General features: G+C 42.9%; 3 protein-coding genes, 1 long non-coding RNA gene and 1 pseudogene across 12 annotated transcripts in view; 3 read left to right on the forward strand and 2 right to left on the reverse strand.

Moving 5' to 3' along the window:
• Positions 1 to 202: 202 nt before the first annotated feature.
• On the reverse strand, positions 203 to 49,962 carry ANKRD29 (ankyrin repeat domain 29). 8 transcript variants are annotated; one of them, XM_053664174.1, is made up of 10 exons: positions 49,698 to 49,962; positions 39,306 to 39,416; positions 28,875 to 28,973; positions 25,236 to 25,334; positions 22,294 to 22,392; positions 17,127 to 17,225; positions 9,757 to 9,855; positions 7,783 to 7,878; positions 5,459 to 5,557; positions 203 to 2,604 (listed from the first exon to the last, which is right to left on the reverse strand). In XM_053664174.1, exons 1-10 carry the CDS (start codon positions 49,707 to 49,709, stop codon positions 2,521 to 2,523), a joined length of 897 nt encoding a protein of 298 aa, XP_053520149.1. In that variant the 5' UTR covers positions 49,710 to 49,962; the 3' UTR covers positions 203 to 2,520. The 8 variants fall into 8 exon arrangements, with proteins under 8 accessions (XP_053520149.1, XP_053520146.1, XP_053520151.1 ...); XM_053664171.1 differs by lacking the exon at positions 49,698 to 49,962 and adding an exon at positions 49,456 to 49,552; XM_053664172.1 differs by lacking the exons at positions 203 to 2,604; positions 49,698 to 49,962 and adding exons at positions 3,291 to 3,639; positions 49,456 to 49,552.
• Positions 49,963 to 82,809: 32,847 nt separating this feature from the next.
• Positions 82,810 to 338,824, forward strand: LAMA3 (laminin subunit alpha 3). 2 transcript variants are annotated; one of them, XM_037134081.2, is made up of 75 exons: positions 82,810 to 83,243; positions 115,809 to 115,961; positions 149,163 to 149,280; positions 149,978 to 150,096; positions 151,312 to 151,482; positions 154,156 to 154,247; positions 160,872 to 160,987; positions 163,661 to 163,779; positions 176,327 to 176,417; positions 178,392 to 178,523; positions 179,855 to 179,917; positions 187,659 to 187,793; positions 200,855 to 200,992; positions 204,559 to 204,605; positions 205,544 to 205,643; positions 206,303 to 206,355; positions 206,589 to 206,694; positions 207,410 to 207,509; positions 210,489 to 210,645; positions 212,840 to 212,972; positions 215,716 to 215,858; positions 217,957 to 218,054; positions 218,520 to 218,673; positions 227,185 to 227,345; positions 230,446 to 230,554; positions 232,265 to 232,362; positions 233,234 to 233,369; positions 234,979 to 235,105; positions 235,190 to 235,329; positions 237,818 to 237,933; positions 239,066 to 239,277; positions 240,246 to 240,453; positions 249,720 to 249,864; positions 250,752 to 250,892; positions 252,121 to 252,282; positions 255,007 to 255,105; positions 257,312 to 257,395; positions 264,542 to 264,772; positions 268,603 to 268,716; positions 273,051 to 273,160; positions 275,559 to 275,639; positions 282,493 to 282,599; positions 285,491 to 285,541; positions 286,432 to 286,583; positions 290,293 to 290,403; positions 290,511 to 290,622; positions 290,835 to 291,002; positions 291,981 to 292,177; positions 293,357 to 293,473; positions 294,118 to 294,272; positions 294,544 to 294,685; positions 295,517 to 295,619; positions 297,388 to 297,504; positions 297,588 to 297,767; positions 298,307 to 298,449; positions 301,829 to 301,999; positions 303,393 to 303,544; positions 303,692 to 303,854; positions 306,838 to 306,971; positions 307,772 to 307,916; positions 310,633 to 310,752; positions 311,174 to 311,307; positions 316,592 to 316,709; positions 317,085 to 317,225; positions 319,507 to 319,646; positions 320,225 to 320,356; positions 321,698 to 321,851; positions 325,452 to 325,621; positions 328,619 to 328,802; positions 330,753 to 330,893; positions 333,278 to 333,437; positions 333,545 to 333,675; positions 335,463 to 335,556; positions 337,487 to 337,606; positions 338,364 to 338,824. In XM_037134081.2, exons 1-75 carry the CDS (start codon positions 82,971 to 82,973, stop codon positions 338,507 to 338,509), a joined length of 9,990 nt encoding a protein of 3,329 aa, XP_036989976.2. In that variant the 5' UTR covers positions 82,810 to 82,970; the 3' UTR covers positions 338,510 to 338,824. The 2 variants fall into 2 exon arrangements, with proteins under 2 accessions (XP_036989976.2, XP_036989977.2); XM_037134082.2 differs by lacking the exons at positions 82,810 to 83,243; positions 115,809 to 115,961; positions 149,163 to 149,280; ... (33 more) ...; positions 257,312 to 257,395; positions 264,542 to 264,772 and adding an exon at positions 265,937 to 266,125 and having other exon boundaries at positions 338,364 to 338,818.
• LOC119041013 (uncharacterized) lies at positions 282,078 to 282,167 on the reverse strand (annotated as a pseudogene).
• A 43,205-nt stretch (positions 338,825 to 382,029) lies between the features above and the next one.
• On the forward strand, positions 382,030 to 385,142 carry LOC128627281 (uncharacterized). Its single transcript, XR_008391442.1, has 4 exons — positions 382,030 to 382,172; positions 383,146 to 383,354; positions 384,583 to 384,745; positions 384,880 to 385,142. It is a non-coding gene; the product is annotated as an uncharacterized LOC128627281 (long non-coding RNA).
• Positions 385,143 to 394,018: 8,876 nt separating this feature from the next.
• The window catches only part of TTC39C (tetratricopeptide repeat domain 39C), a 92,925-nt gene continuing 9,057 nt past the window's right edge, over positions 394,019 to 477,886 (forward strand). The window contains exons 1-8 of the mRNA XM_037134092.2: positions 394,019 to 394,288; positions 439,206 to 439,254; positions 441,022 to 441,150; positions 444,131 to 444,245; positions 453,621 to 453,975; positions 455,646 to 455,814; positions 473,170 to 473,263; positions 475,560 to 475,667. Of these exons, the coding sequence (XP_036989987.1) occupies positions 394,137 to 394,288; positions 439,206 to 439,254; positions 441,022 to 441,150; positions 444,131 to 444,245; positions 453,621 to 453,975; positions 455,646 to 455,814; positions 473,170 to 473,263; positions 475,560 to 475,667 (1,171 nt within the window). The 5' untranslated portion in view covers positions 394,019 to 394,136. The remainder of the gene's footprint in view (positions 394,289 to 439,205; positions 439,255 to 441,021; positions 441,151 to 444,130; positions 444,246 to 453,620; positions 453,976 to 455,645; positions 455,815 to 473,169; positions 473,264 to 475,559; positions 475,668 to 477,886) is intronic.

The raw sequence follows: 477,886 nt of genomic DNA on the forward strand, positions 1-477,886 counted from the left end.
GGATTTTTTGTCTGAATAAAAAACCTTTTGGGATCATTACAAAAGTCACCCACAATAGAAATAATGAAATCATAGGTTCCTGAGTAACACAAAGCTTACAGAGCTGAATCATTAACTCTAAAATTCCATTTTATTAAAAACCACAGAAATGACTTCTGATGAAAAACAAACAGGAAAAAGCAGCAAAGGCAAATTGGGAGTATATTAACTTTATTTTGAATTATAACAACCTGGAATATTTCATCAAACAAATAGACATAATGAAAAACTTTAGTGGTTCAATTAAGCAAATAATTTGCATAAGAATTGCCAGTTCTAAGCCTTAGAATGCAGAGCTCATTGAACTGTGAATTAGATGAACATAAAGTAAAAATTTACTTGTGTGCAAAATGAACGCCATTTAACGTTGAATAACAGACCTTTTTTTCAGTCTTTGGTGATTGACTTACACAATCTACTACCTTCTGTGCAGGAGATTACAGCCTTCCACCCTAGAGACCTCTCATTGAGAAGAGGCCTCCATGTTGTTAAAGCTACCAGATTAATTTTTAATGCCCTAATGTTGAACATTACCCACATAAAATGATCTAATGAATGGGCCAAGGAAAATATATTTTATTGAAAACAATATTACGTGTGTGATTTCATCCCATTTTGGACTTTTGGAACTTTGCTAGTAGTACCTATAAAACTGTTGTGATTTTGATCAGTGGGGGGCAGCCATTTTTGGCCTAAGCACTCTAACTAATGGAAAAACATGTAAAAATTTAAGGCCATATTATTTTCCTCTTCAAAATAAATATAACTTTATGAAATTCCCACAGTGGGGGAGAATGTATAACTACAATTTTGCTGAATAAAAGAAAGTCAAAGAGGAAACTGGCACTGCCTTTCAGCGACTAAAATCTTTGTGGACGGGCCTTCTAGCAATATAGACTGCCGTCTAATCTTTCGTTCTGAAATGGGACTGCAGGCGTGCTGCCTTGTGAGTCAGGCTGCAGGTGTGTCTGGGGACTGTGGGTTGTCACTACTGGCTTTGCTTGTGACACTGACTGAAATAAGCTGATTTTGGTTGACTGATTATTTTACTGATCATAACAAACTTTAAGAGAATGTCCTCTAATTTCAAAATTATACTCTATTATTTGCCGGCTTAAAGAAACTGCTTTTAGTGACAGTGCAAGATGGTTAAAAAAATCTCTTGGGATTACATCTCCCTCCATTTTAACATGTAGTTACATGGAGCACTGGCTGCAAACCAGAGCAGAACATGAACAAGAAAACAAAAGATGCGTTTTTCAGTAACAGAAACGCCATCAGCGTCTAACACGGCAGGTTGCAGACAGAAGGGTCGGTCTATGTGTGTGCAGTTAGTAGGCACCGAATGAGGCAGGTAGACACCACTGGCTGTAAAGTGCATCAATTACAAATTTGACACCTGTTCTCAAGGGAGCATTTCAATAAAACACGGGTTTCTTTCTTGGAATCATTCAACGCATGCACAGATGAACACTTACTAAATACTAATAACAGTCTTTTATTACTTATACCCTTCAATAGTGATAGCGACATATTGTACTTGCACACATCATGTTTTATCTAAGGGCTGAGAAGTCACTGTATCAAGCAATGTGACTCGGAAGCTCGAGATTCTGCAGCATGTTAAACCTCCTTAGTTACGGCACAGGAAGTAGATTCCCAATAACAGAACCAGAGTAAAAGCTCAAAGGAACAAGCCTACATTTCGTGTCATTTGTAATTTTCTGAATTTCCAAATTTGCCACTTGTGTACTACCATACTGACACTATGGACAACAGGTAGAAAGGATTTTTACACATTAGGAAGAACATGAGGATCCATTCACAAATGAGCATTTTTGTCTTTTGTATAGTGCAATAGCCCATCTTTGAAAAGCACATGGAGGAATGTCAGAAATGGCTTTTTAATAACACAACTTTACACTTCATTAAGTCTTAGTAACCATGGCTATACTCCTTGGGTAGAAGAAAACATTTTACACTGGAATGACATACATGTTTATGTGTAAAACAGAATGGAGGTATATATTTTAGCGCATTTACATTTAACACAAAAGCAAAAGTGCATTGATACACTGAAGGTTGGACTTTCAGTCTTTTAAAGGCTTACGATATTTCTGTCTTCTTATTTAAAGCGCTTGGAAGGTTTCGCAATGAAAAGTTTAACTACTAACAATTAGAGAAACCCAAGCTAGTACAGTTTAAAATGAGTTTCTGTGGAACCCGAGAAACTGCCAGGCCCCACCGGAGCGGGGTCTTGGGCCAGTGCGAGAAGGAGAAGCCCGTGCAGGTGAGGGAAGGGGTCCCTGAGCTGCTCTGTTCCTGCTTCAGGGCATGAAGCACAGCTCTTCTTGGGCAGGGACCCAGGGCGGGCATTCAGAGCATTTTCTGTCTTAAAAGAATTTCCAACACTATTTGAAAGCAATTTCTAGTTGGACAATGTGGTTAAATTTCTACCTTTTAGTCACATTTACATCTAAGTTAGCTCTTCCTGCGTCCTTCTTTACTTCGGAGGAGGCGTAATATACGCTCGTTTTGGGTTAGTTCTGCAGGAAGTTTATTGGCCTGAAAGGAGATCAGATGGGCATTAGTGAATTCCAGTAGTCGTGTGGTTTCAGGGGCTCCACAGGGGGCGCTGTGACCCAAACTGGCTTCTCCACTGGTGAAAAACCCCACTGGACTCTCCGTTTTGTATCAAGCCATTCAAGGTCTCTTTTAAATGTCAAAATATCACCAGGTATTTTCTTCCCTCACTGTTAAGGTCATTGCTCTATCTAGTCGTACCTCTTACTAGGCTGCAACCTCCTGGATGCCAGGGTCTGTGTCTTATCCATCTGTGTGTCTCATTTCCAGCACCGTGACTGGCATATCTGGCATGTGCTCAATACCGGTAACATTAAATCTGATACCTTATATTTAATTAGTTTGTTATGTGAAGCAGGCTGTGTGATAGGAACTGAGATTCAGGACAGGTATCTTTTCATGAGAAGGCCGAGTCACCTGGTTCTGTGGCCACGACTTCCCCCATTACCCATCTCACCGTATGTCCTTTCTTTTCATAGCGCTGCTGAGACACACTTCCCTGTGCATTTATTTAGTGAGTGCATCCCCACCACATGCAATAAATGTATGGGGTGGTGGTTCTCACACTTTTTAATCTCAGGATCTTTTCACATTCTTAAAAATTATTGAGGACCCCAGTGAGCTTTTGTTGTTAACCTGTTAAGAACAAAAACTGAAAAAAAGTAAAATATATTTGGTAATTTATTAAAATAACCAACCCATTACAGGTTAACATAAATGACATATTTATGAAAAAATAACCAAATTTTCAAAAACACAGTGAGAAGAGTGGCATTGTTAATAGTTTTTCATATTTTTACAATGCTTATTAGAAGACAATTGGATTCTCATATTTGCTTCTGTATCCAATCTACTGTGATATGTTGCTTTGCCTTGGTTTGAAGCACAGGAAGAAAACTCAGCTTCATATGGGTAAGTCAGAAAAGACAGGAGCCCTTGAAACCCCTTTCAGATCACTGTAGATATTCTTGTTTGATGCAACACCAACACAGGACAGGGGTAGTTGCCTAAAGGTAACTGCGATGTGGAATTTGAAACTGTATCAATGAACTTTTCCTATTCTGTTACATTAAAATCCACAGGCCTATCTAGGTACAGGTGAATTTTTTTTTTTTACCCATCCATGATTTATAACATCATACACTGGTCAGTTAGAAAATATTAGTTCACTGGCTTGTGCAGCACTTCCAAATGTTGACACATTTCATTACATAATATCAAAAGGTCACATTAGTCAGTATTACCGCTGATTCAACAACAATAGAAACCAGCCTTTAAGTGTTACGAAGCTGTTAAGCTCATTCTTCCTGTCTCCCGTTGGCCCCCACTGAATTCTCAGGCTGCTGAGGCTGGGAGACTGAGGAGCACCCGGGCTGGCCCCTGATGGCCATCTTATCCATCACAGAGCAGGACCACAGGCCACATTCACCACAGGACAGCAGCAAGCCACTCTATTGCCCACAGCTCCTGGGAGATGTGTTCTGTGTCCTCAGTTGGGGGAATCAGGAACACAGGACCCCTGCGCCCATGGGGACGGCTACAGCGTGGGGGCGGCTATTGGAGCCACTGGTTCCCCTCTCCTCAGACATCTGCCTCAAAGCTATATATTCAAGTGGCTCTAGGGGGGGTCCGAAGCCCAGCACTCTGATCACTGGAAAGTCCCCACAGCCAGCACCACAGAGATCCCAGGAAGCACACAAGGGGTTGCACTGTTCAGTTTCTATATACAGGCACTAATGTTTTCCCCTCGCCTCAATCCAGTGCTGGATGGACCAGCAACCAAGACTACCTCTTTAGGATGTCTGTGTCCAAGGTCTAAAGATAAGACAGCAATTGCATTTCAGCTGCCTTATCACTCAGCCAGGCCCGCTAATGGAAAACAAATCTAAGTAAGCCAGGAAGAGATAAGCAGAAACCTTGTCTTCAAACAGCTCCAAGGTAGGAATGAAGAGATAATAATTCCACATGTTCAGTGGAATGGAAGAGGGCCTTGGCATGTTGTTTAATTGTACTTCTTAATAGCTTCTTTAAAAATGTCATGATGTACTCTATGTTTTTGTTGTTCTTATTAATAAAATCTAACACAGCAACTGATGCTTATAAAAATTCAAATAGTGGATAAATATAAAATAAAAATTGCTTTGCATATGTTGCCCTATTGAAGGCCCCGCCTCACTTCCTCCTTCAATACTTAGTAGCTTGGTGTGTTTTCTCGAGACTCTTGCAGGCTGCAGCCCCCGTGCCCTCCCCAGTCTCTCATTTGACTGCTTCTGCAGATGCTGAAGAAGAGGAAGTACAATGACACTTTTTTTTCCTATGGCTACTGTGCATCTTCCACTCCCAAATTTGGATCAATTGTAAACTAAAGATTTTGAGCTATAAGAAACATGGGCTGGTTTTGTAACAGTGGCAGGAAGCCCTGTTAACAATACAAAAGTAACCCTTTTCCCATGTGGACACCAAATAGAGCACTAGCAATAATTCTCAACACGTGAACATCCGACTCGTGGAGGATGGAGATAAAGCACACAGCGCTGACATTGTTAGGACACTTCTTTGATGATAGAACACTCATGACCCTACTCCCCACACTACTGCCTCTCTGTACCCCTGTCAGCTGAAAATCCATGGATGATACAGGATTTCAGTGTCATTCTCTGGGTCTACACGTACTGCTCACTCGCAACCCAATGACAACCTTGCATGCTGTTACTATGCTGAAGTCAGAGGATAGTGATGGGAGCCAGAGAAATTGCCTTGGTTAAGGTAGACACTGCGTTATCTGCTTACATAGACGCCTAATGAAGTTAAAAGATGTGTAAGGTAAGGCCAGTACCTTGTTTCTCAGGGCAGGGTCTGCCCCTGCTTCCAGGAGCAGCGCGACTGTTTTAATATTCCCGCTGAGCACTGCCGCATGGAGGGCCGACGTCCCATTCTAAAAGAAAATGACAATGTGTGTCAGGAGTGAGCTCTCAGCTTGGCTGTCATCATAAACCAGCCTGAGTGATGAAACTGTAACGTGGGAGCCTTACTCTCCCTTATGTTCGAAGTCAGATCAGTATCTACTACAGCGTCCTCAGGTACACAGTAGCTGCTCAGTGTACATAGCGCCCGTGTTCTTCTGCAGGGGAAATAGGAAATCTGCTCTAGGGTGCGTGTGACCTCACGATCACCACTCAGTTTATAACAGATTAGAACTTGCTGTGGAAAAACCAGCAATGCTCTGTCAAACACATTTTTCCTACATATATAGACTGTGCTTTTTGGTGTGTCATTTGGAGCAAGACTGGAGAAATGGCTGACTAGCCAATGGGCTGACCTGCTGTATGTGCTCTGCTCACCCAGGTAGGCAGGAAAGAAACTGTGGAGTTACAGGACATGAGAGTAAGGGGATGTGGGGTGAAGAATGCCCCTGAGCCCTGAGTTGGAGCATTTCTGAGCATAGAAGGGCCTTGTGGATAAGTAGCTGACATTTCATGAAATTTACTACAAATATTTATTGAAAGAAGGAAGTGGCTACGTGCAACCATGTAGGCAGATTATGGAAGGGGAGAGAAGAGAATACCACAAACCTGATGTACAATGATAATCATATGACATCTGTTACAGAAGATCCATAGATCTTTGTATAGCACCTAAGGCAAGCTTAGTTTCCAAAGTAACTAATTATAATAAAAAAACATTCTTATTTTGTAAAAGAGCAAAATATCATGCCCAGGGAAAAACTGGGAAAACTCCTAGGGAAAACTGCAGCAAAGTAGCATTTTTCCTTGCTCTTATAATATGCAGGGTATTCACTAATCTGGTAACATTTCACTTACATAAACCTTAACCAACCTATCCATTGCCTCTGTGTGCAACATGGCCAAACATCAAAACCAGGCCAAAAAGACCTGTTTGAAATGTGACTGGATATTGCCAAGTCTATTTCTGAAGCTCATTTCTTTTGTTTATAGGAAGTTCACTTGCACAGACTATTCTTACTTTACAAACATTATTAACAAGTGCAGCTTTCTGGCTTCCGAGCTTGTGGAAGATGGGAAGAGGCTCACTGGGACAGAGGACAGGAGGCGGCGCCCTGACAACTGACAGCAGGAATGGAGCCTGGAGATATAAAGATCAGAATCGGAAAGTTCAAAATGCCTCTGGGGCCACTCAAGGGCAAGAAGACTTTACGCACTTCAATAAACCCTGAGGGTGTGGTCCAGAAAGTGCTAAGCCACTGTCCAAGTTCAGGACAGGCTTAGTGTCAAGAAAACAGAATAGTGTCCACCAGGGGTCAGCAAACTACGGTCCGTGGGCCAAATCTAATCTGCTGCCTGCTTTTCTATGTCCTGGCAAGCTAAGAATTTTTTAAAAACCAAATGAAGAAAACTATTTTGTAATGTGTCAATAGTAGATTCTAGAAACACAATGTCCAAAAATAAAGTTTCATTGGAATGCAGCCACGCTGTTTTTTACAGGATATATTTCTGTGCCTGATTTTGCACTACAATGGGTCTATTGAGCAGTCACACTGAAGATTGTGTGGCCTGGGAAGCCTAAAATATTCACTACCTGACCCTTTGTGGAAAAAGATCGCCAACCCTCGTATAGACTATGGTTTAGAAATACTTTAATCCCAGCCGATTAAGACTGAAAAGTTGTGGGGCTCTGCTTTCAGAAAGACCCGGCTCCCCAGAATGACGCATTCTCTGAGGTGTCCAGATGCTGGAGGGTGGTTTCATTTCACCCACGTTAATGGTGTGGTTCTTTGCTCCAGAGAATGAAGACAAGGAACATGAACATGTGTCCCCCGTGTTTTGTGGGGCAAATATCATGTGTTTTAGGACCTGTGGATGCATCAGATCCTAAAGCAAACCCTCCGATGACACGCCCACATGGCTGACTTTTCGACGCAGCAATTTCACTACTGTTGTCTAATGTTTGTTTTTCTGAAGAACTAGGTACTGACATACTCTGGTTTATTCTTTTTACCACCTTCTCATTTTCACCAGTATCCACAAATCTCGAACATTAAGATGTTGTAAGTATGTTCTTTCAAGCATACAAGTAACCATGTGAATTATACCCAGATTCTACCGCGGTCCCAAGTGTAGAACTCTGAATTTCTAATTTCATTTTTTTACAAGATTGGCAAAATTTCACTTTAGAGCTTACCTTCAAAATACCAAGGGTAGGTGAGAATTTCAGCAGCTCCTCTATAACATCATTATACCCTTGGTTGGCTGCTTTCAGTAATGCTGTTGTACCATCCTTGGCAGACAGGAAAACAAAAGTTGCCCATTAACAGTTTGTACGTGTTGGCTGAAAACTGAACTGTGAGTTGAGAACTAGGAATAAGCACAGACTTGCCCTGTCTCTTATTCTAGGAGCATTTTCGAGCATATTAAACAGTTAACTCTGTGTAAAAGAGTACCAGGCACAATAGGTGACTTCCTATATTATCTCAGGACCCTGCCATTTGGGGATCCATACTCTTCCAGTCACTTAGAACACTGGGTAAGGTTGGGGCTGGTGTAGCTCAGTGGATTGAGCATGGGCCTGAGAACCAAAGGATCGCAGTTCGATTTCCAGTCAGGACACATGTCTGGGTTGCAGTCCCATTCCCTGAGGGGGACGCACAAGAGGTAACCAGACATTGATATTTCTCTCCCTCTCTCTCCTTCCCTTCCGCTCTAAAGATAAATGAATAAAATCTTAAGGAAAAAAAAAGAATACTGGATAAGGGACAAGGGTAATTTAAAGAGCGTATTTTGGGGACATAATTGGACTAAAGAGGCATTCTCTGCATCCAAGACTTAGCAGAAGTTAATTGTTGCACTGTTTGCATTGATTTAAAGAATCCTTGAACTGTACTGAGTATTCTAAACTTTTAAGTGTTTTTCATTTTGTTTTCTCTCATAAGTAACCTTGCTCTAATCTACCCTCGGTTATCTATTTGATTGTGGTGGTAGAGGTGGGGGCAGAGGAGGAAGAGGATAAACTGAAATCTCTTAACAAAAAAAAGAATGCAAAAACATGTTCAAACATTAACATTCCACTTCTGTCATCACTTTTTGGTCTCTCTGAGATTTTCCAAATGCTTTTCTCTCCCGCTTTAACACAGCAAGTGCTGTGTTTGGAGGCTGCAGCTCACAGAACCCTCCTGTAGTAAAGGAAAGACCCCTCCCACGCAGCACCAATGGCTCAGCTAGAGGCAGGAAGAAAGAATGGAAAAGAGGATTTTTCTTTCCTGGCTTCAGGGTCTGTGGGAAGAAGGAAGTGGGAGAGGGGAGATGAAGTGGCCGGGAATGTGCCTTCTGACTTCCTCTTCCTGCACTCTGACTTGGAAAGGGAAGGTGGTCACATAGTAGGAGTAACACCAAGGACAAAAGTCCAGACACTGTGGAAGGAAGGAAGGAAGGAAGGAAGGAAGGAAGGAAGGAAGGAAGGAAGGAAGGAAGGAAGGAAGGAAGGAAGGAAGGAAGGAAGGAAGGAAGGAAGGAAGGAAGGAAGGAAGGAAGGAAGGAAGGACAAGTTGCTCTGAATTTCTACGGGGCATGGCCTGCTGTGGGACACACGGAGGCAGTTAGGTGACACTAGCAAAGGTGAGGTGGAGGCCAACGAGGGTTGTGGAGCAGGAGGCTGTAACTGGGGGAACCAGGAGAGGCGGGCGCAGCCTGGAGCACTGCAGGACCCCAAGCCACAGACACCCCACCTCCACACTCGGCCAGCTGCACTGCGGCCCAGTGCCAGCAGGAAGTGCAGTGGCAGCCGTCCATGCAGCCGCCAGGGACATCCCTCAAGGAAAGTCCCAGGCCCAGGCTCTTACATCCTCCATCCTGCAGTTTATCCCCAAGTCTGCTGGGGGGTGGGCTGGGGGACAAGCATGTCCAAGCAATTACACAGCTTTCTCCTTAGAGAGACTGAGCGGCACTTGCTAAGTTTCAATGGATTCATACTTTTCCTTTGTTTTCCCATTAAGCTAAGTTTCAGTGGATTCATACTCTTCCTTTGTTTTCCCACTAAACAGCAGGTGGAGGTTGGGAGGAAACCCAGCTCAGTTACAGACCAAGTGAGTTCAATCTCACAGCTTCAGTGCATGTGTTTTCACCCGAGCCCCTGGGCTGTGCCGTTGTCACTCAAACTCACATTGCGGGCGGCGTCGCGGTCAGCTCCACGCAGCAGCATCACCCTCACCACGTCGCTGTGGCCCATCTGAGACGCGATCCACAGCGGCGCTGTCCCGTCCTGCGGCAAGAGCACACCTGGGACCCCAGCAGGCCACAAAGCACCCACACAGCAGCAAGTTAACACTTGGGAAGAACTCCTCCCCAACAAGTGAAGAGGGTGATTTAAACCCAGTCACGCAGACCGGCAACTGGCAGTACCTGGACTGCTTGGGTAATCGCCAAGGCTTGATTTTGGCTGATAAAACAGCCATGTTATGGAAGGATCTGTCACCACGGAGAGTGGCAGAACTAAGTTTGAGGAACCTGGGTAGGAGAAGCCAGCCTGTCTTAATTTCCCCTGAGACTGGCGCCCCTTGTGCTCAGTGGGGGCCCTTCAGTCCCACAGAAGACCAAGGTGGGCTCTAAGGGTTGGACAAGAACACTTCTCCCAGTCTTCTATTCTCGTGTCCCGAATTCGCCAGGCCACGTAATTTTTAGGAATATTGTCTCTTCTGTGAGGTGCTTTGCAGTAGCTAGTTATAGCGGGACGACGTACGGGGTGATACTTCCTGTGTGTCATTCCCCCAACGGCCCTTTTCCTGCCAACACCAGGCCAGGAGGCTGGGCTACACTGCTCCGAGGAGAAAAGGCAAAACAGCCTCGGGACAGAGAAATCCTTGACAGCAGGGTGGTTCCTGCCCGACAGAAAGGAAAACAGGAAGCCCTTCTCTGCTGGCCAGATGTGCTAGAGAGGGAGGGTGGAGGGGCTCAGGTCGGGGAGGGTCCATGTGTCCCCTCTCCCACAGCCCAGGGGGTGAATCTGGGTTGGGTAAGCTAGGGGTGGTAGAAACACCCAGATAGATTGTGGTGAATTGCAATTAGGGAAGGATTTTTCTCCAGTTCTTGGGATAGAACCCAGAAAGCTACAAGTCCCTTACAGAAGTTCTGCATTGTGGCTGGTGCTCGAGCCTCCCAATGACTGTGGGAGTTGTCTGCACCCCAGTGCTCCTGGTCCACATTGGCTGGGAAGCTGGGCGCCCAGGGATCCCTGCCTGCCTGTGGGAAATTGGAAGGGCGAGGTAAACAGTGGCCTGGAGTACACCTGGAGCTTGGAAGATAAGACCACCGAATGTCTTGGTCTCACCAACAGAGATGACAGCAGGGCCAGTATGTGTTGGGACCTGCACAGGACGCTCAGGGACCGGAGGCTGGACAAGCCAGCACAAGACCCGAGCATCCCCACCCCTACCCCAATGCCAGATGACAGTCTGACCTCTGAGTAGGGCAAGGAGGAGGAGGAGGATCCAGAACTGACTAAACTTAACCTCCGGGGTAATTAAGATAATATGGCCCAAAGAGGCTGTTTTGGTCAGATAAGACTGACTCACTCATCAGTGAGAATAGGGGCTGAAAAACAAGATGATTCAGTTACAGGATACAGGGTTTCAGTTTTTCTGCTGGACTGTGCAGTTTCAACCCCAATGTCCCAGTCACAGCAAGCACAGGATCACTGCCTAGTGCTGTCCTGGCAGAAGGGCAGAGGACAAGGGGGTTTGAGCAGGGCGGTGGGTGACGGCAAACCAGGAGCCTAGAAGGATCTGTGGGCACTGGGGACACAGCAGGAGGACAGTGGCACCTCGATGTCTTGGGAAAGAGCAGCTGAAACAAGGCGTGGAAGAGATCTGGAGAATCCCTGTCCCTCCTTCGTCCTTGTGCAAGGACCTCTGAGAAACAGGCTTCAGTCTGAGTGTTATTCAATCATTAGCAATGAAGTACATCCCTAATTCATACTTTTAGTTTACACAGCACTTCTCCATTCATTATTTAATTGGATTCTCCCAATTCAGGAGACCCATCTATTCATTCAACGACCCAACAATTATTAATCATCTGCTTAGTCTCTGGCAAAGTACTAAAAATAAGATATGATCCCTGTCATCAAAGGAACTAAGTCTAGTGGAGAAGAGACACGGAATTTCAGTACGATTACAGTGCTACAATCAAATATGGACAAAAATGCCCCAGATGAACCAGGAAAGGGGCCCACTTACTGCATGGGGATTACAGGGTCAGCTTCACAGATGGAGTGCTGGTATCTGAGCTGAGTCCTGAATGAGGACGATTTTGCCAGGGGTTGAGGTGAAAGGGAATTCCATGTAGATACAACATTTACAGCACAGTGGCTTGGACGGGAGTGGCTGGTTCGGCAGGGTGAGAAATCCAGCAGGCATGACCCAAGGGGTGTGGGTGGGGCCCTGGGAGGCAGGAGAGGGAGTCTGGGCTCCACAAAGGGTTTTCCAGGGCTCGGGTGCTGATGCACTTCTCCCTCCTTATCTGCCCTGGGTTCCCTTGTTCTTTGTTGATACCGACACCAGAGGGCAGCCAAGGAAAGGCTGTCAGGGGCCTGTCTGATGCTTTTCTGAAGGCTTGTTTTTAGTAAAATCCTATCAATTGACACTAAAATGTAGAAAAGTGCTGAGAGGTGCTATATTGGGAACAACTATTAATATCATAACAGTAATGCTAACACTCAATTATCACCTTAATTGCAATAGTCCTAATAGGTGGAAAAAGATGTCACCATTTCCTGGCTGACCTTAGGCAAATTACTACTCTGTCTCAGTGTCTGCTTCCACAAAAATATTAGCCTCACAGAGATACTTGTGAATGAGGAAACTTATAGACAGGTGCTGAGCACAAGTACTGGCTAACAGATCCTTAGAAAATGGTAACTGAGCCCTGGCTGGTATAGCTCAGTGGATTCAGTGCAGGCCTGTGAACCAAAGGGTTGCCAGTTCAATTCCCAGTCAGGGCACAAGCCTAAGCTATGGGGCATGTCCCCAGTAGGGGGCACGTGAGAGGCAACCACACACTGATTTTTTTCTCCCTCTTTCTCCTTCTTTTCCCCTCTCTTCAAAAATAAATAAAATCTTTAAAAAAATGGTAACTGAATCTGAATATTATTTATCACGAAAAACAGTAAGCACCTTAATTTGTAATTTGTTTACAAAGCACCTCCATATGCTTTATTGAGTTTGATTCCTCCACTCTCCCCATGAGATAACAGATTAGCAGGCAGGAACAATTGGTATAATGAGATTTGGGGACACCTGTGTATTTCATTATTGGTGATAATTTCTCCCAATTTGGTTTTTGAACACTGGGAGTTCAATATGAGTTACAGCATTATGCCAAATCAAATTATTTATAAGTTGATTATCTAGTTTATGAATAAGAGACGTTTTCCTCTTCTGTATACCTCAAGTTCTGCTTCCTCTTAATTTGTCCTTACAGTGGTAAGAATGTGAAGATGACCTCACAACAAGAATGATGGGAACTAGGTCACTTCAGCTCCTTTTTGTGGAGAGAACGGGAGTAGAAAACCGCATTTAAAATATTTATACAAGTTTTTGAATGCTTCTTGACAAAAATGTATAACTTCAAAGTATATATTCAAAGTAATATATACTTCTGTTTACTTCAAAGTAAACAGAATAAATCACCATGAAGTGGAAGTTATAACCTGTAAGGCACCTTTTTTTTTAACAAAAAGAAAACGGAACGTTTAGCTTGAGGAAGGTAAGATCCATGTGGTTATGACAGAGGTCATTTACTCTTTGTGTACAAACTGAGTGGAAAATGATTAGACTCCCTCTGCACACCAAGGAAGAAGACTGAGGGGTGAGAACTACAGTTGGCTCAATGTAAGGGGGAATGAAAATGAGGGCTGTTAAAGAATAAGGAAATGGCTTTTTAAAAAAAGATTTTATTTATTTATATTTAGAAGGGAAGGGAAAAAGAAAGGGAGAGAAATATCAATGTATGGTTGCCTTTCATGAGCCCCCTTGCTGGGAACTGACCTGCAACCCAAGCATGTGCCCTGACTGGGAATCAAACTGCAATCCCCTGGTTCGCAGGCCCGCTCTCAGTCCACTGAGCTACACCAGGCAGGGCAGGAAATGGCTTTTATATCTGAAATGTAAAGGCCTTGAAGGGTGTTCCTAACATCCTACTTCTGCTTTCTCTAGGAAATGTCTGACTCCACATGCAACTTTGAGGAAAACAACATTGGGTCAAATGCTGAACCTAGACTAACATTGTTTCTCATTGAGAAATATTTCAATAATGTCTTTTCTGTGAAAAATGCTAGTGTTGTAGAGAAAATTACATGTTTCATCCTTTAAAAAGTAGATTTGACTCATATCAACTCTACTTGATGAGGACACATAAAAAGAATAGAAAAATGAGTTTTTAGATTGACTGTGAATTTAAATGATCTCTGTGACTCTTAACCTCTTTATCTAAAAACAGCTCAGCCCTGACCTGCGTGGCTTGGTTGGTTGGGCGTTGCCCAGTAACGTGGTTTCGGTCCAGGGGCAGGGCAGGCATGAGAAGGCAGCTAATCAATGTTTCTCTCCCATATCCCTGTTTCTCCCCATCCCTCCCTCTCTAAAAATTAATAATATCTTTAAAAAAATAAAACAACTTAGAAGAAAATTTTTGTCAAGTTTCAAATCAAGAACTTAGTATTTCCAAAATCTGCTTGTGGCTAGCTTTGTAATCACCATTCCCTCTCACAAAAGTACTAAATAGGTTTTCAGCTAATGTGCCAGTGACAGAGTTACAGGAAAAGCCACTCTACTACTGATCAGATTCCAGCAGCTCAGACCGAGTGTCAGCTGAATAATTTCAAGGCAACTTTGTTAATATCCTGTCACAACGTGCTATAAAATGTCAGAACTCCATAGGATGGCAGTGCAAAAATTGTTCATCAGATTTATCTACAAATATAGAGACTGAACCAGACAAATATCTTTGCCCTTATTTTGTTAGTTCAAAATTTTTCTGACAATGTGTCAGCTGAGATTTCAGAATAAAACATTGGTTTCCAAATGTCCTACCTATATAATATTCTACCATGTGCAGAACATTTTAATTTTTTTAAATTTATTTTTAGAATGAAAGGAAGGGAGGGAAGTGGGGGAAGGAGGGAGAGAGGGAGGGGGAGGAAAGAGAGAGAGAAAGAAACATCAATTTGTTGTTCTACTTATTTACACACTCCCTGGTTGATTCTTATATGTGCTCTGACCGGGGATTGAACTTGCAACCTTGGCGTATAGGGATGACACTCTAACCAACTGAGCTACTTAGCCAGGGTATGCAGGGAATTTTAATGGAAATTTTTAATTACATCTTTTTTTTAAACTTCCTCATAACTTGTGACAAAGTCAGCCAGGACTGATACCACTTTTGCCACATTTATGACACTACCTGTTTTACTGGAATGGAATTAAATATGCAGTTTACTCTCTGAGAGAAGACAGAATTTGGACTAGTCTGACCTAGTTAGAGAACCTTTTATTTATGAGCTCATGGCAAGTAGTAAAAAGATCATGGCTTTTACAGGTAAGTGGTACCTGTGGGGTACAGAGGGTATCGTGGGGTTAGTATATACTCCGTGAAAAGAAAACATTCTGTCACTCCTTCTCCCACCCCCCAAGCAATTTCTATGTTATAAAGCACATTGTTCCTGAACAACAATCTTCTCAGAGCTGGGCTCTCAAAATTCCAAATAGTGGCAATAGACAGTCTTTGGCAGGGCATGTCACTTGCTCCTTGACCTGAGGGCAGAGCCCTCCCACTCCCAGGCCAGGCCACCCACGTTGGCCCCGCTGTCCCCACTTCTGAGGAATGGAAAACACTGTGGGTGCTGTGGCTCCCACTGCGATGTGGGTTCACCTGTAACTTCTGGGTTTCGACATCACCACATGACCCAATTTAGCTTTAAATGTACACAATACAGGCAGCCTTAGAAATATAACCTTACGCCAACATGACTTTTACAAATAGTTCCTTAGGCATATGAATAATACAATGTATTTTACAAATAGATTTGTCAAAACACCAGAAGTTATTTTAGAAGTATGTACAACAGAGACACACATGGAGAGACAGACTGACTTGATAATCTCTCATTTCTAAATTCACGGTGGCATCCTCAATAACGACCTCTAAATCAAACTTACCCAACCTAAATATAACCAATTCTTTTTAATTAGTAAAATGAGGCCTCTGGTTAAGAATAAATCAACAATTTCAAAATAGGAAGGACCAACAAGAAATCTTAAATTCAAATCCCCAAATGTCAGTTCCAGCAGGAACTTTTCAGAAAGTTTCTTTTTCCAGAAATATTCCTGAGGCTATCTAAACTTAAAAATATCTTTAAAATGCTAAAAATATAATCTTACATTCATAGCAGTGTCTGGCACATGTTAAGTTCTCAAGAAATACTGACTGAACATTAAATAAAGCAATCATCGAAAATGGGGGAGCTTGAAGAGATCGCCAGGATCATTCTGTCCAGCTTCCTACATTTCAGATGTCCAGAGAGGCTGATTCATTTGCTTAAAACCACACAGCTAGTTATTGGCAGAGCTGGATCTAGAACTCAGGATTCCTGATCTCAAACCCACTTTGCCCAATGGCTTTCTTTTCATGGGTTCCTCATGCACCTGGACTTTTATAGATTGAAAAAACCCGTGGTCAAGAACTTGTATCAGCCTTAAGGTTCCCATAGCTATTCACTACGTGAGCACACAGGCACTGTCAAAGCAGGTCACAGTACGGTGGGAACCTGCCTGGGGGTCCTTTATAGGCAAGAAATAGGTTTGACTTTTCCCTAGCAAACTACCTTTAAAATAAAGTTCCCTTAACCTGAAATGTTCTGTTAAAAACAAATTAATTAAGGCAGAAATAGTTCCTACGTAAAAGAAGCTATAATGACTTATATTGAGATGGTTTTTCACCATTTCTAACTGAGGCCTATATTACCTTGCATTCTGTTCCTTTAAGTAGCAATTAACTGGTTTACCAGATGTTGGTAATGAAGCCTTAATAGCATTATAATTGTGAGAGATGAAGGTGTGGAACCTACTAAAGACTGCAGGGCCTCCTCTGCCTGGTGGAAGAAGTGGGGGTAGGAGGTAAGGCAGCACATCAGTGGAGGGACTGGGCCGGGCGGGCAAGGCTGCCAACGCTCCTCTGTTCCCCTATGTCCCAGACTGGCCTGCTCTCACTACCTCAGCGCAGCCAAAATTTATTTGAACAGGAGGTGGCAGAGTGTGAACTTGACCTCAAATACCAAACACCCAAGTTTTAAAAATAATAAAAGGTGATGTCACCCTGATTTCAGGAAAGCCCGAAGCAAAGAACAGAAGAAACCCTAATGAAAGATTAACCTGTGTCACAGAAGCAAAGGATTTAAAGACACAGAGCTGCCCGGCTGCCCAGGCGAACGCTGCTGCAGGTGAGCTGCCCTCCCACCCACCGCTCCGTGCACGCGGGCTTTACCTGCCTCGGCTGGTTGACCTTAGCTCCTGAAGACAACAGTAACCGAGTCACATCCAAGTAACCGCCTTGGGCGGCCAGGAAGAGTGCTGTAGCCCCGTCCTGAGAGACAGTGAAGTGAACGTGTTAAAAGAATCATCTTTCACATTTATTTTAAAAGAAATGATCTTTTAAATTACATATATTCAACACAACTATCCATTTCTACCCCCCCTTTTCATATGTGTAGTTAACGTTTTATTTTTTGAAGAATGATTCTAAAAGATCACACAAAGTCAGACTGAAAGGTAAAGTTTAAAATAGACAGCATTTTTAAAAAGTTTATTTATTTATTTTTAGACAGAGGGGAAGGGAAAGGGAAAGACAGGGAGAGAAACATCAATGTGTGGCTGCCTCTTGTGTGACCCTACTGGGGACCTGGCCTGCAACCCAGGCATGTGCCCTGACTTGGAATCCAACTGGCAACCCTTTGGTTCACAGGATTGCCCTCAATCCACTGAGCTACTCCAGCCAGGGCTAAAATAGACAGTTTTATAAGGATAAGTTATGATGCATATAATGACTTCACAAAATCTTGATCCTAGAGCTTATGATATTTTTGGTTGGTGGTAGCATCTAGGTTTTCCAAATATCAAGTCACATTTTTCTCTTGTGTGTATAGACTTCTCATTGGCTGCTTTCTGCTTTTGTTGCACAATCTGAGTCCATCCACGTTTTAATTAGATTTAAAAGTACATTCATTTAACACAATTTTCCATTTCAACCCTTCCGTCAGTTAAAAGCAGAGCCTTAGTTAAAAAACAAACAAAAAGTAGTCTACAACTCCAGTCAACATGGCAGCGCAGGCAGGCATGGTCCCCTCTTCACACTACCACGTCAAAACTACAACCAAAACACAGAAAAACCGTCACTCAGAACCATCAGAAATCGAGTTCGGAATTACAGAAACCACAACCACGCAGACTGGCTGGAGGAGTGCAAACGTGGAATGGGCTGATCACACACCCACTTTTGGATAAAAATTCGGAAGGGATATCACGGGAGTAAGGGCCCCCATCCCAGGGTTTCTGGTGCCAAGAAGATGAGTCCCCGCAACTTCTGGCTGCAAAAACCGGTAGGGATTGAGTTGGTGGAAGAAACTCCTGGAGTCCTGAGCAGTTCCTCTTAAAAAACCCACACACAGACTCACCTACTCAGACTCACCCCCTCTGACCTCCAGCAATAGGTAGCAGCTTTGAAGGCACCAGTGGCACAGAGGGAGACACTGAAGTGTCTGGCATCGAGGAGAACAGAGGCCACAGTCCCTTTGCTAAAGCCTCCCCTCACAGAGCTGGCAAGCTGGTATCATATCTGAGCCTCCATCCACCTAGCTAACACTGTTTGACCCACATTAGAGATCCCCAGAGACTCCACCCCACCCACCTTATGGCCCACCCAAGCCGCTTTTCCATATGAACGCTGGTCTCGGCTCATGCTTCACCACTTCCTAAATCCTCTGTAATAAGCAACAGCTGGACTCACTGAACCTCAGGCACAATGCTGATTCACAGCTTGACTTGCCTAGAAATCTACACGCCCAGTACAAGGAGCAGCCATCTCAGAAGCTTTATAGCTCAGGCAGGGCAGCCCCAGACAAAACACGGGTGGGGCTGACCTTGGCCTGCATCATTCAGGAAACCCCAGATCCAGCACACTCAGTGGACAGCTACAGACCATCTCAGAGAACCACCACCATGTCCCTGCACAGCTGACCCTCCACAGAAGGTGGAGGTTGCTGGTTAATGGTCACAGACAGTCCTTACAGCTGACTGGCCTGGCTCCCATTGATCTGCCATCAGCAACCAAGGCTCAACTACAAGAGGAGGGTGTATTTAGTTCACACAAAGTACCCAGCCTGGATCATAGGGGAGGCTGTGCCACTGGACCCTACGGGACACCTACTACATTAGGCCACACTACCAAGACATGGAGGCAAAGCAGCTCTACCTAATACATAAGTACAAACACAGGAAGGCTGCCACAATGAGGAGGCAAGGAAACATGGCCCAAATGGAAGACAGATCAAAACTCCAGAAAAAGAGCTGAATGGAATGGAGATAAGCAATCCATTAGATGCAGAGTTCAAAACACTGTTTATAAGGATGTCCAAGGAACTTAGTAAGGACATCAGCAGCATAAAAAAGATCTGGTCAAAAACAGAGGCTACATTAATTAAAATAAAGAACCATTTACAGGTTAACAGTAGAGTGGATGAAGCTGAAATTCAAATCAGTGATCTGGAACATAAGGAAGCAAAAAACAACATATCAGAACAAGAAGAAAAGAAGAATCCCAAAAGAGGTGTACAATATAAGCAGCCTCTGGAACAACTTCAAGAGGTCCAACATTCACATCTTAGGGGTGCCAGGAGGAGAAAAGAAAAAGCAAGAAATTGGAACTCTATTTGAAAAATTAAGGAAAGAAAATTTACCTAATTTTTGTGAAGAAAATAGACATGCAGGTCCAAACTAAACAAACAAGAAGGACAGAGACAGACAGAATCATGAATGCAAAGAGTGTTTCGTTGGTTGCCAGATGGGAATGGGGTATGGGAGAGTGGGTGAGAGGTGAGGGCATTAAGAAGTACAAATAGGTAGTTACAGAATAGCCATGGGGGTGTAAAGTACAGTACAGGAAATGGAGTAGCCAAACAACTTCCAGGCATGACCCATGGACATGAACAATGGTGGGGGGACTGCCTGAGGGAGTGGGGGTACTGTGTGGAGGCGGGGCAAAGGGGGAAAAATCAGAACAATTGTAATAGCATAATCAATTAAAATTTTAAACATGAAAGAAGTCTTAATAAAAGCAGAACAAAAAACTGCTTTGTGTGCTTTTATGGTTCAGGAGTACAGAGTGTCCTTTTAACTAGATCTTTCCTACTCCCTTCTCATTCTTGCCCCCTTATCCATGTTGCCCCAATGTGCAGTCTCTCCAAGCTCTGAAGCATAAGACACTCTCAGAATAACTGCTTTAGTAAGAATATGAACTTGCCCCATGCTAGCCCAGCAGACGCCCATAACACCTACGTATGTAACTAAGCAATCTTTCATAAAAGCCCAAAGCAAGTGCTTTCCCCCCAATTTTCTTCAGTTTTCTTTTTAACTGGGTATCTATGTCCTCTGGTCATTTCTTTTTTCTCAAAGGCATGTCACTGGGCAGTCTGGACAACACATGGGTCAGCTGAGGGCATGCACCCTCGGCCGCTGTTCATCTCACACGCACAGGCCATGGTGGGCTTCGTTCCTCTCGGACAGCAGTGGAAAACCCAAGCAACCCCAGCTAATTACTGCCCTCCCATCGGGAACAATTACCACAGGTTTAAAATACAAAGCACCTTTCCCTGCAAGTCCAACCATGTGGAGGGTGCTGGATTTCCAGTGGGAGTCAGCTGAGCTGCCAGACTCCCCTCGAGGCAATCATTAAAAAATTAATTAGCCTGTACAGAGTTTTAAACAGTTGTCTGATAATGGGAATGACATTTTTCAGCTGCTCCTCACTGTGTTGCCACAGGAAGTCTTCCATGAGCTCAGCAGCTCATAACCCATAGGAAGTTTCTAAAACCAGTGTCTGTGCGCTGGGTTTTACTGTGCATTACAAACTTCTGTCTAGTTTTCAGGGGTCAGTGACGGGGATTCCCCATATTTCAACTGTTTTTCATGAAAACATTTACACTGGACTCTTTGGGAAAGTCTTAATAGAAAATGTAAGTTCTGGTGCATGAAATTTCGAGTCACCTTATAATAGAGATAAATTTACAATGAAAATGGGCTCTCCCCAAACTCCACGTTTCTAAGATTTTGTGCCACCCTGATGAAACTTATGGCAGAATATTATCTGACAGGAGCAACTCTATGCTCACCATCAGTTTGGACTGCCGACTGTTGAAGCTATGAAAATCACAACATCACCGCTCATTTTCTTTTCCCAAAGACTTGGGCTCTTCCTAGTCAGCCTACACACACATTTACTGACACACACTCTCAGATACACTGCACCTACATACAGCCAAAGAAACAGCTGTAGACCTGTGTTTCTTAGCCTTGCCCACATGTCAGAACCACCTGTTGCTCAAGCTGTGCCCTTAGAGACTCTGGGCTGGGTGGCAGGTGAGGGGCTGGAAAGTGGTATTTTTTTTAAAGCTTTCTAGGTGATTCCAATGGGCAGCCAGAGATGAAAATGACTCCTTTAGACCATTATCAATTACTTCAGTCATTCAGCAGGGAATGCTGCAGGCCCAGAGTATCACAGAGTTCGAAGTAAGGAAGGTAAGGCTAGTTGCCATGTACTTCAAAGAGGTCTGTGATTTTTTCAGAGTTAACCATGTAAATGCTGGAAAGGATTTTCAAATGAAAAAGTTGACACCTACACGTCTCATTACATGTCTACGAAAGCATACAGTGCCCTGGCACAGGGCTGTCTAGGGGACAGCCTACAGGCAGGACAGCCTAAAATATGGTTCCCAGGTAACCGGAAAAGGGAATTCCTCCACCCCTCACTAGGACACTCAAGTCACTTCATCTCCCCACAATTTATTTTTTCCTCTGAAACTGGAATCACTTGTGCCACGAATCCTGTAGAACTACAATGACAGTCAATTACGAGTGCTTGGGTAATGTGCTAACTGCCGAATGGGAGCACACAGACCCACACTAGCGGTGGATGCCTTTTAAAGGACAATGTGTGCGTGCATCTCACACATCTCCATCCAGCCAACCTCACTCCTCTCCCAAATAACCTGATTTCTCCTTTTGTGTGCTCTTCCTCGCAAATAAACCCACAACAGAATTTGTTTATTTTGATTTTCAGCAAGCCCATACACTGGGCTTGTCATGCTATGAATGAGTATGTATCACATGATTTTTGAAGACCCTAATTGCACAGGTAAATGAAATATTTCACATGTAAGAGATTTAAAAGGGCAAAACAAAGATGGGTAAGTAAGATTATGCAGTTTCTCCACAGAAAAACACTACCTGGTTACCTACATGTATTTTTTTCCTTGATGTCTCAGATTAAAGTCCTATTGCTCATTGAAATATTTTTGAAACTGGCATTTCTGGCATCCAAACTTAGACTGCAAGGGTCTGTGTGAAGAGGGAATGAACAAGGCCCCGTGAAATGCACTCACACAGAGCTGGTCGTGGATGTTGGCTCCATGCTTCAGCAAGGTGTCCACCACCTGCCTGTGTCCATACTGACTGGCAGCCAAGAGGGCAGTGCCCCCGTCCTATGGGCATGCAAAGTATAAACACGTTAGAAACAGCACAGGCACAAATCCTATCAAAGAGATGCTCTTCACACAGTGAGAACTTTGGAAAAGAATTCTCCATAGATAATAACAAACTCACATTTCCTCTTTCATCCCTTTTACGTTTTCTTTATTGTCATGACAGCTCATCTTAAGGACTTCATTTTTTTGTACACTTGGATGACTTGCTTGAGATTTGTTATAGCTGACTAAGTTATTACGGTGAACTTAGAAATGTCCCATGTCTACTAGACTCATCAAAGCGATCACTTTCTAAGTTATGTATGATCACTATGTTATATACATGAAACTAATATACCATTGCATGTTAACTGTAATTGAAAAACAACACAACAAAAAAGAAATTTCCTGTCAAATGCAGACTCTTCTATTTGCTTCTCAATAAAGAAAACCAAGAACAGAAAGTCTGCACCAGCCAGGTCTCTTGGAACTGACAGAATAGCCTCCTTGGCTTCTGGCCAGAGACCCTCCTGACAAACTTCTCCATGGTTCTACCCCGTGGTGGGCCTCTCAGATTAAGGTGCTTTTCTAGAGCAACCCTCAGGGGCCATTGCCTTCATGAAACAAGATCTGCATCCATTAAAAGAGTGGATAATTACAGCATATTCCATGTGCCTCTTAACGATCCTACTTAGTATTTTCCTTTGAACATGTGCCAATCTGCCCAGGTCTCTTTTAAAATGTGGGCCCTGGAACTCAATAGAGCAGTGTAAAGGGGGTGTGGTCTGACGGGGAGTGGGACACTCCTTGGTTCCATCTACTCCACTTTCATTTCTGCAGCCCAAATTTGAGTTAGCTTTCATGTCAACCACATCACACTACTGACTCACTGAGTTTGTGGTCAGCTGAAATCCTTAATGGTTTTTCTCAGGGGATGAAGCTAATGCATTATCTTTTCCCAACTAGAATTGTTTGTTTGGCTCTGTAAATTGGTATGTGGACATCTGAGCTAATTATAAATAATGCGAGAACATGTAAGCTGGTTGTAAAATACAAATTGTAAGTATAAGATTGTGTGGTTTTTCTATATGGGCATGGAGTGTTTACTCAAAATGCCTACCCCTCAGAACCCATCCTCAGATTCAGTGGGTCTGGGGTAAGGCCCAGAAATAGGCCTTCTGACTAGTCACGTCAGGAGACTGTGGTGAGCGGCTGGCAGGCAGGCCTCACTTGAAGACACACCACTCTAAGACTTGCTCCTGCATTCACCGGGGATGTATGTGGTTGAGTGGTGGGGGAGAGCTGGGTTTTGAAGAGTGAAGAATGGAGGAGAGAGACTGAAAGGCTCAGGTGGTGGGGGGCAGGGTGGGAGGGGTGGGTGAACACCACGAACTTATGTAATAGCAGCCATGAGTACCCATGTTTCCAAGTTCTGTTCTGTCAATTTTCTTAGCCCTTTGCCTAAAGAGTTTAGAGAACAGATTAAATGATGACTGTCATAGAAGAGCTGACAGCTGTTACTTTAAAAACACGTATTTGGGGGGATATAAATTTTAAGAACAATGGTAACAATCGTTGACGCAAAGTCAGTTCTGATGACTGGAACACATTAAAACTGAAAGCCTCCCCGACGCCCTCTCCTCCCCTGGGAAGCTCCTGGACCCCTGCAGCTGACCTAATGGAAACACATGAGACGGCTCAGCCGGGCCCCTTGATCCGTGGATTTCTGGGACGACCCAAACTGGCTCACGCACAAAGGCCTTATGCCAGCACTGACCTGCTGACCGAGAAGACTGAAGCAGCCAAATGGCAAGACACCACTGTGTCGATGTAGTTCAAAGAGTTGAGAATTGGGTTTGTAAAACTTTACTTTGCTTTTAGTTGTATCACTTTTACAGATAAAAAATAAGGTGGTAATTAATACCACTTTAAAGTGGTAAAAACATATAATATTTTGTATATTATGTTCAGCACATCTGGAGCATGTACACAGTCCAACAGCAAGTTTCAGAAAAGACAGAAACCTGATATTCAGATCTATGTAATAACTACCATTTTAATAATAAAAAAAAACCCAGTGGAAACTCCCTGGATATTGAAGTATCAAATACAATGAGTTAAGAAAACCTAAAAGTTTCCACTGGGGCAAATATTCAGGAATTTTTTTGTTATGATTAGGCCAGAAATAGTTGACAATCACAAAAAAGTTATGGTAGTTCAAATTTTCCTACTATAAAATACTATCACTTAAAATCATACTGTGAACACAAAGTTGATCTTTCTGCAGTCTCAATTTTCTTATCCACATGCCCAACATGAAGGCTCAGTGACTTCTCTTGCCCAGTTATATAAACGGAAATCATATATCATATATTTCAGTGAGGACATCTCTGAAGGTAAACTCCCAGCCAAAGTACCCTCCTTAGAATCTCTGAGATTCACTAGAATCAGTTTAATATTTCAACATTTCCTATCAGAGCACTGGGATTCATCTTACAGCAAAAAAAAAAAAAAAAAAAAAAAGCACATGAAAAGAGGGAAAATTTAAAGCACCTGCTGCTGTATCATCCTGGTAACAAAATTTAGTGTCCCAGAGAAGAAAGCTACAAGTGCGAACCAGAATCTAAGTAATTCCTCATAAAACTGTCCAGCTGTGTGCCCAGAGTGAAAAATGTCATGTTCCGAACTGAATCTCTAGGAAGACTCCTGAACCTTTACAAGGAACCTCGCAAAACCCACCTTCCTAGGCTTGAACATCTTGTTAAAAAGGGAGCACAAATTTTTATTATAGATGAAGAGACATGAATACTCATGATTGCTAAAATTTTTCAATGGGGTACGAATCAACAGAATGTTCTTACTTTGGTCCTAAACTCAGTGGATGCTCCAAATTCAAAGAGAAATCTCACGACGTCATTATGGCCTTGCTGAGCAGCGAAGAACAGGGCAGTTGTACCTGACTGGGGGAGAGATACGGCTGGTTTCAAAAGACATTTGGTCACGTTATAAAACAACATCCTCGAGTATAAAGCTTCTAGCCTAGGAAAAGGTTATATTGAAACTGATTATTATTCTTTGATCAGAGAAGTGACAAGATGAAAGGAAAAGTTTATTTCTGGTGTAGGGGAATAAATGGTGGACTTCCAAAAGACATGCATTCATTCTAATTCCCAGAACCTGTGAATATTACTTGTATGGGAAAAGATGGGATTAAGGATTTGATAGGAATTATCTGGGTGGGCCCTGAATCCAATGACAAGTGTCTCGATGAGAGAGAGGCAGAGTGTACTTCTTCACAGAGAAGAGGCACAGGCAATGTGATCAGAGGCAAAGATCAGAGTGATGGGGCCACAAGTTGAAGAATGCCAACAGTTGCCAGAAACTGGAAGAGGTAGCCCATGAGCTCTCCTCTGGAGCCTCCAGAGGGAGTGTGACCCCATGAACACCTCGAGTTTTCTGTGTTTCAGAACTGTGAGAGTACAAATTTCTGTTGTTACAGCAGCTGTGGGAAGCTAACATGCTTGGCATAGTAGTTGGGGAACACTGGCATTCATTCACGGTGGAAGAATTCTGGTAGCGGTCTGATTACAAAATTTATCACCCCAGAGTACAAAGCTACCTGTGCAAGAAAGAATCTAAATAATTCTTGCAAAGAGGATCAAAATATTTCCCCAAATAGGACATATTAACAAGAAACAGTCTGATTCTAATTTTAAACATATCACTGATATCCCGAGACACAATTTTTAGCATTCTTTCTTCACAGGCATTTTCATAAACCTACTAAAAAACTGGTACCCAAACCATTGTGTAGTCTGAGCAAAATCACCACCCCACTGATGTGGGCTGTATGCTTTTCATATAAAGATGCGCTTCACTCCTGTGCTCTGAGCATGGGATGAAGCTGAGACCACGCTTTCTCAGATGGAGCAAAGAGAAAACCAACTGGGAGTATCAAGGTGCTAGGTTCTCAACTGGGTGTGAGAAGCCAGGGAGAGCATGTCCTATGGATCACTGATCACTCTGAGTCTTGCTCTTAAGGGTGTGTGCACATGTGCATGTGTGTGTGGGTGACAGGATCAGGGAGCCCACGTCTGTGGCAGGACACATGTGCCTTCCCAGACAACCCTCTATCTCAGGCTGTGCCCCACTAGACTTGGCCCCAGCAAGGCACCGTGCATGACAATTCATAGAACCTTTCTGCCTGTGATGCAGAAGTGATTTTTCTCCTTGGTTCTCAGGGAAACAAGAGGGAAGCATCTGCTCATGGCTTTCTTACAGTGGAGGATGCCGGGGGCCAGAAACCTTGAGATACGACAAGGTATGGATGGAGAAACTTGGCTAGAATAGGAAAACTCTCATCTTTATAAACATTAGTTTTACGACTACCAAAGGTAACTTCTAGGTGTTGTTCCTTCATTAAGAGAGTTTGTTTTTCAATAAGCTTTTTTTTTTTGACAATTACAAAAATCATTTATAGCAGTTTGAGCCAATTTTGGAACATGCATACTACTAATCATTGTGCACGTGAATACAGCAATCTAGACACCAGGAGCTAGAGTTCAGTCTGGAATTTGAATAAAGGTCTTAAATGCATGGGCTTTACTCCTGATACCCAGGGCTCGCCTCGTGACAACCACATGTGTGGCTTCTATGCCTGAGAGTTTCCCTCAGCCAGTACAGCTGGATCCCTAGAGCAACGGTCTTCCAGGACCACAGCTTCTAGTGTGTCTCTCTAGCAAGCCCTGTGTGTCTGGACAGCTTACCTAAGAAAAGAGTGTCAGGTCCTCTTTCAGGAAACAAATATTCGAATATTGCAAAGTTGATTACAGATGAACCAAGGCAGAAGTCTGCTATATGAGTTTCTCAGCACTGCTACGTACTCTTTCAGATTCCAAAGCATGTGAGGTGAGGCTGGGGCCTCTCTTTGGCTTAGCAGACCTGTTTTCCCAGACTTCCATGGCCTCAGGGGACCACCAGGAACCTACACAGATTCATCATTTGAGCCACACAGGTTACCTCCAGATGGGGCACACTTTGGTAAGTCTTCAAGGGCCACTTTGTTCAATGCACAATAGTTCACCTCTTCAAGAACATTAACTGGGCAACTGGAGCCAACCATATATTGACTGGAAATAAACAAACACTTCTCTTCTCCTCCCAGCTTTCTTAGGTGTTGTGAAGATATTTTTGTGCATGTTGAACTCGCCTTTAAGGATAAAGCTTTTGAGTAAGCGGAGCTGGATCACATTGTTTTTATTAAAGAAAAAGCTGTCTCTCCTTTAAAGTTAAAATAAAGATTGTAAAGCAGAGAGGAAAAATAAAAAGATTGGGGTAATTTTAAACTATAATTCTAAATGGGCCCAAACATTTTCTTCCAAGAAGAAAATCAGCTGCTGAAGTGCAAATGACCTAAAACAATGACCCACTGTTATGGAAATTGCTCAGAAAAATCTGCCTGTGAGAAGACTGGCTGGGTTTGCTGTGGTCTCTTTGTACTGCTCCACGCAACAGACCAGGCATGCTGATCCAGGGCAGTGAGAACCAGACTCCAGGCTCTATCCAGTGAGTGTCACTCTCCCATGGGCCACGGCCAAGGCAACACCGAGAGGGGAGATAAAATTTCTAGATGCCCTGTGGAACATCTAGTCCTTACATAGGGTGCATCTTAATTGCTCCCCACAGGGTGGCGGTCCAGCCTGGAAGACACGATGTATTGCTCAATGAAAGTCTGGTTAATGAGTCGTCCTTTCTCTTGGTCAGAGTGGATCAAGGAAAACCAAGAGCTCCAGTCTGGTTCTGAGTCAGTGTGGCCTGTGCACGTGTCTCCATTAAGGTTAGTTTCCCAGGCTCTATATTGTCTTAGAAATAAATGGCCCCTCCTCAGACCTGAATCCCAAAGTATGTTAAAATGTCCCAGCCCCCACTGTTCTTCTACATCGGACCAAGAATGGATCCTGTGACAAGATGAAAGTCTCAAGATTGCCCTTGAATAAAGGGTGGGAGCCAAATCACATTTTAGACCAACGTTCACCACATGGATTTTGGGAGCAGAGCTTATTACACAGCCAGTCAAAGAAGTCCTTTGAAAATATGGTTTGGTGGGATGGTTGAGAGTGTAGCCAGTGAGACTCATTAAGAACAGGTTGGTGATACAATCCTTCTAAAACTATATTGATCTCTATGAAAATCCTATGAATTTTCACCCCAAGGGAAGAAGAAAGAACTGATTTAAGCTAGGGATGAAACGGGGGAGTGTTTAAAGGGTCTGGTTACCTCAGGAGGCAGCACGTGCCTGGGAAGGTGTGTTCAACTGAAGTACAGTCAACCGGCAGTTCCTGGGCCTTATTTTAGGCACAGTAAAGCCTGCAACCTGGGCTTCAGTGTCATGTAGGAAAAGAACAATCACGACTCTTGCCCTTTTTAACAATTCACTATTGTGAAAACTTCAAGCATCTATCACCTGGGTGATTGTTATTCAAGTGCAAAACTTGACCTACCTCTCTCTGGAGATTGATGTCCGCTCCTTGGAGAACGAGTTCCCTCACACAGTCTATGTGACCAGCATAGGAGGCGACCATGAGGAGCGTGGTGCCATACTGGAGGGAGGAGAGACAGATGAGCAGCCAGGCCCCCGTGTGTCAGCGAGGGGTCCAGGAGGAGAGGCTGCAGAGATGCCAGCTCCACCCGGGGCATGTCCAAGCACAAAACTTCCCACAGGGAGAGAAGTGTCTCATGACTAACCTACAATGCAGACTAGACGGGGAAAGAGCAAAGTGACAATTGCCAAAGCTGGAATTTTCAATTTAAAAATTTACTTCTTCCAGTAACCTCAGAAATATAGTCCAAGTTAAAGCACCAATGATGTAATTATCTCATTTTATGATTCATGTTAAATGTTCCTGACCTGAAATACTGTATTAATGCAAAAAATGGGTTAAATAGTACCAGTCAGTTTTCTGAATTTATAAGTCTTTATCTTCAAACTGACTCAGAGATGAAAGGCACTGTGATGAAATAAGAGATGGCAGAAGTAAGAGTCAGGAGCCCTGGGGTCCAAGCTGACCTTTATCATCTATGTCATTAACCAACAGTGCAACGAGGACAGGTTGCTTGTAATTCCTGGGGCTCATTTACCCCATCTTTAAAATGAGGGCTTGGACAGGGTGATCACCAAGGTCTCTGGCAGCTTTCGGACTCAAGGACTTGAGGTGGACCATTTGATATGAACCCCTTTTGTAATTTACAGTTGTTTCCAAGGGTTTGGGACTGTAATCTGAACCACCACACCTGCACGTTCAGCAGCTTGCCTCCCGGGAGTGGATGACAGGAGACAAATCTGCAGTGAGGAAGACTCTCTAGGACAGGGGGAAACGTGACTTGGGAGCAGTGTGCTAGTCACACCTGTGGGATTTTGCGGCGAGGCAGTAGAGCTCAGTAGTCAGCCAGTATGACCCTGGGAGGGTTATCTGACATTTCTAAGGCTCATTCTCTTTGTCTGTAAAATGAGGAATAATTAAAGTGTCTGCCTGACTAAATTAAATGGGAACAAGAGATAATTCAGGCAATGGTCTTAGCATAGCAATGTTAGATATTAATCAGCAAATGTTAGCTATTAAAACAATACAATAATAGTTCAGTAAATGTTATCTGGCTTTTGTTGACTTCTGTGAATGACGATGCTACTTTTGGAAGTCTTGTTTGCTATAAATAAAAAGTATAGGTAGAATCAATAAAAGCTAATGGCTTCCAGTCAGAGAAAGACAAATACCATATGATTTTACTCATATGTGGAATCTAATGAACAAACTGAACGAACAGGCAAAACACAGACTCATAGATGGAGAGCAGATGACAGCTAGTGGGCAGTGGGTTTAGGGGGTGGAGGGATTGAGCAAAAAGGAAATAGGATGCATAGACATGGACAACAGTGTGGTAATAGCTGGGAGGAGTATAAAGGAACTAAATGGTAATGGGGAAAAGAACAATAAAGATAAAATTAAAACATACACACAAAAAGGAATTCAAAGAGTAATTGTAGAAGATTGGATGTCATAAAAAAAGAAAGAAAAGCTAATGGCTTCATAGGAGTGCTCTTTGATAATTTCTCTACCCCATGTGACTGTATTTGGTATTTCAGTGTAAGACCTTGATGTAGGCTATACTACCCATTATTTTTTCAATTGATTTTAAACAGAGAGAGAATGAGAAACATTGATTTGTTGTTCTACTTATTTATGTATTCATTAGTTGATTTTGCATGTGCCCTAACCAGGAATTGAATCTGCAACCGTGGCGCATTGGAACAATACTCTAACCAACTGAGCTACCCAGCCAGGGCGGTACCATTCTTTATTCAGTTGAACTCCCTCCTCCATATTTTCCAAGATTGGAGGGGCAAGCTTAGTGTTACCAACTTGCTCTAGAATGTGAGCAATTTTTATATAAACTGTAGAGACCCAAGAGAGGGGAGGAGTAAGTGGAAGGTACACTAACCTCCTCCCAGGACTAACCTGGAATTACAACAAAATTGTTGAGAAATTATCTTGAGTAACCAACTGAACACTAGCTGAAGAGAAGCCTTATAGCCACAGACAGACAGAAGAAACCACTTCACCACAATGTGACTGGCAGGAAGTGCAGGGGAGGTGCAGGAGGCTGGCTGGGCTCCCATGGGTGGCAGCTGAAGTTCCAGAGGAATACTTCAGTGGCTAGGGAGTTGTGCCTGAGAGGTGTGGGGTCTAAACCCCAAGCTGGTATCCCCAGGCTATAGCACCAGAACTGAAAAAGGAATCCAAATAGCATAAAGCTGTGAAAAGCAGTGAGGTTTCTGTCTGCCAGAGAGACATGGATGGAGACTCAGAGAGGCTCTTAAAAGGCCAAAGCACAAAATTTGATTTGTAGCCACTTACTCTGGGCTCCAGCAGAGGAAGGGCAGAAGGGACTAGAGATGTGTGAGTCTGGGAGGCTGGTGGCTCTAGAGAATTGAAGAAACACTCTCCAGGATCCCTGTGCTGAATCATTCCCCACACTGCAGAGGCCATCCTTCTCAGGCAGAGCACCCTCTCCAAATGGCATCAGCCTGAGGGGAAGCAATAGCCCCGCCTACAGGAACTACTCTGCCCCACCCGGTGGAGCTTAAGGTCATCTGCTGAATATAACTTGAGGCTATATCACTGATTAAATTTAACAACTGAAGTAGATGCCTGGGAGCTCTGAGACTTTAGCTAACCCTCCCCCAGGCCCCAGGCTCATAAAAACTGGCTTAGGTGTGAAGTCTGGTTCTTTCTGCAAACACCAAGGCCCAACCGAGGAAACAACAAGCTGTAGATCTCCAATAGGTCCAAACAGGTTGCCCAGGGCCAGTCAGAGTTTGACTTGGCAGGGTCTGACTTGGGCCTGCACCAGACAGAGTCTTGCAGATCTACCTAATACATAGAAACAAACACAAAGAGGCAGCCAGAAATGGGAACACAAACAAACAGGCCCCAAATGAAAGAACAAGAGACTTCTCCAGAAGAACTAGGTGAAACGGAGGTAAGCAATTTATCAGATACAGTGTTTAGAGTAATGATTATAAGGATACTCAACAGCATGAAAAAAAGGCATAGAAACCACAAAAAGGAATCACTCAGAAATAAAGAATGCAATACCCGGAATAAATAATATACTGGAAGAAATAAACAGGTTAGATGAAGCAGAGGATTGAATCAGTGATTTGGAAGACAAGGTAGAAAAAAAACCATCCAGGTAGAACAGCAAGAAGAAAAAAGAATTAAAAAAAATGAGGAGAGCTTAAGGAAGATTTTAGACAGCATGAAGTGTAACACCATCTGCATGATGGGAATACCAGAAGAGAGTGAGCAAGGGCTAGAGAACCTCCTTGAAGAAATAATGACCAAAAACCTCCCTAATCTGGTGAAGGAAAAAGACATACAAATCCAGGAAGCTCAGAGAGTCCCAAACATGTTGGGCCTAAAGAGGCCTACACCAAGACATCATAATTAAATGGTAAGGCTTAAAAACAAGGAGAGAATCCAAAAAGCCACAAGAGAAAAAAGCTGGTTGACACATACAAAGGAGCACCAATCTGACTGCCATCTGATTTCTCAATGGAAACATTTCAGGCCAGAAAGGAGTGGTGTGAAATGGTCATGGTGTTGAAAAGCAAGGACCTACAACCAAGGCTACTATACCCAGCAAAGCTATCATTTAAAATTGAAGGAGTAATAAGGAGCTTCCCAGACAAGAAAAAGCTAAAGAAGTTTGTTAACACCAACTCAATACCACAATAAAGTGGCACTAAATGTGTATCTATCAATAATCATTTAAAATGTATATGGCTTAAATCCTCCAACCACATGTATAGCTGAATGGACAAGAAAATAAGACCTATATATATGTTGCTTCCAAGGGACCCATCTCAGATTAAAAGATACAGACAAAAAGTAAAGGGATGGAAATAGATATTTCATCCAAATGGAAAGGGAAAAAAAAAGCTGGGGTAGCCATACTTACATCTGACAAAATAGGCTTAAAAAAATGCTACAGTAAAAGACAAAGAAGGACACTACCTACTGATAACGGGAACATTCCAACAAGAGAATATAACCCTAGTAAACATACACACCCAACATAGGAGCACCTATGTAAAGCAAATCTTATGAACATAAAGGGAGAGATCAACAGAAATAGTCATAGTAGCAGATTTTAACACCCCTTTGATAGGAATGGATAGATCTTCCAGACAGAAAATCAACAAGGGGCCTTAACACACTAGATGAAATGGATTTAATTGATATCTTCAGAGCATTTCACCCTAAAGCAGCAGAATACATACACTTTTCAAGTGCACATGGAATGTATTTTAGGATTGACCACATGTTAGGACACAAAACAAGTCTCGGTAAATTAAAGAAGACTGAAATCATATCAAGCATCTTCTCTGACCACAATGCTATGAAACTAGAACTCAATCACAAGAATAACACCAAGAAACACACAGAGACATGGAAGCTAAGTAACATGTTATTAAACAATGAATAGGTCAACAGCAAGATAAGGAAAGAAATCAAAAGACATCTTGAAACAAATGAAATTGAGAACACAACAATCCAAAATCTGTGGAACACTGGGAAAGAAATCCTATGAGGGAAATTCATAGTATTACAGGCCTACCTCAAGAAACAAGAAAAAGCTCAAACAATCAAACTTTACACTTAAAGGAACTTGGAAAAAAACAACAAACAAAGCCTACAGTGAGTAGAAAGAAGGAAATAACAAAAGTAAGATCAGAAATAAACAAAACAGTCTTAAAAAATGATAGAAAAGATCAATGAATCCAAGAGCTGGTTCTTTGAAAAGATAAACAAGGTTGACAAACCTTTAATAAGACTCAAAAAAAAAGAGAGTGAGGATCCAAATAAAATCAGAAATGAAAGAGGAAAAATAGCAACTGACACCACTGCAATACAAAAGATTGTAAGAAAATATTATAAACAACTATATGCCAACAAACTGGACAACCTGTATGAAATGGATAAATTCCTAGTAACATACAGTCTCTAAAACTAAATCAGGAAGAATCAGAAAATCTGAATAGACAGATTACACTTAGTGAAATTGAAACAGTAATAAAAAAACTCTCAACAAACAAAAGTCCTGGACCAGATGGCTTCACAGGTGAATTTTACCAAATGTTCCAAGAACTAACACCTCTCCTCAAACTATTTCAAAAAATTCAAAAGGCGAGAAGGCTCCTGAGCTCATTTTACAAGCCCAGCATTTTCCTAATTCCAAAACCAGGTAAGACAATAAAAAACAAAGAAAATTATAAGCCAATATCTCTGATGAACAGAGATGCTAAAATCCTCAACAAAATAGGACCAAAACAAATACAGCAATGCATCAGAAAGATCATATACCATGATTAAGCTGGATTTATTCTGGGAATGCAAGGTTGGTACAATATTTGTAAATCAATAAATGTGACTCACCACATAAAGAAAACATGATCATAGCAACAGATGAAGAGAAAGCATTTGATAAAATCCTTCACTGATTTATGATAAAAACTCTCAGCAAAGTGGGAGTAGAGGGAACATACCTAAACATAATAAAGGCATATATAACAAATCCACTGCCAACATCATACTCAATGAGCAAAAAACCTCTTGTTCCCCTTGAGATAGGGAACAAGACAGGGATGTCTGCTTTCATCTTGCTTATCCAACATAGGACCAGAAGTCCTAGCCACAGCAATCAAACAAGAAGAAATAAAAGGCATCCAAATTGGAAAGAAGTGAAACTGTCTTTATTCAAAGAAAACATGATACTGTACATAGAGAACTCCAAAGATTCTACCAAGAAACTACTAGAACTGATAAATGAATTCAGCAAAGTAGCATGATACAAAATTAATATAAAAAAACTAGTTTCACTTTTATCTGTCTATAATGAACAGAAAGGAAAATTAAGAAAACAATCCCCTTAACAATTGCTACAAAAAGAATAAAATACCTAGGAGTAAATGTAACCAAGGATATAAAAGACCTGTACTCAAAACTATATGACACTCAAGAAACTGAAGAAGATACAAATAAGTGGAAGTACATAGTGTGTTCATGGACAGGAAGAATTAACATCATTAAAATGTCCATACTCGAAACAATCTATAGATTCAATGCAATTGCTATCAAGATTCCAGTTATGTACTTCACAGAACTAGAACTAATATTTCAAATATTTATATGGAACCACAAAAGACCCCACACAGCAACAGCGATCCTGAGAAAGAACAAAGTTGGAGGAATCACACAGCCTAATCACAAGCTACACTATAAGGCCATAGTAATCAAAAAAGCCTGGTACTGGCATAAAAACACACACAGATTAATTGAACAGAATAGAGAGCTCAGAAATAAACCTATTAAATGACTTTACAGTCAATTAGTATTTGACAGAGGAAGCAAGCGCATACAATGGGCTAAAGATAGTTTATTCAATAAATGGTGTTGGGAAAATCGGACAGATATGTGCAGAAAAATGAAACTAGACCACCTTCTGACACTATACAACAAGAATAATTCAAAATAGATTACAGACTTAAATCCTAGACCTGAAACCATAAAAATCCTAGAAGAAAACATGGGAAGCAAAATCTCAGACATTGCTTGTAGCAAAACTTTTTTGGATATATCTCCCCAGGAAAGGGGAACAAAACTAAAAATAAGTAAATGGGATTACAGGAAACTAAAAAGTTTTTTTTGCACAGCAAAGGGAAACATTGACAAAATAAAAAAACAATCCACAGAATGAGGGAACATATTTGCCAATACGTCTGATAAGAGATTAATATCTAAAATTTAAAAGTACTTACAAAAGTCAACACCAAAAACACCCCTAAACAACCCAATTAAAAAAATGGGCAAAGGACCTGAACAGACCCTTATCCAAAGAGGACATACAGACCAACAGACAACAGACAAATGAAAAGATGCTCAATGTCACCAATCATCAGAGAAATGCAAATTAAATCCACAATGAGATATCACCTCACACCTGTCAAAATGGCTATCATCAATAAATTAACAAACAACAAGTGCTAGTAAGGGTATGGAGAAAGGGGAAATCTTTTGCCCTGTTGGTGGGAATGCAGCCACTGTGGAAAGCAGTATAGTTATACCTCAAAAATGAAAAATGGATCTGCCTTTTGTCCCAGCATTCCCATTTCTGGGAATATATCTGAAGGAACCCAAAACACTAATTTGAAAGAACATGGAAGCAACCCAAATGTCCATGAGTAAATCAGTGGATAAAACAACTATGGGACATTTACACAGTGGAACACTACTCAGCCATAAAAAGGAAAATTTTATCATTTGTGACAATATGAATGGACCTAAAGAACATTTTTCTAAGTGAAATAAGCCAGTCAGGAGAAAGACAAATACTATATGATTTCACTCATATGTGGAATCTAATGAACAAACTGAACATGCAACATAGAGACAGACTCATGGGTAGAGAACAGGACGAGAGCTAAGGGCTGGGGTGAGGGGAGGTTAGGCAGTGGAGGGATTGAGCAAAAACAAAAAAGGACTCACGGATGTGGACAACAGTGTTGGTGATTGCTGGCAGTGAGGGAATATAAGGGGACTAAATGGTAATGGAAAAAATACAATAAAGCAAATAAGTAAATAAAGCCAGTCTAAATAGACAAGTTGTAACTATATTTTTTACATGAGAGAGAAAAAATTTTTATCACGGGTTACACTGGTCTCAAAATAAAAATCAATCATGAGCCAGAGGAATCACAGAGCACTCAGTTTGAATACTTAAAGAAGAAAATAAAAAATTAGGCTCATCTGTATTAAAGTAAGGAAAGATGAATGAAACAAAGGACAAAAACACTTCTTTAAAGATCGCATTTCAGTTCTAGATGATGGTCAGTTGAGAGAAAGAGGTTGAGATAAAGGAAAAAGAGGATAAAGAAGTCGTATCTGTTGATGACTTAAGCTACAAAAAATATTTCCTTTATATTCAAAACCTATTAGTTTGATTGCTTTTAGTTATCTAACAATTAAGTTTACTTCATTTAGTTACCTGTTGTTGAAATATATCTTTTAAAATGAGCTGATTTTGAACAGAGGACACCACTGTGTATGAATGTAGCGAAGACCACAACCAACAAGATGGTGAATTGCACACACTCATATGCCTAAAAAGACTAAAATAAACTTGCCATCACACATCTTTGTGGTGAAAGTGTCAGAGAGATGAGCAAAGAGAAAAACGTAAACACCATTAAAGACAGCATTAATCTAGAAACTGAAGGTGAATGAGTGTTAGCAAATCAGTGTTTCCCATTGTGTGTGGCCTAGAGATAATGCATATTTGTCTTTACAAAGCTGTTTATTGGAAGAGTGTGAACAGGTCATACCTGAGGTTAGGAGCAGTTCCCAGCAAAGGCCTGGGGCCTCTCCTTGCATTCCACTGGCTCTCCTGGCATCCTAGGGGACCCTGGGCTTGGCCCCACTGGTGAGGGCCACACTAGCCTAGAGATCATTCACAGGAAGAAACCATCCTGGAACCCAGACTCCGTGTTCAGGTGGCATGTGGAGGAGGCAGGAACCCCGCCCCGTGCAATCTGGAGGAAACCAGGGCCTGCACCGTCCCAAACATCTCCCTGCCCCTTAGCCACCACCAACTGTAGAAGCCCTTTCAAAATAAGAGAGCGTCTGAAATCACCATCATTTAGACTTGCTCCTTTGAGTTAAGAAATCATCCTTCCTGAGAGCCCCTTGGAAAGTGACTTTTTCTTTTAAACAAGGAGTGTCCTAAAGCACATTAGTATCTATTTATAGAAGCAAATTTTTTGATCAAAATAGCTACTGGGTCACCCAGCAGACAGAGAGAGACTGAGTGTGAGCCCCAAGGGGAAGGGGATGGTGGTGGGAGGTGAGCTCTGATGGGGAAAGGGCCCTGGGGGCTGACAGTGTGGGGTGCTGTCCGGGGGGCAGGACATGTGTGGCACTATTCAGTGACCCTGGGAAGCTAAAAGCCAGGAGAAAGTCAGAGAGGTGTCTAAACAAAAGTGGTTTCAAGAAAAGAGGGGAAAATGGCCATTGACCTGGTTGGTGGATGAGGCCACAATGAAAACCAGTGTCCCTGCTGCAGCTTTGCCCATTGTGGCGCTACTGCCCAGTGAGGCCAAGTAAGGGAGGGATGGCCAGGGCCCAGATGCCCAAGACCTCCTATCAGTCTGGGTCCTGGCAAGGAACAGATGGCACACTGAAAGTGAGATAACTGGAAGAAAGTTTAACAAGGGGACTATTTATAAAGCTGTGCCCTGAGAGGAAGGATACTGTAAAGATCAGTGTAGCCCTGGGAACTGAACAGCGGGCTCCACAGCCAGCCCAGGCCTGAAGGCAGGAGGGGGAAGGTGGTGGCTCCCAGGATGCTGCTGCCAGAGAGAGTGGGGTGGGGGAGGGTGCACTGGGCTCCCCAACATCAGTCATTCCACTCTCTGACCCCTGCCAATGCTCCCATTGGCCAAACCCAACTGGAAGTAAGAGGGAAGCAAGCCCACTGGGACAGACCGTACAGTTCAGGTGCTGGGGAACAGGGGGAGCTGGAGAAGGCTGAGTGGACCTGGAGGTGCAAACCCAAGGTGCCCTGCACTGATGCCCCCAGCGGGTGCACTGTGGCTGATCTCAATGACCATATTTGTGCAATAAAAGCTGGAAATGGCACATCCTGTTTTCAGGAAAACAATAAGACTCCTCTGAAAAACATTTTTATTCAAATCCTAAAATCAAAACATCTGTCCTCTCTCTCTCCTCTGAGTCCTCCTTGTCCCCAAAGATGTGGAGAAGTCACGCTGAGTACAGAGAAATCTTTACCTCTAGCTGGGGAGGGCGGGGCCATCTTAGTCCAGGCCGTAGGCGGGCAGTAGTGTCTATTTTTAGTTCCCCTTAATTGCCAATTAGTGTACTGATGTTTGCAAAGGTAATGAGAGGGAAAGAATCTGGGGGAGGCTCCCTCTCTGTTCTCTCATCCTTGAAGGAAAAAACCTAACTGCCACCTCCACAGCAGCCTTCCTCCACTCTAAATTATCTCCACCTTTTCATGAAAGCAGCTGGTTTGAATTCTCTTTACTAAACACCGCTTCTTGGAATCTGCCAATTCAGATTCCTGGTCAAGTGTCTCTCTCCCTATTGTGGCCTCCTGTGGTTTTATGCATGTGATAGTTTCCCCAGTACGTTTTTAAGTTCACTGTGGTGCCTTGGACTTTTTGAAAAGAATGAAGCAAGCAAACACATGAACGAGTAGATAAGCAGTTAAGGGAAATGTGTTCAGGAGGTGCTCTCATGCCAACGGGGGACGTGGCGTGTCCTTGGCATGCGTATACCGAACGAGTCCATCCGTACACTGTCCCTGCAGTCCACGTCCACCCGACCGCTGTTCAGCAGCAGCCTGAGCAGAGCCAGGTTTCCTCTCCTCGCTGCCCAGAATGCAGCATTGGCAAGTGGAGTTTCCTTCTGCAGAAGCAAAAGAAAACAGGATCTTAAAATTAACATTAGGTAGCACGACCACGTCTACGCAAATATATACTACTTAAAAGGCAGAATTTCCAAATGTGATGTACCATTTGCAAGATTGCTCCTCCAACAGTAGATAACTGCAATATACTTGGTTATGGAATGTACTGTTTTGCAGCAGATAACTGAGCCCCAGTGCTGATTATGAAGCACAAGTTGTTGATAATACAACACTATTAATACCCTATTTCCCACCAATGCACTGACTTTCCTGTCTCTGTCTTTGTTCAGTTTCCTTTCTGCTTGAAATGAGTTTTTCCCCATCCTTCAAGGCCAAGGCTGTGTTTAAATGGTATTTCCTCTCTGAAATGTTCCCAAATCTCTTTTCACCTTTAAGCAGAGAAAACTGTTCCCAACTCTGACCTCCCAAAGGAGCTTACTAGAATCTTTTCTATGCCCTCAACAGTCCCTACCCAATTCCAGCTGTCTGGGTAAGCACCTCCCTTTCTCTCCACCTAGTTTTCTTCGTGTTGGCTGGAACCTGCCAGAGGTAAGAACTGGGAACTCTGGGCAGAAAAAGTTGTTACGTGTCCTCATGTGGATCCCTCATGCTGGGTTATTTTAAAGTTGCAAAGTTAATGTGGGAACCAGACCTAGGGAAGGAACAGAGCAGGAAAACTCAACGACAGCAGCAGAGTTGCCTGCGGTACAAGTTCCTTCTCTAAAGCATCGATTTGGATTTGTGGGTAACAGTTATGGTGGGGGCGGGGGGGGGGGGAGGACAGCTCTGGGTTTCAAGCCCAGCCCTACACTTCAGACTTGGCCCCGACGAGTCCCAGTTTCCTTTTGCTTAGACACAGATTACACCACCTGTCTTGTAGTTTAAGATAAGGATTAAATGGTTCACGTTAACTGCAAGGTCCAATACATCATAAATGCTTACAACACTAGTTTCTCCCTGTCTCCTTTACTTTACAAAGTTAGAATTAGCAGGCAAAATTAAACTCAGTGTTGGTACTAAATAAAGAATTTTACTGGTGTCAGAAAATGTTCTAGTATTCAAGTTGTTTAACAAAAAGGCTTTTTTTGGGTGGGCTTAAAACACCCACCTGACCAAAAAGGCCTTTTATGCAATGCCCTTTAAGTATATGGCTGAGGTATTCGACATAATACCTAACTTGCCTATGCTAAGGTAAAGAGGAAACAGCAACCATTTAGGCTCCTCCATGGAGCCATCTAAATCAAAGCACAATGACAGCGGGGTGGTGTGTGGGGATTTCATTCCGGAACCTTCATCACATGCGCAACTGAGTGCTCTTGTGCATTCTTGGATGCGAGCATGGCAAAGCAGGGAGTGATAAGCAGATTTCAGACATACTTTGAATAGTTTCCTGGCTCAGTTATGATGAAAACAAATCACCTCAAGTTCCAGGTGAACAGTTTGCTTTCCCTGAAGGTGTCAATTTTGCTGTCCCCGAGTTTTCGAGCTGGAGGTGCTCTCACCCAGCGTTTGTGGCTTTTGCACCAGGCTGGGTCTCACGTTAGAGTCATTACTAACTGGCTGAAGTAAGAGCAAGGCAGGTCTGACTTGTAGAATAAAGCATGAAACAATGCCCTTTCAATAAAGAAGTTGCACAAGGCCACTATGAAGTTTGGGAGGGAATCCAGGAAGAGAATCTAATATGTACTATGGAACCTCTCTGCTGGTTTCTCCAGCTTCTCCTGAAACACAAAATCTTGAGAGTAATAAATTGTCAATAATTTTCAATGTCTTTGTTTGGCATTAACCCCAAACACCTTTCAAAAGCCATCAACAAAGCACAGTTTTCCACAGTCGTCAAGAGCTCTCCAGAATGGCCTCTGGGATTCCTCTCCTGCTGAGGCTACACATCGTGGTTTCTCTTAAGGTTTTAGAAAGCCAGCTTTGTGAAAAGCTGTAAATACTTCATTTTCCCTCAAGAGCTTGGTTTACAGGGAGATGGAAGAATGACAGTCAATTTGGATAAGGAAGAGCTGAGTTCAAGTTCTGACCCTGCTGCTGCCCAGCTCCATGACCTTGGGCAGGTGATTTAACTTCTCTCTGCCCCAGTAAAATGGGAATAATAATAACAGCACCTCATTCCTGTGTCGTTGGAGGACTGAATGAGATAATACTCATGAATACACTTTGATAGGAAACATACAAGAAATCTAGCTGTAAATGCACAGCCCTCGCAGCCCATTAAATACTCGTCCGGGTGAATTTGTTTACTTAGTCACTAGCGTATGCTGGGACACTGGCACTGGCCAGGAGCTAGGACCAGAGGTGCGAGTCACCGATTTCTGCTCACAAATGGCTTTATGGCCCAGTAGTATAAGTCACGTCGAGGCATCAGACTTATTATAGGTACTAGAGTAGGAATGCAGATGGTGGTGGTTGAGAGCAGAGAATGGTCAATTCTACCTGAGGAAGGTGGTCAAGGATGGCCTCCAAGAGCAGGAATTCTTGGGAAGAGTTTTGGAAGATGAGTAGGGGCCTGGGTGGTAAGTGTCCTGGGCAGACAGGGCGGCGAGTCAAAGACGTGGAGGCGCTGCACAGCATCCGGAAACAATCTTTACTTAGGAAAGGCTGAAGGGTGTGAGGACAGGGCAGGGGGCGCTGTAGGGCAGGTAGTCAGGGTCACGCCCCGAAGAAGCTGCGGCTGCACTTGCTAACAGAGTGTGCACTTTATCCTGGCCGGCATGGCAGAGCAGAGCAAGGGTTTTTAAGATGGGGCAAGACTATCCATTTTGTGTTTCAGAAATGTCCCTTGAGGAGAATGGACTGAGGACTGGAACCGGGTAAGACTGGTGTCTACAAGGCTAAATAAGGAGACCGCTGCAGAGGCAGAGCAGGAGATGAGGGCCCAAGCTGAGGCGACAACAGTGGGCTGGCAGAATGAGACAGGAGGAATTTTAAGAAGCTAAACTGAATAGTCTTGGTCCGTGAATCCATGTGCAGGAGAGGAGGGAGAAGGAGCCTGGGTTGACTCCTGGGTTTCTGGTTTGAGTGCCTGGTTGATGTGGTGCCATTCATGAAAGTCTGAAGTAACATGTGAGTGACAGTTTCTGAAAAAATGATCAATTCAGCTTTGAACCTGTTGTTTCAAGAGCATCTGGGGCACCTAGGTGGGGAGGTCTAGCAAAGACATGGGTAAGCTCTCCTATGGCACTGTGGCCCACACATTATCGGAGGGCAGGAATCAAGCTAATGCTAAATGCTTATCCTGTACCACTTGGTACACTGTCTGCATATATTTGCTCATTTGATCCTCGCCACAGCTCAGTGAAGTGGGCACTGTCACCATCCCACTGCACAGGTGAGGAATGTGGGAAAGGAAAGGCAGGCTTCGGCTACAGGTGGTCTGACGTCTGCTGCTGCCCTTTTACAGCCATCATACTGTTCCACCCCCTGTGGAATTCTCCTGTAGACAGCCAGGAATAGGCAGCATGGACTCGTGACCTCCTTCCTATCCTCATTCCAAGCTCCTCTTCTGCCAAGATACAAAGTCCCTTGACCTTCCTTCTCTTTGGGGTCTATACCCACCATGTTGCCTGGGTAACTCCAAAACCTCCTCGAGTACAATATGCATGAAATCGTAAATGCTGCGGAGTAGACCAGGGAGGGGCAGGCCCTTTAGTCTTTAAAGGAGACACTACATGAGAAAATGCTTCATACAAACTGTAAAGCACTTTACCAATCATGCTATGACTATCTGACCTCTTTCTTGATCGGTCCTGTCTCCACAGGGCCAGTGTGCCTCCTTCAGGCTGGTTGGTTGCCACATTATGAAGAACAGCGCAGACAACCAATGCCGAGACCTTGCTGTGTACCAGCCAGCGTGCCAAGCACTTTCACTGCTCTATGTGTTTAATTCCCAGAACAACCCCATCAGGTGTTATCATTACTCTCATTTTTAAGATGAGGAACCTGAGGCCCAGAAATGAATTACTCAAAGTCATACAGTGAGGAAGTAACAGAGTCAGATTCAAACCCACATCTGTTTGAGTACAGAGTCTAAGGTCTCGTGTCTTCACTACCCTGTGAGAAAACCTGAACACAAGCTTCCACATATGCCCTGTTTTCTTCTGTTTTTTTTTCCCCTCTTTACTGTTAGAATTGTGGCTCATAAACGCTTCATTAGCACACTCCCAGAAATTAGGTACTACAAGGAAGGGTAGAGGAACATAGCAGGGAAATTGTTATTTGTACAGAACTGGAATTTCAATTAAAAGCCAAGAGAGGGTAAAGACTTAAACAATTGGTTTAAAAAAGCACAAAAAGGAAAAAGGACTCACAGGCACAGACAACAATGTGGTGATCGTGGGGTGGAGGGAGGGACTATAAGGGGACTAAAGGGTAATGGAAGAAATAAAAAATTAAAGTTGAAAAAAAAAGAATAATGTGGATTTCAGTTGTATCCTATTAATTCAACCAAGAGAACATGAGCTTTGTTCAATAATGTACTTCTTCAATGTTAAAGGCCCCATGAAATAAGGACACAGTGAAGGACTGAGAAGCCATGTGCAGAGGATGCTGTGGGTGTGTTACTGGCTATTGTAACCCACTGTTCCTCCGTGCTGAGTACTTAAAAATTTCCGAATGTTTAATAATCTTTAAAGAAGCCTAAACCCTTTGTTGTCAGTATTGTTATACTCTTGTAAGTGATAGGAAACTGAATAAAGTGATCTGCCCCAGGCATTCTGCCTTAGAAACAGGATTTATATAACAGTGGTATTTCCAAATTCAGAATTTGATCAAGACCATGTTCAAAGTCTGTTTAAAACAAATGACCAAAACAGGCAAATCTATAGAGAGAGAAAGTAAATTAGCAGTACCTAAAGCTGGAAAGTTTGGAGAAATAGAGAATGAATGCTAATGAGTATAGGACTTCTTTTTGGGGTGATTAAAATATTCTAAATTGATTGTTCTGATGCTAGCACAACTCTGTGACTATACCAAGACTGAAATGGACACTTCAAATGGGTAAGTCATATGTATGTGACCTGCATTTCAATAAAGCTGTTGCAAAAAAATGGGTTTGTAAAGTTATTTTCCTGTGGCTCATCCAAATAATTTCAGCTGGTTGGTGAATTGGAGCTGATTATGAGATAATTTACATACTTTCAGAACAAGGATGAAACATACAAGTTCCTATATTTTCAGCCAAGGCATGAGCAGTTTCTATCACTAAGATGAAATGTGGTACTGAGATGCTTTACCTGTTTGGACAGCACATGCTCAGGAAAGACCTGGTGGTGTTCTTTATCCAGTGATGTCACCGCTACACGTCAGACTCACATGTCAGACTACTGTACCCCCCCCCCCCGGCCAATCGTGTTAAACTTTTGGCAACCTCAGCCCATATGAGTAAGTCCTCATTAGGTGAAATAGCTGTTATAAGGTAAAAAGTCAATGTAATGAAATCCATAAACTTTATTCCACAAAAAGGCTCAGAACTACATTCTGGGTTTGCTTTTACTTTAAGGATAATTCTAAAGAACACATGTCTGTGTTCCCAACCAAATGAAATGAGGAGTTTGCAATCGTGAAAGAGGAGGCTTAGGGAGGCAAACAGAGTAACAGGGAGAAGTGACTGCTGACAGCATAACGGAGGAAGAGTAAAAAATAGATGCAGAGGGGTCCACGTGGTTCAGAAGCAGCAAATAGCCCTACATTTAGTGCTATGAGTCATCAAGCAGAGCTCAATTGTGATTTATGATGCTCTGTTTATTCTCCCACACACTCGGCCAGCAAATCCCAGCCTTTTAAACAAAGGCTTTCGAGACCTATGGCCTATGACCTAGAGTGTTTCAGGGGCCTATGAAAAATGAAACAGTTGGTTCCAAAATCAGAGTTAATGAATAAAGCTACAGAGTTAATTTAAAAAGCTACAAAATATACCATTTTGTCAACTCGTTTATAAATGCTAAAAATGGTATTCATAAAATATTGATGACATATGAAAATAACTTGTAGGTCTGATTTTCCCACTACACTAGAATTACTGACTTTATATATAGCAATGGCAGAAAAATCAAGGACAAATGTAAACTAAGTATGATTCTTGACCAAATAACTTTAAAAGCAATACCATAAAAATCCTTCCAAAACCAATAAAAAGTCTCTATTATTATCGTGGGTTGAGGGTATATTTTAATGTGTTTGATGTGATGTAGGCTAGGGCAGGCTTAGTCCACTAAGGGACTCTGTTCCCCTCCCCCTCCAGCCTTTCCTCTGTGCCTTTTGGAGCTTCATGGAAAACCATAGAAATGAGGATCTCATGGAGGGTTGGCAACAGGGGAGTGGGAGGAGGAGAAGGGGGGAGAAGGTACAGAAAATAAGTAGCAGAGATGGTAGGTAGAAAATAGATAGGGGTAGGGTAAGAATAGTATGGGAAATACAGAATCTAAAGAACTTGAGACACGTGGTCATAAACTAAAGGGGGAATGGTGGGGGAGGGGTGTGCAGGGTGGAGGGAAACGAAGGGGGGAACGGGACAACTGTTATGGCATAATCAATAAAATTTTTTAAAAACTAAAAAAAAAAAAAAAAAGAAAGAAAATCAACTCCATTTAATCTAGGACAGTGTGCTTTGCTGCTTCTGTCTCCCTGTGGAAAGCTCCCCAGCACCCCTCCCTGTCAGAGGCTGGACCGGCCCCCACACCAGCCCTAGGCTGGGAAGCGGGATTGGCACCCACCCCCCACCCCTGCTTCCAGACACTGCCCTTGCAGTCAGGTGTAGGAGTCTGCTTTTTTCCAACCCTCAGGCCACTCCACTCTCTCAGCCTCTGCCTCGCCCCACCTGGTAGTTGTTGCTGCCTGACTACTCTTTGTTCTTCACTGAAAATTTTGGCACTTCCCTTTCTGCCTAACCCAAATTTAGACCTCATCCTGGTCTTTGACTTTACAAAACGTCAAAATCCACGCTCAACCTCACTCCCTTTCTTCTACTCCAATGGAAAAGGTTTTTCTCCGCCTGCTCAGTAAATCTCCACAATAGTCCTGCTTACTCTCTGCCTTCTCGGCTCAGTTAGCCCCTCTACTCCCAAGCTTCTCAGCACTTTCTACTATCACTTTAAAACTTTCTTTTATTGATATGACTTACACACTAAAAAATTCATCCTTTTATAGTGATTCAACAGTTTTTAGTGTGTTCTCCAGGTTTTACAACTATCACCATACTCTTCCAAAAACATCTTTATCACCCCAAAGAAAAACCTTGTGCTTATTAACAACCACTCCCCATTTTCCCTTCTCCCCAGCCCCTTACAACCACTAAATCTACTTGCTGTCTCTATGGATTTCCTTATCCTGAACATGTCATATAAATAGAATCATACAGTATGTGGCCTTTTTGTGTCTAGTTTCTTTCACTTAACATGTTTTCAAGCTTCTTCCATGTTGTTGTATGTCAGTACTTCAGCCTTTTTATGGGTGAATGATGATTCCATTGTATGGACATGTCATCTTATACACTAAAAGCTTATGTCTTCTCCCCACCAAATTCATATGTGGAAGTCCTAAACCCCAATGTGATAGTACTATAAGGTGGCGCCTTGGAAAGGTAATTCAGTGTAGATCGGGCCATGAGTAGAGCCCCCACGGTAGGGTTATTGCACTTAAAAGGAAAAGACACTAGAGCTTCCTCTCCCCCATCTGAGGATGTAGCAAGAAGGTGGTCGTCTGCACGCCGGGAAGAAGGCTCTGGCACACACTGAATCTGCCAGCAGCTTGATCTTGGACTTCCCAGCCTCCAGCACTGTGAGATACAAAATTCCTGTTCTTTCGAGGTGCCCAGTTTATAGTATTTTGTTACTGCAGACCAACCCAACTAATATATAACACATTTTATCATCAGTTGATGGACATTTGGGTTGTTTCCACTTGGAAACTATTATAAATAATATTGCTATGAACATGTGTATAAGTTTTTGTGTGAACATATGCTTTCATTTCTCTTCAGTATATATCTAGGACTGAAATAGCTGGGCCATACGATAACTCTTATGTTTAACTTTTTGAAGAATGACCAGATATGGCTGTATCATTTTACTTGCTGTTAGGCAAAGTAAAATGAGAGTTCTAATTTCTCCACATCTTTGCCAACACTTGTCATTGTCTGTCTTGGTGATTGCAGTCACCCTAGTGGATGTGAATTGTTCTCACTCTGGTTTTGATTAGCATTTCCCTGATGACTAATAATGTCAAGCATATTTTCAGGGCCTTATTGACCATTTGTAGATCTTCTTGGGAAAAATGTGTATTCATATCCTTTGCCCATTTTAAAACTGGGTTGTCTTTTTTACTGTTGAGATGCCTATCGTCATTTAAAGATGCACAAGTCTACCATTTTAAAGCAAAAAAACCATTGTCCAAGTCTGGATCCTGCTACAGCCACTATTTCTTGCATATTTTTTTTAAAAGAATTCTCTATACTAATGGTTTCCACCCACTCTCTTTTTTTTAGGTAGTATGTTTATTAAATAATTATTTAACAATTTATATAAATTAATGCATTTGTGATTATTTGAAATATAATTTTATATTCATAGCCCTTACCTTTTTTTACTTATGATGTGATATTTGTGAAAGTTAAACCAGGGAAAGAAGTATATCTAATCAGAGATCCACCCACTCTCTTTTCAAGCTTTTGCAATCTGGCTCCTAAACCCCACACTTCACCAAAAGTGCTCTCACCAAGATCACCAGGGGCTGTTTTGTTACTAACTTCAATGGACACTTCTCAATTCTTAGTTTGTTTGATTTCTCTGTGGTATTTAACTCCGAGTCTCTCTCCATGGTTATTCAAAAACTAGAGATTCTTGGCTGAAATGATGGCACATGCTTCTGTATGTTGTCATACATCTCTGGCAGCTGCTCAGTTTTCTTAATGGGCTTCTCTTATTCTGCTCATCCTTAAGTCTTGATATTCAAGATTTTGTCCTCAATCCTCTTATTTTCCACCTTTACACACCTTTACTGGGTCATCATGTTCACTGCCACAGGTTCAGTTCCCACCTAATACTGCTCACTCCTAAGTCTCATCTCTCTCCCTGGCCTAGACTACCTTCCCCAGTTCCCAGTCTATTCAAATCTCTTCTTGGACTTCCATTAATCCTTAAACTTTACATGTCCCAACCTGAACGTTTTCTCTTCACCTCTCTGGCTTTCCCTAACTCTGTGAATAATAGCGATTACTGAATTCCATAGATTTAAATATTTTAAAGTCACTCATTTTGTCCACATCTTTCCATCTTCCCCACCTGTGTTCTAGTCCAGTACCATTTAACAAGATGAGTCTAACATCCTCCTATTTGGTCTCCCAGCTCCACTCTCCAAACTGTAGCCAGAGATCTGTCCAACATGTAAATCTCACCATGTCATTCCTCTGTTGACATGAGCTACAGCAGGAGATGGGATTACAGAGGCTTTGGAGCCAGACACGCTAGAGTTTAAATTTTAACACCATTCACTTACTGGTTGCAACACTGTTGGAGGAGCTAATCAACTTACTGTTTTCGTTTTCTTGTCAAAAAAAAAAAAAAAAAAGGAGAGAGAGAGAGAGCGCAAGCGAGCCCGCCAGGAAAGTACAATCCATGGGTCTTTTGCGGATTCAGAAGATGACACCCCTGCATCAGAGTTGGGCACATTCTTACTGCTCGGAACATTTTAATTTTTATTTTTATTAAAACCTTTCCATAGAGGGAAATGAGCTGACCTCACTTTCCTCCTAAAATGTGGGGATGTAATGGAATGACTTCAATAAAGTTTTTCAAGATTCTTTTGGACCCTGAAGCCTGTGCTGGTGCTCAGCTTCAGCATCCAAGAAAAGTGCTCTGGTGAGGAGGAGGCAGGTGTGCGGCGGGCATTCCGCAAGGAGGTCACGGAATCCGGAATCCGTGCCGCAGCCTCACCCTCTGAGCTGGGCTGCGAGAAAGCGCAGACGAGGACGTCCCCGCCCCGCCTGTAACCCGGGGGACAGTCCCCGCTGCCCGCGTTCCCCGCGGTCCGGCTCACCTGACCTGCCGCCGTAAGTACCGAAAGCCTTTCTAGCAAAGTGCACACAACCAAACCACAAGCCACGAGAGCCATTCCAGTCCGGTCGCTTCCTCCAGTCTCCAGCCGGCACCCAGGTGGCGCCAACCCCCCCTCCGCTCCCCCGCCCCCCCGCGGGGTCTCGGGCGACCTCTGAGTGCGGACTCCGCCGCCACCAGACCGTCGCCCGCCCCGGCACTCACTTCCGGAGCCGCGGCGCTTACCTTGAAGGACATCTTGCACGTGTCCGCGGCCGCCCCTGCGGGACCGGCGCGCTTCCGGCTCGGGGCGCCCACCCCAACGCTCCCGCCCGGCTTCCACGGGGTTCCGCAGAGAAGCTGCTTCCGCCGCACCGCACCCCACCCAGACCCGCCGCTGCAGACAGGGCGGGGCGCGGAGGGTGGGGAGGGGAATAGAAGGGGCGTGACGTGGGGGGGCGGGGGTGCGCGCGCGCGCCCGCCCTCCGCGTGCCCACCTCACTCTCCAAACGCCGCGCGCCCTTTGCGCTCTCCGCACACACAAGTTCACACACACGCATGCGCACCACTGCACACTCATGCCCTCATACCCACACTCCTCTCAATCCACACTCTCCTTCACACTCCAAACTGTACACACCACGCCATGCGTGCACATTCTACACACACAATGCTATCCACACACCTGCACTCCTGACACACTCTCGTACACCACCCCACACCCATATTCCCGTTACACACACACTTGCTGACACAGTCACTCCCACACTCACTCCAAACTCCACACACCGTAGGATCTCCAGTCCCCCGCCCCCCCACTGCCCGTCCCCCGCAGGTTCACACAGAATACTCCCACACTCACACCTCCCGCCCCCCCACCCCCACTGCCTGTCTTCCAAAGAGCATGGTCTGCATTAGATGACTCTCAGACTTCATTACAGCGTGAACAGGATGAGGATGAAGATGTCAATGAAACTTGCGACAAAAATTCACCCATCATCCCACCACCCTTTTAAATAGCTGCTTTCATTTTATTTCTTTCTTTCTAGTTGTCCTTCTCTTTCCTGTCCTTTTCTAAGGATCCATTAGGTTTTTCCCCCTCTTGGGGAACCATGCAGGAAAGAAGCCTTTTTGGTTGAACCAGTAGTAAGCAGCATCTTTCTTTCTGAAGGTGAGGGACAAATCTGAAATACACTCAGAGCCCTCCTTTTCATCATACCTGTCGCTTCCTTCTTTTGGCCTTGTGCTGCACCCCTGGAGCTCTGTACTCGGGGGAGTGAGTACACAACAAGCACACACTGCTTGTTGCCTGCCCAGGGTTGGTTTGCCGGAAGTAAAAAAAGCTGGAGAGTCATATATTTTTTTTAATGAAAAAATAAAGTGTTTTTAATGTATAAAGGACAATAATGGCCTTTCTAGAAAATCCAAATCTAAAGTAAAAGTGGATGTCTCACACCCTTGCACTATAGGAATCTACTTATTTGCCCCCTCACCATGTTCGCACCTCCTTCCCTCTTCTCAGTTGAATTTGTAATGAATATTTAATTTAGAAGTTAAAAACTACCACTAGAAACAAAAGTTAATAATGACAGCAAAAATACTGTTTATAGAAAAATTGTATTACTTTGTGTTTAAAATAAAAGCTTCTAAAATTTGATGGAAATTTCAGGGTTTTCTAATTTTATTTCTTAAAGATTTTTTTAAAATATACTTTATTGATTATGCTATTACAGTTGCCCCATTTCCCCCCTTCACACCCATTCACCCTACACACTCCCTCCCACCCACATTCCCCCCACTTTGGTTCCTGTCCATGTGTCATACTTATAAGTTCTTTAGCTTCTACATTTCCCACACTATTCTTACCCTCCCCCTGTCTATTTTCTACCTACCATCTATACTACTTATTCTCTGTACCTTTCCCCCCTCTCTGCTCTTCCCACTCCCCTGTTGCTAACCCTCCATGTGATCTTCATTTCTGTGGTTCTGTTCCTGTTCTAGTTGTTTGCTTAGTTTGCTTTTGATTTTGTTTTAGATGTGGTTGTTAATGATTGTGAGTTTGCTGTCATTTTACTGTACATGTTTTTTATCTTCTTTTTCTTAGATAAGTCCCTTTAACATTTCATATAATAGGGGCTTGGTGATGATGTACTCCTTTGACTTGACTTTATCTGAGAAGCACTTTATCTGCCTTTCCATTCTAAATGAAAGCTTTGCTGGATAGAGCAATCTTGGCTGTAGGTCCTTGCCTTTCATGACTTGGAATACTTCTTTCCAGCCCCTTCTTGCCTGTAAGGTCTCTTTTGAGAAATCAGCTGACAGTCTGACAAGTCTGATGGGCACTCCTTTGTAGGTAACTCTTTCATTTTGTTTTGCTACTTTTAAGATTCTCTCCTTATCTTTAATTTTTTTTAATTTTTATTTTTTTGACTATGCTGTTACAGTTGTTCTATTCCCCCCTTCATTCCCCTCCACCCTACCCTCCCATCCCCACCATTACCCCCCTTTAGTTTATGACCATGTGTCTCAAGTCCTTCAGATTCTATATTTCCCATGCTATTCTTGCCCCCCCATCTATTTTCTATCTACTGTCTATGCTACTTATTTTCTGTACCTTCTCTCCCCATCTCCTCCTCCCACTCCCCTATTGCTAACCCTCCTTGAGATCTTCATTTCTATGTTTCCACTCCTGATCTAGCTGTCCTTTTAGTTTGCTTTCGTTTTAGGTGTGGTTGTTAATAACTGTGAGTTTGTTGTCCTTTCACTGTTCATGTTTCTTTAACTTCTTTTTCTTAGATAAGTCCCTTTAACATTTCATATAATAAGGGCTTGGTGATGATGAACTCCTTGAATTTGATCTTATCTGAGAAGCACCTTATCTGTCCTTCCATTCTAAATGAAAGTTTTGCTGGATAGAGCAATCTTGGTTGTAGGTCTTTGGATTTCATGACTTGGAATACCTCTTTCCAGCCCCTTCTTGCCTGTAAGGTCTCTTTTGAGAAATCTGCTGACAGTCTGATGGGGACTCCTTTGTAGGTGACTGTCCCCTTAGCTCTTGCTGCTTCTAGGATTCTCTCCTTCATTTTAATCTTGGCTCATGTAATGATGATGTGCCTTGGTGTGTTCCTTCTTGGGTCCAACTTCTTTGGTACTCTCTGAGCTTCCTGGATTTCCTGGAAGTCTATTTCCTTTGCCAGATTGGGGAATTTTTCCTTTATTATTTGTGCAAATAAGTTTTCCACTGGTGGCTGTGCCTTTCCCCTTTCTGGTACCCCTATAATTCGGATATTGGAGCGTTTAAAGATGTCCTGGAGGTTCCTAAGACTCTCCTCATTTCTTTGAATTCTTGCTTCCTGACTCTTTTCTGTTTGGCCATTATTTGCTTTCTTCTGGTCCAATCCATTAATTTGAGTCCCAGTTTCCTTTTCATCGCTATTGGTTTCCTGTGCATTTCCATTCATTTCAATTAGTTTCGCCTTCATATGTTTGTCTAATTTGTGGCTATAATCAACCAGTTCTGTGAGGATCCTGATGACCAGAGTTTTAAACTGTGCGTCTGAGAGTTTTGCTATTTCTTCATCGCTTAGGTCTATGGGCTCAGGGACTAGAGAACTTGCAACATTTTTGGTCTGTTCTGGCCCTTTAAGTGTGAGAAGCGGCACCTTGGACTCCCAGGTCGCTGGGTTGTGACGCTGTCTGTGGGGGCGTGGTCAGAGCGGGGAAATGGCGGCACCCTCTACTGCCGCTAGCCGCAGGGACCCCGGACCCGGTCCAACCGCCCACTCCCTTGCCTGTCCGCTCGCGCACAAATAGGCGACCACAGTCAACACGCAGCACCGCTTCCCCGCTGTCTCCTCCGCGGTCGCTCGCCTGGTCACTCGCTCGGTCGCTCACTAGGTCCAACCCTGCGCCTGGATTCCCCGTCTGGATTCCGCGTCTGGATTCCGCATCTGGATTCCGCGCCTGAGCCTGTCTGAGCCCGTCTGACCGAGTCCTCCTGTGCAACCCCGCTCCACCAGCCACTGGTTTCGCCCCTTACCGGTCAGGCTGAAGAATTTGTTGTTAACGGACTTCCGAAAAGTTCAATTTTCCGTGTTCTGGCTGTGTTTTCTGTTGCTAATATTTAGTTGTCCCTAAACTTGGTTGTGTGAGAAGGCACGGCACATCCACCTATACCTCCATCTTGGCAGAAGTCTCCTTATCTTTAATTTTGAATAATGTAATTATGATGTGTCTTGGTGTGTGCTTCCTTGGGTCCAACTTCTTTGGGACTCTCTAAGCTTCCTGGACTTCCTGGAAGTCTATTTCCTTAGCCAGATTGCGGAAGTTCTCCTTTATTATTTGTTCAAATAACCTTTCCACTTGTTGCTCTTTCTCCTCTCCTTCTGGTACCCCTATAATTCAGATATTGGAATGTTTAAAGATGTCCTGCAGGTTTCTAACCCTCTCCTCAATTTTTTGAATTCTTGTTTCTTCATTCTTTCTGATTGGATGTTTCTTTCTTTTATCTGGTCCATTCCATTGATTTGAGTCCCAGTTTCCTTCTGATCATTATTGGTCCCCTATACATTTTCCTTTATTTCACTTAGTGTAGCCTTCATTTTTTCATCTAATTTGCGACCAAATTAAATCAATTCTGTGAGCATCCTGATTACCAGTGTTTTGAACTGTGCATCTGATAAGTTGGCTATCTCTGTCACTTAGTCGTATTTGTTTTGGAGCTTTGATCTGTTCTTTGGTTTGGGCCTTTTTTTTTTTGTCTTGTCACTCCTGTTTTGTGTGAGGGGGCAGTGCCTTCGGTGTTTACCAGGGCGGGGCAACCCAGTTGCTGGATTATGACGCTATATGTGGGGAGGGGTCCAATGGGGAATAATTGCCCTTGCCCCGCTCTCTGCCGGATTTCAGTAACTTCCCCTGCTTTCTGCAAGCAAAATGGGCCTTCTGGTGCTGATTCCCGTGTGGGTGGGTTTGTGTACATTCTAGGACCCTGTGGGTCTCTCCAACGAACTCTCCTGTAAGGCTGGGAGTTTCTCCTACTGCCTCAACTTCCACAGGTGTTTTCCATCGGTGTTTTGAGGCTTTACTTCCCTGAGCTGGGCCCCTGGGTTTCATGATCTGTCTTGCTCCCCAGTTTTGCCTGGTTCATCTGTGTGCAAATGTGGGACAGCCCAGTCCGCCAGTCACCTTGCACGACATACCCCTCCACATCCGCCACCTCACTGGGTCCGCCCGCTGCCGCCTTGCTGAGAGCCCTCTCTGTCCTGGCTCCCTGACTCTGCCCCTCCTACCGGTCTGGATGGATATGTCTACCTTAACTCCTTGGTTGTCAGACTTCCATACAGTTCAGTTTTCTCTTAGTACTGGTTGTTGTTTTGTTATTAAATTGTTGTTCTTATTTTGATTGTGCGAGGAGGTTGTGCCTCTCCCTATGCCTCCATCTTAGCCGGAAGTCTTAAATGTAAACAAAAATTTCAATTTTTAAATCAAGAAAGGCTCAAAACCCCCTTTTTTGCCTTGTATCAATAGAAGAGACAGTTCTAAAGTTGCCACAGAACATTATTAGACAAGATCAAGCATTGGAGGTTTTGCTTTAATAGGTTTTTTTGAAAGAGAGAGATATTGATTTGTTGTTTCATTTATTTTTGCATTCACTAGTTGATTCTTGTATATGCCCAGACCTGGGATCAAACCCACAACCTTGCATATTGGGACAATGCTCTAACCAACTGATCTACCCTGCCAGAACCTGCTTTAGTAGTTTTGATAAACAAAAAGAAGCAAGGAAAACCATTAACATTTGAGTGTTATCTATGTACCAGCTGCTTTCCTTATAAAAATGCTATAAGGTAGGAATTATGCCCATTCCATAGATTAAAAAAATACTAAGGTTCTGAGGAATGAAATGAAGTCATTTGCTAATGAGTGATGAGCTAGACCTTTAATTAAGTCTGTCTGGCTTCAAAACTCACTCCTTTTCCACTACTACACTTGCTGCTCCAAGTTGTTCTTGGAACTGTGTCTCTGGCCAGGCTGCTAATGGGATTCTTGTCAAAGTCACAGGAAAGAATGCACCTGTACACCACTCCACACACCTGGTTAAGCTCGTCTTCATTTAAAAAAAAAAAAAAAAGCTTCTCAAAGGAACAAAACCCTCATGATCACAGCCGGGCAACTCCTATAGTGACCCACTCCTAAACTTAACAGTGGCCCATCAGGCCTAACACAAGTTCCATTCCTGTAGTCCCACCCTCCTCATCCAAATAATTTCTCACTACCCCAACAGTGTCCCCATCCTTGACAGAAGATCCTCCTTGTTACCACCATCCCTCCCATCCTATGACTCTTCTTTCTCTCCTCTTCTGCCTGCACTACACCAAATCCTGACCCACCTGAACTTATTCAGCTCAGGTCTCCTTCCCCAGCCTGCCCCTCAGCCACCCCCCTCCCTGCTTAGGGAGCCCTGCCATAATTCCACTCTGCACATCATCCCTTAGCCCTTCATTTCAGAAGGCCTGGTATTGCTCTCAAATTCACTTCTTTGACTCAGCAGAGTTTAAATTCTTCAAAGCCAGACCCTGTGTCTTATGTCTTTTATTTTCATTAGGGGTTAGTTTATGACAGGAGATGGTAGGTGGTTATAACATATTAAATGCTGATTTTGAAGGGTTTGTGTTTTTCATATTGAGTGGATCAGAAGGCCCACCACTCCTCTCCAAGGATATCTGTAGCTCAAATGTGTAGACATCTGTGTTCATCTCAAATGAGGCAGTATTCATTACCACCTTGTGTTCACACTAGCAGAGACTAGAATGTGTTTGACCCTGATTTTATACTGTCCCCATTTATGCTCCAACAGGACTGGCTAGACAGAACTGTAAAGTAGGTCAGGCTAGTCTACTGAGCCCTCTCCCTCCTCCTTTTGTCATCAGGCACTTACACCCCAACTACTCTGGACAACCCAGGTAACTACCTTCCCTGTCTCCTCCCTGCCTGCATCTCCTTTGGAATTTACAGTAGACAAGGCTTCATGCAGTGGGGAGTAGAGCAGACACAGCGCTGAATGATCTGCCTCGACATCCACCGCCCTTTCCCTTTCCATATCAGAACACCAATTTTGCTCAGGCATCTTCCATCCTCCACCTGGAGATGTGCTTCAGGGAGCTTCGCCCCTTTTCTGTCCGAAGCTCTCTGATCTCAGCTGGTAATAGTTTCTGGATTTGGTGTGAACGTGTACCAAATTTTGACCTTCGAGACAAGAGTGAGGTTGTGCTGGAGGCTTTGAGAAAGATTTTCTTACTTCTAAGAGAGATTCCCAGGAAATGGGCTATTTTGGAGGGTCAGGGACACTGTCCTATAAGGATCTGATGCTCTCTCTGCTCTGCTATCTTGCTAGGTTTGTTCCCGCATGTTTGTCGAGTAAATGTCAGAATGAAGTTTTCTGTTTAGGATCTTCTGATCTTAGGGTTATAGAAAATATCCCTGAGGATAAATGAATTGCTGACAGTGTGCTAAGAGGAGGGACTGGAGCACTGTATCCATATGGTACCCCTAGATTTTGCCTATTACCTCTCGTAGGCAAAATCTCTGCCTTTGTTATCTAGTCAGATATTCTTAAGGTGGAAGTTTTAGCCTAGTTGAATTAATTTTTTTCAGATGATAAACTCAGAATATAAAAAGAACCCCCCAAAAAGAAGATAACCTGTAATGCAACTTCTCAGAGTTATCAACTGCTAAACAAACCTTTGATCTTGTTCAAGCATATAGTAACATATTGGAATCCTTTGTATTCTGCTTTTTTACTAAACATGATAATGTGAGCATTTTCCTCTGGCTTTAAAAATTCTTTAAAACCCCTGCTTTTAATGGCTGTATTTAAAATTGGGTATACTACACTATAACTTATTTAACCTTTCTCCTATTATAAGATCTAGGTTGTTTTAAATTTTGCTATTAAAAATAATGCTGGAGTAATTATTTCATAACCAAACTTTATCCACATTTTCTTATTATTTTCTTAGGATAAATTTCTAGAATTCTAGAACCAAAACATATAAACACCGTGAAGCTGCTAATTTATATTTAAAATTACTTTTCTGAAATGCTATGCCAATTTTATAGCTCTATTCAACCTGCTTAAGTTATTATTTGTGACTTTTATGAATGCTTCCAATGATACTGTGTTGGCAGACCATACATGCACTAGGCTTTCTATTATCCACTTGTTTATTCATACCCCTGCCAGGCATTCTTTTAACGTCTTAAATAAATGCCCAGCCCTACTTCCTTCTCCTCCTTTCTACAGTATGAATGTCGAAAACAAGCTCTGCTAAATGGCTTGCACCCTAAACTTTGCATCAGAACCTGCTTCCCAGGGACTCTGGTCTGCAACAATTGTTTTCTAGCAAGTCGACAAATATCCTAAGTTTAGGCTTCACTGTGTACTAGGTGCACATATTTGATGTTTCTTTCAGAGAAACAACTACTAGATTTTAAATGTTCAAATAAAATAAATTTTATACTCCAGAGTATACCACAAGAGGCTTTAATGAGATCCTCAAAATAATTTAGAAATCTTAATTTCCTTTAATAACAGAAGTGTAAGTCCTACATAGTACACTCTGAGAGGACCAAGGTCTCATAAAACCTAGGAAGGTAATAATCATGTGCTGTAAGCCTCCAAGTCTTGGGTGAAACCCTGCTGTTGGCCTTGGCACTTCCTCTATTCTGAACACAGAGCATGGCCCAGCAGCTATAGACAGTGGCAAGCCTGGTGAGCAGGCCCATTCACAAAACTTCTCATAGTTGGCTTTGTGAACTTTATGTTCAAGAGCCCCAGCGAAGGAAGAGAAGAACTACTCCAAGACACAAGTACATTACTTTTTGTCCTCACATAGCCAGGTGGGAGGTACCTAAGACCATGATATTTGACTAGGCTGGTGTGATGCAGAGCAGACCAAGAAAAACTAGAACAATGTCATCAACAGCAACAAGAATACCCACTGCAAAAAAATAAGAAAACAAAAACCAACCTGCCAAAAAAGCAAGAGTGATTTTTGATCATCCTTAATTGTTACTGTTAGTAGAACCACAATTAGAGCTCACTAGCTTATTTTATTTGACATGGAAACTAGGACAAGGGAGAATAAGCCCAAAGAATTGTGAAATATTACCAAGCATGTTTCAAGAGCATTATATATAAATGGTTAATATCCATCAAATAAGTCCATCCACATTTGTATCCCCAGAACCTTTCATAGTTTCTAGTACATAATAAGCCGTATTGATGAATTGTTAAGAGCAAGAGCTTGGATCTCTTACTAACTTCCTAATCTTGGAAAAGTCATTGGGTTGGATTGTAAGAAACGGCCAGTTTTTTAGGTCAAAATCATATGAACTTGTCATTGGAACAGATCAAAATTAAGCAAATATTAGCAATTTTACATGATTCAAACTAATATTTAATCTTCCTAAACTTTGCTCTCCTAATCTGTAAAGTGAACATAATATAATCTTCCTCACTGAGTTGTTGTGACTAAATTAACTTAATGCATATAAAGCATATAACATTGTGCTTGCCACAAGCAATTGCCCATTAAATACCAGCTTTCATTATTATTATCACTGCTGTTATTATGTTCAAAATGTTAATTGAATGAATTAGTGAATGCATAAATATAAAAGTTCATAATTAATGCCATTGTTTAACCTATTGATGGGAGAAAATATTTACAAATCATATATCTGATAAAGAGCAAATATTCAAAATATATAAGGAACTCATATAACTAAAAAAAAAAACAAATAATCTGATGAAAAATGAGCAGGAGGACTAAATAGACATTTTCCAAAGAAGACATACAGATGGCCAACAGATACATGAAGAGAGGCTCAACATAGCTCATCATGAGGGAAACAACATCATGAAATCAAAACGACAATGAGATATCACCTCACACCTGTTAGAATGGCTATTTGTTAACAAGACAAGAAATAAAAACTGTTGAGGAGAAAAGGGAACCCTTGTGCACTCTTGGGGGAAATATAAATTTGTGCAGTCACGATGAAAATCAGTATAGATGATTCTCAAAAAATTAAAAATAAAACTACTACCATATGATCCAGCAATTCCACTTCTGGGTGTTTATCTGAAGAGAGTGAAGACACTAATTTGAAAAGTAGTATGCGGCCCTATAATTATTGAAGCATTCTTTACAATAGCCAAGGCATGGAAACAAACTACATGTTCATTGATGGGTGGTGAATGGATAAAGAGCATGTGGTATATACGGACATTTAAAGAAATATTATTCATCCATAAAAAAGATGAAATCTTGCCATTTGAAATGACATGGATAGCATTTTAGGGCATTATGCCAAGTGAAATAAGACAGGAAAAGAAAAGTATGGTACACTTTCACTTATTTGTGAAATCTAAAAAACAAAACAAAATTTTCAAAAAAAAAACCAAACTCATCAATACAGACAAAAGATTGGTGGCTGCCTGAGGTGGAGGGCAGGAGATGGGCAAAATGGGAGCCAAAGGCACACATTTCCAGTTTTAAAATGAGTAAGGCCTGGGGCTGTAACACACAGCACGGAGACTATATTTAATAATACGGTAGTGTATATCTGAAAGTAGCTAAGGAGAATAGAGTTTATCAAGTTCTCATCAGATGAAACAAATTGTAACCATGCATGGTGATGACTTTTAACTGGACTTATCGCGGTGATGATTTTGCAATACATACAAACATCAAATCATTGCATTATATACCTGAAACTAATGCAATGTTATGTTATTTCTCATAAAAATTAATTCCATTATTACTCTGATGAAAATAAGTTTTAAAATTTTGAACCTGGTATTAAAGGGTGATATAGAAGCTATTGATATGCTGTATCTACCTTGCATGGTCTCTTAGTTGCAATTAGTGTGTTGTAAATACCGCTGTTGATTCAATTGTTTCCTCTGACACCTAAATCTATTCCTTAAAAGAGTCCTCCCTTGACAATATATTCTTCTTTATCATGTCTTCTGAAAAGAATGTTCTTTAGAAACGAATTTGCTAAAATTTTTCTATTGTTCATTGCTGAGTTGATTACAGATGTGTGTATGCTCTGCTTGCTTATGGAAGAGCTCTGTCTCTTCTTCTAGATAGGACATTCCACTGTGGTCCCCAGGTGGAGTACCTTAGCCCGTGAGTCATGTTTGTGGCTTGGCTTTGTATAAAGATTCCACAGTACCCCCTTTCCCCAGGGAGCAGGAGGACCACACTGACACTGAGGAACTTCACATAATGGCTCAACTTTCCCCCAAGTAGCCAATAGCTATCCAGACCTCCTTCATTCTTTGCCTCATTACTTTGCAAGTAATTTTGCTTTTATTAACCATCATAGCAATTTGACAAAATGTTAGCTTCCCTTCATTTTGTGTTCTGTGTCAGTGATGCTCTCTTGGGGGCCAGTTGCCTTTGGCACTGCTCCACCAAATGCTTTACAGTATAAAACTTGCCATGATGAACTCTGGGCAATACATGGCGGGATTTCTGGGAGACTCATCTTCCATCCAGTGGTCTAATCAACTTGGTAGAAATGGCAGGAGTCTTCATCTACCAACCAAATGTCTAGATTTGGCATGAAGTATTTTTCACTAGGATGTTTAGTATTATTGTGTAACTCTCTCAGCTCCCTCAGCTGCTAACATTTGTTTAAAGAGAGTTGGATTAGTAATTGGAAAGCACCCTATCACTAATCTGGCCCTTGGGCATAAAAGCATTTGTTATGGATGGGCCCAGGAGAGGTGCACTCTAACTGAAGCTGCTTTTAGCATTCCACTGAGACTCTGCAATACCCATGCAAGAGCATTACCTTTGAATGTCCTGAGGATCTTGGATGCTGACCAGCTGACATTTCAGTCCTCACATGTTATTATCAAGTTGCTAAACCCATAAGGAGCAAACATGTAGCAGACACACAAAGACTTAGTTCTAAATGATTTGTGAAGTTGACACTTGTTTTGCTAATCTTTACTGACCCAAAATCATTTTAAAGAAGCCAAAAAAGCTGTGTTTAGTCCTTCGGGAAAATAGACCAGAAGACTCTCATGTTATGGAAATTCTCTCACGGCCTTACACGGGAACAGGAGTGAGCTTCAAATTTAATTTTGTTTGTGGAGAAAACAATTCCCGCCTTCCACAGTTAAAAATGCAGAATATAACATTTTTGTTAGCATTTGACTTTTGGGGCCCTTATTTGGCATTATATTGCAATGTGCCAAACTGTATCCTAAAAACTGCAAATATCAAGTGTGGGAAGAGTCTCATTCTTCCAGCAAGGGTTCCTTGGTGGGCTTCTTACAGCTCAGAGGAAGGATGAGAGCAAGGGTTACGGGAACTTCAGGGAGACTGAACATCAGACCATGAGCCACATGGAGTCAGATACCATGTTTGCATCATTCTCTTTGCAGCCCCAATGCTAAGTCCTGCCCCTTGCACATAATAGGTACTTACTGAGTGTTTTTAAATGAATGAATGAATTCTCACAGATAATCTGAGGACCCATGAGCTTCTCAGATATGGGGCCAAAGCTTCCGATGCTTTTTTCTCTACTGTGATTTGGAGTCTATGTGTGGTTCTTATGGAGGAGTCTAAGGCATGTAGCTTGTAAGGGAGGCCCTTGGGCAGGCAAGGATAAAGAATGTCATTCTGTTTTTGCTTGAGGGCTAGAGCCTTGTAGGACAGCTGTCATGGCTTCAATGAGTAAAGCCTTCCCACCCCTCACTCAAAAGACCTCTCATTACCTTCCAACATGGGGCTGGAAGGTGCCTGAGGAACCAGAATGTTATTGTTAAAGAGCCATGACCCCATTTTTGTGCATATCTGTGTGTATTTTAATTTTACCAATACCTCGTGTGTATATACGTATGTGGTGTGTGTAGAGGGGTGAAGCTCTGGAATTTTGAAGTTAAACAGGAGGCTTTATGCTTATACAAAATGTCCTCACTCTCCATAACCCCTGAAGTGCAACTCAAATCAAGCGAGGTCACAGCCTTTCATAGGTCACTGCTGGCTTTGATGACTTTTATACAGGTGTAGGAATGCCAGTTCCCCCAGAAAGTGGAATGGCGCTGAAGAAGGAACCATGAACAAGTGGAAGAGTATGGGGGAGAAATCCAAGTAACTTCTTCGGGAAGAGAAATGTCAGCAGAAGCTCCCAGAAGAGCCACAATCAAACATGGTTTCTAGAAAAAACAGTTCTTATAGCATCTGTCTTCAGTCTGGTTACCAGGATTGTGACACCATGGGGGTGTGCCAATCCTAGGATGAGTCTAACGCCTTGAGTAACTTCATCAGGCTCGCCGTGGGGGGATCCAGAGAACTCCTGAGGGAACTGAAGAAGCCTGGAGGCTGGTCCAATGTTCTGGGGGCCTCACAGCAGACAGGGGGCAATGTGCAAGGCAGACTAGCTGACCTGAGGGTCTTAGGTCAGTGGAAGCTTCCATATGACTCCTGACAGGCCTTCCAAGATGACGGGGTTCTGGCAAGGTAAAATGTGGGCAGCAGGTGCAGTATGCAGAAATGTGATTACTAAGAACTGATGTTTAAAGGCAAGAGCAAAGAAAGCTTCCAGGTTCTGAAAACTCAGAATCCTAGGCAGGAGCCTGGACAGAAATTCAGATACAGTGGGTCAAGGCCTCTTCCCAGAACTCAGCATAAAACTGACAAGGTAGCCTAATTGGAAGCATACTATATGTGACTATTGCATTAGAACTTTTATAACCATGACTTCATTCAAATATCATGTAATGGGTACAATTTTTCAGAGGAAGAAACCGAGATTTAAAGAGGTTAAAAAACTGACTCAAAGTCACAGAAAGTAGTCAGTGAAGGAACTGGAAGTTAACTACTCTCATAGTGGAAGCTTAGTCAGGGAGGGGACCAGGGGCTAGGTGAAGGGCAAACAATAGTGAGCTCCAACAGAGGTCAGTCCAGCCCTGAAGCAGACATGTTTCCTTATGTCATTTCACCTTCAGAGTGTCCTTGGCCTCATTTTTTTCCAAGGTGAGAGATCCAAAACATAGAAACTTAAGTAGCTTGTCTAAAATCACACAGGAAGTGGGCAATAATCCAATTAATGGGACTGAGGTACATGCCAGAGCAAAACCAGTGGCAAGACTTCCCTGAGGCTGATTCACCACAGGGAAGGAAGAATGTAATACCTACTGTATGTTCAGGTCTATTTAACCTGAAATCTGAGTTAGCAAAGGCCCTCTAGGATAGAGAGCAATTTTGAAGATACACAACCTCAGGGAGTCTGACTTCCTGTACTGAGTGTAAGGAGTGGCTTCACCTGCTATAACCCAACGATGTATTTATTATTCATAACAAATGAGTCATGGATTTACTCCTTACATTGAGTTGAACACTTTACACTCATCTCTCTGCTCAAAGGCAGCTAAATCAGTAGGGGCTCTTATGGAGTAAGTGAAAGCTAATTTTAACTTTAGCATACGTGTCATTTCTTTTGAGCTCTCTAAACTTGGCTATAATTTATTACTCATACCAAGCCAAGGGAATTAGGCAGGTTATTTCATGCCCTGATAAAAATGGTTGCAAAACTCTGACTTCTCAAAGTTGTACGTAAAGTTAAATGAGTGGTAAAGGTTTAATATAATATTATAGCATCGTAGGATTAGAAACTATGCATAAACTAACAATCAATCTACCAACATGTATTTTTTCATCCTTAGCCATAGATATTGGTTTTAGAGAGTGAGGAAGGAAAAAAGAGAGAAGAGGGGAGAGAGAGAGAAAAAAACATTGAAGTGACAGACCCTGAGGACTGAGCTTGCAACCTAGCTATGTGCCCTGACTGGGACTCAAACCCATGACCTTTTAGTGTTTTGGAAGACACTCCAACCACTGAGCCACACTGGCCAGGGCTATCAACGTGTTTTTTGACTGCCCACTCTGGGTCCCAAGCTGTCTTAGACCTGAGGCTGGAGGGTCATTTGGAGAGGTCAGTTAGAGACTAGTGTTTCTTTGACTATCTGTAAAGAAAAAAACATTTAAAAAGTCCAATCAATTGCTGGCCAATATGTTTTAAATGTAGAATAAAATTGGGTTACAAGAAAAATGACATAGTTAGCGATTTTCAACCAGTGCTGCACCAGGCACGCTGGTGCACTGCAAAATTTTTTAAAACATGCGATACCTGCCTGTTTAGTTAGGGGCACTGACCTCTTGTCCCTTAGACTGTCAAAAAAAAAAAAAAAAAGACTGACACTGGCCAATACAACAATAGCCGTTCAGTGTGAATGAATCAAGATTACCCATATTTCCTTTCAGATTGGGAAAGAATATACTTTTTGCTACAGAATTTTAGTAATTGGTTTATATGTGCCATGAAATAAAAAAGGTTGAAGATCACTGACATACTTTTATGTCTGTATACACCATACAACTTTACATAAAATATAAAACTGCTAGAAAAAGTTTACAAACACTCACAGTTTTTGTACTTTTCTCTTTGCAGTGACAGTTCGTGGACTGTCTCTTGTCCACAGACCACGTGTCGAGTAGCACTGATGTAAACCAGCTATGACCATTTTGAAACCATCTCAATAACTGAAAAACTAGCTTTCTCAGCTTTTTCTTTCAATCTTTAATTTTTTGATTTATCATATTACTGGAATTTCCAATGCTTGATGAAATTATTAAAGGAAGTCTTTGATTCAAGGTAAACCACATTTTTCTCCAACTAAGAGATAAAGGAGAAATGCTTCCTTCAACATCAACCTATAAAAGGCACATGGAGGATGAAGGAAGGAAATAATAAACTACAAACCCAAACTGAGGGGAAAAAATGAGGGCAAGCTACGTTGAAAGAGAGGCTCACAAATGGTCAAAAACCTACTTTCAGAGAAAAACTATGGCTTACAAAAGAGCTACAAATGGATTATCTGGTTGTGTGGAATTCACATAGATACAGAATTAAGAAATCTATTTTTATAGGATTGTACTTTCTGGCATGGTTCTCGACGCTGTGGCATATTCACAAGAACTTTTTTTTACTTGGGATAAAGTTAACAGAGCATTTTGGCAAGAGTAAAAAACAGGGCATGAAACTCATGAGATCAAATTTTTCTTTTCCCTAGATACTTGCCTAGGAGCAAAAGCCAGGAAAAAGAGAGAGAGAAGAGAGAGAAACTTAATTTGTCTTAAAGATATAAACTACATAGAAAAAAATTCTAAATGTGAAAGTCAATTCTAAAATCTCAATTTCCCAGAAGTTTCTAGAAGTAAAAATAACTTCTTCACCCTAATAAGAAATAATATTCTACAATATATTTCACTTCAAATCTAACTCAAGGCATTTAAGAATGGAACCTGCAAATAGTAGGTGGTACATATCAATTCATATCCATGAATAAGAAGAGACAAAGTTCTGAGTGTTGTGGCTGTCTGCTGTGCATAATAAACCACCTCTAAAACCAGTGGCTTCAAACAACACTCTATTTGCTCATGATTCAGCAATCTGGGCTTGGATCATCAGGGTCATTCCCTTGGGGTCTCTCACACAGGTGCCTTCATCTGATGGCTTGAAAGGGGCTGTAGTGACCAAGCTGGCTTTACTTATGTGCCTCGCATGGTCTTACATATTCCAGGACCCCTTTCTCTAGCAGGGTAGTCAGATTTCCTTACAGCACGGGGTCTAGGTTCCAAGAGGGAGAATTCCAAGATGACAAGTGTTCATGAAATTTCTCTTTGCATCACACTTGCCAATGTCTCATTTGCCAAAGCAAGTCACATGACGAAGCTGAGACTTGATGTGGGAAGGAACTTCATGAGAGCAGGAATTCTCAGAGGCATGCTTCATTGGAGGCTACCAAAGTAATAGTCCATCATAAACTAAAATTCTTTTAAATACAAATATTTTTAAATTAAATAAATACAGATTCAGAATTAGGTTACTTGGAAAATTTACCTGAATGTTCTTGAGCTTTGTAAGATGGCACCAGTATCTGGGATTTTTTAAATGCTGTGGGGCTGTAAAAAACACCTTTGAGTAGACCAAACGAGTCAACTGATCAGTCCACAAGTATTTGCTGAGCACCTATTAAGTCATTATCACTATGCAGAGTGGCGTTGAAGACACATTTTCTTGTATTCAGGATGCCCGTAATGGAGTCAGAGAACACAAACAAAGCAAGATAGAAAGAAGCTAGGGAAATTTCTGCACAAATGGAATGGGGGAATTGAGACAAGAAAATTAAACAAAGGCCAAACAGTTTGAGCAATTTATAGGTAGTTGGTGAATCACAAAACCTTATCTCCCTTCTCCAAGGACACTTGAGAGTGAATGGTTTATACCTCTCCTTCCTAACCAAAGAACACAAAGCTTGAACCTCCCTGGTCTGGGAAATAGAGAATAGAGACCCAATTAAGGCCATTTATACCAGCTAAAACCAAGGACAGATGAAGTCAGGGGAACAAATAACAAAAACCTCGTTAAAAGCCAGACAGACTCAAGATAAAAGTAACACTATAGCAGACCAAAGAATATTCCCCAAATCCTCCTATGTGCTCGAGTTGACACATCGGCATATTAAATATGCACCTGGAAAGCTAATGAATATTCTGCTGAAACCCTCCCCTAGGTTTCTTACCTGAAGAAAAAGATAAAAAGCCTTCAGGACAAAGACACAGCACAGGCTTGCACTAGAGCACGCCCATGCTCCGTCTTGGGGATGAACTTTTTATCTCCTCCTAAACTCTAAGGCTCTCAAGGAGCCTTGCAGGCAGAAAAGCAGTAGGGAGTGGCAGCAGCATCTTGAGCCCGGCTTACCCTCTGATCTTGCCTCCAGGGCCCTTTTTCTCGGACTTCCCAGGTGAGCTAACAGCAGCCCACCTTAGCTTACCCCTTTCCTGTAACTTTTCTAGACAGCCAAAGCAGCCCTGCCAAGGCTCTCTCTTGTTACTTCTTTTACCCTAAGTCCTTCTTTGTTTCACTGTTCCCAGGCTTGATAAACATATTCTCAAAATCACCTGGACTCATGTTGTGAAATCTTTCCTACGTGAAGTCAAGAATCCACACACTAGAGGCTGGCCTGAGACAGACCCGCTCCAGGCTGGTGCCTGTCTGGTAACACAAATAGTAAAAATAACATTGGAAATGAAATAAGGCAGAATATAACTAAGTGCTACATTGTCCCATACAGAATACAAGTAGTAAAAAATTTCATACTTTTAGTTATACATTGTTCCGATGAGGCTTTCAACACATAGAGACATGGTCTAAGAGTCGGAATAATCTGTTATAATCCAAGTCTGAGCACGTAGACTTGGTGTCCTTGTCCTTTCAGAAGGCAGGTGCCTTGCAAGTCAGTTTTGCAGCATCTGCCTGGTGCTCTTTGTCTTTAGCAATCTACAGTCTGTCCATGGCACTGCATTCAACTGCAGTGGGAGGGGTGACAGCTGAACAGTTACGCTGAATGATGGGGAATGTGATGGCATTTGGAACAGCAAAGAGCAAGGAAGAAATAACACTAATTCAACACCTATTCATGTTCCGGACACTCTGGTAGAGCCTGGGGATAAGAAGTAAATTAAACTGGGAGCCCGTCCTAGAAGCACTCACAGGAGAACAAGTAGGCGGATCTAAATCCAAGTAGGGGCATGGCTAGTGTGCTGTATGTGCGCTGCAACAGGCGTGGCTAACTCTGAGCAAAGGGAAGTTCTGGGCAGGGATAGGGCAAGCCTGCCAAATAAGGTGATGCCCAAGGTAAATTTTGAAGACTTAATTGGGGTTATAGAGGTTGCTGAGGTGGTGAAGGGTATTCCTGACCGCAAGATATAACCATGTGCCAAGTCATGGTAGAGACACGCTGAGGTATGGAAAATTGTTTGAAAAGGCTGGAGATGAGGGTACAATATAGGCCAATGTAGGAGACAGGGCATAAAGGAAGGCTAGAGACTGCTAATAAACCACTCTACTGAGGAGTTCTTACGTGATAAACATTACATGATGTTAAGCAGAGTGAAAATGTAATAACATTTACATTTTAGTAATAGCTCTGCCTGGTAGAGCTTCCTGCAATGATGAAAATGTTTTATAATCTCTGTTTAATGTGACAACCATTAGCCGAATGTGGCTGTTGAACACTTGAAATACAGCTGGTGTGACTAAGGGACAAAATGTTTGATTTTTAGATTTAAATTTAGATAGCCACATGTGGCTCCTGGCTACCATGTCAGATAGCTCAGCTCTAGAAAATCCTCCTGGCGGCAGTGTGGAGGGTAGATTAGACAAGGGCAAGATTGTAACAATTCAGGTGTAAAATAATGTGACCTTAAATTAAGGCTGGTGCCATGGAAATGGAGTTGAGGTGACTAACTGGAGAACTGAAGAAATAAAGTAGACAGAATTTAGTGGCTTGACATGAGGGAGCAGCCCTGATCATGAGAAGAAGATGGGTACTCGGAGTAGGGACAAATAAGTTCACTTCAGAGGGTGAGCTCAAATCTGCAGGCTGTGGAGCAGTAGAGCTTGGACCACCATGGGAGGCAGTAGGAAGTTGCGGCAACACCGGGATATGACGTGTAGTGGTGGGCAGATTGTAAGTGAGAGACACTGAGGCAGAGAGAGCAGCTGGGAAGTTGATCTTCACATGGTTGACGGTGCTCTGAACCAAGGTGGAGATGGCAGGAGGGTAGATAAATGGCTGAGTCAGTCTCATTTAAATGGAAAAAACAGTTGATGAGAAATTCATGTTTTCTAGTCTGATAGAAAAAAAGGAAAGGGTAAGGGGATTAATGATTGTTAAGCACCTGTCAATTAGGTGTATGCTACTTTCATAGAAATCTCATCTCTGGGATACTGGATGGGTTGGTGTTGTCACTGGTGGAAATGGATTGCCCAAGGAGGGGGCAGAGTTGCTCGAGTTCCACTGCATATATTTTGAATATGAGTTATATCCTAAGTGGAAGATCTACTTTTTTCTTTGAGAAAGGGAATTGAGGGTGTCAGTGGGATTTCAAAAAAATAATACCTATTTGCATAGTTTTTTTGACTAATGAATAGTTTTAAAAGATTTCTTTAATAATGGGTAGTTTCAAGGTACTAATATAATATTATTTTATTTGCTGGGCCACACAAATGGCAATAGCTAAAAGAACTTTGTCCTTCAAAGTCAATAGGAAAATACTTTAAAGAATGCTGAGCACAAAAAAGTGCAAAGAGCAGGCCAAAAGTTGAACCAAACAGATGTTTAATGTTATTACTCAAGATAAATCCAAGTAAACCCAGTTCAATATTCCAAAATAACTTATTTTATTTTTAAATTATATTTTATTAGGCTACTACAGTTGTCCCAATTTTTCCCCCTTGGCCTCTCTCCACCCAGGAATCCCACTCCCTCATGCAATCCCCACACCACTGTTCTTGTGTATGGGTCACATGTATAAGTTCCTTGGCTACTCAATTTCCTAATCTGTACTTTACATCCCCATGGCTATTCTGTAACTACCTATTTGTACTTCTTAATATCCTCACCTCTTCACCTATTTCTATCTGGCAAACATCAAAACACTTTCTGTGTTCATAATTCTGTCTCTGTTCTTCTTGTTTGCTCAGACTGTTTTTTAAGATACAATTGTTGTTAGATATGTATTTGTTGCCATTTTATTGTTCATAGTTTTAATCTTCTTTTTCCTAAATAAGTCCCTTTAACATTTCATATAATAATGGTTTGGTGATAATGAACACCTTTAGATTTTCCTTGTTTGGGAAGCTCTTTATCTGCACTTCGATTCTAAATGATATCTTTACTGGGTAGAGCAACCTTGGCTTTATGTCCCTGCTCTTCCTGACTTTGAATATTTCTTGCCAATACCTTCTAGCCTGCAAAATTTCTTTTGAGCAGAGAGTTTTATGGGAACTCCACTGTAGGTACCACATTTTCCCAACTATAAGATGCACTTTCCCCACAAATTTGAGAGGAAATGGGGATGCATCTTATAGTCCAAATGTAGCTTACCTGCCTTGCTGAGTGTGTGTGGGGGTGGGGTGGCCTATGTTATTTATGTTATTAAATATTTTACCACATTTTTTTGCTTCAAAAAAAGTTTTTTCTATTTTCCTCCTCTAAAACCTAGGTATGTCTTATGGTCTGATGTGCCTTACAGTCCGAAAAATTCAGGTACATAACTTCTTTTCTCTTGCTGCTTTTAAGATTCTCTCTTTGCCTTTAACCTTTGGCATTTTATTTTATTTATTTATTTATTTATTTAAAATATATTTTATGAATTATGCCATTATAGTTGTTCTATTGCCCCCCTTCATTCCCCTCCACCCTGCACACCCCTCCCCCACCACCCCCCCTTTAGTTTATGACCACGTGTCTCAAGTTCTTTAGCTTCTATATTTCCCATACTATTCTTGCCCTCCCCCCTATCTATTTTCTACCTACCGTCTATGCTACTTATTTTTCTGTACCTTCTCCCCCCTTCTCCTTCTCCTTCTCCCACTGTCCTGTTGCTAACCCTCCATGTGATCTTCATTTCTGTGGTTCACTCCTGATCTAGCTATCCTCTTAGTTTGCTTTTGTTTTAGGTATGGTTGTTAATAACTGTGAGTTTGCTGTCCTTTCACTGTTCATCTTTTTTCTCTTCTTTTTCTTAGGTAAGTCCCTTTAACATTTCATATAATAAGGGCTTGGTGATGATGAACTCCTTGAATTTGAACTTATCTGAGAAGCACTTTATCTGTCCTTCCATTCTAAATGAAAACTTTGCTGGATAGAGCAATCTTGGTTGTAGGTCTTTGGTTTTCATGACTTGGAATACCTCTTTCTAGCCCCTTCTTGCCTGTAAGGTCTCTTTTGAGAAATCCACTGACAGTCTGATGGGAACTCCTTTGTAGGTGACTGGCCCCTTAGCTCTTGCTGCTTCTAGGATTCTCTCCTTCATTTTAATCTTGGCTAATGTAGTGATGATGTGCCTTGGTGTGTTCCTTCTTGGGTCCAACTTCTTTGGGGCTCTCTGAGCTTCCTGGATTTCCTGGAAGTCTATTTCCTTTGCCAGATTGGGGAAATTCTCCTTTATTATTTGTTCAAATAAGTTTTCCACTTGTGGCTGTTCCTCTTCCCCTTCTGGTACCCCTATAATTCGGATGTTGGAATGTTTAAAGATGTCCTGGAGGTTCCTAAGCCTCTCCTCATTTTTTTGAATTCTTGTTTCTTCATTGTTTTCTGTTTCATCATTTTTTTCCTCTTTCTGGTCCACTCCTTTGATTTGAGACCCAGTTTCCTTTCCATTACTATTGGTTTCCTGTGCATTTCCCTTTATTTCAATTAGTTTAGCCTTCATCTATTCCTCTAATTTGTGGCTATAATCAACCAATTCTGTGAGCATCCTGATCACCAGTGTTTTGAACTGTGCATCTGAAAGTTTGGCTATTTCTTCATCACTTAGATTTATCAGCTCTGGGGCTCTGAGTTGTTCTTGAGCTATGTTTGATCTGTTTGTGCCTGTTACATATGAGAAGTGAAGCCTTAAGTGTTCATCAGGGTGGGGCCACCCAGGTTGCTGGTTTGTGATGCTATATGTGGGGGTGGGGTCAGAGAGGGACAATGGTGGTTCCCTCTGCCACTTCCCGCCACTGGCGCCTACACGGTTTGTCTCACCACTCACTCCTTCACTGGTTTATCTGCACGAGAATGTGTGACCATGGTCAGCCCTCAGTGAGTCTGCCACCTTGCACCCTCAGTGAGTCCACCACCTTGCACCCTCAGTGGGTCCACCTGCTACTCGACACCTGGGATCCACCCACGGCTGCCAGCGTGCCTGGGTTGTGCGCCCGGGTCGGTCTGGTGGATCTTTCCTGCCCGACCCTGCTCTGCTGCTGGCTCTGCCCCTCTTACCGGTTTGGCTGAAGAGTTTGTTGTTGTCAGACTTCTGTATAGTTCAATTTTCTGTGGTTTGGCTGCATTTTTGTTGCTAAAACTTTGTTGTTTTTAAACTTGGTTGTGTGAGAAGGCGCAGTGCTTCCCCCTACGCCTCCATCTTGGCTGAAGTCCTAACCTGTGGCATTTTAATTATGTGTCTTGGAGTGGGTCTCTTTGCATCTGCCTTGTTTAGGACACTCTGTACTTCCTGGACTTAGATGTCTATTTCCTTCACCAAATTAGGGAAGTTTTCTTCCATTATTTTTTCAAATAAATTTCCAATTTCTTGTTCTTTCTCTTCTCCTTCTAGCACCCCATGATGTGAATGTTGGACTTCTTGAAGTTTTCCCACAGGCTGCTTATACTATCTTTGTTTCTTTGGGGTTTTTTTTTTCCCTGTTGTTCTGATTGATTGTTTTTTTGCTTCTTTATGTTCCAAATCATTGATGTGATTTCGTCTTTATCCACTCTATTATTGTTTCTCTGTAAATTGTTTTTTTATTTCTATTAGTGTATCCTTTGTTTCTGACTGGATCTTTTTAAAAAAATTATTTATTTATTTTTAGAGACAAGGGAAGGGAGGGATAAAGAGAGGGAGAGAAACATCAGGTGTGATTACCTCTTGCATGCCCCCTACTGGGGACCTGGCCCACAACCTGGGCATAGGTGCTGGCTGGGATTTGAACCAGCAACCCTTTGATTCTCAGGCTGACACTCAATCCACTGAGCCACACTACCCAGGTCCTGACTAGATCTTTTCATGCTGTTGAGGTCCTCACTAAATTCCTTGAGCATCCTTATAGCCAGTATTTTGAACTCTGTATCTGATAGATTGCTTATTTCCATTTTGATTAGCTTATTTCTTTTTCTGGAGTTTTGATCTGTTCTTTCATTTGGGGTATATTTGGTCTCCTCATTTTGGCAGCCTCCCTGTGTTTGTGTCTATGTATTAGGTAGAGCTGCTGTGACTCCATGTCTTGGTAGTATGGCCTCATGTGGTAGGTGTACTGTAGGGTCCAGTGGCACAGCTTCCCATCTCACCCAAGCCGGGTCCTTGAGGTATATCCTTTGTGTGGGCTGTGCACACCCTCCTCTTGTAGCTGAGCTTTGATTGCTGTTGACAGGTCAATGGGAGGGATTCACCCAGGCAAGTCAGCTGCAAGGACTGGTTGTGACCATGAACCACCAATCTCTGCCCTCTGTGGAGGGTCCCTGTGCAGGGGCAGGGTGGTGGCACTCTGACATGGTCTGTTGTTGTCAGACTATAGACTACAGTGGTCTACTGAGTGCACAGGCTCTGGGATTTCCTAGATGGTGCAGGCCAAGGTCAGCCCCAACCAGTGTTCTGCCTAGGGCCATTCTGCCTGACCTATAAAGCAACCAGAGATGGCTGTTACTTATGCTGAGCTTGGAAATTCCCAGGCAAAGCCAAGCTGTGAATCTAGGCTAGCTGCTGCTAGTGCCAGGCCTGGAGCCACTCAGCAAAAGGTACAGGGGCTGAGGGCACACTGAAGTAGGTTGTTGCATGTTTGGGATGCTTTAAGAAGGTGTGAAGCATGAGCCAAAACAGCCATTCATGTGGAAAAGCCACTGTTAACAGCTTTGGTTGGAGTAATTTGGGTGGGACAAAATTTCAGGGAATCTCCAGGGCAGGGCAAACAGTTTTAGACAGGTTGATGGAGTTTCAGATGTGACACTCACCTGCCATCTCTGTGGATCTGTGGGGGGAGGTTTCAGCAAAGTGACAATGGCCTCTGCTCGCCTTTCTGTTCAGGAGAACTGTTCCCCAGTTCTCACCTTCATGCCAGACACTTCAGTTCCTTCCTGTGTGCCTCTGTTCCTTTCAAGCTGCTACTCCAGTGCTGGAGCTCAGAGGGAGTGAATCTGAGTAAGTCCACATGCAGGTTCATTAAGAGGAAGGCTTGTGGCTCTGGCAGTTTCTCTCACCAACTCAATCCCTGCTGGTTTTGCAGCCAGAAGTTATGGGGACTTATCTTGCTGCCACTGGTACCCTGGGCTGAGAGTCCTGGTGTGGGCCTTGGACTTTTTGCCCCCGGAGATACCCCTCATGAATTTTCATCCACCACACACAGATATGGGACCAACCCATTCCATGTCCCCACCCTTCCTACCAGTCTTGATGGTTGTGGTTTCTTTTATTCCATAGTTGTCAGATTTTCCTTCACCTCAATTTCGGATGTTCATGGTTTAGAATGATGGTTGTTCTATACTTCAGTTGTAATTATGATGTGGTTGTATGAGGAGGTGAGCTGTGTTTACCTTTCCTACTATCATGACCAGATGTCCCCCTGACATAATTTAAAAGTGAAACAATAAGCCTACTTAGGTTGGGAGATGAGAAAACTGGAGGTTTGTCAAGATTTATGACTACATGATAACTTAGTTTTAGGGTCTTGGTTATCTTCTTATTTATCATTGAATACTTCATTAAGAGGGTCTTCTTTCTGCTCCCATACATGTAAAAATACGGTAATAATAATAATTCAGTCAGCTGTGCTAGTTAAGTTTAACACCAACAACTGCAACAGATAATTCCCCAAATAAAGGTGGCTTAATTCAATGAAAGTTTATTTCTCATTCATGTAATAGTCTAGTGCAGGTTAGCCAGCCTTCCATATGGTACCCAGGCTCCTTCTGTCCTGTGGATCTCCATCTCCTGAGGCCTTGGAGCCCCTTTTCTCCAGTCAAGAGAAGAGAGAGCACAAAAGTTCACACAAAAGGTTTTTAATGACTACTATTCCTAACTTTTCATTGGCTGAAAATCAATCACATGACCCCCTTAAATGCAAGTAAGGTAGAAAATATCTTCCTCAGGCAGGCAGACAGTTCCCAGAGCAACTATACACCTTGCACGGGGAGCATCAATCCTTGGTAGGCAGCAAGTCTTTGCTGTCACATTAGACCAAATTATGTTGATAGCCCTCATGACTCTTTGGTATTTCTTTTCTTCATGTGTTCATATTATTTTCATACCATTGACTCTTTCCCTCTCTCATCTCCTCCCACATCCTCAGGACTATGCCTGTGGTTTACTCATATTTTCCACTTATTTTATAGGGCCTTGCTGTCTAACCAGCCACATTCAGAATCCTCATCAGAATTTACTTCTATGAAAAGCACACTGTACGAGATAAGGAGGTAATTGGTTACTCCCACAAATATAAGCAGGTGCTCTAAAACTCTAGTATAAATATGCCCAGAAATGAGCAAGATGAATCTACCCAGCCTTTCTTAAGAAGAAGGTGTTGACTTCAGCATCCCCCATTTGTTCTGTAAACTACTCAGCATTAAGAGAGTTATTAAAGACCATTAAGGGATGAGAGATTACAGTGATTATATCTTAAAAATTATTAGGCTTATGTCTAGAGCTCAAGTGAAATGAATTCAATCTGAATTTTTACAAATAATTACCAACCTGCTGCTTTGTATAAGGCACTTTTGTTGAGATCAAAAAGGATGCAAAGAAAAAAGAAATTCTTGAGCCAGCTTCTCTCTTCAAGAATTTCTATTCTTTATTGTTAAATAGCCCTTTATTGGGCCTCCTGGGCAAATTCTTACCAAAATACATGTCTCTGAAGTGATATATTTTGGACATAGGAACACATATGTAGTGTGACTGAACACTAGCTAGTGACATGTTTTAATGCTGCCAGTAGTGATAACTCTTGTGGTCTTTGAGATAATCTTGTGGTCACAGGATTCAAGTCTTTAAACTTGGGGGTGACCAAAAAGGAGAACATTTGAAAATGATGCAAGAAAATATTTTAGAGTCTGCTTTCTAGTTTTCACTCAAAATCTCTGCCAGATAAATTACTAACCTTCATATCAAGAGAATGAAATCTCCATTTCTTAAATCCCCACTAGTCCTGAGCAAGATGATTTAATTTCTTTTTTTTTAAAGATTTTATTTATTTATTTTTAGAGAGGGGAAGGGAGGGGAAAAGAGAGGGAGAGAAACATGAACATGTGATTGCCTCTCATGTGCCCCCTACTGGGGCCCTGGCTGGCAACCCAGGCATGTGCTCTAGACTGAGAATCCAATTGGCCACCCTGTGGTTCTCAGGCTGGCACTCAAACCACTGAGCCACACTAGCCAGAGCTATTTATGCCTTATTTTCACTTATCCCCAAAATGAGAATAATGGTTTTCACCCACTTACCTTTCAGCATTATCTCTGGGCGGGAATAATTTTATTGTAAAGAAAAGGTACTATTAGAGGTGTAGACTTTCTTTTATCTTAGTACTACTGCTTGTAGGAACATATACCTGGAGCAGAAAAAAGGAATCGTTCTTGTTAACAAATATATCAAATTGCCTGCTCTGCCCAACTGCATATTTCACATAAAGGCCAAACTGTAGTGTGTGAAGCAAGAGCTGGAGAGGAAATTCATGCGATTGGAATGCGAATTCTTCATAGGGTCTTTGGCAGAACTAACTACCAGGGAGTGCTGTAATGGGAAGTACCAGTGTCAAAGTTCCAACCAAAGATGGAATCTGCCTTCCATGAGCAGAAACGCTGGCCACTGAGAATTCCACTCTGGTTTGGCCAACACTGAGGATTCTGAGCTAAGAAACTCAACCAAGACACAGGCCATGTGCCAAGGGAGCATCACTACTTTCCAAGGATCCCGTAGATCTAGGAGCAGGGGGCAGGGGACCTGGAGCCACACTGACAGGGAGTGGGGTGAGTTGTGCTGTAATGCCAGGCAGGCACATTCCTGGGTTCTGGATTCTGGGGACCATTTCATGGTAATGAGGACTGGGGCTAGTCCCTTAACCTTGACTTCTTATCTGTAAATAAAAGTGGGTGGTATTAAATTTGTATTTTCCTATTGAAGAGGTTCAGGGAGATCTAGGGTCAAATCTCAGTTTTCAAAGTGATTAATAAAAACCCTGCCTTTAGAGTGTGGCTACACAGTCGAAGGAAGCACACTTTCCTCACTTTGGGCTTGGAATGATTTAAACTCAGCATGGTTACACTAGTTAACTCATGCTAATCAAAAGCTTATATTAGCAGCTATATAGATCTTTATAGATCTTTGATAATATGGGAAATATTTGTTAACAAATATATTTTGTGAAATTCATTTCAAGTAAAGATCACAGGGGAAGAGTGACATAAGTATATAAAAGTATATGATGGAATGTTTGGGTTCCAAAAGATGCTCTCGATCTTAGTGTTCTCAATGAAACTAACCAATTGGGCAACAGAACTTAAATAACTTCTCTAGTTCCCTCTGGTGTTCAAGGGGAGGCCCCACCAGGAGTGTGGTACTATAAGAAGTAGAAGTGCCTTTTGTGTTTCTGTTTTGTTTGTATTCTTTCCATTGCTGTTGGTGATCCGCATACTATTACTGGCCTAGAATGACACCATTGTCGTTGTTTTCTCTATGAAGCGACGGTGAACGAGGAAAAGCACAACCTTAAATGAAACCAAGTTAGTGGTAAGTTGTTGTATTGAACAATACAATTCTAAGAATAATAATAAGCCCTGGCTCAGGAGCTCAGTTGGTTAGAGCGCCATCCCAAAACACCAAATTGGTGGGCTGTATTTCCAGTCAGGGCAATACAAGAATCAGCCAACGACTTCACCAATGAATTCATAAATGAGCAGAACAACAAGTCAATGCTCTCTCTTTCTTCCTCCCCCATCTAAAAATCAATAAATAAAAAACTTACACATGATCTTAGGCAAAAGGCTGAGAAGTGATAATAAATTTAAAAATTAAAAAAGAATAATAATAAGGAGGACCCAGGATTTATGACGACAGTTCGTATTCCTAGGAGGGGTTGGGAGGACAGAGGAAGAGCTGCCATATTGGAGAGGGGGTAGAAAGGAATCAGAAGGAGGCAATCTGTGGTTTGACTTAAAGGAGCACAGTCCATGAGTATGTTGGTCCAATCCTGTATTAAAGGAACATTATTGAGGTTGCTCATTATTAAGGGACACAGTGAGTTTATCACCCTTGCATGTCTACGTTCTGAACTCCAGAGAAATTCTTTTCAACAATAGCATGGCAAGTTCCATTTCCATCTTGAAATCTGAAGGACATAGCTATGCATGAATCACTTCTAAAGTATTGGGAGGCCGGCCAAACCCCAAATTCACTTGTGTTAGTTTGGGGTTTGTTTATAGCCAACTATGCATGTCTGTCGCACCCATCTCCTCTAGGGCTAAACAAACCAGGAGCTGCTCTTGTGCTTGGGACACTTCTCCCTCTTTCACACCTTGGAGGGGCCTCAACCCAGGGGTAGCTTTTCCCTCTATCCTGTACAGTCTTTCTAGGAGAATGTCCAAAGTCCTGGGTCCTTAATTATTCCTATTTTTCTTAAAACAAGCACAGGTCATTTATTTCTCTAAGCATCATCTTTCCCCACGAAGACACAACAGCCCATATTGCCTTTAAAATACAAGTGTGCATTACATTTGCTGTTTTAATGTTTAAAAGCACCTGCTCATACATTTCTTTGTTTAAACTTAAGAGAGGCATTTCTCCCTGCCCCCAAGCAAAGTATCATTATTTTCATTATATCTCTGATATCTAGGATTGTGGCTGGTAGGTAATCCCAGGATGTTTGTTTTGGATACATAATCTTTAGAGAAAGAACTTTACTAGCACATATTAACTTTACATAGTTGGCTTTTATTTGATCATCTTTAAAGCCACTCTCCATGAGCAAACACACTTATCTCACCTTGACATCACAAAGTTAGCTTTTAAATTGCAATGACTATGTGAGTCAGTAATATCACACATTTTCTCACTATGGAATGTAATAAAATATATCAAAGAAAAATATGGTCATTTACAAGATAGTAAATTTGTATGTCATGCTGCTAATTGTTGCTTCTGGAGCAAAATAAAAGTTCTTTGAGGAAGATTCTTTGATTTGAATCCACAGGTGGTTGGTTCTGCTGCTGAGAATTCTGATATCAGGACACTCAGGAAAATGGTCTGATATCGTGGAAAAGCTACTGGCTAGGTACAGAATAGTTTCTTTAATTTAGACTTTGCTTTCACATTTGCATATTAATAAAATAATTTTGAAATCTTAGCCCTTTGTTGAATATTTTCCTTCAAATAATCTTGTATCTGGAAGGATTTTATAAAAAACATATAAATCTATCCTTTTTGTTTTCTCACAATCTTCTTTTGTCAAATTAGATAGGAGCATACTACTTCAGGCAGGAGGACTATTCCAGGTTAGTCCTGGGTGTTCATTCAGTCGATTTATTCAAGTACAAAAGTTTCTATTAGGGTAAAGCAATGTAGTTTCATTATTGGAAAAGTTAAAAATATACAGACAAGCAAAAAGAAAATAAACAAAATGCTCTTCTCACCATCCCATGCATCCACTCTTGACCATCCTATTGGGTAGCTTTCAAAATCTCCTGAGTCTGCTTCCACACACACACACACATACACACACACACACACACACACACACACTGTACTTGTGCATGCACACGCTCATACACATATTCACATATACTTTTTATATTTAATATAGATGAGGTCTGTCCAGAAGGTATCCAGCCATGTAATATGAAAAATAGAGGCGTTTATTGAAGAAGACATGGTAACATTATATTTAAGTTTTTGAGAACTGAATTGTTTCCCAAAGGGTCTTCCCATTATGTTCATTTCCACCAACAATGTATAAAGGTTCCAGTTCCTCCACATCCTCATTGACACTTATTATCCTTTAGATTACAGTCATCCTAAAATCAGTGTGAAGTGACATCTCATTGTGGTGTTGATTTGCATTTTCCTAATGACTAATGATGTTGACTATCTTTCTATGTGCTGATTGGCCACTTTTATAACTCTTTTGAAGAAATGTCTATTAAAATTCCTTGTGCATCATTTAATTATCTTTTATGATTGAGTTAGATCTGGATTTGAGTCTCTTATCAGTACATGATTTACAAATATTTTCTTCCATTCTTTGGGTTGTCTTTTCATTTTTTATGGTGTTCTTTGAAGCATAAAAGTTTTTAAATTTAATGAGGTTCAATTAATTTTTTTCTTTTGTATGCCTTTGATTTCATATGTAAGAGAATCCTGCCAAATCAAGAACAGAAAGATTTACTGCTACGTTTTTAACTGAGTTTCATAGTGTTAGTGGTTACATTTAGATCTTTAATACACTGTGAGTTAATTTTTGTATATGGCGTGAGGTAGGCATCCAGCTTGATTCTTTTGTATGTGGATAGCCAGTCATCCCAGCATCATTTCGTGGCAATATTCAAAGTGGTAAAAAGGAAGTGACCATTGATGTAAGGGGTTATTTATGGACTCCCAATACTATTCCAGTGATCTATATGTTTATTCTTATGTCAGTACCATGTCTTGATTACTGTGAGTTTGTATTAAGTTTTGAAATCAGAAAGTGTGAATCAGAAGATTCACCTTGTTCTTTTTATTTTAGGATTGTTTTGGCTATTCTGGGTCCTCTGCAGTTCTGCATAAATTTTAGAATCAGCTTATCAATTTCTGGAAAAAAATTTCATAAGAGTTGTGTTGAACATGTAGGTTGCTTTTGGGAATATTGCCATTTAAGCTATTATCTCCCAATCCATGAACATAGCATGTATTTCCACTTGTTTTAATCTTTCTTTAATTACTTTTGAAGATGTTCTATAGCTTTCATTATACAAGTCTTGCACTTGTTTTGTTAAATTTATTTTAAAGAATTTTGTTCTTTTTTATTCTGTTCTAAATAGAATTATTCTTAATTTTTGGATTATTTATTGCTAGTTTTTAGAAACACAATTAATTTTTGTATATATATGACTTTATATCCTTTTATGTTAAAATATCGTGAACACTTACGGAAGTGTATAATTTCTGTATATACTTATATGATGGTATAGAAGTATATACTTTCTATATACTTCTATATACTTCTACAGAAGTATATACTTCTATAAGATCATTTTAATGACTTCATAATATTTCTCTATGTCAATATACCACAATTTATATTTGATTACCTCTTTGTTGTTGGACATTTAGATTTTTTTAAACTTAAAAAAGTTATAAATAGCTCTGATAACTACTTGCCATTAACTCTTTGCATACTTCCTGAATTATTTCCTGTATGATATATAAATCTCTGAAGTGGAATCATTAGGGCCAAGCAGATGTGCATTGCAGTCATTTGGTAAGCTCTGCAAAAACTGCCTTCCAGAAAGGTTAAAGGTTTTCACTGCTACCAAGGGTGTGATGCCTGATTCACTGACTTCTCTTCAACTTTAGTTTCTATTTAAATACCTCCTTGGTAGTTTGAAAGGCAAGAGATGAGTCTCATTGGTGCTTTGCTTGCATTTCAATTTCCAGAAAGGTCAAATACTTTTTCATATGTTTATTACCTTAAAACGTATTTTCTATGAATTGTGTTAGGTTTCTTAGTCATGAATGTTCAGCTTTTTCTAATAGTTTTGTAAAAGCAGTTTATATATTAAAGTCGTTAATCCTACGTCTTTTAATGCTCTAAGTTACCTCTGTCATCTGTTTTCCACTTTTGTTTAGTTAAGGTGCTTTTTGATTTAAGCGCTTTGATCTCTTAGGCCGTCAATGTATCAGTCTGTGTAGCTTCCCCTTCGGTGTTTCGCCCCTTGCTTCACACCTCCAGTCCTGCTCCCTCGGGGGCACTTCTGCCCCTACAGCCCACAGCCAAGACTCCCTCGACGGCTTTCTCCGAACAAGGCCTGCCTGTGTGGGCTGTGTTTCGGCGAGGTGCTCCTACCTCGGAGACCACGCCCCAGCCCCTATGGCAGTGTCCTGTACCCTGAGGTCACCTTCACTCAACATCTCCCAGTTTATCTGTGAAATTTAGCAGATTGGGCATCTAAAAGGATTTCCTCCGGAGCGCCTGTCCAGTTTGGTGAACTACAGCTTCCATTATTGGCTGTCTCTTAAATGTGTTCCTTTTGCTGCTCACAATTCCCTGTGAGCTCCTTTGCTCCCACACTCGGTATCTGGCTGCAGGGCCACAGGGGCATGGTGTTTGAGAATCGACAGGACTTGTCTTCGGTCAGTTGAGGCTTGTGTGGGAAATCGCAGTGTTTTTAAGTTCTGCAGGCAGTGGCCCCCTTCCCTGTTGTCTCATTCAAACTCGCCTCAAGCCTCCTTCTCCCTTGTCAGAGGTTCGGAGCTGGCTTTTCTTGCTGGCCTGAGACCGTGAGTACCTTGAGAGGAGAAATACCTGATTCCGTTTTGGGAAGTTGGGGCTGTCCGGGGCCCGGCTTGAGCCAACAGGGTGGGAGCCCGGGAACGCCTTTCGCCTTCCCCGCCCGCGAAGTTCGCAGCGCGCAGAGCGCTGGCGGCGACGCCGTCTGCTGGCCCGAGGCTGGGCGCTGTCAGTTCCTGATCCGGCGGTGCCCGTTCCCGCCGCTGCACATTCCACAGGAGACAGGCTGCCCCCGCGCCGCGGGCTCCAGGGCTGCGCCCGCGAGTCCGCGGAGAACTGTGCTGTCTGGCCCGCAGAGCCCTGCCCCGCCGCGGCCCCTCCGCGGGCACCCGAGAGCCGGGGCCGTGCGCAGCGGGATGGCTGCGGCCGCGAGCGCCCGGGGCTGGGTACCGCGGCCGGTCCCGCAGCTGCTGCTCCTGCTGCCCGCCGTGTGCGCGGCCGCTCGGGGACTCCCGGCCGCGGCCGGGCTCAGCCTGCACCCGCCCTACTTCAACCTGGCCCAGGCGGCGAGGATTTGGGCCACCGCCACCTGCGGGGAGCCAGAGCCCGGGGGCACGCGGCCCCGGCCCGAACTCTACTGCAAGTTGGTGGGGGGGCCCATCGCCCCGGGCAGAGGCCACACTATCCAGGTGAAGTCCGGGGAGAGGGTGAGGGGCGGCGGGGAACCGGCACGGGCTCCCTCCCCGCGCGGGTCAGCCACGAGGGGCGAAGGAGTCGGGCCCTTTCCCCGCCCGCGCTAGCGAACCCAGGCGGCCGGGAAGGGCTCCGTCGACTCCCGCGCGGGCTGGCGACCCCGGGACGTGCGCGCGGGGTCCCGCGAGCGATCCTGTGGGAGCCCGGCCCTTGCCCTCGGGCGGCCCGCGGTGGGGATGCGTAACGCGCGCCAGGTGCTGAGGCCGAGGTCAGGTGTGGGCGAGCTGGGGAGAAAGCCCGAAGCTGCGCTCCAGGGATGCGGGGAACCGCGGTCCAGGTGGGACTTGGACCGTCAGCCTCGAGGCTACGGGCCGGGCCCCGCGTGAGTTCCCAGGCTTTTCCTGGCGTCCCTCCTTCAAGGCACTTCGTCTCCCCTGCTTCCTTCCGAGAAGCTGGTCGCAGTTAGCTTGCGCGGTGTATTTTAAGAGAGAACTTTTAGGTTTTATCAGTAGTATCACTCTGATGTCAATGAAAAGATGCTCTTCACCCCCCTGCCTGAACTGCCACCACCCTGAGTCATTGGACCAAATTAGACTCGAAATAGATGGGCGCTCAGAGACCAACGGGGCGCTCGCCGCTAACGCCAGGTGTAAAGGATGGAGTTTGTGGTGCTTAATGAGCATGTGAATGACGGTGTGCCAGGTCTTTACACGAGATCCTAACGACAGACAGCGCTGGGACCTGGATCGGGTGCGCAGGTTAAGAAACGCGCCTGAGTCTTAACGCAGGGCAGCTGGATTCGAACCCAGGCCTGACTCCTAAAGGCGCTTTACACGGAGCTGTAACTGCTCTCCTCAGCTGCTCGGAATTATTGCTGAGAACTAGGAAAGGGTTGCCGGAAGGGGGAGTCATTTTGGAGCTTGGCTCCAAAAGTGGAAGATAATCACCGAGAGTTTTAGAAACTCTTTTGACTATGCACTTGCATAAATGACAGGTTGTTGAACATGCTGTGCCGATGCATGTTTATTTATTTATAAATTGCATGCATGTGTTACTTTATTAATATATTGTGTGTACTTTAAACATACAAATATAGAAATGTAAAAGGGAGATAACGATGAAAGCACTTTTCATTTTACTTATTAAAAGACCAAAATAATTTTGCTTTCTCTGAATATATTACCTGTGACTGTGTATAACTATAAATATACAAATATACAAAAGTAATAATGTCAGTAAATATTTTTGATGTGTTTAGTTTAGCATTTATGAAACAATTCAAAGTGGTTTTATAGTAATACTAGAATTTAGTGATTGTCACAGCTGAAAAGATATCTTGAAAAATATGTAGATTCAAATGGAAGAATTGCCCTGACTGAGTGCCAGAACCAACTACATAGTTTATGAAGTCAGGTGTAGAATGAAAATGTGAAACCTCTTGTTAAAAAATTAAGACTTTCGAGATGGTGATGGAGCATTAAACTAAGAGAGGGGACATTCTAAGAGTGGGACCCTGTGTGACTGCACAGTCTCATGCTATCTGACTTCACTAAATCATGGTACTCATTTTGCTGCCCCATCCTTCAATTATTCTAAAATCTTTTAAAGTAGAAACTTGGCCAGTAAATGTTTGCCTTTCAAGTGGCATTCAGTACTTCCTGGTAGGAAGATGTTGTATTTTAATGTTTCAAACAATAGATTCAAAACACACTGCAAATCCTCTTTTGGAAAATATTAGAATGTGCTATAAAATTCCATTTCTATGTTTTAAAAATGTGTAACTATCAGAACTTTTGGAGTAATATGCCCATATTTTTAGCAATAGAAGATGAAACATTTCCAAACATATATTTTTCAAAATTGCTCTTTCCAAAGCATACATTTTTTAAGAACAGTATTTACTTTTTTATACATGGTTAAAACAACTTTGAATTTTGACAGAACAGAACAAGTGCCTCTATTGTTTTGTAGATATAACAGGTAGTATATTACTGGCAGCAATTTGTCATCCCAGAAAAAGCCAGCACATTTAGAATTTTTTTTAATTTCTTTTTTTATTGATTATGCCATTACAGTTGTTCTATTCCCCCCTTCATTCCCCTCCACCCTACCCCCTGTCCCCACCATTACCCCCCTTTAGTTTATGACCATGTGTCTCAAGTTCTTTAGATTCTATATTTCCCATACTATTCTTGCCCCCCCATCAATTTTCTATCTACTGTTTATGCTACTTATTTTCTGTACCTTCTCTCCCCTTCTCCTCCTCCCACTCCCCTATTGCTAACCCTCCTTGAGATCTTCATTTCTATGTTTCTGCTCCTGATCTAGCTGTCCTTTTATTTTGCTTTTGTTTTAGGTGTGGTTGTTAATAACTGTGAGTTTGCTGTCCTTTCACTGTTCATGTTTTTTTAACTTCTTTTTCTTAGATAAGTCCCTTTAACATTTCATATAATAATGGCTTGGTATGATGAACTCCTTGAATTTGATCTTATCTGAGAAGCACTTTATCTGTCCTTCTATTCTAAATGAAAGTTTTGCTGGATAGAGCAATCTTGGTTGTAGGTCTTTGGATTTCATGACTTGGAATACCTCTTTCCAGCCCCTTCTTGCCTGTAAGGTCTCTTTTGAGAAATCCACCTGACAGTCTGATGGGAACTCCTTTGTAGGTGACTGTCCCCTTAGCTCTTGCTGCTTCTAGGATTCTCTCCTTCATTTTAATCTTGGCTAATGTAATGATGATGTGCCTTGGTGTGTTTCTTCTTGGGTCCAACTTCTTTGGGACTCTCTGAGCTTCCTGGATTTCCTGGAAGCCTATTTCCTTTGCCAGATTGGGGAAATTCTCCTTTATTATTTGTTCAAATAAGATTTCCTCTGGTGGCTGTTCCTTTCCCCCTTCTGGTACCCCTATAATTCAAATGTTGGAGCGTTTAAAGATGTCCTGGAGGTTCCTAAGACTCTCCTAATTTTTTTGAATTCTTGCTTCTTCACTCTTTTCTGTTTGGCCATTATTTGCTTTCTTCTGGTCCAATCCATTAATCTGAGTCCCAGTTTCCTTTTCATCACTATTGGTTCCTGTGCATTTCCCTTCATTTCAATTAGTTTCGCCTTCATATGTTTGTCTAATTTGTGGCTATAATCGACCAGTTCTGTGAGGATCCTGATGACCAGTGTTTTAAACTGTGCGTCTGAGAGTTTTGCTATTTCTTCATCGCTTAGATCTATGGGCTCTGGGGCGTTGAGATCTTCTTGCGCCATTTTTGGTCTGTTCGTGCTCTTTAAGTGTGAGAAGCGGCGCCTTGGACTCCCAGGTCGCTGGGTTGTGAAGCTGTATGTGGGGGCGTGGTCAGAGCGGGGAAATGGCGACCCCCTCTGCTGTTTCTCGCAGCTGGGTGAGGACCACAGCCTTAGGTGGTTCACCAGGGCGGGGTCACTCAGGTCGCTGAGTTATGACGCTGTACGTGGAGGTGGGGTCAGAGCAGGGAAATGGCGGCGTCCTGTGCTGCCGCTAGCTTCGGGCCCGCTCAGTCCCTTAGTCTCACCACCCACTCCCTTGCTCGTCTATCCGCGCAGGAAAGCGCGACCACAGTCAACCCGCAGCCCTGCTCCCCCGCTGTTTCCCCGCGGTCGCTCGCTGAGTCGCTCACCAGGTCCAACCCCGCGCCTGGGTTCCGTGCGCCCGAGTTTGTCTGACCGAGTTCTCCTGTGCAACCCCGCTCCGACTGCTGGTTTCGCCCCTCTTACCGGTCAGGCTGAAGAATTTGTTGTTATCAGACTTCCAAAAAGTTCAATTTTCTGTGTTCTGGCTGTGTTTTCTGTTGCTAATATTTAATTGTCTCTAAACTTGGTTGTGAGAGAAGGAACAGCGTTTCCACCTATGCCTCCATCTTGGCGGAAGTCCAAATTTAGAATTTTTGTGAAACGAGCATCATCTTTAAATTTAAAAGGTCTTTAAGTAATTTACTATGAGATAGCCAGCATGTGTAGTCAAAAGACTTTCTTGGTCACTCCTCATTTCAGTACAAGATGGTAACCATTCTATTCAGAAGACTAGAATCCCCATGTATGCTTAACTGGGCACATGTAAGCTTCGAGCATCATGGTTAGATGATAGTGTGGTGGAACCCATCCTCTTCCCTCAGACAGACATTCATCCCATTGGTGACTTGTGATCAGCCGACTTGTGGACTGAGTGAAGATCCCTAAGCAACCTGTATATTAAATATTAGTAACATTAAATTTCTTATTTATCAGTAAGATAAGTGTAAAGAGAACTCAATATTCACTTCTTGCACCCACTGGATTACCTGGCACACTCAACTTTGGAGGGAATTGTTCTAATTATGGGGAGAGTAGAGGCAAGGAGAAGGAAGAAATTGAAGAAAATTTCAACCAACTCCTCTCCTCCAGGTCTGCCTAGGAATGAGCCATCTCTTTCCCCCCAACTGGTATTTTTATTGTGTTCATAGTTTGATACTATTGTTTTTGGAGGTCCAGAAAAGTCATGTTTCCTGTTCCTGATTGAATTTCCAGAATAGGTCATTAAAACTGGGTTCAAAGTCCTAGATAGAGTAGGAAGTGACTGTGTCTAGGCCAGGGTGTATCTTGTAGAAAAAGAGGGCCAACAGGAATTAAGTTTTGTGCTTCCCTGAAAATGAGAGGTGAACAAGAGCTCTGCTGAATAGTGCTTTTTGCTTTCAGAGATGAGGGCTTGGGAAGAGACACCAAACGGTTGGTGTGAGAGGTTCTCGTGTAATGAGAAGTGTGTCAGAGACCAGAAGGGCAAGCCAAGTTCCAGAGGCCAGACTATTAGACACTGTGATAACCAGTTTTGGCAGCTGCTTATACAGACCTGCCTTTCAGAGAAGTGCAGGGTGGTGGGTGATGGGTGGGAAAAGGGAAGAGAAATTATGATTATTCAATTGGTTGTGCCTGAGTGATGGTAGTCATGAGGCTGCTCAAGATGGGAAATGAAGAAGAGTTAACTAAAATAATTCTATTTCTTTGAACTTCCTAAAAATAAGTCTTTGGGGCCAGTCAGGCTTGAGAATTTCAGGTCAGAAAGATTTTGCAAAAAATATTAAAAAATGAATAAAATCACATCTTACAATAAAACCGTAGTTTATGGTCTGTACTCTAACAATGCTGATACTTAAAAGGTAACGTGTCGACAGGCATGCTATTTTAAAAGTCTGAATATTGTTTGTTTTGTGAAAAATATTTTCTGTGGTTTCCCTGGATTTAATATTCATGAAATAAGATTATATATGCCTGTTACTGCTCAGACATTAAGTTTTTGGCATTTGAGAGCTCTCTGATTCAAGGACCCTGTCAGTCTGGTTTACATCTGTATCTCCAGTGCTTAGCATAAAGCCTGGACCAATATAGGTGCTCAGAAAATATTGAATGAAAGGATGGCAGAATAGAAGACTTCCAGCCAACATGGATGTATAGGTAGATATACTTTTGCCTCCTCACACAACCAAAAGAAGTACAAGAACAAATTTAAAAACAAAATATAACCAGAACTGTCAGAAAATTGAACTGTATGGAAGTCTGACAACCAAGTAATTAAAGAAGAAACATTGATCCAGGCTAGTAGGAGGGGTGGAGATGGGCAGCTGGGCTGGAGAGGACTGGTGGCAAGGTGGTGACTGGAGGACTGGATGGTCCCACATTTGCATGTGGGTAAGCCAGGAGGAACAACTGGGGAGCAAAACAGACCACACAACCCAGGGCTCCAGCATGGGAAAATAAAGCCTCAAAACCTCTGACTGAAAGAACCTCTGGAGGCTGAGGCAACAGGAGAAACTCCCAGCTTCACAGGAGAGACCCACAGGGTCCTAGAATGCACATAAACCCACTTACCTGGGAATCAGAACCAGAAGGGCTCAATTTGCTTGTGGGTAGTGGGAGAAGTGACTAAAAGCCAGCCGAGAACTGAGCAAGAGGCATTGCTCCCTCTCAGACCCCTCCTCCATATACAGTGCCATAATCTAGAGAAGTCGGTTGCCCTGCACTGGTGAATACATAAGGTGCTATGTAACAGGTGCACTGAGATGAAAAAAGTGTGGCCCAAATGAAAGAACAGATCAAAGATCCAGGAAAAATACAATTAAGTGGCGAAGAGATAGCCAACCTATCAGATGCAAGGTTCAAAACATTGGTAACCAGGATGCTCACAGAAATGGTTGAGTATGGTCACAAAATAGAGGAAGAAGTGAAGGCTACCCAAAGTGAAATAAAGGAAAATATAATGGGAACCAACAGTGAAGGGAAGGAAACCAGTACTCAGACCAATGGTTTGGACCAGAAGGTAGAAATAAATGTTAAACAGTAGTAGAATGAAGACAGAAGAACTTAAAAAAAAATGAGGAGAGGCTTATAAAGTTCCAGGACAACTTTAAACATTCCAACATCTAAAGCATAGGGGTGGCCAGAAGGAGAAGAGGAAGAGCAAGAAATTAAAAACTTATTTGAACAAATAATGGGGAAAAATAATGGTGGAAACTTCCCCAAACTGGCAAAGGAAATAGATTTTCAGGAAGTCCAGGAAGCTCAGAGTCCCAAAGAAGTGGGACCTAAGGAAGCACACACCAAGGCACATCATAATTACCCAAGATTAAAGATAAGGAGAGAAGCTTAAAAGCAGTAAGAGAAAAGAAGACAGTTTTATTTACCAAGGAGTTCCCATAAAATTATCAGCTGATTTCTCAAAAGAAACCCTGTGGGTAAGAGGGGGCTGGACAGAAGTATTCAAAGTCATGAAAGGCAAGGACCTACATCTAAGATTACTCTATCTAGCAAAGCCATCATTTAGAATGGAGCGGCAGATAAAGTGCTTCCCAGATAAGGTAAAATTAAAAGAGTTCATCATCACCAAGCCCTTATTATACAAAATGTTAAAGGGACTTATCTGAGAAAAAGAAAATGATAAAAAATATGAACAGTAAAATATAACAAACTCACAACTATCAACAACCAAGCCTAAAAAAAAACCTAAGCAAACAACTAGAACAGGAACAGATTCACAGAAATGGAGACCACATGGAGGGTTATCAGCAGGGAGGAGGAGGGTGCAATGGGGGAAAAGGTATAGGGAATAGGAAGCATAAATGGTAGGTATAAAATAGACAGAGGGAGGTTAAGAATAGTATGGGAAATGGAGAAGCCGAAGGACTTATATGTTTGACCCATGGACATGAACTAAGCTGGGGAAATGCTGGTGGGAGAGGGTTTCAGGGCAGAGGGGAATAAAGGGAAGAAAAAAATGGGACAAGTGTAATAGCATAATCAATAAAATATATTTTAAAAATAAATACTAAAAAAGAATAAAGGTTGATAGAATGAAGGTACAGTTTAAGGCTGTAAAGAAGTGGAAGGCTGTGTCTAAAATATAGTCTTTTGTTTTGTTTTGCTTGTCACAAATACTATATACTCACAAGGAATGAAATGCACTTTATCTAGCAAACTAATGGTCTTGATTTTGTACATTGACAGTTCAACACATCTTTTACATGTTCCTTAATTACCATTTGCTGTGTGCATAGGAACGTGTATCTAACCTGAATGATACCGATGGAGAAGCACACACACGTGAGTTGTGGCTAGCAGTGAGAGTGCTTGCCGCAGAGCAATCTCACTTGCATGTTCGTGTAACTTGGACTAATTGCCATAAACAGGAAACTCAGCTTCACTCAGGTTCTGTTTATAGAACTATCGTGAAAGAGAACCATTTGTTAACTTCAACATGGTCCCTTTCCTTTGAGAAAGTGATGTGAAAATCTTGGGCAAGGACTGGGAAATCTAAGACTTTTACTATATCCATTGATATATGTGTAATGATGATTAATGATGAGTTACTTTGAGACTTCAAGCCAATGACTTATAGTCATCAATTTAGGAATGAATGAGGGATTCTTTTTAAAAAAAACCAATTTTCCTAATAGTTGTTCTGTGTTTGTGAACATTAGCCAGGGATTAGCAATGAAAGTTTATGTATAAATCATCTGAAGTAGACAGGCATAAATGTTTTCCTTTGAAAAGCCAAATTCACTTACCAGTGAAGAAATGCGATTTCACATACTAGCATCTCAGCACTTTGTTCATTAACCAATTACAGGCTACTGGAGCTGAAGGCCCTTCAGCGTTGCTGGTGAACAGTTGGAACTGAGAATGTCGGTCCTTGATGTACAAGATTCTATTGGGTTGGCCAAAAAGTGTGTTTAGTTTTTTCCATAAAATAGAAGGCACATTTTTCATTTTCACCAATAACTTTATTGATTTGAGTATTTTAATCCATAATCACACAGGAGATTCTCCTGTGTGGTCTAATGCTAATTGTTCTCGATTAATGTCTTGATTTGATCGCTACCAACTTCATCTTCTCTACCTGACTGTGGAGCATTGTCCGACGAGAAATCTCCAGCACGAAACTTCTCAAACCACTTTTGACAGATTCAATCAGTCACAATACCATCTCCAGACACTGCACAAATCTATTTTTAACTTTCTTGAAATACTAAAGCATAATATGCTGAAAATGTCACTTATTTTCTTCTATCTTCAATATTAAAATGGCTATACAAAAGTTCACCAATTTTGGTAAGTTTTTTTAAATGCACACTGATATGGCAGCTGTCACAATACAATTTAACAAAATTGTTTCCAATGAAGTTAAAGACAACGAAGTGCTACTAGAGCCATTTTATAGAAAAAGAAGCAAAAAACATATTTTTTTTGCCAACCCAATACTTCATGTTCTGAATAACTTATGACATTGAGTGTGTATTATTTAATCTGAGAAAAAGAAATATACAGTCATAGGGAAAGGAGAGGACAAAATATTATGAATTTCAGCCCCTTCTTTATAAAGGCTGGTACCAAAGTTATGGCAGAAAGATAGCTGTGTGTTTTACATCTTCAGTGCACAAATGAATGTGAAAGACTACATGTTTTCATCACATCTTTTAATTTTACCAACACTAGATTAAAGTATGAGTCATTTTAAACAGCTTTATTGAGGCATAATTTAAATACCAAAACATGCATCTACTCTAAGTGTAAATTTATAGAGTGCAGTTAACACTAGAATCTCATTTTAGCATGTTTTCTTTGGCCCCAAATGTTCTCTTGTGCCTGTGCAATCAGTCTCTGGACATATCTTCACTGGGCTGATTTCTGTCTGTAAAGATTTGCCACTTCTGGAAATTCATATAAATGGAACAATACAACATATATGGTCTTTTGTGTCTGATTTCTCTCACTCAAGGTAATAATTTTGAAGTTCATATTGTTGCATGAGTTGGTAGCTTCTTCCTTTTATTGTAGAAAACAGTATTCTGTTATATGGCTTTACCTCATTTTTTTTTATCCATTCACTAGTTGGTGGACATCTGCACTGTTTCTGGGTTTTGGCTATTATATGCAATGCTATTATGAACAGTCCCAAAACAAATTTTTGTATGGACATATGTTTTCAGTTTTCTGGGGTTGATTCCTACAAGTCAAATTGCTATATCATATTGTAAGTTTATGTTTAAGTTTTTGAGAAACTGTCATTATTCAAAGTAGGGTATTAACATCTCCAACTGTTATTGTGGATCTGTTTCTTCCTTCAGTTCTCTCAAATTCTTCTCTCCATATACTTGAGGCTCCTTTGTTTGGTGCAGCTATATTTCAATTGCTATATCTTCATGATGAATTGGGTCTTTTATCAATGTGTAATGTCCATCTTCATCTCTTGTAACAATTTCAACTGTAAAGTCTGCACTGTACCCTTTCAGATCCTCTATTTCATCTGACACTAGTATAGCCACTCCAGTTCTCCTTTGGTTCCTGTTTGCCTGGAAACTTATTTCTTATCCTTTTACTTTCAACTTATTTATGTTTTGGGACCTAAAGTGAATCTCTAGCAGACAGCATATATTTGGATCACTTTTAAAAATCCAGACTTCCGGCCAAGATGGAGGCATAGGTGGAAATACTGTACCTCCTCGCACAACCAAATTTAAGGACGATAAAGATTTAGAAACTAAAACAGACAGAAAATTGAACTGTATGATAGTCTGACAACAACGAACCATTCATCCAGACTGGTAAGAGGGGGCAGAGTTGGCGGCTGGCGGAGAGGGGTCATATAGCAGGAGAAAGTGGTGGCTATCCAACCAACCCAGGCGTGCAGGCAGCAGTTGGCAGATCCCAGGAATGGGGTGGCAATGGGCAGACCCAGTGAGGGTGCAAGGTGACTGGATGACCATGGTCACACATTCATGTGCAGATAAACCAGGTGAAAAAATGGACAGTGAGACAGACTGCAAAATGCAGGGCCCCAATGCCAGGAAATAAAGCCTAAAAGCACCAAATGGAAAAACTTCCAGGGGTTGAGGTGCTGGGAGAGGCTCCCAGACTCACAGGAGAGTTCACTGGAAGGACCCACAGGGTCCTAGAACGTACACAAGCCCACCCACCGGGGAACCACCATCAGAAGGACACAGTTTGCTTGTGGGAAGTGGCTGAGGGGACCAAAATCCAAGAGAGAGCAGAAAAAAAACACAATTTCTCCCTCAATGACCCCACCCCAAGTCACAACCCAGCAGCTGGATTGACTCACCCTGGTGAACACCTAAGCCTCTGCCCCTTGTATGTAACAGGTGCAAACAGACCAAAACATTATGGCTCAAGCAGAAGAACAGCTTAAAGCCCCAGAACCAATACTTCTAAGTGACAAAGAGACAGCAAACCTATCAGATGCGCAGTTCAAAACACTGGTGATCAGGATGCTCACAGAACTGTTTGATTTTAGTCACAAATTAGATGAAAAAATGAAGGCTACACTTAGTGAAATGAAGAAAAATGCACAGGGAACCAATAGTGGTAGAAAGGAAACTGGGACTCAAATCAATGGAGTGGACCAGAAGGAAGAAAGAAACATCCAACCAGAAAATAATGAAGAAATAAGGATTCAAAAAAATGAGGAGAGGCTTAGGAACCTCCAGGACATCTTTAAATGTTCCAACATCCAAATTACATGGGTACCAGAAGGGGAAGAGGAACAGTCACAAGTGGAAACCTTATTTGAACAAATAATAAAGGAGAACTTCCTCAGTCTGGCAAAGGAAATAGACTTCCGGGAAGTCCAGGAAGCTCAGAGAGTCCCAAAGAAGCTGGACCCAAGAAGAAACACACCAAGGCACATCATCATCATATTAGCCAAGATTAAAATGAAGGAGAGAATTCTAGAAGCAGCAAGAGATAAGGGGACAGTCACCTACAAAGGAGTTCCCATCAGACTGTCAGCTGATTTCTCAAAAGAGACCTTACAGGCAAGAAGAGGCTGGAAAGAAGTATTCCAAGTCATGAAATCCAAAGACCTACATCCAAGATTGCTCTATCCAGCAAAGTTTTCATTTAGAATGGAAGGGCAGATAAAGTGCTTCTCAGATAAGATCAAGTTCAAGGAGTTCATCATCACCAAGCCCTTATTATATGAAATGTTAAAGGGACTTATCTAAGAATAAGAAGATAAAAAAAAACCATGAACAGTGAAAGGACAGCAAACTCACAGTTATTAACAACCACACCTAAAACAAAAGCAAACTAAGAGGACAGCTAGATCAGGAACAGAACCATAGAAATGGAGATCACATGGAGGGTTAGCAACAGGGAGTGGGAGGAGTAGAAGGGGGGAGAAGGTACAGAGAATAAGTAGCATAGACGGTAGGTAGAAAATAGACAGGGAGACGGCAAGAATAGTATGGGAAATGTAGAAGCTAAAGAACTTATGACACTGGACATGAACTAAAGGGGGGAATGGAGGGAGGGTTGTGCAGGGTGGAGGGGAATGAAGGGGGGAAATGGGACAACTGTAGTGGCATAATCAATAAAATATATTTTAAAAAATTTCAAAAAAACTTATTTTTCCAAGCTCTACCTTTTAATTGGTAAGTTTAATCCACTTAACTTTAATCCATTTACACTTAAAGTGATTGTTGATAAAGAAGGTCTTCTGTCATTTTGATATTTATTTACTCTGTCTTACATCTTTCTGGTCCCTCAATTCCTCTAATAATATCTTCCTTTGTACTTAATTTTTTCTTGTAATGTACCATTTTGATCTCCTTTTCTATATAATACATCTTTAGTTATTTTCTTAGTGGTTACTGTGGCAATTACAATTAACATCCTAAATGTAGTATAATTACTGTTCTATGTATTTGTCTTTTAAATCATGTAGAAAAACACAGTAATGCTTGCTTTTTTTTATATTTATCTAAATGGTTAGCCTTGCTAGTGTTCTTCATTTTGTTGTATGGCTTTAGTTACTGTGTAGTGTTTTTTTATTTCAATTTGAAGGACTGCCCTTAGCATTTCTTTTAAGTCAGGTCTACCAGCAGCAAACTTCTTCAGCTTTTGTTTCTTTGGGGATGTTCCAGTTTCTACTTATTTTTGAAGGAGAATTTTACCACTTGTAGAATTCCTTAAAAAAAAACTTTTCAATTACAGTTTATATCAGTATTATTTTGTACTCATTTCAGGTGTACAGCATAGTGGTTAGACAATCATATACTTTACAGTGTTCTCCCTGATATTTTCATTACCAACCTGGACCATACATGGTTATTACAACATTATTGAATATATTCTCTGTGCTGTGCTTTATAGCCCTGAGACAGTTTAGTAACTACCTAGTTGTGCTTCTTAATCCCTTCAGCTTTTTCACCCTGTGCCCCAGCCCTCCTTCCCTATGGCAACCATCAGTCTGTTCTTTGTATCTATGAGTCTGTTGCAATTTTGTGTGTTTAGTTCATTCTTTAGATTCCACATATAAGTGAAATCATTTGGTATTTGTCTTTCTCTGACTAATTTCACTTAGCGTCATACCCTCTAGTTCCATCTATAGTGTTGCAAATCATTAAGATTTCATTTCTACCACTTACAGAATTCTTGACTCATGTACTTTTTTTTTACTTTGAGCACTTTAAATGTCTTGCTGTGGCCAGCGTGGCTCAGTTGGTTGGAGTGTCATCCTGCAGCTGAAGCATTGCTGGTTTGAGTCCCCATCAAGGCACATACCTAGGCTGTGGGTTCAATCCCCTGTCTGGGTGTGGGTGCATTTGACCCCCAGTCTAGATGTGTGTGATTCCTAATCCCGGTGCCAGTCCCCAGTGTGGACACATATGGGAGGCAACCAATGGATGCTTTTCTGTTGCATCAGTCTTTCTCTCTCCCTTCCTCTCTCTTTAAAAGCAATGGACAGAATGCCCGAGGGTGAGGATTAAAATAAATAAATGCCATCTTACTGCCTCTGGCTTTCATGGTTCCAACGAAAAATAGGCTGTTAATCTTATTGAGGATCCATTGTGTGTAATGAATTGCTTCTCTCTTGCTTTTACAAGATTTTCTCTTTGCCTTTTGACAGTTTATCATGTGTTTTAGTGTAGATCTCTTTGCGTTTACCCATCTTGGAATTTGATGAATTTCTTGGATGCGTAAGTTCATGCCCTTCATCAAATTTGGGAAGTTTCAACCATTATTTCCTCAAATACCTTCTTCTCTCTTTCTCTGTCTTCTCTCCTTGTGATGCTCTGGCAATGTACATGTCGGTCCACTTTATTTTCTCCCACAGGTCCTGTGGGCTTTGTTTATTTTTCTTCATTCTTTTTTTCTTCTCCTCCTCAAGCAGAATAATTTCAATGGACTGATCTTCAAGTTCACTGATTATAGGTTGTTGTAGGTTTTTTAACAGATTAGAGAGTTCTGAAAAATTTTATTCTGACAATTCTTGCCAGATTAATTTTTGCATCATTGTGGGAACAAATCCTTGAAGCTCCCTCCCCTGCCACTTTTGATGATACTTTCACTTTTTTTTTTTAAAGTGCTTCCTTACTTTCTGGTACCACAAGATGTTCCAGTGTCATTTTTGTTTGCTTGTCTCTGGCCTTGGAACCAACTATTTTTCCAAGGAGCTCTGTTTTGAATTTTTTTGTTTGTCTTTTGATTGACTGTGGTATAACAAAGATCGGGATATGAGCAGTGCTCATTTGTTACTGGCATATCATTACAGACCCTTTCAGTGGACAGAGCTACGAAGTGTTTGTTGATCTACTAATTCCTGTATGCACACACGTAGATACATTAGAAGTGCAGTTGATTTTTGAATATTGATTTTATATTCTATGACCTTGCTATAATTTTTTTGGTAAATTCTTTATAATTTTTTATATACAGCATTATATGTGCTTCACTTTCTTCCATTTTGTAGGCCTTTATTATTTTTTTAACTCATTCACTTATTCATAAACATTTATTAAGTGGCTCTTACATGCCCAGGCACCATGCTAGATGACCCAGACATAACCTTTCTGTACATGACTCACTTATTTATAGCCTAATTTTCTTTAAAGGCCAAGGAAACTCTTATGAGGGAAAATATATTATCACCTCACTGTCCGTATTATCAAACCATTCTCACTTAGAGGTGGAAAACTCTGGCTCTGTAATTCTGTAGACATGAGTTTGAATTCTAACTCCACCAGGTCTCTGACCTTGGAAAATTGCACAATCTCCATGTCCTCATATATAAAACAGGATTAATAATAATATCCATCTCACAGGTTTAATGGGAGGATAAAAATCACATAGTATATTTCTTGGCACACAGTGCCCAATGAATGCGTTTTTTTCATGGAGTGAAAAAGTTCTTAGGTACAACTTCTAAAATGGTAAGCTACAAAAATGATTTGTCACAATTGTTATTTAAAATTTTTGAGTAAAAACTATTTTAATGATGAAATGTACATTATATACTAAACATATTTGGTGTTTTAAATAATCCACAAACACAAAGACTTCCATAGCTTTCTATAAAATAGCAATGTTAAATTGTTTTGATACTATTTCATAACTAGTTTAGATATTATTTATGTAGGGACACATTTCCTACCAGCTAAAGTAACATTTTGTGAAGGGATGTATTAACTTTTCAAGGTTAATTTTGATGGTAATATACATTCTTCCAGATCACAAATTTATTTCTGGTTGAGATTTAGATTTTCATGAAACCTATATTAACTCTTGCTTGACATTCTGGAATCATTTGCCTAGTGAGGAAAGGATTTATTACATGGTACCTCACTGATCTCAGTCCATGAAACTGCCTCTGATGTGCTGCGTACATGGGTCCCTGGCCAAGGGGCAAGTGGAGGCTGAAATCCAGCCTGGGCGAGGCTGCAACTGCTCAGAGGCAGGGAGCCCTTTTCTGCCTCACAAAACAGAGCTGTTCGTGTGAGCCAGCAGGGCTCTATTAGATACCTTGTGCCAACAGGGTGGAACCTGCCCCGGGGAGAGCCAACTCATTGAGTCCCATGTGTCTTGCCAGTTTCTCAATATCATAAGCATATTGTTTTCTCTCAGTGGTTTTCCCATTTTAGATGCTCAGAAAACAGATGAGGAATAATAAATGAATATTAGCTAGAGAGAAATATGGGTTTAAATTAAATTATCTGTATACATCTTAACTGTATACAAATAAGTGGGGAGAAGAAGTAATTCTCCATTGCTTTCAAGTTGCATCACATACTGTACATACTGTGTGTAGGAGCAATACCAAATCAGGGAGGTAAAGTGGTGAAAGTTAGATAACTTAGTAACCAGGGAACTTGCTCCCCTGCTTATAGTAGGATATTAATTTAATATACACATAGAACACTGATGTTTGGCACTGTTCTTAAGCACCTTACATATACTGACTTCTTAATCCTCACAATAATTTATGAAAGAGGTACTCTGAGAATGTTCATTTTATTTATTTTTAAGTGTATTTTATTGATTATGCTATCACAGTTGTCTCATTTTTTCTCCCTTTTATCCTCCTCCACCCTGCAAACCCCTTTATTTCAGCATTCCTGCCCATTTAGTTCATATCCATGGGTTGCATATATGAGTTCTTTGGCTTCTCCATTTCCCATACTATTTTTAACCTTGCCCTGCCTCTTTTGTACCTATCATTTATCCTTCCTATTTCCTGTACATTTTCCCCCATTCTCTTCCCTCCACCTCCCCACTGATAACCCTTTTTGTGATCTCCATTTCTGTGATTCTGTTCCCATTTTAGTTGTTTGCTTAATTTGTTTTTGCTTTTTAGGTTCATTGTTGATAGTTATGATTTTGTTGTAATTTTACTGTTCATATTTTTTATCTTCTTTTTCTACATTTCATATAATACATTATATGAATTTAACATTTCATATAATAAGGACTTGGTGATGATGAACCCCTTTAACTTGACCATATCTGGGAAGCACTTGATCTGCCCTTCCATTCTTAATGATAGTTTTGCTGGATAGAGTAATCTTGGATGTAGGTCCTAGCCTTTTATGACTTTGAATACTTTCCAGCCCCTTCTTACCCGCAAGGTTTCTTTTGAGAAATCAGCTGATAATTTTATGGGAACTCCTTGGTAGGTAAAACTGTCTCCTTGTCTCTTGCTGCTTTTAAGCTTCTCTCCTTCTCTTTAATCTTGGGTAATGTAATTATGATGTGCCTTGGTGTGTGCTTCCTTGGGTTCTACTTCTTTGGGACTCTGAGCTTCCTGGTCTTCCTGGAAGTCTATTTCCTTTGCCAGTTTAAGGAAGTTCTCCCCATTATTTTCTTCCATTATTTGTTCAAATCAGTTTTTAATTTCTTGCTCTTCCTCTTCTCCTTTTGGCATCCCTATGATTCAGATGTTGTAATGTTTATAAAGTTGTCCTGGAGGTGTATAAGCCTGTCCTCATTTTTTTTTTTTGAATTCTTGTTTCTTTATTCTATTTCAGTTGAATGTTTATCGCTTCCTTCTGATTCAAACCATTGATTTGAGTCCTGATTTCCTTCCCTTCACTGTTGGTTCCTTGTATATTTTCCTTTTCATTGCCTAGACTTCCTCCTCTATTTTGTGACTATATTCAGCCATATCTGTGAACATCCTGATTACCACTGTTTTTGAACTCTGCATCTGATAGGTTGGCTATCTCCTTATCACTTAGTTGTTTTTCTTGACTTTTGCTCTGTTCTTTCATTTGGGCCATGTTTTTTGTCTCGGTGCACCTGTTATGTTGTAAGGGGTAGAGGCATAGGTATTTGCCAGGATGGGGCAACCCACTTCTCTGCATTGTGGCATGATGTGGGGGGAGAGGGGTCAGAGAGGGAACGATGCTGCTTGCTTGGCTCTCTGCCAGCTTTCAGCCACTTTCCCCACTACCCGCAAGTGAATTGCACCTTTCTTGCTGATTCCTGAGTGGGTGGGTTTGTGTATACTCTAGGACCTTGTGGGTCCTTCCAAACTCTCCTGTGAGACTGGCAGTTTCTCTCATCACCACAATCCCCACAGGTTTTACAGTCAGAGGTTTTGAGGCTTTAGTTCCTCCTGTGCTGGGACCCTGGGTTGTGTGGTCTGTTTTGCTTCCCTGTTGTTCTTCCCATTTTATCCACATGCAAATGAGGGACTACTCCATCCAACAGCTGCCCTCTCGCCTTGCAGCTTCTCTTTCCTGGCTGCCTGTCTCTGGCCATCCTATCAGTCTGGGTGAATGTTTCTTCTTTGACTCCTTCATTGTTGGACTTCCATACAGTTCAACTTCCTGGCAGTTCTGTTTTTTAAATTTTTTATTTTTATTTGTTGTGGTCCTTGTTTGGTTGCGTGAGGAAGCAAAGCATATCTACCTATGCCTCCCTCTTGGCTGAAAGTCCTGAGCATGTTCATTTTAAATATAAGGAAACTGAAGCACAGAGAGGAGGTTAAAGTAATTTTTTTTCAAGATTGCACAGTTAGCATATAGAAAAGCCAGGTGCTCTGGCTGCTGACTTCACATTCCTACCTACTGCGCTATGCTGCCTCTGCCATGCTAACTACTCCTCCCTCCAGAGTTCCAGCCAAATTTTGCACCACCTCACTAATTTCATTTATCCCCTTGGAGCCATTTAGTTTCATGTCTGTATCCTTATTAGATCATGAGCTAAGGGTGGGGCCACCTTTCCTGTTCACATCTGTTTCCCCTGTGGCAGCTTGTTGTAGACACTACACAGTGCTCTTTGAAGAAACATCCAAAGGGCAGCACCATCATAGAGTTTTCCTCCTGCACCAACACCTGGATGGAGGTGCTGTAGTAAAACAAATACCTGAATTTCACCAGCCTGCCTTTGGATGTGTTGGATTTTGAAGTAAAGGTGTCTGATACAGTGGCTAAGTTCAATGACTAGGTCTTGGCCTTCAGAGCTGACAGAGGCAAGGAAGGATCATTTCTTCACAGGTTTCCAAGGGAGCGTGGTCCTGCTGACAGCTTGATCTGAGACTCATAGCTTCCAGACCTAGGAGACAATAAATTTCTATTCTAAGCCACCCAGTTGGTAGTATTTTGTTTTTGCAGCCCTATCTTAGTCTGTTCAGACTGCCATAACAAAATACTATAGACTGGGTAGCTTATGAACAACAGAAATTTATTCTCACAGTTCTGGGGACCAGCAAATCAAGGTGTGGGCAGATTCAGTGTCTGAGGACCCACTTCTTAGACTAGGATCTTTTTGTGTGTTCTTACGTGGTGGGAGGGATGAGGCATCTTTGTGGGGTCTCTTTCATACAGGCACAAATTTCATTCACGCAAGTGGAGCCCTCATCCTAATACTATCATCTAGGCAGTTAGGTTTCAACATATGAAATTTTTTGGTGAGGGGAGACACAAATACTCAGTCCACAGCAGTAACTTTAGGTTTCAGTCAGATACACAATCTGTCAGTCAGTCTGCAGTATTTTTGACCATTCAGTGAGTGAGCGTTATCTGTATATGGCAGAGGGCGGGTGGGGGCACTGCATGAGGCTCTCTGGGCAGTTGTAGGGTCTCTGCTTTTGAGACTTTGCAATCTGATAACTCAAAATGTAGTCCCTAAATAGAATAAGGAGAGCCCTTGGCTGAACATCTATTTAGGGATCACCCACAGTGAGTCATCCTTACAAATGAAGAACATGTCAAGGGGGCATAAAGTAAGGATGTTGGCAGTTTGGGGATTTGGGGTACCCATGAAACTTGGATCCCTTTTTTGCCCAGAGCCCAGTGGCAGGATGATTCCTTCACTGGTGAGGACTCTGGGGCTGCATCAGGAAGAGCACAAGTGGGACGGGTAAATGAAAAGTCTGATTCCTTGTGTCCTGGGATGGGCTCTGCAGCGATTAAGCATTGCTGAGGATTTGGGTGCACAAAAGACATGGGTGGAAAAGATTCTCTTAATGGCATTTGGATAGCGATTTGAGGAGAACACTAGTTTCAGGCTTTCGATTTTCCCATGTGTTTCATCTGTTTCTAAGCAGTTTTTCCATGTCATTGTGAGAGCTAATCATTTAATGTATCTTTAAAGTGACACTGGTTTTGAATGTGTTTAACGAACCAGAAAAATTAGCAGAAAATGCTGGGAGACCTCATTGGGAAAATCTCTTTGTAGAATTGCTGTAAACTAGTTATTTGTCTTTTTTGTTGTTTTATTTCATTATCTTTTAGGTCAACTTAATAGACTTTTAAATAAAAATACAGCTATTGAAGTCATTCTCTCTAATAGCAATGCCCGGACCTGATGAAATCTTTGTTCCTTCTCACTGAGCACCATGCTGGCTTAGACGTGACTTTCTGTACCCCTAACACACTTGGAGTTACCAGCAGCCTCATTTTTCTTTGGTCACTTACTTGCCTTGGTTTGGAGGTGATGTTCTCACTGTATTGACAGTTGCTATATGTAATAACTTAGGAGAATTTTACAATAGCTGAAATAAATCACAGCAGAACTACTTTGACTAACCAAGGGTCTTCGGAACGACTACTGAGATCTTTGTAACCAATGATTCTCCATCTTCATAAAATAAAAGGGTCATGTAATAGTGCAACACAAAGGATTCAGATTGGCTGTAGAAAATGATGGCCTTCGCAAGTGCGCTGCGCCACTGAAATGACTTTTAAGGAGGTGGGCAAGGAGTCTGACTGTAGGTCAAAATTGCATGTGTGATTTCTTAGGTCCAACCACAGGCAATTAGGAGGCTCTGACTAGCAGGCCTCATGGGAGATGCAGTCTCCCCATGCCAGCCTTGTACATGGTGAGTATGGTGAGTGCATGGCAGTTTGCTGGAGGGAGCTACAGTCAAGGATTCAGTCTGCTCTGGACCAGCCATGCTCATGTAGCTATCTGCATTTTCAGCCCAGGAACCTCTATTCAGAGGCTGCACATGTGGGCACTTGCGGGGGGCCTCCACTAAGACATCTTTTGGAGATGCTGTGACCGAGGCACTTTCCCCCACTCTGCCTCAGTGCTTTTCTACTCCTCTTCCTTCTCTTCTCCTTATCCCCTCCCTCTGGGCCCACAGAAAGGGGGAAGCCTTCTGTTTGAGGCACCTGGGAAGTTGAGATAATTCTCCTGTCATCTGACCCTTGTCTGGTGCCATTCCAAGGGGAAAAATAGAGCTCTGAGGAGCAGACACTTTTTTCTCACCTGTAGTGTCTCTGAAAATGAATGAGGTCTTGAATGTCACTTTCTGATTGTCTCATTGTCCTCATTCACCAGCTCAACACCTAGAAGCTTGACAGGAGCTGGTAGAATGTCTTGTGTGGATGATCTCTATCACAGATTCTTATCTTCTAAGGAAATAACTGCTACCTGGAAACACACGTGTGTACACATCGGTGTGTAATATTTATTGACATCTATGTGCCAAGCACAGAGGAGGAGGATATTGTGAGCTGGGAATACAGTTCCAAACAAGGCAGGAAAGGTTCCCACCTACATGGAGCTAACATGCTATGGGGAGACTGCAACCAATTAGTGAACATGTGCAATAATTATAGATTGTTATTGTGTCTTGGAGAGAATAAACAGGATTTCATGATGGCAATTAATGAAGGGAAGCTTCTCTAGGTTGAGCAGATGGAGAAGCTTGTCTAAGGAGGTGTTGATGTGCAGAAAGCTGATGGATGAGAGGAAGTGCGCCCCGTGAGGAGGGTGGGCAGATGTGTTCCACAAGTGGAAGGATCAACAGGGACAAGGTGGGACATGCTCGGTGTGTCCTAGGAACTCAGAAAGCCGTACTACTAGTTGTTTCCTAGTGTGAATGTTATCCTTGTATGAGAACTCTGTGTCCTTTTCAGAATTTATAAATACTTCATTTTATTTTTTGTAGGTATTTAGATGCTTTAGGTCCTCAAAAGAATTCAGGGAGCCCTGGCTAGTGTAGCTAAGTGGATTGAGAATGGGCTGTGAACCAAAGTGTCTGGTTTGATTCCCAGTTAGGGCACATGCCTGGGTTGCAGGCCAAGTCCCCACTTGGGGGTACACAAGAGGCAACCATACATTGATGTTTCTCTCCTTCCTTTCCTCTCTCTCTAAATATAAATAAAAATAAAATCTTTAAAATTAAAAAAATGCTGGTGACATTAAAAGGGTAGTTTAAAAAATGAACCACTAAAAAAAAACAATTTAGGGGAGAGAGGAAATTCAAAAGGATGAGCAAAATAGTTGAGGAAATTGGGACAATGGGAAAATAAAACAGTAAATGAGTATAATTATTTCTTTTTTTAAAGATTTTATTTATTTATCTTTAGAAGGAAAGAAAGGAGAGAAATATCAATGTATGATTGCCTCTCATGAGTCCCCTGCTGGGAACTGGCCTGCAACTCAGGCATGTGCCCTGACTGGGAATTGAACTGCGATCATGTGGTTTGCAGGCCTGCACTCAATCCACTGAGCTACACTAGCCAGGGCTGAGTATAATTATTTCTGAATGAGATTAAAATAATATCAAAAAGAAATGAGAAGAAAAAGTTTGGTCTGCGGAATGAGTCAGGTCAGGATAGTATCTGACTCTCAGCAGGTCATTAGTCTATGGTTGAATGAATAAGCTCTCAGGGCAGACCTGGTTCATAAGTCTGGGCTTTGGGATAAAGCTCTGAAGAGGAAATGCTTTGGGTTTTGGGCATGGAGTGGCCAGGCCTAAATGTGGCCTGGCCAACCTCGTAAACCTAAGTTTTAGGGCAGATGACTTACATGCAAGTGGAGTTACCAAGTGACTCCTTATTGCCAGTAAAATGCCAAACACAACACATAGGAACAAGAGAATAGAGGGGGAAGAAGAAGGAAGAGGAATATATGGAAACCAACATATGGATTTTTTAAAACTTACAGAAAGAACTTCTTGGGTTCTTTCAAGAAGAAATCAGTTGACACAACATAAATAAGAGCAAGGCTTTGGAATCAATTGAGCTCCCTTTGAAAGCATCCTTTTCTAAGGATGTGACTTTGAGTGAGTTATTTAACCTCTCTGAGGTTTTATCATCTGTACAATGCCTCTTAGTTTATGAAGATTCTGAGGACTGCATGAAGTAAACCATATGCACTTGGAACACAGTATTTAATAAATGGCAACTTTAATTTAAGGTTGTTGGGGAACCTATTTCTGTAAAATTGTCTAACAAGGCATTGCTCACAGGGGCCAGGTGTGATGGGTGGAGTAGATTAGGAGAGGGAGGCACAGTTGCCTGGGAAACCTCTTTGGAATGGCAAGAACTCACGATGAAGAAGCATGTTGTGGCCAGAAGAGCGAGCATCATTTTCTTTCTTCTTTGATTTGTCTGTGATGGAAAGATAAGCAAGGAAGGTTGTACCAGAGAGTCCCTGAAACTGGGGAGGCTCCAGCTAAAGATCAGGGAGCTGAGTTAAGCATGGATGGTGCCTCTGAGCCAGAGCAGGCAGGTGGTTCTGGGAGGCCCTCGGGGAATAGAACTAGTAGATTTTCGGTAAAGGAGAAAAAGCAATCTCGATTTAGTTATAGCATGCTTCCCGATGAGTTCAGTGACACAGGTATCAGTCAGCAGTTTCCCGTTTGCTTTCATTGAAATCAGGAGTTCAGCTTCTGACATTAAAGGTAAAGTTGCACAAGCACACACAGTCCACATCTGTGGCTATTCCTTCACCCCGTCACTAATCAACTATTTCTTTTTGGCATAGTCCTTCAAATGAGTAGTAAAATAGTTTCTGCCACTTTAGCTTATTAACTAAGTGATTACATATTAAATGCCTACCTTATGTTAGATCCCTTTCTAGGCAGCGAACAAGTTCCTGGCTCAGGGTACATACAAGCCAATAAAGATGACAGGAGGAAACAAGCAATAAGAGACTCCTGGGAAGAAAAAAAGAGGATAAGACAATAGAAATAGATGGTAGAGTGCAATGCTACTTTAAATGGAGTTAATAGGAATGAGCTCTTGGAAAAGGGACTGAAGTCTGGTAGAAGCCTCTTTCTGGGAGAGGGAACAGCAGGTGCAAAGACCCAGAGGCAGGAACATCCTTGGAGTGAATAAGCAGCAAGAGGGGGAGTGCAGGTTCAGTGGACCGAGTGAGGGGGAAGAGGGAATTGTTCATGTTCGGCGTGTTTGCTCATCTCCTGATAGAAATAATCCGATAGAAGGGTAAACTGAGGTGCAGGAGAGTGTGTGTTTAGGGGGTGTGCTTGCAGATGCAAAGTCCTTTGGCAGGAGAAACAGGAATCAGTGTGGGGGCTTTGAGGCACAGACAGCTTCTCCACAGCTCTGGGAGGCAAGGTGGGTGTGTGAATAGGAAGATGAGCAAGTTCAGTAAATTATCAGCAGAAGGAAAGGGGGCAGAGGAGGTGTGAGAAGCATGGGGAATGTGTGAAATAATTTCTAGGAGAGTGAAAGAGGAAACACTATACCAATATAGAAAAAAAAAACCCACACAGTTTTCAGTTGTCTGTGGATGGAGAAGTTTAAAAGCACGTGCCTGGCTCACAGGTATGTGGTGCCCAGGCAGATGGAGAACATACATTGCTCTTTGGTGTCTCCTTCTGTCTATAAAAGGGTCTCATGAATGTACTTCCCTCATGCATATGTCATGAAAATTAACAGTCAGCATGTGCCAAGTGCAAGGTGCCATGTCTGGCACATGGATGTTTCCTTTTGTTATCACTGCCATCAATGCAGCTACTTCCGCAGCTGCTGCTGCAAGAACCTTCACTGGTGGCCGACTCAGCACACACCTGTCGCCGTGTTCTCTGTGTCTCCAGACTGCAGTGGGCGGAAGAATTGCCAAGGGTGCTTTCTAAATATTTTGATTCCTGGCTCCCATCAGATATGCTGATTCTGTAGGTCCAGAGTGGGGTCCAAATACACACTCATTTACACAAACACCCCAGGAGTTCTGATTGCGATCTGATTACCCTATGAATGACATCTCCCAATCACTGCATTCAACTGGTGGTGTTAGCCCATTTATTATTTTTCTTTAAATTTCACCCAAGCATATGTTTTTATTGATTTTTAGAGAAAGAGGAAGAGAGAGGAAGGCAGAGGCAGAGACATTGATGGGTTGCCTTCCATACATGCTCTGCCCAGGGACTGAACCCTCAGCCTGGGTGTGTGTCCTGACCTGAAATCAAACCTGCAACCTTTGATGCACAGGGGTGATACTCCACCCAACTTAACCACCCAAAATGGGCATGTTAGCCCATTTTAACAGAGAAACAGAGCTCGAGGGAGGCTAAAAATTCAACTAACATTTTGAAGCTGTAACTCGTAGAGGCAGAATTTGAACCTCTGCCATTCTACTCCAAAATGCATCTCTTGGAAATGAATTAAAAGAAAAAAACTTCTGGAATTTGGCCTGAATGGACATAATTTTTGAGTAACACGTATAACTTCTGCAGACATTTGCTTATCTGCCCTTAAAAAACATTTGAAATCAACCTTGAGCCCCTTGTAGTATAGATCTTTCAAATCCCTACTTTCAGGACTCCAGCAGAGCAGAGGCAGGATGCTTCACCCCCTGTGGGGTGAAACCTGTGTGGGGGCCACAGAGCTGGGCGCATTCCTGTGCTGTGTAATTGCCCCTCACCCCTCTATGTGCAGACGTATATTGTCTTCGGAAAATTTACAAACCTTAGTCTTGATCTTGATAAACACTGGAAGTGCTTTTGTGCCTCTCAGAGGGAGAATATTCTAAACAAGGTCTTTGCAAAGGAGCGATTCCAAGATTGGCATGGGTACGCTCCAGAATGTTCTCCACATCAGGGCTCCAGCTGGCTTGGGTTCCGACACTGGAGACAGTGCCTTCAAGGCACGTAACCTCAGGGACCTTGGTGTGTAATGGCTAGGAGTAGGGTTCACAGCAGCATAAACGCACTGATATGAAATGGGGCTGTTGATGGATGAGGCTGATTAAACGCTCATTGTGCCAGCTGTTTTGTGCCTGCGATTAAGGGCACAAATCTCAGCTTCTGTCAGACAGGGCTCTCTCTTGAGCAGGGTCCCTTTCCACACATCTGGTCATAGGCAACTGTTTGGAAAATTACATAATTGCTATTGCAGTGCGGCCTCACACTCCATCCGAATCTGAGACAGGGCTCTTTGAGGTAGGCCACAGAGCAGCCAGGCCGGAAAGTGTTTGGGGCTGTGAGTAAACACCACCAGACCCGCACAGAAGTCCTGGTTCCGGCACATACTGGTTGTGTGGTTTGACCTCCTTAAGGCTTCACTTGTCTTTACGTGTTTTGAATACTTTGATATAAACCTCAGAGCGTTGGGAAGTGAAGTGTGGCATGCTACCCCTGGGCTCCAACACTCTCCTGCTATCTTGATCCCAGGGCTTTTTAATAACATGTGCTGTTCAAGTTACTTAGGGGCAGGATCCGTTTTTAGTGTTTGTTTGTTTTTTTACCCCAGCATTCAATGCTGTGCTCCGCACATGGTGGGTCATTTGAAAAGGTTGAATAAATGAGTGAATGTTCAAACAGAGAAAGAGAAGTTATGTTAGCGAGCAGTGCTGTGATCAGCTGCTAGCATCTTAGAACAAGACAGTTTATATTGTGAAAACAGCTACAAAGTATTATACACGTGAGGCTTTTAGTTAAGGAGAATCATGAAGAATGTTAGCAACTAGGAGAAACTATTTTTTCTCATCCTGAAAAAGTGTAGGTCACTCCATGGACCTCTGAGCAAACATTGGCTTATCCTCTGGGGCCCTCCATCCGTGGGATGCAGCTCTTTTTAGTTGTTTATTTGAATGGTCCTGTCCCATTTCTTTTTAGCCCCTTCTATTACATTTGCTGTTTCCCATATGACTAGACTAATATTAGCCTTAGCACAGTTCAGAGCATGAGTCCCTTGTCCTGTTTTTCTTTCAGTTTTCTCATCTCTGTCTAAAATAGTGCTGGGCACAGTGCAGTTGATCAATGCAGGTTTGAGTGCATGGATGGGTGAATAATTGAACACAAGATCTTTGTTCTTTTTCTGTCCCCCTCATCTCAGACTGCAATCAGTTTTTATCCTGCTTGCCCTTATTTATGATTATTTTAAAAATATTAGACCTCAGGTATAGATTTGGATTATAGATTGCTCATGACCTTCAGTTATGACATGATTTCATCATTGGTCTGCTTTAATATATATGTGGATGGATGGATTTAAAACAGTATCACGAGCATTCGTGAACTTGCTACCAAAAACAAAACTAGGGCCTAGATAATGACTCATGGTTTCCCCACCTCCCATCACTCCATTTCCTACAGTCTGGGGTTACCATCGTCCTGAGTCCTTTATTCATTTTTCTTTTGTTTTACTTGTACATAGCTTTTTTTTTGTTATACCTATATATATTTCCAAAAAGTAAGTTCTCTTAACTTTATTGAAAAAGTATATCATGCTTTAAAAAAAAACTAGTGTTCTATTGGTAAGATTCATTCATATGTTTTCATGTTATTATATGTATTTATTCATTATTGTTCATTCATTGTGTGAACATATCACTGTTGATTTATTCACACTCTGGTGGCTGGAAAATTAGGTTATTCCCAGAATTTTGCTTTTGTGAACAGTGCTGCTATGAATGACGCCATGATTTCTTGAACATGATGCTGTCAAATTTGTGCAAGAGTTTCTTTTTGGGTCATAGGAAATGTAAATTTTTGACTTTTGAAGGTAATGTCAAATGTTTCCAAAGTCTCTGCACCAGTTCATACTCCTACACATCCTTTCCAATACTTGCTCTCCTCAAACTTTCAGTTTGATCCTGCTGAGCATATAGCACTGTGGTCTGCCTTGATCAGTAATGACGGTGATTGTGAACATTTCTTCAAATGTTTATTGACATGTATTTCCTCTTCCATAAAACATCTATTCCTACTTTTGCCCATTTTTTTGTTGATCTTCCCTTTCTGTTTATACTTCCCTTGTTGATTTGTAGAAATTTGGTATATATTTCTGATAAGATTTCTTTACTGATTTTATATTCTTTGTTTAGTTATTGATTCTTGTCTAACGAATCACCCCAAAATTTAGTGGCTTAAAACAATGACAAATTAGTATATTTTTCTCACAATTCTGAGACTAGGTTCAGCTGGGTGATTCTTCTGTTTCATGCGGTGTTAATTGGGGTAACTCAGTTGCATTTAGCTGCTGGCTGGCATGGACTAGATGGTCGAAGAAGGCTTCACTAATGTGTCACATGTCTCAGTGCTCTTCAATGTGTCCTCTTCATTTGGTCACCTTGGGCTTTTTCGCAGTTTGGGGGTAGTTGGACTTCTTACCTAGAGGCTGGCTTCTAGGAGGAAGAAAGCCAAATCTGCCAGTTGTCTTAAGGCTTGACTTGAAAATTCTGGAGTGATAGTTCTACTACAACAAAGAAAATAATATGTCAATTTGGGTTCAGTGGGAAAGAATTACTTGCGAGGTAAATAGCCTCCACTTCTTGATGGGTGAAATGGCAGGCACATAGAAAGAGAAAATAAATGGATGACACCCATCATTGGAGACGACCTGCCACTTATGTATTGTGAATATCTTTCAGTTTGTAATTTTCTGTCTACTCTTTAAGGTGTCATTGATGAACCAATATTCTTAATTTTAATATAGTCAATATTCTTAATTTAATATTATCTTTTTTTATATAATGCTTTCCTAATCTTGTTTAAGATTACTCTAAGTTCACCTTTATTTTTTACTATGAGACTGTAAAGTTTGACTTCTGATATTTAAATTCTTAATTTATTTGAGGTTAATTTTTGTGGTATGAATAGGAATTTTACTCTTTTCATTGCATATAGATTAGCCCTTCTTTTCCTGCTGATCTCATAGACCATCTTTGTTATGTACTAAGGCATTAAACACTAAATGCATGAGTCTGTTTTTGGCTTCTGTCTTCTGTCCCATAGAGCTGCTTGTCTCATCTTGCTCTGTCTCAATTATGATAGCTTCATAATAAGCCCTATTACCTTGAAGGGTCATTTTCACTGGTTGTCTTCAAAAACATTCAGGATTTTCTTGATACTTTACTGTGTCAGTGAATTTTAGAATTATCTTACTGTGTTCCAAGAGAAGCCCTATTGAGATTTTTATTGGAATTGTGTTGACTTTATAGATAAATTTGGGGAAGAACTAACAAGTTTTCAATATTATCTTTCTGTTCAAGAAAATGATATCTCTTCATTTATTTATTTACGTTTTCCCTAATAAAGTTTAAAATTTTATTTGTTAAAATTCTTTTGAGATACTTAATGTTCTCTGATACTACTATAAATGATGTTTTTCCTTTATTTATATTTTCTAGTCACTTGCTGCTGTTGAATGGAAATGCAATGACTTTGTAAATTAACTTTATATTCAGCCATCTTGTGTACCCTCCTAGTACTTCCACATTTTTTTCCTCCACAGCTTCATTTGGGGGTTTAACGTAAATAATTTTATCATCTACCAATAATACCAGCTTTAGTTTCTCTGTTCCAAATGCCATCTCTCTGTCTTCTGTTCAGCTTTTTAAAAATCTTTCTTATTCTTGTCTTTTGCCCAGTTTCCACTTTCAATTCATTTTGAAAACAGAAAATTGACTCAGAAGGGGCTGAAACTTACAGAGACATAAGACCTTTCCTTTGTGCATCCACACAGAGCAATCAAATTATCTTATGTGTTTATCGGAAGATGTGGGCACAGAAAAATGAATGTAGCCTTTCACAGTGATACCCACAGGAAGAAAAGGACTTGACCCAGTGATCTGCCCTCTGAGAAGGCCCGTGAATTCTTTTCTCCTCTTGTTCCAAAAATTTTATTTTGAAAACTGTTACCAGTGATTCCATTAAAAAAAAAACAGCAATAGGTTATTTTCTCTTAAAGTCCTACTTCTCAGTGCCAAGAACCTTCCTTCAGAGATTGGTCATAGTGTTGGCCTCCCTGAGAAGGTTCTTCAACCCTAGGCCTACCCATCCATGCAGCATTTCCACATATACTTATATGTCCATGAAGATCTCAGGGAAAAATTATTTGGAAGGATGAATAGAGTTTTGAACATTTTTAGAAGTATTTTTCTGATTTTTTTTCACTTTAAAATCCACACTCCAATTTCCTTCAAGGTACTCCTGAATTTTTTTGAGTCTTCACATCAGTCGATTTCCAGTAAATGTGACATTTGAGGTGTAGGGTGAAAAATCACTGAAATTCCAAGAGGAAAATGAATGAAAGAAAAGAGAAGAAATATTTTAGTAAATTTTTGAATAAAAACTCTCACCCTGACCATTTAACAGTAATTTTAATAAGTTAGACTTCCTAATATTAATTTTTAAATTAGTTTTTAAGTGTGTAATTATTTTTAGACTATGTTTTCCTTTTTTATTTTTCAAGAAAAAAGTTGATGTTATACTTTAGCTTGTTATTGTTTAACTTAAGCTTGTGGAATCTTTGTTAGAACTTTTATTTGATATGGCAAAATGAAGTATCAGTTAACCTTGGCTAATATACACAGTTAATCTAGATCAGCCATTAACTCTGGAATTATTGGTTTTAGAAGTTATTTCTGATAGTCTTGGCTGTCAAGGCTTTTTCTGATGACATATGTAGAGAAATAAACAGATGGTTTGGTTCATTTTTATTACTCAGGAGAAGTTCACTGCTAGGTATTCGTCTTTAACTATGTATTTTTATGTCTGTGAAGTTTCCAAAAGTCGGTGTTGACACTAACTTGGATAACTGTAATGCTCTCAGGGAAGGCTGCAGGTATAAGTTTGCTTCTTTCCCACCTCCTAGGAGGTGGTTGTACCTTAAGGTAATTTAATTTGAGAGCAAAGTAGTTCAGCATGTGAAGAATACCATTGGGTAAGCATGATCCTTTGACCCAGTTAAAACACATTCAATATATTAGAAAAGCCTATGTTCAGCTTTTTAGTTGGTAATGGCTATAAAATTCTGCATTGCTATAAGCAAGTAAACAAACAAAACAGAATCAAGTGATTCTGCCTACTAAAAAAGAGTGATTCAGTAAGAAGTTAGTGATAAATATACCAAACAGATGATCACCCAGGTAGGCATGGATTCCCATTTATGAACTGAATTAACTGCCAACTTCTCACTCTGGTAGCCAGAGCCCAGCACGGCTCTCCCACTGGCCTTTTATTACATGTGCTATTGTTAAGCTAGAGCAGCTGGCCTCTGTTCCTCCACAGGACACCTCCCCTGTTTGCTGCTCACTGCCACTGAAGTCCTGTCCTCACAGGAAGCCTAAAATCCACCTCTTCTACCTTGCTTTTCCTAACTCCATGGAATATCTATTGTCTCTGACCCAGCAGTCTACACTGGATGAAAGTACCCCACTTCCCCTACGGTTACTTATATATAGTAGCTCTCCCTTATCTGCAGTTTTGCTTTCTGTGGTTTCAGTTATCTGCAGTCAACTATAGTCTGAAGATATTAAATGGAACATTCCAGAAATAAAGAATTCAGAAGTTTTAAATTGCATGCCATTCTGAGTCTCAGGATGAAATCTTGTGCCATGTTGTCCAGCATGTGAAATCATCCCTCTGTCCAGTGCCTCTACATGTGGACACTTCCCGCCTGTTAGTTAGTAGCTCCAATCTTGGTTATCAGATCGACAGGTACCAGGTACCACCACGCTTGTTTTCATGTAACCCTTATCTTACTTAAAAATAGTCCCCAAGACTATTATTCCCCAAAGTGCAAGAGTAGCGATGCTGGGAATTCAGATGCCAAAAAGAAGTTGTAGAGTTCTCCTTCCAAGTGAGAAGGTGAAAGTTCTTGACTTAAGGAAAGACAAAAATTGTATGGTGAGATTGCTGAGGTCTATGGTGAGAGCCCATCTTCCATCTGTGAAGGCAAAAGAAATTTGTAGCGGTTTTTTTTTTGTTGCACTTCAAACTGTGGAAGTTATAGCCACAGTGTGTGATAAACCCTTAGTTAAGCTGGAAGAGGCACTGAACTTATGGAAGATGTGAACACAAAGCTATAACTGATGGCAGCAGATTGTGTCAGCATTGAGCCTGTTACAAAGACTCCAACAAGGAATCTCTGGGAACAAGTTGTCAGTGGTGGAAAAAAACAATACCAGGTGTTAACCTCAGTTCACCCACCTCAGTTCTTGAGTTCTGGCTAAGAGAAGAATTCAAAGCCAAGATTCAAATTATAAGAGAAAGTTTATTTAGAAATTTGTAGAAGAAGTGAGCCAACAAGAAATGGGCTGAGGAAACAAATTACCACAAAGAAGTGCCCTTGGAACTTAGGAGTGAGGGAGAAAGGTAGAGGGGGGGTGGGGAGCAGGGGGCATGCTCCATAGAGAGAGCTTGGCAGGGTCCCTAGACCAAGGGCTTTTATCTGAAGGCCTCAGGGGAGAATCTCAATAGAATATTCATCAGCTTCCCCGGTGTGCCCCCTCATGGTCTCCACTGATTGGTTAGCACGAAGGGGTCAGTAATCAAGCTGGTCCTAAAGTTACCCATGGTGTTACTCCATCTAATTCTGCTGCTTCTCTGGTATTGGAGCTGAAACACAGCTGAAGCCTGGATGTCATCTTCCAGCAGTTGATGCTTAAGGAAACGGTCATGCAAGGGCTTATACTTTTTTCAGTTGCTAGGCACCTAGGGGTCTCTGTCCTGGTGACCCTCTGCACCTGGACCATTGTTCCTGGTCTGCTCATGCCTGTATCTCACTATCTATTACAAAATGCTCTATTTTATTATTAGGTAATGTTGTTAGTCTCTTGCTATGCCTCATTAACAAATTAAACTTTATCATAAGTATGTATATAAGAGAAGACATAGTAGAGTTCAGTACTATGTGTGGTTTCAGGCATCCACTGGAGTTCTTGGCTTGTATTCCTGGCAGGTAAGGGGAACTACTGTGCTTAACACCTCCATTGCGATTGTATCCCAGTGACTGACACAGAATTTGCACCAAGTAGCGTATAAGCAATAAAAAGAGTTTGCTGAAGGAAAAGATCTTTGCATCCAAGTGCAACAGTATCTTCTTACAGTTTCATTCAGAACAAGAAACACAAAGCTGTAAAAGTTGGAAGCTAAATAGAATCTGTATCTGAGAAACATGACACACAGAAGTACAAATAGGTGATATGGTGTAAGAGCAAATGAAAGAGAAAGCCTTACTACTCTTTTCAGAAAGCAGTCTTTGTTTTGGCTATCTTTTTTAATAAACTGATAAGACAAAATTACTTGAACATAAAAAAAGAGCTTTCTTTCTCTTTTTTAAAATCAGGGGCAGTTCTGTGACTACTGCAATTCTGAGGACCCCAGGAAAGCCCATCCAGCCACCAATGCAATCGATGGATCTGAGCGCTGGTGGCAGAGCCCTCCTCTCTCCTCAGGCACCCGGTACAACCAAGTCAACGTCACCTTGGATCTGGGGCAGGTAAGGTCTACTTCCCACTGCAATGGGGGAAATTCATGTGGACCATTGTTTCGGTGGTGATTTTGATATAATAATAATTATTTAAAAACACAAACTTCAGTTTTAATGCATTAATCATTGTAAAGCCTGTTACGTTAATATTTGTGTCCCTAAACACCCAGTTTGGTGCCTGTGAACACTGCAGACATTTATGCCTGCTTGGTAAATGAGCTAAAAAATCATTGTAGATAGTTTCACTGGTGAAGATATTTTTATTATTATTCTTATTGTGGTAAAATATATGTAACATACATTTTGCCATCTTAACTAACCATGTTTAAATGGCTCAGTGGTGTTGAGTACATTCACATTGTTGTGCAGCCGATCTCCAGAATCCTACTCATCTTGTACAACTGACACTGTACCCATTAAACACTAACTCCCCATGTCCCCATCCTCCCGCCCCTGGGAATCCCATCCTCCTTTGTGTCTCTATCACTTTGACTCCTCTGGGTGCCTCATGTAAGTGGAATTGTGCAGTGTTTGTCATTTTGTGACTGTTTTTTTTCAATTAGTATATAATGTCTTCGTGGTTCATCCATGTTGTATGTATCATGTATCAGAATTTCTTTTAATAAGGCTGAATAATATTCCATTGTATGTGTATGCCACACTTTGCTTATCCCTTCATCTGTCAGTGGGCCCTTGTGTCGTTTTTACCTTCGGGCTGCTGTGATTAATGCTGCTACAAACATAGGTATGGCAAAGATATTTTTATAGCATTCTCTTTCCTGGAAATTCTGACTCTGGGAACACTTACTGCCCTAGTTTTTGGCCCTGTTTGGCCAGCTGTTTCACAACAGGTAAGTACTCCTTGGGTAAGGCCTGTACTCCTTGGGTAGGCCAAGATGGCCCCAGGATGCCTGCCCCATAGTGTACATGCTGGATATAATCCTCTCCTTTGAGTGTGGGCTGCACTGTAAATATGGTAGATGTCATGCCTGTGACTAGTTGGCATTATTTGACAAAGATGAAGAGATTTTGCAGATGCGTTTCAGGTCCCAAGTCAGTTGATCCAAAGGAATTTTATCCTGGGGGACCTCTTCTAATTAGGAAAGCTCTTAGCCCTACTTAAAGGGAAGAGAGTCAAAGCATGAGAAGCTTTCCTGCTGATATTGAAAGAGAAAACTGCCATGTTGTAAACTGCCTATAGGACTGGCAGAGGCCTAGAAGCTGGTTTCTAGAAGCTGAGACTGGCTCCAGCCAAAAGTCAGCAAAAAAAAAAAATGGGGACCTCATCCCCACAACCACAAGGAACTGGATCTTGCCAATGATATCTGGCAACTTGGAAATGGTTCTACCCAGTCATCTAGCTTGACTGTAGCCTTGACCCTGAACAGAGAACCTCATCATGCCATGCCAAGACTCCTGACCTACAGAACTACAGGACAATAAATGGATGTTATTTTAAGCCAGCAGGTGTGTGGCAATTTGTTAGGCAGCAATAGAAAACTAATGCACCTTCTTATTTCTCTTTCAAGCCAGTCAGGGAGTGCCTCCCATGTATTCTATCCTATTCCTTTAACAGACATTTATTGACTTCTATGTGTCAGGCACTGTTCTAGGCATTTGGGATATATGAGGGAAGAACAGAGATGAAGATTCCTAAATGCCTTCACGGCATTTAGATTCCAGTTTGGGAGACAGCCAGCAAATATACATAAGAAGTAAATAAATATGCTATGTTAGAAGCTGATAAGAGCTCTAGAAAAATGAAAAAGTAGATCATGATAAAAAAGATCATGAGTGCTACAGTCAAGGATGGTTTGAAGTTTTACTAGGATGGTCAGGAGAGGACTTACTGAGGAAGGACTTGAAGCAGGTGAAGGAGCTAGTCATGTAATCTGTCACGGAGACAGAGGGATCAGCCTTGAAAAGTCTCTACGGTAGGTAGGGGCTGTGCGGAAAGTACAAGGGCAGCATGGCGGCCAGAGCGGCTGGAGCAAAGTGAGGGAGGAGAAGGTGGTGGTGGAGGAGTTCAGGGAGATAATAGACAAGATGGGATCACACTGGGCCCCATAGACTATATGAGGACTTGGGCTTTTAAGTGAAATGAGGGTCATTACAGAGTTTCAAGCAGAGGAATGATATGACTGGATTTATATTTAAAAGGGATTTTTCTGGCTGTTCTCTCGAGGATTATGGAGGGGCAAGTGTAGAAGCTCATTGGGAGACTATGACAATAATCCACCGGTGGTGGTGGAAGTGAGTGTTTGGATTACAGGCATTCTTTGAAGATAAAGTTGCCACAACTTCCTGATGGACTAAATGGGGAGTACGAAAGAATGTAGGGTTCGGGGACGATTCCCAAGACTTTTGGTCTCAGCAAGTGGAACTGCTGTTTACCGAGATGTTGGAGACTATGGGGGTTGTTTTGGACATCCAAGTGGAGATGTGGGCTAGGCACTTGGAGAGATGAGTCTGGAAAGCTGTCTGGGCTGCAGAGAGACATTGGTCATGCATTTCTTTAGGATTCATCCTGTTAGGATTTTCTAGCTTCTTGAATCTGTAGGTTTGTAACTTTCACCAACTTTGGGCAGTCCCCACCTGTGTTGAGGTATAACTGACAAATAAAATTGTATATATTTAAAGTGTACAACATGATGGTTTGATACATAATTTGTGAAATGATTACTACCACGAGGTTAACACATTTATCACCTCACATAGTTCACATGTTTACCTTTTCTGTGAATGTGTGGTGAGAACACTGAGATCTACTCCCAGTAAGGTCAAGCATACAATACAGGACTATTAACTGTAGTCACTATGCTGTGCATTAGGTCTTCAAAACTTACTCATTTTATAACAGAAGGATGGTATCCTCTGATTAGCATGTCTCCATTTCCCCTACCCTCCAGTCCCTGGTATCCACCATTCTACATTCTGCTGTGTCTACTTGTATGAGTTCAACCATTTTTTTAAAGATTCCATATACCTAGAAGTGAGATTATACATCATTTGTCTTTCTTCATCTGGCTCATTTCTCTTAGCTTAATGTCCCCTAAGCTCATCCATGCTGTCATACATGGCAGGATTCCAGTCATTGTTTCTTTAAAGATCCTTTCAGCCCCTCTCTCTTCTCTCCTTATGAGATTCTGAAGATATAATAGTTAGATCTTTTATTATTGTTCCACAGGTCCCTGGGACTCTGTGAATTTTTTCTTCGGTTGATTTTCTTGTATTTTTCAGATTAGGTAATTGTATTGTTTTATTTTCAGTTCACTGATGATTTTCTCTTTTATATTTTTTCTGATAGCTAGTTCTTCCAGTGAGTTTTTTTATTTTAGTTATTTTATTTTTCAGTTCTAGAATTTCCCGTTGGTTCTTTTAAAGTATTTTTTTATTTCTTGGCTGAGATTTTGTATATTTTCATTTACTTAACAAGTATTTGTACTTACTCATTGAAGCATTTTTATGATTGCTGCATTAGTCATAACAACTCAAATGTCCTTCAACTGATGAATAAATAAACCAAATATGGTATATTCATACAATGGAATGTTAGTCAACAATATAAAGGAATGACTTTCTACTGAATGCTATGATATGAATGAACCTTGAAAACATTATTGTATGTGAAAGAAGCCAGTCACAAGACTACGCATCTTATGATTCCATGTATACACAATGTCGAGATAGACAAATCTATTGAGACAGAACAGTAGATTAGTGGTTGCCCAGGGCTGAGAGTTTTAGAAGGAAATGGGTAGTAACACCATCAGGAATAGTTTGTTTTGGGAAAGAGAGATGAATTGATTGTAATTGATTGGGCAACTCTGTGAACAAACTAAAAACATACTAAATACACACAAAGTATGTGAACATACTTTGGATTGTGCATTTTAGATGGGTGAATTGTATATTATGTAAATTATATCTCAATATAACTACAAAAAAGAATTCATGGGAAGAGAGTATTTCATGGAAAAAACAGAAAGGGGATAACTATGTCAAATATTGTATCAAGTAACGTAGAACCAATAATGACTGATAATTTACCATTGGGTCTGTCAATATGTGGAGGTCACTGGTGACTTTGATGAGACAGGGTTGAAAACCTGACTGTAGGGAGATTAAAAGAGAATGTGAAAGGAATCGAGACTTGTAGTACAGAAATCTAATTTGAAGAGTTTTACTGCAACCAGGAGAAAGGAAATGGGGGAAGAGTTGTTGGAAAGTGAGGTAAAGAGAAGAGAAGACTGATTGACTCATAGTGGGGGAGATAGCAATGGGCTATACAGATGGTAACAGGAACAAGAAGAGATGACTGCTGCTGTTGTGTGAGTTTGCTAGGTGTTAGCGGTACTAACACTAGAACTAATACTGATGTGTATACTAATCTCTCTGGCTACAGCTGTGCACAGAATACAGTTTGCATGTGAAATACTGCTCGAAAGCAATAAAAAAAGAGAAATGCATCCCATAGACTAGAACTTGAATGATACTGAGATTTCTTTGAAAGAATGTATCAGCATCATTTGGGTTGGGAATAATTTGGTTATAGAAGGGCTCTCGAACTTTTCAGCCTGTGTATTGTGTAAAATTAGACCTCTCCTGAGAATATTTTCACTGTTAATTTGCATCTGAGATAATTCAGGTAAATTTCAACTATGACCAAACCCAATTTCTTTTAATAGCTCATCTACAGCATTAATTCAGTAGAGATTTTGCTATAATGACTAGGATTTACCTATTATATCAGTTATTTAACTGAGGATTTCTGTAGTTATCTGGAAATTTCAACCCACCAAAATGATGTGTACTGAACTAACTAGTACCTGCTAGACTTACTCTTTTTCCCTTAAAGCTATTTAAAACAAAACAAAACGACTACCTTTAAAAGCACACTTTGTTGTACTAAAACATCTCCAGTTGAATAAAAAACAACATAGGAACAATTTAATAATTTGCTGGTTGCCAGCAGACATTAGCCATGACAAACGTCTTCCTGAGGACTTCATGTCCACCCACCTCCGTCCTGGTGGGGGAGGCTGCCCTGTGAGTGTGTGGGAGTGTGGGCCTCAGGTGCGTTTGTACCTCCACAGCAGCTTACTCACTCTGTGGCCCTAAGCAAGGGACTTAACTGCTCTCTGCTGCTCTTTCCTCATTTAAAAAGTGAGAATTGTGGTACATATACACAATGGAATTCTATGCAGCAGAGAGAAAGAAAGAACTACTACCCTTTGCAACAACATAGATGGAACTGGAAAGCATTATGCTGAGTGAAATAAGCCAGGGGTTGAAAGACAAATACCATATGATCTCACCTTTAACAGGAAGCTAAACAACAAAACAGACAAGCAAGCAAAATAAAAACAAATACACTGAAATAGAGAACAGGGGGACAGCGACCAGAGGGGAGAGGGTAGGGAATTTAAGGGGAAAATATGGGAGGGATTTAGAGGAACAAGTATAAAGGACACAGGGACAATAACTAAGGGGTGTGGAAATGGGAGGGAGGTGGGGAGCATGGGGCGGGGGGGCGGGCTGGGATGGGAGAAATAAAGAGAAAACTGTACTTGAAAAATAAATAAATAAAAAAAATAGAGGAGTAACCAAAGAAACTGACTTAAGAAAGTGAAAAAAAATAAATAAAAAGTGAGATGAATCTAAAGCTCACCTCATAGGACTGCTGTGAGGTTTAAACAAATTAACTGCTTCATTTTTAAATCTTTTTAGGCCAGTGGATTAAAAAAATTTTTTTATTTAATAAAATAAGTGAAATTTAATAAATGCTCATTATTAAAACACATAACTTTTGTTCCCCTAGAAAACACTGTATATAGCATTATAGAAACTACCCTAAAAACGGGAACAGCAATGCAAATGGTATCAGACCAAAGCGTTTCTTTCCTCTTTGTGTTGGTGTGACAGGTGCTTTAACAAGATGTTTTGTCTCACAAGATCCATATTTTATGCCCCATCGGTGGGATTTCTATCTTCTTCTTTTTGCTGGAATTAACCATGAAAATGTCACTGACAGGTTAGATTTCATAACTGAATAGTGACCTAAAGACCTTATATTTAGGAAAGTGTTACTACTGATGCATGGCTGAGAAAGTAAATAGAGGCCGTAAACTTGTTATTGCCAAAACACTTTATCCCAGCTACTGAGAATGGAAATTTGATTTTGACGTGCTGTAGTCAATTTGACAGCTAAGTTGTCGTGAAAGATCACCTTTTTCTGCCTCCTTTTGGACTAGGTTCTTTTTATTGTTATTTTTCTTAGCCAGCACAGTTTGACAGGTAGAAAATTATCTTCAAAACTTCATTTTGAAGGACAGCTTTCCTCCTTACAAGGTGGCAAATGTAGGAAGTTTCTGTGATTCGTTAGAGGCTGTTTTCCAATGCTGTTCACGTTCACTTGATTATCCGTTACTCATCAGTTGCAGGCCATGGAATAATAACATGTCTAATGGGAAACTTTCATTTTGTCTGGCCAGGTATAATGAGCTGACGTTGACATTTAAAGCAAAATACAGGTGTCCAGTTTTAGAGGAGAGTTTCTGGAATATAGGGACATTCGTTTCTTCCCGGACTTCTGGCATGCTGTGACAGAGCTTCCAGTGAGAGATCTGGCTCTAGCCATGCTCCTGGCTTTCCTTCAAGAAGCAGAAGGAATCTTACTCTGTGGACTCCCTAACTTTACCTTCACTTTTCCTCCTCCAGGGTGAGGTGTAAGGAAAAACATGTGGGAGTGGGCATGGCAGGGGTGCACCCTGAAGTCAAGGTGGCAGGGGCGTTGGGAAGGGCTGGCTCTCGGGTGGGAAGGAACTGAAGAACCAGCTCAGGGCATGACAGGATGCACAGCAGAGCAAGCCTGCCTCATGGGTTCCTGCTGAGGTGTGAAGGGGAAAGGCAACATTGATCCCAGTTCTGCGGGATTGGTGGAGAAAAAGGCCTGGCTGGAGTGCCGGACAGTAGGTGAGACGGTCCGTTGGGCAATATTAGAGGCCAGGGCTGTGATGCCAAGGCCTGCCCTACAGGCCCCTGGTCCCCTCTGTGTAGGCAGTCCTGGTGACAGTCCCCATGCCCTTGCCCATTCACATAGTCCATGTCAAGGACCGACACCTGACTCTCTACTTCCTGACTCAGAGGTCTTTTTAGTCTATGCAGACAGCAGCCAGGAAGTGCAGGAATAGCGCCCTCAAGGGCAACCCTCAACCCAGGAGGGCCAGGAGTTGGAGGGAAAATCCTCTACTTTCCTGCCTCTCTGTGCACAGTTCTGCCGTGCATTCTTCATAGTTCTGAGTGTTTCCACCAGAACTGCACCCCAATTGCTCAGGTAGGAGTCTGCTTATTAACACATCACTCACTGGCTGTTCTCCCTCTTCCGTGTCCCCCCACTCTCTCCCAAATTGTAATTTTGGAGGTCAGATCTCAAATACACTACTTATCCCCAAGTCTTTGTCTCAGGGTTGGCTTCAGAGAGGACCCAGACTAAGACAGGGAAGAGAGGCGGCATAGACTGCAACCCTGAAACACCCCTAGGTATTCATACAATCGAACAGTACAGAAACATTATTTGAAGTTCAGAAAATGTTTTTTAAGCTCCTAGATTAAGAGTAACAAAGGAAACAGTATTACAACTTTTAAAGAAAAAAATAGGGCACAGAGAAATTTCCAATTAATTTATCTTTTCATGAACTCAGTATGGATCATGAACTCCGGGTGGGGGCAGGGGGCAGATGTGAGTATAGGATCCAAGCATCTGTGAGTGAATTTAGTATGCAGGTGCCTTCTGGGATCTTTGCTTTCTGGTCCTTTTCAACTTTATAAGACTCTGGTGGACGAATACAGAACATTCTTTGTAGCCCTTGTCAGTTCTGACTCAGATGGAAAGAAGACCATGTCTGATTCTTTCTGCGCTGTTGGGGTTTGGGGATGAAATTGGTTCTAGGGATGCCTGGCAGATGAGGTCACTAGGAGTCTGACTCATTTGGGACCCTGGGTGGATAGACCTCAATCCAGAAAGTGGGTGACTCTTGGATTTGACCCAGTCTTCTAGATTCCACAGGAATTCTCTAGACTAAAAAGCTTTAAGAAGCCAAGGACTGTGCCTTCTTTTGTGCACTACATGAATGTTCTCCCAACATCATGCACAGTGTTCAGTATCAAAGAAGATGCTCAATAAATAGTTGCTGAGTAAATGTACAATGAACCAAGGATGACTCAGGGTCGGTCTGAATTTCTCCAGGGTATTGTATCAGCAGAAGCATATTGCTGTGAGACAAGATTTCTGGTGAGAGTGAGCCAGTCTTGACTCATTATAATTCTATTTATGGTTCTAATTATGACACTTGGGTCTCTTTGCAACACCACTTAAGTATGTTACAGCTATCACACAGAAGATACAGATCTTATTCAAGCAAATTTGTAATTAATAAATATTCTATTAATGAACATATATAATAGGAAATTCAACCCTTGAAAACAAATAATTCATGAGTGGATAGAAAAGTAAGAACCAATAAAACCTTCTGGGCCACTGGGGATGCAATTTTATCCTTTTTCTATTACAGGAACTGGGGACCTGGCCCATAATCCAGGCATGTACCCTGACTGGGAACTGAACCAGTGACCCTTTAGTTTGCAGGCTAGCACTCAATCCACTGAGCCCCACCAGCCAGGGCTATTATAGTAACTTAAAAGGCCTTTGAAGTGCCTTTTAAGGAACTTGCACACCAGGAAGAATATGGCAATCTAACGATCATAATCTTTTTATATACAAAATACTCAAGGAAGTTGGGTGGATGGACAGACAAATCCCTGAGATGTCAAATTTGTTTGCTTCTCTGGACCATTATCCTAAACAGTATTTGTAATACATGTTAGTAAATAATTTCCAAGATCTTTAAACAATGTTTTAGGAAATAATGTCTGAGAAATAGTTCCTGACCTAAAACCAACATTTTCTGGTCATACTGGCTCTTTTTCAGTACTTTTACTTTTCAATTGATATATTTTATATCATCTACCCACTCTTCGAGCCATAGAATTGAGTCACCATTTACTCCGTGTGTTATAAATAAATTCAGGCTCTAGTAGCAAAATGCAATGCAAGTTTAATTCTCATTCGTGCAGACAGTTCAGACATAACTGATCCTGGCCAGACCGCTCCCTCCAAACAATGATTCAAAGACTTAGACTCTTTGAATTTTGGCTCCACTATCTTCAACACATGGTTCCTTAGGTTGACCTCAGGGCTGTCTCCATTCCAGCCAAGGGGAGTGAGGAGAGAAATGGAAGATTATGTGTGGGAAATTTTTTATGTGCAAGGCTAGAATTGGTATAGCCTTATTTTGGAAGTTCTTATTCTGTTGGCTAAAGCTCAGCCACATGGCCCTACCTAAGTGCAGAGGAGGCTAGGAAATGTGGTCTGTTACTCAAGCAGAGGAAGCAAGCTTTCCAACCTGCAAAGCAGTCTTTTCAGTGGTGTGCTGCTGGAGGCTCCTACCAGGTGAGAGAGCTGATTCTGTGCATCTCTTCCCAGCTCTATCCAGTGACATCCACCATGGTGAGAACATGTACACCACAGAAATTGACAAATGTTACTGATCAGGGCTTCTTTTTTTTCCAGGAGCCAGTTTACCAACACACCTCTTGCTGAGTGTCTTTCATATCCCTCCATTTTCCTTCCCACCCCTCCTTACTATCTAGTTAATCATCACATCTTGCTCCTTCACATCTTGGAGTCAGGCCTCCCCTCTCCACTGATACCATGCTACCCTAGTTTGGACCTTGACAGCTCTTCCTGTGATTAGTTCACCAATCTTCTAACTCACTTCACAGTGTCTACTCTCAGCTCACCTTGGTTTGTAGTCAGCCTGGGAGGAACAGAATCACTAATGGTGAAATGAGAAAAATTAGAAACAATTGAGGTTGGTGGTCTTCTCATTGCTTCCAAAGTGAAACAAAAATTTGGATATGTCCTCGTCCCTGTTATTAACATCCTTTAGTGTGTCTCCATTACTTTCAGATAAACTTGAAGTCTGTCAGAGTGAACTTGAAGCATGTCACATGTGCCTCTTCACAGTCTAGCTCCCACCTTTTCACTGTCTCTTCTCTAGATGCCACTTTCTTCTGCAGACTCTTTGCTACATCAGTAGGAACCTATTTCTAATTCTCTAAATACTCCATGATTTGAGGTCTTGTTCTATTGTTCATAGCTCTTAGGGTACCTTCCCACCCTGCCCAATCTGGCTACCTCCTTCCCAAGATAACTCAGGAATCACCTGCTGGAAACTCTCCCTAGATGTCTGCTCCCCTGAACCCTGCTGTTTCCATTTACTCTGAGGCCCTGGCTGCATCTGCATCATGTTGTGAACACTTAGTACATGGGGAGCTCCTTAAGGTCAAGGGCTGTGCATATAGTATTCTTCTTTGTATCCATGGGACTTAAAAGTCCTGAAATATGTTACGTCCTCGGCATATAATGAAATGGAAAGAAAAATTCCAGGACTTTTTTTCATATTATCTCATTGGATTGTATGTCTTGCCATAACCATGAATGGCTCTCTTTCTTTTTTAAAGATTCCTAACATTTACATCTGCTAATTTCCATATAACCAACACCAAAAGTATAGCAAACATAACACAAAATGAGTTAAATATGTATCCTTGCAAAACACTCAGCAGACTGTAGGCAGACAAGGTAAATCCAAGAAACAGAAGCAGGGAGATAAATTGTTCTAGGAAGCAGAAACACTTTTCTTCTAGCATTTTCTTTCAAAATCTCTATAGATTGAAGTTAATATGATAACGTGATAAACAGACATCACCATGACCTCCTGGATGACTCCTACCAGGTAGCCCTGGGTCACACTGCTAGTACTGGCATCCACATACGTCTCACCATAAAGTGGTCAGAGGGATCTTTCTTGCCAGGAAGGGTGATAACCAGAGTTGGGCAGCCCATGGGAAAGTGAAGACTGCAGCCCAGGGAGAGGCACTGCAGGGAACTGCCCCCCACCACCGTCGAATCAGCTCACATCGTGTGTGTCTTGTAGAACTAGGCAACAAACATGCACACAAGGTTGTTTCTGAGAATTCCCAGGATCACGGCTCATGCTTACAAGAGAAAAATAGACAGAATTGGAGCTGTGGGCATGTTTTAGAAAGGGTTGAGCCTACTACTCTGAGGGCTGGCCATGCAGCTAAGAAGACAGAAGGAAGTTGTGCCGTGGCACTGATTATGAGTTTGGTGGAAAATGGACCAGGAAGGAAAGTCACTGTCTCCTTGGAAAGGAGACATATAAGGCTGTGCCAGCCTTTGGTTATATGAAGTTGGTCATGCTGGGAAACACACCAAGGCACAGAATGTGGGCAGGCTGGGGTCAGGGTATTCCAGGGTCTGGTGGTGGGCTTGGCAGGCTCCAGCCTGCACCTGTGAGTCTGGGGAGGATGACACCATCTATGGCTAGAGACGCTTGTGAACAGTGTGTGTGGATGGGATTTGACTTTTGTGCCATACTAGGCAAGTAACCTCATTATTACTTAGAGAAATCATCATCGACACCCACCCTTACTTTTGCTCCCATCTAGAGTTCCAATGAGCTTAAGCTGCCTTATCTTTTTTAAAATAAAAAATTTTAGTAAACATTACTATCTGTCTGTCATAGAATTACTACTTCAAAGAATTTAGCCTAAGGAAACAATGAAATAATTGCTTAAAATGTTTGAGCAAGTCTATCCTCTAGAGCACTGTTTAAGATAACATAACGTGGGACATAGTCTCATGTCCAGTAAAAGGGGATTTTTTGTGCAGTAGATTAATTGGCAACCACTAGAATGGAGCCAAAAAGGGATCTTTATTGACACAACACATGTCAGTGTAAATCGTTAAGAAAAAAATTAAATTATATGGAAACCATATATAGTATGATATCATTTTATTTTCTTTGTATAAGCAAAGGCGAAAGTCAGGAGAGAATATAAAATAGTAAGAGTATTTTAGATGACATTTCTCTGAATGGTGGGATTATTGGTGGTTTTTCTTTCTTCTGTAAACAAAAACAATTGAGCAAAATAGAACCAGAGACTTGGAAATAAAGAACAAACTGGCAGTGACCAGAGGGGAGGGGGGACCGGGGAAAGAAGGGGAAGGGCCAAGCAAAGGAACATGAATAGAGGACCCGTGGGCATGGACATGGGGCGGGGCTGACTGTGGGAGTGGGGAGGGGTGGGGGAGGGGTGAGCAACGGGGGTGGGGAGGAAGAAGGTAGGACAACTGTAACTGAACAACAATAAAAAAAAGTTCCAGGACTTCTGCCAAGATGGAGGCATAGGTGGAAGCACTGTACCTCCTCACACAACCAAGTTTAAAAACAACAAAGTTTTAGCAACAAAAACACAGCCAAAACCACAGAAAATTGAACTATATGGAAGTCTGACAACAAGGAACCCTTCAGCCAAACTGGTAAGAGGGGCAGAGCCAGCAGCAGAGCAGGGTCGGGCAGGAAAGATCCACTGGACCGACCCGGGCACGCTACCCAGGCACGCCAGCAGCCGTAGGCGGATCCCAGGTGTGGAGAAGCGGGTGGACCCACTGAGGGCTGACCACGGTCACACGTTCGTGTGCAGATAAACTGGTGAAGGAACGAGCAGTGAGACAGACCATGCAGGCCCCAGTGGCGGAAAGTGGCAGAGGGGACTGCCATTGTCCCCCTCTGACCCCACCCCCACATATAGCATCACAAACCAGCAACCTGGGTGGCCCCACCCTGGTGAACAACTAAGGCTCCGCTCTTCACATTTAACAGGCACAAACAGATCAAAACATGGCTCAAGAAGAACTTAGAGCCCCAGAGCTGATAAATCTAAGTGATGAAGAAGTAGCCAAACTTTCAGATGCACAGTTCAAAACACTGGTGATCAGGATGCCCACAGAACTGGTTGATTTTAGTCACAAATTAGAGGAACACATGAAGGCTAAACTAATTGAAATGAACAGAAATGCACAGGAAATCAATAGTAATGGAAAGGAAACTGGGACTCAAATCAATGGAGTGGACCAGAAAGAGGGAAAAAATGGCCAAACAGAAAAGGATGAAGAAACAAGAATTCAAAAAAAAGGAGGAGAGGCTTGGGAACCTTCAGGACATCTTTAAATGCTCCAACATCCGAATTATAGGGGTGCCAGAAGGGGAAGAGGAACAGCCACAAGTGGAAAACTTATTTGAACAAATAATAAAGGAGAACGTCCCCAATCTGGCAAAGGAAATAGACTTCCAGGAAATCCAGGAAGCTCAGAGAGTCCCAAAGAAGGTGGACCCAAGAAATAACACACCAAGGTACATCATAATTATATTAGCCAAGATTAAAATGAAGGAGAGAATCCTAGACGCAGCAAGACATAAGGGGACAGTCACCTACAAAAGAGTTCCCATCAGACTGTTGGTGGATTTCTCAAAAGAGACCTTACAGGCAAGAAGGGGCTGGAAAGAAGTATTCCAAGCCATGAAATCCAAAGACCTACTACACCCAAGATTGCTCTATCCAGCAAAGCTTTCATTTAGAATGAAAGGACAGATAAAGTGCTTCTCAGATAAGATGAAATTCAAAGAGTTCATCATCACCAAGCCCTTATTATATGAAATGTTAAAGGGACTTACCTAAGAAAAAGAAGATAAAAAAGATGAACAGTGAAAGAACAGCAAACTCACAGTTATTAAGAACCACACCTAAAACAAAAAGCAAACTAAGAGGATAGCTAGATCAGGAGCAGAACCATAGAAATGAAGATCACATGGAGGGTTAGCAACAGGGGAATGAGAGAAGGAGAAGGGGGGAGACGGTACAGAAAATAAGTAGCATAGACAGTAGGTAGAAAATAGGGGGGAGGGCAAGAATAGTATGGGAAATACAGAATCTAAAGAACATGAGACACATGGTCATAAACTAAAGGGGGGGAATGGTGTGGGAGGGGTGTGCAGGGTGGAGGGGAATGAAGGGGGGAAATAGAACAACTGTAATGGCATAATCAATAAAATATATTTAAAAAATTCCATTTACAGTGTAACTCAGATCAATGTATCTAGGTTATTACCTAGGTACAAACCTGGCTCCATGGCTCTGTAGCCATGTGATACTGGACCCTCTAATTAATATCTTGGGGTTAGTTTCGTCCCATAAAATTTGGGGATGAATCTAGTTCCACCCTCCTAGAGTTGTTGTGAGAAATTAATAGAAGACAGAAAAATCTCTTAGAATTGTGCTTCACACATTCTATGAACTCGATCCATATTAGCATTCAGATCTGTATTTCTTTTTTTCAATGAGCATATATTACTTTCAGAGTTAGAAATACAATAAAGCTCATTGGGAAATTTTTTTTTGGAAAAAAAAGAAGAATTCAATGCACAGAGGAAAAAAGGAACAATTGTTTCTGGTGGGATATGAGATATTGATTGAAAAGTTCACAGAGTTTTCCAGATGGCCTCTGTCCACTCCCCAGCCCCCGGGAAAAGCTTCTGATTGTTTCTCCCTGGAAAGAGGTCTGCTTGCTAGTGATCTTTAAATGCCAATAGAATCAGAAAATACTCAGTAAATGGAAATAGATTTTTTTAAACCTATTTTATTTCTTAGCATTTTATGTTCCTTCCTTTGTGAAGCTTTTGTCATTTTATGCATATTTTGGCTTTAAATCATGGCTGTTCTCCTAGTGTATTAACGGCAAGCATATATAAAGAAAAACTGAATTTTGTGAATTCTTCACAGGTCCCAAAGAGAGTCTGAGTTAAACACAGATTTGGGGAGTCCTCACCTGCTGCCTCCCCCCCTCTGCCCGCTGTGTTCCGGGGGGCCCGCCTCTGCCCCTCACAGCCCCTGCCCCTCCTCACACCCAGGGACCCTGGGGCTTTCTACATCTCATCGAACTCTATTCTCTTCTTCCTGATGCCTCTCCTTTCCCTTTTCTTATTTCTGTGATTCTCTTTACTTTTGCTTGTTCACTTTCCATTCTTCCACTGTGTTCCTTCCTTTAGGAAAAAACTAAAACCATATCGAACCACCACCTTTTCTGTAGTCACTGCCAGCCTTCAGGATGGGTGTCCCTTCTGTTCCCAGAGCAGAGCCATGGTTGGCTGAGCCAGGTGGGAGTGTCAGGGCTCCAGAAGGAGCCCAGGGTCCGCCAGGGTACAACTGGCCCTGGCCCAAGGGGCTTCGAATGCAGGCAGTGTGAGCACCTTCTCTCCCAAGGATTCCTGCATCTCTCCCCAGACTAGAGGGCTGGGTTTTATTTCCCACATCCCACCTGGAAGCTCCTACCACTTTTCTGCATGAAGTTCATCTTGCTCATGTAGCCTGAGGATATGGATGTGTCAGGCTCCTTGTCTCTGAATCATGAGCCAGCTCCTGTGCTGTCTGCCCTCCTCTCTTTGACTCTCAAACCACGGATGTAAACATTCTACAGCTTAGGTGTTCCCCATTATACATCATGTGTGACACACCATTTCATAGTTTTTAAGCACCTTCGTTGATGAGAGTGTTTACCTTTAGAGTTTCTCAATATGGAACATTCAGTTCTATACCTTGTCTCTCACAATCCTCCTAGCTCAGCTGACTCTCACTGTCCCTAGAACACCTATATGTACAAGCAATGTCCCAGTTGTGCTCCTTGAGGTGTAGGGGGCAGGCCAGGGAGCCAGGAGCTAGGAAATGCAGTGGGGCATCTTCTTGTTTCAGGATCTGAATTGCAAATCCAGGATGGCACAGCAGCATGAACTTCAGAAGTCCCGGCGGACAGAGCAGTGGGGCAGTTTGCAGGGCCTGGCCCAGATGAGGCAGAGCTCAGGAAAGTAAGAGTCCAGCCGCCTGACTGTGGAGGGAGATGAGGACAGGCAGCTGGGCACAGCTGTTCTGCAAATTCTTGTGTTGCAGGGCAAGGGCATGGCCCCAACACTGCTCAGGCCTGGGCAGGGCTGGACCTGAACAGGCCTGGTATTTAGACAGGTGGGTCTGACACCTTGCCTGGGCTGCCCTGGCTTGTCCCCATTAGTAGGTTGCTATGGCTTTCACACAAAGCCTTATTTAAACTCTATTTTTTTTACCTTTTCTAGCCAGTTAGCCACTAAGTCTTGGACACTGCTCTCCTACCTTCCTTCCTTTGTCCATTTCTTGCAGTCCATGTGCTGCTGGCCTCTTACTTTCCCCCAAACTACACAAACCATCACCCAACCCAGGGGTGTGTTCACATCCCCCAAACCCCACAAGCTTTCCCCCTTGGCAGCTCTCATTCTTGTAGCTCAGGGCGTGGTCTTTGGACAAGCTGCACTGGCTTCCCTGGGAGCTTGCTGGGAGTGCAAAATCTGGGCCCCAACCTGAACCTATTGACAATCAGAACTTGCATTTTTAACTCTCCCCACCCAGAGTGCTTGTACATTAAGATTCAAGAAGCACTGCTCAAACCATCTGTAACTGCGCTAGTCTGTCACAGACCGGAACCTTTGTAAAGTACGATAAAAATGAAATCTTAGAAAAATGAAATGAAAAATAAAGGATATAGACGACAAAACACAAGCCTCATTAAAAAGATTAGATTCGCTACCTTATTCTTTCAAATTGTTATAAAGGTTTCTACATACCCTCCGTGTCTGTCGTGTCTCATCCCAGATGAGCAGCAAACAGTCCGCAGATCACACTGAGCAGGGCTGGTCTAGAGGGTGCACTCTTAAATTTTCTTCCAACTTATCGATGCCCATTGTGCCCCATCCTGAACAGTCTGCCTCTTTCTAGGACCTCAAGTCTCTTCCCTGAATCAGCTCTAGTTATGCAGGCCAAGTTATGTTTGTTACTTATTTGTTATTTAAGACCGTAGCTCCAAGTCCCCTTGTGGCCCAAACAGTCTCCCTCCCTGTCTTTATCCACTCTCTGCCCTGTCATTGCCCAGGGCAGCTGACCTTTCAGGGGCAGGGCCCACAGACTCCACCCATCCTTCCCCTGGGCTTAGGGCAGAGTCTGGCACACACAGGTGCTTGCTCAGAGGTGGGGCGGGGGGAAGCAAGACTGGGGCATCTCTTCCCCCGTAGAGTTCAGTATCTCAGTTCTGTCAAGGGTCTTGGCTCCTGGCAGCTGACTTGCTCTAACAACTCCAGCTTCAGCTGGCTCCAGTATTTGTTCCCTCTCCTTGCCCTTAAGGTGGGAAAGACTCTCAGGTGTTCTTAGCTCTCAGGTGCTTCTTTATCCTTAGAATGCTTCCCTAACCTCTGCCCACTCCTTTGTAAATAGCTACTACAAAAACCTCTTCTCAACCATTGTGTTCCAGTAAGTCGTCTGTCTCTGACTGGGGCTCTGAGTGACAGCCAGCACTCCGGCCTGCAAAGGATGCTCTCCAACTGGTTGAGATTCACCAGAATCCCCCCAGTCATCTGGGAAAGAATAAAAAGAAATACTGAGGAGGTGACTAAGTAGAAAATTTTTTAATGTACATGTACTATGAGCATACATGTGCACACGTGTGTGTGTGAGAGAGAGAGGGAGGGAACCAAATGAATTATAACTATGAAATAAGAAACAGCATTCTGTTCCTTTCTATATCCCCAATACCAGGGGAATGCCTGGTATATAGAAATAATTCAGTAAAGGCATGTTTAATGTGTGAATGAATGAGGGTACCAAGAGTTCCTTAATTATATGTGCCCAATTTACATGTATTCCTTACATACAAAAAGCCATACATATGCAATGAATAGTAAGATACTTATCACTTATAACTTGAAACATACTGAAAAAGCTGGACTTTGGGTCATTTATATTTAGAGTATTAATTTAAACACTTAGAAAAATGGGTGGTAGGAGGAAGGTATATTGTTCCTTCTTTGTGGTAGATAAGCTCATAAATCTTAGAAAATTCTTCAACATCTGCTTCACAAGATGAAGTAAGATACATGATATCTTACTTCACAAGATGAATAATTTAGAATAGAAAACCTAAGGGTTATTATGGCAACTGTAACGTGAATTTAATGCTAACATACTTACCATTCTAGAAACTGTTCTAAGTATCGTTCAAGCGTCAACTCGTTTAACCTTCACCACAACCTTACAAGGTGGGTCCCTTTTCACCGAAGAGGAACCCGAAGTTCAGAGGTGCTATGGAGCCTCCCAGGGCTAAGTAACCTCCGACTCACGGTCCCAGGGGAGCGAGGGGTGAACGGAGCCTCTGCACCAGGCAGTATTGCTGCAGGGCAGGCCTTGGCTGTGGTGCAGGGACAGCGCTCAAGCTGTTCTTGTCCCGTCGGAGCTTGGGCTCCATAAAACTCCCATGGCCCAGTAGTGTAGTGGCTGCCCTCTCTCAGGATAATATCCTTCCACAGTGCTGCCTGTGAAGGACCATAGTTGTGCTTCTTTGGGGCATTAACAAGCAAAACGACACTGGATCATGTCTCCCTCTTCATACTGGCTGCCGGAAGCAGTGCTGGGGCTCCGCCACATAGGCGTGCGGCCGCTGTGGCCTGCGCACTGTGTGCAGTTGCGTGCGAACTTCAGCGCAGGCTCGACGTTTCATCCCTACCGATAAATTTCCTTCTAGACCTTTGGTTTGTTCGCTTTAGATTTTTGGTGATTCCATATTGGTGGGTTTTATTGCATCCGTTGGGATTCAGGGCTGTAAATACCTTCCCGCCTTAAAGGGGATGTGGATGAATACCTGCAATGTATTGATGGAAGGGTAACTGTTTCTACTCCGGTGTTGGTTGCCACTTAGAATAAACTATGTTGCCTTACTTTATGGTTACCCTAAGTCTGAAAGATTTGTACAGTCATATAAAAATATTTCTCATTTTGTAGCATCAAATGACATTTCTGAGTCATTTTGAGAAGCACAGTGTGATTCTGTAGAAAACACTCAAGCTTTTGTAAGCTGGCTGTGGCTTGGTTCTTAATTTTTCATTTTTCCGAGTGGGCCGCCACACAGACGCTCTCAACGACACCAAGCGCGATGGCCAAGCATCAGAGGCGTCCGAAGAGCACGCCAGGCCATCCTTTGTCTCTTGCAGTTCTCAGCTGTGCCCTTTGAAAGCCGATTCGGCACGTTTCCTCCTCCCAAAGCAAATGCATCTTTCTAATTATAAGGGCTCATTAGTTATTATACCGTTTTATTACCAGATATTTTTTTCTTTTGCTCCTAAATGTTTCTAGTGACAGTAGGATAATAACATGTATGTCGGTAGCTGAGAGTGGGTTTGTTTCTAAATACATGGGCATTCACCCTAAGCATTCATATCATGACTCATAGTGTCTCCCCGAGGCACTCTTCCAGGACCCTTCCCACCCACACTGCGTCCCTTCCTAGCCATGATTTGTGCGCTCGTTAAGAGATATTGCTTACTTTGCAGAACAATCAGGGCTTAATAAAGGATGTTCTGGGCTGAAGTTTCTTGCTCAATGCATTATCCTATAGAAGACAGACGTGCACATGTAGACTGTAATTTGGCTACCTGAAGATACTTATTTTGTCCCCCCAACCTGGTCTGTAATTATGGTACGGAGAAAACATATACTCCATTTCAGGAAAAACTCTCCACAGAGATGGTCGGGCAGATGCTGGCACAGTGTAATTTCAGGATGTAGAGCAGGCTGTTCAAAAGCCCCTGGAATTTTTTTTTTTTTTTTTTTTTTTTTTAGCTGAGGCTAAAGTTTGAAAAGGCTAAAGTTCTTGGGGGAGGCAATACATTGACTTAAAATTCACTGGAGACCAAATTTCTGGAGGAGAAAGAGCAACGCTGACAATGCACCATTAATGGGGGAAAAACATGTATATTATGAGCTGGGCCAGTGCTTTTCAAACTTTTACATACATTTGGGTGACCTATTCAAATGATGACTTGGACTCAGAAGGTGGCAGGTGTGCCTGTAGGTTCTGCCTTTCTAAGATGCTCCCGAGTGATACCACAACTGCTGGCCTGTGGGCCACACTCTGGCAGGACTCCCGCTCACCAGCAGGCCTCACTGAGAAGTGCACAGCAGGGCAATGGCTGAGCCAGAAGCAGGACAGGCAGTGATGCAGAATCGAGAACCCCGATACAAGAGGATGAGGTCCCAGAGGAGCCAACAGAGCCTCCCTAAGGGCCTCTGAGTGGTAAGGGACTCTGTGCTAGGAACACACAGGCTGGAGATGGGGCAAAATGTCCTCGCAGCCAGCTAGCTCTTCATATTCCCAGTTTCTGGCTTTCTCGAGCAGGTATACATGGGGCCTGAAAATCAGGATGCGCAGTGACTTCTGGCCCTGGCAGAACCACCCAGGGAGCAAAGACCCTTTGAGGAAAGGACCAGACCCCCCCCCTTTAGCCCTCTCTGGCCCTGTGGCCGTCCCCAACAGCAGGATTGCTGGTTGCATCAGAGCCCAGGCTTGGGGATCAGACAGATGTGGGCTGGGGTTTTGGCTTTGTTGCCTACTTGTGGTGTGACTATAGACATGTTCTTCCTCTCCAGACTTCTGTTTTGCATCTATGAAGTAGAGATACTACATTACCAATATACTGGGGTTATTGTAAAGGCTACAGAAACATATAAGCATGAGTACCTGGCACATGCTAAATCCTCAAAAAATGCTGGTTTTCCTTTTCCTCATCCTTCTCCTTACTATTACTTTATAATAATCTTACTTGATAATATCCTACTGGTGCCTCCGTTTTCTCCTCCTACCTGCCACTGTAACCACATGCCCGGTTTTCCTATTGCTTGGCCCTGAATTTTCTCTGGCCCAGGACCCTAGTCCCAGCAGATGGAGCCCCAGGTCCTCAGACTAAGCTGCAGCCCGGTCACAGAACAACCCTGGGTTTCTAGCCCAGTGAGCAGCACTTGGCTGGTCTTGAGCTGCCTTGGTGCCCCGCTGCCTTCCGGCCCTTGCGTCACACCCTAGCAGCAGGGTCCTCCCCACCCTTCTTTTCTGTGACAGGACCTCTCCCTGTCTCCTGGGATTTTATATTCTTTGGGGGAGTCAAACGAGTAAATAAACAATTAGTGTACATCCTGACAGTGTAACCACCACGGAGGGAGGCATCTCCTCTGCTTTGGGTTGCTTTTAGAACATTTCACAAGGAAGTGGCCTTTCCATTAGTATTTCAAAGACAAAAAGGATTGGGGGCCAATGCTAGGCCCTGGTCATAGTGTGACCAATTGTCCCTGTTTGCCAGAGACTGAGATGCAGAATTTTCTGTACTATAACCAGGAGAGTCCAGGCAAACGGGAGTGGTTGGTGACCCCTTTCGGTCTCTCTCAGCGATTTTCAACCGATGTGCCATGAAAATTTAAAACATGCAATACCTGACTGTTTAGTGAGAGAAACTGACCTCTTCTCCCTTAGATGGAAAAATACAAAAATGACAACAGCCAAAACAGCAGTAGCTGTTCAGTGTAAATGAATCAAATAATAGCTATTTTTTGTCCGATTGGCAAAAAATATATTTTTTGTTGTGCCAAAGAATTTTAGTAATTAGTTTATGTGTGCCATGAGATGAAAAAGTTTGAAAATTGCTGGTCTATATCTTAAGATATTTGTCTATATCTTAGAATACTGGTTTTTTAGTTGTTTGTTTGTTTGTTTTTACTAGTTATCTGAAAGCCTGTAGTTTGTGACTGGGACCCTGTATCGAATTCTAGAACACAGAGCAACTTCCCGCCCAGAGCAGAGCGGACCATCTGCGTCGCCACCTTTTGTCTTGCTCTTTAGTGCTGGGTCCCGTCTCGATGACCTGCTTCCCCTGCGTGAGATTGTCTTTAGGTCAGTGTTTCTCACAGTTAGTCTTTTAATTACTGAGCTCAGAAGGGAGACCCATGCTTAGAGCTTAACACCGTCTTAGAATTCTTAATAATTTTACATTTGAATTTGTGTTCTATGAGCCAAGTCCAGTGGGACAATGGAGCTCATTCTCTTTTCCAGACAGCCTCTCAGCTGCCAAGCTTCTCTTTCCCCAAGCCCTGGTACCTCGATCCCTCCAAACCTCCTCCACCCTGCTGCCCTGCACCCTCTACAGGGGTCTGGGAGCAGGTGCAGGGAGGGTTGGCGGAGTGCACACCATGCAGAGAAGGGGCGTGGCAGCTTCACCCTGTCCCATGCTAACAGAGTGATGGGCAACTTGACAGGGATGAGCCTGCATCCGGGCACCAAGCACGATCCAGTGCAGAGGTTTAGGTCCTTCAGGAGTCACCTGTCTTTGTGGGTTAGGGCAATGGGCCCATGGCGAGGGGAGATAGACCTCCTTGCTCCTGGCCAGGGCGTGGTATGCCATACTATGTCAACCCATCAGCTTTTGGGAGGGAATCCTGGCATATACACAACCAGTAGCAGTCTGGGGTCCCCTGGTACCTGTGAGGGTCTTTATTTACCCAGAAAGAACCCCCCGGCCCACGGGAGTGCAACATTAAATAGCAAACAAAAAATACCATGATTAGTCAAGAGAGGAACTGGAAGAAAGGGAAAATATATTTTAGAAGATTTAAAGGTACTTTTTCCTGCCTTTATACGAGGGCCCCTGCATCTCCATTTTGCTCTAAGTTCTGCACACCCTGCACATTTTAGCTGGCCCCAGTTCCAGGCCTGGTTGCAGACCTACTGACTTGGAGTCTTCTGAACCATATCCTGACCCAAATTTCCTGAATTACATCCTGAGCATGTTAGCCTGCTCCCCAGGTGCGCCTGATGCATGTTTAAGTTTGTGAGCACTGCACTGTTGTTTTGCCCCCTGGCTTGGCCCAATGTCCAGAATTGAGCGTGTCTTCTCTCAGCCACGTTCATCCTCTATGGACAGTGTGGGTAGTGTGGGGGGAGGGGACCCAACACCTCAGAAATGTTAACTTCTACCACCGTCAACTTCTGACCTAGCTGGAGGGTGGGGCCAAACTGATACGAAACGCAGCCCTCTGAGCATGGGCACGACTGCAGTCTTAGCTTACTAGGACTTCCTGTCTCTTTGAAGGAAACCCTGGCGTGGGGCCTGGTTGGTGCACGAGGCACCACATTTCCTTCCTGCCTCGGTGACATTCCAGAGAGCAGGGGCTCCACTGGTTTGTGTCGCTTCGTGAGGAGGACATGGAGCAGAGCCCACTGCCTCCCACCCACTGCGTAGACGTGTAGTGTGGGTGAGATACAAACACACGTATTATTTGAGAGCACTGCTATTTAGGTTTTGATTGTCACTACAATGCAATCAGCTCGTCATGATTGGCACAGGCTCTGTGTTAATGTGTGGGACTCTCTGAGCATCCTCAAGTTCTTAGTTGTAGAGCAAAAAGCAGGTGCACAGAACTTCCCTCATTGGTTCTCTGAAATGGAGGAAAGTAAAACAAGGATTTCCTTTTAAAGTTCCCTAGACAAAAACTTAGATTCTGACCCAACTATAATGATGAGATGTACCTCCATGTGGCCTTGTGCAGGCCTTTGTGTTTCTGTCTGCACCAAAAGCTTCAAGAAGGGACCAGTCCTGGGCTGGGCTTATGGAAAGGTCTTGCCAGAGGTCACAAGGTCATGGAGATAATGAAGTCTGTCCATAAAAAGCCCACCCATTGTAATATAATGAGAACGGTTTGTGTGACATCCATGTAACCTGGCAGCTAAGGAAAGTGGACTGGAATGTGCATGTGTGAACAATAATGACTTCACTGTACTAGTCAGTGGGGGTGATGGATGCCACTGAGTGAGCATGTGTACTGTGTGGCTGTCACATTCAAAATGACTGAGCAAGAAGAGCAACAAATCTGCATCAAATTTTGCCTTAAGCTGGAACATTCCTCCACGGAAACCATTTGGATGATTCAGATATGGGCAACTGGTGATTGGCAGCTTCATCATGACAACGTGCCTGCTCATGCATCTTGTGCAGAGTTTTTTGGTGAAACATCAAATCACCCAAATGACTCAGCTCTCCTACAGCTCAGATTTGGCACCCTGTGACTTTCTGGCTTTTCCCAAAACTGAAATCACCTTTGAAAGGGAAGAGATTTTAGACCATTCGATGATATTTGGGATAATATGACAGGGATAAAGGAAGATGGGGCAATTGATGGCAATTGGGAGAACTGTGTGAGATCCCAAGCTACCTACTTAGAAGGGACTGAGGCATCATCGTCTCATGTACAATGTTTCTTGTACCTTGTATCTTCTTCAATAAACTTCTTTATTTTCCATAGTATATGGCTGGTTATGTTGTGGACAGACCTTGTAAAGCAGGACCTGGGATCTGAGTAGCCAGCAGGAGCAAGATCAAGCTATCCTAATGGATATTTTCAAGCTCAGAAAATTTCCCCAAATTTGGGGTGCTTTATTATTCCCTGATACCTTTAGTTGAATTGCAATTCCAGTGGAAGCAGTCCATTCTTTCTGCAGGTCAGGCAGTTAAGGTAGCTTCATCTCTTAGTAACGAATAAGAAACAAAATCTCAGTTACTGGCTGCCATTCACTCCAGAGTGCATGTGCTCACAGGTGTTTGCATTTCAAAGGCTCGTCCTGATCACTGTTGTCTTCCTTTCTCTCTGAACTCCTGCTGCTGGCTTGAGAAGGTGCTGACAGACATTTCCAATGGTTCCTTGGGATTTTTGCCAAGTCAGTTGACCAGAATAAGTGGCAATGTATATTTTGTGATTACTAGAGCCTGATGCTGCATTTAGTTTTGTACTGATATGTTTCATTAGGAAGTAGGTATTAGAAAATTTTACAGAGATGGTCCCTGCTTCAGAAAGATGCACCGATCAGAATTCTCAGCTCGGAGCATGTTATGACCTATGCCACTGTTGCTTTATTTTCATATTTTCCCCTTCATCCTACATCCCCTCTCCTGCTCCTTTCCCTTCATATGCACTTTCCCTGATGTCTTTGCTACTTAACCTGAAACAGGCTTGTGCCCCTGAGGAGTGCTCACTTCCACGGGGCTGAATCCCCACACGCGCCAGGCTCTGCACCAGGTGCTCTCTAGGCCTCGACTCTTTTATCCCTCACTCCAGCCCTGTGTGGTGCACGGTCGCTGACATTTCTGTCCCTGTGGATGGGTTTCACTGGATAGTGCTCCTGGCCTCTCTCTGTCCCCTCTTTTTCTGGACGGTGCATGTAGAATCAAGAACAGGGCACACCCGGCTCTGCCCATGTCCCGTGAGAGCAGGTGCCCAGAGGTGCAGTTGGACTCTCCTCTGCTTCTCCTGCCTGAGCCATGTGGGCCACTCTAGCACTCAACGTTAGCAGACCCAGCCCGCCATCTCCACCATCAGCTTCACTGGAGATAAAGGTGACATTTTGTCCTCATCGCCTTTGCCTTCCCAATTGGTTCAGAACCCGATAGAGATGAGGGATGCTTTTTATCAGGCCCTTTCAAAAACTCCCACATTAAGTACTGCTGTTATTCCCTTTCACAGACGAGGGTCCTAAGGAACAAAGGAATGAGGAGAATCACCCAGGTTTCACAGCTCAGAAACTGGAGCCAGAAATTCTGGGCCAGGCCTTGCCCTCTCAACCATTATGATACACTTCCCATAAAATATGAAGTGTTATCTGTGTATATACGTATGTATGTGTCTGTGTGTATGTGAGTGTGCATATATATAATTTATGTGAGTGTGCTATAACATGTAGCTTGATGTCTTCTGTCTTCATGCCTTTTGCGTTACAAAGGTTCATTGTATTTGCTGCATGTGAATCTCCTTCCTTGCTCTGACAGCAGTGTGGTTGGTATGATCACTGTGAGATGAACTTTCACATTGTTGCATGTAATAAGATATTTTCCCGGGCAAAGTCATATATAGGCGTAAATGAGGTGTGCACCAGATATTTAGAACTCATATTGCATTTTCCCCAGAGAAATGCTATAAATAGGGATGACCTAAGCTATGTGTTAAAACCCTTGTGTAGCTATAGTAACTGTCATATTCTACATTTGCAAGATGGAATATATAAACGTTATTTAATCCTTCTCACTGTAGCCTCTGGGGTGCGGGGAGGGAAGGTGCCCCAGCCTGGGGAAAGGCTTAAGGAAGACCAGGCAGTAAGATGGTTGCTGAGCTGGGCACAAAACCCGGTTCTCCTATTACTCATCAGGGCCGCTTCATTCTGCTGCCCAGCTGCCTTCGCTCAGCGCATCCCGCTCTGACCCTTCACACTCGGGCCTGCCCTGAGCTGCAGCATCAGTCTTTTTCACACATTTGTCTGCTGTGAGGGGTGTCTTGTAGGGGTCCAGAGCATTTGGAGCCAGAGCATTTAAGTCAGAGCCTTTGGGACATAAGAGGTCATCTCATGTTTAGATCTGAGAGTTCAGTTGGGGATTCACGGTTACATCACAGCAATGGTAACCTCGAGTTATCCCATTTAATGCCAAGTAATTGCAATCCATAGGGTTTTGGCCAACTACCAGCATCACCCTCATCCAGGCAAAGTGCAGGCCATACCCTGGCCTCCAGCTACATGTAGCCAAGGTATTCCTGTTGCAGTTCATGAGTGGGCGGGAGAACCAGGCACATACACTACATTGCCAAGGCCCTGTGCACTTGAGCTATGAATGTGTAATTCCTCCTGTGATGAGTGGTTTAAAAGAAAAGCACAGTGCTCCAGGAGGCATGAAATACACACAACTAACCAGAGTGAAGGCTGTGCTGAGACCTACAGGTTAAATAGGGGTTGAGAGGCCCCAGGGGGTTGGGGTCAGGCGTCCATTAGGTCATGTCGAATTGACATGGGTACAAAGTACAAATTAAGTTAACAGCCGGAAACACCGGTTAGAGGTTAATGGGAGGAGTCTGGGCTACAGACATATTGGGTTGGCCAAAAATCCATTAGTTTTTTTCCATAAAAGAAAAGATACATTTTTCATTTTTACCAATAACTTTATTGATTTGGATATTTTGAGTATGTCAGCTATCTCCCGCATGGTATAACGTTGATTGTTCTCAATTACATTTCAATTTGATCACTCTCAACTTTCACTGATCTACCTGACCTTGGAGCACCATCCACTAAGAAATCTCCAGCACAAAACTTCTCAAACCACGTTGACACATTTGATCAGTCACAGCACCTTTTCCATACACTGCACGAATCTTTTTCTGTGTGTGTTTCAGTTGTGTTTTTACCTTTGTTGAAATAATAAAGCATAATATGCCAACAATGTTGCATATTTTCTGCCATCTTCAATATTAAAATGGCTACATAAAAATTCACCAATTTTGATAAGATTTTAAAAAATGTATGCTGGTATGACATCTGTCACAATACAATCTAACAAAAATTATTTTGATTGAAGTTAAAGACAACTAAATGTTACTAGAGCCATCTTATGGGAAAAACCCCAACGAACTTCTCAGCCAACCCAATGCATTGGGGAGCAGAGTGTGGAGTGAGGTGAGACAAAGCTGGGCTGGAGAGATGTGAGGGTAAGTGACAGGTGAGGAGGGAGGAGCCAAGCCAGCGGGCCAAACTTCCAGGATGTGTGGCTGTGATGGAGAGAAGAAACTAGGGTGGAGCTAGAGGAGGGCTTGTCTTTAGGTTGGAAGAGACATTTAAATGCTGATGGTAAGGATCCAACAGGGGTCCGGAGCACAGAGGGAGGCATTGGCTTTGGACAGAAGAGGCTCCTTGTTCCACTGGACCAGAGGGAAGAGGGAGAGGATGTGCAAATGTGTTTGTTAATTTGGGAAGGCAAGGCAAGGGAGTTCCTTCTGGTAGCTCTGACTTTACCAGTGAAAGAGAAGAAGTCACCTTCGAGGGTGGGCAGAAGCAAGGGAGGCTGCACCGTGAGAACCGTGGGTCCTCTGTGAGGACGCACCCACAACTGATGCTGGCTGATGTTGATGACACAGGCAGCCCTGAGCCCGACCCTTGACTCAGTAACCTCTGCTGGGATCAGCCACTGTCCCCCAAAACCAGATGCTGCTGTCTTTGTTGCTGTCAAAAAGAATTCTCCAGTGCCTTTGTCTTTCAGTACCATTTGCTCTACATGCAAAATGTGGGCAGGAGACATCAGATTTGTGATTCGTGGAGTCCAGGTCATGTGACTCTGCTGCCTTACCTGCTGAGGGTGCCCGAAAAGCTGGCACATTCAGCTTTTAAAGGTAGAGGTCCATTCTGTTCCCAGCAAGATCCTTAAAGTGGAGATGGCATTCAGATCCTCAGAAGTCTCACCAACTACAGGCAAACACCTCCCGCCTCCAGCATCACTCTGCACAGCAATGCAAGTCCCTTGTATCAGTCAGAGCCCAGCACCCAGAGAGCAGCCTCCTCAGCTGGAACTGGCTGTGGTATTTCTCAGGGTCCAGGCTGACCCCTCTGAAATACGTGGTCTGTCTCCTTGTTGGTCTTGTTATTGTGACAACCAATAACATACGCCAGAGGGTGGTGCTACCTGCTTTGAGAACTACCATGCTATGGGATTTAGTTCAGAAAGTAAAAGACAGCTTTTGATCAAAGAGCAAATTCTGCCCTGGCTGGTGTAGCTCAGTGGATTGAGCGTGGGCCTGCGAATCAAAGGATTGTGGTTCGATTCCCAGTCAGGGCACATGCCTGGGTTGCAGGCCAGTTCCCACCAGGGGACACATAAGAGGCAACCATACATTGATATTTCTCTCCCTCTCTCCTTCCCTTCCCTCTAAAGATAAATAAATAAAATATTTTAAAAAAGAGGAAATCCTAAGAATATTTATCTGCAGCCCAGCTGATTGGAAATGACACTTCAGCTTAAAGCTCATTCCCCTCTCTTCCTAAAATATATGCTGACTAACAAAAAATATGCTGAGTCAATTTCAGTGATCGCCATTATGCCCTATAGACATGCACAGCCAAGAGGATAATTTTAGCCTCCATTAAAACTCTGATGTAGCCTTGGTAAAACTCACGATGCTGAAATTAAGGAAGATGTAACAGGGAGGAAGGAACAGATACGACAAGCAAAAGTAGGACAGGACCATTATGAGTACAGGTCAGAAATGATCATAATCTTTAGGTAGAAAGATACTGGCCAAGGGGAGGAGATTGGAACATTATAGAACATATGAAATTATTTATGAAACATGATAACAGCATTTGGGAGCTGATTTAGAACACATCATCATTGAGAAATATTTCGTTGAAGTCTACCAGGGTATAACTCACCTATAGAAATCAATTCATATTTAGTGATTACTGAGCCTAGAAAAATACAGTGGAGGGGTTTCAGGTAGCTTGGCTATTCAGATAGCTTGCTGTTACTTAGATCTCTTTGCCTTGGAAGAACATGACTATATAATTTCCATTGTCCTGTATGGTTTGTCAGCAATTTCTTAAGCTACTTACTAGTTCAGTGTGTGGAGCAAGTATTACACCTAATTTTCTTATAAATTAGCAAAAAAGTGTGAATGTGAAAAACTGAGTTTTACAAATAGAATCAGGCTCTAGACAAAAAAAAAATCCCTGACAGTGAGAGTAATTACAGAGAGTAGAATAAAATATAAGACTTGATATAAAGTAGAGCTGAGTTCTTGAATCCCATTGAGCTTCAGCTTATTTTAAATCACCACCACATCTATTTGTAAGTTGTTAGTCATGGGTAAAATGCTCTTGAATAATACATTTCAGTCTGAAGTTCCACACTTTCAAGCTAGTTTAAGGAATAATGATTCACACCCACAGGGAGTGAAAATCGTGCTATGTGTTACCCATCACTCTTTTCCTCCAAGTTAGGAATTTATCAGTAACAAAATATAGGTGTATATGTTTTACCTTTCCCCTCTTTTGATTATTTTTATTGAAATTTTCCATTAAAAATAGTGGCTTGTCATTTTCCAAGTTGTTGGAGTGATCCAAATCTTTAGAGTCAATTTTGGTTTAGGGATTTTATTTCTCAGGATATTGTGGTTATTTTCAATGAAGAAGCGAGAGCTGAGAGACTATGATTCTCTTCTCCCTCCCAGTTTCTACCCTAAATCTCTGACTCCTGCTGACTTGAATCTTAATACCTTTTTTAGAAAAACCTACGGGAATGTGGTGTTGGTATTGAAATCTCGGGCAGGCTGTCATGCGGGATAAGTAGTGGAAATCTGTGCTACTCCAAAGGCTAGGAGGAGGACCTATGAGACGAAACACTGAAGAAATATGTAATGGCCTGATCTTGTCAGGAGTGTGGTGGGTTTCTTCTCAAAAAGAGATTCTGGAGTAGAGCTCCTTACCCTGGGTGAAAGTTTGACCCAAGGTGAGAAATAAATATAATGAGCAAAAGTAGGACAGGACCATTATGAGTGCAGGTCAGAAATGATAATAATCTTTAGGTAGAAAGATATTGGCCAAGAGGAGGAGACTGGAACATTATAGAAGGTATAATGCAAGTTTCATGTGAGTTTCTGGGGTGATCTACCTTCTCTCCTTGCAGGTGACCAGGGGCTTCCAGGAAACACTAAGAGGGGCTGAGGGACGAAGTGACTCCTCCCCACAGATGCTTTTTGGTGGGGCCAGGGTCTGGGTCTTATAGTAAATGGTGGTGATAAACTGACAAGAAAGAAGTGCCCGCACCAAGCTATTGGCAGATGTGCTCTTTGGACCAGGGTCAACAGGATCCCTTTTCAGCTGAGTTGTATTTTCGTCACTGACCTTGACTGTTTTATGGGGATTGTACCACATTTTGTGAAATGTTTTCAAACAAGGTTACTAAAATGGAGTTTAATTTCACTCGATCTGCATCTTTCCTTCTCAATTAAAGCATTTCTATGAAATTAGCTCATTAGATAAATTTTTCAAATGGACATCAGCCACAGAAGAAATTTAATAGTTTGGTCTCTTATTTTTCATAATTTGTATTTATATTTTTACAGGGATAGTGGGAAAGATTTATAATTTAGCTAATAAAAATGTTTCCAAATGTCTCTCTGTGGATTCCTTATTAATGACAGCATTTAGAAGGTGACTTTATAATGGGGAAATCTAGCGGGCATCTTCTTAGATGTGATCTGATAGGCAAGTGATCAGACAGAGCATCACTGATAAGAGGACAACCTGGACTCATGTGCCCCCTGGCATGATGGCATGAGAAGGACATGTCACACAGGTGGTAATCCTGCCAAAATGCTCACCCTGAACCAGGTCATGAGAAGAAAATCAGACAAGTTCAGGTTGCAGAACATGCTGTGATAGAAAAGACCTGGCCTCATTCAAATGTCCATGTCAGATGAGACAAAATGATGGAAGGACTACTCTTGATTAAAATAGACAAGAGAGACTTCAGAAGTAAATGCTGTATATAATTCTTGTCTGGATCCTGAATTGGAAGTATACAACAGCTGTTATTAGGAGAAACAGGAACATTTGAATATGGACAGTGCGTTAGATAAGATTTTTGTATTAATGGTAAAATTTATCAAGGGTCAAAATGTTGAGTTTATGAAAGAGAAATGTCTACATTTTTGGAAGATACATGCTGCCATAATGATGTCTGAAACTTACTTTCAGTGATTCTTTTAAATGTGTTTGTTTGTGTGTGTGTGTAGATGTTATTTCCGAAAATACACCACTCTGCCATTTCTTTTCTGCTTCTAGTGACTCTATCATCTGGGGATTTCCAGCTTCGTAAAGGGCCTTTGTTTACATCTGTGAATTTCAAGTGTGGGTCATGCGTGCTTTGAAATATTATGAATGATCAAAGAGCAAACATAAGTAACTGATAATAGGAGTTTAGCAGAAGAAGCCGTTTAAAAAGCATGTAATTTTAAATTATCACGCACAAGAGAATAAACCCATAACTGTTGGTTTAGCATGCACGAGCCAGCTGTAAACCCACTTGGGACAGCACTCATGCTGCCTCACAGTGACATTTCGAGTCTGCGCTTCTCAAAGATTTGCTGCAGAGCTGGAGCATGTGGCGAGAACTGGCTGCAAGTCCCACAGCAGTGGAGGTGGCCCAGAACACGTAGAGTGTCAGTGCCAGAAAAAATGAAATGCAGCCTACCAGTAGTCAGGGCACATAAACAGGTTCCTAAGACAAAAATGGGGGGTAGACTTTTTTCATTTTTTTTTATTATTTTATTTTATTTTATCCTTATCCGAAGACATGCTTATTGAGAGAGAGAGGAAGAAAGGAAGAGAAACATCGATCAGTTGCCTGTCTTAACATGCTCTGACCAGGGACTAAACCTGCAACCGAGGCATGTGCCCTGACTGGGAACTTTTTGGTTTACGGGATGACACTCCAATCAACGGAGCCACACCTGCCAGTGGGGGAGGGGAACATTTTAAAGTGGAATGCCCTCCTTGATAGGTGCTGGAAGATGAGTCAGTGGAATCAAAGGGCATATTAAATTAGGCCTGGGTGGCAGGCTCACCTAACAAGTGGAGTGGCCACCATGGTGCCTCCATCTGCTGCTAGATTTGGAATTTTTGCTGTGTTGCATCAAAGGGATCACACATTATCTCAGAACACGACAAAGTAAAACAGAGAGTGGTCTTCTGAGCTACTGGGGCTCTTTCATTTATTTGGATTTTCAGTAAGTGCAAATTTGAAAAACCATTGCATTCAAATAATCCTTGAGATGTGTCATTCATAATATAGCTTCCCACCTCCAGACTCCCTATAATGGAAACTTCGAATATTTGGAAATAATGACATTTGGAGCTTTCTGACAATTCATTTCCCCTAAGGTGAAAGAGCTCACATATTAAGTACCTATTATGATCTGTGGCATAGCTAATGGCCAGTGAGTACAATACACAGAGTTTCAGGATTTTTACACCTGCAACATGTGGGCATGTTACTTAACTAAGTAACATTTTCCTCATCCTCATTGTTGTGAGACCTAAAGGCACGAATGTGTGAGAGGGGCCTCTCATAGTACCCAGACCATAGTAATGATTAATCATAGATTACTAAATGAACAGGTTTTACGTAGGGGGAGGGTACGTGACAATGACTGCTGCTTGATATCAGAATTCTCTGAATGTACAGACTTTAAAGTGCTATGTCAGCCAGTTGAAATTCAAAGGCATAGTGATTAAGACGTGACAAAGGTTAATGTGTAGATTTGAAAAGTGGTAATTTTGGTTTTAAACACGATAAGCTTGGGAAACTGAACCCAGGCAGAGATGTCCAATAGGCAGGTGGGAATGGGATCTGGGTCTAGGGAGAGGTGTGGCTATATGACTTGGGAATCAGCATCACACAGAGACGATCAAGGTCATGGACAGATGAGGTGGAGACTTCAATAATTGTATCTCCTTTGCTTTATCAGCTTTTCCATGTGGCCTATATTTTAATCAAGTTTGCAAATTCTCCTCGTCCTGATCTTTGGGTCCTGGAAAGATCTCTGGACTTTGGGGGCACCTACTCACCTTGGCAGTATTTTGCTCGTAAGTAACCTTGCCAACCATGTTATAAGGGACTTTAATTGTTTGCAACAGATTAAGACTTTGGATTTAATGAGGAAATCTGTCTCTCCATGTGGCTAGTTAGGGAATGGTCAGTTTTAACCTTCTGGGTTCCTCTTAGAACAGCCCTGTTTCTCAAGCAGTAATTGTATCCATACACACGCAGAACTGAGATTGAAATGCCCTTACGTTAACAGTTCTTGCCATGATTTGGGGAGAAACAGTACCTCTGACTGAGCCATAGCTGCAGTCCTTTCCTTTTACGCGGAATTAGGAATCAGCTTTCATTCATGGATCCTGCATTTCATATAACTTGCCTTGACCCTGTCATCTTCACTAATGAAGGATGGCAGTGTGATGAACCCTGTGACAACTTGAGGTGGACAGGAATTTGACTTACAAGGGCGTTGGGTTTTCCACGGATGCCCCTGGGAGGTAGGCCTGCTTAATCAGCGAGGATGCGGCACCACATCTCCAGACATTGCTTCTGAAAGTCAAGTGGCTTGGTGTTTTCTTTCGTGATGTGAAAACTTCGGTCTAAGCCTTTGTCTAAAAATCATCAATGCTCCTCTATTCTTTCCCTACTCATGTGTTTTCTTAAGGAAACATAAGATTTCTTAAGAGATTTCCATCAAGGTGATAGTGTTTTATTTGATAGCATCAAATGTTTCTTTTCTAGATTCTAAAGGAGACTGCTGGGAACAATTTGGGCAGGTGGCCAATAGGGCCGTTGCCCGAGACGACGACGTGCTCTGCACCACGGAGTACTCCCGGATCATTCCTTTGGAAAACGGCGAGGTGGGCAGATTCGGGAGGTCGTGGGAGATGAGACTCAGGAACGAACATGGGTATCAAGTTTTTCATAATTGTGAAGCTCGCACTTTCAAGGAGATCTGACGTAGGTCACAATGGAGGCTGGTAGTGGGGCTGAAGGGTAAAAGATTGAACACTCCCAGAATGCGCTGGATTGCACATTCTTTTTTTTTTTTTCAATTGAGGTGTAGTTAACATTGGAAATTCTATCTGAGGTCTCTAATTCTCTGGAAGTCAGGACTCCAGACTGAGGATTCCAGAGAGTTGAAGCCCGTAGATCTCCGACTCTCTTTTTGGGTGGAGTATGGAGAAAGTGGGTTGCTCGTGATCAATGCGAAGACCCTCCCACTGCTTCCCAGACACACGATCCCAGGAAGAGTGACACAATGAAGGGGATGTGGCAGCACTAATTCTTGATCCCATGGACAGCTGAGTGACATCTGGGAAAAAATGAATTGTTCTCCTTTAGGGTGCATTTTTCCCCCTGTGAAGTTGGTCAGGCTGTTGTTAGAGGGAACGGGAAAACAGAGGTAGAGAAAATCAGAGAATTCCATGGATATTGTTTGGCTATAATGAGCATGAAGTGAATGTCAAATAAGCTTTTCCAAAGGGTGTCGGTCTCCCCCTCTTTAGGTAGAAAGATCTTGAGTAGCTCTACCCAGTATCTTGCAATGAGTGGTGAGTGGTTCATGTCTCAAATGGTTTGGACTTGAACTTCATTACCTCAAGCTTTAAAATAAAACCTTGGTTTTGTATAACTATTTTATCTCCTTCACTGTCAACTTTAAATGCTGAGACTCTTTTTCTAAACATCACTGAGGTTTTGATTACCTTAGCTTTGTTTTTTTGATGCAGCTTGACAAAAAGTTGTTTCCTTATCTTTATATATTTTAACATTTTACTTTCAACATTTTGTAGCATTACAACCCCACAACTACACCGATAGCACAAAGGGCTGGAAAAGGAAATGGTAACATCTTCTGAGAATCCAGCTTTCAGAACAGATTGCCAGATTTGAAGAGAAGGTGAACTAGCAATTTTTTAGACATAAACAAGATCCAACACCACCTACAAACATCAAATGGCTCAAGGAAACCTAGTGCTTTGGGATGTAGGAGTTATTGATAGTCACTTGCTGCTAAATTTTGATGAAAGGACTTTTTCTCCCTGTGTGTGTGTGTGTGTGTGTTGTTATTTTAGGTTGTGGTGTCTTTGATAAACGGTCGTCCCGGTGCGAAAAATTTTACTTTCTCCCACACTCTGAGGGACTTCACCAAGGCAACAAACATACGCTTGCGCTTCCTGCGAACCAACACCCTGCTTGGACACCTCATCTCCAAGGCACAGCGAGACCCAACTGTTACTAGGAGGGTGAGTCGTGTTTTTAGGTGCCTAGACAGCAACTTTTTACACTTTTTATTTTGCTTATCAAATGAACTGCCTTGAACTCATTCATTCAAGTAATATTTACAGCAAGTACTGGTGTCGGCATAGGAGTTGTTTTTGTCTGAAATACTAGACATAAATTAGAAGTTTGCTTCTTGAGGAAAAATGACTACATTCAAAGAAGATGAAAGGCAAAGGACAACAGCCGGCATGGTATTAGTCTGATATAAGGACAAACAGTCCCCAGGTTTCAGAGGCTTAACAAAGTCAAGGTTCATTGTTTGTTCACGTGACAGTCTAATGTGCTCAGCAGGTGGGACCAGTTCCACAAAGTCGTTAAGTGAATGCGGCTTGTTAAATTGAATGCGCAGCCTGTGGGTCCTCAGAGTCTTCTCTGGCTCCCCTGCGTCAGGTCGGAAGATGATGGAAGAGACAGAGGGCAGGAGAGACCTACAAGTTCCCAGCCACACAGGTCACTTCCATTGGCAGGAACTGATTGTATAGTCCCACCTAGATGCAGGAGGCTGGGAAATGTAATCTACCAAAGCAGAGGCAACATGGATATTGGTGAGCACTGGTGCTCCCACTACGTGGGATGTATAGCCTGAACATCTCTCACTCAGTGTCCGGAGAGTACCCCTGTCTTCCGGGCACGGAGTGGACCATCAGAACAAATACCCTGAGCTCACTGTTCACCGCAGTCTGATTTCCTGCTAATGCCTCCCATTGACCAAACCCAACAGAAAGCCAGAGAACAATAGACCCTTGTTGCAGCCCATAGAGTTCAGCCTCAGGGTAAAGAGCAGGGTGGAGAAAGGTGGAGAGTGGATCTGGAAGGGTGAATGGAAGGTGACCTACGCACCTTATAGAGTGTGCCTTCTTATGTAAGTACTGTTAGAGAGCTGGAAAAGGAAGAGAGAAAAGTAAGTTTTGCTCCAGTTTCAAGGATTTTCCAAAAAGTCCTGTTATCTTGGGTGTAGGTGGCTTGTCTTCCGCATTTCCTGCGCTGTTAGCACTCCTAGCTGCTGTATGCGGGAACTGTCCTGGGTCCGAGGATGGAATTTATAAGGGCGGGGCTTTCTGATAAACTGTGGCCAGACTGTGTTTCCATTCCTCCAGGTGTTTAGTAGCCCTGCTACAAATGTACCTTGCCATCATTTTTTAAAATTTGTCTTGTGGGGAGTTGAAAGATTTATACTGTTATGTATGTATATTTCTTTTCACCTAGGTGAATGCTATCTTCTCTATTAAGCAATTTTTAATGGAGGGCACAACATATAATCTCGAATCCCCAAATCTAAGTAGCTTCTTTGAATGGAGGAACAGCAGTGCCGTGGGGAGAAAGCTGATCACGTGCTTCTCTCTTTGCTGCTGCCACCCTTAACACGTATGCAGAGAGAAACTTCCGTGGTGATCAGCTGAGAAGCCTCTGAGTGTTAATGGATCACAGGAAGCCCTCGAATATTGAATTTACCCATATTAACAAGAAAGGCTGTAAATGCCTTCAAACTAAGTAAGATGTTGTCAGGAAGCTTAGACACTTCAACAGTTTTTATAGAGAAAATCAGAACGGAACCTCAATATCGAGTCAATAGGCACTTTAAGATGACTAATCTCGACAGCAATAGCAAAAAGATACAAAACCCTCTTATCCTTGTGAATTCAAAGACTTTCTCACTGGGAGGTATGTTCACAACAGAACGATTATTCTAAAACCCCCAAATTACTCACAGACCCCTATGGATCTCCCACCAAGCCTGAGAAGTCGGGGCGCTGGCACACGGTGTCACCTGTGGGCACCAGCCCAGAGGCCTGCAACCCACCAGAGATGTGCCCCGTCCGTGCAACGGCTGACTCACAGCTGTGGCCTGGCCTTGGGGCTGATCCTCAGCTAGATCTGAAGCTTGCTTTGTCTGGCCTTTTGGAGCTTGAACTTCAGTGTTTGGCCTTAGTAACCTTGAGCTAGTAAGGCTTCAGCAATTGCTGATGGCACCTGCCAGTCTCAGAGCGCTGTGTTTGATCACCTTTGTAAACACTCTCTCCCTTCACAAAGCCTGTACATGCATAACAGGAACAAAATTTGTGATTCAAAAATTTATTTTTGGTAAATAAATATGTTTAACTTATAAAACCCAGATTTACATTTAAAAAATAAGCTAGGAAGCACTTACTCTATTTCCAAAAGGCTAAAGGGTATAATTCTTTCCCAAGGCAATTTCCCTCCATGCATTTAAAGCATTTTATTTTTAAAAAGGTCCAAATTCAGCATTATGCTATTAAATTTTATTGAGGAATGCATTTATTTGCATAAGACAAATTATATCCAAATGTGGCTCCCTTGGAGTTGAGGCGGGCTCAAGTGTGGCTCAGTGGGTTGAGTGCTGTTCTGTAAACTGAAGAAGGCTGCCAATTTGATTCCTGGGCGGGAGTGCCTGCCTGGGTTGTGGGCCAGGTCCCTGGTTAGGGGTGACTGATGTTTCTCTCCCTCTCTTTCTTCCTTCTTACCCCTCTCTCTAAAGATAAATAAATGAAAATCTTAAAAAGAGGTAACACAGTGAAAGAGAAGCAGGTCCAGGGTAGATATTCCTTAAAGATTAGTAAAGCAAAGTCTTTGTTGCATTTTGGTAAAATGGACACATTGTGTTTTCTGTTGCATAGTATTATTATAGCATAAAGGACATCAGCATTGGTGGGCGGTGTGCTTGCAATGGCCATGCTGAAGTGTGCAATGCAGACAATCCTGAAAAACTGTAAGTACATTGTACAGATTTGTTATCCTTGCTATGAATAAGTCTAATTGTTTCAGTGAATGTTTGCATCCCCTTAAATATCTCTAATTCCCTGCCCCAACCCCCATCAACCCTCACCCCAGGCAGACAGTGCCGCAGGCAGGCACAAATAATTGATAAGTGTTGCCAAGAGAAACAACACTTGTTTGTCATCCTGGATCTAGAGGGATCAGGGGTATACAGGTTCAAATCCTTCCCCCCCATTTTTTATTTTCATAAAATACACATAATGTAAACTTTAGAACCGTAACCATGTGTAAGTGTACTGTTCAGTAATGTTAAGTGTATTCGCATCGTTGTACAGCCAATCTCCAGAACATCTTTCAAAAATAAAATTCATACCTGTTAAGTGACTCCCCACTCCCTCCTCCCCCAGCCACTGACAACCACCATACTATTCTCTGTCTCTATGATTTTGACTACGCTAGGTACCTTATATAAGTGGAATTATATAGTGTTTGTCTTTTTATGACTGGCTTATTGCACTCGGCATAACGTCCTCAAGATCCATCCATCTTGTAGCGTGTGTCAGTAGTTCCTTTATTTTTGACACTGAATAATATTTCATTATGTATGCACCACATTTTGTTTATCCATTCATCTGTCAATAAACACTTAGGTTTCTGTTATTGGCTATGAACATGGTTGTACCCAGTTTTGTTTTTAATTGAAGTATATTTCACATAGAATAAGATGCATGGATTATAAATATTAAGTGTTCAGCAATTGCATACATTCATGTTACCAACCACGAGAGAGACTTTTAAGCACTGGAAGTTACTGGAATGCTAGATACAGTAATAATTTTCTCTCAGTGTTTCATTTAAAAATCTACATTTCCCGATGAGTAGCATTTACCAGAGACACATTTTACTTCAGTCAGATTCAGGTGTGTGCATTGCTGGGCCTGGTTTCGCGTTCAGGCAGAGGTGCCAGCTTCCAGTTTATGTGGGTGCTTGTGGGGCCCTTATCCCGGACCGGCAACTGTCCCTGAGGTTGTCACTCCTCGTTCAGGGATCAGTGGCTCTGTCTGAGATAACAGTGTGAATCCAACAACCAGCTTGCCTTCAACTGGCTCGGACTTTTTTGTTAAAAATTAACCCATCACCCCTGTGTAGTCCCATGGAGGTTACTAGAAGTCAGGTCAGAGTTAGAGAGAGGGAAGCAAACAGGTTGGTCTGTTGATCCTGACCCTGAGACTAAGTGGCTCCACAGGGGAGAGTAAAGTCAACAGAGGAGTCTGGGTTTCCCTCCCGGAAGGACTGCCAAGCCCTGTGGACTCTGCAGGCCTGGAGGAGTCGCATCCTGGGCGCGTGTGAGTGGAGAGGCCATCTCCTCGTGCCTCGGCGAGAGGTTCAGTTTGCCACCTGTCTGCACCAGCACAACTGCCTCCTACGTGTTGGGTTTGCTTCTGACCAACCAGCCGGCTTGCACAAGTGCTGCTACAATCCAAATCCATGAACAGGAAAAAAAAATCTTATACTTAAGGGGATGCAGTGATTTAATGAAGGAAGCCAGGGCTGGATAATCGGAAAAGTTAGTTGCTCATCAAGGAGAACTGGCAGAAAGGGGCTTTAATTAAGCGTGCATACCACATTGACTTTGATGCATGGAAACGGGAATCAATCACCTCATTGATTCCGAGCTCCCTAGGAATCCAACCAAAAAGAGAAAACTGCTCAGTTTCATATTTCACTATAATCATAATCTAAAAAGCAGCCAGTTGCTCAGGGGGAGCATGACCGTTGACATCGGAATGAGGTAAGACAGTCCTCTGGGATCAGGGCAGAGCGGCCGTCAGGAAGGGGATTCCCTAGTCGTGACTTTAAGCGAGAGCCCTCACGGTAGGTGCAAGGGACAGTTTTCTTTTTTTAAAAATATATTTTGTTGATATGCCATTACAGTTGTCCTATTCCCCCTCTTCATTCCTCTCTACCCTGCACACCCCTCCCCCACCATTCCCCCCTTTTGTTTATGTCCATGTGTCACAAGTTCTTTAGATTCTATATTTCCCACACTATTCTTGCCCTCCCCCCTGTCTATTTTCTACCTACCATCTATGCTTCTTATTCTCTGTACTTTGCCCCCCCTTCTCCTCCTCCCACTCCCCTCTTGCTAACCCTCCCTGTGATCTCCATTTCTATGGTTCACTCCTGATCTAGCTGTCCTCTTAGTTTGCTTTTGTTTTAGTGTGGTTATTAATAACTGAGTTTGCTGTCTTTTCACTGTTCACATTTTTGATCTCCTTTTTCTTAGATAAGTCCCTTTAACATTTCATATAATAAGGGCTTGGTGATGATGAACTCCTTGAACTTGACCTTATCTGAGAAGCACTTTATCTGCCCTTCCATTCTAAATGAAAGCTTTGCTGGATAGAGCAATCCTGGATGTAGGTCTTTGCATTTCATGACTTGGAATACTTCTTTCCAGCCCCTTCTTGCCTGTAAGGTCTCTTTTGAGAAATCCGCTGACAGTCTGATGGGAACTCCTTTGTAGGTGACTGTCCCCTTATCTCTTGCTGCTTCTAGGATTCTCTCCTTCATTTTAATCTTGGCTAATGTAATTATGATGTGCCTTGGTGTGTTCCTTCTTGGGTCCAAATTCTTTGGGACTCTCTGAGCTTCCTGGATTTCCTGGAAGTCTATTGCCTTTGCCAGATTGGGGAAGTTCTCCTTTGTTATTTGTTCAAATAAGTTTTCCATTTGTGGCTGTTCCATTTCCCCTTCTGGTACCCCTATAATTTGGATGTTGGAACATTTAAAGATGTCCTGGAGGTTTCTAAGCCTCTCCTCATTTTTTTGAATTCTTGTTTTCTGTTTGGTCATTTTTTTCTTCTTTCTGGTCCACTCCCTTGATTTGAGTCTCAGTTTCCTTTCCATCACTATTGGTTTCCTGTGCATTTCTCTTCATTTCAATTAGTTTAGCCTTCATATGTTCCTCTAATTTGTGACTATAATCAACCAGTTCTGTGGGCATCCTGGTCACCAGTGTTTTGAACTGTGCATCCAATAGGTTAGCTATCTCTTGGTCACTTAGAATTATTGGCTCTGGGTATTTGAGCTTTTCTTGAGCCATAATGTTTTGGTCTGTTCACATCTGTTATGTATAAAAGGCAGAGCCTTAGGTATTCTTTTTTTTTTTTAAATTAAATTTTATTTAGGTACTTTTTAAGTACATTTTTTTTTATCTATTTCTCCCATCCCCCCCCCCGCCGGGTCTCCCCCCTCCCTCTTATTCCCCCCCCCCAGTCTTCATCCCTGTGTCTTTCATACTTGTTCCTCAAAATCCCTCCCCCTTTTTCTCCTTAAATTTCCTTCCCTCTCCCCTCTGCGCTGCCCACTTGTTCTCTATTTCAGTGTCTTTGTTTTTATTCTGTTTGCTTGTTTGTTTTATTCTTTAGCTTCCTGTCAAAGGTGAGATCATATGGTATTTGTCCTTCAATGCCTGGCCTATTTCACTCAGCATAATGCTTTCCAGTTCCATCCATGTTGTTGCAAAAGGTAGTAGCTCCTTCTTTCTCTCTGCTGCATAGAATTCCATTGTGTATATGTACCACAGTTTTTTGATCCATTCGTTTACTGATGGGCACCTAGGTTGCTTCCAACTCTTGGCTATTGTAAATTGTGCTGCTATGAACATTGTGGTGCATAGGTTCTTTGAAATTGATGTTTTAGGATTCTTGGGGTATAATCCTAGCAGTGGAATTGCTGGGTCAAAAGGCAGGTCAATTTTTATTTTTCTGAGAAAATTCCATACTGTTTTCCATAATGGTTGTACCAGTCTGCAATCCCACCAACAGTGAACTAAGGTCCCCTTTTCCCCACAACCTCTCCAACATTTGTTGTTTGTTGCTTTGTCTATTATAGCTATCCTGACTGGTGTAAAGTGGTATCTCATTGTGGTTTTAATTTGCATCTCTCTGATAGCTAATGATATTGAGCATCTCTTCATGTGTCTCTGGATATTCTGTATGTCCTCTTCAGAGAAGTGTCTGTTCAAGTCCTTTTCCCATTTTTTAATTGGGTTCGATGTCTTCCTAGAGTGGAGTTGTGTAAGTTCTTTGTATATTTTGGAGATTAAACCTTTGTCTGATGTATCATTGGCAAATATGTTTTCCCATACAGTTGGTTGTCTTTTTAATTTAATACTGTTTTCTTTAGCCATGCAGAAGCTTTTTATTTTGATGAGATCCCATTTGTTTATTCTTTCCTTTATATTTCTTGCTCTAGAGGACATATCTGTAAAAATGTTGCTGCGTGGAATATCTGAGATTTTCTTGCCAATGTTCTCCTCTAGGACTTTAATGGTGTCATGGCTTATATTTAAGTCTTTTATCCACCTTGAATTTATTTTGGTGTATGGTGTAAGCTGGTGCTCAAGTTTCATTTTTTTGCACGTAGCTGTCCAGTTCTCCCAACACCATTTGCTGAAGAGGCTATCTTTACTCCATTTTATGTTACTGCCCCTTTGTCAAATATTAATTGACTGTAGAGGGTTGGGTTGATTTCTGGGCTCTCTGTTCTGCTCCATTGGTCTATGTGCCTGTTTTTATGCCAGTACCAGGCTGTTTTGATTACAGTGGCTTTGTAATACAGTTTGATATCAGGTATTGTGATCCCTCCTACTTTGTTCTTCTTTCTCAAAAGAGCAGCTGCTATTCGGGAGAGCCTTAGGTATTCATCAGGGTGAGGCAACCCAGGTCGCTGGGTTGTGATGCTGTATTTCAGGGCAGGGTCAGAGAGGGGCAATGGTGTTTGTTCCACTCTCTCTCAGATTTCCGTCCCCTTTGCCACTGCCCACAAGCAAATTGGGCCCTTCTGGTGCTGGTTCCCAGGCGTGTGGGCATGTGTACCCTCCAGGACTCTGTGGGTCTCTCCCACAAACTCTCCCAGCACCTCGACCCCGAAAGTCTTTCCAATTGATGCTTTCAGGCTCTAATTCCCATGGCTGGGGCCCTAGCCTGAGCGGTCTGTCTCACTGTTCATTCCTTCACTTGGTTTACTGTGCTTGAATGAGTGACTGTGGTCAGCCTGCCGCCCTATGCCCTCACTGGGTCTGCCCGTTGCTACCCCACACCTGGTATCTGCCAACTGCCTTGTGCTCCTGGGTCGGTCCGGCTGATCTTTCCTGCCTGACCCTGCTTCGCCGATGGCTCCACCCCTCTTACCAGTCTGTCTGAAAGGTTCGTTGTTGTCGGACTTCTGTACAGTGCAATTTTCTGTGTTTTGGCTGCGTTTTTGTTATTAAAACTTTGTTGTCTTTAAACTTGGTTGTGCAAGGAGGCACTGTGTTTCCACCTACGCCTCCATCTTGCCTGGAAGTGACAGTTTTCTATACTAAAGTCAGAACAGGCAGTTATTCAGGGGTGCCAATATGATTCAGACAAGTACCCAGCTTTTTTTTTTTTTTTTTTTGCTATGCTCAATTTTCATTTCCCTGTAAGAGCAATTGGACTGTATGTTCTTCAAACCATCTTCCCTAAATAATTCTTTTAGTCCAGTTTATGCAATGATGTCACTGGCAATGAACTGAAATCATCTCTCACTTGGACTCCAGATGTCCTTTGCTGCCAGCTAAATTGATGTCCCTTTGCTTTCTCAGGCAGCTGAGTGGGGAGAGGAATGAGAGACATGGAACTGGGTATTGGCCTTCCCACCTCCCCGCTGTAGAATTGAGGGAATCCCCACAGGCCCAGCCAAAGGCCCTTTTCCCTCTTTATTCCTCTTTATCTTATTTATTAAATTCACTTATTTATTTAGATATTTACCTATATGTGTATACCATTTAACTTAAAGCATTGTGCTCTACCAAAAAGAATAAGATATATTCCATGCAATTTTCTTTTTTCTCTTACTTCTTGTGAATCCTCTTTCGAGCTCAGATGAGTGGGAACTCAGAGCTTGGAGTTCTAATCCAATGCCATGACTGCAACAATTTCACTATAATTTTGTAAAGTTTTAAGGCAGATGTATACATTTTTGAAGGTAGGTTTTTAAAGACTTTTACGCCTGTGCCTTGTTGAGCAATCTCAGCTTTGGGCCCGAGGATGAAACGGTCAGTTGGAGTGGGTGTGGGCTCCTGGGACAGGTCCTCTGAGATCTCATTGCAGGCTCCTTGGGCCTGGTGAGTCTCTGTGAATGGCCCCAGGTTGAGAGCAAGGTATCTGAGTGGACCTTTCTCACAGGATGATGCCAGATCTTTGTGAAGAGGTGATACTCCACGCATCTCACTAAACTCAGCCCTGGTTGCTAATGTGGTTTATTGTAATATAATATGGTAGTGAAGAAAGAGCTGGGACTTCAGAGTTGGACAAAGAGGTTTGAAATATGGCTCTCATTTATCACGAACTGACCTTTGGCAAGTGTTTTAATATCTCTGAACCTTAATGCCAACATCTGTAAAACAGAGATAATAAGTAGGATGGGGAGAAAGACTTGAAATAATATATGCAAAGTGTTTTCATTCTCATTAATTACTCTGTATATGGTACCATGGGTGACCACGGTGACTGTGAGTTTTTATGCAGGAACAACTGATCTTAATGAAAACCTTCCAATAACTGAGACTGCCTCACCACTTGCCCAGGTTTCGGTGTGAGTGCCAACACCACACCTGCGGGGAGACCTGTGACCACTGCTGTGCCGGCTACAGCCAGAGGCGCTGGCAGCCTGCCACGTGGGAGCAGAGCAATGAGTGTGAAGGTGAGCACCGGGGAGGGGCCCTGGGAAATGAGGCCCCTCCTCCCATTTCTACCTGTGTTTTCTCCTGCTTGTGAAGAGAGTGGGATCATGTCAATCTTAGGGATATGGGTCTTTCTATTGTAATAAGTAACTCAGAGACTAGGAGTACAAGTGCCCCACTGTAAATTCAGATATAAATATCAGAAGAAAAATCATAACAGCCATCACAATATGCAAGGATTGGACTGAGTGTTTTAACATAAATTGGCCTCTCTTTTTACCTATCTAAAATATGATGCAGCCACTATTAAATGTCAAATGGGTATCATTCGTTGGGGTGTGATACTGGGTCAGAATCCTAACTGTTTTGAGGACCGAGGTCAAGAGCAGGTGGTGAGATTGGTGGCTGAACAGAGAGCTGGAAGCATTGCAGGGGTGGGGGAGGATGGTGGGAGGGGTGCTGGAGTAGGGTGGAGGAAGGAAAAAAGATGAGAGGCTGCTTTTAATTATGGGTGCGATGTAAAGTAAGGAAACTGTTACTTTAACAAACAAGCCCTATGACATCCAAGTGGGGATTTTCTTTTAAACTGCTCTTCTTAGGAAGCCACATATTTGTTCCAATTGCTGAAAACATTTTTGTAACTTTTAGTTATTGGTTTTAGAGACTGTGTCCCCTTTTTTCCCTGACTACCCTTAGTATATGGATTAAAGATGGATTTGCTTTTTTTGAAATGACCAGGTTTGTAAAACTAGGTGGGTAAGAAAGAATCTGTATTTTACACCTTTTTGCCAAATATTTTTGACACTATTAAGAAATAAAACTGACAATCTTTATGATCAGCAAACTTACTCAGAAGGCATTTCCAGCCAGGAGCTCCAAGAGTGTGCTGACAGATGCCGACCCAGTGGGAAGGTGCTGGCGCTGCGCAGGGCGCTCGGGCGTGTCTGCAGGTCCCAGGGCGCTCCCTGGACGGCCATTCTGACTTTACAGTCAAGTGAAGAATGACTCTCAGTGACTTCCCCATTTCTCACCCCTGGAAGATGGGACGAGAAAGAGGGAACGGTAATAATCCGGGGGCAAGTCTGGAGGACACTTTGATTGAATTAGTGTTATCATGTGAACTCCAACATTAGCAATCTGGGTAGTTTCTCAAACTAATGAAACTGAATTTCAGAGAATGATATGCTTTACTCTTATGACATAAAAAGTGTTAACTAACTTCCTTTTAATATTTTTACACTTATCTAAATGGTTAAAGTTTACAAAAACAGCATGTAGAATTAAGATTTATTTGTTAGGTACTTTCTAAATTCTATTTGAACTAGTGAAAGTCAAAATAAACAGACTCCTTAAGAAATGACTGTGGCAGTAAACATAAATGCCTTGAATGTTTTCTTTTTTAAATCATGGTACCATTGAGGAAATGAAAATAAGAAAGTGTGCAGCCTTTTAAAAACAGGACAACTTGAAAGTCTAACTCCATCTTCTTTCTTAATAGATTTATTTGGGAACTTGATTCAAACATACAAATTGCTAGAAAGACTTGGAAAATTTGATCTAGACAGAATGTAATGAACAGATATTTTGCATAAAAGGGAATAAGAATTTTACTCATGTTAGATCTTTTTCATCTTGGCAATGATGGAACTCCTAAGTGGGTTTTAAATTAGATTTTCTAATTTTAAAACTATTATACATTACTTGTAGAAAACTTAAAAATTATTTTAAAGAAAGGAAAATCTCCAGTCATTCTACTACTCAAAGGAAACCACTGTTAATATCTTTTAGGTAGTTTAGTGTTTTCTCATGCTTACTTTAAATATTCAATAGGGTATTATACAATTTTATATCCTGATATTTTTCACTTGATATTTTTAGATATTTTCCCATATTATTAAAACCCTTCGACATCCTTTTTGGTGGCACATAATACTGTCATCCTGTGGATTTAAGTGTATCCAAAAAGTGTTTGTTGAGTTCCCACTATGTTCTGGAGAATGCGCGCTATTGTAAACAAAACTCAAACAGTTCTTGACTTTTTGGAATAGAAAGTCAAGCAATAGTACTATTATTTGCTTAGCCATTTCTTTATAATTGAACATTAGGATTGTTTCCAATTTATTGCTATTATGAATAGTGCTGAGATGAAAGGCTTAGAATATGGGCTCAGAGAGTAGGCTTTGGAGTCAAACAAAGACAATGCAGGATTCTGCCTCTTTTATTTATGAGCTGTGCACCTGGAGGCACATCCCTTAGCATCTCTAAGCCTCAGCCTCCTCATCTGGCCTAAGGGAATAATAGTACCTGCCTTAGAGAGTTATTGCACTAATTGAGATATTGCATGTAAAGCACTTTTTACAGTGTACCGGGAACTCAATTATTCTTGTTAATAGTAGTATTAGCAGTAATAGTGATGTTCTCTTTGTGTATGATAACTTAATTTGTTGTAACTACATATCTTATTTTTTTGAAAGAGAAACCTCTCCCACTTAATATTAAATGAAAGAAGCTACAAATTGCATATATTTATAGATTGAACTTTATGTCAAAGTCCCCAAAATTTTCCACTGAGAGTGTCCCTAGTGTTCCAAAAGGGACTTTATTGCAGCTCAATAAGCAGTAATATTCTTTGGGAAAATTTACTAAGCGTCTTGTAGTCACGAAGCAATATTAACTTAGAATGCCCTTTTCAGCATGCAACTGCCATGGCCACGCCATCGACTGTTACTACGATGCAGAAGTTGAGAAGCAGCAGGCAAGCTTGAATACCCAAGGCATCTACGCAGGTGGAGGGGTGTGCATTAATTGTCAGGTGAGGCACCATCTAAGTCAAATGGATGTGTCATGGTAGGAAATAGACATTCATTAAGCCCTGCTCTCCAAAAAGATGTCAAGAAAGTTATAAGCAATTGAAAGCATTTTCTGAAATCATTTCTCTACTTTTATACATGAAAGTTGTTAGCTGGCTGTAGTTTAGGCATTGAAGGGAAAATGGAGTGATGCCTGTTTGCCCATGGTCTGTTGATTAGGTTCTTCATTTAAGTTTTTATCTAACTAGAGAGGAGAATTCGTGGCTGTCATCCTGACTGCTGTCCACCTTAGGGTATAAAGGCTCTACAATTAGAGGAAAGTAAGAGTCAACCTCAGTGCTGACCCTAAATTCAGTGATCAGACAGATTTTAAATCTAGTCTCACTGAGAAAGTGCATCAGGATTAGTCAACAATGTCTGCCATTGACACCAAATATGAAACACCAATTTTTCCATCTTGTATATAGGACAGTTTGGTTCACTGGAAATTAGCCAAGAGCAGAGTACGGCTGAAGAGGGTACAATGTCCATGAAAATTGTCTATATTGTCGCACAGTCTTGTGTGCTTTTAGAGCGATGTTTTGTTAAAGAGGTACTCTTTTCATTAGCTGCCCATGTATATTTAATCAGGACCACACATGCTTAGAAAGGCCCACCATTCTCCACCTGTCACTCTACACTCTTTATATCCTGTCTTTGCAGATAATTAAAATACAAGTAAAATATAGGTCACATAGTTGCATGTATACATGAAAATCACAGGGTTTTATGTATAAGGGAAAGATCCAAGGATCTTTTTACAGCTATGCACTACAAGACCCTCAGGTAATTTGTATGCAAATTAAAATTGCAGAAGCTTTGGACTAAGATTTGTAGGTAGAATGCTTTCTGCAGATGAAGGGTGAAGCCCCTTCAATGTGTCTTTAAAATACATTGTTCCTCCTTTTCCTTCTCTCAGTGATATTATGTTTTGTACTTTGCTGTTCCAGAAAAACATCAATCTAGTCTTTTTCATAATGGCTCTGCAAAAGTATTTTTCTTTTGTATATGAATTATTGAAGTTCTGTTTAGGTTCATTGCACTTTTTTCCAATTTAATTTTTAAATGCCTTTATTTAAGTTAGGTCTATATATACAAAACATAAACTGTATCATTTAGCCATTTTTAAATTTAAGAATGATTAACTTTTATATTGTATTCATAATCAAAGAGCAAGAAAAGAGCTTTGCTTCTGTTATAGTTTAGCTCCAACAGGACCCGCACCTCCCTGAAAACAAGTGCAGACTACAGACAAAATACAAAAAACAAAAAACAAAGTAGACCCCCTTTCCAAAACAATGATCTGAAAGCACTGGGGAATCAACAGAAGCAGGATGATACTGGAGAAGAGCTGCCACTGGATGAGGGGATCAGCTTGGGGGGGGTGACTTTTATTTTTTTTTAACTTTTAGCCAGCAGGCAAGTCAGAATTGGTGCTATGTGCTTTAGAGAAAATTCCTTCCAAAATAGGGCTTGAAGGGCAAGAGGGCAGAGCTTGGAACAATCAGAACTTTTGGAAAGTGAGTGGGGAGTCTAGGGAAAAAGAAATTGAGAGTAAATTCCTAAATCAGTGTGTAAATTCTTCTTAAGTTTATGACTGACCCCCGAACTATTCATACATAGGATGGATTTCAGCTAAGACTGAAATAATTTATTTGAGATTTGAGTTACCACTCTAGAGTCAGAGCTTGCAGTTTAAGTAAAATCAATTGTTTCAATGCAAAATGAAATATTCTTTAGAGAAATATTACAAACTCCAGAGACTCTATAATATAATATTTATAATGTCTAAGATACAATTCAAAATTTATTGACATTTGAAGAACCAAAAAAGTGACCTATTTGCATGAGAAAAGAAATCAGTAAAGACCTGAAAATCAATCAGTCCTGAGATAGCCCAGATGTTATTGTTAATAGTTAAGGATTTTAGATCTGCTGTTATAACTATGCCCCCAGATGTAATTACAACATGTTCCCAATTAAGAGACAATAAATATCAGCAGAGAAATAAAAACAATGAAAGGAACCAAATGAAAATTCCAGAACTAAAACATACAATATATTAAATTAAAATTTCACTCTATCGTGTAATAGCAGGATGAAGAAAACAGAACAGTCAGCAAATCTGAAGATAAACTGGTAGGAATTATCCAGTCTGACAAAGAGAAAGAAAAAGATTTTAAAAAATGAACAGAGATTTTAGCAAAGTGTCAAACACACATGTAACTGGAATCCCAGAATAAAGGGGAGAGAATGAAGGGAAAAAAGAAAAAGAAGAAGGTACAACGGCAGAAAACTCCTTAAATCCTGTAATTGACTATTACTCAAAAGATTTAGTGAACTCAGAGGTGGATACATACAAAGAAAATCCCCCCTGGGCCCAACAGTCAAACTGCTGAAAACCAAAGACAAAGTGAAATGCTTGAAAGTAGGCAGAAAAACAACACCTAACAATATCTGTGGACATCTCATTAGAAGCTATGAAGTCCACGAGATAGTGGAGCCATACCTTTAAAGTGCTAAAAGAAAAAATTTGGTGACTCAGACTTTTGTATTTAGCAAAAATATTCTTCAAGAAGGAAAACAAAAAAAAAGTTTCATCAATAAGATAAAAAGCCAGAAATGCTAAAGCAAGTTTTTTTAAGTTAAAGATCTATGACACCAGATGGAAACTCAGATCCTCAGGAAGAAATGAAGAGTATTAGATTATAAATGTGTAGGTAAATATCAAGAAGTATTAAAAGTTAAAACAATTTAGGGATTCTTACACAAAAAATTATGACACTATATTGTGAGATTTATAGTGTGTAGATATAATACATATACATATGGAACTATAGTATAAATAACAACAAGGACATATAAGACTATAAGGTTTCTACACTGTTCATGCGATGGTACAATATTAACCCTAATCGGGCTGTGAGAAGTTAAGGATGCACATTGTAACCCTAAAGCAATTCACTAACAAAAATAATGCAAAGAGGCATAGCTAAAAGGCTATTAGGTAAATTTAAATGTACTATAGTTTAAAATATATACAAATAATCCAAATAAGGGAGGAAAGAAGGAAGAGAAGGATGAAATACACATATACACCCCCACACACACAATGGAGAAAATAAAAAATAAATTAAAAAATGACAGACCTATTTCGAATCCTGTCCATACACACAGATTATATGTTAATGAACTAAATACTCTAATTCAAAAGCAGAAGTTGTCAGAATGGATAAGAAAACAAGACTCAACTTGATATATTCTGTATATAAGAGGTGCAGTTTAAATATATAGACTAAATAGGTTGAAAGTAAATGAGTGGAAAAATGTTTTCAATAAATAATAAACAATAGAAGGATACAGTGGCAATATTATTGTCAGATAAAATAAATTTTAGTACAAAAAAGCTATAATAGAGATAAATAGTGATATTTCATCATAATTAAAGGATCAATTCATCAGGGAAACATTGCAATCATAATAACAGAGGTTTAAAATTCATAACACAAAATTAGACAAAATTAAAAGGAAAAATAGGCAATTTTATGATAATAGTTTACTGAGATTGATCACTAGGAAAACTCTGACATTTGAAGCAACACACTTCTAAATAATCCTTATCAAAAAAAGAATCTCGATGGTAATTAGGAAAGATTTTAAATTAAGTAATAATAAAAACGCAACACATCGAAATTTGTGGGGTTCAGCTAAAGCAACTTAAAGGGAAATTCACATCTTTATATGTTTGTTCTACCTTAAGAAACTAGTAAAATAACAGCCAAATAAATCAAAAGTAAGTAGAAAGAAGAAAATAGTAAAGATAAGAGCAGAATTCAGCAAAAGAGAAAACATGCAAACAATAAAGAAACTTAACAAAACCAAAAGCTGGCCTTCTGTAAAGGTCAACAAAATCAATCAGCTCTCAGCTGCACTGGTCAGGGTTACAAATTACCAGTATATCATATTCAAAAGAGTGTTTGTCATTAGAATTATTACAGACATTGAAAAGAAAATACAAAAATACTGTGAGCAAATTTCTGCCAACAAAATTATGCCAACAGAGATTAAATGGAAAGATGTTTTGAAAACTACTACTTAATAGAACTGATAACACATTAAAGCAGAGCATCTGAATAGCCCTATAGTTATAAAAGAAATTGAGTTTATTATAAAAATTTTCCTTTAAAGAAAGTTCTGGGCCCAGATAGTTTTACTGTCAAATTCTGTTAATCATTTAGGGAAGATGTAACACCAATCTTACATGAGTTATTTTGGAAAACGGAGGAAAGAACACTTCCTGACTTATTTGATGAGGTCAACATAACCTTAACAGCAAACCTGACAGACATTGCATAAAATAAAATTGCTGACCTATATCTTTTATGAACATCATAGATTAAAAAATAATTAACAAAATACTGGAAAATAACATTCAGCAATATATTATAAAGATAATACATTTTGACAAGTAAGGTTTATCTCAGGGAAGCAAGGTTGATGGAGCATTCAAAAGTCAATCTGTATAATTATATTTAAATAAAAGAGAAGAGCCTTGTAAAATATCATTAGACAAAACAAATACCCATTTTATGATAAAAATGTTAGCAAGTTAGTAACAGAAATGACATTCTGCAATTTGATAGAGCATTTATGAAAAACTATGACTATCATCATCTTATTGGTAAACTACTGAACTATTTCCTTCTAAAGTTCAGGAACAGGTGAGGAAGATAGCTTTTCACCACTTCTTTCCAACAGCGGTCTGGAGGTTCCAAGTATTGCACTAAGGCAAGAAAAGGAAATAAAAGGCACTAAAATTAGAAAGGAAAAAGTAGAAGTACCTATATTTACAGATGACATTATTTATGTAGAAAATCCTAAGGAATATATAAAACAACTACCATAACTAAAAAGTGAACTACAGAATACAAGGAAGTTATATTGAAAATAATTGTATTTCATCTACTAGTAGCAAGCAACAGGAAAATGAAACAAATATTCAGTTAAAATAGTGTCAAAAACATAAAATTCTTAGGAACAAATTGAACAAAATATATGCAAGACCGCTATATTAAAGCTAAATAACATTGCTGAGAGAAATTTAGAAAGAAAAGATGTAATATATTTATGTATTGGAAGACTCAGTATGAAGGTATCAATTCTCCCCAAATTGTTCTAAAAATTCAATGCAGGGTTTTTCTTTGTAGAAATTGACAAGTGGATTCTAAAGTTTATATGGTTATATAAATGATCTAGAATATGCAAAGCCATCTTGAAGCAGTATAATAATGTTAGAGAAATTATATTATCTTACTTTATGACTAACTATAAAGCTATAGTAATCAAAACAGTGTGATGTCAAGAGAGGACACACAGATCAATATAACAGAACAGGGAGCACCGAAACAGAACCATACTTATATAGACATTTGTTTTTTGATTAAAAATACCAAAGCAATCCAGTGGGTTGTAGGGTGGGGAGAAAGTTCTTTCAACAAAAGGTTCTGAAATAACTGGATATTTATATGGGAAAAATAAACCTTGACCCCTACCTCAAATCATACAAAAAAAAAACTAAATTAAAGCTAAAACTATAAACCTTTAGAGAAAAATATAGGAGAATATCTTTGTGATTCAAAGGATGACAAGTTTTCTTAGGTCATGGAAAGCAATAACCATAAAAACCTGACAAATTAAATTTCATCAGAATTAGAAATTTGTGCTCACAAAAGATACTATTCAGAAAATAAATAGGCAAGGTACAGATAGAAAATATTACAAAACACAAATCTGACAAGTGGTATGTATTCAGGATACAAAAAGAACACCCACAGCTCACTAATGAAAAGACAAATAACCCAATAAAACACACAAAAGATTTTTTAAAAGATTTTATTTATTTATTTTAGAGAGGGGGAGGGCAGGAGAAAAAAAGGGGAAGAAACATCAATATGTGATTGACTCTCGTGTGCCCCTTGTTGGGGACGTGGCTTGCAACCTAGAGTGCTCCGTGACTGGGCATGGAACAAGTGACCCTGTGATTTGCAGGCCAGCGCTCAATTCACTGAGCCACACAGCCAGGGCTGCACAACACAGTTGAACAGCTGCCTCACAAAAGAAGACATATGAATGGCAAATAAGCATGCAACAAATGGCTTAACATTATTAGCTATCAGAGAAATGCAAATTAAAATTACGACTTACCACCAATTTTGGTGAGAGTGTGGAACAACTGTACTATCGTGCATTGTTGGTGTGAATGAAAAGATGAATCAACTGCTTTGGGAAATGTTTTAGCAGTTTTTCAAATAAAATTAACACAAACATTCACTCTATGACTCAAAAATTTCACTCATAGGCACTTATCTACGAGAAGTGGGAATGTATGTTTACAAAAAAGTTTTTAGTAGCTTTAAGCACAATAGCACCTGACTGGGAGTAGGCCAGGTGCCAATCAATAGTAGACTGGATGAACACAGTTTCACATACTTAAACAATGGAATACCAATGAACAATAAAGAGGTTCAAACTAGTGATGCATGCAACAGCATGCAAGAATCTTAACAACATGCTAAGTGAAAGAAACTTCCAAAATAGAATGCATACAGTATAAAAGCCATTTAGGTGAAATTCTGGAACAAGAGAAACTAATTAATAGTGGGAAAAATCAGAACTCTGGTTGGCTCTGGGAAGTTGGTGATGGGGATTGACTAGGAAGGATTATGGGAAACTTTCTGAGGTGATGGTATTGCTCTATATCTAGACAGAGGCTTGGGGTTCACAGATGTACGCATTTGTCACAACTCACTGATGTGCAATTAAGAGATCTGTACTTGCATATAAATTTTACACCAAAAAACTGTAGGCAAATCTTGAACTGTAGTTAATTATATACATGCTAAACTTTTGGGGAAAGGTGACTGATATCTACAATTTATTTTGAAGTGCACAAAAATAAGATGGACTGGTGGATAGATAGGGAAAGAGTAAATGGATAATTATGTGATAACACAAATATATTAAAATATTCATGGTAACTTCTACATAGGGTGTGCATTGGTATTCGCTGTACAGCTTAAATATTTTACAATAAAATTTAGGGGATAAAGAGCAATGAAAAAAAAGGCAAGGGACACAACATTTTTATCAGTGACTCCCCAATATCTTTCCCTTTAATGAAATATTGATGTTCTTAACTAAGATTGAAGATTGCCCAATTTGTTCGAGACGATGCTTGAAGATAATTTGCCTTCATTAACTAAAACAGAGTCTTTAGCTTCTTCCGTGGAGACATGACCTTTGATCTAAGTCTTGAGCTTGCTCCCTAGCCGCTTGTGTCCTTGATGTGTTGGTCTCACTATATCCAAACTGATGGTCTCCTCCCCGTCCCCTCTCATACCACACAAAGCTAAGAGATGGGATCGAGAAACAGATGAAGCTCATAGGACTAGATTCCCTCCTGCAACAAATCCCACAATATGACACAAAAGATAACAAATAAGCAAAATACCCTCTCTCTCTAGAATGTACAACAGGATGAAAAATAAGAAAGAGTATTATTAACGCACCAAGAATTTCAAGAGATTCCAAAAAGATATAAAACAGAAGTGCACATATGCAGGAGAACACAGTTGTGGGTTGTGGATGATTTGGAGACACTCCAAGAGGCAACAGGTAGAAGAAATTAACTGTGAAGCTGCATTCAAACCTATAACACTTTATTGGAGTTTATAAAAGAAGACCAATATGGAAAGACATAATGTATCTCCAGACTTAATATTATAAATATACCATTCCTATAAAACCAGTCTATAAACTCAGTACAATTGTGACCAGAGTTTTATAGGATATTTTTTATTTTAATTTTAAAAAATATTTTATTGTTATTTTATTACAGTTGTCCCAATTTTTCCCCCTTTGCCCTACTCCACCCAGCCCACCCCCTGCTCCCACAGTCAATCCCCACCCTGCCGTTCATGTCCATGGGTCCTTTATACCTGTTCCTTGACTAGTCCCTTCCCTTTCTTTCCACCATTATCACACTCTCCCCTCCCCTCTGGTTGCTGTCAGTCTATTCTTTGTTTCCATGTCTCTGGTACTATTTTGCTTGTTAGTTTATTTTGTTCATTCATTTCTTCTTATAAGTGAGATCATATGGTATTTGTCTTTCACCATCTGGCTTATTTCACTTAGCATAATACTCTCCAATTCCATCCACGCTGTTGTAAAGGGTAGGAGCTCCTTTCTTTCTGCTGCGTAGTTTCCCTTGTATAAATGTACCACATTTTTTGATCCACTCATTTACTGATGGGCACTCAGGCTGTTTCCAGCACTTGGCTGTTGTAAATTGTACTGCTATAAACATTGGGATGCGTAAGTTCTTTTGAACTGCTGTTTCAGGATTCTTAGGGTATATTCCCAGCAGTGAAATTGCTGAGTCAAAAAGCAGTTCCATTTTTTGGTTTTTTTTGAGGAAATTCCATACTGGTTTCCACAGTGGCTGCACTAGTCTGCATTCTCACCAACAGTGCACTGGGGTTCCCTTTCTCCACATCCTTGCCAGCACTTGTCTTTTGTTGATTTATTAATGAACAACCTAACCCTACATCTACAAGAACTAGAGAAACGACAACAAACAAATCCCAGAGTGAGTAGAGGGAAGGAAATAATCAAGATCAGAGCAGAATTATATGACATAGAGACTAAAAAAATCAATTCAAAAGATTAATTTAGGAGTTGGTTCTTTGAAAAGATCAACAGAATTGATGAACTTCCAACCAGAGTCATTAAGAAAAAAAAAGAGAGGACCCAAATAAATAAAATTGGAAATGAAAGAGAAGCTACAACCGATACCACAGAAATACAAAGGGTGGTAAGAAATCATTAGACAGCTATATGCCATGAAATGAACAAATTTCTGGAAACATACAATTGTCTAAAACTGAATCAAGAAGAGGCAGAATGCCTGAATAGACCAATAACAACTAGTGGAATTGAAGTAGTAATAAAAAACTCGCAGCACACAAAAGCTTTGGCTTCACGGGTGAATTTTACCAAACATTTAAAGAAGAACTAACTCCTAGCCTTCTCAATCTATTCCAAAAAGTTCAAGAAGAGGGAAGTCTCCCAAACTCTTTTTTACAAGGCCAATACCATCCTAATTCCAAAACCAGACAAACACAACACAGAGAAAGAAAACCACAGGCCAATATCACTGATGAACATAGGTGCCAAAATCCTCAACAAAATATTGGAAATCCAACAGGACATTTTTAATGAAGATTGACTGACTACCCTAAAATTCTTATTGATAAAATAATATGTGGGAATAGGTGAATAATTACGGAGGAAATTTGTCTTCAGAGATATCAAAACATACCATGAATCTGTATTGAGTATGGACTCAATGCAGGAGTAAATAGTTCAATAAACTCTAACAGAGAATCTAGAAACATATGCTTGCAGGTGTTAAAATTTGGTTTACAGTAAAATTGGCATTTTTAGTGGAAGAGAGGGGTGGACATTACATATATGATGTTGGGACATGAAGTTGGCCCTTCATTGTCAGAAAAAGTGTCACCTTGTCTTAAGCCGTATACACAGGGACGTGGGGAGTCTTGACAAGGAGTGGAGGACAGAAAGTGCTGCTGCAGCGGGGTCAGTGGCCTGGGTGAGCCACAGGGTGATGCTTCAAGAGGAAGCCCGAATTTTCTGGTAGAACATGTACCCCACAGCAGTCGTTTACCAGAAACCCAGCTGTCTGAGTCAGTTCAGGCTGCTTGAATAAATATACCATAGTGTGTGTAGACTAAATAATAAACAGTTATTCCTCACAGTTCTGGAGGCCAGGAAGTCCAAGATAAAGGTGCTGGCAGATCCAGTGTTCGGTGAGGGCCCACTTTTTGGTGTGCAGATGACTGCCCTCTAGTCGTATCCTTCATAATGTTGCAGAAATTCTCTCTCTTCTCATAAGGGTACTAGTCCTATCAGGAGGGCCCCACCCTCATGATCTCCCTATCTCCTAAACACCCGGTCCTCAAATACCATCACATCAGGGGTTGGGTTTCAATATATGAATTGGGGGGTTGGGTGTCAAAGACATTCAGTCAACAGCACCAGTTAGCCTGACTGTCTCCCACCTTTTCTATATGGTGCTAGTAATGGATGAATGATAACTGTCTACCATCAGCTCTAGCTGGTAACAGGCAGTGGGCACATCACAGGCAGGCTGGGCCTAGAGACTTCTAGGCAGTCAGGCAGCCAGCATGTGAAGGAGCCAGATTATTATTCTGTAGTGCAGTCACTTACCAGAGATGACCATGTTCTCATGCAGCATTGATTTGATTTTAGTTCTTGGTTTACTATTTTAAGTATTGCCTTGGGGATGCGACATTTTAAATAGGGTGGCCAATTCCCTGGGATTTGGCATTTGAGTGAAGGCCTGAAAGAAGCAAGAGAATGGGCTAGGCATATGTCTGGGAGAGAGTGTTCCAGGCACGAGGATGCAGTGCTAAGGGCCCTGAGAGGGAGCAAGGGGCCCTGTGTGGCCAGAGAGGAGTGGGCAGGGGTAGACAAGTCAGAGAGGTAGCAGAGGCCAGATCGTGTTGGCCTTAGGGAGGAAAATCAGACTGGGGCTTTTCAGGAGCATGTGGACCACACTTCCTCTGTGCTTGAGGTCCCCAGAAATGGAAGTCAGCTACAGTGTTATGGGTGTGGTCAAGGAACAGAGAGGGGCAGAGATGGGGTTTAGCCTGAAGACTGCAAAGCACCTTGGAAGTTTTGCTTAGAGGAATTAAGACTGAAAGAGCGACCAGAGCAGGGCTGGGTTTCTAGGTGAGCATTGCTGGCTTCTCTAGGAGGTGCCAAAGGAAGGGGTAAGTGTGGTGGTAGGCTCATCTCCGGCATAGATCCCGTCCATGCCCATCCTACTCATGAGCTTGGGCAGCTGAGGTTTCCCATCTTGTTTATTGTTCTGTAGATGTAAATTCAAGTACCCACCCCTCCCAATGATATTGCTTCTTCATTGCTTCAAATATAGAAATTAGGGAGCCACTGTTCGTAGGTCACAAACTGACCTCAGCCCAACCATGACCTTGGGTGTCCATAGATAAAGGGTGTGTCACCACCTTCAGGGCTCCGTGTGGATTCTGGACAACTACCTGAGATCTGAAGGCAAACCACAGGCATTATCCATCTTTGGGGTGATTTTCTGTTTTCTTTTGGTCTCTTATTGCTGTTGTTTGTGTCTTAAAAATGTAACTTCTCTGTGGCAGGTGCTTCACTGACTGAGCTTTGTGTAAGAAGGGAGAGCCTGGGCTGCCCCCTTCAGAGGACTTTTCATTTCCTACTCCACTGGGAAAAAATTGGGGAGCCAAGGTTAACCTGATGTTCTCTGTCTATTATAAGTCACAGCAGCAAGCAACAGAGAGGTTCACTGGCATTTGATGGGAAGAAGGGTGGACTACAGCTGTTTCTTATTTACCCAGAATGTTTATGCATATAAATGTTAAGTCAGAGAAGTGGCCAGTGTGGTTTTAGACTTCAATGTTAAAGTGAATTCAGATTTTCACCCACAGGACAAGGAGTGGTAATAAATAAAAGTCTGTAATTAATAAAATCATCTAAAAAGGGGGAGAGGATACAGAAAGTGTCTTTGTTCTCCCCTCTGTGATTCTATGCAGACCCTTTTTGGGTCCAAGTGTCTTATATTTGTTCTTTTGACTTCCAGTTGCCTTTCCTTTCATTAATGAAAGAACACTGTCCTCCTAAGTGTTTCCAAATTAGAGAGTGAGAAAGGCAGAATTGAACTGGATCCATGGTGTACAGTTCTTGGAAACTGGCGATGCATGTTGGGTAATTTGATTTGTGGCAATTAAAAAGATTAATCATGAAATATAAAAAGCTGCCTACTATTATACTTTAAAATAAGCTCTGTGTATGAGACTCATGCCTACACTTTCCATTCATGTTACAGAAATGTTTAGGAAATGGTTTCATGACTAAAGTACAGATCAAATTAGAATGGCAAGAGAAGAGGATCTGTATATGTGATTTCTTCCAAAAGCAGAGATGGTAAAAGTACATACATGACCTTTTATTCCTTGGGTAAACCTAAGGGTGATTTATTACCCACACTACTTCTGAATAAAGCTTTGAAGGGTGGTCCTCTTGAGCTTTTTTTTCTCACTCAAGTATCAGGTACTTCATCAAGCAAATTCTGTGATTAGAGGGAAAAACCTGGGTTTTCCAGGTCATAGTACTACTCTCATTTACTCTTCCGATAAGAAAAAAATTCCAGAGCCAAATGTAAACCAGTATCCTGTGGTAAGTCTTGCAGACTGAAGCTCAAGATCAATACTGTGTGTATGTGACTGAAATTACAGGTGTATACAACAGAATTACAGGTTTATACAATTATTTCCCTGGTGAATAGCACAGAATAAAGACTTCCTCAGCACTATATATATATATATATATATATACCTCTAAATTTCTTTTGCTTCTTTCTAGCATAACACGGCTGGTATAAACTGTGAAAAGTGTGCTAAGGGTTATTATCGCCCCCATGGCATTCCAGTCGATGCCCCCCATGGCTGCATCCGTAAGTTTCATTTCACCCTGGTGTGTCTGACACTGTGTGGGCTGCATTGGGGAGGTCACCAGGCTAAAGCCCCATTGGTTAGTAGTTCCCGTCTTTCCTTCTTTGTCCATATTACTGGTTCACTCCTTACTGTGTGACCTCAGGCAGGTACATGATCTCGCTAAGCCTCCTCCTTCTTGTACATAAGTAGAAATGGTAATATACACCCTAAGGTAAATGAAATGCCCCCGAAGCCCCTAAGAAAACACTGAACATTGGGCCTAGTGTCACACACTAGGCCTGCAACAAATGTGAGTCCCTCTGTTTCCTGTTGTTTGACATGTTTCTATGATCTCTGATAATTTCAAAAGTTTTTCAGGAGTAGCATCAAGTCAACATGGTAAAGATTTTACAAGGATTTAATAATAGTCCCAATATTTAAAATAGCTACAGTGTATCAAGCATTTGCTATATACCAGAACTCACCTAAATACTTTCACAATATCTTATTTAAGTCTCACAATAAGTTCAGGACATTGTATTATTATTCTCATTTTTAGAAATGGGGAAACCAAAGGGTCTGAGTAGTTACAAAGTTTGGCCCAGGTGACAAAACCCCTAACTGGTGGATCCAGGAAATAGTTGACTTCTGTCTGGAGTCACCGTGTTATCCCACATCCATTGTACAGAAAAATGCCACTGGTTCTTCCCTGTGGAACTGTCAGTCAGAGGTCTGACTGTGGACTTAGTCCTGCATGTGTATCCTGCTGGGTTCTTTCCTGTTTTGGGGCCTCCCCAGTTCTCTGGCTGCCATGGTTGGGAAAAACCCCAGTCCTGAAGCTGGTCTCTGTGCCCCACCATTTCCAAAATTCATTTATCATATCATTAAGATTTGAGGGCAACAGAGTCGGAGTATTGTATGTGTGAACTCCGATCTGTCCTCTCTAGGACAGTAAGTTGTTAAGTGTGTTTCTATTTTCTTTTTTTTTTAAGTGTGTTCCCATTTTCCCTCCCTCTTCCACATCATCCTACAAAGTAACATGTCCATCATTTTCTTGCGCCCACACAAAATAGGCATGGGTAATGGAAGACAAACATTATGAGTGCAGCCATGCCTTGTTAGGAACCTCAATTATCCATCACTTCTCTAGTTTCTTTTTTGCCATCGAAGTGGTCTCAGGGAGATATTAGAGGCTTAGCACAAAGAATCCACAGGACCCAAAAATCCTAAACAAATTAACCAAAGGACACCAGGAGAAGCGGGTCTGAGGTGAGGGAGCTGGAGTCCTTGACAGCTCACAGCTTCTCCAGTCTCCCAGTTCCTCATGGAACGTGTACCTCTCTGGACTATGACAGTATTTCTGCTGTACAAGGTGAGGACTTGCTGGCTCAAGGGAAGCTCCCAGGTGAGGGGTTTACCAAATCTCTTATACCCCAAGTATGTCCCTCTGAAATGCAAACCTAATAATTGTGTCGGTTGCAAAACCTGCCTTCAGTAAGCCACAGCGCTTGAATTGAGCATTTGGATTGTGGGCACAATCTTGCTACACTGTCTGCAGATTATATATCCACGTCCAGGCATCCCACACAAGTTCACACCACAGCTGTGTGATGATGACCACAATGTGGACATCACAGCTGGGCAGGAGAGGCTGTGCCCAGCAGACCTGCCAGCAGCTACAGCACATGGCCACCAGCCCCTCCGACTGTAGTTGATGCACGCTTTCCCTCTTCTGTGGTGAGCTGGGCAGAATTCAGTATAATCAGCTACATTCTTGAGAGTGTCTTAGTGTGGCTGCTCATTAAAGCTCATCTCTGTGGGCCCATGGGGTTCAGCCAATGGGAACTATGTATGAAGTGGAAAACAGGATGTATGCTTTCAAGAACGACTCTAGACCAATGATGAAGTATTAAACATTGCCTGAGAAGTATCGGGACATATTTGCTTTAGTAAGTGCAGCAGCCTGATCCCTTGAAACCTGAAATTTCTCTAAGCTTGCAGCTGTAACCCTGAGCATGCGGATGACTGTGAGCAGGGCTCAGGCCGCTGTACCTGCAAGCCAAATTTCCATGGAGACAACTGTGAGAAGTGTGCTGTCGGATACTACAATTTCCCTTTTTGCGTGAGTAAGTACCACTGCAAAAGTAAAGACTGCCCTTCTTGGCACATGGTTGGGCTTTGTGCATTAATAGCTGAGGACATGACAGGTGGCGGAGGAGTGGAGGGGGGTACAAATGGGGCCCGGTAGGTTGTGTTTACATGAAAGTGTTTTTAAAAGTTTGGAACATAAAATGGATAGAAGTATGTTTTATAGTCTTCTTTATGTCCAAAGTGTTAGGTTGTACCATAGACATTGCCATCTCATTGGGTCAAAACAGTCAAATACTGACAATTTCACCTCAGAAATCTACGTCTGTGATTCTTCTTCATGAACCTAGAATTGATGTCATGGCTTGTAGATGTTCGTTTGCATACATGTAGTGCATGTCATGTTTTGGGTGACCAGGAGGATGTGTTTCCTCTTTCCCAAGGTACAGTAGGCCCCCACCTCACCCCACTGCAGTGATCTCAGTGAACATCTCAGCAGCCTGGAGAGAAAAATGTCTGTTAGAAATACCGTAGAACATAAGGCAGGAGCGTCTGTGCAATCAACTATGCAAATTGTGGTTAGAGCCACGGTCAGGTCATTCGGCCACAAGATAAAAACTGTAGTCTGGGTTGGGACAAGAGCCCCCAGTGAGTTCCGTGTGAGTTCTCGCCCAGTCCCACACTCACAACCCTGCACGCACAGGAAGAGCACATCGAGCTGTGGGGTAAGAGGGGGCAGGTTGCCCATGACTCGGTGGCTATGGGTTCAGGCTCGCACTGTCCCAGGGTAACTGTAAAATTAGTGCCACTTTCACTGCCAAGTGTCCTGGTGTGAAGAATAAGTTATATGATCATCTGATGTTTAAAGGAACTAATTTTAAGCCAGAACACGGTAGCACCAAATCAGGACTCAATCAACTTGGAATTTGCAGTTACTGGATGAGGCTGAGCAGAAACTGTGTTCTCCTTTTTACTGGAGAAATGAAACCTGAAGTGATGTTATGGTGTAAACAAAATTTGGCTGGGGGAATCTTGAAAGAAAACACTTTTAAAAAGCTAGTCTCAATTTTACATTAAAAACCAATAAAGTTGTTAAAGAAGTCAGGCCACCCTGCTTAGCCTGGAACGTGGCTATTGCGAGTACAAAATATCTATTTCTGTTTGTTAATATGCAAATAAGAATGTCTGACCAGTCTGGCTTCAATTACTAGATGCATTTTAAATATAGCAATATTGTCTTTCTTTAAGTTAGTCTCCACAAGCTACTTTTCACTAAATTAGAGAGGGCTTCTTCCTAGTTAGTGCAATTTAGTATTTTATTTTACTGTCTTCTTAATCCTCTGAGTTTTTTAATAAACTCTTTTTGTAGGAATTCCCGTTTTTCCTATTTCTACTCCAAGTGCAGAGGATCCAATAGCTGGAGATATAAGAGGTAAGTAACCTCTCTTTTTTTTATTGAACTTCAGTGAAGATACTATGCCCCCTAGTCTCCAAGTTTACTTCCTGTGCACACTGCGATGTCCAAGTTCAGGAAGAATGGCAAGATGTCCTGAGGCGTCTCCTATTTGAGCTCCTCCCCCTCCCCCCATCATTTTCTACACCGATCTGTCTTTTGCAAGGCACTACCTGATTAAGGGAATGAAGCAGAGTTTGGACTGTAGATCCACAGCTGGCTCAGAACCTTCAGCTGCGGTCAGTGCTCACTGTCTTCTTAGGGTTCCCCACGAAGAAGCCCTGAGAAAGGACAGCCAGCAGTTTGTTTGGACGCAATCCCAGGAAACACCAATAAGCAGCGGTCCCCAACCTTTCTGGCACCAGGGACTGGTTCCATGGAAGACAATTTTTCCACAGACCAGGGGTGGGGGATGGTTTCCAAATGGTCTGAGTGCATTACCTTCAAGCTCCCCTCTTGCTATGTGGCCCAGTTTCTGACAGGCCTCAGACCGGTAGTGGTCCCTGGTCTGGTGTTGGGGGCCCTGAATAAGGGAGTGAGTCAGGGAGTAAAAGAAGCTGTTATACAGATACATTAGCAAGCAAGGTCCTACTGCAGTGCCTGGAGCCCCATCCCTCTGCACATAGGATTTACTCAGCATTATCTGGACTGAAGGAGTAATTTCAATGACCTGCCCCTGGTGAAGGGCTGCCTCTGGGGCATTAACTCTGTGGCATCTCCAGCTTGGCCTGCAGCGGGGGTGCTCCTGCAGCCTGAACACTCCCCTGGGCAGAGGAATGGCAGAGGTGTGCAGGAAGCAGCCTTTGGGGTGGAGAGGTGTGCGTGCCGCACCTACCAAATTTCCCATTCTGCAAGTATTTTATGATCGCCGACTATATACAGTGACATTCTGGCTGTTGTGGGGGGTTAGCACTCCCAGCTCTCTTAGAGCTTATATTCCAGCTGGGGAACTCATACAATAACATACATAGTAGACAAACCACTAAACAAATAACATTTCTAATATGCTAGGGCTGGGTCCTATACAAGGTCACTACTTTTACAGGAGAGTCATTCACATTGCAGGTATAAACCAGCCCACATGGGAATATTGCAGGCCTTTAGGTTAGATTCTGGAGCTGTGGGACGTTTCCTACCAAACCCCACAATGGCACACGCAGGGATGCACACACTCGGAAGGGCACACCCACACCAGCATCGCTTACACACAGCCGTGACCGTCTGAGGCACCCACTGACGTCACTTCTCATCCCCCAGGGTGTCCAGATGCTCTCCCTCTGGTGTGCAGGCAGGGGGAGGTGTGTGAGAGCACATGTGCCGCTCCTTTGGGCATGTCTGGGGTCTGGGTGGACAGAGAAGGGGCACTTGTGACCAGACAAGAAGATGGCCTCTGGAGAGATCTCCTTGGCAGAGGAGTTCAGGTTCTGCACCAATGTGGTAGCTCAGAGTATGAGCTAGAGGCAGCCTTGGTTATGCGTGTTGTGAAAAAAATGAGGCAGAGAGAAATGTCAGGGAGTGTGAGGTTTGCTGATTTAAATAGAGAAGCCTCACTGAAAAGATAGTAAGCAGGGCCCTGAGTGGGTGGGGGCGAGCTCTGCAGGTGTCTGGGAGGAATCGTCCAGACACAGGAGGAGAAAGTGCAAAGCAAGCCACTGGGGCAGGGACACACTGGGGGTGCTCACTGAACAAAAGGGAGACCAGACATACTAAGGCTGAGTGAGCAAAGGGAAGATGCATAAGAGGGGCAGCTCCAGGGGCCAGATGGCAGGCCCTTGTCAGCCACTGCAGAGGCTCAACCTTCTCCTCTAAGGAGACGGGAGCCATGGAGAGGTTTGTACTGAGAAGTGACATTGCTCAAGGACCTTTGCAGCTGCTGAGTTGGAAACCACTTGCAGGGGGAGAGGCTGAGCAGGGAGACATCATGGGAAGATACTGTGATGGTCCATGAGGAAGAGAGGATGGTGGCTCAGACCCAGGAGGTGTCAGTGAAGTGACAAGAAGTGCACAGATTGTGCATTTAATCTGGAGATAGAGCCAACGAGACTTGCCAGGGGATTGCTGGACCAGCAGTGGGATACGAGAGAGTGACAGGACACTGGACGGGGCAAATGAGGGAGATACTGCTGTTTATTGAAGCCGGAAAGGCTATAAAGAGAAGGCGATGTGTAAGACGGGCTAGGGGAGAGGCGGGCGGATGAGGTCATGGGGGCATGTGGGCACTCACTTCTGGCTGTTCTTTCTTCTCTCTGTGAAATAAGAATCAAGGCCAGAGGCAGAAAGGGAGGATGGGGAGGAGGACCTGGAGTTGAGGAGAGAGGAGGTCTGAAAAAGTCATCCTACGCCGTGGGGGACTGAATTGGCCTGGAGAACATCGTAGGATTGGGGGTGGCAGAAAGGGCTCACTGGAGGCCGAGACCCAGCTTGCCTTCCTGTGCTGTTCCCTACTTCTGCTCTACCTGAGCCTGATCAAACCACGGCACCAGGTGCTGTTATGTGGAGTATGTATCGTCTTAAGTTTTTGTCAGATCCTTGGTCGCCTGGGGACAGCAGCTCTGCTTGACTTGGTTTCTCATCCTCACTGGACCTACCACAGTGTCCTGCCTCGAGTGGGGCAGAATCAAGTGCTTCGTTAAGTGTTCATTAATTGACTAGACAGAACCCAACATTTGAGCTTTGATTACAACACGCTTCTCTGGTCGTCTGCCACAAGAATGTTTCAGATCCCCCACTTACTGTCTGTTTACAGTAATCCCTTTGTTATCCAATTCTTTTTTTTCTCTCCCCAAGTAGACTGGCGGTGACTTCAGGAAAAAAAACTTAATTGAACTTGAAGGAAAGTTCAGACGTCTGTTACAAAATACTAGGGAAGCCGTAGAACACAGCCTCGAGGAAAAGAAGTTTAATTAGTGCAGTTAGATTTGTTTGGGAATTCGAATGCACAGACATCCATTTCAATTTGGTCTTTTATGAGTGCATTTAAAAAACACCCAGTTCAGGGCCTAACTCCTGGCTAGGAACACGAGAAACACAAACATCTCAGCAGCCAGATGATACACCGGACTGGATAATACCGAGCATCCTTCAACCATGAGAATTTCAATTCTTTTAGGTCCCTGGATGTGTCCATGTCTTCTAATACAGTGGTCCTTAGACAGGACTGTGTTTTAGTAGCCCTTGGTTTTATAAGACGTAACTTCTTGTGTATCACCCCAGATCTGAGTCTAGATTTTCAGGATTGGAGCCGAGGCTTATATTTTGAGCAAGTTTTCCAGATGATGCTAATATATGTCTCTTGTTAAAAACCACTTCTCGGTTAGTAGAAATTCCCATTCAGTGTTTGGAAAACTTTTCTGTTAAGGCTCAGGTAGTAAATATTTTCAGCTTTGTAGGCAAAGTTGCAATACTCAACTTTGCTGTTATATAAGCAGCTATAGATAATATGTAAATGAATGAACTTGGTTGGCTGTGTTCCAAGAAAACTTTATTTACTAAAATAGGGGTGGGTTTGGCACTCAGACCATAGTTTACAGATCCTGGGGTTCTATCAGAATCTCCAAGCTTAAGACCCCACACCTAGGCCATGGTGGGCAACTGCTACACTAGAAAATCCATACAATCGATTTCAGACACTGAAGCTTTGAAGCAGAAGAACAGAACAACATTACAGATCAGAATGCTTGCATGTTTTGCATTGTATTTCACGACCCCGAATATTATTAGCACTTTCTGGGTCCAAGTGATTAGTTATATCCACTAAGGATTTATTTTTAGGAAGCCAGTGTATCAATATCCTTGTATCATGTTTCAGTGTGTCAGTAGACACATCTTTAAGGGCTCCTTTTGAACATCACAGCATATGCAAAACATACACTCTAGAGGGACGCCAGCCTGCAGGTGCACACACACTCTTATTCCTCCAAGGTCAAGTGAAGAGCAGCAAAAAGCAAAATCCACATCTGCAGAAAGACTCCAGGTGCTTACTTTAGGAGACATTCAATCTAATGATGATTCTCTGAAGCAGCCCCTTTGACCTGAAGAATGTCCAGGAGGTTTTTTGACAAATATCATGAAAAGGGTGTGATTCCCCCAATCATTTTGTTAGGAGCTACTCACAATTGCTGAAGTTTTGAGGTCAGTCTGGATGGGACTAAGGATGAGAACCCTGAGGTTGGGGAGATGGCTGCTGGGGGTGCTTTTCTGACTCCGTTCCCCTCCAGGCAGGGCACGTTATCTGACCGGCAGGGTGGGGCAGTCACTGTTGACCTGGAGACCCACCAGGTAAGGCTTAGAGAGGGGCACGCACATTCTGGTATCTCAGTTTTGAAGCCAATAAAACAGAATTCAAGGAATGGTGTTTACTGAAAAGAATTCTAGTCTTGAATATCTAGCATATTCTTCATTCACTGAACTTTTATGAAGTGCCCATCCTGTACTAGGCGCTGACTAGGCACCGACAGGGCACAGCTCCGCCTGCTGCGCGGCCCCTGCGCCCTGGAAGCTCCAGTCCCGCAGGAGACACGCAGGCAAACAGTCATGACAGCAGGAGTTAATACGATGGCCAGGCGAGAACACGAAGCCATGGGAGCATACAAGAGTGACCTCCGTGCAGTCCCTTACAGAAGGCATGATGGAAGGAAAAAAGGAAGGAAGAAAGGGAGGGAGGAAGAGGAAAACAGAGGGAAGGAATGAGGGTACGTAGAGGTTCTGGAAGAGCTTCCCCACAGCAGGAGCAGGAGGCCTCTGAGCTGAGTCTTAGAGCGTGAAGGAGTTAGCAGCTGAGAGAAGGCGTGGGGATAGGGGAGGAGGTGGCGGGTGGGTCACTGGGACTGACTCATGGGGGAGGGGGAAGAAGCGAGTGAAGGGGTGGGGCGAGGAGAGGGTTAGGAAACAACCAGAGCGGGCAGCCGGGTGCAGAGGTGCAGGTTACAGCACACACCTGCGCCTCACCCACAGTGAGCGCTGTGTCCACTGAGGGCATTGCAGATGGTATATTTATGACAATTTCACCACAAGTGTCAGGAAAGCACCTGGAGGAAGGGACACCTGTTCTAGTTTGCACAAAGGTGCCACTTGGGCTGCTGGCTGGCAGTCTGGAAGGTTTCGAAGGGTCTATTGTATCGTACCCTTCAAGGACGTTGGATTGTGTCCTGAAGGCATTGGGTCACCTTTGACGAATTTAAACTGGAAAATGATATGAGAAGAAAGGTCACTCGACACCAAGGTGGACAGTGAATTGGAAGGGGCAAGACAGGCGCCAGGCAGCCTTGTGAGGAGGCCGGCGAATAATCCAGGCGGACAAGGATGAGGTCTGAGGGAAGGCTCTGGAAGGAGAGCAGCGTTTTGGGGACTCTCCTGAGGTGTAACCACCAGGACTCGGTGACAAGGGGAAGGGGGGACCTCCGAGGTTCCTGGCTCTGGCACTGTGTGGGACTGCATTCTAGATAAGGATGAGGAATTGTTGAAAAGGAGAATTTTAGAAGCAGAATTTTAAAAAAATGCATAGGTATGAGATGTTTTCTTTCTGTTTACAAATGATTGTAAATCAGTGACCAGATTGGACCTCAGTGACAACGTGAAGTTCAAGTTTTTTACTGACTTTGAATGCCTGGTTAATGCTAGGACTGCATTTGACAGTAACACTTTCCCTCTCCCTGGAGCATCCTGTGCCGATGGGGCCAGGGCTCCGGGGCCTTGGACGGCAGTATGGAGAGCGGTCAGGGCGGTGCTCATGCCAGCCTGGGTGCCAAGGCTTCTCTTGTGATGAATGTGCCCTTGAACATGTCCAGTGCTCTTTTTGTCAGATCACATGACTGCCTGATAGAAGTATGGAGAAGGCAGAGATTGTGCAAAGACCATAAAGGTGTTCTGATGTTCCCTGATCCTCTTTCTTAATTATTTTTTCAGAGAAAATAATTCCACAGCTTTCTTATTTATCCTTCATCTGAAAGGTTAAGGGTTTAGGGCAACGGCAGAAAGAGTGGGATTTGACTAAACTTTTTTAAATGACCTATTATTTTAATCTGTTTAGAATCTCTTCAAAATGCATGAGACCTCCCTTCCTTGATAACTAGGGTGAATGAACCCAGTCAAATCTTTGAGTATTTCAGGATCTTTCTTATGAGACCATGTGGCCAATTTAGATATTAAAGTTTTTGATAGAAATGTAGAAAGATTAAATGTGAGATTGGTTTGAATATGTAAACTAATCTAGGACACACCTTGAATGTAGCTTTTAAAATCAGTCATCAGCTTGTAACTTTAGCATGCGCTTGAGAGTCAGAAACACCTGTGTTCAAATCGTGACCCTGCTTTTCTGGCTGTGTTACCTTGAGCAAGTTAATTAACCTTTCTGAGCATCTTTTTTTCTCAGCTATAAAATGCTTACCTATCTTACAGAGCTCTCCCTTGCCTTCATATTTTTTTAATCCATTTATAAAGAAGTCAAGCAAGAGCCTGTCTTTTTGAGAAATATTTATTTATTGAGAAATACTGTACGATGGCATTGGCAGCCCTGAGGTTGCCCCTCACTAAGTGTTCAGCTCTAAAGGTGTTTCACTTACCTATGGCTGTGTAACAAATCACCCCAAAACTTAGTGGCTTAAAACGACAAGAGTTACTTCTCACAATGGGGGAGCTAGCTGGGCAGTCTTTCTGCTGGACTTGCTGGAGGGTCTGCTGGGGACCGCCGGGCGCCTCTCCCATGTGGCCTTCCCCCTCGACGGGGCTGGACGGGGTATGTCACACAGCTGTCTGAGGGTTCCCAGAGGGCGGGGTGGAAGCCACGGAGACTGTTTTGACCTGGACTCAGAAATCCTACACCAGCAAGTTCACTTCATTCCACTGGTCAAAGCGAGTTACGAGGCCCATGCTGATTTCAGTAATTAAAGTGCCATGAAAGGCAAACAGGTAAGAGAGAGAACAGGAGAGGAAGCGGGGGCGCTGCCTGTACAGATTGGTCGGGGCTGACTTTGAACTGAGAAAGAACCAGGGAAATGCATTCCAGGCAGAAGAAGGTCTCAGGTGGGAAAGCACTTCTCTGCGGGCTTGAAAGCGTCCTGACTTGCGGGACAGGCTCATGCCTGGGGGGTTAAGTGACACAGTCTGGGTGAATCCCCCACAAAGCCATGTGCGACACGTGGTTGAGCTGAATTTATGTTTGTTTCTTCGCTTCTAAAAAGTGGGAGGTGGAAGTATGTTTAATTCAAGATTGTCATTAGGCCCTGGCCAGGTCGCTCAGTTCGTTAGAGCATCATCTCGATACACAAGGTTGTGGGTTCCGTCCCCGGTCAGAGCACAGTGAGAATCGACCAATGGATGCGTGAATAAGTGGAACAACAAATTGATGTTTCTCTCTCTTTCTGCAAATCAATTAATAAAAATTTAATGAAAAGACTGTCACTAGCTTGGAATCTGTTAAATTGAAGTTTTTTACTCTACAAAGCTCAGAGTTGGGGTGAGATGAAGCATTTTCACAAAAGTAGATGTTAAGACTTTTCAAAAGATGTTTTGCACACTGATGCTCACCCTGGATGTCTTAGTGGCATCTCTGACTTTTCCTGAATATTTGTTTCATTTCCCTTTAAGATGTAGTCTTTGGGGTTAAGGATGTCTATAAACCACAGATCTATCATAGTCTCTGTTTTCATGGTAGAAACCTGGGGGAAGGGAGAAACTGACCGAGGGCTGGGGCAATGCCTTGAACATCTCTTCTCCTTCACAGGGTGTGATTGTAACTTTGAAGGTGTTCTCCCCGAAATATGTGATGACCGTGGAAGATGCTTGTGCCGCCCTGGGGTCGAGGGCCCTCGGTGCGATGCCTGTCGCTCGGGTTTCTACTCATTCCCTATTTGCCAAGGTAAGTGGGCAAGGCTGCCTGGTGATCATCAGTTCCTGAAGATAAACTTCCCCCTGGGGAGATGCAGAGGCTGTTTCTGGCACAGCTGTGTGGCCCGCAGTCTAATAAATAAGCCCTTGGCTTAGATGTGTGCGTTATATGGGACCGTCCTCCTCCTCGGGCCATGTCGCCTCTCTCCTGTTTTTCAGCCCTCCCCTGCCTCCTCCCTCGTGGTCAAACCTGTAGTCTTTGGAGTCAGCTGCCTGTGCACATGCAAATCCTGGCTCTGGAGAGAAGGTAGTATCTGAGCAGCATTTCAGAGCCTGACAGGTAGATAAGGGGAGGAGGCAGGGCATTCCAGGGAGAGAGGACAGCATACACAACCCACAAACTCCTCCTTCCCCACTGGTGTGTACCAGTCTCCGGGACAGTGACTGACGGGGACAGAGGATAGGAGCAAGAGGTGTCTGGCCCTGTCCGTAGAGCATAATAGGTGTGCTGTAAATGGTGAGCGAATGAGGAAGTGTCTGAATCAACTTCCCAAAGTCCTTCTCCTTTGCCTCCTCACTGCCTGCCACTGTTCTCCCCCCAGTAGCTGATGTTGGGAAGGGAAGGAAGAAGAAGAGAAGATTATCACTCAGGGCTCAGGGCAGGAACTTAACACCTCTGCAGGTATTATACCCAGACAGGGGCTTGCTGTAAACAATCAGGTGTTAACCCACATGTCCAGGAAGCCAGACAGGGCAGAGCTGCAGAAACACTCGACCAGCCACAAGAAGGCAGCCTCTGCCTTACTCTCCCCCATTTCTGATCTTATTCGAATACTTCTTATCCAGGAGAATACTTCTTATTCAAATACTGCAAAACCCAGTTGGATGCCAGCCATCCAGAATCCAACTCCAGGAGACCCTGGAAAGTACTGTTTCTAGTTTCCCAGCCTCTGAACACAGGAAGAAGTCAGCATTGCTGTTGATCATTCAACAAGGTCAGCACAGTCAGCCACAATAAGGAGCTGTGTGTGAGACGGGAGCAGGAAAAAGCTTCCCCAAAGCTGGAGGACAAAGTGGCCACGAGCAAGGTTTGCACTGGCCATCAACTTAGGCAACTTATGTCACCCCTCGGTTCCTCAGTTTCCAAATAACAGTGACTGCCCTGTAACGTGTTGTGCAGGTTAGGTACACACTGACAGGTAAAGTTCCTAGAGTCACGGCATCCTCACTTGTATGGCAGCTATTATTCCTTAACCCTCCTTCTTCTGCCCTGTTTTACCTGCTGCATCATTTTGAGGGCCTATAGCCCCAATCCCAGTTATCTCTCTGTTTGCCTAGATGTCTGTGTGCAAGCCCCTCCACACCTCAAGCCCCTCCTTTTCCTCCTGGCCCCTTGGCACACCCTGTCCATGGACCTCTGTCCTCTGCTTCACTTCTTAGCCTTTCCCTCTCTGGGGCCACAGAAACTCTCAGCAGTTTCTGAACAGAGATTTGGTCACCTAGCAGGTGGGAGGGTAAGGGCAGAAAGGGGGCGTCCTTTCTTCTTGTTCCTTGACTTCAGAATTGACTTCCAGCCAAGGTGGAGGCGTAGGTGGATACACTGTGCTTCCTGGCACAACTAAAAGAAGCACAAGTGCAAATTTAAAAACAAAAAATAACCAGAACTGCCAGAAAATTGAACTGTGTGCAAGTCTGACAACCAAGGACTTAAAGAAGAAACATTTATCCAGGTGGGTAGGAGGGGCAGAGATGGGCAGCTGGGCAGAGAGGACTCGCAGCAAGGCAGCAGAGGGAGGGTTGGGCCGGGCAGTCCCACACCTGTGTGTGGATAGACCAGGAGGAACAACTGAGGAGCTAGACATACCATGCAACCCAGGGTTCCAGCTCAAGGACATAGAGCCTCAAAACCTCTGACTGAAAAAACTGGGCTCCCAGAATCCAGTAAGGAAGCACACACCAAGGTACCTCATAATCACATTACACAAGATTAAAGATAAGGAGAGAATCTTAAAACGAGCAAGAGAAAAGTAGACAATTACCTACAAAGGAGTTCTCATGAGACTGTCAGCTGATTTCTCAGTGGAAACCTTGCAAGCAAGAAGGGGCTGGAAAGAAGTATTCAAAGTCATGAAATCCAAAGACCTACAACCAAGATTGCTCTATCCAGCAAAACTTTCATTTAGAATAGAAGCACAGATAAAGTGCTTCTCAGATAAGTTCAAATTCAAGGAGTTCATCATCACCAAGCCCTTATTATATGAAATGTTAATGGGACTTATCTAAGAAAAAGAAGAAGATTAAAAATATGACAGTAAAATGACACTAAACTCACAACTATCAAGAACCGAACCTAAAAAAACCAAAACCAAAAATGAACTAAGCAAACAACTAGAACAGGAGCAGAATCACAGAAATGGAGATCACAGGGAGGGTTATCAGGGGGGAGGGGGAGGGAGGAGAATAAGGGAAAAGGTAGAGGAGATAAGAAGCATACATGGTAAATAGAAAATGGACAGGGGGAGATTAAGAATGGTATGAGAAATGGAGAAGCTAAAGAACTTGTATGTACAACCTGTGGATGTGATCCAAGGGTGGGGGGAGTACAGGTGGGAGGGGATGTGCAAGGCAAAGTGGAATAGAGGGGGAAATGGGACAACTGTAATAACATAATTAATAAAATATATTTTAAAAACATGTTAAGTTAAATAAACCAGTCACAAAATACTATTTATTGTATGGTTTCAATTATATGAAATGTCAAAAATAGGCAAATTCATGGAGTAGGTTAGCAGTTGCTTCAGGCTGGGGGGGTGGGGAGACAGAGAAGTGGGCGTGGGGACCACTGCAGTGGACGTGGGGTTTCTTTGTGGGGGACAAAAGTGTTTTTAAAATTAGATTGTGTGCTGATGGTTGCACAACCCTGTGAATGTATCTTTAAAAAACACACTGAATCATATGTTTTAAATAAATGAGTTGTATAGTATAAGAATTATATCAACAAACCGGTTTAAAAAACAGATACTGCAGAAGAGGGGAAAAATTAAAGCAGGGTGTGTCCTCTGCAGACACACCACCCATCTCTCTGTAAGTTTGACCCCTATCTTTCACAACAGTGATAAAACAACATGGTTTAGAATGTTAGAATTAAAAGTCATTGAAATTACTTATTTCACAGCGACTGTTCAGAGACCCAAGAGAGAAAGTGGAAGCTACATGGTTGCAGGGTGAGGAGCAGCACTGGTGTTTCTTGACTCCCAGCCTGGTTTACTGCAGGGGTTGTGTTCTCTTCCCTGAGCGCCCTCAGCACATCCGAAAGCCTGAGCACTTGGCCTGCTCGCCAAGTTTTACAAACCGCGGGTCACTTCCATTATTGAATGGAGAAATCAATTAGTGGGTATAGACCAGCATTAAAGTGAAATGGAACACACTAGAAACTATTAGGGTGCAACACAAGTACATGGAAAGAGATGTTTTGTGAAGTTCTTATTCATGGTTTTTTATAAATAGCTACAAATACTTATTTCACTCTCTCTTTCTTACCCTCCACCTCTGTGTGTGCAAGTGGGTTTTTATTGAGTTGCAGTATAAAATGTATCTCTCAGTGTGGGTGTGGCTAAAAAGAGTTTGAAAGCTACTGTGTTAAGCGTTCCCAGAGGATTTGCCTGTGGTTCTGAGACGTTTGTCACTTTTATTTTATTCTACTCCTTGGCCTTGTGGCTTCAGACTTTCAGATAGCTACGGCCCGAAGTCAGGGAGCATTTGGGTGCATTTAGTATCTCTCTCTGCCCTGGAAACTGCTGCTCAGTGAATTCCAGCAATAACCCAATAAACCTAAATCTGCCTGAAGATAGTCCTATGCCAGGTACACAGGGATAATCGCTTCTCCAGCCTGGTCAAGAGGTGGGAAACCACTCTGTTTATCTTCACGCTCGATCACCAGGGCAGGATGAGGAGCTGGAGTGAGAGGCATCCCTCCTTTCATTTCAAGCCGTGGTCTGGTCTTCACTCTGCCGCTGCCCTCAACCCAGCAGGAAGGAGGGAGGTAAACAAGCCACTGTCCACTGTCTTTACACCCCTGACGCAAGGACACGGGGACCCAGTCTGACCTTAGCGACAAGCTACCTAGAAATGGAAGCGGCAGCCAGTTAGTTACCTTTTTAAAACATTTGAACTTGATGAGTAAATTCAGTTTGGGGCCCTTTGCCAGGAGGAGGGCCAGAACTAACACGGTAATTGGGATTTTGCAAATGTCTGCGATAATTTGCCTTTTCATTGGGGTCACTCTTTCAAATGAGAATCCTCTCAGCTTCTTGATAGGGATATCAAAGAAAACCTTTCTTGCACTTAAAACAAATGCAAAGGAAATGTTTTTAAAACTACCATTCACTCCTTTTAAAAATGTTTAAATTGAAGAATTAGCCCTAAACTCTGATAGAAACTTCCAAGAGCAAAGGAAATATCCAGAGATCTGTTTCTTAACACTCTAGCCTCTCACACTCAAAGTAATGGGAAAAGGTTAGAGAATGGAGGAGAGAGATTCTGGGCTGCAAACCCTTCCCAAGAGGAGAGTGGGTGCTTACCTTGCACCTCAAAACTTTCATGCTTCAAGCAGGACAGAGGTGCCTGGGGCCAGGCTTTGGCTTAGAAAACCCCGAAGGCTGAGAACTGGGTGACTCTTGTCTGGGGTCGGGGCAGGGAGGGTATTGCAGTGCTGAGAATGGCCCAGGGCATGGGTGCTTCCATGGCTCGCTGTGGGAAAGGTTGGGTGGGGTGTCTTGGATGCTGTCGCCCTAGAGGCACCAGGAGACCTTGCCCAATAAAACGGACATTCCAGGTCAGGGCACATGCTTAGGTTGCAGGCCAGTCCCCAGTTGGGGCGTGTACAACCACTTGGTATTTCCCTCCTTCTTTTTCTCTCTCCCCTCCCCTCTCTCTGAAAAGAAATAAATAAAATATTTTTAAAAGATAGCGTATTGACAAAAAAAATTGATGTTCAGCAAGGCTCTACCGATCAGGAAAAAACTGCCAGTTACCAAGAGGATGGAGCAGGCCCTGGGGTCCCAAGGAAACACTGGGGTTGGTCGGGGACCCAGGGAGAGAAAGAGACTGTGGGCAGGAGCCTGGGTTGTGGTTTCTGCAGGAAGGAGTGGGTGAGGCAGTGAGCAGGCTTAGGACTGGCTCGCTGAAGAATTTAGTGGGTTCTGGGGTGCAGGGGCTGTGCCTAGTTGTCTGGCACTTGGCTCTGGGTGATCAGGGGCAGTGGGTTAGTGGCCCCAGTGTGGGAGCCAGTAGAGGCAGGAGGTGGGCTCTGAGCTGGTTGGTTTGCATTTGGAATGTGCACTCTCTGGGCACTCCAGGAACCAGGTGACCCAGGGAGGGGCGGCCCCTCTGGAGTCAGCAAGACCCCTGAGATATCAAAGCATCAGAAGACAGAAAATAGAAGACTTGGTTAATATATTACCTAGAGCTGAAAAACTGTGAGCTGAGGAAAGTCACAGGCAATAGGAATAGAGAGGCACCTGTCACTGGGGACAGGGGGTGACAGGAGAGAGGTTCCCCGCAGGGAGTCACCCTAGACAGCACCCCTGGAAGGAGACTCAGCTTCAGATGTCTTCAGGGCTGGTCCAAGGAAACAATCCTTTCCTTTCTCTCTTCTTCCAGGGCCCCCCACTGCACCCCACCCCATCCCCACTCTGGGACAATGTGAGGTTGAAGGCGACAGTGTAGAAAGAATGCTCACTTCCTCACCACCACTACCAGCACCAGCACCTCTTCCCAGGAGGGCTTTTGTCTTGAATCAGGTCAGAGCTGGGGGAGGGGAGATTTGACCTTGTCCTGAGTTTAGATGGCTCTCTTACTGGAGAATGTGCTGAGAAGCCCGAGAATTTACTACAGGTTTCATCAGGGTGCAGGGGAATAATCATCCACACTGAGTAAGGTTGAAAAGGGCCATAGGGTTTAGATTACAGTAGGGGTTGTTCAATAGGCTAGTTGTAAAACACTCGATTGCATCTCCACGTGGCCTAATGACCATAGTTTCCTTAAAAGGACGCCATGATTCTGATTTGTTTCTAGAAACTGCGACCGTTTTTAATGCTCTGCTTATTTAAACACAGATTTCTATAACAAACCCCAAGTTTTGACCATATTTTTTTTCAGAGAAAAAGAGTCCCTGTTTGTAAATGTGTGCTATAATTCTTTGAACCACGGAGTATTATTATTCTGCTGAGCTGGAATTTGGGTACCTGGTTCTTGTGTCTTGAGCAAAAGTGAGAACCAAACAGGAAGATCCCCTGATCCCTCTTGCCTCTGTGAAGTCGAAAAGCACACCGAAAAGATGTGCATTTTACAACTAAAGGAACCCACAGGCTCTCTCTCAGACTGCTCCCTTAAAAAAAGAAAATTTTACTAAGTTGGGTTGTTTGTTTTCCAAACCAAACCCATGGAGAATTAGCAACATAAAATGAGAAAGGAGGGAGAGTTATCAAGGCAAGACAGTCACAGTGAGAGGGGAACCAGGAAACCAGGAAAGCAGAGTGAAAGTTGAGGAGGGCAGCCGCGTGAGGCCCCTTAATGAAGCACGGAGGATCTGCCCAACTCAAGAAGGTACCAATAGGGAAGGGAGTCACTATTAGAATAAGCAAATGAGCTGTGTAATGATGGCCGTGGAACTAGTTAAATTGAGTCTACGTACCTGCTTCAGAAGGCAGGAAGGTATACAGTACATTTTAGTAAGAGTACTATTTGGTAAGACTGCTTTTTAAAAGAAAACGTTTTGGTGGTTAAAGAGTTGGTTAAGAGCTATAGTTTTGTGGGACAGAAAACTACCTAAACTGGTTTAAGGCAAAAATAACTTATTGGATGGAATGGAACAGTCCAGGCCTGTTTGGTTTCAGGAATAGATTGATCCAGATGCTCAAAAAGAGAGTGGCCAGTCTGTTTTTCTCCACTGTTAACTCTGCAATCATATACATTGGCTTTATTCTTAGGCCTCAGGTGGTGGTGAAAAAGTAGCCAACAGTTCTTAGGCATACATTTCTAGGGGCTGAATGGTGCCTTCTTGAGATTCATAAGTTAAAAGTCCTGATCCCCAGTGTGAATGTACTTGGACTAAGGAAGAAATTAAGGTTAAATGAGTAGTAACCTGACAGGATTAGTGTCCTTATGATTTTCCTTCCAAGTAGCTTCTGTGCTCCCTCCCTCCCCCTCCTACCCATCTACTGCTCTCTCTCACTCCCTCCCGTGTGAGGGTACAGAGGAAAGCCAGGAAGAGAGTTCTCACCAGGAACTGGACTGGCCGGTATCTTATCTTGGACTTCCAAACCCCTCTCCAACTGTGACAAAATAAACCCCTGTCGTTGAAGCCACCCGGTCTGTAGTATTTTGTTATGACTGCTTCAGCAGCCTGATACAGTCCTTCTTCTAGGTGTGAGTCTAGGGGACGAGAGTGTGCATTCCTCCAGGGCGGTTCTGGCTGTGATTGGGTCACTTGCTCCTGAATCAAACCTTGGGCCCTGGAATCCAGTGCTCTGACAGCCATGCCTGAGTCTCCCACATCCGTGAACTTGAGAGTGGAGCCAGCACTGTCTGAACAGTGTGGATGGAGCCAGGGGGAGAGCTGTTTCCCGGCAGCAAAATTAGGATGCCACAACCAAAGAGCAGTGGCAAAACTGCTTGTCAGTGAAATCCTCGGCATTCTGAAAAAGTGTAGTTCTCCAAAGTGACCGGTTCTATGACAGTGAGGAAAGCCTCTGAGATTTAACTATAGCATTTTTTTCCCTAAAAAGATGACCCCTGGCCTGAGAAGCTCTATAATCAGTTGCTGTGCATGAAGGTCATTGCACTGTTCCCAGCGCTAAGTGATTGGAGTCCAGATTTTTAAACAATAGGACTTTATGATCTCATTTATATTTTCAGTTAGAGCTACTTTAGAACTCTGCTTCCAATGGCCTTCCAAAGCCATCTGACCTCTCTGGCCGGAAGGTGGACAAGGGAACAAGGAAGCGTGAGAGGAAGAAGCTATGCTGACAGCCACTGCAAGAGCGGCTAGAGGGGAGCCGGCACTCTCGGCTCCTGGGGTGAATGTGTGGGGTCAGCCTCTGCCGGTTCCATTCCAGTGGCGGGGGAGGCTCACTAAGTGGGGCAGAGAGAGTGCAGGTACATTGTGTGCTCTGCTTTCACTTGCCCTTTTGTTTTCCACCTGCTCCTAAGCTCTCCCCAAAGTGTGGATGAGGGAGGGAGAAAGCATTGTTCAGGCTCTGGAATTTGAATGGGCAAGCAGTTCACCTCACGTCTGGTGTTTGTGGACATCACTAAACACATCCAGCCTCGGAGAAGCCCCCACCGCCTTAGAGCTGTTTTCTGAGTTTTACGAGAAATGTGCGGTCTGCCTTATGTCTGGTACGGTTGGAGGAATAACCGCAGTTTGTCATTCCAGATACAAACTGTCAGGTTCCAGAAGAGTGTGGGATGCTCCCACAGTCTGTCTGTGATAGTCTCACTTTTCCTGCTCTCGCCTTTTTCTAACAGCTTTTGTGATCATTTAAAATTGCTTCCTTGGGGGGTGGCTTTGAAGCTAGTGGCTGAAGCTCACACTGAAATCTGAACTTGACCTAGCATCAAGGTCTGATCCAACATTTTAGTTTACGATCTTTTTTAGATGAAGTCTACTGCTATTGAATTTTAGCATCAAATCAATATGACCCCAAATGCTACATCAGATGGTTCAGTATATTCTAGCCAAAAAAAATGTTCTTATGGCTTTGCTCTGTATTGCTTTAAAGACTTTAAAAAATCTTCTAGGAGGGGAATTTTGTTTTTAGGAAAGGAATTTAAAAACCTTCCTAAGTTCATGCCAGCTGCGGTCCTGCATTCGTGGTTTGCTTTAACTTGATGTATTCCAGACTTCTCTTAGCACAAGGCCATTTTCTACCATTTTAATTTTGGCTCACTCCTGGGCTCTGTACTTTCTTATAGGTGTGAAATACAGGGCCACATTGGAGAATTGTCTATGTGTATTTGTAATTTGTAATTCTGTTGATGTCTGGTTCAGCTCTTTATTGTCAACCACGGAATACAACTGGGACTCTAGGTTAACTTTGTCACTGGGGGGGTTGACTTCTCGCCTTTCCTGTTCCCGAGCCACCTTGTCTTTTCCTTCTCCTCACGCCTCCTTCCTGGCTTCCTCTCCTTTTTCTTTATTTTTCTCTCCCTCTTCTCCCTTTCTTCCCTCGCACTTCTGCTGGTGCAGGTGGGAACAATGGGTCCTCCATGACTAAAAATAGAAGGAGGGCCAAGTGCAGCTGCCCCTGAACATCAGCCACATCAACCCCTGACCCCGGGCCCAGAACTGTCCCTGTTGGAGTTTGCTGTGGTCTTTGGGTTGTGGTGATAGGTCGTTTCTTAGAAAACTCCTATAAATATGTTGCCAGTCCAAGATTAACCTATCTGTGAGCATATTCTCATGAATTGGACAGAGAGCCCGGAGAAGAGGCCAAATGCACCAGCCGATGGTGGATGGAGCTGTCGGGAGGGCTCCTGGCTGGGGGAGCTCCCGGGACGGCCCTCCCACCCTTTCCGAGGAGGCACACGGGACCTGGAAAGCTGGGCGTGGGGGACATCTGAGGCCAAATTCTGGGCAAATTCAATTTTGCCTTGCACTGGCCCTTCACTTTGTAACTCAGCTTTTATTTAGGAGAACATTGAGGTGGTTGGTTGGAAGATGCCTCAGGATTTTCTATAGATTGAATCTACCCTAAGTCCGTTATCCAGAGAGGTAGATGGTGCTCAGTATCACAGAACTGACTGTTGGCTTTGTGGCTTTGTGGCTTTGACTGAAGAATGTGCTTTCCTGTTTTTCCAACAGAAGAACACATTCCAAAATCATGGGCAATAAGAGCATCCCTGAAACAATAGGAGCTGTGTTTGCCTTGTAATTCACTTACTGACGGATGGGGAAGAGAATGGTGTTACTCATAGCAATACTTGTTTCCTAGCAGCATTGCAAGATTCAGTGAGAAGACACCTATGAAGAACCTATATGGGCTCAACTGTTGCTTATCCTTTCATTTAGCAAATGTCCATTTGGCATGTATGAGGGAACAGGACTGTGCTCAATGCTGGAAGACATTGGGGAATGAGCAGACAAGGTCTCTGACACCGTGGACCTTTTAGTCATTATTTTCAAGTACTTTTGGGGAATAAAAACGTATTAAATCAGAAACAATGAGTAGATGAAAAGTAAAATACTTCAGAAACTTTAAAGGACCTGAACCAAAACAAAGAGCAGAATTAAAATATTTTTAAAGCCTTATAGTATTTCCAAGAGTGAGAAAAGGGCTGCCAATGTTGGGGTTTGGGTTTGGGGTTTGGCAGCTTTCACTGACAGCGGGGTTGAAACAAGGAAGGTGAAGCCAGATTGAGCAATTGACAGTTCAGAGCAATGAACCTGTGTTTAAGGCTGGGTCTCTGTTTCCTGCTCCGGGGTGTGACTGTGTCTCCTGAGGCTCCCTGGACAACTCCTGGGGGGTCGGCGTAGGTGGCACCCGCATTATTGCAGCCAGAGCTGCCATCACGGTGCTCCAGGTTCCTGAAGCTCTGCTCTGCCCAGTGAGTGCTTTTCTCTCTGCATTCACTTTCTTTTAGGGCAGGAACAGCAGACAGAGCCAGTACTAGTCAGGCTTCTCAAGAAAAAACAACCAACAGGATGTGTGTGAGTGTGTGTGTCTCTGAGTGCACACATACAGAGTTATTTTAAGGAATTGGCTCATGTGATTGTAGAAGCTGGAAGTCCAAAATCTGCAAGCAGACCAGCTGGCTGCAGATCCAGGGGAGAGGTGATGTTGCCACTTGAGTCCCAAGGCAGTTCGGAGGGAGAATTCCTTCCTCCTTTGGGACCACAGTCTTTTCTTCTAATGCCTTCAACTGATTGGATGAGACCCACCCATGGAGGGTAATCAGCTTTACTCAAGGTCAACTGATTTAAATGTTAATCACATCTTTAAATGAAACACCTTTACAATAACATCTAGACTGATATTTGCCAAACATTGGAGCCCCATGGCCCAGGCAATTTGACACACAAAGTTAACCATCCAAGAACACTTCCATAAATTGTTCCCTGGTAAGCACAGGCCTGGTGGAGCAAGGAGCCATGAGAGGACGCTGACCCAGGCGGCAGCAGGAGACGTGAGGCCTGTGCTGCTGTCTGCGAGGGCCAGCTGACTTTCCTCATCTCCCTTAGAATGTCTGGGAGACTGGGGGAGGTTGCGTCATACAGTGTCAATAATTCTCCAGCCCCTCTTCCAGATTTTTAGCTCCCCGAGATCAGGGATGTGGGCTTTTCATATTTACCTCCGCCCCACCACCTAGCCATGGCGCTGATGAACAGTAGGTGTTTAATCAAAGTCTGCTGGATGAATGAATATAAAATAAGGTGGCATGGTGGTGAGTGGGCCTGCCAATACATAACTGTGCCCCTCTGACCGAGACACCTAGCCCGCTGAAGTCCCAGGCAATTGGCAAATGAGAAAACCGGGGGGTCTGGGACAAGCCCTTCCAAGGAGAGTAAACGTGGCCTGGTCTCATGCCCAGGGGAGCTCTGGGCTCCTGGGCTTGGTGATGTGGGGCTGGACACATCCTGAAGACACTCTCAAATAAATCACCAGAATGTACAGTTTACCTCATGAATCTTTCTTTTCTTTGTCAAGACCTCAACAGGTGTGGAATCTTTAAAACCTTGCAAACGAGGTTGTGGTATTTTTGTTTTTTGTGGGGTTTTTTTGACTGCATGCCCTGACTATGAATTTGGAAGTCGGGAATACTGACTCCCTGATCCCATTAATGCAGCCTGGGGTCACGTACAGAGCACCTCCCCAAGCACTGGGTGATCACAGGACTGATGGTAACAAGAGTGAACACTCACTGAGCATTTCCTTTACTCCAAGCCCTGTGCTCGGTGTTTTTCATGCCTCAAAACTGGTGATTCTTTAATGACCTCATGTCATGGTCCCGTCATCAGCTCCAGTTTACAGCAGAGGAAACTGAGGCTCAGAGGGGCTGAGCTGCTTGCCCATGATGGCACAGCTAAGAGGCCAAGCTGGTACTTGAATCCAGATGTGTCTGCCCCAGAGACTGAAACCCGTTGCTACAGACTCATTGGTCACTTTAGAACTGTCACTTAATTTCTGAACTGCATTATGTAACAATGAAAATCAAAGAGGTGATCTCTCAGTTCCTTCCTGTTCTTCAGATGGGAAACCGTCCAGCTCAGGAAATCAGTGGGCCATCTCCCCTGCTCTCCCCTCTGCAGGAGCAGGGTCCTTGCAGTGAGAACAGGAGCGATGCTGAGTAACTGCAGCCCTGTGGGAGGTTAGCTGCATAGACGGGTAGGAGCCCGACCTGGGGGGGGGGGGGGGGGAGGAGCAGAGTCAGTTTTCTCCATGCACATAGGTTCAGTTCCCCTACTTGAGGTGAGAGAGGAGAAACTGAGATGCCTTTCCCATCCATTTCCAACCCTGACCATTGGAACTTTTTCTGTGATTATTCAACTACATTAGACCTTGAGAAATCAGGTATGGAGAGAGGTAGACAGGGAAAAAAAGAGGGGACAGTTGGAGGCTGATCTGGAGTGGAATGGTTTGCACTTGATCCCAGGTGGGGTGTGGAATTAATGTGTCCCCTCCAGTGAGTCACACCCCCATTGGTTGTCCCCTTCTTCCTTCTCTGACCAGCACCAGTTACTACACACAAGAGGCATTTCCCAACCCTCATCCACAACCAGCCAATCTTGCCCAATGTGAAATTGACAGCAGCACAAACAAAACTCAGGAACATCATCGAGTGCTCACTGTGAGACAGACATTGTCCCAGCTCCCTTAGGTATGATCTTATTTAATGCTGTCAGGTAGACACCAGGACTGTTCCCACCTAAGGAAGAGGAAACAGGCTTAGGGCATTTGGCCAGATTGTGTCAGGTTCCAGGTCTGCTAAGTGTGAAGCTGGGACTTGCATTTGGGTCTTTCCAGCCCACCCCCGTTCTTATCCAGGTCCGTACCCCACCACCCCATGTCTGACGGAGGTCTTTTCATCCAGCCTGCCAGTGTTCAGCCCTTGGCTCTTACCGGACGCCCTGCAACCCAGTGACTGGGCAGTGTGAATGCAAGCCAGGGATCACAGGACGGCAGTGTGACAGGTGTCTCTCAGGAGCCTATGATTTCCCCCACTGCCAAGGTAGGGAAGACATCTGAATGTGGCGGGGGGTGGGGTGGGCAGGGGTCCTCTCTGAAGGGTGTGCAGCCAGCCTCGAAGAGCAGCATGCAAATCCCACAGACCCAGCACTGGTCACATCTATGTTTGATGCTAATCTGCTTGGTTATTGAAAATACAAATATATTTTCAGATATGCATTCTCTAGGTAATCAAAAAATAGTTGATTCCTAAAATTTAAAACACTCCCATGTGTTATAAGTTTGTGTTTCTTGATTGGCATGTAAATTCTCTGTGTGGTGAAGATGACCCCTTTTAGCGAAGCCCAGTGTTCCTTGCCCCTTTCCCAGGGCATCCTAGCTTTTCCTTGGGTCCGAGCTGTGGCACTGATGTTGGCTGCTTTGTAATAGCCCTCGAGTGCTCCAACAGGACCTCTTGTGGCCAGGCTGAGCAGGACCTTTGCTGGGTTTCTGCCCCTCTCTCTTTGCCCACCACCAGCCTCCTGGGGAACTCTGTCATCACACGTCAGCACAGGTGTGAGGAGCAGGGGGGCTGGGGTGAACCAGAGTCTATCTGGTTTGGAAAGAGTGAGCCAAGGGGAAACGTGCTGTGAGCTGTCGATATTCATCCCTCAACTGATGAGAGATTGAGAGTCTGCGTGCTCTGTGGTCCAGGTCACGGACATCAGGTGCTCCATCTTATGGAGCATAAGATGCTCCATGGACGTGAGATGCAACCTCACTGTGCTGCAGGTGCAGGCAGCCTCCCTTACACCAGGAGGCATAAGTAGCTCCTGACTGTGGCTTTTAGAGAACCCTTTCTCTGTTGAAAAGAGGTGTTTGTGAAAGGCTGAATTAGAATTCCCACCCAGAGGAGGTGGGTTTCTCAGACCCCTTCTGGCTCCCAGTAGTGCTTGGAGCTCTGCGTTCAGAGACGTCTGAAGCTGGCCAAAGCTCACACTGGACTCTCCGGAACCTCACTCACCAGAATCCTCAAAAGACTGGGTTTTTTGCTGGTGGAAATTGCAGCCAGCAGTCATGGGGCTCTGCTGCCTTTGAGAAGGCCTCAGATCCCCAGGAGGCAAGGTTGTCTGGGGCCCGAGTGGAAGGGGGAGCTCTGGGAGGTGTGTGGCAGTGGCCAGTAGGGCTGGGCAGCTGGGACGATGTCTTCAGGGCTAGGCGGCAACATTGGCCAGTGAAGGAGGAACCAAAGCTGGAAAACTGCAAAGAGTGGGAAGGTTGTGTTGACTATTACAGAAGAAGGTGAGGAGAAAAGAAGAGAGAGAGAGAGAGAGAAAGAAATCGATTATTCGGTTCTCAGGCTGGCACTCAATCCACTGAGCCACAGCAGCCAGGCCTTCCGATGCTGTCTGCAAAATCCCAACCGATTGGAGAGAGATTGATTATATTGGGCTTGTAACATTATACTGCCTAAAGCAGCAAAACAAACCACTTTTAGAAATAACTGTAGGACAGGTAAGAAACAAGAGGATTGTGGGATACTTAGAGATCTAGGTTTTGGTTAACTAAAAACTGTACTTAACAGATTCTGAAACTTTTTAATTGGACAGTTAAAGAGTCTCAGTACAATATTGCCCTCTTCTGGACAATCTTAAAGATGCTCAAAATTCTATCATTTTTTTCTTCCCCAGTCTCCTCCTGTGTCACCAGTTACAAATGAACTTTTATAAATTTTGGATATTAACCCTTATGAGATGTATTACTGGTGAATATCTTCTCCCATTAAGTAGGTCATCTTTTTATTTTGTTGACGGTTTCCTTTGCTCTGCAGAAACTTTTTAGTTTCGTATAATCCCATTTATTTATTTTTCTTCTGTTTCCTTTGTCCAAGGAGATAGAAAAATATATTGCTATAAGAAATGTCAAAGACTGTAGTGCTTTGTTTTCCTTCAGGAGTTTTATGGTTTGAAGCCTTACATTTAACTTGTAGTTTATTTTGAGTTTATTCTTGTATATGGTATAAGAAGGTAGGCTACTTTAATTTTTTGCATTTATCAGTTCAATTTTTCCAACACTCTGTTGAAGAGACTGTCTTTACCCCATTGTCTGTTCTTGCCTCCTTTGTCAAGTATTAATTGATAATGAAGTCATAGTTTTATTTCTGGGCTCTATTCTGTTTCATTGATCTACATGCCTGTTCATATGCCAGTACCATGCTGTTTTGATAAGTATAGACTTGTAGTATAGTTTGATATTATACAGCATGATACCTTCAGCCTTGTTCTACTTTATCAAGATTGGTGTAGCTATTCAGGGTCTTTTGTGCCCTGGGCCCATTGTGGCATTTTTTACAATAGCCAAGATACAATGGAATGCAAGTACCCATCAGTAGAAAATGCATAAATAAACTGTGGTATATATATATATATATATACAACGGAATATTACTTGGCCATAAAAATAAGAAAATCTTAGTACTTGCAACACCATGGATGGACCTAGAGGGTATTATGATAAGTAAAACAAGTCAGTCAGAGAAAGACAAATACCACATGATTTTACTTACACATGGAACCTAAAGAACAATATAAATGAACAAACAAAATAGAAGCATAATCATAGATACAGAGAACAGACTGATGGTAGCCAGGGGTGGAAGGTACTGGGTGAAAAAAGTAAGGGGACTGAGAAGTACGAATTTGTAGTTACGAAATAGCCATAGGCTGTAAAGTGCAGCACAGGGAATAGAGTCGGTAATATTGTAATAACTGTGTGTGCTGCTGGGTGGGTACTGGGACTGCTGGGGGAGGGCGTTTTGTAAAGTATGTGATTGTCTGACCACTATGCTGTACACCTGAAATCAATACAAAATAATATTGAATGTAAACTGCAATTAAAAGTAAAATTAAAAAAATGAACTTTTAGCCCTGGCTGGCATAGCTCAGTGGATTGAGCACGGGCCTTCGAACCAGAGTATCGTGGTTCGATTCCCAGTCAGGGCACATGCCTGGGTTGCAGGCCAGTTCCCAGCAGGGGACGCATGAGAGGCAACCATACATTGATATTTCTCTCCCACTCTTTCTCCTTCCCTTCCCCTCTCTCAAAAAATAAATAAATAAAATATTTATAAAAAAAGTGAACTTTTAGTAGTGGGAAGGGATTAGAGCTGTTCAGTGGTAAAGGGGGTGACTTGGGGATTAAGACCATAAAAGTTATTTGGGGAGCCTTTTTCTGAATTACACACAATGCACTTGTCACCCATATATCAAAAAATAGAAATGTCAATGCACTATTTTTAAAAACAACTAAAACTTGCCTGGCGGGCGACTCGGGTGGTTGGCATGTCCTCCTATACACTCAAAGTCTGCGGGTTTGATTCTGGTCGGCGCAGTTACCTAGGCTGCAGGTTCAACCCCAGGCTGAGGCGTGTCTGGGAGGCAAACTGATTGATGTTTCTCTCTCTCCCTTTCTCTGTGAAATCAGTAAACATAACCTCAAATGAGGATTGGTTTAAAAATTGTTTAAAATTTAAAAACAAGTAAAACTTTTAAAACTCAAAACATCGAGACAAACAGAGACAAATAAGTGTTAACAGCCCAGATGTTTAACCCATTTCCGGATTGAATGCAGGCTCCGGCGGTTCCTGCGACCTAGCGGGTACCCTGGACTCCAGTTTGGTAAGTAGACAATTATTAGAAGGTTGCGATTCTAGTTATCATTCTGATGCTTTTGAAAGACTAACACAGTTGGGAGCTTCCTGAAATTAAACGGAAATTGAAGTCAGGCCTGAGGCCAACTTGCTTAAAGAGGTCGTTGCTCAGTTTCAAGATGCACGTGTCATATTGTGATTTTTTCAAAAACAAAAGAATATGGCTTATTTAAAGTTTGAATGCTGGAGCCCTAGGTTTTAACTGTTATTGTTGGTTACTCTGAGGGTGTAGCCACCCTGGAACCCTGAAAGACATCATTAAAATTAAGAAAATTGAGGCTAATTTCACATTAAATAAGCTGTCTGAGTACTTACAAGTACAGAGTAGTTGTAATCTATTTGGTATTACTACAAGACTCATTTGCTAAGCACCTTAGAAATTATCTGTCTTTTTAGCCCCCCGCCCCCCCTCCGCCTGGGGATGGGGGGGCAGGGCACCCACCAGGCCCTGGGGCACAGGGGAGAGGGAGGTTCTGCAGCCTCCCTGTGAGCCCTTTGATGTTTCGACAAGGTGAGTCCTGCGCATCACCCGACTTTCAGATAAACATCCTTCCCTACTGATCCTCACATGTTAAATATTTTCAGGGATTTTCCCATGTGGTCCAGGCTGTAACAAAATCAACAATAACAGTGTTATAAATCACAGTGATTTTTAATTTTTTCTGTATTTTTCAATTTTGTTTTCGCCAGAAATATGGATTATGTGTGTACCAAATAAATGAGTAATAAAACAAAAGCAATAAGCGGACTGTTGAAATCAACCCAGCACTTTTATTCCCCTTGAATACACTTAATTTACTTTTCATCATCAGAATATATTTCTCTGACAAGCTTTGTTCAGAACACACGTTTGAAAACAGATCTTAATTCCGAGAGGTCAAATCTTGGTTTGATTTTCTTCTAAAGGGGCATTGCCAGTGCAAGCTTGGTGTGGAAAGTCCTACCTGCAATGTCTGTAAGCCGTTATATTGGAATCTGGCCAAAGAAAACCCCACTGGGTGTTCAGGTAAAGTTTCTTGTACATAATAATTTACTGTGCTGCACCTTCCTCGTAAGTTTCTCCATTTCAGTGACTAGACCCACAAAAGAGATATTTGTTTAATCAGTTCAGTTTATCTGAAATTTTGTATAAATGTTTTGATGTTTTTCTCCCCCTTTTGGCAGAACTTCTGTCATTTTCAAAGTCTCCGCAAGAGATTTGTATCCTGTTTCCAAATGCACTGTGGCCTTCGAGAAGGCAGCTACTTGATACGTGGTTTTTACTGGCTTGTTTTTATAATCCATTCCTTCTAGTTCAATTTTATTTACATCTTATGCTTAGGCTAAAGTTGGGACAGAAATCAAAAACATCAAGCAGATGGCGGCTAAGGGAGAGAATATCCTTAACTAGAGTACATTTTCGTGTAAACGTATCAGCAGTGACCTTGACATTAGAATCGTTTAAGAATCCCATGGTGGTTGCTTTTGAGTGATTGTGGTCATAAAGCAGCCATTACTCCTCGGAGGTGGGTTGTATTGCTCTGGCTGTTCTGCTTCAGCAGTGCAAACTGACTTCCAAGCTAGGAAGTGACTGCACGTGTGGCATTGCCGGTGTGGCGTGTTCCCAGTGCTGGGGGACTGCCCTTCATGTGACCGTGGTTCAGGGATGCTCTCTTATCTTCACAGAGTGCCAGTGCCACGTGGCGGGAACAGTGAGTGGCATCGGAGAGTGTGGGCAGGTAACATGAGCCGCTTTTTCAAAGGATACCAGTAGCAATGGATTGTAGAGTTTCTGTGGGAGGGTGTTAATATCAGTGCCCCTGTAACTGTACTGTGCATGGTCATCTTTTCGGACACTTTTAGACCCAGACTACCTTGCTTCATTTTGCACAATGAGCCAGTTTTAAATCTTGAAGCTTAGCGAATTCTATAATCTTAACCAAATTTTGTCATCTGGCTCGTTGTTCTGCAGCGAGATGGTGACTGTCACTGCAAGTCCCATGTTAGTGGTGATTCCTGTGACACATGCGAAGATGGATATTTTGCTTTGGACAAGAGCAATTACTTTGGGTGTCAAGGTAAGCACGTTGGTGGGTTCTGAGTGAAGCAAAATTGTTGGTGGACAAAGTCTGCCAGGAGGACCTCTATTTTGGAGCCATTGTCTGTGTGCAGACTTTTTGACAGGACTGGATTCAAACATTCTGTCCAGGGAACTGGGCCGGACTTTCAGCTGACATGATTAGTGAGTGCAAACGAGGTTGCTTCCACTTCTCTTCAGCCAGCACACTGTGGGTTTAATTATGAAGAAAAAATCATTGGGATGGTGCAGTCATTGTAAATAACACCAAGTCTTGGTCATTTTAAAGCTATATCTTGTATGATCAAATCAGCTTACACCAGATTTTTAGAGATTATATTGTTTTAAACAATGAAACTGTGGGAGCAGTTCTCCATAAAGCTGCTCGTGTCTACCTCAAGCCTCTCATCAGCAGACACTGTTTATAACAACACTGTTGCTAAATCATTTTTAGCTCCTAGGCTACTGTCCCTTACCTTGGACAACCGTGTTGGAGCTGGCCTGTAAGTCACCTCCAACTTGCTGGTGGACTCTGGGGAATCCTGCCATCCCCCTCTGGGAGGCTCAAACGTATGTCAAACACCTGACAGATATAACACAGGCAGGGGAGAGAAGGCCCAGGGACTGCGCGGGTTTACCGACTTCCACTCCTCCCGGAAACAGGGGAAGCAGGGGAGATGCTTTGATGGGTGACCGTGCTGTTTCCTGACTTTCAGGGTGTCAGTGTGACATTGGTGGGGCAGTCTCCCCCATGTGCAGCAGGCCCTCCGGAGCATGTCAGTGCCGAGACCACGTCGTGGGGACGGCGTGCCAGCGGTGAGTCTGCGGGAGGTTTCTCCCCACACTGACATCATGGAAGGCGCTCCCAGGGTCCTGTCTGTGCTGACAGTGCTCGGGAGGAGACACACAGTCCTGACGACCAAGGGCAGGGGAACCTGTACTGTCATTTGAAATGTGGACAATTGTCAGGGAGTCCAATTAAAACAGGAGGTAAGGTCGCCTAGAAAAACTGTTCCACTTTGTAGGTCATGGAGCAGCTTCACTAGGAAGTTCCCACAGGTACAAAAAGTCAGGTGGCAGCGACTGGAGCTGGACACACAAGGTGGGGTCCATGGCTGACCCTGCATGTAGAAGTCAGAGCATGGAGGAGCCCAGCAGACAGCGGGCCCCTGGACCAAGGACAGGCAGGTCCTGCTTCTCCCTTGGGACCCATGAGGGGGGCCTGACCCTGGAGAGGCCAGGCGTGTAGCACATGGCAGGGTGAGGGGTAAGAAAACCTCAGAAGTGGGAAAAGTCTCTCATCTCACACAGAAGCCAGTTAAAACGAACTGAAGGAGGAGGGGAGCAAAGCAGAGATTGAGTCCCCAGAAGGACTGTAGCAAGTATGGCGGCAATTTATATATATATTTGAAACCATGCCCATCTGTAATTTTCCCTCAGTGGGGGAAAAAAACCTAATTTTTAATATTCTGACTTTTAATCATACACTGGAAATGCCATGAAATTCAACGACTTCAAAATCTCAAGCACTTTCAATATTTCTGCATTATCAACACATAATAAATCTTTTGGCAGTTAAGATAAATTGTGTGTGTTTAGTGTGGTACCTCTCTTTTCCTTCCTTATTTCCAGCATTTGAATTCTCAAAGTCAGAGCAGCCCAGCTGTGCTTTCTTCAGGCATTTCTTTTATTTTTTTCCAACTTCAGTTTACATTCAATGTTATTTTGTGTTGGTTTCAGTGTACGGCATAGTGGTTAGACAATCATCTGCATTACAGTGTTCCCCCAACATAGTTACTGCCATATTATTGACAGCACTCTCTCTGCTGTACTTTTCTAAGTGGCAGTCGCTGCTGGGTCACATAATAAAAGGTATGTGAAGGAGGATACATCTGTAGATGTGTTTTCCTGCAGACCAGCCAGGCTCACGATGGTCCAGGGGAACTTAGTAAACAGGTTCAGAAACACTTTGCACCCATGTTTTACTTTTTTTCCAGCCTCATGTTTGTAAAGCGAGCTTGTCTCCTGCTGCACCAGCTTAAGCTTCTTCTCCTTCCAGTTATGTAGATGATTGGCTAAATTTCAGGTAAAAATAATGCAAGTGAATGGGAATGACGCTGCTCACCTTGAGGCAAACATACTGATGTTTTACATTACAGCCTATACATATATATAAAACTTAGAACATGCCCTTTGGTTCAGTGATAAATGATATCTGAAATAAAAGGATAACAAACCAGCAACATAGACACCAGCAATCATAGACACCTTGCTTCTAGGTTGCTAAATCTTGTGTCCTTTTGTCCTAAGTGCTTCTCCAAAGTTTATATTACTTGAGCATTTTTAGTTTTTCTTACGAGTTTAGGAAGCATTTACATTCATTTTTTTTCTAAATAGCTTTATGATAGTAAATGGAAAACTTTTACATTTACTTTTACAGGGTGGGGCAAAAGTAGGTTTACAGTTGTGAGTATGCAGAACATAGTTTATTCTTGTGTTATTAGTTTTCAATTACTATTTTATTTTCATACGAACAAGTATAAACCAACTCGTGCCCCACCCTCTCTGTTCACTGTAAAATTTTTGCAAGTACCTAAGAGTAAATGGTCAAGGAGCAGTCTCCATCCCATCACCCAGAGAGAACCTCTTTTAGCATCTTCGTCTATTTTTATAATTTCTACGAATAAAAATTAGTATTATATTTTTTACATAATTTATATTCATTCACGTGATATGATGAACATTTTCCATTATAACTACTCTTCAAAAACATTACTGGTTACATAATATTTCATAGTTTCTTTAATTATTTCATAATTATTTTACATTTTTCTACAAAACAACATTGGCACTGTTTCCAAGTTTTCACTATTATAAATATTCTTCTATGTTCATTCTTTGACATTGTATATAAAATCATTCTTTAGAATATATTCCTGGAAGTAGAATTACTGAGTCAAGGAGTATGAACATTTTTCAGGATCTTTGTAAATTCCCTCCATAAAAATGGTAAGCATTCCTAATTCTACTTCCAATATAGGAGCATGCCCTTTTACTTCCGTTTACTAAATGATCTTTATGGCTTTAAATCCACAAAATGTTATTAGTTTGTGACTGAATTGCCAAAATGTGTCACTTTGAAGAACTTCAAGTAGTTAGTTTGAATTTAAAAATGTCGCACAAGTGCTGGAGTATTTTTGGTCCTCCCCTGTGGTTGCCATTATTGGACTCTTGAAAGGAATCCATTTATAGGCATATAATTTAAGGGAAAACAAAGCATAGAAAAGTCATTCCAGTGATCAAAATTATATGTAAATATAAGTGAATCTAATCTGTAAACTTAGCATGTAAAATATTTTATGTCGTGTTCACTATTGCATCTGTAGTGCTTAGCAGCACTTCCCGACACATAGACAGTAATGTCTGTGTAGTGAGTGAACATGACTCTGTGAGTGAATGAATGAAGAGTAAAAACCTAATTGGACTTTGCTAAGTTGTTGGCAGTTGAGAGATGGCTGAGTTGAGAATGTTCTGAAAGATGCTACCACCAGGTGTTGTGCTACCTCATTTCACTGCCTGGAGTGAGTAGGCGTGGCCTGTGCTTTATGGGAACGTTCGCATATGCGAGAGCAAGACTTTAGAGAAACAGCTGTGGGCCTCTGCCCTTTCCCTTGTGTGATGCACCCTGTCATTTTGGTGGGAGTTTGTCTAGTGCTAGCTGTTGGGATTGAAGGCTATTCAGATTATCAACAGACCCAACTCGCTGTACCCATGTTTACTTTCTGTCTATGAAAGACCCGAAAACAACTACTATTTCCCGGATTTACATCATATGAAGTATGAGGTTGAAGAGGGCACTGCACCTAATGGGAGAGAGCTTCGATTCGGCTACGATCCCCTGGAGTTTCCCGAGTTCAGCTGGAGGGGATATGCCCAGATGACCTCTCTACAGGTGAGTGGACCGCAAAAAAGAGCTCCCGGTGGGGCAGCCGGGGCCCACACCCACCGTGTTCTCAGTGGGTCTCCCCGAAGGCTGGGTGTCCCCACACTGATTCCTGGATTAGTTTTCTCCTGGGAAAAAAGTCTATAAATGGGGTTTGGCATAAGCATGGATTCTAACTGATAAACATACATATCACTTTCACAGTTTCTTGTTACTTTAATTTGGATACTTAAATTAAAAAATGAGGGGATTAAAAAAATTCGTGCTTATTTTTGGATACTTTTTACAAGAAATTTCGCAAACAAGATTAGGCCATATTTTAACCCAAGATACATTTTTTTCTCTTTAAGCCATTTGTGGAAAATAAAAATGAGTTGACTTAAATAATTCCAATCAAGCTTCTGTTGCTAATTTTTGCCGGTGATTTTTATTTTTACTCTTTAAAACTCTGAATTACTACATTTAAATAAAAACTAAGAAAAATGAGGCATTTCAGCCAGTATCATTTAATTTTTCCTTCCTACATTTCTTCTTTCCTTCATTCTTCTCTGCTTTATGCATCATCTCTTCTTGGCTTTGCATTAGAACAATTAAGGAATTTACACTTTACTTTTTGAACTTAATATTTATCATGAAAAATGTCCATATAGTCACTGAAGTATTTTTGTTCTCAGAATGTCTCTTTGAGGTTGGTCTCTTAAGCTGGTTCTCAGGGGAGAATTTCAGAATAAAAGAGGCAAACTAATGGCCATGGCAACCCAATGTTCTTGCAGATCCAGAACCGTATTTGCTATTTCTCACTTGCCCTTTGAGAAACTGGGACCATCAGCCCCCACTGATTCCAACACTGCTCTGTCCTGGCCAAAACTCCCCATCCAGGGGATCCAAGCAACCCTGAGGGTCTTCAGACCCCTCACTGTTTTCTCCTTCCCAGATACAGCAATTCAGTTTCTTCAGTTCCCTGCTCTTACATCATTATTCAGAAAAAAAAGAAGCCATGGATGCCACTGAGTCATAACAGGATGGGAATGACTAAGAACCTAAGATGTGCAGTACCTTCCCACAGGTGTCTAGAGTTTGAAAGAAGAGTTGGTTAACACTAAAGAGTGACTTTCTAGAGATGAATTCTCTACGTAGTTTTAGTCAGAGGACCTTGGTGGCATTCCTCAAATCACCACTAACTTTACCCTGTTCCTAATTCATTTTTGCATTTTAATTTTCTTACTTGGAACTACTATTTAAATATGATATTAGCCAAACTGAGAGGCCCAGCGACAGGCCCTCAGTGTGGGTCGGCTGCCGCTCTGGCTCCCAGGACAAGGGATGCTACCCATTCCGTCTTCTATGTCTCAGGCACCTTGTTCAACAACATCCCCTGCATTCTAACCAAAGGAGCCAGGGGAGGAGCCAAAAGAACCACTGGCTTGGAAATTTCCAAGTTTCATGATCTTCCCTTGGACCACAGCTGGATTTGAACACATAGTCTGTGGTTCCGACTTAAAATAACCTACTCTTTCCGTCAACATCATGGGCTCGGCAGCTCTTGCAGACCTTTGTGGAAGCATCGGGGCTAGTGGACAACAGGGCCGCCCCCCACATACCAGCCTAAGAAGCCCCTGTTCTTCTCGGATGGGGATTAGGATAGGTTTCATGCGACTTAGTAAGCGTATTTTAGGTGCATTCAGATTTCTTCACTGATGTGTTTGGGGTCTATAACCTTTCCTCAGCCAACAATTTCTATGACCACTGAGAATTTTTGTGTGTGAAATGGACCCTAGAGTGGTCTCTCTGTGGAGGTGGTGGTGGTAAATTATATACATCCCTTTCTTTCTTCCACCTTTTTCTTCCTCCCAGCGGCTGGCGGTTGCCTCTGTCACTGTGGCTTTCCATCTAACTAGTCCATCTATGCTCTGCTCTGTCTGCCTGATTCCAAAAAGGTCAAAAGAGGATCTCAGTCGCTGAGGGAGTACAGTTTCACTGTAACTGTAATTGTAAGTGATTTCAATTTATTGTTAGGCCTGCTTGATTCCATCTTCCACAGAGTCGGTTACCTGGTGCTTGTTGAGTGGGTGTGAATGTGTGTGTATTTGTGTGTGTGTACGCTATAAGCCCAGTGGTGAAACTTGAATAATGACACTGTTTGGCTAGCATTTCTTATAACCGGTTGTCTCTTCTGTACTTTACGGCTCTTGGTATTTTTCAGAATGAAGTGAGGATCACAATGAACGTGGGGAAGTCAAGTCTCTCTTTGTTTCGTGTTATTTTGAGATATGTTAACCCCGGGACTGAAGCGGTAGCTGGCCATCTAACTATTTATCCATCCTGGGCTAAGACGGGTAGGTAGATTTTCAAGCCTGTTTTTCATTAAGAAATGACTAACTAGTGAAATGTTTTCTCCAGTTTTCACAAAGTCACCTCCTGAGCAGACGTTACGTCAGGTTCATGGTCTGATCGGAGCGGTGCTCCAGGTGCCCTGTGCTACCTGTTCAGTTCCTAAACATTCTGCTTCTTCACACTTCGCTCTTAAGTTTATCATTAACTCTCATTTTAAAATCAGTGTAATAACCTTGGCTGGACTCCATGGGTTAGATGTCACGACTGGGCAGAGCTCATTTATAGCTCATTCGTGGTATATTCATGGTATAACTCAGTGGGTGTCACCTGTGCGGTGTTATTTGCCAGACCTTGACTTCCTGGTCTAGATTCTCCCATTGTTTCAGGCACATTGAAGTTAGTCAAGGAGAAATGCGTAAGGATAGGAATTTTAAGATGAAGCTATGGAAGCTCCAGAGGGGAGCACACCGACCTCATTCAGGGCTGAGGTTGCCGAGGGCCGAGGGGAAGCCCAGTCTGAGGGCAGATCTCATCGCGGTCTGAGAGGAGGCTTGGCAGTCGGCTCTGCGAGGGGTTAGGGCTTCCGCCCGTCCTGGGGAAAGATGCCAGGAAGCAGGAGGAATCCTACGCAGACACCAAATGGGCCAGTGGAAATCTAATTCAGAACAGAAATCTAAGTATCTGTGTTTAGCATCCTCAGCAGATTCAGACTTGGGCGAAGAAATGCCGCTTCCAAATTGTGTCAGCCAAGCTCCTGAGGCTGGGGGTTGGTTCAGCAGTAACCAACAGGGGGACGCAGCAGGCTTGCTTTATGAGTTACACGGGATTTGACAACCATTTCCCCGCATGATTAAAGGCTTATGAACTGCAGAGGGCTGAAGAGGAAACAGGGCTGGGAGGCGTGGTGGGTAACCCGCCTAACCATACGGCCGGACTTAGCAGAAAAGTTCAGTCTTCAGATCTAAGACTCTTTTTAATAGACCCCACTGCTTCCGAATGGCAGTTTTGTCAGCAATTTGCCCTCTGTTAACTGGGACAGTTGGAATATATTCTGGTTCATTTTTCCCTGAACACCATTCCTAAGCCCCCACGTCTGAGTCAGGAGCACCAGGTACGTCTTCCTGTGGTAACCTGTCCCTTCTCCCGGATACCGCTGATTACATTGTCCCGTAATCTCCTGTTTTCTGATCGTCTCCCCTGTCCCCTGTGGAGATGCAAGGGCAATGCCAGCTGTGTTCACGGCCTCATTTCTGGAACCTAGTCCAGGCCTGATACACGGTGGGCCTGTGTTTGTAGAACAGGAGAGTGAGTACAAGGGCTTGGAATAAGCATTTGTCCTGAAGAGAAAGGCTCATTGGACTCAGATGCAACAGTTTTGTTTGTTTCTGAACCTTCTACAGAAGGTTTATTTGTTTTTTGTTTTTAATTTATTGAGTTTTAAAGAGAGAGAGGAAGGAAGAGAGACAGCGACAGAGACAAACATTGATTTGTCGTTTCACTCATCTGTGCATTCATCGATTGATTCTTGTGTGTGCCCCGACTGAGGACTGAACCCGCAGCCTTGGTGTGTCTGGATGATGCTCTAACCAACCAAGCTACCTGGCCAGGGCTGGTCTTTTATTTGTTTAATACAGAAGAAAACATTTTGGATCCTTTTGTAAAATTTCTAAATGAATGCATGATCTCCAATAGAAATTTTAAAAAATTTTAATTATATATAAACAAAAAGGAAAAATAATTTAATGTCAAATGTAATATATTGAATACTTAGAGACTACAGAAGCAAATACCCCCTCCACCACGTCCCCCCATAATCAAGGACACCGTCTGTGATATTTGGTACATTTCCTACCAGGTTTTTTTCTCATGCCTGTTTTGTAAACTTACTTGAAATCATACTTGATCTCCAGTTTTTTATCCTGCTTCATAAACTTCCTCCACATCAATGAATGGCCCCGTATTATTCCACCTCACAGTTATACTTTAAGTTGCTTTCTCTCCTCCATTGTTAGCTACTAAGCACATTTCCACTTCTTTTTCTATTTACTGTTATGCAGTGGTGACAATCTTCACCCATAAGTTTCTGTCTAGTTTTTAAAACACTTCCACAGGATAGATTTTAGAAGTGGAACCATTGGGCCGACTGGTAAGAAAGTTTTTAAGAGCTTTGAAATCCTTAAAATGGTTTCAAGAATAGTGGCAGCACTTCTGCTTCTACCTGAGTGTTGCCACACTGGTGGCCACGTGTTTGCACACTGCTGACTGTGTGCTCACCACGGCCTGTCACCACTGAAGAGCTCTCCTCCTTGATAGGCAAAAATTTTATGAGGTCCTTATTTTCATTTTCATTTGACTGCTTGTGATGTTGAGTGTTTATTGTGTTTATGTATTTTATTTTTCCTTGTGAATTGTAATTATATTTCTTGTGACAATTAAAAAATGTTCCAAGAACTTTTCTAAGTAGTTTATTTTTAGTAATATACTTAGTCATTTAATGAATTAAAAAGGGAATTACAATCCCAGCATAGATAGCCATTGCTAACATCTTATCAACTTTTCTAGTCTATTTTGTGCATATATACTCATACAATTGAAATACAATTGTACAGTAAGATCTGTACATATGATCAGTAAACTATCCTATACTTTTTCAGATGTGAACTGAATGTTCAAAACTGATTATCTAAAATCCTAACACTGACTAATAGAAAAATGCCCTAAACAATTCTCTTTTATTTCTGATAGGCGTTGCTCAAAGCAAAGAGATTATCTTCCTGCCAAGTAAGGATCCAGCCTTTGTCACCATCCCTGGAAATGGTTTTGCGGAGGCATTTTCACTTGAACCAGGGACATGGATTGCTTGTATTAAGGCAGAGGGAGTCCTCCTGGTAAGTCGCAGTTCTAAGTGGAGATTCTCCCCTCTGCCCCAAATGGTCCCATCTATAGTGAACCACAGTTGCCTATAAGATTTCAAAATCTATAGCTGGTTCCCTTCTAGACACAGGAACCTATAATGACATTTGCCCTCATATGATATCATAACGTAGGAACCAACTTAGAATTATTCTCTGTAGTCTTCTGACCGGCTTCTCACAGACAGAAAACATACAAAATTATAACTCAAAATGACTCGAAGTATCAAAAAAAAAAAAAAGCACAAAACCTTAATGAGCATATATCCCAGCCTTTCAAAAAATTTTTTTTGGATTTTTCACCATGAATAAGAAGGGCATCTAAAAAACCAGCCTCACTGAGAATTATGCAGAACAGATCAGAAGAAGCCAGAGAAGAAATGATCCTAAAATCAGTGAAGTTCTTGCTGGTGGAAAGAGAAGAAAGAAACTGGAGGAGCCAGTGCTTCCTGCCTTCTGCCTCAAGTGCAAGCTGGAATCTCACCAAGCAGATGGCCATGGTGGAGGAAGTCTCCATCAAATGAAGACCATGTCCTTGAACATCAGTAGAATGGACAGAGAGCCACGGGGGTTGAAGGGATGAAAACTGCTGAGATACTGCTCTCTGATGCGTGCTTTTGCTATAGTAGGCTCTTTTCAAAATAAAGTCTTTGGCAATACTTGGTTTCATGCACTAAGAGGGGAAAACATAAAACTTTCCCTTTTGGTGCAACCCCTTTGATTGGCAACGTTCACAAAGCTCCAGCAAGTCCCTTAACCTCAAGCCAGCCCCAGTTGCTTTTCCCATACCCTGGGAGCACTGCTTATCCTTGTGGGTGCTTCCAAATCTGGGTTCCCACATAGATAACGTGAAGGTTTGTGCTGTCCCTTCTGTCCCTGTTTGTTTTGCATCTTCTTGGTAGAAAGCTTTGTTGCTTTAAAAAAGTTTAAGAATGTTTCACCGATGCTGGAAAGGAGGAGGAAGAAACTTCCACTGAGGCCAATAATGGGTACACAAAGTTGGACTAATAGAAAGATGAAAAGTACCATAAAAGTTAATGCCTGGGCATGGAAGATTTTCATGCATTTAGTCAGTGCGACTGCGCAGTAATTCATATGTATCCTTCCATATTATGATCCTATTTTCTCCTATTTTCAGAAATATTTTATCCAGTACCTATTATCAACCTTGACTGTTTTCAGGTCTAGGGAACTATAAAATAAAGAGGAGATCTGCTCCCATTTAAGAAAACTTACCAATAGAACAATAACAATTATTAAAATAAAGCCCATTCAGGTAGTAAGACCATTGAGCTGAACCACTGAGCCCCCTGAATCACCACCTGCTACTTTCTCCTTCCCCTACATTCCTCCTCTTCTCCATTCAAGACAAATTAAGGGCTCTGAAGAGAGAAAAAGCTTTATGTCCTATGTACAAGTCTCTCCACAGCTGTGATGATTCCCTCTCCCCTGCCCTCTCCAAATTGGCGGTGATGTCAGCATTGCTGCAAAACTGTCAAACCTAGCTGTTCTCTGTCCTGAAGAGCTGCTGGCTGAATTATGTTGTAGGCTTTGCTTGGCACACTCAGCGGAACATGTTCTTCCTCTCACATCTTAAGACAGGCAGTAGGCCAGTTTTAGTTTATGATTCACCAGGATCACAAAACACCACCTTTCCCACCAAGCCCAGTGAGCACTGCTCTGGTGTGGGAATACAAAGCCATAGTACGTGAAATGCCACTTGGTGTTTTGTAGTGATGGAGGCACCAGTATTTCAAAGGAACATTTTATCAATAGACAGTGATCACCTTTGTTTATTTTTGAATTAAAAACAACCCAGAAGAGACAGTAAAATTCCTCCTGAGACTTGAAAATTAGCAGGCTCACTCTGAGGCACTCATCTCCCATGCTCACAGTACCTGTGTGAGTGACTCTGGGTGTTCTGGTGAGTCAGGGGCCAAACAAGCAGCTGACGTGGAGTTTAACTGGTGAGCTTCACCTAGGTGTTAAATTAAGTAGTATATTTGGCTATTTTATTTCTACAATAGGGCTACCATCAAAGTGAGTAATTGTCCTTTTGGCCTTTATTCCCTAGGACTACCTGGTGCTGCTTCCCAGAGACTACTATGAGGCCTCCGCTCTGCAGCTGCCCGTCAGAGAGCCATGTGCCCACGTGGGACCTCCCCACGAGAAGTGAGCATGGGCAGCGATTGTATCATGCGGGTCGTCTGATTTAGGAGGCTTTGGTGCAAGGGTTTGCAGTAGGTCTTAGGGTCACAACTGCAGCAGGACGCTTGGATAATTATTTAATCGTGATTTTTTTCTCTGTAGCAGTCAACCATCTCTCACCAAGAATCACAAAGCACTTTGCACACAGTAGCTGGTGCTTAAGAGTGACTCCCACCCTCTAGTGTGGGGAAATGCTGATGCATGCTCAAGTAACACCCTCAAGGCCATGCTTCCAGTAAGGGGAGGAGCTTTGCTTCTTCCATTCCTCATATGGATGGAAACTTGCTCCTGATTGCTGTAGTGGGCACTCAGTAAGAGTGTGTTGGAAGAATGATGAATGAATGGACTGGATAAGGGTCATTGGGGATGCACTTTGATGTTCTCTGTTTTGTTCTCAGTTGTAACTGTTCTGTTTTGTTGTTGTTGAAGTTGCTTGCTCTACCAGCAGTTGCCAGTGACCCGATTCCCCTGTGCCCTGGCTTGTGAGGCCAGATACTTCCTGCTTGATGGGGAGCCAAGACCCTTGGCAGCGAGGCAGCCCACCCCCGCACACCCAGTCATGGCGGACCTCAGTGGGAGAGAGGTGGGCAGTCTTTTGTTTACTGTCAAAGCTATCACTACCTCCCCATCTGTGTCTGTTGAAAATCTTTGGCTTTGATTGCTTCTTAAATTCAGGGGAACCTGGAAGGATCTCTCAGACATATTAATTAAAGGTGTACGGAGTTCTCTGATTTGGGTTGGGGCTGGGTGGTATACCACACCGAGCCATGGTAATTTGTCTTGGAGCACTTTCTAAACATGGCAGAAACATGGGCAACCACAGAATCCTTCCCTTTTGATTCCCTGGACTTTTAGGGGGGGGCATCCTGTCCTACCTGATTCAGGGCAAGATCTCTCTAAAAGGCCTCCAAAAACTACGGCTTACCCTAAAAGGACACGGTGCTCCCTGACTGCCCAACTCCTTAGGCGAGGCAGTTGGTAACAGCTGAATTCCTTGAGCTCAGCACCTGGAACTGCTGCACCTCAAGGCACCTCCCTCATGGCTCAGAGGACAAGTCACTGCAGGTCTCGGCATCATTTTTATTTCAGGAGCCTCACAATTCGAGACTACGCTAATTTAAGATTTGAGTTAGAAGTGCTGTTTATCAACAATCACAGGAAGAACACCCAGTGCAACACTTTAGAATGAAGTCCCTGAACAAGAACTTCATTGTATCTTCATTCCTTGCTTTCCACAGCATTCTCTGTTCTGTGCCTTTGAGGAAAACGTTCATTTAGGGGGTCAATTCTGTGGAATGACACTATATAGGATATTACTTCTCCCTGAACATTTAGGTGTATACCTTTTTGAAAACTACATTCCTAACATTTTCAAGGATGTAGTTGTAGGATTTCAAGGATATTCTTAAATTCTCTCCTCATTTTATTTTATTTTATTAGAATTTTTATTTTACAAAAATAGTTAATACTTGTAACAAGTAAAGCAATATTAATATGCACAAAGAAGTAATGAAATGATCTTCCACTCTATTCGAATACTAAAATTAGTCCATTGTATCGTATCCTTCCCTACCCATGCTGTGTGTATTCACACATGTATATCTACATACATACACATAGATATACATACATTCATGTGTGCTTGTGTCTTCCCCAGGCAGCAGAAGGTACAGTCGAGAAGGGCTAACCCCCAGGAAGTGATGCTGATGAGTCATGAGGAAGTGTCCTTGCCTCTGACTTAGCCCAGAGCCACAGCACTGAGCTATTGTACTTGTATGACGCATAAAACTAAGCCTTGAGCTGTCCAGTTTTATTAAACAGTCCTTTTTACAGTTTGGTCCAAATGCTTACAGACTTGTGCTAATGCAGTGGTCACTAGCCCTGTGTGGCTATATACATTTGAATCAATTACATTTAAGTGAAGCTAAACATTCAGATCCTTGGTTGCATTAGTTGCATTTCAAGTCTCGGTAATCATGTGTCTAGTGGCCACCCTATTGGATAGACAGATTATAGAATATTTTCGCCATCACAGAAAGTTCTATTGGATACACTGTAATAAGTCATTGTGCTAAAATTCAGAGACCAACGGTGTTAGACGAGGTCTTAGAAACCATCTGATTCCCCTACCTGTGAAGGATTCCTTTTCATATTATCCTTGTAATCTATTCATTTAGCTCTGTTGAAATACTTCAATAGATGGAGGACTTGCCTTTCCTAGAGGTAGCCTATTTCATTTTTAAATAAACCACAATGATTATAAAGTCCTTTTTCATATTAAGCCAAAATCTCCTTCATCACAATGTCTAACTTTGGGCCATGATAAGCCACCCGGAACAATGGAGAACCATCCTCCCTTCATTTGGGGGGTTGAGACACCGGTAAGTAGCTGGGAAACCTCCCTGGGCCTGAATTTACTAGTATGCGAAATGCAGGTTAGAATGGTAGCTCTACCTTCTAGGTCCTTTTACATGAGGCCGTCTCCCAGGGGCTCTTGTTGGGGAGCCCAGCACACAGTGCTCGGGAGCTGTTGGCCATATCGCTATTAATGTGTTCTTGTCAGGGTTCTGGGCTGAAAAGGAAAGCAACCCACCAAATCCAGCTCACATGAAGGGCTGTGAGGTTTTTTTGTTGGTTTTCCTTTCTTTTTGTGTGTGGGTGAAACAACTTTTTAATTTCCATTTTCTGTTTACAAAAAGACAAAGAGAATGGGGAGTGGGGAGGCAGGAAGAACACCTGATCAGCCCCAGAGCGTGGAGGAAGAGGCCACAGCCAGCAAGACTGGGCCAGACCGCTCTTCCCTGCCATTTGCTGGTTTTCTAACAGACAGAGAGGACGGGGGAGGACTCCAAGGTCAGGCACCGAGTGGCTTCAGGTCTCCCAGAAATCTGCGAGGGGTAGAGCTCCCTGGTTCTGACAGAGCCTCCCCTTCTCTCCGTGTGATTGTCTGTCCACCTCACCTGCTACGAGTGGCCTCCCTTCCCTGCAGACAGCTCTGTCTCACACACTCACTGGGAAGGCTGCTCTGGTACCATTTTGTTGTCACCTCCTAGTGTGGCATTCACTGCCACCTGCGTCTCCCTTCGTCCTTCTCTCGGAGGAAGAGAACTGGATAGTTCATCTTTGCAAGTCAGACCACACCTGTTGTACACCTCTGTTCCTTATAAAGAAATATAGAACTAGATTTTTAAATATTATAATCTGATCATTTCTGTCTTGAAGTGTGACTTTAATCCATTTATATTTGTGGTGACTGCTGGCATACTTGGCCTTATTTTTGTCAACTTACTTTGTTTACTGGCTTTTAATTTACTCTTTCTTAAAAAATCTTTTTTTTTGAATTTCTGTTTGATTGATACAGTTTACTCTGTCTCCCTGAGTGTTTGGTAGGTCAAGATTGTTTTCTGATCTTTTAGTGGTTGCTTGTAACATTTCTTCTTAAAGTACCATATTTTGCCGTGTATAATGCACACCCATGTTTTTGAGCGTATTATACACAGGATTAGTATACCCATTATTATACGGAGTATATATGCATTATGTATATATATATAATTATTATATTTATGTATAGTGTGTATCCTTATTTTCCCCTAAAAATAGCAAAAAATGCACATTATACATGGCAAAATACAGTATAAATTTTTCTAATAAAGCCTATAGTTAATCAGTAATTTTGCTTTCTTTTTGTACTTGACATGACTTTAAAATGCTTAGTTATCCATTGTAAACCCATGTCCAACTTTCTGTTGTTGTCTAGAAACTGTATTTACCCTCTTCCCCCAGACCTTCAGATACAGCATAAATTTCATCTCAATGCAAATACATCACATGTCCTCCCTTCCTTCCCCCTTCCTCTCCTTTCTTCCCTTTTTCTCTCCTCCATTTCTCTGTGGAGACATCTCTCCCGGTGTCCTTCATTGCTCTTCTTCACTCTGGATGCAGTCTCTGGATGTCGCAAGGCACAGCCTTTTCCTGAAGGTTCTCGCCACCCCACCACCACCCCAGACACTCTTTTCATCTCATTGTGTTGGATACTGTTTTCTCCTGAACCCTGGAGCTTTCTCTCTCTCTGAATTTGCTTTCTCATTTTGGTGGATATCCTTCAATGGTTTCCTGAGAAAATACACATAGGAGGTACATTTTTTTTGAGATCTCACATACTGAAAGTACTACTTCTCTATTCTACTCTCAATCTTGATTTTTTACTTTGGTTAGACATGAAATTCAGATTAAAAATAATTTCTCTCCAAAATTCAGTGACATTTCCCCACTGAATTCTAGTTTCAAATGTTGCTGTTGAGATACTACATTCTGATTCCCAATTCCATGGATGCCTCCTGCTTTTTTTTTTTAAAGCTTTTGGGGTCATCTCTTTCTTGTTTTCCAAAGTTCACAAGGATGATGTGCCTCCATATAGGGGGTGGGTCACTCAGGGTGCTGGGCTCTCAACAGACACTTTCAGCCTGGAAACTTCTGTCCATCATTCTGGGAATTTTTCCATTTATTTATTTATTTATTTATTCATTCATTCATTCATTCACTTACTTTAACTATTGTTCAAGTACAGTTTTCTGTTTTTTACTCCTATCTCAGCCCACGCCCCCCGTGCTCCCCACCTCCCTCCCATTTCCACCCCCCTTAGTGGTTGTCCATGTGTCCTTTATACTTGTTCCTGTAAACCCTTCCCCTTTTCCCCTGAAATTCCCTCCCCTCTCCCCTCTGGTCACTGTCAACCTGTTCTCTATTTCAGTGTCTTTGGTTATATTTTACTTGCTTGTTTGTTTTGTTGTTTAGGTTCCTGTTAAAGGTGAGATCATATGGTATTTGTCTTTCAGTGCCTGGCTTAGTTTACTCAGCATAATGCTTTCCGGTTCCATCCATGCTGTTGCAAAGGATAGAAGCTCCTTCTTTCTTTCTGCTACATAGAATTCCATTGTGTAAATGTACCATAGTTTTTTGATCCATTCATTTACTGATGAGCATGTAGGTTGCTTGTAACACATGGCTATTATAAATTGTGAACATTGGGGTGTATAGGTTCTTTTGGATTGGTGTTTCAGGGTTCTCAGGATATAATCCTAGCAGTGGAATTGCTGGGTCAAAAGGTAGATCCATTTTTAGTTTTCTGAGAAAATTCCATACTGTTTTCCATAGTGGTTGTACCAGTCTGCAATCCCACCAACAGTGAACTAGGGTCCCCTTTTCTCCACAACCTCTCCAACACTTGTTGTTTGTTGCTTTGTTTATGATGGCCATTCTGATTGGTGTAAAGTGGTATCTCATTGTGTTTTTAATTTGCATCTCTCTGATGGCTAGCGATATTGAGCATCTTTTCATGTGTCTCTGGATCCTCTGTATGTCCTCCTTGGAGAAGTGTCTATTCAAGTCCTGTGCCCACTTTTTAATTGGGTTGCTTGTCTTCTTAGAGTGGAGTAGTGTAAGTTCTTTTTATAATTTGGAGATTAAACTTTTGTCTGAGGTATCATTGGCAAATATGTTTTCCTATACAGTTGGTTCTCTTTTTATTTTAATACTGTTTTCTTAGCCATGCAGAAGCTTTTTATTTTGATGAGATCCCATTTGTTTATTCTTTTCTTTATATCCCTTGCTCTAGGGGACATATCAGTAAAAATATTGCCGTGTGAAATATCTGAGATTTTTCTGCCTATGTTCTCCTCTAGGACTTTAATGGTGTCATGGCTTATATTTAAATCTCTTATCCACCTTGAATTTATTTTGGTGTATGGTGTAAGTCGGTGCTCGAGTTTCATTTTTTTGCACATAGCTGTCCAGTTCTCCCAACCCCATTTGTTGAAGAGGCTATTTTTACTCCATTTTATGTTGCTGCCCCCTTTGTTGAATATTAATTGACCATAGAGACTTGGGTTTATTTCTGGGCTCTCTGTTTTGTTCCATTGGTCCATGTGCCCGTTTTTATGCCAGTACCTGGGAAATTTTCTTGAGTTATTTCTCTGATAATTTATTTCTTTGTCTCTAATCCACCTTGCCAGTTTCTTTATCTTGTTTTACACTTTGGGAGATTTCTTTAATATTTTCTCCCAGCCCCCTCACCCCACAGAGATACTTAGGTTTCAGCTTTTTCTGATGTACTTAGTTAACATCATTTACTTTCTAGCTTCCAAAATTTTTTGTTGACTTCTCTGGTCTGTTCCTCTTTCCTATGCCCTATCTCCTTATGGGTTTATGATTTTAACAAATTGACTCTTACTTTTGTGGAGTTCTGAGAGGAAAGCTTAATGAATATGTATGTTTGATTCATCATGTTTAACCAGAAGTTCTAAGATGGACTTTTCTTAAATGCCTCCACTTGTCTTCATTTGTCTTTCTTATTCAACACACCATCACCTTGTATAAGGATCTCGGCAGTAGCCTCCTGGTTAGCTCACCCACATTATTTCTTGCCCATTGCGCCCACCAATCCCTTCCACACACTGTGGGCAGCATGCTTATTTTCATAGAAATATTGAGTCATCACTGGCTCTCACACATACATTCAATAACATCTTACTGCTCTTAGGATAGAGACAAAAAAATGTAATGGCCTATAAGGCTGCCACTCTTACCTCCCCATTATATCAAACCTCCCCTTGCGCTCTGTTCCTCACCTCCGTGGCCTGCCTTCACTCTCTCGGACTGACGTTATAAGTTGCCCTACAGCACTGCATGCCGTGGGGTAGCCTCCTGCTGGGGGCTGTTCCCTCTGTCTGAATGCTCTTCTCTCCCTGCATGGCCTTGTCCTCCAGCGCTCAGCTTAGTTGCTGCTTCTCTAGGAAGTGTCCTGTCTCTCCTCATCTCTCTAGCTCTTGCACACCTCTTAGCACCTCTTCCACGCATTTCTCATCTGTGTAATAAACATCGTATTTATCCAGTTACATAATTATTCGACTAAAGTCTATCTGAGGGCAGGCACCCAGTGTGTCTTGTTTCCCACTGTACACCCACCACCTTGTTATTGATAGGCTGGTGTGCAACAAGTGTTTCACAAGCATACATTGACCAAATCATTGTGAGTCCTCACCATGACATCAGACATGCCAGTTATCTTTGTGTAAGCAGCATATTTGGTCCATCCGCCTTTTATTTCTTTATCCTGAAACACTGGTAACTAGGTAAGGGCAGTTCTGTGCCATGAAATTGGAATGATTCCTCCAGGTTGACACTGGTTTTCTTTAAGTTCCTTTTTTTTTTAAAATAAATAACTGATAATAACCAGCAAACAGTAAAGTTTCTCTTTGCCATCTTTTATGTCTTTTCTCTGAGTTTCTCAAAACCCACTTTCACCATCAAATATTTTCAAAACCCTTCCTACGAATCTTCCAAAAACCATACCCCTAGGACACAGAGTGGAAAAAGTAATAGGAACTTATAATAGTGCTGTGACAGAACTGGCAGCCAACAATAACTTCTGGGAGAAAACTCAGTACGTCATCGGCCTGTGTGTGGGATGAAGACAGACAAGCCCTTGTCTGGAGATGCCCAGGGGAGAAATGCTCGGAATAACCTCTCCACACGGACGAACGGCAGCCTCGTACTTCACTCTGTAACATGGAAAAGCAGTGTGGGAATCCACATTCTCCCCCCAAGGGAAGTCTTTCTGTTATTTAAGTGATAGAAAAATCACTGTGGAAAATGGCGGTTGTGTGGTTCAAAGCTGTGCAGAAAGAAGAATTAATGTGAACTTCCTGAAGGCAAGGGGCTGGCGGATTTTAATTAAATGCGGCAACACTTGGCTGGGCCTGAGCTTAGGAGCTGAAGTGGATTAAATTGCTAAAGAATGTAGTGCTAATGTTGGCTCAGGCATTAAATATGCACATATGTTTGACCCACAAGTTCTATTTCTAGGAATCTTACAGCTGTACTAGCATAATGAGATGTATATGTAAATGTAGATATATATGTATATGTGTACATATATATGGGTGATCATATAACATTATCTATGTTAGAGGGAAAATTAGAGACAGCCTGAGTGTCCATGAATATGGGATTAGTTATGCAAATTATTTTACATTTACATTATGAAATGATAGGCAGCCATTAGAAAAGTGAAGTATGTCTGTATGTACTACTATAGACACATGAAATACTGTTGAGGAAATAAAGCAAGTCATGGCACAAAGCAATAATCACAGTTATTATCATTGCTGTTTATATAGTGCTTACGACATGCCAAGTACAGTTCTAAACACTCTGCATATATGCGTTCATTTAATCCTCACAGTGGTTTTAAGACGTGGGTGCTATTGTCCTCGTTTTCACTCAGGAGGACTCTGAGGCACGCAGCTGTAGGTCACTCAGCCGGAGGCAGCCCAGTTCCACATTCCACATTCCACATTCTTAGCCAATAGGTGATGTTAGGGGTTTTTTTTGCTTTTTTTGCAAAGGGCTAGACAGTGAGTGCTTTGGCTTTGTGGGCCCTACAGTGTCTGTTGCAACAACTCAGCTCTGCCATGATGGTGCAAAAACATCCAAATATGCCTGTTCTGATGACAGTTTCTCTTTCCTTTTTTTCTGAACTATATACATATGCATTTCCAGACATAGGAAATAGTTTGGGAGAATGAAAGCCAACTATTGTTTATCATTATCCCAGAAGTAGACTGAGCATATCCCTTTATATTATTTGCATCGGTATAATTAAAAGTTTCTTTTTTAAGTTAAAGAACAGTTAACAAGCCTCAAGGCATACTTCCATTCCTCTTATCTCCCACTGGAAATTTCTTTTTACTTCAAGTTGTGAAGTATCTTTTACTTTGAGAAACAGGGCAAATATAGGAGTAGAAAGAGTAGAAGCTCCTCAGTGTGGGGTTGTCAGATTTATAAAATAAAAATACTAGATGCCCCATTAAATTTAAATTGAAGATAATAAATAATTACGTGTTGTTTATCTGAATTTCACGTTTAATGGAGCGTCCTGTACTTTATCTGGCATCCCCACCTGTAGGATCACCTGCCTTACAGTGATGACATAGAGAACTATTTCCAGGTGTCTACTCAGCCCTGTTTTCGCCATCGCCTATGTAAATGCATCCAGTACATTTCTGGTCTGTCTGCTTGTGCTCTCTCACAGGTGGAACTGCACCTGCAGCTGCGGGTCCCGCAGGTCGGCCACTACGTGGTTGTGGTCGAGTATTTTACGGACGCAGAGCAGCTGTCTGTGGTTGACGTGCACGTGCAGAGCCCCGGGTCTGTCCTGGCCGGCCAGGTGAACATCTACAGCTGCAAGTACAGGTAATCAGCCCTGCCCCGGGTCTTCCTCTGTAACCCAACAGTCAGGAGCCCAGCTTTGAAAACTTGGCTTTTTATCTGGATTGGAAAGTTGTTTTCTTTTTGAGGCTGATCTTGACATGAAGCAGGTGCCTAGTGGAGTGATCCAACATCATTACCCAGAGTGCGTAGGGGGAGGCTTCTTTGTAGGCGGTGTCTTGAAAATGTTGAGTTTTCTTGAACATTTTCACTCAGATTCATGTGCAGCAGCACAGCCTTTATATTTCATTCTCTGACTTCCCTGAGTGGTGCAATGGGCTCAGTGTTCTCACTTCAAATGCCGTGCAGAGCGCATGGGTGTGTGGCTCAGGGAAAGGTCTTACTCTCCGTCTGCCGCCTTCCAGCCTCCCCTTCAGAACCAGAGATAATGGCTGCTTGATGACTGTCAGGTGAAAAATAATTTGACAAAGGATTTTAACATTTTATTCTGATGTTCAGCTTTTCTAAGAGCTCTGACAAGGATTTATTATTGTTTCCTTGGCATAGTATTTCAAAATATAGGCAAATGTTCAGAGTATGCTTCAATGAAAGAATCAGTGCAAAGGGTGTCTCCATGTGAAATTAATTGTTCTACGTGCCATTTAGGCACTGGAAGTCAGAGGCAGCGGGTGGAGAATGGCAGTGAGCCCACCCAGTTCATGGCCAAGGCCTTGAACATTTGGTTGTCTCTGCTTTCATCTTGCTTATTGTCAAACCCAAGATGACCTGAAGTAGTTGGATATTTTTCCTGTTTTGTAAATGAAAGAACTTATGGAAACAGTTACTTTTAGTGGCTTAGAATGGAAACTTTTATGAGACTTGATGAAATGGTTATTGAATTAACATCACACTCTCAGAAACCCCAAAAAGGAACTACGAAGGCTTTCTTCTTTTAAAAATCTTAAAAAAAAATCTAATCTACCCCTTTCTCTGGGGTAATGATTTTAAAAAACAAAGTATATAATAATATTTGGATTTTTAATTGAAGCACCAGTTGGGCCAAAAAAAAAGTCCCCTTGAGTCTTCTTTCATTATTTGAAAATACTAGTTTCATCTATAGGTGACATCAGCAACCACTGGAATGTACACTCCCAGATGGGTGGGTCACCTCTCTGCCGGAATTCTGGTGACTGTTGGCCACAGGGCCCGAGGCAAGGCTTCTTCACACCCTGTCTGCCCGAGTCCACCCCCTGGATGAGCACTCCTCCCAGGTCACGTGGCCTGACCCCTACTCCAGGAGATACAAAGTAGACAAGGCTAAGGGGACAGAAGTAAGAGTTCCTACAGACCCTGGTAACTCCCTGGATTATTTCAGAAGAGGCTGAGAATATCTATGCCAAGCAGAGGAGTGGTTTCAAAACCAAAGGGAGAAAAAAGACCCAGGATTCCATGAGGATTGTTTCCTCACCTTTGTCTGAACAACACACAGGGAGAAGAACTGCAGGATTCTCAGAGAGTCATTTTGGCTGTGGACGTGACGACACCAAAGTTCTCCACTACCAGTCTCCACGATATGAGTTCCGAGACAGTATTGTATTAGTATTGTACTAGACCAGGAATCACTTTTATGGTATTTGACCACTCCCAGGAAGGCCCCATGGTATTACTCACTCATCTAAAATAGTCCCTTTTTTTCAGCTTTGTCTGTCATGTGGACTAGTGAAAATGAACAGGCTACATATGCTGAAGTCCAAAAATATGAAATTGGAAAATATTTGACCCATAACAACCCATTTCAAATGACAGGCCCATTCAACAATGCAGCATCTCCCACTGAGGTCTGAACCTTTACCACCAGCATGTCTTAAGTGAGCTCTATGTTGTTAAAACACACACACCATATCCCAGCAGAAAAGCAGTTATTCCAGTGGGAATACCATCTTTCAGCATAGTGCTGTGATAAAGCCAATCTGCCTTGAATAAGAGAGGTGATGATTAATGACTAAATTAATTCAGTTATTACTGTTAGTCTACTCCTAGTAAGAATTTAACAGAGGATAAGGATAATCTAAATCTAAGTGAATCACTTAACACATTTAACTCCCAGGATTATGCTCAAATCCAAAAGGAATGCATTTTAGTAGACACCACTCATACCTCCATACACATGAGCAAAAAGGAAAAGAAAATGACTGTTTATTGAGTTTCCTATCTGTGCCACAAACCATGTTTATTCTGTTTCAATTTAATCCTCACCCCAAAAGTCATTACATAAATTATTTCAAATACGAGGTGGGCAAAAGTAGCTTTACAGTAATGAGTATGTAAAGCACAGAGTTTATTCTTGTATTATTATTTAATTATTGTATTATTTTCCATACAAACAACTGTAAACCTATTTTTGTCACACCCTGTATTTCCCAGAGATGGTAATTTTATTTTAGTATGTCACTCATTCCAAATTATATTTATGGACAGAAAAGTTGCTCTAGAGTCTGAAGTCAGAAATATCACTCAAGAAATACTTCCTTTATGGATTTTACCATTACAATATATTCTTGGCTCAATACTGTGACCTTTTAAATGTTCCTAAACTTTGCACGTGACCTAATGGGATGGAGGGAAGGTGTATCACTCACAGAAATGAGGAAGGAAAGATGAAGAGGAACAGAGTAGGCTTCCGGAGGCAAACTCGGGATATCTTACCACATTGTATAAGGCAAGCCACACTCACTGATGTGGCATGAGATGGTGGCTGCTAGGCCAGTGGGCAACTTTAATTACCAAGAGTACCAAGGATATTAGTAAATTTTCAAGAAGCCTGTGTCTTAAAAATCAGACATAACTGACCCCCAGGCTCTTTCTTCCAATGACTAAACAAAGTACTGAACACATATTCTATGAAGACAATGGAAAAAGTAAGCAAGGAGCTTGGCCCTGAGAGGTGCCGCTGGGACCACTGTGGGAGGTCATTTTCCCATTCTGATCGTGAGCTGCATCCAATCAAACTCATCATGCAGGAAAATTCACCGTTGCCCACTGGAGTAGAACAGGAGAAACTGAAAAGCAATCAGCCACCCCGCAGGAAGACACAAAGTGCGGGAGACCAGGGGAGCCAGGCTAAGAAAACTGTTTCCTCTTGCAGTGTCCTCTGCCGGAGCGTGGTGACCGACGGCAGGAGCCGCATCGCCATTCATGAGCTGTTAGCAGATGCAGACGTTCGGCTCAAAGCACATCTGGCCCGATTCCTTCTGGTATGCCCCTTGGATCTGAGAAGCATTCGATTGATATCGATGTTTTTTAAAAGCTTATAAAACCTTGACTGGGTTTTTGTTATACTTATAAAATTAACCCTGTGAAGAATTGCCAGTTCTATGATGTTTATTCTTCCCACCTAGAAATCTATCTTGCCTCTTCTTTGTTTGAGTCATTTTTATAACACCCAATAAAGTTTAATCTTCAAATCTGAGCCCATCTCACAAAATCCTATTTCATTAATTTTTATTCCTTCTTACCATTATGAATGAAATAACTTTCGTCATTATATTACCTAGTTTATTATTATTGCTGGTATAGAGAAATACATTTGTCACTCTTTATATTCTTTCTCATTTTACTATTTATTGTAACTATAAACTTGCTGGCAAATTCCTTCAGAATTTTAATGGTTATAATGATCTGGTATTTTTCTCAGACTATTGTTACTCTATTTCAAAAAGAGCATTCTTCAGTTAATTTGATATATACTATTAAGATTAAAAATGCCACATTCCACAGATTAAGTATGCTTCATGGCCACCCTTTTAGCAGCACAATTTAAATGTTGAGGATTATGACAAACAGAGACGGTGAGACCTGGGTTAGGGAGGGGTGGTCAGATTTACAATAAATATCTCAGGGAGCATAAGATGATGTAAGGATGAAGCAACTTCCTGTCACTGCTGATATGGAGCATGCATTGCACCCTGGGAAATGCCAGGCAGCCAGTTCCAATGTGCTGTAAATACTTATGCTTGACAGTATTAAAACCTTCGAGGTGTCTCTAAAAAGTACTTGGAATTCAATTTTTTTTTAAATTACTCTCTCAGGAATATGATAATTTAAGATTATATATTTTGAATTATAAATATCTTTTTAAACACAACCATCCAATTGAATCTTAACTTTTTCATCTTCGGAAGTTATAACAGGGCTGAATTTTTAGCTTCGAAGCATAAGTTTGTCCTTTTTGAAACCGTCAAGTATCATTCAGAGTCAAGGCTGATAGAGTTATAAGCTCCATGAGGGCAGGGTGTTATCTTTCTTGGTCTTGCAGGATCCTGCCCAGTCCCAGTGCCTGACTTACAGTTGATGCTCAATAAAAATGTTTGTTCTTGCTCTGAATAGATTTATGGTCAAGCTGGTAATTCAGTCTTGATTTAAAATGCAATATATTAGAAAATTAAAAACTGAGCTACTTGTATGACTCAAAAACAAGCTCTGGAGACAGTTCCTTCAAGGCAACCCAACTGTACCTCAGATGTGAGTCATCTCCTATTAAGAAGGGTAATTTGCAGCTGGAGCAGCCCTCACTCTGAATAGCAGGCTCCCCAGCTGCCCACCCCCCAACCCGTCTCTGCCAAGGGGTCTGGAAAGCCAGCATCAGCTCAGGGCAGGAAAGAAAAAAAGACACCAAAAGTTACTGACAAAGAATTGTTTTTGAACTTTCATATGATTTTGTTTACTTATATAATTATTCCAAGAGCACTTTAGTCACTCGCCTTGAATAACAGTAGAAAGGGTTTGTTGCACATAACGCTGCCGCAGGGAATAGCATCATGCGGTTTTTACTACTTTAAAATAACAAGTGTAGTTTCTCTGGATGAAGTTTTTGCTTAATGGCTTTTTTAAAGCGTGTGTTTCACCATAACACCGGTTTTGCTGATAACTGCAATTTACCTTTTTGCATTGTATTTGCTTGACAGCATCAGATTTGTATCATACCCATTGAAGAATTCTCAACTGAATATTTGAAACCTCAAGTAAAATGCATTGCCAGTTATGGGCCACTTGTTAATCAAAGGTAATATCTTTTCTTCCTCAGTCCCTTATTTATGCTCTGAGTGATACTATAATGCTTGTAAATCGTCAGCTATATACTTGACTTCAGAAGTGATCGTAGGTCAAGGTGCTAAAGGCTGGTGATGAATTTAGAAAAACAGGCACATCATTTATCCCGGAAGTCTTTCCAGAATCCTCTAATACCAGGAAGCTGACACAGTAGCGCCTGGGGGAGACAGTTCCACCTAGCTCCTGTGGGCAGTTACTCTGTGTCCTATTTTGAGCTCACTTTGGCCTGATCCTTCAGTCCTGTGTCTGAGGCTCTTCATTTAAAAAGCAGTGAAAATAATGACCCACCTCAAGCTGTGTTACAAGAATTAGCTAATCAACACATTGAGGTTTTGGTAGAGTTGTCGTGATGTAGATTCAAAAATAATTTATAAACAACAGTCAAAATGTGTGCACATGGCTAGAACTGTGGACTGCCAAGGTGATGAAATCTGGACATGCCCAAAGAAATGACATGTATTTGCTCTTTGGGTTTTACACTTTTATGTCAACAGTGATGTTTAGAGGTGTGAATAATATGTTTCATTGCATTGATCTCAGTTAACAAATAATTTTGGTTCTGGAAAAGAAAGTTCCAGTAAGTTTCTATATGGTTTACCTTCCCTCAAAATTAAGGTTTTTTCTTTCTGTTTTAGCTCATGGTATTGGGAAGTCGCTGAAACGCACTGGCCAGTATAAAGATGGCCACAGCTTTCTGGCTCCCCCAAGACTGGATCCTTCTGAACCTCACAGTCTTATGATTAATGTCTATATCTTCACCAATGGGCAGTTCTCCCTTTTTAGGTTACTTTCAAAATAAGGTTTCAAAATATTCTATTTTTCAGGGCTGCGTGCCTCTCCCTGTCCCCCCAAACTCCTCCGGCAGCACTGATTTTAGATGTCCCACGCAGTGGCTCTCCCCGGCCCCAGGATCCTTCACCTTCTGATGTGGTTACTGGTGTCACCTTGAAGGCACCTCAGGTAGGACACTCCCCCAAACGTGTTATTTCTAAACCAGTGGTTCTCAAAGTGTAGCCCTGAAGCAGCAGCCTCGGCATCACCAGGGAATTTGTTAGAAATGCAGATCCGCAAGCCCTGCCTCAAAACTACTGAGTCAAACTGAAGGAGGGGGCCCGGGGACCCGTGTTTTAACAATGCTCCCAGGGAATGCAGACGGAGGTTCCAGATGTGCAGGCAGCTGGTTAATCCTGTCCACGGCCACACCTTCCTGGTGCTCTCCTTCCCTCCTGCACCTCTGTCTAACGCACTGGCAATTTCTCACGGCCCATCTTGTGACACCTCATATTTTCATGGGCTATTGCTATTTAACATTGTTGAGTTTATTATCTTCCCAGTTGGAGTGTAAGCACTTTTAGAATAGCTGCTGTGGCTAACAAATTTCTTTATATCACCAGCTGCACAAGCACAGTGCCTTGCAGGAAGAAAATTCCCAATCAATACTTATTGATTAATCGTCTATAGCATAAAGCTCTAGAGCATTTTTCACTGTAAACAAAGTCACAAGACAGCGTTTGTTTTGATGATATATCCTTATAACACTAGAGATGGTTTGTGTCCATTTTCACTGAATCAATTATGAAATTAACAGATCTAAGAGAGAAAATTTAGGAAGGTCTCATATGGGAAAAGAAATTGAAAATAGTAGAGGAAAATGAATTGAAATCAAAACAATAGAGTTCTAGTCTTGGTTTTGTTACCTACTTAATGTATGGCCTTCGGTAAGTTACTTGCCCTCCATGAATCACAGTTCTCCTCTGAAAGACGAGGATAAACTTCTGTTGTTATTTTTGTAGGGTTTTTTGTTTTGTTTTATTTTGTTTTTGATGATCTGAGAAGACTTGCTGCTCACATAGACCTTCTGGGGAGAGCAGGGCTCGTGCTGGATCCTGAATAATTGGATGGGTGTGACTCCGGTTTTCAGTGTGATTGGGTGGGTGTGAGGGGAGGGGAGGGGAGGGGAGTTCAGGGGGAGGGACCCCTTTCCCCTGGGCTAGAATTAGTGTGGTTTGAACTTCCTGCCTGTGCCAAGGGATGAGCGCCTGGGCTTTCTGTTTGGCTCATCCAGGTGTAGGGCAAATGGCAAGAAGGCGATGATGGTCTTGCAAACCGCCAATGAGCAAATATGCAAAGTGGAGTCTGACTCTTTATTACATGGTTACAAGTAGTATGTGAATACTGTGAACATTCCTGAACAGCCTTTAGACAAACATGCATTTCTCTTGCGAAGGTATTTAGGACCTCAGTTACTCAGTTATATGTTCAACTTTGGCAACACTGCCAGTGTCCCAACGTGACTGTACCAAACTCCACTCTCTCCAACCATTATGGCTGAACCACAGTTGGTTTATCTGTTCTGCGACTGAGGAACATTTGGGCTGCTTTCTGTGTTTGTAAATATACAGCTGTTTCCTGTGTTTGTACAAACACAGCTGTTGCAAACATTCCAGTGAAGGTTTTTGCTTCACTTGTAATGCCTCAGTTTTTTAGTTTTTAACCTCAAAATATCCTGTGAATCTAATTATTCAGAGGTCTGCAGTTTGAGGATTTTTTTCCCTCCCTTTTCTCCTAGAACCAAGTGACTCTGAGAGGACTTGTGCCACGTCGGGGCCGATATGTCATCATCATCCACTTTTATCAACCAGCACACCCGACATTTCCTGCGCAGGTGTCTGTGGACAGAGGGCAGCTGCGGCCAGGTGAGCTGCAGGGAGGTGGCACCATGGTGGCCTGTGCGACTAGTCCTGGCAGTGGTGTGACAGGACCTCCTCTTTTCTGCCCAGGTGTCTTCCGTGCCTCCTTCTGCCCCCATGTGCTTGGCTGCCAGGACCAAGTGGTTGCTGAAGAGCAGGTTGAGTTTGACATCTCGGAGCCTGAAGTGGTTGTGACTGTGAAGGTTCCAGAAGGAAAGTCCTTAGTATTGGTGAGTTCTGCTTGTCTCTCAGGTTGCTCTTCACATGACTGCCTTGATCGGCCATTCTGTGTGTCTGTTTGGCTCAAGACAATAATTCCTCCAGGGAATTGAAGTCATATTTACAGGAAAATGTTTAAATTTGACAATTATTATTTACCCCAAAAAAGTACGTAACAATTAAAATCAAGTGAGACTGGAATAACAGAGAAGTAAATAGGAAGAAATGCACCCTGTAATAAGCTCTGGTGAGTGAGTGCCTCACGCTCTATCAGCCTCGCTTCATTCCCCTCTGACTGGTCTCTCTCTGAAGCATTTTATGCCTTTGTTCTTAAAACTGCCTTTTTGTGCCTGCCATAGCTACATTCTCTTGTCTTTTCCTCCCACTTTCTTGAGTGCTTCCTCCATGACTTCTCTTCCCTACTGCCCCCATAGGTCGCCTTCCCTTGGGTGGAACCCTGAGCTCCTTGTTCTATCATTTCTTTTCGAGTAACATCCTCTGTGCCTGCTGATTCTATTCTGTCCTCTGTGAGAGTGACACCCACATCTGTGAATTCATCTCTGATTTTGCCTGGGCTCCAGACCCAACACGGGACCATCTACTGCATATCTATCATCAGAGATCTCACAAGTGCCTCAAGCTTAGCGTGTTACCTGTACAGGCCCAGGTGCCCCTACCTTGTTTATTACCTTGGTTGATGGAATCACAATCATCTAATGCCCATAAAGCCTTCCACGGAGCCAGGCAGCATTGCTCATGCCCTGCTCGGTGGCCCTCAAGTCATTGCTCTTGCCTCCGTCTCTCATCGAGAACAACATCTTTCTAAGGACAGGGGGCTGACTTTATTTATTTTGTCTCCCCTGTGCCTAGAGCACCACCTGGCACATGGTCGTTGGCAAATGTCTATTGAACGAATCACATGAAACCAATAGTCTCTCTGTAAGCTGTACATAAAGGAGTAGTTGATGAAGACATTTGAAATTTCCTGCAACATTTGTTATTAACACAGTTTCATTTATACAGGCTCAGAGAACCAGGCAGGACTTTTAAAACTGGGGCTACAATAATAATTCACAATACAGTGAACTATTCACGATACAGGCACCATACAGTGTCTGATATGATGCATACTTCAGGGGCAAACCATGGTATGAGTTTTGCCATTGGTCCTGCCAATTTGGTTTGCTTACCTTTAAAAATACAAAACAGCAACCCCCGTAGATCCAAGGGCATCCCAGGCATGGGGTCCTGGGGATCTGGACAGGCCCCTTCCTCACCCCAGCTCTCCTGTCCTTGCCCAGCATGCCGGGCTGCTGCTCGCTGAGCAGGTGCTCCACGGCTCTGCCTCGCACACATGATCATTTCCCACGTAGGATCACAGACTGAGTCTTTAATGCTAGTGCAGGAGTGTTCTTATGATTCTTTTTTTCATGAAGCCTGTTTCATTTGGTCTTGGGCTTAGCAATAGAGAACATTGATCTCAGTACAGAGAATATAATATACAAAGAACTTACATGACTTCACTCTAAGAAAACAACTAACCCAATTAAAAAAATGGGAAAAGGACTTGAACAGACACTTCTCCAAGGAGGACATACAGAGGATCCAGAGACACACGAAAATATGCTCAATATCGCTAGCTATCAGAGAGATGCAAATTAAAACCACAGTGAGATACCACTTTACGCCAATCAGAATGGCTATCATAAACAAAGCAACAAACAACAAGTGTTGGAGAGTTTCTGGGGAAAAGGGGACCTTAGTTCACTGTTGGTGGGATTGCAGGCTGGTACAACCATTATGGAAAACAGTATGGAATTTTCTCAGAAAACTAAAAATGGATCTACCTTTTGACCCAGCAATTCCACTGTTGGGACTATATCCTGAGAACCCTGAAACACCAATCCAAAAGAACCTATGCACCACAATGTTCATAGCAGCACAATTTACAATAGCCAAGAGCTGGAAGCAACCTAGGTGCCTGTCAGTAAATGAATGGATCAAAAAATTGTGGTACATATACACAATGGAATTCTATGCAGCATAGAGAAAGAAGGAGCTAATACCCTTTGCAACAGCATGGATGGAACTGGAAAGCATTATGCTGAGTGAAATAGGCCAGGCGCTGAAAGACAAATACCATATGATCTCACCTTTAACAGGAGGCTAAACAAAAAAACAAATAAGCAGGCAAAATAAAAACAATGACACTGAAATAGAGAACAGGGGGACAGTGACCAGAGGGGAGAGGGGAGGGAATTTCAGGGGGAAAAGGGGAGGGATTTAGAGGAACAAGTATAAAGAACAGATGGAAAACAACTAAGGGGGGTGGAAATGTGAGGGAGGTGGGGAGCACATGGGGGGGAGGCTGGGATAGGAGTAAAAGACAGAAAACCATACTTGAAAAATAATTAAATTAAAAAAAATTAAAAAAAAAAGAATAATACCAAGTGCTCCCTGTGGTTGGAAATCCAAAGACATGGTCACTATTCCCTTTAGGTCCGGGTACTACTTCTGCCCGCGGAGAATTATGACTACCAGATACTTCACAGAAACTCAGTGGACAAGTCATTTGAGTTTGCCACCAACTGTGGAGGAAATAGTTTTTCCATTGAGTAAGTATCACTTTGTGGAAAGGCCCTGGAATACACGAGGTTCTCCCGCATCCCTGCCCGGAGCAAGGCTGAGGGTGCTGCTGGCGCTTGGATCTGTCTTCTTCCTCTCTGTGCCTGAGGGAGTGGCAGGGAGTCCCAGGCCTGGGGAGGAGGGTGCTCTTCTCTGCACACATTGTCCAGCAACAGACAACATTCCTGCCCTCAACCGTGGTCTCAACAGAGGTTCACCCTCCAAACTGGGATTTGCGGACAACTCAGGGGTTTCTCTTCCTCTTTGCTGCTTCCTGCTGTCCAACTCAGATTCCTAAAAGACACCACACAGGGCGTCTCCACTGGGAGCCAAACCAGCCCTGATTTCTACTCTGCTTTGTCATCTGGCTAAGCAAGGAGTGTCTCAGAAAGGCGGACCTCCCTATCCTCTCTCCTGAGTCCTTGAATGCTAAGAGCCAAGTGCAACCCTGAGTATCAGGTCCTGTTCTCTTCTGCAAACTCACTGGGCCCACTGTGGGTTTCCAGAGGAACCCAGGTGCTCTGGGCAGCCTGGTAGGTAGAAGCCACCTTTACAGAAAATATTAGGAGCAAAGGCCCTCAAGTCAAATAGCTATGGATTTGAATGCTTACTCAGCCACTCTATAACTCTGTGGCCTTGGGAATATTGCTTAACCTCTGGTAGCCTCAGTTGTCTTGTCTGTGAAATGGGTCTTAGGCCTAACTGGTGGTTTCGAGGTAAAGTGGGAGGCAGGAAAAGCTTCTAGCAACATTCAATAAATGTTGGTGATTCACTGGCTCTTCCTCATTATTGTTATTGGTGCAATTTTTTTGTAATTGCTTTATTGAGATACAATTCTCATATCATACAACTCATTCTACAGGTAAATTTTTACCCTTTTATTCCAGCCACTAAAGTTCGCACCACCAGTCTTGTGAGGTGTCCTGGAGTGGACAGTTGTGGGGGAAGGGGGCTGCCACTGGCTGTGAGTGCAGGGTTGGGGTTCTCTCAGTTTCCCTGGACTCAGAGTCGCAGTCCCTGTCTAAAGACCCTGCTTGGTGGAGTAGGAGAGAAGGAGAAGGTGGGGACTGTTCCTGGGCCCACCTCCTGGGATAGAACCGTGGGTTGTTTTTGCCTCCACAGCCTCCAGACAGCCTCCAGATTCTGTAAGGACTCTGCCAGGTCCCTGGTGGCCCTTTACCACAAGGGTGCCCTGCCCTGTGAGTGCCACCCCACAGGGGCCCTTGGCCATCACTGCAGCCCAGAGGGCGGGCAGTGCCCATGCCGGCCCCGTGTCATTGGTCAGCAGTGTACCCGCTGTCAAACCGGCTACTACGGATTCCCGCACTGCAAGCGTAAGTGCACCTTCAGGCCATCCGAGGTGGTCTCTGGTCCCAGGTGGAGGGTGCTCATCTGGGGAAGGGTTTCTCCAATTTCACTGGGCTGGAACCTTACCTGGGGATCCTGTAGAAGTGCAATTTCCGGTTCAGGAGGCCTGAACTGTGGCCCGAGGGTCTGCGTGTCCAATCACTACTCATCATGCTGAAGCCGCTGGTCTATGGACCACACTCTGAGTAGCAAGGTAAATATTTGTTTCTCAGGGGATGTGACCCATGCACTTGGCAAAGCAGGTGAGTGTAAGTAGCCTTAAGCATCAAAATAATGGACAGTTCAATCTCCTTCCTAGAGGAAGCCTTTTCAGATGTTGCAACCCCAATCAAAGTTGAGATGGCAGGAAAGGCAAGGTCAGAGCACATATTCCTCATTGAACAAGAAGCCTGTGGACATTTATCTAAGAACCGTCCTGTTGCCTGAGATGTAGGGTCATCTCAGACTAGTTGGCAGCCAGGAGGGGGGCAGGTGTGGTGTAGACAGAGTCCCCACGTGGAGATCAGCCCTTCCCTAAGGGGGCCCTGCTGCTGAGTCGAGCCCTGACCCTGGCTGGGCTCAGTGCACTGGCATGATGTGGAGACAGGTCAGGGAGCCCATGAGGAGCAGAACCCTCTGAGGGATGAGAGGCCTCACGTTATAGTGGCAGATACAAGCAGCTCGCTGGGTTCCTTTGAGTAACATGGAGCCAGTATGGCGTTCTCATACTGCATCATACCCTGCACACACCAGCAGCATTTGATGTGGTTGCTCTTGGCCCTAAAAAAGGCCTTTTATATCAACTATGATCAGTAATGCCCTAACGAAGGAAAAGTAAGACATTTCTCCCAGACCCTTTGGAAGCTTCTGGAAGCCCTGGCAGTTGGTACAATCCTGCTATAGGTCATCAGACAGCATCTAACTCTTACACTGCATCTCTTTATCCCCTGGTCAGCGTGCAACTGTGGCCGGCGCCTCTGCGAGGAGATGATGGGGAAGTGCCTCTGCCCTCCCCGCACGGTCAGGCCCCAGTGTGAGGTGTGTGATGCACACTCCTTCAGCTTCCACCCCCTGGCTGGCTGCGAAGGCTGCAACTGCTCCAGGAGGGGCACTGCTGCTGGCGATGGCTCCCCGGAGTGCGACCGGGACCACGGGCAGTGCAGGTGAGCTCAGGTGGATAGACCTGTCGGTCCCGTTACGGGAAGGGACATGTCATCTGCCCACACACCAGTCATTACTTCCCACTTCTCGTGGGTTCGAGGGCTGTCCATGTTCATCCCAGTCAGAATGGGTTACATGTGTGGAGTAACTCGTCCCCTCAGGTAACCCAGCGGAGCCTGGGTGGGCAGATGTCCAGCCGCCCGAGGTCACAAACTGCCTATTCACTCCAGTATCATTCTCATCGTATGGGTCAAAATGTCTGCATAAAGTTATCAGTTTCTTTTACTGATATGTGTCGCCTTGTGGTGGGCCCTTATCTGTTCATACTCAGAGATGGGCTCCAAACCTTCATTCTAGGGTCAGCCGCAAATCTTCTTGAAGGACAGTGCATAACAAAGTCTGACGTCCTCCGGCCTGCCTCCCTAACTCAGACAGGCCGGCTGGAAGGGGTGGTGAACCATATGACTTCTCCTGTCTACTGCCCTACTGGCTCAGTTTCTCTGCTACATAACCCACTACATCATTCTTTCCAGCTTCTTCTAGGAGACCTGACCCTATTCTTCACCCTCTATCAGTACTCTCCAGTGCCGCTGAAATCAGGCTGATCACCTGGAATTATGTGACTTTGGCTTCTAGTTTTCAGTGCAGAGCATGATCTATACCTGTCTGAGCCAGTGTGGGGGTTCAGTGGGTGCTGTTTGGAAGTGGGGAGGGAGGCAGGGCAGGCAGGTACTCGCTGGAGAGCCTGCCTGAGGATGGGGCTGCCCCCAGGAACACCACTAAGTCCAATGCACAATTGCTGAGAGACAAATGGCCAACATTGGCTCGGACAGGTGCAGGTCAGGCTCTGCACCGAAAACTAGAAGCCAGCTTCACACAATTCTGGGTGATCATCCTGATAGCAGGACTGGAGACTAGCGATAGGGATGAAGAATAGGATCCAGTGTCCTAGAGAAAGAGGTTGGAAATAATTACATAGTGGGTTATGTAGCCAGAGCTTCTAAAATCTGGGCCAGTATGGCAGTAGGCAGGAGAAAGTATATGGTTCACCACCCACCCTATACTTACTACCCCTCCCCACACACACACCGAGGCACATGGATGTTTCAGGGTCAGTGTCCCTGTGATTGAAGTGTGAGAGCCAGCAGGGGCTTCCACTGCTGGTGCTTGAAGGCAGCTGTGGTGTTTTCTGTGGCTCCTGTAAAAAATTACCACCAACTGGGTGGCTCAAAACAACAGAAATTGATTCTCTCACTTCTCAATCCTAAAAGTCCAAAATCAAGGTCTTGACTATGTCATGCTTCTTCTAAAGTCTCTAAGGGAGAGCCTGTCCCATGCCTTGCTCTCACCTTCCAGTGTTGCCAGCAATCCTGGGATTTCCTTGTCCTGTGGATGCATCACTCCAGTCTCTGCCTCTGTCGCCACGTGGCATTATTCTCTCTTCTTTTCTTATAAGGCTGCCAGTCATATGGACTAGGGTCCACTTTATTCCAGTATAACCTCCTCTTATCTTGACTACATCTGAAAAGACCCTATTTCCAATTCCACTAAAGCCACATTCTCAGGTAGTAGGAATTGAAATGTGAACATATATTTTGGGGGACAAAATTCAACTCCCTATAGCAGCGAAGTTCACGTATCCTATGAAAGGTCCGTTAACCACACCTTAATTGTTGCCCAGTGCCTAACGACTCTTTTTACTACCAGACAGGAAACTGAGAGAAAACCTGAGTCATGAAATATTCCAAGTCTTTAAATCCACAAGTATGAGCCCTTCCTGAGTCAACTCACTTGCTTATTCTTCTCAGACTATGAGCATAAGCTGAATATGACTTGCACAAAGAATTTTGAGGTGCTATCGAGAGTTTTCATCACAATTTACTAACACATATTAGGTTTTGTTCCTTTCAGTGCTTAAGCTGTTCTCTGCAAGGAAGATAGGCACTTAGTTCGTTACTGAAGGCTCTGCACTGTGTACCTGAACGCACTATGGGCCAGTGAGGATGTCTAACTTATTTCCAGTAAGTTACTGATGATTGAGGAGAATGGCACCTGGAGTGGAAGCACAGGCTTCCCAGGAGCCGTGGGAATGCTGCAGAACAAAAGGGTGCCCTGTGCCCAGGGGCTGCTTGCATCTTGTGACTGGAGAAGATGGCTACGCAGGAAGCTCAAGGGACCAATATGTGCCAATCTTGAGCTGACTAACTTGATAGAAAGCAGAGAGAAGAAGTTGTGTGTGATCCTCTGACTTCATTATTGATCTAGATTTGCCTCTCCAGGGAAAATTGCCTCCACCCCTCTGTTTCAACCTTTGGTCCAAGACGTAGCTGAAAGAGTGGCGGAACCTTGCAGCTTTGGTCCGTCACATGGCCATGCCGCCCCATTCAGCTGGGCTATTTGGTGTTTCTCTCAGCCTCTCCCCTGCTCTTCACTTCACAAAGCTGTCTTTGCTCCCATTACCTCTTGTTTTCTTCCCTCTTTCACCAAGGAGTATCATTTTTTCTCTCCCGGCCAACACTGTCACTATGCTCTCCGTCTTTTCTACATCTACAAGGGCCTTCTTCCCTCAAATAGCAGATATTTCACAATTATTTTCCATCACTCCCTTACTGTTGACCTCTCTCTTTTTATGTTCTCATCACTTCCATGTCCCCTTCTTGAAAAACAAAACCCTTTTATTGGCAGGAAAGTGATAGTCAGCCATACACATTAGACACCAGAGCTCCAGAGTATTTGTGAATAAAATGTGTGGCTCTCGATGGAAACATCCACAAGGAAAATAATTGAATGTTCCTCTCCATGAAGCTAAGAGAGCAGCATTGACATGACCTGCCATCTTGGGTTCGAAAAGGGGCTCGGGGGAGAGAGGGTTAGACAACAGCCAGAAGACAGTCAACCGAGCCAGTCTGTTGCTATTGAAATGCTTCTGCAGTTTCTCTGTCCAAAACACACACACACTGAGAATTAAAAATGCCTTCAGGAAAGGAAATCCAGGTGTTATAGAAAGGAAGCAGATTGAATCAGGAATAATGGTTTTCACATTAATATATTTGAAGAACAAATCAAAGGGAATAATTCAATGTGTTTATGGTGAAATAGATTTGTATAAATCCTTCAAAAGAAAGAAATGTCTGACAAATAAGCAGGGGAGGGGGATATTAAAATTCTTTACCCACTCAAGAGTGTTATAGCAGGAATCCGGGTGTAAGAAAGGCCGAAAGGACAAGATTCCATTTGAACAGCAGACTAAGCAATGCATAACCTTTCAAAAAAAAAAGAGGATAGAAGAAGAAAGAGGACAGAAAAGCAGGAGAGGAAGATAAACGGGAGTGCACTGAAGGGTTATTGGGAAATGGAAGTCCTGGCCCAGTGGGGAGCCCAGGATTCCGCAGCAGCGGCCCCAGTCACAGCTGCATTAAAATACTTAGAGCCCTAAATACTAACAACATTATAGTGCTCCCATAGATAATGAAGAATAAAACTTACTAAGCCTCAAAATAAATGCAAGGAGTTACAACTAAGTTTCGTTTGTCCATAATGACTCCTTGAGTTTTGCTTTTGAAAGCCGAACACCCAAGTGAAGAGTTCGGGGCTGGGAGGGAGGGTTAGAGATCAAGTGCATAGGTTGAAGTGAGTGATGACCCCAAGAGGAAGGTGCAGACCCACAGGAGGAAAAGCCAGGTGTGAGTCCTAGAAGGAGTACCGGTGTTTAATCGTAGGAGACAAAGGAACCAAGAAGGAGATGGCAAAGCAGTTTTTCAGCAGGAAGAGATGCCATGGAATTCACTGTCTGAGAACTAGTGGGAGAATTTTAAAAGAAGTAGCTGGTGCAGGAGAATCCAGTGCTGGGAACAGACCCTCATACATAGCTTCTCAGTGCTGCTGCCACAGGAAAAGACAGCCAAGAATGCATGACAAATTGTAAAATGAATTAAGGATCCATATGATGGAGAGATTTATCATAGTATTTTAGGTAAAAATTCTAAGAAGCATTTAACGAAACTTCACTAACCAATGACAATTAGTAGTCTCAAAAGTCCCTAACTCAGGACTGAGACCTATTGTGTAATTTTGCCCAAACCTGAGAGAGCATCACAGGAATGGAACCTCATCGACCTGCATCACACTTAAACCAAGATGTGGTTGCTTAATCCCCTAATGGGACAACATATCCATTCGTGATCAAAGTGGACTTGTTTTGAAAAGCACCCTTGGCAGATAATGCAAGAAAAACTTCCAGTTTGCTGAATGACTGTGACCACACAAACAGCTCGTGGTAATTGCAGCGTTAGTGCTGAAAATGCTTTCAATTGCCTAGAAGCACTATTTCTTTAGACAATATTAGAGGAAAGAATGCTTTTTTCACCCAGAAAAATTCCTAAGGAGAATGAAGAGTATGTCTAGAAGAATCTAAAATTTATGTAAAAGAAATAATCAAAGATACCTGGAGTTCACAAAAACAACAGAACACTTGCTGTTTAGTTGTACAACAGACTGTCTTGCAGTTGTACAAACTATCAGAAATCGCAAAGCTTAATAATTAGAATTTTGAAATTGTATTCGATGACAGGTGTTAAACATACTAAAAGAAAATCAATCTGTTATAGATGTTAACTGCTTTAAAATTAATTACAAAATTATTGCTGCAATCTACAGCACTCCGTCTTTACCTAATGAAAACTGGTGTTGCAATTTTAGAGATAATTGGGAATAAGTAAAATTGGAGCCAGAAGACTAAATTCTCAATTCACCCTTATCATGAACTAGACAGGAGACCTTGGGCAAGTTGCTTTCCCTTCCTGGGCCTCAGTTTCCTAATCTATAAAGTGAAGTTTGGTAAAATTATTTCTAACATCCCACCTAATTTAAAATTCTGATTATATTTCTACTTCAATCTCTGATTGTATCACAGAAAATATTGCAAAATTAAATTCTATTGAATGCAAACATGTCTATTATTTTGGCCAACTCTATCTACTTTGAAGTCTTAAAGATGCTTATATTAATCAAAATTTCATTGTTTATAGCAACACAATAATTTAATCAGATATAATAGCAGAGAAAAAAGTACATATACATAGGCTTTTAATACTGGAAGAGAAGGGGCCCTGGTCAGGTAGCTCAGTTAGTGAGAGCATCACCCTGATAGGCCAAGGTTGCAGGTTTGACCCTGGGTCAGGACACATACAAAAATCAGCCAATAATACATGAATAAGTGGAACAACATATCGATGATTCTCTCTCTCCAAAATCAACTAAAAAATAATAATGGAAGAGGAGGTAAGCCATCAGATATTTTGAACAAACAAAAGAACTAGAGTAGTCTCAGATTTTGCCAATCAGTAGCGGATACAGGGAAACCTGGTCACCACTGCCTTTGAAAACTATCACAATGTCAACCACTTTCACGCTGTTGTAGGAGTGAGTGAAGGAGATGGCTGTTCACCTGGATATTCAGTGAAGCCACGTGCACAAATGTGCCTTTTCAGAAGAGCAGTGGTAATAGGAAAAGCCTTTCTGGGTGACCTCTATTGCAACCAGTCCACACAGATTTACTAAATGTTTGTGTTAGGTGGAGAAACAAAATACTGGAGAAGGTCATAGACTCGGCGTCCTTAGAATAGAAGTGCTTCCAGCGTGGTGCAAATCCATGAGCTCTAACAACTTAGAGAAGCAAAACCTTGGATTCACCCCGTGGAGTAACAGGAACGGTAGATTCCGGGCAGCGGGCAGGCACTGGGACACTGTGACGAGCAGAGTGGATGGGGATGCTGCCCCATGACGCAGTGTCAAGCTCTCACCTCATTCCCTTTGTCACCTTTCATCTTCAGTAATAACAGTATCTTTCTCTTATCTCTCTGAGTGATTCTTCTCTGGCTATTTCACTGGCTCAACACCCTCCTGCCCCAGACCGAGTAGATGTGTGTGGTGTGTTTGCACAAGGCGGCGCCAGCCACTGCCACTCACTGTCTGGGTGATGGCATCGTGTTACTGCCCTCTGTGCCTTATTTCTTCATCTGTGAAATAGGGAGAGTGGAGGCACCTCCTTCTTGAAGTTCTTTGCAGGATTAAACATCCTCTGCAGAAACCCTTAAACAGTACGTGACATACACGAGCACCAATTAGTATTAGCTGATAATCTGCCTTCCTTTCCTATACATTGTCTGCTTGAGCCCCCAGCCCCTCAGTCTCCAGGCATCAGCCACCCCCACTCCGGCCGATTTGCACAGGCAGAGCTCCAGCCGTGATCCTCGAGGCCTGTCATATCCCACCTTCACTGCAAATCAGCTCTACCTGGGTTCTCTCGCTGGCTTTACTCGGGTGGCCTTGGACAAGGCCCCTGAGTCTTTGAGCTCCTGTTCCCTGTATGTATAATGAGATGTTAGGTGAGATGATCTTTAAGGGCTCTACAACTCCAAAATGCTACAACTCTTACCCTGCGTCTCAAAGCCATGCTATTGTCTTGCCTTTGAAGCCATTTGTCTCTTTGGATGTTTAAAAAATTTCTACTTAATGGTGACAACCTCTTCCCAGTCCTCAAAGCCGGAACTTCCAATATACTTTAGAACCAACCTCTTTTCCATAAAGTCAGTCAGACATCAACTTCTGGCAGGATATATATCACCCCCTTCCTTCCCATGGCTCTCTGCTACCTGCCGCCACCCCGCTAAGTTCTTTCCGCACTTCACGTTTCAGTGATACTGATGGTCACCTAATAGCCCCCTCTTCCTGCTTTCTAGTTTGTAGTCTCTCTCTCACCCCCTTCTCTCTCTCCTTCCCTTTAGTCAAAGAGGAATGTGTTCATTCAAAATCATACTGGGATTTAAAATCTGTTTTCCTTATAATTTTGTCATGAATGCATAGAACTATTAGTAGTTTACAAAACTTGAGACAATGCTGGTAAATGCACATATGTTTGTGGTTTTTATCTTCCTACGCGTGTCTTTTTAAACCATGTTGAAACATTTCCTTCAGTTCCTGGTGAATTATTATACATTTTTGCCTAAAATTCTACAGATGTACATGTTTTATCAGACTACAACTAGTACCTACTCAAGTTCAGACATTGTGCCCTATGCAGAAGGCACATGTCCCTATTAATGGCACTTGTCCCTGGTCACAGCCTGGTGGGAGAATCTATATTAACCAATAGTGACAACGAGGTGTGGTGAGTGCCACCTTGTGGGCAAGCACAGCACCCCCTCAGTGACCTTTCTCCAGCCCCTATTGTCTCTTTTGTGTCCCATCTCTGGGCACCAGAGATGCCCTGTACACTTGCTGCTTCCTCCAGAAATAAGGAATCATCTAGGAACAGTCCATTTCTTCTTTGCTGGACTGTCTGATTGCATTTATTCTGTGGTTCCCAAGAGAGCAGATGTTATTACCCCAGGTTCAGGAACCCTCTGAGAGTAAATGCAAAAATTGTGTGTGTTAATGAGAGTAAGTGAGAGAGAGAGAAAAGAAAGACTGTATAATCTGAGTGGGTGTTATAAGAACCTTTTTGAGAAGACGGCCCATAGTTTATCCAGCTTCCAGAAAGACCACTTACCCTGTTCCAAAGCTTTTCATCCACCACACTAAGCTGGTCACTTTAAGCAGAACATTTACACCTCCCACCTACATTGCTATAGATGTTCTCTGGAGACTACATTTTTCTTTGTGAAAATAATCCCCACAAGTACCAGGGAGGGAAGAAGGTGATGGGGATGGGTTTGGGAAGAAGAGAAATGACATTGGACCTGTCAGGAGGCCTTGCAGGGAAATGTGATGTCCATTTTCACTGGGGAAGAAACTCAGTTGTAAAGAGATTAATTTGCTTAGGGTTCTACATCCAGTAAGTACCAGAGTTGGGATTCAAACCCAAGCCACCTGGTCCTGAGTCTGTGTTCTTAATCAAATACAAAAGCCTTTATCCGATTATAAACAACTATTGGCCAAAGGCAAGGTTACTCAGCTATAATAAGTTATATTTATCTTTTTCGGCATGGGCACTGTGGGAAGATATTTTAATAGGAATTAAGAGATGGGTGATCACTTACACTTGGTGGTAAGTTAATGAATATTTCATATCAGATCACATTCCCTATATACCATCAAAAAGCACACTTCCTGCTGCTTGCTTAGATCCACCAGAAAGGCTCAGTGTGTAGATCCCACCAGACTTCAGCTGTGGAGCTCAGTGCCCGAGCTGCCGAAGGATGGGACCTACCCCCTCGCCCTCTCCCCACCCCTCCAGCGCTGGGCTTCTCAGTTCTGCTCACAGTTCTCACTCCACCAGACTCTGTTTTTTCATCCGGCCTTGTGCTTCAGGTGCACATGCCTGCTGGTGGCTCGGAGCTCCCACCAGGGCCTTCCTCAGAGCCTAGGCCCACGCCAGCGCTTGCCCACTGGTTCCCACCCACTTCATCAGGCTCATGGCTCAGTATCCCTGCTGGTACTTCTGCCCCAGCAATACCACACTTGTGTTCCCTGCACACTCCAAGCCACATCCTGCTCTGTTTTTTATGTCCAGAACACCCACCCTTCATCCAACCCCATGACACTGGACCTATTAGGCACAGCTCAGGTGTCACCTTCCCCAGGGAGGCTGGGTCAGCGCTGTTCCTTTGACCCCCCGTTTGACCCCTTGTGATATTGTTCATACTTCCACCTCACTGCTTAGGCTCACAGGCCATGTCCATCCTCGCACCGCCAGAACCTAGCACAAAGCCTGACCCTCTGAGTACTCTGCCCATCATGGTCATCTTTTTGAGGTGTGGCTGATAACACCTCAGAAAGGTGTTATCACCTTTAACAATAACATTGTATTGCTTTCTGGAGCACAACATGATGATTTGATACTTGTACATATTGTGAAATGGTCACCACAGTAAGTCTAGTTAACCCTCATCACAACACAGAGTTACAGATTTTTTTATGATGAGAATTTTTAAGATTTACTCCCTGTAAATATACAATACAGTATTATTAACTATGATCACCATTCTGTACGTTAAGTCCCTATGACTTATTCATTTTATAACTGGAGGTTTATGCTTTTTGACCCCCTTCATCATCCAGAACATAGTCATCTTGACCTGCTTTGTTTAAGTCTTTTATCTGTTTCTTCCCTTCTGCCTCTGACTGTAAGTCTGTAAGTGCCCTGCAGACAGACACTGTGTCTGTTTAGCTGGTTTTGTACAGCAACCAGTCCGCTGCAGTGGAAGTGGACTTTAGAACTGTCTGTAGAAGGTGACAAGAACTTTTGCTTCCTTTGCTTTGGGTGTAGGTGCAAGCCCAGAATCACAGGGCGGCAGTGTGACCGATGTGTGTCCGGGTTTTACCACTTCCCTGAATGCGTTCCCTGCCACTGCAACAGGGATGGGACCAGGCCAGGAGTCTGCGACCCGGAGACCGGGGCCTGCCTCTGCAAGGTAAGAAGGAACATCCAATGCCAAGGACATCAGCCACCCACCGATCAGTGTGGAAGGTCCTCATGTGGAGTCAGCATATGAGAATACATGGGAAATGGGACTGACACATAATAGATTTTCACAATGTGTGCAGTATTTTATAGTCATTCTTTTTTGACGAAAAAAGTTACAAGGAAGTCATCTCTCAACCCTCTCATCCTTTTGGGTGTCTGCAACCCTCCCTAAAAATCTGATGACAGGTGTGGCCCCTCTCCAGAAAAACCAGCACAAACTTCCGTCCACACTTTCAAGAGGCTCAGAGGTTCTCCGGAGGCCTGTTCCGGGCCCATTCCCACCACCAGGGTTCGCCAGGTGGTCGGAGAGCTCCTGAGTCCTGGCAGGTGTCCTGGCAGTGAGTGGGATGCGTGGATCCCCCCATATTGTGAATCCTTCTGGTGCTGATTCCCCACCTTCAAGATGCCAAGAGGAATCTTATAAAACTTAAGAATTTGCCTGTTTGTGTGTGGCGTAAAAGTTTAAACAATTAATGTGGTATAAAAGCTTAATAATTATGCCATGGCTGGTGTGGCTCAGCAGACTTAGCATTGGCCTGTGAACTGAAAGGTCAATGGTTTGATTCCTGGTCAGGGCACATGCCTGGGTGGCAGGCCAGCTCCCCTGCTGGGAGTGTGTGAGACAACCGGTCAGTGTTCCTCTTGCTCCATCCCTTCCCCTGTCTCTGAAAATAAATACATAGAATATATTTTTAAAAGCTTAACAATTATGTGTGTTATGTTTGTCAGCATCCATGCCCCAGCATCTTGTATTGGTGTTACATCTATGCAAGTAGCTAACTGCAATCAGGGAAACTTTAGAAGGAATGATCTTCACTTCCTGTTTTTCAATAGGAGAATGTGGAAGGTGCAGAATGTAGTATGTGTCGAGAAGGCTCATTCTACTTGGACCCAGCAAATCCCAAGGGCTGTACCAGCTGCTTTTGTTTTGGAATAAATAATCACTGTCACAGTACACATAAAAAAAGAGCTAAGGTAAGCAGGGAGTGAGAGTCTTTCTGTTTTTATTAAGTACCTCCAAATGAGGAAGGAGTGAATTGGCATGAAACATGAGGGGTCATGGAAGCTTTTGTATGTTACTTTGTTAAAAGTTGAAGCATGGCCCTCGCTGTTCCTCAGCCTCCAGCGTTCTTTCCACAGATGTCCTCATGTGCCGTCCCTCAGATTGTCAGGTCTCTGCTCACGTGACTCTTGCCCGCAGGGGCCTTCCCTCACCTCTCCCTACCAAATAGCTCGCCCTGGTCGCTCTGCGTGCACTTGCCCTTCTTGTGTAGTGTACTCGATAACGTTTAGCCCTCCCTGCCATATCATACATTTAGTTCTAAAACTTGTTCATTATCTGCCTTCCTCCACCACAATAATGTGAGCTCCTGATTCATTCCCAGGGTCCACAGCAGCATCTGGAACACAGTAGATGCTCAATAAACAATAGTGAAATAAACGGACTTTGTTGTTCGTCCCCCTTGTTCCTTCTCATTTGCTTATCTTCTTCTTGTTTCTGTTTTACTTTCCTTCTCGTGTATTTTACCACATCTTTTTCTGGCTGCTTTTTAAACTAATTCCATGAAATTGAAACTGTTGCTTGCTTGTGTGAGTAATGACTTATATCCAACAAGTATTCAAACAAAGATGATTTTACGTATTTTATTGCCTGCTTCCTAAGACTAGTGTAAGCTTGTAATTGGAAAAAAAATTAGTTTGTAAATCTACTCCGAAGTCTCCTCTCTTTACCCCCAGGGGAAACCGGAAGCATCATTCCTAATCTGTGCCTTGCCAGTTCCTTCTTTGTCTTCCTCTCGTAATTTAACTCCTGGCTTCCTTTGTAATCAGAGAAATATTTAATTATGATGCTCCACTTAGAGCAAAATAATAAGAGCAGACCACTGTATTCCATATCACATTTTATATTTAAGGAACTCACCATTAAAATGTGCTCACTGGATTAGCTATTCATATATTTAATTATGTTTTATTAGAGCATTTATTGGACAGTTGCTAGAAGTCAAGAACCAGGGTGTGTACTGAGATACAAAGATAAATCCCACATCCACAGGGTCTCTGCCCTCCTCGAATTCTGAGGGCAAGCCAGGAAGAAGCCTTTGAAGCAAGGTGGCTGCCCTGCAGCTCTTTCTATTCTGCATAATCCAGCTATGACCAAAGAAGTCACTGTCATGCATGTCCGTCCTTTGCTTTTGTGTTCCAGTTTGTGGATATGATGGGTTGGCGCCTGGAGACCGCAGATGGAACAGACATCCCCGTCTCCTTCAACCCTGGCAGCAGCAGCGTGGTTGCTGACCTCCAGGAGCTGCCCTCAACAGTTCAGAGTGCAACCTGGGTCGCCCCTCCTTCCTACCTGGGGGACAAGGTAACGACGTCCTGTTTTTCTTCTACACCCTTGCAGGCCTTCTCTTGCACTGCATGGGCATCATTCACCCGGTGTCTGGAAGAAAGCACAGGAAGTTCAGGTTACTAAAACTGAAGAAATTAGGTTAACTGCAAATGCGGCAGAGATGCTGCACCTCACTGGGAGGGGTTGAGACCAGAAGAAACTCATGGACCCCACATACACTAGCTCATTAGCAAAGGAAGTCATGCACTATGTTTTTCTTGTTGTTCTTTATTTAATGCCAAAGGAAATAACCATTTAAATAGTAACTGTTGAAAATGGGACATGTATGCTTTTAAATGCCAATGCTGAGAATTCTTTGTTTTAAAGAGGAAGAAAGGCTCTTTATCAGGAAAACAAAAGCTGAAAGGTGACTCACAAGCTTATTTAAAGAAGCAGGAGATTCTGTGGCAGTTCAACTTTCATTAGCAGGATCACGTGCGGTTAGTTAGACACTCCTTGGGGAGCTCATGCACTGGTTGCTCTTCCTTTGCTGCATAAATTGTTGTTCCAGAGCCTTGCCAGCTGCACTCATTCATGAGGACAGAAGTGTGGTCTGCCTGTAGAAACAGCATCAGGTGACACACACCTGGTGGCATAGGGCAGAGGGATGGATTTCATATGGCCAGCTCAAGTAATGCCATATCTCAGCTTCAGAATGACTGAACACTAGGGCCCTGTTGGCCTGAAGTCTCTAATTCTGTCTTCTGGTTGCCAGACTTTGAGTTTTGACCTTTGATTGTGGGGACCGTTGCTTCTCTCATATAACCCCACTTCTCTCTCACATAATATTCCTCTTTACCTCTACATGGTGGGCCCATAAACTGGTTATCTATTGCTGTGTTCTAAATTACCTCACAACTTTGAATCTTAAAGCAACACATAGTCATGGTCTTGTGTAGTCTCTATGGATCAAGAACTCAGGAGCTGATGGCTCAGATTCTGTCATAAAGATGTAGTCAAGATGTCAGCTAGGGCTGTGGTCATCTGGGATGGGAGTCCCAGCTCACCCATGTGGTTGCCAGCAGGTCTCTGTTCCTTGTCGGCTATAAATTGGAGCTCTCCATTCTTCATCACATTAAGCTCTCTCTCCATAGGTTACTGAGAGTCCCTATGATCCGACAGCTGGCTTCCTCTGAAACAACTGATAGAGATGATAGATAGATAGATAGATAGATAGATAGATAGATAGATAGATAGATAGATAGATAGATAGACTCAGAGCAGAAGCCATTGTCTTTTTATAACCTAATTTCAGAAATGACATTATCCTCACTTCTGCCATATCCTGTTCATAGAAGCCAGTCTCTAAGTCCAGCCCACACTGAAGAGGAGGGAATTAAGTTCCTCCTCATAAAAAAGAAAGATATCAGAGAATATGGGACATATTTTTTACAACTACCTTAGTCATTAAGAAGGCAATATAGTTGACCCTTGAACAACATGGATTTGAACTGTGGGGGTCCACTTATATGTGGATTTTTTTTTTACCTGGTAAACAGATGACATAAATTTATATTATCAATAAATATATACCAAATTATAAATCTATGTTCTCTTCCTTATTATTTTCTTAATAACTTTTTTCTTAATTTCTTTTTCTCTGGCTTACATTATTATAAGAATATAGTACATAATACACATAACATACAAAATATATGTTATCAATCCAAAATCTATGTTGTCGGTAAGGCTTCTGGTAAATAGTATAGGCTATCAGTAGTTACGGTTTTGGAGAGTTAAAAGTCATGCATAGATTTTAAACTGTGCAGGAAGGGCTGTCGGCACCCTAAAACCCACGCTGTTTGAGGGTCAACTCTACTCAGTAAGAAGATTCAACATGTTACCTTAGAATTCTTCCAGACTCTAAGATCATAACTCTGTAAAGCTTTGTCAGGGTATAGATTATAGGAAAAACCTCAGTGCATTGGGAGTCCAGAAATGCTGTTCATTCCCTGCTGCAAGTTATTTGCATTCTCCTCTAGGGGCATTCTGTCCTGCATGCTCTGATGTCACTGCTGCCTCTGATTTCCATCCCTGAGTCAACCCCTCCTTCTTGGCTGGTTTTTCCTTTAAGGGTGGGAGGCATCGGGACCAGAGAGGAAGGTGCTGTCAGAAAACCATGACCGTTCACCTCCACGTCTCCACCATGTTACTCACGTGCTCTGAGAGAAGGCCCATGCCCCCGACAGAGTAATGACACTTGGCCTTGCACTCGGGAGAATGCATACTCACTTAAGAAATATTTACCCTCTGCTCTCAGGGGAAGTTTTTTCAGAAAATTTATTTTTAGAGCTTCATTTTGCAACTGATAGGTATTAACCAATTCTGTCAGTTAAATGAGAAACCAATGGCCTACATTTCTTAGACTAGCCATGGACTAAATAAACACTTTGGTTTAGTAGTCGTCTGGAATAAAATGGTCTTATTTGTTTCTGTGTGGTTATTATTTTTCTTTATAACAGAATTATTTTTTGCTTGTAAAACTCAATCATGTTCATGTTAGACATTTTAATGGACATAAAATAGCATAATGTAGAACATTAAGATACCATCTTCAATTCTGCTGTCTAAGGATAACCACTGTTAACAGGTTGATGGTGTATCCTTCCAGGTCTAGGTACCTGTGAACTTCTATGTGGGCTAATGCTGCCTTAGTCTCTTTGAATGTTTGTGCTATTGATGATATCATTTGAATTTTAGGTCTCCTCATATGGTGGCTACCTCACCTACCAAATCAAGTCCTTTGGTCTACCTGGAGACATGGTTCTTCTGGGAAAGCAGCCAGATGTGCGGCTCACCGTAGGTATCAGAACATGACCTGCATAGCAGGAAGCGACAGTTGTAGTTGGTGCTGGTTCGATTTTAGGACAGCTTGATAAGGGGCTTAGGAAATGTTTAAGTTAAGCCATTTCTAATGTTTTGCAGAAACTAAAATAGAAGTTAGAACATGTAATACCTCCTCAGGGTCCTCTGCCCCTGACCCTCCCAGGCCCAAATGGTTTTTCTTTTGCCCCCTCCCATTGTACTTAGTATCTCACCCTTGCTTCTCATAAGTTCATGTCAAATGAACTTTTAAATGAACTTTTTTTGTTTCTGTCTTTCAATTTAGTTTCAGAAATGTTTTTGACCCTTCCTGTTTATAAGACCACGTTTCTAGGCTCACGAAGGACAGGTACCCCCTGTCCTCAAAAAGCGTATCATCAAAAGGGGAGATAAGAAAAGAAATATGTGAAAAGCTACAATGCACTGAACAGTAAGCATGTGAGGTGAAGTCCAAACAAGGCTTCGTGGGATCTGGGGTCCACGTGGAGACTTAGGTAGTTGAGAGACCCTCAGAAGTCTTCATGGAAAAGGTTAGCTTTGAGCCAGGCCTTTAAGCATGGGCATAAGAGCAGAAACACCCTTCCAGTGGCCAAGAATGAGGTAAACTGAGGTAGAGGGGCAATGCTTAATGGGTAAGCACTCCAACCTGGCTGTATTATCAGTGTGTGCCAGGTCATCAAAGACAAGCCTGGCAGAGCAGGAAGAACAGTGTTTAAAATGCTATGTATGATAAGCGATTTGGCCTGATACAGATAGTGGGCAGCCACTTTGGTTTTCTTGAGAAGAAGAGGGACATCACACACTATGTGCCAACACATAATCCAGAACTGCTGTCTAGAAAATTCCTGAGGGAAGGGGCAGTGTCACGTCCTGCACTGAGTTGCCTCCAATGTACTTGGGGTGCCATAGCCTGAACTTGACTCTGCTTTTGGTTTGTGTGTTGTGATTAATGCAATGCAATTTCAGCTTCCTGAAGGGTTTCTGTGTCATCCCTGATGCAGTAGAGCCAGCGAGTCTCACACATCTCGGCCCAGGCCAGGGCCTCACATTCTGGTGGGACTTTTGTGTTCAGACACTGCCCCGGGTATGAGCTGTATATGCCAGCAGCAAAACTTACTGAACTATTATTGTTTTAAAAGCTCAAAGGAATCTTGGAAATGAAGCACCAACCATTTTAGAGTTACAGTCAAAGGAAAAATAGCCCAAGAAGAAAAATACCATCATGATAGTGCTGTATTTCAGTTTCTTTTTTCTTTTTTTTTGCAGAGTATTTTGAGTTCAGGCCATTGGTATACCTATATTTTACTGCTGAGGAGCTTATTATGCAAACCATTAGAATTCATCGAGAAGTGATGATCAAAATTTCCCTTTAATTTCCCCTTCAAACATAGAAAAAAAATTTAGGCCCGTGAAACATTACTCTGCTGTTTCTTTCCAAATGCTACAATGAAGAGCCTATTGGATCTTGTTTCTTAAGTTAAGGTTTTAAATGATTTGTGATCACAGATAATGCTCTTCTTTCTGCACCACTGGCTCTAATGGATTCCTTTCGGGTTTGGTACTACACCAGAAATGCTGGGGCTTGTGTGTATGTGTACATGTGTGTGTTTGGGGTGGGGTGCTGATGGTGGGTGCCAACTTCCCCACTGTGCCCTGTGTGGAGGCACTCAAGAGCCTCTGTAATAGGGAGGGCGGTGCAGAGGCTGAGTGAGTGAGGCTGGGTCCCGGAAGATGAGGGCTATGGGGCCAAATCCCCCTCCATGGGCCAGCCCTGTAGCCCCCTGGCCGTGCAGGCTGCACAGGGGGGCCCTGCTAACCTTCCTGTCCATCCCACCCACCAAAGCGCTTTCTTGCTACCACTGTCGGCTTCTGTCAGCAGTAATGGAGACAAGCACCTCACGTATTGACTACAGGCATTGTTTAGAAAGTTTTCTTTCATCTCTTTAGCCACTTTCAGTCAGGAGAATCTGGGGGTTTCCGACTTGTGTAGGAAACTGTATCAGGTAGTATTACTCTGGTTCCATGTCACTAATCCTCTTGCCAGTCAGTTTATTCTCCCCCGAAATTGTTTAGAATCAGGCACTTTGTGTAATGCAGTCATACAAATTTGTTCTTAGCTCAGCTGTGAACTTCAAAACACCCCGGCCACAGCATTAAAGTATTTGTGGCTTTCCTTAAACAGGGTCAGCGCATGTCCATCATCCATGAGGAGCCGAGTGACCCGAGGCCGGACAGGCTGCACCATGGCCGGGTGCAGGTGGTGGAGGTGCGTGCAAAACGGAAGGACATAGGAAGGGTCCCCGATGGGCCTCTCTGTTCTACACCTCACTGCTTTTGAACACTCATGCTTTTTAACTTATTTTGTGAATTTAAAATACTAATGATATTAATCATATTAATATAAATATAATTTCTATATAGAAACCTAAAGTATAAATTATATAAAATATCCAGCTTTTCAAACTCACAGGGCTTTGTTTGTACTATTTTTGTGGCACCAAGGACTGCCTCTCCTGTCTTACAGTTAAGTGTCCACATCTGATACACCCTATGAGTGTCTCAGTGTGACACTCTTGTCCACTCTCATCCTCGGTGCCTGGGACCTGGGGATTGTCTGACAACTGCTCGGCATGAATGGATGGAAAGCCACAGATATGTCTAACATCAAAGAAATGAGTAATATGGAAAAACAAAGGAAAGCTCATTGAATCACAAAATTTTAAATTATACCTACTTGATCACAACTGTTCCTTTAAATTAGTGTTCCATGTGTATTTCTAAATATTTTCAATGCTTCAAGGTATTACTTTTTCAAGTATCTTGAACTTGCAGACATTTTTTAAAAGATTTTATTTATTCTTGGAAAGAGGAGAAGGGAGGGAGAAATAAAAGTGAAAAAACATTGATGTGCAAGAGGAATATCTATTAGTTGCCTCTTGCACAGACCCAACTGGGGACCTGGCCCAAAACCCAGGCATGTGACCTGACTGGAATTGAACCAGCGACCTTCCGGTCTGTGGGACAACACCCAAACCACTAAGCCACACCAGTCAGGGCTTGCGGAGATAAATGAACATTGCTGTACAGATCCATCCTACAATGGAAAACTACTTGGCAATAAATGAAACAAATATTGATACCTACCACATGATGAAGCTCAAAAATATGATACTGAGTGAAAGAAGCAAGGCACAAAAGATCACATACCACATGATTTATTTATATGAGAGAGGTGATGCCAGCAAAACGGTGGAGTAAGGACCTCCTAAAATTCTCTCCTCCGTAAAACTGAGGAGAAAACTGACATAAATGGTCAGAGTCAACTATTTCAGAACTCTGGAAATTAACCAAAGGCTTGCAACAATCTGGGAAGCATTTATGCAAGAAAAAAAGGATGAATCTCGGAAAGAACAACAAGCTTTGTGGCTGGTATTCAACCTGCTCTATTTCCATCTCCCCACCCTGCACAGCTTCACAGTAACCTTGAAAATCAGTAGTCCATCATCAAGGTAAAAGCCAGTGGCCTGGGATTAGAGCTCCATAAAGCCCCATTTCCAGAGAATTATCATGACTTTACCTGTCTGGGAGGTTTCTGGACAATCTCACTTCCAAGGCTGTCTTTATCTGGCATGACTCAGAACTCTCCCAACATGAAAATCATCTTCCGGGGAGTGCTGGAAATATTTAGAGGCAATTGTTTCACTTCTTGGCTACCTGAGATGGTGGATAATAGTTGGAGTAAACAACAGGCTAATCACAAAGCTTAAAATAAAAACTTGGGGAATATGACATCTATATGCTTTGAAAAGATCCAACAGAATCTTGGAAATCTAGAAGGATTCACATAATGGAGCTGTATGCATTCTCAGGAAAGACCTGAGAAGGCCTACACCCTCACCTGGGGCTGACCTTGAGGCTACGTGCAAACAGGAAGTGATGGCTAAAGTGGAGTTGTCAGCCACCTGGCTGAGTATTGCAGGGTCCCCCCAACATGCCCACAGAGTCCTTTTGCAAAGTTTAGGAGACTTTTTATTTCCAGTCATTTGTAAAAATTTATATTCAATCATTAGCTGATTACTAAGCTAACTCACAGACACACAGGACAAAGATTACAAATTTCATAGAATTAGTTTAGGAAAGTCATTAAATAAACACACAAACAGAGCAATGAATCCTGCAAAGTTGGGGGGGGCATGATTTCCAGAGCTGCCAAATTTTATTATTTTAAATGTCCAATTTTCAACAAAAAGCTATGAAATACATAAAGAAGTAAGAAGATGTGCTTTATGTACTGGAAAGGGGGAGGTGAAGCAACAAATCAACATTATCTCTAAGCAAGCCCCCAAACCTAAAGGATACCATGTCTAAAGAACTAAGGAATATACGAGAGCAATGTCTCACCAAACAGAGAATATCAATTTACAAAATAAAAATTACACTAAAAAATCAAGTAGAAATTCTGGAGTTGAAAAGTATAATAACTGAAACAAAGAATTCATTATAAGGGCTGTTGTGGACTGAATTGTGTACCCCCTGCACCCTGAATCAATCCAAATGTTGAAGGCTTGATGCCCCATTGTGGCTATATTTGGAGTAAGGAAGTAATTAAAGTTAAATGAGCTCATGAGGGTGGAGCCGTGGTCTAGTAGGATTATATATGTCCTATAGCATGTCCTTATAAGAGGAGACATCAAGAATCTCACTTTGTCTCTCTGCCATGTAAGGACACAGTCAGGAGGTGACCATCTCCAAGCTAGGAAGAGAGTTCTTACCAGGAACCAAATTGGCTGGTGCCTTGATGTGGGATTTTTAGCCTTCAGAACTCTGAGAAAATAAATTTCTGTTTATTAAGCCACCTCATCTATGGTATTCTGTTTTTTTTTTTTTTAATTTTTTTATTGATTATGCTGTTACAGTTGTTCTATTCCCCCTTTATTCCCCTCCACCCTACCCCCATCCCCACCATCACCCCCCCTTTAGTTTATGACCATGTGTCTCAAGTCCTTTAGATTCTATATTTCCCATGCTATTCTTGCCCCCCCATCTATTTTCTATCTACTGTCTATGCTACTTATTTTCTGTACCTTCTCCCCCCCTTCTCCCTCCTCCCACTCCCCTGTTGCTAACCCTCCTTGAGATCTTCATTTCTATGTTTCCACTCCTGATCTAGCTGTCCTTTTAGTTTGCTTTCGTTTTAGGTGTGATTGTTAATAACTGTGAGTTTGTTGTCCTTTCACTGTTCATGTTTCTTTAATTTCTTTTTCTTAGATAAGTCCCTTTAACATTTCATAGAATAAGGGCTTGGTGATGATGAACTCCTTGAATTTGATCTTATCTGAGAAGCACCTTATCTGTCCTTCCATTTTAAATGAAAGTTTTGCTGGATAGAGCAATCTTGGTTGTAGGTCTTTAGATTTCATGACTTGGAATACCTCTGTCCAGCCCCTTCTTGCCTGTAAGGTCTCTTTTGAGAAATCAGCTGACAGTCTGATGGGGACTCCTTTGTAGGTGACTGTCCCCTTAGCTCTTGCTGCTTCTAGGATTCTCTCCTTCATTTTTATCTTGGCTAATGTAATTACGATGTGCCTTGGTGTGTTTTTTCTTGGGTCCAACTTCTTTGGTACTCTCTGAGCTTCCTGGATTTCCTGGAAGTCTATTTCCTTTGCCAGATTGGGGAAATTCTCCTTTATTATTTGTTCAAATAAGTTTTCCACTGGTGGCTGTTCCTCTTCCCCCTTCTGGTACCCCTATAATTCGGATGTTGGAGCGTTTAAAGATGTCCTGGAGGTTCCTAAGACTCTCCTCATTTCTTTGAATTCTTGCTTCTTGACTCTTTTCTGTTTGGCCATTATTTGCTTTCTTCTGGTCCACTCCATTGATTTGAGTCCCAGTTTCCTTTTCATTGCTATTGGTGTCCTGTGCAATTCCATTCATTTCAATTAGTTTCGCCTTCATATATTTGTCTAATTTGTCCGTATAATCAACCAGTTCTGTGAGGATCTTGATAACCAATGTTTTAAACTGTGCGTCTGTGAGATTTGCTATTTCTTCATCGCTTAGATCTATTTCTGGGGCTCTGAGATCCTCCTGCGCCATTCTTGGTCTGTTCGGGCCCCTTTAAGAAGTGGTGCCTTGGATTCCCAGGTCGCTGGGTTGTGACGCTGTATGTGGGGGGCGTGGCTCGAGCGGGGAAATGGCGACCCCCCTCTGCCGCTTCTCACAGCTGGGTGCGGAGGAGCAGTGCCTTAGGTGGTTCACCTGGGCCGGGCCGCTCAGAGTCGCTGGGTTATGACGCTGTATGTGGAGGTGGGGTCAGAGCAGGGAAATGGCGGCGCCCTCCACTGCCGCTTGCCGTGGGGACCTGCCGGCCCGGTCCAATCGCCCACTCCCTCGCCTGTCCACCCGCGCACAAATGCGCGACCTCAGTCAACACGCAGCCCCGGCCGGCTGTCTCCCCCGCGGTCGCTCGCCTGGTTGCTCACGCGGTTGCTCACTGGGTCCAACCCTGCGCCTGGATTCCGCACCTGAGCCCGTCTGACCGAGTTTTCCTGTGCAACCCTGCTCCGCCAGCCGCTGGTTTCGCCCCTTACCGGTCAGGCTGAAGAATTTGTTGTTAATGGACTTCCGAAAAGTTCAATTTTCTGTGTTCTGGCTGTGTTTTCTGTTGCTAATATTTAGTTTTCTCTAATCTTGGTTGTGTGAGAAGGCACGGCACATCCACCTATGCCTCCATCTTGGCGGAAGTCCTCTGGTATTCTGTTTTGACATCCAGAGCTGACTAAGACAAGGGCTCAGCAACAGGTTTGATCAGGCAAGAGAGAGAATCAGAAAATTTGAAGAAGGTCAGTTGAGATCATCCATCTGAGTAAAGAAAGGAAAAAGGATGAGGTAAAACAAACAGAGTCTCAGAGATTTCAGAACAAATGTACCCACCTGTGCATAATGGGGGTGCCAGAGGAGAGGAGAGAGAGAAAGGGGAAAATGTTTGAAGAAATAATGGCCGAAAACTTCCAAATTTGATGAAAATCATTAATCTACACATCCAACCTCAACAAACTACAAGTAAGATAAATGCAAGAAATCCACATACAGAAACATTATAGTAAAGATGCTGAAAGACAAAGACAGAGAATCTTGAAAGCAGTGTGAGAGAAGCACTGTATCACATGCAAGGATCCTCAATAAAAGTATTAGCTGACTATTTACCAGAACCCATGGAAGTCAGAAGACAGTGGGACAACATTTTCAAAGTGTAGAAAGAACTACACTGTCAACAAAGAGCTATATATCCAGCAAAAATGTCCTTCAACAATAAAGAAGAAATAAAGACATCCTGTTATAAACAAAACTGAGAGAACTCATCAAATAGCCAATCCTCCTTACCAGAAATACTAACAGAAATCATTCAGACTGAAATGAAAGGACACTAGACAATAAGTTAAATCCACATACGGAACAGAGCACTGGTAAAAGTAACTATGTAGGTGTATGTAAAAGGCAGCATAAATATATCTGTTGTTTGCACTCTTTTTTTCTCCTGTCTGATTTACAAGACAACTGTATAAAGAAATAATTATAAATCTGTATTGGTGAGCATACAGTGTATAAAAATGTGAGTTGTATGATAGTAGCACAAAGGGGAGGGGAAGAAATGAAACAAATGGAAGCTGACTACTGAAAGGAAGTTGGTATTTATGTGCATTGTTCAGCACAGGCAAGTCTGTAGGGACAGAATGTAGCTTAGCAGTTGCCTCAGGCTGGAGGTGGGAATGGGTAGTAACTACGAATGCCCATGCGATTCTCCTGGGGCATGAAAGTATCCTGAAATTACATTGTAATGATTTCATGCTTCTGTAAAAGTACCAAAAGTTGTACACTTAAAGTGAGGCAATATGATTGTATGTAAAATACACCTCAAGGTGTTAAAATTTCAATTAAAATGATATAAATATTATATTTATGTGTTAATAATAATTACCATTGATTAAATATCAGCTACACACTAGGCTCTGTGCTGAATACTGTGTGTATATTATATCATTAACTGACTGTAATCCTCATGATAGTCCTAAGAGATTAGGTATTATTATTATTATGCCCATTAAAGAGATATGGAAACTCTTCAAAGGAGGCAACAGAATCTGAAGTTTGCAAGTACAGGCTTTTATGTGAAAAGATGCTTGGCCTCTCTAAATCACTGGAGAAATGCAGATCAGATCTACCAGACACTCCCTCACACTCATGAGTATGGCCACTGTAAAATTTTTAAATTAAAAAAGCATAAAATAGTAAGGATTAACAAGGATGGGGAGAAATTAGCGTGTCTACAGTGTCAGTGGGCCTATAACACTGCAGTTTCTGTGGAAAACAATTTTGAGGTTCCTCAAAAAATTTAAAAAATAGAATTACCATTTGACCCAGCAGTCTCTTTTCTGGGTATATGTCCAAAGGAATGGAAAACAGGATTTTGAAGAGTCATTTGCATGCTCATGTTTACTACAACACTCACTCATATTAGCCAAGAGGCAGAAACCGAAATGCCTATTGACAGACGAATGGATAAAGATTTACATGTGGCATACACATTGGAATATTATTGCACCTTCAAAAGGAAGAAACTCCTGTCACAGGCTAGAACACGAGTGAAACTTGAGGACATTATGCTAAGGACATAAGCCAGTCACAAAAACAAACTGCCGCATGATTTCGCTCATAAGAGGCATTTAAAGCACTCAGATTCACGGCGACAGAAGGCGCCGTGGCGGTGGCCAGGGTCTGGGGTGGCAGGGGAGACGGAGGGAGGCAGTGAGAGTTTTTCTTAATAGGTGGAGAGTTGCAGTCTTGCAAGATGAAGAAGTTCTAGGGATCTCTTTTAAAACAATGTGCATATAGTTAACAGTATTGTAGTACACAATTAAAAATGGTTACGGTGATCATTTTTATGTTATGTTTTTACCAGAATAAAAAGGAAAATAATAGGAGTGTGTGTTCAATTAAAGGTTGTACTTTCTGCCACAATTATGAATGTTTAATGGCATCAGCTGCATGACTCAGTTAGTTTCCATATACAACGTTTTGTTCCTATTATTTTCCTCACTCACTGTGTGCTTGCGCAAATAGTGCATTTTAGAATCAACGTAGCACCGAAAGATTTTATTTCATTTTACTGTTTCTTATTTCCAACCTTTATTTTCCCCCCTTTCACATGGTAATCTTCTCTCCTCTTGGGAATAACCCAGAGCATCTGGACTTCTGAATGTACACCCACCAGCTTATACTTACCTTATGTTATTTTATTTTCTGTCGTGTATTTCAAATGTCTTTTCTTGGACTCATCCTGGGTGTCTGCCTCTTGGAAACCCCTGGAAGTGAGCTGGCCCAAGGGAGACCTTCCCCTCTGTTTCCCATGCAGGGGAACTTCAGACACGCCAGCAGCGGTGCCCGGGTGACTCGGGAGGAGCTGATGATGTTGCTGTCTAGACTGGAGGACGTGCGCCTGCGGGGCCTCTACTTCACGGAGACGCAGCGGCTCACCCTGAGCGGGGTGGGGCTGGAGGAGGCCTCAGACGCGGGGAGTGGACGCAGAGCGCACCATGTGGAGACGTGCGCCTGCCCCCCAGAGTACACTGGTGACTCATGTCAGGTAGGAAATTTTCCTGCTCCACAAACTTCGCCCAGGGGCTCCTGCCTGCTGTCCGGCATCCCGGATGGGGCGGGACGCTGTATCCATTGCTCGAGTTTCTGCTGGGCTCTAGCTTCCCTCTGCCTGGGCTACCTTCAGGCATTAAATATGAAACGAAATCACAACGTCTCCGAATCCGAAGAAAGGCACAGGAGGCCACAGATCCCAGGGGGTGTAAAATTCGGGACTTGCCCAGAAGTTGAAAGGAGCCTGCCAGTCGGCACCCTAGTATTTGGGCTACTGCTTTCCCAGTAGCCGACCCAGGGTTTTCATGACTTTCTCTAACCCAGAGCCTCCCTCCCATACCTCCCCGCCCTGCCCCCAAATAGAGGTATAGTCCATGGTATATCCTAATTGTTTGATAAGAAGTCAAAGTCCAGTTTTCTAGCTCACAAAGGTTCTCACTTGAGACCCAGTCCAACTGACTTGTCCTCAAGTGATTTAAATGTGTCATGGAATGAAACAGTCTCATATCTCAGGCTGTAAATCTGTTCTCTTCCTGGAGAGAGGGGAAATTCACAATGGTTAGTATAAGAATTAGGAAATAATTATCATTCTGTATATTTCATAGGCATCCTTCATCCTCTCTCCTGACCCCCTGATAGCAGAAAACCCCAAGGTGATCTGCACATAATTTTTTAAAAAATCTACAAATATCTTACCTGCAGTGGTTTTCTGGGGAGCACAGAAATGTCTTGCAATATTTAGCCCACAGGCACCTACAATATTCTGCCAGCCTGCTACGTCTTTTCTAGCCTGACTAAATAAAATGCATAGCCCAAGGGAAAGAGCGGGACCTCTGGATTACCACCCTCCAGCCCAGGGCATGTTCTTTGCCCGTGACTCAGCCTGTGATTTACAGCTTCTCTAATCGGCCAGTGCCCGCAGTCTGTGGGGCGAGGTGGGAGGAAGGGGCTGTCTGCCCCACCTCGAAGGGATTACAGAGCGGTGCGCTTCCCTGCGGAACTGTTATGTGTGCTCTCTCACAGGCTGACTCATGGGTGAAGTTTACAGGTGGGGCCTCCTGCCGCAGACAGCCTGCCTTACCTGAGTCAGGCGGGCCTGGGCACTGAGCAGGAAGGGCTGGTATAAGAGGAAGAGGCAGAGGTTTGTGTGCAGCCGGCAGGACACCCAGAAACCGGGATGCCCCCAGCAGTGAGGTGGTCAGCCCGGAGCGTGGGATGGCTGTGGATCTTTGGGGCAGCCCTGGGGCAGTGTCTGGGATACAATTCACAGCAGCAAAGGGTGGCCTTTCTTCAGCCTCCTGGTCAAAGTAACCTGCAATCAAGTTATGTGGAGTTTAAACCCAGCCAGGTAATGTCACTTTTAAATTTTGGTTTGGGATGGGGAAGGGTTCCCAGCTTTGTGACATTTTAAGTTAGGGTGATGAACGGAGTCATGCGTGGGCTGGGGGAGGGGCCGATGGTCTCCCCCTCCCCCTGACTGGCAGTGTTTATTGCAGTGCCTAACAGATTGCTCTCCTGAGTTGTTAACCACAAACCCTATAAACACCAGCCCACCTGGAAATGCCGAGACAGCGCAGAGTTTGAATTCTTGTGGGATGTTAATATGCTATGAAACTTTGTGCCCTTTTGAGAGTAACCCAAGCCTCAAGGCAAAAGAGTACAATGTCTATAGGCTTTCAAATTCTGCCTGGAAGAAAAATTATCCATAAAGTAAGACATTAAAATCAGTGAAATCCGTGTGTTAAAAAACTGATGAGATCGAGTTTGTTGTAAAAGACCCATCAGATGTGTTTCAGTTTGCCAGGCATTAAACCCTAACACACTCTGTTTGCTCTCTTTAAACTTCCTGGATTTTACGTATATGCTCACAGAGAGACAGGGCGTATGTCTGGCTGCCGGAATAGCCTTGGAAACCTGATAGACACGTAATTTTATCATTCGTACTATAGAAATTTGTTGGAAAAGTTATCCTGAAAAAACGATTGGCTGCAAAACCCCTTTACTGAATAATATATTAGGATACATTCACTGTTATTTATTACAGTGAGTTTTTAATGCAGTCTGAATACTTGAACTGAATTTCATGTAAAATGGGGAGTTTGTGTGCTTTAGAGAGGTGAGGAAATTATCATATTTCAGCAACTGACAAATGTTTTATCTGAGAGTCACATGACACACAACGCCTGTGGAGCTCTTCTGATTCAAGTCAAACGCAACTTTTGATCTTACTTTCAAGATAGACTATCTTTCCTCCCAAAGCATGTTTAATTAAGGCTTTTACGTACTTGGGTATGTTGTCACAGATGAACCTGATATACTTACTTATTTGGATAATTTGTTCTCTACCAAATACAATTATTGTGTATGTAATGCGATATATGTGATAATTATAGGGTGCTTGCCCCTTATTAGCAGAGATTGTTTGTTTGCACATATGCTCATACCATCATTGGCTGAATTGCATTAAAACGTATCTCTGTTGTGCTTTCAGCTAAAGAGCATTCCTTTCATACTTTGATTCTCCTTTAGACAAGCCTATTCATATAACATATAAAGTAATCTCATTTTTTGCAATGTGTTCTTTTGCCTAAGCATAGTTTCTAATAGCAGAAGGGAAAGTATATTAGAAATTATAGTCTTGTTATTGTGTACAATTCGTAGTCACTGGTAATTTTGGAAGAAGCTCCTGTCAGCAATTGGAACACTCCACTCTGGGGGGTGCAGGAGGCTTCCTCCTCCAGCCCTGTCCCATTGGTTTCTTCCTCTCCCACCTTGACCGCTAGAGACCTTGGTGACCGTAGATGAATCAGGACGAACAGTTCATTTCAAGATTTCCCCAGGCTGTAGTTTCAGAGTCTTATAGGCATACATGCTATTTAGAGAAGATCGAAGAAAAGATCCTTTATCTTGAAGTATTATTTTTTCCTGATGCTTTAAAGATAGGGCAAATAGAAGATGAGTGAAAGAAACTAGGGGCAACATTTGATTTTTAACCAGCTCACTGCTTCACTCTACCGAAATAGTGAAAATGTCTATAATTCTGTTTAAAGACAGAAATGTAAATAATTTTTAGTGGCTAGTGTAAGAATAATTGCTTTCGCTCTATTGGGGGCATTCTTGAATGCTTTTTAAAACTACGTCAGTTCATCAAAAGAGTATAATTCTTTTCATCCATATAAGAAGTGATAACTCGTGTTACATTGGAAAGAGACAATATACTGGAGATAGAAATAACCAAAGCGACATTGGACAAGAGAAGACCCCAGGGGGATTTCCTGGAGCTGGGTCTTTGTGTGCTCAGTCAGAACCAAATGTCCCTGAAAAGTCCCGTACGGGAAGGCAGGCACGGTCCCCTCCCTGTTTTACCCCTGGGCTGCTGAGGGGAGGGGAAGGGGCTCCACACGCCTGCCACGACTGTGTAGGTCCCAGTGAAGACTCCTGCACCACCCTCCTCTCATACTGCCACACCTGCCAGCACACACCCGTGCTTGGAGAAGGAACGGCTACCAAAGAGAACTTGAACATGAAGGGATTTGCTTAGAGGTCCTCTCCACTAAGACTGAGGTCCTGATCCCCTTTGCTCTTTCACCACTGCCCCCATCCACTCACCCTGGAAACAACTGGTGCGAGAGCCATGGCCACACCCACCCACCAAATTCCCCCTTCCTCTGCTTTGCCCATCTCTCTCCCACTCAGGCACAGCCACACACACGGACTGAAGGAAAGAAAATTTAAGAAGCAAATGCTTGACAGTCAGAGTTGTCACATGCTTTAGATAATAATTTTCCTTCTTTGTTTTGACTAAACACTTTTTTTGAATAATAGGGTTGCAGCCCTGGATACTATCGGGATAACAAAGGCACGTATACTGGACGCTGTGTTCCCTGCAATTGCAACGGACATTCCAATCGATGCCAGGATGGCTCTGGAATATGTATTGTGAGTGAATTGATACTGTGATGCTACCTTCAGACAATCTCTGTCTTCTTGTTTCCTGTGCTGCTAGGCCCTGAATGCCACACCTCCCACCAAACCCTAAGTAGAGGCTGCTATATGCTGGGTTGACCAAAAAGTTCGTTTAGTTTTTCCCAGAAAGTAAGACACATTTTTCACTTTCACAAACTTTATTGAGTTGAATATTTTGAGTATTTTGGCTATCTCCCACGTGCAATAACATTGATTCTTTTCAATTAATGGCTCAATATGGTCACTACCAACTTCAACTGGTCCACCCAACTGTGGAACATCATCTGGCAAGAAATCTCCAGTATGAAACTTTGCAAACAACTTTTGACAAATTTGATCAGCCACAGCATCTTCTTCATACACTGCACTAACTTCTTTATGTTTCAATTGCATTTCTACCTGTCTTGAAATAATAAAGCATAATATGTCAAAATACATGTTTTCTTCCATCTTCGATATTAAAATGACTACATAAAAATTCACTAACTTTGATGAGTTTTTAAAAAATTAACACTGATATGACAGCTCTCACAATACAATCTAACAAAAGTGTTTCAAATGAAGTTAAAGACCACTGAAGCCTACTAGAGCCATTTTACAGAAAACACTAAATGAACTTTTTGGCCAACCCAACAAATGCAGGAGGCAAAGTGTTATCAGGCCGAATCATTCTACACTTCACTTTCCCTCCATTTTAACATGGGTCATCAGGGGAGAACACCTGTCTGAACAATTCATTTACACCTTTGCTTCTATATTTCTGCTTCATTCAATGGTATCAGTAGGTGGATCCTAGGACTTAACTCTTGCCAGGATATAACAAATAAGCGTCATTACTATGGGCCCCAGTTCCGGTGGGGTGGCAGGAGGTTACTGGAGGGGAGTTCTGTGGCTGTCAAATGAGCAGTCCCTCAAGAAAGCAACCAGGGGAGAAGGAGAAGCTAAGAAAGGCTTAACTCGCACACTCCGTCAAGCGCCTGCCCTCCACGGCTGACAAGACTAAACGGGTTTATGTAGGAAGACAGTTGAGCGGAGTCCCTACTGCCCATAGCTTATCCACCGGAAAACAATCTTATTTTGGAAAATTTTAGAAAATTCTCCCATAGAAAATTAGATTCTCAGGAAACTGTTCCTTTGTATCCCGAAGCAGAACATATTTTTTAAATTCTGCTGACTTCTTTTTCATCAGAATCCTTCTCCCTGGAACCAGGGTCTCCCCAGTTAGAGGACGGACAAGTTCCAAGGAAAAGAGACAGTGAGTGTGCACAAGACTCAGAGCCCCCCACCTAGGTTGTGCTGTTTGAAATACCTTCTTCTGGCGTGGATTTCCTTCGCATTGTGTAATGCAACTAGAGTGTTTCAATAGTTTGGTTCCTAGACTCTCTTAAGCCAAGTCAACATGTCCCAGAGAACCTGCTTCCTCTGCAAGATGGGGCAGGCCAAGACAGGAAATTGTAGAGAGCGGGATAGAATATTTTGTGGGATTTTGGCCTTATGAGTTAGAAAAAATTAAAGACATTGAAAAATAATGTTTTTCAGCTCATATATATATTTTTATAATACTTTCTGCTTGGTAATGTGTGTTGTGTGGAACAAGGTAGTTGCTTTAATGAGATACAGATATTTATCTTGTCACTGAACCATTGCTAGATGTTGAATCTACTTCATTAAAGCTGCCAAAGAACAAAGGGAGTTTACTCTGTAGTCCCTTCACCCAGTGGAAGGTTCACTAGTGAGAGTTATAGTTCACAGGCTATATAACCAAACAAGATTTTCTTTCCCATTCCCTTTCTTTGTAGCTCTGTCTTTACTTGTCCCTACTGCCCATGTGACATCTAGAAACTATTCATTCAGGAAACCCTTACTGTGCATTTGCTCTTGTGGGAGGGGCTGAGCTAAGTGCTAAAGTTAAAACCAGCAGACATAATTCCCACTCTCACCAGGCTTGCTGTCTACAGGAGACTGTGTGTGTGCACACAAGCATGCACACACAGATGCTCACACACATGTACACACACGGAGCCACGGAGCCGTTGTCTGCACTCACTGAACTGCCCTTCCCTCAGTTTTCCACCCAGCTAACTCCTCTCCTTCTATTCTCCAGGCAGAAGGCATCATCACCTTCAGAAGTCCTTTCCTAAGGCTCCTCTTACACTTATGGGTTTGCTGGCACACCTTTGCCACCATAGTTTTCGCATTGCATTGAACACATCTATTCACAGGGTTCTAACCACCCAAGTCGGGCACCAATCCATTTTTGCATCCCTGTACCTAGCATGGTTGAACATAGAATAAACACCCAGTAGGTGTTTGGTGTCAAATGGAGCTAGGACAGCATAAGTAATGGCAGTGGGTGTGGATTCATTCATTCACCCACACATTCATTTATTCACCATGAAAAACAGGGTTTCTGATAGGCAGCTGCCTCAGATTTGCAGGACTGATACAGACAAATTGTAGGGTAGATGCGCTCACCCGAGGATGTTGTTTCAGACATGCTCATGGGACTTTATCCAGCAACACAGATGCGGATCCCCAGTCGTGTGGGTACCCACACTCCCAGCATCCAGTGTTTTTAGTAGAATACAGATGACCTCACTACACTTCTCACTTCTCTCTGTTCTTGCCTCTCTAGTGTTTTCAGCTCAGAACTAAATAGTCACAGGACTACAATATACCTATTCAGGCATGTCTTCTTCAAAACTGGCATTTGGAGTTATAAGAGAAAGGAAACTAACATGGGAAGGAACTCATTAGTTCAAAAGATGGTTGCTGTCTGAGAGAGTCAGGGCCACCAGGCAAAGAAAAGGTGGAGGAAGCCTTCAGCACCTCACCTGACACCCCCGAGAGGCCTCTCCGTGGATCAGACACACTGCAGTGTGGACCTGTTCCCAGTGTGCGCGTGTCAGTGGGAAACCTCACTCGGCGGTGACATTTGGGAAAGGAGGGGCGGATTCAGGACGGGGGTGAGCTTTCCGGTGATGATCACATGTTTACAGGGAGGCAGGGTCTTCCTTTCAAGGCCTACCTTCTGCTTATAGCACAACTTTACATCCAGAAAAGGTCTTTTGACATCTGAATGGACTGTGTAGTTCTCAGTCTCTCAAAGGTTTGTGAACGACAGACCTGTTGAAGCTGAACCAACTGAGGACCTTGATGACCGAAGGACAGTCCTCGCTATTCCGAGCAGAGCCGCTCCCACTTAGGATGTGCACACATATTGTCTTTTCCAACCCGACTTCAGATATTACTTAAAACTCACATCCTGCTCAAGCACTGTCTCTGCACACAGATGTAACATATATAAGCAAATTTTTTAAAGTGTACTTATTTTAGGCTGTATGATTAAACACAAGGTATCTCTGAATTATCAAATGCCTCTGGTAAGAAGTGTTTGCCAGGCTATTTTTGTGCATTCAAATCTTTATTACTAGAATAAAGCCAAGAAAGATTATACTGAGCTAAAAATTCCACCAACTAAATAAATTTGACACAATCCACTTAGCTTTGTCCCGGTATTCTGGTGAGTTGCAAAGTTGTATCATCCCAACGCCTGACTGAGGAATGACTTTCATTAGACATTGATTTGCATGTGAAAATAGTCAGATTCACACAAACACGGGCTTAGATAAAATTAATGTCTTGCTTTTTTGAGACATTAAAATTAAATTGAGTGCTTTTTTCAGATACAATGCAACTTTTTGTTGTTTTAACAAATGCCACGTGTTAAAAACTTGTTTCAGTTTTATTGCTTTTCAGTATATCATTGTGAATTATGAAGTCAAATCAAGTTAATTTTCATAGAAGCCATTCTAAAGAATAGAAAAGGGAAGGGATTTACATTTGTTGAGGCCCTGTTATACTTTATAAAATTCTTCCAGCAACCTTGGAAAGTGGGTATTATTCCTAGCATACCTTTTTAGGAAATTAGAACTGTATGTGAATAGCACACCAACAAAGTTGACTTACGAAAGATACTGAGGCTCAGAGAGGCAAAGGAAGTTTCTCAAGATCCCACAGCTGTGAAATGACAGAGTGGGATTTGAACCCAGCTGGTCTCTCTCCACTTCATCATGCCTCCTCCCAACATTAAACCCCAAATAGCTGGTGGAAGGACATTTACACCCTTTTTTGCACCAACAATAACTGGATGCACAGGAAAATATATGGTGAGCAAAACTGCTATCACCATACAAGTCAGAGGACTTGAGTTATAAGTGTGTGAGTGATTAATAAGATGACAATGACCTCAATTGTAATAAATGTTCAGTTGGCTGCTACTAATTGTACTGTTCATCTGTCCCAAGAATTGCCAGCACAACACCGCGGGGGAACACTGTGAGCGCTGCAAAGAGGGTTACTATGGGAACGCCATCCAGGGATCCTGCAGTGTCTGCCCATGTCCTCATTCAAACAGGTACTGTGGATGCTTAAAAATAATCTATAGAGACAGGAAGGAAGTTGGTAGTTGCCTCGGACTGGGGTGGGGGGTGTAGGGAAAATGGCAAAATGAATGCTAAAGGGTATGGGATATAGATTTCTTTGGGGGCAGATGAAAATGTTCTGAAATTGGCTGTGGTAATGGTTGTACAATTCTGTGACTGTACTAAAAGTCATTGAAACTGTACGCTTTCAATGGGTAAATTATATGCTATGGGAATTCTATCTCAATAAACCAGCAATATAATAAGAGAACAAACAAAAAGTGCAAGACAAAAATAGTCTTCCAAGTTGTATGCTTCTGGGTTTTTCCTTTTTCTCTTTTCTTTGCTATTCATTCAATGACTAAACAATTATTTATTGAGCACCCATTACACGGCTAGGACTTAGTGCTCTCTAGGTGCTGGGGCAACCTCAGTAAAGAAGAACAGCAAAGACTCCTTGCTCACAAAACTCTATCTGGAGAACATGGAAGGGAGGAGTTGTCACACTCAATAAATATGTGCACAAGTAAATAAGAAGTATACTTTCAGAAAGAGATAAGTTATACAATTTGATTAAAGGGTTATGCAATTGATAGTGAGTGAGTAGATTCCTTAGAGAGGGTGGTAGGAGGGTCTTCTGGCATGGTTGGGCTGGAACCAATGAATGATGAGACGGAGTAAACCATGACAGTGTCTTAGCAATGCAGGTCCCAGGCAAGGAAAAAACAAATTCCCTGTGGCATTGTGTTTGTGGGCAGTGAAAAGGCAGGAGTGGCTGGAGTGTGATGTGGGAGAGAAGGCCAGGAGATGATACTGGCTGGGCAGGGTTCAGATCCTATAGGACCTCGAATGTGGGAGTGAGGCATTTAGTAGAAGCCATAGGGCAGTCCTGAGCCACAGAGTGATGTGACCTGAGTTGTCACTCAGACTCCAATATAGTGGACAAGTTATACAGATAGCAAGCTACCATTTTCCTCCATGGTAACCTATATTCTGTTTGTGTTTGGCATCTTGTCATATTCTTGCTCATCATGGCATGTTCACTTGGGTCCAAGCAAAACAGAATAAGTAACTAAGAGAAGCAAGAGAATCAAGAAGACACTGATAAAGTATCAGGAGCACACAGGCTCTGGAACAAGTGCGGACCACAAGGTTGATTGACATCAGCCAAGTAGCAGAGAAATGGGCCACATCTTACAAGGAGCAGAAGTCACTTGCCAAAATGTGGCTTTTCTGGAGATGCATATTTGAAATGTTCACCCTGCATTGCTATCTATGGATATGATAGTCCTTCAGCCTGCCCAGTCTTGCAGCTTTATTTGTAAAGAGATCTATCCCTTGACACCAGCCCAGGCTTGTTTGAGCAGAAGTGAGACAGAGCAGAAAGTAGTGAGGTTTCCACCACCAGGTGCTTGAGAAAAGCTTTTCATCTTTGGTGGCAAAGTGTATGGTTATAATCAGCGTCCAAGTTCCATGCAGTCGAAGTGACACACAATTAATTCCTCAGATTTATCAATAAAGCCCTATTTTATCTGACGATTTTCTAACTGTCCTTCAGAGCTGCAACTCTGTGTTCACCTCATAGCCAAGAGAAGCTTCCCCAAATAAGATTTTTTTTACTAGCAAATAACAAATGGAATTATTTCTTCTCAGATTTACATCCATGAAATGTTTTAACTTCAGACATAAACATTTCACAAGGCAACAGGGATTTTTCATGATCTCTTCACTCTTTTTTAAAAAAAAAGGTCTCTTTTTTTTAAAAAAGGATTCTCCAGCATATATCATTTTAGAACTAAAAAAATAAAAGGAATCGAAGTTCCACAACTTGATTTTAAAAAATGTAGGCATCACCAATGATTGTGCCCACACAGTATGTAGGTGGCAGCCGAGCTCTGTGCCTTAGTCCCTCTGGCTCTGAGGGCCTGGCCTCTCCACTGCCTTTTCTTCCCAGAAGGCAATGTGCCCAGTTTAAAAGGACTAGAATAAACAAGGAGAAAATTTTCTTGAAGAATCAGAACTCTCTGTGCTTTTGTTCTGCCCAGACTTGTTTTATTCCTTCTGATCCCTGGAGAAACCCTGTTGCGATCGACTCTTCCAGAGGGAGTTGCTCTGTGCCATCTTACGGGAAGGAATGCATGTCTTCAGGCCAAAAACAAAACAAAAATAAGTGCCTCCAGTCCTTATTCAACAAAACTTGCCCAATGTTAGCTGAAATAATTCATCATTACCTCTCCAAGTCTCAATGGGCAAAATTTTCTTCACAAGGAAAGTAGCCAGATCCTTGGTTTTTGTTTTCACATAATACAAGTCAGTTCTTTGTGGGGGGAGAAAAAGCACAATGCCTGTCAATTCATATTTTCACCGGGGCTTTGTCTGTCTTCCTTCAAGTTTTGCCACCGGCTGCGTTGTGACTGGGAGAAGTGTGCAGTGCTCCTGTAAACCTGGATACACAGGAACCCAGTGCGAAAGGTGGGTGCTGCCCCTCCCTCCTCCCCACCCCATCTTACAGGTGGGGGTGGGGCTCTGCCCTGTGGTGGCTCAGAGCTCAGGGTGGGGCTGTTGGTTTCACTGAGGCTGAGAAAAGGTCTCCTGGGAAAAACCCAAGACTGCTCACTTAATAAATCATTAACTTGCTTCTCTTTCCTGTTCTGTACGTTTCAGAAATTTGAGAATAAGGTCCAGTATGTCATAATGCCATAGCCCTATATACTCCCCAACATATACCCCTACCCCCATACATTCCTACGTACTCCTTTCTCTTCATATTCCTATGTGCCCCTGTCCCTCCATGTTCCAACATCTTCCTCCTCATACATGGCCCTATGTACTCCTACCTCCATATACATTTATCCCTGCATACTCCTGTCCCTATATATACAGACCCTCACCCCACACGTATTCCTATTTGCCTGTACACACACACAAACTCTACATACTCCTACGTACACTTACACATACCTATCCACAGCCTTAGACACTTTTATACACACACACCTCCATGTCCCCTCACAGTATTTCTTGATTAGCTACCATGCATAGGATATTGCCAAGTACTGTGAAGGCTGTAGAAGGTACTTATAAACTAGCTGGGCGGATCGCGCACATGTACTTGGAAGAGTAACAGTATCACAAATGAATCATATGGGCAATATGTTTTTAAATTTAAAAAAATTTATCATGAAATCAATATATATTTATTGTAAAAATAACGTAATGCAGGGCGGCAAAGAACGCACGAGGCTCGCCACACCCCCGCACCACCCACGGCAGGCCCGCTCACCTGCACTCACAATTGTGTCGCCGGCGGGAAACCACTGTTGAAAGCTTGTTGTAGGTTTCACAGATCATCTCTGTATGCACAGACGTTTTCACAAAAACAAAAGTAGATTTCTATTACACTTTCTGTTTGACTTGTTTTCTCACCTGATAATACGTTGGCAGTATCTTTCCGTATCAGTAAGCATTCATTGATAATATTGTGTCAGTACCAACAGTTCCCCTGAAATGGTCCACACCCCTTATGATTGACTTTTGAGATAGTTTTACTGTTTTCCGTTCAAAGCAAAACCAAGAGTAGATGCTTTTAGCTAAATTTTTGTGTGTATAAACCCTCAAGACATAATTATAGAAGTAGATCCCTTGGGTCAAAGGATAGTAAATTTTTCGGGCTTTTGACACATTTTGCAAAATTGTCCTCCAGAAAAGTTGCATCTGCTTACATTCCTGCTGGCAGTGAAAGAATAGCTGCCTGCCCCCCGTGATTACTAAAGGTGATCAATTTTTTCAAATACTTGCCAATTTAATAGGAAAACATTTATTATCATTTTAATTTCCATTTCTTTGTTTCATAATCAAATTGTGCTTTTTCATGTCCTTATTAACCATTTGTAAATCTTATTTTTCAAACTGCTATTTAGGTCTTTTACCCATTTTTTTCCAGCGGAATGTTTATTTTTTATTGGCTTGTACATCTCTTAGAGGAAATTAATCTTTAATACTTTAAGTGCCAAATACTCTTCTCAGTTTGTATATTTTTATTTTGTTTTTGACAATTCTAGGCATGCAGCAGTTATATTTTACTAGATTTCTATCCATTCTGTTATCCTTTAGGATTTCAGCTACTAGTGTCGCACAGAGAGGTGATACAATGTTTACGCATATTCTCTCTTGGTACTTTTATGGTTTTATTTCTCACCTTTAAATCTTTATCTTGGTGGAAATTTGGAACCTAGTTTTTGGTAGTACGGCCTCTCACATGGTAGGTAGATTTAGAGTCACTATGTAAGGCAAATAACCTTGGCTATCCCAATATCCCATTTCCGAATAATCCAGGCACCACGTTACATGAAATACACATAGCACTTGGTTACACCCCAGACCACTCAGGACTGGGAGATGTTCACTGTGGGAGAAGCACAGGGAAACTGGACCAGCTGGGGAAGGGGCAGCCCCTCATGCCTCGTGCCACGCTCACTGCAGGCCGCGTGCCTGCTGAGTGAATGGGGACAGACACTGCATCTGGGTTCCCGCTTACTCTCTCGCTCTCATACTCGCTCCTTCTGCCAAGTACCTTTAGTTAAAGTCACTTAAGCTCAATATCTGTATGCAAAATGTCCACATAAACTTGAGTTTGTTTCTGTGCATTTTATCTGGTTCTTGTGCCATTATCACCTCTCTATCACTTCTGAAAGTATAAAATGCCTTTGAATGAATACTTGATTGAGCTAGACTCCCCCTGTAACTCTTATTTAAAATATTTTCTTTGTTCATTCTGACATGTTATTTTTCTGGATAAACTTTAGAAGAGTTTTACCAAATTTCAAAAAATCCCAGAAAATTAATTCAACTGAATTTTATAATAAGACAGGGCCTCTCTAGACTGGGGTTATCTAAAACACTTTATGGGCTGGGTGGGCCCTAAATAGGTTAAAGGGGTGACTGGGGCCAGTGAAGCTGCCAGGTGGAGGTGGAAGGCGGCTCAGGTCAGGGGAGTAATGCAAGAAAGGGCCTAGAGGAAGATACATATCGTGGGTGGAAGGGAGGTACCTTACTGGAACTGTCTGCCAAGTGTCTGGAACTCTCCTACAGTAAGAAGTAGTAATTCAAAGTTCTTCTGTTTTCCATTTCAGCAAACATTGCCCACACTTGCCTCACATCTATTATTCATTCTTTTCTTTGATGAAAAGTATATGGAGATCTCAGTCTATGCTCGGTGCTGTGCTAAGCACGAGAGACACTGCCCTTAAGGGTTTTTATAGTCTTATTGTAGACCAACCTGCAAACGGGCTGATAAAATAGTGAGAGAACACATAACTGGGCAAAGTCAGGCTGCAGTAGGAGAGACATCCAACCATCCTTGAAGGTGGAAGGTTGGACAGACAGCTATACTAGACAGCAAACAGTGGGGTGAATGAGGGTTTCTTTTTCTCTGCAACCTGTCCAACACTTGTTATTGCCTGTCTTGTTGATAATAGCCATTCTAACAGGTGTGAAGCGCTGTCTCATTGTGGGTTTGATTTACACTTCCCTAAGAGCTAGTGAAGTTGAGCATCTTTTTACATATCTGTTAGTCACTTGTATGTCTTCTTGGGAGAAGTGTCTGTTTAGGTCCTCTGGCCATTTTTTAAATTGGATTGTTTGATTTTTTGGTATTGAGTTGTATGAGTTCTTTATGTATTTTGGATGTGAACCCCTTGTTTGAGTTGTTGTTTGCAAATATCTTTTATTTGATTGGTTGACTTATTTGGTTGGTGATTTCTTTTGATGATGACTGAAGATTTGACTTGGGTGGCGGGCACACAATGCAATGTACAGATGATGTATCATAGAATTGTACACTTAAAACCTATATAATTGTAATAACCAATGTCACCCCAATAAATTTTTTAAAGGGTAGGTGGGGTTGACAATGGGGCTTGGGAAGATCTTCCAGCCTCTGTGATTTAAAAGCTGTGGGGCCTCCCACCTGGGAGAGACATCCTAGTTCAGTTTTCCTTATGGTCCTTAACAAATAATGAAGCAGAAACCAACAAGAGGCTGGATGAAACACCCATCTGGCAGACAGCTGATTTGAAAAGAGAAATTCTTAATTAACAAGTCTTCTCTCGGTTTATGTTTGTAACATTTGATGTCTCAAGAAAGCAAGCTATTGTTTCTTTGAAATTTTAACAAATATTTTCATAAGTAAATGCCATTTTAATGTCAAGATCTTTCATTTGTTGAACACTTATTGAATACCCACTCTGCACCAGGTGTCAGTCCCAGCATAACCACTAACTGTGCATTGATAACAACAAGGGCAGCATAAAGTAAAAGCAGGAATATATACAGCAGCGAGCTGGGCAGGGGAGAGAGCAGCCAGTCTGGGTGAGAGGGTAGCAAAGGCTTCCCAGCCCACAGCCTGCTCTGGGGCACCTGGCTTGCTCAGCCACCCCTGATTTCCACGTTGATCCAACCCCGGATCCTACATTTTGTTGATCTGCCATTTGGCTGTAGGGCTTACTGAGGAGTCTGTCCTCCTGGGTGTCAAGGAGGAAGGAAGCAAGCTTGCCTGCGTCCCACAATCACACTCTCACAAAAGCCATAAGTATTTCTGTACTGAGACACATTCATTTTTGAAAAGCTACTCTATCTTCCTCTGATAGGGTTATAATATCCCCAAAATGGAGCTAAAGGTTGAGAAAATTGGGTGGAATAAACAATGAGTATTGTTTGAGTATTTCTCCTCTTTTCAGTATTTTTTGTAGGGGTAGGGAGGCAACATATTCAGCCCATAGTTTGGTTTAATAGCAAGATTAGAAGGATAAATCTTAGTTTAAAGGAATTAATAGAGAGGCAAGAGGTCTTTTTAGCTGGTTTGGAGAAGATGGTTTAACCTGAAACCAAAGAACCAGTTCTGGATTGAAGATACAGCGTGTCCCTCAGCTGGAGAATGTTCCAGCACAGAAGCAGTGAAATACAGTAGGTGGGAGGCTGGATTCCAGAGCCAGCCTACCTTGGTTTGAGTCTCTGTGCTGCCACTTACCAGCCAGGTTAATGGGAGTTACCTGTGCCTCAGGTTAGTGGCAGTAATAACAGTACTTAGAGCCAATGTTACTGGACGATCAAGTAGTCAAGTGAAAAGTTCTGTATAAGGGACACAGAGAGCCTCCTTTCCAGCAAACAGGAGTGAGGGGTCCTGGCGGAAGACTGGGTGAGCTAGGAGCTGTGGAGTCTGGCCAGCTGTTGAGGCTGGATTCAACGGGGCACAGGCATGGCATTCATTCTGTTGAGGTTACATGTTTTGATCAATATAAATGAAGAAAATCTGGCATCACGCTGATATGTAGTTGAAACTGAGAGAAGTAATGTTGAGAGCTTTTTCAGATGATTGTGGATATTTTCCTTTGATACTACACCCAAACTTGACAAGCTGTGTTTTCTTAAAGCTCATTTGTTATGGGGAATCTATTACATTAAAACCTATTACCTGTCTTGCACTTTGAATGGATCTTTTACACATGCATGTAACCTCATGCATTGATGATTCAGAAATAGTGATTCAATGAGTCATATAGATCTTCCAAATACCTACATATTGTACTATATAATATAAAAAGTCATATTCATCAATATCACTACTTGTTTTGTCAGAAAAAATCAAGAATTAGAAAGTATCAAACTCAGCTAGTGAATTCCAGTTTTCTAAAAAATCTAACTTTTGCCTGAAAGCTCAATTGTTATCCTTGGAAACAATTGTTATGAATTGTTTTCCTTGTTCGTCATAGAGGAAATGTCTGCCAGGTCAGAATAAGTGTAGATCACCTCTCAGTTGCTCCATGTCAAAGTGGTGTTCTGGGGAAACAGCGGCTATTTCATGTCATAACTTAAAATATTTATACAAGTGCTTTTTCTCGGGACAGCGTGGCACTTGTCTGCAGCAGCGGAGAGGCTTTCAGTGTGCTCCCACTTGTCACGTAGAGTGTGACAATGACACATTCTCAAGGGTGTGTCATTGTCAAGAGATGCGATGAAATCAGCTATTTATACTCATTCAGCAGGGACATTTAAAAATTAAACTGGCATTTTTACCTATCTATAATCACTTTATTTTTTAAATTTTGTGTTATTAAATGTATTGGGGTGACATTGGTGTATAAGGTGATGGAGGTTTTACATATACTCTTCTGTGTACTCTCACAGTGCAATGATCTGGACATTGCACTGTGTGCCCACCACCCAAAGTCAAATCATTTTCCGTCACTGTGTATGCGGTCCCCTTTACCTTCTGCTGCCCTCCCACCCCCTTCCCTCTGGTAACCACCATGAGGTTGTCTATATGTTGTCTATGAGTTTGTCTTATATCCACATATTTGTGAAATCACATGGTACTTGGCTTTTTCTGACTTATTTCACTTAGTATAATATTCTCAAGAATCATGCATGTTGTCACAATGGCAGTATTTCATCCTTTCTTATGCTGAGTAGTATTCCATTATATATATGTACAATAGATTCTTTATTTATTCCTCTATCAAAGGACACTTTGGTTGTCTCCATCTCTTGGCCACTGTGAATAACACTGCAGTGAACGTCAGAGTGCGTGTATCTTTGCAAATAAATTTTTTTGAGTTCTTTGGGTAGATGTACAGAAGAGGGATTTCTGGGTCATATGGTAACTCTAGTCTTAATTTTTTGAGGAACTGCCCTCCTCTTCTTCATAGCAGCTGTACCAGTCTACATTCCCATGGCAGCGAATGCGGGCTCCTTCTTCTCCACAACTTCTCCAACAGTTATTTGTACCTGTCTTATTGATAATAGCCATTCTAACAGGTGTGAGGTGGTATCTCATTGTACCTTTAATTTGCTAATAGCTAGTAAGGCTGAGCACCTTTTCATATATCTGTTGGCCATTTGTAGTATTCTTGGTAGAAGTGTCTATTCAAGTTTTCTGCCTATTTTTTAAACTGATAGGAACAGATACTACACTTGATCTTAGCCAAAAGATCAAGAAGTGATCTGCCAATTTTTAACTGGATTGTTTGTTTGGTGTTGAGTTGCATGAGGTCTTTATATATTTTGGATATTGACCCCTTGTCAGAACTGCTGCTTGCAAATATCAGCTCCCATTCGGTTGCTTGCCTTTTTGTTCTGTTGTCTGTTTCTTTTGCTGTGTGGGAGTTTTTTTAGTTTAATAGTCCCATTCATTTATTTTGGCTTTATTTTCTTTGCTTTTTGGGGTCAAATTCATAAAACATTCTCTAGTATCGAGGTCCGTAAATTTAGTACCTATGTTTCCTTCTATGTACTTTGTTATTTCAGATCTTTTCTGTCTTTTGTGCAGGTGTGCACCAGGATATTTCGGGAATCCCCAGAAATTTGGAGGCAGCTGCCAGCCATGCAATTGTAACAGCAATGGCCATGTGGGCAGTTGTGACCCCCTGACTGGAGGTAAGATCAACTCATCCCTCTGGTAATCTGCATTTATCAGACTAGTATAAAGTAGCAAGTGAAGAATGCAAGTAAATACTTTCAGGAAGCATAATGCCCAATTTCAGCTAACAAAATGCCCCCCTATTTTGATAAAGTATGGAATGCTTAGGTGGTGTTTTCACTTCTGGGGAATAACTTACTTCAAGTAAATTGTTTTTAAAACTTACTTTAAGTGAATTATTTTTATAACTCAACAAACTATAGCCAAAATAACCTCATGCCCTATTTTGATGGTATCACTAACACCTCTCTTTTATAAGGTTATTGTCACAGCAGCATTATGTGCATATCTGAAGTCAAAGTACTCTTTCTCTAATAGCAATAAATGTCCAGGATGGGAGTGGTGTGATTGAGGTGGATTTTACATATCAGGGAAAAGGTAATTACTGGGAGTAGTATGGGTTCATTAGGAACAACTTGGAAGAGAAAGGAAGACTACCTCTTCCTTGAATATTAATGTGATTTCTCAGCAAAATGCCATTGACACAGTGTAATGCCAAACCCTTAAAGTCTCTCATCTTATAGTTGTAAACAAAGCCCTGGATGTATGAATTAGATTTGGTCAAGTGACTGTTCCTGAAGGAACACAAAAATAAATGGATGGATTGTCAGTCTAGAATGAGGTGTCCACTCTGTGTCTCAGGGCTTCACCCTGGCTCCATCTTCAATATCAACTCGACTGTTGATGTAAGTGGAAGTACAGTATCAGATGACACAAAGCTCCGAGAGAGCACATGCCTCCTATGACACCTTTAGTATTCAAAAGGGCCTCAACAGCCTAGAATAATGGGCTGATCCTAACCAGACAACATTATAGTAGGGATAAGCATGAGGTCCTATAGTTGAATGGGAAAAAAAATCAGCCTTTAAGTATGTCATGAGTGAGATGTGACTTAGTAGTAGGAGGTGTAAAAAGACTAAGCTTTTATTTAGCAGTAAGTTCATATGGCTCCGGAGAGTAATGTGGCTCCCAAGATACCTCATACTATCTTCACTGAATTCTAGTGTTTAAACCAGGTGGCTTCCAGTCCCTGGCAGGCTGGTCCAGCGAGTCTTCACGTGAGGCTTATATCTTTAGAAGGCGATAGACAAGCTACAGTTTGTTCAGAAACAGGGTGAGACTCTGAAAGAACTTAGAACCATGTCAGATGGAGAAGAGTTGATAAACCAGGACAGTGAAGAGAAGTATCAGAAAGTACATATTTGAAAGGCTGGTGGGAGGAAGAAGGGTTGGTTGAATTCTATGTGGCATCAGGGATAGAACTCATACCAAAGAGTGGAAACTAGAGAGAGATCTATATTAGTGATCAAGTGCCAAATGCTTAAAGATAAAAGCACTCTTTTAAAAGAAGCTGAGTTCTACTGTGTTTGGAGGGATTCGAGGAGATGCTTCAACACTAAAACACAGCTTACTCATGAGGTCAATGTCTTTGCAACCCTCTTTTCCCTCCTCTGATAACAAAAATAACTTGAAGTTAAGATGGGAAATATTGTTCCAAAGATGGAAGAAAATGCTCATGTGTGAGACTCAGTTGTTCCTGGGAGATTTTTCCTTTTCTTTTTCATTATTTCTTTTTCTTTCAATTAATAGTGTATAGATTTCTTGATGGTCAAAACTCAAACTGTTGAGAAAATTGATGGTCAGAACTCAAACTTGTTGAGAAAAGTGCACTGATAAATCAATCATACACTTAAGCACCGCCCCCCCCCAGACTGTTCCAGGTGCTATGGGACATTATAAAGGAAATCAAACTTCCTCCCTGGCTGTAAGGCATTTATGATCTAATTGGGAAATAAAAGTGACATAACTATATATCCAGGAAAGAATGAGTAAATAATTTTTTAAAAAATGAGTAAGAAAAAGTTATGATTATACATACTACATGAAAATGCATACAAATATATAGAAAGGAGACATTGATTGTGTTTTAGTGGTAGGATAAAGGGTGGTGTTTTTATCTTATTTTTCTGATTTTGCCAAGTTTTCCACAGTAAATTTATATTATTTTATAAAATTAAAAGTAAATGTGTAAAATATATGTATACACACACACACACACACAAAGTGCGGAATGTTGCCTGCTGCTGAGAAGAACAAACACGAAAGCCCCCTTGTAGCACGTCTGGGAACTTTTCAACCTTAGAATCTTCTTATGATGAAGTTCAATGATTTTACACATTGAAGCGAGAGGCTGTTTCAGTGCAAGAATGCACTTCCTCGGTGGAAGAGAAGTGGAAGGGGGTAAACAGTGTGCAAGGATGACCGGGAAGCTTTCCTGACTATAGTGGAGAACCACAAATTTTGGCTTATATTTATAACCGTTGGCAGTGTGGGTCCACTAATATTGTGTACATATCTCTCTCACAGTATCTGTGCCATTATTGTGTAACTTGTCTGCCTCCCCCATTGGGCCATTAAATCACAGCACAACAGAGATTTTTGTCATGGTATCTTTAGATTTCCTGTACCTACCACAGGGCCATGGCACACAGGGGATGTTCAGAGGTGCTCAATGAATGTTTATCGAATGTTCTTGAATGGTATTGGAAGAGGTGTCAAGAATCGTATAGGAGGCTGTCAAATGAAGAAAGCCTCAAACCTAATGATTAGGAGTTTTGATTTTATAAGAACAGCATGGCCCTTTATAGAGATGAAATTGAGTATATAATCAGAGAGGTCACAAGGGAATTTTCTGAAGCAAAGACTGCTGGGAGATGAGAAAGGGAAGAGCCACCGATGATGGATAGTTTGGTGACTCAAATCTTGCAAAATTGGCTCTTCTGAAAGCCTAGCCAAAAAGCAGATGATGAATACACTTGGTTACACTATCTTCTTTGGTTATCGTCAGACTGCATAAACCAAGAACCCAAAGATGGCGGCCCTGGAGAAGAATGTGATGGTGAGTAAATACCTTACCTTTCCAAGTTGTATGTTTGTGCTTAAGATATGTGAGCCCCATGCTGGAACATTCAGTGTCCAGCCTGGGAAAGCAGCATGAGAGGAGGCAGGAGGACAACTATTTAAGGTCAAATCCAGCCTCCATCAGCTAAGAGTTGTATGACCTTGGGCAGCTGACCTTACTCCTCCAAGCCCGAGTTTCATCATTTGCAAAATGGACATAATAACTGTATCAACTTCATTAGGGTTGTTGGGAAAATTCTTATAAATCTCTTGTCACAATGCCTGATAAACAGCAATAAGTAACTAAAAGCTATTTAGTATTAGCTTTGTCGCATATAAAATAAGCAACAATTTGTCTAGACTCACCATTTCTTCTTTTATTCCAGTTTTATCAAGATATAATTAACAAATAATATTATATTAGTCTAAGGTGTACAAGAAAATTATTTGATATACATATTGAAAAATAATTCATTATCACAATAGTTTAGTTAAAATCCACCATCTCACATAGTTAGAAATTTATTTTCTTGTCATGAGAACTTTTAAGATCTAATCTCTTAGCAACTTTCAAATATATATTACAGTATTGTTAACTATAGTCACCATGCTGAACATTACATCTCCAGGACTTATTTAGCTTATAACTGGACATTTGTACCTTTGACCACCTTCACCCATTTCCCCCACCACTTCCTTTTAAAATGCATCCTGTCTGGACATCTCCATTTTTCAGAGTGTGCACCCCTCCCTGGGAAGTCTAGGATTGTGATGTTTGCCCGTGGTGGTCCATGTGCAAGTTCACTGGGCTGCGTAGCCCTTGTGCTCTGTTTGCATTCCTGTGGCTCCAGCCTGCAGAACACTTGCCTTTGATTGTGGCCCCTACAGATTGTGACAGCTGTGTTATGACACTCTTGAATGACCTGGCCACCATGGGCAACGAGCTCCGCCAAGTCAAGTCTCAGCTGCAGAGCCTGAGTGTCAGTGCGGACACCCTAGAACAGATGGGGCACTTGGAGACCCAGACCAAGGACCTGAGAGTAAGTAGTCTGTGGGCCCACATGGAGCTGGCCCAGATTAGATAAGGGTTGAATAGATGCTGTGTGAATGAGTATTCCCGCAGCAGGAAAGGAGGGGTTGGCTCCATTTAAGGCTGTTTGGAGGGGTGGCTTTCCTCCTTTCTCTGATCCAAATGAAGGTTAGATTCTTTTAAATTGAGCTGTAATGAACCTACAATATTGTATTAGTTTCAGATGTGCAACATCTGAAAGTGATTCAGTATTCATATACATTTTGAAGTGATCACCATGATAAGTCTAGTTACCTTCTGTCACCATACAAAAATTATTACAGTATTATTACATTCTCTATGTTGCTTATTACTTCCTTGTGACTTACCTGTTTTATAACTGAAAGTTTGTACCCTTTAATCCCCTTCACCTTTTCTATCTAACCCCCCCACACACCCTCTGGCAAATACCCTTTTTTTCTCTGTATCCATGAGTCTGTTTTCTGTCTTGTTTTATTTGTTTTTTGTTTTGCTTTTTAGATTCCACATTTAAGTGAAATCCTACAGTATTTGTCTTTCTCTTTTTGACTTATTTCACTTAGAATAATACATTTTTACCAGTTGGAAGTATTAGTAAACACACAAGAATAAGTATTCTACCTTACCACACCTTGCTGAATGTCCCTGGAGTAAATTTTCTGATAGAGCTGTTAGCTCAGTGTCTTTACATTCAGAAGACTCAAGAACAGATTTGTTTAAATGTTTGATGAATTTGCCAATGAAGCTATGTGGGTGTAGGGTTCTCTTTGTTGGAAGTTATTTTTTAAAAAAATATAAATTCAGTTTTTAAAAATAAGTATGGGACTATTTGGACTAGGTTATCAATTTCTTCTTGAGTCATACTTAGTAATTTGTGTCTTTCAAATAATTTTTCATTTCTTCTGAGTTACTAAATGCATAGACATAAAATTATCCATAATTTTCCCTTATTGTCCATTTAATATCCAAAAAATTTGTAGTGATGCTCTTGCATTCATTATAGATATTGATCATTTGTGTTTGCCTCCTTTTTTTTCTTTATTATTCTGGCTAGAGGTTTGTTCATCTTATTTTTTATTTCATTGATTTTCTCTGTTGTTTTTGTTTTCAATTTTACCGATTTCTGTTTTCATCTATATTTTTTTCTGCCTTCTGCTTACTTTGGGCTTAAATTGCCATGTGTTTTCTACTTTCTTAACAGGAAAGCTAATTTTATAAATTCAAAACTTTTCTTGTTTTTATTTATAAGCATTTAATGCTAAATATTTCCCCCAAGCACCACTTTAGCTGCATCCCACACATTTTTAAGTGTTGTGTTTTTATTTTCATTCAATTCAAAAGACTTTTTAGTTTTTTTGTGAGATGTCTTTGATCCCTGAGTTATGTAGAAGTGTGTTGTTTAATTTCCAAATTGAGTATTTTCCAGATAACTTTCTGTTACTGATTACTAATTTAATACTGTTGTCATCAGAGAACATATTTTATATGATTCTGGTTCTTTTAAATGTGTCGAGATTTGTTTCATAGCTCAGAATATTGTCTACCTGGGAGAATGTTGTATGTTCACTTGTAAAGAAGGTGGTGGAGAGGGTGTCCTGAGAAGTAATAAGGTCTAAACTACCCCACAGGGCAAGAGTCGGGCTACCCTTATATGAATTAAGGCTGAAAAGAAAGAAAGCCCCTGAAACTTTCCAATGCTCATGGTTGTGCAATGGCTGTAGGAGAACCTAGAAAAGCTACAGATTTACATCTGAGACCTGGACTAGATTCTCAGACCAGGGTCTGTACTGGAACGTGACATCCTCAATACCATAGTATACAAGTCCTAAGTTGCCAACACAAGACCTGGTCCTAGCCTGGGAGGTCTGGGCTGGGAGGGATGGTGACTGTAAGATCACTTGACAGGACACAGAGTGCAGAGGAGGAGAGCTCCCCCTCAGAATGAACTTGCAAACGATGCCAGTGAGTTACAAATATTGAAACAGACAAATATTAATGAGAAGGACATCTAACAGAAATAGCAGCCAAGTAATGAGTTCCCTTTAGAGAAAATGTAAATCACAGGACAATCTGAAATGACTTTGAAGAACAACAACCAACAGAAGGCACAAGAAATTTAAAACCAGAAGCCAAACAAGAAGAGGTAGATATAAAAAGATCTAATAAAAAATCATGGAAATAAAAAAACATATACTCATCAGAGTAAAATAATTTAGTAAGCTAGACATAAGAAAAGAGGTGTTGGGGAATGTTTAATAAGTGCTTTTGAAGTAAGAGCGTATTCTAAATCCATTAGTGACTACAGCTCAGTATATAAAATAATGCATATTTTTTTCTCTAATATTTTTTAGAGAAAAATTTCCTCAAATATTATTTTTCTATTATTTTTTTGCTCCCATCAGTACCATTTTAGTCCATGGTTCACATGGTTCATATAGAGGGAAGGGGGGAAAGGCCTTCACGCTCTGAGAAGAAATGAAGCTGCTGCAGTTTTGGTACCCATCCTATGTGCCAGGCTCTGTGCTAAAAGCTTTAACTCTCACAACATTCTGTAGGGAAATAGTGATATTTCTTTAACAAGCATGGAAAAGCTACGTGACTTGCCCCAAACTACACAGCTAATATGTGGTTGTTATAGAATTTCATCCAAGATCAAATTCTGGAGACCACGCTTTATCCACTGTACCTTTTAACCAGGTCTTCTGCCAGCATTAGACGAAAAGATATTCCTCAGTTTTTCCAGAGTAAAATTAAAATAAGACTATTTCCTTGCTATATCACAAAAACACTGTGAAAATTCAGTAAAAATAAGTGTGAGAAGAGAACTAACACTCTTATCGCTTGTGTATGCGTGATGTTTTATAATACATCAGCTCACTTAGTACCATAAACAGCCCAGCAGCTTGATATTGTCATCTCCAACACATTGATGAAGGGTGTAAGGCTCAGTGAGTGAGGGTTTGCACAGCCAAACCTGTGTTCTTATACCCAACACTGGCAAAGAGAAGTAATGATATTATTTTTCTGATAAAAAAATTTTAAGACATCAAAAATTTTTTCCAAAAAATTGAAAATAATCACTGTTCTAGATATTATGTGCAGCAAGGTCACCTTCTCAAAGTAATGAGGCAGCTTAGTACCCCAAAAAGGACAGGGGCTGGTCTGAAGCAGTAGTGACCAGCTACACAGCCATAGCATGCACAAGTTGTCCAGCCTCTTTGGGCTCCTGCTTTGCCATTTGTAATCTGAGGATATTCAGTTAAATGAGCTCTGAATTCCCCTACTGCACTACCATTTTTTGAGTTTAATTGTTTATTCAATAAAATAGCCATAGGCACTGTTTTTAGTATTATAAGGTTAAATATAAACTTAAAACAACTGAGCTTATTATAGAATCTGGAAATTAATACATCAGGTAAGAGGTGTCACTGTCATTTCTATAAGGTCATTCATTCAAGTAAAGTATCTCTTGTCTTTTCAGTTTTTAATTTTGCTATTTTTATTATAGAGCCATATCACAATTTCAGTCAGAAAGTAGACTCTTCCTGAGGCCTATTTCAAAGAACCAGGTTTTTCCCTGTGGAACCTGCACTGGTCTTGCTAAGTGAATCTTGTCATATCATCACCAGGTTTACCAAGTTGATAGAACTTACCCCAGATTTCTGCTCTAAAGTGAGATTATCTTTGTATTTGCCTTTCAGAATCAGCTGCTCAGCTACCGTTCTGCCGTATCAACTCAGGGCTCAAAAATGGTTGGCCTAGAAAAAGAACTGAGCAATTTGAATAGTGAATTTGACACTTTGCAAGAAAAGGTAATGTGTTAGGTCAATAACATTAACTTTTTTTTGCTTTCAAAATATTGTTGATTTTCCCCTATCATTAACTTAGTTTATTGCTAATCCATTTATTTTTTATATAGGTTCAAATGAATTCCAGAAAGGCACAAACATTATATGACAACATTGATCAGACGACCCAAAGCGCAAAAGAACTGGATACGAAGATTAAAAATGTCATGCGAAATGTGCACAGTAAGAGGAGTTACTCAACCCCATCCATTTTTTAATATTGCACAACCTTTTTTTGCACATGAGTTTTTTTTTAAGGGTTCAACATTTGGAAGATCCTGCAATGATACTTAAAAAACTAATGTGAACCCTCCCATAAAAATATGTGCCTTTTTCTTAGGTAGTCTGCTGGAGTCCAGAATCCCAGGGTTAATAAACTACTCCATGTCTTGCAGTTCTCTTGAGGCAGATCTCTGGGACAGATGGAGGAGGGAACAACTTGCCTCCTGGTGATCTTCCCAGGAAGTTGGCTGAAGCAGAGCGCATGATCAGGGAACTGCGGAACCGTGACTTCGGAAAGCACCTAAGAGAAGCAGAAGCTGAAAAAAGAGAAGCTCAGCTCTGTAAGGATGTTCCCAGACTCTTGCGTCCAGTCCCTTCTAAATTGGTTTGAAAGTTACAATATTGAGTTCCCAGTTACGGGTGGAGGTTGTCCTCATTTCAGGATATATTACTGTGAAAGCATCATGTGGTGACAACAGGTAGCCAATCAAGTTACTAAGAGGTTGTAGAATGTAACATCTTAACATCATGCAAAAACAAACAAAAAAACAGAAAAGAAAGATTCTTCTCTTAAAATGTTAGGTACTGATACTTCTTTTTCATTTTTACTGAATTTTGCATTCTTCCTCTTCTTTCAGTTCCAACTTGCTCACGATATCATTTTTGAATGGTCACCTCACCACCGTTGGGGTTTAAATGACAAATGGATTCTACCATTATTATTACAAAGACAAAAATTTATATGGTAGAAATTAAATGCATGTATCTAAAATTTTAATTAGGGAAAATGCCAAATTAGCTCAAAACTGAGAAATAGGAGTTTGGTGCATGTTTTTCAAATATTCATTATTTCCTAGTAAAATAATGTTATCAATGGTTGATAACTGCTACAGATAATAGCAGTTTTCTTTTAGCATTTGTGTTGTTGAAATTTAAAATTAGCCTTGGCTTTTACCTGCAATGAGACAGAAATAACAGTAGGAGAGCATGTGCTGTGTGGTCTGCAGGTCTAGTTCAGATCCCCAGGCCGACTAGTCATGCACTCTTAGGTGATCAACTAGTTTCTCAGAGTCTCTATTTCCTTACATGAGACATGAGAATGATTACTGTTTTCATGTGCTTATCATAAAAGTTAAACGAGGCAATAGGTTTAGTGCACAGAGCAGGTGAACATAAATGTTAGTTTCCTTTTTTATTTCCTTGCAAATTTAAGGAAAAGCATGAAATGATTAGAAACTAAATTCTCCTTCTGTAGTCTTTATAACTGAGCTGCAATGTACTCATCTCTTGAGTGGAAAACATAAAGTGATTTGTTACAGTGCTGAATCGGGTCAGGAGCCGGCTAGAAACCCACCAGACGGAGAACAATGGACTTGTTAAGAGCATACAGGATTCTTTAAATGACTATGAAGCCAAACTCACTGACCTTCGGACTGCACTACAGGATGCAACCGCCCAGGCAAAGAAGGCCACTGGCCTCAACCAAGACAACGAAAGGACTTTGGAATTCCTCAAGGTGAATTCACATTTGGGATTTGCACACTTTCACTAATGACAAAGATGAGGGAGATGGACCTCTATTGTTGATTAAATAGCATAGTCAGGGACCTGTCTGTACATTTACTCTGTATGCACCTCTCTGTCTGGTGAACCCTCTAATCAAATAGGAATGAGCCATTGATGCAAAATCAGTCATTCCTACTCTTCAGTTGCCAGAAAAGATTCTGAACTTAAACCATGGAGAACACAAAGCAAATTGCTCCCCTTCCCTGGCAGATAGAATATTAATGGAATAATGTTACCAAGTAGATGAGAAAGAAATTAAACTAATATTGTTATTAATTCAAAGTATATAGTGTTTTAAATACCTTCTTGTGCCAGATGTATAAATATCATTATCATAATCACCAGCAAAGGTCATTTAAAGCCATTGCTTGCTTTTTAGGAAGCAAATTAAATATAGGCCTCATGCAAAAGATGCAATGACAGAATTTAGAGCTCAAGATTCTATAGTACATATTTTTCAATGAGGAACATTGTATGCTAAACCAGTAACAAAAGTGTGAGAGGTTATGAAATGACAGTAAGCTCTAAGTGGAATAACATAGGACTGACTCCCCCCAAAAACTTGGTAAAAGATTATAAATAATATCTTGGCAGATGGCAGTATGCTTTATTCCCAAAGTCTGTTTCGAAGTCCTGATTTTGCTGAGGCAAGGGAGCAGGATCCAATTTTCTGGGTCTCTGAACTTTGACAGCCTCCCTAGCCTGGCATTCCTAGGTCCTGTATGCTCTGTTGTTGAAGTTCACCTACATCCTCATGGGGACTGACACATGGATGTGCTGCTGGTTGGTGCTGGTTTATGTAGTTAAAAATCCATCATTCTTCCCAGCAAAATCAGAGCTTACTTATATAGCCTCCTCAATGTCCAGGATGACCCCAGTGTAGAAACCTCCTTCAATCATGGTAACTATCAGTTCATTGGCACAGAGTCCACGGAGACCGCTATAGCCCCACACCTACACTGCAAAGGGAACTGATTTCCCCTCATTCTGCAGTTGCCTGGAGGATCTTTAAGTTCAAGAAAATGTTCTGACTCTGAAATTACTTATATGCTATTGTCCAATAAACATGCCTGTGCCTGCTGATAACGTGTTCTGTAGCTCAAGCAGATATTCTTTTTATTCTCTCCAGAGACAAGTGAAAGAAATGAATTCCCTACAGAGTGATTTCACCAAGTCTCTAGCCACTGCAGACTCTTCCTTACAGCAAACCAATGTTTTGCTGCAGCTGATGGAGAAAAGCCAGGAGGTAGAGACATAACTTCTACTCTAGAAAATTGAAAAATGCTTATATTGGGAGGAAACTGAGATGGGCTGACCTATTTTTGTATTCCAGTATATATCTTTTAGTTGGAAGAAAATATACCAAAATGCCCATACTGGGCTCCATTGGATGAGGGTTTGAATGACGTGTCTTCTTTGTGCCTGTTTTTATTATCTGGTTTGCCTGCAGTGAGCAAACGGTACTTTCATAATTTAAGAAATTAAAAGTGCTATTTTTAAAATATCAAGCATACCTTTATTAGCAGAAAACATTTAGGACTGATAAAAGATTGACAATATTTCTTAACCCAATGGGCATTTTCAAAATATCTTTTATGATCGCTATTGCTAAATAAGAAACAAGTGTTTTGATTTGGTACAACTTTAATGATAACAGCTTGCCATTATAAAATGTATTGAAGGGGGTGCCCACCATAAGGAAAATGTTCAAATGCTGCTTCAGCTGGGCACCACTGTTTCAAGTAGTCAAAGATTAATTGGTGCAGTAAAGGGGCTTAGAAAATAAAATTTTTGCTGCTTCCTGAAAACATGTCATTTATGACAGTTCAAGAAAATGGCACGTACATACTTTGCTTAAACTGACACTGTCTCTTTTTACTTAAAAAATAGGAATATAAAAAATTAGCTGCCACTGTACATGAAGTAAGACGTGAACTAAGTGACAAAGTGACAGAACTCTCCAAATCTGCCAACAAAGCATCACTGGTGGCGGCGGCAGAGAAGCATGCGCAGTCCTTACAGGAGCTGGCAAAGCAGCTGGAGGAGTGAGTGTGGGTCCTGGAGGCCTAACTGCACCTTGCTGGGGCCTCCTGTGAAAGCCTCCTGCGTGGGTGGGCTGGGTCTCCAGAATAGAGTGGAGGGCCGGCCCAGGACCCAGGTCTGAAACCCCACCTGCAACAGGGGACTGATTCCCAGTTGCATCCTGAAGCAAAACTGCAGGGCCTGCAGCCTCTGGTCTCTCTCTCGAAATGAATCTGGGGCCTCTGTGACAGGCAGGGGTGGGCTGCTGGAACACTTAACCCCTCTGTCTTCCAGGATCAAGAGGAACGCCAGTGGGGATGAGCTGGTGCGCCGCGCTGTGGATGCAGCCACCGCCTACGACAACATCCTCAACGCCATCAAAGCGGCGGAGGATGCTGCTGACAAGGCCAGCAGTGCCTCCGAGTCTGCCCTCCAGGTGAGCATGCACACAGGGCACCTTCTCAAGATGTGCTCTGGAGACAACTCGCTTTCTTATTTTCTTTCTTTGTGTGTTGAGGGACAAAAAATAATAAAACAAAAAGCATTACTTTAAATCAGAACTTGTAATATGGAATGGACTTGCTCCAAATTTGGCCCTATAGTTTCTGTAGTTACATGACTGATATGTAGCATAATCTTTAAGACTTTGTACAATCAGATAGAAATTACATTAATTATCAATTTTGAATCAAGACAAATATTATAACCTGCTTCTTATCGAGGTGCATTCAGGCCGTGATTAAGTATTAACATTTGCTAAAGGAGAGAGTGAGATGTCTGTGAACAATATTATAACCAGTTCTTTCCTGTTCTGTGTCCCACACTTAGGCATGTTGATGGAGCCCTGTGGGATGTGATATGTACCATATAATATTCCTGTATTTAAAAATAAAGAACAAAATATCAAATATCAAAGAATTAGGGGAAAGGCCTTATTGGAGGGTTGGAGACTTTTATCTTCCAAAGACTAAAAACCTAAAAGCAACTCAGTTCTGTCTTCAGTTATTGCCAAGGGTGCTACACAGGTGACAGTGAGAAAATGAGACAAGTGTCATGTGATTCATCAGTACGTCACTAGAGACGGCTCCACTTCCCCAGGACACAGCTGCCCACCTAGGTCCCTAGCTCTGTCTTTTACGGAACAGTCTCTTCAAACCTCTTTCTTTAAAGATGATAGATAAAGGGCTTTAGAGTAGGATAGAGAATCTTACTCTGTGTTTCCTAAGCTGTACCACTCACTTAGGGCTGATAAATGCTTTGCTTTCAGACAGTGATAAAGGAAGGTCTTCCAAGAAAAGCTAAAACCCTGAGTTCTGACAGTGATAAGCTGTTAAATGAAGCCAAGATAACGCAGAAGAAGCTACAACAAGGTATGCAGGGCGCCTCCCACCCCAGGGCTGGTAATCAGATTGTACCCAGGGTCCTGAAAACTACCTATAGGACCAGGAGAGGCAGCCCTAAAAAAAACAAGCTCTTCCCAAATCTCAGCATTGATGCAGATTTGTAAATTCATGGTTTAGTTTATAGATTTGATGTTTCTACCCAATATTCTAACATATACTGAATTAACTGAAACCACATGAAAGGTGATAAGTCTGTTTTGGCCTGGTCTTCAGGGGGCTGTTTAATTTAATCTACTTGTGACCATGGCATTGGGAAGCCACATAGCATAGAGGTCTGTGAAGTTCTGATTTCTTAGTTAAGGTCAAGATCATTAGTTTCCAGCCATCGGAGTATATGATTCACTATTTCTGAAGCCCTGAAATCTTAGTAACTAAAAGTGCCAAAAAAACATTAGCACTGAGAAGCGTGAGAATTTTTAACCATAAATTTTATCATTGAAAATTTTTCACATATTTAATTTTTTTAAAAAAGAAGCTGTCTCAATCTCACCAAATTCCTGTGTTCTGAAAGTGTTGTCTCTTGATTTTCTCTGGTTCCTCGTGGTTATTCACAGCAGAGCAGTCCTCACTCAGTTTGTTAGTCCTTTCAGAGTGATTAGATGCCTTCTACTAATAAGTAAATTTAAGTTCCTTCCTTCCTTCCTCCCTCCCTTCCTTTCTTTTATCTATAAAATTTAAATGAAATACAAAAAATACACATTAGCATATATCATTTGCCTAACAGAATTTCAACAATTAAAATTTTCTTGTATGACATCTACTGCCTATAAATTTGAGCTAAAAAGCGAGGATCAGTGTTTTAAATAGGCTTAGGATGCTAACTACATTGTTACTTTTTTCTTTTTTTGTTTTCTATCATCTCTATTTTTTTTTACCTTTTGACTCCCCTCACCCATTTCTTCTACCCACTCCTCTAACAACTACCCATCTATTCTCTGTATCTATGAATTTTTGTTGTTTTTACATTTTATGTACAAGAGAACTCATATGATTTTGTCTATATTGTTATTTAAACCAGTCCTGGAGTCATAATTTAAGACTTCTATGATCAATTTGGTCTTAAAGTATTCACTGATCACATTCCATGTCAACTGGGAATGTCTGTGCGTTCTGCTCCTCTCACCGAATTTCCTTAAATATTTGGAAATGAACACAAATGAACAATGCCTACTTGTGTGTGTGTTTGCTTGGATAAAGCTCTGGCAACAAGGCTCCTTTCTTATGCTCTGAGACTGAAGAAGCATTCTTTCTGTATTATTCATTCACTAGTTCACTCATTCATACAGTGGTTTGTTCATTTGTACCGTCATTCATTCATTCATTCATTCATTCATTCATTCATTCATTCAATAAGTAGGTACTTATATCAGGCCCTGACTGGTGCCAGACACAGCACTTGGTCTTAGGACACAGCACTGAACAAGACAAACACATCCCTTTCCTTCACTAAGTCGAGACTTCTGTCCTAAATAGAGTGGAAGTTAAGCCCTCTCCTTTGTTATTAACCTCTCCCCTTTCTTCATGTATATTGAAGGAGGTTGTGCTCCTGACCTCTATGACCAGAGGTCCCTGGAGCTGTGGGTGTAGACACAAGCAGTGGGCATCTGTGGAAGGTTCCCGTAAATGTAGGTCTGCTCACTGCTGTGCAGTCACCAGCTACTTAAGGGCCACTCATACCAATGCAGGGTCAAAATTCATAGAGTAATTGCCTCCTAACGCTCTATTTTTGTTTTAGAAATCAGCCCAGCTCTGAACAAGCTACAGCAGACTCTGAAAATTATGACAGTTCAGAAAGGGGTGATAGACACCAATATTACTACCATCCGGGATGATCTTCGTGGGATAGAGAGAGGTCAGCACCTCCTGAACCTGTACTTGGCTTCTTTTGTTGAATAGTTTAGATACTTACTACCTCCCTATTTGTATGTGCATTAGATGATATCAATGGTATGATCGATAATGCAAAGAGCATGGTCAGAAATGCCAACGACATTACAGATGAGGTTCTGGATGGGCTCAACCCCATTCAGACAGATGTGGAAAGAATTAAAGAGACCTATGGGAGAACACAGAGCGAAGACTTCAACAAGGCTCTCACCGACGCAGATAACTCAGGTAGTAGGCGTTCTTGGCCAGGAAAAATGATCACTTTCTCTATTGTTATGTGCTTTGGCCAGTTTAAATTCTTCCCTGATAAAGTATGATCTTAGAAATTAAAACATTAGAAGACAGTGTCATATAACACATTCAAGGAGTATGGATATTCTATTAGAAGGACCAGGTAGGATCCATTAACATTGCTGTTGATTTTTCATTTTATAAAATGGAAATTTTATAGGTCTACTCACTGCTGTGCAGTCACTAGTTAAAGGTATAGGTCATTGAATCATGAGGTATTAAATTATGATTGATAATTAAAGATTAGAAAACAAAGATATATTTTTCCTGTAGCATTCAAGAAAGATGATATGATTTCTAGATTGCAGAATAAAAACCCTGGCATGTTTAGAAAAGCTATTACCTGATTTCAACTCATCCTGTTCAACATTTGGGACCCAAACATATTATTTGACAAGCACTGTCAATGAGAACATCTGCATGTAACCTTCCTCAACTTGTAATTATAAATTTCTGTTTTGTAATCTCACCAATAGTAAAGAGATTAACCAACAAGCTGCCTGATCTTTTGAGCAAGATTGAAAGTATCAACCAACAGCTGTTGCCACTGGGCAACATCTCCGATAACGTGGACCGCATCCGAGAGCTGATTCAGCAGGCCAGAGATGCTGCGAACAAGGTAGGTGAGCCCGCATTGGCCAGGAAGCCAAACTCTTCTGATAAGTCACCACATTCATCAAGAAAAGAAAGGCATTTATTTACTCAAGAATCTGCTGGCTTTCTTTGGTTGCTCAAAATGTGAAAGTTGACCTCCTCCTGTCATCCTTCAAAAGTGCAAATCCCTTCATCCCCTAAATGATCTGGTGTGTCAGGGGCCTGAAGCAGTTTCCTTCCCACTGAGTTTATGCAGACAGGAAGAAGAGTTTTCCTCCAGGCCCCAGATGGAAAACTGCAAATTTAAGTAAGGGTTTTGTGATCAGAATGTGCTGATGTGATACTGCCGAGGACCTACTCTCTCACTGTAACTTGGCAGTTGTAGAGTCCACCGTTGTTGAGGATAGAGGAATCGTTCCTACCAGGAAGGGCTGTGTTGTGAACCTGGAATTGCAGTGATTTTCCATCATTCTAGCACTGATCCATAAATCTTTCTCATTTTAACCTGACATAATTTACTTGAATTTCTGATACTTCTCTCCCACAATTTGTTTTGTTCTAACATAAAATTAATGAAATCTCCTGTATTTTTAGCCACCCCCACTGTAAAATATTTGGAGATACAGGGTTAGAGAACCAAGTCAGAATATCTCTGCCCAGGAGGCACTGTCAATTGATTCTAGGCTCCGTGTCACTTCTTGTGAGTCTGAAATTCTGCCCATTTTCTATAGGAAAGAGAAGTGCTGTCAATATAAAACCTGTAGCAGGAAAAGAAGGAGTACAAGGCACAGTTAGGAAGACTCTAAGCTCTTCATACCCGTGCATGCTTTATGAAAACCAAATGGAAAATAATGTGTTTCTAGCTTTTGCTCTTCTGTGTTCATTCACTAATCAGTTCAACAAAATCTGAAGTGTATAGTACACAGTGGTCAAGAGCTGGTGAGCCAAGCCAGGATGGATCATCGTCTTATCCGTTGTTATGTGCTTTGGTCAGACCAAGCCAGGCCACCTTCGGTTTGATCTTATTTCTGTCATGTGTGAGCCAGCCACTTCCTCATGCTGTGCCTCAGTTGCTTAATCTGTAAGCAGAGTAAATGATAGTACAGACCTCATGAGAGTGTTAGGATTAAATAAATTAATGTAAAACAGTTCCTGGCTAAAAGTACCTTGTAAGTGGGGAACAAAAAATAATCAGCAAGTGCTTTTGAACACCTGGCTTGCACAGCACTCTCCTGGGGGCCAAGGACACAGAGATTATTATTAAGCTGTAGTCCTGGGCTCAGGTTGCTCCACAGCTGCCTCAAGTGACAGCTGGTGACAGACTAAGAGGATGGATACAGGTGTGTTGTGCAGGTTTTAGAAATAACCATTTCTACCTGGAGAGGCTCAGAATAGTACAAAAGGACACCTACAAGAATACTTAATGCAACACAACTTAAATAACAAAAAGATAACTGGAAAAATCCAAATGTCCATGCAACACAACTTAAATAACAAAAAGATAACTGGAAAAATCCAAATGTCCATGCAACACAACTTAAATAACAAAAAGATAACTGGAAAAATCCAAATGTCCATGCAACACAACTTAAATAACAAAAAGATAACTGGAAAAATCCAAATGTCCATGAACAGATAATTGGAAAAATCCAAATGTCCATCGACAGGAGGTGGATAAAATTATGATAAATTTATACAATGAAAGACCATACAACAATACATGTGAGTGCGCTAGAGCTAGGTGCATCAACACGGATAAATCTAAAAACAGTGAGGCAAGGAAAACAAGTTGTAAAAAGACATGCACGGTTGGATCATACCATTCTTATAAATTATTTAAAACATGAAAAATAAAACTAGTGATAGTTTATAGATAATGCATACTTAGTAACAATATCCAAACATGTGTGGGACTCTGGCTGGGAATCCAAATTTAGAGTAGTGGTAACTGCTGGGAAGGAAGAGGGGAACAGGGACAAGGTGGGGTACCCAGGGGCTTCAATTACATCAGTAACATTCAGTTTCTTAGGATCGTAATGCATATACAGGTGTGCTCTCCATCCTTTCTTGTATTCTTGAAATATCTGCTTAATTAAAACTAATTTTTAACAAGTAGGAATTTTCCAGGTGACCAAAAAAGTACAAGGGCATGCACAAGGGCACTCAGGATACGGCTGTGTGTGCTCGGGAGTGAGAAGAAGAGACAAGATCAAAATGAAATGAGCCAGACCCGTGGGTGAGGGGAGCTCAGTCACGAACACTTTAGAGAGTCTAGTGTACCTGTCACTAAACCCCTCCACCACCACTGCCTTGCATTCACAAGGTCCTGCATAAATATTTAATTGCTTCATAGGTCAAATGTACAGTGGGTATAGGTCTCATTCCAGGAGTGTCATTCTTGAGATTGTTTGAGAATATTTTTTTCTGTATTTTAATGCAGAGCTACTGAAGCTGGTCCACAAACCAGCTCTAGTCAGAGAGCTTCTGTTACCAGGCTTTACACACAAGTATAAAATTGGGACGTGTCGAGACCTTTAATAATTTTGAGTTGCTTCGACAGCCAAACATGGGAGCAGAGGAATAAATGCCTTCTTTATCTTACTTTTATATTAATTTAATTTTTAATATGTCTTTTAAAAAGACTTGGTCCAGGGTAGATTAGGCAAAAATAAGGGTCCTCACCAAAGGGTTCAGGAAGCACTATTTTGGAAGGCCTTGACACATTCATTTGTAGGGCTGAATGCCTATAATAACTGCAACCATCACATGTACTATGTTTGTAGAAAACAGTCCCTTTACAAGTTCCTTTAAATTCTTTTTTGTCCTGGCCTGGTGTCTCAGTTGGTTGGAGTACTGTCCTGTGCACCAAAAGGCTGTGGGTTTGATCCCTGGTTTGACTGTGTATAGGAGGCAACTAATCAATATTTCCCTCTCACGTTGCTGTTTCTCTCTCTCTTCCTCTATCCCTCTCTCCCTAGAATCAATAAACACATTCTCAGGTGAAGATTAAAAATGTTTTTCTTGACATATATTCACTATATGCCAGACTTCATGCTAAGTGCTTCCATATGTGTTAACTCATCTGCACAAAAACCTTCTAGGGTTGGAATTATGAGTATAATAATGATCATATTTCTGGCACAGAGAATTAAATAACTTCTCAAAGACCCCTGGCTGATAAATGTGAAGGACATGAATGCTTGATTACCAGCTCCTGAAACAATTTCATGAGTTTTCAGTCCAGGTCCGGGAGACACCCACACTCCTTTGTTTCTGGTCGTGACAGCTTGGGAAAGGCTGATATGCACTTATAAGGAGTAGCTGCAAAGTCACAAGCTACCACTGTGAACACACCCACTTTCCTGAGGTAGAATGGTTAACACCATAGCTCTTGTCACTCACAGGTCGCTGTCCCCATGAGATTCAATGGTAAATCTGGTGTCGAAGTCCGGCTGCCCAATGACTTGGAAGATTTGAAAGGCTACACATCTCTGTCTTTGTTTCTCCAAAGACCCGAGTCAGGAGAAAATAGAAGGACTGAAAATATGTTTGTGATGTACCTTGGAAATAAAGATGTAAGTATTGCTTGGACATTTCTCTTGTTTTAAAACAGAATATAGTTTTTGAGATGCATGAGACCACTGTGTCACTGCCATTGGCATAGCAGGAGACAATCCCACCCATATGTCAGTAAACATCACCACCTGTGATGGAGCCACAGGGAGACTTCCATCAATCACAGATTGTTATCTGCTGGCAGGTCTAGAGCCCTCACCAGATGGGCCGGGCACCCATGATGAGCACACATGCACCTGGAGTTACAGATCGGCCTCTCTCCCCAAATGCGGGGCAGCTGTATCAGGGTTCCTGGGAACTGACAGTTCTTCCTCACAGAACTGTGACCCTTTTCTCTTGCTTGGAATGTGCAGCCCCAGCCCTTTCTCAAGTCTGTGAGGTGGATGAGGACCAGAGCAGAGGAAGCCCCTCCTACCTATAATTAATCAGAACTCCAGTTGCTCTATCTCGATAATTCTAAATTCTATAAACCACTACTCTTACAGGCATTTTGAAAGAGTACGTTTTAGCATTTAATCCCTCCATTCAAAATACATGTCTTCATCCTAATTGTTTGAGGAAAAGCTAATCACAAAGTGGGTCAGGACACAATTTTTGGAGAAGAAATATCTGAAACACACTTCTTGAAAATTTCATCAATTAAGAAATGGTTGGCCATCAGTAGTGGGTGCCATATTTAAAGATTCCTACAATCAATGCAATTATTAATCATTCCTTCTGCTTCAAAGTGTTGGTGCTTTATTTGTAGCTTTCTTATGGTATGACCTTTTGCTTCATACTATGATGAAATGCACATTAGTTATTCCTTCAACAAATTTATACCATATACCTAGTAGGCACCACACCCTGTATTTATAATACTCAAAAATCTGTTTCTTGAGTGTACTTAGTGTACACTTAAAACTAGTTAAAATGATATATTTTACTATAATTTAAAAAATTTTGTGTCTACCTTAAAGTGCTTGTATTGTAACAGGAGAAAGATACGTCTGGAGCTGTGGTGAGACAGGGTGGTAGGCGTTATAACAGAGGCACATGCTCTGTGTTCAGGGAATGCTGAATGGCACAGGGAAAGCGGAAACGGCTTACCTCTCTTACCAGACTAAAACCTAATGGAGGCCCGAGTCCATATCTGGTTCATCTTTGTGGGAGGCACTTGGCAAACATTTGTAGAGTAAATGAGTGCACTACACCATGAGCAATGATATCTCAGACTTCATTTAATGTTAAGAGTTCTGTCTGTATTATTTTATACAAGAATACACTTCGTTTACCCTCCCTGCCCAAGGCTTATTGTGTAAAACCCATTAGTTATTTGAAGTGCACTCCCTTCAAATGGGAAGTTGAGAGAATGTGTGTGTCAGTGTTCTGAGGCAGACTTTATGCCCGCAGGCCTCTAGGAACTACATCGGCATGGCAGTCGAAGATGGCCAGCTCAAGTGTGTCTACAACCTGGGAGAACGCGAGGCTGAACTGCAGGTGGACCAGATCTTGACCAAGAGTGAAACTCAGGAGGCGGTTATGGACCGGGTGAAATTTCAGAGGTACAAGCCTGATAGACTATCGCTCTTTGTCAATCTGACTTACACTCACCAAACTTCAACTGGACATGTTGTTGGACCCTATTTGTTGGCTTTGATTTTTCATTTTTCATATATTTTTATATAACTTTATTATCTGTTTTTAAACAGAATTTATCAGTTTGCAACACTTAATTACACCAAACGAGCCACGTCCAATAAACCAGATATACCTCGATTCCATGACATGGAAAGTGGAAGTAGCAACACACTCCTCAATTTGGATCCTGACAATGTTGTATTTTATGTTGGAGGTTACCCACCTGACTTTACAGTAAGTGCAAATGTTATCTCACTGAGTGAAAGTATCTAAATTTTAACATGGTGTGATGACCTCTTTTGTCTACTTATCACATATAAAAGATGGATTTGACTGTATATTCTTTCTTTTTCACTTTTACATATAATTTTATATATTTTAAATTGTATTTTATTGACTAGGCTATTATAGTTGTTCTAATTTCCCCCTTTACTCCACCTCCTCCACTATCTCCCCCTTTGCTCTTCTACCCCCTACTCTCTCAGGCAAGTCCCTCCTTCATTGTTCATGTCCATGGTTCATGTGTATAAGTTCTTAAGCTACTCCATTTCCTGTACCGTACTTTACACCCCCATGGCTATTCTGTAACTACCTATTTGTACTTCTTAATTCCCTCACCTCTTCACCCATTCCCCCACATCCCCCTCCCATCTAGCAACCATCAAAATGCTCTCTGTATCCATGATTCTGTCTCTGTTCTTCTTGTTTGCTTAGTTTGTTTTTTAGATTCAATTGTTGATAGATTTGTATTTTTTGCCATTTTATTGTTCATAGTTTTAATCTCCTTTTTCTTAAGTCCCTTTAACATTTCACATCATAATGGTTTGGTGATGATGAACTCCTTTAGTTTTTTTGTGTCTGGAAGCTCTTTATCTGCCCTTCAATTCTAAATGATATTTTTGCTGGGTAGAGTAATCTTGTCTATAGGTCCCTGCTTTCCATGACTTTGAATATTTCTTGTCAGTCCCTTTTAGCCTTCAAAGTTTCTTTTGAAAAATCATCTGACAGTCTTATGGGAACTCCCCTGTAGGTAACTAACTTCATTTCTCTTGCTGCTTTTAAGATTCTGTCTTTATCTTTAACCTTTGCTACATCTATTGCACATCTATTTTCTTTACCAAATTAGGGAAGTTTTCTTTCATTATTTTTTCAAATAGGTTTTCAATTTCTTGCTCTTTCCCTTCTCCTCTGGCACCCCTATGATGAGAATGTTGGACTTCTTGAGGTTGTCCCAGAAGCTGCTTATAATATCCTCATTTTTTTTTGGATTCTTTTTTCTTGTTGTTGTTCTGATTGGTTGGGTGTTTTTTGTTTTTGTTTTGTTTTTTGCTTCCTTATGTTCCATATTATTGATTTGATTCTCAGTTTCACCAACTATAGTGTTGTTTCCCTGTAAATTGTTCTTTATTTCAATTAGTGTAGCCTTTATTTCTGACTGGATTTTTTTTATGCTGTTGGGTCCTCACTAAGTTCTTTGAGCATCCTTATAAACAGTGTTTTGAACTCTGCATCTGACAGATTTCTCGTCTCCATTTTGTTTAGCTCTTTTTCTTGAGTTTTGATCTGTTCTTTCATTTGGGCCATGTTACTTTGTCTCCTCATTTTGGCAGCCTCCCTGTGTTTGTTTCTATGTATCAGATAGAGCTGCTTTGACTCCATGTCTTGCTAGTGTGGCCTAATGTAGTAGGTGTCCTGTAGGGCTAAGTGGCACAGCCTTCCATTTCACCCAAGCTGGGTACTTGAGATGTGCCCTTCATGTGGACTGAGAACTCCCTCCTCTTGTAGTTGAGCCTTGTTGCTGTTTGCAGATCATGGGAGGGATTTACCCAGGCCAGTCAGCTGCACGTATTGGCTGTGACCACTTACCACCAACCTCCACCTTCCATAGAGGATCAGCTATACAGGGACATGTTGGTGATTCTCCTATATGGTCTGTAGCTGTCCATTGGATGTGCTGGCCCTGGGGTTTCCTGGGAGGTACAGGCCAAGGTCAGCCCCCACATGTGTTTTCCAAGGTCACCCTGCCTGAGCTATAAAGCAATCAGAATGGCTGTTGGGCTTGGAGATTTTCAGGCAAAATGAAGCTTTTAATCTAGGCTGGCTGCTGCTAGTGTCAGGCCTGGGGCTCACTGAGGTCAGCTTTGCTTGTTTAATAGGATTTAGGAAGTTATGAAGCATGAGCCAAGATCAACCATTCATATGAAAAAGCTGCTTGGCTGGACCTATAAATTGGGTGGGGCAGAGTCTCTGAGGATCTCCAGTGTGAGTCAAACGGTGTTAGCCAGATTGATGGAGTCCCAGATATGGTATCAGCTTGCTGAATCTGTTGGGGGGAGGGTTCAGAAAAGAGACAATGGCTTTTGCTGGCTTTCATGCAGACACTTCAGTTTCTCCCAGTATGCCACTTGTGCCTTTCAAGCTGCTACCCTGGTGCTGGAGCTCAGAGGAATGGAGTCTGAGTAGGTGAGTCCATGTGTGGGTTCTTTAAAAGGAGCTGCTCGGGGCTCCAGCAGTTCTTCCACGGACTCAATCCCCACTTTTTTTTGTAACCAGAAGTTTTGGGGACTTATCTTCTTGGCACTGGAACCCTGGGCCAGGAGGCCTGGTGGGGGGCTAGGACTCCTCTATTCCAAGATATTCCTCCCAAATTTTTATCCACCACACATGGATGTGGGACCAGCCCATGCTCTGTCTGTGTCCTTCTACCACTCTGGATAGATGTGGTTCTATAATCTGTAGTTGTCAGACTTTCATTTAACTTGACTTCCAATGGTTCTTAGTGATGGTTGTTTTATATTTTAGTTGTAATTTTGGTGTGATTGTGCAAAGAGGTGGGCTGTGCCTGCCTCGCTGCCATCTTGACTGGAAGTCTGACTATATATTTTTAAAACTTATTTAGAGATAATAGCTAACCCTTGAGTGCTACCTTGCTCAGTGATATATGCTAAGTGCATTAATTTAAAAAGCATCATTAATTATTATCCCCAGTTCACAGATGAGGAAACTGAGACAAAGAGGTTGAATAACTTGCCCAAGATCTTACAGCTAACAAATAGTAAAGCCAGGGCATTTGGTTCCAGCGTCCACATTCTTAACCATTTACTGCTTTTAACCATCTTTATGGTTAAAAGATTCATACTATTCATACTATTTCTTGGTCAACCTGATCATTATCCTTTGTTCATTTAGTAGATTTTTCATTTCTTTTTTTTTTCAGCCTCCTGCAAGAATTAGATTCCCTCTGTACAGAGGTTGTATTGAATTAGATGACCTCAATGAAAATGTTCTGAGCTTGTACAACTTCAGAAAAACTTTCAATCTCAATACAACTGAAGTGGAGCCTTGTAGAAGGTAAATAAAGCCTAGAAACTGTGTCTCTGTAAAGTGATTTTTATAACTTGCAGGTATAATACATAATAAAGGATGGCCATTGACATGCTATCAATGTAACTGTTTGATTTGAGCTAGTAGTTCTTAAATTGTGCTTACCTGCACCAGTGTTAGTCCAGCCTTCTAATAATGGTAACCTTTTCTTAATTTGTATGTTAGATTGATAGAGTCTTCTCAATTTAAAGAAAAAGCTAATCATTCTTAAATTGTTGGTGCCCCCTACCACAAAATGCTCAGTGTAGGATGGTACAAAAGTATATATTTACTGTACATTTTTTAAAAAAAACAGTAGTCCACAAAGTACACCATGAATTTTGGGGTACTCTGACACCTGGATCTAATGAAAATTGCTGACTTCAGCTCCTCAATTTCCCTGTAGTTAAAAGATTTAGAATATTCTAATATGAAACAGACTGTGTACTTATTACTCAGAATATAATTATTATATTTCAAGCTCACAATTTTTTTTTACATATTAAGTTCTTCAGATGCTCGGTTACATCTTCCTAAGTAGGTATTTCCAAAAGGGACTCAAATATTGTTATTGAACCAGGGTTTAAGTATCATAAGAGCATAGGAGCACATTCAGGAGAAAGAGCGGGCTGTTTTAACCATTTAGACATGTTTTCTCCTTAAGAAATGACAAGTAGATTGCATGTGCTTTGCTCCATGTTTCAGATAGCAGCAACGTGTATTAATAAACGCAATGTGTGGTAGTCCTTTGTTGCTGTGTTCTAACTTACAGTGATTGATGTTGACAGGAGAAAGGAAGAATCAGACAGAAATTATTTCGAAGGTACAGGTTACGCTCGAGTTCCAACTCTACCGCATGCCCCCTTCCCATCCTTTGCACAGACGATTCAGACCACTGTGGATAGAGGTTTGCTGTTCTTTGCAGAAAACCAGGTAATCTACAACAAACATCTAAATATTAGCAAATATGTCCATTCAACTGATCAATTTGGGGGTAACTGGGTTATTATAAACAACCAACTAGATCTGGAAGACATTGTGCAAATGTTACCCACATCCTTTCCCTTGACCCAATTCTACCTTCTTTGGCTGTAGGAATGTGTGTCTTTATAAGGTAAGTAATAAGGAATTCAAAAACATGCCACCGAAATGCAGGAGAAATTACCCTCTTTCCTATTCAATTCTCAAATCAACCTCACTCTTTGAAAAATACTACTTGCCTAATAATGTACTTATTCTGCATAAAAACACGCAAAGACTTTCTGGGACTCTGAGAGCTAGACTGTTTGTCCTTCGGCTGTTTGCACCTTCATCCGACTCTTCTCGGGCTATGTGGGATTGTCTTTATCAGCCTGACCCTTGACTATCCAAGACATGAAAGCTTCTTTATTATCAAGCAGCTGAGATTCTTAGAGGCCATTCTTTAATCTCCTACTTTAGAAAAGTCCAAAGTTATGCTCTCTAATGATCATTAGTGCCATCTGCTGGTAGATGGGCTGGGTGTTGTCTGCTCCTATAAATACCTCTTCTATAGGTGCTTCATTGGGTGGCATTTCTGGAGAAATGAGAATCTCCCATTTAAGAACGTGGAATTCACGAGGCACTTGGGATTTTACCAGACCCTTCTACCTCAAAGGTGGGGGCATAAGTCTGGACCAACACTTCTTTCTGGGGTTGGTCTGGACCTTCCAGGAGATTCAAAGGCTAAACCATTTCTGATGGTTTGGGGAGGTCCTGACCTGCCTGAAGAATGCGGAGCTGAGAAGTCACACAACATCTTCAGGACAAGGCAGTTGTTTTCCAAAATGAGGTCTTCTTTGTACTGCGTTTTAAGTTATTTGAGACTAAGAACCAGAAATACTACTCAGATGAGAAGAAAACTTACAAAATGTTGTTGGCAACCAAATAAGAGAGAATGATCCGGAATGTACCTGTTATGTAGGCTGGCTGATTACTCTCATGAGTTCATGTTATTCTGTTATTTATGAGTCTGATGAACCCTAACTGGCTTCCAAGGGCAAGTTTAGGATCTGGCTAAGGACTGATTTTTCTTTTAGATGAGGACTCTGGCAGTAGACTTCAAAGAGAAGTATTCTTATCAACAGGGAATGGTATAAAAGCAAACCTTCAAGCTCTACGGGAGATGGTGGTTCAAGTATGTGTCTTACACCATGATGAGGATACAAAACAACCAAGACACATGTGATTCCCACCCCCCAGGACCTTGTGTGCTAGATGGGAAGACAAATATTAACCAACTTTGTGCTCGTTAATTGGTTAACTAACATCATCATAATAGTGGTGAGCCATTTAGAGGGGAAGTTTGAGGTGAAATGAGGATGTGTAACAGAAAAGACTTCTTGAACAAAGGATGCTTTATCTGAGAGCTGGAGGACAAGTATGCGACAGTATGTAAATTGGAGACAGCAGAAGGGGAGGGCCATCCATGTGGGGGAGGGGCAAGAAGGAAACTCAGGCATGGGAAGGACAGGGAGCATCGGGGATGGAATGATGTCCCTTGTGGTTGGGACACAAAGAGCCAGAGGGACCACAGAGATATGGAACTGAAGGGGTGGTCATGGCCTCAGAGCATCTGATGGGGAGTTAGGGGTTTATCCTGAGAGCAAAAAAGAGTAATGTGCTCACACAGGTATTTTGATAAGACCGCTCTGGCGGCAGAGTAGAAAATGGATTGGAAAGGGCACAGAGTGAACATGGGGGGGGGCAGTGCATTATTGCTGTGCAATCCCCCTGAAGGTCTGTGGCTGAGACTAGGTGGCATGAAATGGAGAGGAAGCTAAGAAATGGTGGAACTGACAAGATTTGATTGGATGGAAGAGAGAGAAGGAAGAACCAAGAGTGACTTCTAGTGGGTTTGTGGCCAGCTCAGAAAGTGATTATTAGTAGTGAGAGAAAGGAGAGAGAGCAGTGTGAAGGGCAGAGAGACAGCAGGTAAAAGGGACGTAGATCATAAGTTGTGTTGGTGTATTTCTGAATTTGAGGATCTGTGAGTCATGCCAGCAATAACAGTAAGGTAATCAGATATAAGACCTGGTGCTGCAAAGGCAGAGCTAGGCTAGGGAAAAACATCTGGGCTTCATGGGCTCACCTGAATTGGGGCCACAGGAGTGTCTGTGACTGTGAGACAGAGACAGTGGTGGAAGGGAAGAGGTCCTGTGTGGGATCCCCCCAAAACCCCCAACACTTAAATTGAAGGTCAGAGGGGAGTGAGCCAACAAATGAGATGGAGACATAATAATAAGTCAAAAAACAGATGGTGGAAAATGCCTGGGGTTGGAGTAAGACCATATGTTTTCCCAAGAAGTAATGGTCATGTTTTCCCGTGATATTAATGATCTGTATCTTCTTGGTTTCCATTTGCACATGCTGATTATAGATTCCTATGAAACAAAACCGTAGGAGCTAGCATTTATTGCGTCCTTCCTGCATGCCAATCACTGTATATGATGCTTGCCGAGGCTCATAACGCTTAACCATGGTACCCATCCCGGTGGTTGGATATTGCAGCACTCTTGTCCCTTTTAATTAAGGAGGCAGCTGGAGCTGAGAGCAGTCTGCAACCTGAGAGCCGCCGCTTTTCCTCTGCTGAGCCTCCTGGTAATAACCGACATTGTTTCTCATGCTCTAGGATCGCTTCATCTCTCTCAACATAGAAGAAGGTCGTCTCCTGGTGCAACACAAACTGAATTCAGAGCCACCACAAGAAAACGGAGTTGGAGATATCATAAACGATGGGCATGATCATTTGGTATATTTTCTGAGTCTGTTTAGTTAAATTGTTGAATATCCTTAGTCCTTTCAAATTAAGCCGGTGCCCAAAACACTTTTCTATTATCAGATGAACTTGCAATTATTAACTGAGGGACATGTACTTTAAAAATGTGAACATTTGGGCATGAAATATGTTAACATGTATATGGCATATATAAAACACTATTTCAAATGCAAATTTTCTATTAATGTTTTAAATGTTTAAATATGAATATGTTTCAAGTATTAATATCAATCTTACTGCCAGTGTTTTAATATTATATTTTTATAATGCAGAAGCACTATGTCATGTATATAAATAAATCTGAAGGAAGACAAGAACACAGTCACTCTGAAGCACTGTGAACAGGATTCCTTCATTTCCCATTGCTCGCTGACTCACCTCTCATGTATTTCAGATTCAGATCAGAATTGGAAAAGCCCAAGAAATTATGTGGATAACTGTGAATTCTAGACTCCTGAAAATTGAAGGAAAAATATTTGATTTCAACACATATTATCTAGGAGGAATTCCACTTTCAATCAGGGAAAGGTAAGATGTTACGTATCTTTTTGAAGGAAGCAGATTGCCTCTCTTAGCGGTTAGGATCGCTACTGATTAGAGTGCCTTTTTAAAATTCCAGTGATAATAAACACAAAAAGTTGGCTTTTCAGTATTAACAGTGTTAGGCAACAGAGCAAACCAGGCTATAAACACTAGATGGGCTGGTGAGGGTGCCATCCCCACATTCTTGGGAGGAGAGAAGCCACAGGAATAAAGATGGTGTTGACCACGTTGCCAATTAGAACGGAGGCTGTGGCCCTGGCTCCTTAAAGGTCATGTGAGAGATGCCCCGGCTGGTGGCTCAGTTGGTTGCAGCATCATCCTGTGCACCAAAAGGTTACAGGTTCGATTCCCAGTCAGGGCACATGTACAGATTGCAGGTTTGGTCCCTGGTCAGGGCACATATGGGAGGCAGTGAGTCCATGTTTCTCTCTCACATCAATGTTTCCCTCTCTCATCAATAAAAAACATATCTTCAGATGAGGATTAAAAGAAGAAAAGGTAGTGTACCAGAGCATGGGCAATCCCATGCCCGAGAAGCAGTACTGGGCACCGGAAGCTGGCGTTGCCGCCTCGGGGGGTGTTTCTAGAATGCGAGGCGCACCTGCTTCACCTCCCCTTTGTATGCTGTCGAACGCAGAGCACATGCAAACCTGTTTCTCAGATTAGTGAGCGCATGAATGAATGAAGTTCATTTAAAAAGAAGTGAGGCTTCATCTGAATGAGAAAAAAAACACTTTGAGAATGTACTTAAAAAAAACTTTTACATTTTGCTTGTATCTTCCAAAAAGGGTTTAAGAGAGCTGATGGTAGTTCATGGAAATAAAATACTCTGGGCGGGTTAGTGCTAAGCTAAGGGAATCCCAGAACATTCGATTATAATTACCTAAATGAGATCTGAGGCTAGTTAACCTTTTGTTCTAACCTATCGGTCAGTTGGAAGGACTACCATACATGAATTACAAGGCATTGCCCAAAGGTACTTTTTCTTCTATAGCCCTAATGCCTCTGAGCACCTGTCCATCCTTAGCAAGCAGGCATCAGTCCATGTTTCGAAGTTGTCAGGGTCGTCCCCAAAGATAGAAATGCAGGTGAGAAATTTCAGCGCTTTAATAGAGTTTGGAATGGAATTTTTTACTCCTTAGACTGTTTGAACTGGAAAAGACCTTGTAGGTCATGGAATGTAATCTCTAAATTTTACACATGAAGCAATTAAGAGCCAAAAGGTGATATTAATATTTAATATCAATATTAAATAGCAATTCAACCATGAATAGCTAGTTAGGAGGGGTCAATAATCTTGATTTTATTCAGTTAAATGTAATACAATAGAGAAATTTAAGGTAGCACCATTGTGTACATCTGAGGTTATAATTTATTTGCTCATTACTCATTGAGTTTCTAGTGACATCAGGCAGTGTGGCAGGTGCTAGGAAGACAGTGATGACCAGGGCAGAGCCACAGCTGTGGTGAAAGGAGATAATAGAATGTGACCAATGCCACAAGAGGGGAAGCTCTGGGTGCTGGGGGACCTGGGACAAAAATCTAATCCAGTTGGGGGCCTCAGGAAGTTGGCCTCTGGGAGACCTGAAAGACGCTGGCAGTCAGCATATGTGAAGAGCCACGCACTAGAGAAAGTGTGAGCCTTCAGAGAGCTGGAGGACACTGTGGAGCAGGCCAGGGCTGCCCCACAGGGCTGCTGGGGCAAGCAGGGGCCAGACCACTGAGGATCCTTAAAGTCAAAATGATGAGCCGTCGGGGAGACTTCAGCAGAGAAAGGACATGATCCAATCTGGATTCTTAGTAGCTCACTCTGGTTCAAGGCAGAGACTGGATGAAGAGGAGAAAGGGCAGAGGCAGGTGGAGTGCTTGGAAGATGAGTGTATTAACAGCAGTGAGAGAAGAGGGGGGCCTGACCAAGAAGTGGCAGTGCAGAGAAGGAAGTAGGACTGGATTCCTAACATAGCCCAACACACAAGGTTGGATATAAGGTCTAGACCTTTGAAGAGAAGTCCAGGAAGAAGAGGGCGGGGATCCAGCTCGGGCACAGCTGGGTATGGAGGTTGTGGAGCTGGTGGGCTCACCCAGAGCAGTGAGGAATTCTCAGAGGAAGTACACTGGCCAATGGTTTGCACTAGTCTGAGGGCAGAAGGCCCCCAGACAGCGATGTAGGGGCCAGGCAAGCAAAGTCAACCAGGAAAGGGCATTGGGTGAAAACCCAAAGAAATGGTTCTGGTTCGGGCTCAGCCATCCAAGAGCTGCCTGACCTTGGGTTAAGTCTGCACTCAGCCTTCCTTTCCCTTGTCATCTCTGCCCAGTAAAGCAGCACACAGATGGGTATAGGTGTGCCAATGCATCAGATATACATACACACTTTTTGCAGTGGCCTGTCTGAGGGTCTTCCAAACAAGGGACAGCTTTCTTTTTCTGGGCAAGTTTATACTTTGATTTTTTTTTATTCAAATAATAAGAACATGGAAAATGTAGGATGGAGAGGCGAGTCGGAAGACCTAGCCTTTTAGTCCCCCACAGATAAATTGCTAGGCGATATATTCATCACTTCCTGGTCCTGCTTGATGGTCCAGAGAGTCCTGAAAGCCCCTGCGACTTGGGCCTCTGGGGTCAGGGTGGACACAGAGGAGTTCATTCCACCCCCTGGCACGAATGGAAGGCTCTTACAGGCAGTAGTAAGTGCTTAAATCTAATGTGGAGAAAAGCAAGCTAGAGTTATCTCTAAAGAAAGCAGCTTGACCAAGAGAGTCTGTGGGTGTTCTGTTTTCTCCTTTCACTGTAGTGTGTCTTCTGGGAATAGGACTGAGCTCTTGCAATGCCGCCTTTAGGGTTCTAGGCAGGAGCCGCAATCTGTTAATCCCACTTGTTTCCCATGAGAAGGGAAAACCATCTCTGACAGTGCCAGGGAGTCTCAAACCAACAAGAAACTTGTCCTGAGGATTGACACATTGAGTGTGATAATAAAACATTATTGAATATAATAATAAAACATTAAAATGACAATAATTTGAAAAGTAAAATCAGTCAAGGACGTCTTGGACATTTTACTAAGTACCCAGCCCTGGCTTTAGGATCACATTCTGCTCTTACTGCCCTCTGAAATCTGCCGCCAGCCGCCTGGCACCTGGCTGAGGCTTTGTGAACCCAACGGTCCATGATATGCACACACAGCCCGAAGTACCAGCCCATGAATACCGCAGCTTATACCTTCTACGGTCCCATTCCTCTAGCAAGTGTGCATGGTCCCTGCATCCCGGAGTAAATGTGGAACTCCACACCCTCAAAGACTCAGAGTAACAAGGACGTCCCAAAGGACAGTGGAAATAAATCTCCCATCTCCTCATCTCTGATGCAGATAAATTTTCTGCTGGAAAGAGCCATGATCATGCTGAGTGCTGTGGTTGCACAAGCTGTGTATGTGTAAGGCTTGAGGGCTTCGGGGTGACACTCGCTTGTGCATCCTGCTGACCACTCGGGTCCCAGTGACTCTCTCGCTGCATGACTTCAGGCAGGTTACTCAGCCTCCCATAGCCTCCTGCTACACCTGTAACGTGGGCAGAGTAACAGCCTCTCTAGTGGGGTGGCTGTGGGATTCAGAGCAGTGAGCACAGTGCTGGGCACGTGGTACATGCTCGGGAAATATGAGATCAGAAAGTAACTCCCTCAGAAGGTCCTTGTGAGGACGGCATGGCGCTGCTGCGCACAGAACAGGCACTCATGTCTGTTAGTGCCCTTTCTCTCCCCATTTCTTTCCTGCCACAGTCTTTTTCCTTCAGCCTACACTTTCTGGAAGGAAGGGCCTCAGGAGATGTTGATGTGCCTAAAGCACACTCAAATGAAAGAGGGGGGTGGATCTAAACGTTTGTATAAATAGACAAACTCTAGCAACGCGTATGAACTTTCCTCCTCTTCTGAGGGAAAAAGCCATCTTTATTCAATAGTTAAGCTGATGCTGCAATTCCAGTAGGGATTCATTTCTCCCTTTTCCTCTCATAAAATTTAGTCTTATGCATAGTGCATGTAGCTAAACTGCTTATAATGAATTGAATAAAAATGAATGCAGACACCCTTCCATTTAGAACAGTGAGCTGCCCTAGGGATTTATAATGAAATCAGCTTCGTGTTCTTCTTAGTACATCATTGGTTTAAGAAACACAAATATTTGTCTGGACTGCAGTTAGTTCGTGTGTGTTAACATTTTATGTGAATTCACCTTCAAACAGAGCCAGAAGTCAAATCAAAAAGGAGATGCCAAGGCAGCCACATGGGAAGAGCTGCTTTAGAAATGGTTCTTCTTATAATCATTGCATTGTAGGAATACTTACTGAGTCCGCCATCGCACTTTGAGTCCCTGCTCCACACCGAGTGCCATTTGAGTGTGTTACTCATATTAACTCATTCAAACTCCTAACAACCTTAGGAAGCAGATTAAATACCCCATTGCATATGTGAGAAAATAGAGGCACAACGAAGGTAGGTCACCTGGCCAGGCAGCAGAGAGAGGACTTGCACCCCAGCAGCCCCGCCCCAGAACCCGCAGCTCTAGAGCAGGCCTAGCTTGCCTCTGAGAAGCACCTCCCAAGTATTCATGACCACATCCAGATCTGGCTGCAGGCATTTCCTGAGCACTAGCTTGTTTAATCCTCTCAGTAACCCCTGAGGAGGTGGTGGAGACAGCATACGAGGCCAGGAAGTGCTTCCTCTGTCCCAGCTTGGCATCGGTTAACTCGCAAGCCACACTTTTCATAATTGTCTGGAACCAAAAAGTAATAGTTTGTTTCTTCTAAGTTTAACTCAGACAGAAGAAAAGGCTAACTGAAAACAGGCTAACTCAAAGGTGGACCAAAAAAAAGAGCAAAGATTTCCTAGAGCATTCCTGACTCTGATGAAGTAATTATTTATTAAGTTATCAATATATACTTATTAATATTTGTAGTACATTGATGTATTCATATACTTTCTCTTCACCATATATTGCCACGACTCCTGGCACGGGTGTAGGATGGGGAGCAATTCGAGATACTGTGTATCTTCATGTTCATTTTTTAAAGCAGAGAATGCAGAATCACACAGAAAGGAAGTAGATTTTCCCAGCATCACAAAATAAGTAACTTTATAGAAATCCCACGAGAACAGGTAACCCTAAATAAAGCACATACTTGTTCATGGGTGAGAAGTAGCGAAGTGCGGCGTTTCAGCTCCAGTTCTCAGGTGAGCCTGCTCCGGTACATCCCTTCCCTTCTCGTGTGCCCCAAATCAGGTTCAACATTTCTACACCCGCTTTCCGAGGCTGCATGAAAAACCTGAAGAAAACCAGTGGTGTGGTGAGGTTGAATGATACTGTGGGAGTGACGAAGAAGTGCTCAGAAGACTGGGAGGTAAGTGAAGAGTTCAGAGCCTCACCAGGGAGCGCTCCCCGACCAACCTGTTTTTGGTATTCGTTAATACATTGACTTCGGACTCTTCTCTGGTAGCATAGCAGCGTTACTGAGAACTGGCTCATCTGCACTCCCCACGCACTTGCAAAACCTCTTTAGGTTTGCATATGAAATTTGTAAGAAAGAAGGAATACCAACTACACACGTAAAAACCTACAGATGATTGATAATTGTCATTCAGAAAAGCAAAATCAATTTCTTCAGGAGACGTCATAAACCACATTGATCAGTTGTTATGAGAAGACATAGGATAAGGTTAGAATTTCAGCCATGAAATGATTGCAAGGCTAGTAATTTACTGTGTTTGCATTTCAGCTCGTGCGGTCTGTCTCATTCTCCAGGGGAGGACAACTGGGTTTCACCAACATGGACTCTCCATTGCCCAGCCAGTTCCAGGCCTCCTTCGGGTTTCAGACCTTTCAGCCCAGCGGCCTGTTACTAAGTCATCTGGCCGGGGTATGAAACATGGCGTGAATATCGAGCAAGATTCAAACTTGACTCAAAGTTCGATGTCGGAAACAATGGAGCAGGGGTGTCAAACTCATTTTCACCCAGGGCCGCATCTTCCTTGGGGTTGCCTTCAAAGGGCTGAATGTAACGTTAGGACTGTGTAAAAGTAACTACTCCTTAACAGTTAAGTGAGAGCTCAGCATTGCCACTGGGTAGAAACAAGGTGCCAGGCCGGATAAAACAAGGTGGGGGGCCAGATTCGGCCCGTGGGCCTTGTGTTTGCCACCTGTACAATAGAGAGATTTTTAACATAAATTGGAACTTGAAATACACATCCCAGGTTAGGTCCTAAAGGAAATCAGGCTTAGAAAGTACATTATAGTTCACAGGATTGAATTTGTGTGTATTCAATGGCTTATTTTCATTCTTTTTAGGTTTATTTTTTGAGTCAAAGTAAATTATAACTGTTATAAATAATAATGTAGCTTAAAGTTTTAGATCTAATGAGAAAATCAGAATGTATCCCCCATTATTCTCTTTTGATAGCACAAAAGATAGCTCTCATTTTTTGCAGCAGCTGGTTGGACAATGTTTACATCTGAGAAATGGGAGAAAGGAATGTCCCTTGTCCTTTGCTCATGTACAACAGAGCCCCAGAAAATCCCTTCAGCAAAGAGGTGCCCTCTACACCCTAAGAGGATTTAGCTTGTACAGTTACGTAGGCATAGAAGTCAACTGATACTTAGAAATCCCCTTATGGAACAAGTGGGATTTCAAAAGAGAAGTAGGAAGAGCACACTGACATTCTCGATTTGTTTCTTCTGAACGTCCAGCACAACAGACATCCAGTATTTGTGGAAAGGCGGGGTGGTGGCTGACTCTGTGGATACGTCATATCAGAAAGCTTTGCCTGCCCTGGCCAGGTAGTTCAGTTGGTTGGAGCGTTGACCCGTACACCAAAAAGTTGCGGGTTCCATCTCTTGGCAGGGTACACACCTAGGCTGCAGGTTTGATCCCAGGTCAGGAGGCCTGTGGGAGGCAACTGATCAATGTTTCTTTCCCACATCTATGTCTGCCTGTCTGTCTCTCTCCAATCAATAAACATGTACTTAGGTGAGGATTTAATACACATATACTCATACAAACACACACATATATATGATAAGAAAAGCAAAGCTTTTTCTCTCTCGACATCTTTGCTCATCCACCTTTAGAGAGCTTTTCTCAAAAACCAGTGCTGAGAAGGTACATGTCAACATGCAGATTGTGAGAGTGGCTTTCCATCAACACAGGATGTTTTGATCTACTCTCTTGACATGGAACACTTGTTTCTTCTGCCAAGGGTAGGGACGCTTGGTACATAACATGCAAAGTGATCATAAGCAGATGGAAGATTTAATGACTTTGTAAAAGATGAGCTGAATCCTGGGCTATGCAGGAATCCAAGAAATATCCTGGGAACATGGCCCTCAGCTTTGCAATGGATTAACTAAGAAACATATATCAGTCAGCATTCTTTTACCTAATTCATGATGCATATTGCCAACTGAAAAAAAATCAACATGAAATGAAACTGATATGGCTACAGCCACAACTGTAAAAACTGTTTTAGATTAAAACCTCACTGAAGAATTACATCTTGCCCAAAACTGCAAAAATTGTACTCGATAGAGGAAACAGCAACAAAATTAAAATGACAATTGCTAGCACTACCCATGAGTTTTTGTAAATTAGGAATTGACAGAAAGAATCAAATTATCTTACAAGAATTTAGATCTGCAGAGTTGACATGGGAAAATTAAGCTTCCTAGAAATTATGACCAAAAAATTAAAAATTCATAATGCCTGAACATAAGACATCATTGCTATAATCACATATGAAAAAAATGATAGGTCAAGTCTTTATTCTAAAGTTTATTCAGGAAAGAATTGATCTAATGAAAATAACTTTAGCAAAAAAAGTGAAAATAGAAAAATTTAGAAATGGTTTAACTGTTTTGTATAATTAATGGAGAAATTAAATTGCTTTGTGAATGTAGGTCCATCAAATGCTTTTTGACAAATTCACCAGTGTTGAAATCATTTGCGTAAGATTTTTATATTCATGAGCATGGAGTTAAAATATTTAAAAATAATCTTTAGATTAAAGTACCAAAGTCAAAATATTTGGGTCAAAACACCCTAACTGTTTTATACGCAGTTTTAATTGTAAATTTAGTATCGATACATTCACAATCCTTAAATGCAAATTATTTGCATTGATGGGTATTTCCTATAATGATTTCAGACAAACAGCTTCCACGTCACCCTGGAGGACGGTCACATTGAACTCAGCACCAGGGATAGCAGCAGCCCAATTTTAAAATCAGCGCAGACCTACATGGATGGTTTACTGCATTTTGTGTCTGTTATAAGTGACAGCTCTGGGTGAGTAGAATGGCAGTCTGCCAGAGCTCTAAGAATTTTACTTTATTTAGTTTAATGGTATCTTCTAGTATCTTTTCTTGTGAACTATTTGTCCTTAAGACCGGCACTATTTTACTAGTAAGTCTGGGCCTTCTTCCTGGTTCTATATCAGTTTCCTCACTAAACATTAATCAACATTGGATGGATAAATACATTGCGATGTATTCCAAATGCGAGAATTAAAGGGACATAATGAGAGTGAAGGCCCCACAGCTGCCTGTGACAGCACGGTCCCCAGGGCGCTGGTTAGTTCTCCATCTGGGCACTGGTGACGTCGCTATATTCACATTGCAAAACTCCCTGAGCTATATGCTTTCAAGGTATGTACTTTCTGAATGTGTAGGACACTTTAATAAACATGTGTGCAAAAAGAAGTACACAAAAACATTGTAAATGCTCTCTAAAAATAAGCCCAGTTTACTGAGTTATTGTATGTAAAAGACACTGAGTCTGCGCTGAAGACAGTAAGTTGACCACAGGAGACAACCTTTTTCTTTCCTCAGCACTTCTCACCCTTGTTTTCTTTCCTCCTCTTTCAGACTCCGGCTGCTCATTGATGATCAGCTCCTGAAAAGTAGCCAAAGGTTACAAGGCTCTTCAAGTTCCCAGCAATCTCTGCGTCTGGGCGGGACTAATTTTGAGGGCTGTATCAGCAACGTCTTTTTTCTGAGGTGCGAGCCTTTTTCTCCGTGGGATAAGAATGGCCTGCCGATGCAGATGGCGTCATTGGTTGTTATGGGGTCGGATACCACACACGTCCAAAGAACAACTTTTCTGGCATACCACACACATTAAAAACAAACCAACGACAACAAAAAAGAAAAGAAAAAAAAGAACACGTGGGCCCAGCCTTCCTTTGTAGGAGCAGCTTTGGCACGTAACCTTGGAAAAGGTCTAAATAACATTAGTTTCAGATTATGTTTCAGAAAAATATTCACACAGAAATGTTACTTTGTTTTAATCAAGATTGCATGGTTAGATTTAATCGGTCTCCGAGTTCTCAGGCCAGGAATTACGTGGACTAGTGCAATGCTAGGAGACCAACCGCCACAGCCTTGACATTCCAGAGAGACTAGAGCCGGAGGCTCGCATGCATATGTTTTAATGTTCCGTCCTTGTGATACAAAATGATTATTTTAAGATAAGAGGCAAAACCCTCCCCAGGACAAAGGGAGAGCCCAGAACTGGTCGAGTTGGAAGCTCGGGAGCTTCTATTGTCCCTCAAGGCCCAGACAACAATCATGAGACAAAGCAGACTTATCTGTAGTTCTCATTCAAATGCAGCAAGGAAAACCCTTTCCTGAACTCAGTTCTGAGATTTCCTTGTGTTCACCATCATTCTAGACCAGCAACTTTCAACCTGGGTGGCACAGTGGTGTGCCGCAAGAATTCGTAAAGCATGCAAGACCTGACTACTTAGTCAGGGCCACTGACCTCTTTTCCCTTAGACTGTCAAACAAACAAACCAAAGAATGACAATAGCCAACACAACAATAGCCATTTAGTGTGAATGAATTAAAATGATACCTGTTTTTGGTTGGACATTTTTTGGTGTGCTGCAGAATTTTAGTGACTAGTGTATATGTGCTGTAAGATGAAAAAAGGTTGAAAATCATTGCTGTAGTGCCCACATTTTGCTTCTTTGCATATTTTGTTGTCATATTTCTACACGACACCAGTTCCAAAGAAGGAACTGCAGTATTCTGGCTTTGCCACAACCCTGACCTTTCATAAAGAAAAGCAGAGGAAAAAGAAAAAGAGAAGTTCTTCAAGCCCTGCTGCTGGCAAGGCGCAGTGCTGGGTGTTTTAGGGCTCACACAGGTGGGCAGAGCGCATCCTCATCCTTTGGGAAGAGTCAGTGGTGCCCCCAGGTACAAGGGGCAGTCGAAGGAAAGACCACCCAGAAACCCTGGCAGTAAGAATGTGTGTCATGGGCACAGTCTCTCCTGCCAGCATGTCTTCCTTGGTGTGTCCAAGTTTGGCAGTGGCTTTTCTTTCTGCCCTCATTCCAGGTTATCACAGCGTCCTGGAGTCCTAGATTTGACCACTAAATCCATCCAGAAAGATGTGTCCCTGGGAGGCTGCAGCCTAAACAAACCACCTTTTCTAATGTTGCTTAAAGGTTCTACAAGGTTTAACAGAGCCAAGACTTTCAACATCAACAAGGTAAGTGCTAAACCTTCCCCTGGGTTTTGCTTCTCATGGTCTCACGGTGGGGGGAGGGGCAGACGGGGTATGGGTCATCTGACCCTAAGGCACTCAGTGCCTTCAGGAAGTGGGATCGATGGGTTACCCACAGTTAGATTATGCCAAAATGTCAAGGCGGTTTTCTTTTTACCTTTTATCTTGTATCAGTGAAAATTTGGCAATTTTTGCAGAACGGACTGAGCCTTGACTTCTGTTCCCAAATTTCTATAGCTGATGTCTTGCTCTTTTGACACTTGCAGTAGGTGCAGTAATTGTCTCTAGAATCCAGGGCCCATGCCCCTTCCTGCTGCCCACAGACACCTCTCTGCCCCACCTCTGTGACAGATGCACAATGCACGCAGGCCTTGCTGAGACCCATGTGGCTTGACCTTGACTGCACGCTAGAACATGCGAAGAGCTTGTAAAATCCCAGTGCTCAGGTGGCATCCCACCCAGTTAAGTCAGATGCCCTCGAAGTGGTCCAGATGGCAGAAGTTAGTCAAGTTCCCCTAGGTGATGCTACTGTGCAGTGCTAAAAAGGGGCTGAAAGGAAACAGAATTCCTTGTTTGGAGCAGCAGATGCTTCATGAGGAATTGAACACAGGGTTAGGACTTAAAGAGTTCCTTGTTCTGCCTGAGGTTGATGGTGTGAACTTCCCATGTCTGAGGTTACAATTAACATGATTAATAAAAAACACAGAGCACCTCTGAAGTGCCAGGCATTGCCCTAAGCTCTTTAAGAGGATTTTCTCACTAAATCCGCAAGTAACCTTGTGAGAAAAGTACTCTTACCAGCCCCAGAAACTACTCTTACCAGCCCTTCTCACAGAAAAGGATGTTGTGGTTTAGAAGGGCAAGCAATGTGCCCGAGCTCCCGCAGATGGAGGGTGGAGTTGGAATTCAAACCCAGGCAACCTGACTCCAGAGCCCGCGTGCTCTCAAAAGCTGTCTGCTTCTGTTCCGCACGCTTTTCACTCAGTGTCAGCCACTCACTGCTTCTCTGCCAATATTTCCCTGCTGTACAATGATTTGGGGGAGTTTAATAGATAGTACATAATAAGAAATGTTTTATGCTATTAAGAAGGAATATACTTCATGAATCCCAAAGGATTATCATTTCACAGTTATGGAAAGAATATCTTTAGACCTGCCCCATCAGGAATGAAGTCATACATTCATTTTTTTTTTTACTCTGAGGCTGAAAATTACTGAGAGACTAAATTAGTACAGTGGTAATGGAGACAGAGAGACGGAAATGGATTCAAAGCTATTTAAAAGATGAAATATACATGACAGAGTAATTGAATGTGGGTGGCAAGGGAGAGGCAGGAGTTAATACAATTCCGAGGCATCTAGTCTGGTGTGGATGCTGGATGGATGGAGATGCCACTGTGGAAAGAGGACAGAACAAGTATTTGGAGGGAAAGAGAAGGAGGGGAGTTTTGTGGCATATTTAGTGGCAGGCGCCTGCAGGACATTTGGGTAGAGAAAGCTGCCAGGAGACTGTCAGGCGTCTCTGAGTGGGCCTTTCACGGTATCTCCTACTTGATGGGGGAGACTCCGGTAAATACACTATACTTAAATTTCCCCCTGTTGTGTGCAAGCCCCCAGATTAGATGGAATAAGACACTGATTCTGCCTCACCAGCCCAGTAACAGAGAAAGCAACAGAGCTCTGTGTCCTATGACTTTGGGTCCGACGCCCTGGGTGTGTATCAGGTGGCATCACATACTAGGTATATGACCTTGAATGATTTAACCTCCCTGTGCGTCTACTTCCTGCAACATAAATGAGGATATATAATAGTACTCTCTCATGGTGCTGTGAGGATTAAATGAGGTAAGAAACATAGAACATGTAAAAAAGTGCCTGGCACATGATACCCAGGCAATAAATATTAGCTATTATTATTATTATTCACACTAATAACCTAAGTGAAAGGGACAAAACATGCAACATGGTACAGCGGAAATTTTTCTGCTGCAGAGATCAGGGAGGTCTCTTTGGAGGAGGTGATGCATGGACTGGGACTGGAGTATGGGTTGAATTCAGACAGGTGAGTGTTGTTGCTACAGGAGCAGAAGTCCGAAGTGGGGAGGCGGGGCATGGGCAGAACTTGCAGGTAAAAGACTTTTTATGTGCATTCTGTCTGATCATCACACGTCTTCACACCATCTCACACTCAGCACACCCCTCTGAGAGCAGAATTAAATGCCAACTTCACAGGTCAGGAAGTTGAGTCTCAGAGAGGTTAAGAAAGACTTGTCCCGTCAGTGAACAGTAGATTCAGAATGGAAGCTTAGGGCTGTAGAATCACCTTCACATGCTCTTCCCACGTGGTGTCTGCAGGCTTAAGAAACTTGGTGAACAGGGCGAATGTGGTGGAGAAAAGAGACTGGGGGAGATAAGCTTAGAATCACATTTGAAGCAAATCAGACGCATCTTGGGTGGCCTGATCTAATTTTGACATTTTTCTGTAATTAACACGAAGCCATTAAAAGGAGTGCGTTTGTTGCAGAGCTTCGCATCTTCAGCTGCAGTCCGGGTCCAGAAACTGGCTCTGGTTTTAAGCAATTCACTTAACTTTCGAGTGATCGAACATCTCCACTCAGCAATGTGCAAGCATAGAATGTTTTAAGTAACTGATTTGCATTCCAAGCATCTTATCTAGGAATTGGGTCAGGGAGGAAGACCGGGTTTTGTAGGAATCTGAATCTGTTGGGAAGCCTTCAGCTGTCAGCTGCAGAAAACCCACTGCAAAACGGTTTGACCAGTAAGGGGGCTACTGTGTCACATGGATGGACACAGGAGGGGCTTGAGGCGTGGCACGTCAGGACTGGGCCCTGCTTCTGCATGGCTGTCTGGGCTCTGTGCTGCACAGCTGAGGGTGACATGTCCTTACGTGGCAATGCCCAGCACCAGAAGCGCTGATCTGCCTGGGAAAGGTGTGGACGGGTCATTGACATCTGGGCTTTGTAGTGGAGAAAAGCAGGGGCGGGCTAGTGAGTCTTGATTTCTTCCAACAGTTTTTCTGGTCACATCTGATACTTATTATGGTTGTTTTGTGCATTAAAACTCAGTCCCATTCATGAGTCCAAAGCACTGTCGAGCTCAGACTTCTGTGCATGGGTCAAGTTTGATGAAAGTGAGAACAGATCGTGGGCCCCCACAGCGTTGGCCCCCTGCTCTTTTGATCCTCTCACTGCCCCCTGCTAAAGCCCAAGTGAACGGCCCATGGGAGGTGGAAGGCTGGCATTTCCACATCCCACTGGCTGGCTGTCTAGGCCTCGGTGCTGCCAACCCAATGCTGTCTCTCAGGGGACACTGTGGTTCCAGCGAAGCCCCAAGGTAGAGAGGGGCTCTGGACACGGCTGCTTCCAGGTGCAGCACCGCCAGGACAAAGAGCAGACTTCTGTAGGATGGGCACGACACCTATCCTTCCCAAGGATGAGCTCGTGTGCATTGAATTCCTCTCTTAGGATCCAAGGTAAAAACTGCTAAGCGCTTAGCAAGCTAAGCGTTCTTCATTCTTCCTCATGACAATTAGCAACCCTAATTTGGCTCTTCTTTCCCACGCAGCCCATGCAGGACACACCAGTGGCCTCCCCAAGGAGCGTGCAGCCGTGGCAGAATGCTCAGTCTTGCCCCTCCCCTCCCAGGACCCACGCCAGTCACGGAGCCCTCAGGTTTGGGAACAGTCCCACCAGCTACTTGATATTCATGCTTCCCCAGGAGTTGCTAAAACCAAGGTATTATTTAATTTTCCTGCCCCTGTACCAACTCAGAACCTGCATCTATAGCTTCACTCCAGGTCAGGCTAGCTGACGTGAAACTGTGCACCTCCACTTTCATGAAAAGAGGTGCCGGCCTGCACAGGACAGGCAGCGTGGTTGCCCAAGCAGGCGCCTGCCCAGCAGCTGGAGGGCACACGTGATGTGCACGCCTCTGAGGCTGGAACAGTCAGCTCGGCTCTGGTTTAGAACTGACAGTGTTCTAAAAATAAGGCTGATAATTCTTTCCAAAGCTGCTATTTATTTCCATGACAAACCACCTTTCTTCTCCTGCATTCCATAATCAGAGGAAAATCATTCTTTTCGGTAGACTCTGCCAGATAGATCATTTTTATAGGATACATTTGGACTTTTTGTGCTAACAAGTTGCATCTCTTTGGGGGAAAAAGAAATGAGCAGAGACGTTAATTATGTCAGAAAAATAGAAGAACAAGGTTTGTCATTTTCATGTGAGTTGAAGGAGGCCTAAATAAAAATGTGCCAAAAACCCCTTTATGACTTACCTACAGGAGCAGAATTTTTCAGGGGTCCAAGAGACCTGGCTTTCAGGCCTTTGCTGGCTGTATGAGCTCGGGCCATATGCCAGTTCCTCCAGGCTGGAGAGGTCAGGATGAGGTTAGATGTGCAGGAGATTTATCATTCCCGGGGAAGGTAAAGGGGGAGGGGGCAGGAGCTGGCGAGGGGAGCCTTTAGTTGAGAGAGGGGCCTGCCACCAGTGGGAGGAGAGGGGAGGGAAGGGGTGGGTGGGAAGGGCCTCACACTGCAGTGCGGCTCTGAGGAAGTCAGGCTTCCTACCGCCACCCTTTTTTTGGGTGTTAATCTGTTAGTCTTTTCTGAAAGTTGCTCTAAGAAATCATTCTGGAGAGGAAATGTCAAGTCTACTGACGAAGCCCACATATGTAAAGTACTCAAATTGTGTAGCAAGTCTGCCTTCCCTTAAGCTGGCTGACCCTCCGTTTTTCCAAAGCTCCGCGCTAATGCAGGTATACCACAGAAGTATTGAGCGGTGTCACCGTCTGGTTGGTTTCATTTAACAAATATAGATTAAAAAAATTGAAGAACATTACCCTTAAGGAAACTTGCAAATTGAAGAATTAAAGTGCATCTCATTGTTTGCTCCGCCTCACATGATGAAAACACGAAGAGAAATTAATGTGATTTTCTTCCGCTTCCTTATTCTGACTCCAAATTTTTCTTATACCATTTAATTCAATTCAGTTACTATTCTTAAGTGCCTACTGACTGCACAGCACTGGGGATGAAGCTTTAAGCAGGGTGGACCCGGTTCCTGCCCTCTGTCGGGTCTGCACTTAGACACGAACCACGAGGAATGGGTGATGGCAGCCTGTTAACACCTGTATCTCCCACTGCACCTTCCTGTGCACCTTGGGCACCTGTCGCAGTGCACCTGTGCGCCATAAACAGCTCAAGGAGCGAGATGTGCATTACTGCATCCCAGTCGCCACCACAGTGCCTTATACATGCTACACACTCATTATATGTTTGTTAAATGAACGAATAAATAAGTGGGTGCATGGATAGATGAATGTATGTGAGTTTTCATGGAAAGTAAAGCCTGTTTAGCCACATGTATATATGATATGTAACCATCATGCAAATGAATATTAACTTTGATTCTCCGCTTTTACTGCATGATGGTTGCTTAATTCCTGTTTTATCAGAGGTGGAGTATTGAGGTCCGAGAAACAAAGGTGGGTGGGTGAAGGTGGATCTGCACTCCTGTGCCTCAGTGTTAAATGTGTCTTATAGAAAGAAAATGCTTTCCCGATGCTTCAATGAAACCCTTGTTATTCACATTATCCCCCAACCCCTCCTTATGCCTTCTCCTTGTATGTACACAAGATAGAATGCCTGTCCTCAGGGGGTAAATATATGTGAGGTGAGCTGCTCCCAGAGACACACTGTGTGGTTTCACTCGCACTGGGTGCCCAGAGCGGTGAAGTTCAGGGACGGGATATGGAATGGTGGCTGCCACAGGCCGGGGGAGAGGAAATACAGAGTTGTTGTTTAATGGGTACAGTGTTTCAGTTTTGCAAGGTGAAAGGAGTTCTGGGGATAGGCTGTACAATGTCTGAGTGTACTTAACACTCTGAAGTGAATGCTTTAAAATGGTTAAGATGCTAAATTTTATGTTATGCGTATTTTAGCATAATTTTTAAAACGTCACCCGAGGATATGTTTATTGATTTTAGAGAGAGAGAAAGGGGGGGGAGAAAGAGAGAAAAACACCAATCGGTTGCCTCCCATACTGTCAAACAGGGATCAAACCCATAACGTGGGAAGTGCCCTGACCAGGAATCAAACTCACAACCTTTTCACATACAGGACGATACTCCAACCAACTGAGCCTGACTGGCGCTACTGTAATTTTTTTAATGTTGATTTTTTTTTTTAAGTAAGACATCTTCCTCCTTGCCATGTGCTGGGACTTACCCCATCAGCTAAGCTTGGTGTGGAACTTCCACGTTATTCCCAGACTCAGCAAGGAACTTATACAACACAACTTCTAACAGCTAAATAAATGAGTTTTTAAAATTCCCAGAGCCCTAGCTGGTTGCTCAGCTGGGGCATCGTCCCCTACACCAAAAGGTTGTGGGTTTGATTGCCAGTCGGGGCACATACACGTAGGTTTCGGGTTCTATCCCCAGCTGAGGCACATGGGGAGGCAATGGATCAATGCGTCTCTCTCACATCAGTGTTTCTCTCCCCCTTCCTTTCTCTCTTCCTCTCTTTCTAAAATCAGTAAACATAACCTCAGGTGAGGATTTTTAAAAAGCTCCCAGAGAGACAGGCCATTTAATCAGCACATGTCTGCGTATGTAAATAATGGGGATTGGGATGTTTGCTCCTCACCCTCTCTCCCAGCTTTGAAGATTTGAAAACACTAGAAGCCTCTACCTCCCTTCCTTGCCTGTTGCTCTCTTTTCCCCACAGGCCACAGTTTGCTGTGGACATGCAGACGACATCCTCCCGAGGGCTTGTGTTTTACACAGGCACCCAGAACTCCTTTCTGGCTCTTTACCTCTCAAAGGGCCATCCGGTCCTTGCTTTGGGGGCGGAAGAGAAAAAGCTGAGGCTCAAGAGCAAAAAGAAGTGCAACGACGGGCAGTGGCACACGGTAAGCGCCGGGGCTGTGCCAGAACCTCAGCACTGGGGACGGCTGCACACGCCGTGCCCGGGAGCCACCTTAGACGCCACGATGGCTCTCCTCACTGCTTCTTCAGTCCCCTCCCGTCTCTCTGGGGTGTCTCACTCACCTTGCCTGCTCCCACCCCAGCTTCCTGGACCATTTCTCTCCTTCAGAACAATTTCCAGGTCTCCAGTCCCTTCTGTGAACCTTCTCCATAGAAAAAGTAGAAAGCCACATCTCGTGCTGGTTGGGTAGCTCAGTTAGTTGAAGCATCATCCCGTGCACCGAAAGGCTGTGGATTTGATGCCTGGTCAGGGCACACACCTAGGTTGCAGGTGTGGCCCCGGTCAGGTTTTAAATGAGAGACAGCTGATATCTATCTCTCTCTCCACCCCCCTCTCAAGTCCTTAAATCAGTAAATGTATCCTTGGACAAGGATTAAAGAAAAAAACACATATCTAGCCTTCTAGCTCTTGCCTTCAGACATCCCAGATTTAAAGAAATACAGTTTGAAGCAAGAAGGGACCTATATATTTTTTTTGATAAGGGAACTAGAACTCAGAAAAGTTAAGTCATTTGACAGGTTGTACTCAGTTAACGAGTAGTTAATGAGCTGCCATCCTGGAGCATATAAACAACCCCTCCACCCCCTATAATGTCAGGTGCTGGTAAGTATTTTGAGAAAATAGTAAAGCAAAGTAAGGAAGTAACTGAGTAGAGAGACTGTTTCAGACAGAGTAGTGAAAAAAGGCCTCCTCCAGGATGTGACAACCACACGAAGTTATCGGGAGGGTGTTTCAGGCAGAGGGAACAGCAGGTGCGAAGACCACGAGGTAGGAGTTAGCTGAGCAAACAGACAAGAAAGGATAAGAAATGGGATTCCAAAGCAAGGCAGGGCCCACATAATGAAAGCTTTGAAGACCAAGGTAAGGGTTTTAAATTTTATTCTGAGTGTCTCTGAAGCTTTTGAAGAGTCTAAAACAAAAACAAAAAAAGTGGAGCATTGCATGAACAGACTTATATTTTCAAAACTCTCTTTAGCTGAAGAGACTAAAAGAGGGTAAAGTAGAAGTAGGTAGACCAGATGGATGCTAGTGCCTTTGCTTTGAGAGACTGTGGTGGAGGTAGAAGTGGACCCTCCATGTAGATTGCATGTAGAGTGTGAGAGAAAGAGGAGGCAATGTTGAGTCCTGAGATTAATTAGAACCAGCAATCGTGTCGAAGGTGCAACTTTTGCTGAGATGAAAAAGATGGGGTGGCTGTGGCCGGGGAAGGAGCCTGCAGAGCTGGGTCAAAGTCGGAGCTCCAGTGTGAACGTCCCAGAGCTGAGCTACCTGTCAGACGTGTCAGGAGAGAGTAGAGGCCAGAGGTCACAGCTGAGTGTATAAACTGGGGAGCTATTAGTGAGTAGCCTCATAGCCATGAGGTTCACCGTGGAGCCCGGATATCCTGACTTCTAGCAGAGAGTCTACAACACTTGCTCTTCTTGTTGACGGAGAAGTAGCCACACACCCCTTCCTCCGAGCTCTGCTCAGGGGAGCACGTGACTCCCCGCCCCGCTGCTAGGTCTGCACAAGCCACTACTGCCCTTGGTTACATGGGTGTATGTATATTCCTTTAGTTCTTCATGTGTTTTTGTTTTTCATAAGTTTTCAGACTAACTATGTCTTTATTAGTTCACTTTTGAGCAACTTGGGGTCTTTCTTTTTCTGCTCACATGTTTAGCTTATTTGTTTAATATCTAATATAACCCTACAAAATGATGATGATGAGGAGGAGGAGGATGAGGATGAGGAAAATGACAACCCTAGAGAGAAAAATCTATGATTTTTAAAAGCTACTTGAAGGAATGAAAAAACACTTTTTAAAAATTTCCCATGGCAGCAGCAATTGTCAAAGGCAAAAAAATGTGATTAACTTATATTCTTCACTCTTAAGGTGGCCTTCGGGCAAGATGGAGAGAAGTGGCGCCTGGTTGTAGATGGTCTGAGGGCCTGGGAGGCCAGCTGGCCTGGAAATTCCACCTTCAGCCTCCGCACACCAGTTTACCTGGGATCGTCTCTGTCAGGGAAACCAAAGGTGAGTAGTTACGCTTCGGAACCAAGGATAAATAATTCACTTTATAACATAATCGTTATAATTATACGAGGTATTCTGGATTATAGACATACTCTCAGCGATTTTTAAAATAATCTGATTAATGTCTATAAGCCCACAGAGAGATGCACCTTCCCCATTCCCAGCCTTTCGTTTTAAAGGTGCAGTTTAAGACACAGGCAGGCCCTGAAGGAGTGAGCCCAGGGCTTCGCCATGGCTCTAGAGATGTGGCTCTCTTAGCTTCTCTTCTAGGGAATGCAGAGACAGAGGTTTTAGGTTGTGGGTGGGGGTTTTGGTTAGGATAATGTTTTTCAGACTTGAGCAGCATGTGCCACCTTCATCGTCTTTGCCATACCCAGGGAGACGGTCATTCAATAGTTTGCTCTCAATCAACTCACTGTTCGATTTAAATTTGTTTTTAAAGGATCTCCTTTTCACTCTGCTAAATGGAAACCCACTATTCTTAACCATAAATAGTAGGTAACCGCCAAAATCAACATGTGAATCAAAGTATTTAAAGAGTCTGGCTAGACAGTGTTGCCTGCACTCCCTTCACATAGAGAAAAAGGAGCTTGACAAGTAATTGAGAGGCATTTAAACCACGTTAGCACAAAACAGAAATATGTTCCTCACCCTGAATATGTGTTTTAATGTTATTCGGTGTCTAAGGTAAAAATTATATCAAGAACAAAACTAGGGGGAACTTTGGGCTAAGGGAAAGTCACAAGCCCATCTATTCCCCAGGAAGGAGGGATATGTCCCTGGATCCGTCAAGTTCAATGGCGCCGATGGGGCCACAGATTTAGGGTTGAGCTCTGCAGTGCCTTCTCCCTTCCCACACTGCCAGGGCACACTTTGCACCTAGTTTGCTTGGGGCAGCTGTGCCCACTCTCAGTTCTCTCAGGTTTGCTTTTTTCTCTGACAAGGTTAACTAAGATGTTTCTGTCAGCAGCTCAGGCCGTCAGCTCTTCTTCCAGTGTGGCGTAGAGATGCCAAAAGGTGGGACACACCCTTGCGAGTTTCGGTGTCAGGCTATGGCCTGTCTTGGAGAGTGGGAGCTGGGTGTCAGCTACCAGCTCATTAGTGTTGTACACAATGGAAAATCTGAAAAGACTAAAAATTTCACAGGAGGCCCAGTCATTACTTTCTTGTGGACACACACCACACGCCTCTCTGATATCCCCTTATTCGCTTAAAATCATCATGCCTTGCATCTGTCATGTAGGCTTCCGGGTCCTAAAGGCATTAACTCTAGAAGGGAGTTTAGGGATTTAATTCAGCAATTGTTCACTATTTTTTTTTTAGAATTTTGTGAAAGCTGCAACAACATGGATGGAACTGGAAAGCATTATGCTGAGTGAAATAGGCCAGGCATTGAAGGACAAATCCCATATGATCTCACCTTTGACAGGAAGCTAAACAACAAAACAAACAAGCAAACAGAATAAAAACAGACACTGAAATAGAGAACAAGGGGACAGTGACCAGAGGGGAGAGGGGAGGGAATTTAAGGGGAAAAATGGGGAGGGATTTTGAGGAACAAGTATGAAAGACACAGGGTTGAGGACTGGGGGGGAGGTGGGGAGACGGGGCAGGGGGGGGCTGGGATGGGAGAAATAGACAAAAAAAAACTGTACTTGAAAAATAACTAAATAAAAATTAAAAAAAAAAGCTACAGTCCCTCTCCCCAGGAAAACGCACATGCAGAGGATATCTGGTGTATAATTTCAGGGAGCCCAGGGCCCAGAAGTGCATCCCTAGGCCCCGGGGGAGGGTTGCTGTTCAGACCCACCTGCATGTCAGGCAGCATGGGGCTCAGGCAAGCCCACCGATGCTGCACACAGTGTCTCATTTTAACTCCAGTGCGTTCAGAGAGTCCAATGGTATAGGGAACCTTTTTATACTTTACTGTTTGGAATGTTTTGGCCTCTTTCTTCAGCCAGCTGCCCTGCATTAAGCAACCACATGAACTCATGAAACCCTAAGAAGTAGTTTGTACCTGCAAAGAGCGGGTGAGATCTGTGCCAAATAAGGTGGAACTTCCCCTGTTGCGGCTCCATCTGCGTGGCCCAGAGTCGGGGCACCCTCCCGTTCTTGTTCCAGCACTCACAAACTACCTCCACCAGCCTGTTCTCTGCATACATACCACCTTCAAACTTTGACAACCCACCACGATGTCTGGTATCCAGGTTGTTCCTAGAACTGTGTGCAGGGAGCCAAATGGAAGTCAAGCCCACATGACCCTTTGAAACAGAAGGAATGAATTCCCAACCTTCTGCCTTTAGCAGACAGCTGCCCCTGCCCTTAACCATGGCATCTGAAAGTTGTGGGTAATGAAGTTTGCTCTCTCTTCTGCTTGGTTGCAGAGCCTTCCCCGAAAGAACTTTGCGGGATGCCTGAGGAACTTTCAGTTGGATTCAAAACCACTAGACACCCCTTCTGAAAGCTTTGGGGTGTCTCCCTGCTTGCCTGGCTCTTTGGAGAAAGGCATTTATTTCTCCCAAGAAGACGGTCACATCAAACTAGGTAAGAAGCAATTTGGAAGAGTTTATGTCTTTGGGTCTGAAGAACTCCATCCTTTTTTTTTGACTTACAATGTTTTAACTGTTCATTCATTTTTTTTTCTTTTGAAGCTAACTCTGTGTTGTTGGGGCCAGAATTTAAGCTCCTTTTCAGCATTCGTCCAAGAAGTCTCACTGGAATGCTAATACACATTGGCAGTCACCCCGGGAGGCACCTGTGTGTTTACATGGAAGCAGGAAAGGTGTGTAGTAGTCTGATGACGTGGAAGGCATGCCAATTTACGTTAGAAGCAGGTTCCACTTCTGGAGACCATACTAGGGGAAGTAATGATAGAGAGTGAATCCAATCTTGTATTTAAGAGACCTGACTCCAGGGCTGACTCACCCCTTCCCTTTAGCAAGGAATGTAACCATATCATATTTTCTGTTCTTCATCTTTAAAAGTAGGAAAACTCAAACAAGCTGGGCTGAATTCCAGCTGCACCACTTAGCTGTATGACCTTAGGGAAGTTTCTTCACCTCTTTCAGACTCAATTTCTTTATCTTTAGAGTGTAGATAATTATGCTTGTATCTTAGGGCATCTATCAAGAGACTACAAACTGCCACACACTCCATAAATGGTCATTTTCCTCTTCTGCCCCTCACCCTTGCCTCATCTCTACTTTTATTTCTAAGCGCAGTGCCAGAATTCATGGCACACCTTTTCTCACCAGATGCTCAAACCATGTCCCACCTGTGCCCACGCCCTGTCCACTGAATCAGTTTGAGATCCCTCCCCCCCGTCCGTTCTGCACAACGTACCAGGCCCCCTGGTCCTGCAGCCATGCTGGCCACCAGATCTCCACCAGCTTCCTTTCCAGGTCATGTTCTCCAGGGTCTGTTTCTGCAACTCCGTCTGTCCCATTGCTCACAGGCTCTGTCAATATCCTACTTTCATTACCCAGTTATATTGCTTTTCTCTTCACAAAAATCTCTTTAAAACCAAAATTTTCTAGGAAGCCTCTCTTAACCAAGGCCTCAAGGCAAAGATCAATAATGTGCCATTTTCTTCCACCTGCCTCCTTCCACATTTTATTAAATGTGAGGGGAGAACACCCAGAAGAAAATAAAATCACCCAAACTCCTAGAAGAACACATTTAAAAAAAAAAGTTACAGCCTTTAAGTCTGAGCAGGCCTCTGAGAGGCCGGAGAAGCAAGCAACTATCCACTTGCCAGCAGTCAAGAGATGGCTGGCTTTTCAGGCGGCGGTTTTTGGGGACAGTCTCCAGTGAGAGTGTCTGGAGGGGAAATAATCACAGAAGTTGGTTACGAGACCTGATGACAGAAGTCACATTGTTTAGCTAGAAGGTTCCCTGAGAATGGGCTGCACTGTCTAGCTACACGCACATTAAATGTAAATTACTTGTCAACACTTAGTCCTCTCATCTCATTCACCTTAGTTCGGTGCTTGGAGAATCCTGGCCCAGAGAATGAGAATGTGGGATTTTACACAGTAACGTGCTGAGTGCCCGACCTCTGACACGTGACCAGTGCAAATCCAGTCACTTAGTTTGTAGAATTCCTTGAATTCAAACCCTTCTGCAGTCATGTATTCATGGCATTATTTTAATGGGCTGGCCCTAGCAGCAGCATGTAAGCCTCAGCCAGCATTTTTGCCTTCCAGATTTTACATGCCCTTCTAAACCAAGCCACTGTCACATCTAATGGCCAAGGAGGTCTTCCATGCTAATTGGTAACCTCCAAGGAGGCCTGATGGGTGGAGTTCCGATGCAGAAGGAAGAGCTTATAGCCTTTTGCAGCAACTTCAGGCAGAACTCTAAGTTTGTAGCTTGCTGGCTTTGAAGGATACACCAGAGAGATTCTTGCAAAGTCTTGGACCCCATGTGATCACTTGGTGTGGGTGGGGGAACTTGTATCTGAAGTGCTCTTGGGCTGTCAGGGTGGAAGAGTTGGGGAGGGAAGAGGTCAGAGGAAGTTGGCTCCACCTGTCTTTCTGAAGGAAATTGGAAAATGCATGTGTGTTGCAGGTCATGGCTTCTGTGGACAGTGAGGCAGGTGGCATCTTGACATCAGTCACACCAAAGCAGTCTCTGTGCGATGGACAGTGGCACTCAGTGACAGGTATGATGTCCAGTAACCTCTCGTTCACACACTGAAACAATCTCCCTTTTCATCCGACTTGAATGTCCCAAATGCAGCCTGTGTTCATGAATCCATTAGTGTCTGACCAAGGTCAGCCCACCAGATTAAAACTATAAACCCAAATTCATTTTAGAGTATAATAAAGAATAAAAAAGCATTTATTGAGCAAAAGGAGCTGCAGCCTAGGAGACACAAATTCAGGTAGCAACCTAAATTGCATTCCATTGAGACAAAGGGGAAGCCATCTTTCATAATGAAAGTTCCCAATTTTATGCAAATAATGTTTCTAAATTTTGTGATTCTGATTGGTCAATACAGAGGTGAATGAGGATACAATGTGTATAGATCTGATTGGATAGGGCAGATCTCGGTCCATCGGTCAAAAATTAACCTGCTGTGGTTTGTTGACTCAAACGACGTAAACAATCAGGACATATGGGCTGTCCAACCTGTGGCCCAGAATGGCTATGAATGTGGCCCAACACAAAATCGTAAATTTACTTAAAACATTGTGAGATTTTTTTTATGTGTGATTATGTGTCACAATGTATTTAACACGTGGCCCAGAGAAGCCAAGAGGTTGGACCCCTCTGCTTGTGCAGGAAGCTGAGGGGTCAGCCTGAGGCTCTTCTCAGTATGTAGAGTATGCAAGGAGCCGCTGTCAGCAAATGGCCTCCAGACTCTTATTAGTCATAAACTTTGGACTCTGGGTGGATCATGAGGAGTCCATGTCAGCAAATAAATTCCTTCTTAGGCTTCACATCAGATGACTATTCTCAGGGTCCACAACACGGTGAGGACATGTTCCTTCTCACACCCACTGTGTTTATGTAATTCCTGGGTGCAGCTTCCAGTTCTCTGTAACATTCTGACATTTTTGGTTTTTGAGCCCACAGAAGTGATAAGCTGTGTTTGTTTTTAAGGTGGTATGACACTGTGATTAAGATTTTGAGTCCGAAGTCGAAAGGAACGGAGGTCCAATCTCAATCCCAGCCCTTTCCTGTGGGACCTTGAGCACGCTACTACTTAATTGCTCTTCATAGTCTATCTCCTCATCTATACAATGGAGATAAAAAGAGTTATATACTTCCCAGGGTTGTGGAAACTAAATGGGATAATTACATAAAGTGCTTAGAGTCCAATATGTAGTAAGTGCTCAGTAAATATTTGCTCTTACTATCGTTAAAGTTCAATGTTGGGTTTTTTTATGTACCCATTTAAGATGAATGCAAATGATTTAGACAAACCACTGGACAGCGAGCAAGTACAGCCTTTCTCTCAGCCTGCTCTCTGCTGTTTTATGAATAATTTTAGACACAAGTTTAGAGATATATTAACCTATGCTGGCTAAAATATCTTTGTAAAAAACTAGTCTTTTCTTGCCTAATTTGAAAGCTAACAACATTCCTGTCAGTGAAGATTATTAACATGGGTAGAATTACTTAGAGGCACAAAAGCGACTGTCTTGGAGTTAGTTTCCAGAAGTCATTGTCCTCTTGGGAAGAAGCTGAGGTCACATGACATAAGCATGGTTTCTGGTGACGGAAGACCAGGGTCTGACAGGAGACCAGGAGACCATGCAACTTATGACCAAACCGTCTTGTCAAGCTCCTCAATGCCTGAGAATCAGTCTCTTATGTGGGAAATGGGAGTGATAATGCCTCTCTCATAAAGTTTAAAGATTAAATTCTGTAATAAACGTGGAAGCACCTAAACACCACCTGGTGTGGAGAAATTGACTAGTATGTCTGAGTTGACTGAATTCCTGAGAACAGTGCTCCCACCATTCCGACGGCAATGAGTTCGGAGAAGCCAGTGGCTGCGCACTGGTGTAGGCATTGAACAGTGGGCAGGGCTCTCCTCGGGTGGAGCTGAGCAGTACCACCTGACCAGCTTGCTTCCCCTGCAGTCACCATAAAACAACACATCCTGCTCCTGGAGCTGGATGCAGACAAGAGCTACACAGCCGGACGGCTCCCCTTCCCACCTGCAGGCACTCAGGAGCCCCTGTACATCGGAGGTGTCCCAGGTAACTTTCATCATGACTTCCATACTATGTTGTCCCCTGTCAGTTCTTAACATTTCCATTTTAACCCAACAAATGCGATACCCCAGCCCGTGGGTCATCAGGAGAGCTGTACGGTGGAAATGCTGAGGCCCTTTGCTCCAGCACATGGGGACACCCAGTTGCAGCATCGGGCACATTTCATGGCAGCCCAGGCCACACCGCTGCTGCTTCCTCCTGTCCCATGCCTGTAATTTACAAGCCTCTCTTAAGAGGCTGCCTTAACCAAGAAGCCTGATATCAGCAAAGAATCAGGAAGGGGGCTGGGAAGCTGGCCTCTCCTCTCCAGACATTGTTTCCCTGGTGAGTTATTAAGCTTCATGGGGCCAGAATGGGACAGTCAGGCAGGTTGAGATGAAATAAGTTCAGGACTGGAATTTTGCCCGAAAAGAGTCTTGTCATTCTTCATTGTTTTATGTCCCTCCAGATAGTTTGGTCATTAATTTCACAGGTCTTCCATGACCCATAAAAAGCACTTGCATTCAGAGTTATTACCTATTGATTTGGGCTGTGGAATCTCCTTCTTTGAAGAATTTGAACAGTGGCCTTGTGCTGATTTATCACAGTGGGCGGGGTGTTGGTACCTGCTTAAATGGAGGAAATGACTGGGTCGGCTGAGGCTCTGGGTCCCTTTAACTCTAGTTTGACTACTTTTTAAATTGGGTGCATTCATTTGACAGTATGAATTATCTATTGAATGTCTCTCCTTTTCCTCCTTTAGCCCATTTGAAGACCCTGAAGCTCCCTGTGTGGAGATCATTTTTCGGCTGCCTGAAGAATATTCAAGTCAACCACATCCCCATCCCTGTCACTAAAGCTATGCAAGTCCAGGGAACTGTGAGTCTGAATGGCTGTCCTGACCACTGACTCAAACCAGTTCCACAGTGAGGAAATTCGCCTTTAAAGCACTGATTCCCAACATACCTCCCACTCCCTGCTCAAGGTCATTCTTGACTTAAGACACCATGAGGGTGGGTTTAATAGCAAATCCAGTTTTGAACTTTGACCACACATAACCAACATTTTGGCATTCGGTGCAACATATGTGTTTTATATAAAAATCCCATTTCTTGACAATGACCAAATTGTTATATGCTTTCGGTAATATCATTTTTCACTAAAAATGAGATGTCTTTTAAAGAACATTATTTTCCACTTGTTAAAAATAAATAATCTTTTAAAGCACTTTAAAAATATAAAAATTTTATATCTGTTAAGGGGTTATAATTTATGAGGTTAAATTAATGCAGTGTACTCTTTAATTTATGATGTTTTAGTAACATAAAGCCAGTGACTTGATGGTCTTCATTAGTCATAATAATTCTTCAGCACCTGTTCAATGGGCATGTGCCCCCTGCCACACAGTTTTCTACAAATGACTATTGAGCATAACTGGTAGGTGCTGTGTGTGCTCAGTGTTGGGTCCGTAGTCAGGTATAAGAAGTAATTTCCACCCTGAAGGAATATGCATTCCAATGTGGGGAACACATAATATTCATAAAATAATAAATAAACCAATTTAATAAACCTATAATCCACTTGGCTTCCCATGTACAATCTGGTATCAGTCAACTCCAGCTTATGATGACCGATTCCCTAAGAGCTAAAACTATCTAGTAGGAAAGCTGAGATGGATATACATACTATAATTACAGCTGTGTATGGCGAGCTAACAGTAGTCAATGGGAAGGATGAATCGCTTCTAGTTTTATCTACAAAATAATGAACGATGTTCTAGGCTAATATTATTACCCAGCACTACTCTCCCTAATAAAGAAGACTATGCAAGTACTTCATAGTCTGTATCTACTACACAGTATTTATTCATCAGGAGGAAAATAACAAAAAATTCTGAAATTTGGATATGGAACCCTATGGGCTGTTCTTACAGCTCTATGCCCACCACCTCTGAAGCTGAGCCACCTTCCCTTCAACTCAGTGCTCTTTTATGGTCCTCAAAATGCAGTCTTGCGGGTGTGCTTTCTAACATACATGTCTGTGCAAGCACGAATGTTCTCCTGGGGAAGTAGCAGGTCCCCTCACAGGGGCTATTCAGCAGAGGTTGGCTGGTGGCTTTCAGAGATGCTATGCTGGGTCATGTATGACCTTGAGTCATGTATTTGCAGAAAACATTGATTTTCAAGTGAAAACTTCACCAGGTGATTACCACTCAGACACTAAGTCTGCATGAAGAGCATCCATTTCACCTGTCTCTGGAGGTTTACACTAAATAGGTGATTCTCTCTTCTGGGTTCCTGGTGTTACCTTGACTGAACCTACAAAGTTATATTAGTGCTGATTATTTATCAGCACTTTCCGGATTCACTATAAAGGGGCAAATAATTCTTCACTGATACCACGATTTTACCGTCACTCTGTAGTAGCTTCAGAACAGCTGTCTGTTTGCCTCTGCTGAATATAATCCCAGCCACCAGAAGGCAGAAGAGAGTATCACAGATGGAATTACAGTTGGGGAAAGAGAAAGCCCTCACCATGGCTGTTCTCAGATGGCAAACGTGTGTTCTCTGAAAGGAATGTTTACAGCTCCTCTACTGAACTCTCATGGAAATTATTGTAAACTGTCAAGTGCCATACAAACATTTCCACTGGTATCTTCTGTGCTGACTTCGGGGTAAGAGTCTAAGGGGAGGCTGCAAGCTCACTGGTGGCTGGCTGGCCAGGTCACAATATGTCCACAGTTGGTTTCATTTTGGTCCAGAGGAGTGGGGCCTGGGTTGTGGGAAAGCTTTCAGCACCTCTCCCTGGGCAACAGTCTCTCCAGGGGCGCCAAGTGACCAGGAAGCAATTGTGTGCCTTCCTAGGCTGCTTCGACCTCCCTCTGGGCACCTCTTGACCTCATTTTTCAAGTGTCAGGGTTGTCGAGTTTTTGCCACACTCACAATAACCCGATGGCAGAGGGCAGTGGCCCTGGGCAGAACATGGGGACATTCCCTTTCTCCCAGGCAGGAAGTGGCCTTGCTTCCCCACCAGGAACTTCGACTGGGCTCCTTTCTGCTCCCCCTCCCCACACAGTGCTGCCTGCAAACCCCCGACCCCGCTTCCCCTCTCCCAACCACCTTCACTCCTTTCTTCCGGTGCCCCCTTGCTTGCTCCGGAAAGGCCAGATTTCTTAGGAATGGTGATTTAGAGCCATTGAGTGGAAGGATTTTTAAATAACATTATCTTATTGAATATAAATGGCATATATGTAAATTATAGAAAAATTGGAATATGTAAAGAAGCATAAAATCACCCAAAATCTCATCACTCAGAAATCTGCTTGTATTTAAGTGTGTCTATTATTCCTTGTGTTTTCTTACAAAATCACAATTACACAGTATATATGTTATATGGTTTTAAGGAACTACATGGTGCCTATTTCTTAGGTCTTTTGAGTGTAGAGTAATACATCAAATGAATTTACCATAATGTGTTTAACCAACCTCCTAAAATGAATGTCATAGAATATAAACTCATTTATTTTCTTAGGATAAATTCTTAGAAGTAAAACTACTAGGCCAAAGGATATAACATTTTTATATTTGTTGTTAGCCATTGCCAAATTGTTTCCTAATAGGTTATGTTCACTTCCATTTATGTCTTTTTAAACTGGCTGTGGCCACTGATGCCACTACGCATAAACTCACCAAGAGCTGCCTATGGTCTTCAACACAGGTTGCCCCTGTTGGAGCAGGCCAGCATTGTGCTCCACCTTGCCCCAGGCCCACCTCAGCCAGACTCACACCACCTGGAAGTGCATGGTCAGCTGATGGCTCTGAGGGGTGATTTCCAAAACTGCCTCTAGAGAGTAGGCAGTTTTATCGTTCGTCTTAAGAACCAGCGCTGAGCCACAGACACAGCCAGGTTTGCAAAACACGTCACTCTTTGAGAGCTCCAAACCAATGCCAGGCCTGGGACGTGCTTTCAGAAAGGAGCAAGACCCTCCTCTGAGGGTTTGCAGGGCGTACTGGGCTCTCAGAGCAGGCGCCGAACCTCGGCCATGCCCCCGGCCAGCAGCTTCAACCTCTTCCCCCTGTAAGTTTGCTTTCTTTGTGTTTAAAGCTTTCATAAAAATTTGCTCAGGTAAAATTTCCAGGGTTTATTTTGTGTGTGTATGCCGTAGAGCAGTTTGATTTATTTATCTATGTATTTTAAATTCCCATCTTCCCCACCCCCTCCTGTTTGGCAACCATCAGCTTGTTCTCTGTGAGTATGTTTTTGTTTTGTTTGTTCATTTTTTAGATTGCATATGTAAGCGAAATTACACAGTGTTTGTCTTCCTCTGCCTTATGCACTTAGCATAATAACCCTCTAGGTCCATCCATTTTATCACAAATACAAGATTTCTTTCTCTTTTATTCCATTGTGTGCGTGTGTTTACCACATCTTCTCTATCCATTTCCTATTGATAGACACTTAGATTGTTTCCATATCTTGGAATGGCTATTACTAGAAATGCTTCATTGAACATATGGGTGAATGTAACTTTTTAAATTAGTGTTTTGTTTTCATTGGATAAATATTCAGACATGGAGTGGCTGAATCATACCACGGGTACATTTTTAATGTTTTGAGGAAACTCCATTCTGTTTTCCACAATGGCTGCACCAGTCTGCATTCCCATCAGTAATATATGAGGGTTCCCTTTCCTCCACATTTTCACCAGCACTTGTTATTTGTTGATTTGTTATTTGTTGGTCATAGCCATCCTGATACGTGTGAGGCAAGATTTCAACTGTGGTATTAATTTGCATTTCCCTGATAGTAACATTGAGCATCTTTTCATATGTCTATTGGCCATCTGTATGTCCTCTTTGGGAAAGTGTCTATTCAGGTCCTCTGACCACTTTATTAATTAGATTACTTGGGTTTTGGTGTTAAGTTGTACGAGTTCCTTTTAAACTTTGGATATTAACCCTTACCATATGTATCATTAGCAAATATCTTCTCCATTTGGTAGGTCTTTTTATTTTGTTGATAGTTTGCTTCATTGTGCAAATTTTTTTTAGATTGAGTTAGTCCCATTTATTTTTTGTTTCTCTTGGTCAAGGAGATATCTCAAAAAAGATATTACTAAGAGCTACATTAAAGGGTTTACTGCCTATGTTTTCTTCTAGGAGTTTTATGGTTTCAGGTGTAACATTTAACTCTTTCATTCATTTTGAATTTAGTTTTGTATATGATGTAAGAAAGTGGTTCAGTTTCATTCTTTTTGCAACACTACTTATTGAAGAGACTGTCTTTACCCCATTGTTTGTCCTTGCCTACTTTGTCATATATTAATGGGGCATATACATGAGGACTTATTTCTGGGCTTTCTATTCTATTGCATTGATCTATATATCTGTCTTTAATGCCAATGACATACTGTTATGATTATTGTAGCTTTGTAGTATAGTTTGACTCCAGGGAGTGTGATATCTCCCACTTTGTTCTTTTTTTAAGATTTCTTTGGCTATTTGGGGCCTTTTGTGGTTTAAATAGGTAAAAGCTGAAGCCTCCATGCCTCTTCACACCCTGCTCCTCCACAGAGAAATTAGAAAGAACTCTTTTTTTCCAACATCAGTGATAGCAGTAATAGTGGTGGTTGTAGGTGATAGATGTTTTCCAGTTTTTTAAATTTGTCAAACAATATAACTTAATTCCTCTGTGTAAAAATTCTAGCATGAGGTCTACATGCCTGAATGTGGAAAAGAGAGATAAGATTGGAATATTCCTGCTAGTCATGCTGGGGTTGGGGGTACTTATTCTCCCGGAGTAGAGGGCAGGGTCCTGAGATGATGAACACTGTTTACTGAAAATGTTATCTTCTCCATTGCTCATAAAGACTTCTGTGACCCCAGAATGTAAAGTGTACCTTTCCATTGCCAAACGTTTTATTCCCCATAAATTTTGAATGTGTGGACTCTACATGGAGTCCTTGACAAAATGAGAATTAGGAGTTTCAGAGGGTAAAGAACTGGAACTGTCTGTAGCATTTCAGTCTTCGTGAATGCACACAGACAGCAGAGCACACACACTTAGAGATGAAACCATTCCTAGCTCAAAAAGCTTTTGCAAATTAATCAGCAACTAATCATTTCGTACTTAGGCAGCATGAATTTGTGGAAAGTCATAATGGACCTGGGTATCCAGTGATGTAGGTTGGCATGTTGTCTGTACAAAAGGCAACTCTCAGTGGGTAATTACTATTCCTACAGGAGATACTCTTTCTGTAAGAAGTCCGTGTTCTGGAAAACAAGTGACCGAGCATATCTGTCATTGAACTGTAGTGCTGCCAACAGAGAATAAGATTGTCGATGTCATATTTTTGCAGTGTCCTTGGTTAGGGGGAGGCCTCTGCCAGGGGCTGATGTGCCTCATGGGACTTCTCTTCCTGGGTCACTGCCTAAACCCCAAATCCAGCTGCTGCTGTGACAGCTCCTGACAAACCAGGATCCCAGTGGGGTTTGTCTCCTGCTTCATTGTTTCCTATAACCCATCTCTTCACACTTTTCCAAGAAAAAGGAAAGATCCTCAGGGAAGCTACCCTTCTTCCAGAAAAATGTTTGCTCTTTGAAGTCACTTGAATCTGAGACACCGCTTCCTTCCTTGGGCCCATAATTTCAGTTGAATGTCAAGCATGCAAGCTTTCTGTCCTGTGGTTTAGAATATTTTAGAAGTTTGAGGAACAAAAGACTATGTCCCTTACTTCTCAAGGCTTCTCTCAAAGTTAAATGAGATGATGGCTATAAAGATGTTTTGATATCATTGTTGGTATTACTATTAACAACAGTATAAAACATGGAGAAGTACAAGAAGTTGGATATCCTTATGATTTTAGTTATTTCTAGAGAAGGAATTCAAATGTCCAAAAGTATAAAAGCTAAAGATCTAATAAAATTTCCTAATCTACTTTGTGACTGTGTTTATCTCTTTTCCTGATTTGGCATTCTAAGGAAACAATGGGGAAAGGAAATTTGTTCTTATGTTGTGGACTGTTGCTGTGTATACGAGTTAAGATATATTTCAAATGAAGAAAAAAATCTTTGTAGTAGACACAGCAAGTTACCAGCTTCTCTCCCTTCACCTCTCACCACTTCGGGGCTCACTGTCCCGACTTCCAAAGGGCCAGCACTGGCATTGCTTTGAGACCTTAGGCTGCTGAAGTCAGCTGTGTTCACTCGTGCGGCAGGCAGCCAGACTCTTGGGAATTGGCATCTTACCCCCAGACTCTTGGAGAGCGCACATTCTGCACTGGTTCCCTGAGCTTCTCCAGCAGGGTTACTTTCTGGCCACCCACAATGGGGGCCGGCTCCAAAAGCTCGGTTCATTGGCTGCCTTTTCTTTGTGTCTCACTCTACCTATTCCTCCCCCATTTTCTTCACCTTCCAAAAAAACTACCTGCACTCAAATCCCCGATCAGGGTCTGCTTCAGGTGACCCCGATCTTAGACACCCACTGAGGAGTAGAGCGAAACTTTGTCCTAGGTTTTCACAATACCGTATTGGTGCTATAACTAGTTCTTGTTTTTCACAAAAACAATAAATATTATCTTCACGTCCATTGTGCCTACCAATATCAAGAAATTCTCTGGTCTGTGAGGGTGCTTTTTATTTTTTTACTAGGATTAAATAATCAGGTTGTAATATAAATTTTGACTCGTTTACTAATGAGACTATCTTCTGGATAAAAATGTTCACTTGTACTCATGATACCTTATATCTGAATAGCACTTTTACAGAAATAAAGCACCATATTTTTCATACCATAAGATGCACCTAGGTTTTAGAGGAAGGAAATTGGAAAAAACTTTTGAAGCAAAAAATGTGGTAAAATATGTAATAACATAGTATTTTACCAATGTAAATGTAAGCAGAAGTCAACAGCAGCATTCACAACCATTATTCCTCCCAAATTTGGGGGGGGGGATGTGGGTCTTATAGTCCAAAAAATATGGTAAACATATATTCTCAATCAATGAGTGAAAAAGAGAAGAAAAATTATTTAAATTCTAAGCATCATGCAGCTCCTGAGTGTCAAAGTCATTACTGGAAATCAAGTCTCCTCAGTCCAGTGTCTTCACTGCTTGGTAGGAAGCAGTGAGCGAACACTCGGGCAACGTGAAGACAGCCCCATCCCTTCCTAACCACACTGGGGGAAAGAGGCGTTGAAGCCCTTAGGAACAAGCAGTGGCTCACTTCTAAGAACTCTTTCTTCCATTTTTTTTGGAATTAGCTTTCTCCCTTCCTTGCTTCTCCAGTGCTGCTCCTCTTTTGCCTTTTCATCTGGGAGGGAGCAGACTGAAACCATCCCCATCTTTTATCTCAGGTAATAATACTCAGGAAGGTGAGTGATGGGCTAACCATTGGAAAAATTAGATAAAGATAGATCCTTACATCTTCTACCGAAAGTAATTCCAGATGGATTAAAGATTCAAGTGAAATAAAACTATGAAAGTGCTAGGAGAAAATGTTAGAAGTGTTCACTACTGTTAGGTAGAAGAGTCATTTTCTAAACAGGACACCAGATAAAAAAACTATGAAGAAAATATTGATAGAAGTGATCACATGAGAATATTACATTTCTTCTGTATGGCAAGAAATGCACTAAACTTAATTAAAATAAGAACACTGGGGAAATATTTGTAACATATAACAGAGAAAGCTTTAATATTCATACAAATTAAAAGTTCTTACAGACTAATAAAAAATATAAATACCCCAAGAGTAAAATGGCCAAAGAACAGAATAATTTGCAAAATAATCTTCCCCCCAAGCATATAACTATTCTCAATCTAATTAACAATTAAATGTAACATGTAAAATATATTGGTGTTGTCAACAGTACTGACAAAGGTTTAAATAATTAAATACATAATTAGATAATAGGGTTGCATATTGCTATTTTTGGGGGGGAAGAATGTAGCAACTTGACAATAGATAACATTTTTAAATGTGCATTCTTCTAGGAATCTGTCTTAATTAATTAATAAGATATGGTCAACAATTCAACCATAAGGGTGTTCACATAGCTGTGTCTTGCTATGTGTATTGTGTATTATTTTTATATCATGAATACACACATAGTGTTCTTATAAATTGGAAATGAAATGCAGCCCTGAGTTGGAAACCTGGCTGCATGTCCAGGAGAGAGACTGTCAGTCAACTTAGTGGCCTGGGTGCCTCTGAGAAAACACTGACCAGGATAAGGATGGCGCTCTAATGGGACCTCACTGTGTCCAGACCTCCCTACAAACAAGCTGCCAGCTTGATGCCAACTGCATTTCTTGTCCCCCAACTTGGACAAGTGTTTCCTGCTTCAACCTCTGTCTTAGAGTTTTCATAACAGACCACCACAGATGAGATGGCTGAAATGTATTTTCTCACAATTCTGGAAGCTACAAGTTCAAGGCCAAGGTTCTGACCAATTCGGTTTGTGGTGAGAGATCTTTGTGTCTTGTAGACAACTGCCTTGTTGTTGTGTCCTCACATGGTCTTTCCTCACAAGGTCTCAGTGTGTGCAGGGCAGGGAAGCAAGAGAAAGAAAGGAAGAGCTGTTTGGTGTCTCTTCTTACAAGAATATTGATCCTATCAGATTAGAATTCTACTCTTGTGATCTCATTTAACCTTAATTTCTTTCATAAAGTCTCCCTTTCCAAGTAGGTCATGTCGGAGGTTAGAGTTTCAATATATGGATTTGGGGGGGGACACAAACATTTAGTACATAACGACCTGCAATACATATTCCACCCCTGGTGCCTGAGGCCCACAGGATTTCACTGGATAAGGACGAGAGAAACTACCTATTTAAAATCCTGCTTTTCATTAAGATAGGGCCCCACCTGATAATGAAGCAATGAAGGGTATATTCAAGGTTACATCATAAACATCCAGTGGATTAGAGACAGTTTTCCGGCTGTGCTTAACCTCTTTTTGAGGACTAATGATCCCACTCAACCAGACGCCCTGAAACTTGGGTCACAGTTGCAATTCTGTGCAGCACTAGGATGGAAAAATGTCACCAGGACCTACAAAACCCACCTCCCTCCTGCCCTACATGCCTTGTGCAAAATGATAGTGCATTTGAAGAAATCCAATCCTGGGCAAAGTAAAGGGGACCAACTAAGAGCTCACTAATGAGAAGGTTTAAAAGGCCCTTTGGTTTTGCCTTGGCCTCAGATGTTGCTCAAACACCCTAGTTTCTCCAGTTCAGCCAGCACAGTGTTGTGCTTTCAGTAGGTAATTGGCAGATAATTGGCCTCCTGCCTTCCAGGAGATAATGGGATCCTAAAACACACACATCAGGATGAGCCCCTGCCCTGGAGATTCTGATTCTGTAGGTAGCAGAGGAATCCAGGAATCTGTTTTGTTTTTTAAGATTTTATACATTTATTTTTAGAGAGAGAGGAAGAGGAGAAGGGAGGAAGAAAGGGAGAGAAACATTAATGTGTGGTTGCTTCTCACACACCTGCTACTGGGGACCTGACCTCAACCCAGGTATATGCCCTGACTGGGAATTGAACTGGTGACCCTTTGGTTGCAGGCCAGCACTCAATCCACCGGGCCACACCAGCCAGGGCATGAAATCTGTACTTTTAATTAATATACTGGATGATTCTCAAAATTAGGCATACGTGGGCAATATAGTATTATAGAGTAAGTACTTGCATTAAATAGGACTTCGCATTTCATTTCATTTTAGGTAGGTTTACTTAGAAAATGATCCTATTACTAGCCTCCAAACCACTTATCTTTCTTGTAATCTGCATTTATTTATTTATTTATCTCCTCACCAAGGAATTTTTTTCATTGCTTTTAGAGAAAGAGGAATGGAGGCAGGAGGGGGAGTGGAGAGGAAGAGGAGGTAGAGAGGAGGAGCAGGTGAGGAAAGAGAGACAGAGAGAGAGAGAAACATTAATGTGAGACAGAAACAGTGATCAGTTTCCTCCTACACTCTTCCTGACCTGGATGGAATCTGCAAACTTAGGTATGTGCCCTGGCCGGGAATGGAATCCATGACCTTTTGGTCTACGGGACAATGCTCCAACCAACTGAGCCACACCAGCCAGGGCTAGAGAATCTACATTTAAGTAAGGGTCTAATGCAGCCTTACAGCAGAATGCTAAGCAGGACAAAGACCCTGAGCTGCTACAGCTGGGGACATGTAGTGTTACACAGGAAGTGTCACCATGGTGATGTCCAATGGTGGAAGCCAGTTTTGGGCTTGCATCTCAAGTAGGAAATAACTCTGCCCATCAAAAAAAAGATTGGGAAGGCACCCAAGCTAAGTTGTGTGTAATTCAGAAATGAAGAACGTGGGAACAAGCATTACAGGCAGACTTCATTTTATACATGTTTCCTTAACTGTAGTAAATGTGCAAAGGCACAGAGAAGGGAGCAAGAATGGCTTAGGGGAACTGGTGGGAATCCTGGGCAGCATGTGCAGAAAGCAAGGCCACAGGGAGGCAGGGGCAAGTGAAGAGATGGTGCTGGGGGCTGGGCAGGAGCCAGGTCCTGGGGGCATGGTAATCCCTGCTCACTGCTGTGAGGCATTGGATTTAGCAACCAAGAGGCAGTTGGTATCTCAGGTGAGGGAAATTTCAGGGGCTTGGTAGGGCCAGAAGTTGGTTCACGATAGATTGAAGAGGGTTGGATGGGAGTGAGAAAGTGTCAGCAGTTAATGGAAATTGCTCTTTCAAAAACTTGATTATGATAAAAAGGAAAAAGAACTTGGAGGCTATGCGGTTGAGGTGGATTGCTTTGTTTGGTTTTGATTTAAGAGGTAGAATGGAGTGTTTTGTGTACTGGGAAAGAGTTGATTTACAGGGAAAGGTTAAAGGTGAAGGGCAGAGGGAGGATAACCAATGTCACTGAAGAGGTGTGAGGGCAGAGAATGGATTCGGAGACTCTGGAAGGGATTTGCCTTGAAAAGAGGAGGAGCCTTCTTCCCCTAAGCCTGGAAGAGAAAGGTGAGGTAGAGGGAGAGAGAAACACTGTTGGGTGGGAAACTTAAGAGAGCCTCCACTTCCCCAGTGAATTAAGACCATTGTGTCCAGAGGAGGAGGCTTAAGGAGAGTGAGGAAATTGTCAGTAAGCATTGTGGCCAGGGTGAGGGTCGATTTGCCAAGTACATGTACAATGGTCACTGAGGAGAACTGAGGGTTAATTATGAGTGTATTGCAGCCTGTCAAGGCCTAGCAGGTCCACTCTGTATTCGGGCAAATGGAAGAATGTACATGGAGCTACTGGGATGCCTGACATGCCTTTATTCACAGGTGAGTGATCCATGCACGCTGCAAGTCATGTGTCCCCCAGTGGGAAGCCCCTAACTCCCTTATATACTAAATGCAAACAAAGCCAGCAGAGTGCCAACATGTTGTATAACAGAAGTGCTTCTGCGCATGCGGGCCCACTCAAGGTTATGGGAACACTGCTTATCTTAGTTGCCCAGACATCTGAGTGAGGGAGCCTGACTGACTCCATTTACCTTCCAATGGGATATATTTTTGGTAGATTGTTTTAATGACCTTTTTTCCCAGTTTACTGGGTTATAATAGATGTATAGCACTTTATAAGTTTAAGGTATACAACATAATGATTTGACTTACATATGTTATGAAATGATTTTTGATAGTTGTTGAGAGTAGATCCTAAGTTCTCATCACGAGGAAACAAAACGTTTTCTCTTTGTGTGTGTATGTGTTTATAGGAGGTGGTAGATGTTAACTAAACTTATTGTTGTCATCATTTCACAACCAGGTAGGTTTCCAGTGTCAATGAGTCACATGATTAACACTTAGATGGGTGAAGAGATAAAGATGAAAGCTTGCGAATTCTTTTCTTTTTTCTTCTATTTTCATTTTCCATGTTGCAGGTGCCAAGACTTAAGTCATTTACCCTTTTTAATTTAGAGCCTGGTTGGTTCATCTCAGTCAGTGGTTCTCAGCCTGTGTCATAAAGCAGAAGCATCTGGGCAGTTCTTTGCAACACAGATATCCATCCCTCACCCCCAGAGCCCTGACCTTGTGCAGAATCAGGCACTGGTTCTGTTTGAGGAAGCCCAGGTGATTCTAATGTGCAGCCGGGACAGAGAAGCCCTGATCTTAGCCCCAGTCATGGACGAGTCCTCTCCAGTCCATTGGTGAGGAGCAGCTAGAAATGTATAAGTGATGGCCACTGAAACCCTTTTGACTTTGTTTTATACATGTTTCCCTAACTACATACAGTACATATGCATAGCTTCCATTTTTAAGTGTGCTTTTCAACAAAACCTTTTGAATGTCTGCAAAGTCTTGAGGTCGAAGAACTCCAACATTATTTTAGGTAAATGGGGAGTGGATGGGCCATAGGTCACAGGTAGACACATTGATCCCTGGGCTCAGACAATCACACCTGACTAGCAGGGTCCTGAGTCTCTCTTACCTGTGAGGTGGCAGGTACTTCATCCTGATTGAAATGTGGGTGCTGCACATAGCACTAGCAGGGAATGGGAACAGGAAAAGGCTCCAGGACCAAGGCAGTATTTGCTTGCTCCCATGTAGTTGGCAGTGGGTTCTAAAAGCTACATACCTACACACCACACAGAGTTACCAACTGGCCACACAGAGCGAGTGTTCCCGATAGGGTGGTGGGAAAACGGAAAGAGGAGGTATGTGACGAGGAAAGTGTGTGTACCGAATGTGCCCTTCCCAGTTATGTTTCAATCGTGAGAGGCCGAGGGCCACTAAATTGTCTCCTTGCCTCAGATGAGAGATGCAGTCTAGGAACCTGCAGCCCTCTGAATAACATCAGCTGCTTCTGACCTTGTTCAATTACCTCTGCTACTGGTTGTCTTGCACAGGAAGTGGTTGAACCTTTTATAAAAACAACTCCGGGGGTCTGATTGTCTAGTGTGTTACCATTTACAGCACCATTTTGTGTCTCCTCTCGTCGTACCACAGGCTGACTCTTACTCTGGTTCAGGGAGAGGAAGCTGACCCCTTGTCTTCCTCTAGTCTTAATTATGCCTCACTGCCTGATGCAGGCATTTTTTTTGCAAAGTATTTGCCCAGTTGCTAAAAGCTGTCACACATCAAAAGCTCTGCTTTAACCTCAGGGACATTGAAAGCCTATGACCAGATAGCTTATGGGAGCTGTCCCCATGGCATGACCCTGAGAGCTGGAGCAATCGAGGTTGGCTATGGGATGAAGACAGTGGAGGAGGAGAAGGTGGCTGAGCAACAAGGAGGCTGAGCAAGCCGACTGTCAGGTTTCTCATCACCGAAACCGCCTTCCCACACGTGGTGATGGGAGGCACTCTGTCAGCCTCATTAAGCCATAACTTGGCTGGGTCCGCCCTGAGCACATCGGGAGTGCGATGCACGGCAGACAAGGTACATGCTGGATGCTGCCCTGTCTGATGCCCTGGTCACTCATTTTTGTGACAAGAGGGACCATAGTTGTCTTTTCTGAGGGACCACAGATCGGAGTTGCAGTGGGTGCTACAGTACAGGATCCTACAAGTCCCAGGAGCAGGTGGGTCGGGTGGACCACTCACCTCGATGATCCATCTACACTGAGGGGCCCGGAGGCTGAAAGTCCTTCACCAATCTTCTCCAGTGTCATTTTCATTTCATTGTTGTTGCTGTTTATGCTTGTTTGTTGTTGAGTTCTCACTAATCTCTCAGCTACTAAAGTGGGTTTCTTTGGGTTTCATGACTCTGCTATAGAGTAAAGAATGTAATTTTTGGGTTCAGCCAACAAACTAGAGGCCTGGCCCTACTGCAGATTGGCGCTATAGTCTTGGGCAGGTTTTCCAACCTGGCATATACATGCATGCATGCATGTGTGCATGCATGCATAAAATGGATCCAGCCCACTTTACATGGCTGGAAGTTGTTCAAGGATTTCAGTCCCAGCTGCGCCTGGTACAGGAGAGACTACATTGGCTGGAAAGGCCTCTGTGCTCTATACACCAAAAGAAGCTACCACGGCCCCAGGGGAGAGGCAGCTTGGGAGAGTCAGGGGTGGCACTCTGACCTCATCTCTTTCAGAAACACACCCATCCTATAGACCAAGAAGCTCAGACTCAGGAAGCTTAAGCAGTTTGTCCAAGTTCAAAGCCAGGTCCTCTGCTCTGACTTCACAGCACGTGTGTTTCCCCTGCACCATGCTGGCCATTGGGTTGTGGGACTGGGACAAAAACTGGCAAGAACAAGCGGGAGGGTATGTGAAGCGGGGTAGTAAGGACAAAGTTTGGGACAATCGTGGCCTTTTTAAAAGAACAACTTTCTGTACCTGAAACTGACCTGCTTCTGACCTTGAACCAGGAGAAGCTGGGACTGCAGAGAGAGATGACAGCTGAGAGATAGGGTCAGCTGATAGAGCAATATTTTAAGTCCTAATTATCCACACTATTGTTGTGCTGCGAATTGTTCCACAAACCCGAGATATAACATCCCCTTGGTCTGAAAACACTGCAGAATAATTATGAGCTGCACAGAGCCCTCAGGTCAGAGGAAAGGAAATTTAAAATAGGCAACTAATTACTCTCCAGGGCAGCCTCTCTCTAGCCTCAGGCGTCATTTTCTTCTTTTGGTATTTTCATTTGCACACTCACAAAAAGGGAGAGAAATCTAAAATAAGAGCAAACACTGGTCACAGCGCAAGAAAAACATGAGATTCCCTGAGCTTCATTTGTTCTGCTCCCTTCCATTAAATTCTTTTATGTAAATTGCTTCCTCCCTGCACCTCAGGCGTAATGAATATTCACTGCGGAAGGGAAGAAACGGCACAAGTGGGCTATGGACTAAAATGGAAAGGTTTCCAGACCTCACCCTCACTAGCATCATGTCTTTTATTACCAAAGGTTAGTGGGGAACTGATCCATTAATCAGTCAATGGAGGACTTTCAGAAAAGGCTTGGCTACTCAATCCATTGGTGAAAGCTAAGGAAACCACTAACCCCCTCCTGTGCAAAATTTCCCCAAGGTAAAGGGGAAATTCAGTTCAACCTATGGATTCATAAAACTGACACCATCGCCTATATGCAAAGCACCTCTTTGGGTATTTAAAAGAATTAAAAATAAAAAAAAAGAAACCTCTGGACACAGATGGGGACTCCTTTCCAACCAGGAGAATGGCGTGGAAGAGGCACAGCTGTCCTGCCTCGTTCAGTGCCATGAAACAACCCTCAAACTCTGTGACCAGAGCAACGCCAACTTCTGTAGCCTGATCTCGAGATCTGGCCACCACTGAAGAAACATGTGTACCATTCATTGAGCACCTGGCAGGTGCCAGACACTGTGCCAACCTCTCATCTATAATCTCGTTAAATCTCAACAATTACCTTGAGTACAAGGTATTATTACTTCACTTAGCAGAGCACACTGAGACTAGAGAGTAAGCCCCAAGGCTCAGAGAACTATGACTTATATAGTATTAACCTTGTGTTTCTGATGCTTTGACGTGAGTGGGGGAAGGGACTTACTGATGCTGGAGGGATAGTCCCGCCCAGGGTTAATTGCTGGAGGCAGTGAAAGACTCACTTGTGAGCATGTGCCTTTCATATGCCAACTAACCGATCCAGAGCCCACACCCCCACCATATCCTCTGTGGCTCTCACACTCAGGGCTGATCTCCTTCTGTCTTTGGGGCCAGGTACCAGACAACTAGGGACAGCACCCGCAGCGTCCACTGAAATGATTCAAAGTAGCCAACCCTAACTCTAGTTACCCTGCCTCCCCCATTCCTTTTGCAGAAACCACAGTGAAAGGCTCTTGCCCCCCCATTTCCTCCCTCTGACCCCCTTCCCTATTTGCCAGCCCCCAGCATCTGTGAGTATAACATGCTCTCTTTTCAATGGCAATTGTCTCCCGGTCTGCTGGCTTCACCATACATGTATATATAAGACCTACATTTTAATACCCACATCCAGGGTCACTCCTGCACTAACCTGAGTTAAGAACGCTGAACCTCAAGAGAGAAACATCACATCTTATTTATTATTAGTATTGGTATGGTCAAAGACAAATGAAGGTCTCAAGAGTATATTCCAAGGGTATGAAGAAGGACTGCCAGCCTAATCTACCAATCCTCTCTGACGCCCAGATGGCTATCCATTTCCCACTCAGTTCTATGGCACTAGGATGGGAAGGCGTGTCAGGGCATCTGTATAGGCTGCAGTGAGACCAGCACCAGGGGTTGGACCGGTGGAGTCAGACCGGTTCTCAGTTCAGGAGCCTTGGCACTTGGCTTGGCAAGAATTCAGAGTCAAGACTCAAACTATGAGAGAAATTTTATTTGGAAAGTCACAGAAGTAGAACTAGTATGTGGTAGAAGAATTGGGCTCAGGAAACAAGCTACAGAGGCAAAGAAGGGCCCTTGGAGCTTAGGAGAGAGGCAGGTAAAGGTGATATAGTGGGGTGGTGGGGTGGGGTGGGGTGGGTGAGGGAAAAGGCTGAGCTATGGGGTTCTTGGTCCTATGGGCTTTTAAGGGTGGAGATTTTAGGGGAGGTCTCAAGGGAGAATTTCAATAAAATATTTATTAGCTTTCTAGGTGGGCTTTTTAGGGTTGTGGTCTCCACTGATTGGTCGGTGCAGCTGGTCCTAGTGGCATTGCTTGTCTGGTTTGGCTGCCTTTCTGGGCCTGGAGCTGAAACACAACTGAGGTCTAGGTGTATTTGATGCAGGTCAGAACCTCCTTGGACTGAGGCTTAATGCTGAAGGACTGTTCTCCCACCAGCTCCCTTGTTCATTCCCCCTCAAAGGGGGTCTAACCTGCATGACTACCAGCTCATCAGGGGAGGGAAGGTCAGGAGGCTCCAAACCCCCTGACCAGCAATACAACGTGGGAAGAACCTCCAGGGGGCCAGGTTCTTGTTTCCTCAGTCTTGTCCTTTGCTAGCACCCAGGGCTTTTCACCGTGGGGACCTTTTGTACCCCACCTGTCTTCGCTTGTCTCTGTAACTGCCTACTCCAGCTGGAGGGCCTTGATTTGCACATTCACGAAAAGGGGGTTGGAAAAGCTTGCGAATAACAAATTAAAACAAAGTTATACTTCCCCTCTGGAGGGTGGGCGTTCCTACTTCCTCCAGAAAGTATTCTTCCATCATAGTGGGAAGCTTTTAAATTAGGGGTAAAGTTGTCCACTTAGAGACAGCTGACCAAATTAGCATACTTATAGCAGATAATTAAGCCAAAGACTTCAGCTGAAAATAATTCCTCTCCAAAACAACCTTACTCACCCTGTTCTGGGCTGACACACAAAGCGTCGTGCATTTCCTTGGAGGCAGTCTCACCCCCAACATGACAAGAGCAGCTAACACAAGTGAGCTCAGCCCTTCCTCACAGCCCTGATCCCACTCACCCTCTCTGGCTTGAAGTGACTTCTGTGCATGAATAGAAAAACACTCTGCAGTGGTCTTTGATCCAAGCCTGTTGCAACCCCTAAGCCCCCATCCTCCTTCAAAGTCTTGCTTTTCAAAGGAGCCTTAGTTGCCCAGACAGAGCCCACTTTTAAAAACCTGAGTCACACCTTAATAGGGCTTGGCTATTGTCTGGGGTTGACACCTGGTTGTCACTGTTAGCAGAAGCTTCCATTATTTGAACTTCCGTAACTGACAGGGTATCCTTTGAGAATTACAGAGTGATGGGATTCTACCATAGGGTGCGTCTAAGTGAAATTTTGCATTTGCAGGGCTTCCAAAAGAGGGGTGTAGCAGGCCAGAAAACTTGGTTGGCATTATCCTTTTTGATATCAAATGTCTATTAATATAGGAGTGCCCCAGGGCCCCATGTGAGCTCCCTCCACAGTGCACACACTTTCTTCTGGGCTGAACCCCAGACTTAAGTACATCCAACTGCCTATTTGGTAGCACTCCTTGGATCGAATGTGCCCAGATCTAGACCATTTATTCATGCAGAGCTCTTTATCTCCTGAATTTCAATTTCAGAAAATTGTATCACTGTCTAGCTTGTTGCTTAGGCCAAAACCCAATGCATTACCTTGGGTTCCTCTAGCCTGTCCTTTCAGACCTGCCTCCTCCACGCATCTCAGATCTGTCCACGTGTCCGTGACGTCACTGCCCTCCCCGGACCCACATCCCTGTCAGGCTGTCAGTCTTTCCTCTGAGCTCCTACTGTGCTCCCTGCATCAGCTCTGACTCCCTGTAAATCATCACGTTGCAGCCAAGGTGATATATATATTCTTTTTTAACACATCAAATAGATCATCCCAGTCAAAAAAATTCTTTATTAAGAAACAAATTTAGAGGCATTTTTTTTACAATGAATGTATTAAAGGAGTCATTTATTTCAATCAGTCCTGAAAGGCGAAAGCCAAAGGCTTGATGTTGAATTGGCCATGAATTTCATTTAGTTTTTTCCATAGACAGCTCTAGTAGAGTTTGTGCTATGACATCCGCATGCATTTTTAAAAAACGTATCCAAATTGCTGAGTTTTTGTGTAGCTATTTTAATATTGAAGATGGAAGAAAATATGCAATGTTTTTGGCATACCATGCTTTATTTTTTCAAGAAAGGTAAAAATGCAACTGAAATGCAAAAAAAAAAAAAAAAAGATTTGTGCATTATATGTGCTGTGACTGATTGAATGTGTCAAAGTGGTTTGAGAAGTTTCTTGGTACTATTGACATTTTGGCCAAATAATTCTTGGCTGTGGGGCTGTCTGATGCACTGGAAGATGTTTAGCAGCACCCCCCGCATCCACCCACTAGAAGTCAATAGCAGAAGATGGTTGACATACTCGAAATATCCAAATCAGTGAAGTTATTGGTCAAAATGAAAATGTGTCTTTTATTTAACAGAAATTAACTAAATGGACTTTTTGGCCAACCCACTATTTTCTTAGGAAAAAATAAATAAATAGAACTCAAGACCCTGAGGAATTATAAGCAGTGGGCTGAGTGTAATGTTCTACTTTCAATAAATGTGTTGCCGTAGGATTGATAGTCTCGTTCTAAAAGAGATGGCATCACACTTTTACAGTCCTGGTGTCTCTAGAATTGCTTTTAGCAAACTAGCCAGGACTTTTTCACAATCCCAAATACAAAACAAGTCAATCTGACACAATGGGGCCTTCACCCAGCGGGAGTTAGGATTTATATGCTAAGAATCTCCAAGTCCAGTGGCGTATAAATCCTGCTCCCCTCTCTTCTTAACAATTAGCTGTGAAAGGTTGAGTGTTGAGAGCTTGTCTCCTCAAGACAACAACCAAGTCAGCAGTCTCCTCGCTTCCCAAGCTTCTTTGCTAACTGCTTATTACAGGCCTGCAGTTTCTGGCTTCAGCATAATTTTTAACAACTCTATTTTAATAGTCCTATCCAAATATGAGGCCTTAAAGTCTTCCATTTCTACACTCCAGAATATGGGATCTACAGTCCCCCATGACCACACTCGAGTCCCCTGCGTGCAGACATGGTGGAGTTTCGCTCAGGTCCTAGAACTCCTCAGCCCTCTCCTCTCGCCCAGCCCCCCCTCCAGCTACCGGACCTCCTTTGTCCTCACACAACCCACTTCTTCCTGAATGCTTTGCCCTGGCTCTTTTCACATGTGACCCGTAGGCCTCATACTAAATGTCACTTCCGGACTGCCTAAATCAGCTAAGAACCTGTTCGGCCACAAGCAGCAGAAAATTAGACTCGTCATAGCATTAAAAGAAGTACAGGTTCCTTTTTCTTCCAGGAAAGCTTGGCTCGGCTGCCTCACGACAGCATCGAGGCCTCGGGTCCTTGGAGCTTTTGCTTGGTTGGATTTTCATCATCGAGCTTGCTGTTTTCTCATCTCAAAAAGGCGTCGCCAGTTCAGATGGCCCATTCATGTTGTCTGAGGCACGAGAAGTGTGGAGAAAGGCAAAAGGCTTGCTTCTGTTCTCACCAGGAAGCAGACGGCTTCCTGGGTCTCATTGGCTCTAGTGTCTACTTTTGTGCCAGTTGGTCACCGAGGGGAATGGAGTGACCACAGCTGGTTTAGACCAGTCACGATTCGCCCCTGGGACTGGGGACATGGATCCTCCCTCATAGTCAGTGAACTCCCATACACCACCTGAACGTGCTGGGTTCCTCTAACGAATGGAAAAATGAAGGTTTAGGAAAGATTGAACCCTTGGGAAGGCTTCCCAGCAAGGGGCGGAGCTTGGTTTGAGCTCCATCGTTCAAGCTCCAGGCCTAAGTGACTCTCAGGTCACCTGGGCCATCATTCCATGGACAGAGCAGCCGCCTCCTGCCCATTTTGCATCTGCTCAGCTAACTCTGTTTTCAGACCAGGCACCGGAGACCCTTCCTCAAAAGCTCTTCTTGCTTTGTGCTGTCAAGGTCCTGTGTGCTCCGTGTCCCAACCCACTGGAGCCCACTTGCCACGTACAGGTATAGCCTGAAGGCCCAGGTGAGATATCTCCAGGAGGAACTCTCAAGCAATGGGCATGGGAGCTGGTAGATCAATTCTGTGGCCTATTTACTTCTGGTGGGCAGCGGAGGCAGTCTGTGTGCTCCTCAGCATACCAGAGAAAGAGAGCCCCCCGCCCGCCTCTGCCTGTTGTCTGTTACCCCCTCCTATAGACAGAATAATGGCTCCTGAAGGTGCCCCATCCTAATCCCCTGTGCATGTTACCTTTCTTGGCAAAAGGGAGTTTGCCACTGGGATTAACTGAAAGCCCCTGAGTTGGGCAGCATGGCCAAGATGACCCAGGTGGACCCAATCTAATCATGCAGGGTTTCAAAGGCAGAGAATTCTTCCCAGCTGTGGTCAGGAAGCACTGTGAGGACAGAAAAAGAGTCAGGTGTGGCGTTGCCAACTTTGAAGATGGAGGAAAGGACCACAGGCCAAAGAGTGCAGGCCGCCTCTAGAAACAGAAGTAGAGGGACAAGCATCGTCCCTGAGGGCCTGCAGAGGGGACCGCAGCCTTTCTGAGGCTGTGGTTGCAGCCCAGTGAGACCGGATTCGGACTCCTGCTCCACAGAACTGTGAGATGACGGAGTCATGTTGTGCGTTGTTTGCTGTGTTAAGCCACTGTGTTTCTGTTAACTTACAATTAACCACAAACTACAACTAATAAGAAAAAACACTCTTTCCCCTTAAATATTTATATATATATTGCTTCCCAGTCTCTCCCTAACTCCTACTTCCCAGGATAATCCCTATAGCCAAGTCCTTGTCTCAGGCGTTGTTTAATTGGGCACTCAGGTTAGGGTAATGGACACACTTTCCACCGACCTTTGTAGTTCTCATGTTCCCCACCTCCCTGCACACCTGTACCGTATCTTCTGTGGTTCTGGAACCAGTTCAGGGGTCAGCTATGATTTATGAAACCCCAGCATTCTAGGCAACCTGTGAGGTGTAAAAACCCGAACCTTTCTCAAATGAATAACTAACATGCTCATGACTTCTGGTAATTTAAGAATTATGTAATCATTTAAAATTACATATTTGATTATTTCAAAATGTTGTCACCATGATTTGTGCTATTTTGAAGGAATTCAATGTCTTAAAGAAACATTAAAATGAAATGGAGCTCAGGTATTTTAATGAGCAAAGATCTTTTGAAATATACTAGTCTATATTGCCTAATGATGAAATTGATACTGTTAATGAAATATTACCTGTATTATTATTGCCTGTAGTATTATTGCTACCTTTATAAGTAGTACTAATACTAATTAGTATTAGTACAATATTACTAATATTGTACAATAGTACTAATATTAATTAGTATTAGTACAATATTACTACACTCATTAAACTAATACTGTTCGGGAAAGAATATCACCTGTAATGTCATCTGTATTAGAAAGAACTATTATCAAGAACGTTTTGGGACTTCTGCCAAGATGCAGGCATAGGTGGAAGTACTGCAACTTCTCGCACAACCAAGTTGAAAAACAACAAAATTTTAGCAACAAAAATGCAGCCAAACTACAGAAAATTGATCTACACAGAAGTCTGACAACAACAAACCCTTCAGCCAAACCCGTAAGAGGGGCAGAGCCAGCCACAGAGCCAGTCGCAGAGCAGGGTCAGGCAGGAAAAATCCACTGGACCCACCTGGGCATGTGACCCAGGTGCGCCAGCAGCCGTGGGGAGATCCCAGGTGTGGAGAAGCAGGCAGACCCACTGAGGGCTGATCTTGGTCACACATTCGCGTGCAGATAAACCGGTGAAGGAGCTAGCAGTGAGACGGACCGCACAGGCCCCAGTGGCAGGAAGCGGCACAGGGAACCATCATTGTCCCTCTCTGACCCTGCCCCCACATACAGCGTCACAAACCAGCGACCTGGGTGGCCCCGCCCTGGTGAACACCTAAGGCTCTGCTCCTCATACATAATAGGCATGAACAGATCAAAACATGGCCCAAGAACAACTCAGAGCCCCTGAGCCCATAAATTTAAGTGTACAAGAAATAGCCAAACTTTAAGATGCACAGTTCAAAACGCTGGTGATAAGGATGCTCACAGAACTGGTTGATTTTAGTCACAAATTAGAGGAACAGATGAAGGCTAAACTAATTGAAATGAAGGGAAATACAGAGTAAACCAATAGTAATGGAAAGCAAACTGGGACTCAAATCAAAGGAGTGGACCAGAAGGAGGAAAAAAATGACCAAACAGAAAAGAATGAAGGAACAAGAATTCAAAAAAATAAGGAGAGGCTTAGGAACCTTCAGGACATCTTTAAATGTTCCAACATTCGAATTATAGGGGTACCAGAAGGGGAAGAGGAACAGCCACGAGTGGAAAACTTATCTGAACAAATAATAAAGGAGAACTTCGGCAAAGGAAGTAGACTTCCAGGAAATCCAGGAAGCTCAGAGAGTCCCAAAGAAGTTGGACCCAAGAAGGAACACACCAAGGCACATCATCATTATATTAGCCAAGATTAAAATGAAGGAGAGAATCCTAGAAGCAGCAAGAGATAAGGGGACAGTCACCTACAAAGGAGTTCCCATCAGACTGTCAACGGATTTCTCAAAAGAGACCTTACAGGCAAGAAGGGGCTGGAAAGAGGTATTCCAAGTCATGAAAGGCAAGGACCTACAGCCAAGATTGCTCTATCCAGCAAAGCATTAATTTAGAATGGAAGGATAGATAAAGTGCTTCTCAGATAAGCTCATTCCTGCCCGACCCTGGTGTGCTGCTGGCTCTGCCCCTCTTAATGGTTTGGTTGAAGATCACATGGAGGGTTAGCAACAGGGGAGTGGGAGAAGGAGAAGGGGGGAGAAGGTACAGAAAATAAGTAGAATAGATGGTAGGTAGAAAATAGATAGGAGGAGCAAGAATAGTATGGGAAATATAGAATCTACAGAACTTGAGACATGTGGTCATAAACTAAAGGGGGGATGGTGGGGGAAGGGGTGTGCAGGGTGGAGGGAAATGAAGGGGGAAGTAGAACAAATGTAATGGCATAATTAATAAAATATATTTTTTTAAAAAGATCAAATTCAAGGAGTTTATCATCACCAAGCCCTTATTATATGAAATGTTAAAGGGATTTTCCTAAGAAAAAGAAGATAAAAAGATGAACAGTGAAAGGACAGCAAACTCACAGTTCTTAAAACCACACCTAAAACAAAAGCAAACTCAGAGGACAGCTAGATCAGGAGCAGAACCATAGAAATGAAAGTCACATGGAGGGTTAGCAACAGGGGAGTGGGAGAAGGAGAATGGGGGAAGAAGGTATAGAAAATAAGTAGCATAGATGGCAGGTAGAAAATAAATGGGGGGGCAAGTATAGTATGGGAAATATAGAATCTAAAGAACTTGAGACACGTGGTCATAAACTAAAGGGGGGAATGGTGGGGGAGGGGTGTGCAGGGTGGAGGGGAATGAAGGGGGAAATAGAACAACTGTAATGGCATAATTAATAAAATATATTTATTTTTTAAAAAGAAAGAAAAATAAATAAAGAAAGAACATTTTGTAAGAGAGCTTTGCAGATTCCACTATGTGTATGTCTACACAACACACAATTATTCAGTTATTTACCTTCCTCCTGTTTTCAAATCCTCAAGAATGTGTTAAAGGTATTCTAACCACTATGAGGGAATTGGACAGTAATTCACAAGGCAGCGTGGATTCCCAGAGACCGTGGCAGATCCAGTGGTGGACACCACGCAAGAGCCTCTCACTGCATAACTAGCCCTGCAGAAGTCTGAAGGGCGCAGTTCATATGCTTCAGCGGGATTAATAACAAAGGGCTGTTGGAAGCTGTGAGTGACACAAAACCTAGTTCTGGCTCAGAAATTCTCTTGTGTCCATGTATCTGTTGTAAGAGAAAGATTTCTATAAATAGCCCTCGGGGCTCTGCTCTAATGCTTCTGTGACGCAGGACTCTGCAGTTGAGTCCCTGGGCGGGTGATGGGTTGGGGATGGAAAAACCTGCTGCAGGGCAGCCCTGGCTCTGGTCAAAGACATTCACTGCAATAGCCCAACACTCCCTCCAGGGCTCGCACATTGCATCTTTGGGAAGTATGGGCTCTAAAAACAAAAGGTTGTTCAAAGAAGACTTTGGGTCTGCATGGAATTAGAGGTAAAGTAAGCAAGCACATCAATACCCCATCCCTGCACCCCCACCCACAGTCACCATCCTCAGTCACCAGGCAGAGGACAGGCAGCTAGCTTCCATGCCTCCCTGTCAGCTGCTGGTACCCGAAGGACTAAAGCTGGCAGCAGGTTCAAGAGCAAGTCCAGAAGTAGGGGAAAGCTAAGCATTAAAATGCTCTGCTTGGAGTCACTGCAGACACCAGTGCTGAGAGAGTGCTGTGACGAAGGGTAGGGTTTACATCATTGTGCGTTCCGACAGGAAACATGGGAAGGAGAAGTGAACGAGGGGAGGAGGGCAGGAAGGGGACGGAGGTTCTGCTCCAGAACCTGGAATGGAATTTTGAAATATGTGAAGTTCGTCTCTCTTGCTTTTCTATCTCTGCACCATATTTGGAACCCTCCCAGGACCCATTCCTGTGGCAACCTTGAGTCAGGCCAGGTCCCGTTCCAACCTCTCCTCTTTATCCAAGTCCAGCCCTACTGCGTCCCAGGACCTGTTCTCAGTGTCTCCCTGCCAGGAAGTCTGCCTGCTGACGGCAGAGCAGTAACAGAGGAGACAGTGACAAGCAGCTGAGATGGTAAATCTCCTGCTGATGGCAGTTTCTCTGTTTAGGCAAAGCTACACACAATGTGCCTTATGCTAATACCCTCCGCAGAGTCTGCGCAGAGAAGGGTCCACACCAAACAGGCCTGGCTCCCCTCTCCCCCCACATCTTGGCAATGGCTTTGCTCTCTTACATCACAAAAGGCTCTGTTTAAAAGTCCCTTCTCAGAAAGTGCTTTTCTGTCTACATCTCCTAAAATTGCACTCTGCCCATCTGCACTCTCTTGCTCTTAATTGATAAGGATGCTATTTATTGTAATAGTTACTAATATGCTTTACTTCCTTATAGTTAGTAAGTACCTATGTTTATATCAAACACTCATATGCTGTAAAGGTCTGTTTGTATCCCTAGAATATAAAGAATAGCAGCTCCATATCACAATCCACATGGCCTTTTTGCATGAGAGAAAACCGGCCTTCATGCCCTCTTTTGGGACAGAGAGACCACATACATCATGCAGACAGATGACTCCCCAGGCCGTGTCCCCCTCATCAGAAAGGAAGAATTTTCCTGGCAGCCTAAGTTCTCAACCCATAGACAGCTCAGAGTTACATGCAACTGGGTTTTTTTGGTTGTTGTCATTTTAGTAACATCTGCCATTTTACAGTCAGAACTAAGGAGAAAATATCTCTGATTTCAAAGGGATGACCATATCCCCAGGACACATTGTTAAAAATTAGTTTTAAACAAACGTACTTGATCTTATCTGAGAAGCACTTTATCTATCCTTCCATTCTAAATGAATGCTTTGCTGGATAGAGCAATCTTGGCTGTAGGTCCTTGCCTTTCATGACTTGGAATACTTCTTTCCAGCCCCTTCTTGCCTGTAAGGTCTCTTTTGAGAAATCAGCTGACAGTCTGATGGGAACTCCTTTGTAGGTGACTGTCCCCTTATCTCTTGCTGCTTCTAGGATTCTCTCCTTCATTTTAATCTTGGCTAATATAATTATGATGTGCCTTGGTGTGTTCCTTGGGTCCAACTTCTTTGGGACTCTCTGAGCTTCCTGGGTTTCCTGGAAGTCTACTTCCTTTGCCAGATTGGGGAAGTTCTCCTTTATTATTTGTTCAGATAAGTTTTCCACTCGTGGCTGTTCCTCTTCCCCTTCTGGTACCCCTATAATTCGGATGTTGGAACATTTAAAGATGTCCTGAAGGTTCCTAAGCCTCTCCTCATTTTTTTGAATTCTTGTTCCTTCATTCTTTTCTGTTTGGTCATTTTTTTCCTTCTTCTAGTCCACTCCTTTGATTCGAGTCCCAGTTTCCTTTCCATTACTATTGGTTTCCTGTGTATTTCCCTTCATTTCACTTAGTTTAGCCTTCATCTGTTCCTCTAATTTGTGACTAAAATCAACCAGTTCTGTGAGCATCCTGATCACCAGGGTTTTGAACTGTGCATCTGATAGGTTGGCAATTTCTTGTTCACTTACATTTATGGGCTCAGGGGCTCTGAGTTCTTCTTGAGCCATGTTTTGATCTGTTTGTGCCTGTTATGTATGAGGAGAGGCACCTTAGATGTTCACCAGGGCGGGGCCACCCAGGTCACTGGTTTGTGAGGCTGTATGTGGGGGCGGGGTCAGAGAGGGAGCAATAGCGGTCCTCTCCACTCCCTCCTGCCCAGTCTGCCTCACTGCTCACACCCCCCACCCCTGCCTGTTTATCTGCGCACAAATGTGCGACCGTGGTCAGCCTGCTGCCCTGTGCTGGGTCCTGCACGGTCTGTCTCAATGCTCACTTCTTCGCTGGTTTATCTGTGTGCAAATGTGTGACTGTGATCAACCTGCCGCCTTGCGCTGGGGCCTGCTGGTCTGTCTCAATGCACGTCCCTTCACTGGTTTATCTGCTCGCAAATTCGAGAACACGGTCAGCCAGCCTGTCAGCCAGCTGCCCTGCGCCTTCACTGGGTCCGCCCGTTGATACCCCACACCTGGTATCTGCACCCTTGGCACCTGGGTCAGGGGATCTATTTTGCCCGACCCGCTCCACTTCTGGCTCCACCCCTCTCACCTGTTTAGCTGAGCAGTTCGTTGTTGTTGGACTCCATATTGTTCAATTTTCTGTGGCTTGGCTGCGTTTATTGTTGCTAAAACTTTGTTATTTTTAGATTTGGTTGTGTGAGAAGGTAAAGTGTTTCCACTTACACCTCCATCTTGGCAGAAGTCCCCCCAAGAGCTGTATTTTAAACAGGAGATATGAAATCTGTCCTAAAAAATGAAACTCAAATATCACCACCTGTAAACTCTCTCTCTCTCTGTGACTATGTTAATTGCTTCCTGTTCAGGCCCCCATAATGCTCCATAATATCTCCATCTTGCACATGCCACATTCTTTAACAGAGTATGTGTCTCACCTTCCATAGGGACAGTACGTGTGCCAAGCTCCAAGGCACAAAGTTCTCAATGTACAGCAGATGCTTAATAGACATTGAGTGAAGGAAGGAACAACTGTTCGGCATCTGTTTCTCCTCCTGCACTAGAGCACCTCAAGGGCGGAAGTGGTGGATTACTTCCCTTTCAGTTTGAAAGGCAATACAGCCTAGTCAAGGTGGGACTCTGCAACCAGACTGCCTGGGTGAAAATCCAAATTCCACCCATCAGTAGTTAAATGTGCTTCAGTTTTCTCCTCCTACCTCACAAGTGTGGCAATGATTGAAAGGGTTAACTTATATAAAGTACCCAGACTGGTATCTACCATGCACCATGTATTAGCTATCAGAGTTCTGATACCTTGAATTCTTACTACCTGTATAATAGTAGAGATTCAATAAACAGGCATGTTGAGCATCAGTCCCTAATGGGTGAGGTACAAAGGCACACATCCTCCTTTTCCCTGCAGTCATACCACAGGTGCCTCCTAACTCTGTGTGTAGACAGAAGCCCTGGGCATAGAGGGGGAGAGGGATGAGGAGGAGGGTGCCAAGGACAAACTCTTCCAATCACTGACTACTTCTGGCTTCCCTCCTCTGCCCAGTAGTGAATACTTGATTCTTTGTCATTTTCTAGAACAGTACAAATATGGAATTTTCACCAAATTTCTTTGGGTGACTACTCAAATTATTTATTCTCTTTACCCAAGAAGGTTTAGTCTTTGAGTAGACAAAGTGGATAGTTGAACACAATTCATGTTTATAACTCTTTTATTTGTCTAGTCTTTAAGGGGAGAACATACTTAAACATTTGGCTGCCCCCAACTGAATTACTACTTGAAAATTAATACTGTTCAAGTGACTCATCAGATATAGGTAAAAATCTAGAGATAAAGTGAGCCATGAGCTATTTCTCTTTATTTATATAAGGTCTGTCTGGAAAAAGTCCAGCCATTGTTAATATAACGAGAACTGTTTGCATGACATTGATGTAATCTGGCAGCCAAGGAGAGTGCACTGGAATGCACATGTGTGAACAATGATGACTTTATGGTACTAGTCAGTGGGGACAGTAGATGCCATTGAGTAAGCATGTGTACTATGTGGCCCTCACATTCAAAATGACTGAGAAAGTAGAGTAACAAATCTGCATCAAATTTTGCATTGTGCTTGAACATCCCTCCCTGGAAACTATTCGGATGATTCAGAAGGCTGCAGCTATGGGCAACTGGTGACTGACAGCTTCATCATGACAACATGCCCACTCATACGTCCTGTCTTGTGCAGAGTTTTTTGGTGAAACATCAAATCACCCAGGTGACTCAGTCCCCCTGCATCCCAGATTTGGTGCCCTGCGACTTCTAGCTTTTCCCAAAACTAAAATCACCTTTGAAAGGGAAGAGATTTCAGGCTATTGATGAGATTCAGGAAAATAGGACAGGGCAGCGGATGTTGACTGGGAGAACTGTGTGAGTTCCCAAGGTGCCTCCTTTGAAGGGGACTGAGGCATCATTGTCCTATGTGCAATGTTTCTTGTATCTTGTATCTTCTTCAGTAAATGTCTCTATTTTTCATAGTTCATGGCTGGATACCTTCTGGACAGATGTCGTATTTGTAGAGCAAGTACTGAGTTTCAGACCGGTGGTGGAAATTTAGTAAAAATAGTCTAAAATGTTTACATCAAAACATTTCAAAGTAAATAAGAATATAATGATAAATATTAAGGTAAATAAAATATAAAGGATTACCCAAAGCAAATTTCTCAACCATTCTTGTGTGGATCACCCAAACTAGATCTGAGATGAGGAGAAGCCCCAACTAATTTGTGCCTGTTTGTTGCAATGAGATCATTATAGGCATATATGAATTGCTATACATATAAGCACACATTAAATTTTGCTTTTTCTTTGTTTTTTATGCTTTCATTTAGCCTACTATGTTTTGATTATATATGTAGTCTATAATCCCCCCAACACACACTGGAATGTAAGCTTCCTGTGGGCATGATTCATTTTTGGGGTGAACTATGCTAATCAAGCTAATAATACTCTCTATTATTTGCCTGTGGCACAGTAGACACTCAATTAAAATGTTGCATGAATACAAAAATTGTAAATCTTTTGAAACAAATTGCATTCAGCAAGTGAAAATCAAGCACTTAATAAAATTGTGGGGGTTTGCAAAACACACCATTCCCTAAAACTTTGACTAGTATTTTCCAGAACAGAGCCACGATGCCAAAGGGAAAATTCTGAGAAGAAAAAAGAAGCCAGTGGTGATTCTGGCAAAAGGAGATTAGATGGCCAGCTGGTCAGTAAAAGTAAAGGGTAGGCTTTGCTTTAACACAAAGGGAGTTGGAGTAAAAACAGAAACCATCTATGAGAATTTATCTTTTGCCAGAAGATGCTCTAGGAAGAAAAAAGATTGCAAACTGAGTTTTCAGGTACAGATTATTTGGTTTGCTCTCTAATATGTGGTGAATTCTTTCAAAAGGAATGGTCAGCCATCAATGAGTATGCCACTGACTGCCATAGAAAGAAGTACGGTTACTGAACGTGTGGTCAGAGAAAGCATTTGATGAGTTTGGCCTTTAGCCAGAGCAATGAATATGGCCTTGGGCTTATCATTTAACTGTTCTGTCTCAATTTCCTCATTTATAAAAAGGAGGTAATAGCAATGCTTACCCCACATAAAGTTGTTTTGATGACTCAACAAGGAAAGGAGCAGAGACTGACATGTTATGACAGCTCAGCAAACCTTAGCTGTTATAATTATCACCCAATCCTACCACTGTGGGCTCACACTATTTAGGGATGTTGTTTTGCATGAGCATCTTTCTCTCCCAGATTGTGAACTGCATAGACCTGTCATACTTTCCCAAGGTGCCATGCTTTCTCTCAGCACAGGGCCTTTGCTCCTGCTGGTCTTTTCAGTTTACCCATCTGCTCCCTAATTAGAGCATTGGCCCTGCAGGCAGGAATGGTGTTATTCATTATTGAATCTTCAGCCTAGCAGAATGCCTAGCTTATAGTAGGAGCTCAAGAAATGTTTACTAAAAGGATGGCTATTGGTTAATAATATTATACACATTTCAGGTGTACACCTTTATAATATGACATCTGAATACTCAATTATGTGCCCACCACCCAGTCTACTCTCCTTTTATCACCATATATTTGACTGATGTTCCTTTATCTTCTTTTCCTCCTACCCCTCTTCTTCCTGGTAACCACCATTCTGTTGCCTGTATCTATAAATTTTTTAGGGTGCGTGTTCATTTGTTGCTTTTAGTTCTATATCCCACATGTGAGTGAAATCATAGTTCTTTCTCCTTCTAACTTATTTCACTTGCCAAAAATACTTTCAAGGTCCATCCATGTTGTCAAAATGGCAGTATTTCACCTTTTTATGGCTGACTAGTGTTCCATTGTATATATATATATATATATATATATATATATATATATATATATATATACCACATATTCTTCATCCAGTCATTTGTCAAAGGACACTTAGGTTGTTTTCACATCTTGTGAGTAATGCACAGTGAGGGGAAGGAAACCCAGGCAGACAAAACCCAATGAACTGAAGAGGATCCCCCTGAGGAATTCAGCTGAGTACTGCCCACTGCAGGCATGTGAGGCCGCCAGCAGAGGCCAGGGAAGAGTACTCAAAAGGATGAGAAGTGACAGTGTCCAGTGCTCAGGCAGGTCCAGGAATAGCCTCTCTTCCCAGCAGCCAGAAAACCTTGTGATTCCCAGGTGACAGGCAGGGGCTGAGCAGTTGGCCGAGTAGTGAGGAACACTTAGTAGCTTCAGACTGAGCCCTGTTTCAGACCCAGCTAATTAATCATAAAAGCAAGACCTGGAAGGATCGATTTGTTTCAAGTAACTTCTCTGCATTCCAGAACAAAGCTCAATAACAGTAAAAAAGATATGAAGTATTTCCTTTTACCAACAAGATAAAAGTCACCATGTTTGGAATCCAATAAAGAATTACCAGGCATGCAATGAAGCAGAATAATGGGACTTGTGATAAGAAAAATTAGTTCATTGAAACTGGTTCAAAACTGGCACATGTTAGAATTAGCAGATAAGGACATTACAATAGTTACAATTGTATTCTATATGTTCAAAAAATTCGATGTGTAGAAGATAAAAAAGATTCAAATCTTCTAGAGTTGAAAACTATAATGTGTGAGGTATATACTATACTGGTTAGTATTAATGGTAGATTAGATTGTACATGAAATGACTGAAGGCATAGAAATTGAAGCTATCGAACATGAAACACAGGAAGAAAGGAGATTTTTTAAAAAACCAAACAGACAATTGCCCTGGCTGGGTAGTTCAGTTGGTTGGAGCATCGTCCCAATGAGCCAAGGCTGCAGGTTCAATCCCCAGTCAGAACACATATAGAAAGCAAACAGTGAATGATTGGGTAAGTGGAACAACAAATGGATGTTTCCCTCTCTCTCCCCCTTCCTTTCCCTCACCCCACTGTCTTTCTCTTTATTCCACTTTCTCTCTCTGCTTTCTCTCCAAAAATCAATCAATACAATTTTTTAAAATATAAAATAAAATGAACAGAACTTTGGTGAGCTCTGAGACAATGTCAATTGGGGTAATACATGCGTAATTACAGTCCCTAAAAGAAAGAATAAAGATAAATAAGGATGAGGTATAGAAAAACATATAAAGAAATCATGGAAGAAAAATGTTCAAATTTGGTAAAAGCTATAAACCCATAAATCCAATAAGCTCAGAGAACTCCAAATGCAGTAAACAAACAAGGCAACATCGAGGCTCAGCATGATTAGATAGATAATAATAAAGAGAAAATCATTAGAGCAACCAGATGGAAAAACACAAATAGTGAACCAAAGAAGGATGACAGAAGTGTTTTTGTCAGAAACAACATAGTGAGAAGATAATGGAAAGTGTTGATGAGGCAAACACTGCCCTGATACCAGAACCTAACAAAGAAATGACAGGGAGACAGACCAACATTGCTCATCAAATTTTCTGTTTCTTCACAGACAGTGACAATTTATGTAATCAATGTGATGGTCTCTATGAAAAATAACTAGAACTAATGAGTTTGGCAATGTTGTGGGATACAGGATAAATATGCAAAAATCAACCATTATTTCCATGTGCTAGCAATGAGTAATTATAAATTAAGTTTTTAAGAAAATACCATTACAATAACCTCAAATAGATAAAGTGGTTAGAGATCAACCTGACACAGTCTGTGAGAGTCTTGTACACTGACAACTACAAAACACTGTCAACAGGGATCATGTAAGACCCAAATAAATGACGAGATTGTATGCACATGTGTCAGAAGAATCACAGTTAGTAACATATTCGTTCTCTCCAACTTGATCTGTAGTTACAGGTCATTGCCAGTCAAGGCTGTGTTTTTGTAGAAATTGACAAGCTGATTCTCAAAAGCAAGGCGCTTAGAGTTGTCTAAACAACTGTAAAAAAAGAGCAAAGTTGGAGGACTAACGGTACCTGATTTCCATATGTATCAGAAAGCTCTAATAATCAAGATTGGTTGTATTGGCATAAAGATAGACAACTAGAGCAATGGACAAAATAGAGAGTCCAGAAGTAAACCTACATTTATTTAGGAAACTGATTTTTGACAGAGGCACAACAGCCATGCAGTGAAGAAAAAAGTGTCTCTTTGAACAAGCCGTGCTCAAACAACTGGATATTCATGTGCAAAATAAAATTGACTGCATCCATATCTTGTACTATGTCCAAAAGTTAACTCCAAATGGGCCATAGGCCAAAATATGAAACCTAAAACTGTACAACTTCTATAAGGAAATATAAGGAAAAAAACCTTTTGAGCTTTGGTTAGACAAAGACATCATAGATATAACATCAGAAGTATAATCCTCAAAGAGCACATTGTTAAGCTGGACTTCAACAGAATTAAGAACTTCTGGTCCTTCCACGGGGTGAACAAGTAGGCCACATGCCAAGAAAAAATATATTTAAATTACACGTCTCGTGAAAGAATTGTATCCAGAAAATGTAAAGAGCTTTAAAAACTGTGTTATAAGAAAACAAACCCAATAGAAACTTGGGCAAAAGATGTAAACAGACTCCCTCACCAAAGAATATAGACATCAGTTATATTATTATATTATTTATAGTAATAAATAAATACATTAGAAGATGCTCAATATTGCTGCCCATTAGGGAAATACAAATTAAAACTGCAACAAGATGACCATGCTACATACGGATGAGGATTATACCACAGTCAAGCTTTTAAAAAATGTTTAAGGTCACACTTATCCATAAACAATGCTCCTAACCTTTAGCTCTTGACCCTGGACGAGATGACGTCTCATACATAATTCTTTGCAGAGGTGGCAAGAGCTCCTTCCTTGCTGGTGGAAAGCTGGGTAGTAAGCAAATGCTTCAGTCATAATAATAGCTGTCGTGCCAGCCCCAAGCTCATAGAAAGTACTTAATGTGTGTGTCACAATAATACTTCAGGCTTAGTAGTTATATAGGTCTAACAATTAAAGAACTGTAAAAATGTGGTCGTCCAATAAGTTTTATTTAAGAGGCACTATCTGTGAAGCATACTGCGTAGGGCAAGAGCATGTATTTCTTCCAAACTCACCGAGGAAAACCTGGGAATGACTGCGCAAGGCCCGCCCTGCGCAGGGTCCCGAGTCAGCCAGTGACTCGGAATCTGACTTATTCTGGGAGCCATCTACCTGGAAACGCTGAGCAGGGTGAAATCGAAATGGCTCTCAAAATGCCCGCCTCTGTGTGTAAATCAGATACTAGAAGGAAGGCAATTTAACTCACGCAAACCCAACTGAAGTGAAGACAGATTGAGGAGAGCTGCTATAACTCACACCAAATATTTAGTAGCTGCAATTTTCATTTTTACTGCTGGGTTCAGTTCACAAAAACAACAATAATATTTATTTAGCATCTGTTATGTGTGAGCAGTGTGGTAGTCATCTTTTATGCTGTTAAGCATTAGAATAAATTATAGGAGGAAATGAAATCTTATTTCCAAAAAGTCTTTATCATTTGGATGCAGAATATGCCTATAGAAAATGGGACATGTGTAGACCTTTCAAAAGACAAAGAAACAGAAAAGATGATTAGCTAAGGTGCCTCCTTGTTTATGACTTATAATCAAGTCTTCATGGCCCTCATGTCTTACATAAAACACTCTGAGGCCACTATGTTGTTTCCCCCACGTCTGGCCCAGTGATTCACCCCCTGGAGGTTATGTCAAGTGTTTGGTTAACTTGGCTGAATAAAGTTTCAATGAACTGGGGAAGATGTATGTGTAAGTTTTTCCCTACAAATGAAATACTGTGGTCACCATTCGATAAACAGTTTCTGAGTTCCGACATTGTCCTGGTGTGTGCGATGGCAAACAAAACAGACATGGGGTCTCTGACCTCGGGCACCCTGTGGGGAGAGGGTAGACCACAACATGAGGACATAATGATGCATTGCAATAAACTGAAATATGTGTGTGTACTCTAGGTAGCCGAGATACACGGGATGTAATTTGGGTTCTCTCCAGAAACAGCAAAGGCATTACTCTGCTGCTCTCTCATTGTAGCAGGTTTTCTATGTTCTCAAATTAGTAGCAATTATGTGTATTTGACATTTCTGTGCTTGGAGTGCAGCAACCTGTTTAACAAGTGTGTCCTGCTTCTCCCTCAGCATAACCATTGAATAATTGGCAGGCAGTGCAGACCGGCGTGCCACACACGCAGCAGGAGCCGCAGCCAACCACTTCAAGCAGAAAGGCTGTGCTCCTGGGAAATCAGTGCAGAAAAGACTCCCCAAAGCTGTACCAGAGTTTCAGTCCCATTTACCTGTATAGGTGACCCACAATTACGTGTACAGGTGCTGAGCAAAACTGGGGAAGAGAAAGAAGAGTTTTGCGACCCCAGTGGCAGAAGCCTGAATTAGTTCCCAGTTCCTTTCTCGTCTCTCCTGAACGCCTAATCCCCTCGGCGGCCGTACCCTGCCACCAGCTCAGAAAGGCCAGGTCCTCAGAACTCTCCTGTCTTGCTCCTCAGAAAGGCCAACTTTCTTTTATCATGAGTGGCTTAACGAGACAGCATGAATGATAAGATGAATCAAACTATCATGTCATTTTATGTTTTTATCATGCATCTCATTGCACTGGCTAAATTCATCTTTGATGTTAAAATACTGCTGCAGATTGAGGGTATGATAAAAGGCCTTTCAATATGAAATTGATAAGAGGTGTAATTAAAGGAAATGTTTCCAGAATGAATTCCATAAGATAAGACTTGGTCGGTGCTATTCTTAAAAGTCCCTGCTAACACAATACCAGCATTTCTATGGTTGTCAGGTTAGCAGAAAATCTCTACAGTCCTATAAAATCTACACATATTAGTGGTGTAACATATCAATAAATGCCCACTGCATTGGATATGACTCTATTGTAAAGGATGAGGCCCCTTTTTGACATCAAATACTTTAGTAGACCCCCACTCACAGTGACTGTACTTTTTCTTGGTTGAGGATATGCGAAAATGACCCAAAAGCCACAGTAAATTTTGGTCCAAGCTCATATAAAAAGCAAGTGGTAACCCTCCAGCTGTGAGGTTTGGCCTCTTGCCTTCCACTGCCTTTGAGTGAAATGGCAAATCAAAGTTCACTTGTCATAAATATTTAAGTAATGTCACACTTAGCAATACCACTTTGGATAATTACTTAAAGGCATGCCCTATTATGAACCAAATGCCCATTTTTAAGAAGATGCACCAATGTAATTATCTCAGGAAATATAATGAGAAAGGTCTCAGTTTGACAATAGAGGTTTCGGTAGTTCATATGGCCTCACCAGCAATTAAACAGGCTTCATATTAATCTTGAATGAACTGTTACAATAAACAGAGCTTTCACATCTGTGATGCAGCTAGAGACATTCATTTCGGAAAACAGTTAAAACCAGGAACATGATGCTCTGAAACAATATGAAGCTATGGCAATAAAAGAGCAGGAAGTAAAGTGTAGGGGACCGGTTTGTTTCGGTCTGGCAAATGTGACTCAGCTCTGTATGGAAAACCTACAGAAGCGAGGTGGTGGGCAGGAGCCAGATCTTCAAGCCAAGTTTTCCTGTGGGAATCAGGCCTAGAAAATACTTACAGATTGTTATGGCTTGATCTTGCTAAAACTCCATCACCCTGATCTAAAACAACAAATGTGTCTTGTCTTTCTTCAAGGTAATTTCCAAAGCTTATGTGAATTTTCCCAAGGACAGAGCTAATCAGCTCATCACCATTCCCCTCTGCATCTTATTTTCATTTCTGTAATTGTACCTAAAATATAGACAATAATATTCTATGTGATAGATAATCTTTCTATGATGTAAGAGCCCAGGAAAATAATAAATGCCTGTCTAAGCAAGGGTCAAGGTGCTCCCCTCTCGAGGGAGTGGCCGAGGCACCCATAGACACTCTCCCCTTGAGAGAGTAGGTGTGCCATTCCCTTTTCCTCCACAGGATTGTTGTAGCCTGTGCACTCATTCTCACGGTCAGCCAGAACAGGCGGACTCTGCTGGCCAGGGTCCGCCACAGTAGAGGAAGGAGAGAAACAAAGAAACAGCCCCAGGGGAAAGGTGTTCTAGTATTTTCATGACCAGTTTTAGATATTTTAGCTGAAGATACAAAAGGGAAAATAAATACATATGTCTTCCTCAAGAACTATCACTTCGGTTTGTGCCATGGCATTCATTTGTTTACAGTCATGATGGAGCTGAAACCAATGGCAGTCACAGAAGGAAACCAGCCCACCAGTGTGATCTGCAGGTGATTTGCAAACAGTTATGAATTTTTGTTATGAACTCTAAAAAATCCAGAAGAGCATTTTGCATTTGTCCAGGAATCTGGAGAAACAAATGAAAATGAAACCTGGAGGAGAGGGGGGAGGGAACAATGGGGGGAAGGGTTTCCAGAAACTACTATAAAGGACACGTGGACAAAACCAAGGGGGAGGGTGGAAGCAAGAGAGGGAGGCGGGTTTGGCTTGGGTGGGGGGAAAATGCAGATAACTGTAATCGAACAACAATAAAATAATTACAATAAATAAAATATTCTTTAAAAAAAGAAACCTGGGGTTTTTCTTAGCATCATTTAACATTGTGTGTCCCCACACGTACTCCATCCACATTGCTGGGCTTGTTCCCACACACTGATTTAATGGTACTCACATTCCTCAGGAAATATCATTTGTCAGCCCAGTTTCAGGCTTTAAAAAAAGCTTCATTACATTGGATAGCTCAGATGGCTACAGCATTGCCCCAATACGCCAAGGTTGTGGGTTCAATCCCTGGTCAGGACACATGCATGAATCAACCAATGCATGAATCAGTGGAACAACAAATCTGCCTCTTCTCTCTCTCTCTTTTTCTCCCCCACCTCCAAAATCAGTGATTTCTTTAAAAGCCTCATTACAATGCACCCAGTGTTGGCACTCATGGCCGTACTATACATTGGATGACTGTTTCTATTGTGTATGCTGTTCAGCAGATGAAAACACAGTGGCGGCAGACGCTAAGAAATGCCTCATCCCTGTAGGACCTCAACCTTGGCCGCACTTAGTCATCACCTGGGAGACTTGCAGCCTGCTGGAGCCTGGGCTGACCTCTTTTCCCCTGTTTTGATTTTGTGAGTCTAAGGAGCAGCCTGGGGTCAGGGTATTTTTCTTTTTAAAAAATAATTTCAGTTGCACTGGAGGGCGCAAAGATTTCCCTACTGGTTACATCTTACTTAACTATAGTTACCGTATCAAAACCAGGAAACTGACATTGCATGTGCATAATTCCGGGCCATTTCACTCCATGTGTAGAACTACTACTACAATGGAGACTCAGAACTATTCCGCCCTCCTAACGATGGTCCTCTCACTCCTTCATTGTGTCAGCCACGTTTTTCCCAGCATTCCCACAAACGCTAATCCGTCTCCATCTCTGTAATTTTGACATTTCAAGAATGTTATATTAAAGGGATTATCCAGTATGTAACCTTTCAAGATTGACTTTCTCACTCAGCATAACATTCTTGGAAACTGTTCAAGTTGTTGCGTGGCTCAATAGTTCCCTCCCTCCTGTCGCTCAGTGGTGTGCCCCAGCAGCCTGTGTAACAGGCTGTCCTGTTGGAGGACATTTGGGTGGTTTATAGTTGAGGCTCATGCAAACAAACTGCCATGAACATCTATATAAAGGTTTTTGCGCGAACGTGAGTTTTTGCATTTCCCTGGGTTAAATGCCAGGAACGCTGCAAGGTCATATGTTAAGTATATCTTTAGTTTTTTAAGAAACTGCCGAACCGTTTTCTAAAGGAACTGTCCCATTTTACATTCCCACCAGTAATGTATGAGAGATCAGATCCAGTTTTGCTACATTCTTGCCAGCGTTTGGTACCTACTACTGTTTTCCTTCAGCTATTCCAATGGTTGTATCTCATCGAGGTTTAATTTTCATTTCTTTTAAGGCTAGTGATATTGAATCTCTTTTCATGAGTATATTTGCCATCTGTAGATCCTCTTTGGTGAAACGTCTCTTTGTCTTTTACCCATTTTCTAACTGGATGTGGGCACAGGTGGCAAGTTTTCCCGATGTCGTTTACATGCAGCCAAGTTCGGGAGGCACTGCCTTCTTCGTAGCCTCGCTATGTGATGCCCTCTAAACTTAAGCTGTTGACCTGCACTAACCTTAAAATAAAGCCAGTATGTGCAGCCCAGGCCAATTTAAAATGCCTGCAGTCCAAGAGAGGGACCCGGAAGTGATTTCCAGGAGCTCAGGTTATCTGCACGCACTCTCCTCAAGGCCGGAAGAGTGTCTGAGACCTCAGGGGATAATGCTGGAAACAGGGACCAGATAACTTTTGCCTTAGAATCAATATGCATGTGTGTGCATGCATGTGTGAAAAATGGGAATTCCCACGTCGGGGCAACTTTCCTCCCAAGTCCCTCCGTGTGCCATGGAGTGTGTCTTCAGGGCACATGAGGATGTCCTTCCATTAAGAAACTGGTTTCAGGAGGAATTCTCTTGAGCTAGTTTGGGGCATTAAAACTTGTGTTCTCCTTCAGAGACATGGGGAACAGAGAGAACAAGAATAGTGTACCTGCCCACTTCCCAAGTGGTCCCAGAAGCAATTCTTACATATATCACACCTCTGGGTTGAGAAGTAGTCATTTCTAGTACTCAGTAATGGTAATAATAATCATTAACATGTATAGAGTACTAATTATGGGCCAGGCTTCTCCCCCACATGAGCTCCCTTAATCCTGATAACAGCTTAGAGAGAGGTTATATCCCCCACCTTGTAGAGGAGAAAACTGAGGTCCAGAGAGTGATCTGGTCATTTGCCCAAAGTCATAAAGCTAGTAGATTACAACTCCGCTCCTTTTCCTTTTGGAACTTCCCCTTGTATTTGTCCTTGGTGGACCCCAACTCGACCTGGTACTATTTTTAAAAGACCTACTTGAAACTCATAGTTTTTTTAAAAATGAGCCACAACCATTTATAGATACATTTACATCACCATTTGTGCGCTGGAAAAATGCTACGCTGAAGTTGCATTTCCCATTTTCCTCTTGTCCAGTTACTGCAGTGTGAACCGTAAGTCTCATGAACTTGTTCCAAATGGAGGGAGGCTGTCAGGAGCACTGAAGGGGTGAACTGCTGTGCAGCATTAGACATCATTTCCATACTGCTACTCAGGAACCTATAATCCTAGGAGAAGATGCCCTGCCCCTTAAACACACACTTGCAGCCCTGGCCTCCATTTACACAGCCACCCATAGCACAGATGGCTCAGGTGAAAGCCCTTTTGTTTTCCAGCTCCTGTCCTGAATCATCTTGGAGGATTGCCTCAGTTCTCTGAGTAGCTTTGACGTAATTGGTGTTTCCATAACATACCCAGTCTCTTTGTTCATAAAATTCCTGGTTGCCTGCCATTTTTGTCTTTGAGGGAAGTTGAGCGGGGGCCTGACGGATGGGATTAAATGGTTTCCTATTTTCCCTTCCCAGGTTCTCCACAGAAGGCTCCTTCCAAGGCTCCTGCCTTTGGGCATCAAAACAAATAGAAAGCAGAACCGGAGGCAGAGCTTCAGGTGGAAGGCTCTGTCCCAGAGGGACAGAGAAGTGAGCCAAGGAAAGCGTGGGAGCAAGTGCAGGGTGATGTGTGACTGTGGGGCCAGGTGCCACAGAAACCACGCCCCACGCTCGGCCTAAGGGACTCTCTGCATGGACCATGTGGGGACACCCCTCCCTGGAGTCGCTGGTCACAGGGAGGAAGGGAGAGAAGTTTATCTGCTGCTTCCCTCTGTCTCCTAACTCTCATCCGTCAAACCTAGTCCCACAGGGATTCAGCTCTCCCTCGATTCAAGTCGTCACCTGGCCCCTCAGAGGCACTACGGGGCAGCCATTTGCTATGAGCGCGTAGCGAATGGTGCTTCATGCATGTCTAGAAGTGGTGGGAAGCGCCGGCGCCTCCACAGTCTCCTTGGAGACCTGGACCTGGGTTTCAAAGCTGCTGTGGCTTCCATTCGGTGGATGTGCTCAGCAGCTGCGCCTGTACTGGCCCTCAGCCCTCACACTGGGGGAGGCTGTGTCTGCAGGTGGTGGTAGAGATAAGGCCGCAGGCAGGCCCAGCAGGCAGATGGGGGTCAGCAAATCTGAACAGGCACAGAACTTGCATCCAGTGCATTACTCTGTTCAAGTCTAATGCAATAGTTGCATGTCAGTCAGGCTTCTTGGTCACAAGCCACAGGGGACATACTCTAGCTTTTTTTAAGTCAGAAAGGAATGTATTGGGCATACATTTCAAGCTTTCAGAGACTGAAGGACAGGTCTTACAGAAGAAGCAATGAGGCTGTATCACTGGGCAGCAGAAACACTGGCTCACACACCCCTTTCGTGGTGGCAGAACCCTCCATCTTACCCAGCCTACCACCCCCACCTGCCCTTGAGACTACACACCACTGGATACGCCTCCAAAATAGCAGAAGGAAGTTGATGCCTGTTATGGCTTGACTTGTGTCCCCTGCTCTCCTAAATTCATATGTTGAAGTCCTAATACCCCCAAATCTCAAAATGTGACCTTATCTGGAGATAGGGTCTATAATTAAACTGAAATGAGGCCGTTACCATGGGCGCTAACACAGTACCACTGGTGTCTTTATAAGAAAGGGAATTTGGGGCACAGAGATATGCGTTGAGGGAAGAAGACGTGAAGAGATGTAAGGAGAAGACACACCAAGGAGAGGGGCCTGGACCAGACCCTCCTCTCACAGGCCTTAGAAGGAGACAACCCCACCAACAGACAATACATTTCTGTTGTGTACGTAGGTTACCCAGGTCGTGGTCCTTTTTTATGGCAGCCCAAGCAAACTAATACAATGCCGAAGAGCCAAGGAGAATAACAAAGTTTCTTGAACTCTCCGTAGACTGCTCAAGCACTTTGATATGCATTATCTCTCCTGGCAGGGCTGGCACCGTGGCAGCAAACCTGTGCAGCTACAGAGGGCTCTGCTCTCGGGAGCCTCGGGCACCTGCTTTAAGGCTCTGCTGTTACCATCTTTGGCTTCTTAATTCTTTTTAAACCAGGCACCCCACATTTTCATTTTGCAGGGACCTCACAAACCGTGTGACTGCTCCTCCCATCTGGTTACCATAGCAATTCTATGAAGTAAATAGGACTTTTATCATTATTTGTGTTTATTGGTGATGAAACTGAAGCTGGAAGAGGTTAAGCAACTTGGTCAAGGTCAACAGAACTATCCAGAGTTGAATCAAGACCCGAGGTTTCTTATGCAATGACCTCTGTACTGCATCCAATTTTGCAATTCAGCAAGTCTAGAACTCTTCCAAAACATGACAGAGTTCAGAGGAAAAACCTCTGCCCAGTGGCCTTGCCTTTCCTCAGTAATACTGACTGCAGGTTAACCTGCGAAGCCAGGCTCAGTGCCTTCTGGATGACCCTTGTGTCCATTGCCTCTGGGCCAAGAAGTTCCATCCACCAGCAGCTTGGACTAGGGATATCCCCCTTTTGCCAGGTCCTCGCTTGTCTACTGTTATCTGTGTTTCTGCTGGACACCACATCTCTGGAGGAGCAGAGTTCTTGCCTGCCTGGGCCCCAGGTCCAGCTGGCTGGGGTTCAGGTAGAAACTGCTGACCGCAGGCTCCTGGATCTGTTCCCTCGGTCACAGATATTAAGAAATGTCACCAGCTATTACTTATTTAACCCCTTCTTGGTTCTAGATACGCAGACTCTTGGCTTTCCTGGGATAAACCAACTCTTCTAATCTCTGTATTATCGAGTTTCATGATCTTTCCCTGTCTATTTTCTCTCTCTGTCTCCCCTCTCTCTGCACTCCTCCCCCTTCTCTTTCCTGCCCTTGCTTTACTGATGCTCTTCCATCAGCCCGATGGTCCTGGTCCCCGACTCTCCTTTCATTTTTCCTACCTTTTTCCTCAGTGCCTGCCTCACCACAGTTTCCTTAGAGTTTCTCAGTTCTTCATAGCTCTGCTCCCAGCATCAACAACATACCCTAGAGATTTTCAAGTCAGCTGCATCACTGGTGTCCTAAACAAACATTTAATAAAGTTGTGCTTAGTTTACTCTTCGGTTCCACTCAAGGAGACTATTTTCCAAATCCAACAAAATTTTTGGAAGAGGTAAGAGGATGTTTTGAAAAGTTTAACTTTTCATTACTGCAGAATGGAACACTGGAGGGTGAGGTGTACAGTACTTTTATATTTTCTTTGTTGCTTATTAACCCTCTGAGGTAGACATTAAGTTGTTTGCCTACATTCCTCTCTTTGGAAACAACTTCTCCCCATTCTGTGTGGGTCCGGTGGAGTGGTTGGCCAGGGTGCTCACCCTCCCTACTGCCTCCCTATGTGACCAAGGCTGGCCAATCAGAGTATTCTATCCCCCAGTGATTGCTTTGGGCAACGTCATGTGACTCAGCTGGCAACGAGCAGAATCGTCCTTGACAGTGGGTATGTAGAAGCTGGAGAGAAGGACTCCGTCCCTCTGGGGATGGGCAAGCGTGGAGACCAATGCTCTAAAAGTGGAGAGTGGGATCTGGATTTAGAGACGACAATTTGAGAAGCTCTCTAACGCAGGTTACTAGCTCAGAAAGTCAATAGAGACTGAATTGACCAGAAGCAACTTAGAGTCACAAAGGCTGGTGGTAATGAAAATTCAAATCTGGCAAAGAACCTTGAATTGCTCATACCCTAGAGTAATAGTTCGGGGTAGGGAATACAATCGTTTTCAGGACTTTTTCTGTTTTGTTTTTTTAATGTATGGAAATTTCTGTGTGGTTACAAAGCTTGGGAAGTGCTGTTGGCATCAGGAGGCAGGAGTGCTAGATCGTAGAACAGACAGGACAGGCCTGCAGCATGAACTGTTCCACTACCTCCTCTCCCCCTGCAGTGGAGAGAAAGGCTAGCCTGTAAAAGGAGCAGAGTCCTGGTGTCCCCTCATGAGCACGCTCAGCCAACCCTGCAGGTGGATACCTGTGCCCACCTTTTCCATTTAAACCCAGTGGAGTTGGGTTTGGTCACTTGCAACAGAAAGAGAACGACCATTTCACACATTAGGGAGTAACCAGTGCTCTGATTTTCTGCAATTGCCTCTCATAAGTCTCTAGTGTTCTTCACGTTAAATTAGTCCTTTATATTAAATCCTGTGAGCCATCTATCTACCACAAATCTACCGTATCATTCCCACGCAAAATTCCTTACTGGCTCCTCATGCCTGTCCACTCCTTAGCAAGGCGCGGGCAGTCCTCAAGCCCTGACTTTTCCCCCGGCCCCCAGCCTCATCCCTTGCCACTGCCTGCCTCATTCTCTACCCGCCAGAACAACTGCACTGCTTGATGATTCCCGCTGTTACATATGTCCAAGCTGTTAATGGCTCATGCTGGTCACTCACCCTGGGATACTTTTTTCCCCCTCTTTCTTCCAGACTCAGCTCAATTCTCAAATCCCTCACAGGAAACCTTCCTATTGTGGACCACTTTGCCTGGTTTCAGGAATTGTAACTACCTCCCATGGCTAAGGATGAGTGAGCGACCTCCAGAATGCAAGCCACAGGAGACAAGGCTTGTCTCTGGTAGCAAATGCTGCCTCAGCTTCCTCCCTCTGCCCCCAAAGCATGGTCAATGTTGTCGATGGGTAAGTTTCCTCACAGTGAGGAGCAACCTAAGCCAGACATGATCACCTGGGAGGCCATCATGGAAGGACTGGGGGGGGGCTGCAACAAAGAGCGAGCAATAGACCCGTGCCCCCCTGGCTATGTGACATAGCCCAAGTCCCCATGTCCTCTGGGAGAAGCGCTTCCTGGCTCTAATCCCCTTAAGCCTGAATAGCTGATGGGGAGGGGTGCAGCTCCTTGCCTTGCTAGAGCAGATTCAGGGAAAAATCTGGCATCACAAAGAATTCCTGAAAAAACCTGTGAAATCTGCTCTGCTAAGAGTGCTTTCATTCATATGTTAAGGGTTCGAGCAGGAAACCCTAAAGTTTCTGCAAAACTCTCTTCCTGGCAGACTCTGACTCAGACTAAGCCCTCAGATTTCTTTGAAATGTTATCTACTGTTTGATTCTTGCTGCCTGTATTCCTGTGTATTACAACCCAATAAAAGTCTTTGGAGGAAGGGGCTCAATGTCTTTTTCCCCTGAGAAACTGGCCACTGGTCAAGGCCCTTTTTCCCTGAGAAACTGGCCACTGTTCAAGGCCTTTTTCATCAGAGAAACTGGCCACCTCTCCTCCCTAAGCAGATCATGTCTTGGTATTGTTTTCTTTCATCCGTGGCGGACAAGGGGACTTGCAGGAAAAGTCGCCCCCACACCTTCCATGAACCCCCAGGGGGCCTAATACCCTGCCTCTGTGCTGCCCCAGCACACAGAATACACCTCTATCTAACGGTCATTTTATAATATATTAGATTATCTGTTGGTGTGTCTGTCTCACCCAGTGGACTAGAAGATTATCAGATTCAGGGGCTGTATCTTGAACTTTGTCTTTCACAGCAGCTGGCATATGGTGGCTGGCACACAGTACATCCTTAAAGAAGATGTGGTTGACCTGAACTGGCCCTTATTATAGGTAAAATAGTCCGGCCATATCTGGTGATGAAGCCTCTTAATAACCCGAGAGGACCTGCCGTTCACTGATGTGTCATTCCTGAGTGAACCTCTAGCGCACCTGTGATCATTTGTTATGACACTGCATGAGAAGGAGCTCTTCCCCAGCAAAAAAAACTTTGAAATGTGCTTGAATTACTTAATGGAACAAAGGCAAACAATAGAATTGCTATCTTAAGCCTAGAGGAACAAAAGCTTTTATTATTTACACAAAGCCATTTTTTGTTCATTTAAATATTTAATTTATTTATTTTTTTAGAGAGAGGGGAAGAGAAGGAGAGAGTGAGAGAAACTTCGATCAGCTGCCTCTCATACGCCACCAACCAAGGACCACACCACAGCACAGGCATGTGCCCTGGCTGGGAATCAAACCTGCAATCTTTCACTTCGTAGGACAATACCCAACCCATCGAGCCACACAGGTCAGGGCTGCAAAAGGCCATTTTTGTTTCCTAGCCAAGTATGGAGAGATGGGGGGGGGGGGCCCTAAACAGCAGCATTGCTTGTGGGCAGAGGTGAGGGGCTCACCCACTAGAGGGTGTTTCTTTCACCACAGGGAAACAAGAAGATTGCTCCCAAGCCCAGGAAGCTGCTGTTGTTCTTCAGCCTGGCTTAGGGGCTGAAGAAACTAGTCCCTGTGGGATCCGGAGATCCAGTCCTATCTGTGGACACAAACTCTGTTCTCATTTTCCCTTAACCACCTCACAGTGTCTCCTTGTTTTCACTGTTTTTGTCTCAGAGGAAATAGTGGGGTGGAAAGGGTGAGGAGAAGTGAAGAGATGTGTATTTTTAGCCATGACACAGCTGAATGTTCTGAATCTTCTTTTACCACCACATTTAAAAATAAATGTCAAGAGTTGGGATTGAAGTGACTTCTTAGTGTCCGCATCCTCTTCCCTCCTTAATGAGGGCCTGTCTTCTGCCGTCAGGCCACCCTCTCTCTGCATAGTGTTTCTCTCAACACCGGATACATAACTCATTAGCCGATGGAATGCACCCAATTTCTGGAGATATTATATAAAAAGCTTTTATCTTAAAGGTCCAAATATACAGTTTTATCTTCAGTTTCACAACATAGATGTTCATATCCAAAGATATGAAAATGATTTGCCATCAATATCATACATTACATTGTGCTTTCATTCATTTAATTCAGACAATATTTCTGAAACATATACAACACTCAGGGTGAAAACTCAGCCCCCACCGAGGTCGCAGAGATGAGCAGTAGCCACGCACTTTCCAGGAGTTGCCGTAGAGACAGCTCTTTCTCCTGGGCTGCCTGCGGTTCGCCGACACCAACTAGACTCCCCTGGGGTAAAATGCAGATGCCTGGGCTCCACCCCCGTTTCACGGAATCAGATTGTACAGGAGATTCTATATTCGCCTGCCTTTAAAGTACCTTCTCAGCGTGAAGCACTTTTCAGGCTGTTCAGGAGGAGACAATGCCGATCCCCTGAAACGTGTGTGTGTGTCCCCTCAGTCAGGTCCCCAGAAGGTACTAGGGTTTGCTTTAACAAGGACTATTTACTCACGGTGGCCCATGAGACCTCGGTTTTAAACCTCACTTTAACCCTTAGTGGCTGCATGGACTCAAGGAAATCATCCAACCTCTGTATTTATTTTCACCCGTGTAAACTTGGGATAAAGCTCACCCCAAGGGGGTTGCTTTGAGGATTAAATTCAACAACCTTACAGAGTCTTAACTCTGTACCAGGCATTCCTGACTCTTGGGCACTCTTCAAGATGAGGTTATTTTTCATAATAAACTATTTTTCTTTCTGCCCTGGGTATATGAAATAAAAACAAACAAACAAACCATGAACTCCCTTCTTCCACTGTTCTGCACCCTGTGGTTTAAAATGATTCCTCTTATTGTAAATGAATAGTTCTATTGAAGTATGATTTATATGCTGAAAAATTCACTGCTTAAAATATACAAGCCAATGTTTTTTATGCAACCATCACCACTATTTAATTTTAGAACGTTTTCAAGATGAGTTTTTAATGTGTGTGTGTGCGTGTATACCATCCTCAGGGAGGCAAGTTTGGTTAATATTGTAGAATTTCTTAAAACAAATATACAAATTTATTCTCTTAGTTTGAAAAAGTGGGTATTTCCTCCTTTACCTACTTTGAAAGACTACACATGCTTTCTTTTTAAGATTTGTTTTTCATCATTTAAAATCCTCTACTGGAATCGTCTTCAATTTTTTATTCATATTATTTTAAATGTTTTCAGTAACAATGGATCCTCTTTTGAGGATAAATAGGAAAGTGATAAAAATAGGGGTTAGCTTCCTTCAATGACTAAAGGGGAGCTTGATCTGGTTAATTCTGTGGGGGCTCAAAAACCCAAGCACTGGCTCTACATTAGTGAGACAGGCATTCTGATGTTCCATATGCTAACTCTGAAGGTGTAAGGAATCAACAAATTAATAGAAAGTCAGTGAATATCAGTTCATAAAGTGTATATTTGTTGTAATATTAAATATTTAAGGAGTAAATCCAAGAATTACATGGATTCTGAAAAACTTTGAACCAAGGTCAAATGGCCTTAGTATTTACCAGACTGTACTACGAGCATGTTTCTGACTGTGTGCCTCTTCCGTAGCAATGAGAGGGCTCGTAACATTTGTCTAAAGACCAGCGCTCACCCCCGTTCTGACACAGTGGGGACCCTCGGTGAGGGCCCTGCGAAAAACCAGAGTGTCAGGACGCCCGGCCCCGGGATGTCCACGCATTTACACAGGTGATACCTGTGTGGGTTACCTGCTTTGACAGAAAACTTTTTCTTCCACTAGTTCCTTAAGCTATTGTGGGGAATTCAGTGGTGCTGAGTTCTGGGTTAGAACATGTGGATTGCTAACTTAAACCCAGAGCAAAACAGAAATGATTTATGAGTAAGGCATTATTTTATATTAGTAATACATTTTTCCTTGCAAGGATAAGAGCTTGCAAAAACAAGAGCTGAGTGCAAAATGTGTTATATACACAGGATGTAGAAGATGCATTTTTAAAATCTTCATACCAAGTGTTATTGAGTTCCTTGTCCAACCCTTCAGGCAGTGTCAAAAACATACTAATGGATTATTAAAGCAGAAACGATTTCCAAATGAAGAAATCTCCAACTTAGATATGTTTACTTTTTATTTTCTTACACATTCTGAAGAAAATCTTTACTTCTTCCTTAGGCTGAAGTAATAATAGCAAACACATATAGTTTATATTAGAAATGGTTTAAGTTAATCATCTCCATATGATGCATCTGGTTATTTCATTACACAGATTTTCTTGTAGCTGGATATTTTAGGATCTTACTGTTGACAAGTAAGTATATGAACAGAAGGATCCACTGGCTTTAATTAATATTAGAAAACAAATTGCATAAATTCAGATAACATTTTGCTCGTGCAGCTTATGGAGCAAATGCCCATTATTTCATTTAATTAGCTTGAAGACAATCATTGTCTTCATATCATAAACAGGGACACTGAGGCTGAAAGAGGTTAATTAGAATTACTCCAGGTCACAAAGTAAGCGCATAGCTGAAGCAGAAGCATAACCTCTGATTTAGACTTCTGGCCCAATCTCTCTCTCCCTATACTTGCACCTCACCCCCTTGGTAGCTTACAAACCAAGCGTGGTCACAAACAGCTGTTGAGCACCCGCTGCATGCTCTAGACCAGCAATTTTCAACAGGTGTGCCATGAAAAACGTTAAAACCTGCAATACCTGACTACTTAGTCAGGGGCACTGACTTCGTTTTCCTTAGATAGTCAAATGTAAAAAATGACAACAGCCAACACGACAATAGCCATGCAGTGTGAATAAATCAAAATTACAACTACTTTTTGTCAAATTAGCAAAAAATGCATTTTTTGATGGGCTGCAGAATTTTAGTATTTAATTTTTGTGTGCCACAAGACGAAAAGGGGTGAAAATCGCTGCTCTCAACAGTCCTAGGGAATCTGATTACACTTTAAGATTTGGAAACCAGTCCACTCCACGCAGACAACGCCCAGGCTGCTGCTACGTTCGCCCACAACAGATTCCTGTGGGTGGTTAGGTACTGGAAGAATCGCCCCTCTTCTTGCAGTGGGGGAGGGCCTAGTGTAAAGAGAAGAACTGGGCTGTGCCATTTATTGTTAGTTGATGTTGGAAAGGATTAACAGTAATTTAGCACAGGGGTCCTCAGCCTCTGGGCTGAGGGTCAGTACTGATCTGGACCTGTTAGGAACCAGGCCACACAGCAGGAGGTGAACTTGAATTAATGCATTTGATTCATCCTGAAACCATCTCCCCTCACCCTCTGTCTGTGGAAAAATTATCTTCCGCAAAACCAGTACCTGGTGCCAAAAAGTTGGGGACTGCTGTCTTAGCATAAGACCAGGACTGTTAGTAAGAAATTAGTTAAAGTTACATAAAGAGAAGGAAAAGAATTTTCTTATTTAGATATTAGTAAAAATGGAGATTCAAGATACAAATTAATTATACTGGCAAGATATATTTGGTTTTAGATATGCCAGGAGAAAAGCCACAAGGGCACTGGATGGAACTTTCCGCACCTTGGACACCTCTCCTCACCCCTAATCCACAGGGCCGGAGCTCTGCTTCCCTCCCCAGGGGCTCAGTAGACCCAGACCTTGACACCAGAGACAGCCTCTCCCTCTGCAGAACAATGGCCAGTGGGCAGAGGGGTCATGGGCATTCACCAGAGGCTGCAAAACGTGCACATTGTGAGATGGAGGGGAGGGGAGACTTGATTATTTCTGTAAGAAGGAGAAGGGGTGGTAGATCTGGGGGACAGCGGGTATCAGTGAAATGCAAGGAGCCAAGTTAAAGGGAAGGGAAGCAGGAAGAAAGGCTAAAGGAATGGGAGGGGAGAGAGGAGAGTGAGAGAGAAAGAGAAACCCTGTGAAGATGAAGAGAGGGCCGGTATTACCACGTGAAGACACATCCTAGTCAAGGATGGGGCAGGAGGCTTCCCTGCTTGAGCTGCCCAGGGGGAGGAAGATAACCAGAGGGGGGACATCCTGACTTCCCTAGTCTTGCCCCTGAATCTGCACAGTAGCAGAGCAATGATCTAAACTCATGCTTCATCCCACGGGGTATTTGGTTTGGGGGAAAGGCAGAGGTGGAGGCATGCAGTCGAAAGGGTGTGGCTTCCCTCCCCGTGGTGGCTGCTAGGGCAGAGAGAGTTTCCTGTCGGAGCCACGTGTCCTGCTGGAGAAATGGCCAGGGCAAGGCCAGGTGAAATCGTGGGGTCTCCCACGTGCTCCCCACTGCGGAGGCCAGCTGGAGAACCCCCTGTGAGCAGAACAGGAAGGAACCAGCCACAGTTTTACATAACAACCTTTGACCTGATTTGCCTTCCATTAAAAGCAGTTCACTGAACCTTCCCTCCCCTTCAGCAGGGTAAAAGGGCTGAGCTGATAGCGTCGTAGCTTGTGTGACATGAAAATGTGGTGACATTAATTCCCCTGCTCTTCTCCTTTTCAGATTTTCCAGACATTCTGGGAACCTACATTTATTTCAAGTAAGAGCACAAACTTACAAAAAGATACATTAAGTCACGGTTATTAGCATTACTAAAAATTTTAATATAATCTAAGCACACCACGCCAGATTTTCTTCAGGTAATATATTCTCTAACTGCATTGAAATTGTAACTCCAAAAACGAAAACTATGTTTAGGAAGACACGAGTGAAGGATGCTAGTTGTCTAACACCCACTCCCCACCTCTCTTTTCCTGACAGACCTAGAATTCCCCAACCCGGGAGTTTGCAGGGAATTGATCCCACCTCCCAGATCCGGAGCAGGTGATGTTTGCCTCAGCAAGGGCTGTCCAAACTTTTGGTGGCTCTAGGCCACACTGGAAGAAGAAGAGTTGTCTTGGGCCACACATTAAATACACAAAAACTGATGAAAACTAAAAAGAACGTTTTAAGTACATTTCCAGTTTTGCGTTAGGCCACATTCGTAGTCCACGTGGCCCCTGGGTTGCAGGTTGGAGAAGGCACCCTGCCTTAATCCCTCATAGTGAGCCCCCCTCCTAACCACATTGATTGGTTCAAGAATGAGCACCTGGCCTCAGTCAGGTCAATCAAAGCCAATGAGATTCGACCAGGGGATTCTGGTTAAGCATGGAGAAGCAGTGCCTTCCAGCTGGATATAAAGTGGAAAGAAGGTAGCCCTGGGAGCTTCCATCTGTTTTGGGACCAGGAGGGAAGGGTCTACCTGAATGTAGAGACACCAAGCACCAAAAAGGCAGAGCAGAGAGGTGGAGAGGTAGAGAAACTAGTTCCTAGTCACAATCGCAGCCCTGGTACAGCCTCATTTTGGGAAACCCCGTCACGAACCAAAAATTTTGCAATTGAGACAGTTGGGGTCAGATTTTTGTATTACTTGCAACTAACATATTTTAACTTTAAAAATCTACTGTGTAAAGAGTCATACACATTCTAAAACTTCTCACTGATCATTTAGACTTGGAGTTTGGTTTTCATAATGGAATCTCCAAAAAACCACAAACTGCTGACAATACCCACAAGACATATGTAGAAAGAAAATAAGTTCTTTCCTTCACTTGAGGGCTTCCTTTTTTCCTCTCCCTTCCTCCCTTCTCTCCCCTTTCTCTTCTTTTCTTCCAACGGAAACACTTGAGTAACTAGTAGACTGAAGCCCAGTGCACTGAAGATTGTATTAGTTCTGTAAGAGGGTGCTGGGAATCTCACAATGTTAAGTCTATGGTGCCCTAATGTGTTAACAATTAGATTTCCGTTCCTTTCGCAGGTAATATACACCATGGCCTCTTCAATATCCATCATTATCTGCCATCATTATCTAGTGAAGAAAACATAATCAGCCTTAATTCCCCACCTGCTAGGTGAACCTTGGGCAAATGTCAGTGCCAAATACAGCTGTCACGAGTATAATTACTGGTCCATGTGTTGTCTCTCTTTAGGATTGTGAGGTCCCTTTCAGTCCCGTTTGTGTCCCTTATCACAGAGCAAATATTTGAAACTGCCCATGATACTGTTCCTAATATAATTGTTGTGGTATCTGGTTAAGTCCAATTTGGCATGTTTCTGCTGTACAGAACACGGCAGAATTACACTTTATCCACATCACCCACTGCTCCCCACCCCCACCCATAAGCGTGCTGGGCAATTGCACTGGACCTTGCCCCAATCATTCAACAGTTAGATTTCAGTAAGTCTGTGTAACCATAACCAACTGTACTATGTTCTTGAGACAGAACCAGCCCCACAAAGATTTTTTGGATTCTGCCCACTCCTCCTGCCATTGTTAGCTGCAGGGTCCCAGGTACCACATGGTAAAAGTGCCCACGGTATGATCGATTTCTTGACTTTTTTCCTCCCTCTTTTCAGTAATAGGCACGGAGAGGACTATGCTTGGTCACCTTCACTAGTTGTGGGGTACAGGCTTACCTGCAAAGTTTGGTACTGCTTTGTTGCTTTCCTTCCCATGTTGACTAGATTGCTTCAGTGATTTGGGGGTGAAGGATTCCACAGATCCGAGTTCAGGCAGCTTGTAAGCACCGGGCATGTGGTCGGCTCCTGTTACCAACAACGATGTGTGGCCAGGGTTCTCTCTCTGGTAAGAGTTTCTTGTGAGCCACATGACCAGTATAGCACCTGCACTAAAGGGCCCTGCCCATGGAAACGTACACATGCCTAAATTTATTAAAGAACACATGGGCACCTCTGTCACTTGGGACCTGGCACTCAGTGCTGTCTCAGTGAAACCTGTGACACTCAACATCAATTGTCATGATGAACATTGTTCACACCCCAGGGAAATGGCACTCACCTCATGCTCAATGTCCTAAAAACTAGAATTACGGCCTCCGAGTGCCATGAAGTTCTGTGGCCCTGATGCTACTTGGGACTAATACTATTTTAACTTCAGGAGGGCTTGGCTAAAAAAAAAATGGTCAGCTTGTCAAATCCTTCTCAGATGGCATGAATGCAACGATTCTGGCATTACAAAGAGGTGCTCCCCAGGAGTGAGTAGCATTCAGTTTCTTGCTTCTTTTGGTGTTCCAATACCTGACTTCAGATGTACGCATGAATTAGCACGGTTTTGTACCCACATTACTCTTAAATGTGTATCTATGAATGTTGGGTTTGGATATCTGTGGAAGAGATGGCACAAATCACAAAATAAATAATGGCCACTTATATGATGAAATTATATTAATTTGTAATTTTCTGTGGTAATTTATTATTCTGATGCCCTTATAATGCTGAACATGGTGTTTATAATTCATGGATTATCCTGATACTTTAATATTGATTTAATTTTTTTAACCTCACCCACGGACATGTTTATTGATTTTAGAGAGAGAGAGAGCGCAAGGGAGGACAGAGAGAGGAGAGAAGCATTATGTGAAAGAGAAACGCTGGTGGGTTGCGTCCAATGTGTCCACTGGGTACAGAACCTGCAACCCAGTCAGGTGCCCTGACCAGGAATCTAACCTGCGTTCTTTAGGTTTCCTGGACAAAGCTCCGAACCAGTGAGCCACACTGGCCAGGGCAAGCTTTAATTTTTAAAAAACAATTTTATTGGTAAATGCCTCAGTGGAGCATTTTTTCCAAATTGAAATAAACTACACTTTAAGAACTACAATGATTTAAGAAAGGTGTTTATTTGACATTAAGACAGTCATCTTGATTGTAATACCATGTTAGCAATATTGCTTTAAAAAAAGAGAAAAATTAACTTAGGGAAAAACATAAAAACTATTTATTAATTGCTTGTGTCCATATTACCCACCCAGAAGACCACCAGCCCATCATCAGAACAGCCAAACATACGACTAAATTCAGTCATCTCTGACATTTCATCCTATGAAAACCGTAGCTTTACACTTATTTGTTTCATTAGTAGGACAGTATAATTGTCAGGTAAGAGGAGAGTGCACTTGAACAGCTTATCTTATAACTTTAAAAAATTTAGGTATATGCCATTGGGCCACCACTTAGTCCTCTTGTTCCATCACACAAATGTTAATGTCTGGCCGGGGAGGGTGGGTCCTCCCCCCGCCAGTACCTGAGCACTGGGCTCTCGAAGCGGTCCCGCCGGGGTGTGGGGACGGCCCCGCCCCCGCCGCCCACCTGCCCCGGGATTGGCTGCCACGGGCGGCGGGCGGCCACGGAACTGCACGGAGGTGGGAGTCTCGGACTCCGGCTGCTGGGGTTTCAGGTGCTCGGGGCCGAAGCGCCGCTGCCCGCTCGTCTCCCGCCGCGCGCTCGCGCTGCGATTGCTCAGTCGGAGTTCCCTGTTCCCTTAACAAATCCGCTGTGCCCTCAGGCTTCCCGGAGACCCCGGGGTCGGCCCTTTCGGAGGAGGCGGTCAAGGTCCGGGCCTCCGGGCCTCGTGGGTGTCCCCGCGGCCCGGCGCCTCGGGCCGGGCGGGCTCGGCGAGGGGCGCGGCTCGGGTAGGCGGGCCGGCGCGCGGGGGCTGCAGGAAGCGGGGGCGGCGGCCGCTCGGGCCCGGCTCCGCTGGGTTGCAGACGCCCGGAAACGGATTCGGCCGCGGGGACCGCGCGAGTCGGGCGTCCGGCGGCGAGCGGCTGGCGCGGGCCGGCGGCTGCTGAGTAATCCCCTGCGGCGGCGGGAGGCGGCTCCACCCTCCCCGCCGCCCCGAGCCCGGCGCCTCGCCCAGCCCCGCCCGCCCGGCTCGGCGCAGCTCGGGACAGGTAGACGCAGCCGGGCCCCGGACGCGCGCGGGCCCGCAGCAGCCGCCCCACTTCGCCTCGGCCCTGCGCAGAGCCTCGCGCGCCCATGGCCGGCTCCGAGCAGCAGCGGCCGCGGCGGCGGGACGACGGAGACTCGGCCGCGGCGCCCCTGCAGGACGCGGAGCTGGCCTTGGCCGGCATCAACATGCTGCTGAACAACGGCTTTAGAGAGTCGGACCAGCTTTTCAAACAATACAGGTGACCAAGGCGCTCTGCTCCTCTACCCAGGCCACGCGCCCCTCGGGTCGGTGTTACGAGCCTCCCTCTGCGGCTGGCCCTCCCCCTCCCGTTGGTCACTGACCCCTGGCCCCGGTCCCCTTGTCCTCTCCCTCGGTTCGAGCTGCATTCTGAGCCTCTGCCACATCACCCCTTTCTGCTCCCGCTCCGTCGTCCTTTCTGTCCCCGGTCCCGCTGCGCGTCCTCCGCGCGCTCCGGCAGTCTCCCCTCACTTTACTCCGGGTCTCGCCCCTCGCAGAGGGGCGTCCACGCTTCAGCCGCTGCTCTGTCGCGGGTGGCCCTCCTGCTGCCGGAGCCCGTCCGTGTCGCCACCTGCGACCGGATGCGATTTGAGCAGCAGTGAGCCTTGGACTTGCTGTGTGTGCCTGGAGCTCGCGTGCTGCCCGAGCAGCCTTTGTGGCGCGCAGCACGGCAGCTGCATGATGCCTGTTTCTCGTGCCTCGCGTCACTTTGCATCCTTGTGCATTCCAAACGCTTTTACTGTTTGCAAACATGTGCATGATCGCCTTGCCAAGCAGGAATTAAAAAACGCAAACGAACTCCACTCGCTCACCTCTCTCTGCCTGTCTTCTAAACCTCAGCCTTCAAATGAGTTCCTGATGCCTTTCAAGCGAGCATATTTGTTATGAATTTCTCTAACTCAGAGGAAGAAGAAATGAGGGATTTTTCAGTATGCGTAAGAGTGGAAGGCAGAATACATGTGTTGAGTTCATTTTTATTTGTCTTTTTTAAAAAATGAAGGAAAGAACTGAAACCTGGTAGCTTTCTCGTGAGTGTGGGAGGAGCCTTCACTTTAATTGGGGACGAGAAGCATCTGCCTTCAGGTTTAGGAAGCAAGTTTGTGATTTGCCCTTTGAATGTTGGCAAGTCTCTGGGATGTTGATTCGCTGCTTCCTTGTCAATGTTTAAGGGTCATGTGCTTTACAGTTTTTTAGACCCGGTGGTTTGGTAGGAATGAGAGGAAGGATGTACAGCTGTCACTGAGAGAGCCAGTCCACAAGAGAGGAGGGAGAGGATGAGCTACAGACCCGCAGTTTTCAGACTTGGGAGAAGGGTGGTTTCTGCCGGTTGGAGCTCCCACAGTCGTAATGGGAAAGCCGCACAACCGTAAACTTTTCACTAAAGACATTTTACTTTTAAATGAGTTTTTAACCTGAAAATGAGAACTTCTCAGCTTTACCCAGAAGATTTTATTTTTAAAACATATAGTAGTCTGATTTCAAGCCAAAGATTTATCTAGGCTGTTCACGGAGAATAGATTTAAAAGACAACGTTTCCCTCAGTCTCTCTTGTATAGTTTTTTTAGTCCTCTGAGAATATATATGACATTAAAAAAAGAATAACCTCTGAATGTTTCATATACCGTGCTGTGGCTTGTTTTTTAGACTATCATTTTGGGCTGTAGGAGCGAGGGCTGGAGAGTCTTAGAGTCAAGTTTGCTCTCTTTGGTTGCTAATTGAGATACCGTGTTTGCACGTCTTGATAATACTGGCTTTGAAATGTTGTTACTCATTTGTAATGATTATTTTTTCTAAACTGCTTTAGTATAGGACTTAACTACTACTTCCTGGTTCCTGTATACTGAAAGCATGAAATAAACACTTTCTAAAGTTATATTTTACCTAGACAATTTTATGCAATGGTAATGGAGGGCAGATTGTGAATTATAGGAAAACTCTTTTCTTACAGCAGCAGCAGCAGAGAGATGCACCTTGAAAGGTGTTTCTCTGTGGGGGAAGGAGAGGGAAGGTGTCCAAGGAGGATTTCATCTGCTTGTATTTCATTTTTCAATTACAGTTGACATAATATACTAGGTGTTCAACATAGGGATTAGACAGTCGTGTACTTTACAAGTGATCTTGGATAAGTCGAGTGCCCATCTGACACCATTCATAGTTACTACAGAGTTACTGAATGTGTTTCCTGTGCTGTACTTGTCTGCTTCTATTTTGAAATGAAAACTAAAGATAAGGAAGGAAACAATATTGTGGTATCTGTTCTCTGCCAAGTGCAGTTCTAGGCACATTTCCTTATATTCTTGGTATTCTAGTGACACCTCTAGTGAGGAGTATTTTATCGTGACAATTTTATAACAAGGGACTCGAGTCTCCATATTTAGCCTGGACCAGGACATAAGCACTGTGGCTCTAAATCAAGGCCTCTTTTCATTATACCGTTCCTCCTGTCTCCCTAAATTGATCAGATTTTGTAATTCACCCTGTGACCTTGTTCTCCAGCAATTTAAACTTCTTAAGGGGTGGACAATGGTAACAGCGTCTTGTTGGCTTTCCCGTAATTAATCTTGCAGTCCTCATGTTGCTGCTTTTGCAGGGACTGACTTGGGTGTCTCTGTTTGCTTCTTTGCCTGTGGGACAGGAGTAGCACACATCATAGTGAGGTTGTCAGAATGGAAAGGAATAATTCATGGTTGCTGTCACAATGTAAGAACTCAACAAACATGAGCCAGCTTTTGTACTGTACTTGACGCCTTCCCTATAATTACTATGCTTTCTTGATCATATAGTTTGAGTAAAAGATAAAACATCCCGCATGAAGGTTGCTTTTATATTTAAAGGTAGCCTCCCATATTGCATTGGAAAGATTTACATCCTGTCATGCATTGGGTACTTCTCTTCCTGTTCCAGAGTTGGACGGCCTGCTGCAACACTCAGCCGGGACTGCATCCGAAGCGTGTGAGGAACACACCTCCTCTCGCTCAGTTTACAGCAGAGAGAGCAATTGGTTGTTTCCTTTCTTAGGATCATTTTGTCACAGACAGCCACCCTTCCCATAGTAGTAAATCTTTCAGGATCTTATTGTTTAACTATAGAAACATTTTGTACCTAGAGTAGCAGTGACATTTTCATTAAAGGAAGAAGTTCATTTTCTCATGCCACATCACTAGGGTGATAAAAGTTTTATCAACAGCTACCTAGTGGGAAGTGGTTATTGCGCAGAAGCAGATTATCACGAAGGCCATTCTGAATAGTAAAAAGTCTGGATTGTATACTTGAGGCATCATACGTATATGAATTAGAAATACATTCATAATGGGGACGTTGTTTTGAGATATAAAACATGCCTAGTTGGGAATTCAAGACGTAGCTGCCACTTTCATTTTAACTATAGTGTGAGCTGGCCAAAAAGTCTGTGTGTTTTTTTTTTTCCTGTAAAATAAAATACACATTTTTCATTGTTACCAATAACTCGATTGATTTGAATATTTTGAGTATGTCGGCTATCTCCCAGGTGGTATAACGTTGATTATTCTCAATTAGTGTCCCAGTTTGATCGCTGTCAACTTCAGCTGGTCTACCCAACTGTGGAGCATCTTCCACTGAGAAATCACCAGCACGGAACTTCACAAACCACATTGACGTGTTCGATCAGTCATAGCACCTTCTCTGTACACTGCAGAGACCTTTTTTTTGTTTCAGTTGTGTTTTTACCTTTGTTGAAATAATGAAGCATAATATGCCAACAATGTTGGATATATTCTTCCATCTTCAGTATTAAAATGGCTAACAAAAAGTTCACCAATTTTAATGGTTTTTTTTTTACCTTTAAAAAATTTTTATTCTTGTTTATTCTATTACAGTTGCCCCACTTTTTCCCCTTTTGCCCTCCTGTGCTCAGTCCCCCCCCCAGAGTTAATCTTCACACCATTGTCCGTGTCCATAGGTCATTCATGATGTTTTTTTTAAATGCACGCTGATATGACAGCTGTCATCATGCAATCTAACAGAATTGTTTTGAATGAAGTTAAAGACAACTGAGCACTACTAGAGCCATTGTCGGAAAAAACCAAGCGAACTTTTTGGCCAGCCCCATAATAACGGGGCAGGTTGTTCATGCTAACCACGAGCACGCACTTGGCGGAGTGTTCCCAGAGGCTGAGACAGATTGGTGCTGCTTCAGGGCCTTTCTATTTTGGGCCTAAGGACATACCTTTGTAAGTGCCTGATACTGACCACCTGGAACCAAACTCCTGGTCTTGGTCTTTGAACCTTTGTAAGTGCCTGATACTGACCACCTGGAACCAAACTCCTGGTCTCGGTCTTTGAACCTTTGTAAGTGCCTGATACTGACCACCTGGAACCAAACTCCTGGTCTTAGTCTTTGAACCTTTGTAAGTGCCTGATACTGACCACCTGGAACCAAACTCCTGGTCTCGGTCTTTGAACCTTTGTAAGTGCCTGATACTGACCACCTGGAACCAAACTCCTGGTCTTAGTCTTTGAACCTTTGTAAGTGCCTGATACTGACCACCTGGAACCAAACTCCTGGTCTTGGTCTTTGAACCTTTGTAAGTGCCTGATACTGACCACCTGGAACCAAACTCCTGGTCTCGGTCTTTGAGCTCAGTGCTCTAATCCAGCAGTGCTCCCCCTCCTTGTACACACACTCGCACGCTTAACTGAGTGTGACACACATCCAGACTCTCAGGCGCGCCAGCCCAGGAGAGGATAGGCTGTGGTCAAGTGCGCAGACAGGCCCTCAGTTTTTGGGTGTTGCAGGGTGGGCCACTGGGAGACATATCCATGGCCTGTAGCCTGTCACAGTGGAGAGAAGCAGCTTGTAGCTCAGCTGAGCACTTAGTGGGGTAGAAGTGAGTTTAATTAGGAGTTTGGTGGGATGGGGAAGAGAAGAAGGGAACTGTGAGAGGTGGCGAGGTGGAAATGAAGCCTAGGAGAGTAAGCAGTGAAGAACCCACGTGGACATGTGGCATGGAAGCTGGAGAAGAGGGATGAGAATTGCAGAGCTGGTTGGTCTAGTGGGCGGTCACGCGTGGTGGCTCATTCTCCACTTCGGTTCCCAGACCCGGTGGTTGCCCTGTGAGTCAGTGCCGCCTCTCAGGGTTCCTGTGCTGCCAGGCATTTGGTGAATGCACTCTGTGTGATGACCATTGTCCCTCACAGTGCGGCCCTCACATCCATCATTAACTCTGGGCTCCTTGGGGACTCAGTCCCAGCATGCCTCTCTGTTTCTCATTTTGATTTGAAATATTACTTTGTTGTAGAGTCAGAGGGTCAGCAGTAGAGGTGATGCATACTGAGTAGGAGGAAGGTGGGACACTGGAACTTCTGGCCAAAATGCTCTGTGTAGTTCTGATTCCCACCGGCTTGCCATGTAGTCTCCCTCCACCCCGGAGGCCACCATCCCCATCTCCTGCTTTGACTCCTGGCATTCTTTCAAGCCTTAAAACATCTATCATTCTTACCTCTGCCAACATGATCACCAGTTTCTGCCTGTAGATATTGTTAATAAACTCATATTTTGTCATTGGGAGCTACAAGAAACATGTAGTGGTTATAATGTATGTTCATTAAGGAGAAATTGCATGAATATGACACAGAATTAGTAATAGTTGGTATTAGGAATTTTGATGTTTTTTTCCATTTTAAATTATAAAAATGGCAAGAATGTATTGAAAACAAGAAAATTTCATATTTAATATGAACGTATGGGTCCTAAATTGTCCGGCACAGGTGATGGCCGTACCACAGAGCCACGTGATGTGTGCGTTTACCTGTGAGTGTGTTGATTCTGGGGCCAGACTTACGCAGAGATGGCTGAACACCCCAGCGATTGCAAACTATGGCCTGTGGGCCAAATCCAGCCTCTGTTTTGTAAATAAAGTTTTCCAGGGTTGCAGCCACACTCGTTTGGTTCTGTGTTTTCTGTGGCTGCCTATGCAGTACAGCAGAGATGTCTGTACAGCAGAGAGGGATAGATATGACAGAGACCACATGGGTTGCAAAGTCTACAGTATTTTCCTCTCTGAAAAAGTTTGTGGGCTCCTGCTTCAGACATCAGTTCTCCCTGGAAAAGCTCAAAAGGCGTGTGTAAGAGACCTGGGCCAGTAGGCATCTGAACCTCTTCCAAAATCGTGTTACAGACTTCGGGGGACAGGAAAAGCTTGCAGGCCGCCCATGATTTCTCCATGATTTGGCCACTCTTGCTGCCAGAGTCTATGGAGAGGCCCATAGGGGCAGAAATGCAAGAAAAGGAGAAACTATGAAAAGCAGAAATGGTGTAAGGGAACTGGTAGGGGAGACAGGGAACTCATTGCTTTTTCCATTCTCTTTTCAACTCAGTAGTGTGTTTGGAAAAGGGCTCGTGTTTTGTTTTCTCAACTATTGCACTGTCTGAGAAGGTCTCAATTAAATATTCATGAAAGATTCATGTGGCTTAATTGGGATTCTTTAAAAAGTGCAACTGCCATAGGATCATGGGAGAGTATGTACAGGGAGTTATGAGAAAAAAGTGAATTCCTGTAGTGAGGGGAAGGTGCGTGTGTAGAAGCACACACAGCTGAAAATGGGAGCCCTTGAAAGAACCTGTGCTCTGAGGCAGGTGTGCTGCGTCAGCCAGCAGTCGGGCGAGGTTCCCTGCTGCTCCTGCTCCGGCTGAGCAGAGCTGTACTGAGTGAAGTGGTATGTTGATGAGGGTAAGGAAGAAGCGGGGAAGAAGTAATATTGAAGCACAGAGCACTTTCTGTTCTAGTTATACAAAACCACTTGTAGATCCCCAAACACGTCGTATTCCAGGGGTTTAGACCTTTTGCACAGGTCCCAAAACCTGTGTTTAGGTCTTAAAACACCATTTTTCGCACCCAGCCTCTTTTGCTGGGGTCACCTTTCTGCCCGGCAACAGCAGTGGGACTTTGAGGGGCCTGGTAATAAGAAGGGCTCCAGGAGGAGAGAGAGTGTGAAAGAAGTACAGAAAGTAGGTGGGTGTGTTGCAAAGACGAATTTCTCTGTCATTTCAAAACTTTGCCTAGCGCCAGCTCTCCCCCATGAGAGGGGTTGGGGTTGGCTGGGGAGGAACTCCTCTCTCCCACCTCTTGATGTGCTTCCTAAATTCGTAGTGTGTTGTCCAGCCAGCGTAGGTCCAACTGGGGGTCGATGAGGTCATTGTGCCGTAACCTGGGATCCATCTAGCCACCCCTCAAAGCCCTTTTGTTATGGGGCTGGGGCGGTTCATTCCAAGTTCTGAGCAGGTGTCAGGCGTACAACATAAATGAGTCAGTATTCGTAATATTGTGAAACAGTCGTAAGTCTAGTTAACACCCCTCACCCCACACAGCTACAAAAGCATAGTTTTATATAGAACCCTTCAGAAGCTTGTTTTATGAAAAAAGGAAGTCACGGCTTGCTGACCTTCAATGTGAAGACCGAGAGGGCGGCTTTCCTCCACGTGTGAGGTGGCTGGTCGTCTGAGGTCTCAGCCCTTTCCCCGGCGAGGGCTGCTTTCCCCGTCTCCGCCTTCTCGCTCCAGGATGTCAGAGCACAAGAAGTGCAGCTACAGGAGGCGGTTACTGCTGTCCCACGGAGAGCCAGTCCATGATTACGGGAGAAGCCCCTAGGGGGGCGGTGTGTGGGGCACAAAGGTGAGAAACAGGTCCTCCCAGGAGACACTGCGTGCTTCATGTTTAAAAATCTGCTTCAGAAAATGTCACGTAGTCTTATCGAAAGCTTATACCATCTGTGAAATCACTGGTTTGGGTGACTTCCCCTCCCCCAGTACGCATCACAATAACACAGAATGGTGCTTACCGTGTGCCAGGCCACACGCCAGTGCTCCGCAGAGGGAAGCACGAGGCTTTGAATGACATGGCCAGCGTGTCACGGTGAGTGGGGACACTGGGTTTGATGCCCGGCCCCGTAGTCTGTCTGTCTAACCACTACACTACCTCCCTTCTGTGACTTTTATGGTAAGAGAAGTTTACCTGTACGCTGCTAAGCCCTTCTGGGGTGAGTTCCCCCAGCAATATGCAACCACGCTCCTATATCCAGCTGCTACCCACTTCCTCAGGAATGTGTCAGCCCGGGCTTTAGGCCCTTGGTGGCTCCTGGTCTTGTACAGGACAAGGTCTGAGGTCCTGGCCTGGCATCAGGTGTCTTGTGATCTGGCCTCCCCGCTTGCCTGCCTCCGTCCTGGCTCTTCCCTCATCCCTTTCCCTCAGCTGTGCGGCAGTGTTCTGCGTCACTGAACTAGTTCTGACTCGTCATTCGGGATGTAGCTCAGGTGGCCTGAAAAGGCGGTGTGGCTCCTGTGTGCTCCTGCAGTGCCCTCTGCCCCTTTGTGCAGCACCGGTGGGTGTGGTTTACACGGCTGCCCGTCTGAACGAGGGGCTGAGATGGTAGAGACGGGCGGACTTCCTTGTCAGGTGTTCTAGCCTTCCCAGGGTTGCTGGAGTGATGGGGGGCCCAGTGGGTTTTACAGGCAGCATACCTGCTCCTCTGTGTTTTCGGACAGCAAGTGCAGCCTGAGGGCAGTGCCCTTCAGCATCCGACAGCCTTTATTCCTCACCGATCCTGTACTGAGTAGTGGGCGTGTCTCTTGACCCGGTGTAGGCACTCTGCTGTCGTGAACAGGTAACACAACTCCCAGCTGGCCCATCAGCATCTTCCCTGTGGAGCATCCAGGCCAGTGCTTGGTGTGGGCATGGGAGCAGAGCTACCCCTGCGCACGGGACTCTGGGCTGCCCCCGCATGGTGGCGGTATGACATGATCTTCTGTTATTTGACTCTTCAGCTCCAGGAGGTAGAAACCTAGCTCGCTGACCCCAAAATGCCTGCCCAGAATTTTGGGAAGAATCGGTCTCTCGCAGAACTTGGTGGCTGGGAGGGGAAGCTTCCCAGACCAGTGGCTCCTGACTCCTATCAGGTCTAATACCCTGTTTCTTTAACAAATATTTTATAATTCTCCTTTTATGATCCTAAAATGAAATTAATAGATAAAATGACCTGCCCATATATACAATGCTCAGACATCAATAGAATGCTGAAATAGTGTTATAAAGAGGTAAAACGTCATGATAAAAACACAGGTGTAAATGCTCAGCACACTTTCATCACAGGGAGGAGCAGGTAGACACTTGTACCTGTGTTCAGTGAATAAGTTTGGATATAAGAGGAGGCCAGAAGCCGTTTCATAAAAGAGAAAGGAGAGAGCAGGTGCTTTTTAAAATAGAGTAACTGACCAGACTTACCCGCATATGTTAAGAGAAATGAGGGATATAACCTTTGTGGAAGTAGGGATAGCGCCAAGGCGGAACGCTGACTGCTGAGGTGGAGATAATGAGCCAGCATGACATTTTTGCAGTGAGCCAGGCTGCCTGTGTCAGGGCGGTGTCGGAATAGCTTGTCCCTGTGTTAGACGTGGGATGTGTGCTGACAGCGTGTCTCAGAACACAGACCTCCCATCCGAAAGTCTCTCCGAGCCCAGGTCCTTTGGAAGCCACAGTCTTTAACAGCTGTCTAAGATTAGAGGATGAATGGGGGGGGGTTACGGGGAAGTTGGGGGGGCATGGGTGGTGCATGACCCTAAGGTAAAAAAAAAAAAAAACAAGAATCAAGCTCCAAATAATTTCTTTATATAATTTTTATGATGTAAACTTCAGCATACTACAGATCTGTAATGCCAGATGGCAGAAATGAGATGTTTGTTAATGACGATCATTGGTATCCAGTGTTTCATGGACCTTCAACACTTTATCTGGCTTTACGTGTATTTGGAGGAGCTTTCACGTCCCTGTAGAACTGGCACGTGACGGCTGCAAGTGCAGGCTGGCGAGGCTGCGCTGTGCTGGCAGCTCAGATGCCACAAGTAGTGTTGCTGTTGGTGACATGATTTTCTAAAATTGTGAACACATCTTGATAAAGGGTCTGTTTCAGCAGAGCCAGCATGATTTTGTGCTTCTGTGTCAGTGGAGGTGGGTTTTAGGACTGTGTAAGGGTAAACAGGTTTTCATCGTGTGAATTTCCAGGTATTTACAAGTCATGCAGGGCATAGGACAATACACAGGACTGTCCAGCCCATTGCAGGACATACTGTGTCATTGGCCTGTCCACAGCCGTCATGGTGTCACCTCCAAACAGCCCCACTGATTTCAAGAACATCTCCATTGAGAGGACAAGGGACAGGGCAGGAGACTCAAGATCGGTCTGGGTTGGTGTCTGTGGCTGAAATCCTGAGAGGTGATGCGGGGGCTTTCTGCCCACAGGAAGGGGAGAGGCAGGCCGGGCTGGCGCAGCTGCTGCCCAAGGAGCCAGGTGGAGGAAGGCAGCGCCTCCGTTACACCGGTGAGCACGGGTGCCAGGGCAGAGCCCCGGGGCAGGATCCCTCCAGTGCTGTGCCCACTGTTACTGCTGCTAAACCCCAGCTCTTCTGGGTCACACCCACGGCGTCTAGGGCCCAAACAGCTCCAGGAACGGCTGGTCATCAGCGTGGGTTCTGTCCCTCCTCCTGTGGGTGGGGAAAGAGGGGGCCCTTCTTCATTCTCACTGGGGAGCTAGCTTGTACGCCCTGTGTCTTTCTGACACAAGTGACTTTATTTCGGAAGCACGGTCGCCCTGCCCTTGTCACCACCCAGGATTTTCTGACGTTGATCCTCAGGGTGTAAACCGGCCAATCTCCTTCCCAAGAAATGAGCAAGGTTTTTGCTAAGTAGGTTACTCACACACAAAAGGAGTGAAATCCTCAGGAATAAGGACACAGTTGCCCCAAAGTTACATAGCTAAGGGGACCACAAAAGTCATTCTTTTAAAATGGGAGAAAGTAGGCCTGTCTGGTGTAGCTCAGTAGATTAATCACAGGCTGTGAACCAAAGGGTAGCTGGTTTGATTCCCAGTCAGGGCACATGCCTGGGCTGCAGGCCAGGTCCTCAATGGGGGAACGCATGAGAGGCAACCACACATCGGTATTTCTCTCCCTCTCTTTCAACTTCCCTTCTCCTCTCTCCAAAAATAAATAAATAAAGTCTTTAAAAAATAAAAGGGGAGAAAATAGGACAGAATGCTTCATGATGGTTTTCTGTTCAGTGGTACGTAGAAGCAGCTAGTTGGAAATATCACACACACACACACACACTCTCTCAGTCTCCAAGAGCGTACCCCCCACCCCCGTGTACCCCCGTACACGGATCTACAGAGCTTTCCCTGGTCCCACCCCCCACCATGACATCCAGTGCATCCCATGATACGTGTTACCCCCCCCCCCCCCCCCCCCCCGTTCTTACCTGCTAGATCACACCATCCTGCTCTTCTCTGGGTAGGGCTGTCCTAGGAAGGAGTACGTCTGAGCGTGGTGGAACTCTGAGTTCTGTGGCTGATGAGTGCGGTTTGCTGCGCTCCCCACTCTTGGCCTTCTTGCCCTCTTGGCAGATCCTTTTGCTTTGGGGTGGCACTTTCTTGCCTCATCTCTGCAGCAGTTCTCCTTTGAGTTTTACTTCGTGTAAATTATACATCCATTAAGTGGCATCACCAGACTAACAGATTTTGAAATATTCTCTATCTCTGTCACAAGTAAACATTTTGGTGCCATTTTAACAGGACAGAAAATGAGGGAAATGACATTCTGTACCCATTGACTTTGCTAAGTGACGGAGAGTTGGGCTGGAGAAGCACTTGGATGGAATGGGAATCCGTGATTCCCAGCATAACGAGTCACTGTCAGGGCTGCAAGTGCTTTCCCCACATTTTGAACAGCGAATTGCAACATCTCAAGCTCTGCTCTGTGTTGTCACCTGATCTCTGGAGCAAGACAGCGTGATGGCTGCGTGTCTTGTAAACCATGCCCACCCTCGTTATTCAGGTCTGAAAGCAGCACATCGAACTCCTCAGTGCATACCTGTGGGATTCATGGTCCCCGACCAACCATCCACGGAGAGAACGGGGCTGCTTTTGTGAGCCTGCAGCCCTTAGTGAGGGGGCTGCTCGTGTTCCTCCACGTGATAGCTACGCTTACGTTCCCTGAACTGCTTAGAAGAGTCTTGTTTATACCCGCTGAGAAACGCTGAGAAAGCAGCGTGGATGTTTTCTGTGGCATCTCCGATCTCGGCTTGGATTATAAGAGAGAAACTACTTATAAGTAGTTGAGGTTTTCTTGAAATTGTGAACTTTCCTCTTGCTGGGAGGATGTTGAATTTCATCTCAAAGTAAAAACCTCAGCTCATTTGTTTCTGTCTAAATATATAGTGAAGGGAGCTCATGAATAATGAAGTAAACACAAATGAAATTTTTTGACCTGTGCACTACTAAAAACTAAAGGAAAATGCAGATGCTTTGGGAAGAGAGACAAGCGGCTGTGTGAAGTTTCTGAGTTGTTTACTAAGAATGATTTTAGTAAAATTTTACTGTGGAGAACAAGTCTCTAGTTTCATTTTGAAATGCCTTTTACCTAACAAGAGAAATCTTAAAGTTTCTTAATGATTTTCTAAAATAAATTCGTGTTTGAATTGCTTGTATGAATAGGTGCTTTTAATCCTCAAAGTATTCATGCAATTTGTGGGTTATTGCCGCACATAATAAAGGAACCCTATCATAACTTGTTTAGGGAATAATGAGAACATGTCGATTCATTTAGTTACTTTCAAAATAACCCTTGTCGAAGGACTGGTTGGAAAACCTTTTTAGGTAGTTGATAAACTCTGGTTTGGGTGATCTCTTTGTAAGTTGCTTATCAATGCCGTCTCTATCTGCTCTTGGCATATAATCAAGGTGATAGAGTTGATTATGTATTTGTATGACAGGCTACAAAAGGAACTAACGCTGATGAGCTAGGGAGACATTTGATACACATTAATGACAGAATTAGAGAAACTATTAAAAATGACTTTATTTAGGTTATGTTTTTGGAATGTATTAATAACTTTAAATGAGCATCAGATCTTAGCAATAAATGGGTGTGAATTATTCAAAGATAGAGAGGAACTAGAATACAGTTAGAAGGATTACAATCTTGTAATTATACAAGAGTCTTGGCCTTTGCTTGAGTTACTGCATAGGAGAGAATGATAGGGAGTGGTAACCAAGTGGGATTTCAGCATTTACTCTGAACGCTCACTCCTTAATCCCAGTTTTCTCTACAATCCTCTACATGAGGATATCACTTTCTTTGCATGTGGAAAAAAAGGAGGCTTACTGAACTCAATTTAAGAAAGGTCATGAGTGGAGTATCTGGCCCCAGTCCTAGAGTGTATACTGTTTCCTCTGCTTCCTCCAAAAGAATACTATTGTTTCAGTATTCGGTGGAACATCACTTGTTTAGCCTAATCTTCTCCAGCACATATGGTCTTCCTTCAGTGCTTCAAGCTCAGTGGGCGGCACCACTTGAAACAAGTTATACACAGCAGAAGTCTAGGAGGTCCCCCTTACCTTCTGTTACTGCCAGTTTTATCTCCTAACTATGTATCTGCATTCACTTCTCTTCATCACCACCACCACCTAGTCTAAGCCACCTCGCACTTGGACAGTTGCAGCGGCTCAGGTGGCTTCCTCCTATCCACTGTCCTCCTGTACCCCCAACCGATGGGTGAGTAGTTACATTGCTTCACTGCTGAGAAGTCTCTCATGGCCTCTGTGCTAGAAAAATGCTCCTGCAAAAGATACCCACATCTCACTCCTCGGAACCTCTGAGTGTTACTTTATGTGGCCAAAAAAAGAAAAAGGAAGGGGGAGGTGCTTGCAAATGTGATTGAGATAAAGATTATCTGGGTGGCTATCCATTCCACCCAGGTTAGATAGATGCAATCACATGTGTCTTTATAAGAGGCAATCAGAGGGAGATTTGACACACACAGAGGAGCAGGTCAGTATGAAAATGCAGCAGAGAACGATATTCGAGACATTGGCCTTGAAGGTTGGAGTGACAGCAGCTGCAAGCCCAGGAATTCAGGCAGTCACCAGAAGCTGGAGTGGTCAGGGGGCAGATTCCCCCTCAGGGCCTCCAGAGAGAGCAGGGAGCATGGCCCCGCCCACGCCTTGATGTCAGTGCTGTGAAACTGTGTTCAGTCTCTGGCCTCCTGAATCGGGAGGAAATAAATTTCTATTGTTTAAAGCCACCAAGGCAATTTGTTACAGCAGTCACAGGAAACTAAGACAGTCCCCTCCTCCACTCGGGATTTGGACCAGAATCTCTGGCAGGGTCTCTGTGGTGTGACTTGGCCCAGCTTGGTCTGACCCTTGACCATGAACTGCTTTATCTTTTTTTTTCTTATATTTTAAAATAATCTTATTGTGTTTCTTCTAGGCTGTGGCTGTACAAAGCCAATTAAATTCATGCCATAAAGCAGACTCATACCTTCTCTTCTTATACACTGGTCTGTATAAAAGTGGAAAAGTAAAATAGCACTAAATTTATGCTATTTTATGCTAAATTTATGACGATTTTGGTTTTCTTTCCATATTTCTTTTTTAAGTACATTTCATTGATTATGCTATTACAGTTATCCCATTTTTCCCCCCTTTATCCCCCTCCACACTGTACCCCCATTTTCTTCAGCATTCTCCCCCCAAACTTAGTTCATGTCCATGGGTCATACATACAAGTTCTTTGGCTTCTCCATTTCCCGTACTATTCCTAACCTCCCCCTGTCTAATTTGTACCTACCATTTATGCTGCTTGTTCCCTGTACCTTCCTGCACACACACGCGCACACACACACACACACAACCCTCCATATGATCTCCATTTCTGTGATTCTGTTCCTGTTCTAGTTGTTTGTGTAGTTTGTTTTTGTTTTTTTTTTAGGTTCAGTTAATAGTTGTGAGTTTGTTGCCATTTTACTGTTTATAGGGCTTGGTGATGATGAACGTTGTTAACTTGACCTTATCTGGGAAGCGTTTTATCTGTCCTTCCATTCTGAGTAATAGCTTTGCTGGATAGAACAATCTTGGATGTAGGTCCTTGCCTTTTATGACTTGGAATACTTCTTTCCAGACCCTTTTTGCCTGCAGGGTTTCTTTTGAGAAATCAGCTGACAGTCTTATGGGCACTCCACTGTAGGTAACTGTCTCCTTTTCTCTTGCTCCTTTTAAGATTCTCTCCTTATCTTTAATCTTGGCTAATGTAATTATGATGTATCCTCCTTGGGTCCAATTTCTTTGGGACTCTATGAGCTTCCTGGGCTTCCATGTGTATTTCCTTCACCAGATTGGGAAAGTTTCCTTCTTTACTTTTTTAAGTAAGTTTTCAATTTCTTGCTCTTCCTCTTCTCCTTGTGGCACCCATATGATTCAAATGTTGTAATATTTAAAGTTGTCCCGGAGGGTCCTAAGCCTCTCCTCATTTTTGAATTCTTATTTCTTCATTCTGTTCCAGTCGACTGTTTATTTCTTCCTTCTGCTCCAAACCATTGATTTGAGTCCCATTTTAATTCTCTTCACTTTTGGTTCTGTGTATGTTTTTCTTTATTTCACTTTTCATAGCCTTTACTTCTTCCTCTATTTTGCATAGGTACTCAGTCATTTCTGTGAGCATCCCGATTACCAGTGTTTTGAACTCTGCACCTCCCAGATCGGCCATCTCCTCTTCACTTAGTTGTTTTTCTGGACTTTTGATCTGTCCTTTCGTTTGGGCCATCTTTCTTTGTCTTGGTGCAGCACACCTGTTACGTTATAAAGGGCAGAGCCTTAGATATTTGCCAGGATGGGGCAACCCACATGGCTGTGTTGTGGAGCTGTATTTGCTCAAAAAGATGAATATGTCCTAGAGTTGGTGGTGCTGGCAAAAAAATTCATGTTGAAGAAACTCTTGAGATATTTCACAACTGTGAAAGCACAGAGGCCAAAGGGTTGGAAGCTGATCCACACTTCGTAGGAAGTTTGAAAGTTCACCAAGTCATAGCAAAGATGCTCACTCTGTCTCTGGCAAGCACTGTTCAAGTATTCTTGGTGAGTTTTTAATAAAGAAGTAAAGTGCTTTAATGTTAATGTTTCTAATGTTCTCAATTATGGCCTACTAAATAAGTATTAGTTTACTTTTTTCATTTCTTGAGATATTTATAACTACAGTAAGCTTGTCATGTCTTAAAATTATTAACTATATAATTATTTACCACTTTAACATTTTTTAAGTGTACAGTTTGGTGACAGTACAATGACCTTGTTGTGCAGCTGTCACCACCTGCATCTCCAGAACACCTTTCATCTTCCAAAATGGAACTTGGTACCTATGAAACACGAACTCCCCTTGCCCCCTTCCCACCCGCCCCCACCCCTGGCCTGGCTGTCATCGTGCTCCTCCTTGTCTCTCTGACTTTGACTGTGTTGGGCGCCTCATGTGAGTGGAATCACACAGTATTTGTCCTTTTGCACTGGCTCGTTTCACTTAGCACTTACCTGTTCATGGACATTTGGGTTGCTTCTGCCTTTTGACTGTTTCGAATAATGCTGCTAGAATATGGGTACTCAAACATCTGTTTTAGTTTCTATCTTGTTTTTGTGTATATACCCAGAAGTAGACTTGCTGGATCATATGATAATTTTATTAATAGTTTTTTGGGGGAACCTCCATAATGTTTTCCATTGTGGTTGCACCATTTTATATTCTCACTAACAGTGCACAAAGTTTCCAGTTTTTCCACATCTCACCAATACCTGTTCTCTTTCTCTCTCCTCTTTTTTTCTGTAATGACCAAAAAAAGGATGTGAGGTAGACATCTTATTGCAGCTTGGAATTGTATTTCCCTGATGATCAGTGATGTTGAACATCTTTTCATGTGCTTGTTGGTCACTTTGGAGAAATATCTGCTCAAGTCCTTTGCCCATTTTTCAATTTTTAAAAATGTGTTAAGTAATCCCATAAGACTATCAGCTGATTTCTCAAAAGAAACCTTTCAGGCAAGAAAGGGCTGGAAAGAAGTATTTGAAGTCGTGAAAGGCAAGGACCTACATCCAAGATTACTCTATCCAGCAAAGCTTTCATTTAGAATGGAAGGGCAGATAAAGTGCTTCTCAAATAAGGTCAAGTTAGAGTTCATCATCACCAAGCCCTTATTATATGAAATGTTAAAGGGACTTATCTAAGAAAAGATGATCAAAAATACAAACAGTAAAATAACAAACTTAAAACTATCAACAATTGAACCTAAAAAAACACACACACACAAAAACGAACTAAGCAAACAACTAGAACAGGAACAAATTCATAGAAATAGAGGTCACATGGAGGGTTATCATCAGGGAGGGTATCAGCATAGCGTTTTATCATATACATAGATGATGTACACATTCATTTTTCTACCAATAACTGTTTAGTTAGGAAAGTTCCTTTCCTTAGGGTCCCCATCAGTGCTTTAGTGAACATCTTCATGCATATCTTACACACACGTGTGGCACATCATCAGGGTATATGTCTAGATTTGGAGCTGTGTGGTTGAAGGGTCAGTGTTGGTATATATTGGCAAATCTCTCTTCCAGAGCTTTAGTGGAGCTTATGGATTTCTCTTCTCTCCTATGTAATATAAATTTAATTTAATATGTGAAAGGACATATAAAGCAGAAAAAGGACACTCTGTGTAATGGTTCGGTGTGAATGGCTGGTGTGCCGAATGACAGGTATCAGGAACTTTCCAGTTAGCCAGCCATGGATTGAGCATGTACTGCGGTATGTGGGGGCTTCTTAAGCAAGTGGAGAGCAGGTTCTATGCCTCCCATAAAAATTCCCGTGTGCGGTGTCTGCAGAGTAGTACATGCCAGTGATAAAATGAATGAAATTCTGTGGAGGAAATAAGGCATGGTCTCTGCCCTCAAGAAATTTAGAGTCTAGCTGGGATTATATAACATACCTTCCATATAGCAGTGTGGAAGGTATACATTTATAAAACAAACTGTAAGTAGTAGAAAATATGATCTGTGTAGATAGCTTGAAAATTAAGTGGAAACAATATATGTAAAAAAAAAAAAAGAGTGAAATCAGAAGCTACCTGGTGATCCCTCTTTTTTTCCTGCCCTTTCATCCTCACCTTAGACCTAAATGTTTAGAGAAGCAATTTATTAGAGCATTCAGCACCCTGACACATGAGGATCAAGAAGAACTGGAGCCTTCTGAGCACATGTACTGGGCTGGAGATTCTGGGGTCAGGTGCTGGGTGGGAGTCCACTCTAGACGTGTCCAGGACACCTCCTGGCCTGCCACTTGGGACCATGGCTGCTGAACACAAAGCCACAAATGCCAGCTTTTCACACTGTCCCATACCCAGCACTTTCACATCTCATACTCAGAGCTTAGTGAATTCTGGTGCTGCGTGGTAACTCCTAGTGCCATAGGAGTCCCTGAGCAAGGACGCGTGGACAGATGCGGCGTGCACAGGGGGAGTCCCCACCCAGGGTGGAAGAAGATCTGGGGTATGGGCATAAAAGGATCACAGCAGGCTCAGGATCAAAGAAACGTTTTTGCATCTGCAAAGTATTTGAAGGAATTCCAGGCACCTCGCTACCATTACCTCTAACATTTAGCATCTCACAGGTCAGGATGGCATGTTGAATTCCCATCAGAAGTCTACCTCCACTATTGCAGTTTTTATCTGTGGGACTGAAACTTCTGCTCTGTGATGGACATAGGCAGAGAGAATGGTTGTGTGTGTGTGTGCACACATGCATGAGAGAGAGAGAGAAAGAAAGGAAGAGACGCCCAGGTCAGTGGGAGTGCTGCTGTCAATCCAGGAATTCTGGTTTCCTCTGTAGATAGAGCACAGATGGGTACACGTCACCGAGAGGCACATGGGAAAAGCAGGATTTTTTTTCAGGATTTGAATTGGGGTGTGAAAAGGAGAGAGGACAACGTGCAAAGGCTGAGAGGAAAAGACCAGCAGTGCAGGGTGGGTCAGAGCTTGATGATTTGCAGTGCTGTAGCCCCCAGTCTACATGGAAAAAGAAATGAGAAGCAAAGCTTGTGAGGGCCTGATTGTTGGGGGAGCTTAAATGTCCAGCTCAGTGATACTACTATCAGTGATAGTAGTTTGTCCTGATGCACAAGGGAAGGAGGCACCTGGTCAAGGACAGATGGCATGCTGAGAAGTGGCCCCAGCAAACTGTGGTTGTGGCTGTTTGGTGTGGACTGGAGTCTGGGGAGGCCGGTCCTGAGAGGTGAGGCCCAAGTGGAGGCTGGTCTGAAGGGTGCGGGTAGTGGGAAGAATAAGGAAAAGACAGACCCCTCAGCCTGCAAAGGCCCATGCCAGTGAGCTGCTAGTGATCATGTAAAGACTGAGAACTGCTTTTGGGAATGGGATCCTAAATTTGATTCAGCAAAGCAGGCATTAATAAACACAAGAATTCTTCATTTCAGGTAGGAAAATGGCAGCATTTTCACTTTTATTTCCAAGAGGTTTATATTACGATATAGAGTATTTTAGTTTGCAAAACTCTGTCTGCCAGCTTTATTAACTGACCACTTTTTTGAAACAAAAGTCCTGACGTTCGGGGCCCAGCAGCATCGTCGACAGGCGAGTTAGAATGTGGATTCTCAGACTCACCCCAGACCACCTGAGCGAGACCTGCGTTTCAGCAGGGAGGGGTTTGGACGTGCAGGAAGGGGTGAGGATCTCTGCTCCAGCACACTGCGCTCTTACGACTTCAAACACATCTATAGATTAAAGTGTTTTTATGATGTATTGTTTTGTTTTCTGCAAGGCTAGTAAATGCTAAGAGCACCATTTTAAAAGTGCTTATAGGGTTGTCAGTTAAAGAATTGATGATCTGGCGATAAATACGTATTTGGTCATCGTTGGTCTTTCCGATCTAGAACATTAATTTCACGCTAAGGGGTCTTATTTCAGGGCCTGGGACAGTGCTTGGCACATAGGTCTCGAGAGGGATTTGTGATATTTTGAATAAATAAATGGATGAATATTAATTAAATATCAGTATTTAAAATTATTTTACGTGCATATCTTAAAATCATATCTTATGATGACTCAATTAAAAACTTCTCAGATTGCGAAGAACTCATGCTTAATTATTGGTAATTTGGGAAAGAATAGAAAAGAGAAAAATCACTTTTTACTCCCATTACTTATAGATAACATTTTAGGATTTTTCCTTTGGTGAATTTCTTAAAATTTTATTTATTTATTTTTAACTTTTAATTACAGTTGACATAACATACTATGTTAGTTTCAGGTGTACAGTGTAGTGATTAGACATTTACATATCCTATGACGTAATCACTCCAATAAATCTGACCCCATATATCATGGTACAGTATTACTGACTATATTCCCTATGCCGTACTTGACATCCCTGTTACAGTTTTTGTAACTGGGAATTTGTGCTACCAATCCCTTCACCTTTTTCATCCACCACCTAACCCCCTCCCATCTGGTACCTATTCAGATGTCCTCTATCTGTGAGTTTGTTTCTGTTTTGTTTATTTTGTTTTTTAGATTACACATATAAGTGAAATCATGTGGTATTTGTTTCTCTGTCTGACATATTTCACATAGCATAATACCTTCCAGGTCTGTCTATGTTGTTGCAAAAGCAATAATTCTATTCTTTTTATGGCCAATAGCCCATTGTATATAGTTGCCACATCTTTATCCATTTCTCTGTCACTGGACACTTAGGTTGCTTCCATATATTGGTAATTGTAAATAACGCTGCAGTGAGCATAAGAGTGCATATATTTTTTGAATTAGTGTTTTGAATTTCTTCTGATAAATACCCAGAAGTAGAATAACTGGTTCTCATCATATCAGTTCTTATCGGTCTATTTTTAATTTTTTGAGGAACATTCCTACTGCTTTCCACAGTGGCTGCTCCGATGTGCGTTACCACCAACAGAGCTTGAGGGTCCCCCTTTTTCCTGCATTTTTACCAGCACTTATTTATTGATATCAGCCATTCTGATGGGTGTGAGGTGGTATCTTGTGGTGGTTTTGATTTGCATTTCCCTGTGATTGGTAATGGTGAGAATCTTTTCAGATGTCATGGCCACCTGTATGTCCTCTTTGGAGAAATGTCTGTTTAGGGACTCTGCCCATTTTCTAGTCGGATGGTTTGTTCTTTTGGTGTTAAGTTGTATGAGTTCCTTATCTATTTTGGGTATTAACCCCTTATTGGATGCATCATTTTTTAATATCTTCTCCCATTAGCATGTTGTCTTTTCATTTTGTTCAGGGTTTCCTTTCTTTGCAAAAAACTCTTTAGTGCGATGTAGTCCCATTTGTGTGTTTTTGCTTTTGTCTCCCTTTGCCCCAAGGAGACGCGTCTTAACAAAGATATTGCTGGGGGTGATGTGGGATAATTTACTGCCTGTGTTTTCACCAAGTTTTATGGTGTCAGGTCTTACATTTAAGTCTTTCATCTATTTGAATTTATTTTTGTATATGGTATGAGAAAGTGATCCAGTTTCCTTCTTTTGCATGTATCTATCCAGTTTTCCCAATGCCATTTATTGAAGAGACTGTCTTAACCTCATTGCATTTTCTTGCCCCCTTTCTCATATATTGATTGACCATATAGGCATGGGTTTATTTCTGGATTCTCTGTTCCTTTCACTGAATCTGTGTGTCTGTTTTTATGCCGGTACTATGTGGTTGTTTTGATTGCTGTAGCTTTGTAGTAGTTTGATGTCATGTGCCATGATACTTTCAGCTTTGTTCTTTATCAAGATTGCTTTTGCTGTAGGGAATTTTAGGATTATTTGTTTTAGTCCTGTGAAAAATGCCACTGAAGTGTGATAGGAATTGCATTGAATTCCTATCACATAATTTTATAGTGGATTGCTTTGAGTATTATGGATATTTTAATGATGTTAATTCTTCTTATCCATGAACACAGTATGTACTTCCACTTATTAGTATCTTCCTCAGTATCTTATAGTTTTCTGAGAAGAGGATTTTACACGCTTGGTAAAATTTATTCCTAGGTATTTTATTTTATTTTATGCAACTTTAAATGGGATTGTTTTCTTAATTTCTCTTTATGATAGTTATTGTGTCATCAGCAAATAATGACAATTTTACTTCTCCCATTTAATTTGGATGCCTTTTATTTCTTTTTCTTGTCTGATTGCTGTGGCTGGGACTTTCAATTTTATATTTAATAAAAGTGGTGAAAAGGAACATCCTTCTCTTGTCCCTGATTTTAAAGCCAAAGCTTTCAGCTTTTCATCATTAAATATGGTGTTGTATGTGGGTTTGTCATATATGGACTTAATTATGTTATGTTCCCTCTATCTCCACATTACTGAGAGTTTTTATCGTAAATATGGGTGCTGGATTTTGTCATATCCTTTTTCTAAATTTATTGATATGATCATATGATTTTTGTCCTTCATTTGTTTATGAGGTCTGTTACATTAATTGATTTGCAGATATTGAAACTTGCATCCTAGGAATAAATCCCATTTTGATCATGGTAAAAATGATCTTTTTAATGCATTGCTGAATTTAATTTGCTAATATTTTGTTGAGGATTGTTGCATCTATGCTCATCAGGGATATTTGCCTGTAATTTTCTCTTTTTCTAATGTCTCTGCCTGGATTTGGAATCAGGGTAAGACCTCATAAAATGAGCTTGGGAGTCTTCTCTCCTCTTGAATTGTTTGGAATAGTTTGAGAAGGAAAGGTGTTAATTCTGCTTTAAATGACTGGTAAAATTGCTGTGGCCTGTGTGGCTTGGTTGGGCATCTCCTGGCAAAGCAAATGGTGTCAATTCCTGGTCAGAGCACATGCCTGGGTTGCGGACCTGGTCCCCAGTTGGGGCACGTGCCAGAGACAAGTGATCATTTCCCTCTCACATCAATGTTTCTCTCCCTCTCTTTATCCCTACCTTCCCCTCTCTCTAAAGTAGATGATAGATAGATAGATAGATAGATAGATAGATAGATAGATAGATAGATAGATAGATAGATAGAAAGAATCTTTATATGTTGGGTGAAATTCACCTGGGAAGCCATCCAGTCTAGGACATTTTGGTGGGAGGAAGTTTTTAGATTACTAAGCCAGTTTCATTAGTCATTACTGGTCTGTTCAGATTTTTTGTTTTTTCTTGATTCATTCTTAAAAGATTATATATGTCTAGGAGTATATCTGTTTCTTCCAGATTGTCCAACTTGTTGGCATATGATTGCTCATAGTATCTTCTTATAATCCTTGTAGTTCTGTGGTGTCAGTTCTCACTTCTCTTTCATTTTTCATTTTATTTATTTAGTTCCTCTCTTCTTGATTAGTCTGGTTACAGGCTTGTCAATTTATTTTTTCAAAGAACCAGATCTTGGCATTTTGACTTATTATGTTGTTTTTTAAGACTACTTTTTCTACTCCGATCTTGATTTTGTTTTTTCTTCTACACACTTAGGCTTTGTTCTTTATCTAGATCCTTTAGATATAGGGCTAGAGTGTTTATTTGAGATTTTATTCTTGTGTCTTGACATTGGCCTGTGTTGCTACGAATTTGCCCTCTTAGAACTGCTTTGTCTGTGTCCCATACATTTTGGGGTCATTGTGTTTTTATTATCATTTGTTTCAAGGTATCTTTTGATTTTTTTTTCTTGATCTCATTGTTAACCCATTTATTGTTTTGTAACATGTTATTGGCCACCATGTGTTTGTGTGTTTTTAGTTTTTTTTTGTAACTGATTTCTAATTTCAAACAGCCGCCACTGGAGAAGATGCTAGTTAAGACTTCAGTCTTTTTGAATTTACTGAGATGTGTTTTTTGGTCTAACATGTGGTCTATCCTGAAAAATGTTCCATGTGCATTTGAAAAGAATGTAAATTCTGCTTTTGGGTGAAATTTCCTAGAACTATCAATTAAGTCTATGTGATCTAATGTCATTAAGTCCACTGTTTCCCTGTTGAATGTTTGTCTGGGCAATTCATTGATATCAATGGGGTGTTAACATTGCATACTATGACTGTATTTCTCCCTTTACATTTGACGATATTTGCTTTGTATATTTAGGTGCACCTACATTGGGTGTGTAAATGTTTATAAGGGTCATATCTTCTCGTTGGATTGACCCCTTTATCACTATGTAATGTCTGTCTTTGTCTCTTGTTATAGCCATTGTTTTAAAGTCTATTTGTCTGATATAAGTATCGCTAGCTCAGTTTTTCTTTTTTGTTTCCCTGCGCACGATATTGTTTCCCATCCCCTTGCTTCCCATCAGTCTTTTTATCTGAAGTCAGTCTTTTGTAGGCAGCGTATGCACGAGTCTTGTTTTTTTAATACATTCTGCAACCAGCAACCTGTGTCTTTTGATTCGAGCATTTAGTCCATTTACATTTAAAGTAATCATTGATAGGTGTGTAGTTATTGTCATTTTGTTGTTTTCTAATTGTTTTTGTAGTTCTGTTCCTTTTTTATGTTCTTGCTTGTCTTGTATGTTTTTTCTTTAAAAAAATAATTATTTATTTTTAGAGAGGGAATGGGAGGGAGAAAGAGAGGGAGAGGAACACCAGTGTGTGGTTGCCTCCCATGTACCCCTTGCTGGGGACCTGGCCTGCAACCCAGGCATGTGCCCTGATTGGGAATCCAGCCAGCAGCCCTTTGGGTCTCAGGCCCGTGCTCAGTCCACTGAGCCACACCAGCTAGGGCACTGTTTTGTATGTTGATGACTTTCTATAGTATTGTGTTTGGATATGTTGTTTCTCTCTATTCCTTGTATATGTTGTGTAGGTTTTTGGTTTATGGTTACAGTGTGCTTCATATATACCAAGCTATGTTTATAGTTGTGTACTGTAAATTGGTGGTCACTTAAGTTTAAACACATTCTAAAATTGCAACAATTTTCACTCAACTTCTTCACATGTATGTTTTTTCTTATTTTTTACTTTGTGTGTATATCAGTTGTTGTAATGACAGTCTATTTTTGCTATTTATTTTAACCTTCATATAGTTGTTCTTGTCTCTGTTTTCTCATTCATATTTTTTTAGTCTTTTCTTTTTAAAGTAGTCTCTTTAACATTTCTTGTAATACTGATTTGGTGGTGATGAACTCCTTTAGCTTTTTCTTGTCTGGAAATTGACCTTTCCTTTGACCCTGAAGGACGGCCTTGCTGGGTAGAGTGATGTCAGCTGCACGCCTTAGTCATCACTTTGAATATTTCTTGCCAGTCCCTCCTGGTCTGCAGTGTTTCAGTTTGGAAATCAGCTGATAGTCTTTTGGGAGCTCCACTGTAGGTAACTGCTTTTCTCTCACTATTTTAAGATTCTTTGTCTTTAACCTCTGGTATTTTACTTATAATTTGACTTGGTGTGGGCCTCTTTGGGTTCATCTTGTTTAGGTCTCTCTGTGCTTCCTGGCCTTACATGTTTATTTCCTTTGCCAATTTGAGAAAGTTTACTAGTATTATTTTTTTTAATAGGTTTTCAATTCCTTACTCTTTCTCATCTCCCTCTAGTTTCCTGTGTTGCAGATATGGTTCCAGAGGTGCCTTAAGCTATCTTCATTTTTTTTTCTCCTGTTCTAATTGGGTGTTTTCAGCTACCTTGTCTTCCAAATTGTTGGTTTGATCTTCTACTTCATCTAATGTGCTTCTGATTCCTTTAGTGCCTTCTTCATTTCAAATGCTGTGTTCTTTATTTCTGATTGGTTCTTATTTATGGTTCCTATCTCCATGTAAGTTCTCACTGAGTTTATCTGTTCTTCCCTTATGTTCATTAAGCAAAGTTTATGATCCTTATAACCAGTGTTTTGAACTCTATATGTAGTAGATTGTTGGCGTTCTTTTTCTGGAGTTTTGTTTTCTTCTTTAATTTGGGACACGTTTCTTTGTCTCTTCATCTTGACTGACACCCCTGTGTTTGTTTCTGTGTATTAGGTGGATCTGCTCTGTCTCCCAGCCTTGCAGAGTCGCCTTATGTAGTAGGTTTCCTGTGAGGCCCAGTGATGTAGTCTCCCTGGTCACCTGAACCAGGTGCTCCAGAGGTGTCCCTTGTGTGGCTCGTGTGTGCCCTCCTATTTTAGCTGAGCTTTGATTGCTGTTGGCACATCAGTGTGTAGGACTGACCCTCAGTCTGACTGGCCCTGTAATAACTACAGGGCCGGCAGTAACTACAGCAGACAAGCTGTTGTTCAGGGACTGATGTCACATAGTGAGAGTTGCTTTAGCGGGGCTCTGATGCCAGCCAGGTCTGATTTTCTTGCGGAGCTGGTAGGGTGGTGCTCTGGTGTGGTCTGAAGCTGGTCAGCAGGTGTGTTAATTCAGGAACCTCTTGGGAGGGTCTCTGCTGAAGCTGGCATTTCTGTCGGGCTTGGAGCCTCCTTGTGGGAGCTATGATGTGATCTGTGGTTATTTGCTGCCTGTGTCGAGCTTGGAGGCCCTTTGGAGAGGCTGTGCTGCAAACCGAGGCCCCCTGTCATTAGTGCCAGGCTTGGAACTTTTTGATGGGCATTAGAATGTGAGCTGAGACCAGCTGCCTCCTATGTTAGGCTTGTGGCTACTTAGGAGAAGTTATGTTCCAAGCCAACACTGACCACAGTTTATGCCAGCCTTGGGGCAACTGGTGGGAGTTGCACAATGCAAGTTGAGACTGGTCACCGCTTGTGCTGGACTCGGTGCCTCTTAGTATAAGATCCAGGGCACGCTGAGGCTGGCTGTTGCTTGTTTGGGATTTGTGGACCTTTGAGACATTTTAGAAAAGTCAGTGCAAGCTGAGTCAGGCTGCTCCTGTGGAAAACCTGCAGGAAGTCACTGGGGCCAGGAGCACAAATTGGGAGGGATGGGGCTTCAGGGAATCACCAAGGCAGGGCAGATGGTTTTATCTAGGTTAATGGAGAGCACACATCTGGTGTTTGCCTGTGTCTGCCAGCTAGGTGGGAGGAGGGCTTAAAAAAGGGACAGTGGCACCTGCTCATACTCCTGTCTTTGGAGAGAGCTGTCCCAACCTCAACTCCTGGAGCCCTTGCCCTGAAGCTAGTCAGTTCATTCTCTCCCTCAATGTCTGTCTTTTGGAACTGCTGTCCTTTTGCTGGAGCCCAGAACTAGTGACTTTGTGAGTCAGCAGGTCTGTGTGTGGGTCCCTCATGAGGAACACCTGGGACTCCGGAAGCCCTGCGTCTTACTTGAACTCTCAATACCTGCTGGTTTTCACAGCCAGATATGGGGACTTTGCTCCTGGCTCTGGAACCTTGGGACTGGGACCTCTTGCTCCTCAGGGAGGACCTCCACAGCCAAGATATCCCTCTAGATTCTTAATCACCGCACTGTGCCTCTGCCCCTCTTACCAGTCCTGATCTGGCTTATTCTTTATACCTTGGTCCTAGTTCCAGGACTTCAGTTTCCATAGTCTTCGGATGGTTCTCACTGATGGTGGTCCCACCATTTAGTTGTAATTTTGATGTGGTCATGGGAGGAGGGGAGTACAGCGCCTTCCTACGGTGCCATCTTGACCAGAAGTCTAGATGTTTTTCATAGTTTGTTCGACTGCACATATTACTTTCCATATCATGACAGTAACTGCTTTATTGCATGAGTATTATATGCTGAAGCTCAAACTATGTATTTTAGAATCTTTTTTGTTTACTTATTACATTCATAGAAGGTGGTATACTTGCATCAGACTTTCAAGTGAAAAAACACAGGCTGAGTTTGTGTATTCTGCTCACGGTCACACAGCCAGTCTGTGATCAGGTTGAGACTTTTAGGGCAATTTTCTAGAGCCCATCCTTTTCCAAACACACTGTAGTACACATTCCCTTAGTTATTACATGTTTTCGAGGTAAAATCATATTTTGATAGGTGAATATATCATAATTTGTCTAGCAGTGCATTATCTAATGTATTAGTATTTTTCTTTTTTAATTTTTTAAAGATATTATTTATTTATTTTTAGAAAGAGGGGAAAGGAGGGAGAAAGAGAGAGAGGAAACATCAATATGTGGTTGCCTCTCACACATCCCCTTCTGGGGACCTAGCTCACCCATGCATGTGCCCTGACTGGGAATCCAACCAGTGACCCTTTGCTTCGCAGTCCAGCGCTCAATCCACTAAGCCACATCAGCCAGGGCAGTATTCTTATTTCTTGATACTATGTATTTGTGTAGAAATATTTTTCTGCATTTCATTTTTCTTAGGGTTGATTCTTAGAAATATTTTTAAGTCTCGATAGATTTAAAAATAGATACAGAACTTTCCAAAAGGTTTGCACCAGTTTTTATTCCCATCAGTCACTGGAAATGTTATGTTGTGTGTTCGAATGCATGTGGGCAAAGTGTACAGAGAGGACACATTTCACAACAACGGGAAAACCAGCCAAACAAACCCTGACTTACTTGTAGCTTTACTTGACACTTCATAGAACTATCGAAGCAGGAAATATCTCCTAGTGGTCATATTTGGAGCCGTAACAGATGATGATAAAACATAACCGGCTTATGTTGGAGACGGGACCAGTAGAGAAAGAGAATGAAGGTTCATGAAAGGAAGGCACTGTCTTACTCATTTAACCATGTTTATTTGATACCTGTTTGTTTTTATCTGGAGCTTTCCAAAATAGCATCACAGCATCTTTCATCTGGCAAAAGAAAACTTCATTCTGTTATCAAACACATCTTCTTGTAGATAGACTTTATCTCTTATATGTATGATTTTTTGTGGTCTGATAATGACTCTACTAGTATAGAATTAAAAAATGTAATGTATTTTAATAATTTGCATGACACTAATAAAGTAGTGAATTTGGAAAATAGTGTATGTTCTTTTCAAAACATGTTACAAAGTTTTGCAATTTCAAAATACTTGTTCAACTAACATAAAACATTGATAGTTGTATAAGCTGTGAAGGCTTGTAAGGTGGAATTGCTTTTGTTAAATGTTGCCTTCCTTACATGAAGGAATCATTTCTCCCCGCTGCCCCTTCGCACTTATGCAGGGCCGCACACAGCTTTAGTGTGGGAACGTGCAGGTCTTTGTCACTCTGATTTGGACGATTGGTTCTTTAAAAGAAAATGATGCGATCAACATTTGAATTAAATGTAAATTTTGAAGAGGTAACTTTTTATTCTCTGGAATAGCAGTTAGTTTTAGTATAACTCTATTTGAGCACATACTGCTATTTGTGCATTACAGTTCTTTTTATTAAAAATCATAACAGTATTTATCTTTTAAGATACCACTTATAAGGGAAGTATTGGTTATGGTTGTTTTGAGTTTGTTTTTAGGTGAGCTTTTCAAACGCAGGGAGTGCTTTAGAGACTGAGGTTGACTGTAAGTGTATGGGTAAAAAAAACAGCTTTGTTATTTTCTGTTGCAGAATATGTTCTTTGTGAAAACCACATGTAATTATTTAAGTTTAAATTGTTAAAATTTTAAAATAAGATGTATATATCAATACATGATTATGAAATTCTTAAGATATGTTTGTCAACTCAGTAAAGTTTTATAATTATGTTATAAAGAAGTGCTAATTTAAGAAGCTGCCTTAATAATGTGATCATAAATATTTTTCAGAGTCCTACAGGTAAACAATTCAAGAAATAAACTTGTAGAATTATGTCATAAGAAGACCTAACAATAAAGCCAGGAGTCATTTTAAGTATTTCGAATGTAACCATGCACCCTGGATTTCAGCCACTTGGTGCTTAGAATCCACATGACCCAGTGATTAGTGTTGAAGGAAAGAGGTTTTTATTTACAGGATCCCAGCCTCGGGAAAGTGGGGCTGAGAGCACTCCTGCTGAGAGCTCTTCTGTCCCCTAAGACCCAGCACTGCCTCTGCTCCCCAAAAGGCTACAAGGTAAAACTGTACCAAAAAGCTCCCCATGTCCTCATTCGTCCTTAAGTCGGTCACGCAAACGGATCTCCATCCTCTCTGGAGTGTGCACGTGTGGGTTTCAGAGTTGCCATCTTGCTGCAGTTCCCTCCTCCAGGATCTGGAGTGCGCTGCTGTCAGTCTCCACGCAGCAACTCTGGAACCGTGTGCCGTGCTGCACCGGATCATGGGTCCCCGATGCTGGAGCCCTGGGAAGCACCCATCCTAGTGGGGGACCTGTCCCCAGGAGCGGTCTTCCATCCGTGCAGGGCCTAAGCTCCTGGTGGGCCCAGCACCTCCTGGTCCCACAAGCGCTCCTGTCCATTCTGTGTACCAAGGGAGAGAGCAAGACAGAGAAAAAGGAGAGTGCAGCGACTCTTTCTGCCATTAAGTTCTGCTCCCTTTAAAATATCCAAAAACAAATAACCCTGCATCCTTCTGCTGAGCCAGACTAGTTTCAGAATATGCTACTCAAAAGTACCATCCCTCAGAAACACCGAAGTCTGCAGCTCAGTGTTCCTGGTCACCGTCCAGCTCCAAGCATCTCTCATGAGTCTGCGTGAATCTGCCTGAATCCTTGCAGCATCTTCTCTCGTCTGGAGCTGCCTTCTTCTAGCCATCAGCTCACCAGTGTGTCCATGTGCTTGGCCAGGCAAGGCCCCTGCAGTGCTGCCAGTTCTGCTGCTGTCTTTTGTGCAGGAGGGTGTTGAGGCTGTTTCCAGCAGACCTACGGACTGCCCTCATGTTCCCAGCACCCTGAAATTTAAATGCTGGGCTCAGAAATTCCTGCGTGACCAAACATCTGGCTTTCCCTATGGTGTGTTAGCATCTGCCATTTTCGTCAACTCCCCAGCGTCTTTGATCCTCTTTCGGCTGCCATTTTTAGTAAGGACCAGAGTTTCCCAGCCACGCACAGGTGTACATGCATCTGTCCCTCCCGAGTGGGGCATGCAGCCCTCGCAGCTCACACAGGCACTACGTGAACTTCCTGCTCCCTGCCCCCAACCTGCTATGTCACGAGTAACTGCCCACACGTGTTCGCTCAGGGCAGCAGCCTTCTTCCCAGCTCCTCTCCTCAGGAGCACGGCTGTTCATGTGCCCTCGTTACACGGTGGGCCTCAAACCCTGTGCGTCCTGTTCCTCCTGCACCCTTTCCCCCACTGCCACCTTTGTGCAGGATTTGGGGTGGGGCTTGGGGTTCCTGTTCTCCGGGGACCTCTGTCTGACCCACCCTGTTCCAGTGCGAGTATTAATTCTGTATTCAGAAGTAGCTTAGGTATGGGAAAGATTGTTTTCTGTATTTAGACCAAGTCATTATTTCCTAACGTCAGTAAATAAATGTTTATATTTTACCTCCTATATCCTAGGCGATATTTAATGAATTCTTCGCTCAGTAAAACAGCTTTACAACTTGAACAGATATCATTTCACCTATCACATACCACATTTAATAACTTAACATACTGATGTCACTTTCTCTGCCCCCTGTCAGTCCGTCTTTTGCTCCTCTGTCAGGTGCTCATTCACTCATTCACTCAGCAGGTGTTCACTGAGGGCGTTCTATATGGCAGGCACTGTGCCTGGCACCATTCTCATGGGGAAGCGGGGCCAGTGTGTGCGTTCTCCAGGCATAGGCTGAGGAGCAGTGCAAGCCCAGAGGAGGCTCCAGCCTGCCCTCAGGGCCCGGGCAGGAGGTGTGGAACCAGCACCTTTTGGACTGAGGCCTGGAGCACGAGCGGGAGCCAGTGAGGAGAGAGGTGGGAGGTCAGTGACGCAGGCCGGGAGCCCTGTGTGCTGAAACCAAGGCAAGAGAGCACAGTAATCCCTCCTCCTTGTTTTCCTCTGGACTTGGAAATTTTACAGGGTAGAGTGATAATGGAAAAGAAAATACAATGGAAGCACTTCTTTTTCTTGTTTTCGTCTCAAGACAAACCAAATTTTTATGTAAAGAAGATCTTTTATTTCCTAAATATCAACTTACTGAACAGTCTGTCATGTTAATTAGACAAGTCAGTTATAAACGTGAACATAAGAATCGTCCGAACCTGGAAGAATTTTTGTGAGTTTATTTGAGCCAAGTTGATGGCAATTGCCAGGAAGAGAAATGTCAAGGAGTCGAGAAAACATTCCGGAGAATGGCAGTAGAGCATCTTATTTTATATCGTACATTAGAGTCAAAAGAGGAGGCGTGAGGGGATTCTATGAAACCCACTGGTGATGGATGAGGGAGGTGGGAGAAAGCAGAGGGTGGAGGAGAACCTCTGGGATCGCATACAAAGCGAAATGAAAGACGCTTTTACACTGCTGGGTACCGCACAGTTAACAGCCACTTGACATGATAATAACAATGGGGGGATTTTGTGGTCCCCCCTGATGGAGTGCCTGTGCTTTGAGGGGCTGGAAAAAGGAAATTTGACTTTCCAAAGATATGTTATCGTAGATGCAAAAAGACAACAGCCTCAGTTAAGGTAAAGATTCACCTTTGATGAGGAAAACTGTCGGCCCAAGACCTAACTACCTGCCGTGAACTAACTGCATTTAGTTAGAAAGTTTTCATTTCAGACCACCCTCTGTGGTTACTTTAGGTCTCTGAGTTTGTATGGCTGCCTCGCAGGCCTCCCCTGAGCTTGTCAGGTTTTGCTTGTGGCCCCTTTCCCTCCACATCACTGAAATCATTTGGAAATTAGAGGGTGGGACTTGATGGCAAAGCTTTTCGGCTTTCATTTTGCTTAGTCTTTTTGAAACTGAACAAAGCAGGCCTGTCCATGTGTCACCTTAATACATGACCTAGCAATTAGTGTTGAAGGAAACAGGTTTTTATTTACAGGATTGCAACCTTGGGAAGTGGGGGCTGAGAGCACTCCTGCTCAGAGCCCTGCTCTCCCATGAGACCCAGCACTTCCCCTGCTCCCCACCAGGCTATAAGTCAGAAGCATGCCCAGAAGTTGCCCATATCTTTATCTGTTCTTGAGCTGGCTGGGCAAACAGTTCTCCATCCCCTCTGGAAGGCACACTTGTGGGTTTCAGAGTCACCGTCCTCTTGCAAGAGCTCTCTCCTTCAGGATCTGGGGTGCATTGTCCTCAGCCTCCGTGTAGTAGTCCAGGAAAGCATGTGCCGTGTTACAGTGTTACAGGAGATCATGGTGGAGTCTAGGGAGGTACATGTCCCAAGAGAATGCTTCTCTGTACATCTTCCAGAGAAGCAGAAGTCTGCATTCCCTGGTCACAGTTCAGCATTCAAGGCATCTCTCACAAACCTGTGCTTGGTTCGGCAGGATCCCGCACAGCTCCATCAGCTTTGCAGGATCCCTGCACCGTGCCATCAGTTCTCTCTCTACGCCTTGTCCTCCGCCTGCATGGCTGCTTTCTCACTACCCCAGGCCACATGGCGGAATCCTGACTGCCAGGCAGCATGGCTTCTACCGTACACACCAGACCTCATGGTGGACTGCTTCACTACAAACTACATAGCTGTTTGTTGCTTCCTCTTTCAGACCTCATGGCCAAATCTCCCTGCAGCCCTCACAGCTCTGCCTCTCTACTCTTTTGGCCCTCATTTTGTACATGATCTCATCTCCGGCTCCTCCTACAATATGCTACTTTTCTCCCCACTTCTTTTACCTTCTCTTGGCTGCCATCTTTAGTCAGGGCAAGAGTTCCTCATGACACAGGGACATCCAGGGAGGGCATTCATGTCCCCTGGCTATGTCAATACCCACTGTATGCTCTCGGGTCAAGTACTCCTTTGGACCTGGGCAGGGGTATGCTTCCCTTCAGGAAGGACAGGACTGTCAACTTGCCATTGCTATGAAAAGTATCTTAATGCTCTTGTCATCCGACCCCTTCCCTCTACCATGGGGAATTTCTCGTATGTTCTGGGGACCCCAGCTTTGCATTTCCAATATATTTTTACATCTTCCTTCCAGGCCTGGCTGGTCGGGTGCCGGGCCACCATTTGGGCCACTGGAAAGCGTAGCACCCAGCCCTCCTGGGCTACCAGCTTTCCAGCCGAGCCCTCTGTGTCCTCTGTCCTGCTCATCATTTCTCATTTGCACTAGTTCTCCAAATCTCCCTCCACCCCAGCCTCTAAGGCATAACCCTGAGTCTGGAAGCCTTTTCTTTGCAGGATAGCAGAGACAAGCCTAAAAGGAGGAAATTCTGTTTTTGCCATGCAGTTGTAGAACCTATCTGAGTTTTTATCACCTCTGTGGCATTTGGGGAGGAGGTGTCTAACCATGTACAGGAGATGCATTCTTAATGTATGTACATCCTAGAAATGTATCGTTCAGAACAATTGTCCTTTGGAAGTAAGGGTCAGGGACGTTGTGGTTTTTTCTCAGAGTGCTGTGTAGAGTGGCTAATGAATTGTCTACCTGTAGATAACTAGGACCTCAAGCTGTAGGAGGAGACAGACCCGCATCGAGGTTCCTGCATCGAGGTCCCTATGTGGGGAGGAAACCCAGATTCTCAGTCTGCTCGCAGGAGCCCTCCCATGTGCTGCCCCTAGCTAGCTGATAGCGTTTCCGGGGAGAGTCTGTCGTGGCTTCTTGGCTCCAGATGGTCAATGACAAGGTCATTTTCTGATAAGATGCGAGGCCCCACCACAAGCAGTTGAAGTCAACGCTAAGACATTCCGGTGGCTGTGAGGGCAAACACCACTGTGCTCCTGGGGGACTGGCGTCTCTCCAGCGGGGCTGTGCCCCTGACCCGGAGTGGGGTGCCCCTGGCCCGGAGTGGGGTGCCTCTGTGGCCTGCCACTGAGACGCTGAAGACTCCCGGATCTGGTAATGGTGGGCACGTGTGAACACAGAGCAGAAGACTGGGTCAATTCCAAACAGTCATAAACTAAAGGACTGTGCTGATCAGTGTCTTTAGAGACATGTTGTGCTGTAGATAAAAAGTTCCCTGAGAGCCATGCTTTGACTGGGTCTGAAAAGCAAGGGAAGGTAGGAGCCTTTCTATGAAATTCTGCACTGCTGTCTTCTGGTAAAGGAAACAAGCACGTTTTGTGTGTGTGTGTGTGTGTGTGTGTGTGTGTGTGTGTAAGCAGTTTTTGTGCGCTCAGGTTGCTGATGACTTTCTACCTGGTTACTTATTTTTTTGAACCTGTGGAGAACAGTCCATCAGTTACAGTATCATGATATGTGGGTTTTGTAGGAGGTGGTTGGTTTATTAAACAGACTGGTGTTGGCGGCCTGATAGGTGCCAGGCTGTGTGTCCTCTGTGGTCAGGACAGCGGTGCGTGGCAGAGATGGGCTCCCACTCTCAGGCAGCCTCCATTTATTCCGAAAAATAATGAGATAAATATTAAGTAGTAGTAAGGGCTCTGCAGAAATGTACATACAGAAATGCGGTAGAGAGTGATTGGAAGATTATTAATATATTCTCCAAAAAACTAGAGAAGAGAAAGTCAAAGTTGGCAAGTACTCTTTTTTAGATTTCGTAAAATATGATATTATGGGATGACTTGGTGAGTAAAATTAACAGCCACCTACCTACCCACCTCCCATCCCCATGGGTTGCTGTTGGAACGGTTCTGTCCAGCAGCCGCGCTGGCCGGTGTGGGCTCCGTGCGGAGCACGGTGTCCGCGCCCATGTCTGCGCCTCCTGTGCACAGTGGGCCTGCTGTGGGCTCCTCGTGTTCAGTGAATGCGCTTTGAGTGGGTGAATGAAACAAAACTATGATGATCTTTCTTAGACCCCCATGTGTAAAAAGGGTCGCTTTTCATTTACTTTACTATGTTTTTCAAACTCTCACTCAGGGATATGGAGGATGTTTTAAAAATGGATTTTAGATAGTAAGGAGGAGCGGGGGGAGAGAGAGACATCGATGGGTTGACCCTGTGTGCACCCCAGCTGGGGATGGAACCTGCAACCCAGGTGTGTGCTCTGACCGGGGTCAGACCCCGTAACAGTTTGGTGTGAGGGATGACGCTCCAAACAGCTGAGTCACCGGGCCAGGGCTCTCTGACTGTCTTTTAGACTATAGAACGTTCTCTGGTTATGACCTGTGTGTGTGTGTGTGTGTGCGTGTGTGTGTGCGTGTGTGTGTGTGTGATTTAAAAATTAAATATCCTGTTATTTATTTTTTTTATTAAAATCTAGAGTTGTCTCTTAGATAACTTTGTGGGTGGAGGCAAGGGACAGCCTGCAAAAGCCACGCATGATTCTCGGGCGTGATGGTGAACTGTGTTGCTTTTGTTGGGCCTGATTTCTCAAGTACTCTCCTCGTGGTTTGGCTCGAATAGACAGGGTCGACACTTTAAACCGTCACTGAGTAGGGTCAGAGTCGGCTGTGCCCAGGGGAGCTCCTTTAAAATGGGAAATGTACCGTGGGCAGCTGGCAGCTGTGGGGCAGTGAGGAGAAGGGTCCCAGCCTGTGGCAAGGATGGTACCTGGTAAATGGGATTCATTCAGTGGGATTCCTATGGAAGTGATTTAACTTTGTAGAAAGACCACAGGTGCTGAATGTTATATTACAATCTGATTTGTAATAAGCTTCAAAAGGAAATGTTCTACCAGTGCTCTCCAATTACACGTGAGATCTCTGGGGATACTATAAGTAATCCATAAAGGAAGTATTCGTAGTACTTCTTTGCTAAGATGCTTTCAGAATAACTGGATTTTTCCTCTTGAAAAATATTCTTAATACGTATTATAAATCATGAGAAGGAAGACCCTTTAAAATGAACCTTTTCCACATTTTCTTTTCTTCAGCCACACCTGAGGGAGATAAAGCACTTTCTTCCTAGACCGGGGTCTAGAGTTTCTCCTTCAGCACTTCAGAAGAGACTTCCTTTTCTGTTTACGGCAGATGCTCTCTTCTAAACAATGTTTGTTGAATGGCGCCCTGGCTGGGTGGCTCAGTTGGTCGGGTGTCGTCCCGTACCCCGAACGGCGGTGGTTTTGACTCCCGGTCAGGGCACATACGTAGGTTATGGGTTCAAGCCCCTTTTGGGGTGCGTATGGGGGCAACTGATCAGTGTTCCTCTCACATTGATGTTTCTCTCTTTCTTCCTCTCTCTAAAATCAACAAAAACGTATCCTCAGGTGAAGGTTAAAAAAATTAATAAAAATTAAAAATGTTGAATAAATGCTGCAAAACCAAGGTGCGAAGAATCTACACTCTTCGTTACATTCACAGCTTGACTAGAGATAAGCCTTTCAGTCCTTCTGGCTGGTGAGTGGGAAGAACACATGCTCTTGGGCACTGGCAGGCCCGAGTTCTTTCTGTGTCACTGCTGGCCGTCTTCAGATTAGGATGGAGGCAGCGCAGCGTCCGGGCGTCCCGTTCTGAGTGGCGTTAAAAGTAAGTTCAGCGTATTTGGGAACATAGTTGATTGCAGAAGACTCAAATTAACCCTCTGTCTTGACTAGTAGTAACACCCCGTGCACTGAAAGTTAGGGAACTTGAACTAGAGGGCCGTAAAGATTGAGCCAATGGCCCAGGAACCACAAGTTCAAGTTAAGGGGAGGCCACATTTCAGGGGGCCAGTGTGCTGTGAAGTTTAAACATTTCAAGGCTTTATCTATTTAGCTCTGACTTTAGCATATTTTAGCTTTTAGCTCAGCTTTTATTAAACTCCTTGTTACAAAGCTTTTTTTTTTTTTTTTAGTAGGATTGTGGGGGGATAAGCAAGGTAGAGGGAAGATTGCACTACTAAAAGTGAAAAAAAATTAAGATAATTAGTTCAAATGGCATGACAAAGTTTGATTCTACTTGATGTCCTACTGGCCTTCTTTCCTTCTTCTTTTTTAATTTGAAAGGGTCATATAAAAATCTTGTTTATACTACTTATATAGATAATATAAAAAGTAATGCCCAAGTCATTTGCATTTGTTTTTGAAACACAAAGGCGTTTGGAGGAGTGATCTCACAGAAGTGCTGCTCTTTATTTCGTCGGGGCGGTGTCTTTACTAGCCTTGTGTTGGCCGTGCCCTGGGCCCCAGCTGGGCACAGCCACGCCTCAGCTGGTCACTGAGAGCATCACTCACTCCCAAGTAGCCAGGTTTGGCTGTTTCACAGTTGAATTGCCCCATTATTCTGTTCTCTTGGCTGGATGATACATTGTATGGAGAAACTGTACCAAAGCAACAATGAAGCCACAAGGAGTATATAGAAGAAGTAAATTGATTTAAGTGATGCATTTTTTCTCTCTAAAATTAAGTGTATGACTGTAGGGAGAATGTCTCTGGTGACATTGAGGCAGAGGTGACTGGTGCAGTTTTAGTCGTGACTGTTTATCTCCCTACCACGTACACACATTCATCACTGAAAATCCTCAACTTTAATGTTACTGCTTCTAACAACACATTCCTTTTTTATTGCTATGTATTGGAACATAGTGTACACAGAATTGCTGTTTTTACATTAAATTTGGTCAGGCATTTTTCTAGGTCATCATGTTCCATTCATTGAATCTATGAGGCATTTATTCTATTGTAGACTTTTTCTATTTTCAAAGCATTTAAGTTTAAATTTTAGAGTTTACCATTAACTAACCATGTTTAAGAATACAGTTCAGTAGTGTTAAGTACATTCATAATGTTGCATAGGCATCTCCAGAACTCGCAACCTCTTGCCAAACTGAAACTCCATACCTATTACACAGTAACTCCTCATTCCCCTCCCCCTGCCCAGCCCTCGGCAGCCACCATTCTGCTTCCTGCCTCTCTAAATTTGACTACTCTTGGTGTATCAGATAAGTGGACTCATACAATATTTTTCTTTTTGTGACTGGCTTATTTCACTTAGCATAACATCCTCAACATTCACCCATGTTGTAGCATATTGTCAGAATTTTCTTTTAATGGCTGAATAATATTCCATTGTACAAATATACCACAGTTTATCCACTCATCCATCTACAGACACTTGGGTTATTTCCACCTTTTGGTTATTGTGAATGATGCCACTAGAATATGAATGTACAAACATCTGGGTGACTTCCTGATTTCAGTTCTTCTGGCATATACCCATTAGTGAGATTGTGAGATCATAGGGTGCAGTCGGTCCTCCATGGCCATGCGTTCTACACGCATGGATTCAGCTGCTGCAGGTGGACAATATTTGGGGAGAAAGTCTTGTTGCTGACATGTGTACTATAGAGTTTGGCCTACGATGGTTGCATCTGTTTTCAACATATATCTTTTTTCTTGTTGTTATTCTCTGTGTTCAGTATAACAACTATTCAGTATAACAATTACAGCACTTACATTGTATTACATATTATAAGTAATCTAGAGATTATTTAAAATACGGGAAGAATGTGTGTAGGTTATATGTAAATGCTATGCCATTTTATGTACGGGGCTTGAGCAGCCTTTCCTGGTGGTACTTTCAAGGGGTCCTGGAACCAGTCCCCTGTGGAAACCAAGGGACAACTATAATTCTAATTTTTAAGGACCACTACTATTTTCCATAGAGGTTGCACAATTTTACATTTCCACCAGTAGTGTGCAAGGGTTCCCCTTTCTCCACATCCTTGCCAACTTGTTATTTTCTGTAGCCATTGCAATGGGTGTGAGGTTTTGATTTGCATCTCCCCAGTGATTAGTGATATGGAACATCTTTTCATGTGCTTATTGGCCATTTGTATATTCCCTTTGGAGAAAGATCTATTCGTGTTCTTTGTCTGCTTTTTTAATTGAGTTGGGTTTTTTTCTTGTTGAGTTGTGGTCCTTTATATAGTCTGGATATCAAGTTCATATCAGATATATGATTTGCAAACATCTCCCCTTATGGAATGCCTTTTCACTGTTGATTGTGTCCTTCGATGAGCCAGACTTTTTTATTTTGATATCAAATTTATGTTTGTCCTTTTGTTTCCTGTGCTTTTGGTGTCAAATCAAAATTGTTGCCGAATCCAATAACGTGAATCAGCTTTTCCTCTCTGTGGACAGTTTTTTAAAGCTCATTTTTCCCTATTCTGGATAATGTCGCAGTGAATGGCTTCATGTACTTGGCTTTTTTTCCTTCCGTTGGCATTGTTTACTTTTGGAAAAAATGATGAAATACGGAACCAGTGCTGTCCCCCAAAGCCCCCTCTTTGAGACTGGGCAGATCAAACAGCAGCACCAGTTCTGTCGGCACAGTTGTGCTCCCGAAGGCAAGGTGAGAGGTGGGTGGGGAAGCCTTCAGTAATGCCTGGATTGGCGGGCACGTGAAGCTAACTCCCCTGGTCCTTTGGGCCTGGGATTCTTAAAGCACAGGTCACAGAAAAGGAAAGGCACGGCCTCCTGAAGAGCAGCATTGGGGGTGTGGAGATTGCACAGTTGTTTGTCCAGCCCTCAGGGCTGGGATCTCAGGGCTGCAGTGAAAGAGGAGGCCCCTTCCTCGGGCCAGTTGGGGCCTTCGGATCCCACTAATGCACAGAGTCCGGTCCGCCCGCACGTCTGAAGGGGGGCAGGGTCCCTCTGGAGGATGATTCTAAGAACTCAGCATCATATAAACATAGACCATTTTTAGAAAAATCAAAGAAAGGCTGAAACAGTTCTAGCCATTTGCCATTATGGGGAATAAAATTACATTTGAAGAAGCATTTTCAGTCAGGAACTGTCTTGTAATGATTTATTGGAAAAAATATTCCTTTAGAAGGAAATGTATACATTCCCTGCCACTGTATTTCAGGGAACAACATCTTCATCAGTCTGATTTTTAATATCCTGGGGAAACTTTGTTTTTAAAATTTCCACGGCAATATCAATACGTGTAGAAATAGAAAATTACTTGCTTTGTTTTCTCAACAGCTTTTCTACCTTTGAGAAACTCATCACACAGAGAGGAAAATTAGGGCCATTGCATTACGGATCGTTCCTATTCAGAAAGAAAATTAAGGCAGTGACCATTAGGAGCCTTCTCATCAAAGGATTCCAAAAGACATCTTTTGGGGAGCTTATTTATGTGTTTTCTTTTGAAAAATAGCCTGCATCTTCCAAAGCACATAAAAGAGTTTAATCAACTCCCATTTTGCAAATAGCCAGCTCCAGTAATTGTCCAGTTTGCATGGCCAACTTCTTTTATCTGTATTTCTGCTCACCTTTAATTCTCTTACCTCAAAAGTTCAGTTTAAGAGAAATGAACATTTTAGCCACATGGAGCCTTCTCTAAGAAGGCTGTAAGAAGTGCCTGTCTCTTTATTTAGGTGCCTGTCACAGTCAGGGTAGATTTTGCCCCCAGAGGACATTCGACAGTGTCTGGAGACATTTTGGTTGTCACATCTTTTCGGAGTGGGATCTGCATGCCACTGTCACCTTGCAGGTAGGGACAGGGTGCTGCTCAACGGTGCGGAAGGCAGCCCTCACGACAGAACTTTAGCTGGCCCCGAAGTCCGGGAATGCCACTGCTGACAGACCCTGATTGAGGTCTTTCTCTTTTTTTACTGATGTTTTGAGTTTTCAGTGTAGCAATATTGTACTTTGTTAGAGTTATCCTTAGATAATTAATAATTTGGTGCTATTGCGAATGGTTTTTAAGTTTTACTTTCTAATTATTGTTAATTTGTATATGTATGTGTTTATGTATATGTGTATCTATATTTTCATTTTATGTGTCTTACATGTTGTTATGCCTGCTGTTTTATTTTAGAAATTATTTTACACTTTGTTATTGTTGGTGAAGGAACTAGGATCTTTTTCCTGTAAAACTTCCCACAGCTTGGATTTTGCTGATCATATCGGCATGATAGTGGTTAATATGTTACGATCATTGCTTAGTTGATTAATTCATTAGAAGCTGCAAAATGAGATAATCTGATTCTATCATTTGCTTTTCATGTATTATCCCAGGATATTTTTGTAAAGAGAATCCCCCACCATCCAGTAATTGGTTACTCTGAATTCATAGAGAAAAGGCAAGGTAAATGCTTATTCTTTAATTTTGAAATCAGTTTCCAAAATAATGAGTTGGTTCTCTAGGGTTCTCTATAGGTAGTCAGTGAGATCTTTCTTTAAATTAAAATTATTATGACCTTATGGTTTGAACTTATTTGATATTTCATTACTCTATTTACCCTCATTGATGATAAAATTGTTCCATGTTTGGCTACCTCTTCAAGACCATGATATATTTTTTTAAACTTTCTTCCTTTCTGCTCTAACAAGATCGTCTAGGCTCCTCCGAAACATCTCTTGCCCCTGACCTGGAATCAGCGATGGTCTCCTTTACTTACTATATTCAGAGAGGCTCCGGGCCAGTGCAGAGCCATGGGGCGGCCATTTTTCTAGGCTTCTTTACTAGGCAGAGCCAGAAAGTGCGGTTTTGTTTTTTTTAAATGAAAAATACAACGAGTTGAGTTGGTTTTCCAGTGCGTATTCTGGTGTATAAGGTAACAATCAGCTCATACTTTTCCCCCGCACACAAAATTCCGGTCTCAGCAAACACCAATGTGCCTACACCTTGCTTTATCCCAAATGACAAACCCAGCAGCCTTACAGAATAGCGGTCCAATTCCACTGGTAAGAATATGATTACCAAGAACAAATTTTTAAAATATTTGCCATCTTCCGGGGTCTGTTTTAGGCGTATTTTGTAATAGGGATGTGCTGTCAGATTACTGTGTTTCAAAAGTCTCTTGGGTACTGTTCTCTGTGTAGTAGTTTTTTTACCAAGTGGATTTGCAGTTAGATACATTTAACTCATTTTACTTTCTATTTTTAGGCATTGCTTTATTAAAATTTAATTTGGTATTATTCTCATGTACAACATTTACACAGTTTCAAAGTCATACCTACAAAACAAAGTATATATACAGAAGCTTTGTTTCTTGTTGCTTTTTTCCTGTTTCATCCCTCACCTTGTAGGTATCCATTTCAAACGGCCGTGGGTCATCCTACCATTGGTTGCATTTTTCAATATCAGGAAATACATATGTATATCTATGTCTTCCCTCCTTTCAAGTGAGTGAGGTTTTCACCGTTGGCTGTTTCACTTGCCCCCACTTCCTTTTTTGTATATCATCAGAAATCTAGAAGAGTTTGTATTGTGGCCCTAAGTTTGTACTCAACCTTTGCGGGATGCCCTCTCTCCCCTCCTGTTTTGGTCTTTGTGTATCGGTCCCTGATATGAGTGCACTGAAGTGAGCCAGGAGTCTCTTCCTTTTCCCCCGGGCATTGGTTCGGAGAAATGGTCCTCTACACTTTGGGAACATTTCCAAATCTCCAAATGAGTAAGTTTTCTGTAGAAAAAAATGTGTGGGCCAGAAGCGACTAAGGTGAGGTAAATTCACATGAGACCACTGGAAGTATGTGTGTTTAGAAAAAGCCAAGTAAGTGAAACAAGTGAGTCTCGTTAGAGAAAGCTCCGAGAACACCAGGGAGAGCAGCATGTGAGGGACACTGGCTTATTGATCAGTTCATTACTGAGTGTCTAAGGGACCCAGGGAAAAAAATGTTTCCACTGGGCTGGTTTAACACTTAAATGATAAGATGGTATGGGTGGTGCTGTGCGAAAAAGGTGAAGGGGTTAAGAAGTACAAATTGGTCGTTACAAAATAGTTACAGGGATATTAGGGAATATAGTCAATATTATTGTAATAACTATGTGTGGGCCCAATACTTAAAATATTGGGGGACCCTTCTGTAACGTATATGACTGTTTAACCACTATGCTGCACATCTGAAACTAACGCAGGATAGTATTGAATCTACAGTGTAGTTGAAAAATAAAAGAATAAAATGAACATTGGGAAATATAAAAATTGAAAAGATGGTATACTATGCAAAGTACTAAGGGCTAGTTTCGGCTACCATGCATAATGAATAGCCATGGCTCTCAGACTCCTAATTTTAGTCAAGAACAAGAAGTGCGTGTAGCAACACCAGGCTGTAGTTGGAGCTCCTTTCAGTTCCTAAATGGCAAAACGTCAATCTGTGAGCAAGGACAGGGTCGAGAGGGGAAAGCTGTGCTAATCAGCACGTGACAGAGGCGTGTCCTGTCCTGGAAGGCAGAGTGCGCCATCGCCCCTTCGCTGATCCAGGTGCTGAATGCCTGCTGTGTGTAAGGCATGATGGTGAGGGAGGAGGCAGAAACCAGCGTTCCGGAGGGGACACTGGCATGCAGGCCCAATTGTAAGAGAGCGGGGTAGGAGCCTGAACGGCCTGTCTCTGCGGAGCCGTGGGACGAGGAGGCTGACAGCTGCTGCGGCACGGGGCGTGGGGTTGGTCGGCATGTCCTGTGTGTGATGGAGGTTGTGCTGTGGGAGCGGTGGTCGTGCGGCTGTGAGTACTCGTGGGATTCTGCACAAGTTAGTTGACCTTCCTAATTACTCCCTTGCAGCTTTAAATATCCTATCAAGTCGGGGTAAGCAGGCTACTGCTCACTGTAGAATTTGGGTAGGCACCCATGTGGATGGAAAAAATGTAGCAGAAGGTTAACATCCCAAATAACTTGAGCTCTTGATGCCTCTCCCACTACCCCTCTCACTCCCCCGCCATACACCACACTCCGAGAGGAAAATGGACCTGCATTCGACTCAGCAATGCTACCTCTCGCGTGCAAAGCAAGCACTTGCTTTTATATTTGCACTCACTGGCAAAGATATATGTACAGATATTCATTTGAGCAAAGTATATATGTATGTGTATGTACATATATGTATACACATGTAAATGTACATGTTCTCCTTCCCATCTTCCATACTCACCCCTCCCACTCCCAACATAAACTTGCTTTAGACACAAACTAAATTTTTAACAGGGGGTTGGCTAAGTACATCATTGCTGCCTTTTAAAAAAATATAAAATAACCATATGTAATTTGCATAATGAAAAATGAGTAAAATTATTTTCCTTTAAGAAGGCAGTTAAAACTTGCTTTCCTTTTTAGTACAATGTATAGAAATTGGGTTGGGAATTTGAAGCAGAAGGTTTATATTCTTTTAATTGGATTGGTAATAGTCTGCTTTGGCTTTGTATTTGGCTCATATATGAAATTGGGTAACGCCTGTGCATTGCAGTGAGGGAACCATGGGCCCAGGGAGGCATTCTTCAGGTTCTTTGGATGAGCGAATTTGCGGGGCTGGACAAGTGCTAAAAACCCTTTGATCTACTCTAAAGGTGATATTTTATGTGTGTGAGTTTTGAATATGTTTTGCACTTTTAAAGTGAATATTAATCGTCTTTACTTGGCCGTGCGTTTGCAGATGTTGGATTGGCTTGCTGAGGCCGTCTCTGTTATAATGTGACATCATCGTTTGCCTGGCTGTGAAGAAGCCGAGGCAGACAGACCTGTAAACCTCCTTGCATCTTTAACTTTTTTCTTAGGGTAGTTTGATCTGCTTGAAGAACTTAACTTCTCTACAGTTATTGGGAAAATTCATGATCTCTGTATATCAAATGTCTTTAAAATAAAAATTCACAATAAAAATAATTTTATTTTGTTTCTTTCACAGACATCATAGCCCCCTGATGAGTTTCGGAGCCAGCTTCGTCAGTTTTTTGGTGAGTGGATACGGGGAGAGGCACTGGCGTGAAGGGAGTGAACGTGTGATGTGTGTTTTGGGGTGGCTCCTGGCTGTATAGAGAGATGGCTGTGAAAGATTTTTTAGAGTTTAAAACAGAAGTGAAGTTTGCCTGTTAACCAACATCTATATTTTCTTTTTTTCTAATTTTAAAAGTAAAATGCTTAGATCTTGTATTCTATTTTTCCCAACCAAAATCTATTTTAAATAGAAATGTAATTGAAAGATCCTTCTAAAAATTAAAACTACACTAGAGTTAATATTAAATCAGCCTTTGAATAATAAAGGTTTGTTCTAAAATTATTGAATAAATGTGGGCTGGAGGACACGTTAAATTAGCATAGCTAAAGTTTGTCAGTTATTATTACATTTTCAAATGCAATTGAATATTTAGGAATTGACGGAATAGGTTGCAGTTAGGTTATAAAATAAATTTGACAATGTTTATAATTGGATGCTTTTATTTTTTGGAAACATCACCTAATCTACTTTCAAACATACATATTTTTAAAAACCACAGTAGCGCGCCGCGCGCGCGCCCACACACACACACACACACACACACACACACACACGCCACAAGTAGAGACCAGTAGATGTAAAACAGGAGAAGCGTTTAGATTTCAGACTTAGACGCCAGCAAATGGGTGTGTTGTGTGCAGCCCGGCAACATCCGACCACAGTCACCAGGTCAGCTTCTGGTGACATAGATTTTCATTCAAGCTATTTATTTTCTATTATTGCGAGCTAACACAACAAAAATTTTAAAGTCTACCTTTTGCAAGTAAACAGAGTTCCCTACCTTAAGGAAATGGTACTGGGTGGGTAGGGGATTCTGACCTGACGGGGACACAACCGCAACCTTGGCAGGGTGCAGGAGGCGGGCGGGGCGGAGGCTGTAGCCCTGTAGAGGTTTGGTTGGGAAGAAGAGTGTGGCGGGAGACTTGGGCAAGGGCGGCTGTGGTCCGATTTGGCGAGTATTGGAAAGTAGGTTAGAGCCGCACTGAGGAGGCCTCGAATGCCAAGGTGGAGCTGGCTGAGAGGGAGTGGAGAGCTGCATACACTTATGTCAGTAGGTCCTTCTAAAGACCTGGTGTCCGGCCCTGCCCCTGTATCTCATTCATCTCAGAAACCTCACTTCTTCTGGGTGAACATAGCAGGTTTGCAGCAGAGAGGGATAGTTCCTGCCAAGTCTGTGTGGCCTGAGAAAATCGACCAGGAACAGGTGCTTGAAAACAAGCTGTCAGTGGAATCTTCCGCTGTGGACAGTACGAGTTCCTTGTAAGGGTCCACGCTGGAATCGCTGTCCCTGATTTTCAAAGAACATCCACTGGCTGATGTTTCAGATGTTTTTGCGCCATGCTTGAAGGAGTCAGTGATCCGTGTGTGGGTAGAATGTGCTTTTCAATGAGACTCTTATAAAAACTGAATTAAGTGGACCAGTCAAAAAATTATACAGGGTTTTTGTTACTGTGTTTATAACTAGCAAAAAAAATTGTAGAACAATAAGTGCAAGGGCATTTAGCACCATGTATTTTTTCATGATATAATAGAGGTATATATTCTTATTTCATACTGAGATTATAGTTTTTTTTTTAATGAATAGGTTATGATGAAACATTCTGATTCTTTCACTTGCAACAAATATAATTCAAATGTTCTTTTTTACAGTTTGGAGTTTTGTTGAAATAAATTGGCATAAGTTTTTATGCACTTTCTGATTCATTCATTTTTCATTTCTTGGAAGAATGCCATGATGACATTTGAGGAAGAAAAAATGCAGTTGGCATGTGATGACTTAAAAACTACAGAAAAGCTGTGTGAAAGCGAGGAGGCTGGAGTAATTGAAACAATCAAGAATAAAATTAAGAAGAATGTAAGTAACTGTCTTTAGGGTATGAGCTGTGTACCACTCATTTAGGGCATTGCTCATTTATTTGGTCTGGGTATTTAGAATATGACTGAAAGCACTACATGTTTCTTAAGGCTTTTGGTTATGTAAGATGTATTTCTTTTTAAAAAAGATTTTATTTATATTTAGAGAGAGGGGAAGGGAGGGAGAAAGAGAGAGAGAGAGAAACATTAGTGTGTGGTTGCCTCTTGCACATCCTCTACTGGGGACCTGGTCCCCAACCCAGGCCTGTGCCCTGACTGGGAATGGAGCCGGTGACCCTTTGGTTCACATGGCCAGCACCCAATCCACTGAGCCACACCAGCCAGGGCTAAAATGTATTTCTTGAAAGAAGAGCAGCCCCCTTCATTCATTAGAGCTCTTCAGTGCATGTTCCTTTGGTATCTTAAAATTGTCTTCTTCCATAATGGGCCATGTGGCAAAGGCTTTTGTGATGAGGCTTTCATATATGTAATTCAAATACATTGCATTTTGGCATAATTTGGGAATTCGGGTGTTTACCTAGTTTTCTCTAGGCCCCATCAGCTTTTGGTTACAAATAAAGTCTCAGCAACATCATAATCCACTTTTTTTCTGACTTACCTTTCACCTTCCAGTGCAGAAGTCCTAGGCTTTGGCAAGGCATCCCCCTACACCTGATATTTCTTGAGTGCCTAGGGTTCTCACATATGTCACATGTTGGCTGATGGACCAGTCTGTAGGTTATAGATATCAAAAACCACCCATCTGCCCTGGCTGGTGGTGTTCAGTTGGTTGAAGTATCATCCCGTACACCGTACACCAGAAGGTCACGGGTTTGATTCCTGGTCAGGGCACATACCTAGGTAGTGGTTTCGGGGTGTGTATGGGAGGCAGCTGATCCATATTTTTCTCTTGCATTGATGTTTTTTTCTTCCCCTCCCCTCCCCTCCCCTCCCTCCCTCCCTCCCCTCCCCTCCCTCCCCTCCCCTCCCCTCCCCTCCCCTCCCCTCCCCTGCCCCGTTTCTCCTTTTTTCCCTACTTTCCTCTCTCCCTTCATCCCTCTCTCCCTTCATCCCTCTCTCCCTTCATCCCTCTCTCCCTCTGTCCCTCCTGCTTCTCTCTTTAAAATCAGTAAATATATGTTTAAAAAGAAAACATCTTTTCTTCTTCATGTTAGTCCAGGTTACTTCATCTATGCTCTTGCTTATGGTGTTCACCATGAGGAAGCCACCGATGGGCCAAGAGTATTGTCTCCTTATTGTCCCCTTATGCTCATTGACCCCTCTCTCCTTAAACGCTGCCTCTAACCAATGACCAAGCCCCTTTGACTCGCTTTCTCAAATGCCTTCTAAATTCATCTACTTCTTGCCATTCTCCTGCCATTCCCCAAGGTCACCCACCATCTACTTGCCTGAGACAACCCTCACTGGAGTTTCTGCTTTAACTCTTACCGTTCTCTAAGTCAGTCTCCGTAACACAGTCTCTAAAATGCAAATAGTATGTTCCTGGCTTCCTTTTCAGTATTCCTGTCCCCCATCATGGCCATGGCAGTCAAGTCCAAGCTCCTTAATGTGTCAGACTTGCCATCACTTCTGCTCTGCCTAGAACGTTCTCCTCCCTCTTGACCTGGTTTGGACTCGTTCTTCTTCTTAGATGTCATTTTCTTCAAGAACTCTTGCCTGAGGCCTGTTGGATGTATCATCTTCACATTCCCATAGTTCCTTGTACTTTATCCTTCAGAGCACGTATTATATTGCACAGTAAAATGGTCAGCGTTCCCTCACTAGGCCATAAGCTTGTTTACACGTCTGTTTTCAATATCTAATCCCATGCCTAACACATATGTTAATAATTCACCTTTTTAATGGACCCCTGCAATTTAAAAAGCATTGGCACCTACAGCACCTCATCGGCCCTCCCAACAACTCTGTAGAGTAGATGTTATTCAAAGCAAAAAAACAGAAGAACCAGTAGATTGACTTTTGCTTAGCACAGGAGTGAGTGCTGGGACTGGACCAGGAGCAAGTGTGCCGCGGTGAATTGTGCCGGTTCGGAAAAGAGGGAACCGGCCCTTCTATCCTGTGCACTGTGTGCTGCGGTCAGATTTGCAAAAATCCTATCACTTCTTGTGTCATTGTGAAAGCATTTGAAAGCTACTTCACTTGTTTTGTTCAAGTTTACTTTGTACTGGAAATACAGTATTCCACTTCACAGTGATGTTTCCTCATTTAGAAACATTCTTTACAACTAAGACCAACATCTTGGAAAAGTTAGGGGGGTTTTGCTTTACTTTTTGCTATGTTATTGGTTTTTGAAGTCCTGAAATTATTATTTGAAGTCCTGAGCACAAATTTCCTAATCTAGTTAAATGACCTACGATTTAGTAAGCATTAGCAAAGGATATGAACTATTATTTTATAGAGATAGTCACTTTATGACTTAAATTTCAGGTTCAATTTGTGATTCAGTCAAAGCTCATTTTTAATTCCAGGGCATTCTCTTCTTAACAAAATGTGACCAGTTTCTGATCCTCCCATCTCAGCTGGGTGCACCTAAGAAATGACCCCCAGTATCAGTCCTGCCTGAAGGTACCTGGTTACCAAGTGGCTTTTCAGGTTGTCTACTTTGGGGAATTTTTTTCTACCTTTAGTGATTTTTATTTTGGATAAGTAAGAACTTGCATTGTTTTTGAAAAGGTAAAACCTTCGAGTTCTGTGTTGGCTTTCCTGTGTCCTAGGCACTCAGTTTTTATCATTCAGAGTATTCGTCTTTGAATTCTAATCTTCAGCATTGCATTGGTAACAAAATTAGGCCGGATCTAATGGCAGTACAGAACTACCAGGCTCATAATATAAATTTGGTCTTGGCTTTTAGTAACTGCTATGTGTTTTAGTGGAATCATTTTGCACAATAAAGTCATAGTTGTTTAGAAGGAGCATTCTTGTGTATGATTTATCAGTGTGTACTTTCTCCCCACAAACAGGTCGATGTCCGAAAATCCACCCCTTCCATGGTTGATCGACTTCAGAGGCAGATAATCATAGCCGACTGTCAAGTTTACCTGGCTGTGCTCTCGTTTGTAAAACAAGAATTGTCAGGTATCCTGAAGCATTATATGTAATGGCTTTCCCTGTTCAGTGTGTACAGCTGGTAATACTCCTATTTTTTAGAACACCTCGTGTTCCACACTTGGACAGTGTGTGCCACCTCTTTGGGGCCTGATACTGATTATTAGTTGGGAAACTGAAACCAGGGTTGCTTAAGGTGTGTTTACAGGTTACTTTTAGAGCCAAAGTCTTTGTTCCTCCTCTTGTCTCAAGAAGTTGTCCTCCTTAGAGAGGTGACCTGTGCCGCAGACACACAGATATTTTCTTGGTGCGAATCAAGTTGTGATAATAACCTTTATAGTGAAATATGACTGGTTTAAACTTAAGTTCTTCAAGAAATCGTTATTGAAGGCCTGAGCACATACTAAAGATTTTCTAATATACTTGAATGATCTACATTTTCACCTTTAGAGAGGGATATAAATGAGTTCCTTAATTAGTTCAAGAGATATGTTTTCCCCCATTTTGTAGCTTGAATATCTTGAGTGGCATAGACTCAACTTGAGTTTCTAGTAGCTTGCTGTACGGCCGGGCCTAGCACTGACGCTGGTTCTCCTGCTTAGGCGGTAATGTGTGTCTCTGATACTGACAGCAGAAATCGGCTTCTGGTACATCAGATTTACTTGGGGAAAAAAGAAAAGTAAAAAGGAAATCATTTAACATTTGCAATCAGAAAAGCATTTTCTTGCAAACCTTAAATGAAGAAGCTTATGTTGCTAAGTCGTAATACATACTTTTCTTCTTAGACTATCAGAAACTAGTTCTCTTCTCGTCTCTTCAGTTCTGTCCTCTCTCTACCCCATATTTGAGGATAGACTTACTAGAATTTATCCTCCTCTTTAAATGTGTTTTATGATTGTAGTTTGGCCTTCTGCTGTGCTTCATTTTTTTTTAAAGTTTTTAAAAAAGATTTCATTTATTTTTAGACAGAGGGAAAGGGAGGGGAAAGGAGAGGGAAACATCTATGTGTAGTTGCCTCTCATGAGCCCCCTACTGGGGACCCGGTCCGCAACCCAGGCATGTGCCCTGACTGGGAATCAAACCGGCAACCCTTTGGTTTGCCAGCTGGTGCTCAATCCCCTGAGGCATACCAGCCAGGCCCAGTTATTTTTTCTCCTTAATCGTCATCTCAGAATTCTCCCAATGACTGATTAACTTATATGGTTGAGGGCTCATAGTTCCTCAATTGTCTGTAATGCAATCATGCAAAACCCCCCTTTGGAGCTAATGTGTATGTAAAAGCAGTGGAAGTACCTGAACCTGTTGGGGGTCAAAGACAGGTGCTTCAGTGTTTTCTGTGATGTGGTACTGCTTTTTCTCAATACTCAAGGTTATCTTTAAGGAGCTAATGTTAGCCATCAAGAAAGTATCTGTTGAGCCCTGGTGTGGCTCAGAGGATCGAGTGCTTGCCTGCAAACTGAAATGTCACCAGTTTGATTCCCAGCCAGGGCACATGCCTGGGTTGCAGACCAGGTCTCCATTTGGGGGCTTGTGAGTGGCAACCAATTAATGTATTTCTCACACATCAATGTTTCTCTCTCTTTCTTTCTCCCTCCCTTCCCCTCTCTAAAAATAAATAAATAAAATCTTGGGGAAAAATATCTGTTGAGAGAAGGGTAAATCAAATGTAAAAAGTTGGAGGAATAAGGGTAAAGGGTATCTGGGAATTCATTGTATTAATTTTGAAGCTCTTCTATAAGTCTGAAAGCATGTAGAAATTTAAAAGTGAGTATATCTGTGCTCATTTGTTTATTAGTGGTCCGTCTAGCCGGTGATTATGGATCACATGCGGTGTTCAGGCACTGTGTTGGCTGAACAAACACAGGCCACGGGCCCTGCCCTGCCCTCATGAAGTTTAGAATCACCAGTTAGTAGTATGTTTTTTTAATTATTCTGATTATAAAGCTACTAAACATTGTTGTGGAAAATGAAAACCAGAAAGAAAGCAAGTCATCGCCAATCTCACCATTTGGAGAAAATTAATCTTTATTGCTAATAATCTATTTTATATTTCTGTATATTTCTTTTCCAAAATTGAATCATATCCTACTTTTTCCTTAGATTATATTTCACATACTCTCCCTGTACTTAGATTCAAAATGTAATTCTAAATAATAACATATTAGTTTATCATGAACATTCTGCAGTTTATTTAAACAGTTCTTGTATATTCAGGTGTTCTTTATTTTTTATTTTTTGGTTATTAGTGAAACTGAAACTATTTTTATATTATATCTATAATCTATATTTCTTTCACAAATTACCTTGTGAAATGGCCTTTTCTAATTTTCCTAATAGGTTGATGTTAATCAATTATTTAATCTTGTTTATCATAGATTGTTAACTGTGTTCTTGGTTCTTTCAGAAGGCCATGTAATTTGTTGAATGTAACATTAATTATGAAATGAAATTCTGACAGACATGAATAATAAATGTATGGCATGATCGTTTGCTTTATGAATAGCTCAGTGTTTGTTTCAAACAAACACATATAACCAAAAGTGGGCTTTACTTGCCTTTTAGAAACACATTGGGTTATTAAACTGTAAAATCCTTCCTTCCTTCCTTTGGGGGTCCATTTCTTAGCAAACACTTTTGATGCAGTTTTCTTGGGTGGGGAAACCCCTCCTTGGACTTGTGTGTTGTAGGTGCCAGCAGTGGGGGGGTGCACTCACTCACCCGAGTTACAGGCAGATGTGAGTCCGTGTGGATTTTTATTAATGCTTCACACGTTTAAGAGTTCTTGTTCTTTACCTCATTCGACCTTCTTTATAATCAATTGCTCTATCTAGCTTCATTTTTCCCATACTATTCACAACTTTTAAATTTATTATCCAGGGGCTTTTTATCTTCCAGTGAACATACATTACTTGTATAATAAAAAGAAGTTATTTTTAAAGCCTGTTTTATGGCACTTGCCCCTTGTTTTATTTTCTTTTATTTCCCTTTGGACTTTAGGATAGGCTCCAGGACTCACCTTCTTGGCATAATATGTGCTTAACAAGTTTTCCCCAGATGAGATTGTTTTTCTTATTTTATAGGTGAGGCAGCTGAGGCTGAATCATTTGGTTGAGGTTGAACGATTTACACAGTTCATTGTGGATGACAGAATCAGCACCAGAGCCACGGGTTCCTTTTCATACCTGAATTGCTAGCGTTCTCACCATTTTCTCCTCACCTTTGTTTGATTGTTTGAGCCGCCCGCCGTCCTCCACATGGCCCGGAAACCCGGCTTGCTCGGGCCCTCTCAGGCATCACCCATGCCCACCCTCTCCCTGCATCCCAAGGAGCTGGCCCTGGAACATTACAACAGCCTGCTATGGACTCTGTGTGGCCATTGGAACCGCCTTCCTTTCTTTTATTTCTAGGCCATTTTTATTGTATTTTTTCCATTACCATTTATTCCCCCTGTACCCACGTCTACCTCCACCTCCCTCCTCTGTCACCACAGTGCTGCCCATGCCCATTAATCCTTTTCCCTTTTTGCTCCCTCCTCCTCCATCTTCTCCTTCTCTCTCTTTTTTACTCCTGAGTAGTACTCCATTGTGTAAATGCCCCATAGCTGTTTAACCCACACATGTACTGATGAACACTTGGCTGTTTGCAAATCTTGGCAGTTGTAAATAATGCTGCATTGAACATAGGGGTGCTTATATTTTTTCAAATTAGTGTTTCGGGTTTTTTTGGATAAATTCCCAGAAGTGGGATTGCTGGGTCATAAAACAGTTTAATTTTTAATTTTTTGAGATAACGCCACACTGCTTTCCACAGTGGCTGCGCCAGTCCGTATTCCACCAACAGTGCATGGGGTTCCCCTTTCTCCACAGCCTTGACAGCACTTATTGTTCGTTGATTTATTGATGACGGCCATTCTGACAGGTGTGAGGTCATATCTCATTGTGGTTTAATTTGCATTTCTCTGCTGATTAGTGATAGTGAGCATCTTTTCATATGCCTATTGGCCATCTGTATGTCCTCTTTGGAGAAGGGTCTATTCAAGTCCTTTCCCCATTTTTAATTGGTTTTTTTTTTGGTGTTTTTTAAGTTCTTTATAAATGTTGGTTATTAACCCCTTATCAGGTATATATGAGTACGTTCTCCTATTCAGTGGGTTGTCTTTTCATTTTATTGATAATTTCCTTTGCAATGTAAAAACTTTTTAGTTTGATTATAGTCCCATTTATTTTTTCTTTTGTTTGGAACCATTTTTCTGAAACTTATTATACCGCGCTTTAAAGTCTTAGCTGTTCTGCATCCCCTACAAAAGAAAGTCCAAATTCCTCCCTCAGGTGGCAGAGAAGAACCTGGCCCGCGTCCCAGGCTCCCCGCCCTCCCACAGCCGCACCTCGCTAAGCAGAGCTTGCGGTTCCCTGAATGCCCTTTGCTGCCTCATGCCTTTTGGCACACTGCCTTCTCAGCCTGGAGCGCCCCTACCCCTTTCCTTTCTCCCTTGCCTATCCAGGCGCAGCCCAGGCCAACTTCCTTCCTCATTATGGACTCCTTCCTCGTTGACTTCATCATCTGGCTTTTGCTGCTCTGTGTGTACCCTGTGCATAGTCAGGGTACACATGGAGCAGCACAGAGAATTAATCACACAGCAGTAGCAATTATTCTTTACACGTCTGTCTGCAGTATTAGACTACAGACTCCTTGAAGGCAGGGACTTGTGTCTATGCTGTCTTTCCCCCGACATTTATTGAGTACTTTCTACCTGCCAGGCGCTGTGAGGTAGTAGATGCTAATGGTCTGGAGATGAATGAAATGTAGTTCTTGCCCTAAGGAAACTGATGACTTAGCAGGGCAGGAAGAGGAATAAACATTATAATTCAGGGTGATATTTTAACCAGTAGACATAGAAACTAGTCATAGAGGTTGCACAGGGAATGAGTAGTTCCTCATGTCTGTCCGGAAAGGCCAGGGATCCCTGGTCCTGTCCCTGAGCAGGTTCTAAAGAATGAAAGTCCATTTTCTTTTCTGGGTCCCTGGCACTTGATATGGTAGCTTTGCCCAGCACATGGTGGGTGTATAATATGTGAATTCAAGAAAGGGTGATGCTATTCGGGAAAGAGAGGCATGATATAGAGCCCCAGGAAGCCTCCAAAATAATGGGGATTGGAAAAGTGGGTCTCTTGGAAGTCTGTTGACTGGGGTAAACATAATAATAACGAGGTCGGTGGACTAGCAATCACTAAATCATCTGTTCTCCCTGCCAAAGTCTGTTAAGTGGGTCACAAGAAAGGCAAGCCTGGGCTTACTTGCACTGTAGGGTTAGCCAGCCTTATCCAGGACAGGTGAACAGATAACATGCTACAGTAGGAGCTCTTACCAGACACAGTCCTCATGGAAACGTCTATAAATTTTTTCTAAGACTACATTGGTATAACTTGATATTTTCATTTTCCAGACAACTCTTGCCCTTTCCCAGGAAAGACTTTCCCACCCCATCCTGACTCATATGGGAACAGGGTTTCCCCTCCCTTACTTACCAGCTGATTGAGGCTGAACCCAGTAGGGGAGGACAAGTGGTCTTCATTTTCTGCCCTCCTCTCTGTGACTTCCTCCATAGGCACAATAGTGACTGAATGATTTGTACTTGACCTTTCAGAGGAGCCACGTAGAAGGCCATGTGGAGTGTGGGGCTCTTAAATACAGTTCCTCTGCTTGTTGGGAAGATGTGTGCTCACCGGCCCCACAGCTGCTCCACTGAGCTCAGAATCCCGCCTGCGGAGCCAAGGGCCTGTGTGCCCGCTGTCTGCCTGCTGTCTGCAGGGAGCAAGCTGCCCACTCTGCTGGATGCTCACCGTGGCTCCTCCACTGGGCTCTGGCTGTGCCTGGACCATTTAGTCACAGTATTTGGGGCTGGGAGTAGGGCGAGTCCTGGGGAAACTGCTTCGACAAGTTGAGCTTAGAAAGTAGTGAAAACAAGACTCTCTCTCCGTGTATATTAACTTTGTTTTGCACATATTTTAGTTTATAATCTTTGACTTAGTCAAAACTTTGGGCTCTGCTTATCTGGCTCAGATTAAGTTCATGAAAGCTCATTATTATCAAACCATGTGCTTTTAAACACTGGCACCAAAGCTTGTGTCTTAGGCAAGGAATTAAAGACATGTTGAGTTAATTTAGTTTTTATTCTGTAAAAATAGATGTTTACCATGCTGGGTTTGTTTTATTCGCTGAATTCTGGGTTAGCGTGGATGGATTTTTATGTTTGTTTCCGTTGCTAGCATCCTTTTGTGTAACTCTTCACCTGAGATCTGGATTACTGCAATTCATTTTCCTACCTCTAGTCCTTCAACCCCAAATCTTAGAAATTCCCAGCTTCTCCTGTGCTGGCTGGGCATCAGGAGCCCCATAATCTGAGCACATCACCCCGTGCCCTTTCGTCCCCATACCCACTGTTTTACTTGTCCCTTGGTGCCTTCCTATGCCCACTCCTGTTCTTGCCCCCACAGTGCTGCCTTTCCCTGAATGGACGCTCCAGTCCCCGCCGTGGCCTGGAAAATACAGGATAAAAGGAGCTTGGGGGTAGGAGGGAATACAGTTTTCTACTAAAGTCCTGCAATATTTGCTTTGCACTTTCTAATTTATGTATGTATTTATTACATAGAAAACAATCCCATGACAAAAAAATCTTTTTAAACCAATTCACCCATAATCTCGACATTATTTGTTTTCCTTTTCTATGTATGACCCAATGGCGCATAAGTAAAGATAGACACTCAGGGGTGGGCAAAAGTAGTTTACAGTTATACCTGAAATAATTTATTCTTGTATTACTATAAACCTACTTTTGCCCAACTTTGTATATAGCCTTAAGTTACCAAGTTTTTTTTTTTCGTTTGTTTTATTTTTAGATTTTATTGTGGACATTTGTAGGTCTGGAATTATTTATGTCTTATAGTTCTTTTGTGTTCTTCAGCTGCCAATAACAATAGCTGATTAATATTTTTAAAGTTTTGGAAGTTTTCTTTTTCTTTAATTATTTATCAGTAGCCAGTGTTTATTTCTCTGCAATTAGACCTCAGTTGCTTTTGTGTTCTCAAGAATATGTCTCTTAGTTTGGTCTTTCTTTTTCTGTTTTTCTGTTCAGCGTTAGCCTTTTGGATCGTAAGTGAGTCATCTGGTGAGTTTGTGGGCACACTGTTAGCACCCAGAGAACGTCCAGGGCGTTCTCAGACATTTCTCACAGTCCTCCTGTTCGGGAGGGAGAAGTCGCCTCCGGAAAGTAGGGTCCACATCTTATTTGATGCTTGAAATGTAATATTTGCACAGATATTTTTGTTAGATAGAACCGAATGAAAAAGTTTCAAGCATGTATTACCTTTATAATTATAAAGTTATAAATATAGTTTCCTTTTAAAAAAAAAGCCTTGATAGACTAATTTGTGTGCTTCTTCCTCTTACCTTATAGCATTCTATGCAGGGGCCTTAGGCTACAGGACATTAATTATCTACAGTTTGTGGGGTGGTTTTGAATTGTCCAGTAGAAGATAGGGCCATCATTTGTCAGGAAATTGGCACATTTAGGTAAAGTAACAGTTTGAGTCCATGGATCAGGGGCCCTCAAGACTTTCAGGTTCAATGATGCGCTTGGGGGACTCAGCTTGCAGTCATGCCCATGGCTTTGATTCATTATGGTGAAGGCTACAAGGCAAAACCAGCAGGGGTAAAGGTGAATGGGCTAAAGTCCTGGAAGGACTCTCCGGCAGAGCTGCACAGGCTATGCTCCATCCCCAAGGCAACGTCACGTGTACGACAGCACGGGTGAAATGATGCCAACCAGGGAAGCTCGTCGGAGGCTCGGGGCCCAGAGTTTTTGTGGGTTGCTACCGTGTAGGCACCACCTAGCTTGCACATGCCCAATCCCACACTCCCAGAAGGAAGGCAGGTGTTCCACATAGAGCAGCGCCAAGTGTCCAAACAATGTAGGCACAGTGAGCAGCTCTTACCATTTCTGGAACTGGTGGGAACCCCCCTCGATTCAAGTTCCCGGGTACCAGACAGGGGCCAACAATGCAAGCAGGCCTTTCACAGGACAGCAGCAAGCCTGCTGAACTAACTCTTCCACACATACCATACATCCTTAGGTCACTTTCGGTTCGGGGGTTGCACCTTTGCAAGTCAGATTTCATGTACAAATAACTCTTTAAAAATAACTTTTCTTTTCCTGCTGTTCTAAAGGGTCTGGAAGGCTAGGACAGTTCATGGTGTCTTCTGTTGATTCATTGAGATCACAGTGTTGGGGCCAGAGTGGCAACTGTGCCAAGTGGATGAGGTCCCTTCTGCAGTTAGGAGAGAACTATTCTATAGAAAGTTCCCTACAGAAGACCTTCTACTCAAAAAACTTGTTGATGACACACTCAGATAAGCACAAATAAATGGACTCCCTCTTCTGGCTCCTTATCAGAATGGGAAAATGTACAAGGAGGGGAGGCTGAGGCAGGACCTGAGGGCATGTCTGAGAGGGGCCCTAGGGGCGTGGGGTTGAGGGACAGCCCAGATCATGGCCCTGAAGTCGACTTTGTGACAATTCTCAAGAGGGCTTTGTAAAGAAAAGTTGCCCTCATGGAAGCAACTTTTAAAAGGACAGATTTTCGCCCTCTGGCGTGAAGTAGCTTCTTTGCCAGCCTTCTTCACTGGCGCCCTCTAGGCTGAGGCGGGGGGTAAGCACCATTGCCACAGACCAGATGAAGTCATCCTGAGGTGTAGGTAAGCCACTCACGGGCATTACATGGGGATGAGCTGGAGATCCTTTGCATTTCTGCATTTAATACTAATGACATTTTTGTTAATAAACTGGCCATTTGTTTTAATAAATAGTAATCCTTTCTGTTGCTTGTTTTATTTTGTTGGTAAGTCTCCATGCTTGGTGGTTGTTTAGCAATGAACTAGACTTACAACTTGCTCTCGAGGAGGAATGGAACATAGGTTAGACAAATGTAAGAGTTAAACAAAAGAGGTTTATCAGGAATGCACCTTGGTAATTCGGAGATGTGGGAGAAGTTTGTGTTTCACAGAACACAGGAAAAGGTCAGATTCGAGTGATGTTTGCATGCTTACAGTCATTCACTCATTCTTTCCCCGTATATCACATGCTGTGCCCTAGCTCATGTGGGAGGCACTTGGGACAACAGTGAACAAAAAAATACTTGGTTCTTGCCAAGGAGCTCATCCAGTGTAGTAAACACATAGAGAATTTAAGCCCGATGAAGAAAACAAGGTGCAATGATAGATGATAATTTTTTGTTGGTTTTTTAAATAATTTTCCTTGAGCTTCAGGCTGTCCTTCAATATTCTTTATTAACATAGATAAATTATTGTGAATGCTTATGTTTTCATGCTTTTCTCCCCTTCTCTTTGTAGCATATATCAAAGGTGGGTGGATCCTTAGGAAAGCCTGGAAGATTTACAACAAATGCTATCTGGACATCAATGCCCTCCAGGAACTGTATCAGAAGAAGCTTACGGAAGAGCCCTTGACCTCTGATGCTGCGAATGATAATCATATTGTGACTGAAGGGGTGTCCGAGGAGTCTCTAAACAGACTGAAGGGTGCTGTTAGCTTTGGATATGGCCTTTTCCACCTCTGCATATCCATGGTGCCCCCAAACCTGCTCAAAATCATCAACCTGCTGGGTTTTCCAGGAGACCGCCTGCAGGGCCTTTCTTCACTGATGTATGCGAGCGAAAGTAAGGACATGAAGGCCCCTTTAGCTACGTGAGTAGCTATATTGCAATGCTTTGGTAGATAATGTAGTGTTGAAAGTAAGGGAACAACAATCAAAACCTTTAAAGGAAACTTCAGGTAAAATGCTTGGTTGGTCAAGGTGACGCCATGTGTAATGTTTTTCACTGTGACACCAAGGACCGTGTTTCTGGTGGAGTTTCTTGAAGCTGTCTTCAGAGGACCGGGCGCTGCTCTTAGGCTTCGTACCTGAGTCCTGTGTTTGAACAGGTGCAACGGTCCTATTTTCCAGCCTTAAATCATTTGTGAGTGAGTATTGTGACCTCAACCACAGTCACTGAGACTCACAATTCTTGGACTTATAGGATACAAATCTGATAAGATTTTTCTGTGGTTCTGAAATTTTTTATTCTTATGTGCTCATATTGGACAATTTTCCTTGGTGATTCTGGGTGGTCCATAGGTCTCTTCTATGTGGCTTTGGATATTTCATGCTGTTCCACGAAATTGGGTCATAGTTTCAGCTCACATGTCAGCTATTTAAACATGTGAGCGTACTGTCCAAAGCAAGGGTGCACTCATTATTCCATCGGTTAAAATGTGATTTTTTTCCAATTTGGTAAGTATTTACCATTTGCAATTTGAGTAATTTTATCATATAGTATATGCACTTTGACATTATACTTGTCAAAAATTTTCCCCCAAGATGTCGATATCACAGAGAAACCTTGTGAGCTGTTCCTACTCCTGTCAGTGTGGAGGAATTTGGATGTTAACTCCTCTTAATCAGTGGTAGCTAGTAAAGAGATCATTAATTTTTCATTTCAAAAATATTTGTTCCTCCTCAGACTCACGCAAACAGTGATCCTTTATTAATTTGACTGAATGGATTTGTAACTTGTGATGGTTTGTGTTTCTATTTTAATATCATTGTCTGAGAGAGGAATGAGTTGAATTAAATAATATAAGTTGGCCTGATCGATGAAAGAGAACCAAGTGTACGAATATGTCAGAAATACACATTTACATTAAAATATTGTGTTGGTTAAATGTTTTTGTTCATTAAGATACCAATGAATCTATCTCATTCAATTAGTTTAAATGGCATTTTTCTGGAAAGTGATGGATTTGAAGTGGTGCGGTTTTAAGTAATTATTTGTTTTTTTTTAAAATTGAGCATCCTCAGAGGCCAGAGAAAGGGCTTTTTTTTCCTGGTCCTTTCATTTATTTTAACCCAACTAAGTACCATTTTGCCTGTGGTTCCTGTATTTAAATTCAGATTCTGAGACGTACACCCTAAGTTCTGTGAACACAGGAGAAGACCACATTTTTCTTTTGAACAAAGTTAATGCTTTCCTGAGAGGGGGCAGTAAATTCCTGGTGACCAGGAATTTACTAATTTGTGTATCGATGAGTAATGTGTAGAGATTCATCTGGAAGCCTCAGAAGAGCTAAATGCTCCTATCATTATTTTCTTCTCACCTGATGGAAGGGAGTGTGCTGATTTATATGTTGTGCTACAGTTGCAGTTCTCCAAATATTGATGAAATTACAATGGGAAATGACACTCTGACTTTACTTCAGAGACTGCATAGTAAGCTCTTGGAAGGAGTGTGCGTCGGATGAACACAAACTGATTTTTTAAAAACAGAAGCACCATCAGAAAAGTCGTCTGTTCAACGTTTCTCTCCCTCTTCCCCTAGATTAGCTCTGCTCTGGTACCACACTGTAGTCCGCCCGTTCTTTGCCTTGGACGGCAGTGATAACAAAGCAGGCCTGGATGAAGCGAAGGAAATTCTTCTCAAAAAAGAAGCTGCTTATCCAAATTCTTCCCTCTTCATGTTTTTCAAGGGACGCATACAACGATTAGAGGTACTGTGCCTTCCCTGTTTTTTTTTAAATAAAGCCTCTGTTGATCACATGTATAATTGTCACTTGGGAACTGTGTCACAGTGAGCCCGAGGGTCGAGGAACAGTTTGTTCGTGTTCCTGTCCTTGTGTCATTGCTGTGAAAGACTCCCAGGAACCTGGGACATCAGTCACTTGTCTTCTGTCCCGGAGCTGTGGGCGAAGCAGGGCTGAGGTTCCGAGTTGGTGATGAGACGAGGCCGGTGTACTCAAGGCCAAAGGCAGGGGAGTGTCAGCAGGTCTCTTAGTGGAAGAAAACAAAATACAATTTTTTTCTCTTTTAGGGTTGCTAATAATCTGCTTCTAGATTTTTGTTTTTGGCTAACAGTTCATCTATACACAAGTTATTGCTTTCAGTGTCAAGGGCAGCATCAGCTTTGCAGTCGCAGTGGGGTTTTTTGATGTGATTCCTTTGGCCAGGTACTGTGCCCGACTGTCGTATGTGCCGTCCCATTCACTCCTCAGAACAACCATGTGGCGGAGAGAGGAAATTGTCGGGACCGTTTCTTAGACGAGAAGGTGGGGGATCCCAGAGGGCTTCATGTGACTTCCAGGCTCGCCCAGCAAGTGAGGCCAGGCTGATTCCAGAAGCAGAACCTGCCCTGACCTTGTGCGGGGCAGCTTGCTCTGCTTCTTCTTTGCACCTCTTTTTTGGTCTGCTTGCTTGAGGACATGAGGATTGGAACAAAAATGAAAATGTTTGTAAGAAATACCGAATTTTTCGGACCATAAGATGCACCTAGGTTTTAGAGGAGGAAAATAGGGAAAAAAAAAATTGAAGCAAAAAAATGTGGTAAAATATTTAATAACATAAATAACATAGGCCACCAGCCAGGTAAGCTACATTCGGACTATAAGACACACCCTCATTTTCTCCCAAATTTGCAGGGGAAATGTGCATCTTATAGCCCAAAAAATACGGTAAATCATACATGTGAAAGAAGGTGGCTGTCCACTCGGTGAGGCACCCGTATCTCCCCAGCACTTGTAGTGAGTCAGTGAGGTCTGCACGGCCTCTGTCCTCCAGGTAACCAGGCTCTCTGCGGAAGTCAGCCCCCGCAGACTCCAGCGGTGCTTCTGAGGGGTTTTGTGTGTGAATGCTTTCATGAGCACGGGGGTGTTCTGTGTGTGTGTTGGCAATACAGTGTATGTTGTTTCCCCAGTAATTTTTTTCCTTCATGAATTCCCTCCTTAAATCTGAGGACTCCTCACTTGCATGTATGGGAGTTGTGTTTCAGGGATTAGACTAATAATTTATCATTGAAACACAGCATAGAAAGCTCACCTGGATGTGAATTATTTAAACCCATGTCCAGTTTATTTTTCTTCTTATCTGGAAACTGGTTTTCTTTGCATTTAGGCTCATGAGCCTTCAGTTATATCGCTCCCCTTTTTTCCCTTGCTGTTGTTGCCAGACTAAAGAGGCCCATTTGCACGCATCAAAGCACAATAGATAAGAACAGGAGCTTGCCACGAAGAAAGTCAGGGTTAATTTTTAGAAAATGGTCCACGCCCGAAGTCACAGGTGAGCGAATGCTCAAAGACCTGGCTTCCCAATGGCTTCCAGGGAGTGGGTTACATAGGGGAAAAATAATTTTTTTAATTTTGTTTATTGATTTTGGAAACAGAGGAAGAGTGGGAGAAAGAGAGAGAAACATCAATTTGCTGTTCCGTTTTAGTTGTGCATTCACTGGTTGCTTTTTATATGTGCCCTGAGGATCGGACCTACAACCTTGGCATATGGGACAACGCTGCAACCAACTGAGCTACCTGGTCAGGGCTTGGAAAAGTTATGGGTCATGGTGACTGAGGGAGTTAGTGTCACGTCAGAGTTATGTCAGCGTTGTGGTCTCTACTGATTAACTGGTGCTAGGGTGGGAGTGGTTGATCAGTGCATCCGATCAACCTTACGTCAGCCATGAGGTCGCTTCATCTGGTTTCCCCAATTTTCAGCCCGGAGCCAAAACACAACTGAGGCCTAAGTATTATGTCTGGTTTAACTGAAACTCTGTCTTTGTGGTCAACAGACCCACAGCTTTTTCCTAAGATTATTTGGTGCTGAGCAAAATAGAAACAGATTCATAGACAGAGAGAACAGACCGACAGCTGTCAGAGGGGAGGGGGTTGGGGGACTGGGTGAAAGAGGGATTAAGCTAAGAAAATGAGACCCTCATAGACAGACAACAGCATGGCGATTGCCAGAGGGAATCGCGGGTAGTGGAAGAGGGTAAAGGGGCAATGAAGGGTGATGGAAGGAGGCTTGACCTTAGGGTAGTGAACACGGTACAGTATACAGATGATGTTCATTCAGTCATACACCTGAAACCTGTGTGATTTTATTAACCAATATCACCCAACTAAATTCAATAAAAATAAACTTAAAAAAAGATTATGTGATGCTGATCAGAACCTCATTGTCCTGAGGGCTGGATGCTTCAGGGAGTGGACGTGTAAGGGAAGGAGGCAGGTGAGTTGGGGGGCTGGACAAGGCCAATTTGAATCAGAAGGAAAGAAAGAAGAAAGGCCATATTAAAGAAATGAAATTTCTGTGCAATTACACTATCTTAAAAGCTTAATTTTGGTCAGTCATTTGAGCAGTCTGGTTTGTATGTTAGGATTCTTTTCTTTCAAGGTTGAGGTTAAGGTCTTACATGTAGTAGGAAAGGGTGTTCAGGCCGTTAAAGTTTCTGTACTCCCTTGGGTTTATGCAGGAGGGAATAACACTGTAAAAGGAAATTTTAACCTGACTCAGCCGTCTCACTTCAGTGGTCATTTCTGAAATGCAAGTTGGGCTATGGGTGATGACCCATAGCTATAGCCTTGGCCGATAGCTTTCGAGTCCTTGTTCCTGGGCGCCAGATGTAGCAGACCCTGTACAGCAGAGTCCGCCTGTTGTGGCTGAAGATGAGAGTCAGTGCACAGGCGACAACAATCCTGTGGAGAAAAAGGGAACAGCACAGCTACTCTCTCAAGGGGAGAGTGCCTATGGTGCCTCGGCCACTTCCTCAAGAGGGGAGCGCCCCGACCCTTGCCTAGACAGGCTTTTATTGTTTTCCTGGGGTCTTACAACATAGAAAGATTTATTATCTATCACATAGAATATTATTGTCTACATTTTAGGTACAATCAAGGAAATGAAAATAACATGCAGAGGGGAACGGTGATGAGCTGATTAGCTCTGTCATTGGGAAAATTTACACAGGCTTTGGAAGTTACCTTGAAGATAGACAATACACATTTGTTGTTTTAGACCAGGGTGATGGAGTTTTAGCAAGAGCAAGCCATAACGGTATGTATACATTTTCTAGGCCTGATTCCCACGGGAAAACTCGGTTTGAAGGTCTGGCTCCTGCCCACCACTTCGCTTCTGTAGGTTTTCCATACAGAGCTGAGTCACATTTGCCAGACTAAAACAAACCGGTCTCCAACAGTCGGGTGCAGGGTGAGTGCTTTCCTAGATGTAAATTTCTGGAAGAGTAAGCATTCTACATTTTGAGTAACTCCGAACACGATGCTCGGTTGAGCGTTCGCAGAGGTGCTGACTGGGGTGAGAGCCCGAAGCTCCCAGTGGGGTGCAGCACAGCGTGGGCACTGTGCCCTCGGGCCTTTGGTAGGACTCCCGTTGCACAGCTGATCCATGAGTCTCTGAATTGGGTTTTGAAGCTGGTAAGTAGAAATGTAAAAGTCAGGATTTATATTTTGTCACACTTGCCATTTTGGTTATTTTTTTATTTAAAAAAATACTTAACGTTTAGCTAAACTAAATAAACTTTTCTCCTGCAAACTTAATTGGGCTCAGTTTTGGTTTGTGCCACCACCGATTCCTCTTGGGGACTGAGCGTACATGGCAAGCCAGTGGTCCCTCCATTGTTGTCTGGAGGAGTCTAGCAGTGAGGACAGCACCACGCTGTGTAAGAGGCTTAGAGGTACAGTTGGGAGCTACACAGCCAACAGTATAGCTCTTTCCGGTCATTCAGGCTCTTTTAGGGGAAGTAATTGTGGTCTGAGCGTTAGAACTCATTCACTGTGAGCCGCTTGCTTATCCCACTGACACTGGTTTAAAAAAAAAAGACAAAAAGATCTATTACTGCTTGTTTAGAAGGTGTAGCCTGAGGATTAAGTGAAATGTGAGGAGAGTTTCTGTTTGGTCCTCCCCAAGGCCCAGAGGATGAAAGGATTCTAGGGCTGGCCTGAAACCTCACTGGCACTGCCCTCCAGGGTCCGGACACCAGCATTTTGTTAGTGTTTCTAGGTGACCCTGTAGGAAGTTGTCAGGTGGTGACGTCCTTCTTCCTGATGAGGACCTTGGCCCCAAAAGGCTGTGCTGTGGCTCTTGTCAAAGGCTTTGAAAGGCCTATAAGGCCCCAGCTCGGTTTACACACACACACACACACACACACACACACGCACGCGCGCGCACGGCTCGGTCGCTGAATGCACTTGCAAAGAATCTTTATCTTCTCAGTGAGCATTTGGGTTAGAAATGGGGCCCCTTGAGATTTTTTTACCGGCAAACACGGAACGTGGCCCGAGGGCTCGAATTTAGATAGGTGCATCATATGACATCTAGTTTCTTTGGGGACTGAGAATCTGCAGAATTATTGGAACAGCTGCTTTTGTGTAAGCTAGCTGTCACACAGGGTGGCACGCTCAGTATGCTGGCTAGTTTACATTTTCCTGTGCTCGTTGTTTTCAAATTATGTGCATGTTCTCCTCTGATACCATGAACAATGTTTTACATCAATTAGTAGTTCGTATGGGAAGATGGTGTTTAATGTGTCCACCAGTCCTGCTGCTCCCATAGTCCTTGATGTAGTGGCTTCATTCTCTTCTGTCGTCGTGGCCTAACTGGACATAGCAGTGAGGTCCAACACCTTTCGGGCCCCTCCGTGCCTCAGGATGGCGAGAACCTCTGCTCTTTGGGACGGCAGCAGCCCACGCGGTCAGCCAGCCCACAGAAAGAATTCTTTCTTTGCTGCCTTTGCTTCTGTCCACTGCACGTCTGCACGCTCCACCTGCGATCTTCTCCATCCTCCTGTACTGTCCTTGCTGCCTGTCCTGCTGCCCCTCCTGTCTGTGTGGACTTGCCCCTTGTGACTGTCGGATTGCTGTCGGAATACATTGGTTCCACGACACTTAGCTTGCGGTGAGTGCTGTCTAAGCGGTGGTGGTGGTGATTATGCTTACCGAGTGCTTAAGCCTGGGAAGTAGGGTTATTGAATTTTTTCTCTTTCTCTCTTCTCAGGGAAAAGAACTTGTTTTGGTGTCCAGGGCTTTCAGCAAAGCTAGGCTTGTCTGTGATTAGAAAAACTGGGTGTCTGTGTAGCTGTAGGGACTAAGGTACTATATAGTTAACATATTGTATTTACTTTCCCCTAAATTTCCAGAGTGGAAACAGCTGTTAGGAAGTTAATCATGGCTTATATAGTAATCTCAATTTTAAAATGTGAATTGATAGTTTTGATTTTTTGTATTTTTTATTAATTTTTTTTTGGGTAAGCCTATGGTAGTGAGAAGTCCATTGATACGCAAGTGATTTTTTTCCTTGATTGTTTTAAAAGTATTAGGGATGAATCTAGAAGTGTTAGGAACAAATCTGTATTTTAATAAGCTATTTTTATTTCTCTCTAAACAATACCGATTTGTACCTCTTCCCTCTCCTTCAGTTTTAAGTCTGCTTAGTATATAATATATAATATACAGAAATGTGTTTGGCTTTATAGGCATACATAATTTTGTACAGTTTATATGGCGTAGTTATTTAGTAATAAAACTAATTTTTAACATTAGTCTATTCATCTGTCATAAATGCTCAAATATTTGTGTGAATGAAATTTAATAAACATTCTAATGAAATTACTAGGTAAGCATTCTGAGGACTCTTTTTTCTGCATCTTATTGATTATGCTATTACAGTTTTCCCAATTATTTTCTCCCTGTTATCCCACTCTGCCCTGCACACTCCCACCCTCCTCCATTCCCACCTCTAGTTCAAGTCCATAGGTTGTACATGTAAGTTCTTTGGCTTCTCCATTTCCTATACTATTCCTAACCTCCCCCTGTCTATTCTGTGCCTGCCATTTGTGCTTCTTATTCCCTGTACCTTTCCCCCCATTCTTCTCCCTCTTCCCCTCCCTCTGAAAACCCTCCATGTGATCTCCATGTCTGTGATTCTGTTCCTGTTCTAGTTGTTTGTTTAGTTTTAGTTTTTGTTTTTTAGGTTCGATTGTTGATAATTGTGTTTGTTGTCATTTTACTGTTCATAGTTTTGATCTTCTTTTTCTTGTGTAAGTCCCTTTAATATATCATATAATAAGGGCTTGGTGATGATGAACTGCTTTAACTTTACCTTGTGTGCAAACACTGTATCTGTTCTAAATGATAGCTTATCCGTGATTGTTATCCTCCTCTTGGTTGTGTGAGGAAACGAAGCGTTTCTACCTAAGCCTCCATCTTGGCTGGAATTCAGCACTCTTATTTTGAAACTGTCTTCTGAGCTTGGACCCATACTTTTTGCACATCCTACATGCTAGCATTTTAAACCTTGGGTTTGGTTTTTGGGAGCAGAATTCTGGGTGTAGCACAAGACTGGCCCTTGGTATATGTCAAATGACTAGATGAGTCTAGTAGCCGGAAATCCATTGATCTATGCGAGTGACACCATTTTCTTTGTTAAAAGAGGAGGTTGGTCATCAAGGACAGTCTACTCTTCTTGTGTGGCACCTACACCATCTCCTAAAGCCCGTTCTGAGGACGGTACAAAAATGTCTAGACAATGAGAATAAAAGGACAGCCTCCAAAGGAGGGGACAGAATCAGATATTTAAATTCTGGTGTGCTGGCTGAAGAAGTGTGAGTCTAAAGAGATTAATTAAATGCATTTAAATGAGGTGAAAAGCAGTTGGATTTATTTATTTATTTTTCTTTTTTTAAATTTTATTTAGTTATTTTTCAAGTACAGTTTTTTGTCTATTTCTCCCATCCCAGCCCCCCCCGCCCCGTGCTCCCCACCTCCCTCCTATTTCCACCCCCCTTAGTTCTCGTCCCTGTGTCCTTCATACTTGTTCCTCCAAATCCCTCCACTTTTTCCCCCTTAAATTCCCTTCCCCCTCCCCTCTGGTCACTGTCCCCCTTGTTCTCTATTTCAGTGTCTTTGTTTTTATTCTGCTTGCTTGTTTGTTTTGTTGTTTAGCTTTCTGTTAAAGGTGAGATCATATGGTATTTGTCTTTCAATACCTGGCCTATTTCACTCAGCATAATGCTTTCTAGTTCCATCCATGTTGTTGCACAGGGTAGTAGCTCCTTCTTTTTCTCTGCTGCATAGAATTCCATTGTGTATATGTACCAATGAAACTTGAGCACAAACTTACACCATACACCAAAATAAATTCAAGGTGGATAAAAGACTTAAATATAAGCTGTGACACCATTAAAGTCCTAGAGGAGAACATCGGCAGGAAAATCTCAGATATTTCACGCAGCAACATTTTTACCGATATGTCCCCTAGAGCAAGGAATATAAAGGAAAGAATAAACAAATGGGATCTCATCAAAATAAAAAGCTTCTGCATGGCTAAAGAAAATAGTATTAAATTAAAAAGACAACCAACTGTATGGGAAAACATATTTGCCAATGATACCTCAGACAAATGTTTCATCTCCAAAATATACGAAGAACTTACATGACTCCACTCTAAGAAGACATCTAACCCAATTAAAAAATGGGGAAAGGACTGGAACAGACACTTCTCCAAGGAGGACATACAGAATATCCAGAGACACATGAAGAGATGCTCAATATCGTTAGCTATCAGAGATGCAAATTAAAACCTCAATGAGATACCACTTTACGCCGGTTGGGATGGCTATCATAAACAAAGCAACAAACAACAAATGTTGGAGAGGTTGTGGGGAAAAGGGGTCCTTAGTTCACTGTTGGTGGGATTGCAGACTGGTACAACCATTATGGAAAACAGTATGGAATTTTCTCAGAAAAATAAAAATGGACCTACCTTTTGACCCAGCAATTCCACTGCTAGGATTATATCCTAAGAATCCTAAAACATCAATTTCAACGAACCTATGCACCACAATGTTCATAGCAGCACAATTTACAATAGCCAAGAGCTGGAAGCAACCTAGGTGCCTGTCAGTAAATGAATGGAGCAGTTGGATTTAAATGACATCTGTGCTCCTCGCTGGGAGCCTAGGAGACCCGAGCCCCTGAACTCTGCAGGCTCAGCCGGGCAGGCACTGGACTGTGGCTGCCTCCGAGAACCTCAGCAGCTGCAGCACCATTTCCTGGGGACAGAATGGACGTTTGCCCAAGGCCCCAAGGTGAGGAGGAGGGCCTCTGGAGAGGTGATAATGAACTCCACCTTTTATGTGAGTGTGCCCTTATCTCCAGATCTGTGTCTTGTTGAAGCTGCCTTCCTCCTCCTTTCTGAGAAACAACTTGCCCCTGAGCCCGCTCCCCTGCTGTGCATGGCAGGGGTGGGGGGCCCTTCCTGCTGACAAAGGTGTGAGGTAGTCTGTGGTTTCCCTCCTCCGTGAGCAGTGTCTGCAGGGACCGCTTTGACAGCTGACCTCACGTCACCTTATTTAGGTCCCATTCCTTCCCAGACCGTAGGGTTTTTTGCCCTATTTTCTGTACCAATGGAGGGTGTTCACAATCTGCTCTAGTGCATGTTGTCCTGTCTCTGGAACTGGCTTCTGCCTTTCCTGCCAGCATCTTCAGTTGTCTGAGGTACCTTTTAACAACTGGCTGTAGTGCTTTCTCTTCAGACTTCTTTAACGATAAAATTACATTTTTCATGGGTGCTCCCTAGAATAAATCGGAGGTATGTGTTGCTTTTCAGCCCGTGAGCTCACACAATTGTGGCAGGAACAGAAAAGTGGAGGTCGATACCTCCGGTGATGAATCTACCGGGTATCGAGAAGTGACAGGAGGTCCTGGGGGGCAGAAGTGCCAGACCAGGAGCAGGGCAGGGCCTGTGCTCCCTGACTCCGGGGCACCTGACTGTCATCAGAGCGGTTTGGTAGCAGCGTTTCTTTGCATCTGTGGACAAGCAAGCCTGCCTCTTGTATTAGAACAGCACGCTTGGCCAGCATGATGTAATGTTGTTATTTATAGGATCAGGGAAAAGGCAATGCAGGAAGAGAAATAACTCCCCGAAGTCCTTCTGTTAATTGTAGTCTCCCTGCATCCTGCATGGTTGTCTTTATCCCTTCAGGCCCCCAAACTCAGGTTGCCCTTTATTCTTTGAACTACACAAGATGAGAGATTGATTTATTCTGGTGGAGGCAAGATGGACACTATTTCTCTCTGTACTTTCCAGGTAGATAAATTTCTATCACATGGTTTAATGACTCTGTTCACTGAAATGAGATGATAGTAAAATTGCTAATAAGTTAATTACTTCTACTATAGCTAGACTTAAACTCTATCTGTACAGGCTGTTGGGTTGAAAAGCAAGTAGAAGGGTAATATTGATTCATGCCCCTGAGCTCACGGAGCTTTCCCGTACCTGTATTAGCCCCAGTCCGAAGGGTGGGATTAAACGCGGACTCTGTGGTTGGGAGTCCTGGACAGCAGTACTGCTGAATGGATTCCACTGCTCAGCAGCACTAATGCTGAATCCCATGTAAGTGCGTGGCCGTCACACGTCCTTCTGTGTGCTACAGGTGACAAGGAGGGCCTCTCATTTTAAAACACATATGTAATAGTTTATTTTAAGACATCAAGCAACTTTATAAAAATAAGCCAGTGATAATTGTTTTACTTTAAATTATTTTGTGATCTTTAATATACCCATGAGACTTTATTCAGTTTTGTAACAAATCTGATGTTTACATGTTTTGACACAGTTTTTGTAAATAACTGCTATGAAGACTATTTAGATTTTCATTGTGTTAATAATTTGGTGTTGCCCTGCCAAGAGATTATTGTTGGGAGAATGGACTGTTGCTCTTTCCATAGGACTTTGCACTGTTTCACTGTGATAGCAATTACTGCAACACCTGTCTTAGCCTAGTTTCCCTTGAGCTGTTTCCTTGGGTTCTAGCTTTAGTGGAGTCCTTAGTAAGATCGAAGAGTAGAAAGAGCTCTGTAGCCCTTGCTGAATGAGGAGAGGTCGTACTCAAGAAGTAGTGGTCCAGGGTGCGGCCATCCATGATTTTGTGCACGGGGTCAGCAGCGGTTTTCTGCTGCATCATTCTTGTACTTGTTTTTATTTTCACAGTGATGAAAACTGAAGCAGTTTAAAGATAGTTCTTAAAGTGTTACCGATAAGACATCTCATGTTCATGTATCAGAAGACTCGGTATTGTTAAGATGGCAATATAACTTAATTGAGCTACAGATTGAATGGGCGAAGAATAGTCGTTTCCACAAATGGTGCTAGAACAAGTGGGTATCCCATGAAGAGGATGAAATGGGACCCACTACCCCATACCACACACAAGAATTAATGCAAAATGGATCATAGACCTAAATACAAGAGCTAAAACTATAAAACTCTTGGGTTGGACTGTGGGTTCTCAGACACATCAAAAGCACAACAACAACATAAATGGAACTACAGTACGTCAAAACGAGAAACTTTTGTGTCTCAATGACTGCTGTCAAAAAACTGAAAAGACTGTACACAGAATGGGAGAAAATATTTGCAAGTTGTAGACCTGTAAGGGACTTCTATCCAGAATATGAGGAGAACTCTAACAACGCAGTCATTAAAAGACAACCCTATTAAAAGAATAGACAAAGGATATGAAGAGACATTTCTTCAAAGAAGATATGCAAATGACCAGTAAGCCCACGAAAATACACTTAACATGGCAAGTCATGAAGAAATGCAAAACCAAGCAAGATGCTATTTCACCTTCACCAGCCTAGCTATTATAAAACAGAGAGACAAGCCCTGGCCACTGTGGGTCGGTTGGTCGGGCGTTGTTCTGCAAACCTAAAGGTCACAAATTTGATTCCTGGTCAGGACACATAGCCTGGGGTTGCAGGTTCAGTTCCCAGTCAGAGTGAGTGCAGAAGGCAACCGATCGGGGCTTCTCTGTCACATTGATGTTTCTCTCCTCCTTTTGCTCCCTCCCTCCCCCTCTCTAGAATCAGTAAAAAAAAATAAAAATGAAAATAAAAAGCCAGTACCAAGGGTAGACACGCGTGTGGGGAAGTGGAACCCTCCTTCATTGCCGGGGTGAGTGTGAAGCAGTGCAGCCGCTTTGGGGAGCAGTGGGGTGGTTCCTCAGACCCTGAGCCCTGGGTGCACCATGTGGCCCAGCAGTCCCACTGTTACGTGCACTTAATTTTATTTGCTAATAAGTTATGTGTGTAGTATCTATTATATGTGTAATATATATGTTACTGCTTTCAGATGTATGGAGATTCCATAAATATTGACCTAAAGAAATGGCCAGGGCAGGCTGTTTTTCCTTTTAGACAAAGAATCAGTGCATTTTTGAAGAACTCACAAGACAAAGAAACTCAGGCCAGGGGACTGATTAGTTAAGGAACTAAGCAGGGTGTGTTTACAGAGCCCTCTCAGCCCTGAACTCCGTATCTCTGGCGATAAGGTTGCACCTCTGCATCCTGGTACAGAGAGAGCGCCCTGCAGGTGGAGACTTTCTTCCTTCGGGGCGGACAGGGAAGAGGTCAGGGTGTCCCTCCTGCACCAGCTGTTTTTCAAGTAACTTTAATTCAAAATAATCAGTATGCCAAAGTGGCACGTTTTGGGGGGGCCAGGGCTTTTCTTATTCAGACCAAACTATAGTTGTGCTGTAAATCCAGTAGGAAGCACTTTGCATCATGGATTTTGTCAAAATAATGTGCATAACTCTTGAGAGACCAGGAAACTCTTGTAGCTGGTGCATTATTTAGCTCCTGTACCAATAGTGGTGCTTTTGGTTACATAACTCACTGTCCAAGGGGATTACTGTCCATTCGTATGGAGGTGCTGAAAACATAATTACTATATTCCAGTGTTTGTACACAGTCAGAGAGTTGTTGCCTGTGATATAAAAGGGGGGGTAGTGCTAAAAGAAATAAAAAAAGGCCCTGCTCCCAAAGAAATTTAAAATTGAATTATGAAGAGGGCAGTGTGAATGCATTAATGACAAGGCAGTAGAAGGAATGAATAGGCACTCATCGTGGGTGGGGCTCACTGGGGAGGTCGGGCTGAGGGGGGGGGGAGGCTGGCCAGGAAGGACGGGAGTCAGTGGAGCTGGGAGGGGAGGGAGGATCGCTGGCCCTGGGATCGGCGCAGGTTCGGTTTCGGCACCTCCGCCTCTAACAGGTGTATGGCCCTCGGCAAAGCACACTGTTGTCCGAGGGGCCACCGAGACTTTTGCCATCTTACCTGCCATGTGAGAAGAACACCACATGTTAGGTTTTATGATGCCGACCAAGAGTCCAGAACAGGCTTGTTAAGGCAGCATTCTTTAAAGGCTCTGTCCTCAGAACACACATTTTCAGCTACCTCGTTATGTCTAAATAACGCATATACATTTGGGAACATGATGAATTACAAAGGACGTCAAAGGACAGATAAAAGTCTTGCATTCCAGAAATAACTACTGTTTACCTTTTGCTAGAGTGGAGTATTGACTGCAATCACCAGTTGAAGATCTGTTTCTTCCAGTCATTTACAACAGGCTCTGGGGGAGTTCTCATGTCAGAGATTTGTGCGGACCGTGAAAGGACAAATGGGGGTTCATGTAACATGCCGTCATACAGAAGTCTGTGTATAACTCACTGATCTGCAGTTTGCATGCACAGTCAGCAGTAGCACCGTGTTCGGTTCTCAGTGACCTGCTGAGCTTCCCGGCCGAGTTTCCTAAGATATGGGTCAAGGTCACCATCGTCTTTTGCCTGTCTACAAAGTCTCTATCATGTCTCCTGTTGCTCACATTGGGTAGTCCCTTTCTTGCGTTTGGAGTTTTATGAACTAGAAGTTTCAGAGACCTCTTCTGAGATTCTTTTTGCATTTGCTCAACATGCTCTCTGTACACGCAGCATCCTCATCAGCTGTTGTAAGGAGGCTGATTTGCTCCAGTCTGGGTTTCTCATCCGTGTTGCTCATTTTCTCCTGGCTCCTTGGCCGCAGGGATCTTGTGCTCCTTGTTTTCCTCCAAGCTCACTGGCCAGTCCTTGTCCATCTCTTTTGCTGTTCCCGGCTCATCCGCCCCAGTTCCACTCGGCATCCCCTGAGGGGATAAACAACAAATCATTCCCGAGAGTTCACAATTGTGTTGGGTATGAATCTGGCACTGAAATGTGGTACTACCGTCTAAAATGTAATATTCTTTGTTACATTGTGTGCTCATTAAAAGAAAAAAATATTATCTAAACATTTTTTAATGAATTATTCCATTGAAAGGCATGGCTTTATAGTGAACTAGTTGTTTACATAGTTCTAGAGCATAGAAAATACTGGAAATATTTTCTGTAAGTCAGGAAATTCTGACATTACCTGGTACCCTGCTCACAGAGGTGGGCACTAAAGGAAGAAGTGTAGGTCATCTTCATTCTAAATATAGAAAGTATAAATAGATATGAGCGAGTTAAATCCAGTGAGGCAGTTTTGAAGGGTGCGTATGACCTAGCGGCACTTAACTCCACAACGGCCAGTGTGTCCCGGCCTCAGGAGACGCCTTCCCGCCCTTCCCCACGTTAAGGAAGCTGTGGCTGGAGCCAGGCCTGCCTGTCGGGGGATGTCCAAGTGGCATCGAATGGAATGGGCTGTGAGACGCCAGACAAACCAGTAGCTAATGAGAAGGAGAAAGGAGCTCTATTTGGTAAGAACGGCATCTGCTAAAATGTGTAACAAACTAAATGGTGCGGCTTGAGAACATCCTCATTAAAGGCGGATAAAGCGAGGGGGCACCCCGTGCCTGCTGGGGTTCAGTGTGTTGCCCTGTGGTCCCGGCCAATTGGTTAAGTCTGTTCTAAATTACTGTTTAAAATGTGAGATAGCGGCGTTATTTACAGATGATTTAATAATCCCAGGAAAACCCAAGAAAAAAACTTAGTTAATGAGAGTGTAACAGTATGACACATGCAAATCAACGAGCAAAAATCCGAGGTTTTCCGACACACCAGCGAGGTCCACTGAGGCAGTAAGCTGGAGAAGACTGTTCCTTTGCAGGGGCTGCAGGTGCATAAAATGCCTGGGGGTGGTGGCCCTGCCGGGAAAGAAGTCCGGGATGATGAGAAGCGTGCCTCATCTCTGTGGTGACAGTGACGCTATCAATGACACTGATTTTAATTTGGCAGTAAATATGCTGCGTCGAATTTGGCAAAGACATGTGCTTTTGTTCTTTATGGTTTCCTCTGGAGGCAGATGAAACGAGCCAGCGTTTTTCTCATTTTACCAGTGAGGAAGCGGAAGCGTTAGGTGGTTTTCATGACAGCGAGTCCGTGTGTAAGGCACCAGCGAGGCAGACGTGTGTGCTCTGAGGCGCTCACTGCTGATGCCTGGCCGCCTGGCTCCTCCACACCAGCCTGTCGTCTATACTGTCTGCGGGCCAGGGTGGGCATATTTCTTTAAAACATTAAACTGGGAAACGAGTATCAAATTGAGGATAATTTTCCTTTCTTTGCTGTGTCATGGATATTTCATTAAAAACTCCCACAGATCATTTTTATTTCACATTATTTTGGTGAAAAAGAAGGGCAAACGTTTCCACTGTTTTAATAACTTCATTGCGATTCCTCCGTGCGTGATCAGAACAGAACTAGAATTAATTTCGGAGTCATGCTTGTTCCGGGGGTAATGTCATTAAGATCAGAAAATGGTCTGAGTGCATTATGTTTCTATTAGAGTGATTAAAACAGAAAAAGCACGATAATTTCTTAATTTTTAAAAAAGTGTGCATTATTAGTTTTCTAAGTTTGTTTAACAAATTATACAGATTTGGTGGCTTGAAACAACAGGACTTCATTTTCTCGTAGTTCCGGAGGCCAGACGTCCAAAACCAGTTCCCGGGGTGAAATATCAAGGTGTCTTCCTGGCAGTGCCCCCTCTGGAGGCTCTTGGGAGAAAAGCACTGGTGGCCACCTGCATTCCCGGGCTTGCGGCCACATCACCCCAGTCCGTACCCCTGTAGTCACGTCACCTCCTCTTCCGTCTGTGTCCCCTCTCGCTGTCTCTCTTTCATAAGGACCCTTGTGGTTGAATCGGAGGCCCACCTCGGTAATCCAGGGTGCTCCCGCCATCCCGAGGTCCCTAATCACACCTGCATACGCTGTCCCTGGAAAGAAAAGCAGACTGTGGAGGACACTGGAGAAGAGTTTGAATACTAGTCAGTTGCCAGCTTATTGACCTTGACCAAGCTACTTAACCTTTTGGAACTAAAGTTTCTTCATCTGAAAATGGAGCTAACACAGGTCTACCTCAGGGAGTTTTTGAAAGAATTAAGAGAAGGGATGTTGATACATATATTACTTTGCTTCCTTTTACTTAACTTGCTTTCAAAACTTTGTTTTGACTAGTCTTTTGAATCTCCAGAGCCTAGTGCCATCCCAGGCACATGGCAGTTGCCCAATAAATTAACATTCACCTGAGTAGTTATCTGTCTTCTGACGGGTATGGTGTCATTTTTACAGTCATGCTTTAAACCCCAGCTGGGGACAGCGTGCCCGGGTGGCCCATTCAGAAATATCCTGAGCATGACAGTCGAATGCCATTAAGTTGGCGACCCGAGGATGTGCATGAAATGGACAGTCGCTAACACTGCGGTTTCTGTGTGAACGCACTGAATTGCCTCTGTGTCTGAGGCAGGACGAGAACTGTCCCTCCACAGAGGGAAAGGTTGGCGGCGGTTGTGACGGCTGTCTGGCTCCCTCTCTCTGCGCACACAGGCGCTTTCAAAGACCGATCTCCCACCCGCTTGGTCCTTTGGCCTTGTGCTCACAATCAGTGTGCGTGTGTGGCTCTAGAGCTGTGGGCCTCGTGTGTTCCTGGGAGTTTCCCTCCACTGCATGTGTAGTGACTCAGGGACGGGAGTTAGTGACACGGTGGCGCGCGTCTCTCGTCAGCATTCGAGGGTGGTAAGAAGGATCAGATGCCGTGGTGCGGCCTTCTGACCACAGAGGAAAGTGCCCTGTGTCTTTATAGAAATGCTGGCATCATTTGGCTGACGTCGTTCCCGAGTCCCAGGCCGCCCTGCAGATCTGGCCGACTCATCCCCGAGGTGCCTTGTGTCCAAGAGGCTTCCCACAGTGACCGTGCGTCACTAAAGAAGATGAGAAATGTGGTAGGGGCTGGTTCCAAGGGAAGCTGGCAGCCCCTCTTTGAAGACCCTCCATGCCCCTGCCTGGCGGAAGTGGGGGATGGAGGGGCTTTGGAAAGGGAGTGGGCAAGGGCAGCAGAGGGTGGCACAGAGAGAGGGGTGTGTGCAGGGCTGGGTGGGGGATGGGTGGTGTGGGCGCCAGCAGAGCAGGAAGAGAATGCTCCCAGGCACGTCACAGGAAGCAGGCGGTGTCAGGTCTCAGCACTTGGGATTCACATTTATTACTGATGCGTGGCACTTAACAGCTGTCATTGCCATGTTCAGGGCTTGAGCTAACCCTTTTTCTCCCGGCGATGGTTTATAGGTGCTCTGACCAGGTGCTTGTGGCATCAGGTTGGCAGATGCTGAAGGAGATCTTTAGTGGAAAGAAGCACAATGTATTTAACCAGGAATAAGTGGAACAGACATTGGAGAGTCTGCTGGGTTCTAGACAGTGCTAGATAAATGCAAAATTCAGACGTGTAATCTGGACTCCCAGAGAATGTTTTAAGTGTTGGGAGAGGAGATAAGAGAGCCAGAAACCATCAGAGAAGAGCATTCTGGTGCAGAGTTGAGCTACAGTATCGGTTGTGTGTGTGTGGGGGGGGAGTGAGCAGGCTGTACAAGGAGAGGGTGCAGAGGCCACACTCGTGGTCACTCAGCACTGACCAGGGTCCTCCCAGTCCCCGTGGCCACACACGGGGGGAAGAAACGTCCCTGTGCCTGGACAGCCTGTCTGGTCACGAGGAGCCAGGTTGGCGAACGTCACGAGACTTCAGTGGGGAGGGCTGCAGGGGCAGGCGGCGTGGGCCAAGCCCTCACCAGTCGACTCTCCCGACCCCACTAAAGGGTTCCGTGCCCACGACTGTGGGGACGACTGTGGGGACGCACGGGAGTGTTTTTCAGGAGTCTGTGAGCCACCATGTCCTATACAGCTCAGTCGGCTTTAAATGACTGCTAAGGAAAGAGATGCTTTGAATTATGAAATTATAGTGTTAATGACAGATGTTAGCCAGTAACTTTACGTTCCATTTTTCCTCAGTGTCAAATCAACAGTGCCTTGACTTCCTTCCACACTGCTTTGGAACTGGCAGTGGACCAGAGAGAAATCCAGCACGTCTGTCTGTATGAAATCGGTAAGCGCGAGCGGCCCGTCCAGCTCCTGTCACGCGCCCGTCCCCCGTCCTCACACCCTTTTCCACCGTCAGTGCCGTTCAGTTTGCATCTTTATAAAATGCTTGCCGCCTTCTGTAATGATAAGGCTTTGTTATCGTAGTACAAGTAATGATGTTTATAAATTTACTCTTTATAGTATTTTGAATTTAGGATAATAGATGTTATCAGTGTTACTCAAATTAATTGACAAAAAGCCATTCGTAAATTCCGTATTCGACTGTACGTTAGAATTCAAAACTTTTTCTCCTCCGTCCCACCAGCGTTTACTCGAGAAGAAAAGTGCAGTGTGAGAGAAAGTTCGGCTTGTGGACTCCAGTCCCAGCTTCCGCCCACTGGCTCGGGGCCCTCGGCCACCAGTGCGCCCCCGCGGCTGTTGCCTCCCCTTGTAGCCACTGAGGTTTAGATGAGGCAGCACATGAGGACCAGGCAGGGTGCCTGGCACACGGAAGGCCCCGCACACACATTGGCTGCTTCCTTGGCTTCTCCCCCCCTGCGGTCTGTGAACAGACTCGGGGCTAGCTGTTTGCTTAATATTTCCTCCTCCTTCCCCAAAGCTGTCGCAATGATGACTTTGTTGACGGAACTGAAATTTTCCTGTCCTGTTACGTTGGTCATTCCATAATCCTTTTATGTAACAGTTGCTGAGAAGCATAAATACAGCTTGAAATTTTTAATAAGGAGCTCATACTCTTTAGAATTTCAGCCCATCACTAGAAGGTCACATCCTGTATCTCAAAGGAGAGGAATGAAGAAAGGATGAGGGAGTGACGGGGGTTACAGAGGAAATTGGGGTTCCGAAAGCCACCGGCGGAGAGATGGACCGGGAAATGGAGAGTGCTGGGCAGGTGGCCCGCACCTGTCAGGGCGGGGCCCCGGATGCCTGCCCCTTGCCCTCTGGAGACACGAGTGTCCTCCTGAATCTTTTAAGAGAAAAGTGCAAACTAAAAGATTGGGATATCATATGCAATATCAGATTGCATATGCAATATCATATTTTAAATGCCTTGAGTATTTAGGGAGGGAAGGGGAGGTCTAATCCGGTACAAAATGTATGTGCATGCAACCTGAACCCTGCTGTGAGCCATTTACGTAGGCCAGATAAGACCCGACTGGGCGGCCTTTTTCACGCACAGTTTGAAGGCCTGTGGTGGAGCTGAAGGGGCCTAGAAATCATTGAACCCAACTTGGGAAGCTTAACTCTGGAGAAAAGTAGCAAAATCAGACTTCTTATTCAGGTTCAGTACTACCTTTCACCTCCAGTTAGCATTTAACTCAAATCTTACCCTGATGTCCATTACAGGATGAAAATATTCAGTCCCACTTTTTACTCTAAAATACGTCAACTTCATATCCTGTTCCTTAGAATCGGGCACTGAATTCTGGTCTGCCGCTTCTCCATAGTACACGTGGCAGGTCCCAGACGACACAGCTGCTTCCCAATATACCTGATACAGAGTTTTCTTTGTATGGGGGCCACTAACGTGGCAGGAAAGAGGGTTGGCCTCCGATCCTCACGCCTTCCCTCCTGGGAGCCGTGCAGCCTTGAGCAGGGATGGCCATGCCCTAGGTTTTCTCCTTGGGGAAGTGAGTGCACTGTCAGCTGCCCTGCAGGGCTGTCGTGGGATCAGAGGGGCTGTGTCAGTGCCTGGCACAGGGCTCGGCCTCACGAAGGGGCTCGGTGGATGGGAGTCCCGTTACCATGATGGGGATGAAATTCCTTGCATGTTCCCTGCTGCCCTTCCTACCAGAATGCCAGTCTACTGCTGTTTCGATCTGGAAAAGACACATCTTTTCTCAGCTCCACGACCGACCTGCTGACTGCTTGCTCTTTACCTCTCGCAACAGTCTGAGAATCACTAGGAATCAGTGATGAGCAAGTGATTTGCTTTAAGGCTTTTCGAGGTGGTCTCTCTGTGTGAGCTGTTGGTACTGCTTTTCCTGCGCCCCCACCTACTCATGGGCCAGGACTGCTGTGCTTGGGTCACCCTCACAGCTCTAGGCGGCAGGTTGGAGTGTTTTTATAGAAATCTTTATGTTATGTCACTTTCCTTTGGACGGCATAATTAGTTGTGAAATCAGAAATGCCTTATCTTAAAATGGCACATAAGGCTGTTGAACAGGTAACATCATTTTTAGGAAGTCCTCATGTGGTGTGACCAGCACTCACAGGGCGTGGCAGCAGGACTGGAGGCGGGCGGGCGGGGTCTGAGGCTCGCCAGTACTGGAGGTCGCGCGCTGACAGTGTTTCTTTCACAGGTTGGTGCAGCATGATAGAGCTGAATTTCAAGGATGCGTTTGATTCCTTTGAGAGGCTAAAAAATGAGTCCAGGTGGTCCCAGTGCTATTATGCCTACTTAACTGCGGGTGAGTAGACCACCGCCGCTGTGAGTGAGCTCACACGCATCGGCAGGCGGGGGAATCACGGCAGGAAGAGGCAGAGGCTGTGTTCTCCCCGCCGAATGTTTCGTGCAGCCCAGCACGAAGCAGCGAGTGCAGCGCCCCTGACCGACTCAGCAAGGCTCTCTCTGCCCCTTCCCCTCCATCCCTCTCCGGGCTGGTTTGGTCACATGCTCTGTCTGTCTCAGAAATGCTTATCACAAGGTTTCCCTCATTGTGGTGCATTTTTCCCTAAGCAGCCTCAATGGTGTTCCTCCGCTTTATTTTCTAAAATATATTTTTAACATGTCTTTGCGATTGTGTCTATATCTTTAAGATTGTTAGTGCCTTGGTTACCAAGTCACCTAGATTTTGAGTGGTCTGTGCCCATCTTCTTTTACTTGTTCGTCCTGCTGTATTGACAGTGTAATTGTGCAGAACACAAGATATTTCAACACTGCATAACCTTATAGCAGAAACATCTGTGTAATTTCTGTATGGATGTGAGGCCCTTGGCTTTTTGCCATTGTATGAGATAATTAAAGATATGCTGCCACCTGGTGGACAAAAGGGTTGTCTGCGCCCTGAGGTGCCTAAGTGCTATTGTTATATTATGGAATTGTAGAGGTGGGAATTAAAGAAACCCACGTGGTGGTTGTCCATTTTCTGCTTCTGATGATGAATTCTCTGTATACAGCCATATAAGTGATTATTTCACTTAAAATTCAGGGCTGGCCCAAACATTATTTTAAATATCTCTTTATTTCTTTGAATATTCGGGCTTAATGAAACATCTCCTTTCATTCCATCCCCTTAACTGGTTATTTGAAATAAGGTGGAATGGGCAGTGGTCAGTAGGTATGCACTGGGTGTCCTGAAGCTGCAGTCGTTAGCAATCAGGGTGGAGCCTGCCACACCCACAGCCCTGCTGCGGTCTCAGCAGGGCATGCATTTTCATACAGCTCTGCAGCTTGTGTCTGAACAGGATTACTTTCAATGTGCTGGTTAGTATACTGTGTCTCCCACTTAAGGGTCATTTCATAGACTTCTCAGGCATCTCCCATGAAAGCATCAGCTGTTTATCCAATGACCTCCGTGGGCCCAACACGTTGAGGAGATGAGCCAAGTGAGTGAGGCCTGCACAGTGACCCAGCAGTTATCCAGGTGTACCTGGGTCAAGCAGCCGATTGTGGGCAGCTAATTCTTTGATCTAGTTGTGCACAGAACATGAAAAAATAAACGTACGTGGCGGCTCTAAGGAGCAGCATTTATCTCCAAAGACAGAAAGTCCCAGGGTTGTGCCGGCTGTAGGAGACAGTGAAGAGTGGAGGACCCTGATGGGAGGTGGGCGAATAGCTCTGAGACAGAGGGTGCGGGGCGGGAAGGATCGCTGTCAAGCAGTCAGAGAAAGCACCTTGCGGGAGCTGCCGTTTGAGCTGGTGGTGAAGGACAGGCACATGTTGACAGGCAGAGCTGGAGGGGGCGGGCATTCCGGTACCTGAAACGCTGCCGCCGTAGGCTTCTTCCCTTGTGGGGCGGTTTTCTGTGCGTGGGGTAAAACAGATGTGAATGTAAAATCTGTCTCAGCCATTTTTACCATTTTAAGGGTAGAGTTCAGTGGCCGTAAGTACATCCATATTTTTTAACACAGCGGTCACCCCTGTGCACCTCCAGAACTGCGTTGTCACCCCAAACTCGAGCTCTGTGCCCATTAGGTGGTAACTCCAGGGTCCCCTCTCCCCAGCCCCCGAAAGCCACCACTCTGCTCTCTGTGAGTTTGACCGTTCTGTGGACCCCATATAAGTGGAATCACAGAATTTTGTGTCTTATTTCACTTAGCATGTTGTCAGTTCATCTATTTGTAACATGTATCAGAATTTCATTCATTTTAAATAAAAGCTTTGCCTGGGGCTTGGGGTGGCTTGAGGATGGTCTTTCAAAATCTTACCATCCGTAAGGCTCAGCCTGACAGCTAGTTCCACAAAGCCTCCCTGATCACGCCAAACAGAAGCGATCCCTGCTCTTTCTGAGCTTTCCTGAAAGCACTTTGGTTCTCTGAAGACTCTTACCACCTTGCACACGGTAGCGGTCAGACAGTGTGTGTGTCTCACCTCTGGAACTGCACCCGCATCTCTTCAGGGTGCGAGCATGTGTGGTTCTTGCTGGCAGTCTGCAGGTGGTCTGGGCCAATGAACACCTATAGGGTC

Source organism: Artibeus jamaicensis, unplaced genomic scaffold (assembly GCF_021234435.1).
Source record: "Artibeus jamaicensis isolate MK-2021 breed Jamaican fruit bat unplaced genomic scaffold, CSHL_Jam_final contig_354, whole genome shotgun sequence".
Classification (NCBI taxonomy): Eukaryota; Metazoa; Chordata; class Mammalia; order Chiroptera; family Phyllostomidae; genus Artibeus; species Artibeus jamaicensis.

Bases quoted from the DNA above. Each gene is read 5' to 3' on its own strand.
- ANKRD29 (XM_053664171.1), bottom strand. From the start codon at position 49,530: ATGGCTCTCGTGGCTTGTGGTTTGGTTGTGTGCACTTTGCTAGAAAGG. The intron at 39,417-49,455 runs GTGAGCCGGACC...TTGCTTCTGCAG, and splicing joins TACTTACGGCGGCAGGTCAG to AAGGAAACTCCACTTGCCAA. The intron at 22,393-25,235 runs GTAAGAACATTC...GCATGCCCATAG, and splicing joins CCACTGAGTTTAGGACCAAA to GACGGGGGCACTGCCCTCTT.
- LAMA3 (XM_037134081.2), top strand. From the start codon at position 82,971: ATGGCTGCGGCCGCGAGCGCCCGGGGCTGGGTACCGCGGCCGGTCCCG. The intron at 178,524-179,854 runs GTAAGTACCACT...CTCTTTTTGTAG, and splicing joins CAATTTCCCTTTTTGCGTGA to GAATTCCCGTTTTTCCTATT. The intron at 235,330-237,817 runs GTGAGTTCTGCT...TATTCCCTTTAG, and splicing joins AAGGAAAGTCCTTAGTATTG to GTCCGGGTACTACTTCTGCC.